This window comes from Anomaloglossus baeobatrachus, chromosome 7 (genome assembly GCF_048569485.1).
Source record: "Anomaloglossus baeobatrachus isolate aAnoBae1 chromosome 7, aAnoBae1.hap1, whole genome shotgun sequence".
NCBI lineage: Eukaryota > Metazoa > Chordata > Amphibia > Anura > Aromobatidae > Anomaloglossus > Anomaloglossus baeobatrachus.
In genome coordinates, this window is record NC_134359.1 from 57,935,394 (window position 1) to 58,437,893 (window position 502,500).

The window sequence follows — 502,500 nt, forward strand, 5'->3', positions numbered from 1 at the left end:
CCACTATCGTAAGCTTCCAGAGCAGTTCTCCTTATCATAGCTCTCACTTTCCTGAGCTGTGTGCTTGTTCAATTGCACTGTCATCTCAACATGCACATATAGTGATTACCGTGTAGACCTAAACACCTACCGAATTAATATGTAGTTCAGAATGCAGTTATTAAATCTGAGCTTTCAATGAAGGAGGAGCAACCATGAAGTAAGGAGACTGCAGAGCTCTGAGCTGCTCTAGAGGTAATTCGGGAATACCCCTTTTATGCAATTAAGACTTAAAAGTGATGATCCGGGTCTACTTACTACTTGTTTCAGAAGTGGCCGGTACCAGATCACCTCTTTAAACGCTAACGCAGGATGACTGCATACAAGATTTCTCATATACTGTCCTGGCTTTATAACTATTGCTGAATGCCATTTTTTGACTCCTGATCATCTTAACTTTTTATTTTGCTTTTGTCTTGTAGAATAACAAACCTTTGTATTCGTTTGAGGACAATTCTGACTATGTCTATGACGTCATGTGGTCTCCCACTCACCCAGCCCTGTTTGCTTGTGTGGATGGAGTGGGGCGATTGGACCTGTGGAACTGAACAATGATACAGAGGTAAGAAGGCAGCTGCAAAGAGGACTCTGCTCAGGTCAAAAAAATAAAGGGCTTTTACAAAAAAAAAAAATATATATATATATAGATATAAATATATAGAGATATATAGAGTTAGGTGTGTAAAGAGATATACATTATATATATATATAATGTATGTGTATATATGTACGTATGTATATAGATACATAGATAGATAGAGAGAGATATATTTATATCGTTTTGTTCAATTACTGCCCTGCTTTGATGGGGCATACGTGATGGGATGGGTTTGGATGAGGATAATTTGGAAACAGTTTGTCACTTCCCCTGAGTACTGGTAATTGAGATATACAGTATATGTATGTATGTATGTAATATATAAATTTATTTATGAATCATGGGGAGTCCAGATCCCTATCAATCCCAGGTAATGCAGGACGTCCTGGCTCCATGTTCACTGGAGAAGTTTGCGTAGAACGTCCATTTAGGACTCATGGTTCTCAGAGGTCCCTATTTAAATGATCTGCCATAAAATGTCATAAGGCAAAAAAGAAGTCCTCAATTAAATATACCCTTATGTGCTGGAAAAGTGGTGATATACGTATTACAGCTCATCTCTGTTTTCTGCAAGCCTTAACACTAGAAGTTCCAGAGAGGGGTCATTTGACATTTCTACCTTTGGAACCCAGAGACGGTCGAATGACCTGAATGATTTTAGCTAACATCCTATAATCACCGTATTTTGTTCTGTAATTAAGGCCATTACTGTCACACCACAGGAGGTTGTTGTTTTCCATTGAGTTTAGCCTTTTAGTTTCTAGTTAGGGGTACTTCTCACATAGCGTGATCGCTGCTGAGTCACGGTTTTTGTGACGCACTAGTGACCTCATTAGCGATCTCACTGTGACACTGAGCAGCGATCTGGCCCCTGCTGTGAGATTGCTGCTCGTTACACACAGTGCTGGTTCATTTTTTTTGGACGTTGCTCTCCCACTGTGAAGCACACATCGCTGTGTTTGACAGCGGGAACCAACGATCTGAATGTGCAGGGAGCAAGGAGCCGGCGTCTGGCAGCCTGCGGTAAGCTGTAACCGAGGTAAATATCGGGTAACCAAGCGGAGCCCTTTGCTTGGTTACCCGATATTTACCTTGGTTACTAGCGTCCTTTGCTCTCACGCTGCCAGTGCCGGCTCCCTGCACACGTAGCCGGAGTACACATCGAGTAAATAAGCAAAGCGGTTTGCTTATTAACCCGATGTGTACTTTGGCTAGGAGTGCAGGGAGCCAGCGCTAAGCGGTGTGCGCGGGTAACCAAGCACTTGGTTACCCGATATTTACCTTAGTTACCAAGCGCAGCATCGCTTCCACGCGTCGCTGCTGGCTGGGGACTGGTCGCTGGTGAGATCTGCCTGATTGACAGCTCACCAGCGACCATGTAGTGATGCACCAGCGATCCTGACCAGGTCAGATCGCTGGAGCGTCGCTAAAGTGTGACGGTACCCTTAGTTAGGTCAGTTTGGACTAAGGGTCATTTGACCTTTAGGGACTTCAAGGGGGGAGCTCGAAATTTCTGGGACTTCTAGTGTTAAAGGACCAAAATACCTTAGATGTCTTTCATTGAGGCCCACTGCTGTCTCTCCTGACCTCCCCACACACTGCAAGACTCTGCTTAGTGTCTTATCGCTTGGGAAAAGGATGGAGCTTTGATATTTGACAAGCCAGATCCTTCCTATCCTTCAAAGTGAGGAAAGAGTTAGAAAATCTTGAGATGTTTGGCCGATCCCACTGAAATCGACTGGACTAGATGACTTTTCTCTAAGGTCTTCTGTATCCGGCCATATGCAGAGATCTTAGAGTAACTAACCATTTGCAATTTTTATGTACAGTTAAGCAGTAAGAGCAGCAGAAATCGTAGCATCTGTCATTGTGTGCAAGACTAATAAAACCTTGTACTCGCTCATCACTAGTAATAATTACACTAAGATGCTCGGTACTAGAAACAAGCAGGTCGGACGCTCGGACCGGCTCAACTCTAGCACTGAAAGATAATGGAAGTCACTGGAAAACGCAAACATTTTTCCTGACGTCTTCCAGAAAAATACTAAATTTTCCTGCTGATTTCCATTATACTTCGTACTAGAGTCGAGCCCGTCTGAGAGTCCGACCTGCTGATTTCTAGTACCGAGCATCTTAGTGCTCGCTCATCACTAGTAATTGATAGAAAAGGCAGCCTGACAGCCTCAAAGTGGCCAGTTAAACATTTACTTGGCCCCTATAAAAATCATGCCACGCATATACATTTTAATGTTATGTTTGCTGAAAAATTTACTGTTTAATATGTATATGAGGGCGCTTTGGTGCACCCTTGGCACGGCCTATGGGTTGGTGCTCTGTTATAAGCTCAGATTTGCATAATAAGCCCAGTATCTTCTTTTGATTGATAGTGCAGACTTGGTAGTCAACTATTCCCCATTTCTGCGCTTGCACACAGACACTGCAGTAGTCCAGCACACACGCACACAATGACTGTGGGCACGTTCTGATTCCTGGCACCTGTCTGTGAAGTCTTAAATCCCTCTGTGAAGCCGCTCATTCACTATACGTCTGGGTGTGTCAAGTAGTGGCAAGAACCAGGCACCACATTTTATGCTCGCCTGCACTGACATTGTGAGCGTGCCTCTGGGTGGGTGTAAACGCACAAACGCAGCAACAGGGATTGATTTTTACACACTTCTCATTTTTACCAAAAGAGCACTGTCAATCAAGATATGAGACTGGGCTTAATATCCTTTATACCTCCTGCCGACTCCAACTCAAAAATATTTCCTGGATATCCATAGATTCCTTAACCAAGATTCTGCAAAAACCTTAGTGCATGCCCTCATCATCTCCCGCCTAGACTACTGCAACCTCCTGCTCTCTGGCCTCTCTATTAACATTCTTGCACCCCTCCAATCTATCCTAAACTCTGCTGCCCGACACTCTCATTAAGCTTTAATTGTGGCCATTCCCTTTCCTTCTTTTAACATAATTGAGGGTCATCGATATGTTAATTCAATTACATTGCAAATCTTAAGAGAAATCCGAAAAGTATATTCTGTTTCCCGTATTTTGCCTAGAATAGCGCGTTTTATACTAATTTCTCCAGTATAAAATCCCGTTACCTGCTCGGAGATGAAATAATTACAGCATTTCCATCTGCCTATGAAGATCGCTCTGATCTTGCTTTTATTTTTGCACCTCAAGTGGTTAACAAGCCGTTTGCTGAGAGACTCTTCAAGACTCATTAACACTTATTATTTTGTAATTGTGTTTGACTGATATAATAGATATGAATTGATGCAAAGATAATTATAGTTTCTTTCATTAATATCAAGGTAAAATATAGTATTTGCCATGGTGCAGGCTTTTGTCCTTTTGTATTTAGAAAGATTTTTAGGAAACTAGTATATTGATGTAATGATATATTCCATGTCACTATTTCTATGGCGTCTATAGATGAGTGGCTAGAAATGGCTATTGGGAGGCAAAAAGTCTTATTACCCCAAGTAGAGGGTGTGAAGACATGGACTCTCATGGGTTAAAGTGTCTTAACATTCAGCTAGACATGAAGATAGTTTGTTTATAGACTGGGGATAAGCCCCTCATTGTTTTTACAAGGCTCTTGTTGACTCATGTAATTGTTTTGGCCACTGGAGCCCAGACACCCAGATAACTCAATTATGTGAAGTTCCCATTGTATTACTTAAGGCCCAGTCACACTAAAGGTCCAGTCACACTAAGCAACTTACCAGCGATCCCAACAACGATAGGGATCGCTGGTAAGTTGCTAGGAGGTTGCTGGTGAGCTGTCACACTGCGACGCTCCAGCGATCCCACCAGCAACCTGACCTGGCAGGGATCGCTGGAGCGTGGCTACACGAGTTGCTGGTGAGCTCACCAGCAACCAGTGACCAGCCCCCAGTCTCCTAGTTACAGCACACATCAGGTTAATTAACCCGATGTGTGCTGCAGCTAAATGTGCACAGAGCAGGGAGCAGCGCACAATGCTTAGCGCTGGCTCCCTGCTCTCCTAGTTACAGCACACATCGGGTTAATTACCTGATGTGTGCTGCAGCTACATGTGCACAGAGCAGGAGCCGGCAGCACAGGCAGTGAGAGCGGCGGAGGCTGGTATCAAAGGTAAATATCGGGTAACCAAGGACAGGGCTTCTTGGTTACCCGATGTTTACATTAGTTACCAGCCTCAGCAGAAGCTGGCTCCCTGCTCACTGCACATTAGTTGTTGCTGTCTCGCTGTCACACACAGCGATCTGTGCTTCACAGCAGGACAGCAACAACTAAAAAATGGCCCAGGACATTCAGCAACAACCAACGACCTCACAGCAGGGGCCAGGGTGTTGCTGGATGTCACACACAGCAACATCGCTAGCAACGTCACAAAAGTTGTTCGTTACCAGCGATGTTGCTAGCGATGTTGCTTAGTGTGATGGGGCCTTTAGCAACATCGCTAGCAACATCGCTGCTAACGAACAACTTTTGTGACGTAGCAGCGATGTTGCTAGTGATGTCGCTGTGTGTGACATCCAGCAACAACCTGGCCCCTGCTGTGAGGTCGTTGGTTGTTGCTGAATGTCCTGGGCCATTTTTTAGTTGTTGCTGTCCCGCTGTGAAGCACAGATCGCTGTGTGTGACAGCGAGAGAGCAACAACTAAATGTGCAGGCAGCAGGAGCCGGCTTCTGCAGAGGCTGGTAACCACAGTAAACATCGGGTAACCAAGAAGCCCTGTCCTTGGTTACCCGATATTTACCTTTGTTACCAGCCTCCGCCGCTCTCACTGTCAGTACCGGCTCCTGCTCTGTGCACATGTAGCTGCAGGACACATCGGGTTAATTAACCCGATGTGTGCTGTAGCTAGGAGAGCAGGGAGCCAGCGCTAAGCATTGTGCGCTGCTCCCTGCTCTGTTCACATTTAGCTGCAGTACACATCGGGTAATTAACCCGATGTGTTCTGTAACTAGGAGAGCAAGGAGCCAGCGCTAAGCGGTGTGCGCTGCTCCCTGCTCTGTGCAGCTGCACCCTGTACTCTATACCCTATATATGTACCCTGTGCAGCTGCACCCGGTGTGCGCTGCTCCCTGCTCTGTGCACATTTAGCTGCAGCACACATCGGGTTAATTAACCCGATGTGTGCTGTAGCTAGGAGAGCAAGGAGCCAGCGCTAAGCATTGTGCGCTGCTCCCTGCTCTGTGCACATTTAGCTGCAGCACACATCGGGTAATTAACCCGATGTTTGCTGTAACTAGGAGAGCAGGGAGCCAGCGCTCAGTGTGCGCTGCTCCCTGCTCTCTGCACGTGTAGCTGCGTGCGCTGGTAACCAAGGTAAATATCGGGTTGGTTACCCGATATTTACCTTAGTTACCAAGCGCAGCATCTTCCACGCAGCGCTGGGGGCTGGTCACTGGTTGCTGGTGAGCTCACCAGCAACTCGTGTAGCGACGCTCCAGCGATCCCTGCCAGGTCAGGTTGCTGGTGGGATCGCTGGAGCGTCGCAGTGTGACATCTCACCAGCAACCTCCTAGCAACTTACCAGCGATCCCTATCGTTGTTGGGATTGCTGGTAAGTTGTTTAGTGTGACTGGACCTTAAGTGAATTGCTAGATGTGAGGTAACTTACCTGTCCCACCCTTTGTCTCTGGTTATTTGAATATAGCTTGAAATTCATCCAATAAGAGAAGCAATCTTGTACAACCAATCCGATAAGGGCACAGTATATCCAAAGGGAAGGCTATGGCTATAAAAAGGGACTTCTTTAAGTCACCAGTTGTTGATGGATTTTGCATGATCCAGTCTAAGCTCTTAGTAGCTGGCTAGAGGATCAGAACCAGGATACCTTGTGGACTCGGCCTAGGGACTTTGGCTCCGACTAGAGGAACACTTGGCTACATGACTTCAAACCAGAGACTACTTAAGGAGGAAACCCAGGTTGGGACAATTCAGTCTGGTACAGACTTTGCAGACCTCAGCCAGCTTCCTAAATCTGGCATTATTCCAGTCTCGGTGGGTGCCCGCCGAAAGCGGGGTGCTGCTGGTTTGGAGTAGGTAGCCCTGGAACCTCTGAGGCATTGTCATTCTAAATCCCTGGTAAGCCAGCGGAAGGGTGATACTCTGTTGCCTGTTACATTTGTGTGTTTTGCTGGTTATGTGTTTATGTGCCGTTAATTGTTTTGGGGATCCAATAAAGTCTTAAGGTCCAGTCACACTAAGCAACTTACCAGCGATCCCAACAACGATAGGGATCGCTGGTAAGTTGCTAGGAGGTTGCTGGTGAGATGTCACACTGCGACGCTCCAGCGATCCCACCAGCAACCTGACCTGGCAGGGATCGCTGGAGCGTCGCTACACAAGTTGCTGGTGAGCTCACCAGCAACCAGTGACAAGCCCCCAGCGCCGCGTGGAAGATGCTGCGCTTGGTAACTAAGGTAAATATCGGGTAACCAACCCGATATTTACCTTGGTTACCACCGCACGGAGCTACACGTGCAGAGAGCAGGGAGCAGCGCACACTGAGCGCTGGCTCCCTGCTCTCCCAGTTACAGCACACATCGGGTTAATTACCCGATGTGTGCTGCAGCTAAATGTGCACAGAGCAGGGAGCAGCGCACAATGCTTAGCGCTGGCTCCTTGCTCTCCTAGTTACAGCACACATCGGGTTAATTAACCCGATGTGTGCTGCAGCTACATGTGCACAGAGCAGGAGCCGGCACTGACAGAGCGGCGGAGGCTGGTAACAAAGGTAAATATCGGGTAACCAAGGACAGGGCTTCTTGGTTACCCGATGTTTACTGTGGTTACCAGCCTCCGCAGAAGCCGGCTCCTGCTGCCTGCACATTTAGTTGTTGCTGTCTCGCTTTCACACACAGCGATCTGTGCTTCACAGCGGGACAGCAACAATTAAAAAATGGCCCAGGGCATTCAGCAACAACCAACGACCTCACAGCAGGGGCCAGGTTGTTGCTGGATGTCACACACAGCAACATCGCTAGCAACGTCACAAAAGTTGTTCGTTAGCAGCGATGTTGCTTAGTGTGACGGGGCCTTTAATATTGTGATTCCCTCACCCTGTGTTGTCTGAGTGGTGTTCCGCCCACGGTTAAGGAGGTCGTGCGTTCAGTTAGGATGAGACCTGGGCCATGCTGTCTTTCTAAAGGCGGCCAGGCCAGCGGACGAGAGCACCCACTGACCCCCGTGTCTTCACAGAGGGCTCAGCTGCTGAATCTTTTCTGTTCCTTGCCTCAACGTATCAGATAAAGCTGCAGAGAAGCTAAGTAAGATGCATAAACCAGCTCCTGATCACAGGAATTTAAGGGGTTGTCGGTAACTAAATGGGTAGAAGTGCAATGAGCTTGTAAAAATGAGCCACTGTTGTCATCTCATTAAAAATCCTCTCTCTTCTCAAGAACGCAGGGTTTTTAATTTTATAGTTGACAGCTCGTTGTCTAGGTTACCGACCACTTCGGCAGAGGCTGGTTTCCTTGCCAGTGCGGCTCTGAAGCTGGAGAGATCACTGCCTCTGGCGGCTTCTCCAATTCTGTAGCAGCAAGGCCGTCTCTCCTACCAGAATTAGAGATCACTCAGCCACAGGTTCAGCCATGACTGTGGCCCAGAGCGAGCAATCTTAGTCAGCAGTTCACCAAACCACAACGCAGGAGGCAGGGAAGCGGTGCGCTCCTGAAGAATAAAATTGAATACACAATGGCATTAAGGTCACGTTCACAGTATTTGGTCAGTAGTTGATATCAATATTTTTAGCCAAAATCAGGAATGTAAGAAGAATCAGATGAAAAGTATAATAGAAACTCAGGCACCACTTCTGTATTTATTACCCACTCCTGGTTTTGGCTACAAATACTGATGTTAAATACTTACCAAATATTTATCATCTGAACATGGCCTTACAGAGGATCTGTCATCAGGATTTCACCTCAAAACTATAAGTGTATTTTGCTCTTTCAAAGACAAGTTCAGCAATGTCTTTACATGGCCGGCCTGTTTCCCCGTTACTGATAAATCAGTGTTTAAATTGATAAACAAATAAGGCTGAAGAGCTATTTGTAGATCTGAAGCTTCTGACATTCCATCTCTATTCCCCTCCCAGCTCCGCCGCCTCCTGCTTGACTCACTGCCTCTATGTTGTGTGGCTTCAGTCATCGGTGAAGCAGCAGAAGGCGGTGGCTCTGGGTGGGGAATAGAGAGCTGGAGTGACGGAGCCTTGAGATCCACAAATGGCTCTTCAGTCTCATTTGCATATCAATTCAAACACTGATTTCTCAGTAAGGCTATGTGCGCACTTTGCGTTCTCTGCAGTGAGAAAAGAACGCACCCTCTGGCAGACTGGACACTGCGTTTTGTAAAAAAAAAAAAAAATGCATCCACAACGCATGCATTTTGGATGCTTTTTTTATGCATTTTGCGTATGTTTTGGATGCATTTTTGACAGTGCGTTCCTCCGGCAATTCAACTCTGCTACATGCCCGCTTACAGCAGACACAGTCAGAGCTGGGCAATGAGAATGAACTCGGATGAACTTCACCTGACTTCATTGTCATACCGCTGCTCTATCTGTGTGTGGCATCCTGATTAGCAGTCACCGATGAAGGACTCACCGGTGACCGCTAATCCCCTGAGTGACTGAAGTGAGCAGCGCGATTAGCGCTGCCGTCACCACACACATCCCGACATTACCGCCTACATCACCGCACACATCTCGACATTACCGCCTACATCACCGCACACATCCCAACATTACCGCCTACATCACTGCACACATCCCGACACTACAGCCCTCATCATCCCCACACACATCCCGAGACTACAGCCCTCATCATTCCGGCACACATCCCAACACTACAGCCCTCATCCTCACCGCACACACACCGGCACTACCGCACCCATAATCACCGCACACACACACCGGCATTACCATTACCTCAGTGATGTCCCCGCTTACAGCGCGATTCACTTCAGTTGATGCGTGGAGCTCACAGGATCGGCAGTGTTCTACTGCCGCTCCTGTCAGCTTCATGTAGCAGAGCTGGATGCGTCGCGTGGGACCTCGTGTGGATTACGCCGGACCTGGAAGGGTATTTGAGGATTTTAATAAAGTGGTGAAAGAGGGTTTTTTTTTGTGTTTTATTCCAAATAAAGGATTTTTTCGTGTGTGTGTGTTTATTTACTTTCACTTACAGGTTAATCATGGAATGTGTCTCATAGACGCCTGCCATGATTAACCTAGGACTTAGTGGCAGCTATGGGCTGCCATTAACTCCTTATTACCTCGATTGCCACCGCACCAGGGCAATTCGGGATGAACCGGGTAGAGTCCCGGGACTGTGGCATCTAAAGGATGCGGCAATTCCGGGCTGCTGCTGTCTGATATTGTTAGGCTGGGGGGGCTCCCCATAACGTGGGGCTCCCCATCTTGAGAATACCAGCCTTCAGCTGTGTGGCTTTACCCTGGCTGGTATCAAAATTGGGGGGGCCGCATGTCGTTTTTTTTTTTTAATTATTTATTTTACTGCACGATATAGACCCGCCCACCTGCGGCTGTGATTGGTTGCAGTGAGACAACTGTCACTCAGCGTGGGGGGGTGTCTGACTGCAACCAATCATAGGCGCCAGTGGGTGGGGGAAAGCAGGGAATACCAGATTGAATAATGAGCGGCCGGCATTTTCAAAAGCGGAAAAGCCGCTGGAGCAGTGTGAACGCCGTGCAGCGCTGCGCCGGTGATCGGGGATCAGTGAGAGGGGGAGAGACTGACCGACGGACAGAGACAGACAGACAAAGCGACCAACTCACAGAGAAAGAGACCGACTGCCGGACAGGGAGATTCACAGACATCCACAGACAGAGACTGAAAAGACCTGCGTTTTGCTTGTCAAAAAAGCTTGCGGAACACAGCAAAAATGCAGTCCAAGTGCATTTTGGTTGCGTTCTGATCCACATCATTGATTTCAATAGGTGGACAATGTAGGTTACAACGCACAAAAGTGACATGCTGCTTCTTTTTCCGCAGCGATTTTGGGCATCCAAAACGCTGCATTTACAAACGCAGCGTGTGCATTGATTTTTTGGCTTTCTCATAGACTTTACTGGGGAAGGAAGCTAAACGCATGCAATTTGGCACTGAAAACGCTGCAGTTCAAAACGCAGCGTTTCCGCGGAAAAAACGCAACGTGCGCACATAGCCTAACAAAGGAAGGGACTGGCCATGTGAAGGTATTGTTGGACTTGTCTTTGAAAGAGCTACATGTGCACATAAATATGGACGGTGATATTCCTGCCGGCAGATCCCCTTTTAGAGGGAATATGTCATAAAAATTTGATCCATAGTTTAAATCAACTTTTTATATATATAAAATAAATAATATATAACATATCTCTTGTCTATTGAACAGGTTCCTACAGCCAGCATTACAGTTGAAGGAAACCCAGCTCTCAATCGGGTCAGATGGACTCATTCTGGTAGAGAGATCGCAGTGGGAGATTCAGAAGGAGAAATCTTTATCTATGACGTGGGGGAGGTATGTTGTGTTGGATGATCGCCTTCTGGTGTGACTATGGTTCTGTGTTTACAATTACAGTGTACGGAGGAATAGCTGACTAAAGTTTCTTACAATAGCTGACTTTTAACAAAGTTTTTGAGGTGTAAAATTGCTTGATGTATTACTTTAGAATCTGTGTAGCAGTCATTTCACCGTTCTTCTGATACAGTGCTCCAAATCCGCAGCATGGCTATAGAATTTAATGCTGAAGTGCTGCATTCCTGCAGCCACCACTAGAGGGAGCTCTCTGCATACTGTTTTTATTAAGTAAGCTGCCCCTAGTGGTCACGAAACAGACTGTCCAAAGCATGCAGATGACATTAGTAATATTTCATCCGCTTCTGTGGTCATATAAATAATCGGAAACATCCACAAGAAATCTTTCCCCTTTAAATTCATATAAATTAAAACATTAATCAGTACAGAATTTTGGACTGAAAAGCATATAATGAAATTCTCTGAAAATTGTTAATATCCTTTTAGGCTAGTTTCAAACTTGCGTTGAACGGCATCCGTTGCATTGCGTGACGGATGCAACGGATGTGTTGCATATAGTGGCACAACGGATGCAACGGATGCTGCAAAACAACGGAATCCGTTTTGATTTTTTTTTTTTACTTACAGTTTTACCGGCGGCAGACTATTGTGAACGATCAGCTGATCGCTCCCAGTAGCCGACCGCCGGGTGATCAGCTGATCCCTCCCTGCAGCCAACCGCCGGGTGATCAGCTGAACGTTCGGCCACTGCGAGCCAAAATAAAGTTTGTGATTTAAAAAAAAAAGCGCATGCGCAGTGAAATCCAGAGGATTCCGCTGCTCAAAACAACGTTACATGCTGCGTTCCTCCCGCTTGGCGGAAGCAACGGAGCGTCGCCCAGCGGAAGCAACGTAGGTCCTTTCGGTACAATCCGTCAACCATACAAGTCTATGGGAAACAGCGGAATCCGTTAACGGATTCCGCTGTTTTCCAAAAGGGCGGATTGTAACGGAAGGAAAACAACGCAAGTGTGAAAGTACCCCAAATAAGAAAGATGCCCTGAAATGCATCTCCAGGGGCTGCTGCTGTAGTCTCAACTTTAAGGCACTCTTTTAATTAGGGAATCTGTCAGCAGGTTTTTGCTATGTGATCAGAGAGCAGCATGATGTAAGGGCTGATACCCTGATTCCAGGGATATGTCACTTACTACTAGGCTCAAAGCTGACTTATGACCTCAACTTAACTTTGATGTGGTCTTAAATTGGTGCTTGGGGAAAAAAATGAGAACTATGAACCCTGCCATCAAAATTAGCTCATTGACATTCTTTAACTCCTTTTGCACTACAACTGTAAAGTGAAGCACAAAGTCCTGTAACTGCTAAATTGTCCATAATATTTTCATTAAAACCAATTGTAAAAATGATTTTTAACCAAAAAAAAATGCATTTAATTAATAAAAAAAATTGTCAATATTCTTTGCACTTGCAATTTTTTATTTCTTGTTTTGAAAGATAGTCTGTCAGCAGTTTGTGAGCTGGAATCTGCGAGCATGATGAATTGGGGATGGATTTTCTGATTCCAGCGAAGTCACTTACTGGACTGCTTTGTGAAGATTTGATAGAATCCCTGTTTCCCCTATTGTAGCTATGAGTGCAGTGTATAACTCCGCCCACACCCCTGATTGGTGGCTTCCTGTGTACACTGTGCATTAACAAGCTACCAATCAGTGGTGAGGGCGGGGTTACACAGATAACCTAGATTACATGGCAGGAGACACCTAGTCTTGTAGTGATGATAATCTCCTGCTGATAAAATAATGATTGTATTGAAAACAAAAGCTGCTGAGCAAGTGATACATCCCTGGAATCAGGCTCACTACTCCTAGATTACATAGCAAAATTCTGCTGACAGATTCCCTTTATATAAGTGCACAAGTATTGGATTTGGGCTCTTAATTGCCAGTATGCTTCTTTTAAAGGGAAGGTATCGTAAAAAAAAAAAATCAATAACTGAAAAAATGTAAAGTAGTAATGTTTTAATGTTTTGTTTAAATATTATTTGTTTTTAATTGAGCAAAATATAAAAAAAAAATTAAAAAGTTTGATATTTTCCACTGTTAAACACTAGGGGGAGCAGCTGCTGAAATCCTACAGAAATCGCACTGTAAAAAAAAGCTCAAAATTAAAGCCTGCAGTACAGTGGGTGGAGTCTGCTCTCCTGTGTGTGATATCACACCTCCCCCTCCTAATCTGAGTGTTTACAACAGATAACAGAGAATGACATGTAGGGACATAGTGCAGAGCCATTTTGTTGATGACCACAAATGTCTAAAGTGTCACCAAGGACAGCAGGAGTATCACACAGGATAGGATTAGATACACAACTCAGCAGACAGTATCACACAACATAGGATTAGATACACAGCCGTGCAGACAGTATCACATGATAGGATTAGATACACAGCCATGCAGACAGTATCACACAATAGGATTAGATACACAGCCCTGCAGACAGTATCACACAGGATAGGATTAGATACACAGCCGTGCAGACAGTATCACACAGGATAGGATTAGATACACGGCTTAGCAGACAGTATCACACAGGAGATTAGATACATAGCTATGCAGACAGTATCACACACACGATAGGATTAGATTCACAACCCTGCAGACAGTATCAGTGGTACACACACAGGTACTCACATGCAGTGGCACACACACACACCACACACACCACACACACCACACACACCACACACACCACACACACACACACACACACACACACACACACACACACACACACACTGCAGCGGTGGCAGGCAGAGCGGGGGGAGCTGCGGTGGTGGGGGGAGCTGCGGCGGCGGGCAGAGAACGGAGGGAGGATGGAGTCATTGGAGACGGTAACGGCGGGGGGGAAGGGCTGCGGCAGTAGCGGGGGCAGAGCAGGGGCTGGGGAGAACTGAGGGATGTGATGTCATCGGAGACGGTAATGGGGGGAGGGGAGGGGAGGTGGACCGTACTCACACATCCCGGCGGTTGACAGGGGTATAGTGGAGTAAACAGCACACGCTGTGAGCTCCACAATAATGGCGCTGATCTCATCTCCTGCTGTGATCTGTGAAACCCAAGGGGTGCGTCCAGGTCACAGCAGACGCCCAATGTAACGTACTGCATGGGGTCTGATCCCGACTACTGTTCTCTATGCACAGGGGCTACCATAAAGGAATGAGTTACTGTCGTTACACACACGGCAAATCCATGATGGCAGCCCCCAGAGCCTCCAGTAAAATAAGAATTAAATAAAAAGTAAATAAGCTGCGATTTTCATTTTGTATTAGAAATACTTGATTTCATAATCACTATTTTTAATACAAAAATAAAAAACCGCGACACCTTCCCTTTAATGAAGAATCAGGTGGCGACTTTTTGATACTTTTCAGGCTATATGGTTTCTGATGATTTATCCTCTTGTTTATTTCACAGCAAATTTCGGTTCCTCGAAATGATGAATGGACCCGCTTTGCAAGAACACTTGCAGAAATTAATGCCAACAGGGCCGACGCGGAGGAGGAAGCCGCAAACCGCATTCCTGGTTAAATGTTGGTGTGACATCAGCCGAGCCGCACCGACCTGATATACCCTCCGGAGCGCTAGCATGTATCTGTCCAAAAGATAAATTAAGAAGTCGTATGTGGATAGGATCTGTGGACTACAATGTTTTATAAACTTCATTGCAACCAAATGCAGTGTCCCTTTTTATTTGTTCCTCCAGGTCTGTCCTCCGGTCATCCCTTTTCTATGTGTCGTCCGCCTCTCTATATACCTTCACTGTCAGACGAGCGGCTGCTCAATGTATTTCCACTTTTTAAAAATTAATCCATTTAACTTACTAATATAAATCCTATTTTTAAACTGAAAACCCCCTTATCCCTCAGGAAAGCACTATACTAGGGCTGTGTATCTGCTCCAACGTTTGCCGTGTTCCCGGCACTCACCGAACTTCTGCATGCAGCGGACACTTTTTTTTTTTTTTTTTTGTTTTTTTTGTTAATACCGTGACCTAGTCTGCCATTTTATTAAAGGAAAAAAAATGTTTCTAACTTGATATTTGCAATGCGTGTCGTATTTTCTCTGGTATAACTTGATAAAACCAATAGATTTCTGTATATGCGCTGCCTACTACATAATACCGATATCCTACAACACATGGTATAAAACAATGACCCAAATTTTGGTGGTAGTCGCGTACGTGTGGAGCACTGCGCCACAAAGGCAGCAGAAAAATAGTAACCTGTAGAAGGTGCATTTGCAGTCAAAATTATTCAACCCCCATTAGAAAGGGTTTTTTTTAACAAAATTCACTAATGTTCTGTTTGCGATAAATCAAACAAGAACATTTAAAATGTTTCATCACAATATAAGAAGTTTTCAAAAGCCACAAAAAATGCCACTTTTAATGATTACTGTGGTCTCAGAATTATTTACCCCCTGCACACCATGCGTCATTAGTACAAAACCTAGAGTAAAAACAAATGCGCAAATACCCTGTAGTAAGTAAATAATAATATGTGGAAATTTAGGGGTCATCCTGATTTAAAGGAAACCTGTCAGGTGCAATATGCACCCAGAACCACGAGCAATTCAGGGTGCATATCACTAATCCCTGCCTATCTGTCCCTGTATCTAGTAGCATAGATAAATAGATCTTTAGAAAACATATTTCTGAAGATCCTTTATGATATGCTAATGACGGCAGGGACTAGTCGCAAGTAGCGATGAGCGAACCTGCAGATGTTCGGGTCCGGCCGGACTATTAAAATAAAAAAAAGTTCTGGACTGGACTTGAACCCGAACATCTGCCTAGACACCAAACCCCCATATAAGTCTAAGGGGACCCGAACATTACCTGTAAAATAAAAGGGTTAAAGCGGGAGAATATACTTACCGAGCCTCCTGCACAGCTGGAACGCTACTTCGGGGTCCGCTCATCAGTCTTCATACATATTCTCGGCTTTCCTCACCCACTGACAGCTCTGATTGGCTGCCGGTAGACCACACCCCCACCCTCTAACAGCACCTGTGATTTTTTGGACTCGCCTGCGCTGTATGATTATAGTGGAGGGTACAATAAATAAAATAGTGAAACCAGCACAGGTAAGGCCACGGCTACAGTCTGCCACCCCTAGCCGTAGGCTTATCTTGGCTGTGTATCAAAATAAGAGGAACCACATGCAGCTTTTTTTTTTCTTTATTAAATTAATTTTTTTTTAAAAAAAAAAAAAAGACGCGTGGTTCCCCAAATTTTGCTACATAGCCACATATAACTGACAGTCGGGGATTGGTATTATCAGGCCAGGGAAGCCCATGATTATTGGGATCCCCATGCCTTCAGTATAGCTGCTTGCAGCCACCCTGGAAATATCGCATCCATTAGGTGCGACAATCCTGGGGCTTTACCCGCCACATCCCGATTGCCCTGGTGTGGTGTGGCAGTCGGGGGTAATAGGGGTTAATGACAGCTCACAGCTGTCACTAAGCCCAGAATTACTGCTGGGTAGAGGTCTATCACTACCCCCCAAATCACTTATCTTATAAGTTAAAAGAAATAAACACACACCAAGAAAACTCCTTTATTTGAAATAAAATGCATCAACCTCTTTCCCCTCTTTATTAACCCCAAAATAACCTTTTGAAGTTCCGCCGTAAGGCTGCAGACACATTAGTATATGGCATCCGATGCGAGAGCAACGGATGTGATATGCTAATGACCCCCGGCTCAGGCTCTGCTGCGAGCCTGAGCCAAGTGTCATGCGACTGTGGTCCGATCTTGCGATCGGGTCACAGAGGGAGGGGTTAATCCCCCTATCTTCTCCATTGTCAGCCTGTGCGTATATCGCACTGCGCTGGGATGTCATCCGAGTGCAGTCCGATGTTTCTCTCACACCCATTCACTTGAATGGGTGCGAGTGTTACGGCTCTCAAAGAAAATCGCAGCATGCTACGATTTTTTTCCTCAGTTTATTTAGGGCTGAGATAAAAATCGCTGATCTGAGCTGCAGCATTGTCTAACATGGGGCCGAGTGCAATGCGAGATTTTCTCGCATTGCACTTGTCCGATTTATATGCTCATGTGAGTGTACACTAATCCACACAAAGTTCCACGACAATCCTGGCTCTGCTACATCTGAGCGTGCAGAGACCGAAAGCATGTCGGATCTCTCCAGGCTCCGTGAAACTCTGACAAGGGGTCCCGGCTGGCAGCAGTGACATCACTCAGTTCACTGGTGATACCCAGGTTCCCACGACATGACCTTCAGTGACCGGAGTACTGGACTCTGGCTTAAAGTACAGGGCCATGCCCTGCACTCCGCCAGCCCTTTAAGATTGACAACGCCGGCCAGGGAGAGTGGGACAGTTCATGTGACACACATGGGTTCAAGGCCTCTATTGCTAATTATTTAGCGTACAATATGAGAGCCCATGGGGACAATTTATCAGAGCTTGTGCTACGCCAGTTTTGATACAATGCAAGGCACCATATTTATTAAGAGGTGTACACAACTTAAAGGGGTTGTCCACTACTTGGAGAACCCCTACTCATTCCCCTTGTTTGCCCCTGTAAAAGTAAATAAGCCTATACTCCCCTCCGGTGCAGCTGCAGTTCCAGTGATGTCGAAAGCCACGTTCCCGGGGCACACAGGACATTATAACCATTGACATTACCAATCAGCCCTTGCTTCCTTCTTTCCTTCTCCCTGCCTTCGGGCTTTGAGCGGGAAGTCAGCGCTGCGCTCACATTCTTTTCAAATGTCCAAAGGCGGGGAGCCAGACGTCAGGCTCATTGGTCGCGGGACCCGCGTCTCAAGTGTCACGTGGGCCCCAAGAACGCAACTTCAGACACTGCTGGAACCACGGCTGGATCGTAGGTGAGTAAAGGCTTATTTTTACTGGGGAAAACAAGGGGAATGAGTAGGGGTTGTTGAAGTAGTTTGGCAATTTTAATGAATTTGGAGCATCTTGTAGGTGGCTTCACCGCACCAGAAATGCTACTCCAGCTAGAGACTGACGTACAGAGCACCATCAGTTTTAATTGGATGGGTGGGTATAGTTTGCCCTATCCCAATCTGGTCTCCTCCCCAGCTCCATCAAATTTGGCAGAGCTGATTCAAACCCGTGTGACAACTTCAAAACTCGCAAAAGTTTTACTCATTCTATGTTGTGCAGATATTTTATTACTTTTCAAAGCTCTTACACAAATTTACTAGTTTGAAAGCTGCTGGAGATCTAGAACAGACCCCGAGGGCATTTTAAGGTCCATTTACATTGCATGATGCGTAAAACGCGTCTGTATCTTATTGTTCTAAGCAGATATGGATATGACTTGGAATTTTAACATGAGGAAGATTTGAATGTCTCCTCCTTGCTCTCATTAAATACATATGCCTGGAAAGTCCTTTAATGCAGGGTTTAGACAACCATATTTCATAGTCCATGTATGGCTGTGGTTATACAGTGTGTCCACCCATATCCTGTCCACCACCAGTAACATGAGAACGGCGACAGCTATAGGCATAGAAGTGGTGTCTAGGTAAAGTAGCCATGCGCTACGCAATGAAACCACCTATAGCACCACCTGGTGGAAAACAATGGAGTTAGCATTTTTATCTCAAACGGAACGAGATAGAGAAAAAAAGTGAATTACAAAGTTATAGGGCATCATCAGTTCAATACGAATCGACATCTTGCATACAGAAATGCTATGATTAGAACGTGTAAAACTCACAAGGCTGCGGACGTGAAGCGATACCTCATGGAGACCTTCCTACAAGTCATTGGGTATAGTGGCTGTGTGGAGTGGCCTCCACGCTCACCTGACCTGACCCCATTGTACTTCTTTCTATAAGGTCACATCAAACAGCAGGTGTATGCGACCCCTCCACCAACATTGCAGGACCTACGACGACATATCGTAGAAGCTTGTGCAAACGTGTCACCTACCATATTGCACAACGTGCAGCAAGATACAGTATGCTGTGCAGAGTCCAGATGTGCATTGCAGCTGACGGGGGCCACTTTGAGCATCAAAGTTAAATGAGCGCCATATGCATGACCAGCATTGAATGTTTTGGGGGGGGGGGTCATGGGTTTCATATCATAGCATTCCTGTATGAAAGGTGTCGATTCGTATTAAATTGATGATGCCCTACAATTTTTTAATTCACTTTTTTTCTCTATCTCGTTCCTTTTTCAAAATAAAAATACTAACTCCGTTGTTTTCCACCAGGTGGCACTATAGGTGGATTCATTGCGCAGCGCATGGCTACTTTACCTAGACACCACTTCTATTACTATAGCTGCCGCCGTTCTCAACTTAATGGCGATGGACAGGATATGGGTGGACACACTGTATAGATATACTGTGTGTGTATGTGGTTGTGATGTTGGGTCAGGAGACCAATCGATGGACCAGGCATTAAATGGTCCATGAAATGTGGCCTTCTAAACCCAATCTAACACCGAAAGCTCTCAATCCACCTGCTGCACCTTATAGTTTATACAGTTAGTAAAGGATGAAGCTTTCCAATATGGCCGCCCCAAAATAAATCACATTAAGAAAAAATATACTGTATATATAAAGTGCTGCTTTACCTTTACATTACAAGGGAAGCTTTGCGGCAATCCTGTGGGTAACATTCACCAGTACCTTGAGAGCTATATATTTTTTTCCACATACTTTTTCTTTTGACAGAAGCTTAGAATTGTGAAATAATAAACATTCATCTCATAGAACACATTACTGAATACTTCATAAAGCTGTCAAATGAAATGTATGTGAAACATAAATGTATAAAATAAAAGGTCACGCATCCGGCTTGTTTATGCGGCAGCGGCGGTGCGGTTGTGACGTGATGCGGTGGCGGCAGCCATTGTTGGTTGAACACTAAGCATTTAAGGTCTTGTCAACTTTTCTTGTACTGTTGAGTTGTGTTTGATGAGGCTTCACTCACAGCCTGTTCTTCAGTCGCCTGCCTGAATATTCTTTGTGTTCCCGCTGGCATCTCGAGGCAGGAAGAAAACCCGTTCTGTGCTGTAATCACCGGTTTATGCAGAGATTAGCTGGTTTGGTTTCTAGCACATCTGCTCTCTCGCTCCATTTCTCCAATATATTGGTAGTGATTAGTGAGACTAGTGTGAGACTCTCCAAGATTGACTGAAGTATATCAAGTGAAAATTGCTCGAAAAATGAGATTCAAGAAATTGTTCCATCAATGTTTCCCGATTTCCTGTGGAGACAGAATATTTCACAGTCTCTAGAATTTAAAGACCCTCATTGCAGACCCCTTGACCGTTGCAGTGAGCACTTACCGGCAGCTAATATGTCACCGGTTGTGTTTTAATTCATGTACTGTCATTTTTCTGTCCCCAAATCAGCCCTTCAAAAGACATGTAAAATAAGAATATAGATTTGGGGTGTTTTAATCAAAGATTAGAAACCCATTTTATAGATACGTGCATTACATGCATGGGGGAGATTCACTATGCATTATAAGCTGAAATTTGGTTACAAACTACAGCAAAGAATATTGAGAAAGTGGCTAAATTATTGTGTTTTAGTAAAGGCGGTCCCTAAAGGATCCTTTTTTGGTTACTACATCAATCAGGCCACTCAAACGTGGAAACACTTATGAGATAAAGATTCATCTTTCAATGGACACAAAAGTAAATGCATTCACAAGCGTCCATTTGGTGACCCTGAGACTTGGCAAATCTCTGGGTCTTCATTGATGGCTCCATTTTTACCTATGTAGGAGAATCAAGTAAGAGCAGAGCAGCAAAACTGTTTACTGTCTGGCAAGTATGATAAAAGTTGCATGAAACTGAATGGGGGACATTTAAAGAGAATCTGTCTGGTGATTTTGGAGTACAGTACTGTTATCTTTTAAATAGGGCTTAAAAAGACCTTTCAGGATCAATAAGTTTTATTGATGTACCTGATCTTATTATCTTGTTGTTAGCTCCATAGAATTCAGTGTGATATAGTAACTAGTCAAGCATATGTAAATACAAACTACTTATGCCCTTCTCCTCCTTCCCACCTCTCAGTGGTGGCATCAGTGAAAGTAAATCTGAACTGAATTTGCACTGCTGCCCCCACCCATACTCCCTCCCACTTTTGAGCAGTGTTAGTGAATGTACTGGGAGGAAGGGGGGCAGTGAAATATGTAAATTGTATTTGCATACACTTGACTAGAGGGCAGGAGACACATAATTCTATAGAGCTTACAGCAAGATAACAGGAAAAGGTAGAGCTATAAAACTTACTGATCCTGCTTGAGTGGTCTCTTTAGGTCCTATTTAAAGATAGCATTAGTATTGTACTACAAAATCATCTGACAGATTCCCTTTAATATTGCATTTACACCAGATTCTAATTGTAGATTGCACCAGAATAGTAGAACACAATCTTTGCATCACTTTTAATATAGAAATGCTGCAAAAATACAACAGGTTTGACTGTTTTGGGGGATGTTTCTACTCACAGTGGGCAAGGCTAGGAATTTTTTTTTTTTTTTTTTTACAGATTATGCAGACAATAAGAAAGTGATGTAAAAATATTTGCACAAAGTTAGAATTGGTGTAAAGAAAAAAAAAAAGCAAAGTTTCACCAAAATGCATCTAGGGTAAGGATATGTTCACAAGTTTCAAAAACCTCTTCAAATACACTGTAATGTGGATTTTTAAAATTTCAATACAATGCCAAAAAACTGAGAACATGGCCTAACAATTTTCTTTTTCATATAAATACAATATATTTTCAGTAATTTCCTTATTCTGCCATTTTCTCTCCCAAACACCATGCTGCAGCTGTTTCATTCTCCTTTAGGCCAGTTTTACACATTCAAGATATGTGGTCTATATATGACCAGCGATATGCGGATCTTCCGAGTATCTCCTGATGGGAACTTGTCAGCCTCCTAGTCATATACAGAGTTGTTGAGTTTGGGTCAGAACTAGTGATGGGCCGACACAGACTGGAACAGTTGTGCAGGTTCACAAGTATCCGAGCGCCAGGCCCGGTGTTCTCTGGGAACTCTGGGTACCTATCCAGATCCGGCAACTTGGGTAATTAAAAGAAAAATAAAAGAAAAATAAGGGAAAAGCAGGTGCATTATACTTACCCGTGTCCCGCAAGACTGTAACGCTACTTCCGCAGCCGCTCATACTATTTCCGGGGCTGCACATTATCCTTCATATATATATATGCACTATATATGCACTGCTTCCCCCAGCCAACGGCAGTTCTGGTGTGTCTGATTGGTTGCAGTCAGACAGTGCCCCAACCCTGTGCTTTTAATCACAGGCGCTGGGTGCATACCTATAGTGTCAAAATAAATTGGTGTTGGGTCCCCCCATATTATGATACTCAACGCAGATAAATCATACAACTACAGGCTGCAGCCCCCAGCCGTGTGCTTATTTTGCTGTGTATCTAAATAAGAGGGCCCGCGTGCGGCTTTTTTTAAAATTGTTTAAATTAATAATTTTAACAAAGCGCTTGCAATCCCTCCCCTATTTTGATACCCAGACATGATAAAGCAGACAGCTGCAGGCTGGTATTCTTAGGCTGTGGAGGACCTATGGTTATTGGGCCACCCCCCAGGCTAATAATAGCAGCCTGCAGCCCCCCAGGATTGTTGCATCCATTAGATACGACAATCTCGGAACCCATTATTATTTACCCATTTCATCCTGATTGCCCTAGGGACTGGCATCCGGGTAGATATCCGGGATCAATTCCAGGCCAGAACTGGGTTTTTGGGGGTTTTTTTGGACCCGCCAATCCTTGGTATCTGTGCCCATCACTAGTCAGAACTCCTGTGGCTTGTCCAGATATCACGGCCGTACGTGGATTGTGAAATACGGATGTGTGCATTTACACAATTTTTTTTTAGGGGGGGGGTTGCATGGATTGTGTAATGCTTTCTGCTCCAAAATCCACATAAAAAATGGCTTCAAATAATTTTTGAGTATGCTTCCTATTACCTTCAATAAAAAAAGCATGGTGCACATGGTGTTATTCTTTACACATATTTTTATTGTCAGTAGGGGAAATAAAATAACCATAAACATCAGGCATTGAACCGACTGACATAAAAATTTGACCTGCTAGACGATGTGACCACCCCACTTGAACCATCCTTTATAACCAGACGTATCAACCTACTCAAAACATACTGTCAATGTTCAGTGCCGTCTCTGCTGCATGAAGGTAACAGAACGTCGTCAATATAACCCTTACTGTAAGGATACATTTATACACTATCCGTGTGGAAAAAGGAACCCATTTGGACGGCACAAAGACCAGTTAATCAATGTGTCAGTTACTATGACATTTTTCTCACAGTGACCAATGATCTATGTAAGGCCGGTGTCACACTTGCGAGTCTCGTGGTGCATCACCTGTCACGGACTCATACTCTCCTCACAGGAGCGTCTCAGCTGCATAGAGATGCATGCAACCGACCCGCTCCTGTGAGGAGAGTGTGAGTTCGTGACGGGTGATGCACCGTGAGACTCGCGAGGCAATAGCAAGTCTGACACCGGCCTTAGAAAAAAAATAAAAAATGCAGCACCCTAGTTTCATCCATTTTTTCAGATAAGACTTTCCTATACATTTCTATGGGTGCAGAAAAAGTAAACTGATGCAATGCAGACACCATCCATTTTTATAGCTCCTTTGCAATCAGTAACATAAATCATATAATATTTTTTATAAAAACTATATACTTTTGACAATACAGATGAAAATTATTTTTTTTCCTGGTTTAGACATGGAGTATTTTTCATATGCTCGTGGATAATTAGCCAAATAATGTGAGAAAATGTTAAATTTGTAGACAATTAATGCACTTTTCCATTCACCACTAGAGATTCTTAGTTCCGTAAATCAGCAATTACACTGAATTATTAAAATTAACAAATCCTATAGGAATGGTCCTGTTCTGGCGGCTGATTTTTGATTCAGCAACATACAAAGTAATGGTTTATTACCAGCGCACCCGGAGCACTGCGGTGGTAGCTGTGTACTAAATGTATAATTTTAATCATAAGGCATTATTGATATTTATTCCTTGGTATATTTGTGATTGTAGTGTGGCTTTCATCATAATTAGAAAATTTCATATTTTAGCAGGAAAATTGGTCTCTTACTACGCTGTATCCGTGGTAACCAGCCAGACGGGTTAAATGCAAAAACCTTCTGGTTATTAACATACAGTGCGGAGTAATGGCTTCATCTGTAAAGGCTCGGGATTTACTGAAGATTTTATATTTACAATCATTCACTATTAATGCTGCGTAAACCTAGCCGCTGATTTAAGAGTTATAGTCGGCAGCACATGCTTTCATATAAATGGGACATGCTGCTATATATACGTGTGTGTATATATGTATGTGTATATATATATGCAGTATATAGTGGGTGTGTGTGTATATATGTATGTGTGTGTGTGTGTGTGTGTATATATATATATATATATATATATATATATATATATATATATATATATATTATATTAGTCACACAATATATCACAAAAGTAAGTACACACATCACACTTTTTGTAATTATTTTATATCTTTTCATGGGACAACACAAGATCTGACACTTAGCTACATTGTACAGTGTCAGTGTGCATCTTGTATACAAGTGTAAATTTGGTGCTTTCTAAATAACACAACTCCCGGCCATTAATGTCTAAACTGCTAGCATTAAAAATTGAGTACACCCCTAAGTGAAAATGATCAAATTGTGCCCAATTAGCCATTTTCCCTCCCTGGTGTCATGTGACACATTAGTGTTACAAGGCCTCAGATGTGATTGGAGAGCAGATGTGTTACATTTTGTGTTATCGCTCACACACTCTCTTACTGGTCACTGGACGTTCAACATGGCTCCTCATGGCAAAGAATTTTCTGAGGATGTGAAAGAATTGTTGCTTTACATAAAGATGGCCGAGGCTATAAGAAGATTGCCAACACCCTGACCCTGAGCTGAAGCACGGTGGCCAAGACCATACATCCGTTTAACAAGACAGGTTAAACTCCGAACAGGTCTCGCCATGGTTGACAAAGTTGAATGTATGTGCTCAGCATCATATCCAGAGGTTGTCATACACCACACACTTCATCACATTGGTCTTCATGGCGGTCATCTCAGAAGGAAGCTTATTTTAAAGATGATGCACATGAAAGCCTGCAAATAGTTTGCTGAAGACAAGCAGACTAAGGACATGGATTACTGAAACCATGTCCTGTGGTCTGAAGAGACCAAGAAAAACTTATTTGGTTCAGGACCCCCTCACACGTCCGTGAAAAAACACGTACGTGTGTTACGTCCGTTTTTCGAGTCCGTTTTCCGTTTTTGTGTCCTTTTTTTGTGTCCGTGTGCCATCTGTGTGAATGCCGTATGCTAGCCGTGTGTGCGTGTTGGTTGTCCATTTATGCGAGAGAAATAACTGACATGTGTATGTGTTGTCCGTGTGAATTTATGCGTGTTTGTGATGCACAATGTCATAGATACATACACGCTGACAGCAGATAGAGTCGCGCGTAGAGAATGAACTGGGGTGAACTTCACCCGACTTCATTGTCATACCGCGGCTCTGTCTGTGTCGCATCCTGATTAGCGGTCACCCGTGAAGGACTCACCGGTAACCGCTAATCACCAGAGTGACTGAATGGAGTACCCCTCTCTCATACTCACCGTTCCCCAATCTCCGGCGCGGCTGTTCTCTAAACTCCGGCGGCTTTTCCTCTTTTGAAAAAGCCGGACGCTCATTAAACAATCTCGTATTCCCTGCTTTCCCCCCGCCCACCGGCGCCTATGATTGGTTGCAGTTAGACACGCCCCCACGCTGATTGACAGCTGTCTCAATAACCAATCACAGCCGCCGGGGGCGGGACTATACTGTGCAGTTAAAAAAAAAAAATTTTAAATAAAACGACGTGCGGTCCCACCCCATTTTGATACCAGCCAGGGTAAAGTCACACGGCTGAAGGCTGGTATTCTCAGGATGGGGAGCTCCACGTTATGGGGACCCCCCTAGCCTAACAATACCAGCCAGCAGCCGCCCAGAATGGCCGCATACATTAGATGCGACTGTTCTGGGACTCTACCCGGCTCTTCCCGATTGGCCCTGGTGCGTTGGCAATCGGGGTAATAAGGAGTTAATGGCAGCCCATAGCTGCCACTAAATCCTAGATTAATCATGTCAGGCGTCTCCCCGAGATACCTTCCATAATTAATCTGTAGGTTACAGTTAAAAAACAGACACCCGACCAATCCTTTATTAGAAGTAAAAAACACTAACAAATTCCCTCGTCACCAATTTATTAACACCACATACCAACCTGACGTAGTGTATGTCAGGTTTGTATGTGGTGTAGTGTAGGTCAGGTTGATATGTGTGTGTGTGATGTAGTGTACGTCAGGTTGGTATGTGTGGTGTAGTATACACCACACACCAACCTAACATGCACTAAGTAAGGTGTGCAGTGTGGTATAGGGTAGTGTACCTCAGGTTGGTGTGTGTCAGGTTGATGTGTGGTGTAGTATACACCACACACACACTACCTGATGTACACTACAACACACACACCAACCTGACGTACAGTTAGGTCCAGAAATATTTGGCCAGTGACACAATTTTCGCGAGTTGGGCTCTGCATGCCACCACATTGGATTTGAAATGAAACCTCTACAACAGAATTCAAGTGCAGATTGTAACGTTTAATTTGAAGGTTTGAACAAAAATATCTGATAGAAATTGTAGGAATTGTACACATTTCTTTACAAACACTCCACATTTTAGGAGGTCAAAAGTAATTGGACAAATAAACCAAACCCAAACAAAATATTTTTATTTTCAATATTTTGTTGCGAATCCTTTGGAGGCAATAACTGCCTTAAGTCTGGAACCCATGGACATCACCAAACTCTGGGTTTCCTCCTTCTTAATGCTTTGCCAGGCCTTTACAGCCGCAGCCTTCAGGTCTTGCTTGTTTGTGGGTCTTTCCGTCTTAAGTCTGGATTTGAGCAAGTGAAATGCATGCTCAATTGGGTTAAGATCTGGTGATTGACTTGGCCATTGCAGAATGTTCCACTTTTTTGCACCCATGAACTCCTGGGTAGCTTTGGCTGTATGCTTGGGGTCATTGTCCATCTGTACTATGAAGCGCCGTCCGATCAACTTTGCGGCATTTGGCTGAATCTGGGCTGAAAGTATATCCCGGTACACTTCAGAATTCATCCGGCTACTCTTGTCTGCTGTTATGTCATCAATAAACACAAGTGACCCAGTGCCATTGAAAGCCATGCATGCCCATGCCATCACGTTGCCTCCACCATGTTTTACAGAGGATGTGGTGTGCCTTGGATCATGTGCCGTTCCCTTTCTTCTCCAAACTTTTTTCTTCCCATCATTCTGGTACAGGTTGATCTTTGTCTCATCTGTCCATAGAATACTTTTCCAGAACTGAGCTGGCTTCATGAGGTGTTTTTCAGCAAATTTAACTCTGGCCTGTCTATTTTTGGAATTGATGAATGGTTTGCATCTAGATGTGAACCCTTTGTATTTACTTTTATGGAGTCTTCTCTTTACTGTTGACTTAGAGACAGATACACCTACTTCACTGAGAGTGTTCTGGACTTCAGTTGATGTTGTGAACGGGTTCTTCTTCACCACAGAAAGTATGCGGCGATCATCCACCACTGTTGTCATCCGTGGACGCCCAGGCCTTTTTGAGTTCCCAAGCTCACCAGTCAATTCCTTTTTTCTCAGAATGTACCCGACTGTTGATTTTGCTACTCCAAGCATGTCTGCTATCTCTCTGATGGATTTTTTCTTTTTTTTCAGCCTCAGGATGTTCTGCTTCACCTCAATTGAGAGTTCCTTAGACCGCATGTTGTCTGGTCACAGCAACAGCTTCCAAATGCAAAACCACACACCTGTAATCAACCCCAGACCTTTTAACTACTTCATTGATTACAGGTTAACGAGGGAGACGCCTTCAGAGTTAATTGCAGCCCTTAGAGTCCCTTGTCCAATTACTTTTGGTCCCTTGAAAAAGAGGAGGCTATGCATTACAGAGCTATGATTCCTAAACCCTTTCTCCGATTTGGATGTGAAAACTCTCATATTGCAGCTGGGAGTGTGCACTTTCAGCCCATATTATATATATAATTGTATTTCTGAACATGTTTTTGTAAACAGCTAAAATAACAAAACTTGTGTCACTGTCCAAATATTTCTGGAACTAACTGTACACTATACCAAACCGCATACCAACCTGACGTAGTGTATTTCAGGTTAGTGTGGTGTAATGTACTTCAGTTTGATGTGTGTGGTTTAGTGCACTAGTGCTAGGTTGGGGGTTACTCACACTTTACTGTGGGTCTTCCTCCATGGCCTCCGGCTCTTCTCCTCCCGGCCTCCGGCTCTTCTTCTCCCGGCCTCCGGACGATTTCTTGTCCTGCGACGTCAAGTCTGTGTCACTGGAGGAGGAAGAGTGGGAGAAATAGAGAAAAGTGGGACCCTCTCCCTCACTATCAGTTACGGAGGGACGAGCAGGACATTTATGTGCGCGTGTGCAAAAAAACCCCAAACCCTAAACTTTATTTTAGTGTGCGTCTGTATGTGCAAGTGTTTAGTGAAACTTTCTACTGCAGGAGAGGGCTGAGGAGATGCAGGAGCCGTAATCACTGGGGCGCAATCACAGGGGGATGCAATCACAGGGACGCAATCGCAGGGGTGTAATTACCGGGGCGCAGGGGGACGCATAATCACAGGGGCATAATCACCGGGGCGCAGGGGGACGCAATCGCAGGGGCACGCAATCGCAGGGGCGCAGATGGGACGCAATTGAAGGGGCGCAGGTGGGACGCAATCGCAGGGGCGCAGATCACAGGGGTGCAGGTGGGGCGATCGCAGGGGGGCAGATCGCAGGGGCGCAGGTGGGGCAATCGCAGGGGCGCAGATCACAGGGGCGCAGGTGGGCCGCAATTGCAGGGGCGCAGGTGGGCCGCAATCGCAGGGGCGCAGGGGGGTCCGGGTGATCACCCCGCTGCTGCCCAGTCATCAGCCCCCCTGCTGCCCAGTGATCGGCCCCCCCGCTGCCCAGTGATCGGCCCCCCCGCTGCCCAGTGATCGGCCCCCCCCGCTGCCCAGTGATCAGCCCCCTGCTGCCCAGTTATCACCAGGGCGGGGGATTGATCACTGGCAGCAGCAGCAGCAGTCACTCACACCAGCCGGGTGTCAGAAGCAGGACACCGGCGGAGAGTGATCACAGGAAGTGGAGGTCAGTGTGGGTTGGGGGGGTAGAATCGGACGGCGGGGGGAGCGGAGGTCGGGGTGGGGGTGGGATCAGACAACCGGGGGGGGGACGCGGAACAGCACAGAAGGGAGGGGGAAGACAGCACAGAATCGAAGGGAAAGACAGCAAAGAGGGGAGAAAAACTTACCGGATGGTGATCGGTGGCAGCAGATCGCGGTGGCAGCGGCAGCAGGTGACCCTCCTCTTCAGCGTCGAAGTCCACGGTCAGTATGAAGCTGAAGGGGGAGGGCACCCACCGGTCACATCGCTCCTCCACATCTGATTGGAGGGATAGCGTCACATGGACGCTACCTCCAATCAGATGGGGGGGGACATTACACGGAGCTCTCCCTGCTCCAGCCAATGGCTGATGATATTGCATCATCAGCCATGGCTGGAGTGTAGTATTTCACCAAGTTTCATTGGTGAAATATTACAATCGTTCTGATTGAATGTGAAAGTGACACTTTCAAAAGCCAATCAGAGCGATCGTAGCCACGGGGGGGGACAAAGCCACTCCCCATGGGCTCAACTACAAGTCCTTATGTACCTGCAGTGCTGGTGACATTTCAGTAAACCCGGTCACCAGCGCTGCAGGAACGGAAACCCGCCATGACGCATATGGTGCGTCAAAGGTCTGGAAGGCACAAGGTTTCATGACTCATATGGTGCGTCAAAGGTTGGGAAGGGATTAACTGCACAGTATAGTCCCGCCCCCTGGTGGCTGTGATTGGTTGCACTGAGACAGCTGTCAATCAGCGTGGGGGTGTGTCTAACTGCAACCAATCATAGGCGCCGGTGGGCGGGGAAAGCAGAGAATAAGAGATTGTTTAATGAGCGGCCGGCTTTTTCAAAAGAGGAAAAGCCGCCGGAGTTTAGAGAACAGCCGTGCAGCGCCGCGCCAGGGATCGGTAAGTATGAGAGAGGAGGGAGACTGACCGACAGACAGCGAGAGAGGGACAGACAAGACAGAGAGAGACCGACAGACAGAGAGACCGACCGACGGACTGAGGGAGATTGACTGACATAGACAAGAAAAGAAAGAATGACCGACATCGCTAGAAAAAAGCACAAAACGTACCCGGAGCAGACAGAGATGCATCCGTGTCACGTATTGTGCGCACATAACCATTGACTTTCATGGTGTCCGCGTGTGCGTGTTCCGTGCAGAAAATGGACATGCTTCCGTGCAAAACGGAAATACATACGGATCACGGACATGGACACACGGACATTATGAAATAACACACGTGTGACCACAAACATAGATTAACATTGGTGTATGTTTGGCCGTGTCTCCGGTACATACGGGAACGGACCATACACCCATGTGTTTCACGGACGTGTGAAGGGGGCCTCAGATGGTTCAAGCGTTTTTGGTGTCAACTAGGTGAGGAGTTCAAAGACTAGTGTGTCCTGCCTACAGTCAGGCATGGTGGTGGGCGGGTCACGGCTTATGGCTGCATGAGTGCTGCCAGCTGTGGGGGGCTACAGTGCATTGAGGGAACCATAAATGCCAACATGTATTGTGACATACTGAAGCAGAACATGATCACCTTCCTTCAGAAACTGGGCCACAGGGCAGTATTCCAACAAGATGATGACACTAAACACACCTCAAAGACTACCACTGCCTTGGTAAAGAAACTGACAGTAAAAGTGCTGCACTGGACAAGTTTCTCCAGACCTAAATCCTTTGGAGCATCTCTGGGGTCTCCTCAAATGGAAGGTTGAGGAGCGCAAGGTCACTAACCTCCACCAGCTCCATGATGTCATGATGGAAAATGGGAGAGGAATCAAGTGACTCCTGTGAAGCTCTAGTGAACTCCATGACCAAGAGACAAATGATACGCAGAAGCGGTTTTGTAGCAACCGTGCAGTACCTTTATACCGGGAAGAAGTAGGTTAGCTCCAGGACATCCGTTTAAGGAAATGGTCATGGCTGCACGTGGTCAGAGTAGGAGAAAGTCCAAATCCAATAAGAGAGAAAGAGCCACGGCAAAATCTATCCAGTATTCCAAAGTGCCTGCACCCGGCTCTTTCCCCGCTATTTTTACCTGCACTGAATGAAGTAAATAAGGTACTTTGGAATACTGGATGGATTGGTCCATAACCAAGAGAGTTAAGGCAGTCCTGGGAAATAATGGTGGTCACACAAAATAATGACACTTTAGCCACAATTTGACCATTTTCACTTAGTCTGTGGCTGTGTTGAGTTATTTAGAGACCACACCAAGTTTACACAGTTTTCCAAGCTGTACACTGTAACATAGTGCCATGTCATCAGTGTCGTCCCATGAAAAGATATAAAAAAAATGATGAAAACGTGAGGGGGTGTACTCACTTTTGTGACACACACGCACACACACAAACACACACTATAAATAAATAAATATATATTAGTATAATTTAAAACTCTAGCCACCTAAAACATCCATATTTTCGGATGGATTCATGATTACATTAAGTATTGGAAGACTGGGGCATGAGCTACGCTAACTCTGTCATTTTGGATGTTGACATTTAAATAAAGAAAAGGGTCATCTAAAGAGGAGTAAAAAGAGATGATATGATTGATTCATAAATTTTAATGATTTAACACAGTATAGTTTGTTTGGGATAAAAAAAAATAAAAAATAAAAAAATTTCAATTATGGGACAGCACATTTCAGGGTATGTGCACTTGTCTTTTTCACTCGGGCAAACCAATCAAACTTTTTTAAGAGTAGATTCTTTAGAAAATACTGGCCTTTTCTTTTCCAAGGCATCTTTTTTAGACTGAGGTCACATGTCCTGTAATCATCCGTTAGATCCAGCAAAAATCATTTTGCGAACAGATTTCTGCAAGTTTTTTAACATTGGAGTCTATGGAGAACGGATCCGGTAACAGACTGCAACTTATCTTTGAATTTGAAATGGATCCTTTAAGAAAATAATAGATCCGTTACAAATGCAAGTACAACGGATGACTAAATGCAATCCATTAACGGATTCGTTCTCCATAGACTTCAAAGTTAAAAAAACGGATTCGGCAGAAATGTTTTTTTAGCACTTTTTCAATATTTTTGACTGTTAGCTGAGATTTATTTTTTTTTTTACTGGCATTTTAAGGAATTTAAAAAAACAACCAAAAAACTCCACTCAATAATGAAGAAACTCCTAGCATTTTTTTATTTTTTATTTTCAAAGCAAAAACATTGACCAAATGCTCAAAAAAAGGTCACCAGGAATCCATTGACGTTAGGAAAAGAAAACAAGAGAGTTTCCTGAACAAGTTAATTAATTAATCCTACTTCAGGCCTGATTACATTAGAGTCCATGGAAGACAACTAGAATACACACATTTGCAACCCCTTCCTCCTTCAAGTTGTGTACCTTAAGGCCTCTTCACGCATAACGAGATCGTGAACGAGATCGTTGCTACGCCACAGTTTCTGTGACGCAACAACGACTTCACTAGCGATCTCGTTGTGTTTGACATGTACCAACGATCCGCCCTCTGCTGTGAAATCGTTGGTCGATGCTGAACAGCCTGGGCCATTTTTGGCTCATTGGAGTCCTGCTGGGCAGGATGGATCTGTATTTTTGACACCTAGCTAACGATTTCGTTAACGACCTAGATGAGTGGCGTGTAGTTGCGTCCCCGTTGTGTGACAGGGTCCTGACGATTTACAAGATCGTTATACGGGTTGCATGCTCGTTCCTAAAGTCGGTGTGTGTGACACCTCCCATACGATTTCACCGACTCGGCAATGATCCGGGAACTGTGACGTAGTAGAGATCTCGTTCACGATCTCGTTATGTGTGACTGGACCTTTAAACTGACGAGCAAGCAACCTAATAAAACACAACAATGAAATTGATGTAACCAGCGCTCCGTGCTGTGAAATATCTGAATCCCTTAGAGCTGTGGGCTCCAATATACGTCCATTGGTCCAATAGTCTTTGGTCTGCAGCCATCTCCTCACACCCCTATAAAAAAGATACCTTAAAAAAGAAGAGCAATTATGGATTCTTGGACCAATATGATAAAAAAATGGTGGTAAAGGATTTCCCTCATATCACTTCATCATTAGCAAAGAAGGGAGAACCAGGATCATAACCAGGATCTTCTTTCATTCAACAGATGGGAAGAGAAAATCAATGGTACTTCTTGTTCTGTGGTAGGTTCATGAACCATGAATGGTTCTTATGGTCTTATTTGGAGAGTCAGTTGTAACATAGAAAATATTAATGTACATAATAACAACAAAATAGGAATCCTATAAGTCTTTTGGGTTCATTCAAATGAATAAATGATGGTTCTGTGCAAACAAGTGTGGAGAGCTCAAGACATCTATGTACCGCACTGTACCTTTGTACACCACGTCAGGGACCTCTGGGTGCCATAGAGGCAAGGACTACCCTAGCCATATCCTCCATTTGTTTAGTAATTCTCCAACTATAAGTACTATGGAATATTTTGGTGCTATTGAATGCTTTGTGTAAGGCACGAACTCTGTGCCATCAAACTGCTTTCCATAAGTGGCTGAGATATGGAACAGGGTTACGAATACCACCCTAATGGGTTATTTTTATTTTTTTTTTTCTGGAACAACTTACTAATCAGCCTTAATGTTTACAGACACATCGGAGAACTCTAAGGAATATAAATAATATCAGTCCATTGATTAGAATATTGATGTACACACCGCAAACTAAACATCATGCTAATTGCTATAATGTGCACAAAATTTTATAGCTTCAAAGAAAGTTCATTCTAAGACTTTTCTTAAACACATATAATTAACAAATCAGATAATTTCTCTCCGTATTACATGATCGCAGGGTTTTTTTTTTTCATTTTACCACAGTGAATGCAAAATCTGCTACTAAAAGTTTAATCTGCAAAAGGTGGACCTAGCTGCATCAAAAGAGTTAACCTGAAAGATGAGGACATTGCTTCTAAAAGGGTTAATCTACAAAAGGTGGACATAACTGCTTCTAAATGATTACTTTTCAAGATGATGATTTAACTGTTTCAAATGGATTAATCTACTAAAGGAGGACATAGTTACTTATAAAGAGTTAATCTACTAATCGAGGAATTAGCTGTTTCTAAAGAGTTAATATACTATGGAGAGACAAAGATGCTTCTAAAGAATTTATCTACTAAAGGAGGACATAGTTGCTTCTAAAGAGTTAATCTACTAATCGAGGAATTAGCTATTTCTAAAGAATTAATATCCTATAGGAAGACATAGCTGCTTCTAAAGTATTCAGTTTAGTCTCATAATGCACACAAAGCTCACAGCAGACACTGTGACAGGTTTTACCTCTGCAGTAATTTTTTTTGTAGCCATCTCCTTTTCCCTCTGCTGCTCCTAAACATACAGAAATCCATTTTATGTTGCATTAGCGCTGCTTCTCACTTGCGAGTTTCTCGCAGTAGAGCAATGTGAGAAAATCTCGCATTGGAATCGGACACGTTAGTGAATGATTCAGCTCTCATCTGCGATTTTTTTCTCAGTCCAAATCGGACTGAGAAAAAAATCGCAGCATGCTGCTTTTTTGGGTGGAAACACATCTATGCGAGTAAAATCGGTCCGACTGGGCTGAAAAAAACTCGGCTGATTTTAGTTAACGTTAGGTGCGAGTGCAACGCAAGTGCGATACTATTTCTGAGATTTTACTAGCGTGTGTAATGCGTGTGTAATGCGTGTGTAATGCGTGTGTAATGCGTATTTTTTACTATGTCATCTGCCATTCAGCGCTGCAACATGGCCGCTGACAGCAGACACAGACAGCCATGTAGCAGAGCTGAACGGCAGATGACAGCAGACACAGACAGAGCCGCACTGTCAGAATGAACTCGGGTGAACTTAACCCGATTTCATTGTCATGCTGCGGCTCTGTCTGTGCCGCGTCCTGATTAGCGGTCACCAGTGAAGGGCTCACCGGTGACCGCTAATCCCCTGAGTGACTGAAGTTAGCAGCCCTCTCTCATACTGACCGATCCCCGGCGCCGCGCTGCACGGCTTTCTCACTGCTCCGGCGGCTTTTACTATTTTGAAAAAGCCGGCCGCTCATTAAACAATCTCGTATTCCCTGCTTTCCCCGCCCACAGGCGCCTATGATTGGTTGCAGTGAGACACACCCCCACGCTGAGTGACAGGTGTCACACTGCACCCAATCACAGCAGCCGGTGGGCGGGTCTATACTGTGCTGTGAAATAAATAATTAAATAATTTAAAAAAATGGCGTGCGGTCCCCCCCAATTTTAATACCAGCCAGATAAAGCCATACGGCTGAAGGCTGGTATTCTTAGGATGGGGAGCTCCACGTTATGGGGAGCCCCCCAGCCTAACAATATCAGCCAACAGCTGCCCAGAATTGCCGCATACATTATATGCGACAGTTCTGGGACTGTACCCGGCTCTTCCCGATTTGCCCCGGTGCGTTGGCAAATCGGGGTAATAAGGAGTTAATGGCAGCCCATAGCTGCCAATAAGTCCTAGATTAATCATGTCAGGCGTCTATGAGACACCCTCCATGATTAATCTGTAAGTTACAGTAAATAAACACACACACACACACATGAAAAAATCCTTTATTAGAAATAAAAAACACAAACACATTCCCTCATTACCAATTTAATAAGCCCCAAAAAGCCCTCCATGTCCGGCGTACTCCACGAACCTCCAGCGTCGCTTCCAGCATGAAGGTGACAGGAGCTGCAGAAGACACCGCCGCTCCGGTCACCTCCAAGCAGCAACTGAGGTGAGTAGCGCGATCTGCTGAGGTGTCACTGAGGTTAATCGCTGTCACCGCTGTATCCAGTGACAGCGGGTAACCTCAGTGACAGCTCAGCTGATCGCGCTACTCACCTCAGTTGCTGCTTGGAGGTGACCGGAGCGGCGGTGTCTTCTGCAGCTCCTGTCACCTTCATGCTGGAAGCGACGCTGGAGGTCCGTGGAGTACGCCGGACATGGAGGGCTTTTTGGGGCTTATTAAATTGGTAATGAGGGAATTTGTTTGTGTTTTTTATTTCTAATAAATGATTTTTTCATGTGTGTGTGTGTTTATTTACTGTAACTTACAGATTAATCATGGAGGGTGTCTCATAGACGCCTGACATGATTAATCTAGGACTTATTGGCAGCTATGGGCTGCCATTAACTCCTTATTACCCCGATTTGCCAACGCACCAGGGCAAATCGGGAAGAGCCGGGTACAGTCCCAGAACTGTCGCATATAATGTATGCGGCAATTCTGGGCGGCTGTTGGCTGATATTGTTAGGCTGGGGGGCTCCCCATAACGTGGAGCTCCCCATCCTGAGAATACCAGCCTTCAGCCATATGGCTTTATCTGGCTGGTATTAAAATTGGGGGGGACCGCACGCCATTTTTTTTAATTATTTAATTATTTATTTCACAGCACAGTATAGACCCGCCCACCGGCTGCTGTGATTGGGTGCAGAGTGACACCTGTCACTCAGCGTGGGGGCGTGTCTCACTGCAACCAATCATAGGCGCCTGTGGGCGGCGAAAGCAGGGAATACGAGATTGTTTAATGAGCGGCCGGCTTTTTCAAAATAGTAAAAGCCGCCGGAGCAGTGAGAAAGCCGTGCAGCGCGGCGCCGGGGATCGGTGAGTATGAGAGAGGGCTGCTAACTTCAGTCACTCAGGGGATTAGCGGTCACCGGTGAGCCCTTCACTGGTGACCGCTAATCAGGACGCGGCACAGACAGAGCCGCAGCATGACAATGAAGTCGGGTTAAGTTCACCCGAGTTCATTCTGACAGTGCGGCTCTGTCTGTGTCTGCTGTCATCTGCCATTCAGCTCTGCTACATGGCTGTCTGTGTCTGCTGTCAGCGGCCATGTAGCAGCGCTGAATGGCAGATGACATAGTAAAAAATACGCATTACACACGCATTACACAAGCTAGTAAAATCTCAGAAATAGCATCGCACTTGCGTTGCACTCGCACCTAACGTGAACTAAAATCAGCCGAGTTTTTTTCAGCCCAGTCGGACCGATTTTACTCGCATAGATGTGTTTCCACCCTTACATAGTACTACACCAGTCAGAATGGTAGCAGAAAAAAAATCTCCCTTCAGTTTACACACTCCTTCCCCCAGAAACACTTATTGATGTATCCAGGCTCAGAAGCAGGAAGGCTCACAAAGCTGTGATAATAGTGAGGCAGCATAGAGCCCGACTTCAAACTCTTTGTTTTAAGGGAGCTTTTATTGCTAAAGTAATAAGGAAATTATTCACTATTCCATTTTATAAATAGTAGCGAAATGGGTACATTTTGTTCTGATTTTACCTTGTGAAGGTTCCCAGGAAGTGATTGGTCATACTTAATATCCAAATAGTAAATAGTAATGCAAATTTACCCATGAACAAAATTGAGAGAATTCCGTTGGCTAGGATTCTTTCTTACTTACTTACTTTCTTTCTCAAATTTTTTTTTTGTGGGGGGGGAGGCAGATTTTGCTGCATAGAAGCTCTAATTTAGCATAGCCTTATGCTTTAGCCAATACATAATAACCTTTTTATTATTGATCACTAAAGTATTATGTTCCCTTGTCATTTGCTGTAAATATGTACTATTTATTTTGAGTCATTAGTTTTTTTTTCTCTTTTACCTATTTTTTTTTCTAACCAAGGTGACATTTATTTCTATTAATAAAAATCTCTTGGAATTTTCTGGTCACCATCGTGACAGGAGAAAAAAAAAAAGGATTGTGAAAGGAGAAAAACAAACTAAAAAGAAAAAAAAAACCCCTCTGAAATTCCATTAGAAGAAGCTCATGCGGTGTCCTTCTCCAGCAATCAGAGTTGTGTCTTCAGGTGGTGAGCCTCGCTGAATGGCTTTGAAGAGGCCTAGCTCCAGGCTTTCCAACAGGTTACTTCATCATAACTATCCCCTCTATTTCCAATCCAAAACCACCGCTGTTCAATTTGACATTTGCCCTGTGTGTTTTCATCACCTTTCTCTTTTTTTCCCCCCTCTTTCCCGGCAGTTCTGAAAGTCAGTCACTTGGAAGAGGCAGTTCTGCGCCACCACCACCGCCACCGCTCCTCCGACCTCATAATTTACATATAATTGCTGTCCAGCAGAGAACGGAGTTAACCCTTTCTTATAAGACACTTTCCATTGGATGTCGTTCCGGTTTTATTTGCGTCAGCATAGACCCTATGTGTAATGACCAGCAGTATTTGTTAGGAAGAACATAATACTTGTTATTCCTGATACAAAGACTCAAAAAAACACAAAAAACCTGTGGTGTCCGGGCTGTATTATGAGCACCGTGGCAAACGTCCAAATTAAATGTGGAATTTCATGGTAATTCACTTGTTTACCGTGGTAATTCTTTGTATTTTTTTTTTTTAGCCAAAGGACCACCAGCTGCTTTGGAAAATCAAGGCTGACAAGGCATGCTGAGACTTGTAGTGAAAGACCATCAATCAAAATTGTTTATAAACTATGGGCTCAGATTCATCATTTGCGGCTGTTTGGGGGATTTTTAGGTAACTTTTCTTTCCTTGTAATTTTTTTTTGTGCCAAATTCATTAATGTTCATGAAATTTTTTTTAGAAAATAAAAAACTGTTCTTTATTTTTTATCTTCAAACGATTTTGCAACTTTTTGCCTGTTATACTAAAATGTTGCAAAAATTGAGCTAAGTTTCAGGTGTACATAAGAGGGTGTAACGCTCTCGTCCGGTGTGGAGGCAGCAAGCGGATTTAGTGGATCCACTGAACCACAGGGGGGACCCGGGCTTATCCCTTAACGGAAGGTGCTCAACTAAGCACCCACTGCGAGGCGGACGCAAGGTACCACTCCCAGGGCAGTGACTCGGGCTGTGGCAGCTTACCCCCAGGGTAGGTGATGGACTCAGGAATAGAAGGATACAGGAGGGGTGACTGAGGCAGGCTAGACAGGTGAGTATGGACCGGAATAGTGGGCACGGCCGGGGCACATAGGTATGGGAAGGCAGGTACTAGAGACAGATATAAGGGTACTTTATACGCTGTGATATCGGTACCGATATCGCTAGTGAGCGTACCCACCCCCATCGGTTGTGCATCACGGGCAAATCGCTGCCCGTAGCGCACAACATCGCTTACACCCGTCACACATACTTACCTTCCCTGCGACGTCGCTTTGGCCGGCGGTCCACCTCCTTTCTAAGGGGGCGGTTCGTGCGGCGTCACAGCGACGTCACACGGCAGCCGTCCAATAGCAGAGGAGGGGCGGAGATGAGCGGCCGGAACATGCCGCCCACCTTCTTCCTTCCTCATTGCCGGTGGACACAGGGAAGGAGATGTTCGTCGTTCCTGCGGTGCCACACATAGCGATGTGTGATGCCGCAGGAACGACGAACAACATCGTACCTGCAGCAATAACGATATTTGGAAAAGATGCGACATGTCAACGAGCAACGATTTTTCATGTTACGTTTTTGCGCTCGTTGATCGACGCTCCTTGGTGTCACACGCTGCGATGTCGCTAACGGTGCCCGATGTGCGTCACTAAAGACGTGACCCCGACGATATATCGTTAGCGATGTTGCAGCGTGTAAAGCACCCTATAGAGTTCACAGGACCTGACAACTAGCTAGCAGACTGGTATACTGACTAACTGAATGTGTTGAGCAGGCACCTCCTCTAAGGGGAGGGTGACTTAAATACACAGTGCCTCTCAGCCATTTTGTGAGAGGCATTTCCAGGAAATGGCACTCCAGCCCTTTAAGAGGCGGGCCGATGTGCACACTCGCACTCCTGGGAACCCTGTGCGGCATGTACAGGGCGCAGGAGGGGAAGGAGGAAGCAGAGCATGTGGTTGGCTGTGCGGCAGCGGGGGAGTATGCAACCCGGCTAGGGTGGTGAGTAAGTTGGCGTCTCTGCCGGCGCTACAGAGGGGGATGGAAGTAAATTTGACTTGAGACAGATTTTGTGACGGTTTTGAAACCCTTAGCTTTAAGCGCAGTAATGAACTAAAAACAAACAAAAAATCACAAAGAGATAAAACATAAAAAAATAAATTAAAAATGCAGCAACTAGACAGATTAATATGGTGCAAAGCATGAAAAACTGGACAAAAAAAATAGAAGAAAGTATAGTAAAGAATCAATTTGAGCTCTATGTATATATTTCATGAGCCAAATGATGTCACACACTCCTGGTCACATTCCCTATCCTCTGTATTATGGCTCGTGCAGACGTCCGTGAAGTTCCAACCACAATGCACGGACTGTCCATGGGTCTCCCAACCCGAACGCACGTCCTTATAGGCACACATGAAGCTGTCGAGTTTGGGTCCAGAGATGCTGCAAACAGTCCATGTATTGTAGTCGGTGTTTGGATGAAAAACGGTAGTCTACAATTTTTTTTTTTTTTTTGTTTGGACACTCGGGATGGATGCAGAATACATGTGAACAGCCCCATAGACCTATAATTCAATCAATAAACAATGGACGTATTTTAGAATTGGAGAATTATATCTTAGAGCGGTACAACAATATACAACATCGCGCTTTCTAGGTTTATATGTATTTTTTTTTATATTTTTACAGAAAAACCCCCAAAATGTATTAATTGTGTTATGCTTACTCCAGATTGGAGGGGTTGGTGCGTGACACATAGATTGAAAGGAGTTGACTCATGATGAAGACAACTCCTTGTCCATAGACCCTATTAGAGCATCATTGTCATATGGCAGACCCCCGTCCATGAGCCGGGAAAGAGAGACACTCTATAAAAGAGGCCATTGTTCTGGCGGACGCAGCCATCCATGCACTCTATGGACAGCCATGAATTTAAAGAACCAACAGTAAATTGCACATTAACCCTGTAGTGTCTGCCGGCTGCTATTTCATAAAAGTATTTTCTTTTTTAGTATTTTTTTTTACAAGCACCATTTATGTAAGTTGGTTGATCCTCCTCATTGCATTGCGCTGTCTCGGTCATACAATAGTGTTTAAAGGGAACCTGTCACCATTTTTTCATACTATAAGCTGCGGCCACCACCACCGGGCTCTTATATACAGCATTCTAACATGCTGTATATAAGAGCCCGGGTCGGGTGTATAACATAAAAAAACACTTCATAATACTTACCTAACGGTCGTGCGGTGGGCCATATGGGCGTCTCCGTTGTCCGGTTCCCGACGCCGCATCTTTTGGCCATCTTTGATCTCCTTCTTTAGCCGCGGTGCATGATGGGTCCAATGTCATACACACTCACCGGCATTCAGGTCCTGAGCAGGGCAGATCAAATTATTGTAGTGCGCCTGCGCAGGACCGGTGAGTGTGTATGACGTAGAACGCGTCATGAACACAGGCTTCAGAAAGAGGATGAAGATGGCCAAAAGGGGAGGCGTCCGCACCGGACAACGGAGACGCCCATTAGGCCCACATATAGTGTTTTTTATGTTATACTTCCGGCCTGGGCTCTTACGTACAGCATTTTAGAATACTGTATATAAGAGCCTGGTGGCCCCAGCTTATAGGGCGAAAAAATGGTGACAGGTTCCCTTTAACTTCTTCGCAATTTGGCCAATTTTCGTTTTTATTCATTTTAATTTTGTCCTCCCCTTCTTCCCAAAGTAATACCTTTTTTCTTTTTCTGTCCACATATCAGGGGCAGGGCTTGTTTTTTGTGGGACGAGTTGTACTTTTGAATGACACCATTCATTTTACCATATAGTCTACTGGAAAACCGATAAAAAAAAAAAAACAACTCCAAATGGGAAGAAATTGGGTAAAAAAAAAAAACACAGTTCTGACATGATTTTTTGGGAACTGTTTTTACGGTGTACATTTTGTAGTAAAAAGTACCTCGCAGTGTGATTCTTCTCATCAGTACAATTACAGCGATACCAAACATGCAGGTTTTTTTTATTATTTTAAGTAGTATTATTATTATTATTATTATTATTTAATTAATTATTTAATTTGGCTTATTTTTTGCGAGGTGAGACGATGTTTCTATTGATACTATTTTGGGATAGATATGACATTTTTATCTCCTGTTATAACATTTTTGGTGTAATTGCGCAACAAAAAAAAAAAGTTTTTTTTTTTTTGTTTACATTGTTTACCAATAGTGTTAATTATTTTTATATTTTGATATATTAAACTTTTCTGAATGCGGCAATACTACAAATGTGTATTTTATATTATTATTATTATTATTATTATTATTATTAATGAAGCAAAAGGTGGCTGTTTTCAACTTTTATGTTTTTTTATATAACATTTTTTACTTTTTACTTTTCTTATTAGTCCCCTTAGAGGACTTGAAGCTGCGATCATCTGATTGCTTGTGCTACAAGCAGCAGTGTCATAGTATTGCTGCATATAGCAGAAATCACAGTCTCCTTTGAAGTTTGGCCACAGGCGAGTTTGAAAGGATCGCTATAATGACAAGTCTGGAGGTTTTCACCAGACCGCCTCCTGTTACATCAACCCATCACTGACCCCCAATCGCATCATGGGCGTGCCAAAGGGCGCTTGAAATGGTGCACCCACACACCAACGCATGCTAAATCCAGCTGTCAGAGGTTGACAGCATAATTTAACAGGTTAGCAATTGCAGGTAAAGCTCAATTCCACCCGCGATTATTAGAGGCATGTGATGGCTGAAACAGCCATTACCTGACAATCGTGGGGCGGGCTCACCCCGTGACCCTGCTCTATATACCCGTTGACCACATGTGCCGTTCATGTACAGTAGATGTAGTGAAGGGTTAAAGCAATGAACATTGAATTATTTTTTTATAACTCAATTGCGTCATATTTTCAGAGTTGTGCAACATTCTAAATAGTCTTCATTCAAAATTTTCTACCATTTTGCTGCTGCAGACTAAGGTCACACAACCATGTTTTCTCTCATTTCAGAAAAACTGTCCAATTATGCTAATAACAATGTGATCAGAGTTTAATCTGAGTGTGATTAGAGTGTGATCCGATTTTGGCAGAATTGGAGAAGACGGGCGAAAAAAAATTCACAATCTTCTCTATTCTGTCAGTCCATGAAAATCGGACTGCACTCAGATGTCATCCAAGAGTAGGTAGATTTTTTTCCCAAGACCCATTGACTTGCATGGCTGCGCGCAATCCGACTTATGGAGGCAAGTCGTGCACGGTCATTTTTTTTCCTCGTACAGACTCAGTTTGAGGAAAGAATTGGACATGTTCACGGCATGATCAGTGAGAACTGATATTTTGTCGGATCACATTTGAACCAAAAATACCAGCCAAATAGTTACAAATTTGTTGAAGCTCATGCTGATGGTTCTCTCTCCCAGCTTCACAGCAGGGTTAGGCCTGAGTCACACTTGCGAGTGACTCACGTACAATACGCGCAAGTCTCACATCGCATCATCCGGCATGGCAGCGTACTCTCTGGACAGGAGCACCTCAGCTGCATAGAAATACATGCAACCAACCCAGTTCTGTCAAGAGAGTGTGCGGCCGTGCCGGGTAATGCGAGACTTGTTCGTATTATACGCGAGTCACTCGCAAGTGGGACTCCAGCCTTATACACAGATCTGCAGAGGAAAAAGAGAAAGTGTTCCAGAGCACTCAGAAAACAATCTATATATAAGGAGTATAGCACAAGAAGAAAAAAAATTTACAGGATAGAAGCTGTGCTGATTTATGAGCTAATGAACACAGTAACAACCTGGGTACACACAGATCTCACATCCAGCCTGTATTACACGGAGAAACAATCCAACAAATAGAAAAATCTGAATTTTTGTTCAGGCTGCAAACTGCACAATAAGGGGTTTGAAAATTGGTAGCCGGTAGGGTTTACCGAGTACCTAACTATTCGTACTCGCTATACTCATAACGAGTACAGTCTAATACTCGCGTATTTATTCCGAATAGCGTGTGTAATGCAAGTCAATGGGGAAAACTTGCAAATTAACGAGTAACCCGAATGCCGCACTATTCGTGCGAGTAGCGAACAGTTTGGAATTCGGGTTGCCCGTTACATTGCAAGTTTTTCCCCATTGACTTGCATTGCACACACTATTCGGAACGAATACGCGAGCATTAGACAGTACTCGTTATGAGTATAGCAAGTATGAATAGTTAGCTACTCGCTCAACTCTAGTAGCCGGCCATAATTAGAGTTTTTTGCGGACAATTCATTTTTGCATTTGTGCCTATTTTTGTGTTTTTCTCTTACTATTCATTTGCACCTTTTACTTCCTTTAATTTCCGCTTCTTTCTTCTAAAGTCGATTTTCTCTGTTCGCCTGTTTTGATTTTTTTTTATGTTTGCCATTGTGGACACAATTTGGGATTTCCAGGTTTTTTTTAAATATTTATCAATTGCAAATTTTGAAAAAGGTGCAACATTTTTGCTCAAACATACCCCCCCTCCCGAAAAGTGATTTTATCTATACACCTGAAATATTTGCCCTAAAAAGGTGCAAAAAAAAAAAAAAAGGTAAAAAGAGGAAAAATGAAGAGTATTTTTTAATTTGCACAAAATTCAGGAGACATTTTGAGGAACTTAGTGCTAAAAAGGTTAACAAGGACAAAAAAAAATGGAAAAAAATGCAAAGTGTATAAACTAATGTAACTAAACTATTAAGACCAAAGTTGTCAATTACAAGTTAATTACCGTAATCCCGGGTTATCTATGTGAGAGTGGCCCGAGTAGTTACCTGGCGATTGCGTTCTCCGGTTTCGAGCTCGGAGATGGTTGAGTGAATTCCTCTGAAGCAGAAATATAATGTACTTTGGAATTGAAAGGCGCTACAGAGACACAAGTTATTATATTACTTCTGCTAGTACTGGTTTCCCAGCAGGAATTCAATTGTTACTGGTGCTGACATGATGCACAATGCTCGTAATATCACACTCGTTAGATCAAATCGGTCACTAAACCTTTACGCCGACCATCCCGGACGTCCCCTCCTCCTGCCACCAACTATTGAGTGAGCGATTACCGCAAGTGAATTAGCCAATTTTTCGAAGTGGACAGAAAATACAGGGGATAAAATAATATTTAGAAATGTTTTGGTCCATGACTTTGTGTGAACGAGTCTCTTAGGCCATTACATTTCTAAGTAATGTCAAATATAATTACTTTCAGCCAGAAAGCCCAGCATGACATTGTTCAGTGCAAATGGAGCTGATGTAATAGATTGGACATCTCCGTTATTGCCTTGTAAAAAACCCTTAATTTGTTAAGTAAGGAATAACAGAACCACAATATACGAATAATGCATCCATTGTGAAAAATTCACCAGTAAATGATATCAGTGTTATCAGAGACCGGTGATGTAAGCCATTAGAAATGCGCAATGTAATCAATTAGTCACGCTTATTATTAAGACTGATGGGCAACATAATTCCAATATCACAGCTATCAGAAGACATTACTCAGCTCTTACATAATTCTTATGTATGTAGCGTGTCCTGATGAACAGTAGGAGGCTCTGCATCATATACTACAGGACACCACTGATGTTTTCTAAAAAAAAAATTACCGTATGTCTTCATGAGTTACATGTATATAATATAGCTGTATTCGCTTCCATGGTATTGAGAGGGTTAGGCTAAGAACGCACTTTGCGTTATCCTACTTGCAGTTCTAAACGTACGTTTTGGGCTTAATTGATTTGACCAAAGTTGCCTTTTTCAGAACTCTAGCGCTGAAAACGCATGCGTATTTACCGCGTTTTAGATGCGTTTACAGCACTTTTTACATGGTTTTACACCTGCGTTTTGACAGATGCGTTTTGAACATCAAGACACTGCTAAATAAAGTTTAAACAGTCAAACAGAATGAAAAAAAAGTATAAAATCTATATTAATGGGAAAAATAATGAAAATAGATAATTTCATAAAATTATAGCGGTAATATACATTTTATCGCTAAAATAGCAATAAATGCATATTTATCTTAAATTTAATTGTCGGATTATGTGTGTGTGTAAAGGGACATATCAAATCATTATTTTGATGTCCAAAAAGCATGTTTTCTGCACATAAAAAGCAGGAATTTGCAGGAATCTTGGTTTTTGCCATTTCTCATTGACTTCAATGTTAGCAAAACGCACCCAAAATGGCAAAAACAACTGACATGTTGCTTCTTTGAACGCATGGTTTTTGCCATAAAATATGCAAATTAAACGCAGCATTTAGAAACGCAAAGTGCGGTCTGAAAATCACCATTTTCCATTGACTTTGCTGGAAAATCAAAACGCATGCCTTTTGGCATGAAAAAGGTTCATCTCAAAACGGACCTAAAAAGCAGCAGAAACGCAGGTGGAAACGCAAAGTGCATTGTTAGCCTTAATCAAACTATTGGAAAAGGCGGTTGGAGGTATGTTTTGTAAAATTGTGAAATCAGTTGGCTATGTTCAAGTTTAATACATCCACATGGTCTAAATGGGAAGCTATTCTTTGAAAATCACATATTGTTTATATCAAGTTAAATTTATTTTGTAAACATTTTTGTGACTTTTTTTTACATATCACAATCCATATTAATAATAATTAAAAATAATAACATTGACCACAGGATCTATTTTTATACTACAACTTCCTGTTGTTTCAGGAAACAACACATGTACATAGCCACAATCCACATGAGCCTTTCTCTGAAAATCACATATTGTTTATATCAAGTTTTCATGTTAAATGTATTTTGTAAATATTGTTGTAATTTATTTTTTTGTACATATCACAATCCGTATTAAAAATAATAAAAGAAAAATCTTGCAATTTTCACAGTGGCCACTAGATCTATTTATACTGCAACTTCCTGTTGTTTCAGGAAATAACACATGTACATAACCACAATCCACATGGTCTTCAAGGGAAGCCATCCTCTGAAAATAAAATATTGTTTATATCAAGTTTTCATGTTAAATGTATCTTGTAAACATTTCTGCCATTTTTTTTTTACATATCACAATCCATATTAAAAAGAATTAAAAAAAATTCTTGCAATTTTCACATTGGCCATTGGATCTATTTTTATACTGCAACTTTCTGTTGTTTCAGGAAATAACATATGTGAAACAAATAACATATTGTTTACAAAATATTTTCTTACATCTCACAATCCGTATTAAATATTAAAAATAACTTGCAATTTTCACATTGGCCACTAGATGTATTTTTATACTGCAACTTTGTTGTTTCAGGAAACAACACATGTACATAGCCACCATCCACATGGTCTTAAAGGGAAGCTATTCTCTTAAAATAACATATTGTTTACAAAATACATTTAACATGAAATCTGATATAAACAATGTTATTTTAAGAGAATAGCTTCCCTTTAAGACCATGTGGATGGTGGCTATGTACATGTGTTGTTTCCTGAAACAACAAAGTTGCAGTATAAAAATACATCTAGTGGCCAATGTGAAAATTGCAAGTTATTTTTAATATTTAATACGGATTGTGAGATGTAAGAAAAATGGCAAAAATATTTACAAAATACATTTAACATGAAAACCTGATATAAACAATATGTAATTTTCAGAGGATAGCTTCCCTTGAAGACCATGTGGATTGTGGCTATGTACATGTGTTATGTCCTGAAACAACAGAAAGTTGCAGTATAAAAATAGATACAGTGAAACTAATAATAAAACAATCTTGCAATTTTCACATTGGCCACTGTATCTATTTTTATACTGCAACTTCCTGTTGTTTCAGTAAATAACACATGTACATAGCTACAATGGTCAGATCAGCACCCTATCATTTTTTTTTATTGAACTGTGCAAAGAGCAAAGATCATTGTGAAGGGAAGGGGAGCAGGGTCATGCGTGGCCGATTGGTGGATCCTGTGTGTGCAGATGTGTTATCAGTCATTTTAATCCTGCCTCTGCAGGTAATCAAACTGCTGAAAACTGTACCTAAAAACACAGGAAGCTCAAGTCTAAAATTCCCTCTAAGTATCATACGTCGTACGGATTTAATTTTCAACTATTGATACTTGTTTTGTTTTCATACTGTGTTTTTCGCAAGATGAATGTTGTTATTAAGGTTAGGTGTAAAACGATGTCACCTAATTCGATTCATTCTCTTCCTTTTACCCCTGTAATATCATAGGGTCTAAAAATGATCCAAAATTGGCTCATCATGTCTCAAAAATCTCTCTCTCTCATTATATATATATATATATATATATATTTGCCTTATTCTGTCTGTCTTGCTCCAAAATGATGTCATTACAGTGACAACTGTCGCATTGGCCGCTCGGCTCGGCCTGGCCCGGCCCCCCACACGCATTGGCCGCTTGGCTCGGACCGGCCCAGCCCCCCGCACGTATTGGCCGCTCGGTCCGGCCCAGCCCCCCGCACACATTGGCTACTCGGCCCGGCCCCGCCCTCCGCACAGGTTGGCTGCTCGGCTCCGCCCCCACACACGTTGCCCACTGGGCCCCGCCCCCTGCACACGTTGGCCGCTCGGCCCCTCCCCCGCACACATTGGACGCCTATACCCAGACACACAGCGCTCCACAAACAATGGAACACACACAAAGCAACACACAAACAACACCACTCTCACACACCCCCACACCCCGACAACACCCAGAACATACACTTACAGCGCCCTACACAAACACTTGGCAACTACATACAACATCTATATAATTATATATATATATATATATATATATATATATATATAAATAAAACAAAAATCATACATTAACTACGTGTGTGTTACAATCGAGCCACCTTCTAGTGTATAATATAAAAATATAATATGAACATTGGATTTCATTTGGTGTTTTATATACTTAATTATGGAAAGATCATCTTCATTAGATAGAAGGCTGTCAATCATCAGCGGAAGGACAGGCTCATGAATACTGAGACATTGCTTTATCTAATAAAGTGCAAATTTCTCTAAAACTGCAGGACACAGACACATACTGTGCACAAGACTGAAATCAGCATGGCTGTCATTTATAGAGAGAGAAGCATAAAGGGGGTGATAGGTTTCCTTTGTGTTGGGCTTGTGCATGATAGGCTACAAGTTTATGACAGGGTAAACTGTGCTTTGTTGATATTTTAGTGGGGTTATTCACGTCATTTCATAGCCAATTAACAGATGCTATTATGGAACAGACAGGTGTAAATGTAACTTTTTTTCTGAAGGTTTCAGCTGATGAGATGCGTCTAGTGCGCAAGGATCATGTAATTTCCATAAGGCTGAGCATCAAAAAAAAAAAAAAGAAAAAAAAAAAATCGCCCAATTTTCATCCAGAAAAATTTGTCAATTTTCATCCTTAAGGTCATCCAAATTACATCTGGGTGTCCATTTTTAACATTTTTAAGACATATGTATATTTTGCATTTTTGTAGGTTTCAGGTCTCTGGACACTTCTGGGGCACGATGGGCCTACAGCACTCATTCTTCTAACCCAGGCTAACCAGCTATGAAAATGCAAGCCCGATCAGAAGCAATAGTTTTCAGTTTGTGCATTTGGCTCCTTGTCCTCCAATACACTTGAGCTAATTCTAGCTTGCAGCCCACCTTTTGGTGACCTTATCCAGCAATGTACTGTAGAGGTGCCGACTGCCGATGCCGAGATGGCCATGCTGTCATGTGGCTCTCTCCATTAACGATTAAGTCAGGGATTCTCAACTCCAGTCCTCAGGACCCACCAACAGATCATGTTTTCAGGTTTCCCCTCAATATTAGACAGGGAATAATTCCACAACCTGTGCAACATTAAGGAAATCCTGAAAACCTGATTGAGGAAAACCTGAAAACATGATCTGTTGGTGGGTGTTGAGGACTGGAATTGAGAAACACTGGATTAAGTGAATTCCTGGCTCAGATGTTTCCATAGCTCCTGTAGACTTCAGTGGACAGGGTAACATGAATATACGTCCATCTCTCCTATGGTTAGTTAAACCGAGGGGTTGTAATCCAAAAACTGGTCTTAAGGGCTATTTTCCACTCGTGATTTCCTGGTGCGATTGCGATCCAATAAAAATTCGAATTGCACTCGCACAAGTGTTAATCAATGAGACAGTTTCCTCTGTCCCGTTTTTTTTCTCCACACGAATCGTGCTCTCAGTGCAATCGCAGTATGCAGCGTTTTGCACCGAGTCTCGGCTCACGTGTGTGTAAAATCGCACTGCACTCGCATGTTATGTGACTGCAGTGCGGTGCACGCATGGACAGGCAGCGAAGGAGATGGGAGAAAGTGCTCCCTCCCACTTCTCTGTAGCTGTGATGCGATGTGATGCGATCTTGAGATCGCATCACAGTCGCATGACCCTTGGCTTACACCCGCGGCAGAGGGTCATTAGCATATCGCTTCCGATGCTCTCGCATCGGAAGCGGTACGCAAATGGAAAAGCGCCCTACGGCTCAAAATATTCTTAAAGGGAACCTGTCACTTGTTTTTTCCCTTATGAGCTGCAGCCACCAGTGTGCCCTTATATACAGCATTCCAGAATACTGTATATAAGAGCCCAGGCTGCGCTGTAGAATGTAAAAAAGACCTTTGTAATACTCATCTAGGGGGCAGTCCGGTCTGATGGATGTCGCTGCTCTTGGTCCGGCGCCTCCTCTCTTCTTGTGATCGCCGTCCTCCTACCCAGCCCCGTGTGGATGACACATCCTGCGTCATCCACACAGAGGCCGCCATTGCACTCCTGTGCAGGTGCACCTTGATCTGCCCTGCTGGGGATAGAGTGAAGTTCTGTAATGCACTACAATACCTTCATCTGCCCTCAGCTGTGTAGTACAAAGTGCGCCTGCACAGGAGCGCAATGGAGACCTCTGTGTGAATGATGAAGGATGTGTCATGCACACGGAGCTGGGCAAGAGGACGGCGATCGCATAAGATGGAGGAGGCACCGGACCAAGAGCAGAAACGCCCCACGGACTGGACAGCCCCAAACGTATTATAAACATGTTTTTTACATTATGCAGAGCGGCTTGGGCTCTTATATACAGTATTCTAGAATGCTGTATATAAGGGCTCACTGGTGGTGGCCGCAGCTTATAGGGGAAAAACCTGGTGACAGGTTCTCTTTAATGGGAGTGGTTGAGCAGTTTAGTGCACCTTCTCACCTTCTTGTTTTCCATCTGTCTCTATCTTAATCTTTTTTGATTGACAGGTCTTGCATTACAGGAGCAAGAAAAGGTGAAAGATAGTTGAAAAACAAGTAGGTAGGAAGGTGCACTGAACTGCTCGTGCATGTTACGGATGCACCAAGCACCTGAGCTTGGTTTGAACAGTCATTTTGTGTTGACAGATTCCCTTTAATATGGCTGGTTACACATAAAAATAAAAGACAAATCAAACATTAATCATTTATTTTCCATAAAATACATTAAAATGAGTATATGATCAAATCATAATACATTATATTATTCCATGGTTCTTAATAAAACACCTCCAATATGTTCTGTACATTTTCCGCCACCCGTTGTACAAAAGGGTAACAGATGTCTTATGTGCCGCGGTGTCTGTACAGATGTACAATATGTACAGTAACGATAATTGCAAAGCTATGGAAAGCTGTATATTAGAAAAACAAACACATGCTCTCATTTTTTTTGGAAACAAAGCCACATTTATGCGCTGAATTTAGCGAGAAACCTCTTTTGTGCAAACAGGTGATTCACCTCTCAACAAATGAATATATCATAGAAAATGGGACAACCAGCTCGGAGAAACTCACATGCAATTGACCAAAGAGATACTGCACGGTGCTGCACCTGAAACACTGTGTTGCGTTGCACCCATGGAGACGTCTGTATTATGCAGAGGGCGCAGCTTTGGGTTTAGTAGGAGCCGAGTCAGGAGATCTAAATTTTGGCAAGTAAAGGCCAAACTTGTTCTCTATTCCAGCAAAGGTTGCGGTTGCCAGTCTGTAGCCTCCTATATGGTCAGGATGTGCGGGAGGCAGGTCGGAGATTCTCGTCTTTGGAGAAGGTTCTGTCCCGGAAGGTTTGCTGCCGAAAAAGAGAAGAATTTCTATCAATAAACAATTCGGTCTGGTGCCATCTCGTACGACACAAGACGTTGACATAGGGCAATCAGCGAGCCGTGGTTTACAAAGCTGTTTATTTTACTGAATGGACTAATCTCACAAGCCTCATTATTGGATCGAAGAGACTCCCGCGCATGGAACATTTACACATCACACTTGCTGATTTACTTGGACAGTTCTCAAGGATACTGCAAACCCTGCAGACACCAAACTTAATTCCTCATTAGAATACGCCATTTATCCACACACAGACCCAATGCCAGACTTATTCACACTGACGTAGGGGATAGGACACAGACACAGGCTCCTAGATAGTGAGGAAAAGCCGGAATCTCACTAAGGGTATGTACACACGGCATCTCATGGGGTGCTGAGGTTTTGGAACAGAAGATGCTTCCGTAATAAGCCGGCAGTGGCTCCTTTGTCAACTTTTGAGATTACATTTCCACCAAAGTCTTTTTTTTCTTTTTAATTCTATAAACAAAATAGTGAGGACTTCCAAGTAGAAGCATGAAGAATGATCGCGTCTTTTAGCTGCTTCGTGGAATTCGAAGCCTGAAGCTGAAAAAGATGGAATATGTGCACTGCAGTCGCTGTGACACAGCTGTGCGCATGTTCATTATTTTTGAAGTTTACTAAGCGTTATATCAGGGGGTTTGAGGCAAAATCCGCTGGAAAAAAAGATGGTGTTTGCACATAATCTACGGTTGACGTTGGGAATGGGACTCTTAAGGATACTTTACACGCTGCGATGTCGCTACCGGCGCCGGATGTGTGTCACTAACACCATGACCCCGACGATATATCGCTAGCGATGTCGCAGCGTGTAAAGCACCCTTTACTCTCTTTCTTACATGTTACAACTTTACAGTAGATAATAATCTTTATTTTTATATAGTGCCAACATATTCCGCAGCGCTTTACATACTGCAGCAACACTGTCCCCATTGGGGCCCACAATCTAAATACCCTATCATTATGTCTTTGGAGTGTGGGAGGAAACCGGAGGAAACCTATACAAACTGGGAAGCACTCATTGCAGATGTCGTCCTTGGTGGGATTTGAATCCAGGACCCGAGCGCTGTAAGACTGCACTGCTAACCACTCAGCCACCGTGTCGCCCACGTTTGTTGGATTTATTTAACCTTAGGATTGGATTAATTAATAATTACCAGTGAGTCATACATGGTCGTATATTATATCATATTAAAACGTCTAACAATGCCGGTCACTTTGGAAGGGAATGGTGCCAATGACGTTTTGACCTCTTGCACCTCCCAAGATGTCTGCGTAATCGTCAGTTATTGCGAATGTGTTCTGTTCATTAGACTAGGGCATATGCATCACACCTGCAGATTGTGTATGCGACTCAGCACATGACCAAGGATGTAACGTCGTCAGGACCATTCACCTCTAATGTGGCAGAGAGTGGCATCGGAAAACCCTTCTGTAAAATATGCTCATTCTCTTAATTCTGAACTCCAAAAGCTCAGTCCTTCCTCCAGTTACAATTCATGACTTTGTCTATGGCAGGCTTTAACCACTGTATTGGTAAAAACTCCCCTGAGGGGTTATTATAAAATGAAAACTCCTTCGCAGGACTAGGTATCACCAGTACAATGGCTAAAGAGGTGTGTGTGTATGTATGTGTATATATTATATATATATATATATATATATATATATATATATATATATATATATATATATATATATATATATATATATATATATATATATATATATATATATATATATATATATATATATATATATATATATATATATATATATATACATATACACACACACATATATATGTACACATATACGCACACACACACACACACACACATACACACACCTGTACATATATATGTACACACACACGCTCATGTATGTGTATATATATATAAAAATATCATCCAGTCAGTACTGACAGACCAGGGACAACCCTACAAGGCTAAAGATGGGCTACGCTCAGTTATCAATTTATGGGAGGAATAACAGAAGAACATCATATCACAGTTTTCAGAAAAACTAATCCAGGATTTCTTAACCCATAGGGAATATTTAAATAAAAGTATTTAATAAAAATAAGCCATCTGAAGTGCTGCAAAATCCTCTTTAAAGCCTGTTGTTAATTTAAATATTTTTTTCCTGTTTTTTAAACTCCAACGATTGCAGTTTTTATTCTTTTCGTCCCACTGTAACCAGTATACTAAAGTACTTTTAACTTTGTTTTGTAAGCCCAAACACCATCTAGGAAGGGGGCCCTGACTGCAGGTTAATTTGTGCGCAGTCAGGAAACCCTATTATTCACCCCTCCCTGCTCTGATATACTCAAGGCATGAAGGGGTTAATGTGGTCCTTTTTTTTAAATCAGGTTCATTTTTTATTAACCAATACGGTCCTTTTAATTTATGGCCTTGGCAAGGGGTGCGTTGCCGTAGCGGGCCCCGTCTCCAGGTCTGTCCCAGACCGGAGTAGGGGCCCACTCCTTCTTCTATTAAAACCTCTTCCCCGGGGGGGCGTGGCCGGAGCTTCATGGAGCAGGATGCCTAAGGGTTGAGCTCCTCCACCCGCGATTAAAATAAGCCCTTTAAAACAGCTTGGAGTGCCCAGGATGGGGAAGAGAAAGCCCCCTAAAACTGTCAAGGACCCGGGAGCCCCAGCACCGCTTACCCTGGACTGCTATCTACTGAAGAAGCTGCCAGGGGATCAGGAGCAGGAGGATGCCCGGACGACTGGAGCGCCGTGTCACCCGCTTCCACAGGCAGCTGCAGCACCAGGAAGTAGGAGAGAGAGCGAGCGGGAAGAGCCGGTCCACGTCGCAGAAGGAGGGAGAGGTGAGGAGCCTGAAGAGGTCGGCAGCGCAGACGGAGGGAGAGGAGAAGATCCCGCGGTAGTCGGCAGGAGGGGAACCATCCACGTGGGCAAGATGGCGGCAGCAGCAGAGGAGACGCGCGGTGACTCACCTGATCGCGGGCAGGAGCAGGACTGCAGCGAGCCGGCCGGGAGTGAGCGCACATGGACTGCGGGATCAAACAGAAGGTACACTTTCTCCCTGGATGCAGGTCCCAGCAGTCAGGCAGAGATGGTGGTGATGCCACCCCTCCCCCCTTGGAGATCTTGGAGCCCGGCGGCGGCTGGAGCCCATCGGCTCCTCCAGTAAACACACAGGGGGAGTCCGGTGACATGGCATGGTGTGCGGGAGGCGAGGAGTGGGGGAACTGTGCCCCTATAGGCTGGACGGCCGGGAGGGGGACAGAGGAGAGGCAATGGATGAGGCTCAGGAGGCCAGAAATGAGGCCCTGCAGCCTGCTGTAATCTCCCAGCTCGTGTGGGATGACCCAGGGGCTTATGATGGTGCTCCCCTGTCTTCTCCACTGGGACCACCAATGTTACAAGACGAGACCCTCACTCCCAGGCCCCAAAGAGCCATTAAACCACCTGGGGATGCTGGGCCAAGGAGCCCTGTTCCTGTAGTTCAGCAGAAAAGGACCCCAAGACCCCATTGAGCTCAGCTGACAGAGAAGCTGCCAGGAGGGGCCTCCGGAAAATCCGACTGCTGGACCCCCACCCCCACACCCAGCATACCCTCCAACAGAATGGTGGGAATTCGTCCGTCAGCTTCCCACCAAGAAGGATTTTCAGGCACTCATTTCTGAAGTAAAGGACACCTGCAGGTCTGAAATAGTGGCGGTCCGGCAAGATGTTGTTTCTATCTCTAAAAGAATAAACCAGCTGGAGAATGACCATAATGAAGCTAGAACAACAATCCGCCATCTCCAATCTCATACCTCCTCCCAAGCCGACACCATAAGAGAGTTACAATGTCATATTGAAGACCTAGATAACAGAGGCAGACTCCACAATATACGGGTCATAGGTGTACCTGAGGCCCAATCAAAGGAGGATGTTACGAGAATCCTGCAGACCATATTCAATTCACTCCTTCAGCGCCCTCCGGATAGCCCAATTCCTATGGACAGAGCGCACAGGGCCCTGCGCCCCAAAAATATGACAGGGAACCCACGAGACATTATCTGCCACATCGTTGATTTCCAACTTAAGGAGGAAATAATGTTCAAAGCACGGCCGCCAAAACAGGTGATGTATCGAGATACCAAGATCCAGCTTTTCCAAGATCTCTCATGGCTGACGCTACAGCAGCGGAGGGCCCTCCACCCACTACGATCATACCTAAGGGCCAATAATATCTTCTATAGATAGGGGTTCCCGTTCAGCCTCTCCTCTCTTTCTGGGGGGAAACGCCTTCGGACCCCTGCAGATTTGGAGCCTTTTTGTCAGACATTTGACCTTCCCGTTCCAGACCTACCAGACTGGACTTCGCCACAGCAGATACCACAACTTCCTCAGGCCTGGCAACCGGCCGCCACATCGCGTAAACGGCGACCCAGGGGCCCGAGAGCTGAAGGACCCACCTGATTGTATTTTCCCAGTCAACTTCTGGATATCTCTTGACCTCACATGGGGTTAACTGGCCTACTTATATGTTTTTTCTTTCTCTTCCTCTGGGACTTTCTCCCTCTTAATGAATCCCGGGGAGGGGGGGGGTTTGGATCCCACAAGTCCGGTTTGTGGAGTTTTGCCACTCACCCACCCGCAGAGCCGTACCAATTTACTCGCACTCTCGTTTACAGTGCAGGTTATACTTAGTGTGACACTCAACTGTGTGTAAACGTAAGTCGGCTCTGTTGCTGGGGTAGTGGACGGCTGGGGCTGACTACCATACCCTTGTCGTATAATTGAAGAGTTTTTATTTTGCAGTAGAACATAGTTATGTTTTGGTTTATTTTTAATTGTCCTGGTTGTATCCACAGGTATGCAATTCACTATAGTAGACATGCTCAGTTTGAGACGGGTCTAGGGAGTATACTTACCACACACAACAAGCGGCAGTCTCAGGCACTAGTCCCCACACTAGCATATATTAAGGTATCGGGTGGCTAAGTTGATGAGCCTTAACGTGAAGGGGCTGAATTCCGATGTTAAAAGGAGGCTGGTTCTCCAGGAGATGCGAAAATCACTGGCGGAAGTGGTGTTTCTGCAAGAGACACACTTCACAGAAAAAAGTTCTTTTAACTTTGCCCGCCACTGGTTTATCCAATCCTTTTCAGCTACAAACAAAAAAAAAAGCTGGAGTAGCTATATTGATCTCTCGCACTTGTCCACTTCAAGTGAGTAAGTGGGAGGCAGATCCCTCAGGTCGCTACCTGATCATCCAGGGCACTCTGAATGGGATAAAACTAATCCTGTGTAACCTCTATGCTCCAAACTCTAATCAGAACAGATTTGTCTCCTCGGTCCTCTCACACCTCCCGTCAGATCGTGGGGCCATGCACATTATAGGGGGGGATTTTAATATGGTGTTTTCGGACAGGGCTGATAGAATGCTTGCACCCTCACACTCTACAATCCCACATAAACCTTCCCATCTCTCTACGAGATTCCGCAAATTGATCCATAAATACCAACTGTTTGACCTGTGGAGAATTGATAACCCGACGGCAAGACAATACACCTTTTTCTCACACCCCCATAATTCCCACAGTCGGATCGATTATTTCTTTGGTAATGTTCTCACGCTTAGAATACTCCGACAAGCACGAATAGGCAGTATCACATGGTCAGACCATGCTCCTCTATTAATAAACCATAATTTAACAAATGTCCCCTCAAAAAGAACCCACTGGAGACTAAATGAATCCTTACTCACTAATAGTCCCTCCCGAGAATCTCTCCGTAATGCAATACTGAATTACTTTGGGGATATGGGAAGCCCATAAGGCGGCTATCAGAGGGGAGTGTATAGCCATTTCCTCTAAGCTTAAGAAGGATTCACAGCACCTCTATCGGCAATGTGAAATAGACCTCCGATCAGCGGAAGAACACCTTTGCACCCGCCCCTCTAAGACGCGCCTAAAAGCGGTGATCGACCTAAGAACTAAACTAAAAGAGATTTCACATGGGAAAATAGAGAAGCTTTTACGCTACTCTAGCAAGAAATATTAGGAGTATGGCATTAAACCACATACGATGCTGGCCAGAAGGCTTAGGGACCAAACGATAACTTCCGCCCCTAGTGCCATAAAGGATACTTCAGGTACCCCTCATTACGACCCCACAAAAATCGCACAACTTTTCCACACATACTATACATCCTTGTACTCAATTCCTCCAGCATTGTCAATGTCCCACCCGGATAGAACTAAAATGTTGAATGACTATTTGACTGACTGTCACCTTCCAAAATTGCCCCAGGAGGTTCTGGATGATCTTAATCGAGAAATAGTCCCGGACGACATCCTTCAGATCATTAAGGACCTTCCAAATCACAAAGCCCCGGGCCCGGATGGGTTTACCTATTTATACTATAAAACCTTTCTGGAAGAGCTGTCACCCCATTTGACCCAACTTTTCAATCTTTTTATGATGGGTGAGGACATTCCTAATACATTCCTACACTCGTACATAACTATCATCCCTAAAGCAGGCAAGGATCCCATGGAATGTGCGAGCTACCGCCCTATTAGCCTTTTAAACTCTGACCTTAAAATATTCACCAAACTGTTGGCGGATCGCCTAAATAATTGGCTTCCACAGCTGGTCCATAAAGACCAAGTGGGATTCGTTCGCTACCGGCAGGCAGGAGACAACACCCGAAGGATCTTGGATCTGGTGGAGGTGGTGAACAGGGAGGGCATGGAGGCACTTCTTCTGGGACTGGACGCGGAGAAGGCTTTCGACAGGCTGGACTGGTCCTTCATGTTTTCTGTGTTGGGCCACTTCGGCCTGTCGGGACCATTTGTCTCTGCTCTGCGGGGTTTGTATTCTCTCCCTGCGGCGACAATTCGCCTCCCCCATGCACACTCAGATCCCCTACCCATCCGAAATGGAACTAGGCAGGGCTGCCCACTGTCCTCTTTGCTATATGTCCTTAGCATTGAACCACTGGCGGCACAAATTCGACTCAATCCGGACATTATGGGGGTCAAGGTTCGGGATAAGTCTTTTAAAGTGGCCCTATTTGCGGATGACGTTCTGTTGTCCTTGACTAACCCAGTCATATCCCTACCAAATCTACACGCTGTATTAACCCAATACGCTAGATTCTCGGGATATAAACTTAATTCCGACAAAACAGAAGCTTTACCTCTTAACATCCCGGAAGCCAAATTACAGTCCCTTAAACAAAACTTTAAGTACTCTTGGCGTTCAGACTCTCTGCAATACTTGGGGGTTAAAATAACCCCCAGTTATAAAACATTATACCACGCAAACGTCCCACCCCTAATACGCGATGTGGAAAACAGTTTACAAAAATGGTCATCCATACAGATCTCCTTCTTGGGTAAAATTGCTACAATTAAAATGTCAGTCATCACTAAATTTCTTTATGTGTTCGAAAGATTCCCGGTGCGGGTTCCCCTGGGGGTCCTGAAAAAAGTCCAGTCAAAACTTCTGCAATTCATCTGGCATTCGGGAAGGCACCGTATCCCAGATGTACACCACGTACAAAGGGGGCCTTGTCATGCCCGAATCTCAAACTTTACTACTACGCTGCACATTTGCGTAGTTTGGCGTCATGGACGACCCTGCCGGCCTTTAACAAATGGACAGAGATAGAGAGGTTTTGGATGGCACCTTTCCACCCAAGCTCTCTAATTTGGGGACGCCCTAGTGAAACCCCCTCCAGAGACCTCCTGGGCCCAATGGCATTCACAAGAGAGATGTGGCGGCAGTGTAGAGTGAAGTTCCAGCTGGCCTCACAGTCTTCCCTATTGACCCCTTTCTTGTACACACCACACTTGACAGAGGGTATGAGTCCGGGGGTGACGGGGCAATGGGCAAAGGCGGGCCTCTATTGTTTTCGGGATGTGGTCAATCCAGCTACTCTGAAATTAAAGCCATTTTTGGACCTACGATACCAACATAAACTACCGTTCCACCTATATTTCTCATATCAACAGATAACACATTTTTTCACAGACATTATGGGACGGGGGGAGGTGCGGCGCCCTACAGCATTTGAGACCCTTTGCTCTGGCCGGACCTCGACCAGGGGATTGATCTCGGCCATTTACAACATACTGATAACCAGGGACTGTTTGGATACACAGAAGCACGCATACATGAAGAGATGGGAGGGCTGGGTTGGACGCCCCCTATCAGACGCACTCTGGTCAGTGATATGGGCAAGGACATTTCGGTCCTCAATTAGCACTCTCTATAAGGAAAATCAAGTAAAGGTCCTTATGACATGGTATCACACACCAGAACTCCTTCACAAGTTTAACCGTACCTATCCGGATGTGTGTTGGAGATGCGGTAGTGGGGGGGCATCCCTATACCATATATTCTGGACATGCCAGGCCATTGGTGGCTTTTGGGAGGAGGTGGAGTCCCTGATGGGTAGATTGGTAGGTGGAAATGTGACTAGGGACCCAGTAGTGTACTTGCTAAATGCCCTCCCGTCGTCTTTAAGCAAACCTGAACTAAAACTTCTACTCTATGTTCTTACTGCGGCCAAGTGTCTCATCTCATTGTTCTGGAGGAGGGTAGCACCTCCCTCTGTCTCGGACCTGTATGCCCGAATAAAAGATGTCAGGAGTATGGAGAAACTAACAGCCCAGCTCCATAATACAATGGATAGGTTCACAGCGACATGGTCTCTTTGGGATGCCCTTGTGGACACCTACCAGATGTAGGACCGAAATGGGTCTAAGGTAACTGGTATTCAAGTCTTAAACCGGTTAGAGGAGTGGTGTGAGTCCCTCTCCAGGTCCCCTAGGACAAGCCCTGATCTCTCCCTTTATGTGGCCTGTTACAAGAGGGAACCCCTCCCACCCTTTACCTGTCTCTCAGTGTGTTTACGACATATCTTACCTATATGCATACCTGTGAAATGGTTCATTTACTTATGTAATTGCATGTATGTTTGTTTATTTTATGTATAACATGTTTATAAAAAACAAAACCTTTCTTTTCAAAATAAAAAGTTGAATAAAAAAAAAACCTCTTCCCCATGAACAAGTGGTATCTTCCAAGGGGGTTATAAGGCGGAAGCCCGGGCAGTGCGGCCCTTTCCTGGCATCGGCTGTCAGAAGCTCCCCACCCTACCTCACTATTTTTAACCTGTTTCCTATACCCATGTTGGTTACTGATGTAGTTTCTCTTGTTTCAATGTGGATGTTCAAGTCACAGCTAGCGGTTAACTCTAACGTTTGGTAACGGGACTGAGGATGGACGTGTCCTCTGGGAGTCTGGAGCAGCACACCGTTTCGGAGTTTGATGTTAACACAGTTAGTTAACATTTATGAGAAAGAAAAGATATACTGTACTTTTTGTTTTATAAGACGTACTGGATTATAAGATTCACTCCAAATTTAGAGGGAAAAAATGCTTGGGCGGAGTAGGGCGATGCTGTGGTGCCCGAAGTCGATGCATGCGAAGATAAAGATCTTGGCTCAATGACGAGCCGAGATCTCATCAGCGCACGTGCCACCTCCGGACGCTATTTTCCTTAAGTCCGCTGCAGGGAGATCAACGGGCCGGAGGCGGTGCGCGTGCACAGATGAGATCTTGAGCCCAATCCGGGCGCCATTATTTAAAGAAAAAAAGTATTCAGCTCACCCATGTAAGGTCCTCCAGTCTGCGGTTGATGCACGTAGTCCTGCGGACAGGCAGGTCCAGCTTCAGAGTAAACGGTAATAGAAAATGAGTGGGACTCAGCACCAATATGGATGAATAAAAATCTTCATGCTTTATTTGAAAAGTTTAAAAATAAAGAAAAGGGTCACAAATCATCCAAAATCGCCATGCGACTTGCCGTGCGGCTTGACGCGTTTCGGACACAAAAGGGGAATTTAAAAACAGTCCTTAATCATAAGCCATGTAGGATGGGAGGCAAGAGATATATATAGCACCTTAAGAAGCAATGAAATACAAGAGCAAGATGGAAAACAGGAAGGGAGTCCACCCGAAAACATGCAAATTAGTAAGAGGGTTGGTATATCATTGGATTCTCTTAACCCCATATGCGTATGTATATCTACTGGGGAATTCATGAAAAACAATTCTTAGATTACAAAAAGACCTCAAAATAAGGTCAATGCAAGCATACATGTGTATATGTGCACCATTCCACCCACCCATATATTTCGTATAGCAATTATTTCACTAAGGAAACAAAAAGATTATTTCATTGGTCTATGAAAAGATGTTCATGCAGATATTATAATAAGTGGATATATCTTATATAGATGGTATGTGTACACATGCATATAAATGCATGTGCTCTGTGGGTGCAGGGCAAAGAAAAAGATAGATAGAAATAGAAATACATGTATGTGGACTAGATATTATATCGTCTCCAGTATAGAATTTTATATATTATAGACATATGAAAAAAAAAAAAAAAAAAAAAAAAAATATAATATTTTTATTTTAGTCTTTATTTTTATTTCTATATTTTGTATGTGTAGCTATATGAGCTCTATGTACACATGTGTGCAGTGTGTACACATGTGTACGATGGAAGAAACATATAAAACATAGGATATCCAGGAACTCAGAATTATAAAAAAAAAAAAAAAAAAAATAATAATCTAAGAATTGTTTTTCATTGAATTCCCCAGTAGATATACATACGCATATGGGGTTAAGAGAATCCAATGATATACCAACCCTCTTACTAATTTGCATGTTTTCGGGTGGACTCCCTTCCTGTTTTCCATCTTGCTCTTGTATTTCATTGCTTCTTAAGGTGCTATATATATATCTCTTGCCTCCCATCCTACATGGCTTATGATTAAGGACTGTTTTTAAATTCCCCTTTTGTGTCCGAAACGCGTCAAGCCGCACGGCAAGTCGCATGGCGATTTTGGATGATTTGTGACCCTTTTCTTTATTTTTAAACTCTTCAAATAAAGCATGAAGATTTTTATTCATCCATATTGGTGCTGAGTCCCACTCATTTTCTATTACCGCCATTATTTAAAGCCTGCACTGCTGACATTTTCAGAATGGCAGCCCCTGCCTCACAGGCCGCAGCACAGCCCTCACGGCCCACAGCATCTCCCTTGACCCGTAAGTAAGCTACATTTGGATTAGATGCACCCCTCAATTTCCTCCCAAATTTTTGGAAGGAAAAGTGTGTCTTATAATCCGAAAAATACGTTATGTAAAACGTTAATAAAGCTGTGGCTGACCCCATCCATCAAAGAAAGCTGGTTGTGGACGTAGTTATTTGGCGGACAGTAAGCAAGGGAGGCGTATTTTTCTTTGGGCAACGGGAAGGTGGTAGTTATAACAGCAGTCTTGACAGACAGAACAGGTGCCCAAAATAATCTATGGTGCTATTCACATGCACATGTTTTTACCAACACAGTATTGGGAAAATAAGGGGGGACATGTCTGCTTTTGATCTGAATGATGAATCATAGTTGTCAATGCAAGACAATAGGTATAAAAGAAAAAAAAGACAGCACGCAGATGCCATCATGTTTCATCTGAGTAAAATTTATAGGAGAAGATTGGAATTAATTTTTAAAGACAGACTCAAGGAGCAAAGATCGATGAAAACGGGATGCAAAACAGTGATGAAAAATGGAAAAAAAATAAAAAAATGGACGTCTCGCACAACATTTAATGTGGCCTTCGAGGGCAATAATCTGGATTTTTTTTGTGCTATATAAAATGATGCAGTGGTTCTTCCCCCACAAGGATCTTTCCTTCATATATAAACATATATGCTAGCGTTACTTCTGTAGTCTGGGGTGTCAGACATTCATTCGTATGGAACAGAAGATAGAGAGGAAAATGGGTTTAGTTAAAGGACACGGTTTCAATCTGAGATGTGCTCGGCTAAATGATAGCTTCTTTTTTTTATTTCCCGCACTCTGAATTGATATCATTCTGCACAGAAATCCAGACTTTTGGAGAGACATGCCTCATGTCAGCCAGGGACCGGAAAAAAGAAAAGTTCTATATTAAGCGCAGACAGACGTGCGACGTTCACATCTCAGAAATCAGGCTTATATTCAGCTATGTATAAAATACACCATGTGCACAAAAAAAGTGGCTCCATAATACTTACACCCCTCCAAAGTCCACATAAAGCCATCGCTGCAGTAGTTCATAGGTCACCAGTGTGACGCCGAATTGTGGAGAGGATCGAAACACTCGAGCTGTGGGAGGATCAGATGTAAAGCTTCAATATAATGACCAAAAGAGGACAGACTAAATCTACAACAGCTCAAAAAGAGATTCACTTTACCGCACCCAACAACATCTATAGGAACCCAAATCCTCCTAGCCGAGGTCTTATGGCGGGGTAAAAGGGGAAGGCCTCTATTTTGGACACTGGTGGACATAAACAGAAAAGGGCCCCTGTGCAAGAACAATATATGGGCCCTTTGCAGCCCAAGAGCTCATCAAACTACACAATTCCAACTGCTTTGGAGATAGAAATGGCCCCGCTTATCTCTCGGGCCCCTATGCGGCGGCAGAGGTTGCATCAATAATATGTCCGACCCTGATTCTGGATATCAATGGGAATTTCAAATAATCTATCACTCCAATGGATAGGAGCAGGGGCGGACACACCGTTGGTGCAGTCTATTCTGCTACACAGGGGCCCCAGAGCTAAAGGGGCCACTACTACCTCCAAAGCAGATATAATTATGCACCATGAGGAGCTATTGGACTGCAATGGGTCCATATAAGGCACTTGCACAATGAGTCACTTTTGTTTGTGTCCACTAATGGGTAGGAGCAGAAGTGAATCTTGACGTTTGTGGGCCCAGATGCAAAATCTCCAATAATGCCCCCTCCTCCTATTACCATTCTTTAAAACCATAAAATGGTATTTATGAAAAACCTGTCCCAGTTCTACAGTTTGTTAAAAAAACAAAACACAAAATTGTTCTTTACTCATGATCCCTGGGTCCAGCACTAAGTTTCCACTGCTGCTCCCGATGTCTGTTATTGTCTGCAGCGCTGACGTCATGTTGACCCATTCTCTAAGCACTCACCGCCTCAACCTGAGTTGATGCTATGAGCTGCTGAGCTCAGTGGTTGACTGCAGTGCTATCAACCTGACGTCAGAGCTGCACACAATAGCAGACTCAAGGAGCAGCAGCGGAGACTCAGCGTTGGACCTGGGCAGAGTATAGCTCAGTTTGTTCAGCTTTAAAACAATCTGCAGAAGTCGGACAGGGGGGTTTTCTGACACCAGAATCTTGTCATATAGACTAAAGGCCACTTTACACACAATGACATCGCCAACGAGATGTCGTTGGGGTCACGGAATTCGTGATGCACATCCGGCCTCGTTAGCGATGTTGCGTGTGAAACGCAGGAACGACCGCTAACGATCAAAAAAACTCACCATATCGTTGGTTGTTGACACATCGTTCTAATCCCGAATATCGTTGCTGCTGCAGGTTCGATGTTGTTCGTCGTTCCTGCGGCAGCACACATCGCTATGTGTGACATCGCAGGAACTAGGAACAACCTCGTACCTGCGGCCGCCGGCAATGAGGAAGGAAGGAGGTGGGCGGGATGTTACGGCCGGTCATCTCTGCCCCTCCGCTTCTATTGGGCGGCCGCTTAGTAACGCCGCTGTGACACCACACGAACCGCCCCCTTAGAAAGGAGGCAGTTCGCTGGCCACAGCGACATCGCTAGGCAGGTAAGTACGTGTGACGGGTGTTAGCGATGTTGTGCGCCACGGGCAGCGATTTGCCCGTGACGCACAACCGACAGGGGCGGGTGCTTTCATCAGTGACATCGCTAGCTATGTCGCTGTGTGTAAAGTGCCCTTTATGGTCAGTCTGGTAGTCCCATTTGCATCCATTTCCTGTTACACTTCCCTATCGTCCAGGTCCCATGTGCGACAGTAACCCCTGTATCCACTATAGTCAGGGCCCTAGATAGCAGATACATGCTTCAGGCTGGAGTACAGTAAATTAGCCTCAGCCTGTATTATATTACACAGTCTTTATTCTACAGGACGCAACTTCCGACTCCTCCAATTTAATATGACATACGAGACACCAGCAGAAATTGAAAAATCTACGATACAAACCTCCGGCTCCTTTCCAGAATGCCCTTGCTCCTTCTTCTTTGAGGATTTTTCTAAAGCAGTCGATAACGCCGTTGTATGTCGTTTGACCGGCCCGAGCTGCCACTTGCAGTCTGGTCTTGATGACATCGGCAGGGGTTACTAAAGAAGCCGCAGGTACGCCTAACCAAAAATGAAGACACAGAGAACATTAGAGCATCTCGCGGAATGAAAGCCTAAGATGTCAGATAATTGTCTCTATCATGGCTGAAGAATAGTATATATTATATACGGTATGTATTAGGTAAGGAAGTTCTAGGGTAGTTGATGGTGGAAAATGTGCAACCGCTGACAAGTCACGCTCTTTTGGGACACAATCCATGTGTTCCGAGACGGATTCCTTGGATTCTAAATTACACGCTTGTTAGGATTGCTACACACACCAGGCACTAAACAAAGTGTGCTTAATGAATACACAAATTGATTAGCACGCTTGTGTCGCACGCAGAGGAGCTGTGAATGGCTTATCTATAGCAAATCCGTAAGGAGAGAATCCTGATGATGGATCCGTCTATAACGCTGGCTGGGTTTTTTGTTACCTGAATGGTTTTTCTTTCCTGGAGACATGGGCTGCGTGCCCTCGCTGTACTCACATCTACAGGGGGCTCTGTTATTTAGTGCCACTCAATAGAGTCGGGGAATGCTGCATCGCTAACAGGCACATGAATAGATTGCTTTTTTTTTCTGGAAAAAAGCAAAGAAATGACAATGGCACCTCTATGACTGGTCAGCAGGAAGCAGAGCTGCCGCATCCTGCCATCAGCTTGGCCCCGGGCACGAGGCGGCTTTTGCCCCGCTTTGCCTGGAAGTCAGGATGTTCCAGCACTTGAGCACAATGTGGGTTATTGGAGAGGACAGACCCTCGTCTGCGCCACCTAGTCCCCCCGAGTGTCTTCAAACCATGTCACATAGACTCCTGGGAAACAGAATGTGACATATGGAAGGAGAAAAGAGCAATGATTTCATTTTCCATGAACTAAGGGTGACTTTTTTTTTTTTTTTTTAAATCAGAAAGGAAATTGATATAGGTCTCTTATGTAATAAAAATTCAAGCTGCGCTTTATATGGGCTATATTTTAGTGTATGGCTCAATTCATGGCGATATTGTCAAGGAAAATAAAAGAAATTCCGAGCCAAGTATGGAACATAATACAATCAACTGTATCTTTGAGGCATTTCATATGAGCTCATTATTTTACTGTTCTAAACTTGGAATGAAAGTTAAAAAAAAGTTTCCTTAAATAAACTATTTATAGTATTTATTTATTTATTTTAAAATGCACTATTAAGCCAGTGTAAAAATGATCAGTACATGGTAGCAAGGTGCTCACAAATCTTAGATCAATCGCTTACAAAACCCATCTTACAAAAAGAAGAAAAAAACGTAAGAAAAATCTGATAAAAATTCCGATGAGAAAGGCAAAATATAATGACCTTCATTAAAAAAAAAAAGTTTAAAGAGTAACTGTCGTTTTTATTTTTATTTCATAAATCAATAGTACACATTAAAACAGGCAAAAAATTCTTGAAGAACAGATAAGTGGCACTCACCATGGAAAAAATAAGTGGTACTCACTATGGAAAACAATAAGTGGCACTCCTCATCAAAAAAATAAGTGGCACTCATCGAAAAAATTGGCACGCACCATCAAAAAAATACGTGACACTCCTCATTGAAAAAAAATAAGTGGCACTCACCATCAAAAAAATAAGTGGCACTCACCATCAAAAAAATAAGTGGCACTCACTATTGAAAAAATAAGTGACACTCATCAAAAAAATAAGTGGCACTCATCATCGAAAAATAAGTGACGCTCATCATCAAAAAAATAAGTGGCACTCATCATCAAAACAATACATGACACTCACTATCAAAAAAAAAAAAAATGACGCTCATCATTGAAAAATAAATGGCACTGACCATTGCAAAAATAAGTGGCACTCACCATCAAAAAAAATAAGCGACACTCATCATAAAATAAAATAAGTGACACATCATAAAACAAATACGGTAAGTGGCACTCACCATCGAAAAAATAAGTGGCACTTAGAATACATAAAAATAAATCTTTATTTCCATGCTATTAAACACAAGAAACGGCGGAAGTGGAATACATTGTGGTCAATGGCTGTTTTGCAAATTACACCCCTTCCACATGTCTCAGACATGAAATAAGCAACTTTGTAATATATCTTATAGGAGAAATCTGCTTCAATCTCCTCCTGGACTGATTATTTATTCTCAGTTCATGGGTAAAATCTGTTTTCAGTGAAGTAAAATTTTCCCATTACTAAGATAGGAGATGACAGTTGGTGCTTTTAAAATTCTATGGAAAGAGGAGGAGCTAGAGGCCGACAGATACTCTGCTGCAGGTTCTCCTGAAACATCAGTTACAGTTCTCCATAGAACTTTATAAACACCAACTGTCATCTCCTATCTCAGTAATGGCAAAGTCTTTGCTGAATACAAATTTTACTTGAGAATTTTGAGAATGAATGATCAGTCCTGGCAGAGAAAGATGATGATTTATCTGATAAGGTATATTACAAAATTGCTTATTTTCACATATCCTATTGATTTAGGATTTTTTTTAAGGAACTGTTATTTATCAAATAAGTTATCAAAAGTATTAATTTTTTGTATAAAAGTCAGTGCAAAATTGAGAAGAACCGGGCAGCAAGGTGCAAGCAAACCTTAGTTTAAAAGGGCTTCCTGGATTACAAAAAGCATCTTGCAAATAAAAAATAAGTAACAAAAGTCTGATAAAAATTCAGCAACTAATGGCACAGTTCTCTTTCATCCTCTCGAAGACTTGGCCCACATAAGCAATACATACCATCCATTGATATTGATGTACAAATTAATGTTTGCCTCCCTGTTACTCCACAGATTGGAGCTGATTGTAATATTCAGGTTATTGTTGGGAAAGTGTTCTAAGGAAAAGGATTGGCCAAAATGGACAACCCCTTTAAGTTCTGTTTAGAGAGAACTAGCAATGAGCAATAAGATCATGGGCGCCCTATGTACCTAAGCAGATTGAGAAGGGAAGAATGGGTTATTTTGGGGTGTGATTGCTGGAAGTGTTTATTTTATTGCACAAGCCAACTTCGAAGTTCAAACAAATGATGGCCAACAGGAAACGTCTCGAAAAGCCATGATAGCTTGAGAATGGATCTGAAAGATGTTGTAGAGGGAGTAGAGAAAAACAAATGTCTTCCGTCAACTTTTTGTCACGTGTGCGTGTGTGTGTGTGTGTGTGTATATGTATATATATTATATATACATATATATGCAATTCTACAAATGTTTAAAATGGAACAAATGTAGCATTAATTCAGCTCAAGGAACAACTAATAGACAAAAAAAGTGTTATGCCGGCTTTGCACACTACGACATCGCAGGTGCGATGTCGGTGGGGTCAAATCGAAAGTGACGCACATCCGGCGTCACTTGCGATGTCGTAGTGTGTAAAACCTTTTTGATACGATGAACGAGCGCAAAAGCGTCGTTATCGTATCATCGGTGTAGTCTCCGACATTTCCATAATGCCGGTGCAGCGACAGGTACGATGTTGTTCCTCATTCCTGCGGCAGCACACATCGCTGTGTGTGAAGCCGCAGGAGCGAGGAACATCTCCTACCTGCGTCCCGGCTGCTATGAGAAGGAAGGAGGTGGGCGGGATGTTTACATCCAGCTCATCTCCGCCCCTCCGTTGCTATTGGCTGCCTGCCATGTGACGTCGCACGACCCGCCCCCTTAGGAAGGAGGTGGGTCGCCGGCCAGAGCGACGTCACAGGACAGGTGAGTGCATGTGAAGCTGCCATAGCGATAATGTTCGCTACGGCAGCTATCACAAGATATCACACCTACGACGGGGGCGGTGACTAGCGCACTCGACATCGCAACATCGGCATGTGATGTCGTAATGTGCAAAGCCCGCCTTAGTGTTGTATCAGGAGTGGGAATATTGGAAAAGTCAGATTGCGAAAAATTATATAATTTTCAAACTTTATGAAAAAAGAAATTTTTTAAAAGTTTTACAAAGTTTATATATATTTGTAAATATTATAAATATACAGTACAAAATATAAGTGGAAAATGTTTTGCGGTAAAAAGTAATAGTGGTGAAAATATAAAAAAACCCCCGAGGTATACATTTAACATATGGATAATGTTGATCGGTACCATGGGGACTATCTGCTCTAGAGAAATGATCTCATAAGTTAACTGCATTGTTCATTTTGGGCAGAAAAACTGGACCAGGTAGCATATGTTTACTAGATATGATAAAGGTTCCAGCTTCTTAAAAAATCCAACATTTTTATTCCAAAATATTTTTAAAATCCATGGTAAAAGCAAAGTGTTTGAAACTTGAAAGAGAACACATGTTGGCGTTCGAAACGCGTTGCTTTTGCCATGAATGTTAAAAATATTTTGGAATAAAAATGTTGGATTTTTTAAGAAGCTGGAACCTTTTTCATACCTATTTAATCTCCATGTTTGGTTTGACGGATTTCCTTTGTTTCTGTTGAGTCGTGGGTGAGCTGGATATTTTTCCCTTATCCTTTTTCCTTCACATTACATAGTACAGTATGTTTACACCGCTTTTTTCTGGCTGTCAAAACCATCCATTTTTCAAGCAGAAGACGCTTCAGGAATCGCTCCTTTTCTCTGGAATTTTGGAAACCTGAAGTGTCTTTATTTTCAGCATCTTTTGGTTGTTACTTGAGACTTTTTCAATGTTTTTTTTTTCTGGTGGCATGTATATTTTTAGGATTTTTTTTTAGCACTGACTTTTTTTTAAAAAATCCATTAGACAATTAAAATGAATAAAAATCTTATGTTTGCAGCAAAAATATTGATAAATGCTCATAAAGACACCCAGGTGCCTTATTTTAGCTTTCCCAGTGACTTATAAGTATTGAGTCTTTTCCTATCAGAGATGTCATTGAAAGTCACCCAAAATAATCCACAATAATTGAACAAAATCACTGACCTAGTGAATATAACCAATAAAACTTACTATTTATTATCAATATTAAAACCCATTCTTTATCCACAAACAATTGTGTACGTCTACCCAGGATTTTATGTATTAACACTGGACGATATCTCCCACAAAAGTGGATCTGGTAAAATGATATCTTCCACACAACTGGGTACTAATAGAATTTAGAAAACCACCATGTGTCCACCGCCATTAACTTGAGAACGGCGGCAGCTATAGGCATAGAAGTGGTGTCTAGGTATAGTAAAGTATCCATGCGCTACGCAGTGAAACCACCTATAGCGCCACCTGGTGAAAAACAACGGAGTTAGCATTTTTATCTTGAAGACAGAACGAGATAGAGAAAAAAAGGGAATTAAAAAATTATAGGGCATCATCAATTCAATACGAATCGACACCTTGCATACAGAAATACTATGATATGAAAGCCATGACCCCCCCCAAAACATTGAATACTGGTCACACATATGGCGCTCATTTAACTTTGATGCTCAAAGTGGCCACCATCAGCTGCAATGCACATCTGGACTCTGGACAGCATACTGTATCTTGCTGCACGTTGTGCAATATGGTAGGTGACACGTTTGCACAAGCATCTGTGATACGTCGTCGTAGGTCCTACAATGTTGTTGGAGGGGTTGCATATACCTGCTGTTTGATGTGACCTCACAGAAAGAAGTCCAATGGGGTCAGGTGAGGTGAGCGTGGAGGCCACTCCACGAAGCCACCATACCCAATGACTTGTAGGAAGGTCTCCATGAGGTATCGCTTCACGTCTGCAGCCTTGTGAGCGTTACACATTCTAATCATAGCATTTCTGTATGCAAGGTATTGAATTGATGATGCCCTACAACTTTGTAATTCACTTTCTTTCCCTATCTCATTCCGTTTTCGAGATATAAATGCTAACTCCGTTGTTTTCTACCAGGTGGCGCTATAGGTGGTTTCATTGCGTAGCGCATGGCTACTTTACTATACCTAGACACCAATTCTGTGCCTATAGCTGCGTTCTCAAGTTAATGGCGGTGGACAGCATATGGGTGGACACACTGTATAGAATTTTCAAATAAAAGATATCCCTATCAAAAATCCTTTCCCAGTGAACCTAAATAATCTCAGATTAACTACATACTGGAAAAGGATTCTTGATAGGGATATCTTTTATTTGAAAATTTTATATATCACATGGTGGGTTTTCTAAATTCTATTAGTACCCAGTGTGGAGACACGGGGCTCAGTGGGTGCTCTCGTCCACTAAAACCCGCCGCCTTTAGAAAGACAGCGTGGCTCAGGGCTCATCCCAACTGAACGCCGGCCTCCTTAACCGTGGGCGTAACACTACTCAGACAACACAGGGTGAGGGAACCACAATAATTAGACTTTATTGGATCCCCAAATAATTAACGGCCCATAACACATAACCATCAAAATACACAAATGTAACAGGCAACAGTGTCTCTCCCTTCCGCTGGCTCACCAGGGATTTAGAATGTCCATGCCTCACAGGTTCCAGGGCCACTTACTCCAATCCAGCAGCACCCCGCTTTCGGCGGGCACCCACCGTGACTGGAATAACGCCAGATTTAGGAAGCTGTGTGAGGTCTGCAAAGTCTGTACCAGGTGACTGAACTGTCCCAACCTGAGTGTCCTCCTTAGGTAGTCCTGGTTTGATGTTACAATCCTGACAGCCGGAGTCGAAATCCCTAGGCTGTGGATATGGTCTCCAACCGGAACCGGAGTCCCTAGATTGAAGCCATAAGATATCCTGATTCTCTAGTCAGCTCCGAAGAGCTTAGACTGGATCCATCAGCATCTATCAACCACCTGGTGGCTTAAAGAAATCCCTTTTATAGCCACAGCCTTCCACTTGGATACACTGCGTCCTCATCGATTGGTTGGACAAGATCGCCTCTCCCATTGGATGAATCTCAAGCTTCATGGACAATGTTCATCCAAATGATGTCTACAGAAAGACTGAGGATATCTACATGAAGTCTGCAAGTCACAGACTCGACAATGGCTACTAAGGTAATCACATTAGCAATACACAACTACGTTACAATGGTTACTGAAAGAGTCTGGAGAAACAATACGTCTGGCTTTTCAACACAATTACATGAGTCAACAAGAGTCTTGTAGAAACAATGAGGGACTTATCCCCCGTCAATAAACAATCTATCATCCTGTCTGGCTGAATTTTAAGAAACTTTAACCCATGAGAGTCCATGTCGTCACACCCAGTTATGTGGAAGATATAATTATACCAGATCCACTGTTGTGGGAGATATCCTCCTGTGTTAATACATAAAATCCTGGGTAGACCTACAAAATAGTTGGTGGATAAGGATAAAGAACAGATTTTAATATTGATAATAAATAGTAAGTTTTATTGGTTATATCCACTAGGTCAGTGATTCCCCTTTCCTATCAGGAAACGCCAGAGGAACGTACGTTATTTCTTTTAAAGATTTGGATATCTTTGGACGCCTGAAGTGGTTAAAAGACATTGAACAGCTTGGACATGAGAACAGAAAGTCATTTTTCGTAGGAATTAATCGGCCCATTCTTTTGATAGTTTTATAAGCACTTTTTCTGCTCTTCAAGCTCCAGCCACGTAACTGTTGACATTTGCAGGTTAGGTGAAAATCCAGACACTTTACTGAAATTTGTCTCTTTTGGAGATGAAATAGTTGCACATTTTTAATAAATGTAGTACAAAAACAGTTTATGGAATTTGTGCAACATTTGGATAATTTGCATTACGACTTTGCCCATCCATTTTAATAGACTCCTGCACCGGAACCGCCGCATTAACAGTTTACAAAATTGAATTCTCATGAAAACAAAAAGAAAAAGCGTTACACCATCATTCTGAGCTCAGCTAGATCGCATAACTACACAACACGGCTCGTAAGTTGACAATTTGAGGGTTCAGCCCTATACACACACATCAGGTAATCAGTCGCCTTGCTTTCTCTACCTAAATATTTTCTACCAACCTGAACATTTCAGAAGCCGCTTTTGACAGAAGCTCGCTACAGATGGACACCCGTAATGCTGCACCAAGGCGCAGAACGACATTAAGATGTTTACACCAGTTATGCTAATGTAATTAGCGCTCATTAAAACAACGACATCACCCACCGCCAGCATATATTTACTGCTCCTCGGTGGTGACTGATACTGGTTTTGTATAAACGGGCTGATGAGGACAATTTTCATGTTCTCTATTAACAAAAACAGACTAAGGGGGAAAAATAAAAATACATCCAAAAATAGGGTCTTACCGGCGATTGCACCAGCTGTCAGTAGCTGCAACGCTCCTATGTGTCCTGATTCATCGGCAAACTGCGATTTACAGTGTGCATAGACCGGGAAGTAAATGGCAGAGAACGGGATGTCACGCAGGAAACAGGCTTTGGCACCCTGCAACAAGTATTAATATTATAAAGTTGTAGACTTTAAGTCCAGGAGAGAAATAAAATAAGTTAGGGTCCTATCAAAGAAGAATCACCTTGTCGTGGTTGATGGGCTCACATGAATTGGCCAATTTATAGGCTAAGTACCTTCATTTATTTAGGTATATTCCATATAACATTAATGCAGTTTAAAATTTATATATTCTGTGTTTGCGTATATCTTTGAGTTTACAGAGCGCTGCTGTATTCTTTTGTTTGGGTTTCGTGTAGTCATAGCAGCTCGCACATGTTCACATTTTTATGGAGATGGTTGTTTTTTTGTTTTTTGAACTAGTAATATGTTTGGTGGCTTCATTTTAGTTTTTAAAAACACATAACTTAAAGCATTATGACATTCGGCCCCATTTATGGTCCTGCAAAAATAGTGGACTGTGGCTGTCGTGTTTCTACTACTAAAGACACCAATCACATCATTGTATCGTTATATTGTGTAATGTGAATAATGTCTTGCGTCTTTTGGAAATATTGTGTTATGTGGATTGTATTGTAAATGTGATGTTTGCTTGTGTAATAAAAAAAAAAAATCTTTATTTTTATATAGCGCTAACATATTCCGCAGCGCTTTACATACATCAGGAACACTGTCCCCATTGGGGCTCACAATCTAAATTCCCTATCTATACGTCTTTGGAGTGTAGGAGAAAACCGTAGAACCGGAAGAAACCCACGCAAACACGGGGAGAACATACAAACTCCTTGCAGATGTTGTCCTTGGTGGGATTCGAACCCACGACCCCAGTACTGCAAGGCTGTAGTGCTAACCACTGAGCCACCGTGTAATGTACAGTACTATATAAGATATAATGTGTAACAATGTTATATGTAGGAATATAATGTAGTATAAGGAATGTAATGTTTTTCATGTAGGGCGTTTGTTGCTGAAAAGAGCTCTCTTTCCAGACAGCAGGGACAGAAATAATTAAGTGTTAGGACTGGCCTAGCCTGGGAGGGGTCAAGAAAAAGGGGAAGTGACGCTTCATTCTAGAAGAGTCAGAGAAGACCTAGTGAGCAAAGGTGATGGACTTACAGTCAGTTGGCAGTGAGGGTCACATGCAGTGGGTGGTTTGTCGCAACGAAGGAGAAGAGACAGAAGGCAAGATAGCGTGAACCTTCTTGAGTGCTGACAGAGACACAGGGTGTGAACAGCGTTGAAGCAGAAGACCGATCCTCAAAAGAAAGGTCTCCAGACCACATGAGATGGAGGATGAGATCCTAGCAGCCAGGCCACTTAACCGTCAAGGAAACGGGTTACCTCTCTTGGCATAGTACTTTAGTAGCCAGGCCCCTTAACCATTCAGGTCCCAGGTTAACCTTAACTGACATGTGAATGTAGAGGTTTCCCTAGACGTCTTGGTGAGCAAAGCCTTGCTCCGATCATGATAGAACCCCTAAAGAGACTGGACATGGAACTGCAGGATGGAAAGTTGGCTGTGACGGTGTGGGCTAAAATGTTGAACCGGGATACGCTGGGACTCACAGAACCAGTAAGAAGTGAAGTTGAACTGTGTCAGATAATTCTGTACCAAACTGTTATGTGCTGGAACATATGTGCCTGCAATCTGGAACGTGAAATTGTGACAGAAGATGAACCGTACAGTAAAGAATTATGATTTAACGTGAACTGTTGGTCTCCCTGTGACCGTGAGTCATCATCCAGTCCTGGCCAGATGACACAAGCGGCAGTATGCAGCCTACGTGGATTCTCAGCTCACGCGGTGGAAGTCCACACACCCAGCCAGGACCAACTATTTTATGTAGCATTCCGGAGAGACTGGATTCAATCAATTGCCCATAACTTCCACCCCAAACTACTCTACAGTCCAATACAAATAATTGTGCAAATGTCATAGTTGAAACAAAATCCTTCTAAACTGGCCCCTTTAATTAGAGAACAGATACCCTAATGGTGAACCCTCAGAAGCAGTTGCGCACAATGAACTTCTAGCACTTCCCGACTGGCACTTTTGGAGGGTGCGGTGGATGCACATCATAAAACCTGTCCTGGTGAAAGGTTACCTTAAAAAAAAAAAATGGAGGTTTTGTCTTCACAAAACACATGAATGTTTTAAGGATTACCGTATTTTTCGGACTATAAGACGCACCAGACCATAATACGCACCCTGGTTTTAGAGAAGGAAAATAGGAAAATAAAATTTTAAGCAAAAAATGTGGTCATGACACACTGTTATTGGGCGAGGATCTGTTGCTGACACTATTATGGGGGTAATATCCCCAAATTCTCTACTAAGGTACCCCATTCTGGTAATGATCCTCCTGCCTTGTGTATATATTTATGTCCGTCATCCTGGTATAGCCCCATCTTGCTATATACTGCATCCTGGTATGTGCTCCCATCCTGCTATATACGCCATCATTCTGCTCATATACCCCCATCATCCTGCTCATATACGCCATCATCCTGCTCATATACCCCCATCATCCTGCTCATATACCCCCATCATCCTGCTCATATACCCCCATCATCCTGTTCATATACTCCCATCATCCTGGTATATGGCCCCATCATCCTGCTCATATACCACCATCATCTGCTCATATACCCCCATCATCCTGCTATATGCCATCATCCTGTTCATATACTCCCATCATCCTGGTATATGGCCCCATCATCCTGCTCATATACCCCCATCATCCTGCTATATGCCATCATCCTGTTCATATACTCCCATCATCCTGGCATATGGCCCCATCCTGCTCATATACCCCCATCATCCTGCTATATGCCATCATCCTGTTCATATACCCCCATCATCCTGCTCATATACCCCGATCCTGCGGCACACACAAAAAAAATAAATAAACGTTTACACTCACCTTTCCTCGTTCCACGCAGCGTCGCTCCTCCTCCTGTCTGTGCTGGTGCGGCTGTGAGGACACACGTGCACACAGTGATGACGTCATCACTGTGAGCACCGCTAGTCTCCAGACCACACAGCGCAGCCGGCAGACTGGAGGACATCACAATGCTGCAGGGGAACGGTGAGTGTACTGATTCACTGCACCCCGCGCTGATGATGATGCGAGGGGGGCAGTGAATACAGCCGCACATGATCACTCCAGGCTATAGTTGCCAGGGGTGATCACGGCCGGCTGTTAATTATGCGCACGTCCCCGCCCATCATCCCGCCCACCTATCAGCCCCGGCTTCAGCGCTGAGAGATGATGGGCGGGAGGATGGGCGTGCATATGTAATGAGTGGGCCCACGTGGTCACGGCGGCAGGCGCTGCTGCTGCCTGCTCGTGCCCCCGATGACCCGCTCCACCGCAGCACCCTCATTCCCCGCAGCCCTACATTCAGACCATTAGACGCACCCCCCACTTTCCCCCAACATTTTGGGGGAAAAAAGTGCGTCTTATGGTCCGAAAAATACGGTAAAAGGTGTTTTATCTGAGAGACGAACATGTTACATTCCGCGACAAATAGATTACATAAAACGTTTTCACACTCTATGGGATGGTTAAAGAGTTGAGTAGTTTTACTTTGAAGCTTAAGGGGAATCTGTCACCAGGTTTAGCTGCATAAGGCCCCCTTCACACGTCCGTGAAAAACACGCACGTGTGTTACGGGCCGTTTTTCGGGTCCGTGTCCCGTTTTTGTGTCCGTTTTCATGGTCCGTGTGGCACCTGTGTGAATTGCGTATGCTAGCCGTGTTTGTGTGCAGAACGTCCGTGTGTGCGTGTGGAATTAACGTGTATGTGTACGTGTAATGTCCGTGTGTAATGTCCGTGTGTGTGATGCACAATGTCGTTTATAAATGTCGGCTGACAGCAGACAGAGTTGCGCGATGAGAATGAACTCGGGTGAACTTCACCCGACTTCATCCTCATACCGCGGCTCTGTCTGTGTCGAGTACTGATTAGCGGTCACCTGTGAAGGATTCACCGTTGACCGCTAATCCCCCGATTGACTGAAGTGTCCCCCCCTCTCTCATACTCACCGATCCCCGATCACCGGCGCTGCACGGCATTCACACGGCTGCGGCGGCTTTTACTATTTTGAAAAAGCCGGCCGCCCATTAATCAATCTCGTATTCCCTGCTTTCCCCGCCCACCGGCGCCTATGATTGGTTACAGTGAGACACGCCCCCACGCTGAGTGACAGGTGTCACACTGCACCCAATCACAGCAGCCGGTGGGCGTGTCTATACTGTGCAGTAAAATAAATAAATAAATAATTAAAAAAAAACGGCGTGCGGTTCCCCCCAATTTTAATGCCAGCCAGATAAAGCCATACGGCTGAAGGCTGGTATTCTCAGGATGGGGAGCTCCACGTTATGGGGAGCCCCCCACCCTAACAATATCAGTCAGCAGCCGCCCAGAATTGCCGCATACATTAGATGCGACAGTTCTGGGGCTGTACCCGGCTCTTCCCGATTTGCCCTGGTGCCGTTGGCAAATCGGGGTAATAAGGAGTTATTGGCAGCCCATAGCTGCCAATAAGTCCTAGATTAATCATGTCAGGCGTCTATGAGACACCCTCCATGATTAATCTGTAAGTTACAGTAAAAAAACACACACACCCGAAAAAATCCTTTATTTGAAATAAAAAACACACACAAATTCCCTCATTACCAATTTATTAACCCCGACAAACCCTCCATGTCCGGCGTACTCCACAGTCCTCCAGCGTCGCGTCCAGCTCTGCTGCATGGAGGTGACAGGAGCAGCAGAAGACACCGCCGCTCCGGTCACCTCCACGCAGCTAATGAGATGAGTAGCGCGATCAGCTGCTGTCAGTCAGGTAACTCGCGGCCACCGCTGGATCCAGCGGTGACAGCGGGTAACCTCAGTGACAGCAGCTGATCGCGCTACTCATCTCATTAGCTGCGTGGAGGTGACCGGAGCGGCGGTGTCTTCTGCTGCTCCTGTCACCTCCATGCAGCAGAGCTGGACGCGACGCTGGAGGACTGTGGAGTACGCCGGACATGGAGGGTTTGTCGGGGTTAATAAATTGGTAATGAGGAAATTTGTGTGTGTTTTTTATTTCAAATAAAGGATTTTTTCGGGTGTGTGTGTTTTTTTACTGTAACTTACAGATTAATCATGGAGGGTGTCTCATAGACGCCTGACATGATTAATCTAGGACTTATTGGCAGCTATGGGCTGCCAATAACTCCTTATTACCCTGATTTGCCAACGGCACCAGGGCAAATCGGGAAGAGCCGGGTACAGCCCCAGAACTGTCGCATATAATGTATGCGGCAATTCTGGGCGGCTGCTGACTGATATTGTTAGGGTGGGGGGCTCCCCATAACGTGGAGCTCCCCATCCTGAGAATACCAGCCTTCAGCCGTATGGCTTTATCTGGCTGGCATTAAAATTGGGGGGAACCGCACGCCGTTTTTTTTTAATTATTTATTTATTTATTTTACTGCACAGTATAGACACGCCCACCGGCTGCTGTGATTGGGTGCAGTGTGACACCTGTCACTCAGCGTGGGGGCGTGTCTCACTGTAACCAATCATAGGCGCCGGTGGGCGGGGAAAGCAGGGAATACGAGATTGTTTAATGGGCGGCCGGCTTTTTCAAAATAGTAAAAGCCGCCGCAGCAGTGTGAATGCCGTGCAGCGCTGCGCCGAAGATCGGGGAACGGTAAGTATGAGAGAGGGGGGGAAACTGACCGACAGACTGTGAGAGAGGGACAGACAGACAGAGAGACCGACAGAGAGACAGAGAGACTGACCGACGGACTCAGGGAGATTGACCGACATACACAGAAATAGAAAGAATAGCCGACATCACTAGAAATAAAAACACCAAACGGACACGGACTATAGGTATATGCATACGTGTTTACTAACGTGTGTGCACATACCCATAGACTTTCATTGTGTCCACGTGTGCGTGCTCCGTGCAGATAACGGACATGCATCCGTGCCAAACGCAAAGACATACGGATCACGGACACGCACACACGGACATAATGAAATAACGGACGTGTGACCACAATCATAGATTAACATTGGTGCACGTTTGGCCGTGTCTCCGGTATATACGGAAACGGACCAAACACGCACGTGTATCACGGACGTGTGAAGGGGGCCTAATGCAGAGATGAGACAGAGACCCTGATTCCAGCGATGTATCAATCACTGGGCTGCTTGGTGTAGTTTTCATTGTTTTATGTAGATGTAGCAAAGCTAAAGGCCCCGTCACACTAAGCAACATCGCAAGCAACATCGCTGCTAACGAACAACTTTTGTGACGTTGCTAGCGATGTTGCTGTGTGTGACATCCAGCAACAACCTGGCCCCTGCTGTGAGGTTGTTGGTTGTTGCTGAATGTCCTGGGCCATTTTTTAGTTGTTGCTGTCCCGCTGTGAAGCACAGATCGCTGTGTGTGACAGCGAGACAGCAACAACTAAATGTGCAGGCAGCAGGAGCCGACTTCTGCGGAGGCTGGTAACCACAGTAAACATCGGGTAACCAAGAAGCCCTGTCCTTGGTTACCCGATATTTACCTTTGTTACCAGCCTCCGCCGCTCTCACTGTCAGTGCCGGCTCCTGCTCTGTGCACATGTAGCTGCAGGACACATCGGGTTAATTAACCCGATGTGTGCTGTAGCTAGGAGAGCAGGGAGCCAGCGCTAAGCATTGTGCGCTGCTCCCTGCTCTGTGCACATTTAGCTGCAGCACACATTGGGTAATTAACCCGATGTGTGCTGTAACTAGGAGAGCAGGGAGCCAGCGCTCAGTGTGCGCTGCTCCCTGTTCTCTGCACGTGTAGCTGCGTGCGCTGGTAACCAAGGTAAATATCGGGTTGGTTACCCGATATTTACCTTAGTTACCAAGCGCAGCATCTTCCACGCGGCGCTGGGGGCTGGTCACTGGTTGCTGGTGAGCTCACCAGCAACTCGTGTAGCGACGCTCCAGCGATCCCTGCCAGGTCAGGTTGCTGGTGGGATCGCTGGAGCGTCGCAGTGTGACATCTCACCAGCAACCTCCTAGCAACTTACCAGCGATCCCTATCGTTGTTGGGATCGCTGGTAAGTTGCTTAGTGTGACTGGACTTTAAGACTTCTTGGCTGTGTATAACCCCACCACACCCCTGATTGGCAGCTTGCTGACAATTCACAGTGTGCACAGGAAGCTGTCAAATCAGTGGTGGAGGTGGGGTTACACAGATTAGCCTCACTGCTCTGAATTTGTCCTCTAGTGATAATCTCCTGCTGATAAAACACTAATTATAGTGAAACTACAGGAAACAGCCCAATAAGTTACACATCCAAGGAATCAAGGTCTCAACGTCTACATTATGCAGTTCTCAAATTAAATATCAAAAACCTGTTAGATTCCCTTTAAATGGGTTTTTCTCATTTCATACTTTTATGGCATATCCTGTGGATATTCAATAAAAGTCTTTTTGTGCAAGTCTTGCCTGTAAATCAATTTTCAGTAATCTCATATAAATGAATAGAGAGTACTGAACATGCATGGACACCTCTCCATCTACAACAGCACTCAACAAGCCTCTAAAATTGAATCTTTGTGACATTTATTGCAAATAACGTGATGGGAAACCAATTTCAACATTCTAAACCAATTTTATTTCTCCAATGTAACTAAATGAAGCAACACTTTTTTTTTTTTAAACTGTTTTTTGTTTACAGCTTCCATCCAGATGCATGCTCCGCCTTAGTAACCAACAAACCCTGTGTTGTCTAATCCTTCATACTCACTTCTATCTGTGCCCGGCATCTTCCTCCCAGACATTATACAGATTAGCAAGAAATAGGAGACAGCCGAAAAGATATGACTACCAGATCAGACTACATAAGGTTTGTTGTCTGTTACCATGGAAACGCATGAGTCTGCACAGGAGTTGTAGGGAGAAAATGTGATATTAGACTATTTGTAAATTGTAAATTTCTGCAATAAGAAAAATAGTTGTCTGAGCTGCACCAAAAGTACATTAAAAAACTACATGTATGAATCAAGCCAATATCAAACATAAGGCAGTCTCCTGCTCCAAATGTACAACCCACATATGAACATTCTTCTGCCACTTTGTATATAGAATTTTTTGCCTACCCAATACTTAAAAGGAACCTGTCAGGTGCATTATGCACCCAGAACCATGAGCAGTTCTGGGTGCATATTGCTAATCCCTGCCTAACCATCCAGGCTATAATAACATACATATAAAGATCTTTAGAAAAAGTATTTCTAAAGATCCTTTATGATATGCTAATGAGCGAGGGGACTAGTCGCAAGGGCGTTAGTTTCTGCGCTCATTTTGCCCTCTTAGCATGTTAGCATGCCCACAATGGCGTGCTAACATGCTATTCAATGCACAATATCAGTGTGACGAGTGTACCTGTGCCCGTTGCACTGCCTCAGACGCCGGGCTTAGGGTCAGTGCGCATGGATCAGAATGCCCCGCACTTCTGGTCATGCGAATTATGAGGCCGGGTGTAGGCGTCCCGGCTTCAGGGAGGTCTGGTGCGTATGACCGGAAGTGCGGGGCATTTTGATCCATGCGCACTGACCCCGAGCCCAGCGTCTGAGGCAGTGCAACGGACACAGGTAGACTCATCACCACTGATGATGACGCGGGGCATTGGGCATTAAATAGCATGTTGGCACTCCCCTGTGAGCGTACTAACATGCTAAGAGGACGGAATGAGCGCAGGAAGTAACGCCCTTGTGACTAGTTGCTGGCCTCATTAGCATATCATAAAGGATCTTTAGAAATACTTTTTCCAAAGATCTCTTTATTTATGCTACTAGATACAGGGACGGTTAGGCAGGGAATAGAAATATGCGCCCAGAACTGCTTGTAGTTCTCGTTGCATATTGAACCTGACAGGTTCCCTTTAAGGCATAACGGTCATTTAAATTTTTATTTTATAAATCAATAACACACGTGAAAGTAAAGAACTGTGTAATATATCTAATTGGAGAAATCTTTCACTTCCCTGGTTTGATCTTTCATTCCCAATTCATGGCTTAAATCTGCTTTCAGTGAAGACAGATGTTCCCATTACGGAGATAGGAAATGGCAGTTGCTGCTTTTAAAATTCTATGCAAGAAGGAGGAGCTTAGGGCAGACACAGATATTCTGCTGCAAGTTCTCCATAGAACTGTGAGCACCAACTGTCATCTCCTATCTCAGTAATCAGAAAAGCTAACCGAAGATAGTTTTTAGCGGTGAATTGAGAATGAAAGATCAGTTCAGGAAGAGAAAGAAGCAGATTTCTCTAATAAGATATATTACAAAGTTTCTTATTTTCACATGTACAAAAAAAAATAAAAATAAACACTGGTTAATCTAAGTTTTTGTATAACAGTAAGATGTAAGTGACCCATTCAAAGATCTAAAATATAAAAGTATATAATAAATATAATAAAAGGACTCACCTTATAAAGGCCGAAGAAGCCCAAGTCTCTGACTACAGTGACGGCGCTGACTCTGGGGCCTGTAGTAATTTCTCCTGCGACCTGTAAGCGAATCTTGACAATCTCCAGCGGGTTTGTGAAAATGACTTGGGAGCCTCCTGCCTGCACACAAATAGACAATTCCGTCAGATCTTTTACCAGCCGTTACGGGAGCAGACCTTTAGATTGTGTAAGGAGAATGCTGAGATAAACTCATTCCCTCGCCTCCAGTGCCCTCTATAAACTCGTTAAATACTAATGATATTGCTTGTATCGTAAATTCTGGATATAGATCCCTTGATCTTCACCATAAGAATGATGAAGTCTTCATTCTGGAAGAGATTACGGTAAAGCTTGTTTGTGAAATGAGGAAAAACATCGCAAGTGTGTACGGAATGGGAATGTGACTTCTGGAGTGATTAGTTCACAGATTAATTAATACTTCTGAAAATCTGACCATCCAGCACAGCAATGGCGGGCAAAACCTTATTGTTTGCAGAGGGGGGGGGAGGAGTATTTGCACCCCATTAGTGCCAAAATCAAGCAAGGTTAAAGAAATACACATATTACACATCCTGGCAATGTAAAATTAGGCTAAGGCTAAGTTCATGTCAAACAGAGATTTTCACAAACTTCTCCAACTGTCATGACAGCGTTGGGTTTTGTTCAGACTGCTGATTCTGACACTCCGCCTGATAACTTCTTCGAGGTTTGTAATCAACGCAGTCTGACTAGGCCATCGACCAACAGATTGGTAGTTTGTAGGCAGGCTAGCAAGCATTAATCTCTGCTGGTCTGCTTGTTAGTCATCTTTGATCACATGTTGTGGGGGAGCCAATCACATCTGCTCTCCTCCAACATATGCTGGCTAGATTCTTCCTTCTATGACAGGTATTGTTATCTTAGTTAGTCTGGGAAGGTGTGGTGATCCAGACTATCTGTTGTGATATCTAATGCTGTGTGCAGTTGTGCAGTGTATCCTTGTTGAGTTTTTGTTGCTATCCTCTTGTTCTTGTTGTTCTCCTAAGTCTCTCTTTATCTATTCCTGTGTATGTGCAATGTTTCAGAGTTTTGTTTTTTCCTTGTCTGTCTTTATCTATCATTTCACTCCTGCCCCATCCATACCTGGGGGTATTAGAGTAGTATTTCTCAGAAGTATAGAAAGGCACAGGACTCCGGTGTCTCTACCGTTAGGAGTAATCTGGAGATGAGGGTTTACCTAGGGTCGCCTAGTTTAAAGGACAGCATAAGAAGCCCTGTCCCTCGCTATCCTGAAGTAACATCGTAACAGTTCACATGTCCAGTAACAAAAAAAAATAAAAAAATAGCGCTACCTTTCCTAATCTTTGAAATTCGGCTCCCCTAAGTTCAGAGTCAGTGGACATGCCCAAAACGTTTGCCATATGCCTCGGATCTATGTGTGGGCACTACTTTGAATAAGCCTGAATTCACATATCCTGTAATCATCGGTTAGAATGGATCCAGCAGCAATCAGTTGGCAAAAACATTGTGCAGAGACACAACTGTTTTGTCCGTTTTTAAATAAACGATTTCAGCTGGATCAATTTTCTAGCATTGTAGTCTATGGAAAATAGCATACGTGAGTACACCTTCAACATATTTGTTAGAAAAGTTTTAGTTTCAATTCAGAAATCAACTTTTTTCTATGGGATACAATATTAGCAAATACTCCCACAAATGTGGACCACTAATTGCAAGCAAAATTAGTTTTCACACCCCCAAAAAAGTAATTTTCCTAACAAATTCATTCAAGAACATGTTGCAAAAATGAGTAAACCCCAATGAATCTTTTAGGAGGAAAGCTAAAGTTTCGACTATAAAATTCTAAGTGACAAGAATATAATCACAGGTCATTCTAATTTATTAAACAGGTGTCCAGCAGATACTGTATATGAACATCAGCTCACCGCACAGAAAAACGGCCCCTAGAAGAGCTTCATCGACAGAAGAATAAAAACGGCATGAGTCAGAAAATAGCGACACAAGTCAATTTTTATTTTACAAATTTTTGTATTTCATTTTTTTTCGTCACTAAAGCGGGCTTTACACGCTACGACATCGCTCAAGTGATCTAGTTGGGGTCACGGATTTTGTGACGCACATCCGGTCGCTTTAGCGATGCCGTTGCGTGTGACACCTATGAGCGATTTTGCATCGTCGCAAAAACATGCAAAATCGCTCATCGGTGACATGGGGGTCCATTCTCAAATATCGTTACTACAGCAGTAACGAAGTTGTTCCTCGTTCCTGCGGCAGCACACATCGCTCCGTGTGACACCGCAGGAACGAGGAAGCTCTCCTTACCTGCCTCCTGGCCACAATGCGGAAGGAAGGAGGTGGGCGGGATGTTCATCCTGCTCATCTCCGCCCCTCTGCTTCTATTGGGCGGCGGTTCAGTGACGCTGCTGTGACGTCGCTGTGACGCTGAACGAACCGCCCCCTTAGAAAGGAGGCGGTTCGCCGGTCACAGCGACGTCGCAGGGAAGGTAAGTCTGTGTGACGAGTCCGGGCGATGTTGTGCAACACGGGCAGAGATTTGCCCGTATCGCACAACAGATGGGGGCGGGTACGCATGCTGGCGATATCGGTTACGATATCGGAGCGTGTAAAGCGGCCTTTAGAATGAAAAAACCTACATAAGTTTGGTATGGCTGTCATCGTACTGACCTAGAGAATTATGTTGTCAAGTCACTTTTTCCAAAGTGGAGTAAAGTAAGCAACAGCGGAAATTGCGTTTTCTTCACCAATTCACTGTATTTTAATTTTTTCAGTAATTATAAGGGAAAAAAAATAGTGTCATGCAAAGCTACAACTTAAAAGGAATTTGTCAGCAGGTTTTTGCTAACTCATATGAGAGTAGTATGATGTAGACAAAGAGGTCCTGAGTTCAATGATGTGTCACTTTTATTTCTATGTGCAGCCGTTCTGACACAGTGGAAGATTTTAGATTTTGTATGTAGTAGTGCTGGGAATGCTATCCCCGCCCACACCAGGCTTTCAGTGTACATTTCCATAAACAGAACCTGCTAATCACAGAAGGGGGCGGAGTCAGACTAAAGTTCACATGCTGCTGAGATACACTAATGATAAAGATAAGAGGCTTAAGCTAATATTGCAGGTAAACAAAAAAAGACTGAGATAATAGACACAGGGCTGAAGTCTTTGGGTACCAACTCACTAAATGATGTACCAGCGATTCCGACCACGATATGACCTGGTCAGGATCGCTGGTGCATCTCTACATGGTCGCTGGTGAGCTGTCAATCAGGCAGATCTCACCAGCAACCAGTGACCAGCCCCCAGCGACGCGTGGAAGCGATGCTGCGCTTGGTAACTAAGGTAAATATCGGGTAACTAAGCAAAATGCTTTGCTTGGTTACCCGATATTTACCTTGGTTACCAGCGCACACCGCTTAGCGCTGGCTCCCTGCACTCGTAGCCAGAGTACACATGGGGTTAATAAGCAAACCGCTTTGCTTATTAACCCGATGTGTACTCTGGCTACGTGTGCAGGGAGCAGGGAGCCAGCACTGGCAGCCTGAGAGAGGCGGACGCTAGTAACCAAGGTAAATATCGGGTAACCAAGCTAAGCGCTTCTCTTAGTTACACGATGTTTACCATGGTTACCAGTGTCTGCAGCTTCCAGACGCCGGCTCCCTGCACATTCAGATTGTTGCTCTCTTGCTGTCAAACACAGCGATGTGTGCTTCACAGCGGGAGAGCAACGTCCAAAAAATGAACCAGGACTGTGTGTAACGAGCAGCGATTTCACGGCAGGGGCCAGATCACTGCTCAGTGTCACACACAGCGAGATCGCTAATGAGGTCACTGCTGCGTCACAAAAACCGTGACTCAGCAGCGATCTCGCTAGCGATCTCGCTATGTGAGAAGTACCCCTTTGTTTTAACTACTGCAGCATGCTGTCTTCAGGTTACATTGCAGAAACCTGGTGACAGAGTACCTTTAAGTTGCAAAGAAAAAGGCAAGTCCTCATACGGCTATATCGATGGAAAAGAACAAAATGGACGTCTGCACTTCCAATTATTTTATCACCTGCATTGCTGCACATTGTAATAGAAAAGTTTATAAATCAGCGCAGTTCAAAAGTTCAATTAATGTGAAGCACGTTACGGGAGAAGAGCTTATTTAAATTAATGACTTTCTGGTTTTTGAAGTCTTATGGACAGCTTCCAAGAAGTTTCAGATGAGATTATAGCTCATCTCAATGCTCGGAAGTTTGATTTATTTTAAGTTCAACTAAATAAATAAAATAAATACAAAAATAATCATTAAAAATAAATTAAATTAAAAACATGAATAAAGCGAGATGCTGCAATTAATTTTGACCTAATAGGATAAATGGTACAAAAGTTAATTTCACCGTCATCAGTCTGCCCTGAGCAGATGAGTAGATGGGTTGTGACCGGTGACCTTCTGGGGTCGGCACATTGTCCGCAGGTTAATTCTACACACAAGACTGTGATTGTTCTCTGTTTAGGTAGATTTTACTGTGACACAACATATATTAAATCTTCAGTCCTGCAGTCTCTTGTCTGCATTTCAATGAATGGATTTAATAAAAGCATAAACTTTTACAGGGTTTTTTTGTTTAATGCAATTAAATCTTTCACTACCAGCAGAGAAGTTTGTCCCCAGCAATTTTCCTGTTATCCACCCAACTCTCAAGACTGTCTCAGTTTCTGTAGACTAAAAAAGGATTTTAATAGGGAGGGGCTTAATATGACATCATCTCAATTATATGGAATTATGAGTGATGTCATCACAGGATAAGTCACTTCCAATTATGGCTTAAAGGGTGACCTAGTGACCTCTGGCAGCTTAAAGTCACCCGACACATGAAACAAGCCCTTACAGGAACATATAATTCTTCATATGGGATCCAGAGCTTTAAGTAGAGCTCACTGTGCATTTAGTATCATCCAGTTTATATTGCTAATACACTGTGTTTAATTTTTGCATGTGTCTAAATAAAACAAGTCAAAGATCCAAAAGGTTATTAAAAAACAAAAAGTTACCCATTCCAGGGTGGGATAATTTCCCACATCAATGTCTTACTAATTGAGCAAGGACCGGACTGGCCGCAGGTCTTCCCACCTGAACTCACTTCAACAGCCTCCTACAAATTTATGAGTCTTTCGAGTTTGGGTTCGGAGACACGTACATCACGGTCCACACTCTGAGAGATAAGCTATGTCTGTAGAACCAGCCTAAGGCCCCCTTCACACGTCAGTGAAAAGCACACATTTTTCACTGACATGATAAAGGTGCCTATGTCGCTCTGTGTGCCGTGATTTTGGCACACGTTTGATCTCCATTTGCTATCCGTGATAATACACGGAGATCAGGCACTTATACTCACCTGTCCACGCCGCTACTCTCCGTGGTGCTGACGACTCCCACAATGCTGTGTCCGCCAACCGCTGTCTCCCCTCTGCAGCTACTTCCAGGTTGGCTGTGCAGTGAATATGCATGAGCATAATTAGCCGGCCTGGAAGCAGGAGACAGCAGCGGCTGAAGACAGCAGTGCTGGAGACAGGTGAGTTTAAAAGGTTTTTTATTTTAAATGCACGTGATTTTATGGTACATGTTTCACGGATCCCACCACTGTGTGGTCCGTGGGACATCAGTGATGGTGGAGAAAAACAGACATGTCTCCGTACGGCACACACGGACACAAGTGTGCGCCGCATGGGAACACGTCAGTGAGAAATCACTGATGTGTGTGCAGACCCATTGATTATAATAGATCTGCGTATGTCCGTCATTCTTGTACATATAAAAACTGCAACATACGTACCAGAATCACTGACGTGTGAAGGGAGCCTAAGACTGCATTTACACATCAAAGAGTTAAGGCTGCTTTACACGCAGCGACATCGATGTCGTTGGTGAAAGCACCCGCCCCTGTCGGTTGTGCGTCATGGGCAAATCGCTGCCCGTGGCGCACAACATCGCTAAGACCTGTCACACGTACCTACCTGCTTAGCGACGTCGCTGTGGCCGGCGAACCGCCTTTTTTCTAAGGGGTCGGTTCGTGCGGCGTCACAGCGACGTCACATGGCAGCCGACCAATAGAAGCTGAGGGGCGGAGAGCAGCCGAAAGAAAAAGTGATGCCCACCTCGTTGCCGGAGGGCGCAGGTAAGGTGTTGTTCCTCGTTCCTGGGGTGTCACACGTAGCGATGTGTGCTGTCTCAGGAACGACAAACAACCTCTGTCCTGCAACAGCAATGATATTTGGGATTAGAACGACGTGTCAATGATCAACGATTAGGTGAGTAATTTTGATTGATCGTTAGCGGTCGTTCGTACGTTTCACATGCAACAACGTCGCTAACAAGGCCGGATGTGCGTCACGAATTCCGTGACCCCAACAACATCTCGTTAGCGATGACTTTGCATGTAAAGCCCCCTTTACTGTCAGACAAACAGGTCGATTTTTTTTTTTCAAGTGTCACCCTAGTTTCTTCCATTGTTTTTCTCATCCGTTTTTCTTTTGTTTTTTTAAACTTAAGCTGGTTGAGTGTCTTATTTTTTTATCCATTGACTTTTCCCAATGTATCAATTAAAAGCCGATAGAACTCTAAAATCTTCCTAGTTTCATTTGTTTCATACAGATCCACCTACATTTTACTGACCGTTGAAAATCCGCAAAACGGACGAGAATAGGACAAATTCTGAGTCTCATGGACCGGAGACATGCACCCCTATGTGTGTATAGTTCCATGAAATTTTATGGGTATATTCATCAAAGTTTTTACGCCAGAAAATTGGGTGTAAAACCCTTTGAAAAGTTCCCAAATTTTTGTGCAACATGAAGTTGTGACTTTTGCCATTTTCTTGTAATTTTGAGGCAGGTCCACCAAAAAGGCTGAGGCTGGACAGAAGCTGAGGCAGGACAGGGCATGGCTATGACCGCTGTCAAATTCAGCAAAAGTGTCAACGTTTCTTACGCCAGAAGTGCTACTCCAGTCCCTGTGAAGATGCGCCAAATTCATTAAGTGGCATGATCCGTCTAACAATTTTGGTGCATCGAGAGCACTTCAGTGAGTCAAGCATACCAAACACAAACACCTGACTTAATGAACCGGCACCTAAGGGTCAGTATGCTATTCCCCCCAAAAATGGACAGCATTATGATGTGTGAGAAGGAAGTGTGAATATAGGCAAAGAGTGCAAAGTAATATGACAACTTATACAAGCCTGGAAACCACATATGTCAAACTCTGGGCCGTGGGCCAAATCTGATCAGCAGCAAATTTTATTTGGTCCGTGATGCTATTCGATATAGAGTACTATGGTCTGGTTATTATTCTGTATAGCGGACTATGTGGGGCCCACTACAGTATTCTATATGGATGAGTATGTGGGGCCCATTATTATGTATGGAGGACTATGTGGAGCAATTTAGTCTATATGGAGGGCTATGTGGGGCCCTTTATTCTGTATGAAGGACTCTTTAGTCCACTGATGTGTATGAAGGGCTATGTAGACCTATAATTCTGTATGGAGAGCTATCTGAGGCCCATTATTCTGTATAGAGGGCTATTTGGAGCACACTGATGTACAGGAAGGGCTACGTGGGGCTATAATTCTGTTTGGAGAGCTATGTTGGGCCCATTATTTTGCATGGAGGACTATGTGGGGCCCATTACTCTGAATGGAGGACTAGATGGGGCCCATTACACTATATGGAGGACTATGTTGGGCACACTATTCTGCATGGAGGACTATGTGGGATCCATTATTCTGAATGGAGGATTAGGTGGGACCCATTATTCTGTATGGTGGACTATGTGGTGCCCATTACACTGTATGGAGGACTATGTGGGGCCCCTTACTCTGAATGGAAGACTATGTGTGGTCCATCATTCTGTAAGGTGGGCTATGTGGAGCACACTATTCTGTATGGAGGACTATGTGGGGCCCGCGACTTTAAGTTTTTAATTTTGGCCCTCTGTGTACTTGAGTTTGACATCCCTGCTGTAAAGGCTCGATTAGTCAACAGGGTTTTCGCTCTGTGTGTTTGCACAACCGTCTGCACACAAATGTTGCATTATTTTTCACATGCCACACAGCATGATTTTGTCATTGTGTGGAAAAGAATAGTGCATGCAATAGAAGGCATCTCCAGCACAATCCTGCAATGCAGACTTGCACCTTAATCCAATCGTGTACATGGCTGACCTGACCTGTCAGAAGCTGTCTTCATGCTCACCACTCAGGTCTCTTATCCTTACCCTACTATGCCGAGATATGCGATTGCAGGATGTGGCGAAACTAGATATATCTACCATTCTGAAGTTTTGGGAAATAAGCCTATAGGATCTGAAAAATTAGGAATATTTGCAATCTCCCAGCTTCTGCCAAAACAGAAAATGTCACTAAGCTATATAAGCTATATACTTACCAGAAGAGTAACAGTCATTGTTCTTTTAAGCATTAAAAAAAACTATTAGGATCAGCAGTATATAAGTAAAATTAGAAACAATCAATGATTAGTATGTAATAGTAACATTTTGGCCATTTCAGGGATTCTAAATAAATAATTAAATAAATAAAATCACTTTGGTAACAGACACTTCGATGTGTTGACAAATTACGCCGTAAATACCCATTACCCAGATCATCAATGTAAATAACTAGAGTCATCTTTTTAACCTTCGTGTCAACCAAATGGGGTAAAACGCCCACAATGAACAATTAACTAAAAACCGAGAAAAAAAAAAAAAAAACTAAACTAAAAAGTACTGAGCACAAACAAAAATATGCACACTAATATCCGGACGACAGCACCCTGTGCCGCTCTATTGCTGCGGGGTGTAAACATGTGACCCTACACATTAGACCTATTGCCCTTTCCAATTCCACCCAAGGCAAATCCTAAATCCTTCAAACATTAGGATGTCCCAAAGAAAGTCAATCAAAGCCTCCTACTTCCAACCTACACTTCCCTGTCAATTAACTGTTTAGTTTATAAAAAGGTGTGATTCTTTTTTCGGCCTCTTGGGGCAGTAGTGTCACATTCTGGAGTATCTTACGTTCCCACACGGAGTGTAATTCTTCTGACTATAAAACACATTTTCCGTTTTGGAATCATTTTCTTATTAATGACTGACCATAATAAAATTAAGTATTGAGGAGAAAAAATATCTTTATATAGCACTAATATAATTGAAAGCATTATATGTATACACATACACATACATACAAAAAAAATGCATGTGTGAAGTCTTAGGTGCACAAAATTTCCATAGGAACAACAAGAAAGAAAAAGATAGTGATACTTTTCCTAATCTTTTGAAATTCGTCTCCCCTAAGAAGGGCGTTCTTAGTGTTAAAAGGGAACCTGTCACCACTTTTTTGGCCTATAAGCTGTGGCTACCACCACCGGGCTTATATATACAGCATTCTAACATGCTGTATATAAGAGCCCAGGCCACTGTGAGAACATAAAAAAACACTTTATAATACTTACCTAACGGTCGCTCGGTTGGCCAGATGGGCGTCTCCATTCTCTGATTGCAGCGCCTCCTCTTTCGGCCATCTTCGTCCTCCTTCTCTAGCCGTGGTGCATGACGCGTCCGACGTCATCCACACTCGCCAGCATTCAGTTCCTGAGCAGGGCAGATCAAAGTATTGTACTGCGCCTGCGCAGGACCGGCGAGTGTGTCCGGCAGAAATCCGGCAGAAATAATTTTGCCAACAGATCTCAGCAGGGTCCGTTCTAACGAATAATTACAGGGCATGTGAACTCAGCCGTAACCTGTCAAGATGACACCGATAAGTTTGGATCTTGCAATAGAGCGGGGGAGCCATTGGCTTCCTTCTCCACTACTCTTCTTCCTGACGTAAGACATCAGTGTCCCGGCGAAGACATAGCAATGAAGTTGCTGCAGTGAGCCACCAGTGTGCTTTGTGCAGGCGTAAATATAAGATAAATATAACTAAAATATAACACTTTTGGGGTGGAGAGGTTGCACAAAGTTGGCATTTTGACTTTTGCAGGTGACATCATTACAAAATTATTTGTTTTGGGCTGGTACTTAGGGGTTATTATTCCTCGGCTGGAGAGCGCCAAGCTTGCCTTGCTTCAGTGGCTGGCAACCCCCATTGCACTGTTAATGTGGTTCTGGATTATTGGAATTGTATTGTTTATGTCACGATTCATCTGTGCAGAGCATCTGGCACTAAAGATGCTCTGCTGTGTTTTCTGGACTGCTGAGCTGGCAAATTGATTGACTGTGCAGGATTCCATTCTGGTTATGGGAGGTGTGTGCTCAGGTGTTTCATCTTAATGCTAATTGTCCTGTTTCTTTACTGAGCATGCTCCCCCATATTCTTGCCAGTTGTACGTTCTGGTTTGGTAGTTGCGCTGTTAACCTGTATCGTTGCTTTGTTCTGATCTCTGTTTTCTGACCCCGGTCTGTTGCTTGACTTCTCTTTGCCTGCTCCCTGTTCCTGCCTTGACTTCTTGGCTTTTGACACCAGACCGTTATCTGACTACGTATTAGTTTTCTCCCTAAAGTTATTACGTGTTTTCCTGGAATACAGACACCGGATCGTGACCTGACCAAGCCTGAATTCTCCCTGTGTTCATACGTGTCCTCCTGTTACCAGACCCCGGCTTTCCTGACTACTCTTCCATCTGTACTACCCGTAAGTAGTGGCTTGCGTTACAGTACCATAACGTACTAGCACTTTGCTCAGACTTTACACATTTATGGCTAATAAAGTGTTGAGGAGAGCCATTGGATCAAATACTTAACCCCTTCAGCCCCAGGGCACTTTCAGTTTTTGTTTTTTGCTCCCCTTCTTCCGAGAGCCGTAACTTTTTTATTTTTCCGTCAATCTTGCCATATGAGGGCTTGTTTTTTGCAGGACAAGTTGTACTTTTAAATGAAACCATAAGTTTTACCATATGTTGTACTGGAAAACAGCAAAAAAATTTCAAGTGTGGAAAAATTTCAAAAAAAGGGTGATGGCACAATAGTTTTTGGGATGTTTTATTCACGGTGTTCACTATATGGTAAAACTGATGTGTGGGTATGATGCCTGAGGTCGGTGCGAGTTTGTAGACACCAAACATTTATAGGTTTAGTTGTATCTAAGGGGTTAAAAAAAATTCACAAGCTTGTCCAATAAAAGTGGCGTACGTTTTGCGCCATTTTCGTAAACCCGTAGCGTTCTCATTTTTTGGGATCTATGGCTCAGTGATGGCTTATTTTTTGCGTCTCTAGCTGACGTTTCTAATGGTACCATTTTTGCGCAGATGCTACGTTTTGATCGCCTGTTATTGCATTTTGCGTAAAACCTGCAGCGACCAAAAAACGTAATTTTGGCGTTTGGAATTTTTTTGCCACTACGCCATTTACTTATCAGATTAATTGATTTTATATTTTGATAGATTTAATTTTCAATGGGGTGAAAAGGGGGTGATTTGAACTTTTAGGTTTTTTGTTTTTTTTTAAAACATTTTAAAACTTTTTTTTTTTATTTTACTAGTCCCCCTAGGGGGCTATAGCGATCATCAATCCAATCGCTCTGATCTATCTGCTGATCACAGCTATACAGCTGTAAACAGCAGATACGGTCACTTCCTGCTTCACTGGCCTCCAGGCCGAGTGAACACGAAAGTGAAACGTCATAGCTGCAGGCGTCATCACATGACCCTGTGCTACCATGGCAACCACCGAAAGTCACGTGATCACTCACGTGACTTCCGGTGGGGGCGGCGGTAAGTGAAAATCTTCACCGCGCGTATATACATCTCGCTGCCAGACTTTGTCAGCGAGATGTAAGGGGTTAATGTTACGGGTGGAATGCGATTCCACTCGTAACATGCAGGCACACATGTCAGCTGTTGAAAACAGCTGATATGTGCACCGATCGCCGCTCCCTGCTTGCGACAGGGGGCGGGGCTTAACGGCACACGACCCATGATGGATAGATCCGTCCATGGTCGTGAAGGGGTTAATTAACCTCTGGACATAGTGGACTGTGGGAAGTATGTCCAATGAAATCGATTCTCCATACATAAGTCAGTTTTCAGATCATACACAAGGCAAGATGGCCTCCGATGACATCATAGACCCGCCCACCAGCATCACATGGATCGGCCCCAATGACATCATAGACCCGCCCACTAGTGACACCAAGGACCAACCCCACTGATGACCTCATGGACCAACCCACTGACTGGCCCACGGATCAGCCATTGACCAACTACTAACCAATGCACACATCCAAGCATGCCCACTGTAGAGCCAACCATGCCTTTTTCCTAGTTTATATAAGTTCATGTTACAGTTCGAATAAAGACATCTAGGTGCCATTTTGCTCTGATCAAGAAGAGAGTTCACATCTGACCCTTTGTCCTGTGTAAATTCTTTTAAGCATGCAATTAATCCACACCAATTAGAAATCAGGAGCAGGCAACTCGTGAACCTTACAGAGTATTCACCCTAACAATAGCACTGAAACGCGTTGCTCGTATACTTTGTCTCCTCCTTTACAAATATAAGTGTCCTAAGTGGATCAAACACATTTTGGGAGTAAACCAATACATTGAAATGTGTCACTGCAGTATCCCTTCCTATACATTACAGTGCCTCTGCTCCCTTAATCTTGGCCTACACCTTCCGGAATAGAAAGATGAGGAATAAGATAAGACAGAGATCTTGTCGGATGAAAATGCAGACGTTTCCCATAAGTGATATACACGTTATGTCTGTGCAGTGTTCCCATCTGATAATTTAATTGGATCTTGGTCACAAGCAGAAGAAATCAGATTACAGGGAACCACTTATTTTATATATATTCTCCGCTAATAATATCAGGACAGATGTCACCATGATGATCTCAAGAACAAAGAGTTGATCAAATCTGTAGAGCTCAATCAACATCACTTCCAGCAATGAATTTAATGCACTGTGTGGGTGAAGGGACTTTGTCTGAAGAAAAAAAAAAAATGAAGTGTCCGCAATCCTGAATCCTTCATCATTTTATTACTTAACGGCTTTGATGTGTCAGTTTTCTGAAAGATCCTTAATCTGTGATTCAGGTAAACCATAAGACATTCATTTGGTAGAACTTTTGCATAATTAATCCCACCACTGAGTATTTGTGTAGAGTATTTTTCTTCCTTTTAAATCCCTATGAACATTCTTAAAAAAAAAAAAAAAAAAAAAGAAAATTACGATTTTACAATTCTTGTTTCAGGTAAAATTTTGTATGATAAAGAAAAAAAACCAAAACATAATTATAGTCTTGGAAGGAAGATTAAATCGCAGAAAAGAAAACAGCATTCTGGAACGGCATCGACTTTAACTTCTAAGCCTCTGTTCACACATCCGGTCCGTTTTAGGAGCAGGTATATGGAATAAGTGATCTGTTCGTTAGGGATAAGGAAGCAACAAGGTCCCAATGATTATTATGGGATTCCGCATGGGTTGTATTTTTTAGAATGGAAAAAAAAGTTCTACAAGTTGGATTGTTTTTTTTATGGACACCAACTGGACACCAGATACCATGATAATAAATGGGTGACATCTGCTTCTGTTTGCATAACTAATCCATTTTGTCTGTAAAAAAAAAGCTACTGCCGGTTGTGATCGAAAGACATCAGAACATCGCAGCTGGACGAGCGACTGCAGACCGGTCAGATGTCCATGCAGACCCCTGTTTACTTATGGAAAGCTTCTACAATGAGCATATCCGCAACATGAATGAAGGAATGGAAGAACCATACCAGATCACCTTCTTTAATTCAGCTGTAGCCGAGGGTCATTAGCATATCGCATCCAATGCACTCACATTGGATGCCATTCCATCGTGTGAATCCAGCCGAATAGCAAGACTCAAGGATTTTCAACAGATCATTGCCTAGACTGAGCTTCACACTGCCTCCTACGTGGTGGCTTCTTATGAAAGGGCACCCTGGTGATATCTCTTCCCCAGATAAGAAACTAACAAACACACACCTGACCTGATCATACCAGATCACCTTCTTCCATTAATCCCCCCATGTCCTCCATTGTCAGCTGATGCGGTTATCGCTCTGCACTCGTATGTCATCTGAGTGCAGTCCAATGTTTCACTCGCACCCATAGACTTGTATGGGTGCGACTGACATGTCTCCTGCTTACACTCACAGCATATTGCAATTTTTCACTCATCCAGAATCTGGATGAGATAAAAGCTGACCATCTGCTCTCCCTCATTGAATAACATTGGTCCGAGTGCAATGTGAGATTTTCTAGCATTTCACTCATCCGGGCGAGTCATACACTCATGTGAGTGTACACTTCATGTAGATGCAACTTTGACATGAAATCCAAAAACAAAAAAATAGCCTTTAAAACCTTTTATTATTATCACAGCTAAAAATAATTCCTAAAAAAGGTAAAAAGAATCTACATCCAAACGTAGAAAGTGATTATAGTCGGTGAATAGAAGAGATGGTGATAATAATTAATTATACTATGTGGCATCTATAAGTATGTGCCACAAGGACGGAGACTCATTCAGCTAGATAATACTCCTGCCACACTGCAGGAATTGGTCAGGAAGGGTTTGGAGGAACATGACAAAGTTCAAGGTGAGGACTTGAGCTTCAAACTCTCAAAATGCCAATCTGATTGAGAGGGATGTGCTGGAAGAACGAGTCCGACCCATGGAGGTCCAACTTCAGAACTTACAGGAGATGCACAGGATAAGTTTAAAAGTTATCTCCTATTTATAGGATATGGGATAACTTTATAAATACTGGGGGTCCAATCACTGGGAATTCCATTTATAATAACAGTGCTGAAGACCAGCTGAACACTGAGCTCAACCATCTCCAGCAGTCCCATTAAAAGGGAACATGTCAAGTATGCACCCAGGACCACGAGCAGTTCTGGGTGCATATTGCTAATCCCTACCTAACCGTCCCTGTATACACTAGCATAGATAAAGAGATCTTTATTATTTCTAAAGATCCATTATGATATGCTAATGAGCGCAGGGACTAGTCGCAAGGGCGTTCGTTCCTGTGCTCTTAGCAGGTTAGCACACCCACAGGGGGCGTTGTTATGATCTGGTAACCGCGGATGATCACGAAAAATCCCACTGATCAGAAAAAAACAAAACCACAAGAGTAGTTGGAAACCGGGCTCACCGCAATCCCCCATCCATCAGACAACACCAAAAGCAGCAGTGGGATGCCCCAAACACACCCAGACACCTTGTCACTGCCTGAGAAACTTGCTACACCTCAAAGATAGAAATGAGGAATCCCAACTTGCCTCAGAGCAGTCCCCAAAGAAACAACAAGCCCCCAACATGCAACAATGGCGATGTAAGAAAACACAACACACAGATAGAAAATATAGATCAGCAAAGGTGAGGCCCGACCTACCACACAGAACAGGACAGGACAGACAACTGATTGCAGCCAGCAAAAACCCTGCAAAAAATACCAATCTCCTGATAATAAAAAATACTAAGACCACGCGGACTCTCCCCCACTATATCAGGTACTCTTGAGTTAGACACTTTAAACAGAACTGCAGATATAATGGGAAGAAACAAAATCACAGAACAAATAATCTTCTAAAGTGCAAATAATCCAAACATGAACAGAGAGCAAGCTCCCTTTCTTGCCGGAAGAACTGCCCTGCTCACAAAAGCAGAGAGACAGATCCTCACATACAAGAAACCAAACACAGAACCAAATGGAATATGCAGAAACACTCTTAAGTGCAAATCCAGCAATTAAGCACAGAAACTGTAAACTTATTTGGAGTAGATTTAGGCACCAAATAAATGGGAAAAACAGAAGGAAAAACTCCCAGCCATCTTCAGAAGCAGGCAGGAACATTTATCACCGGCGACCGCCAGGCACAAAATGCTCTCCTAAATAAACTAGGCTGATCTGCAATAGGATTTCCTGGATTCCCAATTAATTCCATCACCGGTCTGAATGACAGATTCAAACTCAACTTCATAACCATTCCTGGCCACCAGAGGGAACTCCACACCAGCACCCACTCGGATGACATTCACAACAGGGCGTGCTAACATGCTATTCAATGCCCAACATGATCATCGGCACTGACGCGCGTACCTGTGTCTGTTGCACCGCCTCAGAATGCTGGGCATAAGGTCAGTGCACTTGATCAGAAGTCTCCGGCACTTTTGGTCATGTGCACTACACCAGTTTGAAGCCAGGATGTGTACACCCAGCTTCATAGTGCGCATGACCGGATGTCCAGGGATCGTGTGCATGGAGCCGAAATCCAGCGTCAGGCGCGGTGGCAGTAGGGGTGTGCTTACATGCTAAAGGGCACGACTAGCCAAGGGAACTAACGCCTTTGCGACTAGTCACTGGCCTCATTAGCATATCATAAATGAGCTTTAGAATACTTTTTCCTAAGATCTCTTTAAGTATGTTACTATAAGCTGTGACAGTTAGGCAGGGATTAGCAGTTTGCATTTAGAACTGCTCGTGGTTCTCGGCGCATATTGCACCTGACAGGTTCCCTTTAAAAAGGAAAGGAGCGGAAGTATGCATGATCACCCACTGCTCTTTTCACATGGGGCACTTCAGAGCCAAATACTAAGGATTGGTAGGGTATCCAAGCAAACAGACCTCCAGTGGTTGAGACGTTATTCCCCATAATATAACACTGGTCTGAGTGCTATCCGATAAAATATCAGATAACCCTCAGTCATGTTATATGCTCTTGTGAACCCTTAGGGCTACTCTACACATTGCAAGGCAATGTCACCGCATGCTCATAGACCAGCTCGATGTGGATTGGGTCTCGAACACTCCTTTTACTAGTATTGTACTATAAATTGCTGTATTCCAAGAATCCACTTGGAAACCTGCTGCAGTTCCCCCGTATTGATGATATCCCGTCATTAAGAAAAGAGGAAGCGTCATTGAGCGGAGTACCTGAATTATATATAAAGTTTACCCGTAATTATTTATATGGGATCAGTGACGTCTCTGCAGAGATAGCCCTCATCTGCGTGGAAAACACTCTTGGCCATACTTGTTTCCCTTTTTTACAGATTACCTCCACTTTCTCACAACAGTGTCTCTCTCATATGGTGCTGAATGCAAACTTTGTGCAGTGACAGGTGAAGGCCTAGGTATGCACCAAACTGCCAGATCCAATCAGGGCAGACTAGAAGCAGCCTCCTTCAGGGGTCCCCGAGGGACCTGTCTCTGAAGTAGAAACCAGTCAGGGTCATTAACCCCATTGCCCTGAGTTCTGGGAGTGGATACTTGTTCGCTCTTTTTTTTTTATGTAATCCAAGCCTGTCAGCTTCACTCAAATGGAAATCATTAGAAATCAAAAGCTTGGAAAAAAATGACATCACCAGGATATTCCCAACAAAAAATGACAAACAAGGAGTTCAGTTTTTAAGTCTAAGCCTGTCCTCAAAAATAGTCAGAAACATCCAGAAAAAAATCTGATTAACTTTCATAAATTCACTGCTGACATTGTTTGCATAAGTAATTCCATCCACTTTGCCCTGTAAGCGCTGCTGATGGATCTCCAGAAGGTATCAATGCATAAAAGAACGTGTGAAAAAATATCAAAATTGAATCTAATGGAAATCCACAGAGCACACAATATCTCAAAACATCAGAGACGTTTTTACTTGAGGCTCCGGAGATATTCAGAAGTTTTCACTGCGCATAAAGTGTCATTCCGATTCATGATCCATGTGATAATCATCTCCTAGATCTTCAGCAGAAATAATTATCTTTCACATTACTTCCCACTTACATAGATGTCCGATAATTCCTATAAGACCATCTTCCACAGTCCTAGTACAGACTGCAATGTTCACTGATTGGCTCCTGAACTGAACATATGTATATATATATATAGATATATATATATATATCTCTTTACACACACACACACACACACACACACACACACACATATACACGTGAGAATACATATTTTTCTACATGCTTTTTTACTGTGAGAAATATATATATATATATATATATATATAATATATATAATATACATTTTTCTATATGCTTTTCTATTCCCAAATTTTCTCTCTTGTATCTTGTATGAATAAGAAGAGAGCCTGATTTCTGATTATTGGTGCATATCAGGAAAGCAAGTATGTGCACATCAAGGTCAGCAGCTGATGTCATGAGACAAGGGCCCCTTGAGCTATGGTGGATTGAAGATGAGGCACCCCGGAGCTACGTGACAACTGCCTCGCGAGCAATGAAAGGGACGGAGAGGGAAGTCCTAAAGATGGGTAAACGTCACAGGCTTTCTCCATATGCTTTAATATAGCCAATGGCATACTTAGGAATTTTACTAAGAGATTAACCCATTACTGCTCTATAAAAGGCTTGTAAAAAAATAAAGCACTTTACTTGTGCACCTTCACTGAGAAGGAATTCATACCAGATATATTGTGTGGTCTGAATTTCTCCGTCGGCTCTCAGCGACCTTTAATCAGAGATTACAGCAGACATGCATTGTTAGGAAGGAAATTTCCTGAAAACTATGGAATTTCTCCTTAACACACATACAACCTATTTAGTCAGGAGATCCAAGGCTAGACTTCACAGTTCATACATGGACCGTGGAACCCAACCTAAGGGATAGGTTTGTACAAGTTTATAAACTACCATAGTCTGATTTTCATTGAGAAAAAAAAGACAATTTCTCCGTATGTCACTCGTTTTTATACAACATATATTTTGTATATCATATATTTTGATAAAGCGAGCAAATTCACATGCGAAATGTGCATTGAGGTGTTCTCCTGGGGCTTCCTCTGCACCACCAATTCTATACTGCAGTATTTCCAGGTAAGAATGCCCTTATTATATGGGAACCCCACTTGAGTTAAATTTTTGCCTGTATCTTGAATCTAACTTTTGATATTGCCTAGGTGCATATGGTTTGGCCTAAGTGCTGGTGCACCAGTCAATTTGTATTTGGTACTAGCTTTGCATATTGTATCTCTGTGGTTTAACTACTATTTACATGCCAAATATGTGATCAATTCATTTTATATATCAAGCGTGTTCCCGAACCATGGCATTCACATTTACTGTCGTCTGTTTTTCTGTTTATTTTTTAACATGTTTAATAAAATTTGTATTTTTATGGCACATAGTCCACTTTGTCCTCTCCTTAATATAAGTCTATGTGTGGATATATGCATTTTCGCCACATTGGGAATTATGTAACTTTATCCCATGGCTAACACTGCTTATACTTTTATCTAAATGGAATTTGTTTATTTGCTTTTATACAACAGCAATAAATAAAATTTACAAAAACAAATACAGTTTCCTAAATTAAAGAGTTGCCCCGTATCTGAAAAAAAAGGATGTAATAAAGATGACCTGCATGGGATCGGACTTGAATAGATGAATGTCATCTGAAATATATAGAGAAGGCTTGTGCATGCTGAAAATTTTTCATGCGGAGAACTGAACAACCCTAGTATATAATAATAAATGTTTAGTTCCTTATATAGCGCCATTAATTCCGCAGCGATTTACATACATCAGAAACACTGTCCCCATTGGGGCTCACAATCTAAATTCCCTATCAGAATGTCTTTGGAGTGTGGGAGGAAACTGGAGAACCTGGAGGACACCAACGCAAACACGGGGAGAACATACAAACTCCTTGCAGATGTTGTCATTGATGGTATTTGAACTCAAGGACCTCATTGCTGCAAGACTGCAGTGCTAACCACTGAACCACCGTGCTGCTCATGAATTACATTGGACAGTTTTTTTTCCCCAAACATATAGTTGGGATGATCTAGGATACTCTGCACTCGCAGGGGGTTGGACCCGATGGCCCTTGAGGTACCTTTCAACTCTACCATTCTATAATTCTATGATTCAAACAGCACTCAGACAGAAATTACGGTCCAAGTGATTGTAGCCAAATGGTGGAAAAAACTATTCCTCGCCTCAGGTGGAAAGAAAAAGCCCAGCCCCGGCCTGCAGAGAGTTGGATAAGGCACATGGACAGCCAAGGCAAAAATTACAAAATGAACAAAAAACCTCTAGTTTTTCATGTACAGTATAAAAAAAATGAAAGTGGTCTGAAAAAAACCCCAAACTGTTGGAAGCCACTTATGGCTACACGAAGAGTAAAGCTTTCAACAGCTCAATAGTCCACGTAATTGAGGTTGCGATGCACAGATAGCCTGGACCGGTTAACAAGTAATAAAGAGACAAAACCAAAGACAAAAATCCAGCAACCGCAAATACTGGAATAAAATTAAAACATAGCTTTAATGATGTCCATTAAAAACAATATTTAAAGTATATTAGACAAAGGATCTGTCAACGCGTTTCGAGCAAACACAAACTTACTCTTAATCATGACTGATCCTTTAGGGTGCTTTACACGCTGCGACATCGCTAACGATATATCGTCAGGGGTAACGTCGTTAGTGACGCACATCCGGCGCCGTTAGCGACATTGCAGCATGTGACACCAAGGAGCGACGATCAATGAGCGCAAAAACGTGAAAAATCGTTGCTAGTTGACACATCGCTCCTTTTCAAAATATCGTTGCTGCTGGAGGTACGATGGTTGTTCGTCGTTCCTTGTGGCAGCACACATCGCTATGTGTGACACTACAGGAACGACGAACATCTCCTTACCTGCGTTCACCGGCAATGAGGAAGGAAGGAGGTGGGCGGCATGTTCCGGCCGCTCATCTCCGCCCCTCCTCTGCTATTGAACGGCTGCCGTGTGACGTCGCTGTGATGCCACACGAACCGCCCCCTTAGAAAGGAGGTGGATCGCCGGCCAGAGCGATGTCACAGGGAAGGTAAGTCCGTGTGACGGGTGTAAGCGATGTTGTGCGCCACAGGCAGCGATTTGCCCGTGACGCACAACCGACGGGGGCAGGTACGCTCACTAGCGATATCGGTACCGATATCGCAGCATGTAAAGTACCCTTTTGTCTACATATACTTTCATTTTTTTTTTTTTTTTAATGGACATCATTATAGCTATGTTTTAATTTTATTCACGTATTTGCAGTTGCTGTATTTTTACTTTGGTATGGTCTCTACATGAAGAATGCCTATGGCTAGAATGACTCCCTGTGGCACCGTATAGGGTCCAAATATGCATCTTTGAATAAATATTGTCTGTGAAATTCTAAAGGCTTCAACTTTTTTTTCCTCCTTAGTCCAAAGCAAAATAAATAAGATCAGACCATCAACATTTTCCTTCCCCAATTGCATCAGTATACAAGATACTCACACAGCCGCCAGCCAATATTTCAGCCAGGAGCGGAATGGATCCATCTCGCTGAGTAAACTTGTCTCGAACAAAATCATTAACCTACATAAAGAAAGGGAAATTGTGACATAAGTAAACAAAATGATTACATTCGCTGAACATCTCCCGGGCTGCGGCGTCTTCCACCAGATTATTGGCAGCGCCGCTCTTTTATAAAACAGACATAACAATTTATAATGCTATCTATAAACAAGAGCCGCTACATGATGCAATCTGCCTTTCACACTCCTATAATGGGCTCCGCAGGCCTAGATTGTAGCCGAAGAACTGACAAAACACACAACTGGTTTCTCTTTTTTTTTTTCTTCTTTACTTTTTATAACAAATGAAAGCCAATAAGGGAGTGAATTTAGAGAAATAGGCAAAATTATAGACGGTGGGACACCAAACTTTACTAACATATGTCTGCTATTGTCAACTTCAGAGGGAGTGCAGAGTCGAAACTCAATTTTGTTATTACATGAAAAATGATCCACGACAAAAGAAATATACGGCCCTTCATTATAAGATAATGCACAGATTTATTTTGGAATTATTTCGACTTTTGGAGGAATGATTTTATCTTTTTCGGTGTCTTCCGAGTGTAAAGTGCTGAAGATGAAAAGCTACTGACGGGTGAGAGCAGATTCTGCACCGGCATTTCGACAGGTTTAGTGACCAAGGTTGGATCTGTGCATGCAGCATGTGTTTAAAGGACAAACATTTATTCCTAGAAGATGTATGGAGTATGAAATTCATAATTTGGAACTGATTTAACAAGACACAGTTAGGTGGCCAATGGATGTGTTCTACAAAATGGAAATACTGTGGATATATTGGTAAAAATAGTATTGGTCACAATATTCCTTGCTGCTGCAGTCTGGTGCTTGATTGTGTGGAACTTTTATCCTTTTTTTTTTTTAAATTCTTTATTTTAAAGCCAAACTCGTAACAAACAATACATCCCCTGCTCCCAACTGGGACGCAGGTATTATTACAGAATTGACGGTAGTGTATATACAGACAGCACACATAAGCAATTCACATCCCCGCTACTACTCAGGTCTGGCCCAGTTTGCATATTTTATAAGCCGACCCAACTTAATGTAAGTAGGGAGAAGAGCGAAGAAAAGAAATCAAAGCCTGAACAAAGTTTGAAGGCCTGTAGAGAAAGAAAGAAATAAAGAAAGGGGAAGGAGAAGAGAGCAGGAGAGAAGATCAGGGAGTAGAGTAGAGAGAAAGGAAAGAGGGGGGGAGAAAGAAGGCGAGAAGAGAAAAAAAAAAAACAAAATCACGAATCCTGAGGTTCCGTGACCAAGTCCGCGTACTCCGCCGAGGAGGTGAACTCTATCCATGGAAACCATGTCCTATAAAAGTCTTCCTGGCGATCGTTAATAGAGGATGTCAAATCCTCCATATGCATCAGATCGTTAATCCGCGAAACCCACTGTGTCACCGTGGGGGGGGGGTAGTAGACTTCCAACCAAGCGGAACGCAAGACCTGGCAGACATGACCAAGAATCTAAGCAAAGATCTCCTATATTTAGAGACCGGTAGTTCGGATAGCTGTAGAATGAATAGCTCCGGACCCAATGTCTCAGTAGTACCGGTCACTCGTCTGATTACCTCCCCCACTTCTGACCAAAACCGCTGCAGAGAAGGGCAAGACCAAAAAATGTGCACAAAATCACCCTCCCCCTGACCACATCTCCAACAAACCGGGTCAACTGAGGGAAACATTCTATGGAGTCTGGTCGGGACCCTGTACCACCTGGCCAACAGTTTGTAATTAGCTTCCAGCAGTCTGGAACTGATCGAAGTTCTATGTGCTAGCTGGAGGATGTTGTTTCTTTGTGAGTCGGATAAACTAATCCCCAGGTCCCTCTCCCACTGTAACAGGTAGGCCGGGGGGGGCAAATCCCCCGGATCTGATAGCATGTTGTATACCAAGGATAGTGAGTGCCTTACGACTCCCTCTCCCAGACACAACTTTTCAAATCCCGTAGGCGGTCCGACATATCGGCTGAAGCGAGGGAGGGAAAGCATGTAGTGCCTCAACTGCATAGCCCTCCAATCCCCCAGGGAACCCGAAGGCAAGAAGCCCCGGATATCCGTTAGTGAAAGCCAATCCCCCTCTCTGCCCAGATGACAAGCTCTGAAATTGCCCCCTTGAACCCACTTTCTGAAGACCGGGTCCAAGAGACCAGGACGGAATTCCGGGTCACCTAATATGGGTGTCATAGGGGAAGGCACTGGCAAAAGAAGTCGTCTGACCTCCCCTCTCGAGCAGCATTCTACAGTAGCGCCAATGGTAGGATGAGATCTCAGAGCAGGCAGGGGGAGGTTCAAAAGCCAAGGGATGGCCGGAAGATGTATTTCCGAGAAGCTCTGTTCTAGGGCTACCCACGGCTTTGTGCTGGAGTGGCGGCACCAGTCCAACACCCTAACCATGTGCGTGGCCAAATAGTACTTTTTAAGGTCTGGGATACCCAGGCCTCCCCTACTCTTAGGCCTGCACAAAAGAGACCGGGAAAGACTCGCAGGTTTGTTGGCCCAGATAAATTTGATCTGTAGAGAGGCCAGTTCCTTGAAGAAAGAGCTAGGGATCCTAATCGGCAAGGATTGAAAAAGATATAAGAGACGTGGCAGGATATTCATCTTCAATATTGCACATCTCCCGAACCATGTGAAGTAACCCTTCCCCCAGTTGGCGCAGTCTTTTCTAATTGATTGCAGGAGCGGGAGATAATTCAATTTGTAGATTTGACTAGGGTCCGCAGACACCTGGACGCCCAGATACTTCAAGGACTGGCTAGCCCACCTAAACTCGAACGCGGATTGTAGCGAAGTGACTAGCTCAGGGGGAAGAGATATATTTAGGGCCTCCGATTTTGACATATTAATTTTAAAGTTAGATAGTGAGGAGTAGATTTCCAGCTCTCTCAGAAGATTAGGAAGGGAAACCCGAGGGTTGGTAATAAAAAAAAGTAAATCGTCCGCATACGCCGCGATTTTATAAGTAGAACCTGAGACGTTGGGGCCCGATATGTTAATGTTGCTTCTGATCCGACTGAGCAGGGGTTCCAGAGTCAGTATAAAAATCAAAGGCGAGAGAGGACAACCCTGCCTTGTTCCATTGCGGATGGGGAATCTCTCTGAAAGGAGACCGTTCACTCTAACTGCTGCCGAAGGGATGCTGTACAGGGAACAAATCCAAGCAAGCATCATGCTCCCCAACCCCACAGCCCGCAGAACCTCCTCCATAAAAATCCAGTTAACTCTGTCGAACGCTTTTTCTGCGTCGGTCGACAGAAGCATCAAAGGCAGCCCATCGGATTTAGCCTTGTGTATTATGTTCAAAGCCTTAGTCGTGTTGTCCCTTGCTTCCCTGCCCGTCATGAACCCAGCCTGATCCGGGTGAACAATCTCCCCAAGCAATGGGGAAAGTCTGTCCGAAAGAATCCTAGTGAAGAGCTTCAGATCTGTGTTGAGGAGGGAAATGGGTCGGTAACTAGAGCACGAAGCAGGATCTTTGCCCTCTTTAGGGATAACTACTATATTAGCAGCCAGGGTATCCCTTGGCAAGGGAGCAGCTTCCGAATGTGGGCCATGGTTGAATGCTGATAGAAATGGGGAAATCAAAATGGAATCCAACTTTTTGTAATAGAGCAGAGGGAAACCATCCGGGCCAGGAGCCTTGCCTGTGGGAGATTTTTTAAGTGCGGACCAGTATTCCTCCTCCGAGATGGGCCTTTCCAGATCGGCCGCATCCTCCGGCTTGAGATGTCTCAAGCCGGAGTCCGCGATGTACATCCGTATACGATTACGCAGTTCCGTCCTGGCCCTCTCAGACCGCCCCTCATCAATTGCATAAAGGGTGGAAAAGAAATCTTTAAAAGCGGAGGCAATGTCTTTCGGCAAAGTAGCCCATCTGTCCCCCGCAATGTGCACTTTAGAGACATATCCTCTCGCTCTCTGAGTCCTCAGAGCTCTAGCCAGAGTCCTGCCACTCTTATTGCCAAATTCATAGAAATGCCGTCTACACCTAGCCAATGTTCCCCTAGCTTTACAACATAATAGGGTCCTCAGTTCCTCCCTCTTCTTGATCAAAATGGCCCCCACATCCCCTCCCAGAGACCCCTTGTGAATTGCCTCCAGCCCTCTAATGTCTGCCAAAAGGGATGTAACCCTAGCTTCTCTTTCTCTCTTCAGGCGTGCCCCATGTTTGATGAACAGTCCCCTCACCACACATTTGTGTGCCTCCCAGACAATGCCCGGGAACACCTCCCCCCCCCACTGTCTCTGAAATATTCCCGCAAGGCCTCCCTGATTTCCTGCATTGTCACCGGTTCGTCGAGTAGCGAAGTGTTCAGGGTCCATTGACTCTGCCTCCCAATGGGGTAGCCGAGGGATAGAGTTATTGTGATCAGGGCGTGATCAGAGAATGATATGCACTCGATTGAGGAAGCCACCAGAGAATGTAGATCCCCATGTTTAAGGAAAAAGAGGTCTAATCTGGAGTAGCAATCATGCGCTGCCGAGTAAAATGAGAAATCTTTGTCTGATGGGTGCATCAATCGCCAAGTGTCTATTAGTTGATGATCATGTAAACCCCGTCGCAAGCGACGTAGTACCGAATGTGGCAAACTGGACATTCTTTGGAGCTATCCCTCGGCGGCTCCAACACAACATTAAAGTCACCCCCGAAGACCAGAGTGCCCTCAGAGAATTCCTCTATCTGCTCAAGGTAACGCAGCAATGTAGGGCATTGACCCGAGTTTGGCAAGTAGACCGCCACAAAAGTGAAAGTCTGTGTAGCAATGCGTCCCTTGAGCATCAGAAGCCTTCCCTGATCATCCGATCGAGAGTCCAACAGTTCCCAAGGGAGCGTACTGGACATTAAGATGCTCGTGCCCCTGGATCTAGAGTCAGGGGAGGGTGAATGGTGCACTACAGGATACCTTCTCGGCAAGTTTGGATGGTTTTGCCTCACAGTAGTGTGTTTCTTGGGAACTTTTATCTTGGTGTTGGTACTTTCCCTTTCTCCTTCTTGGTACCTGTTTACACCTGTGTGTTTCCCATGTTGTTTGAGAGCTGTTATTACCCCCCTCTCTGTTGTTAGTATAGGTGTGTTTTTTTGGGGATCTTGGTCCCGGTGTATCCCCTTGGGTGGTGGGTGTGGAGGGGACATTACCATCAGGGCCAGGCCAGGAGATAGGGAGAGGCTGGGGGCTCAGACGTTGCTACCTTCAAGCGTAATACTGGACTGAGGGCAAGCCCAGGGTACCTCCCTAGCTTGAGGGGAAGCGGAAGGGTCCTCCCTTCCACTCACTCACTCTCCCAGTCTTGTCAAGAAAGCCATGAAACCTTCCCAGAGCTGGAGCATGGAGGGAAGAGAAGGCTGGCGAGCTGTCACCCTTACTTGTGAAGGCTAAGAAGAGATAAATGTTTTACTGAATCTCTGTTGTTGGCACACTGGGGCACTATTACCATATGTGGTTGGACAGTGGACAGAGGGAACGCTATTACTATTTGTAGGCTTAGTGAAGGAGCACTACTACCATGTGAGAACTCAGAGGGCTCCCAATTCCTATGTTTGAGCTTCAGGATATCCTACCCTTAAGCGGGCTTTACACGCTACGATATATCTAACGAGATGTCGGTGGGGTTACGTCGTAAGTGACGCACATCCGGCATAGTTAGTGATATCGTAGCGTGTGACAACTATGAACGAGCAGAACTACTCACCCTCTCGTTCATCATTGACACGTCGCTCATTTTCTAAAAATCGAACGTCCGGTTGTTCAATGTTCCCGAGGCAGCACACATCGCTCCGTGTGACACCTCGGGAACGATGAACACAGGTTACCTGCGTCCCGCCGCCAATGTGGAAGGAAGGAGGTGGGCGGGATGTTTACGTCCAGCTCATCTCCGCCCCACCGCTTCTATTGGGCAACCGCTGTGTGACATCGCTGTGACGCCAAACGTCCCTCCCCCTTCAGGAAGAGGATTTTGCCGCCCACAGCGAGGTCGTTTGGAAGGTAAGTGCATGAAACGGGGAGTTACAGCATTGTGCGACACGGGCAACAAATTACCCGTGCCGCACAAACGATATGGGCGGGTGTCGCATTTGCGATCGAACAATAAATTGTAACATGTAAAGCAGCCTTTAGACACCGTAAAGCCAAATATTTATTTGATCTTGTCCCACACCAGATCATCTTCCAGCTGGCCACAGACAATAGGCCATTACACTGTCAACATTTTCTGTTGGAGTAGGGATGCAATGTCAGAAGTGACCGTGGGTCTCCTGACACAAACTCAACAGCCTCATAGTCATGTATAAGGGTACTAAGTTCTAAACAGGAGACCCTTGGGTAGTTGGGACATCACAGATTATACTGGGACTGTGTGATTTTTAGAATGTTGGCCGGACCCACAGTTTATGACCATTTGGCAAGCTAATGTGCAAATGTCCCGATTCCCCTGCCAAGAGAAACAAGTTTGAGCATGTTGGATTTCAACATGCCTGCCCATTTGTTCTCAAGGAAGACAAGCCACTGCTATTGGTGACTGGCAGCAGTTTATTACACCCTCCCCATTAAAAATGGCAGACCACACACTTATATAAGGGGAGGGGATGGAAATTAGGAGAAACAGCTGCTTCACGCAGTCAACGGTCAATTTAAGTCACTTACTGTCAATTTAATGGCTTTTTCAGGTGCCACTCCTACAAGTTGTGGTAGCAGACCTGTACATGAAAGAGAAGAGATAACATTTAAGAATTGTACACATATTTTGTATACGTTCACCACAAATTTCCAAAATTACATATTTCTTTCAGGTTTTCAGGGCAGACCTGGGACGTAGGAATTGTATGTTCTGGTGCATGTATGATATTGTGTAGCATGCTGCCACTTTATGTGCCATATTTCTTCCAGCCCAGAAAATTGGAAAATAAATAAATAATTTTTAAAAAATCAGCATACGCCTGACTGTCTGGTCTTCATTAAAGGGACTGTATTGTTAAAGGGGTTGTTGCAGTGCCGCTCACTTCCACATCAGTGTTTTATGTTACTGTACTACAGATTTATGATGTTGTTGTTGTTTTTTTTTACCTATAAAGTATCCATTATGTCAACGTTAATAATAATTTTCTTTATTCTGGCAGTGAGAGGCAATTAATCCAATCAAATAATGCTTCCATGCTGTCTTCTCATAAAATGCAAATATTCCCATTCATAGAATATTATAGGCATTGCTCCCCAATAGAAAAGAAACAATTCAGGGTAGAAAAGATTTATTCAAACAGCAAAAAATATGTTTCTGAATGATGTACGCAGCAAAAAGCAACAACACTCCATGGATTAATTAACCCGAAGAATATTCAATCATAGCTCACTAATATTTAGTAATTTTAGTTATAGAAAGGCAGAAACTGGGAAAATTGTATGTTTTTTTCACATCATGTAACAATGCACAAGTCATTAATAGTATTGATAAAATATTTTTTTTTATAAATAGGTTACATATTCCCTAATGTAAATTTAAGGAAATATTACACTGACGAGCAAAAGGGTAACAATGTTTTAAACTTTTGACTTTCAGGCTCCATATCTCACCATCCACTACAGCTTTGAGCATGAGACTGCCATCATTTTATAGACAATCATTTTGGCTATCTCATACATAAATTAGATTTGCAACTATTAAGCATATGATTAGTGCAGATTTCTGTCATGTCACTGCATGGTTATGGTTTTGCTTCTAAAAATCTAAAATTTAATTTTTATTATTTTGTTAGTGTTTTGTAAATCAACCTTTGGCTTTCAACACTGCCCGAATCCCTCTGGGCATGCTCTTGATCAGATTCAAGCATGTATCAAATGAAATCGGATCATGGGTCTCTTCTACACGTTCGCAATGTTGTGTATACTGGTCAGTTTACTTGGGTATGTATACAGCTTTTCTTCAACTCTACCCACAAGTGTTGGGGTGAGGTCTGGTGACTGTGGGGGTCAATCAAGCACCTCTATGTCATTGTCATTGAACTATTTCTTCGGCCAATCTTGACATATGCTTTGGGTCGTTGTCCTGTTGGAACACCATCATCCTTTTCATACCCACAGTATGAAGTAACTTGTTTTGTAGCCTACTCACATATAGCCCAGCATTCAGACCACCATCGATCCTGGGGAATAATCCAACACCTTTGTCTGTGAAACAACCCAATATCATCAGGCTTCCTCCACTAAACTTGACAATTTCTTGATCCATTAGCCCCTTTATCCTTTGTCTGTTGCATACCCATATGCACCCATTAGAGCCTAGACTATACACTTTTGTCTCATTGCTCCAAATCACCCATTTTCAAACTCTTATTGTCCACTTTTGGCCGATGTGTTGTGAATGTCAGTTATGCTTTTGCTGCTGTGAGGCTCCCTCTTGTGGCCAGGAATGGTTTGGACAGAGACCAGGTGTGTTGGGCAATGGGCGTTTCCATTGCTAACTCTCTGCTTAGTTAAACCCTGGTCTGATAGCAGGCTATGCCTGATGTCAGTTCTTTGTTCACCAGCCTGCTTCATCCTGCTCCAGACCACATCTACCCCAGATAAGTGCTTGGCTCTTTATTTGTTGTTTGGTTCTTTTGCTCTTATCTGAGTTTGTCATTTGCTGTGGTTGTTTTCAGTTTATTTGCTTGCAGGGATCTTCCCTTTCAGTTGCTTAGCAGGGAAGCTCCCTGCAGCTATGTTTGGAGTATTGCTCCTATTAATCCATGTGTTTGTTGCTTCTTGAATTTGTAATGATTCCTGCTTTCTGTTCATTGGTATGACAAGAGCACCTGGTATAGGACGGAGTTCAGATCTAGCGATCTGAGGGCTTTTTGTACTATCAGGTTTTTGGATTTTTGCAGGGTTTTTCTCTGGCCACCATCAGTCCCTTTCCTATCCTGTCCTATTTAGTCAGTAGGGCCTCACCTTTTGCTAATCCTATCATCCATCTGTGTATTGTGTTTTCCTATATCACCGCAGTCTTTGAATGTGGCGGGCTTGCTATTCTTTATCTATTTTCTGAGGCAGAGAGTTATTCATCTTTCCTTCCTTTAGGATAGCTAGTTCTCCGGCTGGGTTCGCGGCGCACAGGATGTTAGTTCACCCCTCGGCTACTTCTAGTGTTGATGGTTAGTAAGGGGATGGCGGCCAGATTAGTTGCCAATGCTCTTGTCACCTTTTACCAATGATTTATGGTTGTCTTCCATGGTTCCGGATCATAACACCGATGCTTCTTATGCTGATATTGAAGTTGAGGCTTCTTCACCTTTTTTTGGGCCACCACTCCAGAATTGTGTAACGTGTGTCGCATGGTGTTTGCATGAACGTGAGTGCTCTCACTATTACAAAAGTATACGAGCCACCTCCACTGTCGTGTTTGTCATGCCAAAACTGATAGACCTTGTGATAAACTGACTTGTTGACTCCAATATTTTGCTTGGATGTCCAGCTCTTGGCTTTCGAATGGATGGACGGACTTTATTTTGTTATTTTGTATTATTCCAAATGTCATGGCACTCACATGATGCAGTTTGTCAATTTTCTTGGAAGAGAGACCGCTATCTAAGAGTTGGATGAAGCGGTTTCTCTTTTCTTGGGAAAGCTTTTTCATGGCTGCTACTCAATTCGAACCAGCGACATTTCACTTCAGAATCAACCTAATAACACACTGAGCTGTTAGGCAAAGTGAGAGGTTGTAATTTATAGTATACAGGAAGAAAAAAATATTCCACCACCAGGAGTAAAACAGTAACAATGCAGTGACATGACAAGAATCTGCATAACTAATCATATGCTAAATAGCTGCAAGTCAAATTTATGTATGAGATAGCCAAGATGACTGTCTATAAAATGAAGGTCGTCTCATGGCTTGCAGCATTTGGTGTATGGACCCTGCAGGTGCCACACCATCTTTTGGCCCTCTACATCTTCACCCATGCTTGGTCCCCTGAGGAGTCACTACTTGTGACGAAACGCGTCGGGAGGCATGTGGGGCATTTTCATACAAGGACATAGGTTCAGATGTGCACCGTCCTTGTAAGGACGGGAGTCAAGGGGGTTTAGGGCAAGTTACATCAAGCCCGGATCTCAAGCCCCGCTGTGACACCTCCTATAAGAAATTGCTGTATTAAGCATTGGAAGATCTTCTAAATGGGTGAGACCCTTCCTTATTTTTGCTTTATCTATGTGTTGGATATCTGATAAAGGGGTCAAAGTTGTATCTTGCTGTTAGTGTCTATGGGATTGCTATATCCAAAATTACATATATATGTTGGTAGTGGGACCACTGTCCTTAATCCCCTGTACTACTTTGCATACTGACAACTTGACCCTACTAATCTCCAACACACATGGTTGTTATCCCCTAATGGTATTTGCCCAAAGGTACCCTGACACGGTGTGGGAATACGGACCTTTGGCTACCCGCAGGGTGATCCTATGTGTATTTAATATATTGCACAATTTTAATGAATAAAATTAAAAGCTAAGTTTTACAATTAATTCCTCACTGGTGCTTTTCACTAGTCTCAAGATCAAAGTTGTAGTGGATGTGAGATACGGAGCCTGAAAGTCAAAAGTTCAAAACATTGTTACCCTTTTGCTTGTCACTCTATATCGAGAGTGGGGAATATTCCCATGGAACTCAAATAATAAAATTCATTTAGAATCCCGGGGTCATGAATTAACATGCCAGAATTACTCCCAATTAACCTTTACATTACATGTGCTTTTTGCAGGTATACCACCTGAGCCTAGAACCCTACTGTCCCTGACCATGTGCTACATTTTTCACACACTAACACTAAATGTGAGGAAATCAAAGTGGTCCTTTTTCCCCTCAACACAATCCTTTACCTATTACTCTTTTTCTTTAAGGGGATGTGACGGGGGGTGTATTTAGGGACGTTTTTTGTCCATTAAATGCATGTAGTTGAGGTTAAAATAATTTTGCAATTTGGCTTCATTAAAAAAAAATTGCATCATTTGTCTTCTTTAGCGTCTGTGACGAACCGTCTTTTGCTCATAATGAGTTCAGTTAGTTGGCCTGCTATGCGTTCTGTCATGGACTTTCCAACTTTTTTATCTATCTTTTTCTCCTCTCAATTGATTTGTGACCACAGATCACATCAAAGTTGAATGTGCAGGTAAGCAAAAAACCCATAAAAGCAAAAACAGTGCAAAATATTTAATGGAACCCAATTGCAAAAATTATTTTTAGCTCCAAATAAATATATTTAAATAAAAGAAAATATTTCCAAAAGGTGGACAACCCGTTTGATGAATGTACATGCCTTAAGCCACTTTTACGCAGGTGATGATCAGCAGAATGAATGTACATAGGAATTATCGCTTCCAACCATTTCCGGGGTAAACAGCTGGGAAACGTGTTCCATTATATTATTACTATTTATTAGAACATCTTCACATTATATTTCATTTCTGTGATGGATAATCAGATCCTTGGGACTGTCGGACGCTGTATTAGGCTATGTGTTCACATGCTGAGTATTTGGTGCAGACATTTTCTGCGCCAAATCTGCATCTTCTGGCAGAAAAATGCACCAAAAACGTGGTGTTTTTTCCCCGGCATTATTGGTACGTTTTTCACTTACATTTTTAATAATGAAGTTAATGGGTGGAAGGGCGCAAAAATGCACCAAGAATTGAAATTCTGCAGATTATTTTCTGCATCAAATCTGAAAAGAAAAAAATAAGCAACGTGCACAACACTTCAGGATTCTCATTAACTTTATTGGCATAAGGATAGGTATGCAAACTTGTGACAAATGTGCACCCAAAAACACGAACGCATCAAAAACGCACACAATTTTACTCTACTATATCAGCATATTGTTAACAAAAAGAGGTCTAAAGCATAAAATATGGTCGTAAAGGTGATTTACAGCAGATTGTACAGTAATAAGGGATTATATATTACTCAGTGATCCATATATCATATTGCAGATAAATTTGAAGAACATATGGAGGCACAAAGTTTTAGGAGGAAAAAAAAAACGAAAAAAAAAATCAAAACTTGAAAATTAGAGTATGGATAAACTACTCTGAGACCCAACCAATTTCATAGCATGTGTGTTCTAACCCCAGGCTCAACCCCATTGCAGATGTTTGTTAAACTGACGTCGTACCACATGGAGTGCAGCTATTCTCTGTCCAGAGAGATCCCCTGATTGCTGGTTGCCTTTAAAGATGCAATTTAAAAAGACAATTAAATAGAAGAGCGTTCCCTACAGCACAGCGATAGATGGTGATAGATTATGGTGCAATAACGAATAGAATATATACAAGAAACAAAAATGTTAACACAAAGACATTCCAAAATGGAATATTTTACATATAACATATATGATATATTATATGCAAGAAATAAAAGAAAAATATCCAACATAGAATATTTTACATATAATACACAATATAATATAAATAATCCAGGACATTATCCAGGCATTCCTTCACCAGAGCCGAATATTCAGTTTAGTGCCTTACTCCTATATTATTACTCCTGGTCAAAACAGGTTTGCTGGCACCCGCCGCCGAGGATTCAGGCCCCCCCAACCCCACCCACAATGACTGCACCTGAATAGTTGCACTCAGGGCAAAAAGAACATGATGGTACACAAGATGTTAATGTGGCGCCCTGTGTCTCAGTAGCCACAAAGAATGGCTGCATATATATTTCAAATGGGTAGAACATGTATTGCCAGCTTTAGTGAGGTTTGGTTTTTCTGCTGAAAACTGCATACACGAATTTGCCTACACTCCCTTACTGGGGCTGTTCACCTAGTCTGAAGAAAAGGCTTGTGGATGAGCCCTTGAAGGAGAGGGGGAGGAGCTAAGTAGGAGTGTGAGGAAAAAGTTAGTTGGTGTCAGGGTGGTACTGTGAGGAGAATGTGAAATGGAGACGGTCCTGTATTGAGGTGACTTTTGAGTCCTCTGAAGGAGCTACCTGCTACCGGCAGGGTAACAGTCCCTAGGCTACCTAGACTTTCAGGGTCAGTGGCAAACTGAGAGACTGCTTAGAGCCTTTTTATAACGAGCAGTAAATTTGCCCAGGAGCTCAGTGACGTCATAGAATCCGGAAACTTGTACAACCCATAGTAAGTGTTCCTATAGGATTTGAGTCGCCTGCTTGCAGGAAGCAATCAAGGATCCAGAATATTTCTGCCTTGGAAATCCCACTATTTCAAGATACCTTTTCCTCATTAAGGGAAGTAGCAGAAGAAGGTTTACACTACCACACAGCAGAGAAACTGAACTCTCATTGGGGTAGGTCAGACCGCCATCCTAGTGTTTGCTGTATGGAAGGTTCCAGACTGTTCTCTGCAGAGCTTCAATAAAAGGTAAAAGCTTCCTGTCCTGTCTCTGGCTGATTATTCCCTGCTGCACCATCCTTACCTCAACTTCCACAGGAACCAGCCCTACTTCGGGGGAGGGGACAACCCTCTGGTACTGCATATTACCATCTAACTCCTGGGGACCTTCAGCAGTACCCGGCCATACCAAAGCCGAACATCTCAACTGATATCACAAACTGTTTATTTTTTTTTTCTCCCCTTTTTTTATAATTTTTAAGCCCCATTGCAAAGCCTGTCGCACGTGCCCGGTACGGCCACTTCACCACTCAGACCTCGTGACCTAGCCCTGTGACGTCAGAGGCCTACCAGAGGCTGCACATGTGCATTAAGGGCTGTGCCTATCACCTATGTGATATTGTTTTTTGGGTTGTACAATGTGCATCGTCGATCTACCCCCCCCTCCCCCCCAAAAAAAGGGACATCTACTCTGGTCTGTTTTGTGGACAGAGCTTGTTATTTCAAATAAATGTGCCCGTGAAACTTTTTTTAGGAACAGGTTGCAAAGAGATGGTTGGGAACTCTTCATTTTTTGTTTTTCTCATTTTTAGGGGTGTGTTCACAGTTGGGGAATGCCAACGATGCACACAACACAAATCCTGGCCTTTTATTGAAGGAAAGGGTTTTTTTAGTTTTTATGTAGATTGCTTACTTATTATATCTGTAAAATAGTTTTGAAAAAGCAGAAACATATCCCTAATAGATATTGTACTAACTGATTTGTCAGAGGCAATTTTATGAAATCCTAAAGCCGCGTACACACATTGACTATTGGGTCAATATTTTACCTCAGTATTTGCAGACAAAACCAGGGGTGAAACAATCAGAGGAAAAGTATTATAGAAACCCAGGCACCACTTCTGTTTATATCACCCACTCCTGGTTTTGGCTACAAATACTGAGGTAAAAAACTCACCAAATACTCAGTGTGTGCACGTGGCCTATGTGTTTCCTAAATGTGAAGCAATTGTGTCATTATTCTCTTCAGCACAAGGGGACTGGACAAATACTGACACCATTGGCTGTCCATCAGTAATGGTAAGGCCCGGGTGGGAATCGCCAAATGTATATAAGGGGAGACTCACATGCGGTGACCTAAACAGACTTGATTATGAAACCTCTGCAAATATGTGGAAATTGCTTTAAGAATCTTTCATAAATCCTACACTTCACCAACTGGAGGCTGCATATGTATTTACCAGACCAATGTCTACTTTATCCTATGTTCCCATGATGAATACTTGAAGAGGAGAAGAGTAAATCACTGGAACTGCCGAAGTAGTAGTAATAGAAGTCTTGTAGTATGAGTTAAAGAGGTTGTGTGGTCTAAACTTCTAAGTCTGCAGTCACTTTATGAATTCTCCCAGCCCACGCACTGTGCGCTGCAAGGATTCGCGGGATTCTGAGCCAGGAACGGCGGTCATGTTACCGCAATTGTGCGATATGCAGGTTCCCGGCCAGAACCCGCCTAGTGGAGCATGGCCTGGCGCAATAAGAGTGTATTGAGCAAAGACGCACTCACTACACATCTGTGTCTACTAATCGGATGCATCCACTCCATACACTTGCATTGAGCAAGGCCAGGCGACCCAGTCTGGCTCTGGCCAGGAACTTGCATATCGGAAAATTGTGACCACCGTTCCCGGCTCAGAAATCAGCAAATCCTCACAGTGAACAGTGCGTGTACTTGGGGGATTCATTAATGTGCAGTCAAATAGAGTGATATAAAGTGACTGCAGATTTATCATTTTAGACAGGACATCCCCTTTAAATCTAATTTGCATTAATGTCTGAATTTTATCCTCAAGACTTGTGATACTTCGGCAGCAATGAGAGCCTTTCCTTTCTCCTCAACGATGAATATTTAGTGAGTTTTTGCTGTTGCAGATTTTTTGGAGGATTTCTACACCTATTAGGTAAATTAGGTTGCTTCTGGTTTTTTTTACATGCGTTTTTGGTGCTGCAGTTTTTGTCTCCTTTTGGAATGTCATGTTTTAAATAAAGCTGCTTTGTTTTTTATACTTCATATTTGGCTTTGACAAAACTTTATTGATACACATGTGCCGATCACATGCATTTTTACTTTGTTTCTGCAGAGAAAATGCAGTAAAAATGCATGAGTTTTTTACAGGAACGGGTCCAGGTATTGCCCAAACGGGCCGGGTAAAAAGTTCCTTACCCGGCAGTCTCTCAGAGGCCCCACGTCCAGGGGACCCCTGACCCGGAGGGTTGTCATCGGTTGCATTGGTGACAGGGCCTCGGCCATCACAGTCCCGCAGGCCTTCCTCCAGTCTGCCTCTCCGGAGGCTGTGGGACTTAAAAGGGTGGTCTGGGACTTATTTACAAACCCAAAAGTTTTTGGGTGGCCTGCTAGTTTTCGGCCTTGTTCATGGGTAAACGGGACAAACAATTTCCAACAAAGTCCCAACGGGGACGGGCAGGATGGTCCCAACGGGGACTTCCAACATGGCAGCCGGGATCCGCTGCCTTTTTACTGCTGCTCCTCGTATTCCTCCTCCAGCACGGTATCAGGACTGTATGGCGGGGGAGGGGACTGAGTGTGCCTGCGGGCACTGCTACTCACCCTCCTCTTTACACTGAGGGCGAACCAGCCCCTCTCCCCGCAATGCCGGGTGTACGTGACAAGCTCGCCGGGCTTCAGGTCACGATCCGGGTGACCCAATGGGAGATGAGGGTTCACGTCCCGCCGGGAGACGAAGATTTCGGCCTCCATGCCCGGTTCAAAGATGAACCCCCATCCATGCTGGGGGTCAAACCGGCGGACTTGGCCCTCGTAGGTCGGGCCCGCACTCTGTAAGTGGCAACTCCGGAGGTTCTCTTTCTCCCGGATTGTACGGGCCAGCACATCGGCCTTTTGTTTCTCCCGGGCTGCTATCTCCCTGCCCAGCTGGTTCGACTGCCGCTCCCAGTACGGGGCTTGCTCCCTCTGCGCAGGGGTTGGGCCCAGCCGGTGCTCCCAGCCGGTGCTCCCCTGTGCTGGCCACAAGCGGCACCTTCGATACTGGGGAACTCCGCTGTGTCACGGCCTGCTGTGCCGCCTTGCCGCGGGCTGCTCCTTCAGGTGGGTCCTCGCGGGCATCTTGAGCGGGCTCTGCTGCCGGTATCGGGGACAGCAGGCCGAGTGGGGAAGCGGCGGCAGCCGGTATGGGCGGTGAGGAAGGCAATATGGAGGACAGGGGCAGACCGGGTCCCTCAGACACAGCGGCCGGTCCCTGGGGGACAAAGGGGCGTGGGTCGGTCTCCTGCACCTCCAAAACTGCCTCCACTTCACGTACCCGCACGACCGCGGCAATCTCCTCCATCTCGGCCGCCCACCGCTCCATAAGGAAGTGCACCTGGGCCTGCAGCCAGCAGCACATCTGCGAGGTCCGGGCTTCCACCCACGCTGCTGTTCCAGGCGCGGGCTCCGGGATCTCTGGCTTGCCAGACGAGGCGGACATGTTGTTGCCTTGGAGTCCAGGAACCAAATGGATAGCAGAGTCCTGGAGTCCCTGCCCTTTATCCACTCGGTCACATGGGACAGGGTCTTCACCCGCCCCCCCCCTTGGTCTTTTCGCGGCACTCGGTGCTCCTTCTGCTCGGCTTCACTTTTTAGCCGCACGCTTTCCTGCACCGCTCTGTTCCCAGGGGGCGGGGCTTCAACTCTCGCAGGGAAGACGGGTCTGACGGGAAACTTCGCGCCTAGGGATAGTGACAAGATGGCGGATTCTGAAATTTTTCAACGGGTCACTGCTGACTTCTACTTCACGGCGCACTTCCACCGGTAAGTGGATGGGTTCGAATCCTGTTCTTGACGCCAGAAGAGTCGATGTGTACCGCCCCGCGCTCGGCCGCAGCCAAGACGCTCGGGTCCAGGCTCGTTCGGTGGGTGGATCGAGCGCCTCCGGCACCCGGAGGTCACGTCGCTCTGAAGGGAAGCTGGCGCTACGTGAAGGAGGGTGATCTTCGGTGGGGATGTTCAAGGCCGGGGCCGTGGTGTTTAGGGATGTAAGTTCGTGACACCACCCACGGGTTGTTGTGAGTGTGGACACCACCGCTGCCATTAACTAGGCTCCCGGGGACGGTGTTGTGCAGCCTGGTGTTGACCCCTCCGTGGGCAGGGGGTGATGGTCGGTAGCTGTGAGGTGCAGGCGTGTTGGTGCGGCGCGGTGCAGGCGTGTTGGTGCGGCGCGGTGCGCGGCCCGAGGGCACTGTTGTACTCACTATGACAAATACACCGGAATCTCTGGTAAACCAAAAGGATGATGGTCGGTGTTCGCAGCCGGCTGCGTTTGGTCCCCCACCCGGTTCGGTGGTTCCCAGCTTTCTCCTGCACCTCGTTTTCTAGAATTTGACTGCCTATGCTTCAGCAACGATAGTCCGCTCCCCGGCTTTAGGTGTGTCGGGGAACCAGTTTGCCCGCAGGCGCTGGCCCGTGGGATCTTTCTGCCTGTGCGGTGGCTTTCTATCCCCCTCGGTGGGCTGTTGCCGTCTTTCGGGTCTTGGGAAAGGACCTAAGGTCCAGACCTCAATCAGTAAATTCGACGTGATCCAGTGGCTTCTGGACCTCGTTCTGGGTCTGAGTACCCCTCCTGGTGCTCCGGTTTCAAGTTGGTTCCCCGGTTCGGTACCGGCGGGCCACTACCCTGTCCCGGTCCCTTACAGTTCCACCACCCGTCTTCCCGTCTCCTGCAGGAGGCAACCACCGTCTGCCTCCTGGTCACAGGGTATCTGGGCTACGACCCAGACCCCTGACAGACGTTTGTGTTTTTCCCGCCCCAGGCTATCCAAACTCCTCGGTGGGGCGTGGCCAACCACCTGGCTCCGCCCCCTGGTGTGAACGTCAAGATCTGAGAGGGGTGCCTCAGGGTTTTTAGGTTGGCTGCTGTTACCTTGTTAGGGGACGGGTGTTTGTGAAAGGGCCTACCTGTGACTACCTGGCTAGTCCAGGGAGTCACACTGAGCTTACAGGCTCTACCAATGTAGACGGCACATGCCTCTGGGCCCATTGATTGGCTGCAGCACTGTCAATGTGACTTCACTGCCACAGCCAAGACCAAATAGGTTTACTTAAAGAAGACAAAGTCTTTAAGGTTGTTACTTCCATGTCAACTCACCCACTGACCCTAAAAAAAACAACATGTTTTTCTGCAGCACAAAATAATCAGCTGGGTCAGGATAAGAAGAATAAAACTGTCTGTCCTATAAGTGCCCAAATCCCCCTCGATCAGAAGGATGATGGCTCTGCTTTGTATATCGCTTTTTATTCTGCAGTGCAGGTTGTTTTCCTACAATTCCTTCTGTACTTGGTATTTGTAATATTAAACATCATAAATTATAAAAAAAAAAAAAGTATATGCACATCCTCCCAGCTGTGCTGCAGATGTCGCTCCACCAGCATAAAATAGATGATCGGCACAGTCACAGTCACACAATCATTTCAACTCAATCATAAAACACCTACAATTCGCAGTAAAAAAAAAAATTAAAAGAATTCTTTTCATAGAGAAGAAAATCTGAAGAAACCTCATGTGTACTTGTCACCTACATACTGTGTGGACGTGGGAAATGTAATGGCATGGTCTACTAGAACACTCAAGATGGCCATTAAAGAGGGCATTCCAGTTATTACCTATGAAAAGGATAGGCAATAACTACTAGAGTGGTGGGGGTCCAACTGCTGAGACCCCACAGATTTCCAGACGGACAGTCTAAAGACTACTTTACACACTGCGATATCGGTCCCGATATCGCTAGTGTGGGTACCCGCCCCCATCTGTTGCGCGACACGGGCATATCGCTGCCCGTGCCGAACAACATCGCCCAGAGCCGTCACACATACTTACCTGTCCGGCGACGTCGCTGTGACCGGCGAACCGCCTCCTTTCTAAGGGGGCGGTCCGTGCGGCGTCACAGCGACGTCACTGAAACGTCACTGAACCGCCGCCCAATAGCAGCGGAGGGGCGGAGATGAGCGGGACGTAACATCCCGCCCACCTCCTTCCTTCCGCATAGCGGCCGGGAGGCAGGTAAGGGGAGCTTCCTCGTTCCTGCGGCGTCACACGCAGCGATGTGTGCTGCCGCAGGAACGAGGAACAACTTCGTTACTGCTGCAGTAACGATTTTTAAGAATGGACCCCCGTGTCGCCGATTAGCGATTTTGCACGTTTTTGCAACGATGCAAAATCGCTTATCGGTGTCACACGCAACGGCATCGCTAATGCGGCCGGATGTGCGTCACAAATTCCGTGACCCCAACGACTCCGCATTAGCGATGTCGCAGCGTGTAAAGCCCGCTTACGTTCTCAATTACACATTTGATTTTTGCATATGCGTTTGATTATGATTTTTTTTTACATTTTTATTTGATTGTACCTTTTAAAGACAATGGGTCGTTTCACACATCCATTTGTTATCTTAATTATTGTGTATTGAATGAAAAAACCATGGGCCGATTCATCAAGACTGGCAGTAGCATTTCTAGGGTAAAAACACCGCCACAGAATGGCGAAAGGAAAGGGAAGGGTAACCCAGCGTCCGGGGAAGGGGGAAATGGTGACCCCTGACCAAACCTATCGTTTTTCCTGTGGTTCCTCACCACCCTAGATAGGTTCCGCACCGAGCTGGACACCAGACCCTAGGATGACCCTAGAACTGGGCCCTAGATAGGGAACGGTTGGGATGAGCTCTTTATCAACCCCACTAATCACTAAAGAAGACACAGGGAGCACACACAGGGGGAAAGCGCATGAACAACTTATCTCCAGATGTCTCAGGAAGAAGTTTAGCAAAGAGCAGCAACGATCCTACAGATGAGTGAAAGCCACCTGCTTGCAACCAGAGCTTGTAAAGGAACTGAATATCACCAGCACAAGTCCAGGGAAAATTAGAGTATTTAAACCCAAAGGGAAATACAGACAATTAGCAGCTGAAGGGAAGAGGAGCTCTGCTGGGTCCTAAAGGGAAAATGATGAAAACCCTAGCAGAGGATATATCTAGTACACTGAATACTACAGCAGGAATTATAGAAAGTTAGGGAGTATTTTGCACAGCCAAACGCTGTTGCCTTCTATTGCCGGACACCACAGGACTGTCTGTCACACGTGACACACCCGTGGCATCTTGGTTTGACCAGTCATTTTGTGCTAAGAGATTCCCTTTATTGACAAATTCCAAAAAATATAAAATAACTGTTTTTGGACAGGTTATGAAAGGTTGGTTGGGAAAAAAGATGAGCATCACTCATCATTTCCTTTTATTGATTAACAGAACAGCATCTTGTAGGGTACAAAAACAACAAAAGAAAAAAAGGATACTGAGGATCCATTTTTATGTTGGTCAGGTTAAAAAAAAAAAAAACAACAACAAAAAGCAAATCACAACGGAGTTCCCTTCACATCATAGGCATGAACAGGGAGATCAGCCCAATTCTACGACACAGGGCTCAAACAACTCATACCCTAGTGGAAGATTCACATTATGGCTCAAGTTATGATAATAATAATCTTTATTTTAGATAGCGCCAACATATTCCGCAGCGCTTTACAGCAACACTGTCCCCATTGGGGCTCACAATCTAAATTCCCTATCACTATGTCTTTGAAGTGTGGGAGGAAACCAGAGAACCCAGAGGAAACCCACGCAAACACGGGGAGAAAATACAGACTCCTTGCAGATGTTGTCTGGGGTGGGATTTGAACCCAGGACCCCAGCACTGCAAGACTGCAGTGCTAACCACTGAGCCACCATGATCCAACTCTGATCTGCCAAAATTACAAAGGTCTATGAACCTGTAAGTTTGGGTGACAAGACCTGCAGTCTATGGATGACAAAAAATGGCCACCACTGGGTCATATTCAATAACGCTACAGATAAGCTTCTAGATGCTTGTTCTCACCCACAAAGCTCTCCACAGTGCGGCACCCCCCCTACATCTCCACCCTATTACCCCACCAGTTCTCTACGCTCTGCAAAAGACTTTCGACTAACATCCCCACTAATCCAACCTCCCACTCCCGGATCTAAGACTTCTTCCTAGCTGCACCAATCCTCTGGAACGCTCTACCCCAAGAAGCTAGGACAAATCACAACTTACTCAGCTCCAGATGCTCCCTAAAAACACATCTTTTTAGGGTGGCCTAATCACACTCCCTAGCCGAACTAAATTCACATAGTCTCGCCACGCCTTCTCAGAACATAAGCCCAAGTCAAACTCCATGGCACCCAAATGCATCTCAAGGTTGTGGTCGACTGGTCCAGGAAGCCATGATCTATCCCCCATTTCCTTGAGATGGCTGGACTGTCATTGTAAATAGGCACTTGTACCTTGCCCCCCCCCCATCTCATTGTAGATTGTAAGCTCTCACGAGCAGGGTTGTCTTTTTTCCTTATTCCAATTATTATATTTTCTATAACTGTTATTTGTTTGTATAAGACCTCCTGAATTGTAAAGCGCTGTGGAATATGCTGGCGCTAGAGAAATAAATATTTTTTATTATTAATTATTATTATTAGATGGCACCAGAAACTTGGGGGGAAAAGTTATCTTAGGAGAGCAAGTGCCAAGTAAGGCCAGAGTCACACTTGCGAGTGACTCGCGCGAGTCTCGCATTTGGTCACCCGGCACAGCCTGCCGCTCTCTGGACAGAAGCGGGTCAACTGCATAGAAATGCATGTAGCTGACCCGCTTCTGTCCGGAAAGTGTCAGGCCGTGACAGGTGACCCGATGCAAGACTCGCAAGTGTGACTCCAGCCTAAATCAGACCTTCACTCCTTTTTCAGCTTCCAGAACTACGGATGGATCTCCAATTTTAAGTGTATATAGGATATTTTCAGCTTGTAAATCCTCATCGGTAAAAGTACACGATGTCGGCTTTACACAGGACAATAAAAAAAGAAAAATCCATTATATTTATTTCTCATTGCATTACGAGGACATAATCTCATTTTTGAAGATTAAAAAAAATGAAGGTTTTGAACAATTAAAACATTTCTCATAAACATTCCCATTACAACTAAATATGGGGGGTGGGGGGGAGGGGAGGAGGGGTAATAACATCCAGAATACAGATTATGGATTAGGGCTAGAAGTAGTGTCTGATGACCTGATTATTTAACCCTCCCTCCCTTCCTTCAGGTTATCAAATGATGGACAGGGTGTGAGTAGGAGGATGCATTTTGTCATTGTAGGAGGAAAAGCATAAGCCGGATTAAAGTTAATGTGGAAGCAGACAATATAGGGTTCAGCAGGGACGTTTATAACCCATAAGTGGTTGTAGTGGAGGATTAGAAAGAAAATGTACTTTTTCTTTAGAGGGTGAGAACAAAGACATAAACAAAGCTGCAAGTCATTGGAGATGGAAATTTGAACCTACACGGTAATGCTTTTATAGTTCTCAGGACCGACATTTCTTTATAGAGTGACCAACATTTTATTTATTTTTTCATAAATTAATAGTACATGTCAAAATAAGAAACTTTAATATATTGTATTAGGTAAAGCCACTTTTTTTTCTAACTTATTCTTAAAAGGGAACCTGTCATTATTTTTTTCCCTATTAAACCAAAAATATCCCCTTCTGCAGCTCCTCGGCTGCATTCTAGGAAGGTGCACCTTGTTGCTAGCCCCCCTTGCAGACCCCTAAAAGAACTTTATAAAATCTTACCGTTTCCTAGGCAAATGAGTTGGGTTGGCCAGATGGGTGGGCTCTAATTAGTCTCCTGTCTCCCCCTCCTGGTGCTGTTCGCCGTCCCCCAAGCATGATTGAAATGGATGACGCCGCCCCCGTCTTGGTGCACACTGCTGGAGTCTCGCAAAGGCACATTTCGCTGTGCCCCTATTGCGGGGCTGAGCTTAAAGTTTCTCGCAGGCGCGAGATTATGGGAGGGTATGAGGATGACGCTGGTGAGGTCATACACAGCGCCGCCCATAATCTTGCGCCTGCGCAACTACATCCCCGGCGCTCGCGCGAGGGAATCTTTATGCTCAGACCTGTGATAGGGGCACAGCGAAATACGCCTGCGCGAGACTCCAGCAACGTACTCCAAGACGGGGGCGGAATCATCCATTTCAATCATGCCTGGGGGGCGGCGAACAGTGGCAGGAGGGGGAGACAGGAGAAGAATTAGAGCCCGCCCATCTGGCCAACCAACCTTATTTGCATAGGAAACGGTAAGATTTTATAAAGTTCTTTTAGGGGTCTGCAAGGGGGGCCAGCAACAAGGTGCACCTTCCTAGAATACAGCCCAGGAGCATCAGAAGGTGATATTTTTTGTTTAATAGGAAAACAACTGATGACAGGTTCCCTATAAGATAGGTCCTCGATGCTTGATTGGCGGAGGTCTGATTAACACCCCCAAGATCTGATGGTTGACGAGACCCAGGACACTGGAACTAGCACAGCTCCATACATTGTGTAGTGGCCATGAATGGCACTGCAAGCTCCCTCCCGTACAGGAAAATCAGAAATCCAGTATTAACCATGGGGACCCGACATTGTAAAGAAATGTGACACTTGTAATGCACCATAGACAACTGGTTGAGCTGTTGGGAGTTGGACTCAAACTGAGAGGATAGACCATCATATATCAGCTAACGAGAAATGGGGGGGGGAGCCAGCACTGCTTATGAGTGGCATGCAGCAATGAAAAAGTAAAAAGTGTAATATTCACAAATTCATTCCTACTGTAACAATTCAATGAGATTTTTGGCAAATAATTGATCAATGATTTGAGCCCCCCTGCCCCGTCACGGCAAATCTCTATAAGGGGGGTCCCTACACTACAGTTATAATATACAAACGTACCATAAGGTCTCGTATAATGCGCAGGACCATATAGGAACATCACCTACCTGAGAAGTGTCAGAACCGCCCCCCATGCTGCAAGGGCTGACAACTGCCCTTCATCCATGTCTGCTGGTCTGACACTGTGGGGGTTAGTTCTGACATTGTGCTGGTGTGTGTGGTTCTGCCGCACACGCTGGCACCTGGACTGCCCATCTACTCGCAGTTGTCAGCCCTTGCAGCATGGGAGCGGTTCTGACACTTCTCAGGTAGGTGATGTTCCTATATGGTCCTGCGCATTATACGAGACCTTATGGTACGTTTGTATATTATAACTGTAGTGTAGGGACCCCCCTTATAGAGATTTGCCGTGACAGGGCAGGGGGCTCAAATCATTGATCAATTATTTGCCAAAAATCTCATTGAATTGTTACAGTAGGAATGAATTTGTGAATATTACACTTTTTACTTTTTCATTGCTGCATGCCACTCATAAGCAGTGCTGGCTCTCCCCCCCATTTATCATATATCAGCTGGTACAGACACACAGCAGCTTCAACAATCAGCTGATTTAAATGCCTGTGTTGCATTGAAAGTGTCACTTTTTTTATATTGTGGGGTTTCTATGGATAATATAGTAAACTGTCTTCGATTCACTAAAATAGGAGAGAACTTGCAGTACCATTTGCAGCCACTATAGGATGTATGGAGCTCTGCTATTTCCTGTGTGCCAGGGACCTTTCAATTCTCGTTTTGTCTATCTATGTTGGTTTTATCACACTCATGTCCCGACCCTTCCCCATGGTAGGGAGAAAGGAAGTATAAGATCAGGAGCAGAGTCAGGAAGGCGGCTCAGACATCCTCACCTTCAGAGGTAACTCTGAGATAAGGGATAGCTAGGATCCTCCTAGTCTGAGGGCCATTCTAGGATCCCGGTACCCTGCTCTGTCTATTCACCATGACATACTGATATTGTTATCAGACCTACACCAATCCTAATGCTAAGTAATTGATAAGAAAATCCCGGTACACCCTTTGAATGTTGCGTAAATCTAAGCTACAATACTCAAATACTTGAGTACAAAATAGACTGCCCTACATAATCAAACTATACATTACGAGAGTGAAGAGTATAATGTACCAGAACATTTACATCATCTTTAGAAATGTATGGTTCCCATTGTTAGTTACTTTTTTACATTTTGACTGCTCAAACCAAGCCCTCAGTGTGTGAAACCAAAAGGTTACTCCCAGGATACAGCGGGTCACAAATGAGGAACAAGATCAGACTAGGTTTAAACGCAAACTTTATATAACCCAATAAAGGCAATGGGGATGTAAAGCAAATATAAAACACAAACAAATGTACAGTCAGCCAGTTACTGAACCAGGATCAGCGTGCTGGGCTAAGGACTGACTCCAATAAGACCGGAACCAACAGAAACTGTTTATCTAAACAGGAACTTCTCGAAACACTACAAGGTGTAAATCAATGGGTGTATGAAGGAGCTGTCCCTGGACCAGCACACCAATTAACAATCTTAGCAGAAACTCTAAATTCCCCGCCCTTCCCCCACACATAAGCAACAGAGGAAAGCACCCCGGGGTTAACCAATTGCTAGTGATAGAGATACCCAAACAACACTGCAGCAATGGCTGATGTGTAGTTTATATTAGACCTGGTCTGGCGCCAAACCCACTATTGCACACTTGTCTGCAAAAACAAAAAGAAATAGGCCAGGCCTGAGCTCAGGACTCACTGCTACATGTATTTATCTCCATGGCGTTCTCCAGGCAAAGGGATAGCCATTCTGTGTCTGGCTCTGCAACAGTTCTATATGGCACTGACAATCGCCAGGGACAGTTCTCCTAGGGCTGAAGTCACAGACTGATAGCAAGGCCTCAGATACAGATCTCCGGGTTCACTTCTGCAGCCGCTGTCTCTCTGGCAGCCGTTTATATCCACTCACAAGCAGCTGAGTGGACTCTGCTCGTACAGCAGCCTCTCTCTCTCACTCCAGGCCTGCTAGCACAGACCAGGACACCGGCAGCCACCTCTATCTCCAGGGTTGAGCCTAGAATGTACGGACTGCAGTCAGGTCATGGGCATGACCGGCTTGGTTGATAGGCGTGACAGTTTGGGTTGGGGGCATAGCGATGTTTTTTCCTGTACACTATAATCCTGCACCCCCCCATCTGGGGGTCTTACCCCCAGAACCCTGCTTCTATTATAATCAACTTTATGCCTATGTGGACTTAGAATAAGCTTTGTTTTTCTGTCTGGAAAGGTCGGGCTGGCAACATCAGGCTGCATTTTGAACACGCCCCATCACATGACAAGTTACATCACACCTATCAGCAGTCCGTACACTCTAGCATCTACCCTCGCTCCAGTCTCTCTCCTCTGAGTCTCTCCTCTTTCCTTCCCACTTCCTGTCTTTTCTTCTGACAGCATTCTCCTCTAAGCCTGAGCACACCTCCCTCTGCTGGACAGAAGGAGACACTGCAGCTGGAGTATTTGCAATATCAGCACTCTCACAAGTGCACACTTGGAGCAGCCAAACTCCTTTAGAGCCAAAACTGTTAATCAAGGAAGAAAAGATAAATGAAAAACCAAGAAAGTGGAAAGATACACTAAACTTTTTGGCCACACCAAGGGCGCACCAAGCGACAGTGCTTGGTTTGATCAGTCATTTTGTGCTGACAAACTCACTTTAAAAAAGGACTATGATACATTTTCACGGGAAGCAAAGAGAAAACACAGGAAGAATGAATTAAGTACGGTGATAGACACACCATTATTTTTAATCTTCACACATTCCATAATAACAGGGTCTGTACCACAGGACTGACGCATAGCAAATGTGGTGCCAATTTTCAAAAAGGGTACAAAATCTGAGCCTGGAAATTATAGGCTATGATTAAGAGCGTGTTATCGCTTGAAGTGAGTATGCCAAGTGTTTCTATTGTATTTTGTCCATGAACCGTATCATAAGACTTGACGTTTTTATAGAATAAAAATTTTTTTGCGGGAGCTAGATTTTTATTCCTAAATAAATGTCAACTTTACTGACCAGTGTCAGGTAGCTGTCTGATGAACGGACCCATGTAAGTTCGGTTCGGCGGGTGCAGCCAAACTATAAATTAAGTTCGGTTTTGGACTTGACCCAATGGAAGTCCCTAATTGGGCAGTTCAGGATCCTGCTCATATGCAGCCAGCCATAAACAGATCACTACCGCGGGCGGGTGAGAGGGTTTTTTTCCATTTTTTTGGGGGGGAGGGGGGGCACGCTACATCCAATCACACTGTTACTCCCAGTGTGAGCTGATCAAACATTGCACTCACACTGGGCTGAGTACCGAGCGTACCTAAGCACACAGATGCTCACATGAGTGGCATTCATACGTAAAGCACCCGAACTCCAAATCTAAACTCTGTCTTGTTTTTTTATAAAGTCTATGTTTGGTACAAACACCGAACCTTGGATTCACTCATCTCTACTTAGGGGCAATCTTTCTACAATGTACAAATATATGAAGGGACAGTACAGAGACCTTTCTAATGATCTTTATACACCCAGGCCTGCAATGGGGACAAGGGGCATCTAGTACGTCTTTTTTTTGTTTAGTAATTGTTCTAAATCTTTGATGCCCCTATTAATAATAATTAATAATAATTTTATTCACTTATATAGCGCTATTAATTCCACAGCGCTTTACATACATTGGCAACACTGTCCCCATTGGGGCTCACAATCTAAAGTCCCTATCAGTATGTCTTTGGAGTGTGGGAGGAAACCGGAGAACCCGGAGGAAACCCACGCAAACACGGGGAGAACATACAAACTCCTTGCAGATGGTGTCCTTGGTGGGATTTGAACCCAGGACCCCAGCGCTGCAAGGCTGCAGTGCTAACCACTGAGCCACCATGCCGCCCTATTGAGTCCGCCATATCCCCACAACCACACATGCACTATCTACACATATATGTTGTACATACTTTCCATCCTATATAGTGTCATGTATGGTTGGTCTTTGATCTAACTTGGTATTCATAATTACAGATGCAGATTCTTTACTGTAAGAGCTGTAAGACAATGGAACTCTCTACCATATGATGTAATGGTTGATTAATTACTAAAATTTAAGAGACGCCTGGATGCCTTTCTTGAAAAATATATTACTTGTTATGTGCACTAGATTCTGTGATTGGGCGTTGATCCAGGGAACTAGCCTGGTTGCTGTATTTGGAGTTGGGAAGGAATTTACTGTCTGCCTCATGGGCTTTTTGCCTTGCTCTGGATCAACATGTTGGGTTATAGGTTGAACTCGATGGACTTACGGTAAAGGCCGCTTTACATGCAACGACATCGCTAACGAGATGACGTTAGGGTCACGGAATTCGTGATGCACATCCGGCCTCGTTAGCAACGTCATTGCGTGTGACACGTACGAGCGACCGCTAACGATGCAAAATACTCACCTAATCGTTGATCGTTGACACGTCGTTCCTTTCCCAAATATCATTGCTGTTGCAGGACGCAAGTTGTTCGTCGTTCCTGAGGCAGCACACATCGCTATGTGTGACACCCCAGGAACGACGAACTGCAACGTACCCGCGTCCTCCGGCAATGAGGTGGGCGTGACTTTCCTGCGTGCTGCTCTCCGCCCCTCCGCCTCTATTGGACACCTGCTGTGTGATGTCGCTGTGACGCCGCACAAACTGCCCCCTTAGAAAAGAGGCAATTCGCTGGCCACAGCGACATCGTTAGGAAGGTAAGTACGTGTGACGGGTACTAGCGATTTTGTACGCCACGGGCAGCGATTTGCCCATGAAGCACAAATGACGGGGGCGGGTGCGATCGGCAGCAACATCGATAGCGATGTCGCTGCGTGTAAAGTGGCCTTTAGTCTACCTTCAACCTTAAAAACAATGAAACTATGAGCAAATATGTTGACCAGAAAAAAAAGGATTTCCCTTTAATGCATAGAAACATTTGTTCATTATTTAGGTGATCTATTGCAAACATAAAAAAGTGGTGTTATCACAATCCATGTGGAATATGGTAAAAAAAAAAAAAAAAGCATCCCCCACCCCCCCCAAAAAAAAACAATGAAACGTGTAAAATCCTGAAAACTGAGTATGCAACTCAGTGACCTTAAGAATTGCACTTTTCCTATAGATACATCCATTACATCGTCACATCCAGGAATCTGCAATGGGTAAGTGAAATTGACGGTGAATACCGATTTCCTGGCTTCCATTCACGGAGCATATAAATAACAAATCACTGACGTACCAAGGACAAGAGAGGGATGAGCCTTTTCTTTTAACATTTACCAAGAGGAAACCAGCCAATAGATAATGAAACTGCCTCCATTTTCATCCCCATGTCAGTAATTTAAAAGACTTCAGTGTAGGAGAAAGGTAGTTATTAGATACAAGGGGAGGTAAAGAGAATACAAAGAAAGCGATCCTCCCTCCTTGTGAACCGCTCTAAGAGAACACCCACTGAATATTATGAGGGAGACAAGTCACAGAAGTGCGATCATACCCAGCCTCATCTGCTATATGACAACAGACTCCTTCTGTACCAAAAGTCAAGAACATTTTACCATGGAACCTAACGAGCGTAAGAGAACTGAGAGTAAATATCGCAAAGGGTCAACTTTTCATATGAAAACATCAACTGCCCGGATAACTGGTGTTTTCCCATTAAGGGCTCATTCACACATTTAAAAAAAAAAAAATAAAAAAAATGAACAGAATTTGTTCCGAATTCCATCAGTTTCTCTTGGATGAGAAAAAAAAAAAAAATTGTCCAGCTTCTCCTATCGAATAGTCAATGAAAAACAAATATCACATAGATAAACTGAGTGCTGTCTATCCGTTTTTATTTTTTAATTTTTTTACAAGGACCCCTCAACTTACATTGGCAATTTGAACCAACCTTCAGATCAACCTATCAGATCAATAATATTTGCGCAGATCACTTGGTCCGACAAAATATTGAACATGTGAACTCCCCCATAGACTAGCATAGGTAAGATGGATAGAAGTGAAAAACACAAATAGTACTTGTATGTGAAAAAAGGGCGGCTGAATGAGCTGTAAAGGAGAAATCCAAAATACAAAAAAAACTTAGCTGCAAAAAATAAATGGTTCTAACACTTGATTCAAAAAGTTTTCTATTTATTACACACACATATAAAATTAAGAAAACTCTTTGAATGAGAAGGTTTGTCCAAACTTTTGGTCTGTATATACATATATACGGCACATATATATATATATATTACACATATATATACACACACACACACACACACAGTACGGACCGAAAGTTTGGACAAACCTTCTCATTTTCTTTATTTTCATGACTGAAAATTGTAGATTCACGTGGAAGGCATCAAACCTATGAATTAACACAAGCGGAATGAAAAAATTAAAAAAAAGTGTGAAACAACTGAAAATATGTCTTATATTCTAGGTTCTTCAAAGTAGCCACCTTTTGCTTTGATTACTGCTTTGCACACTCTTGGCATTCTCTTGATGAGCTTCAAGAGGTAGTCACCGGAAATGGTTTTCACTTCACAGGTGTGCCCTGTCCGGTTTAATAAGTGGGATTTCTTGCCTTATAATTGGGGTTGTGACCATCAGTTGTGTTGTGCAGAAGTCTGGTGGATACGCAGCTGACAGTCCTACTGAATAGACTGTTAGAATTTGTATTATGGCAAGAAAAAAAAAGCAGCTAAGTAAAGAAAAACGAGTGGCCATCATTACTTTAAGAAATGAAGGTCAGTCAGTCCAAAAAATTGGGAAAACTTTGAAAGTGGCCCAAAGTGCAGTGGCAAAAACCATCAAACGCTACAAAGAAACTGACTCACATGAGGACTGCCCCAGGAAAAGAAGACCAAGAGTCACCTCTGCTGCGGAGGATAAGGTTATGGGAGTCACCAGCCTCAGAAATCGCAGGTTAACAGCAGCTCAGATTAGAGACCAGGTCAATGCCACACAGAGTTCTAGCAGCAGACACATCTCTAGAACAACTGTTAAGAGGAGACTTTGTGCAGCAGGCCTTCATGGTAAAATAGCTGCTAGGAAACCACTGCTAAGGACAGGCAACAAGCAGAAGAAACTTGTTTGGGCTAAAGAACACAAGGAATGGACATTAGACCAGTGGAAATCTGTGCTTTGGTCTGATGTGTCCAAATGTGAGATCATTGGATCCAACCATCGTGTCTTTGTGAGACGCAGAAAAGGTGACCGGATGGACTCTACATGCCTGGTTTCCACCGTGAAGAATGGAGGAGGAGGAGGTGTGATGGTGTTGGGGTGCTTTGCTGGTGACACTGTTGGGGATTTATTCAAAATTGAAAGCCTACTGAACCAGCATGGCTACCTCAGCATCTTGCAGCGGCGTGCTATTCCATCCGGTTTGCGTTTAGTTGGACCATCATTTATTTTTTCAAGAGGACAATGACCCCAAACACACCTCCAGGCTGTGTAAGGGATATTTGACTAAGAAGCAGAAAGTGATGGGGTGCTACGCCAGATGACCTGGCCTCCACAGTCAGCAGACCTGAACCCAATCGAGATGGCTTGGGGTAAGTTGGACCGCAGAGTGAAGGCAAAAGGGCCAACAAGTGCTAGGCATCTCTGGGAACTTCTTCAAAGACTGTTGGAAAACCATTACCGTTGACTACCTCTTGAAGCTAATCAAGAGAATGCAGACAGTGTGCAAAGCAGTAATCAAAGCAAAAGGTGGATACTTTGAAGAACCTAGAATATAAGACATATTTTCAATTGTTTCACACTTTTTTGTTACGTATTTCCTTCCACATGTTTTAATTCATAGTTTTGATGCCTTCAATGTGAATCTACAATTTTCAAAGTCATGAAAATAAAGAAAACTCTTTGAATGAGAAGGGGTTTCCAAACTTTTGGTCTGTACTGTATATCGGTGTATATACATAAATCTACAAAGACCCAAGTAGCAAATCCATTGATAAGAACATACAAATGGAAGGATGAATATATGATTAAATAAATACTACTACAGTAAAATATATCTTTGTACCGTGTTAGCCAGTAGAGATAAAAAAATTGTTTAAAAGAACAGAGAGTTCTCAGTGGTTGATACCTTTTAATGGCTAACTGAAAAGATGGTAATAATTGCAAGCTTTCGAGACTACTCAGGTCTCTTCATCAGGCATGGTATAACACAAAATCTGAAGAGTCACGTATTTATACACAACAGGACTTAGAATAGTGCAGTAAAAAAAAAAAAAAAAAAAAAAAAAAAAAAGAACAAGTTATATGAAACAGAACTATCTCTATGGCAGGGGGACAAGCTGTTCTAGCCATAAATACTGCTGCAGTTCAGTGTGAAAGTTTTATTGTCCTTTGATAAGGGTCTGGTCCAGGGCTGTGACACGCTCGGATGGTCAGAGGAGCACATCTTTTAACTGATGTAAAAAGACATGAATCCATGAGACACATTCATTCCTTCTCTGAATGTGTCAAAGGTCATCATAAGTTTGTACTCCCATAGTCTCCTGTCTCTCTGGGACTTGAAGTTTCCTTTCAATACCAGCAATTTCATGTCCATGATGCTGTGGTCTGGGTTACAAAAATGTTTGGCCACAGGTAGATCCATCCTTTTTTCTCTAATTGTGTGGCGGTGAGAATTCATCCTTGTCCTGAGCTGTTGTCCTGTCTCCCCTACATACAGACCCCCAGTTGGACATTTGGTACATATAATTAAGTACACCACATTGGTTGTGGTGCAGCTGAACGTACCTGGGATCTTGTAGTCCTGATGTGATCTGGGAATCTTTATCTTGTCCGTTGTCAATATTAATGGACAGGTCTTGCATTTTTTCTGGTTGCAGGGAAATGTTCCTGTTGGTGTTGGAGAGGACAGGGAGCTTCTGACAATGATGCTTCTTAGATTTGGGGGCTGTCTAAAACACAGAAGTGGGGGGTCTGGAAAAATAGATTTTAACCGGGCATCTTTTTGCAGTAATGGTTGTAGTTTCCGTGCAGCTCCTCTAAACACCTCCAGATGTGGATTGTAGGTGACTACAAGAGGGACCCGGTTGTTCTCTTCTTTGGTTTTATAATGTAGAAGATGGTTTCTTGATATTCTGGTGGCTCTTATAATCTGGTTTTCAATTGTTCTTGGGTGGTAGCCTTGATTCAAAAAGGTTTTTCTGAGGCCCTCAAGGTGATTGTTTAACCGGGCATCTTTTTGCAGTAATGGTTGTAGTTTCCGTGCAGCTCCTCTAAACACCTCCAGATGTGTTTAACCGGGCATCTTTTTGCAGTAATCAGTTTCATCCCACCATCAACCTAACACTCAACTACTCCTGCACGGAAATCAACTTCTTGGACACCATCATTAAACTACGGAACAATGAAATACAGACATCCCTGTACAAGAAGCCAATTGACCGTCCAACATACCTGAAATGGGACAGTTTTCATCCAAAACACATAAAAAACTCTATTGTATACAGCCAGGCTATCAGGTACAATCGGATATGTTCCAACAGTACAGATAGAGACAATCACCTTGAGGGCCTCAGAAAAACCTTTTTGAATCAAGGCTACCACCCAAGAACAATTGAAAACCAGATTATAAGAGCCACCAGAATATCAAGAAACCATCTTCTACATTATAAAACCAAAGAAGAGAACAACCGGGTCCCTCTTGTAGTCACCTACAATCCACATCTGGAGGTGTTTAGAGGAGCTGCACGGAAACTACAACCATTACTGCAAAAAGATGCCCGGTTAAAATCTATTTTTCCAGACCCCCCACTTCTGTGTTTTAGACAGCCCCCAAATCTAAGAAGCATCATTGTCAGAAGCTCCCTGTCCTCTCCAACACCAACAGGAACATTTCCCTGCAACCAGAAAAAATGCAAGACCTGTCCATTAATATTGACAACGGACAAGATAAAGATTCCCAGATCACATCAGGACTACAAGATCCCAGGTACGTTCAGCTGCACCACAACCAATGTGGTGTACTTAATTATATGTACCAAATGTCCAACTGGGGGTCTGTATGTAGGGGAGACAGGACAACAGCTCAGGACAAGGATGAATTCTCACCGCCACACAATTAGAGAAAAAAGGATGGATCTACCTGTGGCCAAACATTTTTGTAACCCAGACCACAGCATCATGGACATGAAATTGCTGGTATTGAAAGGAAACTTCAAGTCCCAGAGAGACAGGAGACTATGGGAGTACAAACTTATGATGACCTTTGACACATTCAGAGAAGGAATGAATGTGTCTCATGGATTCATGTCTTTTTACATCAGTTAAAAGATGTGCTCCTCTGACCATCCGAGCGTGTCACAGCCCTGGACCAGACCCTTATCAAAGGACAATAAAACTTTCACACTGAACTGCAGCAGTATTTATGGCTAGAACAGCTTGTCCCCCTGCCATAGAGATAGTTCTGTTTCATATAACTTGTTCTTTTTTTTTTTTTTTTTTTTTTTTTTTTTTTTACTGCACTATTCTAAGTCCTGTTGTGTATAAATACGTGACTCTTCAGATTTTGTGTTATACCATGCCTGATGAAGAGACCTGAGTAGTCTCGAAAGCTTGCAATTATTACCATCTTTTCAGTTAGCCATTAAAAGGTATCAACCACTGAGAACTCTCTGTTCTTTTAAACAATTTTTTTACTACTACAGTGGGAGACAATTGCTAAAAAAATATCCTAAATGTAAACCATAGCAGTATAATTCGATCAAGCACAATACAGGAGGCATATAATGTATCTGATGGGAGAAATCAAACCATCTATTGAAAGGTTGAAGATGTTCGTTGATCATATAAGGCGCAAGTAGTGAAAAATGCAGGTTCTCATTGCCGAATATTCAGTTTGAGTTAAAAACAGAACTGCAATAAATATGCAAGAAAGGAGAGTGTCCTATTACCCAGTGAAAGGTGCCATCAGCAGTAACACTTGACGCGCGTTTCACATTTTGCTTCTTCAGAAGACATCTCCTTTTAGTATTATTTATTCAATTAATTATTTCCTTCCATTTTTATGTACTTATCAATGGAATACCAACTTGGGTATTTATTAATGTATAATTATAGGTTTATATACATGAATTATGTGTCATTTAAACGTTTATAAGTATGTGCCATCAGATCTTGTGTAACTTCATTTTTCCCACCTTTCAGTTATTTTAATTGAGTTTTTACTTCCTTTTTTGGGATATACATGTAATAGATAAATAAAGACAACTCTTTTTGACACAAATAAAAATACTGGGCTTTTTTGTAGGATTTGGTGTATTTTTGGTCAAACTCTTACAAGTTGTCTTGGCCCATTCACTTGAATTATGTATTAGGCTGCTCTCACATCAGTGGTATTTTGCCGCAATGCCGGATCTATAAAAAATGTGGTACAGTTCAATGGACTCGCAGCAAGATAAGTTCACATGCGGTCACATCCTTTTTCCTCCTTCTCTCTCCATAATATATTGCACACCCTGCCCTTCTCCAGATTGTCCCCCCACACTGACCCTCTACATAATATCCCCCCACACTGCCCCTCTCCATAATATACCCCCAAACTATCCCTGTCCACAATGTTACCCCTCACACTGCCCATCTCCATAATATCCCATCAAAATGCCGCTGTCCATAATGTTGGCTCTCCACACCGCCCATTTCCATAATATCCCCCAACTTCCTCTCTCTATATCTCCCACACTGTCCCTCTCCATAATGTTGTCCCCCCACACACTGCTCCTCTTCATATCCCCCCACAATGTTTCTCTCCATAATATCACCCCACACTATTCCTCTCCATAATGTTGTCCTCCCACACTGTGCCTCTCCATAATATCCATGTACACTGTACCTCTCCATAATATCCCTCTCACACTGTTCCTCTCCATAATATCTCATCACACTGTGCCTCCATAATATTCTTCCCCCCACACAGCCCTCTCCATAATATCCTCACACACTGCTCCTCTCCAAATTATCTCCCACACACTGTGCCTTTCCATAACTTTCCCCACAATGCCTCTCACCATAATATTGCCCTCACACTGCCTCTCTCCATAATATCTCCCCCATACTGTGCATTTCCATAATGCCATCCAAACTGAGCCTCCATATTATTCCTCCCCGTACACAGCCCCTCTCCATAATATCCCCCCAAACTGCCCCTCTCCATAATGTTGTGCCACACCAACACTACTTCTCTGCATAATCTCCCCTAAAAATACCGTTCTCCAGAATATCTCCCCCACACTGCCGCTCTCTATAATGTCGTCCCCCCACACTGTGCCTCTCCATAATATCCCTCCCACACTGTGCCTCTCTATGACACTCCCTTACTGTGAATACATAATATTCCTCCTGCCACACAGCCCCTCTCTATACTATCGCCCCACACTCCATACTGTCCCCGACACTGCCCCTCTCCAAACCATACAGTCTCCCCCTCAAACTGCCCCTTTCTATAATATTCCTCACCCTGCCCCACTGCCCTGGTTGTATTGTGCCCTCTTTCACAATATACCTCCATAGTCTGTTTGCCGTGGCACACATTTAATCATCAGCTCCTCCATGGAGCACTTACTGGGGCCGACGTGTCCACTGCCTGTGATGATCTCATCACAGTGCTGTACGTCGGAGCAGGAGCTGACAAGCTCTTTCCTGTTATGCCCAAATGCCGGCGCTCAGGTTTTCAAATGTATTTGTGTCTGAGAGACACAAATACATTTGAATATTAGAAGCAAGGGGCGACGTCTGCAGGACAGGTCCATGGTCCTATGGCAGGCCATATGCTCCGCAGGCCTGGTCTAGAGCCATGCTTATGTTATGAGGTCTTTGTGCCCTAATGGGGTTATGCTATGTGGTGACTTACAGAACACTAGATGTGCAAACACTGCATGGATTCAATCTATTTTTTTTATTCCAATTGCATTACAATATCCCATTATGTAAATTGATATAATGCCATATTTAAAAAAAAAAATAAAAAAAACAAAAAAAAAGTTTAATATTATAGCAACCTGAACTTATAAATAGATTATTATAACACAAAATTAAAACTATGGTAAAACAGCTCATAATGTGTATTAAATTAATAGTGCACTTATTACCATTGTCATAAATATTATCCAAAAGTGGCAAAGCTTAGAAAACAAAATAAGACTTTCAATTCATTATTCCCACTTCCACCCGATGCATTCACATGTGAACGCACTAGGTTACATAGAGCTCTGCAGCTTTTCAAGCACTCCCACGCCATCCATTAACGTTGCTCTGTAGAAAACAGCCAGTGTAGTCTGCACTCTATTGTCATCAGCACAACTGCCAATGTTACAAGGCATAACAATGAATGTTTCCTTTAAATGCACCTTAAGAGATACACGGTATACACTCCAATCATCTCTAAATATAGTGAGCATTATAGCACAGTTCAAAATTAGTTTTGTGCATTTGTGAAGAACATCGACCTTAAAGAGCGAGTATCTCGGAGAATCGCTTCATCTAAACAGAAGAATATCGCACTTTGGAAACCACTTCCATACAGGTAACTGAAGCATGGCGATTACTTTTCCGGTCTTCAGAAAGTATACATTTTTGTAGTATCATTGTGTAATTGCTAAAATTACATCTCAGATTCATTAGGATCTACTGAGAATACTGGCAAAGTCTTTAAAAAAAAAAATAAAATTTTTATATATATATATATATATATATATATATATATATATATATATATATATATATATATATATATATATATATATATATATATATATATATATATATATATATATATATATATATATTATATATACACATATATATATATATATACACACACATTATATATATATATATATATATATATATATAATTACTTATATATATTTATTTTACTTTTTTTATTTTTTTGCAAAACACTTTTAAAAAGGTTTTGAGTCCTTTTCCCATTTTGGAAAATTCTCTGCTGAAGTATGATATATTTATAATGTTTGGAGTTCACTTTTCCAAATACAGCACTCCAAATCTCCTTATTTTCCTCCCATTACAAATCCATTACAGCTAGGAATTTGATTTTCGAACTATGGAGGGACAGAGTGTCACGGGTGTGTCACAGGTGACAAACAGTCCTGTGGTTTCTGGCCATGGAAGGTCATAGCGTTTGGCTGCACAGAATGCTCTGACTTTCCATCGTTCCTGCCGTCAGTATTCATTGGTATAGGTAGCTTTCCTGCTGGATTCATCTCTCCCCCTTTTGGACTCAGCAGGAGCTCGCCTTCCGCCCAGCTGTTGATCATCAGCATTCTCTTGGTGCTTATATATCGAGACCTTCCTTGGGCTAATGCTGGTGATATTATTCAGTTCTTTCAAGCCCTGGTTGCAAGCACTTGACTTGTACTCAACTGTAGTGTAGTTTCTGAAAACTTTGCTGAACTTCTGTGTCATCTCTGTCTATGTAGTTCATGCTTTTCCCTAGTGTGTCCTCCTTGTGTCTTCTATAGTGTGTAGTGGGGTTGGCACAGTTCATCCCACCCTGTTACGAACCGGCGCCGCCATAGCCGCAAGCAGCCTGCTGCGGTTCCTGTTGCGCCCAGGCGCCGGCTGCCGTTCTTGGCCGTGCCTCGGGTCGTCCAGTTGGCTGTTCCTTCCACCACGTCTAAGTGTGGAGAGGCGGCTAGTGCGCATGCGTGCGCCGATTTACCCCAGCCAGAGTCTAAGCCCGGTGTTTTGCCTAGTGAGCATGCTCAGCCTGTTTGTGTTATGTCTGAGACTAAGTCCTCAGTTCAGGCTACTGAGCATGCTCCCACAATTAACCCTAACAGCCTCTTTGCACAGGTACTTGGACTTCGTGCTGTGTCTAAGTTCTGGGATGTGCCTACTGAGCATGCTCAAACTGATAGTCTGCTTTCTAAGCCTGTGGCTCAGGCTACTGAGCATGCTCAGGCACTTAGTGCATCAGAGGCTAGGTCCGGTAAGAACCTCACTGAGCATGTCCGTGAGGTGGCAGGCCCTGATAGGGCAGAGGGTGTCAGGTGTCCTGATGACGTGGCAACCCCGGACTGGCTCGCAGAGGCCCGCCCCTATGATCTGGCACCTCAGTATTGGTCGTCAGACGATGACTGGTGAAGTATTTGGGGCGTGGCTGCCATGAGGTCATCAATGACGTGGCGGTTCCGGATAGGTCGCATGTGACGTCACTGATGACATGGCACTCTGCTATTGGACCTTGGTGGTTCCACCCTGGGTTTGGGCGCGGACCCAGGTTATAAAAGGGGCTGGAGACAACATGGAGGGGCGCAGTCTTCACTTTTGCTCAGTCAGAGCACACCTCCATGTTAGAGCCTCATTGCGGCATAAGCCAATGTTGGGAAGCGGTAGGTAGGGTTAGGCGAACGGTGCCTGTCACGCCAAGATTCGTGGCTCGGCACATCAGGGTCAGGCGCCGTGCTTCCCTCCTGCCGTTCCAGTCTTGCTATAGCAGCCCAGTGGCGTTAACTGGGCTGCGGCTGCTGTGCTTCCTGTCCGATTGTGCCCCCTACGCACACGGACAACGCACCTGCTGCGCTACCTGTCCGATTGTGCCTCCTACGTACACGGACAACGCACCTGCTGCGCCACCTGTCCGATTGTGCCCCCTACGCACACTGACAACGCACCTGCTGCGCCACCTGTCCGGTTGTGCCACCTACGCGCACGGACAGCGTACCCCAGGACCCCTGTGGAGTTAACAGGGTGTTCCTTATCCTCCTCGGCTTCCCGGTCAACGCTACTGGTGTACCCATCTGGCCTGATGTGTCCCACGTGGCCAGGCGAGAGGTGGCCAGAAACGCTAATCGGAGGACCGCTCGGCCTGACGTGTCCTACACACGTGGCCGACAGGGCGCTTTCGTGGCGGTCTTCCGGTCAACGCTACCTGGTTACCACCCGGCCTGACGTGTTTCCTGCACACGTGGTTGGTGTAGTGCTAGGTGCACCAAAATGCTAATCGGGTTGTCGTCCGGTCTGACGTGTCCCAACACACGTGACCGGTTCCCAGAGTTCCTGGGTTATCTCAGAGCCATCCAGCTCTATAGTCTCCGCCTAACCCTCAGGTGCCAGCAGCTCCTTTGTCATCTGGAGCACGGTGGGCCCCGACTGGCGATTAGGATATATACCCCCTGGTCCTAATCTGCCGGTCCCCCCGTAACACACCCGTTCCCTATTTAGGGTCCAGCACTAAGGATATCTAGGGTCAGGTATCAGGCTCGGCGCATAGCTACAGAACCTATATAGGTAGAATGATGAGGGACCCCAGGGACCAGCGGTAGGTTTGGTCAGGGGCCACCATCATCCCTTTCCCTAGACACAGAGTTTCTCTTCCCTTTCACCATTCGCTTGGTACTTCCCCATACCTAGTGTGACACAGAGGGACAGAAAAATGGAAATGAATAATACAGATGTAAACTTTTCTGAAAAGGACGTCTGAACCAGTCTTGAGTCCAATCGTGACAATGAATTACAAATGTGACCATCTCCATGTTGCCTTTACATTGCATTATTCTGGTTCATAAAACAGACCAGAGTAGTGCATGCTGCATTTTTCCTCAGTGTCATATAGGAGTATTAAGGCCCTGTCACACACAGAGATAAATCTGTGGCAGATCTGTGGTTGCAGTGAAATTGTGGACAATCAGTGCCAGGTTTGTGGCTGTGTACAAATGGAACATGTCCATGATTTCACTGCAACCACAGATCTGCCAAAGATTTATCTCTGTGTGTGATGGGGCCTTTAGAGTCTACCCTTCCATCCAAAGCGCAGGAGTAGGTAATACCGGTGGTGAAGGACTGCACCTGTCTTTTTTGCATCCTGCATTTTTATTCCACGCAGATCAGTCCGCATGGAAAATCAGCCATGTGCCCTGGCACACAAGCTACTATGGGTCAAAGTGCTCTCTGTGTGAGCTCCGTGGTGCGCAAGGACCAAATATATTCTTGCCTCAACGAGCACTTACGAATACTTTTCAAGAAGTTTCCACATGGGCATAGACAACATGATCAGCAATTATTAAAACAAAGTAACACTGATTACAATTAGACCATAAAACACATACCTCTGTAAAGTCCAAAGACGCCCTCATAGCGCACTACTTTCTTGAAGCAGTCAAAGCTGTTTTTATACAAAAGCTCCCCTACAAACGAGGACCGCTGGTTCTGCATGCGAGTCTTTACCAGGTCAATAGGATAAACAGCTGTAGCTCCCACCGCTAGAGATGTGACGGGAAAAAAAAATAAGAGGAAAGACAATATTATAAAGTGAAGCTATTCCTTTAATTTGCAACTGAAGAAGCCTAAAATGGTGTGAAGGCCACAAAGTGGCCTCATTTACACGATGTACAACCTCCAAGCTGTACAGTTATGCAATATGGCTCCCAATACCACTTTGTATCTCCACATACAGTTCCTACAATAATCTATTAAAAGGAGAATTGTGAGCTTGAAATTCTCATGTGTATTTTGAGAGAAACCACAAATGGAATTTCGTGCAATCTTGTCTCGATCTTCCACCCAGCTGAAGAAACAAGGAATGTCCAAGGGGGCAAGGTATTAGTGATGGAAAAAAGGAAGTTTTAACCTTTCCATCAGGTTAGAAGTACAGATAAGTGGACCCGTGGAAGTTCGGTTCTGCGGGGTTAGCCGGACTTTAGATAAAGTTTGGTTTGGGACCCAGACTTGACCTGAACCCCAATGGAAGTCACTAATTGGGCAGTCCGGGTCTCTGCCCACATGCAGCCAGCCATAAACAGCATACTTTCGGGAGAGGGTGGATGGGGTTTTTCCTTTTTTTTTTTGGTGCACACTACATCCGATCACGCTGTTACCCCCCAGTGTGAGCTGATTAAACACTGCAAGCAGTTCACACTGGGCTGAGCACCGAGTGTACCCGAGCACAGCCATGCTCGTCCAAGTAGTTTGCATATGTAATGCATCCAAACTCTGTTTTTTTTGTAAAGTCTTTGTTAGGCCTCCTTCACACGTCCTTGTCTCCGGTACGTGTTTGGTCCGTTTCCTCACGTACCGGAGACACGGCACATGTAGACCCAGTAAAATCAATGGGTCTGCGCTCACATGTGTGTTCTGCGATGGACAGTGTGTACGTGTGGAGCATATGTGTGCCCGTGTGCTCCACACGTAGACATGTCAGTTTTTCTCCGGCATCACGGGTGTCACACGGAACGCAAACGGACCACACGGAAGTGTTCCGTGTGATATGCAACATAGAAAACACATGTGTCAGAGAAAAAAATAATAAAACTTTACTCACCTTCTCCAGCCCTGCAGTCTCTGCCGCTGCTGTCACTTGCTTCCGACCGCCGCTCATTATGCTCATCGCATATTCACTCCACTGTGGGCCGGAAGCAGCAGCGGGGAGTCGGCAGGACCAGAGACCGAAGATCAGCACCACGGACAGCTACGCCAGGGAAAGGTGAGCAGAAAGTTCCCGTTCTCCGTGTGTTATCACGGATAACACACAGAGAACACACGTGTGCCATAAACACGGCTCACGGAGGGCAATACACACCTTTGACACGTCTGTGAAAAATGTGCGTGATTTTCACGGACGTGTGAAAGAGGCCTTAGGTACGAATACCAAAAACAGAACTTTGGGTTCACTCATCTCTACTAAGAAGACAAAAATAGCTGTAAAAGTACATGGCGATGTTTCGGTCATATGACTTATCAAGCAAGACAAAAATAAATAGCAAAACTATTTTTATCTCATTTTGGTTGATAAACACCATATGGCCGAAATATGAATACATCGTTTTACTTTTATTTCTGTCATTCAACCTGATGGAATGAATAAAATATGAAGTTTTTGCCTCTTTGGTGCAGCCTTGTAAAATTTTTGTAAATGCATCGTCTATTGGTATCATGTTATAGGGCAAATTCTGGTTGAAAGTCCAATGGGTGATCCTAGTCAGTAACTGACAATGTCTATGCACTTATACAGGGAATGCCGTCAGTCACTCATTAGGACCACTGATTGGACTACTTAGCATAGAAAGAGCCCTGATTTTAATATGGTAGAACTTATATAGAATATTCTCCAACTAACGTATATAACAATACTTGGAGAACAGATGTGACAGCTTTACTGTAAGAAAAACAGCTACTAATGTTTGATGTCCGCATTGTGACTTTAAAGGGAATCTGTCAGCAGATTTTTGCGACCTCATCTGCGAGCAGCATGATGTAGGCAAAGAGACCCTGAGTTCAATGATGAATCACTTAGATTAGTGGTTGCAGCTGTTCTGACACAGTGAAAGATTTTAGATTTTGTATGTAGCAGAGCTCTGAGAGCTGCCCCCGCCCACACCAGGCTTTAAGTGTACATTTCCATAGGCAGAACCTGCTAATCACAGAAGGGGGAGGAGTTGGACCAGAGCTCACACTGCTGCTGAGACCCACTAATCAAAGATAAGAGGCTTAAGCTAAAGACCCCTTTACACACTGCAACATCGCTAGCGATATCGCTGTAACGTCACCATTTTTGTGACATAATAGCGACCTCCCCAGCGACATTGCAGTGTGTGAAACGCAGCCCCCGCTGTGAGGTCGCTGATTGCTACACATCTCTCAGGAACATTTTTTGGTCCTTTGTTTCCCGCTGCGCAGCATGCATCGTTGTGTTTGACACTGTTACAACGACTTTGTTAGTGACTTCCCTTTCAAATAGCGGCTTTGACACATCCCCAACGACCAGCTAGGTCGTTCTGCAGGTCCGTACCGCTGCTGCGTCGTTGGCCAGTTTTGCCTGTTTGACAGCTCACCAGAGACTTTCCAGCGATCCCGGCCAGGTCGGGATCGCTGGTGGGATCGCTAGAAAGTCTCAGTGTGTAAAGGTGCCTTAACATTGCAGGTAAACAAAAAAAAAAAAAAAAAGACTGAGATAACAGACACAGGGCTAAATTCTCTGTTTTAACACTTGCAGCATGCTGTCTTCAGGTTACATTGCAGAAATCTGCTGAGAGAGTCCCTTTAAGCACATTGGATTGTTACACATTATCTGCTCTAATATAGGTGCACTTATGGATAATCTCCATTGGAAAGCTGAGAAAGCATCGTCAGACAGGACCGAAATGCTATCCTATAATTTTATAGGGACTTCCTTTAATTTTCCCATAAACGTTTACTTTCAAAGCTTTCCAATGTTAATAGATTTTATTGTACAAACTTATGAGAATATAATTATATAATGTAGATTTTTATTTGATAGGAAACCCTGCTTCTCACATTCACTTTTATGAGGCTATAATAATATATAAAGTAATTTTTAATATACATTTAATTGAATTTCATTAACTTTTGCCTTCCTTTTAATTTTCTAAACTCTCTGTGTTCCTCTATTCTTTCATCTCCGGCTCTGCTTCGCTTTTACTACTGGCATCGCACATAATTAACGTGAGCGTAGAGTACTGTATCCGGAAGTACTGTGTTATTATAGAAGTCCTACTCTCAAGACTGTCTGGAGCCAGAGGTGGCACTGCCGAACTGGCGGGGCCTTGTGATCATGGGCGAAAAAAAAATAAAGGCCCTCCAGTTTGTGCTCTATTGAACAATGCAATGCACCTTCGCAAGTCTGAGATTGTATTACATTAACCCAAGCATGCAGACATATCACTCACCTCCAGCAATTGAGCCCAATGTGAATCTGTAGGCAGACTCAGCAACCTGGAGCCAGATGGGTCTACCCACGTCACTGTAGGATTGCTATAGGAAAGAATATGGAAGAGTTTATGGGAAAATGCAGAAAACTCAATATTTTAGAGTGACTAAACTCACGGGAACAATGGAGTCTGTTACCAATCTTGCAATATACATCAAGAAGGACTTGTGCCGAAAGTGATATATGTAAGCTAATAATTTTATATATGGTACATAATAAGAACTAGGCAAATAATATAGAAATAAAAAAGTTATGCAATGTGATGTATTGTTATGTAGTAGCCAATCAATGGTCATAATGGTGAGGAGGTCAGAATAAAGGACACATCAATGCTGTGGCCGTCATTATGGTAGATGAGCCCATAATGGCTAGTTGGGAGTGTGAACCATTTATGCAAGGCATATCTATAACATGGCGATGTCAGGGAGGCACTGAAGACTTATAAGGGAAAGTTATACTGGAGGAACATTTATATTTGACTGTGGGGGAAACTAAATGAAGGGATCAACAGCAGCTTTCGAGCTCTAAGTCCTGCTAACTACGCCTCCAAATAAGCGGTGCAGCAGTGTGCCGCTCAGGGAAACCCTGCTACTACCTAATCTCCTGAACTGCCCCTTTGAGATCAGCAGAGTCTAATCATTAATATGGCTGCTTGGCAGTATAGTCATGGCCGCAAGGTCCTTTCAACATCATCCCTGCACCGGTCTGTACAGGACAGTAGGCTGAGAAACAAAACCAGGACAATGCTGGAGCTTGGAAATTTGGGAACCCACTGGAAGCCAGGTATACTCCTCCTGCAATGAGTGCATTTATCTTACACAGTGTACAGTTGGTTTCTAAAGAGCTCGGCCGTTAGTGCCTGATTAAACTATGGCCAAGTGTGAATGGCAGTTATCTTCCAGAATAGGAGTTAAAGGGGTGGTCCACTACACAGCATAGTGGCCACACATTGATATAAATCTCATAAAGAAGACTTTTCTCAAATACCTTGTGTAGTCAATAGTGCCTCTGAGCAACACCATTGCAGTCCACTCACCCCTATCACAAGACCCCCGGGATTCGTGACCTCAGATTCGGTGACGTCACGTCAACTTCAAGTTGACCCGACATCACTAAAGCCGGCCCCACTCTTTCCGAGTGGCTGGGCTATGGACGGAGTTTCACCGCTCGTCACAGCCCAGAATTGCTCCTGCTTGCAGCACTTTGCAGTGAAGGGTAGCGCAGGTGAGATGCCGTGGCGAGCAGTGAAACTCCGCCTACAGCCCAGTCACTCAGGAAGACTGAGGCCACCTCGGTGATGTTGGATCAACTGAAAGTTGACAAGATATCACCAGATCTCAGAGGTCATGGAGCCCGAGGGTCACATGATTGGGATGAGTGGACCACAATAGCGCTGCTCAGAGGCTGAATTGACTACACAAGGCATTTGAGAAAAGCCTTCTCTATGAGCTTTACATCAATGTGTTGCCACTATGCTGTATAGTGGACCACCCTTTTAACCCCCATTGATTTCTATACAGCAGTTATCAAGCTCACATCTATCCCACTCCCTCTCAGCTCCTGAGAAGCTGCTGCTATAAATCTTGCAAAATCCCCAGCCCACTAGCCTGTATAAGCCAAATGCAAAATTTTTAGTGAAACCGAAATGCAAAAATTATTTTTAGCCTCAAATACATGCATTTAAGTAAAAAAAAAAAGTAATGTCCCCAAAGATGGCCAACCCTTTCTCTGCCCAAGACCCCTGGGATTTCACCAAATCCTAAAAATACCAGAGCTAATAATTACTAATTATTTGTCGCTATACAGGATAATTTATTTGCTGCTGTTATTGGATCGTCTGGTTGAAGAAGTTGTAGCACCCATGTGTACCACTCACTAGCTACACAGTCTTATAGGGAACACTGTCCTGCACCCCCAGATATTGATGATCTATCATTAGGTTTTACAGTCTCTGAAAACTCTATCAAAGTCTTACACATGGGGAGTGTATAGCAATGCAAGCTTTAACATGTAGTTATTGCTTGATGCTTTTCACATTGTAGGTGTTACTTGATGCTACAAAATTGCCATGAATCAGGAGGCTCCAAAGTAGCCGACGCGAAAATGCAGCAAGGGACAGACGTAGAATATCATAAGCAGAAATTATACGTTTACATGTAGTAATTGCAGCATTTCAACTTAGGGCTCGGCTACATGTCAGATTTGAGGTTTTGTCTCAGTGATACAATTGCTGCACTAATAGAAACATGCCATGAAGAGGCACAATAACCTTTCTTTTCTTTTTGTCTTTATAGGGAATCAAGCAAAGTATCTAAGGAGATAAAAGATTCTGATTCCAAAATGTGGCCTCATACACTCACTTGTCACTTTACTCTTTTTTGGATCGTGATGAAGGCTCTTTAAGCTGAAACGCATTATCTGATTTTTCCACCATGGACTGTATTTAAGGTATTGCCAGGATTACTTCAGTACTTTTGTTTTTTAATTATATTTAGAATAAAAGGTGATTTTTTTTTTAACTTATTTCAACGTGATACATTTTTTGGGGGGTGGTAGCAAAAGTTGAAAGAAATGTGTGTCATATATATAGATTATATGTATTTATTTAGATTCAATAATATGGCTATCTCTATGGTATGGAATATCTATAGCTATATGGCAAAATGTAAAAATTAAAATACCATTATAGTATAGCAGACGCATTGCTGAATTGGTTTCTATTTTATTACATCACATTTATCAATATCATTTAGAAATTTGGCACGAGATAAATAGTCTTAACTAGTGATGGGTGGACCCGGACTGTAAAAGTCCGGATCCGCGCGGTCTCAAAGCTGCCCATGTGCCAGACCCGGGCCTGGGATTCCGGGTGTTTGATCAGGATCCGGCACTCAAGAAATTAAAAAAAAATAAAAATAAAAATGAAAAATAAAGAAAATAAGAATGAAGCGAGTGCTTCATACTTACCCAGGCTCCATCGCAGCTGTAAACTGCTCCCGCGCAGCTGCACCCTGCTCTTGCAGCCTCCTTGGGCTGCTCATCATTGCTCATACATACGCACGGCTTTCCCCGCCCACCGGCCGTCCTGGCGTCTGTGATTGGCTGCAGTCAGATGTGCCCCCAGCCTGTGTGACAGTGTCTCCCTGCTTCTACTCACAGGCGCAATTATTTGGTTTCGTTCTTCTCTTTCTCCCATTTGCTTGAAGAACATAACCACCTTAGGGCCACTATTTAGTGGTACCCTGGTGTCTTACAACAAGTGTTATGGCCCTTTTCACATTATGTCTAATACTCACAGGCGCTGTCTGCAGGTCAGGATCATGATTCATGAACCAGTAGGCTCAGGATGAGCAAAGGAGGAAATATCACGGGGGCAGCTCATCGTGAGCCTCCTGCTTCATGAACCATGAACCAGGAGGGCTCAGGATGAGCAGAGGAAGACACATCGCGGGCGCAGAGATCTGCTCATCCCTCTCCCCCCATCTAGGGGGTCTTACCCCCAGAACCCCACTTCTATTATAAACAACTCCATGCCCATGTGGACTTAGAAAAAGAATGTTTATTCTAAACCGGGCTGCATTTTGAACACGCCCCCATCACGTGACAAATTACATCATACCTGGAAGGAACCCATATATTCTAGCATCTACCTTTAGTTTTAGTGCACGAGCTAGACACACGCAGCGCCGGAAGTGAATGTGCAACCTGGAAGCAGCGGCCCGCCATAACGGAGCTTCGGGGAGTACACCGAGTGCACTCCTATCCTCCTATCCCTTCCACTAACATTTTTAATTGCTGGATTCTGGTTCCTATAGACTTATATGGGTACCAGATTCTGGACCGGAACTGGATTTTTAAAAGAAATTAGCAGGGACTCGCCGATCTCGGTTATCTGCAAGTCCGCCCATCTCTAGTCTCAACCCTTAAAGTGGAAACTTTTTTGCCATGGAACAGAAGTGAGAAGGCATAAAGTTTATTTTATGGTACCAACAAAATGTTTGCCATAGTTCTTATAAAAGTGACAAAAATGATTAATGAGAATGTTTTGGAAATTTACAGGGGGTTGAGCTCTTTTTTGGTCTATAGAGTCCTAAAAATAGATGAAATACGGAGGACCCCAAGTAATCATCTGTAATCTATAGGGGATTCCTGCATCTGTTAACATTTTCTGTTGCATTACCAAGTGTAAAATGAAGCATTACACGGTTTCCATTGAAAATAATACACGGATATTCAGGGTCCTCTGGAGAACACATAGATGCTCTTTTTAGTCACTGATTAATGGAGGTCCTGAAGAAGGAGTCTTATACTAATAATGCAGAATGCATTTTTAGTATATTATATATTTAAAAAACAATTTTCTGTATTAGAAAACCCCAAACAGTAAATAAAAAACAAAAGTCGCGTTCTGCACAAATTTCCAAAAAAGTTAACTTTTTTTGTCTTAAAGAAGACCCTTCATTGGATTTTTTTTTTAACTAAACTAAGTACTTATTTCAGTTGCTGCTGTTCCGCTGATTCTGAAACAGTTTTTATTTTTACTCTGTGCACCCCCAATCCAAAGTTATGCCCCACGCCGCTGACCATAATACAAGTTTGAACTTCAACCAACAGGGCGTATACCACAGAAATTCTCATTTTCTCCTCTGATATTGGCCAATCGAAACACAGTCAAGCCCACAATGAAGGTCTGTGGTATACACCCAGTTGGTTGAAGGGAAAATGTAAACCTTTATCACCGGGAAAATCACTTTGGAAAAGAAGGGTACAGAGAAAAAAAATATATATTCCAGAATCAGAGGGATTGTGATGATTGGAGGAGGTAGTAAAAGGAGTATTCCCATCTCCAAGATAGTGTCCTAATATTTAGTAGGTGTAATAATATTAGCAAATACCTCCAGTTATAAATATAGTATAGTTCTTTTGATTCAATATGTCACATACCTCATGTTAAGGGCATTGCAGGACCATAGGTATTTATGCTTATGACCAAGCATGTAGTCACAGTTAGTTGCCAGTGGTAATAACCATGGATACCTAAGGCCCTGCAATGCCCTAAATATAAAGTAAACAACATAGCTATTCAGGAGAACTATACTACATTTCTAATTGGAGGTATTTGCTAAAGTGATCCCTCACCTATCACGAGAGTTACGTTCTAGAGACCCCCGAGATAGGTGAAAGTCGGCTATGTAGCGGAGCTATATTTACTTTATTATTTCTCTTATTTTTCGGATTATAAGATGCCATTTAACCCCAAAAATTTGGGAGGAAATGAGGGGTGCGTTTTATAAGACAACAATCTTATTGGGGGAGTGGTGGAGAATGGTGACATGAGGCAGGGCAATGCTACGGGCTGTGGACTGTGTGCTGACCTGCAGGCAGTGAGGCAGGGGCAATCCCTTAAAATGTCGGCGATGCGGGCTTCAAATAATGACGCCAGGAGTTGGTGTGTGTGCAGATCTCATCTGCGCACTCACCGCTTCCGGTCCATTGATCTTCCCGCAGCGGAGTTAAAGAAAATGGTGCCCTGGGGTGGCGCGTGCGCAGATGAGATCTCGGCTCCTCATTGAGCTGATAGATCTGTCTACACATGTGGTGACTTCGGGTGCCGTTGCTTTGAACGCCGCACCGCTGAAAGTTTCTGGATGTTCCTTCCTCACCGCAAGCATCCGGGACACCTGCTGCACCCCATCATCCCCCGGTAAGACACCACCGAATTATAAGACAGATACCCATATTTTTTTTTTCCCTTTGTTTTTTTTCTCTAAATTTGGGGTGCGTCTTATAATCTGGTGCGTCTTATAAAACTAAAAATATGGCTGTTCTTTAAAATCCCGAGATACAGTGAAGCCACAATAAGTGAACTGCGATATAGCGAGGGATGACTATTATTATTATCGGGTCTTAGAGATGGGAATAATCCTTTCAATTTAAAAAAAAAAAAACAACCCAAAAAAAAATAGTGAAAAGATCTTTACGTTTTTATTAATACAGTAAAGTTGAAGTATGAGAATTCTCAAAAAGAAAGAAAAAAAATGTGTTTCCCATTTCCAAAATACTTGAAAAAAAACAAACAAAAAAAACATTTTGTTCCAGGTCCCCTAAGATTTTCTCATTTTGAAATACTTGCAGAGGAATGCATAATAATGGGAGAAAGCCTGACGTGGAGAGGATGGAATTTCAGAAAAACTATTTATATGTTGCTATTAATACTCACATCAAACATCAAGTATAGGAAACGAAGGGTTACATGGCTGCTCTTTAAATCAATGTGATCTGAGCGATGACAGCTCCTTTACATATGCCCCCCTAGTTTTATCAGGCCGAGTCAAGCTTGAAGAGTTCAGCTGTAAGGGAGTTCACTCAATACGGACATGCCATCAGCCGAGCTCTGCCCTGGCAATGCTTGCTCCAGCACTTGCTAACTAACAAAGATAATTGCAAAAGTTCAAAAGGCCATGTATAATTATGTTTTCAGAGAGGGATTAAAACCCGCTCTCCTGATGATAGCTGTAGAGTTGCAGTGTCACTAGACCTTTGTTGCACGTTTTTTCGTAATATGTTTAACCTCTCACTATACGCACAGGAACAACCCGCTAGAAAAACCATCATGATTTGTATCTATGACTCATGCCTGTAATCGTGGAATCTCCTATCGGCATTGACAAGACACGTCTGGAGGAAAATAATCATTAAAAAATCAGTAGCGATTGAAGTAAACTTATGGGGGGGATGTAATAAAATTATTAGAATTGCAGAATGACCAAAAATTAGAAAGTGGAGCATAGCAAATGTTTGGTTTTCTAGATAGTCCATGTAAGGCCAGTGTCAGATTACCGCGCGTATATCTCGCGCAAGTTTCACGGTGCATCACCCGTCACGGACTCACACGAGCGGGTCGGCTGCATAGAGATGCATGCAACCGACCCGCTCCTGTGAGCAGAGTGTGAGTCCGTGACGGGTGATGCACCTTGAAACTCGCGCGGTAATCGCAAGTAGGACACTGGCCTTGCAGTATAAAAATAGATTGTAGGACTCAATGTATGGTGTTTACTCATTAACCAGCAGGCCACAGGTTCCCCACCCCTGTTTTAGTTCAAAGAGTTGCACATTTGCCAAAATGGTGAAAAAAATGTGACAAAATAACTACAGTGGAACCTTAGTTTACGACCATAATTTGTTTCGGGAGTGTGCTCTTAAATCAAGTTACTCTTATATCAAAGTGAGTTTTCCCATAGCAAATAATTGAATCAAAGACAATTCGTTCCACAATCCAAAAGTATTTACTGCATTTATACAAACTTATTACAGTAATACAGAAAAATGTCCTGTATTCATATAAAATTATTACAGCACACTAATACATAATACTGTACAGGAAAAAACATAAAACCAATAAAACTGCACGTTAGCTTACAATAGAATTGTTGGTGTGTGGGACGTACTATAGAGAGAAATAATGATGTATAAATATGACAATCTATATTCTAGTACAGCACACAAAAAACACACCCCAAATCTATGCTCCCCAAAACAAGGGCAGAACTAAGCCAAATGTGGGTCAGGAATACTGCATAGGCAATTAGATTACAGTACAAGCAATATGCTGTACTAGTTAGCAGAAAGTACAATACTGTATCCACAAATGCAAATTGATAGACATGCTATATAGTATATACTCTACTGTACAATGGTATACAGTATATAGAACATATATACAGAATGTTACCTCCACAGTGGGTCAGAGCGCAGTGAAATGACGGAACTGGAAGTGTGTGCAGTGGGAATTTGCTCTTAGTGCAAATTATTGCTCTTAAACCAAGTTACAAATTTTTTAAAAGCTTCGCTTGTCTTGCAAAATGCTCTCAAACCAAGTTACTCTTAAGCCAAGGTTCCACTATACCACATAAAATCACTACGGGGGACGGAAATTTGCACCAAATTTTCACGTTTTTCAAAAAACAAAAAAAAAAAAAAAAACACAAATTGATCAACGAACACAATAACAAACAAATTGGAACATATACTATAGATTAAAGGGAACCAGATTTTTCCCTATTAAACTAAAAAAATCCCCTTCTGCAGCTCCTGGGCTGCATTCTATGAAGGTGCACCTTGGCACTGACTCCCCTTCCAGACCCCAAAAGTAACTTTATAAAACTTGGCCATTAGTTATGCTTATTACCTTGGTTGGCCAGATGGGCGGGCTCATTTTCTGCTCCTTTCCCCCCTCCTGCTGCTGATCGCCGTCCTCCTTTCTTGATTGACGGGATGACGCCCTCCTAGTCACATTTTCAAATCTTGCGCCTGTGCAGTTAGGTCGGCTTGCGTAGGCGCAGTTTGCTCTGCCATATCGTGGGCAGAGCAGAAAACAGCTGCCCTCGCGCCGGTGAGCTAAATGCGCAGGTGCGAGATTATGGACGGGTACGAGCATGGCACTGTTGAGGTCAGCGCTGTGCATTACCTCACCAGCGCAATGCTTGTACCCTCCCATATTCTCGCGCCTGCGTATTTAGCTCACCGCGCGAGCGAAGGCAGCTGTTTTCTGCTCTGCCCACGATATGGCAGAGCTAACTGTAACTGCGCGAGCTGACCTAACTGCACAGGCGCGAGATTTGATAATGTGACGAGGAGAGCATCATCCCGTCAATCAAGAAAGGAGGACGGTGATCAGCGGCAGGAAGGGGGAAAGGAGCAGAAAATGGGCCCACCCATCTGGCCAACTAAGGTAATTAGCATACCTAACGGCCAAGTTTTATAAAGTTATATTTGGGGTCTAGAAGGGGAGTCAGGGCCAAGGTGCACCTTCATAGAATGCAGCCCAGGAGCTGCAGAAGGGGATGCTTTTAGTTTAATAGGGAAAAATCTAGTGACAGGTTCCCTTTAAATAAAGGTGCCAATTAAATGGATATTATAAGCCCAATTATGAGGATGAAAAACACCAAAACAAAAGACAAAAGCAGAAAGATACAAATGCCATGATCTATCGAACCCTCAGTCTTTTATTTCACATTTAGGATATTATATTCCTTAAAGTATTTTTTTAAGGATTAAAAGGTGCAGACTAACTGTAGCCAAATATCCCACAATAAGCAAGGCTGTCTCTGAAGATTGAGCTATGGCTGCCTGGCAGTTATGGGTGGTGATCTAGAAACTCAGACATGCCGGTTTCTTCATCTCCGAGGAAGATTCTCCGTCTTAGACACACCTGTTTATCTTTATCCCTTTCAAAGACAATTCCCTTCCTCGTAAGCTTCCTCCAGTCACACAGAAACCGGAGGATTATATTCTGCATTGTCTGAAATCACTTTCTTGGCTCAAACTTCTATGTTGTTTAATAATACTGTAATTTTCTTTGAAGGATATGTCTCTTGTCCAATTTAATAGTAGCAGATAAGACACAATATTTAGTTAGCGGAGTTTTGCTGCAGATCAGTGGAGCCTGTGTTAGTTCTAAAACCGCAAAAAAAAAAGCCATAATGGAAAGCATCTGTAAGAAGGTCACATAAGGGAATAAATAAATATGGCAGGTGACCTACATCAATGATGAAGAAATTGCTAAGATTTATCTTTCTCGATTAGACACCAGTTGACTTTGGTGTACAGCTGGCCATATGCGGTCAAAGTTTGACAACTGATCAAACTGATCTGTCACCGTGTTGTATATATGTAGGGGGTAAAATTGTCACTTAAAGGGGTTGAACTGAAGTTAGGAAACTGGTTTCTTTATTTCAGAAACAGTCTCATTTTTGTGAATTGATATACGGCTGATCCTGCAACTCATTCGCTTGCAAGAAAACCTATAAAATATTCGCTGTTGCACCGTGCACCTCATGGATGAGGCTGCCCCTGCTATCCTCCTCTCCAATATAGGTCAACTTTGCTAGCCTCAGCTGTCGTGCTGTGTCCACATAGAAGCAAAGACATTTCCAGGATAGAATACGACAGCACTTTAACAAATGGCAGAAATTCATATTGGCCTATTGTACTCGGGAGGAGATAGTCAGGATTATGTCACCTTTCAAGGACACAGTCTGATATCATACCAAAATGAAGCATACATTGGATGGCCTGGAGGTGGGGAAGGAAAGGCCGAAAGGTGACTAAGGCTACTTTCACACTTGCGTTGGACGGCTTCCGTAGAATTGCGTTGTGTGACGGATGCAACGGATGCTACAGATCGTACAAAACAACGGAAGGCTTTTTTTAAAATTTTTATTCTTTACAGTTTTACCGGCAGCAGACTATTGTGAACGATCAGCTGATCGCTCTCAATAGCCGGCGGCAGGTCGCTCAGCTGAGAGCTGTCACTTGCCGGCGGCCGGGCATGCCGGCGGGCGCTCAGCTGAGCGCTCTCACTTGCCAGCGGCCGGGCATGCCGGCGGGCGCTCAGCTGAGCGCTGTCACTTGTAGGCGGCCGGGCGCCGGCGGCCGGGCGCTCAGCTGAGCGCTGTCACTTGCAGGCAGCCGGGCATGCCGGCGGCCGGGCGCTCAGCTGAGCGCTCTCACTTGCCTGCGGCCGGGCATGTCGGCGGGCGGGTGCTCAGCTGAGCGCTGTCACTTTCAGGCGGCCGGGCATGCCGACGGGCGGGCGCTCAGCTGAGCGCTCTCACTTGCCGGCGGCTGGGCGTGTCGGCGGGCGGGCGCTCAGCTGAACGTTCGGCCAACGCGAGACAAAATAAAGTTTGTGATTTAAAAAAAAAAGCGCATGCGCAGTGAAATCCTACGGATTGCGCTGCTCAAAAAAATGTTCCATGCTGCGTTTCTTCTTCTTCTTCCGACGCAGTGTCAAAATAACGACGCTTCGTCGTCAAGCGGATGCAACGCAGAAACTTGCGTTACAGTGCGTCATCCATACAAGTCTATGGATAATAGCGCAGTGCGTTAACGGACTGCGCTATTCTCCATAGTGACGGACTCCGCTGAACGCAAGTGTGAAAGTACTCTAAAAGGAACCAAGTTGGGCGAGGAGGAAATAACTGATTTTGAGTGGGACTTCTTTATTCTATGTCATTACCATGTTCATAAGGGTTAAATAGGGGGGGAAACGATAAGAATGTTGGGTTAAGGGGTCGCTGCCTTCCTTTGCTTTACCTTACCATGTTACGGTTATTGATTCTAAAAATTGGTATGGAATTTGTGATGATCAAACAGGACATTGTAATGTTTTTTAATTGAATTTTCAATGCTGAATTCATTTATGCCAGTGTTATATGTTACTAAAAAATTTGAATAAAAATATAGTTTTAAAAAAACCAAACACATTTCCAAATAGTTGGGACATCCGGTCACGGTGTAGCCAGATGCTTGCTGTACACAAGTCCTCATTCAGACATCCATGTTTGTTCATGTACACCCCCCAAAAATGATAGGAGTATCATTCATAAAGGGTCAGGGTGTCCGTTTTTACCATCACACTTTCTCACGTATGGATAAATAAATGAATCACAAAGCTGCTTCTATCGTATGCAAATTTAAAGGGAACCTGTCAGATGCAATTTGCACCCAGGACCATGAGCAGTTCTGGGTGTATATTGCTAATCCCCGCCTAACCGTAACTGTATACAGTAGCATAGATAAAGAGATCTTTAGAAAGAGTATTTCTAAAGATCCCATATGATATGCCAATGAGGCAAGGGACTAGTCGCAAGGGCGTTACTTCCCTGACTAGTCCAGCCTCATAGCATGTTAGAACGTCTACAGGGGTGTGCTAATATGCTATTTAATGCCCAGTATCATCGACGGTCACGCGCCTACCTCTGTACGTTATCGACACCTCAAAAGACGGGATTAGGCTCAGTACGCATGATCAGAAGTCCCAGCAATTCCAGTCATGCGCACTAGACCTTTCTGAAGGTGAGCCGCGTACACCCGAATTTAGTGCGGTGACTTCTGATCATGCGCATTGACCCTACATCCGGTGTCTGAGGTAGTGAAAATGGACACAGGAACGTGCGTCACCACCAAAGACGCTGGGCATTGAATAGAATGTTAGCACGCCCCTGTGCATGCTGACATGAGGAGAGGTCGAACTAGTCTAGTCAAACTTTGCTACATGCAGCATTCACTCTGTCCATCCTGATGGATTCTGCAACAATACCTAAAGAAGAAATATGAGGTAAAGATTAGAGTGCATGGACAGATTAGGCAGGCATGTATGTTTTCTGCAAATTAATAAGTTCTATCAGACAAGTGAATAAAGAATTGGAAATGTAGAAATCCAACATGCCCAATACTTCTTTAATCGACCTCCCCATTGAACTAGAGCATATTCTACAGGTAGAAAATCAAGTTATATCCTCCCAGTAGCGGCAAGCTTACATTCATCAGGATGGTGAATGGAGCAGTTACAGCCGCTGCTCACTACCCAACCACTCCCCAGTACTTTAGTTGACAGCCTGCTCTGCTATGTGTGTGTGTGTGCGCAGAGCAGGCTGTCATCAAAATGGAGGAAGTGATTACATTGCACTCACTTTTAGACACGAGCGAACCCGAACTTTAAATTTCAGTGTTTGTACCAAGCACAGACTTTAGAAATAAATCAGTGTTCAAGTATGGAATTTAGGTGCTATACATATGCAAACTACTTGAGCAAGCATAGCTGTAAGGTCCTAGGTTTCCATGGAACTTGTTGTGTTTTCTTGCCCGCAACCAAGATGGAATCTGCTGCCTCGTCTTGCCCTTGAACTTCCTGTCTGCCCTGCTTATAAGTCTTGTTCCGGGATTTATTCCATGCCTGAGTATTTTGTGTTGCTGGCAATACAGGACTATCTGTACAGGTTGTGTGCTAGATTTGTGCGGGACTTTGTTCAGCCCTAGCAAGTATACTGATAAGTGTTTGTTTGCTGTTCGCACTTCTGCATATAACTTCTGGACGCTCATGTATTAGTGCTGTGCGCACACCTGTATATAAGTTCTGGACATTCAACACTTGTTTGCTGTGCGTACTCATGCATATTATGCTGGACATTCACGTATTTGTTTACTGTGCACAATCCTGCATATTATTTCTGGATATTCACATATTAGTGCGGTTTGCACTTGCATTTAATTTTTATTTGCCTATTGTTATTCTCAGTTACTTGCACTGTGTGTTTATTATTTGTTAATACAGAGTATTTACCCAGCCCTTGTCTCAGTTGCGTTATATTCCAAGGTATCAGATTTCCTGAGTATCTACATAAGTGTTACAATCGCTGTGCTTAGGTGGGCTCGGTGCTCGGCTCAGTGCGTAGTTTGAATGGCTCGTACTGGGGGTAAAATCAGTGTTATCAAATGTAGTGTGCACAAACAAAAAAAAAAAAAAAAAGAGAGAAAAGCCCACTCTCCCCTGGAAGAGTTCTGTTTATGGCTGGCTGCATGTGCATGTTGGCGGAGAGCCGAACAGCCCAATCAGTGACTTCAAATGAAGTTCGGGTCCAGAAGAGAACTTTATATAAAGTCTGACTGAATCCGCAAATCACAAACTTCCACGGGTCCGTGTTGTGAATGTCAGCTATGCTTTTGCTGCTGTGAGGCTCCCTCTTGTGGCCAGGAATGGTTTGGACAGAGACCAGGTGTGTTGAGCAATGGGCGTTTCCATTGCTAACTCTCTGCCTATTTAAACTCTGGTCTGCTGGCAGGCTATGCCGGATGTCAGTTGTTCTTTGTTCACGAGCCTGCTTCATCCTGCTCCAGACCACATCTACCCCAGATAAGTGCTTGGTTCTTTATTTGTTGTTTGGTTCTTTTTGCTCTTATCTGAGTTTGTCATTTGCTGTGGTTATTGTCAGTTTATTTGCATGCAGGGATCTTCCCTCTCAGTTGCTTAGCTGGGAAGCTCCGTGCAGCTATGTTTGTAGTATTTCTCCTATAAGTCCATGTGTTTGTTGCTTCTTGAATTTGTAATGGTTCCTGCTTTCTGTTCATTGGTATGACAAGAGCGCCTGGTATAGGACGGAGTTCAGATCTAGCGATCTGAGGGCTTTTTGTACTATCAAGGTTTTGGGATTTTTGTAGGGTTTTTCTCTGGCCACCATCAGTCCCTTTCCTATCCTGTCCTATTGAGTCAGTAGGGCCTCACCTTTTGCTAATCCTATCATCCATCTGTGTATTGTGTTTTCCTATATCACCGCAGTCTTTGAATGTGGGGGGCTAGCTATTCTTTATCTATTTTCTGAGGCAGAGAGTTATTCATCTTTCCTTCCTTTAGGATAGCTAGTTCTGCGGCTGGGTTCGTGGTGCACAGGATGTTAGTTCACCCCTCGGCTACTTCTAGTGTTGATGGTTAGTAAGGGGATGGCGGCCAGATTAGTTGCCAATGCTCTTGTCACCTTTTACCAATGACTTATCGTGGTCTTCCATGGTTCCGGATCATAACAGGTCCGCTCATCTCTACTCACTTTGTATTGACTGTAACCGCTTCCTTCACTGCTTTGGAGTGGCTGCAGGGAGAATATAACTTCATTTTCTCCCTCTCCTGTAGCTGCCTGCACAGAATTTAACACCATTTACCTACAGATTAACCCTATATCTGCAGGTAAATAGCATTTCTGGGAGGTGACAGGTTCCCTTTAACACAATAAATCTTACAAATTTAGTAACCATTTCCAAGCCTATTATCCAGCGGCTTACAAGACCCTCAGTGCAGCACATCTCTGCCGTACGGGGAAGGAAGGGGGTAAGGTTAGGATTCTGCTGCATGAATACAGTAATTAGGTTTGATTAATCACCGCTGTGACATTAATCAGTCTGGATTCTCTCTCAGGCTTTGCTCAGACAACTAATTTTTCTGCCCCAACAGGTGTCTCATAAACGGCATTCAGAGCAGCAATATATAGAAAGCAGCCGACAGTCATCAGCGATGTGATTCTGTCAGTCTCCGTACATGTCAAAACAGCACATTGAGGTGAAGCACACTGCCAGGATGAGCAAATGGCATTTACACATGGAAGCTATAAAATAAAAAATAAACCTAGATACTAAGCCATGTTACAATATCTCCATCTGCTTTTATTGTTTATATATAATGGGAAGGATCTGTTCCATTGTTGCCTGGACATCGCATTGCACAAGTGTAGAAGGATTTAAAGGGTTGTCGAACCTTAGGCTACAAGTTCGCAGTCACTATGTGACTGCAAATTTGTGAATCCTCACAACACAAACAGTGCACACACTGTCAGGACTCTCCGGTGCCAGGCAAGTGACCACAAGAATGTGGTTTGCATGTGCTGACTAGACGGGTGCAGCCTTGCTCAATGTAAGTGTCTTTACTGATTGCAGACTTGTAGCCTAAAGGGGGCTTTACACGCTGCGACATCGCTAATGCGGAGTCGTTGGGGTCACGGAATTTGTGACGCACATCCGGCCGCATTAGCGATGCCGTTGCGTGTGACACCGATAAGCGATTTTGCATCGTTGCAAAAACGTGCAAAATCGCTAAATCGGCGACATGGGGGTCCATTCTTAAAAATCGTTACTGCAGCAGTAACGAAGTTGTTCCTCGTTCCTGCGGCAGCACACATCGCTGCGTGTGACGCCGCAGGAACGAGGAAGCTCCCCTTACCTGCCTCCCGGCTGCTATGCAGAAGGAAGGAGGTGGGCGGGATGTTACGTCCCGCTCATCTCCGCCCCTCCGCTGCTATTGGGCGGCGGTTCAGTGACGTCGCTGTGACGCCGCACGGACCGTCCCCTTAGAAAGGAGGCGGTTCGCCAGTCACAGCGACGTCGCCGGACAGGTAAGTATGTGTGACGGCTCTGGGCGATGTTGTGCGGCACGGGCAGCGATTTGCCCGTGTCGCGCAACAGATGGGGGCGGGTACCCACACTAGCGATATTGGGACCGATATCGCAGTGTGTAAAGTAGCCTTAAGGCCAGAAAACCCCTTTAAAGAGGACCACCCACCATGATGTTCACATATAAACTAAAGCTAGTGCTATACTGGCACTATCATGCTGATTCTATACATACCTTTAGTTGTGAGATCGAGATCAGATGTATACTTTCTGAAATATAGGCAAGTAAAGTTTGTGAAATGCACTGTTATTTGATGAGAGATGCAACGGTATATCTAATAGGTGGGTCGGGTTTTGCTAGTTATTCCCGCCCCTGTTTGTCTATCCTTCCTCCCCCCTGTCCGTCCTCCCTCCTTCCTCCCTCTGTAATAACAGAGACAGGAGGAGGAAGGACAGGCAGCAGACAGGGGCGGGAATAATTAACAAAACCCAACCCACCTATTAGATATTCTGTTGCACCTATCAATCAAATAACTGCATTTCACAAGCTTTACTTGTCTGTATTTCAGAAAATATACATCCGATCTCACAACTAAAGGTATGTATAGAATCAGCATGATAGCGCCAGTATAGCACCCACTTTAGTTTCTATAGGAAAATCCTGGTGGATGGTCCTCTTTAATGCACAGGCAGCGTTAGGAAACCGCTTTGTCGTCTTCTTTTAGGGATCCACATTTCTGTTTGTGTTTTAAAATGCAAGGGAAAAAAATGCTATGAGATTCAAGATACTTTGTTGGCATTTTGCAAATGCATCTTTGGTGGCAGTTTTAATTTTATGACATTTTGTACATGAGCTGATCCTAGCACTTCAGCAATACTCATAAATACCAATGAGGAAAGATCCAGTAAAGCTCCATAGAAAGCTGAAACGTAACTGGTGTGAATCCTTAATCAAAGTATTGTAGTGCGCATGTGCAGGCGGTCTTTTACCTTTCCTCGCGCCTGCGCATTACAGTACTTTGCTCTACCTTCAGTGGGGCAGATTAAAGTGCACATGAGCAGGAGTACAATGGAGGATTCTGTCTGGATGACGTAGGACGCGTCGTCCACACGGTGCTGGGAAGGAGGACGGGGACTGCACAAGATGGACCCCAGAGCACTGACACCCATTGGACCTTGCTACCCCCTAGGTGAGTATAATAAAGGTGTTTTTTTACATTTTACAGGGCGGCTTGAGCTCTTATATACAGTATTCTGGAATGCTGTATATAAGGGCTCACTGGTGGTGGCCGCAGCTTATAAGGGTGACAGCTTCCCTTTAATTTTCAGGAGCGCACCACCTCCTGCAAACAGGCAGCAGTAAGGCGGGGGAGTGGTGTGCTCCGAACTCTAAGTTCAGACATCTGTGTTGGGTTGAATTTTACCAAGTTCATATAGGATAGTTTTGTCACATATTTTTATGCTCTTTTTTTCTATAATAATATTGTCCTTTGTGTGAAAGAGAACCATAGAGCTTATTACAGTATGTGTACCGAAACCACAGTGAACGGACTTGTGCTCTTAGGCTATGTGCGCACGTTGCGTTTTTTTGCATTTCTGCAGCGTTTTGAGCAGCAGCGTCACATTGACAAAATTCATGCGTTCTGGTTCCCCTGCAAAGTCTATGAGAATCATGCAAAATCTGTGCGCACGATGCTTTTTGAAACGCAGCGTTTTGATTGTCAAAAATTTGACAAAATCTCTGCGTTAAGAAAAGCAGCATGTCAATTCTTTTGTCTGTTTTGGCTGCGTTCTACACCCATTGAAATCAATGAGTTGTAGAAAAACACTGCCAAAATGTTAAGCAGTGCGTTTGCACTGCATTTTTGTTGCGATCTGCATGTTTTTTTGACATAAACACAGGTCTTTTGTCTTTCTCTCTCTCTCGGTCGGTCTGTCTCTCTCTCGAGGTCTCTATCTCTATCTCTCTCTCTGTCCATGTCGGTCTCTACCTCCCACCCCCTCTCTCATACTCACCGATCCCTGATCACCGGCGTGGCGCTGCACGGCGTTCACACTGTGGCAGCTTCTCTTTTGAAAATGCCGGCCGCTCATTAATCCATCTCGTATTCCCTGCTTCCCCCGCCCACCGGCGCCTATGATTGGTTGCAGTCAGACATGCCCCCACGCTGAGTGACAGCTGTCTCACTGCAACCAATCACAGCCACCGGTGAGCGTGTCTATATCGAGCAGTAAAAAAATTAAATAAATAATTTAAAACAAAAAAGACGACGTGCGGTCCCCCCCAATATGGATACCAGCCAGGGTAAAGCCACACGGCTGAAGGCTGGTATTCTCAGGATGGGGAGCTCCATGTTATGGGGAGCCCCCCAGCCTAACAATATCAGCCAGCAGCCAGCCGGAATTGCCGCATCCATTAGATGCGACAGTCCCGGGACTCCACTCGGCTCATTCCGAATTGCCCTGGTGCAGTGGCAAACGGGGTAATAAGGAGTTAATGGCAGCAGCCCATAGCTGCCACTAAGTCCTAGGTTAATCATGGCAGGCGTCTCCCCGAGATACCTTCCATGATTAACCTGTAAGTTAAAGAAAATAAACACACACAACGAAAAATCCTTTATTTGTAATGAAAGATAAAAAAAAAAACAAAAAACACTCTTTCACCACATTACTAACCCCTCAAAAACACCTCCAGGTCCGACGTAATCTACACAAGGTCCCATGACGCTTTCAGCTCTGCTACATCAGAAGCTGACAGGAGCAGCAGTAGAACACTGCCGCTCCTGTGAGCTCCATGCAGCAACTGAAGTGAGTCGCACGATCAGCTGTGCTGTCACTGAGGTTACTCGCAGCCACCGCTCTCAGGTGGAGGACTGCAGTTGTGGCCGCGAGTAACCTGAGTGAAAACACAGCTGGTTGCGCGGCTCACTGCAGTCACTCAGGGGATTTGCGATCACAGGTAAGTCCTTCACGTGTGACCACAAATCAAGCCGCGACACACACACAGAGCTGTGCAATCACAAAAAAGTCAGGTGAAGTTCATCTGAGTTCATTCTGATTGCGTGGCTCTGTCTCACAGTCAGCCATGCTCTTTTTGACAAAGCGGTCCCACTCGGCTCTGCTGCAAGTCTATGGGGATGCTGCAAAGCCGAGTGGGACCGCTCTGTCAAAAATGTGCATTCTGGAAGCATCCAGAAAGCATGAATTCAGCAGGAATTCTGCTGTAACAATGCATCTCAGAACGCAGCTTTTCAGCTGCGTTCTGAGACGCACATGCAGTGACTAATAGAACGCAACATGCGCACATAGCCTTATGGTTCTGTTTACATCCGGCCGCGGCCAGGGCTGAAAACAGCTAATAAATGGGAGTGCCGGACAAATTATCAGACCCCCAGTGATCTAATAATGATGACCTACCCTGAGGATAGCTTCTGAGGATAGGTCATCAAAACTCTAGAAAACCCTTAAAAAAAAAAAAAAAAAAGAAGATTTCGATGATGTTTCGATCAATGATATTTTTGACAATTATGAAAAAACAATCTTGGGAAGGAAACATATTAATGGATGTGCTGGGTGGTTAATCTAATGGAATAGTCCATAACCAATAACAAAATTATCATTCAAAATTACCTTCTTATTAAAAGAAAAAAAAAAAGTTTGACAAGTTCCATTAATCCTGGGAGAACTTGGGAAACTTTCAAAATCTTTTCAAAACCTTTTAAAATCTCCTTGGAAATCTGTCATATTTACTCTTATGTCACTGTAGATCTCCCTTCGCCCGGATGATCTAACCATTCTGTTTAGTGCAGACTTTCGGCTTTGCTTGATGTTCTGCACCGGCTTCCTGGAATAACTTTAGACTTTCTCAATAAAGTCTGTTTGCAAAACGTAAGGAAAGAAAGGAGCGGGAAAGAATAAGATTACGTTCTGGTGTCATTTGTCTCTGTTGGTGGGCCAGCGAAGTTCAGTGTTGTGACATTCACCAGCCTGGAGCGACAGGTTGTGAGCAATTTTAGAAATAAGTTAGAACCCGACTTCCTGAACATCTGTTCTTAACACTTCTGCCGCACCGAGCAAGCCTAGCCGGTACGGACTGTACATGGGAGACATTAGCCTGGAAGATGTAATAGAAACTCAAATTCTAATTATGGTAAAAATGGAAAACTAATAAAAACTTCAGAATGGCAACATAATATCAGTGAATGCTAAGTGTTTAAAGAGGACCTGTCGCCAAGCCAAATAGGGCCAATTTTTGCCTTTTTTATTCCCGCCTAACCCTCGTTGCTCACGGGGTAATAATGCAGAGCAGCGTATATGTGACGCCCCTGCCTCTGTCAGGGTGTCACAGGGAATTGCACCCCTGTATCTCATGGTGCAGAACCCACCCTCCATGGTTCTGGGATCCTAACTACCGGTATTGCTTCCATCAGCACTCAAATCCTAACCACATCTCACACCTGTCAGGCACACCAGTGGGCGGTCTAGCTGGAATAGGGCCACCCGCCTAGGGGTCAGGCAGACTGGTGGGAGGGAAGGAAGCAAATTCTTAGTGTAGTCCTCAAAGAGTGAGGAGCTGAGGGAGTTGGAGCTCCCTGTGTGACCTTGGTTGGGTCGCAGAAGGTGGTCTTGGACCAGAGGAGTCGGAGACCCGGTCGCAGGGTATTGGAAGAGATGTAATAGACTTAGTTTTGGAGAACGGTCGGCACCAGGACGTCAGTAACCGGACCGGTACCGAACACGGCGTGGTACAGGACCCTAGGTCAGGGAGTAGCTTCACGCAACCTGATAATTAACCTGTGGAGGTTAGTCTCTTTATGAACTTTCCCAAGAGCTCAGAGATCGAAGGAATCAACACAACGAGGGGGATAGGACTTTCCAGTGTATGCAGCCAACTGAAATCCCAAGTGTCAGCCATCAAGAGCACAGCTCCACTATACCATTATAGGGAGCAGGACCTTGACAGCTTCAAGCCGAAGGGTCACTTAGGAACATCTACACAATTGTGCAAGGAGGTAGGCTCCGGACCACTAAGCAATACCAGTGGGGACGGAATCCCAGACAGGCTCCCCAAAGCGGCAGCGGTACCCAGAGATTTGGTTTACTCCTGTCTCCTGTATCAGAGTCTGCTTATTGGCCGCACTAACAACTGCACCACCTTAGTGAGTACACTGTCCTCCCCGGGTCCTTGCCTGCGCACATCACCTCCATCGTACCATCCACCAACCCTCCTGAGCCCCGGGGCCTTCCCTACCTATGGAGGGATCACCATCTGGCAGCCCCGCTCCATTAGCCCCGGGTACTCCCATCGGCAGCGGCAGTACTCTCCTTACTGAGAACAACGGGTAACGTCACAAACTTTCTCCCCCCCCTTTTTATTTGAGTGGCCGCTGAGCCCCGGGTCCGGGGACCCTCGAGCCACCGCAAAACCACCGGATCCGAGCAGTCCGACTGCTGCAGGAGCGGTACATGTAAAGTCACACCCCTTCCACTAAATGACACTGTGAGCACCATTCCCTTGGTAAAGACGATAGAAATTAGTGCTAAATAAAAAAGTCCATTTGTTTGGAACCACATTGAAGATTTACAAAGAAAAAAACTGAATATTCAAGGGAGCGATGGTAATTTGTTTAAAGGGAAAACTGGCGACCACAAGGATACATGATTTGTAATCAGAAACACTGGTGCTGGACAGCTGCTACTTGGCACTGTACGCTTAGGAAATTCTGAGTTAATAGATCTCATCTGCTCTATTGGACAATGAAAAAAAATCAGCTGCAGAAAGTTTCTCGCCTTGAAGAAATCACAATAAGGCCCCGTGTGCACACAAAAGTTATGTTTCTTCAGCAAAAAACGCACCCTCTGGCCGAAAAATGCATAAAAAAACGCATGCGTTTTTACCGCGGTTTGGTGCGGTTTTGGTGTGTTTTTGGTACGGTTTTTCCCTGCGTTATGTCCCTGTGTTTTTTTAAATTGTCAATGGCAAAATAAAGGGAAAAACGAAGAGACCTGCAGAAAAAAAGTGACAGGCTGCTTGTTTTTGCTGCGGAAAATCTGCAGCAAAACCTTTAAAGGAAAAAAGAAGCAACGTGCGCGCAGCATTTCGGATTTCTCAAAGACTTTGCTGGGGAAGGACTGCATGAAGCTTATGAACAAAAACTGCACCAATTCTGCAGCAAAAACACAGTGTGTGCACAGGGCCTAAAACAAGATGTCTCATGTAATGCAAAGATTTAATACTAACCATGTAATGACTAATTTGTCCTGTAGAGGCGCTGCAGGAAAACTAAAAACTTACTATATTCCTTATAGCAGATCATTGGGGCTCCTATGATCACCATATATTTTGGGAACTTTCTTCATTAAAGGGATTGTGAAAAATGAACAATGCCTTGAGCTGCACAAGTTTGATCATGGAATTAAAAATGAACTATCAGAATATTCAATGTCCCAGTGAATTATCTATCATGATTTAAATTGTCATATGCTGGATTTTCCAGCTTACAAGACTACTTTTTAACCCCTGAACATCTTCTCAAAAGTCGGGGGTCGTCTTATACACCGGGTCTTGTCTTATAGGTTGTATAATTACGGTCATAGCAAACAGGCTCACAGGACGCTCTAGGGGGTGCGGCATGGCGAGCAGCATTGATCTGTGGACTGCGATGGTGTCTCAGCGACGGGTGCATTGATCAGTGGGCGGCTGGGCTGTGAGGGTATCTCAGGTGTATTAAGCTGACTGCCGGCTCCATTGAATCTCCCCCGGTTAATGCGATGAACTTCAAGAAACTGGCCGTGGAGGTGGCGCATGCGCAGATTAATGCAGTGGGCTTAAAGAAAATGGCCGCGGAGTCCTATCTTCGCACACGCGGCCTCCGTGGCCATTTTCTTGAAGTCCATCTCGTCAACCATGGGCAATTCAATGGAGCAGGCAGTCAGCGCTCAGTGCACCTGCCGCCGAGACACCGCATCCTGTGACAGCTCTGAAAACTGCCGGCCCACACATCAATGGTGCCCTCCGCGACACCCCCGAGCATGTCCTGAGATCCTGCCTCCTATGACCCGGCTCCACCACCGTCGCCCTAGTAAGCCATATCCGGGGGATTCAATGGCGCCCGCCGCGACACCCTCAAGCGCGTCCTGGGACCCTGCCTCCTATGACGCCACTCCCCCGCTGTCACCCTGGTAAGCCATAAGCAGGAGATTCAATTGAGCCCGCCGCTACACCCCTGAGCCCACAGTATCGCCTTCCTTTGTTGGAAGAGGGGTAGTCTTATACATTAAGAATATCCCAAACTCTATATTTTCACTGGAAAAGTTAGGGGGTCGTCTTATACGCTGGAAAATACGGTACATGTTTTGAGAATAAGTCAAATAGGTGAATGTTTTTTTGTGCTAGCCATAAATTTTACTTCTTTTTTTGCACTACACAAAAAATATTAATTTTGGATTTTATGTGATATATCAACACTAAGTAGTATGTGTGAAGTGTAAAGGAAATGAGACATTGTTTTTTAAATATTTTAAAAATAAAAAATCTGAAAATTGTGAAGTGCATTTGTATTCAGCCCCCCTGAGTCAAAAGGGGACCACCTTTTGCTGCAATATCTGCTGCAAGTCTATAGGCTGATTTGTTAGCCCATTCTTCTTTGCAAATTAGCTCTAGAAGGACGGCTATGTCTTAATAGGTTTCGCAAATTAGCTCCAGGTGGACAATCTTGGTAGGTTTGCAGTTGTGCCATACTCCTATTTTTGGATGATGGGTTGAACAGTGCTCCGTGAGATGTTCAGACCTTGGACTATTTTTTTTTTTTTTTTTAACTTAACGCTGCTTTACTCTTCTCCACAACTTTTTCCCTGACCTGTCTGGTGTGTTCCTTGATTTTCATTATGTGGCTTGATCCCTAATATTCTCAAACGAACCTCTGAGGCCTTTGCTGAACAGTTGCAGTTATACTGACATTAAATCACACACAGTTGGACTTAATTTAATAATTAGGTGATGTCTGAATGAAATTGGTGTATCAGACTACAGGGGTCTGAATACAAATGCACGTCACAATCTTCATTTTTTTTTTTTTTTTTTTTTTTTTTTTTTTTAAATATTTAGAAAACCATGTTTCCTTTTCTTTATAATGAAGCAATCTTGGTTACTTTGTTATGTGATATTACTTAAAATCCCAATAAAATACATTTAGTTTGTGTGTGTAATGTAAAAAAAAAAATCAGTAGTATAGAGTAGGGGTATGAATACTTTTCCAAGAAACTGTAAAATTATTTTTCAATATAGTTTTTCACATATTGAAAAAAATTTGTAAATCTTTATTTCATAAACGCTAGAGAACATTTTTCCTAAACTAAAGTAGTAAAGCATGGCTTGTGCAGAATTTTTAAACAGATATTTTACATTTATATTTGTGTATTTTTTTTTGCCTGGTGTTTTTGAGCTTTCACCTACCTGTCTCTGGAGTTCAGCGAGGTTGTAAGGTAACGCCCCTTCTTCTAAGGGTGCTATTCTTTCGATATCTGTAAGAGTAAGACGTCTGGAAAAAAAATAGCAAAAACATATATATCAGGTCTCCACAAAATGATGCACTAGTAAAATAAGAAAAATTACAAGAAACGTGATAAAGGATTTACATATTTAAGTGAAAGTTCGCGGGATCATCCCAATTCCACCTACACCGTGAAAGCATTAAAGGGGTTGTAACATGAAGATAAGGAATGTTCATATCCTACGTTAAGGAATAAAGACATCATATAAAGGGTTTCCCTATTCAACACTCCTGTAAGAGTCAGGGGCATATACATTACAGGAAGGGCTGGAGCATTATACGTACATCACAGACAGAGCTGGGGGCATAAACATCACAGGAGGGGCTGGGAGCATATACATCACAGGAGGGGCTGGGAGCATATACATCACAGGAGAGGCTGTAGGCATATACATCACAGGAGAGGCTGTAGGCATATACATGTCCCAGCCCCTTGTATGAAGTATGTGCCCACAGTGTCTGCTGTGATGTAAATACAGCAGTCCCAGCATCTCCTATGTGATCTATATACATCAGTCCCAGAGTTTCCTATGTGATGTATATGTCCCCAGCTTCTCCAGTGATGTATGTGCCTCCAGTGTCTCCTGTGATTTATATACAGCAGTCACAGCGTCTCCTCTGTGATGCATATACAGCAGTACCAGTGTCCCAGTGTGTCCTATGTGATGTATATGCCCCCAGCCCCTCCAGTGATGTATGTGCCTCCAGCATCTCCTATGTGATATATGTGCCTCCAGAGTCTTCTGTGATGTATATACAGCAGTCCCAGCGGCTCCTATGTGATGCATATACAGCAGTCCCAGTGTCTCAGTGTCTCCTATGTGATGTATATGCCTCCAACCCCTCCAGTGATGTATGTGTCTCCAGCATCTCCTGTGATGTATATACAGCGTCTGTTATGAGATGTATATAGTTTATCAATCTTCTAAATCTTACTATCACCAAGAGTTGACTACACTCCAGACCAAGACAAACCTGAAAAGGCAGCTGTGAGATGCAACATGATTAGTATCACCAAACATCACAGCCACACCAAATAGAAGCAGCTCCGGTCACCGCAGTAGGGGAGAGTTAATTAATTGTATGACAAAATATAGCAGGGTCATTTTCACATTGATAATTTTGTGCAGCCCCTGAAGGTTGGTAGAAATTTCCAAATGGCCCCCGGCAGAAAAAAAGGTTCCCCACCCCTATTTTAGATGTACTGCAAACAGTATAAAAATGATTGGAAAGATAGGCTGCCTTTATATAAAATACAGAATTTATTTTTTCTTGTTCTAAAAAACCCCCCAAAAAACAAAGATAAAGCACTTACCCAGTTGCATTGAATAAATCTGATAGTTGATACAGAATGTCAATTTCCAGTGGAGTGATCTGCCCAAATTTGTTTGCAGAATTTGCAAATTCCTCTGAAAAATTCAACAAGAAAGAATTTTAAAATTTTTAACAATTTTTGTGGCCCTATAATTTACAACATAAGAGTATTGAAACCCACAATTTGCTTGTGTTTTGACATACTACATGAAGTATTGGTAACATTATTGTTGAGTTAATGTACTTAAAGCTGTATTTCATAAATGTATGCGGGTTCCTCCTCTCTGGAACTCCCATTAATATCAATGGAGAAAGTGGCCTTTTTACTATATAAAAGGGACCTAGAAGTAAGAGTCGCACCTGTCCAACTTTTTTTTTTACATTCTCGATAAACTATAAAATGTTTAAAGAGAGTCTGCCAGGACAAAATGACTGTTCAAACCAAGCACAGGTGGTGCTCAATGCACCCTTTGGCATAGCCAAGCAGATCAATGCACCTTCTCATCTACTACATAAGCCCTTTTCTCTAAGTTACTTATGGAATTGTTGAACTGTAGATAGTGTGTGTATTTCTGTCATGCCCCAGACTTTACAACATGGATTTATACCCAGACTTCTCAGATACTCAGCTGTGAACAAAAGAGTAGTCTCCTAAACTATGATGATCTTAAAAGAGAATCTGTGACTTAGGCTACTTTCACACATCCGGTTTTTGCTCTGCAGCACAATACGGCGCTCTGCAGAAAAACCGCAACCTTTTTTTTACGCCGGTTGCGGGTTTTTTTTGCATAGACTTACATTAGTGCCGTATTGTGCCGCATGGGCTTGCGTTTGGTCCGTTTTTTCCGCATGCGGCAGATTTGGCCGATGCCGCGGCCGGATGGAACGTTGCCTGCAACGTTTTTTGCTCCTGCAAAAAAACTGCATCGCGCCGCCTCCGGTCGCTGCGGCGCATTTTTCAATGCATGCCTATGGACGCCGGATGCGGCGCGATGCGGAAAAAACGCATCCGGCCGCCGCATGCGGTTTCTTCCACTGTGCATGCTCAGTAGCGTGCCGCAACCGGAAAAAAACGGACGGGCCGCATGTAAAAACTTATGCAAAGGATGCGGTGTTTTCGCCGCATCCGTTCCATAGGTTTCACAGCCGGATTGAGCCGCACTGCTCAAACCGGATGTGTGAAAGTAGCCTAAGGCGGGCTTTGCACGCTGCGACATCGGTAACAATGTGTTACCGATGCTGCAGCGATAGTCCCGCCCCGTCGCACGTGCAATATCTAGTGAAAGCTGCCGTAGCGATTATTATCGCTACGGCAGTTTCACACGCACATACCTGCCGTGCGACGTCCCTCTGGCCGGCGACCCGCCTCTTTCCTAAGGGGGCGGGTCGTGCGGCGTCACAGCGATGTCACACGGCAGGCGGCCAATTGAAGTGGAGGGGCGGAGATGAGCAGGATGTAAACATCCCGCCCACCTCCGTCCTTCTCATTGCAGCCGGCGGCAGGTAAGGTGAAGCTCCTCGCTCCTGCGGCTTTACACACAGCGATGTGTGCTGCTGCAGGAGCGAGGAACAACATCGCACCTGTCGCTGCACCGGCATTATGGAAATGTCGGAGGCTGCAGCGATGATACGATAACGACGCTTTTGCGCTTGTTCATCGTATCAAAAAGGATTTGCACGTTGCGATATCGACTGCGACGCCGGATGTGCGTCACTTTCGATTTGACCCCATCGACATCGCACGTGCAATGTCGCAACGTGCAAAGCCGCCCTAAGTCAAAAGTGTCCAGTTTTATCCCAAATTGGGACTTGAAACGATACGTTTCTCTATTCAGAAGTTAGAGTAAGTTCAAAGGCAGGCAACTAGATTATTACAAGGAATGGAGGCCGCCCGTATGATGAAAGGATGGAAAAGTTGGATTTGTTTAGCTTAGAAAAAAGATGTCTCAGAGGAGATCTCATTTCTATGTATAAATACATGTGTGGTCAATATAAAGGACTGGCACATGACTTATTCCTTCCAAAGACAATACTAAGGATCAGGGGGTGGAAGAAAGGCGATTCCGGCAGCTAAATAGGAAAGGGTTCTTTACAGTTAGAGCAGTCAGACTGTGGAATGCCCTACCGGAAGAGGTAGTAATGGCAGATACTGTAGCAACTTTTAAAAAAGGGCTGGATGATTTCCTCAGTGCACACAATATTGTCGGTTATAAATGATTTAGTGACAAAAATATATAATTAGTGGAGGAAGGTTGAACTAGATGGACCTAGGGTTTTTTTCAACCTATGTAACAACAAATTTACATATAGTATGAAATATAAACAAAAGTGGCTATTTTTGCTCTTATTTTGTTCCTGCTGCTCCCTTCAGTATTCACCTTCTTTCTTTTTAAAAATCCACTATATGGTTCCAGTGATTTGGGCTTTTTAATTTGTGTTAATTGTTATTGAGGGGGCGTGGCTCATGGGGTAATTATGCATAAAAGTCTAAAGACACACCTCAGACACTCCTGCGAGCCACATCCTTTTGTAAAGACCAGAAAAATTTGCACTAAATAAAAAGACCCATATGTCTAGAACCGTATGGCGGATTTTAAAATAGAAGAGAGAATATTATAAGAGAAAAACCTGTCCACTTCTGACCTGGTGACATGTCCCCCTTTAAGAGGCCAGAAAACAGTTCATAAAGTCATAGTAAACACTTCTTCACTACTATTTATACATTTCTAACAATACACAAGAGAAAGTATAAAGGAAAAAGAGCTACCTTTGGTGACCTCCAAGTCTCTTCTGGAGCCTGCTAAAGTGCTGTAAATCTTTCTTACGAGCTCCATATTATTTAGTAAAGAGTTAAAAGCGTTGAAGTAGGAGAAGCTCACTTGGTGGGAGATGCTTCCCCCTGCAGCCTAAAAAAATAGGAAAAATTGATTAGGAGTTGCTTTTTACATTTACATTTGGATTACTTTTAGTCTAAAGGGCACTTTACACGCAGCGACATTGCTGCTGATGTCGCTGGTGTAAGCACCCACCCCCGTCGGTTGTGTGTCACGGGCAAATCACTGCCTGTGGTGCACAACATCACTAACACCGGTCACACTACTTACCTGCCTAGCAACGTCGCTGTGACCGGCTATCCGCCTACTTTCTAAGGGGGCGGTTCGTGCGGCGTCACAGCAGCGTCACTCAGCATCCGCCCAATAGAAGTGAAGGGGCGGAGGAGATGAGCGGGCCGTAACATCCTACTCACCTCCTTCTTTCCTCATTGCCAGCGGCCGCAGGTACGGTGATGTTCCTCGCTCCTGCGGTGTCACACATTGCGATGTGTGCTGCCGCAGGAACGACGAACAACCTGCGTCCGGCAACAGGAACAATATTTGGAATTTGAAAGACATGTCAACGATCAGGGAAGTAATTTTGAATGTTAACAGTCGATCGTAGCTGTCACACGCTACGACGTCGCTAACTAGGCTGGATGTGCGTAACAAATTCCGTGACCCCAACGACATCTCGTTAGCGATGGCACAGCTTGTGAAGCCCCCTTTACAGTTACATTTAGATCTTTCGACCCGTGGAAGCACTTCGCCTCAGTGAGAAACAGACTCTCCCTCCCCACCTATGTAACTTTCATATGATTGCACATTAAAAACTGCAGAACCCCACTGTGAAGTGCCACCTTCCTTCCTTCTTTGGATTCATCTGACTTCTCCTGCAACATTGGCTGAGCACCATCGTGGACTGCTGGAAGTCCGTTATTCAGTGGAACTACGATCTGTGAGTACCTACCTGCGGCTGCAGTGCTATCTCCATTTATCTTTGTCAATGTATTATAAACTTATTTGGAGATATTGAGCCTGGGCTTCATAAGCCTGCTGATTTCATCCTTGATTCTACCACTCTTGTTTTGACCTGTGCCTTGCTCCTGACCTTCACCAGGCTTGTTAACTATCCTACTGCCAACCCACTAAATTGGCCAGTAGCTACTCCATGGACACAACCCAGGGGCTTATGCATTGAAAGTGAGATCCCTGTGGATACTTGGTGCAGAATAAGTGTATAGCAAATTAGCAAAATTTTATAATTTGACAGAAAGGTAATTGATGTTTGTAAGCTGTCAACTAATGGATGCAACCCTTCACAAAATCTGCAGTATATATACAGCCAAGTTTGCTTCAGACATGGTGGATGCCAGAAAACTTATAAACAAAAGCCAAAAATTAAAGAGTGGCTACGGTGGGAAGGGGTTAAGAAATAATCAAGAAACAGAGTTTATCCAGACCAGACAGGGTTCATGAGAGGTAGTGAGGCTAGAGACAATAATACTAAGAAATTGAACCTTCTACAGAGAGTCAGAATGAAGTCCAAGCTCCATATGCTCTCATCTACTGATGTTGAAATAGCCTTTAATAGGGTAAATTGGTCCTTCATGAATGAGACACTCTGTGGTTAAGGTCTAGGGTCTAACATACACAAACTAACCTCCAGGGTAAAAGTAAATGAAGTTTTATCACTGGAGTTTACTATATATAACAGTACACATGCTCCCCATCTTCCTTAATTTTTTATACTTGAACTGGAGCCCGTCAGGAGTAGAGATGAGCGAACCGGTCCCGGTTCGGCTCGAGGTCGGTTCGCCGAACGGAACTCCCGTTCGAGTTCGGCTCGTCGAACGTTCGACGAACCGAACTCGAGCCAATAGGAAACAATGGCAGGCAATCACAAACACAGAAAAACACCTAGAAAACACCCTCAAAGGTGTCCAAAAGGTCACAAACAACTCACAACACATGGGAAAGTGACAAGGACATATACTCATGTGAAAACAAAAGAGCTGGACAAGGAAAAAGAGGAGGACACACAGATATATGAGTATATGCAAGGAAACATCGATTCCATTATTGTGCAACTTGAGCCCTGCTCATTTTAGGCTTCCAATCTGGATAAATTGCCTGAGCTCGCCACGTACGCCTTGGGGATCTTGTCATGTCCTGCAGCCAGCGTTCTCTCGGAACCTGTCTTCAGTGCTGCTGGGGGTCTGCTGGCAGATAAGCACACGCGTCTGTCCACTGACAATGTGGACATGGCTCTCAGAGGACTTTTCTTCCCCTGGGTCAGCCAGGGGACGGGAAAGGCACGCGTATTTTTGAGAGTGCTTCATGCAAAGCATCTTTTTCTTTTTCAAAAGGGGGCTCAACCCATGCCAGTCAAGTGGGGTGTGTGTGGCCCAGTTAGTGGAAACGAGGGAGACTGTGGTTGGAGTCCCCTCGCTGTGTCTCTAAAAGAACCAAGATGAACAAGTCATGGCTCTCAGAGGACTTTTCTTCCCCTGGGTCAGCCAGGGGACGGGAAAGGCACGCGTATTTTTGAGAGTGCTTCATGCAAAGCATCTTTTTCTTTTTCAAAAGGGGGCTCAACCCATGCCAGTCAAGTGGGGTGTGTGTGGCCCAGTTAGTGGAAACGAGGGAGACTGTGGTTGGAGTCCCCTCGCTGTGTCTCTAAAAGAACCAAGATGAACAAGTCATGGCTCTCAGAGGACTTTTCTTCCCCTGGGTCAGCCAGGGGACGGGAAAGGCACGCGTATTTTTGAGAGTGCTTCATGCAAAGCATCTTTTTCATTTTGAAAAGGGGCATCAACTGATGTCATTCAAGAGGGGTGTGTGTGGCCCATTTAGTGGAAACGAGGGAGACTGTGGTTGGAGTCCCCTCGCTGTGTCTCTAAAAGAACCAAGATGAACAAGTCATGGCTCTCAGAGGACTTTTCTTCCCCTGGGTCAGCCAGGGGACGGGAAAGGCACGCGTATTTTTGAGAGTGCTTCATGCAAAGCATCTTTTTCTTTTTCAAAAGGGGGCTCAACCCATGCCAGTCAAGTGGGGTGTGTGTGGCCCAGTTAGTGGAAACGAGGGAGACTGTGGTTGGAGTCCCCTCGCTGTGTTTTACATGCTTTTAGAAGGGCATGACATGGCTTGGAGGTTGACTTTCATCATCTGCAAACTGTTGGCTACCAAAATGCTGCCTTTCCAACAACTGTGGTTATAGACAATGAGGAACATATTGATGAAGATGAGACGCAGATACCCGATTGGGATGACAACTTAAATATTCGGTCAGGGCAAGAAGAGGCTCGGTCTGAGGGGGAGGGGAGTGCAAACACAACAATTGATGATGAAGTCCTAGATCACACCTACTGTCAACCCACAGTCAGACACTCGAGGAGGTCAACAGAGGCGGTGGAGGAGGATGCAACCGACGTCGAAGTAACCTTGCGCCTTCCTGGACACAGTCGGAGCACTGGTAGCACGTCTACAACTGCATCCTCAGCCACCACTCTGCCTCTGAGCATTATTCGGGGTGGATCAACAGGTCGCATGGCCTCTAAGCCTTGCCTAGCCTGGTCCTTTTTTGACATAAAAAAAGATCGCCCTAATTATGTGATCTGTAACATTTGGCATGGTTATCTTAGTAGAGGTCAAAACCTCAGCAGTTTGACAACTTCTTCCATGAATCGTCACATGAATAAATATCATATGGCCTGGTGGGAAGCTCACCGTGCTGCAATGCGGCCTAGCGGAGCCAACCATCCACCGCCTGCCCCTTCCAGTGCATCCGCGCGCTCGTCATCTTCTAGGACTGTGGGGACAGCTGTCACACCTGTTTTTCCACCCACAACTTCCACCACTGTAACCGCAACAGGCAGTTTGCTTGGTAGGTCGTCAGTTGGTTTGGAAGGGGAAACAAGTGATTGTGTACAGCTCTCTCAAACATCGATAGCACCAACGTTGGATGAAGGCAACATCATGTCTCCGCCTGCACTTTCCTCACAAACCTGCATTTTTCCAGGGACACCCTACTGAACACCGTCTACACACAGCAGCCAGATCTCTGTCCCTCAGATGTGGTCAAATAAAAGGCCACTTACTGCGACCCATGACAAAGCTAAGAGGTTGACTCTATCCCTCTGTAAGCTGTTGACTACAGAAATGCTGCCTTTCCGCCTAGTGGACACACAGGATTTTAGAGACCTTATGTCTGTCGCTGTGCCCCAGTACCACATGCCTAGTCGCCACTACTTCTCTAAGAAAGGTGTGCCCGCGCTACACCAGCATGTCACACACAACATCACCGCTTCCTTGAGAAACTCTGTGTGTGAACGGGTGCATTTCACCACCGATACTTTGACCAGTAAGCATGGACAGGGACGTTACATGTCGCTGACTGGCCACTGGGTAACTATGGTGATAGATGGTGAAGGGTCTGCTGCACAAGTCTTGCCGTCCCCACGACTTGTGTGTCAATCCTCTGTCTGTCCAAGTTCCGCCACTGCTTCTGCATCCTCCACCTCATCTGGGTCCTCCACCTCCGCCCCAAGCCTGCCTGGTCAGGCCACCAGCGTTCTCACTGCGCAGAAGGAATCACGCAACCCTCATTACTATGCTGGCAGCAGAGCGCAACGGCATCAGGCGGTCTTTAGCTTGACATGTCTTGGGAATAAGAGTCACACAGCTGAGGAGTTGTGGTCAGCTCTGCGGTCCGAGTTTAATAAATGGTTGTCTCCACTCAACCTGCAGCCTGGTAAGGCCGTGTGCGACAATGCTGCAAACCTGGGTGCGGCCCTTCGCCTGGGCAAGGTGACACACGTACCTTGTATGGCTCACGTGTTGAACCTTGTCGTCCAGCAATTTTTAACACACTATCCCGGCCTAGATGGCCTTCTGAACAGGGCACGAAAACTGTCTGCTCACTTCCGCCGTTCAAGCGCCGCAGCTGAGGGACTTGCATCGCTCCAGAAGTCTTTCGGCCTGCCGGTTCATCGCCTGAAATGCGATGTGGCGACACGCTGGAATTCAACTCTCCACATGTTACAGCGACTGTGGCAGCACCGCAGAGCCATGGTGCAATACGTCATGACGTATAGCCTGGGCCAACGAGATGCAGAGGTGGGGCAGATCACCCTGATGGAGTGATCTCAGATCAAGGACCTATGCACCCTTCTGCACAGTTTCGACATGGCGACGAATATGTTTAGCGCTGACAATGCCATTATCATCATGACGATTCCAGTCATTTACATGCTGGAGCACACGCTAAACACTATTCGGAGTCAGGGGGTGGGACAACAGGAAGGGGAGGAACTACAGGAGGATTCATATGCGCAAGACACAACAACATCACCAAGGTCCAGACGTTCATCATCACCAACGCGGCAGGCATGGGACCATGGGGGACAGGGATCAACAAGGGCGCATGGTAGCAGGCGAGATGTTGAGGAAGGTGCAGGAGGACATGAAGATATGGAGGACGAACTGTCCATGGACATGGAAGACTCAGCAGATGAGGGGGAGCTTGGTCAAATTTCAGTTGAAAGAGGTTGGGGGGAGATGTCAGAGGAAGAAAGAACGGTTAGCACCTCTATGCCACAAACACAGCGTGGACTTGGTCCGCATGGCTGCGCAAGACACATGAGTGCCTTCTTGTTGCACTACCTCCAACATGACCCTCGTATTGTCAAAATTAGAAGTGATGATGACTACTAGCTTGCCACACTATTAGATCCCCGGTACAAGTCCAAATTTTGTGACATAATTCCACCCATAGAAAGGGACGCACGTATGCAGGAGTATCAGCAGAAGCTGTTACTCGATCTTAGCTCGGCTTTTCCACCAAACAACCGTGCAGGTGAAGGGAGTGATTCTTCCAGTTGTAACTTGACAAACATGGGACGGCCTCGTCATCTTCAACAGTCTACCCGTACCAGTAGGACCGGATCTGGTGCTGGTAACAGCAATTTTATGGAATCTTTTAATAATTTTTTTAGACGCTCCTTTGCAAGGCCACCAGAGACAACAAGTCTGACACATAGTCAACGGATGGAGAGGATGATACAGGAGTATCTCCAAATGAACATCGATGCAATGACTTTTCAAATGGAGCCTTGCTCCTTTTGGGCTTCAAATCTAGAAAAATGTCCAGAGCTCTCCAGTTACGCCTTGAAGATTTTGTCGTGTCCAGCTGCCAGCGTTGTCTCTGAACGTGTCTTCAGTGCTGCTGGGTGTGTGCTGACAGATAAGCGCACGCGTCTGTCCAGTGACAATGTGGACAGACTGACGTTCATCAAAATGAACAAGTCATGGATCCACAAGGAATTTACTACCCCTGTGTCATCCTGGGGAGAGTAAATGCTTGTGGATTTGGAATGTGCTTGATGCAAATCAAAACATCCTGTTTGCAACTAGGTCACAAGTGCTGCCACTGAATGGGTGGGTGTGTGTGGGGCACAATTTTTGGAAAAAAGGGAGGCTCCGCTTGGAGTAACCCTTGCTTGCTGTGTTTTTTAAAAATGATACAAGATGAACAGATCTGAAGGCAAGATGAAGGCAACATCATGTCTCCGCCTGCACTTTCCTCACAAACCTGCATTTTTCCAGGGACACCCTACTCAGCACCGTCTACAGACAGCAGCCAGATCTCTGTCCCTCAGATGTGGACAAATAAAAGGCCATTTCCTGCGACCCATGACAAAGCTAAGAGGGTGACTTTATCCCTCTGTAAGCTCTTGGCTACGGAAATGCTGCCTTTCCGCATGGTGGACACACAGGATTTTAGAGACCTTATGTCTGTCACTGTGCCCCAGTACCAGATGCCCAGTCGCCACTACTTCTCTAAGAAAGGTGTGCCTGCGCTACACCAGCATGTCGCACACAACATCACCGCTTCCTTGAGAAACTCTGTGTGTGAACAGGTGCATTTCACCACCGATACTTGGACCAGTAAGCATGGATAGGGACGTTACATGTCGCTGACTGGGCACTGGCAAACTATGGTGAGAGATGGAGAAGGGTCTGCTGTACAAGTCTTGCCGTCCCCACGAGTTGTTTCAATCCTTGTTCTGTATGTAGAAGTTAATACACTGCTTCTGCCTCTTCAACCTCGTGTGGGTCCTCCACCTTGGCGCAAACCCTGTGTGGTCAGGCCACCCTTCCAAGCAACTGCGCACAAGGACTACCACACACCTCCTTACTATGCTGGCAGCAGAACTCAATGCCATCAGGCGGTCAAAGTTTTACTTTGAAATGTATGGGAAATGTGAGTCACACCGCTATTCCAGAGAATAGGAGTCAGGCAGGGTCAAAACATTAATTGAGAAACAGGAACAGAATGGGACGGCCAGGACTTAATCAGAAAACAAGCAGAGGTGAAATGCGGATCGGCCAACAAGGTACATAAACAGCAAGCAGGAAAAGTAGTCAGGTAACAAGCACACAAAATCATAAAACTGAACTGGAGGTAAAATTAACCAGAGGTTCATAGCTATGTCTGGCAGTGGTCTGCAGACAGGATGGGCATAAAAAAGGGTGTGGTGTCTTCCCATTGGTTGTAGCTGAATGATGGTATTTCATCTGTGAGATACCCACCAGCTACATTCAGCCAGAGATTCTGCATCTGTCAAGGTAATGCAGCCCAGTGGGTGAGTATAACCTGCGTCCACCTGCGCCGCTGGCATGGACTCCTCTCCCATCATCAGCACTATTCATGAAAGGAACACGTTGTCACCTGGCGACCGGAGTACAAATTGACGGAGCGGACTCCGTTGGTGACTTAACAGCCGTGTGCGGCAATGATGCAAACCTGGCTGCGGGCCATCCTCAGGGCAATGTGACACACGTGCCTTGTATGGCTCACGTGTTGAACCTCATTCTCCAGCAATTTTTAAAACACCATCACGGCCTACATGGCCTTGTGCAGCGTGCACGCTCGCTATGTGCTCACTTCCATCGTGCGTACACAGCAGCTCAACAACTTTCGTCGCTACAGAAGTCTTTAGGTCTGGTGGTTAAACGCCTGAAATGCGATGTGCCGACACGCAGGAATTTGAATCTGCACATGTTGCAGCGTTTGTGGCAGCACCGCCGAACCCTGCTGCAATACGTTATGACATATAGCCTGGGATAACTTGATCCAGAGGTGGTGCAGATCACGCTGCTGGAGTGGTGTCAGATCAAGGACCTATGCACCCTGCTACACAGTTTACAAATGTCGACGAAGATGTTTAGCACTGGCAATGTCATTCTCAGCGTGACAATTCTGGTCATCTACATGATGGAGCACACTGTAATTATTATTCGGAGTCAGGTGTTGGGACAAGAGGAAGGGGAGGAAGTACAGGAGGAGTCATATGCGGAAGGGACAACAAGATCTACGAGGTCCAGATGGTCAGCGGCACCTAGGCGGCAGTCATGGTGAGGGAGAGGGATTAACAAGGGCGCATAGTATCAGCAAAAAGTGTTGAGGAAGGTGTAGGAGCCCATGAAGAAATGGAGGACGAACTGGCGATGGGCATGGAAGACTCAGCAGATGAGTGAGAGCTTGCTCACATTTCGGTTGTGCGAGGTTGTGGGGAGAGGGCAGAGGAAGGAGGCACGATTCTCACCTCTCTGCCACCAACACACCAAGGACTTGGTCCTCCTGGATGCACAAGACACATGAGCGCCTTCTTGCTGCACTACCTACAACATGACCCTCGGATTGTACGAATTCAAAGTAATCCTGAATACTGGGTTGCCACACTGTTAGATCCCCGGTACAAGACAAAATTTGGCGAAATAATTCCTGCCATAGAAATGGACGCACGTATACAGGAGTATCTGCAGAATGTGGTACGCAATCTTAGATCTGCTTTTCCACTAAACACCAGTGCTGCACAGAGTGAATCTCAACGCTTTGTCATGGATAGGAGGAAATGGTCTTTTACCTGTACACATCTGAGGGACCGAGGGCTGGCTGCTGTGCTGAGATGGCGTGGAGTACGGTGTCCCTGCAGAGTTGCACTTTTGGTCATATACCAAAATGAGTTGAAAAAGGACAGATGCTGGTGGAAAGGGGAACAGGTGTGTTGGAAAGGGGAAAAAAAGTTTTGGTCCGTGGATTTGGTGGTTAAGCAACAGTAACATTTGCTGAAGAAACACCATCTGTTACAGTGGGACTGGCAGATTTGGATAAGGTGGTATATACTATGTTACCGCTATATAACGAAAATTAATAAGAAAAGAAAGAGAAAGGTATATATCCCCATCAGCAGTCAGTGTCCACCGTGCTCCCAGTTGGAAAAGGAGAGGTTGGCAACTGGAAGGTTTGGTGGAGGATACAGAGCTGTGTGGCTATGAAACTAATAGTAGCCTGAACCGAGTTAGACGCCATTCGGATCTGGAGACTGGGAGCCCTGTTAGCGTCACAGGGTCCACATGCCCACCCAGCCCAGGAACTCCCTGTTAACAACACAGGGGCCATTGAGTACGCTGACCGTGTGCGTAGGGGCCACACCTGTGGACAGCAGGCGCATCAGCAGCAGCAGGCCTGTTAATGCCACTGGGCTGCACAAGCAGGACTGGTAGGACAGGAGCTGGTCTTAACCGTTCTGCGTTACCAACTGTGGTGGTGGCCTGCATCGACACCCTATCCCTGCCTACCTCTGGCCTAAAGCCGCAATGGGTTCAACACATGGAGGTGTGCTCTTTCGGAGCATAATAGAAGACTGCGCACCTCCTTGTTGGCTCCAGCCCCTTTTATAACCTGGGTCCGCCCCAAACCAGGGTGAACCACAATGCACCTCCTGGAGACAAAAGTAGAGTGACACGTCATGAGTGGCATAACTAGCGTCCTATTTGGAACCGCAACTTCAATGATGACCTCATGGCTGCCATGACCCAAACACCTCACCAGTCATCGTCTGACCATCAATAATGCGGTGACAAGTCATAGGGGCGGGCCTCTGCAAGCCATTTGGGAGTGGCCTGGCCACATCGTCAGGACACCTGATGCCCTGTGGTCTATATGGGACCCCCACATCAGGGGCAGGGCCAAAGAGTTCATTACCGGACATAGTCTCTGATGCAGTAAGTGCCTGAGCATGCTCAGTAGCATGAAATACAGTGTCTGAAAAAAGACTATCAGCTTTATGGTGTCTAGGCACAACACAGGACCTAGACCCGGCACGGAGTGCAAGTACCTGTGGAAAGAGGCTTTTCCCACTAAGTGTGGGAGCATGCGCTGTATCCCGAAATGAAGACTTAGCCTCAGCAATGGCACATTCAGGCTGAGCATACTCACTAGGCGAAACACTGTAGTTAGGCTGCAGCTGGGGTAAATCGGCACACGCATGCGCACTAGCTGCCTCTCCACACTTAGACGTGGAGGAGAAATTGCTCTTCGGGTGTGAACTTGGAGATGCAGTCTATGAACAGAAGGAAAAGCTAAAGGAAGCCTCACTTTCTATCCCTCCGAATTATCAAATGCAGCAATGAATTCCCTGAGTTTGCTATAACATTAGCGTAGCAAAATGTGCATGAGGGTGTCATGTAGAGGTGCTAGAAATAGCTTGGCACCAGTGGGGCACTAATGGAATACAACAGCCAGTTCTATGATGCCACTAAATGGCAGTATTTTTTGCTATCATTATAGCTTATTAAAAACAGAGCAGGAGGTTGTCATGCAGAGGTACTGCACATAGATTTGCAGTAGTGTGAATAGACAAAAGTACAATAGCCACGTTTAGGATACAACTAGGTACACTGAGTGTTTGCTAGTATAATGGCGGAGTTTAAAAAAGTTTGAGTGTGCAATGCAGGCAGACGTGCTGCAAATAACGTTCCAATACTGTGAATTGACAAAAGTACAATAGCCACGTTTAGGATACAACTAGGTACACTGAGTGTTTGCTAGTATAATGGCGGAGTTTAAAAAAGTTAGAGTGTGCAATGCAGGCAGACGTGCTGCAAATATCGTTCCAATACTGTGAATAGACAAAAGTACAATAGCCACGTTTAGGATACAACTAGGTACACTGAGTGTTTGCTAGTATAATGGCGGAGTTTAAAAAAGTTTGAGTGTGCAATGCAGGCAGACGTGCTCTGCAAATGTCTTTGCACTAGTGGGACTATAGCAAAGTCCAATAGCCACGTTTAGGATGCCACTAGGTACACTGAGTGTTTGCTAGTAAAATTGCTTAGTTTAAAAAAGTTTGAGTGTGCAATGCAGGCAGACGTGCTCTGCAAATGTCTTTGCACTAGTGGGACTATAGCAAAGTCCAATAGCCACGTTTAGGATGCCACTAGGTACACTGAGTGTTTGCTAGTATAATGGCTTAGTTATAATGAGTTGGAGTGTGCAGAGGACAAGAGGGTACAGTGGCAGGATTGTGGTGCTCTGGGTAGAGGAATGGAAGCCTGCCTTTCTATTCCCTCCTAATGGTGAAATGCAGGGAGGAAATCCCTGACCTTGGCTACACAGACGCTGTTGCTGTTTGCAGGACCTGTCACCTATGGCTCTCTGACCCTGCCGGTTTGAGCCCTTAAAAGGACTGCTATAAAGTGCTCTCCCTATGCTGTCTAACGCTGTGTATGCAGCGCATACAGCTGTATCGGCTATAGGACTCAGGAGGACGGAGCTGCGACAGTGATGTCTGACAGCAAAGACGCAGAAGGCAGATAATGGCGTCCTGGAAGAAAATGTCCGGTTTTATAATGCAGGGACATGTGACATGGACATCCTATCACACATGCCGTTGCTTCTCTGGCTCAAAGTCCACTTAGCTGTGTGTGTGTCTGGGATTGGCTGACATGCTGGCCCGCCCCACAAGACGCGCGCGCTTAGGGAAGGAAGACAAGAAAAAAAAAAAAAAAATGGCGATCGCCATTATACAAACAGCAGTGATCTGAAGGCGCTGTTCACGCACACTATACACTGAAATGTCATAATAGTGTGATTCACAGAGTGACTTACACTATTACAGCAGAAACCAAGCTAGGATTTTGCTGTTTTTTTGCTGCTAGAACCGTTCTCGAACGTTTCTAGAACTATCGAGCTTTTGCAAAAAGCTCGAGTTCTAGTTCGATCTAGAACAGGCCCCAAAATCACTCGAGCCTAGAACTGGAGAACCACGAACCACGCTCAACTCTAGTCAGGAGTACACCAGGCCTAACACGAACAATATTGCCTCTTGTATTTGTGGCTCTAGTTACAAGACTGCAACATACGCAGATGACCTGCTTTCTTTCATTACCAAACAGGTCATCTCACTTCCAAATTTAATGTCAGAATTCCGAATATACAATACCCGGTCTAATTTTAAAATTAAGTTCTTTAAGTCAGAGGCCTTGAATGCCAACACCTCCTCCTCCATTCTAAATCCCTTCAAAGCTTTCTTTAGTTTTTAAATGGCCCAACTCAGCTCTAAAATATTTAGGGATCTTGTTACTTAGAGATGTAAGCTTGACATACTCGCTTGATTTTCCTAAACTACTACAAATCGGTACAGAAGAACTGCTTAAGATGGTCAAGCAACGCTTTTACCTTATTTGATAGAAGCGCAGTCTGTAAAATGCACATTCTCCCTGGGATCTTGTATGTTATACAGGCTCTTCTGATTGAGGTTCCCTCGTCTTTCGTCAGGAGTCGTGTAGCAGTCCTAACTAAAGTTCATATGGTCGGGTAAACCTCCCCGTATCAGAAGAGCTATTTTATATCATTCTAAGACTTCCGGGGGTATTGTTCTGCCTGATTTTAGATCATTATTACATATTATATTACATGGCCTCTCACCTCTCTAGAATTTTGGAATGGTGTAGGAATGATGCGGGTAAAGCTTTGGTCAGAATTGAGCTAAGCTTTACAAATTCCAACTTACTGCGACTTGTTTCTGGTTAAATCACTCAAAACACATCCTACAATCGAAGCTACTCTTGCTTCTTGTACCAATCCTGCAGTCTGTTCACATATCCTACTGCAATCCTCCTCAATTTATCCCATTTTGGGTAACCCGCTTTTTAAAGTACAATGTTTTTCGTACCTGGCTGCTTCAGAGAGTCTCTTTTTGGAGACCTGCATGTCTGGCCCTCAAAAGACGACCTTCTCGGCATCTCTACTCCCGTTCCGCTGGGAACCTTGACAGTTGCTCAGCTTTCCCATTTTTTTCATTCACTCCCAAAACGACTTTTGAAGCAGCATACACGGTACACGGGTACAAGACCACTAAGACAAACTTTGTCCTAATACTCCTTGCTGATTGAACCCCGGCCTAGACCAACCATTTCCAAACCAAATGGGAAGTCAATTTGAGATTCTCACTATTGAAAGAACAGTGGAGGCGTATCATCACTATAAAACACATAAATCTTATATTTGCTCTCGTTTTTATGAGGCAGATTATAAATTCCTATCTCGGTGGTATAAAGTCCCAACTCGCCTACACTCTATTTTTCCTGACGCCAATCCCATGTGTGGAGACGAGAAAGAGGATTTGATAAATATTCTTTAGTCCTGCAAGATTCTTGCTCGTTTTTGGGAAAAGGGGCAACTAGTGTTGTGTGGGTTCATAAACCTTACAATTAACCTAAATCCTGCTCTTGTCCCTCTCCATCATTGTGACATTCCCATAAAAGCATATAGGCACTCTATATTAAGGCATTTAATTGTGACTCCTTGTGCATTCATTCCCCTGTTGTGAACAAAGACTCCATTCCAACAGTTCTTCTTTGGTTCTTTAAAATGAATGAAGTGATGTTGATGGAGGAACACGCCTCTACTGTCAATAATTCCTATGATTGTTGTTAAAAAAAACCCCTGTTTTTATTGGTTGGAATTCAGATTCTCTACTGATTACCGGTCCCTCATTGGGGAAAACAGAATCTATAAACACAGGACCTCATGCCTGCAGACTTCTCCCTCCTCCCTCCCTCAGGCTCACCTTTGGACCTCTCTTGCCCTTTTCTTTTCCCTGCTCTTCTGCATTATTTTTTTTGTTATCCTTATGGCTACAATCTCTTATTCAATTTGTTTTGTTGTAATAGGTGCGCAGTGCCCCCATGATGTAAATGTGCTATGTCTCATGTCTTTACCATTAAATATTATAAATCTATGTGTTGATATTTAAGTGTTTTAGAGAATAATAGGTTCCGGATGTAGCAGAGTTTTAGAAAAGGTGTTAGATAAGAAAGGATTAATGTAGCAAAAGGGAGGAGTCATAGATGACAGGGCAGATGGTTAGGTGAGGGAATCCAGATTAGAAGAAGACCAGCATCCACAGATAGTATATTAGAACCTTTGCTTTATTCTTCCAAAAGTTAAAACATAGACACCGTCCGGTCTACGCGTTTCAAACAAAAAATGTTTTTTAATCATGACCACGATGGTCATGATTAAGAACATTTTTTTTGTTCGAAACGCGTAGACGGGATGGTGTCTATGTTTTAACTTTTGGAAGAATAAAACAAAGGTTTTAATATAAGATCTGCGGATGCTGGTCTTCTTCTAATCTGGATTGCTTCTGTTCAGGAACCAGCCAGATATTTTTCCGTGCATCACACCTTCTGAGATATCACTCTGGTGAGCTGGTCTCTTGTTTCAGTGTTGGATAGCTCCAGAGGGAGGCAGTCAAGAAGTGGGTTCAAAGTGAGAAGACGTGGCCTCGTTGCTAGGATCAGTCAGGGAACTGCAAGGTAACCTCTGGAGGTCTGGAACCTACAGCTCACCCTGGTGAGCTTAGAGAGTCAGTCGGATAGGGAAGCCGTTGAGGCCCAGAGGCGGATGAAGGTGTGTGGTATTAGGGTGGACAGACCCTGGAGTATCAAGAACTAGGTCTGACATAACGAGGGACAAAACGAGTAGTACCCCATAGAGAGAGAAAGGAAGGTCTTATCGGTCATAACTATGTGAAGACTAAAAGTAAACAAAACCGATTGGCCAACTGAACTCTGGTGTTGTGTGACTTACTACCAAACGGCATCGACGACTGGCACCAGGGGTGATGAGCACTGGCCCAAAGAAGTAAGTGTCATGCACCCTGTCCAAAATCACATCCTTTACGAAATAGAGGGGCGCCCCTGCTCATTCTTTCAAAGTCATGGAAGTTTAAATTTTGTTTCTTTAATGCAGAACTTGTCATTTTGCCTCAGATTACCTTGATTTTTTTTCTGATAAGACATTACTTCCTGCTTTTTATTGATACTAAAACTGTATTGTATTTTTCTAGCTCTTCACAATCAATGTGATTGTCATTACTGTCATTATTTATTGCATTTTGAGAAAGAAATACTACAAAGATAAATTTATTTACAAAAGGAACAAAATTTAGAAAAATGTATCTAAAAGAGACAGAAAACAATTACTACTCTGGAAACGTTGCGTTAGATTTTTTAATATCAGAAGTGTCTGCACTCAATACTTACAGAGACAAGGTTTTCCTCTACAAATGATGTAAGCATATGTGATCGTATAGTGACCATAATGTCGCTGAAGTCCAAAGCGGTTATCATTCCAGATTTATTTTTGTCCTTTTGAGCAAATGCCTGTCGAGCATGTTCCAGCTGCAGCTCCTGAAATTCAGAGAAAGATGAAGTTATTATTGGCTTATTCCAATTACACACACACACTAATATATATATATTATATATATCTAGATATATATATATATATATCTAGATATATAAAGCTCAGTGTGTGTGTGTGTGTGTGTGTGTGTGTGTGTGTGTGTGTGTGTGTGTGTATGTATGTATGTATGTATGTATGTATGTATGTATGTATGAATGAATGAATGAATGTATGAATGTGTGTCCGCTAAAGGAATTTGCACCGTCGCATTTACAATCACGAAATTTTGCACAGACACTCCATGTTACCCAGGGAATGTCATAGACTATGAAGCAAGAAACATCAAATCTCAGAGATTTTCTTGTGCCCGTTTGTCCTGAATAAGGGAGCAGAAACTCCTGAAACGTGTCGACCTGAGCATGAAATAAAGCAACATTAATCTTATTATCCTCATCGGTGGTCATTGGCGCGGTATGGAAATAACCCGTTCTCTACTACTCTCTGTTAAAGAGACAGACGGGCAAAGAGACAGACGGGAAAAGAGACAGACGGGAAAAGAGACAGACGGGAAAAGACCAAGATAGACATACACACACAGAGACAGACACAGAGATGGAGACAGATAGACTGATACAAATACAGACAGAGAGATAGAAACAGACAGACAGAGACATAGACACAGACAGACAAGGAAAGAGACAGACAGTAAGACAGACAGACAGCGACTGGGAGAGAGACAGAGAGGCTGGCGTGTGGCAGGTAAGGAGAGGTTCCTCGTTCCTGCGGCGTCACATGTAGCGATATGTGCTGCCGGAGGGACGAGGATCAACTTCGCCCAAGCGACAGCAGCGATAATTGGGAGAGGACCCCCATGTCAACGAGCAGCGATTTTGGACGTTTTTGCAACGATCCAAAATCGCTCCTAGGAGTCACACACACAACGAGATCGCTACAGCGGCCGGATGTGCATCACTGTAGCGATCTCGTAGCGTGTAAAGCCACCCTAAGGGGGTCAGATTTGGAGACCTTGGTGGCCTCTCAACTGGCCCACGATGACCAATCCACTTTCCAGGATACTGTTCATGTAGGAATTCTCGGACCAGACACCCATAATGTAATGGTGCACCATCACGGGTCCGAGCATTCCTACATGAACAGTGTCCTGGAAAGTGCATTGGTCATCATGGGCCAGTTGAATGGCCACCAAGGTCTCCCAATCTGACCCCCTTAGACTTTTATCTTTGGGGTTATCTGAAGGCAATTGTCTATGCTGAGAAGATACAAGATGCCCAGCATCTGAAACAATTGATACTGGAAGCCTGTGCTAGCATTTCTTCTGCGGTGTTGCGATCAGTGTGTCAAGAGTGGGAGAAGAGGGTTGCATTAACAATCTAACACAATGGGCAGCACTTTGAGCACATTTTATGATTAGTCATAAAATTATAAATAACGAACGAATAAAGTTATGGTAAAACCAAGCACACCATTGTTTTTCTTGTGAAATTCTCAATAAAGTTCGATGTGTTACATGACCATCTTCCCATTGGAAAAAATAAAATTGGATCCAAAGTGGCCGACTTCAAAATGGCCACCATGGTCACCACCCATCTTGAAAAGTTTCCCGCCTCCCATATACTAATGAGCCACAAACAGGAAGTTGATATCACCAACCGTTCCCATTTTAAATCAGGTGTATCCATATAAATGGCCCACCCTGTAGAATCAAATCAGATTTATTTTTGCATATTTGCGCCCTCATTTAACAATCTGTAAATTGGAAACAATCATGTACCGCTTGGCGCGAGGACAGTGGTTGGGCATTAATAAAGGAAGTTCAAGAAAACAGCGTTTGGTGAGTTTTTCTTTGTTAAGCAAGGACTCTATCCAGTCCATTTTGAAGAGGTAGGCCACCTCTGTGCTAATCAAACTAAGGCTGGAAACACATCTATGCGAGTAAAATCGGTCTGAGTTGGCTGAAAAAAATTCGGCTGATTTTAGTTCATGTTAGGTGCGAGTGCAACGCAAGTGCGATGCTATTTCTGAATAAATTAATGATTTGGCTAGCGTGTGTAATGCGTGTGTTCCTTTTTTTTCCTCAGCAGCTGTCATCTGCCATTGAGCTCTGCTACATGGCCGCTGACAGCAGACACAGCCAGAGCGATGTAGCAGAGCTGAATAGCCGCTGACAGCAGACACAGACAGAGCCGCACGATCAGAAAGAAGTCGGATGAACGTCACCCGACTTCATTGTCATCCTGCGGCTCTGTCTGTGTGGCATGCCCTGATTTCGGTCACCGGTGAAGATTTCACCGGAGACCGCAAATCCCCTGAGTTTCCGCAGTGAGCCGCGCTATCAGCTGTGCCGTCACTGAGGTTACCTGAGTGACGTCATCGCTGATAGTGCGACTCACTTCAGTCGCTGCGGGGAGCTCACAGAGAGCGGTCGTGCTCTGTAGCAGAGCTGACAGCGTCGAGGGACCTCCGTGGATTACGTCGGACAAGGATGGTTTTTTTGCGTACTTCATAAAGTGGTGAACGAGGGTCTTTGTTATTGTTTATTATTTCACATAAAGGATTTTTTCACTGTGTGTGTTTATTAACTTTAATTTACAGGTTAATCATTGCAGGCATCTATGAGACACCCGCAATGATTAATCTAGGATTTAGTGGCAGCTATGGGCTGCCATTAACTCCTTATTACCCCGATTGCCAACGCAACAGGGCAAATCGGGAAGAGTCGGGTACAGTCCCAGAACTGTCGCATATAATGTATGCAGCAATTCTGGGTGGCTGCTGGCTGATATTGTTAGGCTGGGGGGCTCCCCATAACGTGGAGCTCCCCATCCTGAGAATACCAGCCTTCAGCCGTATGGCTTTATCTGGCTGGTATTAAAATTGGGGGGAACCGCACGCCGTTTTTTTAAATTATTTATTTAATTTATTTTACTGCACAGCATAGACACGCCCACCGGCGGCTATGATTGGTTGCAGTGAGACAGCTGCCACTCAGCGTGGGGGCGTGTCTGACTGCAACCAATCATAGGTTTTATTAGAAATAAAAAACACAAACATATACCCTGGTTCACCACTTTAATATACCCGAAAAAGCCCTCCATGTCCGGCGTAATCCAGGATGGTCCAGCATCGCTTCCAGCTCTGCTGCATTAGGTTGACCGGAGCTGCAGAAGACACCGCCTCTCCTGTCAGCTCCACGCAGCAACTGAAGACAGCAGCGCGATCAGCTGAGCTGTCACTGAGGTTACCCGCGGCCACCGCTGGATCCAGTGACAGCGGGTAACCTCAGTGACAGCTCAGCTGATCGCGCGGCTGTCTTCAGTTGCTGCGTGGAGGTGACAGAAGCGGCGGTGTATTCTGCAGCTCCGGTCACCTCCATGCAGCAGAGCTGGAAGCGACGCTGGACCATCCTGGATTACGCCGGACATGGAGGGCTTTTTCGGGCTTATTAAAGTGGTGAACCAGGGTATATGTTTGTGTTTTTTATTTCTAATAAAGGATTTTTTCGGGTGTGTGTGTTTATTTACTGTCACTTACAGATTAATCATGGAAGGTATCTCGGGGAGACGCCTGACATGATTAATCTAGGAGTTATTGGCAGCTATGGGCTGCCAATAACTCCTTATTACCCAGATTGCCAAAGCACCAGGGCAAATCGGGAAGAGCCGGGTACAGTCCCAGAACTGTCGCATATAATTATGCGGCAATTCTGGGCGGCTGCTGGCTGATATTGTTAGGCTGGGGGGCTCCTCATAACGTGGAGCTCCCCATCCTGAGACTACCAGCCTTCAGCCGTATGGCTTTATCTGGCTGGTTTTAAAATTAGGGGGGACCGCACGCTGTTTTTTTTAATTATTTAATTATTTATTTCCCTGCACAGTACAGACACGCCCACCGGCTGCTGTGATTGGGTGCAGTGAGACACCTGTCACTCAGCGTGGGGGCGTGTCTCACTGCAACCAATCATAGGCGCCGGTGGGCGGGGAAAGCAGAGAATACAAGATTGTTTAATGAGCGGCCGGCTTTCTCAAAATAGTAAAAGCCGCCAGAGCAGTGTGAATGCCGTGCAGCGCCGCGCCGGTGATCGGGGATCGGTGAGTATGAGAGAGGGGGTAAGAGGGATAGAATGACATGGACAGAGAGAGAGGGACAGAGATAGTGACCGACTGATAGAGATTAGTGAATGACAGACATTGTGAGGCGCTTCAGAACGCAGCTTTTCAGCTGCGCTCTGAAGCGGACCTTTTTTAAGCTGCGGCGCAGAGCGCACACCTGCGCACATAGCCTCAGACATCACAATCGTATGAGGGATGTCACACGTTTCAATTAACTAGGTTCGTCCAATGTATGAGGAATAAACGACGTGTATGCGATCACCGTATTTGCGTTCAATCTTGATCGCACGTAGGTGTCACACGCAAATACGTCACGAACGATGCAGGATGTGCGTCACTTACAACTTGACCCCGACGACGGATTGAAAGATCTATTGAAGCGTGTAAAGCGGGCATTACACAGAGTCACCATAATGTATTTTTTGCATATTTCAATTACAATTTCACATATTTAATAAATCCACTAGAAAATCAGAAATCGGAGCTCTAAATCCACCCACAGTATATTAAATGTGGTACCAGCCATCTCTTCTTGAAATTGCTTATGTTTCAAGCTTCTGCACCTCCCTGCAACTGTACTGTTGTAGAAAAAGCCCAAGTGCCAGGAAAACTCTTCATTAAATTGTGTAAACTTTTATGAGCCAAGATTGCATTATTTTATTTGTCTTTTACCTCCTTCTAATAATTCAACGTAAAAAATATCTTACTTGTAAAAATTCAGTGAATTCCAAGTAGGAGAGTTGTTTTTTCCGGTTGTGCCCAAAGTGAAGTCTGATGAATTCACAGTCCCAGTTAAATGGGATATGGTGATGAATGATGGTTTGCCCAAATATTTCCTTAACATTTTCTTTAAAAAAAAAAAAGAAAGAAGACCAAATTAGATTTTGTCTTCCCGGCTGAAAGGTCAGTAAGATATTGAGTTTTTCAATGCAAAGATAGAATTACACATGATCTACGGTAATTATGCAACTCGCCATTTACAGGGATTAATGGCAACACTGCAGGATTCGGGACTTGAAAAGTTATTTTAGACATTCATAATGCTAATCCTCATAATAAGCCAATGTTCAGATTAGTCCACTAGCACAAATGTAATGAGCAAATGATGATTGCCACCGTTATTAGTCCAGAAGTTCAGTAGGTCCTTCTAGACCATCCATGAGCTCCTTGATATAACATGGCCTAAGAGATGTATGCAGTGGCAGCTGCTGCTTCATATGATTCAATGGGAGATATGGACCCAATTATTGATAATTTTAATGGGGGAAATCCTCTCCTGTACATGAGTGATAAATAGTAAATATTTTAAAAGCAAGACGAGGGAATCCTGCAGTGTTGCCTAAATGTAGTTGCTTAATTAAAGGGGATTTTTCACTAGATTATTTTTACATAAACTGAATGCCTCATCCTATTGCTGCTACTTCACTGATTCTAGAACAGTTTTTCTTTTTCTTCTCTGCCACTCTGTTCTAAAGTTAGGCCTCCCGGTAATAATAGTACACATTTTCCCTACAACTAACGGGGCGTGTACCAGAGAACTTCTCTGTGGGCGTGTGCTTTTTCTCCTCTGAAGATGGCCAATCAAACGTGGAGAAATTGTGTGGTACACGCCCATTTAGTTAAAGAGAAAATATCCATTACTAGTAATATCTTTTAAATGGAGGGACACAGAAAAAAAAGAAAAACTGTTTCAGAATCTGCAAAGAGGAGGCAATTGGAGGAGGTATTAAAATAATTAAGTTTAAATTAAAAAAAAATCCAATGAAAGGATCTTTTAAAGGGATTGTGCAGGGCCTGTTATTTATGCACTGAGTGTTGAGAGACTCCTGAGCACTGAATATGACGTTTTCTGAGGAAATCATCCAAGTGTCCTATTATTTAAGATAGCAAATATGCCTAATACATGTCTGGTTTCGGATCTCTGCCCGGGTGCAGCTCCATCTCTCAACAGTCGATGCAGCAACGAGACGTGCTGCATGATCCTTTTAAGATTTTGATTGTAGGATTTGGATAAGAAATATCACACTTGTCCTCGAAACCAAGGAACATCAGTATTTTGCACCATATAATTGACAACTACTGTAACTTTTATTTTGCATACAGTTCACAAATGAAGAATTACAACATCAATCTGCGACATGTATTATTCCCATTTCCCATAGAAAATTATGTGTTAATTAAAACAAGTTGCATTTAATAAAATAATAGGATAATATTTCTGTTTGGTTAAGTTTTCATACCACATATAGGTCAATGTGTTAGAGGAGTGGTCATCGTGTAAGAGCCTGGGAAGTGTAGCTTGGATGGTCTGAACCAGACAAATAAAACATTAAATGGCAACAAAAGGATAAATAATGAATAGGTTATCAGTAAAAAAAATTTTTAACATTCAATAAAAGTGTTTTTTCCAAACAAAACAATCGTGGCTTTGCTGGTATCATACACTGGAGTTAAAAAATTTTAATATATACATAAACTTACTTGATTCTAATGCTCTTTAACTTGTCATCAGAAGCATTCTGCCAGCCCTTTATGTACTAGAACGCTCTTTTCCCCCAGTTCCATGCTTGCTTTGTTCCTGAGGTGTATTTGAAAAGGTAACCTGACCGTAGGATTTCGTCTAAAAAATGGTATCAAACTGCTAACAGCATTTTGAATTATCCCTACAGTGTTAAGAAATGATTGTTAATTATCCCTGCATGTACCTGACTAGTCCGGGACCACAGTCAATTACTGCAACAGATTGCTGGTTTCATGTCCACACCAGGGTGATTTACAACCCAGCATGTATAGGAAAAGCAGGGAGGAGTAGAAAAAGTTCCTCTTCTCAACCCCCTGCTCTCCCTGGGGTCACACTGGTGTGGGCGTGATCCCAGTTGTAATGATCGACGGTGGTCCTGGACTAGTCCGGTACATGCAAGCAGAGAGAATGGGGAGGATTAAGCATCATTTTTAAAAACAGCGCAGTAGAATTTAGGAATGATACAAGGATAATTCTATTAGGAGATGGATTAAAACACCCCTAATACTTTCAAGGGGTAAATAGCGCTGTCAGGTTCCTATAACTATGAGAGCTTATGATCATACCCTAAAGGTGCAAATACACCTTATATAGCTGTTAGCCAAACACCTGCTTAGCCGATAGCTAATTCTTGTAGCCCCCCTTTCCTTATCTACAGGTACACTGGGCTCTCCTGAGCATGCATGCATCTTCAATAAGAAGAGGGGAGTAAACTACTGGAAGACACCTCTGGCAGAATCTTAATTTCCTAATCTAAGAAATGACCCAATGTTGAAATTCAATAGACCCAATCCTTCTTTCCCTTTGACATCTTCTATCATGGAAAGTTGGGAGGCTGCCATACACATCAGATGTCCAGCCAGTCCCATTGAAATCGGCGGGTTTGGCCAGCAACAAAGTCCATGGCCATCTTAGGAATCATGATTGCCATATAAAACTTTTGCAACTGAGGAATATTGGAAACGTTTTGGGATGGTCACTATCAAGGCTTGATCACACCATCGTATAACTCAGATGAGTGCTATCTGATGTTTTCTCGGATAGCACTTGGCCCAATGTTATACTATTTTTTTTCTAATGCCAAGATTTGCAATGCAAATCAGATGTAAGGAGGTGATACTGATGTGTTCCTTCCTCTGAAGATGTTGTATTATCACGTAGTGTAATATGAATTACTCTGCGTCTTTTGTAGATATTGTGATATATTGTAATGTGTTCCCATCTAATGTATAGCAGTATATATGTAGTTACTAGATTATAGGGTAAGAGATAGTTAAGTGTTAGGACTAGCCCGCAATGGGAGGAGTTAGTTCATAGGGAAAGAGACTGTTCATTCTAGAAAGTTAGTGAAGAGTCAGTGAGTGACAAAAACGGACGTATGGTCTGTAGGTCATGGAGGACACATGCAGTGTGTGATCTGTGGCAGAGGAAAGGTGACCGTGTGGGAGATGGTCAACCCTTCAGGATCTCACTAAGACACAGAATGTGAGACAACGCTTGAGGCTAGAGGCCAACCTTCTAAACAAAGTGGTGCCAGTTAGAAGGGTCTGCAGGACTAGACTCTAGCAGTAAGGCCCCATTCCTTAAAGGTAATGGGTTAGGACGAACTGGTGCATAGTAGGCTTTACTGGTTGGTATCACCCCAAGTGTCAAGAGCGCAAGGCTCTTCTCTAGCACAACTGGTAAACCCCCTAACCACCTCCTCTACCAGGAGAAGAGACGTGGATATGGAAGCATCTGGGAGCACAGGCTCTACTCTGGCCATAATGGCAAAATCCCTGACCCAATCCTCTACGAGGAGATTGGACGTGGAACCGCAGAAAGGGAAAGTGACCATTATGAATTGGATTGTAGCATTAGACTGGGTTGTACTGGAATTGACAGAAACAACTCACTATCTGGTGTGGAAAGTTGTTGATGAAGATGAACAGTTGAGTGAAATACTGTTGCTTAGATTAAACTGGTGGTCTACTTGTGGAAACAAGTCGGCATCCAGTTTTGGCCAGGTGATGTTAGTAGCAACATACAGACTGCACGAGCATAGTGCCCATTCCATAGGAGTCCACAAACCCAGCCAGGACCACATACTTCATGTAGCGTGCCGGCCTGCCGGGGCATGTGGAGTCAGTCCCTCGCCCACAACTACCATTCAGTGCCACTCTACACACCCATTCAAGTCTAAAAATTATTAGATTGCACTCAGCTGTCATTCATTTCCGAAGTATTACAGAAGAGAGAACAGAGAGAAACTTTGTTCTCCATCTTCTCTTTGCAATGTGCTCTGATTATCTAATGTGAGAGAATTGGATCACACTATGTTGACACTCTGATCAAACACGGATCAGAGAGTAATGGGGTCAGATTTTGTCGCAGACTCCAACTCTTGCTGTATCTGAAAATCAACGACTGTCACAATTATTACTACTACATAGAGTGTACGGGACGCCTAGTCTACTGCATAAGATCGGGATCCAGACAGATGATCTGTCCTAGATGCGGGCAGGAGAATGCTAATTTGCTGCATATGATGTGGGCATGTGGGAATATTGAAGAATATTGGAGGGCAGTATTAAACCTAGTAGCGCAACTATTTAAAATACGACTGCAACCCAGACCTGTCACATGTATTCTCGGATATCTAGAGGAGGTAGACCTGAGCTCACCGGCAACAATTTATATCAAGCTAGGAAACTGTTGGCCTACCACTAGTTGGACTCTGCTCCTCCGGCCTTGGGTGACCTAAGGGAAAGGGTCAATAATATACTTCGGTTGGAGAGGGGAGTGTATCTTAAACGAAATGCGCTCAAAAAAATTCTATAAAATCTGTGGCGCTTGGCTGGATACACCGGGTCTTTCCTCCCCAACATTGTTGCAAGATACCATGAGAGATCAAGTCCTTCTTCTTATCACTGGTTACCTAATTTTTGATCTAGAGTGATCTTCTATATAACTCTGATTTACATATGGTGTGTGGGGAACGATGTGAAATAGCTCGGTAGAGAGGGGTTTGGTAAAGTGATTCATATATTCTGTGATGTGTATTGATGGTGGATGTGGGTTACCGGTGCACTGTTTGTTTTTGTTTGCTATTCCATTTTATTGTACCTAACCAATATTATTCTGGCGACCGGAGACGGTCTTATCACTTTTTCTGAATTGTCTTCCCAGGGGAAGGGACTGTTACGTATACCATGTGTTTTTGTTGATTAATAATAATTAGGGATGATCGAATACTTATCCAGATTCGCGAATATTTTCCGAATACCTCACCGCTATTTGACTATTTGATGCGCAATGTAAGTCTATGTATGGGAAGCCCGAATAGTTCCGAATAGTTGTTATTCGGGTTTCCCATAGACTTACATTGCGCATCGAATATTCGCGAATAGCGGCGAGGTATTCGGAAATTAATCACGAAGCCGGATAATCGAAGTATTCGATGATCCCTAATAATAAAAATGAACCCGATTTTAAAAAAAACACGGATCAGAGTATCATAAATATAATTGATCCGATTCTCTCACCGAGAATCAACAGCAAAAAAAAAAAAAAAAAAAAGGAAAAAGCTAAAATGTTTCTATTTTTACCTCCTTCTCACTAGGTCCTTCTCTAATGCCTGATGGATTGTACTTCAATTTCACTCATCAGCATCAGGTGGTATAGAAAGTAGTACTGGCTGAACAACCTACAGGGTGAAATCATGGGGTTGGCAGGGATGAGCCTATGGGCATTTCTAGCTCATCCTACAGCTCTATGTTATTACCCAGCACCCAGGCGGTGGCACATGCTGCTCCTGGCGGAGGCAGATCTCATGTGAAGAGCATTCTTTCTAGCTTCACTTCCCTTTACTAAATAAATGATTGACCCATAATGCCCCCTCTAAGCCCTGCGCTCACATACAAAAAAAAATACAGATAGAGAACTAAATTTGTCGTTTAACTCTTCGGGGGCTCCATTAGATTTGCATTGGGGCGAACTCTACGCTATGATAATGAGTTAGTGTTCCTGCTGTCGCGGCGCCGTTGCATCTTGCAAACCCAGCTCTTCTGCATCCGTAAGAAGCCATTTCTTTCCCTATGTGAAACGCGCTTCCCCTAATACACTTAAAAGCCAGTTTCTTTGTGCTCTTTGACTTTTGTTCCGTTGATGTGTTCTTACCGAATGTTACCTCTGCAGTGCCGCTCTTATCAAATAACTGATAAGCCACAATGAACATAGCATCGGGGGCACACAACACCGACTCGAATGCCAGGAACTCTTGGAAAGAGATCAACCTGTGGATAACAAAATAAATGCACTTTGTCAGAGGAGCGGGAACAGGCCGCAGAGGTCTCGAGTTAACAAAGTGGTACATTCTGTAAACATTTACTGTGCTATTATCTAGCTGGCAATCTCTGCACTTGTTCACTTTTTTTACTTAATGCATAGTGCAGCGTGTTATCTTGTGTCAAACCCTGCATGTGTTGACAGAGATTTAAGCAGATGGAGCGCTGAGCAGACGGGCCGGGAGGCTAATGTACCGCTCAGGTAACACGGCCTTTCTATTTCCGATTTACATTTTGCTAGCGGGCCGATCTGATGGCGAGGATTGCAACTTGAAACACTGATGGCTTTGTGACTGCGCAACAAAAGTGCGGACTGATTGGAGGTTTGTCAATACTGGGAAATAAGAAAGTACTAACAGATTTGGGAAAATCTTTGTAATCAGGACACATTTTATCCGGGGTGATTTCAGGTTTAAGCTGAAAAGATGGAAGTCACAGTATACCGGCCGTTCATTCCTGCAAACCTTTCTCAGCACTTGCAGACATTTATGTAAATATCTTGACACCCAAGAATTCTGTCCAATACATTTTGCTTTTCTTTGTAAGAGGGGCTGCTGATAAGTCTTTGGCTTTACCCAGAACGAATCGAGATAGGATGATGAAACTTTACATTTATTCCACATACTCTCCACTGATGTCAACGCACTTCTTACAATCGGTATTCCAAGTTCTGTAAGTCTAACAAAAAGAAGGATTTCGGTTGTGCCTCAAACCAGGCATCCATAGCAGCCATGGTATCAGAAATGGCATGCAATTTGGTTCCCTTGTGGTGTTTCTTCAGGTTTGGGAACAGATGATAGTCGGAGGGAGCTAGATCTGGTGAATAAGGTGGGTGGTCAACCAACTGGAAGCCCAGCTCTGCCAGTTTTGCTGTGGTCACTTGTGCAGTGTGAGCGGAGGCGTTGTCTTGCAGGAACAAGATTCCTTTGTACAGCTTGCCGAGCCTTTTGGCCTTCACAGCTGGCTTCAATTGGTCCAAAAGTTCAATGTAATACCTTGCAAGGATTGTGGAATCTTTTTGAAGGTAGTCCACTAGCAGTACACCCTCCTTATCCCAGAACACAAACGCCATCACCTTAGTGGCTGATTTTTGCACCCTGAACTTCTTTGGATGAGGAGAACCACTCTGCCTCCACTCTTGACTGCTCCTTGTTTTCAGGGTCATACAAATAAATCCAGGTCTCATCCATAGTGACCAGTAGATCCAGGAAGTTCTTATCAGTCCGGAAATGCTGACAAATGGACTAGGAAGTTTTCACTCGCATGCTTCTCTGATCTGTTGTCAAACATTTGGGGACCCACTTTACAGATCGCTTCCTCATGTCCAAATGTTCATGGATAATGACACAAATACGTTCACGGGAAATCCCCATTATGCCCGCTATTGCTTTAGCTGAAATTTGTTGATTCTCCAGTATGAGGTTGTGCACAGCATCGACGATCTCCAGAACAACAACCACTCTCGGTCGTCCAGGACGTTCCTCATCGTTGGTGCTGAAGTGGCCCGTTTTAAATTTGGCAACCCAGTTCTTAACTGTGGAATATGAAGGGCATTGATCCCCCAATATCTGTGACATATCACTATGAATATCCTTCGTGGACTTTCCTTGCAGAAACAAGAATTTTATCACTCCTCTGCTCTCACTTGCTGTGAATCTTGCATTAGACTGCGTCATTTTGTTTTCACGTGTGTGTAAAACACTGTTGCCATGAGCAACAAACACAAAATTATGAAAACATATATTAGGCTTTCATGTGATGTAACATTCGTTACCATAGAAACAAAAAAAGATCACAAAGCCAAGGACTTATCAGCACCCCCTCGTATGATGTAGGGTCTTGTACCTCTATGATATGTGGTAGCAGAGCAACAGCACACAACTAAGAAGTTCGGCCCCGACCAATGCGCGGGAGTACCAGGTTCTTCACATATTAGATATTAGTAGGCATCATATTTAATAATTATTTTTGTTTACAAAGTTTTATTGAAATTTTTGATAAATATGGGGAAACAAAATAATATGGAAAGGGAAAGGTAAAATGATATGTAACATTTAAATTAAAAGGGAACCTGTCACCAGATTAGGCCCCTATAAGCTGCGGCCACCACCAGTGGGTTCTTATATACAGTATTCTAGAATATTGCATATAAGAGCCAAGGCCGCTCTGTATAAGGTAAAAATCACTTTTATAATACTCACCTAGGGGGGCAGTCCGGGCAGATAGGCAACGCTGCTCTCCAGTCCAGCACCTCCTCTCTGCAGCGATCACCATACTCCTACTACCCAGCCCATTGTGGATGACACATCCTATGTCATCCACAGAGACCTGCATTGCATACCTACGCAGGCACACTTTGATCTGCCCCACTGAAGGTAGAGCAAAGTACTGTAATGCGCAGGCGCAAGAAAAGGTTAACGATCACCTGCGCACGCGCACTACAGTACTTTGATCTGCCCCCAGCAGGGCAAAGAGAAGTGTGCGTGCGCATGAACACAATGTCGGTCTGTGTAGATGACATAGGAAACGTCATCCACAATGGGATGGATAGAAGGAGGACAGCGATCGTCGCAGAAAGTGCCGGACCGGAGAGCAGCGACACCCATTGGGCCGGACCACCCCCTAGGGGAGCATAATAAAAGTGGGTTATTTTACGTTAAACAGCGCAGCCTAGACTCTTCTATACAGTATTCTGGAATGCTGTATATAAGAGCTCAGTGATGGTGGCCGCAGTCTATAGGGCCCAAATCTGGTGACAGGTTCCCTGTAAAATGGAAACTGTCATTAAGATCAACTCCTCCAAACTTCATATATTGAAATGCAAGTCTTTGAAATGTAAACCCATAGAAACTTTTATATCTTCTATTTGTTGCTGCATGTTCAATTATTATTTCATGCACAGCAAATGATGCAGTACGTTCTCTGGGAGTGACAGCCACTGATTACTCGGGTTGTTTCTCCCACCCATCACTAGCCTCATTAGTTTGATTGATAGTTCACCATTTGATTTTCTTGCTTGGTGCCTGACACCACACAGATAGTCAGCTATCAATCAAACTAATGAGACGGGTGCTGGGCGGGGAAATAACTTTGGGATGTAGTGGCTGTTTAAGTGCATTGTCATGCCCAAAGCACTTAGGGGTGCTTCACACACAGCGAGCTCGCTGCCGAGATCGCTGCTGAGTCACGCTTTTTGTGACGCAGCAGTGACCTCATTAGCGATCTCGCTGTGTGTGACACTGAGCAGCGATCTGGCCCCTGCTGCGAGATCGCTGCTCGTTACACACAGCCCTGGTTCGTTTTCTTCAAAGCCGCTCTCCTGCTGTGACACACAGATCGCTGTGTGTGACAGCAAGAGAGCGACAAATGAAGCGAGCAGGGAGCAGGAGCCGGCGTCTGACAGCTGAGGTAAGCTGTATCCAAGATAAACATCGGGTAACCAAGGTGGTTACCCGATATTTACCTTAGTTACCAGCCTCTGCAGCTCTCACGCTGCCTGTGCTGCCGGCTCCGGCTCTCTGCACATGTAGCTGCTGTACACATCGGGTTAATTAACCCGATGTGTACAGCAGCTAGGAGAGCAAGGAGCCAGCGCTAAGCAGTGTGCGCGGCTCCCTGCTCTCTGCACATGTAGCTGCATTACACATCGGGTTAATTAACCCGATGTGTACTGTAGCTATGGTAGGAGAGCAAGGAGCCAGCGCTCAGTGTGCGCGGCTCCCTGCTCCCTGCACACACAGCTGTGCGCTGGTAACTAATGTAAACATCGGGTAACCATACCCGATGTTTACCTTAGTTACCAGTCTCCGCAGCTTCCAGACGGCAGCTCCGTGCAAGCGCAGCGTCGCTTGCACGTCGCTGCTGGCTGGGGGCTGTTCACTGGTCGCTGGTGAGATCTGCCTGTTTGACAGCTCACCAGCGACCATGTAGCGATGCAGCAGCGATCCTGACCAGGTCAGATCGCTGGTCGGATCGCTGCTGCATCGCTAAGTGTGAAGGTACCCTTAGCGCCTTATTTGCTAATGAATGAAAAGGCTAATTACTCAGGATTGCAGAAACAGGTAGAAAATATAAAGGTTTTGATGGATTTATATTTCAAAGACCTGCATGCTCATATATACATGCAATACAGGAGTCCCGTGTACCACTCTGTTGTCCGTGCACCACTCTGTTGTCCGTGCACACTTGGTGCAACCCTCCACAAGGTTGTAGAAATACAGAGAAATCCAAGAAAAAGGGCACCAGTTGTCCTTCTTTTGGTAACTATAAGGCTATGTGTGCACGTTGCTTATTTTCATGCAGTTACGCTGCAATCTGCACCGCAGCGTAACTGCATGCGTCCTGCGCCCCCTGCATAATCTATGAAGATTATGCAGGAGACGTGTGCACGTGGCGTCTTAGAGCGCGCGTTCTAAGAAGTGACATGTCACTTCTTTCCTGCGCTCTGCATGCAGCCCCTGCTCTGTCTATGGGAGGGGCTGCAGTCAGAGCGCATGGAAATCGGCTTTTTGTTTTCATTACGGACTCTTTCTGCAGCGATTTGACGTGCACGTGTGCTGTTCAAATCACTGCAAAAATCTCTACAAGGACAGAACGCTACATGCGCACATAGCCTTAGTGCAGAAAAATCACAAAACGTTGTGATTTTTACATATTTACATAGGTTGAATAATAGCCCCTGGTCCATCTAGTTCATCCTTCCTCCATCAATTATACATTTTGTCATTAAGTCATTTATAACTGACAATGATATGTGTACTGAGGAAAATCATCCAGCCCTTTTTTAAAAGGAGCTGCCATTACTACCTCTTGTGGTCGGCATTCCACAGTCTGACTGCTCTAACTGTAAAGAACCCTTTCCTATTTAGTGCCGGAATCGCTTTTCTTCCACTCGCAGTGAGTGCCCCCTGATCCTTAGTACTATCTTTTGAAGAAATAAGTCATGTGCCAGTCCTTTTATATTGACCACACATTTTTTTGCACTAATACGTTACCAAAGCAGGACGTCTGGTGCTATGGTTCCTGGATTTCTCTGCTCGTGTATGTGTGGCGCCCTGGACAAGCCAGGACGTCACAGGTACTACAACAATACACCCCACACCCCGGCTAGGCACACCATAGTCAAACAAAAATCCTTGTTGCCTCCCTCCAGGGGCTGATGTCCACACCAGGGGGTGGGCCAGGTGGTTGGCCCCGCCCACCGAGGAGTTCACAGTCCTGGAGGCGGGAAAAGGAGGTCAGATTAGTTTTGAGTTTTGGAGAGTGAAGTGGTAGTAGAGGAGACTGACCGTATCCGGGTGCGTGGCCCGGGCACAAACAGCAAGGTTGGCAGACGGTGGTGACCGTCTGCAGGAGAGGCTGATTGAAGTGAACCGTAAGGACCGGGGACGGGCGGTGGCCCGCTGGTACCGGATCGGGGAGCGAAGAGAAGCCAGCACCATTCGGCAGGGCTTACGGACCCCGACAAGGCTAGGAGTCGCCGTAAAACCGGTCAAATCCATTAGCGAAGGGAACCTCCGGGGTTTCCCAGCAGTCAAGACCCGATTGAAGGCAACAGCTCAAACCGTGAAGGAAAATACAGTCACCGCCAAGGCTACAGTTCCCAGGGACAGAGCCTGCGGGCAAAAGGGGCTCCCTCAGCCTCCATCTAAGCTGGGGAGTGGGTTACCGGTGGGAAGCCATTGGAACCGTGAACACAACACAGGTGCAGGGAAAGGCAGTCACCGCCAACCTACCGGGAGAACTACCGCAGCCGTCTGTGGGACCCGTCCATCCAGCCGTTTGTTTTACCGGAGACTTTACATTCATCATTGGCTGAGTGAGCACCACCATGCCGTGCGGCACAGCGCTGCCCCCGCGACCCTGCACCTCACCAGGCCCCGTAACCAGCCTGCCATCCCTAACCCTCACCCGGGCCCCGGGACGACCAACCCTCCTACCCACGGAGGGGAGAAACAACATCCAAGCTGCTCCCCGTCATCGCTCCAGGGATCCCCGTCCAGAGCAGCGGTGGTGTCACAACCTCACCACAACCGTGGGTGGCGTCACAGACAATATCCTTAAACCAAACCACCCCCCTTTTACTCACGGGCGAGGAGCGCCGCTCGAGTCCCCCGGGGATCCGGCCCACCGCTCGAGCCACCGACCGAGCGATCAGCAGCAGCAGCCGGACCCGAGCAGTGGGTGAGCGCAGCGTCCCCTCCCCGCCCGCGACATATGCGGTTTGGAGGGGGTAGATCTTAATGACAGATTCCCTTTAATGTCATATGCCAATGAAGAACCTTATGGAACAGTATAGCTAGTATAGATGCATTACACATTCATTGGTCCTTAGTAAAAAGTAGACATACAACAAATTATATATTTTATATATATATATATATATATATATATATATATATATATATATATATATTAATTTTCATATGACACATACTGTATATCTGGTTATGTACTTATGGTATGAACTATCCACTCTTTTCCATTGTTTCCTATAATTACAAACACTTTACCCACCAGCACAAACAACATAATACAAAAATGATGAAGCAACAATGAACCAGTAAAACATATAAACAAACAAATCTATAACAAGCCTCACCCATCTTTGGTCTGATCAGCAACTCCTCCTAACAGCTCCACAGTCTTTGGATTGAAGTGTCGGTCACTGTGCAGTCCGAGGTATTTCTGCACAAAGTCAGACGGAGTCATGTAATTTTCCCCATCTTGCTCCACGCTGGCATACTAAGAACAATAGGAGAAAAAAAAAAGTAACTAGGATGGTACATGGGATGCAATATTTTGTACAGTAAGAGTTCAATTGTGAAGATACTAGTGGCAAGTGGTTGGAACATCATCCAAGCGAGGACCATTGATATGGTTCATGGGCTCATGTCAACTTGCCTTGATCGTAAATTGTACACACCCCTCAAGCCATGAAATCAATACAAAATTATAGTGATTGGGTCATAGGTAGAGAGGTCAACCAGAGCCTTACTGGTGGTCTGTGCAAGTGAATGGTTTAAAAGTAGTGATGGGCGGACACGCAAATACCCAGGATCGGAGGGTTTAACCGGATAACAGAAAGCAAACAATTCGGCCTCGGATATCTGGCCGTATGCCGGTCCCCACATAAGTCTGTGGGGGCCAGAATCCGGAGCTTAAAAGGGAACCTGTCACCACTTTTTCGGCCTATAAGCTGCAACCACCACCACCGGGCTCTTATATACTGCATTCTAACATGCCGTATATAAGAGCCCAGGACGGGGGTATAACATAAAAAAACACTTTATAATACTCACCTAGAAGGTTGCTCCGGTGCACAACAGTCGGATGGGTGGCGCCGTTCTCCGGGACGGCGCCTCCAAATTCAGCCATCTTGGTCTTCTTTGTTCTGAAGCCGCGGTGCATGACGTGTCTGCCCTGCTCAGGGCAGATCAAAGTATTGTATAGCGCCTGCACAAGACCTCAATGCCGGCGCGTGTGTATGACATAAACGCGTCATGCACCGCGGCTTCAGAATAAGGAAGACCAAGATGGCTGAAAGGGGAGGCGCCGCTCCCGGTAAATGAAGCTAACCATCTGACCAGTCTGCACCGGAGCGACCTTCTAGGTGAGTATTATAAAAAAAAAATTATATTCTACAGCATGTCAGAATGCTGTATATAAGAGCCCAGTGGTGGCGGCCGCAGGTTATTCGCTGAAAAAGTGGTGATAGGTTCCCTTTAAAGATGGTGGTAGAAGGGATAGTGGGATAGCAGCAGGCCACTGTAACTGCTCCCGTGGCTGCTCACTCTTCTTCTGGGGCCGCTCATTATTGCTCATCCATAATTACTGCTTCCCCACGCCTACTGGTAGTCCCCGCGTCTGTGATTGCATACAGTCAGATGTTGTCACACAGGCTGGGGGCGCGTCTGACTGCAACCAATCACAGATGTCAGGACTGCCGGTGGGCGGGGGAAGCAGTGAATATGGATGAGCAATAATGAGTGGCCCCTGAAGAAAAGTGAGCAGCCGCAGGAGCAGTGTACAGCTGCGCTGGAGACTTTGTAGGTATAATGTGCTTGCTTGAATTTTATTTTCTTTATTTCCCAAGTTGCCAAATCCGGATCATTAGCTGGAATACCCTGTGAATTCTGGTTCCGGGCCCGGCACCCGGATACTTTTGAAACCGCGCGGATACAGACTTTTACAGTCTGGTTCCGCCCATCAATATTGACACATTGGTTCAGTGGTTTACTCGCCTTTTCAGGCTCAGTTAACGTCCGGAGACCCAAAGACTGCTCTACACCTAGACTGGACTTTGCTCACAGTCCAGTGATCTGTTTTCAGTTTCATAAGGTTCTAATATTCCAAGAGGAAGAATACGGTAAGCATTATCAAAATTTTATCACATTCCTGAACATATTCGGAGTCCAGAATAAATACAGATTCCAAAATCAAAATACATACAGACACCAAATATCAGTACAGACCCAAACTACCTAAATAAATAAACAGAGCCCAGAAACTAATTCACGCCTAAATCGCGGAATACAGACCACTAAGGCACTTTCACACATCGATTTTTTGGCATCAGGCACAATCCGGCGTGTGCCTGATACAACGGATCCGGCGCAGAATATTCAAAAACTGATGCGCCGGACCCTATTTTTTTTACGGATCCGGTATACCGGATCCGTCAAGAAAAACATATCCGGCGCATCCGTTTTTGCATCCGCTTTGTCCGTTTTTTGGTGGATCCGGTTTTTTTTTTTTACAATTAATTGGAGCATGCGCAGTTTTAAAAACGGATCCGGAGGCTGCATCTGGTTTTGCCGCATTACACCAGATCCGGCGTCCATAGACTTCCATTGTAACTCATGCCGTATTGCGCCGAATCCGGCGCAATGCGTTTTTTTGTCAGAGACAAAAAACGTTACAAGAGACGTTCCATCTGGCCGCCGCATTAGCCAATTCTGCTGGATCCGGCAAAAGCCGGATGCAATGCAATGCCATCCAGCACAATCCGGTGCTAATACAAATCAATGGGGATAAAAAGGATCCGGCGCCAGATCTGTTTCCGGATTGTACCTGATGGAAAAAAACTGATGTGTGAAAGTAGCCTAAATAAAGTATAATACAAACCCAGATCAAACTCTAAAATAAATACAGGTTTAAAAAAGACCCATTACTTGCCCTAAATATTTTTTACAGAGTGCAAATACTGCTGTTCTCCTGAATCTGACATAGTTTTTCTTTTGTACCTGCGTCTTCCTATTCCGTAGATATGCGGATATCTTCCCTGTATACAAATCTAGGCTTTTTTTTTTGCCAACTGGGTGTGATCCTCAAAAATACGCCCACAAGGAACAGCCAATTCCACACCCACTTGGTTAATACTAGATTTAGATACAAGGAAGAGAGGCCCATATCTCTGGAATGGAAAGGTGTAGAAGCAAAAGAAAAACATCACCAGATTCAGGCAAACAGCAGCTGTTACTCTTACATATTTTGGCACATGAAATAATTGGTCATCTTTAATGATAACTGCAGTCCCCAGACCAAACCTCCTAAAAAACTATGGACCCAAGAATAAATATATTCTTCAGACCAGACAACAGAATGAGTACAGATCAAAGACAAGACTTACTAAAAAAAGAACGTAGACAAGAGTGTTATGATCCGGAACCATGGAAGACCACCATAAATCATTGGTAAAAGGTGACAAGAGCATTGGCAACTAATCTGGCCGCCATCCCCTTACTAACCATCAACACTAGAAGTAGCCGAGGGGTGAACTAACATCCTGTGCACCGCGAACCCTGCCGGAGAACTAGCTATCCTAAAGGAAGGAAAGATGAATAACTCTCTGCCTCAGAAAATCGATAAAGAATAGCAAGCCCCCCACATTCAGAAACTGCCGTGATATAGGAAAACACAATACACAGATAGATGATAGTATTAGCAAAAGGTGAGGCCCTACTGACTAAATAGGACAGGATAGGAAAGGGACTGATGGTGGCCAAAGAAAAACCCTAAAAAATCCAAAAACCTGATAGTACAAAAAGCACTCAGATCACTAGATCTGAACTCCATCCTATACCAGGCGCTCGTCATACCAATGAACAGAAAGCAGGAACCATACAAATTCAAGAAGCAACAAACACATAGACTTATAAGAGCAATACTCCAAACATAGCTGCAGGGAGCTTCCCAGCTTAGCAACTGAGAGGGAAGATCCCTGCATGCAAATAAACTGACAACCACAGCAAATGACAAACTCAGATAAGAGCAAAATGAACAAAACATCATAAGAAAGAACCAAGCACTTATCTGGGGTAGACGTGGTGTGGAGCAGGATGAAGCAGGCTGGTGAACAAAGGACAACTGACATCCGGCATAGCCTGCTAGCAGACCAGGGTTTAAATAGGCAGAGAGTTAGCAATGGAAACGCCCATTGCTCAAAACACCTGGTCTCTGTCCAAATTATTCCTGGCCACAAGAGGGAGCCTCACAGCAGCAAAAGCATAACTGACATTCACAACACAAGAGCCCCTAAAAAAAATGCAGACCCCCTAAATAAATAAATAAAATAAATAATTATGTGTTATTTATGGTACTTGTGATAGTCTTCCATAAGGACTTCAGTCCATGTGTGTGAGACATTTTCTTTGGCTCTTGTATTACAATGAGAAGGGAATATCTCACATTTCACAGGTACACAGAATTCCAGAACACAGTATAAATGCCTACATGCATCCCCTTTAAAATTAGTAAGTAATAAACAAAAATATATGAAAAATGGTTTGTGCATAAATAACAGCAATTTTCTGGCATGTTCTATTTCTGTAGATTGTGTCAGATGGTTCTTGCTTTGGTTACCAGCAAGAATGAGTCAGTTTTCAGCCTCCACCGATACATTATGTACCTGCTGTACATGGTCACACATTGGGTGGTGCCATCTGTGAGTAGCAATTTGGATGCAGTGACGTACGGCCTGTATACAGTATTTTCTGTTAAAAAAAAAGGGTAGAGAATATGTGCCCCGGGAAATTCTGCTTGCTGTGCTGATGTACATCACTGTATCACTGCAGCTTTGACACACCACACGTTCAGTACGCACGAACATAACAGGGCGTCTAAGGACACCAGAACATACTTTTCATGCCATTCCTATTGTGTGGAAATTAGTTTTGTTAGCTAAAATTTGCTTTTCTAAAAATAATTAGAAATAACACAAAAAGGTTTTCCAGTTCTTTACAGTAGCTTCCCAGCTTTAAAGAATGCTTTTTTAATGTATGTAAAATGCCAAAAATGTTCAGAAAATGGAAATAAAAAAAATTAGACACTCTGCCAACCCCCTTCAATTACAGAATGACATTGCCAGGGCTAACATGGGTCTTCCTCTCCTGTATCAGAATAAAACCTAAATTGCAGTCGGCAGGATTCCTGACCGGCAACGATATTGTAATATTAGGTCTGTATAGGAACTCACAACGGATAAAGGTAACACTAAAAATACTGCAACTGTCCCTGTCGGTTTCTGTACAGTCTAGAGATCCCAAACCTAGTGGTTCCTGCGAGAGATGGAAAAGTCCTGATCACAGACTAAACAATGACAACTTGGGCCTATGCTGCCTGATTGGCCATCGAGCACTTTATGTTCCTCCTAATGAACTAGAGGGCAGAGCATAGTGCAAATTACCTACAGAAGGGAAGGTGTGCTGAAGTAGAAAGTGATCCTAAAGTGAGTAAGGCTGCTGTCAGACATCCGGTTTTTCCTGTGCGGCACAATCCACCGCTATGCAGAAAAACCGCAACCGTTTATTTTGCCGCCGGTTGCGGGTTTTTTTGCATAGACTTACATTAGTGCCGTATTGTGCCGCATGGGCTTGCGTTCCGTCCGGTTTTTGCCGCATGTGGCAGATTTAGCCGATGCGGCGGCCGGATGGAACGTTGCCTGGCACGTTTTTTTGTCCAGCAAAAAAAAAAAAAACGCATTGCGCCACATCCAGCCATTGCGGCGCGATTTGCAATGCATGCCATGCCTCCGCATGCGGTTTTTCCACTGCGCTTGCTCAGTAGCCTGCCACAAGCGGCAAAAACCGGACGGGCCGCATGTCAAAAACTTATGCAAAGGATGTGGTTTTGTCGCCGCATCCGTTGCATAGGTTTTAGAGCCGGATTGGCCGGCTCTGCTAAAACCGCAGGTGTGAAAGCAGCCTAAGATAAACAACAAAAATACAAAATAACAGGGAGGGTGAATACTACTAAAGAATATGCAGCCTACTTAATGACAAACATAGAATAGGTGCAGAGTGGAGAACAAAAATATTAAAGAGAAGTGTCCTAGCTGGTCTTCCACTTACTGGCAGAAACTAACAGCAATATGGCTCGACTTCAAAATGAGAATATCACCAGCAGGAGGAAAGTATATAAAAGGTGATTGGGCAAGCAAAGGAGTAAATTAATACACCTGTTATCCTAATATAACTAAAGCAAGGATAACAGAAACTAAACCCCCAAAGAAAAGGTGTAACTGCTGCGGCCCAGCTGACCGAGAAGCCGACTAGAGATCAGCGAACCTGAGGTTTAGTTTTCGAACCGAACACCAAATTTAAAAATCAAACTTCGGATGTTTTATGTGCATCAACAGTTTGAAAAACAGTTTGAAAAAGTTTGTCCATCCTGCCCCGAAAGTGATCTGCTTATGGCTGGCTGTATGTTGGCGGAGACTCAAACTGACTGCCAATCAGTGACTTGATCCAGGGTTCGGGTCAAGCTCGAGCCTGTGGAGCTAGGTTTGTTTGCTGCCAGCAAACCAAGCCTCAATGAATCGCTCATCTCCAAAAGCCGACCACAGAGCATAGACTCAAAGGTTGGAATACAGACACGACAGGGTGTTTTTTAAGTTTAAACGGAACCTAACAGGTTTTCACATGCCATTAGCAAGAAGATACCCTACCTTGAAAAAGTATTCATATCCCGTGAACTTTTCCATCCACTTTTTTAAAGTTACACCCACAAACATATTGGGGTTTATGTGAAATGCCAACACACAGTAGCAAGTATTTGTGAAATGTAAAGGAAATAGTACATGGTTTTTTAAATATTTAAAAAAAAATAAAAATATATATATGTATCTTAAAATTGTAACGTGCATATGTATTCAGCCCAATGTAATCTGACACCCCTAAGTAAACTCCTGAGTGACCAATTGCCTCCAAAAGTCACATAAATAGTAAATTGACTCTACCGGTGTGTAATTCACTTTCAGGATGCCTACAGCTGTTCTGTGAAGGCCTCAGAGGTTTGTTTGTGTATACATGAAGGATTAAACAGCACAATGAAAACCAAGGAACACAACAGAGAGGTCAGGGATAAAGTTGAGAAGAAGAGTAGAGTAAAGCAGTGTTAACTTATAAAAAAAAAAAAATAGCCCAAGCTCTGAACATCTCATTCAAAGACGATCCTTTTAATTTTCTTTTTCATACATCATATAGTAAACGTAAAAATGATAAACTGTGTAATATATCCCATGAGAGAAATCCACTTCTTTCTCCTCCTAAACTGATCATTCAAAATGTTGAATCTATGAGTAAAATCTGCCATTAGTGAAAACAGGTTTTCTCATTACTGAAATAAGAGATGGCAGTTGGTGCTCATTAACTTCTATGGAGAACTGTAAAACACTCATCCAAAGTGTCCCAAGAGCAGTTTTTTCAACATGACAATGCCAGGTCGTATGATGCTTGTACTACTGTTAGCACCCAGTGAGGCCTAAACGTCCTACCATGGCCTGCAGTGTCTCCGGACTCATCTCTCATGGAGCACATCTGGGACATTGTAAAAGGAGCTGCCAGCAGCGGATCTTGATTACTTGAAAACCAAAGTGCAATCAGTGTGACAGAATATTCTTCAGATAATCATTAAAGGGGTGGCTCACTAGTTTTCCAAGGCACATCGAAACAATATTGAGAAACAAGGCTTTTCTCAAATACCTTGTGTTCTTAGAAAAACCAAGGAAAATGGGTCTGCACTACTGCAATATAATAGTAGGATAGTGAACAGTTGCGTGCGCCACATAAAGGGCATATATAGAAAAACCTTGTGTTGGCAATAGTGCCTGTAAGCGGCGCTTACGGTCCGCTCATCCCCATCGCGTAACTCCCGGGCTCCGTGATCTCTGATGTCCAGTGATGTCACGTTAACTTCCAATTGACCTGACATCACCGCGGCCAGCCCCAGTCTGAGTGACTGGGCTGTGGGTGACGTTTCACCGCTCGTGACAGCCTAGCATCTTCCTGCTCTCTGCTTCACTGCACTGTGCCACAAGCAGGAGCAACACTGGGCTGTGACACTGGGCCGTGATGAGCAGTGAAACGCCACCAACAGCCCAGTCATTCACGCAGACTGGGGCCATCCTTAGTGGTGTCAGGTCAACTGGACGTTGACGTGACATCACCGGAGATCAGAGATCACAGAGCCCGGGGGGGGTCACGCAATGGGGATGAGTGGACCTCTATAGCGCCACTCACATGCACTATTACCAACACAAGATATTTGATAGAAGCCTTGTTTCTCAACGTTATATCGATGTGCCTTGGAAAACTAAGTCATGAATCACCCCTTTAATAACCTCGCTGATAGCAGCCAAGGCTGTAAGTGTGGGAAATTCTATACATGGCGCTGACAGACCATAATGAATAAATCGAGACGTTTTGAAACATATAACTTTTTAATTATTTGTATATCAGCAACATGTCTATCCATTCTCTAATTTCCATAACTCTACGATTTTGCCTTCTTTGTAAGAAATAAACTAAAATTGAGATATACGGTATATTTCAAGAGAAGATCTTTAAATTCTCGTGCACACGGAAGAAACACAACTTTTTTTTTCGCTCTGAAAGCATCTTCTGTTACACGGAGCGAGCTGCCGACATTCATCAAGATGATCACAAGTCACAAGACTCCGTGAATGACAAGAAGGCAAAAGAAAGCTTTCTTCCTCTCCGCATTGAAACGGCTTCTGTTCCGAGAGGTCATTGGTTTGTGCCGTTAGGACTAGATGCAATCTGATCAGTTCTGATCCACGCTTGGTTTATATAAAAGCTTACTGTACAACCCGGATATAAATTATTCATATTTCCCAGGACACAATCTCCTCCGTCCTTCTGAAAAGAGAATCTTTGTAAGTTCCTAGTAAGGGACCTCTGTGATTTCTATAGGCCGCTGGTGAGGCCGAACCTTGTATTCACCTCTTTACTGACGGATCATAGTGGATTGACAATACACTGGGGGAAACTCGTGTTACACGCTAATTTCAAACACAAACATATTGCGTTACATGTTCAGGAAAGTGACAGGGCCGACGTCAGAAATAATAGTCGGACAGAACTGGTCACAACACTGGGGACTGTGGTAAAGAGCAGGTTAACAGTACACATTATAAGAGATGCTGTCATCAGAAAACAGAAAAAAAACACTTAATTGTCCTGAATGACAAATCTGCTTAGTTATGTGCAGCAATATGGCCGATGCATTACTGCAAAACTAGACAGGTTAGGCTGCTTTCCCACTTGCGTTGTTTTGCATCAGTTGCAATCCGCCGCCCTGAGGAATTACGGTAACTGTTGCAGGAATCCGTTTATTCCTTCATAGACTTCTATTAAGGGTGGATTGCAACTGATGGTCTAGAGTTGCATCCGCCCCGCGGCGCATCATACATTTAGCGACTGACCGTGGGGCGGGAGGAACGCGGAATGTAACTTTTTTGTTGCTGTGAAAAAAATGCACTCAGCGGGATTCCGTCAGAATCCGTCAAGAGGCAGAATGAATGTCTATGGTGCTGGATTCCTTCGTCATGCGTCACCAGAAGATGGGGCATCTCCGGCACTGAGCATTTCCAGGTGCCTGCTGCCACCGAGAACAGCTGATCGGGGGGGGGGGCGAGGTGTGGGACCCAGCACAATCCGACATTGATGACCTATCCTAAGGATAGGCCATCAATAGTAAAGTAGTGGCCAACCTCTTTAAGTATCCAGCTAGAAGATAGCGCTTAACAATATATTCGGGAAACCATAGGCTTGGAAGCTATAGCCATGAGATTGATTCAGAAGAAGCACTCCTGCTCGAATATACTATGGCAAATCATACAGTTCCAGATGATTAAAATCTTTACGCAAGCTCGTGACCAATTAAAAACTTATAACAATGATTTTGGAAACAACCAGACTGGACTATACAGTAGTCAAACTTCAAATAAATCGGTATATCATTAAAGGAAACCTGACTGTTTTTCCTAATAATAAAATTTCTTCAAAAAAAATGTTGTCCCCCTTTTCCGCTGTTCTCTTAGCCACATTGCATTTTCATAGAAGATTTTTCAGGGCACCACAACCTGAAACTCATATGTCCTATAAACATTAAAGGGTGCGTCTCCACTCGATTCAGGTTGGGGATGTAGAGCTCTGTTCTCAGGAATCTAAAGCTATAGTGGTTGAGCCACATTGATCAGCAGGTTGTACTATGCCACTCACTAGGTGACTATGGGATAGTGAGGGACAAGGTGCTCCTATACTGTTCCTCACAGTAGGGGACCCTACACTAGCCCTGTCCTCTGGATTACCCTTGATGGTGAAGATGACAGAGTCCTGTACCTTCCTATACTCTTGAGTAAATTGATCTCTTCCCACCTCCCCAAGGGAAGGAAGGGACAGGAGTGTGATGGAAACAGATGAAACAGACAAGGATAACAGAAACAGTCACACTGCACACCCTCACACTAAAGGGAAAAGCAAGAGAGGAAATGAAGCGACAAAAGGACAAAAAGGGTTAACACAACAACCACACACACAATAATAACATCACAGCCACCAGTAAGCCTGGAAAACTCCACCTCTCCCAGCTTGGTATAGTCAAACTATAGCTAGCAACATAAGAACAGTGCAGCCAGGATATATAGGAGGAGAGTGAATGTGACAGGCTCTACCATAGCATGTGACCAAGGAGACTAACAAGCAGCCCAGCAGACATTAACTCTTGCTAACCTACCCATGAACCATGGGTCTGTGAGTTGATGCCTTAGTCACCCTGCACTAATCACAGGCATCATGGCATTTAGCAGGCAGAGTGCAGGAATTAGACATTTCCACAGATCCGGACGCCACCATGACAATTGGCAATGCCTGCAAAAACCTCCTTGTGATACTACCACTAAAATATGGATGGACTTAACACCCAATGGGACAGATTTAGGCTATTTTCACATGTCCGTTGTCTGTGCTATTTAGAGGAACAGAAAAAAAAAAAAAAAATCATGCACAAAACAATTACTTGATTATTTTTAAAGTCCAAAAAAAATAACTTTTCATTCTATTCTGAAATTGAAGACAACAAAGCACAGACGGACCCCATAATAATCAATGGGGCCCTTTTAAATTTCATTTGCCGCAAAAATGTTATGGATCTGTTAGGCTACATGCGCACACTGCTTCTTTTTCGTGTTCACAAAATGCAGCCAAAACTGCACCTTGTCAGAGAGAGCCTGGAAATGTCACAAAAAATGTAGGTGCTTTTTTGGTGCGTTTTTGCTGCTTTTTTGGTGCGTTTTTGGCTGCAGTTTTGTCAACAATTGTTTCATGTATTTTTCAGTTCAAACAAGCCCATAAAGCTTGTTGAATTGAAAAAAAAAAAATTAGAAATAAATAAATAATTAAAAAAAACTGGCGTGCGGTCCCCCCCAATTTTAATGCCAGCCAGATAAAGCCATACGGCTGAAGGCTGGTATTCTCAGGATGGGGAGCTCCACGTTATGGGGAGCCCCCCACCCTAACAATACCAGTCAGCAGCCGCCCAGAATGGCCGCATACATTAGATGCGGCTGTTCTGGGACAGTACCCAGCTCTTCCCGATTTGCCGTGGTGCGTTGGCAAATCGGGATAATAAGGAGTTATTGGCAGCCCATAGCTGCCAATAAGTCATAGATTAATCATGTCAGGCGTCTCTCCGAGACACCCTCCATGATTAATCTGTAAATTACAGTAAACACACACACACGAAAAATCCTTTATTAGAAATAAAAAACACAAACACATTCCCTCATTACCAATTTATTAACCCCGACAAACCCTCCATGTCCGGCGTAATCCAGGATGGTCCAGCGTCGCATCCAGCTCTGCTGCATGGAGGTGACCGGAGAAGCAGCAGACACCGCCGCTCCTGTCACCTCCACACAGCAACTGAAGACAGCCGCGCGATCAGCTGAGCTGTCACTGAGGTTACCCGCAGCCACCGCTGAATCCAGCGGTGGCCGCGAGTAACCTCAGTGACAGCTTAGCTGATCGCACTACTGCGTGGAGCTGACAGGAGCGTGGAGGACGGGACTTTCAGCGGTGGCGGTGGCAGTGAGAGGGGTCCATCATCTCCCCTGTGCGGGGACAGCGGTACTTCGGGGAACACGTGGAGGACGGGACTATCAGCGGTGGCGAGAGGGGGATGGACATTGGCAGCTGAAAACATTGATTTTTCCCTCTCGCTGCCGCCGCTGCTGATAGTCCCCGTCCTTCACATCATCTCCCCTGGGGACAGCGGTACTTCGGGGAACACATGGAGGACGGGACGGGACCACTTGCCTGACCTCACTTCCTGACAAATCACCTGCGTTTTTGGTACCAAAAACGCAGGTAAAAGGCAGGTAAAATACACCACTTTTGATTAGCATGCATTTTTCCTGCGTTTTTGATGCCCTCATTGATTTCAATGGGTGACAAATGTTGACAAAAACGCAGGAAGAATGAACATGCTGCATTTTTTTTGTCACAAACTTTTGACAAAAAAAACGCTGACAAATAAACTGCAATGTGCGCATGACAAATCTGACTTCTCATAGACTTTGCTGGGAAGTCAGATGTCAGAAAGTTCTGCTGACAAAACTGCAGCCAAAAAAGCAGCAAAAAAGCAGCAAAAAAAAGCAGCGTGCGCATGTAGCCTTAGGCACATGATTTCCGTTTGTTGCTCTAAAGAAAACCGTTCTTTCACAATATAGATTTAGAATAATCGGAACAATCTCACCCGATCTTCTTAGAACTTGCTAGGGTCCAACTTTTGAATTTACTGGAAACCAAAATCTGCCAACTGTTTCTACCAAGGGGTTCAAAAATTGGACCCTAGCAAATTCTAAATAGATCAGAGGAGATTGTTCAGATTATGCTAAATGTATATTGTGAAGGAATTGCAGCATCATGCATTCCTAGGATTCAATTGGTTCCTAGCGTTTTAAGGACCAAAAAGGAAAATTATGCATGCGGTTCTTATGATTTTAATCACTTGGGTCTGACTGGTGACCTTTTAAAAAGATAGTATTAAAAGCTAAGTTTTAAGTGCTATTTTAAAAAATGATTCTATTTAATCAGAATTTTGCTTGATCAAACTATTTATTTGATTGTGGTATTACCCAGTAGCTGCATTTGTGGTCTAAAGAAAACAGAAAATGTGCAAATGGAAGTGTGAACTCAGCATGGCAAATGTTATTGCAACTAGACCAATATTTTGTAACATATCGTTACGTTTTAGACCTTGTTAAGATGCGTTTTATATACTTTTTGGGGAACCCCTCGTTCATCAAGGAGGTGTTTTGCAGAAAAAAAAAAAAAAATTGGGTGAGGTTTAAACTTCAACATTAAGGCTATGTGCCCACGCTGTGGAAAATGCGCGGATTTTGCCGCGGATTTCTCGCGGAAAAGCCGCGGATTTTCCAGAAATCTGCAGCACAGCTACTCCCCAGCCATTTCTATGGCATTTGGGAAATGCCGCGCCCACGCTGCGGATTTTTCCGCAGCGGAAATCGTGCGGATTTTCGTGCGGAAAAGTCTGCAGCATGTCAATTATTGTTGCGGACTTTCGTGCGGATTTTGCCTATTCAATTGAATAAAAAAAAAAACGCAAAATTCGCAACAAAATCCGCATCAAATCCGCACCTATGAAAAAAGGTGCGGATTCCGGGGGAAAGCTGCGGATTTTGATGCAGAAATATCTGCAGATACAGACTGTGGGCACATAGCCTTAGGAGCAAGAAATGTGACACAAAGTTACTTTATCAATAAATGGTACAAAGTTAGACAAAATTATTTCAAGACGAATCAAATTTATGTTCCCGCCTGAGCCACGGTGATAATGTGATGCCCCTGACCTAATCAGGGTGTCACTGGGTACTGCACTCCTTTCTCTTTTGGTGCAGAACTCACCCTTCATGCTTCTGGGATCCTAACTGTTGGTATTGCTTCCATATCATAGCCACACCTCACACCACACCCTGTCAGGCACACCAGTGGGTGGTCTAGCTGGAAAAGGGCCACCCTCCTAGAGGTCAGGCAGACTGGTGGGAGAGACATAGTCAGAACAGTAGTAGCCCTCAGAGAGTGAGGAGCTGAGGGAGTTGGAGCTCCCTGGGAGACTTTGGCTAGGTTGCAGATGGTGGTATGGGACCGGAGGAGTCGGAGACCCGGTCGCAGGGTATTGGAGAAGGGTGCCCAGACTTCGTTTTGGAGAACGGTCGGCACCGGAAAATCTAGTAACCGAAGCGGTACCGAGCACAGCAGGGTGCTGGACCCTAGATCAGAGAGTAGCTTCAGAGAACCTGATAATTAACCTGTGGAGGATAGTCTCTTTATAAACTTTCCCCAAGAGCTAAGAGATTGAAGGCACCAACACAAACGGGGGATAGGGCTTTCCAGCTTATGCGGCCCACTGAAATCCCAAGTGTCAGCCATCGAGAGCACAGCTCCTCTATATAATTATAGGGAGCGGGACCCCGACAGCTCCAGGCTGAGGGGTCACTCAGAAACGTCTAAATACAAGTGCATGGAGGCAGGTTCCAGTCCATCAGCAATACCAACGGGGACGGATTCCCGGATGAGCTCCCCTGAAGTGGCAGCGTCACCCAAAGACTTGGTTTACTCCGGTGTCAGAGTCTGCTTAATGGTCGCACCAACATCCACACGACCTGAGTGAGTACACTGCACACCCGGCGTTCTGCCTGCCACAGACTGCACACACTCACTCCTACACCTCCACCATCCAGAGTCCCGGGGCCTCCCCTACCCATGGAGGGAACCTCATCTGGCTGCCCCGCTCCATCTCCCCCGGGTACTCCTATCGGCAGCGGCGGTACTCCCCCTACCGCGAACCACGGGTGGCGTCACGAACACTAATCCCCTGTAAATAGCCCCCTTACATTTTCGAGTGACCGCAAGCCCTCGGGTTCGGAGACCCTCGAGCCACAGCAACCCCGGATCCCAGCAGTCCAACTACTGCAGGGGTGGCACAATAACATTGGCATTCTCAGACTTATGGAGAGGGAGAGGATTAGTCAGTCATAAGGATACACTGGACTTTTTCTTGCAAGGAAGCAAATTTGTATTTGCCTGTCAAGTAAAATGACACAGGTCATAAGCGTTTAGCACTTAGTAGAAGTTATAGGTGGGAAAGCTGTAAGACAAAAAATTGCCGGCAAACGTAACCCATTGTGAATGACTTCTCTGTACTACTTGATGTCCACGAACAAACCAAGGTCATTGGGACCAGGTCAGAGAGGTTCTGGCTATCACATATCCTACATGTAAATAAAACTACACGAGACATGATACTTTGCTTAATTCTTACAGTCCAGATATGGAGACTTGGTGTTGGGCATTTGAAAATTTTTTCGGGATACTTGGAGATTTTTGCTATTTTGCACGTCTGCCAACATGGCATTGATTTTGTTTTTAAACCAAGCATGCCAGTGGTAAAAGGACATAATGTGCCAGTCATAGGAAGGCACGGCTTCTCTATACCAAGCTCCTTCAGGAAGGAGAGCCAAATTTATCCCGGAATGTGTGGCCTTTAAGAGCATGAACATAAATGTCCTACACGAGCTCTTGTGACTTTCCGAGCTGCCTGTCCGTCTATCATCAATATTATTTACATACATTTTTTTTTTAGTTTTGCCAAATATAAAATGTATTTAAAGGAAAACTTAAGTATGAAGCCTTTACTCACACACTATTTACCAGTGATATTATACAGTAAATAACGGCTCTCGTATATTTTATATTCTTCACTTTGGTTTATGGAATACGGATTATGCGTGAAAACCACATTGCCTCTTTTACTAAACATATAATAATAAAAGAACACTTTTTTGAATGCAAAAAATGACAAATGGATTCTGTGGGGAGAGCTGGAATATAATAGGGGGTGTTTTACGGAACAAGAGCAACACAAATTCAACCTGCATAAAAATAAAAATAAGGTTCTGTTTTCATTGAAGTTACTTTACATTTATTATGAAGAGTGTGGCTGAGACATTTCTTCATTACATACAGTATCGGTCAAATGTTTGGACACAACTGTTCATACACTGGTTTCCCCTATTCTGATTGGAATGTGCATATTGTAGATTGAGTCTGAAGGCAGCAAAAAACAAAAGAACACAGAGACAAGGACTAAAGAATCAAGTGTAAAACAAACCAGAATATGTGTTAACCTTAGATTCCTCAAAAAAAACCAAAAACACAACATACACTCTGATAACAGCTGTATAACCCTTTGGCATTCGCTCCAGCAGCTTCATCAGGTTGATGCTTCCAACAGTCTGGAAGTTGTTGGCAAAGGTACTGAGCCTTCCCTCTGTGTCCAACTCATTTCTATTGGATTGAGGTCAGGTGATGTCACGGGTGTGTCATAGGTGACAGACAGTTCTGTGGCTCCACAAAATGCTCCCTGAGTTTCTATTATTCCTGCTGTTAGTATTCAGGGAACTGGGTATTTGCTCTAATAGGTTTTCATTCATTTTCCCTTTAGGACCGTGCGGAGCTCCTCTTCCCTTCAGCTACTAATCATCTGTATTTCTTTTTGGGTTTATATACGCTCGTTTTCCTTGTGCCTGTGCTGGGGATATTCAGTTCCTTCACAAGCTCTGTATGCAAGCAGGTGGCTTGCACTTATCTGTAGGATCGTTGCTGCTCTTTGCTGAACTTCTTCCGGAGGTATCTGAAGACAAGTTGCTCATGCACTTTCCCCATATGTGTGCTCCTTGTGTTTAGTGAGGTTGACGAAGAGCTCATCCCAACCATTCCCTATTTAGGGCCCAGCTCTAGGGTCATCATAGGCTTAGGTATCCGGCTCGGCACATAGGTGTGGAAACTATCTAGGGTATTGAAGGACACCAGGCGCCAATAGTAGGTTTGGTCAGAGGTCACCATCTCCCCCTTCCCTAGACGCAGGGTTTCCCTTCACTTTCGCTGTTCGCTTGGTACTCCCTGTACCTCGCATGACAGGTGATTTTGCAGATCGTGAAAACTGACGCAGAACCCCATCCCTTTGCAAATCATTGACTGGTACAGTAACTGTATGCCTTTACTATGTACCTTTGACACCCATTATAAAAAAAGATATGAGGCAATATACAGATTATTTTTGTGAGATCTGCTTGTATTGAAAAGAAAATGACTAATGATGTGCGAATCCGGACTGCACAAGTCCAGATCTGCGCGATATACTAAGTATCCGTGCACCAACACCAGGCCTGCAGTTCTCAGGGAACTCCGGGTAACTATCCAGATTTGGCCATCTGGAAAGTAAAATAAACAAATAAATAAATAAAAAGGAGAAAGAAAGAAAATATGAAGAAAGCAGGCACGTTATATTTACCGAGTTTCCCGCATGGCTGTAACACTACTTCTGGGGCCGCTGATTACCCTCACGCATATGCACTGATTTCCACGCCCAACGACAGTCCCAGTGTCTGTCATTAGTTGCAGTCAGACAGCGCCCGATACTGTGTGTGTCTTTATTGTAGTGTAAAAATTGGCATAGGGTCCCTCCATATTATGCTACTCAGCACAGATAAAGCATATGGCTACAGTCTGAAGCCCTCAGTCATGTGCTTATCTTGGCTGTGTATCAAAATAAGACGGGCCCCATATGGCTTTTTAAAAAATTTTAAATAAATTATTGGAAAAAAAGGAATGTGGTTTCCCTTGAATTTGATACCCAGCCATAATAAAGCTGACAGTTGGTGGCTGGTATTCTCAGGCTGGGGAGGCCCATGGTTATTGCCCCCTCAAGCCTAAAAATATCAGCATGCAGCTGCCCAGAATTGTTACATCCATTAGATGTGACAATTCCAGCACTTTACATTGCTCATACCGATTGCCCTGGTGCGGTGGCAATCGGGGTAATATCAGGGGTGAATGACATCTCACAGCTGCCACTAAGCCTTAGAATTTATGAGACCTCCTCATTACTAATCTGTAAGTGAAAAGAAATAAGCACAGTCACAAAAAAAAAACAAAAAAACAACAACCACTTTATTAAGCCCAAACACCTTCTGATGTAATCCACATGAAGTCCCACAACAATTCCAGTTCTGCTACATACTGAAGTCACAGCGCATGGGCACAGAACATGTCTGCATACTGTGGGCTTCAGGCAGAGACTGACTGAACTGCAGCAATGATCGGAGAGGTCACTTAGATTATGTGCAATCATAGCTGGAGATTCCAACGGTACGCCATCAGTGACCACAAGTAAACTGACCTCATGTGACCTTATAAAACTCAGTGACCTCACCCGTAACCCCAATTCAACGGGTCCACTCATCTCTAGCAGGAATAAAGACTACTCCAGATTCAGGAGAACAGCGGTATTTAAACCTGGCCAAAAAATATATACCGTATAATAATACTGCATATATTTATGGCAACTGACAAGTCCTTTTTATTATGAAAACCAATATGGCTGCAAGTGCAGCACCCACTGAAAATTGTGTTGCATTTAATAAGAGGACCACTGGCTTTTTGTTTGAGCAGTGCCAATCTTCCAGCACATGGGGTGACACAGAACAGCGCTGCAGCGCTCAGTTATTCCGCAGTCCTTCCTTTCCATGACTCCTGCTTCTATCTTTAGAACAGAGTCGCTGACCTTTGACAGGTGCTGACCTCAAGGAGCCGGGACCTACAGATCCATCATACAATGTGAACAAGAACCTTTTCCACTATAGTCACATTCCTGTCCAACGCTGAATAGCTGTAGTCTTTAGAGAGGCAGAAAGAAGAATTCTGAATTTAGGGCTGGTCCCCCATTACGATACATTACCACCTATTGTGTGGAAAAGGAATACTAGTATTTAGGGAACAATGCCATGTATCTGATGATTTAGATGATTGCCGAGTCACATAGAGGGAAGTAACAAACATTTGTAATGCAAAGCATAGCTAGGGTTTAACACAGAAGGGGCAAATACGCTGAGCCCCTAACCCAAATAACAGATTCTAAAGGCCCCGTTACACGTAACGACGTATCTAACGATATATCGCCAGGGTCACGGATTCCGTGACGCACATCCGGCATCGTTAGCGACGTCGTTGCGTGTGACACCAACGAGCGTCCGTTAACGATGGAAAATACTCAGCTTATCGTCCATCGTTGACACGTCGTTCATTTTAAAAAAAATTGTTGAGGACGCAGGTTGTTCGTTGTTCCTGAGGCAGCACACATCGCTACGTGTGACACCCCGGGAACGACGAACTACAGCTTACCTGCGACCGCTGGCAATGAGGAAGGAGGTGGGCGGGATGTTACGGCCGCTCATCTCAGCCCCTCCGCTTCTATTGGCGGCCGCTTAGTGACGCCGCTGTGACGCCGCACGAACCGCCCCCTTAGAAAGGAGGCGGATCGCCGGAAACAGCGACGTCGCTAGGCAGGTAAGTCCGTGTGACTGGAACTAACGATATTGTGCGCCACGGGCAGCAATTTGCCAGTGACAGACAAACGACAGGGGCAGGTACGCTCGTTAGCGATATCGCTGCGTGTAAAGACCCCTTTACAGCAACCACTGCAGAAGTGGACCCCAACTATAGTGGGTACATAGAGGGCACCTATTCGAATGGCAATAATGTATCTACATAAAAATCTAAATTATTCCTCGTTAGCGCCATCTTAAAAGTAATTATGCTCCTTAATTGCCCTTTTAAAAAGGTAATACTGGTCCTTTAAATGGGAATGTGTCACAAGATTTTTCCTTCCCCATCTCAGAGCAGCATTTATATAGGGGCAGAGACCCCAATTCCAGCGATCTGTCATTTTCTGGGCTGTTATAGTTTTGATAAACCGTTTTATCTACCAGTTCTGTGAATGCGGAGTCCAGAATAACTCCGCCCACATCACTGATTGGCATCTTTATGTGTACACTGTGCATAGGCAGAAAGCTGCCAATCCAGTGGTCGGGCGGGATTTATGCAGAACTCATTAATATGGAGGACTCCATGACAGCAGGTTCACTAGTCTTCTAGTAATAATGTCCTGCTGATAAAATAGTGATTTTATCAAAACTACAGCAAGCAGCCCAATAAGTGACACATTGCTGGAATCAGGGTCTCTGTCTCTGTTTTATGCAACTCTCAAACTAGGTGACAAAAACCTGATGACAGATTCCAGTTAAAAATTACACCCAATGAACAAGTAAAATATATCTTTGTACCGTGTTAGCCAGTAGAGATAAAAAAAATTGTTTAAAAGAACAGAGAGTCCTCAGTGGTTGATACCTTTTAATGGCTAACTGAAAAGATGGTAATAATTGCAAGCTTTCGAGACTACTCAGGTCTCTTCATCAGGCATGGTATAACACAAAATCTGAAGAGTCACGTATTTATACACAACAGGAAAGAACAGAGAGTCCTCAGTGGTTGATCCTGTTGTGTATAAATACGTGACTCTTCAGATTTTGTGTTATACCATGCCTGATGAAGAGACCTGAGTAGTCTCGAAAGCTTGCAATTATTACCATCTTTTCAGTTAGCCATTAAAAGGTATCAACCACTGAGGACTCTCTGTTCTTTTAAACAATTTTTTTTAACCCAATGAACAAGTGTTTTTCTGGCTTTTTCGGCAGCCTCTGGAAACAGGAAATATAAGGGATAGTTCCTAGAAATACTCATTGATCATAATCATCCAATTTAAATGTACCTTTTGCCTCTACATTACTGCAAATTAAGAATTAACTGGAATTTATGCCAAATTGTTTCAGTTTGGCCAAATGTTTATCACATATTCATCTAATAAAACCTCCCTTTTGTTCTAAGGCCAAGTTCACACATTGCAGGCCAGCGGCGGGTTTGTTTCTGCCACAATCTATGGCAAAAACTAATTACTTTTTTTTAGAATTTTTGGGGGAAAAAAACCCCAAAACCAAAACACAGCGGTGACGCGTGAACACAGATTTAGATAAAAACAGCCAACAACTTCTTCATAGGCCATAAGTACTGGAGAAAGAATTCCAGCAAATTGTCACGTGAACAACGAACCTGCTCAGATCTGAAAATCTATCTCCTTTGTTTCAGGTCTATAAAAGAACAGCGGCGGCTTCATTGTACAGAATGTACGGGATCAGCTGCATCTTTCTTTTGTGAACAACTTTGCATGTGCGTTCTTTCTTATATGTACGTTCAGACCACTCGCTGACTGCGGAATACAATTGTCTGAGCGCAGCCATACTCAGAAACAATGGTGAAACGGATCAGTTCTGTGCAACCCCCATCATGAATCATCCAGCGCAATATTGATATAAAAGAATAAAGAGATTGCAATATATTTATATACCGTATATATGCAGAGAAAGAAAGATGTATAGAGTATATAGAATGAAAGTGACATGAAGTTAGACACAGAAGGCAGGTCATCCCTCATTTCCTTTTCAGATGAAGAATTATAATACACTCATTAGCACTAAGGCTGCTTTCACATTTGCGTTGTTTTGCATCACTCAGAATCCGTCGCCTTGAGGAATTACGGTATCCTGCAAAATATTTTGCAGGAATCCATTTTTTTCCCCATAGACTTCTATTAGCGACGGATTGTGACTGATGGCTCTGCGTTGCATCCGCCAAGTGATGGATGAGTCGTTTACTGACTGACCGTCAGGCAGTAGGAACGCACACTGACGATTTTTGTGTGCGGCGGACTGTTTTTTTACTGTGAGCATGCGCACGGTAAAAAAACCACGATGGACTGTAAATTCAGTTCCAGCAGTAGGAACAATCAGCTGATCACCCAGCGGCCACCTTTTCTGAATGATCAACTGATCGCCCAGCGGCCACCTTTTCTGAATGATCAGCTGATCGCCCAGCGGCCACCTTTTCTGAATGATCAACTGATCGCCCAGCAGCCACCTTTTCTGAATGATCAGCTGATCGCCCAGCGGCCACCTTTTCTGAATGATCAGCTGATCGCCCAGCGGCCACCTTTTCTGAATGATCAGCTGATCGCCCAGCCGCCACCTTTTCTGAATGATCAGCTGATCGCCCAGCCGCCACCTTTTCTGAATGATCAGCTGATCGCCCAGCCGCCACCTTTTCTGAATGATCAACTGATCGCCCAGCAGCCACCTTTTCTGAATGATCAGCTGATCGCCCAGCGGACGCCTTTTCTGAATGATCAGCTGATCGCCCAGCGGCCACCTTTTCTGAATGATCAACTGATCGCCCAGCAGCCACCTTTTCTGAATGATCAGCTGATCGCCCAGCAGCCACCTTTTCTGAATGATCAGCTGATCGCCCAGCGGCCACCTTTTCTGAATGATCAGCTGATCGCCCAGCCGCCACCTTTTCTGAATGATCAGCTGATCGCCCAGCCGCCACCTTTTCTGAATGATCAGCTGATCGCCCAGCCGCCACCTTTTCTGAATGATCAGCTGATCGCCCAGCCGCCACCTTTTCTGAATGATCAGCTGATCGCCCAGCGGCCGCCTTTTCTGAATGATCAGCTGATCGCCCAGCGGACGCCTTTTCTGAATGATCAGCTGATCGCACAGCGGCCACCTTTTCTGAATGATCAACTGATCGCCCAGCAGCCACCTTTTCTGAATGATCAGCTGATCGCCCAGCGGCCACCTTTTCTGAATGATCAGCTGATCGCCCAGCGGACGCCTTTTCTGAATGATCAGCTGATCGCCCAGCGGACGCCTTTTCTGAATGATCAGCTGATCGCCCGGCGGACGCCTTTTCTGAATGATCATCTGATCGCCCGGTGACCGCCTTTTCTGAATGATCAGCTGATCGCCCAGCTGCCACCTTTTCTGAACGATCAGCTGATTGTTCACAAAAGGCACCCGCCGAATGATCAGGTGATCGTTCAGAAAAGTCACTGGTGAAACAGTAAAAAAAAAAACAAACAAACGGATAGATTTTTTGCAGCATCAGTCACATCAGTTGTGCCACTATGTGCAACGCATCCGTTGCATCAGTCACACAACGGATTGTGACGGATGCAAAATAACGTAAGTGTGATCACACATCCGGTTTTTGCAGTGCGCCTCAATCCAGCTCAAAAACCTATGCAACGGATGCGGCGAAAAAAACGGATCCGTTGCATAAGTTTTTCAATGCGGCCCGTCCGTTTTTTGACGGATGCGGCTTGATACTGAGCATGCGCAGTTCAAAAAACCGCATCCGGCGGCCGGATGCGGTTTTTGCCACAGGACACCGCATCCGGTGTCCATAGGCTTGCATTGTAAATTGCGCCGCATCGCGCCAGATCAGGCGTGATGCGGTTTTTTTTGCCGCACAAAAAAACGTGCCAGGCAATGTTCCATCCGACCGCCGCATGGGCTAAATATGCCGCATCCGGCAAAAAACGACGCCGTTAAAACGCTGCAGTTAAAAAAAAAAAAGCATGTAAAAACGCAAAGTGCGGACACAGCCTTATGGTGCAGCAGTATAGTGCCACTATACAGTATGGCACCTTGGAGATATTCTTAAATAGAAGCAATGAGTATATCCATAATACTTAATTTATTCTTCATTTTTGAATTAAGGTTAGTTTGTTGTCACTGCAGGACTTTCTACAACAGAAAATGGGTGAACTACCGTACATTTATAGAAAGCGCTGTTGATCACTGCAAAGCTTTAGGTGATTTAATAGCTATTGGATGAACACTTGTGTGACCGAGTGCCAGGGGTGAAACTACAATTGGTGCTTGTGCTGCAATCAAAAAGTTTTTTGGCCAGTATGAAAAAAACAAAACTCTTAAAGATTTGCAATAACTGAGGGCCCCGTTTTGAGCATTTGCATCGGGGCCCATGAGCTTCAAGTTACGCCACCGCCGAGCGCTATTGTTCCTGACTCCCAAATGCACGTGAATTCTTGCCTTGTCTAAAGCCTGCTTTACACGTTGCAATTTCGCATACGATTATCGTATGCGATTTGCAACGCCTCCATCGTATGTGTGGCACGTTCAATTTGTTGAACGTGCCGCACAAACAATTAACCCCAGACACACGTACTTACCCGTCCAAACGACCTCGATGTGGGCGGCGAAAGTCCACTTCCTGGACTGGGAGGGACGTTCGGGGTCACATCGACGTCACGCGGCAGCTGGCCAATAGAAGCGGAGGGGCAGAGATGAGCGGGACATAAACATCCCGCCCACCTCCTTCCTTCCGCATTACCGGCTGGAGCCGTGGGAGGCAGGTAAGATCTGTTCAATGTTCCCGGGGTGTCACACACAGCGATGTGTGCTGCCTCGGGAACATTGAACAACCCGACGTGCAATTCGTCAGGATTCAACGACGTGTATGCGATGAACGTTTTAACGTTCTATCGCAATCGCACGTACCTGTCACACACTGCAATGTACCTTACGATGCCGGATGTGCGTCACTTACGACGTGACCCCGCCGACACATTGTAAGATATATTGTAGCGTGTAAAGCAGGCTTAAGATTGCATGATTTGTCAATGGGGATAGGGGAGTGAGCCATTGTCAGATATCTCAGGCAATGGCTTATCTGCAGGAAGAATGAAAGGACCAGGTGCTTAAATTCAAACCACTCGATCAATAGCGAACCGGCAATAATGGCAGACCACACGGCCGCTATGTAGCCTGTGAGTCAGGGGAGCCCTATGCCAGAGCCAGTACTCCAACCACCCCTCCCACGGCACGGCATCGTAATTGAAAGTTATGATGAAATATAAACCGTTCTCTCCCGCCTCAATCATTCTTCCCCTGTGTCTGGTCTTTGACGTCTCAGAGCAGCAAGCGCGATGACATCACTATATTGCGCCTGCTGCGCAGAGATGGGCGATGCTTCAGATCACACTTTGCGGAAATCAAGGGAATAAGGAGCGGTGAATTATTTATTATTTTTACAATCAATGAATACACTATGGGGGCCATTATAGTATGTGGAAGGCAGTGCATATATTCTCTCTCACACACATACATACATACATACATATATTGTATTTATATGTGTGTGTATGTATGTATGTATGTATGTATGTATGTATGTATGTATGTATGTATGTATGTATGTGTGTGTGTATGTATATATATATATATATATATGACTGAAAGCATCTACTGAGCATGTGCAAAGTTGATTGTGAAGGAAGGAGGAGAACGGGAGCTGTGATATTACCTTTTGTAATCGGTGAATCCTGTATTATCAGATGTGTACGGAGTTGTTACCTCCTGTCAATGTAATCCTGCCTAACACGATAATGAGACTTTTGGAAAGTCTTCTATGAAGAAATCTGAATTGAAAAAAGCCTCTGGTCAGTGTAAAAATTACAAGTTTTGTATTCTTCTTCTTTTTTTTTTTTAATTTTTATTCATTCAGATTTCATGCCAAAAGGCATGCGTTTTGATTTTCAAGCAAAGTCTAGGGGAAATGGGGATTTCTTGTGCGCACTTTGCAGTTCAAAACGCTGCGTTTAATTTGCATAATTTTGGGCAAAAACTCAGCGTTCAAAGAAGTAGCATGTCAATTGTTTTTGCCATTTGGACTGCGTTTTGCTAACATTGAAGTCAATGAGAAGTTTCAAAAAGCAACAACCGACATGCCAGAGTTCGAGGTAAAGGATTTTTTACAAGCCATGCTGTTGCAACGTAAATTTGTCGTCCAGTAGCTACACAGATATGGCCTTGATGATTCTACATAGAGCATATATTACTCCAAAAATTCAATCAAAAATGGACACAAATGCCTTATACTCTTGTTCTAAATGTGGCATAAGAGACACTGACCTGTTTCACCACTTATGGGACTGTGTTCAGATACAGGGAGTATGGAGAAGCGTTCGCTCAGTCTTACAAAACACATACAATATTCAGTTTGCTCTGACACCACAGTGGGCGATTTTTAACATGTTGGAGGAGGCTCAACAAAGCCTTCCGAGAGGTACCAGGGCAATGTTAACTATTTAGGCCTCGGCCACTAGGAAAAGTATCCTACATCTCTGGGTAAATCCTGAAGCACCCTCTCTAGCGTTTATCCAAACAAAACTAATGTTCATATTCAAAATGGACTGGTGGGATGCACTGTCGAATAAGGAGAAGATGACTAAGCGTTTCTTTGAAACATGGTCTTTATTTATACCTAACTTGGCTACAGTGCTTAAGGATAGACTTAAATCTCAGTTTGGACAGACCTCTTGGTACCTTCTTGAACTGCTCAATGGACACATACCAATTACATAAGTTACCATTTCAAGTTGCTTCTGGTCGCACGCAGAGCGGGGGGAGGGGTGGGCGGGACTGTTTTGATTATAATGTCATCAATGAAATGCTCTTTGTATAAGAGCAGATTGTAAAAGAAATTCGGTTAAAATTCAATAAAAAGATGTTTAAAAAAAAAAAGCAACAACCATCAAAATTCCAGCGTTTTACCTGCTTTTTAGCTGCTGGAAACATGCGTTTTGGACTACATAAACGCATGCTTTTCTGACAACAAAATAATGGAATGATATGTCCCTTTACACTCACACATAGTCCGACAATTAAATTAATGGAAAATATTAATTTATTGCTATTTTAGTCATAAATAGTATAAAATCGCTATAATTCTATTAAATATAACTATTTTCGTTTTCTGTCTTTAAGCAATGGAAAAGCATGTGAAAAGCGCTAAAAATGCGGCTAAAACGCGGTAAATATGCACTCGTATTTATCGCGTTTGTGGTCAAAAGCAACTTTGGCAAAAGCAATTTCTGCCAGAGGATGCGTTTAGAACTGCAACTACCTCGATGCAAAGTGCGCACATAGCCAAAGATTGTGTGTCTGTACATAGCTTCTATTTTTATTGCACTGTCAAGTCTCAATATGTGTTTGGCACTCAAAAACAAGTAAAGTGTTAATTCTATGAGTCAAATATACTGATATATGGGTGTGCTCATTTTCCGGTTTAAAATCTGCCACAGGGTAAAAAGGTGCAGCAGAATATAATCATTGATTTACAGTTTAGAAGTTGACGGCACAATGGTTGTCCACATGATATATTTCTTATTCCTAGGTTTGTTTTAGGTTCATACTGTCCAAAAACTAGATAAAGATTTTTGTTTAGCTTTTTAGTTTATTGCAAATACAATATACCTACACAATACATCATTGTAAAGTCATCATAAATATTGTTGACTAATTTACACTGACAAGCAAAATGGTAACAATGTTTTGAACTATTGACTTTCAGGCTCCATATCTCACCATCCACTGCAGCTTTGAGCGTGAGACTAACATAATTTTATAGGCAGTCATCTTGGCTATCTCATACATAAATTTGACGTGCAACTATTTAGCATATGATTAGTTATGCAGATTCTTGTCATGTCACTGCATTGTTACTCTTTTGCTCCTGGGGGTGGAAAAATCTTTTTCTTCCTGTATACTACAAATTACAACCTGTTCTCACATTCCCTAATAGATCTGTGTGTTATTAGGTTGATTCCCAAGCAAATGGTCACTGGTTAAATTGAGGAGCAGCCATGAAGATTGCCCAAGAAAAGAGAAACAAGCATCATCCAGCTCATCGATAGTCTCTGGGCGAAGAAAATTGTCAAACGGCATAATATGAGTGCCATGAGAGTTGGAAGAATACAAAATAAAGTCTGTTGATACATTCGAGAGACAATAGGTGGACATCCAGGCAAAATATCGGAGTCAATAAGTCGGCTCATAAGTTCTAGTGCCACAGACACGGCAGTGAAGGAGTCTCGTATGCTTCATGATAGTGAGATCATAGACGTCCATGCATGCACCGTGGGATGTACATTACACAAGTCTAGAATAGTGTCCAGAAAAAAGGTGAAGAAGACTCGACTTCAATATCTTCAGAAGAAGCAGCTCAAGTTTGCAAAGAAGAACAAAGAATGGACAGTAGAAGATGAGTGGTTTGGAGAGATGAGACGAAAGTCAATAGACTAGACTCTGGGTCTGGAAGAAATAAGAGAAAAGAGGGCTAACAGATTGAGAAATTGAAGAAACTGTAAAGTTCAATGGAAGAAGCCTGATGATATGTGGTTGTCTCACAGCCAAAGGTGTTGGATACTTGACCAGAATCGATGGTGGTCTCAATGCTGAGCTATATGTGAGTATCCTTGAAGACGAGCTACTTCGTACATTTGAATACTATGGGTATGAAAAGGACGACATAGTGTTCCACCAGGACAACAATCTTGAAGCAAACATTGAGATTGGCAAAAAAATGGTTCAATGACAATGAAGTAGAGGCGCTGGATTGGCCCCCAGTCCCCAGACCTCAACCTAATCCAACACTTGTGAATGAGTCAACCAATATGAATCAACATTTGGAATGTGTAGAAGAGACGTGGGATAAGGTTTCAGTTGAGACATGCTTCAATCTGATCGATACTGTGCCCAGAAAGATTCAGTGTTAAAAGCCAAAAGGTGAACAAAATAATAAAAAGTAAAGCTTAGATTTTTTAGGAGCAAAAGAGTAACAATAATATGACAAAAATCTTCATGTCTAATCATCATATGTTAAATAGTTGCAAGTCACGTTTTAGGTAGGTAAGATTGTCTATAAAATGAATGCAGTCTCAAGTTCGAAGCTTTAGGACTGAGGAAGGGGTGAAAGGTGTCGAAGAGCTTTATTGGATCGTTGGAAAGTGAAAAGATCAGGGTGGTGAAGTAGGTCTGTTTAGGGAGGTGAAAGGCAGAGTTATAGGCTCGTAACATAAATTTAAAGTGGATAAAGTTTGTGTGAGAGTTTTCCTCCATAAGCGTTCGCCAAGTCAAATTTATGTATGGAATAGCCAAGATGATGGTCTATAAAATGAAGGTAGTCTCACGCGCAAAGCTGTAGTGGATGGTGAGATATGGAGCCTGAAAGTCAAAAGTGCAAACATTTTTTATTTTTTTGCTCATCAATGTATCTCAAAGCTTAAACGGAAGCTGTTATGTTGACAATAGTATATGATCAAACAGGCAGGACGGTACAGGCAGAATGAGCTGATCAATTTGATATATAAATTTGTGAAAAAGGCACAGTAAAACTTGTATATTTTTCAATGAAATCCCTGCTGTTTGAATGTATAAGTCCAGTAAGCATTGAGTGACATTGAGTGAGAATCTTCCCTCTATGACTAGGCATGCAGATACCTGTCAATCACTTAGTGGGTCCGCCCACTAGACTCACATATATATATATATATATATATATATATATATATATAAATAATCTCTCTATCTATACACATATATATACACATTATATATATATTTTATACACACATACCATATATGTGTGTAATTATATATATATATATATACACATATACATACATATACACACACATATATACATACACCATATTTATATAATATATATATATATTTATATAATATATATATATATATATATATATATATATATATATATATATATATATATATATACACACACACACACACACACACACACATCATATGTGTATATATAATATATATAAAATTAATATATATATAAAATATATAATATTTTATATATATATATATATAAAATATATAATATTTTATATATATATATTATATATATATATATATATATATATATATATATATATATATATATATATATATATATATATATATATATATATATATATATATAATCAATCACAGGGGATTTCAATGCATAAAATACAAGTCATAGTGAATCTTTTCCAACAAACAGATCATTCTGCCCAGATTCTTCTCTACAGTCATAGCCGAAAGTTTGACACCCTTGAAATTATTCCAAAATAATGAAGGAGTTCTACCAGAAAATTATTGCAATTACACATATTTCTTTCCTTTGTATTCGAGCAACACAAAAAATCTGAGGGAAAAATAGGCCAAATTGGACATAATTTCAGTCAAAACCCCCAAAATAGGCCGAACATAATTGTTGGCACCCTCAACTTAATATTTGGTTCCACCCCCTTTGGAATAAATAACTGCAATTAATCTCTTTCCTATACCCATCAACAAGCTTCTTGCACCTTTCACCTGGAAGGTTAGACCACTCTTTTGGAAACGGCTCCAGGTCGCTCAGTTAAAGGCGCTTTGTCCCAACAGCAATTTTAAGATCTCTCCACAGGTGTTGAATGGGATTTAGATCCGGACTCATTGTCGCCACTTCAGAACACTCCAGCATTTTGTTTGCATCCATTTCTGGGGCTTATTGAAGTATTTCTGGGGTCCTTGTCCTGCTGGAAATCCCATGAGCTAGGACATAAACCCAGCTTTCTGACACTGGACACTACATTGCCACCCAAAATCCATTGGTAATCTTCAGATTTCATGATGCCTAGCACATAGTCAAGGCACCCAGTCCCAGAGGCAGCAAAACAACCCCAAAACATCTCTGAACCTCCACCATATTTGACTGTAGGTACTGTGTTATTTTCTTTGTAGGCATCTGTGTTTTCGGTAAACAGTAGAATGATGTGCTTTACTAAAAGATGTAACTTGGTCTCATCTGTCCATAAGACGTTTTCTTCAGGAGGATTTTGGCTTACTCATGTACATATTGGCAATCTGCAGTCTAGTTTTTTTATGTCTCTGTCTCAGCAGTGGGGTCCTCCTGGGTCTCCTGCCATAACATTTCATTTCATTCAAATGTGGACGGGTAGTTTGTGCTGACACTGATCCTGCAAGACAGTTTGAATTTATTTGGAACTTGATTGGGGTGGCTATCCACAATCCCGACTATCCTATGTTTCAACCTTTCATCATTTTTTCTCAGACGTTCACATTCAGGGAGATTAGCTGCAATGCCATGGGTTGTAATCTTCATTATTTTGCGCAACGTCGACAAAGGTACATCACGATCTCTGGGGACTTGTAACCTTGAGATTGTTGATATTTTTTAACAATTTTGGTTTCCAAGTACTTAGTTCTCTTCTCCTTTTTCTGTTCTCCATGCTTAGTGTGGACAATGCAAAGCTTGAGTCAACTTCTCCCCTTTTTATCTGGTTTCAGGTGTGATTTTCATATTGGCCACACCTATTACTTGCTGCAGGTGAGTTTGAAAGAGCATCACATGCATGAAACAAAGTTGTTTATTCACACTTTTGGAAAAATGCCAACAATTTTGCCCGTTTGGGGGGGTGGGGGAGGGTTCTGTGTGAAATTATGTTCAATTTGCCTTTCTGTTCCTGTTTTTTTGTGTGTTGTTCCAATACACACAAAGGAAATAAACACGTAACGGGTATGACAATACGTGTAATTGCAATATAAATACTCAATTTTCTAGAACAAAGTTGAGGGTGCTAACACTTTCGTCCATCACTGTATACCATGCTGTCCACAGAGCATATTGCTTGAATAATTAAGTTATTTTAATATATTAATTTGTTTAGAAATAAAAAGTTCTTATTTCTCATCTTAAAGATTTGAAGTCCCATAGCAATCATTTTATTTGTCACATAAATTGGGGAGGTGGGGGGGTCACAAAATATGCAAACAGCACATATTTCATGTTGCACTGCTGGGCGAGTATCAGAAAAGTTACTTTTCTCCTCTGATGCTCTCCTCTGGGTCCTGTTCAGGGGGTCTCTCGTTGGACTGTCAGTTGCACTTTGACTGGGTATGTTCATCCATTTATTTTTGCATTATCCTATTATTGTCTATAGTGAAGCCTGATGGTACACAATGAGCACTGTTGCACTTGATTAGATCATTACTATCAGGCGTTACTATATAGACCTTGTAGTCCCTAGTATTGACAGACCTTCTAACCCACTACTCTTTGATACAAGTAAAATATATCTTTGTACCGTGTTAGCCAGTAGAGATAAAAAAATTGTTTAAAAGAACAGAGAGTCCTCAGTGGTTGATACCTTTTAATGGCTAACTGAAAAGATGGTAATAATTGCAAGCTTTCGAGACTACTCAGGTCTCTTCATCAGGCATGGTATAACACAAAATCTGAAGAGTCACATATTTATACACAACAGGACTTAGAATAGTGCAGTAAAAAAAAAAAAAAAAAAAAAAAAAAAAAGAACAAGTTATATGAAACAGAACTCTCTCTATGGCAGGGGGACAAGCTGTTCTAGCCATAAATACTGCTGCAGTTCAGTGTGAAAGTTTTATTGTCCTTTGATAAGGGTCTGGTCCAGGGCTGTGACATGCTCGGATGGTCAGAGGAGCACATCTTTTAACTGATGTAAAAAGACATGAATCCATGAGACACATTCATTCCTTCTCTGAATGTGTCAAAGGTCATCATAAGTTTGTACTCCCATAGTCTCCTGTCTCTCTGGGACTTGAAGTTTCCTTTCAATACCAGCAATTTCATGTCCATGATGCTGTGGTCTGGGTTACAAAAATGTTTGGCCACAGGTAGATCCATCCTTTTTTCTCTAATTGTGTGGCGGTGAGAATTCATCCTTGTCCTGAGCTGTTGTCCTGTCTCCCCTACATACAGACCCCCAGTTGGACATTTGGTACATATAATTAAGTACACCACATTGGTTGTGGTGCAGCTGAACGTACCTGGGATCTTGTAGTCCTGATGTGATCTGGGAATCTTTATCTTGTCCGTTGTCAATATTAATGGACAGGTCTTGCATTTTTTCTGGTTGCAGGGAAATGTTCCTGTTGGTGTTGGAGAGGACAGGGAGCTTCTGACAATGATGCTTCTTAGATTTGGGGGCTGTCTAAAACACAGAAGTGGGGGGTCTGGAAAAATAGATTTTAACCGGGCATCTTTTTGCAGTAATGGTTGTAGTTTCCGTGCAGCTCCTCTAAACACCTCCAGATGTGGATTGTAGGTGACTACAAGAGGGACCCGGTTGTTCTCTTCTTTGGTTTGAATTTGACAATGACATATATCTACAGGAGACTGGGACTGCAATGGGAAGCAAAATGGCACCACAATATGCAAATCTTTTCATGGCCAAGCTTGAGAGTGACTTTTTATCCTCTTGTCCTATCAGGCCTCTGGCCTACTACCGTTACATTGATGATATTTTAATCATCTGGACAGAGTCTGAGGAGCAGCTGAAGACCTTCCATGAACAATTTAATCAGTTTCATCCCACCATCAACCTAACACTCAACTACTCCTGCACGGAAATCAACTTCTTGGACACCATCATTAAACTACGGAACAATGAAATACAGACATCCCTGTACAAGAAGCCAATTGACCGTCCAACATACCTGAAATGGGACAGTTTTCATCCAAAACACATAAAAAACTCTATTGTATACAGCCAGGCTATCAGGTACAATCGGATATGTTCCAACAGTACAGATAGAGACAATCACCTTGAGGGCCTCAGAAAAACCTTTTTGAATCAAGGCTACCACCCAAGAACAATTGAAAACCAGATTATAAGAGCCACCAGAATATCAAGAAACCATCTTCTACATTATAAAACCAAAGAAGAGAACAACCGGGTCCCTCTTGTAGTCACCTACAATCCACATCTGGAGGTGTTTAGAGGAGCTGCACGGAAACTACAACCATTACTGCAAAAAGATGCCCGGTTAAAATCTATTTTTCCAGACCCCCCACTTCTGTGTTTTAGACAGCCCCCAAATCTAAGAAGCATCATTGTCAGAAGCTCCCTGTCCTCTCCAACACCAACAGGAACATTTCCCTGCAACCAGAAAAAATGCAAGACCTGTCCATTAATATTGACAACGGACAAGATAAAGATTCCCAGATCACATCAGGACTACAAGATCCCAGGTACGTTCAGCTGCACCACAACCAATGTGGTGTACTTAATTATATGTACCAAATGTCCAACTGGGGGTCTGTATGTAGGGGAGACCGGACAACAGCTCAGGACAAGGATGAATTCTCACCGCCACACAATTAGAGAAAAAAGGATGGATCTACCTGTGGCCAAACATTTTTGTAACCCAGACCACAGCATCATGGACATGAAATTGCTGGTATTGAAAGGAAACTTCAAGTCCCAGAGAGACAGGAGACTATGGGAGTACAAACTTATGATGACCTTTGACACATTCAGAGAAGGAATGAATGTGTCTCATGGATTCATGTCTTTTTACATCAGTTAAAAGATGTGCTCCTCTGACCATCCGAGCATGTCACAGCCCTGGACCAGACCCTTATCAAAGGACAATAAAACTTTCACACTGAACTGCGTTAGATATATTTTACTTGTATCACACTGAACTGCAGCAGTATTTATGGCTAGAACAGCTTGTCCCCCTGCCATAGAGATAGTTCTGTTTCATATAACTTGTTCTTTTTTTTTTTTTTTTTTTTTTTTTTTTTTTACTGCACTATTCTAAGTCCTGTTGTGTATAAATACGTGACTCTTCAGATTTTGTGTTATACCATGCCTGATGAAGAGACCTGAGTAGTCTCGAAAGCTTGCAATTATTACCATCTTTTCAGTTAGCCATTAAAAGGTATCAACCACTGAGGACTCTCTGTTCCACTACTCTTTGTGTCGTGTTTTATTGATGTACGGTCACAATATTATGCCTTGTCATGTGTCTTTTTAAATGTGTTTTTTGTATTCAATAAAATTTGTCAATTAATAACCAACAAACTCCTGGATCTCCTGTTTAAATACTATTTATGCAGTGGTTCTTTTGCTGTGCCGCTTGGAGTTGACATTGTCATCTCCCGGTACTATTAGGCCATGTGCGCACGTTGCGTCCTGTCCATTGCTGAAATAAATGCATCCTCTGGCAGTTTTGGAATTTGACAATTTTGGATTTGTTAAAAAAAAATGCAATAAATACGCATGCGTTTTGAGCATGTTTTCCGTGCGTTTTAAGCACTTTTTCCATGCATTTTCCATGCTTAAATTTTGATACGTTTACAAAACTTTGTCAATGGAAAATAAAGTTTACAATCAAACACCATGAGACAAAAAAAGCCCAAAAAACTATGATATTTCCTGCATGCACTACGGTATATACACTCATGCACTATAATGTGAATATTCTGAAAATTAAAAAATAATATTAATTAAAATTATTAATAAATATATTAAGACTGATTTTATTTAGGGCTGGATGTGAGGTCAAAAGGAAGCCTCTTAACCTCACACTTCCAAGCCAAAACGCATGCTTTTTAATGTTAAAAAAAGCAAGCGGATTGCAACATAAATGCATGGAAAACGCAATATTTAGGATTTTGGATGCGTTTTCTAAAATCTTATTGACTTCAATGATACCTAAATGCTGCCAAAATGGACAAAGGAATTGACATGCTGCTTTTTTAAAAACGCAGAGATTTTGTCAAATTTTTTACACAAAAAATGCTGCGTTTAAAAAAGCATAGTGCCCTACCATGCCTTCCCTCCCTTTCTTTCTGTTGCTCTTCTCTCCCCCTTTTCCTTCTCTTCTTTTCCTTATCTTTCCCCCTTGCTACTTTCCTTTCTCTCTGGTTCTCGTTAAGGCTATGTGCCCACGGTAGAATGTCCCTGCGGATTTTTCTGCCTGAAAATCCGCGACTTTCGCGGCAAATACGCACCCGCGGATTTCATTTTTTTTTTTCCCCCATTCAAAACCAAAAATCCGGACCAAATCTGCACCAAACAATTGACATGCTGCAGATTTTTCCGGATCAAAATCCGCGGCAAATCCGCAGCGGAAAAATCCGCAGCATGGACACAGCATTTCCAAAATGCCATTGAAATGGCTTGGAAGTGCCGCTGCTGCAGATTTTCGGGAAATCCGCGGCAAATCCGCGGCAAAATCCGCGATAAATCCGCAGCGTGGGCACATATCCTAAATCTTCAAATTTTTTCCTTTTCTTTTTTGTTTTTGGCAGTAGCCTCACTTTGTTTGAGGTGTAGTTCTCAATTGGAAGGAGATTGTATTATAAAAGGTGGTTACATGTCATATGCGTGCCTTATGATAGTTAGTAAGAGAAAGGGTGTTAGTTAGGATGTGGCTTATACTCTTCTCTGTAAGTTGACATGAAGCAATCACGTATTTGAATCTTCTTTTTTTTTTTTTTTCTTCCTGTAAATTTTCTTGTTTACTTTAATAAAGAAAGATTAAACATAAAAAAGCATAGTGCGCACAAATTTTGTATGATTTCCAAAGATTTGCCTTGAAAACCAAAACGCATGCATTTTGACAATGAGACGCTGCTGCTTAAAACGCTGCGGAAACGCAAGGAAAAACGCAACGTACGAATGAGCCCTTACTATGATTTGTGCCAAATGGATATATGGTGTCTAGTATGTTATTAATTCCACCTGATCATGTAATACATGATGGGACTCATAGTATAGCATAGAGTAAGGAGGAAAAAAAAAAAAATAAGAGGAGAAAAAAAAAAAAAAAAAAAAAGAAAGAAGGAAATATACATGCATAAATGAAGTCAAGAGGAGGTGAAAAGAGAATACCAAATGTCCTGGAATACTTAAATACTCAAAGAACAAGAAATTGATTAAAAATTGCACTGTACTTCCTCAGGACCTTCAACTTTTAGGTTATGTGCGCACGTACATGCTGAAATTTCTGCAGCGATTTGGCAGCACATGTGCGCTGCAAATCGCTGCAGAAACACTGCGTAATGGATGCAGTGTTTCAGCAGAATAAATGCGGATTCCGCGCGCTTGGGATGCTGCCTCTCCCTTAGAGTGGGAGCTGCAATCATAGCGCACGGAATAAGTGACATGTTGCATTTTTAAACACTGTTATTTTGTCAAATTTTGACACTCAAATAGCTGCGTTCATAAAAGCATGGTGTGCACGGATTATGCACATTCATAGATTGTGCTGGGGACGCAGGATGCATGCATTTACGCTGCAGTGATAAACGCAGCGTAAATGCATGAAATATTACGCTACGTGCGCACATAGCCTTAGGAAGCTTTTCTTCTGTCATACACTCTTATTAGAAGGAACACCATTATTATTCCGTGACACTCCAAAAAATGTCTAAGAAAGCAGTTACAAACTTCAGGACACTGTGACTGCACCAACTGTATAATCAAGAAATTATTTTGGAACCATATTGCCTTGCCTTTATGTCCTGGTCCCTAGCAAGGTTTACATTACTCTGTATAATAATGAGACCACCAATGTAAGATAATGCCCACCATGAATAAGCTGCAGCACAGAAAGAGTTACGACATTTAAATGACATTTAAAGACCATTCACTAAAATGTCAAAGACATCCCCCTGCAACCCATAACCGACAGGTCACACGGCACAACAGTTGTATCTATTAGTAATAGTCAATTCCGCACAATTTCTACAGTCATGTTCCTATTTAAGCCATATATGATAATCCACTTCAAAATCTCAATGGCTTTTTGAAATTTCATAGTTTTTTTCTCTCCAAGTATTATTAGGATATTAAAAAAAAATAGCTCTCATCAGGCAGTAATCAGAGGCCTAACCCTCGTGGATGCAGGGGTTAAAGCTTTGTGTCCATGGAGTTGAGAGGAGTCCAAAATTGCCCATATAATAAGACCAACACCAATACCACGCTAGCATTTTTTTTTTATTTCCCCGCTGGAGTCATGCTTTAAATCTAAGTCCCCTGTCCCCGGTCTTATACTCATCTTCCGGCATCTTCATCTATTTTCACCGACCCTCCCATCAGTGTCAGTCACTTTGTGACCTGCTGGCTGCTTCACTGTTTTATGGGGCATGCCAGAGATCACAACTCAATGTAAGTCTATGAGAGCCTCGTTCTGGCTCTCATAGACTTGCACTGAGCGCCTGTGGCGCAACTTACAACTTCCGACAAATCAGAAGCTGCAGTCACAAGATGGTGCAGTGGTACCAGAGATGCCGGAGGGTGAATATAAGACTGGAGGGAGGGGACTTAGATTTAAAGCACCACTCCAGCACTGAAAAAAAAACCAAAACTCTGGAGTGGAGCATTAAATTAAACCTAAAATCCGGATTAATCTGTGACGCCCTGGCCGGGCCAGGAAGTCACAGATAGAGCCCCGCGCTACACCAGTCCCCTAACAAGGTGACAGCAGCCAAACATTTAAACCCTAGTCACCCCCCTCAGTGCTTGATCGACAGACCAGGGGGCGGGGCCAGGTGGTTGGACACGCCCACCGAGGAGTTCAGAGAGCCTGGGGTGGGAAAAGTAGTCAGTTCAGTTTAGTCGGAGGAGTCTGTTAGTGGATGTGAAGTAAAGTGGAGGTCAGGTCTGTGTGTCAGGTCTGCAACTAACTGACAGGTGCCAGGGTTGGAGCCCTGGTACCTTTGGCTAGGAGGCATACGGAGGCCTCAGTCTGCAGGAACTGGGAAGACGGCTCGGTGGAACCGTGGTGGACCGGGACAAAGTAGTGGCCCGCCGGTACCGACCCGGGGAACCGACTCGGAAACCAAAGCACAAAGGGGGGTACTTAGACCCTCAAGCAAGGTCCAGAAGCTACTGGGGGCTAGCTAATTAACTGATTGCGGCTAGGACTATAGGTTCTGTCCCACCCAAAGTCCCGACTGAAGACAACAGCCCAACGAGGGGGATAGAAAGCCACCGCCACGGCAGAGAGATCCCACGGGCCAGCGTCTGCGGGCATAGGGCTCCTTAGGCAACCACAAGGCGGGGAGCGGACTCCTGACGTTACAGGCGCAGGTAGTCCACCATCACACAAACGGTGCAGGAGAAAGGCAGAGACCACCAACCGGATGGGGGACCAGACGGCAGCCGGCTGCGGGCACCGACCACCATCACCTTGGTTTACCAGAGACTTGTGTGTGTTACTAATCGTGAGTACATCAGTGCCCTCCGGCCGCCCATCTCCCTGCACCGTCCAACTCTCCCCAATGGGTCTTGGGGCCACCATCCCTACCCACGGAGGGGTTAACAACTTGCTGCGCAACATCTCCCCCGGGTGCCCCGTAACTGCAGTGGTGGTGTCCACCTTCACCACATCCCGTGGGTGGCATCACGAACTCAAACACGGCTCCGGCCGTACACCTACGTCCCCCCAAACCGCCAACCCCTTTTTAAAATCGGAGTGACCGTGGACCCCCGGGTCCGGAGACCCTCGAGCCACCCACTGAAGCTCGGGACCCGAGCGGCTCGGCTGCCGCCAAGCACGGGGCGGCAAAAATCCCCATGAAGTGTTAGAAGTACTGAATTACCCTCCTAATGACAATGTATTTATTATATACATCTGTGTATGTATTTGCTGCAGAACTGACATTTCACCTGTATGAGTGATAGCACTCCCTGACTAGTCCAGGGAAAGGAGCACCAAGATTACAGGGAACCTGTCATGTCAGAAAACACTATTAACCTGCATGTTAGTGTTCTAAAGTTGTGCAGCTGCTACACTGAAATCTAGGCTACCGGGAGGAAATTAACATTATTTCTGCTGGCAGCCTCGGGATCTCACTCATTGAGGTGCAGCTAGAGCAGCTTCAGTCACTGGTCAGTACTTGGTGAGCGGCAGCTGTAACCATGTCACCAGCACTGACTGACAGCCATCTCAGTATTGAATCAGTACAGAGCCGGCTGTCAGTCAGGGTGGGGGAGTGTTTACTGCTGCTGAAAACTAACTATTTTGAGAATGAAAAATCTGTACCGTAGGAGAAAGAAGCGGATTTTTCTGATAAGATATATTACAAAGTTTCTTACTTTCACATTGTACCGCCGGCGTCTCTGCAGAGATGCCAACTTACTCACCACCCCAGCCCGATCGAATCCTACTCCGCACTCCCTCGGCCATCCACGTGGGCTGCTGCCTCCTTCCCCTCCCAGGTCCTTAACATGCCGCACAGGGTTCCTGGGAGTGCACCTAAGACGTGTGAACACAGCGACCCTCCTCTTAAAGGGCCGACACGCCATTTCCCGCAAAATGCTTCTCAGCCTATAGCTGAGGCACTATGTATCTAAGGCACCATCCCATTAGGGGAGGTGCCTGCGCAACACCTTCTGTTAGTTAGTCAGTCAGTCAGTCTGCTACCTAACTTGTTGTCAGGTCCTGAGCTCTTGTCCAGTTATCCCTGTGTCCGTCTCTAGTACCTGCCTTCTCTTACCAGTCTATCCCTGCCATGCCTATCATCCGTCTGTACCTGCCTGTCTTAGTCATCCCACCTGTACCCGAGTCTGTCACCTGTCCTGGGGGTCAGTTGTCACAGTTTCGGTCACTGCCCTGGGAGTGGCACCTGACGTTCGCCTCGCCGAGGGCACTTAGTTAAGCACCTCTCACTAAGGGGTAAGCCCAGGTTCTCCCTGTGGTCCAGTGGGTCCACTAATCCCGCTCGCTGCCTCTACACCGGCCTCCAGTGTTACACACATGTACTACTGATTCATGGCAAAAAAATGAAAACAATGGTTATCCTTTAAAGGGGTACAACTCTGAACACTAAAGTGTGGAGAACCTCTTCCTACATACTCCACCAAAGTTTGAGAAAGAACTTGTACAGAGACAAAAAGTTGCAACATGGGCTAAATAAAGACCATCATTTTTGCACCTTATCTATCATATCTATTAGTCTGCCTATTGAACAATTCTTATCAATCATCCATTTATCTACTGCATCTAATATCTAAGTGGATCTGTCACCAAATTTCACAATAAAAACTGCATAAGTTATTAAATAACTCTCTAAGGCGGGCTTTGCATGTTGCGACATCGCAAGCCGATGCTGCGATGTCGCACGCGATAGTCCCCGTCGCAGGTACGATATATTGTGATAGCTGGCGTAGCGAACATTATCGCTACGCCAGCTTCACATGCACTCACCTGCCCTGAGACCGTCGCTCTGGCCGGCGACCCGCCTCCTTCCTAAGGGGGCGGGTCGTGCGGCGTCATAGCGACGTCACACGGCAGGCGGCCAATAGCGGCGGAGGGGCGGAGATGAGCAGGATGTAAACATCCCGCCCACCTCCTTCCTTCTCATTACAGCCGGGAGGCAGGTAGGAGATGTTCCTCGCTCCTACGGCTGTACACACAGCGATGTGTGCTGCCGCAGGAGCGAGGAACAACATCGTACCTGTCTCTGCACCGGCATTATGGAAATGTCGGAGAATATACCAATGATACGATAACGACGCTTTTGCGCTCGTTAATCGTATCATCTAGGATTTACACACTACAATGTCGAAAGTGACACCGGATGTGCGTTTCGATTTGACCCCACCGACATCGCACGTGCGATGTTGCAACGTGGAAAGCCGCCCTAAGACCTGATGAGACTGCTGTGACTATTTTGAAAATCCATGCAAGATTTGCCGTAGAATCCTTTTTTGAAAGTTTCCCTGAAGAATATTAAAATGATGAGCATTTTATATTCCCAGCTCATTGTTATTATGGGATTATACAGCCATTCCGATTTCCACAATAAGTAGCCCAGCCTTATGAGTCTAAGAGATGTATTTAATATTATATGCAGTTTAAATAAACTGCTAAAGAGGATCTTTCACCAAATTCTTCATGCTGAACAAGACATATAGGTGCAGGAAATCAAAATATTATATTCAGCTCTGGCAGTCAGTGTGGGGGGAGGAGCTGCACTGCAGAAGTTGTCTTATTACAAACACTTCTAGTACTTCTCTCAAATTCAAATGAGCATTATTGACAAAATTAATTGGCAAAGCAAATGTAGTGCTGCCAACTTTGCTGTAATGCTCCTCCGCCACACTGACTGCTGGAGTGGAAAGCTATTATATGTGGATGCCTGCTTATGATTGTTGGAGTTCACAACACTATGAGAGGAGAGCTACTAGAAGTGTTTGTAATGAGACTCAACTTCTGTAGCACTGCCTCTCCCCCCACACTGACTGCTATACAGTCATGGCCAAAAGTTTTGAGAATGCTACAAATATTAGTTTTTACAAAGTCTACTGCTTACGTTTTTCTAATGGCAATTTGAATATACTCCAGAATGTCATAAAGAGTGATCAGCTTAACAGCAATTACTTGCAAAGTCAATATTGGCTAAGACAATGAACTTCAACCCCCAAAACACATTTCAACATCATTGCATTCCTGCCTTTAAAAAGGAGCAGCTAACATTGTTTTAGTGATTGTTCCATTAACACAGGTGTGGGTGTTGATGAGGACAGGGCTGGCGATCAGTCATGATTAAGTAAGAATGACACCACTGGACACTTTAAAAGGAGGCTGGTGCTTGGTATCTTTGTTTCTCTTCAGTTAACCATGGTTATCGCTAAAGAAACACGTGCAACCATCATTGCTCTGCACAAAAATGGCCTAACAGGGAAGAGTATCGCAGCTACAAAGATTGCACCTCTATCAACAATATCGCATCATCAAGAACTTCAAGGAGAGAGCTTCCATTATTGCCAAAAAGGCTCCAGGGCGCCCAAGAAGGACCAGCAAACGCCAGGACCGTATCTTAAAACTGTTTCAGCTGTGGGATCGGACTACCAGCAGTGCCGAGCTAGCTCAGCAATGGCAGCAGGCTGGTGTGAGTGCTTCTGCACGCACTGTGAGGCGGAGACTCCTTGAGCAAGGCCTGGTTTCAAGGAGGGCAGCAAAGAAGCCACTTCTCTCCAGAAAAAACATCAGGGACCGACTGATATTCTGCAAAAGGTACAGGGAGTGGACTGCTGAAGACTGGGGTAAAGTCATTTTCTCAGATGAATCCCCTTTTCGATAGTTTGGGACATCTGGAAAACAGCTTATTAGGAGAAGAAGAGGCGAACGCTACCACCAGTCTTGTCTCATGCCAACTGTTAAGCATCCTGAAACCATTCATGTGTGGGGTTGCTTCTCAGCCAAGGGAATCGGCTCACTCACAGTCTTGCCTAAAAACACAGCCATGAATAAAGAATGGTACCAGAATGTCCTCCAAGAGCAACTTCTCCCAACTGTCCAAGAGCAGTTTGGCGCCCAACAATGCCTTTTCCAGCATGATGGAGCACCTTGCCATAAAGCAAAGGTGATCACCAAATGGCTCATGGAACAAAACAGAGATTTTGGGTCCATGGCCTGGAAACTCCCCAGATCTTAATCCCATTGAGAACTTGTGGGCAATCATCAAGAGACGGGTGGACAAACAAAAACCAACAAATTCTGGCAAAATGTCTTAAGTCTTAAGGCCACTTTACACGCTGCAACATCGCTAGCGATGTCGCTAGTGATCGCACCCGCCCCCGTCGTTTGTGTGTCACGGGCAAATTGCTGCCCGTGGCGAACAATATCGCCGGTACGCGTCACACGTACTTACCTTCCTAACGACGTCGCTGTGGCCGGCGAACAACCTCTTTTTTTTAAGGGGGAGGTTTGTGCGGCGTCACACAGCGGCCCACCAATAGAAGCGGAGGGGCGGAGAGCAGCTGCATTAACGACACGCCCACCTCGTTGCCGGAGGACGCAGGTACATTGTTATTGTTATTGTTGTTGTTATTGTTGTTGTTAGTCGTTCTTGGGGTGTCACATGTAGCGATGTGTGCTGCCTCAGGAACGACAAACAACCTGCGTCCAGAACGAGCAACGATATTTGGGATTGAACGACGTGTCAATGATCAACGATTAGGTGAGTATGTTTGATCGTTAGCGGACGCTCGTAGGTGTCACACGCAACAACGTCGCTAATGACGCCGGATGTGCGTCACGAATTCGGTGACCCCAACGATATCTCGATAGCGATATCGTTGCATGTAAAGCAGCATATTTTTCCCGGACGTGTCAAAGGGGCGTATTGCCCTGCATGTTGGCACACGTGTGTTCTCCGTGTGCTATCCGTGATAACACATGAAGAACGGGAACTTTCTCCTCACCTGTCCCTGGCGTTGCTGTCCGTGGTGCTGATCTTCGGTCTCTGGTTCTGCCGACTCCCCGCTGCTGCTGCGTCCGGCCCACAGTGGAGTGAATATGCGATGAGCATAATGAGCGGGGAGTCGGAAGCAAGTGACAACAGCGCTGGAGAAGGAGAGTATAGAAATTCCTTATAATTCACAGATATGTTTTCTCTGGTGCATGTCACACGGATCACATCCGTGCGGTCCATGTGACACCCGTGATGCCGGAGAAAAGCGGACATGTCTACGTGTGGAGCACATGTATGCTCCACGCGGACACACAGTCCATGGCAAAACACGCACATGAGCACAGACCCATTGATTTTAATGGGTCTACGTGTACCCGTGTCTCCAGCACGTGAGAAAACGGACCAAACACGTACCGGAGACACGGACGTGTGAAGGAGGCCTAAAGTGGCAATTACTTTGCTAACTTCACAATGGAAAGGCAAAATAAATAAAAACAACAAAAAAAAAAAGTTTTATTTTACTGTCCAGTTCAACATGAAACATTTGGTGAAAAGTCGTCTTTAAATTTGCTGACTGATTCCCTTTAATTGATCCATCCATCTCCAATTTTATATAAAGCGGATTCCCTATCAATTAATTAAATGTCATCTTTAAAGAAATCTAAAAAACTAAAATTTAGACGTCTCCTGCCAAGAAAAATTGGACATGTCCCAAGCATAACAAGGTTTATATAATAAAGAGTGATTATCACATACACACATTGTAATTAGTCTATAGGTGTTAGAGGTTTTACAGTATATAAATCACTTTTTTCGGTCACAGATCTGTCCATCAAATGTTCGTAAAGGTCTGAATAATTTCCAATGAAGCTTTATAATGATACAACATTCAGGCGACCTTCTTTCTGAGGAGGTAGGACCATGGGGAGGGAATCGGGTTTCAGAAGACCTCTTAGGTATGTGGGCCAGCACCGCACTGTACTATCTAAGTGGTGAAACCGGTTATTAACATGTTACTGCATGACAGCGTGTTAATAAACCTAGGTGACTGATGCGATGGAAATGATTGGAATTCCCTAACTGATGGAAACAGACACCATTAGAATTTATTCAAAATATTGAAAACCTGTGCTACGTTTACAAATGCCCGAAATAGATTTATTTTACTAATTTTCTGGCACGTAAAAAAAAAATAACCAAAAGGATGGTGGTCTTTTAATGTTAAAGCTTAAAGCGGCTGGCCACTACTTTAACAATGATGGCCTGTCCTTAGGGGTACTTTGCACGCTGCGACATCGCTGCTGCGATATCGTCGGGGTCAAATCGAAAGTGACGCACATCCGGCGCCGGTAACGACGTCGCAGCGTCTAAAGCCTAGATGCGCCGATAAACGATCACAAAAGCGTCGAAAAATCGGTGATCTGTGTAGTGTTGGTCATTTTCATAATGTCGCACCAATAGGAGATACGATGTTGTTCGTCGTTCCTGTGGCAGCACACATCGCTGTGTGTGAAGCCGCAGGAGCGAGGAACATCTCCTTACCTGCCTCCACCGGCTATGCGGAAGGAAGGAGGTTGGCGGGATGTTACGTCCAGTTCATCTCCGCCCCTCCGCTTCTATTGGCCGCCTGCCGTGTGACGTCGCTGTGACACCGCACGACCCGCCTCCTTAGGAAGGAGGTGGGTAGCCGGCCAGAGCGACATCGCAGGGCAGATAAGTGCGTGTAAAGCTGCGGTAGCGATAATGTTTGCTACGGCAGCTATCACAAGATATCGCAGCTGTGACGGGGGTGGGTACTATCGCGCTCGGCATCGCTAGCCGATGCTAGCGATGGCGCAACATGCAAAGTACCCCTAAGGATAGGTCATCAATGTCTGATCGGCCGGGGTCCGGCACTCCACACCCCCATAGATCAGCTGTTCTCGGTGCAGCAAGCGGCCGGAAATGCTAAGTTCCGGAGCTGCTCAGTCTTCTGATAATGGCCGCAGCCGGATACTATAGATCCACCTCCTACTGACTTGAATTGGCACTCTAATGTCAGCGTCCTGGTTCCATACCTACGCCGGCGCATCCCAGCACCGATGTCCTGCACTCTCCTACCCCCTATCCAGCTGGGATACCATTGCTGTTTCCTTTTGGTTGCTTGCACGGTTCCTTGCTCTGCTGCACTGCCACTCACATGTTGTGTGGTCCTCACCTGTCCCCCTGTCACCTAACCCCGGCTTAGCTGCCACAGTCCCTGGACGCTGCCCTTCCCTTGCCTGGGTGGATCTGGGTCCAACCTGTGGTCCAGTGGGTCCACCTCACCCTTGGGATGCAACATCCCAGTGCTCGTCTCCTCATTCCTTGGCAGTCAGAGCGTGACACTCACGGAGCTCACCTGAGTATTGCGGGTGCCCGGATGCTTCATCCGCGAAACAATAACCACAACGCACAGGCTTGCTTCACTGTATAATGTGTGCAGGCGCCCCAGAGAGAGCCAATCACAGTCTCTGAATGGCTCTCCCAGGAGATAAACAACATTCTCGGACGTAGTGTGAACCAAAAAAAAACAAAAAACAGCCATCCCTATCGCCAGATATGCCCTGTTTATGGCTGGCTGTATGTTATTAGAGACCAGAAAAGGCCAATCATTGACGTCCATAACGCTTGTTACTTGTGTTGAGCTCATCAGAGCATCTGGCCAGCTCGAATCGAGGAACAAGCATTTTAGTGCTCGCCCATCACTACCAATAATATTCCCATTATAAATAAATATATAAAAAAAGCCTCTACAAATCACACTTTAAATTTTCCAATGCTTTTTTTTCCCCCCAAATTGATTCTATGGCTCTCATCTATTAAAACTGGCTCAAAAGGGAAAGTGTCAAATAAAAACTGATCTATGATAAGCTGCTATGAATAACAAAATCCTGCTCTTCAGGCTCAGGCAATTTTAATTCTCCATTTGCAGGTTCCTGTCCACCCATAAGTTGCAGGGGTTTTTTTAACCCAAAGAGAGGCATTAGTTTGATAGGGACCCAACAAAAAGAGGTCGCCTTGCCGTTGGCTGTTGGGCTCATATAAAACTGGCCATTTAGTGTGCCAAGTATCTCAATTTTTGCATGTTTTTCATAGCTCTAATGCAAGTCTATATTCCCATAGTCATTGTTACACATATCTTAGCACTACAGAGTGCAACTACGGTATATCCTTTTTGTTACTATGTTTCATGTCCAGTTTGTACCTGTTCACATTAGAAAGGTAGGATGTGCCATCGGTCTTTTTCTTAGATTACTTTTCTTCCAAGACACATTTAACACAGAGTAATGCAGGAGTAAATTAAACCTGATGTCAAATATGTTATAAATGTCATATGGGGATGTGAAATTTCTGAGTTCCAAAAATTGCCAACACAAGAAGTAATGTTTATAAATGTCAATGGGGAGAATAGATATACGTCTTCGCCTTTCCAAAGAAAAAGGAGATCACTTTGTTCTTGGAGCAGGTTGGTTTCATGAATCTCCTAATTTGAACACATCTTAATTATTTGTGCATTAAAAAAAACCCCACAAAAGAACATTAATTGCAAATAACAAGTCAAAAAACAAAACAAAATGCACTGTCCTCCAGAGCGGTGTCACCTTGCGATACATTGTGGAACTAATCGCTAATAAGATTCTTTAAGTATTAATAATAATAATAATAATAATAATAATAATAATAATATTTATTTCTATAGCGCCAACATATTCCGCAGCGCTTTACAATTCAGGAGGATCATATACAAGCAAGTAACAGTTATAGAAAATACAATATTTAGAGGGAAAAAAAAGACAATCCTGCTCGTGAGATATGATGGGGGAGGGGACAAGGTACAAGTGGTTATTTACAATAACAGTCCAGCCATTTCAAGGAAATAAGGGATAGATAATGGATTCCTGGACCAATTGGCCAGAAACTTGAGATGCATTTGGGTGCCATGGAGTTTGACGTGGAATTATGTTGTGAGAAGTTGTAGAGGGACTATGTGAATTGAATTTGATGAGGGAGTGTGATAGGTCGCACTAAAAAGATGTATTTTTAGGGTGCGTCTGAAGCGGAGTTAGTTGTGATTCGTCCTAACTTCTTGTGGTAGAGCGTTCCAGAGGATTGGTGCAGCTCGGAAGAAGTCTTGGTTCCGGAAGTGGGAGGTTCGAATTAGTGTGGATGTTAGTCAAAGTCATTTGCAGAGCGTAGAGAACGGGTGGGGTGATAGACAGAGAGGAGGGTGGAGATGTAGGGGGGTGCTGCACTGTGGAGAGCTTTGTGGTGATAGACAGAGAGGAGGGTGGAGATGTAGGGGGTGCCGCACTGTGGAGAGCTTTGTGGTAATAGACAGAGAGGAGGGTGGAGATGTAGGGGGTGCCGCACTGTGGAGAGCTTTGTGGTGATAGACAGAGGAGGGTGGAGATGTAGGGGGCGCCGCACTGTGGAGAGCTTTGTGGTAATAGACAGAGAGGAGGGTGGAGATGTAGGGGGTGCCGCACTGTGGAGAGCTTTGTGGTAATAGACAGAGAGGAGGGTGGAGATGTAGGGGGTGCCGCACTGTGGAGAGCTTTGTGGTAATAGACAGAGAGGAGGGTGGAGATGTAGGGGGTGCCGCACTGTGGAGAGCTTTGTAGGTGAGAACAAGCAGTTTGAATTGAATCCTGTGATATTTGGGCAGCCAGTGCAATGACTGGCACAGAGCAGAGGCATCCGAGGAGCGGTTTGCCAGATAGGTGACCCTGGCTGCTGCATTAAGGATGGACTGTAGAGGAGAGAGTCTAGTTAGGGGGAGACCAATTAATAGAGAGTTACAGTAGTCGAGGCGAGAGTGGATCAGGGCCACGGTGAGGGTTTTTGACGTTTCCATTGTGAGAAAGGGGCGGATTCTAGAGATGTTCTTGAGGTGCAAGCAGCAGGGGCGGACAGTCAGGTAAGCACGTATGGGGGGGGGGGGGTCACATATCAACAGAAACCTATGGGATTTTTATACAGTGTATAGGTTTTTGGCACAAACTTAGAAGAATAGTGAAATCTCACTGTGAACACCACCTTAGAACTTGTTCACACATTCATTTTTTGTGCCAGGTTTTTTTGTGTGCATTTTTTGCCGTGGAAAATACCCAACCGCGCCCACCATCAGTTGATGGGGTAGCGGTGGAACTGAGCATTTCTAGCCGCCTATTGCCACCACCGGCACAGAGTACAGCTGATCAGTAGGGGTGCTGGGTGTCAGATATTGATGACCTATCTTAAGGATAGGCCATCAATGTTAAAAAAAGAGAACCTTTGACCAGATTTGGCAACTATAACCTGCAGCCACCACCAGTGAGCTCTTATATACAGCATTCCAGAATACTGTATATAAGAGCCCAGGTCGCTCTGTATAACGTAAAGAGCACTTTTATTATGCTCACCTAGGGGGCGGTCTGGTCCAGTGGATGTCGCTGGTTTCTGGTCTGGTGCCTCCTTTCTGCTGCGATAGTTGACTGCCTTCTTCACAAGCCTCTGTGCATGACGCGTCCTACATACATCATCCACCCAGGCCGGCATTGCACTCTTGCACAGGCGCACTTTGATCAAAGTATTGTAGTGCGCATGCACGGGCCGTTTGTGACCTTTCATCGCGCCTGCACATTACAGTACTTTGATCTGTCCTCAGCAGGGCAGATAAAGGTGCACCGGCGCAGGATCGCAATGTCGGCCTGTGTGAATGATGTAGGACGCATCATGAACATGGGCCTGCAAAGAAGGAGGACGGCCATTGCAGCAGAGAGGAGGCACAGGACCGGAGAGCAGCAACAACCATCGGACTGGACTGCCCCTTCGGTGAGTATTATAACGTGGTTTTTTTACGTTCTACACAGCGGCCTGGGCTTTTATATACAGCATGTTAGAATGCTGTATATAAGAGTCCACTGGTGGTGGCCGCAGCTTTTAGTCGCCAAATCTGGTGACAGGTTCCCTTTAAAGTAGTGGCTAAACTCTTTATACCAATAGTATAAACGTTTAGAAGATATCACCTAAACATTTATGCACAGTAAAAGTGATTTCTATAAACATCATTAAATTATAATGAAAATATTTCACCATTGTCTTACCTTCAGAAAGATGGTCTTCAACTCATTGGGATCAGCTCTTTTGGTAAACTGCAATTAACAAGTAAACAATAAGTTAGGTCTTTGGGGTACTCTTTTAGTGACCCTTTATTAGTTTGCAGGACCCCAACTACGAGGATCATTGATGATGGAGAAGATGGTTTATATATAGAGCAACATACGGTAATTCAGTGGTTTCAGGTCAGAAGAGAAACCACCTGACACCTTGGCGGAAAGCCTACACATCCCATTTTAGACTATGGGGGTTGGTTGAGCGCTGTTGGGTGTGCATCATGAATGGGGTCTGGCACTGCCGTTATTGTCGCATTTCTTTTCATACAATGAAACAAAAATATTAGTGCAGAATTGAGCCGAGCCTAGTGGGGTTGTTAACCACTCGCTACTATTCAATTTAGTAGGAATTGGTCTGCAGAAGCGGGGAGCAGCCACAACACTGTGACAAAGCTGGGGTGCAGACTTGTTCTGTACATAGCATTTCCGGAAAAGGCTGGATGTAATCTAACAACTAATCAATGGGGGTGATGGGTGATCCCCGCCAATATCGATCCTTGGAATAGGTCATCAATTCCAAAGTATTGGAACAGTCCTTCAATTCTGTGTTTGGCAGTAAAAAAAATAAATAAATCTTTATTTTTATATAGCGCTAACATATTCCGCAGCGCTTTACATGCATCAGGAACACTGTCCCCATTGGGGCTCGCAATCTAAATTCCCTATCTGTATGTTTTTGGGGGTTTTTTTTGGAGTGGCAAACCCCTTTATATGCCAGCGAGACAGAAAAAAAAAAGGTCAGTGATCCCCTAGAATAATTACAATAGGAACTGGAAGTTCCTTATATCAAACTTTCCCCTTTAGGGTAGGTCAACTCTGTAGATTTCACCATTTGCTTGGCGAATAACGATGAACATCCACAGCATAAAATTCACATTTTATGACATCTCATCCATAAAGTTGGCACTGTAATATGCTAACAATTTTTCTGTCAAATCTGTCTGCAGCAGAGAAGCCGGATAAATGCACATAGTGTTAGGGGGGCTTTACATGTTGCGACATCGCTTCCGAAATATCATCGGGGTCACGTCGTTAGTGACGCACATCCGGCGCCGGTAACGACCTCGCAACGTGTAAATCCTAGATGCGGCGATAAACGATCACAAAAGCGTCGAAAATCGGTGATCTGTGTAGCGTCGCTCATTTTCATAATGTCGGGTCTATCGCAGGTACGATGTTGTTTGTCGCTCCTGCGGCAGCACACATCGCTGTGTGTAAACCCGCAGGAGCGACAAACATCTCCTTACCTGCGTCCCGACGGCAATGCGGAAGGGAGAAGGTGGGCGGGATGTTATGTCCCGCTCATCTCCGCCCCTCCGCTTCCATTGGCCGGCCGCTTAGTGACGTCGCTGTGACGCCAAATGCACCTCCCCCTTGAAGGAGGGATTGTTCGGCAGTCACAGCGACATCGTCGACCAGGTATGTGCGTGTGGAGCTGCCGTAGCAATAATGTTCGCTACGGCAGCAATCACCACATATCGCATGTGCGACGGGTCAGGTACTATCGCGCTCGGCATCGCTAGCCGATGCTAGCGATGTCGCAACTTGTAAAGTACCCCTTAATATTGTGCAAATTTTAATTGCAGAAAATCTGCAGCAAAATGCAGCCCCAGCCAAGTCAGGGTATGTGCACACACTGCAGATTAGGTGCAGAAATTGTCTGCACCAAAAAACACACATTGTGGCAGAAAAATGCACGAAAAAACACAGGCGTTTTTTTGGCAGATTTTTTGGTGAACTCATTGCCTGGAAGGACTAAAATCACAGGAAAGAAAATGCACCCAACAATTGACACACTGATTTTTTTCTGCACCCAAAACTGCAAGGAAAAAATGACCAACATGTGCATAGCACTTCAGAATTATCATAGACTGCTGGGAGAAGAATAGACATGCAGATTTGGGCAACAATCTGCACAATAAACTGCACCAAATCTGGAACAAAAACTCAGCATGCGCACAGGGCCTTAAGGAGAAACATCTTTTCTGTACGTCGTATACATTTAAAGTGTTAAAAATCCACAGCATGTTGATACTTTGTGCAGAATTCACTGCGGACTAAGGGGCAGTTTGCATACAACGACATCGCAAGCCAATGCTTGCGATGCCGAGCACGATAGTCCCCGCCCCGTCACAGCTGTGATATCATGGTGATAGCTGGCGTAGCGAACATTATCGCTACGGCAGCTTCACATGGACTCACCTGCCCTGCGACGTCGATCTGGCCTCCTTATTAAGAGGGCGGGTCGTGCGGCGTCATAGCGACGTCACACGGCAGGCGGCCAATAGAACTGGAGGGGCGGAGATGAGCGGGATGTAAACATCCTGCCCACCTCCGTCCTTCCGCATAGCCGGCGGGAGCTGCAGGACGCAGGTAGAAGATGTTCCTCGCTCCTGCGGCTTCATACACAGCGATGTGTGCTGCCGCAGGAACAAGGAACAACATCGTACCTGTCGCAGTTGCGTAATTATGGAATTCCCAGACACTACACAGATGATACGATTACGACGATTTTGCGCTACGTTAATTGTATCATCTAGGATTTACACACTACGATGTCGAGAACGACGCCGGACGTGCGTCACTTTTGACATGACCCCTCCGACATCGCACCTGCGATGTCGTAGTGTGCAAAGTGCCCCTTAATGTTTTGCAATGCATTGGGTGAAAATTTCAATAAAATCTGTGCCAAAATTTTGATGAGGAAATTCAACAGGAAAATTGCAAATAGATGGCGGAAAATCCTTATCAAATTCCCGATAAACTGAAGCCATGTTCACACTAAGGCGGGCTTTGCACGTTGCGACATCGCAAGCCGATGCTGCGATGTCGCACGCGATAGTCCCCGCCCCCGTCGCAGGTACGATATCTTGTGATAGCTGGCATAGCGAACATTATCGCTACGCCAGCTTCACATGCACTCACCTGCCCTGCGACCGTCGCTCTGGCCGGCACCCGCCTCCTTCCTAAGGGGGAGGGTCGTGCGGCGTCACAGCTACGTCACACGGCAGGCGGCCAATAGAAGCTGAGGGATGGAGATGAGCAGGATGTAAACATCCCGCCCACCTCCTTCCTTCCGTATAGCCGCCGGCGGCAGGTAAGGAGATGTTCCTCGCTCCTGCGGCTTTACACACAGCGATGTGTGCTGCCGCAGGAACGTGGAACAACATCGTACCTGTCGCGGCACCGGCATTATGGAAAGGTCGGTGAATGCAACGATGATACGATAACGACGCTTTTGCGCTCGTTCATCGTATCATCTAGCATTTACACAGTACGATGTCGAAAGTGACGCCGGATGTGCGTCACTTTCGATTTGACCCCACCGACATCGCACGTGCGATGTCGCAACGTGCAAAGCCGCCCTTAGGCTATGTGCCCACGGGACTCCGTACCCGCGGATCTTGCCGCGGAAAACCTGCGGATTTATCTGGATTTTCTAGATAAATCCGCAGGTTTTAGCAAGTACAGACACTCCCCATGTTATCCTATGGGACATGGGGAGTGTCTGATGCATTTTTTTGAGTTTTTTCCCCCATTCAAATGTGCATTTTTGGTGCGTTTTTTTTTTCCCTCTAGGATTTTATGGTGGGGGTGGGGGCCTGAAAAAAAAAAATACATTAAAAAAAAAAAGACATTTTTAATTGCAGGATCAAAGGAGGTTGTTTTTTTTTATATTGAAATGCAATCAAATACACCTCTTCAAATATGCATTGCATAAATAATAAAAAAAAAAACAAGACAGCAAAAAAAAAAATCAAAGCTGTTCTGTACTAAACAAACAATAATAATAATATGTTTGTTTTTATGTATTTTTGTGCAGACAGCCGCGAAACAAATGTGGCCGAATAACAAGAGAAATATATATGTACTGTATGTGACCATGGGTGTGTTTATATTATATATATATATATATATATATATATATATATATATATATATATATATATATATATATATACATACATACATACATATATATATATATATATATATATATATTATATATATTTTTTTTTTTTTATTTTATTTTTTTTATTTATTTTTTTGAGTAAACATACGTACACACACACATATCCATGCCAGAAATATGTTTTTTTTTAAACTGAAATTAATCCCATTCATCTCAACTGGGTTATATTAGGTGAACAAATCATCAGCGAACATGCAATGTGTGAACATACACCAAGGCCTCCTTCTCATCACTTTTTTCCCTACTGCTAAAAACACACCATGAATTTCATACATAATTTTTTTTTAGACATACATTTATTTAGATAATTTTCCTTTTCTGCAAAGCCTAAGAGAAAACACATAAAATAAAAGAAGAAAAAACAAAAAAAACACCATACCCATGGCATGCTGTTTTATGCAAAGAACGCCTGCAAAAAAAAAAAATACAAAAAGAAAAAAAAAAAAAACAACTTTTACAAAAACTGAACTGTTTGTACTGCATTATATATTTTATTATTATGCACATAGGAATCACGAGATACTTTTTTTTATTATCCATAGTTTTTTCCTCCAATTTATTTTTTTAGCTATGAGCAGCAACATTAACTATTCTGATACATTGTATAAAAAAAAGAAAAAAAAAAAGAAAAAAGATAATAAAAATCCTCATCATAATTACATGATCATGATAAAATGTATATATATTTTCCTTATAATTTACACAGTAGCCATGGTTAGTGTTGGTGCCCTGTGTGATGAGCAGTCAGGTGGTGGTATAGAGTGCAATATCCACAGGTCTATGGCAGCAGCACCCAGGATATCACAGGCTGCACCCACAGGGTCATCATTAATCCTGGCACATAGATGGCACCACTATGCCATGGGCAGGTATGTCACACACAAGCAAGCACTGGATGATGACAGCACAAAGCAGCGATGTGCAGGGCCCGGCAGCAGCCAGCACTGCGCCCCGGCTCAGGGCAGCGCCACACAGCATTGCATGCATTGCGCCCCCGGGGGCTGGAGGCGTCTGGCAGCTGGGATAGGGGAAGAGGCAAAGCATGGAGAAGCAATTATGCAATAAGAGCAGCTAGTTGGAGTCACCTTGAGCGCCATGCTGAGGCTGTGTGATGTCAGAGCTGGTGAGGGCGCGCTCCCGGGAGCTCGGGGCCGCGCGTCCTGCTGCCCCCTCTGCTCCTGGCACTGCTGCTCGGGAAGGTGTCTCCTCCGCAGACTCCCCCTTCCCTCAGAGCCCGGCCAGGAGGGGCAGTTTATTTATATGTGGAGACACCGACAACTGATTGTGTCACTTAGTAACGTCAGACACCAGGCCTCAGGTTACAGCAACCGCCGGCTGCAGCGCTGCAGGGACTGACACTGCTCAGCTGCACTGCCAGCATTGTCAGGGGGTCACTTACTTTACTTGAAGGGTAACTAACCAACAAAAATCCTGTGCCACAGTGCCTGGGTTACCCTGATAGAGTGGGTAGTGCCATGTAGTACCATACAAAGGGGATAGTGCCATATAGTACCATATACAGGGGGTAGTGCCATATAGTACCATATACAGGGGGTAGTAACATACACGGGTTAGTGCCATATAGTACCATATACAGGGGGTAGTGCCATATAGTACCATATACAGGGGGTAGTGCCATGTAGTACCATACAAAGGGGATAGTGCCATATAGTACCATATACAGGGGATAGTGCCATATAGTACCATATACAGGGGGTAGTGCCATATAGTACCATATACAGGGGGTAGTGCCATATAGTACCATATACAGGGGGTAGTAACATACACGGGTTAGTGCCATATAGTACCATATACAGGGGGTAGTGCCATATAGTACCATATACAGGGGGTAGTGCCAAGTAGTACCATTTACAGAGGAAGTGCCATGTAGTACCATATACAGCGGGTAGTGCCATGTAGTGCCATTTACAGGGGGTAGTGCCAAGTAGTACCATTTACAGGAGGTAGTGCCATGTAGTAACATATACAGGGGTAGTGCCATGTAGAACCATATACAGCAGGTAGTGCCATGTAGTACCATATACAGCGGGTAGTGCCATGTAGTTCCATTTACAAGGGGTAGTACCAGGTAGTACCATTTACAGGGGTCGTACCAGGTAGTACCATTTACAGGGGTCATGCCATGTAGTACCATATACAGGGGTAGTGCCATGTAGTACCATATACAGGGGGTAGTGTCATGTAGTTTCTAATATGGGGGTAGTGCCATGTAGTACCATATACATGGGGTAGTGCCTTGTAGTACGATATACAGCGGGTATTGCCATGTTGTGCCATTTACAGAGATTATTGCCAGGTAGTACCATTTACAGGGGTAGTGCCATGTAGTACAATATACAACGGGTAGTGCCATGTAGTGCCGTTTACAGGGGGTAGTGCCAGGTTATACCATTTACATGGGATAGTGCCATGTAGTACCTGATACAGGGGTTAGAGCCATGTAGTTCCATTTACAGGGGGTAGTGCCATGTAGTACCTGATACAAGAGGTAGAGCCATATAGTACTGGTACAGGGAGGTAGTGCCATGTAGTACCTGATACAGAGGGCAGTGCCATATAGTACCTGATACAGAGAATAGTGCCATGTAGTACCTGATACAGGGGTTAGAGCCATGTAGTACCATATACAGGGAGTAGTGCCATGTAGTACCTGATACAGGAGGTAGAGCCATATAGTTCCGGATACAGGGAGGTAGTGCCATGTAGTACCATATACAAGGTGTAGTGCATGTAGTACCTGATAGAGGGGGTACTGCCAACCCACATGCTCCTGAGTGCCAGTGTCATGCTACCTATGGAGAAGTACCTCGTGTACAGCGACAGGGAGATTGTGACCCCTTACCAAGCCTATCGCTGGCCCCTGGCTGCTCTGACCACCCTAGATAGGTTCCACACCTATGCACCGAGCATGATATCTGCCCCTTGCTGGACCTGTAGGGGGTAGGAGCGCGCACGGTGTACTCACTGAGGCTGTGTCATTACGGCACACTCCTTCCGGATCACTCTTTCCCATCTGGAAATGACAATAAACCCTCATTGAATATTCACTGCTATCCCCGCCCTCTGGCGCGTGTAATTGGTTGCAGTTGGACGCGCCCCCACCATGAATGGCATTGTGTCAGCTGACTGCAACCAATCACAGGTGCCAGGATGGCTGGTGGGCGGGGAAAGCAGTGCAAGTGTCTGCGGGTGAGTATGGTGGTATAAAAATAAATTAATAAATGAAACAATCGGCGCAGCATCCCCGTATTCTGATACCAGCACAGATAAAGCCCACGGCTGCAGTCCCCAGCTGTCAGGCTTTATCTGTGCTGTGTATCAAAATAAGCCCAGAGTCACACGTGCGAGGGACTCTCATCACATCACCCGGCAGCTGCACACTCTCCTGACAGGAGCGTGCAGGTACATAAAAACACAACGGCCGACCTGCTCCTGTGCGGCTATGTCGGGTGATGCAATGCGAGACTCGTGCGAGTCCCTCAAAAGTGTGACTCCGGCCTAAGAGAAACCGCATGCATCTTTTTTTTTTTTAATTAATTTTTAAAAAAAAAAAAAATGACGTGTGGCCCCCCCAATTTTGATACCCAGCCAAGATAAAGCCAGCTTTGGGCTGGTATTCTCAACCCACAGCCGCCCGGTATTGCCGCATCCATTAGATGTGACAATGCCGATGCTTTACTGGCTCTTCTCATTGCCCTTGTCTGGTGGCAATCGGGGTAATAGCAGGGGTTAATAACAGCGCACCGCTGCTACTAAACCCTAAGTTATTGATGGCACAGACATCTATAAGATACCTGCATCACTAACCTGTAAATGAAAATAAATAAGTACAAACACAGAGAAAAATCCTTTATTTGGAATTAAATACAAAAGCGCATCCTCTTTCACCACTTTATTAACCCCCAACACACCCTGCAGGTATAATCCACACGAGGTCCCATGCTGCTTCCAGCTCTGCTACATCTCACACTGAGTGACCCTCGAACAAATCCGCCGACTGTGAGTGCAGACAATGAGCCGCGATGAGCAATGACTGCAGGCAGACGCTGTCACAGGCTGGAGGCGGGTCTGACTGCCACCAATCACAGACAACAGGACGGCCGGTGGGCGGGGAAAACACGGAAAGCTGCGCAGTACAGGAAGCAAATGCGCGACCCGGAAGCAGTTTGCCACCATGACACCAAATCTCCGTAACTATGAAACGCTTGCTTAATTCTTGTTTTCTTTATTTTTCTTTTAATTTACCTAGTGCCGAATCCGGATCGTACACCCAGAATCCCGGGCCCGGGTCCGGCACCCGGCATCTTTGAAACCGGGCAGATTTACAGTCCAGGTAAGCACAACCTATATCCAGGATAACTCTGAGAGCGGTACAGCAACGAACAACCATGTTATTTCATACCTAGTGTGACCTATATCACTTCTGACTTGCTACACGACCATAACATCCGCGTTGGAGCCTCCACTGCAGATCCACCTGAAAATGATGAGACAAAATAGAGCATGCTGTGCTGTTTTGTCCAGTGAAATGCTGAGCCCCATGTCAAAAACACAACAAACTCATTGGGCACCTCTGGTATCCAGTATGACAAGAGTCCAGCATTACCTTTAATTTGGTTGTTTTGCTTCCTCATGGAACTGAAAAACACTGATGTAGACAGTCATAGTTTCGGATTGTTTTCTAATAGATTCATAAAAATTAAGTGGTTGATATATGCTAATGGCCAAGTAGTATTACACTAAATTCCTCTCTGTGTGGTGAGACTTTGATGAAACCATCTGATGAGCAGCAATTATTGTGCGCGTGTCCTATGAACTGGAATAGGACACTTGCATGATGCTGATGTCACAATTTGACTAAAAGAAAGTGAGTGATAGTGGCTTCTATGCTGTTTCTCACGCTAGGGGTCCTTAGACTATCCCTAACTTCAGTGTTACCCCTAATGGTGGAGATGCCTAAGTCACATGCCTGGCTAAGCTCCTGACCAGAACGGATCGGATTTCACCCTCTCACTAGAGAAGGAAGGGTCAGGAGAGATGGAAATACAGATAGAGACATACCAAGGGAAAAAAAAAAAACAAAAAAAAAACTCTGACACACTGCAAACACACAGAAACAAAATAATGAGAGACGCAGGAAAATTAAGAGCAGGAGGGTAGCAACAAAAAAAAGACAATTAAGGGGGCTTTACACGCTACGATATCGTTAATGTTTTAACGTCGGGGTCACGTCGTTAGTGACGCACATCCGGCGTCATTAATGGTATTGCAGCGTGTAACACTTACCAGCGGCCTTAAACGTCCTCCAAAGTGGTGAAAATCGTTCACTATGGAGAGGTTGTCCTAAAACCAAAAATTGTTAATGGTTGTTTAAAGATGTTGTTCCTCGTTCCTGTGGCAGCACACATCACTGTGTGTGACACCGCATGAGCGAGGAACCTCACCTTACCTGCGTCCCGCCCGCAATGAGGAAGGAAGAAGGTGGGTGGGATGTTCGTCTCGCTCATCTCCGCCCCTCCGCTTTGATTGGCCGGCCGCTTAGTGACGTCGCGGTGACGTCGCCGTGACGCCGAACGCACCTCCCCTTTGAGGGAGGGCTTGTTCGGCAGTCACAGCGACGACGACGACCAGGTAAGTGCGTGTGACGCTGCCATAGCGATAATGTTCGCTGCGGCAACGATCACACGATATCGCATGCACGACGGGGGCGGGTGCTTTTGCGTACGATATCGCTAGCAACTGCTAGAAATATCGTAGCGTGTAAAGCCCGCTTAAGAGTTGACTCCACAACTGCACACAGCAACAACTGCTACAATCACCAGTTAGTCTGGGTCACAAGACCTCACCAGACCAGCTAAGATAAACTATAGCTGGCACTAATGGAAGTGTCCATCCAGCATAGATAGGCAGGGAGCAGATGTGATTGGCTCCTCCACAACATGTGATCAAAGATGACTCACAAGCAGGCCAGCAGGTATTAACTGTTGCTAGCCTGACTATGAACTACCAATCTATTGGCCTGCACTGATTACAGACCTCAGAGAAGTTATCAGGCGGAGTGTCAGAATCAGTAGTCTCAACAGATGCAGAGATCCAATGCCGACATCACATTCTGCGGTTTGTAAAATCCACCGTGTGACAGTTGAATGTCCTTCATTAATAGACATTGCTCAGGATTTCTAACCACTAGTCTCAACAGTGTAGAAAATAAAATTTGTAAGTCAGCTCACCTCTCCCCGAAGGAACGTTGCTACGGATTCTGAAAGTGCTGTTCAGTAGTGAAATAGAATTCCGGCATACGTCTCTTCATTTATTAACATAATATACTAAAAAGTCATGTCCATAAAGAGATAAAAAAATGCCACAAAGTGGTCGGTGCCCGCAGGAGTCCGCTTCCGGCTTGTGGTTACCTAAGGAGCCCTTTGCCCGCAGACGCTGGCCCGGGGATCTCTGAGCCGTGGCGGTGGCCTGTTATCCCCCTCGGTGGGCTGTTGCCTTCAGTCGGGACTTTGAGTGGGACAGGACCTCTAGTCCTGGCCGCAATCAGTTAATTAGCTAGCCCCCAGTCGCTTCTGGACCTAGCTTCAGGATCTGCGTACCCCCTTCGTGCTTCAGTTTTCGAGTCGGTTCCCCGGGTCGGTACCGGCGGGCCACTATCCTGTCCCGGTCCACCTCGGTTCCACATATGGAGACATCACCTCCATATTCTTCTCTAAAGTGTTTAGATGTTGCTGAGTATTTAACTGCAATTTTATTATGAGGATTGGACAAGTGTGTCCTTATGTGATTCTTGATGGGACTCTTTGTACACCCAACATACTGTAATTGATACGCAGTGCAGGTAATAAGACATACTACCAGGGGCGGAACGATCGTGGTTGAAGGGATTGCAACCGGATCCAGGAGTGCACAGGGTCCAGGGGGCCCACTGTCCCCAGCTTCAGCTGGATGTGCATCCGAGGCTGCACATTCAGCTGAAATGCATCGCAGTGTAGGGACCCATCGGGTCCCTGTGCTGCGATACACGCTGCCGGCCAGACAGAAGCCTGCAGCTTTCATCTGTGACCCAGTAACTGAGGGTGGTGCATGGCAATCACGTAATGGGTTGCAGTAGCACCGACACTGATGAAAGCTGTGCGATGGCTACACAGGAGGACACTGCGTGACATGGGAGCCAGGGATGGTGAGTACAATGTTGTTGTTTTTTTGCATTAGACAGAACGGAGACATATTTACCAGGATGGGGACATATACTGTATACCAGGAGAGGGACAGTGTATAGCAGGAGGGGGACAGTATATATCAGGAGGGGCCCAGTAGGTGGACAGTATAAACCAGGAGGGCCCCAGGATGAGGACAGTAGTACCTGAAGAAGGACAGTATATACCAGGAGGGTCCCAGGAGGGGGACAGTATTTACCAGGAGGGGGACAATATTTATCAGGAGGGGCCTAGGATGGGAACATGTACAGTACAGACCAAAAGTTTGGACACACCATCGCATTCAAAGAGTTTTCTTTATTTTCATGACTCTGAAAATTGTAGATTTACATTAAAGGCATCAAAACTATGAATTAACACATGTGGAATGAAATACTTAACAAAAAAGTGTGAAACAACTGAAAATATGTCTTACATTCTAGGTTCTTCAAAGTAGTCATCTTTTGCTTTGATTTGAAAAATTGTTAATGGTTGTTTAAAGATGTTGTTCCTCATTCCTGCGGCAGCACACATCACTGTGTGTGGCACCGCATGAGCGAGGAACCTCAGCTTACCTGCGTCCCGCCCGCAATGAGGAAGGAAGAAGGTGGGTGGGATGTTCGTCCCGCTCAACTCCGCCCCTCCGCTTTGATTGGCCCGCCGCTTAGTGACGTCGCCGTGACGCCGAACGCACCTTCCCCTTGAGGGAGGGATTGTTCGGCAGTCACAGCGACGACGACCAGGTAAGTGCGTGTGACGCTGCCGTAGCGATAATGTTCGCTGCGGCAACGATCACACGATATTGCATGCACGACTGGGGCGGGTGCTTTTGCGTACGATATCGCTAGCAACTGCTAGAAATATCGTAGCATGTAAAGCCCGCTCAAGAGTTGACTCCACAACTGCACATGTGGCGCCCCAGGACCTGGTCGCCACAACAGCATTGCCCCTCCAAAGGGTTAATGCTGAGCCTGGAGGTAATTGGGAGGTCTATTGGAAAGTAAGTTTAACATCCAACGCAGTTTCTCCCTCAGGCCAGCAGGGGGAGCTCTGAACCTGGAGTTCCAGGGAGCATTCCTTAAGTCTGACCTGAGGGAGGAGTTAGTGTTCAGTCTGTAGGAGAAAGCAGAGAGTGCAGACGCCGAGTGTGCTGTCCTGTGGAACTGGGGCCTAGAGCTGGAGCAGCTTGGCCCAGTGAAGCAGGAGAAGCAGAGAGGCACAGAAGAGACTCGGACATCGGAGTCTGTGGCCACCAGGGCCTAAAATACTCCCTGGTAGCCGAATCCGAAGGGCAGGAGAGCTGCAAGCACCTGGCCCATAAACAGCCCGAAGGTACAGCTGCATCATCAGGGCCCGGTGTGGACTCCAGCAGAGAAGCACCAGAGAGGGCCTGCGCGGCCTACCACAGAGGGAAAGGGACATACCACCGGTCCCAGCAGCAAGAGGGCCATTGCTAAATTCAGAGAGCAGGGTCCTATCACAGTAAGGAAAAGAACAGGAGTAGGCCTCATACTCATCTGGCCAAAACGACATCTCAGTTACTTCCAGGCTGGCCGGAGCCCTCTACCACCTGTAACGGTCTCCCAGGACTAACCGTTTGTGAAGTAAAAGAGGAGAAGGTATAGAGACTGTTTGTGCCTGTTTCTTTCATTGCCTGTCGGCCCTGCACCGTGTTATCCACACAACACCATAGACTCTCACGAGCACCAACTGTGCCCCGGGGCACCGCTCCACCTGTGGGGAGCAGTACCATACCAGCTGCCATTCCATCACCCCGGAGGCCTCATACAGCAGCGGCGGCTTTATAGCCGCATACCACAGGTGGCGTCACGACAAATATACACTTTAATTACCCTTAAGTCTCCAGCCATATTTCACTGACACCCACCAGGGCCACGGAGCCGGGCCCCGCCACCACTGACGACCCCCGGACTAGTCTGGCCCGGCACCGGGTGTCCTGTAGCCCTGGGGTGGGCGAGTCAACTTTGGCGTCACGAACAGGATTTCGTGCCCGGTCCCACCGGGTACTGTGCGCCTGCAGAAACTGTGCTTAACCCCTTCACGACCGCGGGCAGTAAAATTACGTCCTATTTTAACGTGACTTAACGACCAGGGACGTAATTTTACTGCCTAAACTTCATTTGATTGCCGTGGCCATAGCAACGGCTTTCAAATGAAGTCCCCTGCTGTTTCTTACAGCAGGGGACCTTTGCTTGACCCCAGGGGGGGCGGCATCGCCACCCCCTATCGACGATCGATGCGATTGGCTGTTCAAATCTGAACCGCCAACCACATCGATCGCACTAATTTCGGCAAAAATAATGCCCGAATTAGTGCGATCCTGTGAGATCCAGCTATGAGATGCTGCAGCTGCTGCAGCATATCATAGGTGGACCTCAAACATGCCGCCCCCAGCCCCTGCAGCACTGATTGGAGCGATCGTGCTATGACGCGCAATCGCTCCAATCAGTGTGCAGTGGGGCGGTCTGATCTGCCGGTGGCCGCCCTCCCCAGGCCTGTGCTGGCCTGCGAGCCCTCCCCCAACATGTCTGCAGCGTGCAGTGGCTGGTACTTGTGGTACCACGCCACCGCTGCTGCCGCCGCCGTAGCTGAGGTCACCGCTGCTGCTGTACGTGAGTACTTTGCTCACTTTGCAGCCAGCCCGTGCGCGCTCCCGTGGTGCCCCTGCGCGCTGCCGTGATAGCCCCTGCCGTGCCCCCCCCCGCGATCTGCTCCCCCCCCCCCCCCGACATCCCGATCTGCTCCCCCCGCGATCTGACTGCCAACCCCATTATCTCTGTTCTGCTTCTGCAGCTCCCTCTCCGGTCTCCCCCTCTGCTCTCCCCCTCTGCTCTCCCCCCCCTCTGCTCTCCCCCTCTGCTCTCCCCCGACGTCCTCTTACCTGTCTTCACCGGCCTGATCACATCTGCGTCCATCGCTGGGTCCTTCCTGGGCATTCTGCTGATCTGCCTGCTGCTCCTGTAAAGCTGTCCATCTCTCTGCCATCTGTTCCTCTGCAGCTCTTCTGGTCAGTGATCCTCCTGCTAGTCCTCTGGGTACTGTGAGTATAACTTTTTTTTTTTTTCCGTATCCCCTGTCCATTTTTACACCTCATCCGTCCGTGCGTCCCGCCAAGCGCTGATCAGGGATGCAGATAACGGATCGGCATCCCTGCTCAATTTTTGGCGTGACTTTTTTTTCCGTATCCCCAACGCTTTTTGTATCGCATCCGTCCGTGCGTCCCGCCAAGCGCTGATCAGGGATGCAGATAACGGATCGGCATCCCTGCTCAATTTTTGGTGTGACTTTTTTTTCCGTATCCCCGACGCTTTTTGTATCGCATCCGTCTGTGCGTCCCGCCAAGCGCTGATCAGGGATGCACATAACGGATCGGCATCCATGGTCAATTTTTGTCGTGACTTTTTTCCGTATTCACGACGCTTTTTGTATCGCATCCGTCCGTGCGTCCCGCCGAGCGCTGATCAGGGATGCAGATAACGGATCTGCATCCGTGGTCAGTTTTTGGCGTGACTTTTTTCCGTATTCACGACGCTTTTTGTATCACATCCGTCCGTGCGTCCCGCCGAGCGCTGATTAGGGATGCAGATAACTGATCGGCATCCCTGCTCAATTTTTGGCGTGACTTTTTTCCGTATTTGCGACGCTTTTTGTATCGCATCCGTCCGTGCATCCCGCCAAGCGCTGATCAGGGATGCACATAACGTATCTGCATCCATGGTCAATTTTTGGCGTGACTTTTTTTTTACGTATCCCCGACGCTTTTTTTTATCGCATCCGACCGTGCGTCCTGCAGCGGCCGATCAGTGCACTGCGTCTGTGCATTTGAAAAGTCAAATGGCGCTCCTTCTCTTCTGAGCCCCGCCATGCGCTCAAACAATTACTTTCCACCACATATGAGGTATCTGCGTACTCAGGAGAAAATGCACAATACATTTTATGGTGCATTTTTTCCTGTTACCCTTGTGAAAAAAAAAGCTACCTAGTTGAAGCAACCGTTTTGTGGTAAAAAAAAAAAAAATTTCTTTTCACGGCTCAACGCTATAAACTTCTGTGAAGCCCCCAGGTGTTCAAAGTGCTCACCAAACATCTAGAAAAATTATTTGAGGGCTCTAGTTTCCAAAATGGTGTCACTTTTGGGGGAGCTCCACTGTTTAGGCACCATAGGGGGTCTCCAAACGTGACATGGCGTCCGCTAATGATTCCAACCAATTTTGCTGTCAAATGGCGCTCCTTCTCTTCTGAACCCCGCCATGCGCCCAAACAATTACTTTCTACCACATATGAGGTATCTGCGTACTCAGGAGAAAATGCACAATACATTTTATGGTGCATTTTTTCCTGATAGCCTTGTGAAAAAAAAAGCTACCTAGTTGAAGCAACCGTTTTGTGGAAAAAAAAAAAAATTTCTTTTCACGGCTCAATGCTATAAACTTCTGTGAAGCCCCCAGGTGTTCAAAGTGCTCACCAAACATCTAGAAAAATTATTTGAGGGCTCTAGTTTCCAAAATGGTGTCACTTGTGGGGGAGCTCCATTGTTTAGGCACCTCAGGGGGTCTTCAAACCCGACATGGCGTCCGCTAACAGGTGCAGCTAATTTTGCACTCAAAAATTCAAATGGCGCTCCTTGCCTTCCGAGCACTGCTGTGTGTCCAAACATTTGATTTCCACCACATATGAGGTATCTGCGTATTCAGGAGAAAATGCACAATACATTTTATGGTGCATTTTTTCCTGTTACCCTTGTGAAAAAAAAAGCTACCTAGTTGAAGCAACCGTTTTGTGGTAAAAAAAAAACAATTTCTTTTCACGGCTCAACGCTATAAACTTCTGTGAAGCCCCCAGGGGTTCAAAGTGCTCACCAAACATCTAGAAAAATTATTTGAGGGCTCTAGTTTCCAAAATGGGGTCACTTGTGGGGGAGCTCCATTGGTTAGGCACTTCAGGGGGTCTTCAAACCCGACATGGCGTCCGCTAATGAGTGCAGCTAATTTTGCGTTCAAAAATTCAAATGGCGCTCCTTCCCTTCCGAGCTCTGCCGTGCGCCCAAACAATTGATTTTTACCACATATGGGGTATCAGCGTACTCAGGAGAACCTGCACAATAAATTGTATTGTGTACTTTCTCTTTTCTCCCTTGTAAAAATGAAAATGTTATGGCTAAAGTAACATTTTTGTGTTAAAAAGTAAAATTTTCATTTTTTCCTTCCACATTGCTTTGGTTCCTGTGAAGCACCTAAAGGGTTAATAAACTTATTGGATGTGGTTTTGAGCAGTGTGAGGGGTGTAGTTTTTAGAATGGGGTCACTTTTGGGTATTTTCTGTCACCTAGGCCTCTCAAAGTCACCTCAAATGTGATGTGGTCCCTAAAAAAAATTATTTTGTAAATTTTGTTGGAAAAATGAGAATTTGCTGATGACCTTTGACCCCTTCTAACTTCCTAACGGAAAAAAAATTTGTTTCGAAAATTGCGCTGATGTAAAGTACACAAGTGGGAAATGTTATTTAGTAACTATTTTGTGTGACATATCTCTCAGATTTATGGGCATAAATTTTCTAAGATTGAAAATTGCGAAATTTTCAAAATTTTCGCCAAATTTCCTAAATTTTCACAAATAAACGCAAAAAATATCGGCCTAAATTTACCACTGACATGAAGTACAATATGTCACGAAAAAACAATCTCAGAATCGCCAGGATCCGTTGAAGCGTTCCTGAGTTATAACCTGTCAAAGTGACACTGGTCAGAATTGCAAAAAATGGCCCGGTCATTAGGGTGTTTTAGTGGCCGGGGGTGAAGGGGTTAAAAGATTGTGTTACTGTTTGAAAACTGCCGCCGCCATTAGCCTCGCTGAGCGCAGGAAGAAGGGGGGCGTGCCTGAAAAAGAGCGCGAAGGGAGCGCGCCATCAGAGCAGAGCGCCGTTAACCCCGCGCGACCCAGAAGGGAATTTGAAAAGTGAACGGAGCCTGGTAAGGTTCACTAAGGGGGAGGAAGATGTCCAACTCAGAGGGAGAGCAGGTGGCTGCCATAGCCAGAGACGCCGCAGCACCAGCCGAAGCAATCCCAGTCGCCGTCGCCCCAGCCCCCGCTGTAGCGCCGGTAATGCCGATCACAATGCCGTACATCCCGGGAGCAGAATGGCTGCCGCAGTACTCCGGGGAGTCACATACCCTGAGCGACTTCAGAGAAAGCCTGCACAGCTTGTTTAGAGTGTATCCTCTGACTGAGAGCCAGAAGGTGGGATTATTAATGGGGCAGCTAGCCGGCGCGGCCCAGCGTGAAGTGAAGTCCTGGCCTGATACAGATAAAGGGACAGCAACCCAGATACTGGCCAAGTTAAAGAGTACTTTTGACACCCGCACCGCAGCAGAAATAAAAATGCAAACAACGGTCCACAGACAGCATAAGGGACTATGCCTTAAACTTGCAGGAGGCCCTGAAAGCAGTTAAACAGGTGGACCCAGAGAGTGTACGTGAAGAACACAAACTCCTAACTGAGCAATTCATAGAAGGGCTCCTGTCAGATGCTCACAGGACAGAGCTGGATATCATGGTCCTTCAGAACCCTGCTCTGGACTTTGCAAAGTTTAAGGACCAGGCCATCCGGGTACTGAGAGAATCTACACCGAATGACACAGTACCCCTCCGGCCTCTTGCTATCACGTACCCAGGGGTGGTGCCTGCGACACGAGCCGCTGCGGGGGCTGAGGCGCAGTCCCTGGATAAGGATCCCGCTGCAGAGCTCAGACAGCATGTCCAGGAGCTGACCAAGACTGTAGCTGCCCTTGCCAAGACCGTGCAGTCTCTACAAGTGACCCCATCGCCTGCAAGAATCGAGTTGGCCTCCAGCCCAGATGACGTCCCATGGATGCGACAGAGGAGGATTCCGCCGACCCGAGGAAAAGACACAGACCGGTATGATTCAACGGGACAACCGATCTGCCGCCGCTGCAGCCAGGCGGGCCACATTGCAAGACACTGTCCTTTAAATGGGCCGAGCCTGGGGCCAGGAGCCAACCCCCAAGTGTAAGGAAGCCCGGCTCAACCCCCAGCCGCAGCAAGTATGTGGGAGGACGACCGGTCCTTCCTATTGTACTGGATGGGATCCCTTTGAATGCCCTCCTGGATACAGGGTCCCAGGTAACAACCATCCCTTATAAATTGTACAAAAGATATTGGGCTGATTCAGACATTGACCATGGCCCAGATGATGATTTAACAATTGTGGCCAGTAATGGTCAGCCCTTGCCTCAAATTGGGTACAAGGAAGTAACCATTAAAGTGGGGCGGGTAGAATTGCCATGTCAGGGGATGATAATTGTAGATATTGATCGCAAAGAATCTAACCCACTGCTAACCATTGGTACAAATGTGATGGAAAATTGTCTTGCCGAAGTGATAATTTTGTTGCAGCAGGCGTCTGAAGGTGCCAGCTCCGGGCAGCAGCGTGCCCTACAGAGGGAGATCAGAGCCCTGATGAGGAGGCAGCAGGTAGAGCTGGCCGGAGGAGAAATTGGCAGTGTAAGGGTAAGTGACCCTCTCCCCATTGCAATCCCCCCAAAAAGTGAAATGTTGATATGGTGTCGGGCAGCAATAGGCCTCAAGGTTCAAGATTACCAGGCCCTGGTGGAACCTGTGTATTCAGAAAGTAGGCCTGGTGTCCTGATAGCCAGAGGGGTAGCAGACGTCCGCAAGGGAAGAGTGCCCGTCCGCGTCCTGAATTGTGGGGAGGAGGAAGCCAAATTGCCCCGGTACGCCACTGTAGCAAAACTGTACACTGTCAGTACCAATACCATCAAAGCAGTGGAACCCTTGATCCCGTCCGACCAGGCGGAAGACAATGGCTCCAAGGGACAGCTGGAAGACTGGTGCCAAAAATTACATGTGGGCACCGACTCCACCCCCTCACACCAAAAGCATGGGGTTTACCGGGTGGTACAGGAGTACGAGCGGGTCTTCAGCAAACACCCCCTAGATTTTGGGCAGGTAAAAGGGGTTAAACATCAAATCCCCACGGGTGATCATCATCCCATTAAAGAGAGATACCGCCCTGTACCCCCCGCACAGTATCAGTGTGCCAAAGAAATGCTACGGGAAATGAAGGAGGCTGGGGTTATCAGAGATAGTTGTAGCCCCTGGGCAGCTCCACTAGTGCTCGTAAAGAAAAAAGATGGTACAATGAGAATGTGTGTAGATTACAGACAAATTAACCGCATTACACATAAAGATGCTTATCCACTACCCAGAATAGAGGAGTCACTAACAGCCTTAAAGTCAGCTAACTATTTCTCCACCTTGGATCTCACCAGTGGGTATTGGCAGGTTCCCGTGGCAGAGGCGGACAAGGAGAAGACTGCATTCACGACACCAATGGGCCTCTGCGAGTTCAACTGTATGCCATTCGGGCTCTGCAACGCCCCAGGGACATTCCAAAGGTTGATGGAGTGCTGCTTGGGCCATCACAACTTTGAAACCATGCTGTTGTACCTGGATGACGTCATAGTCTACTCCAAGACTTATGAAGACCACCTGAGGCACTTAGCAGAAGTGTTCGAGTCCCTGTCGGAGTATGGCCTGAAGATAAAGCCGTCCAAATGTCACCTCTTGAAGCCAAAGGTACAGTACTTGGGTCATGTGGTCAGCGCAGAAGGTGTGGCACCTGATCCAGAGAAAGTCACAGTAATCAAGGACTGGCCGAGACCCACCACGGTAAAGGAGGTGCGGCAGTTCCTTGGGCTGGTGGGCTACTACCGAAGGTTCATTGATGGTTTCACCAAGATAGCAGCGCCTCTTCAAGATCTCCTGGTGGGCCAGCCAAAGAAGGCTAAGAAGCAAAGCCCTCCATTTGAATGGAACAGCCAAATAGAAACGTCTTTTGTCCGGCTGAAAGGGGCTCTCACGGGACAAGAAATTCTGGCCTACCCTGACTACAGCCAGCCGTTTGTACTGTACACAGACGCCAGCAACGTGGGCCTGGGAGCAGTTCTGTCCCAGGTGCAGGGAGGCAGAGAGAAGGTAATAGCTTACGCCAGCAGGAAGCTTCGTCCCACAGAAAGGAATCCAGAAAACTACAGTTCCTTCAAGCTGGAGTTCCTCGCTATTGTTTGGGCAGTGACTGAACACTTCAAGCACTATCTGGCGTCGGCCAAGTTCACCATCTTCACGGACAACAATCCGTTGACACATCTGGCAACAGCCAAGCTAGGTGCGTTGGAGCAGCGATGGATGGCCCGGCTGTCTAACTTTGACTTTACCATCAAGTACCGGGCTGGCAAGAAGAATAACAATGCTGATGCGCTGTCCAGAATGCCTCACTTACCCGAGTCTGGAGAAGACCTGGATGAACTCGAAGAGATAGAGTTACCGGCTTTCCATCACCAAGGTGTTTCCCAGTGTGAGCATGCTGTAGGAGAGAAGCGCTCGAGCCAGCACGAGGTCTCGGTCAACCCATTACTCCACCATAATTGGGAAGAGACACAGAACGGTGACCCGGCCATGCGATTGGTCAAAGAAAAGCTAGCACAAGCTGAGACCCATCTTGGCCCAGATGCTCCAGAAGAAGCCCAGCAGCTGTGGAAGGAGAGGGGACGACTGTTCACCTACCAAGGCAAGCTATGCAAGAGATATGTCAACTGGCGAACGAATGAACTCGTCTGGCAGATAGTGGTCCCACAGAGGGATGCTTCAATGGTCCTAGCAGCTTACCATGATAAAGCAGGACACTTCGGGTGGAAGACGTTGGAGACCCTACTCCGTGATCGGTTCTACTGGGTGCACATGAGAAAGACAGTCGAGAAGTGGTGCCGAGACTGTGGTCTGTGTAACCTGAGGCGGAAAGATGGTGCCAGCCAGAGGTCTCCCCTACAGCCAATTGTCACTAAGCAGCCCCTAGAGTTGGTGGCCATGGACCACGTGAAGTTAACACCGAGCCGGTCAGGCTATGTTTACGCCCTCACCATTGTGGACCATTACTCTCGTTTCCTGGTAGTAGTGCCTGTGAAAGACCAGACAGCCAGAACAGCAGCTAGAGCGTTTCAGGCATACTTTTGTCGACCTCACGGTTACCCTGAAAGGGTACTGACTGATCAAGGTCCTGCATTCGAGGCAGAAGTGTTTCAAGAGTTCTGTAACATGTACGGCTGTAAGAAAATCAGAACACCACCGTACCACCCCCAAACCAATATATTGTGCAAGAAGATGAACCACGTGGTTATTGATATGCCCAAGACTCTACCTCTGGAAGAAAGAAACCAATGGCCAGAGAAGTTACCAGATCTGGTAGACCTATATAACCATATCCCAGTAAATTCGACCAACAGCAGCCCCGCTTACCTGATGCGAGCAAGACCTGGCAAGTTACCTGTAGACTTGGAGATGGGAACTGTGTCACCTGAAGCAGTTCAAGAGATAGAAGATTGGGATACAGAGTGACAACAGCAGTACCGCAAAGTTCAGGAATGCGTAGAAAAGAGCCTGTCCCAAGCAAGAACGAGACAAGAACAGAACTACAATCAAACGGCCCCAGCAACTCCCTTAGCACCTGGAGAACAGGTCCTCAAGAAAAAGCGGAGGGCGCATAAATTAGATGATCAGTGGGAGAATGAACCTTACACCATTATTCCCTCCAACTTTGACAATAGTAAGGTATGCCTCATAAGCAAGGATGAAGGCAAGACCTATCAAACAGTTTCTAGAGACCGCCTGAAAGCGTGCCCTGAGCGGTGCAAAATCCAAAAAGAAGTAGAAGAAGTACAAGAAAGTCCCCAAATTCAAGAAAAGGAGGAAGAGATGATCCAAACAATCCTCGGAAAATTCCCCAAAACTTGGACCCGAATCAATAACGCCATAGTGGTACCAGTCTTGATGTTCCTGCAGTTGGTCGAGCCGGAGACAGAAGAGGTTCCAGATCCACCTAAGGAACTGTCCGTCCCAACACAAGATGACACGCCAGCAGTAGAACAGGAGAATCAACCCCCTGCCAGTGGTGAACCTGTCGTGCCCTTGGCGAATCTGAGACCCCGTAGGCAACCATCACGAATACCTGTCAGGGTTAGGCCTACCAGTAACACGGAGGGGGCAGACACTCCAAGTAGTCAGGGACAAACCCCAGAGCTACGCCGGTCCCAACGTAGCACTCGGGGACAGCCCCCTCCAAGGTATAGAGAGTAAAAAGAAAAAGTACCTAGAATGTATAGATTCTATAGAATCTATAGAAATCTATAGATATATAATGTATACTTAGAATGTATATAGTTATGTGAAAATGTCTTGTATGTAATGTTTTGTTTTAGGTGATTAAGTAAATGGACAATTGGGTCACTGGACTATGAGTGGCCAACACTTTAATTGTTCATAGTTAGCACCAGTGTGCTCAACACCCCTGAAGAAAAACCCGTCCGGCGTGCATAGAGAGCAATGCTCTGACGCACGCCCAGAGCCTACGTTGGGGGTTTTATCGCGGCGGGTCCCCCATGGAGCAGTGTAATGGACACCCGGCAGGGAGCCACACTGGACTCTTATAGTTGTTTAAGGTTGTAACATGTTTTGTTTTGTTTTGTTTCTTCAGTCCGGGAGAACGGAGTTTAACTAAGGGGGAGTGTGGTGCCCCAGGACCTGGTCGCCACAACAGCATTGCCCCTCCAAAGGGTTAATGCTGAGCCTGGAGGTAATTGAGAGGTCTATTGGCCAGTAAGTTTAACATCCAACGCAGTTCCTCCCTCAGGCCAGCAGGGGGAGCTCTGAACCTGGAGTTCCAGGGAGCATTCCTTAAGTCTGGCCTGAGGGAGGGGTTAGTGTTCAGTCTGTAGGAGAAAGCAGAGAGTGCAGACGCCGAGTGTGCTGTCCTGTGGAACTGGGGCCTAGAGCTGGAGCAGCTTGGCCCAGTGAAGCAGGAGGAGCAGAGAGGCACAGAAGAGACTCGGACATCGGAGTCTGTGGCCACCAGGGCCTAAAATACTCCCTGGTAGCCGAATCCGAAGGGCAGGAGAGCTGCAAGCACCTGGCCCATAAACAGCCCGAAGGTACAGCTGCATCATCAGGGCCCGGTGTGGACTCCAGCAGAGAAACACCAGAGAGGGCCAGCGCGGCCTACCACAGAGGGAAAGGGACGTACCCCGGTCCCAGCAGCAACAGGGCCATTGCTAAATTCAGAGAGCAGGGTCTTATCACAGTAAGGAAAAGAACAGGAGTAGGCCTCATACTCATCTGGCCAAAACGACATCTCAGTTACTTCCAGGCTGGCCGGAGCCCTCTACCACCTGTAACGGTCTCCCAGGACTAACCGTTTGTGAAGTAAAAGAGGAGAAGGTAAAGAGACTGTTGTTTGTGCCTGTTTCTTTCATTGCCTGTCGGCCCTGCACCGTGTTATCCACACAACACCATAGACTCTCACGAGCACCAACTGTGCCCCGGGGCACCGCTCCACCTGTGGGGAGCAGTACCATACCAGCTGCCATTCCATCACCCCGGAGGCCTCATACAGCAGCGGCGGCTTTATAGCCGCATACCACAGGTGGCGTCACGACAAATATACACTTTAATTACCCCTAAGTCTCCAGCCATATTTCACTGACACCCACCAGGGCCACGGAGCCGGGCCCCGCCACCACTGACGACCCCCGGACTAGTCCGGCCCGGCACCGGGTGTCCCGTAGCCCTAGGGTGGGCGAGTCACACACAGCAACAACTGCTACAATCACCAGTTAGTCTGGGTCACAACACCTCACCAGACCAGCTAAGATAAACTATAGCTGGCACTAATGGAAGTGTCCATCCAGCATAGATAGGCAGGGAGCAGATGTGATTGGCTCCTCCACAACATGTGATCAAAGATGACTCACAAGCAGGCCAGCAGGTATTAACTGTTGCTAGCCTGACTATGAACTACCAATCTATTGGCCTGCACTGATTACAGACCTCAGAAAAGTTATCAAGCGGAGTGTCAGAGTCAGTAGTCTCAACAGATCCCAATGCCGACATCACATTCTGCGGTTTGTAAAATCCACCGTGTGACAGTTGAATGCTGAACAGTCGCTCACCTTTGCAGATTGTCCTTCATTAATAGACATTGCTCAGGATTTCTAACCACTAGTCTCAACAGTGTAGAAAATAAAATTTGTAAGTCAGCTCACCTCTCCCCGAAGGAACGTTGCTGCGGATTCTGAAAGTGCTGTTCAGTAGTTAAATAGAATTCCGGCATACGTCTCTTCATTTGTTAACATAATATACTAAAAAGTCATGTCCATAAAGAGATAAAAAAATGCCACAAAGCATTAGCAAATATACATCTGACAAACGCATTCGGAGGATAGTCCTTAATCATGTATCTGGCTAAGCCACATGTATGTTGTGTTTTACGTTATTTCCCCCTCATCAAGTGTGATATAGACACCAATCACAGTATAGCAAAAAAGGGAGCAACAGGTCCTGAAAAATGCAGAACATTATACTTGTATAAGTACAGCCCCGCTCTCAGCAGCTGAGCTGCTCAGATCCGGCCCTTGGGTGGCTCGAGGGTCTCCGGACCCGGGGGCCTCACGGTCACTTCAAATGGAAAGGGATAGTGGTGGGATGGTGGATGTAGGACGTATATGTACGGGGTGAGTCGTACGGAGTTCGTGATGCCACCCACGGTGTGTGATGATATTGGACACCACCGCTGCAGTTACGGGGCACCCAGGGGAGATGTTGTGCAGCAAGTTGTTAACCTCTCCGTGGGCAGGGATGGTGGCCCCGGGACCCGTTGGGAGTTTGGCGATGCAGGAAGATGGGTGACCGCAGGGTGCTGGTGTACTCACTATTAGAAAACACACGAGTCTCTGGTGAACCAAGGTGATGGTGGTCGGTGCCCGCAGCCGGCTTTCTTCGGGTTCCCCCACCTGGCTGGTGGTCTCTGTCTTTCTCCTGCACCTGTGCAAGATGGTGGACTGCCTGTGCTTGCAACTTCAGGAGTCCGCTTCCGGCTTGTGGTTGCCTAAGGAGCCCTTTGCCCGCAGACGCTGGCCCTTGGGATCTCTGAGCCGTGGCGGTGACCTGTTATCCCCCTCGGTGGGCTGTTGCCTTCAGTCGGGACTTTGAGTGGGACAGGACCTTTAGTCCTGGCCGCAATCAGTTAATTAGCTAGCCCCCAGTTGCTTCTGGACCTAGCTTCAGGATCTGCGTACCCCCCTTCGTGCTTCAGTTTTCGAGTCGGTTCCCCGGGTCGGTACCGGCGGGCCACTATCCTGTCCCGGTCCACCTCGGTTCCACATATGGAGACATCACCTCCATATTCTTCTCTAAAGTGTTTAGATGTTGCTGAGTATTTAACTGTAATTTTATTATGAGGATTGGACAAGTGTCTCCTTATGGGATTCTTGATGGGACTCTTTGTACACCCAACATACTGTAATTGATACGCAGTGCAGGTAATAAGACATACTACCAGGGGCGGAACGATCGTGGTTGAAGGGATTGCAACCGGACCCAGGAGTGCACAGGGTCCAGGGGGTCCACTGTCCCCAGCTTCAGCTGGATGTGCATCCGAGGCTGCACATTCAGCTGAAATGCATCGCAGTGTAGGGACCCATCGGGTCCCTGTGCTGCGATACACGCTGCCGGCCAGACAGAAGTCTGCAGCTTTCATCTGTGACCCAGTAACTGAGGGTGGTGCATGGCAATCACGTAATGGGTTGCAGTAGCACCGACACTGATGAAAGCTGTGCGATGGCTACACAGGAGGACACTGCGTGACATGGGAGCCTGGGATGGTGAGTACAATGTTGTTGTTTTTTTGTATTAGACAGAACGGAGACATATTTACCAGGATGGGGACATATACTGTATACCGGGAGGGGGACAGTATATATCAGGAGGGGCCCAGTAGGTGGACAGTATAAACCAGGAGGGCCCCAGGATGAGGACAGTAGTACCTGAAGAAGGACAGTATATACCAGGAGGGTCCCAGGAGGGGGACAGTAGATACCAGGAGGGGGACAATATTTATCAGGAGGGGTCTAGGATGGGAACATGTACAGTACAGACCAAACGTTTGGACACACCATCGCATTCAAAGAGTTTTCTTTATTTTCATGACTCTGAAAATTGTAGATTCACATTAAAGGCATCAAAACTATGAATTAACACATGTGGAATGAAATACTTAACAAAAAAGTGTGAAACAACTGAAAATATGTCTTATATTCTAGGTTCTTCAAAGTAGCCACCTTTTGCTTTGATTACTGCTTTGCGCACTCTTGGCATTTTCTTGATGAGCTTCAAGAGGTAGTCACCGGAAATGGTCTTCCAACAGTCTTGAAGGAGTTCCCAGAGATGCTTAGCACTTGTTGGCCCTTTTGCCTTCACTCTGCGGTCCAGCTCACCCCAAACCATCTCGATTGGGTTCAGGTCTGGTGACTGTGGAGGCCAGGTCATCTGGCGTAGCACCCCATCACTCTGCTTCTTAGTCATATAGCCTGGAGGTGTGTTTGGGGTCATTGTCCTGTTGAACAATAAATGATGGTCCAACTAAACGCAAACCGAATGGAATAGCATGCCGCTGCAAGATGCTGTGGTAGCCATGCTGGTTCAGTATGCCTTCAATTTTGAATAAATCCCCAACAGTGTCACCAGCAAAGCACCACACCATCACACATCCTCCTCCATGCTTCATGGTGGGAACCAGGCATGTAGAGTACATCCGTTCACCTTTTCTGTGTCGCACAAAGACACAGTGGTTGGATCCAAAGATCTCAAATTTAGACTCATCAGACCAAAAGAACAGATTTCCACTGGTCTAATGTCCATTCCTTGTGTTCTTAAGCCCAAACAAATCTCTTCTGCTTGTTGCCTGTCCTTAGCAGTGGTTTCCTAGCAGCTATTTTACCATGAAGGCCTGCTGCACAAAGTCTCCTCTTAACAGTTGTTCTAGAGATGTGTCTGCTGCTAGAACGCTGTGTGGCATTGACCTGGTCTCTAATCTGAGCTACTGTTAACCTGCGATTTCTGAGGCTGGTGACTCAGATAAACATATCCTCCGCAGCAGAGGTGGCTCTTGGTCTTCCTTTCCTGGGGCGGTCCTCATGTGAGCCAGTTTCTTTGTAGCATTTGATGTTTTTTTGCCACTGCACTTGGGGACACTTTCAAAGTTATCCCAATTTTTCGGACTGACTGACCTTCATTTCTTAAAGTAATGATGGCCACTCGTTTTTCTTTACTTAGCTGCTTTTTTCTTGCCATAATACAAATTCTAACAGTCTATTCAGTAGGACTATCAGCTGTGTATCCACCAGACTTCTGCACAACACAACTGATGGTCCCAACTCCATTTATAAGGCAAGAAATCCCACTTATTAAACCTGACAGGGCACACCTGTGAAGTGAAAACCATTTCCAGTGACTACCTCTTTAAGCTCATCAAGAGAATGCCAAGAGTGTGCAAAGCAGTAATCAAAGCAAAAGGTGGCTACTTTGAAGACCCTAGAATATAAAACATATTTTCAGTTGTTTCACACTTTTTTGTTCAGTATTTCATTCCACATGTGTTAATTCATAGTTTTGATGCCTTACATGTGAATCTACAATTTTCAGAGTCATGAAAATAAAGAAAACTCTTTGAATGAGAAGGTGTGTCCAAACATTTGGTCTGTACTGTATACCAGCATGGTGACATATTTACAAGGAAGGAGCCCAGGATGGGGGACATTAGAACAGGGTGGGGACATTACTACATAATGGGGGGAAACTCTTTATAGGATTTAGAATGCTAAATGTATACATACATCTGACCAACATAAGGGGGTGGGGGGCCCAAGTCCAAATTTTGCACCAAGGCACATCGAACTCTAGTCATACCACTGTATACTATGTGAGTAGCATGAGCGTACTCAGCGAGGGGCAGGGGGGCAGCTGCCCCCCCCCTTGAAGCATGAGCACGCACCCAGGGCCGGCGTCAGCACCTGGCAAACCCAGTAAAATGCCGGGGCCCTGAGCTGCCGGGGGGGCCCACTCGCGGTGGTGCACCGCTACTCAGGTGGGCCCGGTGCCCGCGCTGTCACCGCCCCCCCACCCCCACCCCGCCGAGGATCGCGCTTTCAATTGTATCGGCATCGCAGTTGCAATGATGAGAGAGTGAGCAGCGCGCTCCCTCTCTTATATACATGCTTTCCTATATACAGGCTGTATACTACATGACGGTGCCTAATGCTATCTGGCTCTGCACTGTGCTATCTGGGTCTGCACTGTACTATATAGGGCTGTTTACTACATGAGGATACCTAATTGTTGTGAATGTTAGTTATGTTTTGGCTGCTGGGAGGCTCCCTCTGGTGGCCAGGAATGGTTTGGACTTGGACCAGGTGTGTTGTAAAGTAAAGTGGGTGTTTCCTTTGCTAACTCTCTGCTTATTTAAGACCTGGTCTAATTGCAGGCTGTTGCCGGATGTCAGTTGTTCTTTGTATCTCCAGCATGCTTAATCCTGCTTTACACCACATCTACTCCAGATAAGTGCTTGCTCTTTATTTATTGTCTGGTTCTTTTGCTTATCTGGGTTTGTCATTTGTTGTGGTTGGTTTCAGTTTATTTCCTTCCAGGGATTTTCCCCCTCAGTGGATTGTTGAGGAACTCCCTGCAGTTCTGTGTGGAGTATAGCTCCTTTGGGTCCATGTGTTTGTGGCTTGTTGAATTTGTTATAATTCTTGTTTTCTGTTCATTGGTATGACAAGGGCACCTGGTATAGGACGGAGTTCAGATCGAGCGATCTGAGGGCCTTTTTGTACTATCAGGAAGTTGGTATTTTGCAGGGTTTTTCTCTGGTCACCATCAGTCCCTTTCCTGTCCTTTCCTATTTTAGTCAGCGGGGGCCTCACCTTTTGCTAATCCTGTCATCTACCTGTGTATTGTGTTTTTCCTATATCACCGCAGTCTTTGAATGTGGGGGGCTTGCTATTCTTGTCTATTTTCTGACGCAGATAGTTATTCATTTTTCCTACCTTTAGGATAGTTAGTTCTGCGGCTGGGTTCGCGGTGCACAGGATGTTAGTTCACCCCTCGGCTACTTCTAGTTGTGATGGTTAGTAAGGGCATGGCGCCCAGATTAGTTGCCAATGCTCTTGTCACCTTTTGCCAATGATTTGTGGTGGTCTTCCATGGTTCCGGATCATAACAGCTAATGCTATCTAGGTCTGCACTGTGCTATATAGGGGCTGTGTACTACATGAGGGTGCCTAATGCTATCTGGCTCTGCACTGTGGTATATAGGGGTTGTATACTACATGAGGGTGCCTAATGCTATCTGACTCTGCAGTGTACTATATAGGGGCTCTGCACTACATGAGGATGCCTAAAGCCTGCTTTACACGTTTCAATATGTCGTGCGATCGCATTTGCAATTGCACCCGCCCCCATCGTTTGTGTGGCACGGGCAATTTCTTGCCCGTGTCGCACAGTTGTAACCCCCCATCACACGTACTTACCTTCCAAACGACCTCGCTGTGGGCGGCGAACATCCACTTCCTGAAGGGGGAGGGACGTTCGGCGTCACATCGATGTCACACAGCTACCGGCCAATAGAAGCGGAGGGTCGGAGATGAGCAGGACGTAAACAACCCGCCCACCTCCTTCCTTCAGCATTGTTGGCGGGACGCAGGTAAGCTGTGTTCATCGTTCCCGGGGTGTCACACGGAGCGATGTGTGCTTCCCCGGGTACGATGAACAACAGGACATGCGATTTTTAGAAAATGAGCCACATGTCAGCGATGAACGAGAAGGTGAGTATATCTGCTCGTTCATCGCTGTCACACGCTACGATATCACTAATGAGGCCGGATGTGCGTCACTTACGACATGACCCCGCTGACATCTCATTAGATATATCGTAGCGTGTAAAGCCCGCGTTATGCTATCTGGCTCTGCACTGTGGTATATAGGGGCTGTATACTACATGAGGGTGCCTAATGCTATCTGGGTCTGCATTGTGCTATATGCGGGCTGTAGACTGCATGAAGGTGCCTAATGCTATATGGGTCTGCATTGTGCTATATGGGGGCTGCTTAATGTTATTTTGGGGCTGCATAGTGCCATATGGGGGCTGCATAGTGCATATGGGGGCTACATAATACTATATGGAGGACTATGGGGGCGGAAGGAAAACGCCCACCTAGGGGTCTAGAGAATCCGGGGGCGGGAAAGTTCAGTTGAGGGAAAGTAGAGGGAAAGTGGAGTCGAGGAAAGTTGGGTGGAGAAAAGTTCAGTAAAAAGTTCAGTCGAGAGGAGAGGAGAAAGTGAAGTTCAAGTGGAAGTCAGAAAGGAAAGGCGTTGGAGTTGGAGCCCGGTGTGCTGGCCAGGTGGCAGACGATGGTCCGTGTCTGTCAGGAGACGGGAAGACGACTGCCGGAGATCCGAGGTGGACAGGGTAGGAGCCCTCCGGTACCGACACCGGATAACTGACCCGAAAACTGTGTACAGAGTGAGTACCTGGACCCTGAAGCAATGACCGGAACCACCGGCTTTGTTAATTCACCAGTTGAGGATAGGATTATAGGTCCTGTCCCACCCAAAGTCCCAAAAGAGCAGACCACCAGCCCACCGCGGGGGATAGGGCATCCGCCAGGGCCCTTTTAGATCCCAAGGGTCAGCGTCTGTGGGCAAGGCTCCTATCCGTAGTTCTGGGAGCGGACTTCCGTGTTCCACACCGGGAAGTCCAAAGAGAACTAAACCGTTCAGAGGAAAGTGATACAGACCATCACCCTGGGTGAGGGACCAGAATACACCCTGCTGCGGCTGGCCACTGGCACCTTGGTTTACCGCTGGACTTGTGTGATTTCTTTACTGTGAGTACACTAACATCCCCCGGTCCATTCCGGCGTGCCGGCCCCTGCAGCCACCATCCTCAGCACAGTGACACTGGGCCCCGGGGCATCCACCCCTACCCACGGAGGGTTAAAAACAACCAGCTGCCATTCCAACGCCCCCGGGTGCTCCCTAATAGCAGCGGTGACACCCCATCTTGCCACGCACCATGGGTGGCGTCACGGAAAATCTTAACGGCTGAGAATACAGAAATGGCTTTTCAGAAGTATAAAGATATCAAGAGGAAATGTAAAAAAAGAAATCAAGCAAGCAAAATTAGCTACTGAAACAAAAAATCGCCAATGATATTAAAATAAATCCCAAAATCTTTTATAAATACATTAATGCCAAAAGGAAAACAAAGGATAGTATCGGCCCCTTAAAATATAATAACGTGTTAGTTATAGAGGACAAGCAAAAGACTGAGATATTAAACAGGCACTTCTCATCCGTGTTCACCAAGGAACTGACTGTACCAGGGATCATTCAACAAGTGAAAAATCAAAGTTCACCACCCGATATAATTAATTTAACACAAGAGCAAGTACGCCTACGTCTGAGTAAATTAAACATTTACAAATCCCCCGGGCCAGATAGCATTCATCCATGAATATTGAGGGAATTGAGCTCTGTAATCTACAGACCGCTGTATCTCATCTTTTTAGACTCGCTTGTAACAGGGTTGGTGCCTCAGGATTGGAGGATTGCTGATGTGGTACCGATATTTAAGAAAGGTAAGAGGATAGATCCAGGCAACTACCGTCCAGTAAGCCTGATATCAGTAGTATGCAAAATTTTTTAGGGCATTTTAAGGGATAACATGCAAAAATATATTGCAGAAAATAATATAACTGACAAACAGCATGGATTCATGAAAGATAAGTCGTGTCTAACCAACCTGTTGGGGTTCTATGAGGGGGTAAGTGCAAACCTGGATATTGGTAATGCAGCTGATGTGATTTATTTGGACTTTGCAAAGGCATTTCATACTGTACCACATAATAGCCTTATACTAAAGCTCCAGAAGCAAGGACTAGGGGAAACTATATGCAACTGGGTAAGGAATTGGCTAAAAGATAGGAAACAAAGAGTAGTCATAAATGGTCCATTCTCTAAATGGGCTATAGTCAGCAGTGGGGTGCCGCAGGGATCTGTGCTAGGACCAATTCTTTTTAATCTCTTTATTAATGACCTTGTGGATGGGATTGATAATAAAGTGTCAGTCTTTGCTGATGACACCAAACTATGTAGGATATTAAAAACTGACCTTGATAGTACAATATTACAAAAAGATCTGGATAAGATGTCAGAATGGGCAGATACTTGGCAAATGAGATTTAATGTTGATAATTGTAAAGTAATGCACCTAGGACGTGCATATGATGAGAAGTCCCGGCATTTCTGGTCATGCACATTAGACCTTTCTGAAGCTGGGATGCGTACACCTGGCTTCGTACTGTGCATGACTGGAAGTGCCGGGGAAAGCGCACTGAGCCTAAACCCGGTGTCTGAGGCAGTGACAACAGACACAGGTATGCGCGTCATGATGCTGGACAATGGGCATTAAATAGAATGTTAGCACGCCCCTATCGGAGTGCTAACATGCTAAGAGGGCGGACTAGTCGGGGAATATAACGCCCTTGCGATTACTTTTTCTAAAGAGCTCTTTATCTATGTTAGAGTATACAGGGACAGTTAGGCAGGGATTAGCAATATACACCCAGAACTGCTCGTGGTTTTGTGTGCATATAGCACCTGACAGGTTCCCTTTAAGGTGTTGTCTTTTTTATTACAAATTATTCTGTAAAATATTAGAAAGGACTCGGGACATTTTTTAGACCTTATACATTGCTCGGGTATCGAGAGATGTCAATAACTACAAATGGAGAAGAAAACATAAAACATAATATTAGGCCAAGGAAGCAGAGAAAAAAAAACCCAACAAATTCTCAAATTTGCTTAACAATTTGAGGACATTTTATTGGTGGTAATCTGTAAATTGTAATTTATAGCTGAATTGTCCTTTTGAAAATTATGTGAAAAAGTCCAAAAAATTGATCCATGAGTTGCCAATGTAAGCCTCCTCTGCTTACAATTTAGAGAATATCTCCCATGGTGGAGGCTATGGAATTTACAAACCCCTGGTGGTATTTCCTTGACAGCTATTACCCACTTCATTCTTTACCAAACAGGGATGCCAAACTTCTCCACTTATCAAAGCACATTTCATCTGGTACTTCACTATACAAATCCTTTCTGCTTCTCATTTCCTCTCAAATCAAAGTCCAAATCTTCGCTGTCACTCGTGCATCATCTTATCATGTTGGCCTTTGTGCGTCTATAACCTGGTCTTCAAATACTTCCCTTGATAATCCCTCTGCTCTAATCATGATTGACTACAATACCTATGCTCCTCTTAGCCACCTCTCCTTCCTGCGTGCCATATGTTCTTAAGGAAGACTAAATACTCCATTTCTCAACTTTTATTATTTGGCATAATTAAATCTCCAGTGTGTGCATTGCTTTTGTGATTTTTTTGTTGTTGCTGCCTTCATAATAATCCACGGAGGATGTTTAAATATATGTTTATATTAGGCAATATTAAAGAAAAAAAAATGCAAAAACTACTTACCAATGTAGACTAAAAGTTTTCAATAGTGTTGTGGTTTCCAACTATAGGCAAGCCCAAAGAACATTTTTTATTATTAGGGAGCCTCAACTTTGATTCCTACCTCACAGAAGCATAGTGCTTTTTTTTTTATGAATTTGTATGCATTTTTAGTGCAGTTTTGTAAAAAATCTGCATGCCTTTACTTATGCCAGCAAATTCAATGAGAATTCTGAAGTGTTGTGCACATGTTGCTTATTTTTTCCTTGGAGATTTTGTGAATTTTCCCCTACATTTTGCAGCCCTTCCACCCATTGATTTCATTATAAAAAAGCACAGTAAAAAAACAAGGCAAAAACCCACCTCATTTTTGGTGCGTTTTTTTGCCAGAAGATGCAGATTCGTTACAGAAAATGTCTGCCTCAAATAGTCAGCGTGCACACCTAGCCTAAGGCTATGTGTCCACGGGAGAATGTAGCTGCGGATTTTTCTGCATCAAAATCCGCGACTTTCCCGCAAAATCCGCACCTTTTCAAAGGTGCGGATTTGCCGCGGATTTACCGCGGAATTGCCGCGGATTTTGGTGCGGATTTTTTTTTTTTCCCCAATTTTAAAGCCAAAATCATTGACATGTTGCAGATTTTTCCGGATCAAAATCCACACGAAATCCGCTGCGGAAAAATCCGCAGCATGGGCACAGCATTACCAAAATGCCCTAGAAATGGCTGGGAAGTGCCTGAGCTGCAGATTTTCGGGAAATCCGCGACTTTTCCGCGAGAAATCCGCGGCAAAAAACGCGCATTTTCCGCAGCGTGGACACATAGCCTTAGGGTGGATGGTGAGTTCAAATGACCATCCAAGAAGAATGGTCCGATTATACTAATCAGCAATAAGCAGTTCTGGGTGCATATTGCTAATCCCTGCTTAACTGCCCAGCATACAGTTAGGTCCAGAAATATTTGGACAGTGACACAATTTTCGCGCGTTGGGCTCTGCATGCCACCACATTGGATTTGAAATGAAACCTCTACAACAGAATTCAAGTGCAGATTGTAACGTTTAATTTGAAGGTTTGAACAAAAATATCTGATAGAAATTGTAGGAATTGTACACATTTCTTTACAAACACTCCACATTTTAGGAGGTCAAAAGTAATTGGACAAATAAACCAAACCCAAACAAAATATTTTTATTTTCAATATTTTGTTGCGAATCCTTTGGAGGCAATCACTGCCTTAAGTCTGGAACCCATGGACATCACCAAACGCTGGGTTTCCTCCTTCTTAATGCTTTGCCAGGCCTTTACAGCCGCAGCCTTCAGGTCTTGCTTGTTTGTGGGTCTTTCCGTCTTAAGTCTGGATTTGAGCAAGTGAAATGCATGCTCAATTGGGTTAAGATCTGGTGATTGACTTGGCCATTGCAGAATGTTCCACTTTTTTGCACTCATGAACTCCTGGGTAGCTTTGGCTATATGCTTGGGGTCATTGTCCATCTGTACTATGAAGCGCCGTCTGATCAACTTTGCGGCATTTGGCTGAATCTGGGCTGAAAGTATATCCCGGTACACTTCAGAATTCATCCGGCTACTCTTGTCTGCTGTTATGTCATCAATAAACACAAGTGACCCAGTGCCATTGAAAGCCATGCATGCCCATGCCATCACGTTGCCTCCACCATGTTTTACAGAGGATGTGGTGTGCCTTGGATCATGTGCCGTTCCCTTTCTTCTCCAAACTTTTTTCTTCCCATCATTCTGGTACAGGTTGATCTTTGTCTCATCTGTCCATAGAATACTTTTCCAGAACTGAGCTGGCTTCATGAGGTGTTTTTCAGCAAATTTAACTCTGGCCTGTCTATTTTTGGAATTGATGAATGGTTTGCATCTAGATGTGAACCCTTTGTATTTACTTTCATGGAGTCTTCTCTTTACTGTTGACTTAGAGACAGATACACCTACTTCACTGAGAGTGTTCTGGACTTCAGTTGATGTTGTGAATGGGTTCTTCTTCACCAAAGAAAGTATGCGGCGATCATCCACCACTGTTGTCATCCGTGGACGCCCAGGCCTTTTTGAGTTCCCAAGCTCACCAGTTAATTCCTTTTTTCTCAGAATGTACCCGACTGTTGATTTTGCTACTCCAAGCATGTCTGCTATCTCTCTGATGGATTTTTTCTTTTTTTTCAGCCTCAGGATGTTCTGCTTCACCTCAATTGAGAGTTCCTTAGACCGCATGTTGTCTGGTCACAGCAACAGCTTCCAAATGCAAAACCACACACCTGTAATCAACCCCAGACCTTTTAACTACTTCATTGATTACAGGTTAACGAGGGAGACGCCTTCAGAGTTAATTGCAGCCCTTAGAGTCCCTTGTCCAATTACTTTTGGTCCCTTGAAAAAGAGGAGGCTATGCATTACAGAGCTATGATTCCTAAACCCTTTCTCCGATTTGGATGTGAAAACTCTCATATTGCAGCTGGGAGTGTGCACTTTCAGCCCATATTATATATATAATTGTATTTCTGAACATGTTTTTGTAAACAGCTAAAATAACAAAACTTGTGTCACTGTCCAAATATTTCTGGACCTAACTGTATAGTAGCATAGATAGAGATTTTTAGAAAGAGTATTTCTAAAGATCTTTCTGATATGCAAATGAATGCAGGGACTAGTCGCACCGACGTTAGTTACCCAGACTAGTCCGCCCTCTTAGCATGTTACCACACCCACAGCTGCATGCTTGCGTGCTAACATGCTATGCAAAGCCCATTGCCCAGCATCATGAGCAGTGACACGCTTACCTTTGTCTGTTGTTAGTGCTTCAGAGCGCTGGGATTAGGGTCAGTGCACATGTCAGAAGTCCCGGCATTTCCGGTCATTTGCACTAGACCTCTCTGAAGCTGGGACGCGTACACCTGGCTTCATTGTGCACATGACCGGAAGTACTGGGACTTCTGATCATGCGCACTGACCCCAAACGTGGCGTTCTGAAGCAGTGACAATGGACACAGGTACGCGTGTCACTGCTGATGACGCTGGGCAATGGGCATTGAATACCATGTTAGCAGGCTCTATCCTTCAAGCCACACATCCAAGCCCTCTTCACCTCTTGCTGACTACAACTCAAAAATATCTCCCGGATTTGTGCATTCCTTAAACCAAGAATCAGCAAAAACACTAGTGCATGCCCTCATCATCTCCCGCCTGGACTACTGCAACCTCCTGCTCTGTGACCTCCCTTCTAACACTCTTACAACCCTCCAATCTATCCTTAACGCTGCGGTCCGATTAATCCATCTCTCCCCTCGCTATTCCCTGGCCTCGCCACTCCGCCAATCCCTTCACTGGCTTCGCATTGCCCAAATAATCCAATTCAAAAGCCTCACCATGACATACCAAGCCATCCACAACCTGTCTCCTCCATGCATCTGTGACCTAATCTCCTGGTACCTACCTGCACCAACTCAAGATCCTTACAAGATCTCCTTTTCTACTCCTCTCTTATCTCCTCTTCCCTCAAACACATACAAGATTTCTCCCGTGCCTCCCCCATACTCTGGAATGCTCTACCCCAGCATATCAGACTTTGACCTACCGTGGAAAGCTTCAAATGGAACCTGAAGTCCTACCTCTTCTGACAAGCCTACAACCTAAAATAACCCTCAAACCAGTACACCACTGCGCAACCAGCTCTGCCCTCACCTACTCTACCCTTACCCATCCCTGTAGACTGGGAGCCTTCCCAGGCAGGGTCCGCTCTCCTCCTGCTCAAGTCTGTGCCTTGAATTGTTCATGATTATTGTACTTATTTTTGATGTATATCCTTTTCACTTGTAAAGTGTCATGAAATAAATGGCGCTATAATAATAATAATAATAATTATTGGATTAACCTTTTAATTGCACCAGTGGGCTTAAAACTCAACCAACACCCTACATATGACTTTTCCCCTATTGTAACATGGGGTTAATAAAAGGTAGCATTCCCCACATCGTTGTATTTTGATTTATTCTGAATTCTGCTGAAACATTTTCATTCCAAAATAAAGGCGGATGGCACTGCAGAGCTGATTGTATTCTTCTCTTAATGACTACGGCAGATGCAATCTACTTGGCAGGCTTGAAAAGCATGTCCTTGAAAAGGCCTAGTCACTCACAGCTATCTTCGTAATTTGTACTGATGCCCACATGTGTCTTAGCCAATCTCGCAAATCTATATTATTTCAATCAGGTTAGTTACATTAATCATAGGAACCTTACTGAACAAGTGGATTGTGCTCAACACATGGAGTGTGAAGAACCCCTGCTCAGAGCAGAATAAACCCTTAACATTTATGTAAGGTTCACCTTCAAGACACTATAGGAACTTTCATCCACATCGAGAATAAAATATGAAACACGCCTCGGTATTTGTGCCGCATAACTATAACTATCAGACATATTTCCTATATAATTCAAAAAGGGATATTATATAGAATAATGATGGATTTGGACAACAAGAAACACTTTTACAGCTTGCTGGGTAAAGCATATACGGGGATGTTGCACAGTCTGTTATTTAAAGGCTTCGGGGGCAATTTCACCACTTCCCTACTTAGGCGGCACATTGGAGGGTTCGGGTTTTTTTCGCACTCAATCATATCTGATAATGTTATTAGCATAAGGAAAAAAACGGACCGTTTACAAATACTATCGTCAAGTCCTCGCCTCTAATATTGGCAAACGGGGATCTATGAACACTCCTCAACACTGACATTGCAACGGTGAGAAGGAGCAGTTGTGGATTTATGAAAATTACAGATTCGATCGTTGATAGACATGTTAGGATTTGCAAATTATAAAACATTATCAACATCTTGATTTATTCAGTATCGAGTATGAACGCCACACTCAGAAATCCCCGCACTAACATATCATGATATTAATGAGGTTATTAACCTTTAATTAGTTGAGTGAAGTCCTTTGCACCCCAAGTAAGTTTCTTTTAGTCACAGTTCCATAAGTATAGAAGGTAGGTAACTGTACGTTTCGGAATCTTCCTGGCACAGGCGCCCCTCCCTCCTCAGGTATCACGCTAGGTACGGGGAAATACCAAACAAATGGCGAAAGGGAAGGGAAACCCTGTGTCTAGGGAAAGGGAAGATGGTGACTCCTGACCAAACCTACTGCTGGTCCCCGGGGTCCCTCACCACCCTAGATAGGGTCCACACCTATGCGCCGAGCTGGATACCTAACCCTAGGTATCCCTAGTACTGGGCCCTAAATACAGAACGGATGGGATGAGCTCTTCGTCAACCCCACTAAACACTATAGACCACACAAGGAGGACACACTGGGGGAAAATGCATGAAATACTTATCCACAGATGACTCAGGTAGAATTTCAACAAAGTTTTCAGCAATGATACTGCAGAGGAGTACAAGTCACCTGCTTGCAACCAAGACTTGAATGAACTGAACAATATCCCCAGCACCAGTCCAAGGAAGGAAGGGAGTATTTAAGCACCAAGAGAATGCTGATGATCTGCAGTTGCGTGGAAGGCGAGCTCCTGCTGGGTCCAAAATGGGGAGAGATGAATCCGGAAGAAAAGCTTCCTATACCAATGAATACTGGCAGGAACAATGGAAAGTCAGGAAGCATTCTGCGCAGCCACATATTGTGACCTTCTATGGCCAGAAACCACATGACTGTTTCACCTGTGACATCAAGGCATCAGAAAACATGGCGTCAACTACACATACCACAGCAAGGTGCTTGCGACTTATAGTGTATTTTTACACGATTAACTGAAGCTTAATTTCTGAGGAATGCCCTGCCACACTGAATGCACTTGGGCAAATCATTAAGATCCACTGCTGTCAGCTTTCCTTGCAAGAACTGACCAATGATGTCTCAGATTTGCTAATGGGAGACAAGTCTGCAGGCCATGGTGGCACGTTTAATAAAATGAATAGGGCCAGGCTCAACTGCTAAACTAAGGGTGCTTAGGAGAAAAGGCAAATCAATATTAAAGGGGATCTCCAGCACTCAGAGGGAAAAGTAACAACGGATAATGCAAAAAGTGTTTATTAATTATCTGCAGAAAGACAAACACCACAACCTTAGCAAAGCCAACGTTTCGGCCAAAGAAGGCCTTTATCAAGGTTTTGCATGTCACCAGTTTGAGGAGGAAAGGAAGACTAAAATGTCTATCGACCGTATCTTAGGTGAGGTGTCTGTTGTCGCAGTGAGTTTACAAACCAAACTGATGCAGGATCAGAAGGTTGAAGTGGATGAGATGGGAGGAGTGCCTGCAGAGCTAAGTGGAATGGGGAACGGGTCCCAATTGTCAATGGTGGCAGTGGCGGGTAGTGGATTGCTAAAATAGCACCTCCATTGCCAACTTGCTCTGCACCATAATATCCTTTGAGAGTAGTGGTGACAGACCAATTAATCACCTGGATCTGGACATCTTGTTCATAGCCCAATGTCTTGCAAATGCCTTCTGATGGTCTGTGTATACATTGATTAATGCCTAAAGGCCCAGTCACACTAAGCAACATCGCTAGCAACATCGCTGCTAACGAACAACTTTTGTGACGTTGCTAGCGATGCTGCTGTGTGCGACATCCAGCAACAACCCGGCCCCTGCTGTGAGGTCGTTGGTTGTTGCTGAATGTCCTGGACCATTTTTTAGTTGTTGCTGTCCTGCTGTGAAGCACAGATCGCTGTGTGTGACAGCGAGACAGCAACAACTAAATGTGCAGGCAGCAGGAGCCGGCTTCTGCGGAGACTGGTAACCAATGTAAACATCGGGTAACCAAGAAGCCCTGTCCTTGGTTACCCGATATTTACCTTTGTTACCAGCCTCCGCCGCTCTCACTGTCAGTGCCGGCTCCTGCTCTGTGCACATGTAGCTACAGCACACATCGGGTTAATTAACCCGATGTGTGCTGTAACTAGGAGAGCAAGGAGCCAGCGCTAAGCGGTGTGCGCTGCTCCCTGCTCTGTGCACATTTAGCTGCAGCACACATCGGGTAATTAACCCGATGTGTGCTGTAACTAGGAGAGCAGGGAGCCAGCGCTAAGCAGTGTGCGCTGCTCCCTGCTCTGTGCACATTTAGCTGCAGCACACATCGGGTAATTAACCCGATGTGTGCTGTAACTAGGAGAGCAGGGAGCCAGCGCTAAGCAGTGTGTGCTGCTCCCTGCTCTGTGCACTTTTAGCTGCAGCACACCTCGGGTAATTAACCCGATTTGTGCTGTAACTAGGAGAGCAGGAAGCCAGCGCTCAGTGTGCGCTGCTCCCTGTTCTCTGCACGTGTAGCTCCGTGCGGTGGTAACCAAGGTAAATATCGGGTTGGTTACCCGATATTTACCTTAGTTACCAAGCGCAGCATCTTCCACGCGGCGCTGGGGGCTGGTCACTGGTTGCTGGTGAGCTCACCAGCAACTTGTGTAGCGACGCTCCAGCGATCCCTGCCAGGTCAGGTTGCTGGTGGGATCGCTGGAGCGTCGCAGTGTGACATCTCACCAGCAACCTCCTAGCAACTTACCAGCGATCCCTATCGTTGTTGGGATCGCTGGTAAGTTGCTTAGTGTGACTGGACCTTTAGACTTGGTAATGTGTCATTTAATTTGCAATACAGAATAGATCAATCATGGAACTAGTAGTACGACCATTTCTTCAAAGTGTACCAGTATTACTTTTCTACAATGCTAAGCCACTGCCCTTTGCTGGCTTGTATTGTGATCATGTGCACATGTTGGCATACAATTGTGATCATATGTGGATAATTATTACCTTAATATTTATTGCATAGCCATGTTATCATAGGTGGAACCTTGTTCCCACTTGGCATATGACTGATTGCGTGCTGATATGTCTAGGCAATGCTAGTTACTGACTAAGCATGTCCTCATAGACCGCTTTATATATGTATTATCTGTGTTAGGTTGTCATAGGTAAAATCATTGTATTGAATATTAAATGTGGATTTAATGTAAGCACTGGAGCACCTTATTCAATCCCGTTATGCTAATTATTTGTATATTGATCTTCCTACAGAGATTTAATTGCTTGTTCTATGCCAAATATAGCTAGTCTTCATATTAAGGCAATTGATATTCCAGTTTTACCCCATGGGATTTTTTTTTTATATCTTTATAAATTCTCTGATCAAACCTTTTAAATAATGTGTATTGTTTAATCACTTTTTGATCAAATAAAATTATATGAATTTTTTTCAACTGTATTCCTTGTGCATTTAATCTGTAGGTATGGAAATTCATGCTGACCAAACCTGAGAAAATATGGTTCGAAGAATCAGCCAGTGACCATAGGCAAAGACGAGACAAGGCTGGCCTTCCGACATTGCACTCTACTTGATTTACAGATCTCTTCTTAGGTGTTAGATAGATAGATGGGTAGATTATAGATAGATCATATATACTGTATAGAATGTAACCAGAAGAAGTTCATTTTCATTAGGGTGTCCATCATTATCCATTAAATGTTGGAGCATAGTTAGTCCAAAAAAAGGTAATTACTTTCGACTGAAAAATTGGAGGGAACGTTAGAAGTAAATGTAAAGAGGCGGATAGTCTGTCACATTCCCCCATGAAGACACCAATCATATTATAGTAATATCAAATGTTAAAATAGGCTTGCTGGACATTGGTGTCATGCGTCTGGATACAAACCCTTGAGTCTGTACTCTGTGGTCGGCTTCTCTAGCCACTGGACCACATCGGTTACACTTTTTCTTTGAATGTTTAGTTTCTGTTGCTTTAGGTCTATTAGGGTAAGAGGTGTATTCATTTACTCATTTGTGTGCCCAATCACCTTTCAGGTACTGTTTTAGGCTATGTGTCCACATTGCTTTTTACCTGCTTTTTACCTGCTTTGTTGCTGTTTTTTCAACTGCAGCGTTTAATGCCAAAATAGATGTGTTCTGCTTTTCAAGCAAAGTCTATGGGAATTTGGGTTTCTTGTGCCCACTATGCAGTTCAAACTGCAGCCTTTTTCTGGCAGAAATTTGGTCAAAAACTCTGCAAATTCATTGCCCGTGTCGCACAAAGTTGGTAACCGCCATCACACATAGTTACCTCCTGCACGACCTCGCTGTGGGCGGCAAACATCCTCTTCCTGAAGGGGGAGGGACATTCGGCGTCACAGCAACATCACACAGCGGCCGCCCAATAGCAGAGGAGGGGCGGAGATGAGCGGGACGTAACATCCCGCCCACCTCCTTGCTTCCTCATTGCCGGCGGGACGCAGGTAAGATGTGTCCGTCGTTCCCGGGGTGTCACACGTAGCGATGTGTGCTGTCTCGGGAACGATGAGCAACCGGCGCGCTGAAGGAGGAATGACATTTTGAAAATGAGCGACGTGTCAACGAGCAACGATAAGGTGAGTATTTTTGCTCGTTAACAGTCGCTCGTAGCTGTCACACGCTACGATATCTCTAGCGATGCCGGATGTGCATCACAGAATCTGTGACCTCGACGACATATCGCCCGATATATCGTAGCGTGTGACGCCGCCCTAAGTTCAGGAGTTGTCCGACGTCCCTTAGTTTCAGTATAGAGAAATCTTAATGCATCAGCATATAAGACATTTTGGACAATTGGAAGTTTTAACTTTGTAGGAACCGTTGGGGAAAGGTCCTTTTCTCTTCCCAATGCACAGAGTAAAACATAAAAAGCATAGGTGGGGGAGATTGGAGTGGAATAGGTTGACTGGCCACACAAAGCCAAAACTTCAAGACCATCGGCATGAACAAGAATGGAGATCGTAAGCCAAGCCCTCTCATCTAACACCTTTGTGATGAGCCCAGTATGAAGATTGTGAGCCCGGCCCTCTCACCTAACACTTTTGTGTTGAGCTAGAACAGAAATTGTGAACCTGGTCCTCTCCTCCAACCTAAATATCTGACCTCACAAATTCTCTACTTGGTGAATTGGGAAAAAATCCAGACAGACACTTCCAAAATCTTGTAGACATCTTGCCCAAAAAATGCTTATAGCTGCAAAGGGAAACTCCATAATAATGTCTATGGATTTAGAATGGGAGGTCAGTAAAGCTCTTTTAGGTGTAAAGTGGAGGCCTCCTGATTCTTTTATCCATATAGTATATTTATGTGCATTAAACACATTATCAGTTCTATTTTTTGCTAACCAGCTCATGATTTAGCAGTGTTGACATTTACAGCTTTGCAAACAGACCTCAGCAAGGGATCTATGTTCCTCCAACTGCTGTGAAAGACAAATGAATGTCTTCAAGAAAGATGAAACAGGACACCACAGGGCTTTTCCAGTAAAATCTCCTAGTATGTTTCTCTTTATAAAGCAATCAAGGGAAATATAGGTCACAAGACTAAATTGCTCTGTGATCTCCTCCGGGATTGTTTATTACATTGCATACAGTCAATAAAGCTATTTTTTGGCTGACACTACATAGCAATTGGCTCGCAGAAAGATCAAGATGCGCTGGGAGAAGGATTAAGTATAGAGAATTGGTGATGATAATTCAATCATTGCAAATGCATTTCATTTTGAAAGTTATTTGCATCGTTTAGAAACAATGAGATCTTCATGACATGATATTCCCAGAAAAAAAGCAACTTCAGAAGGTAGGCTTAGAAGGAAATTGGACAGAGCCGAATATGTCAACTACTAGGCAAAGGAATTGTGTGAATTGGAGGGGTTCTCAGATAAATGGACTAGTGGGTCCTCTATACTGTAGAGCAACCGTGTATGTGGTGATGTATCCTCCTTTTTGGGAGAGGTCATCCACCGCAATCAGGGTTCATTGATATTTCCTTACAATACACAATGATCGCTGTCACAATGAGCTTGCGGGTACGAGAGGAATCCCGGTGAGCAGCGCAATACATAGGGAACTGAAGGCCCTGGTGCTAGCGAGAAGGGAGCGGGATCACCTCCTAACACTCACCTGAGGCTGAAACCTGCACTCCCTAATGTCCCTAGATGGGTCCTTCCCCATGCGCCGTCACGTGCCTAGGCCCTTGCTGACCCTGAACTAACCCCGACTAGTGAAGGCAAGTGTGATGCCCTGGCACAGCCAGGTTGTCACAGAAAGAGTTAATCCTCCTTGGTAATCTGATCTCACACCGGTGCAGCAAGACAAACCACATCCCCCAGGGTAAGAGAAAAGCAGAGCAGAGGGGAGGGGCTGGAGCAGAGTGTTTGGAGAGGAGACAGAAGTGGAGCCTGGAGCTGTAGCTCCCAGGCTGAAAGCAAAGCGTGCTCCGAGAGGGCCGGGACAGGCTGTAGTGAGGAAGGGGCCAGAGGTAGCCGGAGCAGGGCGGTGGCCCCTCGGTACCTGGGTGACCCGGATCACTACAGGGGAGTGGACTCCCCGTTCCCGGCTGAGGAGAAAGAGGAAGAGAGTGGAGAGAAAGGCACCTGGCTGCAGGGAAAGAACAACAAGGGCTGCTGCACCGTGTGTGGGACACTAACACCCCCGTACCGAAGGCTGCGGACACCGGCAATTCCTAGTTTACCAGTGACTCTGTGTGACTTACTTGTGAGTACACCCGTGCCCTCGGGCACCGCACTGCAGCACTGCGCCCTGTTCCCTGCTTACCCCATCACCGGGCCCCGGGACAACCAACCCCCTACCCACGGAGGGGAGAACTAACATCTAGCTGCTCCATACCATCACTCCCGGGATCCCAGTCCAGAGCAGCGGTGGTGTCCCAATCACCACAACCGTGGGTGGCGTCACGGACAATATAAATCTCCCTTACCAAATCCCTTTATACTGTGGAGCCTGGGATCACAGACCGGGTCACGCCACCGTGATACCCACAGAAGTGACCTCGTGGCCCGGATCTAAGTACCCCTGGTCCCCGGGCGACACACAAGCGAGAATCTAGTTTCACCACTGCAATAAGACATCACAAGGAAGGTAAAACAAACAGTTGGGGAAAGACACAACAAATAACACTCCACAGCTTCTCCATCAGGAACTTCTCAGATGCAACAGAAGCAACACCTCAGCTTTTCAAGAGACTGACTACTTCAAAGTGGACAGCATAGGTATGAGCTATAGCCGGCACAAGGAGGAGTGAGGAGTGAATATTTATAGCAGAAGGGAGTGGCTGAAGCTGAAGTTACAACTACCTGTTAAATCACTGCAGGATAGAAATTAATCTTAACCCCTTCAGTATGGAATGGAATTAAATATGCTCCAACTCGGGGCAAATGATGAGTGGGCAGTAAATCGGATCTGCAATCAACAACACGCTGTGAACTTCTGCTCCCAGATCAACCTGAGATCACAGGCCATGACACACTAATGACTGACACTATTGCCAATGAAATAGAAAATGATGGTAATCTAACTGTCATTGATAACACATGGGGATCCCATACTTAGCGCACCAAAGGAGGAAGGGCCATAGGCTGACACACACCGGACCGGACCTTCCACGGATTCAGGATCGGCTGGAGCCCATCGTGGCGGAGATCGGTACTCTGGGGCAGCGCCTGAAGTACCAGTGAGTAAGAGACCTGGAACCACAGCCCCTGTCCCTGCCTCTCCTTTACTGGCGCCGTCACCCAACGCTGCGGCGCCAATGGGGACTACCACTACCCCTGTCCGTCCTCCGTCATCCTCCCCGGGGTAACCCCGCTCTGCCTGTGGCTGCGACCTTCACCATCAGCCCTGGAGAGCAGCATTTGCAGCGGCGGCCCATTTCTCGCCGCAGACCACAGGTGGCTTCACGATCTAAAAACACTTTCCTCCCCATCACTACCACCCCCATCCTCCATCCTTGCTCCCGTACACCGCCTTCCCTCCCTCCTGTATGCCTCGGGGTCACAAAACCAGGCCAGGCCAGCCCCTGACGACGCAGAGGATCTGCACCCCGGCCCGGCGACGAGTCGGGTGGAATCCCCTCGACCCAGGGTGTTACAATACAAGCTAAATATGCTCAATAAGCACTTGCATTTCCTAAATAGAGACCACAAATTGTGTCTTTTACCAAAAAACCTCACATGACATTCAGAAGGTCTCCCAACCTTCATCACTGGTTGGGATTATTTGTTTTTAGCCACACAACAGTTGCTCCGGCATCACGCTACGGCTTTTGTAACCAGATCACTGTGTTTCAGAAGTCACTTTTCTCAATACAAGTCTATGAGCCTTGTACTAAATTCGCACAGATGTACATTGAGAAGATTTAAAAAAGTGACTTCTGCTTCACACAGTAACCTCTTTGTGATTTCACAGGTCATAAGTGCAGTCACGTGGTGCCAGAGTGGGTCTGAAAATGGGTGAAGATGGGGAGTATGTAACCACATGCATTACACTGAGATTCGTGATCCGTAACAAAATGATAAAACCAAACAAACGTAGGAATGGTGCTTTAAATGCATGTACTTGGGACTAAAGATCATTGTTGGAATTCAGTTTCATTAAAAATTTTGCACGGTTTTATATTTACAGGATTCTTTGTACGTTAATGAAAGTGAATCAGTCAGGAAACTCATGCTTTCTAAACCATGTATGCAAGAAAAGCAGATCAGTTCCCTCTGTCATCCTCCATTGACACGTCTCTCTCTAAACAAAGATCTGTCACTCAAGCCAAGATGGACAGGGAAAAGTCAGCGGGCGCAGGGAGAACTCAGCGGGCGCAGGGAGAGCTCAGCGGGCGCAGGGAGAGCTCAGCGGGCGCAGGGAGAGCTCAGCGGGCGCAGGGAGAGCTCAGCGGGCGCACGGAGAGCTCAGCGGGCGCAGGGAGAGCTCAGCGGGCGCAGGGAGAGCTCAGCGGGCGCAGGGAGAACTCAGCGGGAGCAGTTAGAGGATCAGGGAGAAGTCAGAGGGACCAGAGAGAATTCATAGGGAGCTGATAAAGTGGACTTTCCTATCGATGTCCAGACACATCTATTAGCTCATTTTTCAAACTATGGGCCCTATTCATTTTTGTATTGTGATACTCGCTGATGTTTTTGTGCCAAATTCTTCAAAATGGCTCACATGTTTCATGAATTTTGCATGATATCAAAAATGCTCTTTATTTCACTTAAACTTTTATGCAACTTTTTAACTGAAAAAACTTGCATGTTCTTTTAAAATGTTAGCAAAGTTTCCAGACTTCCATAAACTATGGACTGAAATACATTAGCACCAAAAATGTACCAACTGTTAAAAGATTGAAATTGATGAATTAGGCTAAGTTCACACATCCTGTGTTTTCAATCCGTCAGGTCCGTCAGCAACGGATCAGTCATTTTCAAGATGTCAACTGATGCAACTGATGTGTTTTTCACAGGATTCCTTTCACAGGAATCCTGTGAAAAAACGGATCAGTTGCGTCCGTTACATCCGCTGTGCGTCCGTTTTTTGACGGATCAGTCATGATCCGTCTGTGTTTGGGACAGCCCAGTGGGCGTGCCAAGCATGCTGGGCATGCTCAGTAGAGCATGACGGAATCCTGCGCTGGATTCCGTTGTAAGACGGATTACGACGGAATCCAGCACCATAGACATGCATTACAAGCTTGACGGATGGCGACGGATTCCTGTGCGGCGCGTTAATTTTGACGGCCCGAAAAACGTTACATTCTGCGTTGCTCCCCGCTCGGCGGTCAGTCAAAAACGACGGACCGCGACGCAGCGGATGCAACGCAGGGTCATCAGTCGCAATCCGTCGCTAATAGAAGTCTATGGGGAAATACAGGATTCCTGCAAAATATTTTGCAGGTTACCGTAATTCCCCAAGGCGACGGATTGTGACTGATGCAAAACACAGGATGTGTGAACTTAGCCTTAGCTGCAAACATTTGGAAACCCCAAATTCTGCCCACAATGACCAACATAAAAAAGCTCAAGGAAAACACATAAATTATATGTTAGAAACTTTGCAAATTAAATGAATAATGGAGGTACAAATAAGAAAATCTAATATATAAAGCTGTGTGTGTGTGTGTGTGTGTGTGTGTGTGTGTGTGTGTGTGTGTGTTTGTATGTCCGCTAAAGGAATCTGCACTGTCGCATTTACAATCACGAAATTTTGCACAGACACCCCATGTGACTCAGGGAGCGTCATAGGCTATGTTTGGACGGGAAAATTTAACCCCACGCGTTACAGTTACTCTCCAAAAAACATGCCTCCATTAACGACAATGGAGCTGCGAGCTATTAGGTTATTAATAGGAGCTGTAATTGGTTGCTATAGGAACCAAATAAATTGTCAGTATAAGAAGCTTCTGTGTGAGGTAATAAGATGTTGGTGGGGAGACTGATGGAGACAGAGACAGAGACAGAGAGAAAAAAAAAAAAAATAAAGCTCCGTTTTCTCTGAGATGTCACAGTATGGTTGTTACGGGGTTGACGGCTTAGGAGGAGGATGGTTCATACAATCCTAAGCGCAACCAGGGGTCCACTGTGCTATGGATGGAATATAGCTGCTAACAGCCCAGAGAGCTGGACGGACAACTACAGACTTCAGTATAATAAGGTTCAAATTAATAAGGCGCACACGATCAATTTTAATTCACACAGACACTACCAAGAACAGCCATGGGGATGAGGTGACAACACCACGGTTGAAATAGAGGCGCCTCAGGGATAAAGAAGCAGCAGTGACACCTTTAATCAGTGTCCCAAAGCAGGGCTGGCTCCGGGTTTTTGTGGGCCCTGGGCGAAATAGTCTCAGTGGGCCCCATCCACACATAGACATGCACAGATACATACACATACAGGCATACGTACAGATACATATTTAAAGGGAAATTTACAAAAACACATAAATAGATAAAAATCTATACACAGTCATATATACTGACATACACAGATACACATCATACATACACACACAGACACATTAGAGATATTTTTAATATTGAGAAGCCGGCAACAGCCTCATTCACTTCCCCGCTTGTTTCCATCCAGATCCTCCTGGGCATGTGTGTGCCACGCTGATTGGTGGCCGTCACTTACAGACATGGTCGCACATAGAGAACACTAAGGCTGCTTTCACACATCCAGTTTGAGCCGTGCGGCTCAATCCGGCTGTGAAACCTATGCAACGGATGCGGTGAAAACACCGCATCCTTTCCACAAGTTTTTTACATGCGGCCCATCCGTTTTTTGCCGCTTGTGGCACGCTACTGAGCATGCGCAGTGGCAAAAAACGCATGCAGCGGCCGGATGCATTTTTTGCCGAATCGCGCCGCATCCAGCATTCATAGGGATGTGTCACGCCCTGGGCAAGCCAGGGGTCACAGGTCATTACACCACCACACCCTACACCCCAGTTAGGCACATCAAGGCTAACCAAAAACCCTTGTTGCCTTCCTCCAGAGGCTGATGTTCACACCAGGGGGTGGGCCAGGCAGTTGGATCCGCCCACCGAGGAGTTCACAGCTCTGGAGGCGGGAAGAACCAGGCAGTTGAGCCCAGGCAGGGCTAGAGTGAAGTCTAGTTAGGGGAGTGAAGGAGTAAACAGCTAAGATGAGCTAAGAAAGTGAAAGGAAGTAAAGTGGAAGTGGTAAAGGAGGAGTAAGAGAAGTTAAAGGAAGGTGAAAGGTGACAGAGAAAGAAAGCCTGAAGGAGTCCAGCTGTGTGCAGGACAGAGTCAGCAAGGTCAGCAACGGCGGTGACTGTCTGGAGGGGGACCGTTTGGAAGTTCCTGGAAGGACCGCGGACGGGTAGTGGCCCGGCGGTCTGGAGCAGTGTACCAAAAGGACAGTCAGCACCAGGGCAGGGGCCTCTCGGACCCCGGCAAGGCTTGGAGTCGCCATAATTTGCCAAATCCGTCAGTGAAGGGGACGTAGATCCCCCAACAACCAAGTCCCGATTGAAGGCAACAGCCCAACCAGTGTAGCAGAAACACCGCCACCGCCAAGGCACCAGTTTCTCAGGGCCAGCGCCTGCGGGCAAAGAGTAGAGCTCCTCCGGTCCAGCTTGAAGCCGGGGAGCGGGTTACCGGTGGGAACCCATCGCTACCAACACAAAACCAAAGGTGCAAGGAAAAAGGGACATCACCGTCACCTACTGGGAGAGCAAGTGCAGCCGTCCGTGGGAACCGTCTTTCCAGCCGTGTGGTTTACCGTAAAACTGTGTCAACGTCTCAGGCTGAGTGAGTACCACAGTGCCGCAAGGCACAGCGCTGCCCCCGCGTCCCTGCGCCCACCAGGCCCTGCATCTCCCATCTCATCACCGGGCCCCGGGGTCACCAACCCCTACCCACGGAGGGGCAACACAACACCTGGCTGCTCCGCATCACCATCCCCGGGATCCCCATATTGAGCAGCGGTGGTGAAATCACCACAACTGTGGGTGGCGTCACGGACAATAAACAATCCCACACCCAACAACCCCCTTTCACTCACGGGCGAGGAGTGCCGCTCGAGAAACCCCGGGATCCGGCCCACGGCTCGAGCCACCACTGAGCAGCAACCGCCGGACCCGAGCAGAAGGGGTGAGCGTAGTGTGCTGACACCCTCCTCCCCACCCGCGACAGATGCATTGGGAAAAGCGTTGCATCGGCCGGATGCGGCGCGATGCGGTTTTTTTTGCAGCACAAAAAAACGTGCCAGGCAACGTTCCATCCGGCCGCCGCATCGGCTAAATCTGCCGCATGCAGCAAAAAACGGACGGAACGCAAGGCCATGTGGCACAATGCGGCACTAATTAAAGTCTATGCAGGAAAAACGCAACCGACAGCAAAAAAAAAAACAACGGTTGCGTTTTTCCTGCAAAGTGCCGGATTGTGCCGCATAGCAAAAACCGGAGGTGTGAAAGCAGCCTAACACTGCTGTATATACAGTACATCACAAGAGAGGCTGTGTACATACACATTACTTGGGGGCATACATATTACTGAGGAAAGGGATATACAGCAATGGGGGCCATACAGCTCCAGAGGGGTGGCATACAGCTCTAGAGGGGGGTAGTGGCTCTGGGGTGGAGGGAACAAACAGCTCTGAGGTGGGGAGGTGACATGCAGCTCTGGGGGTATACACAGCTCTGAGGGGGTATACAACACTGGGGTGGAGGTGACATACAACTCTGGGGGTATAGCAGTATGCAGCCCCCATATTCCTCCATATAGTGTTATGAAGCCCCCATAGTTCTCTATGTAGCCTCCATATGGCACTATGCAACCCCAATATAACATTAAGCAGCCCCCATATAGCACAATGCAGACCCATATAGGATTAGGCATCCTCATGTAGTATACAGCCCCATATAGAACAATGCAGACCAACATAGCATTAGGCACCCTCAAGTAGTATACAGCCGCCATATAGCACAATGCAGATGCAAACCCAGATAGCATTAGGCACCCTCATGTAGTATACAGCCGCCATATAGCACAGTGCAGACCCAGACAGCATTAGGCACCCTCATGTAGTATACAGCCAACATATAGCACAGAGCAGAGCCAGATAGCATTAGGCACCTCCATGTAGTATACAGGCGCCATATAGAACAGTGCAGACCCACATAGCATTAGGCACCTCCATGTAGTATACAGGCGCCATATAGAACAGTGCAGACCCACATAGCATTAGGCACCTCCATGTAGTATACAGGCGACATATAGAACAGTGCAGACCCACATAGCATTAGGCACCCTCATGTAGTATACAGCAGCCATATAACACAATGCAGACCCAGACAGCATTAGGCACCCTCATGTAGTATACAACTGCCATATAGCACAGTACAGACCAAGATAGCAATAGGCACCCTCATGTAGTATACAGCCAACATATAGCACAGTGCAGAGCCAGATAGCATTAGGCACCTCCATGTAGTATACAGGCTGCATATATCACAGTGCAGACCCTGATAGCATTATGCACCTTCATGTAGTACACAGCACCTATATAGCACAGTGCAGACCCTGATAGCATTAGGCACCTCCATGTAGTATACAGTCCCTATATTATTTAGTGCACCTCCATGGTCGTCTGGCTACCACAATTACATAAATACTCACTTCTCCTCATTCCCCCGCTGCTCCTGTCTCCTCGGCGCTTCCACCGCTGTCGCTCTGACCTCTCAGCAGGCGCGCAGTGATGACATCACCGCGCTACGCTGCTGAGCTGTCAGAGGCTCAGAATGCCGACAGTGTCAGACACAGCGGGGAGAATGGTGAGAGAGGGAGCGCACCGCTCCGTCTCTCATCATTGCTTTCAATTGTATCAGCAACTGCGATGCCAATACAATTGAAAATGCGATCCTCAGCGGGGGGCAGGTGCAGGGAAAGGCAGTCACCATCAACCTGCCAGGAGAAACAACACCGCAGCCGTCTGTGGGACCCGTCCATCCAGCCGTGTGTTTTACCGAGAACTGTGTCCTCATCATTGGCTGAGCGAGTACAACCGTGCCATGCGGCACAGCGCTGCCCCCGCGACCCTGCACCTCACCAGGCCCCGTAACCCGCCTGCCATCCATCCCTACCCCATCACCGGGCCCCAGGACAACCAACCCCCTATCCACGGAGGGGAGAACTAACATCAAAGCTGCTCCCTGTCACCGCTCCCAGGATCCCCGTCCAGAGCAGCGGTGGTGTCACCAACTTCACCACAACCGTGGGTGGCGTCACGGACAATAACCAAATCCCCACAATCCAATCAAACCCACCCTTTTCACTCACGGGCGAGGAGCGCCGCTCGAGTCCCCGGGATCCGGCCCACCGCTCGAGCCACCACCGAGCAGCAGCAGCCGGACCCGAGCAATGGGAGAGCGCAGCGTCCCCTCCTCCGCCCGCGACACTTGCACCACCCAAGCACTCAGTATCCCAGAAAAGACCCCAAATGGTAACAAAAAAAAGAGGATGTGGTGCAACACATGTAGAAAAAAAAAGTCATATGACACTCAAGAAAAAATATAGAAAATCATCTGCTAAAAATAATAAAGTTCTGGTGAACTGCTAGCTTAACCAGCGCTGTCACTGGTAGTAACTACATGAGTAACACAATATTCAAGCGACCTGCCTAGTAGCGGTGTTCAGTGCGCTTAACCAGCGCTGTCACCAATAGTAACTAAATGAGTAACGCAATATTCAAGTAATCTGCCTAAGATCCTCTCGCTACAGGTGAAACAAAGACTGAGCACCGTCCAGCGTTGCGGCGTCCCTAATATAACCTAAGCACCGCCCAGTCAGCTCATGTCGAATCAGTGTAGCTGATGTCCAAGGGCCAATCCAAAGAGGCCACGTCATCGGGACTGCCGTCATCCAACGGCCAATCCGAGGATGCCATGTCACGTGCAGTCGCATTGGCCAAAGAGTCTGACTTTTCGCTTTCCGCATTTGGATTCTGGCAACAGAACAACCACCAGTAACACAGCGGAGGATTGGACCAAACGCTGCGAATGGTGCCGTGGCGGAGCAGCACCCACAGAATGGGTCTCAGGCAGCGGCAAGACAAGAGGCACCCTGACTCTGACCCGAGAGGAAGGGCGCCTCCGGCATACAGCCATAACAATGGTTTGTATACTCTCCTCACAGGCTCGCTTAAGGGGATCGTCCATTGCTGAGACAACTCTTCTCAATCTCTGTTTCTTCTGGTTAAATAATAACATCTATACTCACCTTCGGCACTGTGCCAGCACTCATTCTCCCGGGGAGCACGTGACATTGTTACATCATGAGAGCACTGCGCGTCCAATCAGCACAGACTTCAATCTCCCTTCCTTCAGATGTATCAAACATCAAGAGGCAATGAGCGGCAGCTATAGCGTTGACTTCCCCTCTTTATGTTTGATGCGTCCGGAGGTGGGGGGTGGTTTAGTCAGTCCTGATTGGACACCGGGCTTGCATAAGGTAACAATGTCATGTGATCCCCGGGAGAGTGAGTACTGACAATGCTGGAATGGCATTGGCGGTGAGTATAAGGGTATGATTCCACTTGCATATCACTCGTGCAAGTCTCACATCGGTATGACCCGGCATGGCGCACACTCTCCTGACAGGAGTGGGTCGGCTGCATGTATTTCCATGCAGCTGAGGCGCTCCTGTCACGAGAGTGTGCGCGGCGCTGGGTGATACTGCTGCGAGACTCGCACGAGTGATATGCTAGTGGAATCATACCTAATTGTTATTTTACCAGTGTCAAACATAGCAAACATAGGTATTGAGAAGGAGTTGTCTGAGTAAGCCTGCTTTCACACATCCGGTTTGAGCCGTGCGGCTCAATCCGGCTGTGAAACCTATGCAACGGATGCGTCGAAAACACCGCATCCTTTGCATAAGTTTTTACATGCGGCCGGTCCGTTTTTTTCCGGTTGCAGCACGCTACTGAGCATGCGCAGTGGAAGAAACCGCATGCGGCGGCCGGATGCGGTTTTTCCGCATCGCGCCGCATCCGGCGTCCATAGGCATGCATTGAAAAATGCGCCGCAGCGGCCGGATGCGGCGCGATGCGTTTTTTTTTGCCGGAGCAAAAAACGTTGCACGCAACGTTCCATCCGGCTGCGGCATCGGCTAAATCTGCCGCATGTGGCAAAAAACGGACCGAACGCAAGCCCATGCGGCACAATACGGCACTAATGTAAGTCTATGCAAAAAAACCCGCAACCGGTGGCAAAAAAAAACGGTTGCGGTTTTTCTGCAGAGCGTCGTATTGTGCCGCAGAGCAAAAACCCGATGTGTGAAAGTAGCCTAAGGGACAACCCCTTTAAGTTTGCAAAAGAAAAGCTTTCATGCTGCCACATAAATGGAAAAAAAAAAAAAAGCTTATGGCATTTGCAATGTAGGGAGACAGACAAGTGAAAAAAAGCTTGGTGCTGAAGGGGTTAAAAAACACCACAGAGTCACTGCATAGAACGTTGGACAGGACACTGCCTGCTCAGCGTTCTAGGCAGTTGCTAGGAGACCATGCAAAGCTTGGTGAGCCAAGGACCGCCGCAGGAAGCGGAAATGCGTCACGATGTCACGTGTGCGGCAGAACGCGCGATCTGATTGGCTGCGGCCTTTTGACGTTGCTGCAGATGAGCAGACATGGCGGGTAAGTTGCAGGGGAGCGGCGGTTATAGGAGCTGGTTACAGGACAGTGAACAGTGCTCGTCACAGCAGAGCCGCGGCCGTGTGTGGGCTCCGGGGGTCTGCAGGGTGGGTAGCGGCGGAGGCCGGGGCGTCCGGTCACACGTCACTTATCACTCCCCTCCTGCGCCATCTCCCGCCAAATGCACTGACCGGGGGGCTGCATGCTGACTGTTTCCTGCGCCTCAGTGCCGGTCCTCTGTATTACCAGCCCGTGCCAGACGTTGCTCACCCCCGGCTTGTATGTGCAGAGGGTGACTTCTCCGGCTGTGACAGGCCGGCACTGGAGGCAGGCCACACGAGTCCTGATGGAATGCTGAGCAGTGTGCAGTCACCACAACCCGGCAGGTTTATAGACTAGGTTCACATGAGTCCAGCAAGACAGCCGTTATTAGGGAAGGGGCTGCCATCACCTGGACCCCTCCTGCCCCCCAGCTGCAGCTAGTGTGATCAAACAAGCCATCAGAGCCAAACTCACCCTCCCCGGGTCCAGCACTCGTCTCCACTGCTGCTGGTGTGTTACTGTCTGCAGCCAATCTCTGAGTCTATACTGTCAATAACTGACATCAGGAGCAGCGACTGTGAGCTAGCACTGGACCTGGGGAGGGTGGTACACGTTTTAGGCCGGGTACACATCCGGCTTTTCTCCGGTTTGACGGATGCAGCGCACGCCAGTACAGTATGATACAGTATAGTGGCAGCGCCGCAACTTCCGGGTCACATGCTTCGGTCACATGACAGCATGTGACCGGCGCTGCCAGTGTACTGTATACACTGTACTGGCGCGCGCCGCATCCTTCAAACCGGCGAAAAGCCGGATATGTGTACCCAGCCTTAGACTGAAACAAACACTTTAAAACCAACCACTGCTGCTTCAGTCTGATAGTCTCCTGGCACTGAGGCCGATCAGAGCCCACCCCTGTGACCCCATAAAGACAATCATAGGCCTCAGTGCCGGAGGAACAGATGGAGCAGTAAATGGTGGTGCAGGATCGGGTAAGGAAAGGTGAGAATGAAGGTTTTGTCTTTTTGGATCCGTTTTTATTTGGGCCAAATTTTTATTTTCGAATTGAATTCCACGAGATTTGCTCATCTGTAGTCAAAAATATCCATTCATTGGTTTTCTGATTCGTGGCAGCTGCGCTCATCAGCTAAATGAAGGTACTCCCATGAGCGTCATCTTCTACATCATTTACATGGCCCAGTTCTGTATATTTTGTAGAGCTATTGGTGGCTTGATTGAAGCTGAGAGTTGCAGTCTAGTATTCAACCCTACAACCATTGTCCCATTCTTAACATTTATAATTGCAATGGTCACGGACAGTTGTGTGTCAAATATATTAGAAATAAGCTTTTCTTTTGGTCCCATTTTTCATAAGCTGAACTCAGATGTAAGACTTTATTTTTCCTCATTCACAGAATTGTCTGAATCTGTTAGGCCTCCGACACACATCCGTGCCGCCGGTACGCGTTTGGTACGTTTTTGCACGTACCGGCGGCACAGAGACACGTACACCAATGCTACCCTATGGTAGCAGGCACACACTCGGAAAACCACACGGAACATGTGTCCGTGTGTACGTTTTCCCACACGCTCTACATGTCTGTTTTTCGCTGGCATCACGCAGGTACGGACCCGCTAAAGTCAATGGGTCAGTGCCTGCACGGACTGCACACGTAGCATGTCCGTGTGCTACACGTACCACCCGAGTGCGTTTTTTAGTTAGCGATATCGGTCAATCAATTTTTAATTTACTTGTCCGTCAGTTTACCTTATTTTCTGTGGTTGTCAGTCAATATCCCTTTGTCGGTCGGTCTGTATCTCCCCCTGTCCATTACTTACTGATCCCCAGCGCGGCGATGAACAGCTATGCGGCTTTAATTACTTTGAAAATGCCGGCCGCTCGTTATTCAATCTACTATTCCCTGCTTCCCCCGGCGCCTATGATTGGTTGCATTTAGACACGCCCCCACGCTGAATGACAGCTGTCTCACTGCAACCAATCACAGCATCCGGTGGGCATAACTATATTGTGCAGTATAATAAATAAATAATTTTAAAAAAAAACGGCGTGCAGTCCCCCCATTTTTGATACCAGCCATGGAAAAAGTCACACGGCTGAAGGTTGGTATTCTCAGGATGGGGAGCCCCACGTTATGGGGAGCACACCACCCTAACAATATCAGCCAGCAGCCGCCCGGAAAAGCTGCATCCATTAGATGCGACATTTCCGGGACTCTACCTGACTCTTCCCGAATTGCCCTGGTGCGGTGGCAATTGGGGTAATAATGAGTTAATGGCAGCAGCCCATAGCTGCCACTAAGTCCTAGGTTAATCATGGCAGCCGTCTCCCCAAGATAACTTCCATAATTAACCTGTTATTAAAATTAAATAAACACACACAATCAAAAAATCCTTTATTTAGAATAATTAAAACAAACAAACACCCTCGTTCACCAATTTAATAAAACCAAAAAACCCGTCCAGGTCTGCCGTAATCCATGGATGTCCCACGACGCTCTCAGCTCTGCTACATGACGGTGACAGGAGTGGCCACACACAATGACCGCTCTCTATCACCTCCAAGCAGCAACTGAAGTGAGCCGCGCGATCACCGATGACGTCAGTCAGGTTACTTGAGGCCACCACTGGATCCTCCACCTGTGACTGCGAGTCGCCCAAGTGACTGAAGTGATCTGCGCAATCAGCGAAGAAGTCACAGGTGAGTTGTGGTGTCTGGTGGGTGACTCAAGCTAGCCGCGGGTAGCCTGAGTGACGGCAGAGCTAATGTCGCCGCTAACTTGAGTTACTCAGGGGATTAGCGGTCACTGGTGATTCTATCACGGATGTCCACTAATCAGGACGCCACACACAGACAGAGCCGTGGTAAGACAATGAAGTTGAGTGCGGTTCACCCGAGTTCATTCTCATCGCTCGGCTGTCAGCAGGTATGTAGCAACTACATTTTACAACACAGATCACATACGGTCACCACACGGACATTCCACACGCACACACGGCAAGCATACGCCATCACACGTACCAGAGAAACGCCCATAAAAAACGGAACACGGACCTGAAAAACGGAACATGAGACAAGTACGTTTTTTATGCGGAAGTGTGTTTCAGGCCTTAGTGAGTGCTTCTCCTTTGCCGAGACAATACATCCATCTCACTAGTGTGACAGATGCTGATTACACAGCATGATCATTGCACAGATGTGCCTTAGGCTGGCCACAAAAAATGGCCACTCTAAAATGTGCAGTTTTATCACACAGCACAATGCCACAAGTTTTGAGGGAGGGTGCTATAGGCATGGTGACTGCAGCAATGTCCTCCAGAGATGTTGCCTGTGGATTGAATATTCTTTTCTTTACCATATAAGCCATCTCTAAAGGCGTTTCAGAGAATTTGGCAGAAGATCTAACCATCCTCACAACCACAGGCCACGTGTAACCACACCAGCCCAGGACCTCAGCATCCAACACCCGGACAGCGGCTGCAACAATCGGTGCATAACCAAAGAATTTCTGCACAAAATGTCAGAAATTGTATTCGAGAACCTGCTCATCATAGGAGTCTCCACCTGACTCCAGTTTCTTGTGGTTACTGACTTTAGTAGGCAAATGCTCATATTCATTGGTGTTTCCACGTTGGAGAAGCGTTCTCTTCACAGGTGAAGCCTGGTTTCGCTCTACAGGGTAGACTGGCAAATGGCAGTCAAACCAGATACTGACTGGTTTTCTGACTTCCCCCTTCCTAGTACTGCAAAACTGCATGTTTGAGTGGCCTTTTTTTGTGCCCAGCCTAAGGCACACCTGTGCAATAATCATTCTGTCTAATCAGCATCTTGATATGCCACACCTGTGAGGAGGATGGATTATCTCAGCAGAGGAGAAGTGCTCAGTAACAGATTTAGGCAAACTTGTGAACAATATTTGAAAGAAAAAGGTATTTTGTGTACAGAGAAAAAGTCTTAGATCTTTAGGTTCAGTTCATGAAAAAAGGAGCAAAAACAAAAGTGTTGTGTTTATATTTTTGTGTTATATTCATGTCGTGTTGCCCTGAAAATGAGCCCTAGCATTATTTTACAGGCTTTTTTTTTTTGAGTATGCTTAAAATACAAGCCCTGCTCCAAAAATAAGCCCTAGTTAGTCAGCACTGGCATTGGGGGGGGGGGTCAGAGAGAGACTGGTGAATTGCTTAGGGGTCCCCAGCATTTCCAATCGAAGGATAAAATTAAGGAGTTTTATAATCATGATGTCCCCTAACGTCCTTTTAACTGCAAGAGTCTAGAAGACCTGAAGAGTAGACATGCTGGTGTGTACCGTATGTGCAGTGTGTGTATTTACATGTGTAATGACATGATTACATTTGAATATATAATCCTGTGTTTACTATTTGTTGGTCACAGCGCTGTTGACCTCGCATAGTTTTTGCTTTACATTCAATTAAAGGCCCATATGACATCCTACTATACTGACCATGGTGTGTCAGGTGTTAAAATATTACTTTCAGTGTGTGTGTGTATATATATATATAATATGAAAAAAAAACACCAAAAAACCCCAGAATGAAACAGGGGTTCCCTTGCTGGTTTCCCACACTGGTACTAACCTGACTTCAAACTGTACTGGCAGCACCTTTGCAATGTGAACAGGTGCGTATCTGGATGGTGTATATATATATATATATATGAGAAAAATTCCAGCCGCACACTGTGAAAAAACAAAATAAATTCTACCTTATAACATAAATGGAGGTATTTAGAATATTATAATGGCCATTGTAATACCAGCCCAGCGCCCCTTCACGGCACCCTCCTTTGCTGGGTCCTACACTACACTGCATCTTCTCTGGGTTTTAAAAACCTACAAGATCAGCCGGTGCACAAAAAGGAGGCTAATGAAGCAGCCAGGAGCTGGGGTGCAAATCCAGCAAACAGCACCACTCCCTGTTATATGCATTATACAATAGAAAATAACACAATGAAACAGGGGTACCTACAAGTGCAATAAAACATCGGATTGCGCTCACTCTAGCACAAAACTATGGGGCAGTATCCATCTGCGATTGACTTCTCATGCCATAGTGGCATGCAGAATGAATTGCAGCATACTGTGTTTAGCAGCGAGTCTCGGCTCAGTCACCCCTATACAAGTCTATGGGAGCGTGTGAAACATCTCACTGCACTCTCATGTTATCCAACTGCAGTGCAGTATATGCAAAGACAGGCCAGGGAGGAGATGGGGAGAAAGCGCTCCCTCCCTCTTCTCCACAGGTGTGAAATCATCGCAATATCGGATCACAGTCGCATGACACTCGGTTAACGCTTGCAGCAGAGGGTCATTAGCATATCGCTTCCGATGCTCTTGCACTGAATGCTCTGCGCAAGTGGAATCAAACCCTAAGGGTATGTGCGCACGTTGCTTTTTACCTGCTTTTTTGCGGCTTTTTCTTCTGCGCTGTTTAATGCCAAAATGGATGTGTTCTTCTATTCAAGCAAAGTCTATGGGAATTTGGGTTTCTTGTTCACACTATGTTGTTCAAAATGCTGCCTTTTTGTGGCAGAACTTTGGTCAAAAACTCAGCTTTTCAAAGAAGCAACATGTCAATTGTTTTTGCCATTTGGGTTTTGCACTGCAAAGCTGAGTTTTTGACCAAAGTTCTGCCACAAAAAGGCAGCATTTTGAACAACATAGTGTGAACAAGAAACCCAAATTCCCATAGACTTTGCTTGAATAGAAGAACACATCCATTTTGGCATTAAACAGCGCAGAAGAAAAAGCAGCAAAAAAGCAGGTAAAAAGCAGGTAAAAAGCAACGTGCGCACATACCCTAACTGCTAGATCTGCACAGAGAAAACATTCATTTTATCAAAATAACAAACCGCTCGGTAAGTGACACATGGCTGGAATCAGGGTCTCCGTCTCTACATTATGCTGCTCTCAGCTGGGGGAGCAAAAACCTGGCGACACCTTTTAAAGGGATGGTCTGACAATTCCTTGTCAATTGCTATTTTTAGGCATGTAACATAAAGAACTTCTATACTTAACGCCGGTGCAATTCCAGCGATGTTTGTATAGGAGTTTACACAAGTGGTATTGTGTGGTGACAGCAAGTGGAGAACTTAAAGATTGTAAGAAATCGAAAAAACAAGATGTTCATTTCTCTGCAAGTTGTACCAAGCTTAATGGTTGCACTTTACATAATTTATTTGATCCCAGACCATGAAAATTAGCATCACTCCACCTCCTGGCTGTCATGCATGTAAGGGTACTTTCACATTTCCGGGGTTTTTTTTGGCGCAATCCGCTGTCTTGGGAATGAGCGGAATCCGTTAACGGATTCCGCTGTTTCCCCTAGACTTGCATTGATGACGGATTGTGCCAAAAGTACCTGCGTTGCTTCCGTTGGCCGACGCTTCGTTGCTTCCGCCGAGCGGAAGCAACGCTGAATGTAACGTTATTTGCTTGCATCAAAATGACGCCGACCAGCGGATTCCATTGCTTCCGTTAAAATGTATAATGGCTCCCTATGGTAGCGGATTCCGTTGCAAAGTGCTTTACAACGGAATCTGCTGCTGGATTCCGCTAATTTCTACTGAGCATGCCCAGAATTAAAAAAAAAACCCAGAGCCGACGCATTCCGTTAGACGGACGTCAAACGGATGCAATGGGTTCTTTATTTCACAGGAATCAGCTAACGGATTCCTGTGAAATAATGGATCCATTGCATCCATTGACACCACAAAAATAACGGATGCGTCAAAACGACGCAGCAACGGACTCAGCGGATTCTACCCAACGCAAGTGTGAAACTAGCCTAAATCTGTCCGTTTGACAATAAAATTGGTGCATCCATCACAAGTTTATTTGAGCCCCTATGTCACATATTGTGCAGAAAACAAACAAAGATATAGGAAGGCAATATTGCTTTCCTGATACTTTTGGCAAAAATATCCAAATCTTATTGGAAAGTAGCGCATGGTTATGTCCACACGACCTCGTGAACCTGATCGCTATCGATATAGGAAAATGCCGGCTGTGTTTTTAACTTACTTTTTGGGGCAAACCCTCGCTGACAACAGACAGACTACATTTTACGCTATTGTGTGCAGTTAAAAAGGTGGACATAGCCGGAAATGGCGTCCAGGAGAGCATAGTCCAACGCTTCATATTTTGTTTTTACGTTCAAATTGCCACTTTGAAGTCAATGGCTCCATCAACTCATAGATGTGACGTGAACGTTGCCACAGGCCCTGTGCGCACACTGCGGTTTTTTTGCCACAGATTTGGTGCGGTTTTTGCTGCAGAATTGGTGCAGTTTTTCTTCCTAAGCTTCATGCAGTCCTTCCCCAGCAAAGTCTATGAGAAATCCAAAATGCTGTGCGTACGTTGCATCTTTTTTCCTTAGGCTGCTTTCACCCATCCGGTTTTTGCTGAGCGGCACAATACGGCGCTTTGCAGAAAAAACGCAACCGTTTTTTTTTTGCCGCCGGTTGCGTTTTTTCCCGCATGGCCTTGCGTTGCATCCGGTTTTTGCCGGATGCGGCATATTTAGCCCATGCGGCGGCCGGATGGAACGTTGTCTGGCACGTTTTTTAGTGCGGCGAAAAAAACCCAAAACACATCGCGCCGGATGCGGCCCGATTTACAATCCAAGCCGATCGACGCCGGAGGCGGCGTCCTGCGGCAAAAACCGCATCCGGCCGCTGGATGCGGTTTTTTGCACTGCACATGCTCAGTATCAAGCTGCATCTGTCAAAAAACGGACGGGCCGCATGGAAAAACGTATGCAACGGATCCGTTTTTTTGCCGCATCCGTTGTATAGGTTTTTGAGCCAGATTGAGCTGCACTGCAAAAACCGGATGTGTGAAAGCAGCCTTACAGGTTTTGCTGCAGAATTTCTACAGCAAAAAGTAGCATGTCGCTTCTTTCTGCACTTTTCTACGTTTTTCCCTGTGTTTTGCCAATGACAATGTTAAAAAATATCGCACTGACAAAAACGTGGTAAATCCGCACCAAAAACGCTGTATAACGCGGTAAAACCGCATGCGTTTGTGGTGCGTTTTTTTTTCACAAGTAGGTGCGTTTTTCTGCCAGAAGGTGCGTTTTTTGCTGGAGAAACAAATCTGCAGTGTGCGCACATAGGAGGTTCTGAGCACAGGTTTTAATTCAGTACAATTTATTTTCATTATTTCCTGTTTTTTTGTTGTTTTTTTTTTTTGTTAGTTTGTTGTGTACTACGCGTATATGATGTTCCAGGTAACCGATTTCAGTAAATAGTGGCATGCTGTCTCGCAAGGAGCATTAGTTTCCATTGAACACGCTTGTGATAAGTGCACGGTTAGGCTTTGTTCACATGTTACAGAAACTCCTGAGACCGAAAATAGTTCCTGCAGCTTGTGCATGTGTTTTTACAAACCTATGACTTGTGATATTTGTCTCGGTCTTGCTTATGCCTTGCCAATTTATTCTGTGTTTCTGTCTTAGCTCTCAATAGTATGGAAAAGAAATTGGCTGAATATAAATGTAACACAAATGAAGTCATCAAGTTAAAACTGGGTGAGTATAACCTAAGAGTATCTGTGCTTACTATTCATATTAACCATTACCAGTGCAGCCTTTAAAGGGAACCAATCACCAGGATTTTCGTATATAACCTGCAGCCTGGCACTATCAGGCTGATTCTATACATACCTGTAGTGATGAGCTCGGATGTTTAGGTTTTGAAATCCAAGAAATTAAAGTTTATAAAATCGGCAGCTTCTTGAGTGACAGCAGCTGAGGAGCAGAAAATATCTGGGGAGGTATTCATAGTTATCCCCTCCCCCTGTTAGAATTAGCATTAGTATTATACATTCAATTCACTTTTTCCCTTGGAGGACCTGTGTGAGGTCATACTCATGTGACCAGAAGGGGCGGGGCCTCAGCCAACAAAGCTGATACCACGAAGCAAAATTTTTCTGTTGGCTGAGGCCCCGCCCCTTCTGGTTACATGGCTATGACCTCACGCAGGTCCTCCAAGGGAAAAAGTGAATTGAATGTATAATACTAATGCTAATTCTAACAGGGGGAGGGGATAAGTATGAACACCCCCCAGAAATTATCTGCTCCTCAGCTGCTGTCACTCAAGAAGCTGCCGATTTCATAACCTTTTACTTTCTTGAATTTCAAGACTTAAACATCCATGCTGACGACTACAGGTATGTAGATGATAGTGCCAGTATAGCACTGGCTTTAGGTTATATGCGAAAATCCTGGTGATTGGTTCCCTTTTAAAGGAATTGTCCGGCGTTCTGATCAGAGTGACTGCAGACTTCTGAGCCTTGATAGCGAGCAGTGTGCACACGGTCAGGATTCTGCGGTAATGCTGGAGACTGCGGGCAGTCATGTGACTACAAGGATGTGAATTGCCGTTGCTTGCTGAGTAAACATGTTCTGTTTATTTCAATTCACTTCTATTGAGAGAAGCCGGGCACGTCTATTGCAAATGTGGCTGGAAGTTTGAAAATCACATACTTCCATGCACTCATGTTACCGCACTCATTAGGAATCCTGAAAGCGTGTGTACACGTAGAAGTTAACAGCCACGTAGTGAGTGCAGCGTTTTATCCTGAGACCGGAGAACCCTTTTTTGTATTTTTTTTTTATTTAGTAGCTCAACACCTTGGAGAATGACCTCCAATACTAGACAGCAGAACATGCACAGAGCTTGCAAACAGTTTTCGATTGCACTTTTACGAACTGTATTGAAGTTTTACTGGCCCGTTGGAATGCGCTGTCACCTTCTGATCCTGTCATGCGTACTGGCTGTGCTTACATGGTATACTGTAGCAGCAGTGGTCGGTCTCCTAGGTAACTAGCTGTAAACAAGTGGTAATAAATCATGAATGCCTGCTAATTTTGATAAACAGTAAATTTCAAAAAAATATTAATAGAAGCCCTACACTGTGTGCAGAATTATTAGGCAAATGAGTATTTTGATCACATGATACTTGTTATACATGTCGTCCGACTCCAAGCTGTATAGGCTGAGAGCCAACTACCAATTAAGTGAATCAGGTGATGTGCATCTCTGTAATGAGGAGGGGTGCGGTGTAATGACATCAACACCCTATATAAGGTGTGCTTAATTATTAGGCAACTTTCTTTCCTTTAACAAAATGGGTCAGAAGAGAGATTTGACGGGCTCTGAAAAGTCCAAAATTGTGAGATGTCTTGCAGAGGGATGCAGCAGTCTTGAAATTGCCAAACTTTTGAAGCGTGATCACCGAACAATCAAACGTTTCATGGCAAATAGCCAACAGGGTCGCAAGAAGCGTATTGGGCAAAAAAGGCGCAAAATAACTGCCCATGAATTGAGGAAAATTAAGCGTGAAGCTGCCAAGATGCCATTTGCCACCAGTTTGGCCATATTTCAGAGCTGCAGTGTTACTGGAGTATCAAATAGCACAAGGTGTGCCATACTCAGGGACATGGCCAAGGTAAGGAAGGCTGAAAAACCACCACCTCTGAACAAGAAACATAAGATAAAACGTCAAGACTGGGCCAAGAAATATCTTAAGACTGATTTTTCAAAGGTTTTATGGACTGATGAAATGAGAGTGACTCTTGATGGGCAGATGGATGGGCCAGAGGCTGGATCAGTAAAGGGCAGAGAGCTCCACTCCGACTCAGACGCCAGCAAGGTGGAGGTGGGTACTGGTATGGGCTGGTATCATCAAAGATGAACTTGTGGGACCTTTACGGGTTGAGGATGGAGTGAAGCTCAACTCCCAGACCTACTGCCAGTTTCTGGAAGACAACTTCTTCAGTGGTACAGGAAGAAGTCGGTATCGTTCAAGAAAAACATGATTTCTTTGTCGCTCCATTGGGAGACCCAGACAATTGGGTGTATAGCTTCTGCCTCCGGAGGCCACACAAAGTATTACACTTTAAAAAGTGTAACCCCTCGCCTCTGCCTATACACCCTCCCGTGCATCACGGGCTCCTCAGTTTTGTGCTTTGTGTTGAAGGAGGCACACATTCACTCAAGCTCCACATTTTAGTCAGCAGCAGCTGCTGATTATATCGGATGGAAGAAAAGAGGGCCCCAGGGCCCCCGGCATGCTCCCTTCTCACCCCACTAAGTCGGCGGTGCTGTTAAGGTTGAGGTACCCATTGCGGGTACAGAGGCTGGAGCCACATGCCGTTTTCCTTCCCCATCCCTTAGAGCAGGGGTGGGGAACCTCCGGCCCGCAGGCCGCATGCGGCCCGCCATGACCTTTTATGTGGCCCCCGGGCAGATTCCCGGGGGAGGCAGTGCTGGTGCTGTCACCGCAGTTTGCTGCCCCCGGCCCTTTAAATCCACACATTGCTGTTTGTGCTGCAATGTGTTCTCCCGTCGGCCAGTGCCAATTGTGGGCGGGTCCACAGCAGCCTCACAGCTTCCTGCCTTGTGTGTCCGCCCCCTGCCCTCCGGAGATCAGTGCCTGCCTTCTCCTTCTGATGCTGTGTGTCCGGCTCCTGCACTCCGGTGATGTGAGTGCAATGCTGCTGTAAGTCCAGTGCCGACCCTCTGCTGCTATATGCCCTGCCCAATGCTTTGTGCCTCCCCACACCAGTTCTGTAAACCCTCTCCCCCAGAGTTGCATGAAACTCTCAGCGCAGTGTGGCCCCCAATGTCCTGTGTGCACCCCTCCCCCAGTCCTGTATGCAGCCCCCCCAATGTCCTGTGTGCAGCCCATCACCCAGTAGTCCTGTTTGCACCCCCCCAATCCTGTGTGCACCCCTCCCCCAGTCCTGTGTGCAGCCCCCCAATGTCCTGTGTGCACCCCCACACAATCCTATGTGCAGCCCATCACCCAGTCCTGTGTGCACCCCCCCAGTCCTGTGTGCACCCCCCCAGTCCTGTGTGCACCCCCCCAGTCCTGTGTGCACCCCCCCAGTCCTGTGTGCACCCCCCCAGTCCTGTGTGCAGCCCCCCCCAGTCCTGTGTGCACCCCCCCAGTCCTGTGTGCACCCCCCCAGTCCTGTGTGCAGCCCCCCCCCAGTCCTGTGTGCAGCCCCCCCCAGTCCTGTGTGCAGCCCCCCCCAGTCCTGTGTGCAGCCCCCCCCAGTCCTGTGTGTAGCCCCCCCAGTCCTGTGTGTAGCCCCCCCAGTCCTGTGTGTAGCCCCCCCAGTCCTGTGTGTAGCCCCCCCAGTCCTGTGTGTAGCCCCCCCAGTCCTGTGTGTAGCCCCCCCAGTCCTGTGTGTAGCCCCCCCAGTCCTGTGTGTAGCCCCCCCAGTCCTGTGTGTAGCCCCCCCAGTCCTGTGTGTAGCCCCCCCAGTCCTGTGTGTAGCCCCCCCAGTCCTGTGTGTAGCCCCCCCAGTCCTGTGTGTAGCCCCCCCAGTCCTGTGTGTAGCCCCCCCAGTCCTGTGTGTAGCCCCCCCAGTCCTGTGTGTAGCCCCCCCAGTCCTGTGTGTAGCCCCCCCAGTCCTGTGTGCACCCGTCCCCCAGTCCTGTGTGCACCCGTCCCCCAGTCCTGTGTGCAGCCCCCCAATGTCCTGTGTGCACCCCCACACAATCCTATGTGCAGCCCATCACCCAGTCCTGTGTGCACCCCCTCAGTCCTGTGTGCACCCCCTCAGTCCTGTGTGCACCCCCTCAGTCCTGTGTGCACCCCCTCAGTCCTGTGTGCACCCCCTCAGTCCTGTGTGCACCCCCTCAGTCCTGTGTGCACCCCCTCAGTCCTGTGTGCACCCCCCCAGTCCTGTGTGCACCCCCCCAGTCCTGTGTGCACCCCCCCAGTCCTGTGTGCACCCCCCCAGTCCTGTGTGCACCCCCCAGTCCTGTGTGCACCCCCCCAGTCCTGTGTGCACCCCCCAGTCCTGTGTGCACCCCCCCAGTCCTGTGTGCACCCCCCCAGTCCTGTGTGCACCCCCCCCAGTCCTGTGTGCAACCCCCCAGTCCTGTGTGCACCCCCCCAGTCCTGTGTGCACCCCCCCAGTCCTGTGTGCACCCCCCCAGTCCTGTGTGCACCCCCCCAGTCCTGTGTGCACCCCCCCAGTCCTGTGTGCACCCCCCCAGTCCTGTGTGCACCCCCCCCAGTCCTGTGTGCACCCCCCCCAGTCCTGTGTGCACCCCCCCCAGTCCTGTGTGCACCCCCCCAGTCCTGTGTGCACCCCCCCAGTCCTGTGTGCACCCCCCCAGTCCTGTGTGCACCCCCCCAGTCCTGTGTGCACCCCCCCAGTCCTGTGTGCACCCCCCCAGTCCTGTGTGCACCCCCCCAGTCCTGTGTGCACCCCCCCAGTCCTGTGTGCACCCCCCCAGTCCTGTGTGCACCCCCCCAGTCCTGTGTGCACCCCCCCAGTCCTGTGTGCACCCCCCCAGTCCTGTGTGCACCCCCCCAGTCCTGTGTGCACCCCCCAGTCCTGTGTGCACCCCCCCAGTCCTGTGTGCACCCCCCCAGTCCTGTGTGCACCCCCCCAGTCCTGTGTGCACCCCCCCAGTCCTGTGTGCACCCCCCCAGTCCTGTGTGCACCCCCCCAGTCCTGTGTGCACCCCCCCAGTCCTGTGTGCACCCCCCCAGTCCTGTGTGCACCCCCCCAGTCCTGTGTGCACCCCCCCAGTCCTGTGTGCACCCCCCCAGTCCTGTGTGCAGGCCCCCAGTCGTGTGTACAGCCCCCCCAGTCGTCTGTGCAGCCCCCCCAGTCGTGTGTGCAGGCCCCCCAGTGATGTCTGTGCAGCCCCCCCCAGTGATGTCTGTGCAGCCCCCCCCAGTGATGTCTGTGCCTCCCCCCCAGTGATGTCTGTGCCTCCCCCCCAGTGATGTCTGTGCCTCCCCCCCAGTGATGTCTGTGCCTCCCCCCTAGTGATGTCTGTGCCTCCCCCCAGTGATGTCTGTGCCTCCCCCCCAGTGATGTCTGTGCCTCCCCCCCAGTGATGTCTGTGCCTCCCCCCCAGTGATGTCTGTGCCTCCCCCCCAGTGATGTCTGTGCCTCCCCCCAGTGATGTCTGTGCCTCCCCCCAGTGATGTCTGTGCCTCCCCCCAGTGATGTCTGTGCCTCCCCCCCAGTGATGTCTGTGCCTCCCCCCCAGTGATGTCTGTGCCTCCCCCCCAGTGATGTCTGTGCCTCCCCCCAGTGATGTCTGTGCCTCCCCCCAGTGATGTCTGTGCCTCCCCCCAGTGATGTCTGTGCCTCCCCCCAGTGATGTCTGTGCCTCCCCCCAGTGATGTCTGTGCCTCCCCCCAGTGATGTCTGTGCCTCCCCCCAGTGATGTCTGTGCCTCCCCCCAGTGATGTCTGTGCCTCCCCCCAGTGATGTCTGTGCCTTCCCCCAGTGATGTCTGTGCCTCCCCACAGTGATGTCTGTGCCTCCCCCCAGTGATGTCTGTGCCTCCCCCCAGTGATGTCTGTGCCTCCCCCCAGTGATGTCTGTGCCTCCCCCCAGTGATGTCTGTGCCTTCCCCCCAGTGATGTCTGTGCCTTCCCCCCAGTGATGTCTGTGCCTCCCCCCCAGTGATGTCTGTGCCTCCCCCCCAGTGATGTCTGTGCCTCCCCCCCAGTGATGTCTGTGCCTCCCCCCCAGTGATGTCTGTGCCTCCCCCCCAGTGATGTCTGTGCCTCCCCCCCAGTGATGTCTGTGCCTCCCCCCAGTGGTGTCTGTGCCTTCCCCACAGTGGTGTCTGTGCCTTCCCCACAGTGGTGTCTGTGCCTTCCCCACAGTGGTGTCTGTGCCTTCCCCACAGTGGTGTCTGTGCCTTCCCCACAGTGGTGTCTGTGCCTTCCCCACAGTGGTGTCTGTGCCTTCCCCACAGTGGTGTCTGTGCCTTCCCCACAGTGGTGTCTGTGCCTTCCCCACAGTGGTGTCTGTGCCTTCCCCACAGTGGTGTCTGTGCCTTCCCCACAGTGGTGTCTGTGCCTTCCCCACAGTGGTGTCTGTGCCTTCCCCACAGTGGTGTCTGTGCCTTCCCCACAGTGGTGTCTGTGCCTTCCCCACAGTGGTGTCTGTGCCTTCCCACAGTGGTGTCTGTGCCTTCCCCACAGTGGTGTCTGTGCCTTCCCCACAGTGGTGTCTGTGCCTTCCCCACAGTGGTGTCTGTGCCTTCCCCACAGTGGTGTCTGTGCCTTCCCCACAGTGGTGTCTGTGCCTTCCCCACAGTGGTGTCTGTGCCTTCCCCACAGTGGTGTCTGTGCCTTCCCCACAGTGGTGTCTGTGCCTTCCCCACAGTGGTGTCTGTGCCTTCCCCACAGTGGTGTCTGTGCCTTCCCCACAGTGGTGTCTGTGCCTTCCCCACAGTGGTGCCCGTGCCCCCAGCCCCGCGTGTGGTGTCTGTGCCCCCAGCCCCGCGTGCGGTGTCTGTGCCCCCAGCCCCGCGTGTGGTGTCTGTGCCCCCAGCCCCATGCCCCCAGTTAATTAATTGCTTCACCCAATATAGCAGGGTCATTTAAACATTGATAATTTTGTGCGGCCCCCGAAGGTTGGTAGAAATTTCCAAATGGCCCCCGACAGAAAAAAGGTTCCCCACCCCTGCCTTAGAGGCTCTGGGAGAAGTGGGATCCTAACCGGTCATCCAGGCACTGGGACCGGGCTCCCTCCGCAGCCCCTGTGGGAATCTGCCGGACAGGAGACTTAATATCATCAGGGACAGGCCCTGCATCCAAAAGGTACTCTGTGTCCCCTTGGGGACGGTGTATGGAGCGCTCGTGTCACTGACACTGCAGCGGCTGCTATATTTTTAGGACGGCCGGGACTACCGCGCCGACCGTGCCTGTTTGTCGGCCGCGGTATTAAATTTAGTCCCCGGCTTCTGCGGCCTAGTACCATAACTCCCGCCCCCGGGCCTGCCAGTCAGGGGTAAGGGCGGGACAGTCGACCTGACGTCGACAGTGAGGGCTGGAGCATACTTTGGTGTCCTCCTCCCCCCTCACTGATCACTGTGGGGCACCAGATTCCCGCACTTTATTAGTCGCCGCCCACGGCCCCCTCCTTCCCTGAGAGCTCCGGCAGCCATTTTTACAATCATTCTGCCGGTGGAGGATTTCAGGAAGAGCTCTGCAGCTCTGGGAGGCCCAAGGCAGGGAATCTGGTGGACACACAACCGCTTTGGGCGGTCGGTAAGCCACACCGGTCACCGGTGCTGGTCCCCCCAGGGTGCCGAAGTGTATATATTTATATATATATCTGTATACATTTTCTCTCTTCGGCCGCATTGTTTTTGCTTTTGGCTATATACCCTCAGTGATCACTCTCAGAGGAGACAACAGCATGTCGTCCGCAAAGAGCAAGGGTGCCAAGACACAGGGTTATTTTGCAACCTGTACCTCCTGTGCGGCTATGTTACCTGCAGGTTCCACCTACCCGCACTGTGAGCAATGCTCGGCCCCTGTTGCACTCGCTCAGCCGGAGCCTCGGGCACTGGTGGGACCCTCGGCTCAGGTAGAACCCCCGGCCTCCACTGTCCAGGTGGCAGGGACAGAGTTTGCAGCTTTGGCTGAGAAACTCTCTGAGTCGCTGTCACAATCCATGGCTCAGTCTATGGACAGATGGTCTGCTAAGATACTAGAAGCTTTGCAGTCCAGATCGGTCCTTACACAGGCCTCGGGCACTGTGAGTTCATCGCCCCCAGGCCCCTCTCGGTCTGCGCAGCAGCGTGCTCCTGGGGTGACACCTGAGTCTCACGGGGAGGACTCCGACACGGACCGCAGTCCCAGACCGGCTAAGCGGGCTCGCTGGGAACCTTCCCTGACTTCATCACGCTGTTCGGGGTCTCAGCTTGAGGACTCTCTGGAGGATGAAGCGGAGGTCACAGCTCAGGGCTCTGACCCTGACGTTGCTCTCAATCTTGATACACCGGAAGGGGACGCCATAGTAAATGATCTTATAGCGTCCATCAACCAGGTGCTAGATCTTTCTCCCCCACCTCCACCTATAGAGGAGTCTGCTTCGCAGCAGGAGAAACACCAGTTTAGGTTTCCTAAACGTACACGGAGTGCGTTCTTCGATCACTCTAACTTCAGAGATGCTGTCCAGAAGCACAGAGCATTTCCGGATAAGCGCTTTTCTAAGCGTCTTAATGACACACGCTACCCTTTTCCTGCTGACGTAGTTAAGGGTTGGGCTCAATGTCCCAAGGTGGATCCTCCAGTCTCTAGACTGGCGGCTAGATCCGTAGTATCAGTGGCAGATGGTTCATCGCTCAAGGATGCCACTGACAGGCAGATAGAACTACTGATGAAATCCATCTATGAAGCCATAGGCGCGTCCTTTGCCCCAGCCTTTGCATCAGTGTGTGCACTCCAGGCTATCTCAGCTTGTCTATCTGAGATTAATGCGGTCACACGTACCTCTGCTCCGCAAGTTGCGTCTTTGACTTCTCAGGCTTCGGTTTTTTCATCCTACGCCATGAATGCCGTCCTGGACTCGGCGAGCCGTACAGCGGTAGCGTCCGCCAATTCGGTGGCAGTCCGCAGGGCCATGTGGCTACGCGAATGGAAGGCAGACTCTGCTTCCAAGAAGTTCCTAACCGGTTTGCCATTTTCTGGCGACCGTTTGTTTGGCGAGCAATTGGATGCAATTATTAAGCAATCCAAGGGAAAGGATTCGTCCTTACCCCAGTCCAAGCCAAACAGACCGCAGCAACGAAAGATTCAGTCGAGGTTTCGGTCCTTTCGGCCCTCAGCCAAGTCCCAATCCTCCACGTCCAACAGGCCTCAGAAGGGCCAGAGGAACTCTTATGCATGGCGGTCTAAGTCACGTCCTCCAAAGACCGCCGGAGGCACCGTCTCCAAGGCGGCCTCCTCATGACTTTCGGCCTCCCCAAACCGCATCCTCGGTCGGTGGCAGGCTCTCCCGCTTTTGCGACGCCTGGTGGCCACATGTCCAAGACCGATGGGTGAGAGACATTCTGTCTCACGGTTACAGGATAGAGCTCAGCTCTCGTCCTCCGACTCGTTTCTTCAGAACATCTCCGCCCCCCGAGCGAGCCGATGCACTTTTTCAGGCGGTGAACACTCTGAGGATAGAAGGAGTTGTGATCCCCGTTCCCCTTCAAGAACGTGGTCGCGGCTTTTACTCCAACTTGTTCGTGGTGCCAAAAAAGGACGGATCATTCCGTCCTGTTCTGGACCTCAAACTGTTCAACAGACACGTGAGAACCAGACGGTTTCGCATGGAATCTCTCCGCTCGGTCATCGCTTCGATGTCACAAGGAGACTTCCTAGCATCAATCGACATCAGGGATGCTTATCTCCATGTGCCGATTGCACCAGAACATCAACGCTTCCTGCGTTTCGCCATCGGGGACGAACACCTTCAGTTTGTGGCACTGCCTTTCGGCCTGGCGACAGCCCCACGGGTCTTCACCAAGGTCATGGCATCCGTGGTGGCGGTCCTACACTCTCAGGGCCACTCGGTGATCCCTTACTTAGACGATCTCCTAGTCAAGGCGCCCTCCCGGGCGGCATGCCAACACAGCCTGACCATTGCTCTGGAGACTTTCCAGAGGTTCGGGTGGATCATCAATTTCCCAAAGTCAAAATTGACACCGACCCAATCACTGACGTACCTCGGGATGGAGTTTCATACCCTCTCAGCAATGGTCAAGCTTCCGCTGGACAAACAGCGTTCGCTGCAGACAGGGGTGCACTCTCTTCTTCGGGCCCAGTCACACTCCTTGCGGCGCCTCATGCACTTCCTAGGGAAGATGGTGGCAGCTATGGAGGCAGTTCCCTTTGCGCAGTTTCATCTGCGTCTACTTCAATGGGACATTCTCCGCAAATGGGACAGGAGGTCGACGTCCCTAGACAGGAACGTCTCTCTTTCACTGGCAGCCAAAACCTCCCTTCAGTGGTGGCTTCTTCCCACTTCTTTGTCGAAGGGAAAATCCTTCCTGCCCCCATCCTGGGTTGTGGTCACGACGGACGCGAGTCTGTCAGGGTGGGGAGCGGTTTTTCTCCACCACAGGGCTCAGGGAACCTGGACTCCGACAGAGTTCGCCCTTCAGATCAATGTTCTGGAGATAAGGGCAGTGTATCTAGCCCTAAAGGCGTTTCATCGCTGGCTGAAGGGCAGGCAGATCCGCATACAGTCGGACAACGCCACGGCGGTTGCGTACATCAACCACCAGGGCGGCACACGCAGTCGTCAAGCCTTCCAAGAAGTTCGGCGGATTCTGCTGTGGGCGGAGGCCACAGCCTCCACCATCTCCGCAGTTCACATCCCGGGCGTAGAAAACTGGGAAGCAGACTTTCTCAGTCGCCAGGGCATGGACGCAGGGGAATGGTCTCTTCACCCGGACGTGTTTCAAGAGATCTGTTGCCGCTGGGGAACGCCGGACGTCGACCTCATGGCGTCTCGGCACAACAACAAAGTCCCGGCATTCATGGCACGGTCTCAAGATCACAGAGCTCTGGCGGCGGACGCATTAGTTCAGGATTGGTCGCAGTTTCGACTGCCTTATGTATTTCCTCCTCTAGCACTGCTGCCCAGAGTGTTACGCAAAATCAGGTCCGACTGCCGCCGCGCCATCCTCGTCGCTCCAGACTGCCGAGGAGGTCGTGGTACCCGGATCTGTGGCACCTCACGGTGGGTCAACCGTGGGCACTCCCAGACCGCCCAGACTTGCTGTCTCAAGGGCCATTTTTCCATCTGAATTCTGCGGCCCTCAACCTGACTGCGTGGCCATTGAGTCCTGGCTCCTAGCGTCTTCAGGGTTATCTCAAGATGTCATTGCCACTATGAGACAGGCCAGGAAACCAACGTCCGCCAAGATCTATTACAGGACTTGGAGGATCTTTTTATCCTGGTGATCTGATCAGGGTTTTTCCCCCTGGCCGTTTACCTTGTCCACTTTTCTTTCCTTCCTTCAATCAGGAATGGACAAGGGTTTGTCGCTCGGTTCTCTCAAGGGACAAGTATCGGCGCTTTCCGTGTTTTTTCAAAAGCGTCTAGCCAGGCTTCCGCAGGTCCGCACGTTCCTGCAGGGAGTTTGCCACATAGTCCCACCTTACAAGAGGCCGCTGGAACCATGGGATCTGAACAGAGTGCTAAAGGCTCTTCAGAAACCACCTTTCGAGCCACTGCGGGATGTCTCTCTATCACGTCTTTCGCAGAAGGTGGCATTTCTAGTGGCAGTTACATCGCTCCGTAGAGTGTCGGAGTTGGCAGCGTTGTCATGCAAAGCCCCCTTCCTGGTTTTTCACCAGGATAAGGTGGTTCTGCGTCTGGTCCCGGAATTTCTCCCTAAGGTGGTATCCCCTTTTCATCTCAATCAGGATATCTCCTTACCTTCATTTTGCCCTCATCCAGTTCACCAATGTGAAAAGGATTTGCACTTGCTAGATCTAGTGAGAGCACTCCGGCTCTACATTTCTCGCACGGCGCCCCTGCGCCGTTCTGATGCGCTCTTTGTCCTTGTCACTGGCCAGCGTAAGGGTTCGCAGGCTTCCAAGTCAACCTTGGCTCGGATCAAGGAACCGATTCTTGAAGCCTACCGTTCTTCTGGGCTTCCGATTCCTTCAGGGCTAAAAGCCCATTCTACCAGAGCCGTGGGTGCATCCTGGGCATTGCGGCACCAGGCTACGGCTCAGCAGGTGTGCCAGGCGGCTACCTGGTCGAGTCTGCACACTTTCACGAAACACTATCAGGTGCATACCTATGCTTCGGCAGATGCCAGTCTAGGTAGGCGAGTCCTTCAGGCGGCGGTTGCCCACCTGTAAGAAGGGGTCGTTTTCGGCTCTTTTTATCGAGGTATTCTTTTACCCACCCAGGGACTGCTTTTGGACGTCCCAATTGTCTGGGTCTCCCAATGGAGCGACAAAGAAGAAGGGAATTTTGTTTACTTACCGTAAATTCCTTTTCTTCTAGCTCCTATTGGGAGACCCAGCACCCGCCCCTGTTCCCTTCGGGCTGTTTGTTCTTTTGTGTACACATGTTGTTCATGTTGAATTGTTCTTTTGGTTCATGGTCTTCAGTTCTCCGAACATCCTTCGGATTGAATTTACCTTAGACCAATTTATAAGTTTCCTCCTTCCTGCTTTTGCACCAAAACTGAGGAGCCCGTGATGCACGGGAGGGTGTATAGGCAGAGGGGAGGGGTTACACTTTTTAAAGTGTAATACTTTGTGTGGCCTCCGGAGGCAGAAGCTATACACCCCAATTGTCTGGGTCTCCCAATAGGAGCTAGAAGAAAAGGAATTTACAGTAAGTAAACAAAATTCCCTTCTTTCATGTAGGACAATGCTCCATCACATGCATCCAACTACTCCGCAGCGTGGCTGGCCAGTAAAGGTCTAAAAGATGAAAAACAAATGACATGGCCCCCCTGTTCACATGATCTGAACCCCATAGAGAACCTGTGGTCCCTCATAAAATGTGAGATCTACAGGGAGAGAAAACAGTACACCTCTCGGAACAGTGTCTGGGGGCTGTGGTGGCTGCTGCACGCAATGTTGATCATAAACAGATCAAGCAATGACAGAATCTATGGATATTGGGTTTTGTTTTTGCATGTCAGAAATGTTTATTTCTAAATTTTGTGCAGTTATATTGGTTTACCTGGTGAAAATAAACAAGTGAGATTGGAATATATTTGGTTTTTATTAAGTTGCCTAATAATTCTGCACAGTAATAGTTACCTGCACAAACGGAAATCCTCCTAAGATAGCCAAATCTAAAAAAAATCCCACTCCAACTTCCAAAAATATTAAGCTTTGAAATTTGAGTCTTTTGGGTTGATTGAGAACATAGTTGTTGATCAATAATAAAAAATAATCCTCTAAAATAAAACTTGCCTAATAATTTTGCAAACGGTGTATAACCAACTATGATGATGGAAATAATCCTTTTAAAGGGGTGTTCTGGGACTTAGTTTTGAGGCACATTGTAAAAAAAAAAAAAAATCCCATTCCACCCCTTTAAAAACACTGATTTTGTCACACAACTGTTTCATACTGTTGATCCCTATGAATAATTCCCTATGAAAAACCCAAAAAATCTATCCTGGTGGCAAAACCAACAACACTTATGTAGTTGATTAGAAAAAGATTTGCTGGACACTTTCTAAACAGAAGATGCTCCGAGATGTTTTAAGCCTTTGAAAAGAGAAGCGTTAACATGGGCTTTTTGTTCTGCACACCAGAACCCCAGACATCAATGTGTACAAGTGGCAGCAATGTTATAAGATTTGTGTACAAATAAGTCTGCAGATACAGCCTTTATGCTCGTTTTCTTGTACGTACACTCTTGTTTCTATCACTCTACCTTCTTTATACTAGTGCGATTCCCTGAGGAAATTGATGATGAGAGTACATCATTTACCCCAGAGTTCAGTCACCAGATATTTGGAGATGAGTAAGTACTATGGACACTTACCTAATTAATATCTTTCTGTTTATAGATGTTAGTTAAATTGGGAGGAACCTTTAACTAGAATGTACTGTGAGTACAAAACTAAATTGGCCCCCGCCCTGCATATGGTTATATAACAGGCTTCAAAAAGAACCTGTTATCAGATTTGTCCCCTATATAAGCTGCGGCCACCATCTGTGAGCCCTTGTATACAGCATTCCTGAATACTTTATATAAGAGCCCAGGCCACTGTGTATAACATAAAAAACAGCTTTTATTATACTCATCCGTGGTGCTGTCTCATAGGCGTCACTTGGCTCGGTCCGTTGCTTCCTATCTTCCTTCAATCGCCGTTTTCCTTCCCAGCTCCGTGTGGACGGTGCGTCATACGTCATTCTCACAAAGGCCTCCGTTGCGCTCCTGCGCATGCGCACTTTGATCTGACCCGCTGAGGGCAGAGCAAAGTTTTGTTATGCGCAGGCACGAGGAAAGGTCAAAGACCGCCTGCGCATGCGCACTAAAATATTTCTCTCTGCTGAGGAAAGAGTAAAGTGTTGTAGTGCGCATGTGTGGCGGCCTTTGTGTGGATGACGTAGAGCACATTATCCACACGGAACTGGGAAGGAGGATTGTAAGAAGAGAGGAGGCACTGGACCCGAGGGCAGCGCGACGCCCATTGGACTGGACTGCCCCACAGGTGAGTGTAATAAAAGATGTTTTTTTATGTTATACAGAGCGGCCTGGGCTCTTATATACAGTATTCTGGAATGCTGTATATAGGAGCTCACTGGTGGTGACTGCAGCTTATAGGGGAAAAACCTGGTGACAGGTTCCCTTTTAAATTTTAGTCTTTTTTTTTTTTTATACGATTTACATCTATTTTGTAGTTATCGCATATAGATCTAGTATTATCTAGCTAGTAAATGTTCTGTTATTCCTGGTAAAATCATTTTTTTTTCTTTTGTCACGTCAGTGAGGTGGCTTTCGGATACAAGGGTTTGCAGATTTTACTTTACTACAGCGCTGGAAACTTATCCACAATGTTCCGCGTTCATTACACCTCCAAAGTTGATGAAAAGTTTGAAGAGGTCCAAGTAAGTCGTGGATGGTTTTTAAACTCTGCTATTAATATTTCAAATTAGAAATGTTTTCATATAATCTCTGGTATTCTATAATCAGATATAGACGTCTATTTGTACATCTAAGGGTGCGTTTGCATTGGACGATCTGCGGCGTTGATCATCGATCGGTACATATTTGACAATTGACAGTCATTAAATTGCTGTTTGGGCAGGTTGACAGCATTTAACCCCTTCAGCCCCCAGCCTGTTTTCACCTTAAAGACCGGGCCATTTTTTGCAGTTCTGACCAGTGTCACTTTGACAGGTTATACTGTTACTCTGGAACGCTTTAAAGGATCCTTGCGATTCTAACACTGTTTTTTTGTAACATATTGTACTTCATGTCAGTGGTAAATTTAGACAGATATATTTTTTTCGTTTATTTGTGAAAATTTTGGAAATTGGCAAAAATTTCGCAATTTTCAAAATTTGAAATTTTATGCCCATAAATCTGAGAGATATGTCACACAAAATAGTTACTAAATAACATTTCCCACATGTCTACTTTACACAAGCGCAATTTTCGAAACAATTTTTTTTTCCGTTAGGAAGTTAGAAGGGTTCAAAGGTCATCAGCAATTTTTCATTTTTCCAACAAAATTTACAAAATTTTTTTAGGTACCACATCACATTTGAAGTGACTTTGAGAGGCCTAGGTGACAGAAAATACCCAAAAGTGACCCCATTCTAAAATCTGCACCCCTCACTCTGCTCAAAACCACATCCAAGAAGTTTATTAACCGTTTAGGAGCCTTACAGCAACCAAAGCAATGTGGAAGGAAAAAATGAAAATTTCTTCGGCGCTCCATTGGGAGACCCAGACGATTGGGTGTATAGCTACTGCCTCCGGAGGCCACACAAAGCATTACACTAAAAAGTGTAAGGCCCCTCCCCTTCTGGCTATACACCCCCCGTGGGATCACGGGCTGCTCAGTTTTCAAGCTTTGTGCGAAGGAGGTCAGACATCCACGCATAGCTCCACTGTTTAGTCAGCAGTAGCTGCTGACTATATCGGATGGAAGAAAAGAGGGCCCATATAGGGCCCCCAGCATGCTCCCTTCTCACCCCATTCCTATTGGCGGTGTTTGTTAAGGTTGAGGTACCCATTGCGGGTACGGAGGCTGGAGCCCACATGCTGCTTTCCTTCCCCATCCCCCTGAGGGGCTCTGAGGAAGTGGGATCTTACCGGCCCCCAAGCCCTGAGGCCGGGCTCCATCCACAGACCCGTAGAACCTGCTGGATACGGAGCTGGGTACCGTTCAGGGACAAGGCCCTGCAACATTCAGGTACTCTGTGTCCCCGTATGGACAGGCCGCGCACACTCCAGACTTGCTGGGTGTGCTAGTGCGCCGGGGACAGTAGCGCTGCGCGCGGGGGTTACAGTCACTGCAGCTTCTCTGAGGGACTTTATGTGTTGGGGACCGCCGCGCCGGCCGCCCCTGGAGCGGCGGCGCGGCTGAGACTTGTGGTGCGCCGGGGACTTCGCGCCGACCGGACGGCGGCGCTTATAAATCTAGTCCCCGGCTTTTGCGGCCTAGCTCCGCTTCGTTCCCGCCCCCACCCTGTCAATCAGGGAAAGGGAGAGACGCTGTTCTATAGTCAGCGCCGAGGGCTGGAGTCTTATTTACATACTCCAGCCCTCTCACTGGGCATGTCTTCCGCAAAACGCAGGGGTGCCAAGACACAGGCTGTATACGCTGCTTGTGCCGCTTGTGGGGCTGATCTACCGGCAGGTTCCAATGACCCCCATTGTGTGCAATGTCGGTCCCTGTGCCACTCCGTCAGCCGGAGTCTATGGTGGTAGTGGCCCAGGCAGAGTCACCGGTGAACCCTGTTCCGGTGACGGGGACAGAGTTTGCAGTTTTTGCTGACAAGATGTCTGTGACTATGACAAAATCCTAGAGACCTTGCAGGCCAGGCCAGTTACTCAGACCATGGACACTGCTGTGTCAATGTTCCCCGGTCCCCCTCAGTTGGAGCTAATCCGTGCTTCTAGGGGGTCCCAGGCATCTCAGGCTGAAGGCTCTGACTCGGATGACAGTCCCAGGCAGCCTAAGCGAGCTCGCTGGGAGAGACCCTACACGTCATCACGCTGGTCAGGGTCTCAGTGAGACGAGTCTCTGTATGATGAGACAGTGGAGGGTGATCAGGAGTCTAATCCTGAGACCGCTCTCAATCTGGATACTCCTGATGGTGACGCCATGGTAAATGACCTTATAGCGGCCATCAATAGACTGTTGGATATTTCTCCCCCAGCCCCTTCAGCAGAAGAGGCAGCTGCACAGCAGGAGAAGTTCCATTTCAGGTATCCCAAGCGTAAACTGAGTACTTTTCTGGACCACGCTGACTTCAGAGAATCAGTCCAGAAAACACCATGCTTATCCAGACAAGCGTTTCTCCAAACGTCTTAAGGATACACGTTATCCCTTTCCCCCTGACGTGGTCAAACGCTGGACCCAGTGTCCAAAGGTGGATCCCCCAATCTCCAGGCTTGCGGCTTGTTCCATAGTTGCAGTGGAGGATGGGGCTTCACTTAACGATGCCAATGACAGACAGATGGACCTTTGGTTCAAATCTGTCTATGAAGCTATCGGCGCGTCGTTTGCTCCAGCATTCGCGGCCGTGTGGGCACTCCAAGCTATTTCAGCTGGTTTGGCACAGGTGGACTCCATCATACGTCCAGCAGTGCCGCAAGTGGAGTCCTTAACTTCGCAAATGTCTGCGTTTGCGACCTACGCTATCAACGCGGTCCTGGACTCTACGAGCCATACCTCAATGGCGTCCGCCAACTCTGTGGCAGTCGAGGTTTCGGTCCTTTCGAGGCTCGGGCAAGGCCCAATTCTCCTCGTCCAAAGGGACTCAGAAGGAACAAAGGAGCTCAGATTCCTGGCAGGCTCACTCACGCCCCAAGAAAGCAACCGGAGGAACCGCTTCCAAGGCGGCTGCCTCATGACTTTCGGCCTCCTCCCTCCGCATCCTCGGTCGGTGGCAGGCTCTCCCGCTTTTGCGACATTTGGCTGCCACAGGTCAGGGAAGATCCTTCCTAAGGACCGGTGGGTAACAGACATTTTGTCTCACGGGTACAGGATAGAGTTCAGTTCTCGTCCTCCGCCTCGGTTCTTCAGAACTTCCCCACATCCCGACCGAGCAGATGCCCTTCTGCAGGCGGTGGGCTCTCTAAGAGCAGAAGGAGTGGTGATCCCTGTTCCTCTTCAGGAACAAGGGCAAGGTTTTTACTCCAATCTCTTTGTGGTTCCAAAAAAGGACGGCTCGTTCCGTCCTGTTCTGGACCTAAAACTGCTCAACAAGCATGTGAACGCCAGGCGGGTCCGGATGGAATCCCTCCGCTCCGTCATTGCCTCAATGTCTCAAGGAGATTTCCTTGCATCAATAGACATCAAAGATGCTTATCTCCACGTGCCGATTGCTACAGAACACCAACGTTTTCTACGTTTCGTGATAGGAGACGACCATCTTCAGTTCGTAGCTCTGCCATTTGGTCTGGCGACAGCCCCACGGGTTTTCACCAAGGTCATGGCGGCAGTGGTAGCAGTCTTGCACTCTCAGGGACACTCGGTGATCCCTTACTTGGACGATCTACTTGTCAAAGCACCCTCTCAAGAGGCATGCCAACTCAGCCTGAATGTTGCGCTGGAGACTCTCCAGACTTTCGGGTGGATCATCAACTTTTCAAAGTCAAATCTGTCACCGACTCAATCACTCTTCCTAGGGAAGATGGTGGCAGCAATGGAGGCAGTCCCGTTTGCGCAGTTTCATCTGCGCCCACTTCAATGGGACATTCTCCGCCAATGGGACGGGAAGTCAACTTCCCTGGACAGGAAAGTCTCCCTTTCCCAGACGGCCAAGGACTCTCTGCAATGGTGGCTTCTTCCCACCTCATTATCACACGGAAGATCCTTCCTACCCCCATCCTGGGCGGTGGTCACGACAGACGCGAGTCTGTCAGGGTGGGGAGCAGTTTTTCTCCACCACAGGGCTCAGGGTACGTGGACTCAGCAGGAGTCCACCCTTCAGATCAATGTTCTGGAAATCAGGGCAGTGTATCTTGCCCTACTAGCCTTCCGGCAGTGGCTGGAAGGGAAGCAGATCCGAATTCAGTCGGACAACTCCACAGCGGTGGCATACATCAACCACCAAGGAGGGACACGCAGTCGGCAAGCCTTCCAGGAAGTCCGGCGGATTCTAATGTGGGTGGAAGACACGGCATCCACCATATCCGCAGTTCACATCCCGGGCGTAGAAAACTGGGAAGCAGACTTCCTCAGTCGCCAGGGTATGGACGCAGGGGAATGGTCCCTTCACCCGGACGTGTTTCAGGAAATCTGTCGCCGCTGGGGGGTGCCGGACGTCGACCTAATGGCGTCTCGGCACAACAACAAGGTCCCGGCCTTCATGGCGCGGTCTCGCGATCAAAGAGCTCTGACGGCAGACGCCGTAGTGCAAGATTGGTCGCAGTTCCGGCTCCCTTATGTGTTTCCACCTCTGGCACTCTTGCCCAGAGTGCTACGTAAGATCAGATCCGATTGCAGCCGCGTCATACTCGTCGCTCCAGACTGGCCGAGGAGGTCGTGGTACCCGGATCTGTGGCATCTCACGGTCGGCCAACCGTGGACACTACCAGACCGACCAGACTTACTGTCCCAAGGGCCGTTTTTCCATCGGAATTCTGCGGCCCTGAACCTGACTGTGTGGCCATTGAGTCCTGGATCCTAGCGTCTTCAGGATTATCCCAAGGGGTCGTTGCCACCATGAGACAGGCTAGGAAGTCCACTTCTGCTAAGATCTACCACAGAACGTGGAGGATTTTCTTATCCTGGTGCTCTGCACAAGGAGTATCCCCCTGGCCATTCGCGTTACCTACTTTTCTTTCCTTCCTGCAATCTGGGTTGGAAAAGGGCTTGTCGCTCGGCTCCCTTAAAGGGCAAGTCTCGGCACTATCCGTGTTTTTTCAGAAGCGTCTAGCACGACTTTCTCAGGTGCGCACGTTCCTGCACGGAGTTTGTCATATCGTCCCTCCGTACAGACGGCCGTTAGATCCATGGGATCTAAACAGGGTACTAGTTGCTCTCCAGAAGACGTCTTTCGAGCCTCTGAGGGATGTTTCACTTTCTCGACTCTCACAGAAAGTGACTTTTCTGGTAGCGGTCACGTCTCTTCGGAGAGTGTCTGAGCTAGCAGCGCTGTCATCCAAGGCTCCCTTCCTGGTGTTCCACCAGGACAAGGTAATGCTGCGCCCCATTCAGGAGTTTCTCCCTAGGTGGTATCCTCTTTTCATCTTAATCAGGATATCTCCTTACCTTCCTTTTATCCTCATCCAGTTCATCGGTATGATAAGGATTTGCATTTGCTAGATCTGGTGAGAGCACTCAGAATCTACATTTCCCGCACGGCGCCCCTGCGCCGCTCGGATGCACTCTTTGTCCTTGTCGCTGGTAAGCGCAAAGGGTCGCAGGCTTCCAAAGCCACCCTGGCTCGATGGATCAAAGAACCAATTCTTGAAGCCTACCGTTCTGCTGGGCTTCCGGTTCCATCAGGGCTGAAGGCCCACTCAACCAGAGCCGTGGGTGCGTCCTGGGCATTACGACACCAGGCTACGGCTCAACAGGTGTGCCAGGCAGCTACCTGGTCGAGTCTGCACACTTTTCACCAAACATTATCAGGTGCATACCTATGCTTCGGCGGACGCCAGCCTAGGTAGAAGAGTCCTGCAGGCGGCAGTTGCCTCCCCGTAGGGGAGGGCTGTCTTTGCAGCTCTAACATGAGGTATTTCTTTACCCACCCAGGGACTGCTTTTGGACGTCCCAATCGTCTGGGTCTCCCAATGGAGCGCCGAAGAAGAAGGGAATTTTGTTACTTACCGTAAATTCCTTTTCTTCTAGCTCCTATTGGGAGACCCAGCACCCGCCCTTTTCCTTCGGGATTTTTGGTTTGTTCGGGTACATATGTTGTTCATGTTGAACGGTTTTCAGTTCTCCGATGTTACTTCGGAGTGAATTTGTTTAAACCAGTTATTGGCTTTCCTCCTTCTTGCTTTAGCACTAAAACTGAGCAGCCCGTGATCCCACGGGGGGTGTATAGCCAGAAGGGGAGGGGCCTTACACTTTTTAGTGTAATGCTTTGTGTGGCCTCCGGAGGCAGTAGCTATACACCCAATCGTCTGGGTCTCCCTGGGTCTCTCGCTAGAAGAAAAGGAATTTACGGTAAGTAACAAAATTCCCTTCTTTACTTTTTTACACAAAAATGTTACTTTAGCCATAAAATTTAGCATTTTCACAAGGGTATCAGGAAAAATTACACCATAAAATTTATTGTGCAATTTCTCCTGAGTACACCGATATCTCATATGTGGGGGAAATCAATTGTTTTGGCGCACTGCAAGGCTCGGAAGAGAAGGAGCATCATTTGAATTTTTGAAAGCAAAATTGTCTGGAATAATTAGCGGATGCGATGTTGCGTTTGGAGACCCCCTGAGGTGCCAAAACAATGGAGCTCCCCCACAAGTGACCCCATTTTGAGAACTTGACCCCTCATGGAATTTATCTAGATGTTTATTGAGCACTTTTAACCTTTGGGGGCTTCACAAAAGTTAGTAACGTTGAGCCGTGAAAATACAAAAAAAAAAATTTACCACAAAATTGTTACTTCAACCAGGTAGCTTTTTTTTCCACAAAGGTATCAGGAAAAATTGCAACATAAAATGCATTGTACATTTTCTCCTGAGTACACAGATACCTCATATGTGGTGGAAATCAAATGTTTGGGCGCACAGCAGGGCTCAGAAGGCAAGGAGCGTCATTTGACTTTTCAAACGCAAAATTGTCTGGAATCGTTAGCGGATGCAATGTTGTGTTTGGAGACCCCCTGAGGTGCCTAAATAATGGAGCTCCCCCACAAGTGACCCCATTTTGGAAACTAGACCCCTTGTAGAATTTAGATGTTCAGCCGTGAAAAAATATATATATTTGTTTTCCCATGAAATTTTTATTTCAAACAAGTAGCTTTTTTTTCCACAAGCGTAACAGGAAAAAATGCACCATAAAATGTATTGTGCAATTTCTCCTGAGTACACAGATACCTCATATGTGGTGGAAAGTAATTGTTTGGGCACATGGCGGGGCTCAGAAGAGAAGGAGCGCCATTTCACAGCAAAATTGGTTGGAATTATTAGCATACGCCATGTTGCGTTTGGAGACCCCCTGAGGTGCATAAACAATGGAGCTCCCCCACAAGTGACCTCATTTTGGGAACTAGACCCCCCATGGCATAAATCTAGATGGGTAATGAGCACTTTGAACCCTCACGTGCTTCATACATTGAGGCATAAAAACAAAAAAGTACTTTTTTTCCACAAAAATGTTATTTTAAGCTCAATTTTTTTAATTTTTACAGGGGTAACAGGATAAAATGTACCGCAAAATTGATTGGGCAATTTGTTCTGAGTACGCTGATACCTCATATGTGACAGAAAACCACTGTTTGGGCGCACGGCAGAGCTCCAGAGGGAAGGAGCGTCATTTGACTTTTTAAATGGAAAATTAGCTATAATTGTTAGCCGCACCATGTTGCGTTTGGAGATCCCCCTGATGTTCCCAAACAGTGGAGCTCCCCCCACATGTGACCCCATGTTGGAAACTAGACCCCCCCCCATACAAAAAAATCTTAGTTTGGCGAAATAAAAAATACAGACGTCAGTAAAAAAAAAATAAAAAAATAAATATATATATATATAATGAGCGCCTGCAACTGACACTAAGGCAAGTGCCACACGTGAGAGCGATGCACAAATCTCGCATCGCATCACGCGGCACAGCCGCACACTCATGTCTGGAAGAGAGCGACCATGCCGGATGATGCGGTGTGAGACTTGTGCATCGCTCTCATGTGTGGCACTGGGCTGACCCTTACAATATTCAGTGAAAAATACTGTAGTTGACGATTACTGCAGTATAATTTTACTGACCCTAAACTAAGTTTATTTGTATTTCTTTCTTAGTTTACAGGAAAAAAAATCAGGACGAACGCACGGATGTGCTGCAAAAAGGGGGGGACTAGGTGGGATGGAAAAAAGATGGATGGAGGATGTGAGAGGGCGCGGTGGAGGATGTGAGAGGGCGCGGCGGAGGATGGGAGAGGGTGCGGCGGATGGAGGAGCGGCGGAGGATGGGTGAGGGCGCAACGGATGCAAAAGCGGCGGAGGATGGGGGGAGGGTGGAAGGGGAGTGGGAGCTGAAATTGGGGATAGCTACCTTACAGAATGGATCTAGGCAGCAGGATTGCAGCAAATCCGGGAGGGGGAGAGGGGGGAGAGGATTAAGGGGATGGGAGGGAGCAGGCAGCAGATCAGGGAGGGGGCAGAGGCTCATGGGGGAGTGAGGTGGCAGGGGCGCAGCGGCTGATGGGGAGAGTGCGGTGGCTGATGGGGAGAGTGCGGTGGCTGATGGGGAGAGTGCGGTGGCTGATGGGGAGAGTGCGGTGGCTGATGGGGAGAGTGCGGTGGCTGATGGGGAGAGTGCGGTGGCTGATGGGGAGAGTGCGGTGGCTGATGGGGAGAGTGCGGTGGCTGATGGGGAGAGTGCGGTGGCTGATGGGGAGAGTGCGGTGGCTGATGGGGAGAGTGCGGTGGCTGATGGGGAGAGTGCGGTGGCTGATGGGGAGAGTGCGGTGGCTGATGGGGAGAGTGCGGTGGCTGATGGGGAGAGTGCGGTGGCTGATGGGGAGAGTGCGGTGGCTGATGGGGAGAGTGGAGCGGCGGATACAAGGAGGCAGCAGAATGAAATCAGCGGCGTCAGATGCAGGGGGGGGGCGCAGTGGGAGGAGAGCAGTGGCGTCAGATGCAGGGGGGGCGCAGTGGGAGGAGAGCAGCGGCGTCAGATGCAGGGGGGGGCGCAGTGGGAGGAGAGCAGCGGCGTCAGATGCAGGGGGGGGCGCAGTGGGAGGAGAGCAGCGGCCTCAGATGCAGGGGGGGGCGCAGTGGGAGGAGAGCAGCGGCGTCAGATGCAGGGGGGGGCATAGTGGGAGGAGAGCAGCGGCGTCAGATGCAGGGGGGGCACAGTGGGAGGAGAGCAGCGACGTCAGATGCAGGGGGGGCACAGTGGGAGGAGAGCAACGGCGTCAGATGCAGGGTGGGGCACAGTGGGAGGAGAGCAGCGGCGTCAAATGCAGGGGGGGGCACAGTGGGAGGAGAGCAGCGACGTCAGATGCCCCCCTGCATCTGACGCCGCTGCTCTTTCTGCTGAGCAGCAGCGTCAGATGCAGGGGCGCAGCGAGAGAGTAGCTGCGTCACATGCAGGGGCGCAGCGGGAGAGCAGGGGCGAAGCAAATGGAGGAGGGCAGCGGTGGATCGGGGGCTGTGACTCACAGATGGGCACCCGCAGGGATCGCTCTCCTCAGATTCCACGGAGGGAGACGCTAAGGAGAGCGATCTCCTACAGCGAGCTCACCCGGTCCCAGATGCACGGTGCTTGGAGAGATCGGTCACAAGGCCAATCTCTCCAATCAGAGCTGGGGGCGGGTGCAGTAAAGCTCACCGAGCTCCAGCCAATGGCCAGTGCTGCAGCTGCACTGACCATAGCTGGATTTCAATGCTTCAGCCATTTTCAATGGCTGAAACATTACACTGGCTGTGATTGGCTGAGCGGCGTTCGTCAGCCAATCACAGCCTCCGTAGGTCCGGGAAGGAGACACCACCCCTCCTGAGGTCAGGTAGAAGTCCTCTCCTTCCCGAATCTACAGTTTTTAAAAACCGATTGCGGTTACCGTGGCTCCGGGGCCGCGATTTCGCTATGACGGATCTATCCGTCATGGGTCTTTAAGTACCAGGGCACCATGACGGCTAGATCCGTCAAAGGTCGTGAAGGGGTTAATATTGAAAACATAAGCGGAAAAAAAAAATGAGCATATACCCTGCAGTAAGTAAATAGTAACAGCACATATGACATGGCACCCAGTAAACCACTGTTTTTGATCAAAAAAAAGCATAACGCCTATCCCACCAAAACAAGGTGTATGCCATTCGGGATAGTCCTGTCCTGTAGTATTAAAACCCACCTTGTATCAGCCAAACTCAATGTAAATGGAGGCAGAGCAGGACCGCTGCCTAAAAACCAACCCCCACCCCCCCCCCCCATTTTGAGCTAGGCATTTTTTTTTTTCGGTTTTTATATAGCTACCCATGTGCAGATGTCTGAACAGTCGAGCCTTGATGCTGCTCTGCCGCCAGCTACGTTGAGGTTAGTTGACACAGGGTGCGTTTTTAATACTAGAGGATAGGATCATCCCGATTGGGGTACACATACATTGTGACGGGGGGATGGCTTTTACTCTGTCTTAGTTTACTGGGTGCCGTATGTTATATGCACTATTACTATTTCCTTATGTCAGTTTTGTTTGTTAGACGGCTACAGTGTGAACATGCTTCTACCCATTGCATGTATACCAACTTATGCTCCAACTAATTTCTTTCTTTGGTGATTTTAAAGGGAATCTGTCACCCCTTTGCGTTTTTTTTTTTTTGTTTTAATATGGGCATGGAGGTGAAATTAGCCATAACTGTATGCCTCCTAGATGAGGAGTTATTTGTCAAAAATCCTCTTTTATATCTTCTGTCTTCCAGGCTATGGGGCGTGCGCTGCCCGGAAGATAAGTCTGCCTCCGGTCTTCATTATACGGGATTCCTCTTCCCCTTCTCTTCCCTGGTGTCCCTCTGACGTCAGGTGCGTGGCCAGAAATCTCGTGCCTGTGTATTCTACTTGCCATCCCTTCCTCCACAGTCACCCCTGTTCTGTGGGCACAGGCTTCAACTTTGCTGTGTGCAGGTGCTGGGGAGTCACTGCTGCTTCACAGTGCAAAGGAGGGACGGCAGGCAGAATGCACAGATGTGGTATTTATGGCTGCGCACCTGACGTCACAGGGACACCAGGGAGGAGGAATCCTGTATAATGAAGACTGGAGGCCGGCTTTTCTTCCAGGCAGTACACACCCCATAGCCTGGAAGATGGAGGATTTCTGCTTAATGACCCATCATCCAGGAGGCATACAGGTATGGCAAATTTCACCTTTATGCCTCCTGTATGCCCATATTACTAACTAAAATATGCAAATGGGCGATAGATTCCCCTTTAATATGTGCATGGAATGATCAGTAATGGAGCATTCAGAATGCATAGGTTGCCATTGTTCGTGGCAGCACAGGTACTGTTTGCACAGGATTATATGCTACCAAAAAGTGTGATCTTCTTTTTTTGTGCATTAATAGGAACTCTCATGCACTATAATCATGCTGTGTAAATGCACCATCTTTCAGGGGAGCAATGATGAACGTCTTCTGAGGCTATATTCACACGACCGTCCTGTTTTTGCGGTCCGGAAAAAACGGTCCCGTTTTTTCACGGATGCATCCATGTGACATCCTTTCCGTATACGGGCCGTGTGTCATCCGTGTGCCTTCCATTTTTTTTTTTTTTTTTTGCAGACTGCAAAAAACTGAAGCAGCTAGATAGATAAATAGATGGATGGAGATAGATAGAGGGATAGATGGATGGATAGATAGAGGCAGAGAGATAGATAGAGGTATAAATAGAGAGAGGAATGAATGAATAGAGGGATAGATAGATAATAGATGAGGAAGACATATATAATTTCCCACTCTCCAGCATTTTGTAATCTTGCACCCTTTAGTGCCTTTCATGCGCCACTAAAGGGTGCTTAGCCTGGTATTTAGCCAATAAATAAATAAATAAAAACGATGTGGGGTCCCCCCTATTTTTTGTAGCCAGCTTGGGTAAAGCAGACAGCTTCAGCCTGCAGACCACAGCTGGCCGCTTTACCTTGGCTGGTAATCCAAAACAGAGGGCACCCCACACTGTTATTTTAAATTAAATAATTTAAAACAAAAAATGTGGGGGCCCCTCCAAATTGGATCACCAGCCAAGGTAAAGCGGACAGCTGTGGTCTGGTATTCTCAGACTAGGGAGGTCCGCGGTTCTTGGACTCTCCCCAGCCTAAAAATAGCAGTCTGCAGCCGCCCCAGAAGTGGCGCATCCATTAGATGCGCCAATCCTGGTGCTTTGCCCCAACTCATCCCGATGCCCTGGTGCGGTGCCAAACGGTGGTTGATAACAGATGTGTAATGTCACCTGGCATTAAGCCCTGGGGTTAATAATGTCACGGCGCCTATCAGATACCTAACATCACTAACCCAGTTAGTAATAACAAACAAAAAAAATCCCTACAAATTTTTATTTGAAAAAAAAACAAACCTCCCCAAAAGATTCCCTCTTTCACCAATTTATTTGAAAGAAAAAACAAATCTGGGTCCGGCGTAATCCAATAAAGGGGTCCCACGACGATCCATACTCTCTGTCCCAGTCATTGAAGAACAAAATGTTCCCCATTCACTGGGAGAGCAATGCAGTGACCTGAGCTAACATCATGAGATCAGCCCAGGTCACTGCAGGGTATGACCAGCGCTGATTTCAGGAGGTTAGCGAGGTACATTACCTGCGGTGATGGAAGCTGCTGCACTCCTGACGTCAGTGCTGGTGATTGACTTCTATGCCTACTGTGTTCTCAGATAACCTCTCGTGAGCGGCCCGTGATGTCACCGCTAGTCACAGTCTCGGGCCACCCGCGAGAGGTGATGTAAGAATGCGGCGGTCAGTGACAAACGCTGACGTCAGGAGTGCAGGACTTCATTTTTTTAAACCTGTTACCTGTAAGTTTGGGGTGCGTCTTATAAAACAAAAAATATGGTAATCGTCACTTTTAGACCTGTAATGGTTTGAAGTAGATGAAATGACAGCCAGAATTCATCAATTTTTTAAAAAAAAAATGAGTATATGAGTCAAGTGCGTCCGACTGCTGATTACAAGCACCGAGCACCTGAGCATGGTAGTGCCCGCTCATCACTAGTTACGAGTACTGAGCACCCGAGCATGGTAGTGCTCACTCATCACTAGTTACGAGTACAGAGCACCCGAGCATGGTAGTGCCCGCTCATCACTAGTTACGAGTACTGAGCACCCGAGCATGGTAGTGCTCACTCATCACTAGTTACGAGTACAGAGCGCCTGAGCATGGTAGTGCCCGATCATCACTAGTTACATGCACCTGAGCATGGTAGTGCTTTCTCATCACTAGTTACGAGTATGGAGCACCTGAGCATGGTAGTGCCCGCTCATCACTAGTTACGAGTACTGAGCACCCGAGCATGGTAGTGCTCACTCATCACTAGTTACGAGTACAGAGCGCCTGAGCATGGTAGTGCCCGATCATCACTAGTTACATGCACCTGAGCATGGTAGTGCTTTCTCATCACTAGTTACGAGTATAGAGCACCTGAGCATGGCAGTGCCCGATCATCACTAGTTACGAGTACTGAGCACCCGAGCATGGTAGTGCTCGCTCATCACTAGTTACGAGTACAGAGCGCCTGAGCATGGTAGTGCCCGATCATCACTAGTTACATGCACCTGAGCATGGTAGTGCTTTCTCATCACTAGTTACGAGTATGGAGCACCTGAGCATGGTAGTGCTCGCTCATCACTGGTTACGAGTACTGAGCAGCCGAGCATGGTAGCGCCCGCTCATCACTAGTTACGAGTACTGAGCAGCCGAGCATGGTAGTGCCCGCTCATCACTAGTTACGAGTACTGAGCACCTGAGCATGGTAGTGCCCGCTCATCACTAGTTACTAGTACAGAGCACCTGAGCACGGTAGTGCCCGCTCATCACTAGTTACTAGTACAGAGCACCTGAGCATGGTAGTGCCCGCTCATCACTAGTTACTAGTACAGAGCACCTGAGCATGGTAGTGCCCGCTCATCACTAGTTACTAGTACAGAGCACCTGAGCACGGTAGTGCCCGCTCATCACTAGTTACTAGTACAGAGCACCTGAGCATGGTAGTGCCCGCTCATCACTAGTTACTAGTACAGAGCACCTGAGCATGGTAGTGCCCGCTCATCACTAGTTACTAGTACAGAGCACCTGAGCATGGTAGTGCTCGCTCATCACTAGTTACTAGTACAGAGCACCTGAGCACGGTAGTGCCCGCTCATCACTAGTTACTAGTACAGAGCACCTGAGCATGGTAGTGCCCGCTCATCACCATCAAGACTGACATTCATCACATCAATCTTGATGAATGGGGTATTTTTGGGTGAGTTTCCCCAACATGAAATAACTGAAAGTGTAAGAAAAGTGCCCAATAATTGATAGAGCTCTACAATGGCCACTAGTTTGTGTGATATCATTACATCAATGCACCTTGGAAATTGGGCAAATAAAACAAATTAATGGTGTTGGAAACCTAATAAGAAGTCTGGGGTCATCGGTTAGCCGTGTAATAAATCGTCCAGAGTTAGGAAAGGCAAAGCGTGTCTCTCCTTTCTCCGCCATTAACTTGGGGGTAAGTGAATGCCGATATAAGTGCCATTCATCTGCAGGTGCATTGCCTCAACTAGGGGGATAATGGTTGAAAGGACAGGAATTAGTAGCATGTTGTATTAGCCTTTTGTAGCGTATTTTGTCCTAAGCGTCTTAATTTCCTCGAGTGAATGGCGAGCAGCAAGAGTGTGGGTTTTGAACTAATACTCATCATGCATGTAAACGGTGTGAAAGGGTTTCTTAGCGAGTGAACACAGAGTGTTCTTGTGTCAGCCCTTGTGGAAATAGATACAATACAAACATTTTCAGCCAAACGCGATGTAGACTCCATTGAGTGAAAACCTGGCCCCATTGTCTAGCTGCCCTCCGTACACAGTGAGAACACAAAGGCCCTGAATAGGGGTGCAAGCTCGTTTTTTTTTTGTGTTCCATACAGCGCTAGGCTTTTAGGGACTGCGTTGAAGGGGGCACTTTTTTTTTTTTTGTCAAGTTGAGACCAATTCATTATGTTTTATTGCCTGGTGAGATGCAGTAATATGTTATTGTGAAAGTTCATCAAATATTCATGGTTTAAGATAAGTAGTAAATGTATTCATTCGAGTGGCCCTAGGGGATTTGAAAAGGAATACACGGAGTCTGCTCAGCTGACAGTCCACGGGGAGACGGCGCTTGTTTAACAAGCTTACGCCTAATCTCTGATTACGACTCGTCTGAGAGGATTTCCTCCTTTTATTGTTGGAAATCTGCATAAAAACAACTGTTTTCAGAACTTGTAATTCCTTGTAATCCTAAATGGGAGATCTTGACTTGCTCTCCAGTTTTTCTAAATGCATAGTGAATTTTTTTTTCTTTCATTATTTATGTAAAATTCTATTTTAACAAGTTTTTAGGGACACTTTATTTCTTAAAGTTTTTTTGCTCCTTGTTCTATCATTATATTTTCCATGTTTCTCACCAAAGTAGTATTGCACCTGCAGGAGGGCGAAACTAGGACTTTTTTTTTTTTTATGAAATGGCCATATGTATTTGTCAGTCAGTTGGCACAAAATGGCTTACTATTGCATAAGTGTATCTTATAGCCAGAAGTTTATTTTTATTTTTTTGAGAATATAATATATGTGTATATATCTAATATATAAAGCTGTGTGTGTGAATATAATATATGTGTATATATCCAATATATAAAGCTGTGTGTGTGTGTATATAATATAATATATGTGTATATATCTAATATATAAAGCTGTATGTGTGTGTGAATATAATATAATATATGTGTATATATCTAATATATAATGCTGTGTGTGTGTGTGTGAATATAATATATGTGTATATATCTAATATATAAAGCTGTGTGTGTGTGTGTGTGTGTGTGTGTGTGTGTGTGTCTGTCCGCTAAAGGAATCCGCACCGTCGCATTTACAATCACAAAATTTTGCACAGACACCCTAGGTGACCCAGGGAACGTCATAGACTATGTTTGACAGGAAAATGGAACCTCGCGCTTTACAGTTAAGGCCCTGTCACACACAGAGATAAATCTGTGGCAGATCTGTGGTTGCAGTGAAATTGTGGACAATCAGTGCCAGGTTTGTGGCTGTGTACAAATGGAAACATATGTCCATGATTTCACGGCAACCACAGATCTGCCAAAGATTTATCTCTGTGTGTGACGGTGCCTTTACTCTCCAAAACACCTGTCTCCATTAAAGTCAATGGAGATAGGAGCTACAGCCTATTAATAGCAACTGTGATTGGTTGCTATAGGAACAAAATACATTTTTAGTATAAGAAGCTTATGTGTGAGGTAATAGGATGTCGGTGGGGAGAATGATAGAGAGAGACAGACATAAGCACAGACAGAGACTGACTGACAGGGAAAGAGACAGAGAGTGAGGGAGACAGTCAGAGACAGAGGCAGGCCGATAGGGAGGGAGAGAGACAGAGGTGGTGGAGGAGAGACGGGGGGGGGGGAGAGACACAGGGGGAAAACAGACAGAGAGAGACACAAACAGACAGACATGAATAGAGACTGTGTGTAGATAGCAGGGTAAATTGTTAAAATATAACTTTTAATCATAAATTTAATTTGCTCTTGCTATTGCATGAATAGAGACTGACACACAGACAGAGCCACACACACAGACACACACAGAGACAGACTGAAAGATAGAAAGAGATAGACAGACTGGGAGAGAGACAGAGAGACAGTTACTATCCTGGGTAACACTGGGTACTACAGCTAGTAATATATATTATTATTAAAAAAAAATGTAGAGACTACGTCTGGATTTCAGTTGTCATTGATGCCAAAAATAGCAGAGCATGCAGCACTATTTTCCTTGTTAAAGGTGCAGAAAACTTGAAGGGACCTTGATGGGCTCCATAATAATTCAGTGGAATTGGTCCAATGCATCAGTTGTAGTGAAATAGTTTCCGTTTCAAATGGAAGCCGCAACGCCCATATAAACGTGTTTATGGTTTCAGCTCATGGTTTCTCTAAACTTAAAGGGAACCTGTCACCAGGTTTCAGCCTATAAGCTTACGGCCACCACCAGTGAGCTCTTATATACAGCAGTCTAACATGTTGTATATACAGGGTGGTCCAAAAGTAGGTGGACAGTATGTGTAACAGGGTTATCAAACATGGTGTAAAGTGAAATTGACTCAGTTGCCCTTAGCAACCAATCAGATTCCACTTGTCATTATTCACAGACTCTTTGGAAAATGAAAGGTAGAATCTGATTGGTTGCTAAGGAAGCTGAGTCAGTTTCGCTTTACACCATGTTTGATAACTCTGTTACACATACCGTCCACCTACTTTTGGACCACCCTGTATATAAGAGCTCAGGCCGCTGTGTAGAATGTAAAAAACTCTTTATAATACTCACCTAACGGTCACGCTGCAGTGGATTTGAGTCAGATGGGCATCTCCGTTGTCTGGTGCTGGTGCCGCCTCTTTCGGCCATCTTTGACGTCCTTCTTCTGAAGCTGGGGTGCATGACACGTCCTACGTCATCCACACTCGCCGGCATTGAGGTCCTGTGCAGGGGCAGTTTGATCTGCCGTACTGAGGGCAGACCAAAGTATTGTAGTGCACCTGCGTGGGATCGGCGAGTGTTTATTACTTAGGACGTGTCATACACCCCGGCTTCAGGAGGAGGACGAAGATGGCCAAAAGAGGAGGCGCCTGCACTGGAGAATGGAGACGCCCATATGACCCAACTCTACCGCAGCGCGACCATTAGGTGAGTATTATAAAGTGTTTTTACGTTCTACACAGCAGCCTGGGCTCTTATATACAGCATGTTAGAATGCTGTATATAACAGCCCACTGGTGGTGGCCACAGCTTATAGGCTGAAAAACTGGTGACAGGTTCCCTTTAACCCCTTCAGCCCCCGGGCACTTTCCGTTTTTGCGTTTTTGTTTTTTGCTCCCCTTCTTCCGAGAGGCGTAACTTTTTTATTTTTCCATCAATCTTGCCAAATGAGGGCTTGTTTTTTGCAGGACGAGTTGTACTTTTAAATGAAACCATAAGTTTTACCATATAGTGTACCGGAAAACGGCAAAAAAATTCCAAGTGCGAAAAAATTGCAAAAAAGGTGTGATCGTACAATAGTTTTTGGGATATTTTATTCGCTGTGTTCACTATATGGTAAAACTGATGTATCTATGTGATGCCTCAGGTCAGTGCGAGTTTGTAGACACCAAACATGTATAGGTTTACTTGTATCTAAGCGGTTAAAAAAAATTCACAAGCTTGTCCAAAAAAAGTGGCGCATGTTTTGCGCCATTTTCCAAAACCCGTAGCGTTCTCATTTTTCGGGATCTGAGGGTCAGTGATGGCTTATTTTTTGCGTCTCGACCTGATGTTTTTAACGGTACCATTTTTGCGCAGATGCTACATTTTGATCGGCTGTTATTGCATTTTGCGCAAAATGTGCGGCGACCAAAAAACGTAATTTTGGCGTTTGGAATTTTTTTTGCCGTTTACTGATCAGATTCATTGATTTTATATTTTGGTAGATTGGGCATTTCTGAACGCGGCGATACCAAATATGTGTGTATGTTTTATTTTTTTAACCCTTTAATTTTCAATGGGGTGAAAGGGGGGTGATTTGAACTTTTAGGTTTTTTTTTTATTTTTTAAAACTTTTTTTTTTACTTTTTTTTTTTAATTTTACTAGTCCCCCTAGGGGGCTGTAGCAATCAGCAATCCGATCGCTCTGCACTATCTGCAGAACTCAGCTACAGAGCTGAGAACTGCAGATTTGCTGCTTCACTTTCAATGCCGGCTGTATTCCTGCATTGAGAGGAAGTGAGTCATGTTAGCTACAGGCGTCATCACATGACCCTGTGCAACCATGGCAACCACCGAAAGTCACGTGATCATGTCACGTGACTTCCGGTGGGGGCGGGGTAAGTGACTGTCATGGCGGCGCCCATATACATATTGCTGCCAGATTTTGGCAGCGAAATGTAAGGGGTTAATGGCCGCAGGTGGAAGCGATTCCACCCGCGGCTAGCAGGCACACATGTCAGCTGTTGATAACCGCTGATATGTGCGCGGATCGCGTCCGCCTGCCGGTGGCAGGGGGGGTGGGGCTTATCGGCACACGATCCATGACGTACCCAGTACGTCATGGGTCGTTATGGGGTTAAAGGTAACATGGGTGAACAGTGCTGTCGTATATGGCAGTGTAAGATGATAGATGATGAGAAACTAAGCTCCATAATCTATAGGTTGATGTGATTTGTAGCATGATTGCAGAATTGGACTTCTAAAAGCAGACAGGACTCTTAGGAGAGAAAGTGAGAGTCCTGCCACACACATTGATTAACATTGTGCCTTTGCATGAACAACACCGGCCTAATTTCGTCTTCATGGATGACAATGCTGCAGCTCATCGAGGTCACATCATTAGGGAACGGCTGCTGGAGACTTGGGGACCTCAAATGGAGCAGCTGCACTTTCTCCAGACCAGAATCCCATAGAAAACCATGTAGAGGCTCGTAACTCTGTACCTCAGAACCTCAATGACCTGAGGGCTGCCCTTTAAGAGTGGGATACCATGCCTCCGCAGACAATAACTTCACTTGTAGGAGATGTTGTTGTCAGCTGTATTCAATGTTCAAGGCCAAATCAAGTTGACGTTTTTGGGGTGTATACCCACCACTGGTGTTGGCTTTTTTCATAAATTGTTTCAGATGAGTAAATCACCACTATATGCTTCTACTGAAATGCCTGACTGTCATGGTAAAAAATCACTGTAGTGTGTCCCTTTTACGGTTACCATATATCACCCGAAATCTAAATATATCTAACTTTTTGTGAGTAGTGTATTTTGCTCGGGGTTGTGTATACAGTTTTTTTGAGATTCTTTGGAGCAGGTCCCTCAAAAAATTGTGTGTGTGCAGACAACTAGAAGCTCTGTGTAATCTGCATCTTCTTCTGGTCTGGTGCTGTCAGTTTTAGGATAATTAATTGCAATATTTCCTATAATGTTTTGGATCACTGCTGAAGACTTTCCGTGCACGTCTGTTTGCAGAATTTTTTCACTTTTCAATGCACAGGAAGTATCGTCATCTGGGTGCTGCACATATTTAGACCCTTCCTCAGTAGTAATTGCAGCAGGTAACCAGAGGCCCGACTGTATGTGCTACATGCAATCTGGTTTATACACGTTCTTATTGTTTTAGAGCTGTAATACTTTGCTATTTCTCATTATAACAGGCTGATGATGTTGAAAGCAAAATTCGTGAAATTATCCCCCCTGGGTTTTGTCAAGGCACAGATGACTTTGTATCATTATTGGAAAAAGAAGTTAATTTTAAACCATTTGGCCCTATAATACACACCTATACGGTTTACAATGAAGAAGCTTGCGAAGAATTCACTTACGAGATACATAAGGTAAGAACAAGCTAGAGAGAACCTGTCAGGTGCAATATGCACCCAGATCCATGAGCAGTCCTGGGTGCATATTGCTAATCCCTGCCTAACTGTCCCTGTATACACTAGCATAGATAAAGGGATCGTTAGAAAAAGTATTTCTAAAGATCCTTTGTGATATGCTAATGAGCGCAGGGACTAGTCGCAAAGGCATTACTTCCCCCGACTAATCTACCCTCTTAGCATGATAGCACAACCACAGAGGCGTGCTAACATGCTATTCAAAGCCCATTGCCCAGAGTCATCAGCGGTGACGAGCGTACCTATGAAGTCACAGCATTAGATTCCGGTTTTTAGGCTTAGTGCGCTTCCCCCGACACTTCCTGTCATGCGCACAATGAAGCCGGGTGGACGAGTCCAGGCTTCAGAGAAATCTAGTGCGCATGACCGGAAGTGCCAGGGACTAAGCCTAAACCCAGCGTCTGAGGTAGTGGCAACGGACACAGGTATGCGCATCACCGCCGATGTCAATGGGCATTGAATAGCATGTTAGTACACCCCTGTTGGCGTGCTAACATACTTAGGCTGCTTTCACACATCCGGTTTTTCCTGTGCGGCACAATCCGGCGCTTTGCAGAAAAAAACGCAACCGTTTTTTTTTGCCGCCGGTTGCGTTTTTTTTTGCATAGACTTACATTAGTGCTGCATTGTGCCGCATGGGCTTGCGTTCCATCCGGTTTTTGGCGCATGTGGCAGATTTAGCCGATGCGGCGGCCGAATGGAACGTTGCCTGGCATTTTTTTCTGTCCGGCAAAAAATCGCATCGCGCCGCATCCGGCCGATGCGGCACGATTTGCAATGCATGCCTATGGCCTGCGGCAAAAAACGCATCCTGCCGCCACATGCGTTTTTTTCCACTGCGCATGCTCAGTAGCCTGTCGCAAGCGGCAAAAAACGGACAGGCCACATGTAAAAAAACGTATGCAAAGGATGCGGTTTTGTCGCCGCATCCGTTGCATCGGTTTTGGAGCCGGATTGGCCAGCTCTGCTAAAACCAGAGGTGTGAAAGCAGCCATAGAGAGCAGACTAGTCAGAGAAAGTAACGCTTTTGCGACTAGTCCCTGACCTCATTAGCATCTCATAAAAAATCTTTAGCAATACGTTTTCTAAAGATCTCTTTACGGCTACTAGATGCTGGGACAGTTAGGCAGGGATTAGCAATATGCACCCAGAACCGGGGGATTTAATACATGAGCCGCAAATGCTGGCGGGAATGAGGTGGTTTAAAGGGCTCGGGGCTACTGAGTACTGGTTTGGCTGAGAACCCAATGTATCGAGAATCCATTCTATAATTATAAGGCCGGGAGCACACTGGGATTAGTGCGATCCCCTCGTATGACGCTCAGCTCATGCTGGCAGCACAGCGGGAGCCAAGTGCCATCCGTGTGCCATTGCAACTGAGGTCCGATCAAGCGAGCGGACCTCAGCTGCCGGGGGTGGTGCGGCTCTGGGGAGGACGGGCGCTGAGGAGGGGAGGGAGAGATTTATCTCCCTCTCTCCTCCGTAGCCGGCTATTGCCATTCTCACTCTGCACTCGCAGTACACTGGTGTACCGCGAGTGCAGTGCGATTTTTATCTCGCCCCATAGACTTGAATGGGTGCGAGAGAAACTAGGATCGCATTACACCCGCAGCATGCTGCAATTGTTTTCTCGGTCCGATTAGGGCTGAGAAAATAATCGCTCATGGGTGCTGGGACATAGGGTAATATTGGTCCGAGTGGAATGTGATGTTTTATCACATTCCACTCACTCCGATTTTCATGCCGTGTGGCCTAGACCTAACCATTATAACAGCCTTTGCATCGGAAAATGTGTAACCACCAGCGGCTTCTTCTGGTAGGAAGACCTGATTTCCGAGGTTGCACTTTTCCGTTAGACGGTTAGGCTGACAAATATGACTATTTTAATTTTTAGCCAAAAGTATGTTTTTTTGTTTGTGTTTTTTTCCTGTAATATCTGTCCTGACTGTGTGACCTTCGCCCTAGGCTGACTTGACCTGTCCAGGCTTCAGAGAGTACCACGAAAGGCTCCAGACCTTCTTGATGTGGTTCATTGAAACGGCCAGTTACATCGATGTGGATGACGAGCGATGGGACTACTTTGTGGTGTAAGTGCCCCTCTAAATCAACATTAGACTTCCCTCCGTTAACAAAGCTCGGAGTTTTAATTGGTAGACACCAATTATACAGTCAGCGTATAATGATATTTTTTTCCCAGGCAGGACAATCCATTGTTTACAAGGCTCACAGTTTCCCTTCATTGTGTTTGTGGAGGCCTCCAGAATAGCACTGAATTAAACTCTGTTGTCCGTCGGAGTGCTGAATTGAGGCTTAAACAGTAAAATGAGCTTTTTTTTTCTTTTTTTTTTGCCTGTGTCCCTTTTACTTGCCACCCATTCAGTGTGCACAATAGGCAAGTGCACTGAAGTGATGCAAAAAGGGCTGATTTATCCAAGTTGCAGCTCACCAATTAAGTGAATTGTGCATTCAGAATAAAGCAGGTGTACCCATCGGGCCCTCACGGCGTAGCTTGCTGACACTGGAAACTCTGGCAGAGAATGGAAAAGGAAAATGGACCCTGCATGGGAGCCTGCCTGTAATTGACCCGCTTGGCTTTCTGTTTTATCTGCAGATTTGAGAAGTACAATAAAGACGGGACTACACTCTTCGCGACTGTAGGCTACATGACAGTCTATAATTACTACGTGTACCCAGACAAAACCCGGCCACGTGTAAGGTAATTGCCTGCGATTGCACGTGCCTTCCCTTTTCTTTCTTTCCTCCTTTCCTTATTTTGTTTCCCAAGTGAAGTTCCCCCAATTCTACCTAGAATGGCGATTAGCATTTTAACAACACGAGAGATTGGATGATGAATGAAGATGCGATTTAGCCCGCGCCGGCTGATGGCTTTCTGCTACATCCTAATTAACATTATTATTAAAAAAAAAAAAATAATAATAATAATTCTGACTCATTTTTTATAAAGTAATCAAAGCTTTGAGCTAAAATGATTACTTTTACCTCTTATTACATTTTTTTTTTTTTTTTTAAATAAGTGCTTACTTGCAAAATGACAATACAGTGGAACCTTGGATTACGAGCATAATTGGTTCCGGGAGTGTGCTCTTAAGGCTACTTTACACGCTGCGATATCGGTCCCGATATCGCTAGCGTGGGTACCCGCCCCCATCTGTTGTGCGACACGGGCAAATCGCTGCCCGTGCCGCACAACATCGCCCAGACCCGTCACACATACTTACCTGCCCGGCGACGTCGCTGTGACCGGCGAACCGCCTTTCTAAGGAGGCGGTCCGTGCAGCGTCACTGAGCGGCCACCCAATAGAAGCGGAGGGGCGGAGATGAGTGGCCGGAACATCCCGCCCACCTCCTTCCTTCCTCATAGCGGCCGGGAGGCAGGTAAGGAGAGGTTCGTTCCTGCGGCGTCACACATAGCGATGTGTGCTGCCGCAGGAGCGACGAACTACATCGTTACTGCTGCAGTAACGATAATCGAGAATGGACCCCCATGTCACCGATAAGCGATTTTGCACGTTTTTGCAACGATGCAAAATCACTCATCAGTGTCACACACAGCAACATCGCTAATGCGGCCGGATGTGCGTCACAAATTCCGTGACCCCAACGACTCCGCATTAGCGATGTCGCAGCGTGTAAAGCCCCCTTTAGGCTGCTTTCACACATCCGTTTTTTGCTGAGCGGCACAATACGGCCGCTCTGCAGAAAAAAACGCAACCGTTTTTTTGGGTTTTTTTGCCGCCGGTTGCAGTTTTTTGCCGCATAGACTTGCATTAGCGCCGTATTGTGCCGCATGGCCTTGCGTTGCGTCCGTTTTTTGCCGGATGCAGCATATTTAGCCCATGCGGCGGCTGGATGGAACGTTGCCTGGCACGTTATTTGGTGCGGCGAAAAAACTGCATCACGCCGGATCCGGCACGATGCGATGTGATTTACAATGCAAGCCTATGGACGTCCTGCGGCAAAAACTGCATCCGGCCGCCGGATGCGTTTTTTTGCACTGCGCATGCTCAGTATCAAGCCGCATCCGTCAAAAAATGGACGGGCTGCATGGAAAAACTTATGCAACGGATACGTTTTTTTCGCCGCATCCGTTGCATAGGTTTTTGAGCAGGAATGAGCCGCACTGCAAAAACCGGATGTGTGAAAGCAGCCTAATGAAGTTACTCTTATATCAAAGCGAATTTTCCCATACGAAATAATTCAAACCCAGACAATTCGTTCCACAACCCAAAAATATTTACTGCATTTATGCAAACTTATTACAGTAATACAAAATAATGCACTGCATTCATATAAAGATATTACATTTACACTAATGCAAAATACTGTACAATAAAAAGCATGTAAAGCAAATTAAACTGCACGTTGGCTTACAATAGATTGTTGGTGTGCGAGAGATACAGTATATAGAGAAAAATGATGTATAAATACAATCTTTAGTCTAGTACAATACACAAAAAAAACCAGACCCCAAATCTATTCTCCCCAAAATAAGGGCAGAACTAAGCCAAATGTGGGGCAGGAATACTGCACGGACAGATTACAGTACAAGCAATGTGCTGCTACTGGTTAGCAGACAATACAATGCTGTATCTTCAAATGCAAATTGATAGACATGCTATATAGTATATACTGTACAATGAAATACTGCATACAATACATATATACAGGAAGAAGTTACCTCCAGAGCGGGTCAGAAAGTGGTGAAAGGACAGAACCGGAAGTTTGTACAGTGGACAGCACGGTGGCTCAGTGGTTAGCACTGCAGTCTTGTGGTGGCTCAGTGGTTAGCACTGCAGTCTTGTGGTGGCTCAGTGGTTAGCACTGCAGTCTTGCAGCGCTGGGGTCCTGCTTTCGAATCCCACCAAGGACATCATCTGCAAGGAGTTTGCATGTTCTCCTCGTGTTTGCGTGGGTTTCCTCCGGGTACTCCGGTTTCCTACCACACTCCAAAGACATACAGATAGGGAATTTAGATTGTGAGCCCCAATGGGGACAGTGTTCCTGATGTATGTAAAGCGCTGCGGAATATGTTAGCGCTATATAAACATAGATTTATTTTTTTATTTTTACAGTGAATATTTGCTCTTCTTGCAAATCATTGCTCTTAAACCAAGTTAAAAGTTTTTAATAAGCTTTGGTTGTGTTGCAAAACGCTCTCAAACCAAGTTACTCTCAATCCAAGGTTCCACTGTAGTTGTAAAAAACACATAAACCTCATATCCAAAAATCATAATTTAATCAAAATTTCTATACCTGAACATGAGTTTCTTGGTTTAACATTCTGATCGGACTGACTGAAGCCCACTGCCACGTCACAGCGAACCTCTGAGTGGGTCCCTAAATTATATTTAAGGGAACCTGTCAGGTGCAATATGCACCCAGAGCCACAAGCAGTTCAGGGTGCATATCACTAATCCCTGCCTAACCGTCCCTGTATACACTAGCATAGATAAAGAGATCTATAGAAAAAGTATTTCTGAAGATCTTTTGTCATATGCAAATGAGGCCATAGACTAGTCGCAGGGGCATTACTTCCCTTGGCTAGTTGGCCCCCTTAGCATGTAAGCACGTCCCTGTGGGCGTACTAACATGCTAATGAATGGTTGATCTTACCGCTCTCTGTTGCCACCGCCCTCGACGCTGGATTTCGGCTCAGTCCAGGACTTCTAGTCATGCGTACTATGAAGCACTATGCACTACACCTTCAAACTGGTGTAGTGCATATGACCGGAAGTCCAGGGACGTTCTGATCGTGCGCACTGAGCCGAAAATCAGTGGTGACAGCAAAGGTGAGAGTGACCATGCCTCTGATGCTGCACATTCATTAGCATGTTAGCACACCCCTGTGGGGGGGTGACTAGCCAAGGAAACTAACCCCCTTGTGACTAGTCCCTGCACTCATTAGCATATCATAAAGGATCTTTAGAAATACTTTTCTTTTTCGCTCTATTGGGAGACCCAGACAATTGGGTGTATAGGCTATGCCTCCGGAGGCCGCACAAAGTACTACACTTAAAAGTGTTAGGCCCCTCCCCTTCTGCCAATACACCCCCCGTGCTCCCACGGGCTGCTCAGTTTTTTGCTTTGTGCGAAGGAGGTCAGACACGCACAGCACAGCTCCACAGATTAGTCAGCAGCAGCTGCTGACCATGTCGGATGGAAGAAAAGTGGGCCCATATAGGGCCCCCAGCATGCTCCCTTCTCACCCCACTCTTGTCGGCGGTGTTGTTAAGGTTGAGGTATCCATTGCGGGTACGGAGGCTGGAGCCCACATGCTGCTTTCCTTCCCCATCTTCCTCTGGGCTCTGGGTGAAGTGGGATCTTACCGGTCTCCAGGCACTGAGACCGTGCTCCATCCACAACTCCTGTGGAGCCTGATGGATAGGAGCAGAGTATCGTTCAGGGACATGGCCCTGCATCGTGGAGGTACTCTGTATCCCTGTGGGGACCGCGTACGGCATCACCTCAGCTTTGCTGGGTGTGCTAGTGCACCGGGGACCGCGGCGCTGACCGGGTCTATATGTGCCATTACACACTCAGCGTCGCTGAGTGTGTTTATATGTAAGGGCTACCGCACTAACCGCCGCTGCCATGGGACACTGCGGCGCGGCTGGGACTTGTAGTTCGCCGGGGACTTTCACGCCGGCCGCGCTTTTACGGCGGCCGCGTTTATTACTAGAGTCCCCGGCTTCCTTGCGGCCTAGTTTACTTTTCTCCCGCCCTCAGCCCTGACAGGCAGGGGGAAGGGCGGGACGCTGCACGGAGCGAGCAGCTCTGAGGGCTGGAGTATGATTTACATACTCCACCCCCCTCACTGTGCACGGTGTGAGCACCAGTTCGCGCTCTTTCTCGGCCACGCCCACAGCTCCCTCATCTCGTCAGGACGCCGCAGCCATTCCTGTCAGCTCCACCGACGCTGCAGAAGAGGGACAAGTCCTGGGAGACCCAGACACGGTCTCTGGTGGCCTCACAACCGCTTTAGGCGGCTGGTAAGCAGCACCTGTTGGTGCTAGCCCCATGGTGCTGTAGGGTATTGGTACATTATTTGTGTATCATATATACTTTACACTGTATGAGCACAGTGCATTCTGGCTATATACCCTTTTGTGTAACTCAAGGAAAACTATAGCATGGCGCCCACAAAAGGCAGGGGTGCCAAAACACAGGCTTATTATGCTGCCTGCGCCGCTTGTAAGACCCCACTACCGGCAGGTTCCACTGACCCTCATTGTGTGCAGTGTTCGACCCCTGTGCCACTTCTTCAGCCGGAGCCTATGCTAAGAGGGGCCCAGGGGGAGCCACCTGTTGGCACTGTCCAGGTGACGGGGACTGAGTTTGCTAAACTCTCTGAGACTATGGCTAAGATACTAGAAGCCTTGCAGTCCAGGCCGGTATCTCAGCAACGGGACCCTGTTGAATCGTTGTTCCCGGGCCCCCCTCAGTTGGACCAACAATGTCCTCCCGGGGTATCTCCTACATCCCAGTCTGAGGGTTCTGACTTAGACCCCAGCCCCAGATTGACTAAGCGGGCTCGCTTAGAATTTCCCTCGACATCATATTGTTTAGGGTCTCAGCGGGGGGAATCTTTGGTTGATGATGCGGAGACAGCTGATCAGGATTCTGATCCTGAGAGCGCTCTCAATCTTAATACTCCAGACGGGGACGCCATAGTAAACGATCTTATTGCGTCCATCCATCAGTTGCTGGATATTTCTCCCTCAGCCCCTCCGGCGGAGGAGTCAGCTTCTCAGCAGGAGAAATTTCGTTTCAGGTTTCCCAAGCGGACACAGAGTATGTTTCTAGACCACTCTGATTTCAGAGAGGCAATCCAGAATCACCATGCTTGTCCAGATAAGCGTTTTTCTAAGCGCCTTAAGGATACACGTTATCCTTTCCCCCCGGACGTGGTTAAAGGTTGGACTCAATGTCCCAAAGTGGATCCTCCAATCTCCAGACTGGCGGCTAGATCCATACTTGCAGTGGAAGATGGGGCCTCGCTCAAAGATGCCACTGACAGGCAGATGGAGCTCTGGTTGAAATCCATTTATGAAGCTATCGGAGCTTCTTTTGCCCCAGCATTCGCAGCCGTATGGGCGCTGCAAGCTATCTCAGCAGGTCAAGCGCAAATTGAAGCAGCCACATGCACGGCCGCGCCACAAGTGGCATCCATTACCACCCAGACCTCGGCAATTGCGTCTTACGCTATTAATGCTGTCCTGGACTCTGTGAGCCGTACGGCGGTGGCGACCGCCAATTCGGTGGTAATCCGCAGGGCCTTGTGGCTACGGGAATGGAAGGCAGATTCTGCTTCCAAAAAGCGCTTAACCAGTTTGCCAATTTCTGGCGACAGGCTGTTTGGCGAGCGTCTGGATGAAATCATCAAACAATCCAAGGGAAAGGATACATCCTTACCCCAGCCCAAACAGAACATTCCCCAACAGAGGAGAGGGCAGTCGAGGTTTCGGTCCTTTCGGGGCGCGGGCAGGTCCCAATTCTCCTCGTCCAAAAGGTCTCAGAAAGAACAAAGGAACTCTGATGCATGGCGGTCTAAGTCACGTCCTAAAAAGAACATTGGAGGCACCGCTAACAAGGCGGCTTCCTCATGACTTTCGACCTCCTCTAGTAGCATCCTCGGTCGGTGGCAGGCTCTCCCGCTTTTGCGACGCCTGGCTGCCACAAATAAAAGACCGCTGGGTGAGAGACATTCTGTCTCACGGTTACAAGATAGAGTTCATCTCTCGTCCCCCCGACTCGATTCTTCAGGTCTTCTCCGCCTCCCGAGAGAGCCGAGGCTCTTCTGCAGGCGCTGGGCACTCTGAAGGCAGAAGGAGTGGTGGTCCCTGTTCCTCTTCATCAACAGGGCCACGGTTTTTACTCCAACTTGTTTGTGGTCCCAAAGAAGGACGGGTCTTTCCGTCCTGTCCTAGACCTGAAACTTCTCAACAAACACGTAAAGACCAGGCGGTTCCGGATGGAATCCCTTCGCTCCGTCATCGCCTCAATGTCCCAAGGAGATTTCCTTGCATCGATCGATATCAAAGATGCTTATCTCCACGTTCCGATTGCCCCAGAGCACCAGCGCTTCTTGCGCTTCGCCATAGGAAACGAACACCTGCAGTTCGTGGCACTGCCATTCGGCCTGGCAACAGCCCCACGGGTTTTCACCAAGGTTATGGCTACTGTAGTAGCGGTCCTCCATTCTCAGGGTCACTCGGTGATCCCGTACTTGGACGATCTGTTGATCAAGGCACCCTCTCTAGAGGCATGCCAACACAGCCTCGACGCTACCCTGGAGACTCTCCAGAGTTTCGGGTGGATCATCAATTTTCCAAAGTCAAATCTGACACCGGCCCAATCGCTCACATACCTTGGCATGGAGTTTCATACCCTCTCAGCGATAGTGAAGCTTCCGCTGATCAAGCAGCGGTCACTACAGACAGGGGTACAATCTCTCCTTCAAGGCCAGTCACACCCCTTGAGGCGCCTCATGCACTTCCTGGGGAAGATGGTGGCAGCAATGGAAGCAGTCCCTTTCGCGCAGTTTCACCTGCGTCCTCTTCAATGGGACATCCTACGCAAATGGGACAGGAAGCCGACGTCCCTCGACAGGACCGTCTCCCTCTCTCAGGCGACCAAAGCTTCCCTTCGGTGGTGGCTTCTTCCCACTTCATTGTCGAAGGGGAAATCCTTCCTACCCCCATCCTGGGAAGTAGTCACGACGGACGCAAGTCTGTCAGGGTGGGGAGCGGTTTTTTCTCCACCACAGGACTCAGGGTACGTGGACCCGGCAAGAGTCCTCGCTTCAGATCAATGTTCTGGAAATTCGGGCAGTGTATCTTGCCCTGAAAGCGTTCCAGCAGTGGCTGGAAGGCAAGCAGATCCGAATTCAGTCGGACAATTCTACAGCGGTGGCATACATCAACCACCAAGGCGGCACACGCAGTCGACAAGCCTTCCAGGAAGTCCGGCGGATTTTGATGTGGGTGGAAGCCACGGCCTCCACCATATCCGCAGTTCACATCCCAGGCGTGGAAAACTGGGAAGCAGATTATCTCAGTCGCCAGGGCATGGACGCAGGGGAATGGTCCCTTCACCCGGACGTGTTTCAGGAGATCTGTTGCCGCTGGGGGGTGCCGGACGTCGACCTCATGGCGTCCCGGCACAACAACAAGGTACCAACGTTCATGGCACGGTCTCAAGATCCCAGAGCTCTGGCGGCAGACGCCTTAGTTCAGGATTGGTCGCAGTTTCAGCTCCCTTATGTGTTTCCTCCGCTGGCACTGTTGCCCAGAGTGTTACGCAAGATCAGGGCCGACTGCCGCCGCGCCATCCTCGTCGCTCCAGACTGGCCGAGGAGGTCGTGGTACCCGGATCTGTGGCATCTCACGGTCGGCCAACCGTGGGCACTACCAGACCGACCAGACTTGCTGTCTCAAGGGCCGTTTTTCCATCTGAATTCTGCGGCCCTCAACCTGACTGTGTGGCCATTGAGTCCTGGATCCTAGCGTCTTCAGGGTTATCTCAAGAAGTCATTGCCACTATGAGACAGGCTAGGAAACCAACGTCCGCCAAGATTTATCACAGGACGTGGAAAATTTTCCTGTCGTGGTGCTCTGCTCAGGGTTTTTCTCCCTGGCCATTTGCATTACCTACTTTTCTGTCCTTCCTTCAATCTGGACTGGAAAAGGGTTTGTCGCTCGGTTCCCTTAAGGGACAAGTTTCAGCGCTCTCTGTGTTTTTCCAGAAGCGCCTAGCTAGACTTCCACAGGTACGCACGTTCCTGCAGGGAGTTTGTCACATCGTTCCACCTTACAAGCGGCCGTTAGAACCCTGGGATCTAAACAGGGTGCTGATGGTTCTTCAGAAACCACCATTCGAGCCAATGAGAGATATCTCCCTCTCACGACTTTCGCAGAAAGTGGTTTTTCTAGTAGCAGTCACTTCTCTTCGGAGAGTGTCTGAGCTAGCAGCGTTGTCGTGCAAAGCCCCTTTTCTGGTTTTTCACCAGGACAAGGTGGTTCTACGTCCGGTTCCGGAATTTCTCCCTAAGGTGGTATCCCCCTTTCATCTCAATCAGGATATTTCCTTACCCTCTTTTTATCCTCATCCAGTTCACCAATGTGAAAAGGATTTGCACTTGTTAGATCTGGTGAGAGCACTCAGACTCTACATTTCTCGTACGGCGCCCCTGCGCCGCTCGGATGCACTCTTTGTCCTTGTCGCTGGCCAGCGTAAAGGGTCACAGGCTTCCAAATCAACCCTGGCTCGGTGGATCAAGGAGCCAATTATCGAAGCTTACCGTTCGGCTGGGCTTCCGGTTCCCTCAGGGCTGAAGGCCCATTCTACCAGAGCCGTGGGAGCGTCCTGGGCTTTGAGGCACCAGGCTGCGGCTCAACAGGTGTGTCAGGCGGCTACCTGGTCGAGCCTGCACACTTTCACGAAGCACTATCAGGTGCATACCTATGCTGCGGCGGATGCCAGCCTAGGTAGACGAGTCCTTCAGGCGGCGGTTGCCCACCTGTAGGAAAGGGCCGTTTTACGGCTCTCTTACGAGGTATTATTTTACCCACCCAGGGACTGCTTTTGGACGTCCCAATTGTCTGGGTCTCCCAATAGAGCGACAAAGAAGAAGGGAATTTTGTTTACTTACCGTAAATTCCTTTTCTTCTAGCTCTAATTGGGAGACCCAGCACCCGCCCCTGTTTTTTTGTGTACACATGTTGTTCATGTTGAATGGTTTCAGTTCTCCGAGTTTCCTTCGGATTGAAGTTACTTTAAACCAGTTTATAATTATTTTTTCCTCCTTCTGGCTTTTGCACCAAAACTGAGCAGCCCGTGGGAGCACGGGGGGTGTATTGGCAGAAGGGGAGGGGCCTAACACTTTTAAGTGTAGTACTTTGTGCGGCCTCCGGAGGCATAGCCTATACACCCAATTGTCTGGGTCTCCCAATTAGAGCTAGAAGAAAAGGAATTTACGGTAAGTAAACAAAATTCCCTTCTTTCTTGAGATCTCTTTATCTATGCTACTAAAAACAGGGACAGTTAGATGGGGATTAGCAATATGCACCCAGAACTGCTCGTGGTGCTGGGTGCATATGACAGGTTCCCTTTAAGCCTTAAAGGTGCGGCGCTGGTGTTATTTACAAAATTCGCAAACTATATAACATGAATAGCACAATATCAGAAAAGTGCAGCCAAAATAACTTTTTTTTTTCTTCTTTCTACTTTGTCTTTGCAGCCAGATGTTGATTCTGCCTCCGTTTCAAGGTGAAGGGCACGGAGCTCAGCTGCTGGAAACAGTTCATAGATATTATATTACTTCCCCCAACATTTTGGATGTTACAGGTATTGTGGAGCTTCCAATCTGTACAAATGGAAATGATGATGTGCGGTCAGTCGGATTGCAACCATGTGAACGCTGATTTCCCACAATGTGCTCTCTTGTGTTTTCGGATCTTTATGGTTCTCATTTATGATTGTGCCCATCCTTCTAGATTCCGATTTTTGTCTTTTTTGCCTCCTTTCGTCTTCAACTCTTCTAAGCAAACTGATCATTTTACTTAATTTTTATTTATCCTTTGCTGGTTATTAGTTGATGATGATTTGTGATTAAAGTGGGAGACGTTTATCCTGCAAAATGATTAGTGAGCCTCCGTATCCATGCTGGTTAGACACACGACGCTCTCAACTTGGCACATCAGGAAAAAGTTTGGGATCCTTCACTGTGTAGTGTTTGTGACTCATACCATCAGCCTTTACTTAAAGGGAATTTTTCAGCAGGTTTTTTTTTTTTTTGCTGTTTAATCCGAGAGCAGAATGATGTAGTGGAAGAGAGCCTGATTCTTGTGATGTCACTTACTAGGCTGTGTATTGCCATTTCAATAAAATTAGGAGATTATCACTACAGGACTAGTATCCTTGTGCCACTTAGTCCTGTTGCTCTGTGGAACCCATCGGCAACATTGTCAGCTTTCTGCCTATGCACAGTGTACACAGAAAGTGGTCAATCAGTTATACAGAGATCAGCATTCAGGGCTGTGCTAAATCTGCAGCAGAGAAAAGAGTGATTTGTATTAAGTAACAACAAGCAGACCAGCAAGTGACACATCACTGGAATCAGAGTCTCTGTCCCTATATTATGCTGCTCTCAGATGGGGGAGCAAAAACCTGTTGAATGCCAACTATTCGTTGCGTTGACTATGCTGACCCCCCCCCCCCCCCCCCCCCAATAAATAAAGGTGCAGAAGTTCGATTGCCTAGTGCCATAGACCTTAAGAATTAGGTCTTGAGTAATCGGGTGTTGTATTTATATAAGATCTATATGCCAAGGATGTCTGTACAGGGACAACCCCATTAAAGTATGGCAGTTGCCATCACAACCATTACACCCCAATTGTTAATGCGTTTGCTTGTTTCAAAACATTGAGTTAATTTGCCACAATCTGATCACAATGGACCTATCTAAACTTGTGCCTGGCCCTGGTACTTTTTACTTTGAAACTGAGGGTTAGGGTACCGTCACACTTTAGCGACGCTCCAGCGATCCCACCAGCGATCTGACCTGTCAGAATCGCTGGTGCGTCGCTACATGGTCGTTGGTGAGCTGTCAATCAGGCAGATCTCACCAGTGACCAGCCCCCAGCCAGCAGCGACGCGTGGAAGCGATGCTGCGCTTGGTAACTAAGGTAAATATCGGGTAACCAATCAAAGCACTTCCCTTGGTTACCCGATATTTACCTTGGTTACCAGCGCACATCGCTTAGTGCTGGCTCCCTGCAGTCCTAGCCAGAGTACACATCCAGTTAATAAGCAAACCGCTTTGCTTATTTACCCGATGTGTACTCCGGCTACGTGTGCAGGGAGCCGGCACTGGCAGCCTGAGAGCGGCGGACGCTAGTAACCAAGGTAAATATCAGGTAACCAAGCAAAGGGCTTCGCTTGGTTACCCGATATTTACCTTGGTTACAGCTTACCGCAGGCTGCCAGAAGCCGGCTCCCTGCTCCCTGCACATTCAGATCGTTGCTCTCTCGCTGTCAAACACAGCGATGTGTGCTTCACAGCGGGAGAGCAACGTCCAGAAATTGAACCAGCACTGTGTGTAACGAGCAGCGATCTCACAGCAGGGGCCAGATCGCTGCTCAGTGTCACACACCGCAAGATCACTAATGAGGTCACTAGTGTGTCACAAAAACTGTGACTCAGCAGCGATTTTGCTAGCGATCGCTCTATGTGAGAAGTACCCCTTACAGTATTAAGGGTAGTTGAATAAATCCAAATACGTCCTTAAAGCGCACCAATCACCAGGATTTTCCTTTATAACCTAAAGCCAGTGCTATACTCTCGCGATCAGGCTGATTCTATACATACCTTTAGGTGTCAGCTAGGATGAATAGGTTTTGAAACACAAGCAAGTTATGCTTGTAAAATGAACAGTTTTTTTGATTGACAGCAGCTGATAGCTGGGGTGGGTGTTCATAGTGATTCCCGCCCCCCGGCCTATCCATCCTGACACTATCTATTATTTATACTAATTCCATTATAGAAGTTTGTGGCTATAAACCATGGTGGCTAAAAGGATCTGTTTTGATGTCATACCCGTGTAACCAGAAGGAGCGGAGCCTCAGCCAACATAGCTGATACCAGGAAGTAACATTATTTTTCTGTTGGCTGAGGCCCCGCCCCTTCTGGTCACATGGGTATGACATCAACACAGGTCCTTTTGGCCACCATGATTTATAGCCACAACCATTAGTAAAACACTTCTATAATGGAATTAGCATAAATAATACTGGGTGGACGCACAAGTATGGGGGCAGGAATCACTATCAAAATCCACCCCAGCTGTCAGCTGATCGGCAGCTGCTGTCACTCAACAAGCTGCTCATTTTACAAACTTTACTTGCTTCTGTTTCAAAACCTATACATCCGATCTCACACCTAAAGGCATGTATAGAATCAGACTGATAGCGCCAGTATAGCACTGGATTTAGGTTATATAGGAAAATCCTGGTGATTGGTGCACTTTAATGAAACGCGGCCTTTGAATGCAACTGTAACATCAAAGGTTACAATTCAGATGGGACTTGGTTAATAAAACTGTAAGGTCCCTCAATCATTTCCTCTCGCGAATCTTTATGGGGTACCTCGTCAGACCCTGCTTGTCAATATGCCCAGGAAGATTTAGAAGGGAACATAGTAGATTATTGACACTGGTCCATCATTTATTCTTGGAAATCTTCCCGGAGTTTGGGTCTCACGAATTATTAAGTGACAGCATATCCTTTTTTTAAATTACCAACTATACTAAAGTAACTTCTAAGAACACGTCACTAACTTCTACTAGTTGGCCTTACCTTAATCTGCAATTTTTCTGCGTCAATTGGGTGTCCACTACTGGGTCAGCCCCTTCCCAATTTGGTGTTCCCCGAAAGTAAAATAATAACGCATATACTCGCCTCCGATGTTGGCGCTGCTTCAGTGGTGTCAGCACTATGTCTCCCGGGGATCGCATGACACTAGCAGCAGTGAAGCTAGTGCTGAGTATGTCATGTGATCCCCAGGAGAAGAGGCAGTGCTGGCACCAACATGAGGTTAGCATACCTGCTGCTGTTTTGTTGGAGGGGGAATGTTGTCAGGGAAAAAAACGCTAAGCAACATTTCTGCTTTTTTGCGTGTTTTTTTCTCAATGTGTTTTTCTCAGTCATTCAGATGGGTGACATATGCTGCAAAAACGCTGAAAGATTTGACACTGCAGATTTGAAACCTCGATTTTGCAAGGAAAAATTAAGCAAGATGCAGGAGACTTCAGACATCTTATACACTTTGCTGGGAGGACAGTAAAATGCAGCGTTTTTTCACTGGAAAAACGAGACTTGTGAATATAGACTTATGGAAAACACAGGCGTACGGCAGAGCGAGCACTCCGGTGTGGGAGAGTTGGGTGATATCTGCCGGTTAGACCATCGTTCAGCCAACTATAAATCTTCTAATATTGCATTTCCCAGAAAAATAAGACAGGGTCTTATATTTTTTGCTCTGAATGATGCGCTAGGGCTTATAATGAGGGGATGTCTTATATTTTCCCATGAAAAACAATACAAATATATTCTTCAACAAAGAAAAAAATCAACATTTACTTACTGGTTCAGATGCACATTTTCTTATCTGATCTGCTATTCTCATGGTGCAGAACCAGTCCATTAGTGGTGGGTACAGACCATGTTTACAAAGGTTTAAATTCCCTTTTTATATTTATTATTCTCTATGTACTGCTAAGTTAACCCCAAAAGAAGGCAGACACCCCCTAAAAGAATCGCATGTACCAGATCCCAAGCAATTAGAGTTGGCAAGTCCATGGGCTCTCACATACAGATCTGCGTTGCTGTCAGGCCCTCCTGCATGCTACAGCAGCTGGCTTCCCCTGGTGACTTAAAGCACTCGGCGGCGTGATACTAGTACCCGATCTGTTTGAGATCCGCAGTGCAATGCAGCTGGAACGGCGAGGGACCTGACAGCGACACAAATCTGTGTGTGAGAGCCCATCCGCCATCGCCACTTGCCAACTGTAATTGCTTGGCGTCTGGTGAGTGCAATATTTTTCTTCATCGTTCCTTATGGGAGACCCAGACCCTGACCATGGGTGTATAGCTTCTGCCTCCGGAGGACACACAAAGTACTACACTAAAAAGTGTAGCTCCTCCCTCCGAGCATATACACCCCCTGGATAACCAAATATAGCCAGTTCAATGCTTTGTGTCAGGAGGCATACATCCACACATGCATTCTCATATGATTTTTGATTTTAAAGAGTTGGAAGAAAAGCGGGTCCAAGCTGGACTCCCGGCATGTCCCTTCTCACCCCACTGTGTCGGCGGTGTTGTTAAGGTTGATTTCAAGGCTGTAGCCTTTTCATGCCGCGCTCCTTCACCATCCCTCGGGCTCTGGCTTGAAGTGGGAGCCAGCACGGTTCTCACTGCTTTGCAGGAGACCGGTCTCCATCCGCAGCCCTTTCAGGACCCTGCCGGACGGAGCACTCATCCCTCAGGGACCTGGCCCTGCGTCTCATAAGCTAAGTATTTGAGACGTTATTGAGGGGTCCCTTGTACATTTATTGTGGGGAGAGTGTGTTATTTTAACTCTGCTGTGATTTCCGGCCGGTTCTCTGGTTTTCACCTGAGAACCGCGCCGAGGATGCCTGCTCGCTGGCCGCATTGTAAAATTTAGGCCCCGGCTTCGGCTGCGGCCTACTTTCGTTTTCACTGCCCCTGCATGTCAGTCATGCAGAGGGACAGTGCGGCGCCGCCCACCGGCCGTTCAGCTCAGAGGAGGACACTCCTCTCTGAGGAGATGTTTCCCTCCCCTGTATTTCTCCTTGGCCCTCCGGTTCCCGCTCTTGGACTAGGCACCGCCCCCCCTCCTCACTCCAGCACCATTTTATCAGCATTCTCACACTGATTGGCGCTGGCTGCTGCATCTCTGCAACCTGTCTGGGGGTCCGAGCCGTGGAATCCGGAGGGCACACAAAACGGTCTGGTAAGCCACAACCTCTGGTTGTGGACTTTATTATACACTCTCTGGGGGTCATTCTGAAGGAGTGTGTTCTTTACTGCAGAGTCTCCACCTCAGCAGCATGTCTCTCACTAGGAGCAAGGCTGCAAGGCTTTACTCTATATGCACTGCATGTAAGCTCGTACTGCCTGAACCGAGCACATATCCACATTGTGATGCCTGCTCTAACATGGTGGTGCCTCAGCCTGGAGTCTCCCCAGTGGTCCCTCCGGCTGCTCCGGCCCCGGTGGCTGAACCCCCGGTTTGGGTAGAATCGTTTTCTCACTCTATCTCCCAGTCCTTTGCCGACTCCATGGGACAGCTGTCCCGGACTCTGCTGAGCATGCATCAGCCCCCTTCTCAGGGTGCCTCTGCTGCTTCGGCTCGCTCTGCAGAGCTCACAGAGGATTCTTCATCTGCTCCCAGACCCCGTCCTAAAAGGAGACGCAGGGTCCCCTCTCCTTCCTCGTCCCGCGGCTCCGATTCACGAGCCGACTCGCAGGACGAGGAGGATGTCTTTACTGGGGGCTCGGACGCTACCTCCATGTGCCCCATTGATCTGACCGAGGGTGATGCGGATGTTAGTGATTTGATTGCGTCCATTAATTCCGTACTGGACCTTAATCCGCCAGTATCAGAGGAGCAACCCTCTCTGGCAGAAAAGCACCAGTTTACCTTGCCTAAGAGAACAAGGAGTGTGTTCTTTAACCACTCCAGTTTTCAAGCCACTGTGTCCAAGCCCAGAGCCTGTCCTGACAAACGCTTCCCAAAGCGTGGTTCTGATGACCGTTTTCCTTTTCCACCAGAGTTGGTCAAGGAGTGGGCCCACTCACCAAAGGTAGACCCTCCGGTGTCTAGACTCTCAGCCCGGACAGTTGTATCTGTGGCTGATGGCACCTCACTTAAGGATCCCACTGACCGCCAGGTTGACCTCCTGGCCAAGTCTGGCTATGAGGTGGCAGGGGCCTCGTTCTCCCCGTCCTTTGCAGCAGTGTGGGCTCTCAAAGCCATCTCTGCTTCCCTAGAGGAGATGCATTCCCTCACTAGGGACTCTATGCCTGAATTGGTTGCCTTAACTTCCCAGGCTTCAGCCTTTTCAGCCTACGCCATGTCCGCCATGCTGGAGGCTTCTCACCGCACTGCGGTGGCCTCCGCTAATTCCCTCGCTATCCGCAGGATCTTGTGGCTTCGACAGTGCAAGGCAGATGCTTCCTCAAAGAAGTACCTTGCTGGGCTCCCATTTGCTGGGTCCAGGCTGTTCGGTGAACAACTGGATGAAATAATTAAGGAGGCTACTGGCGGGAAGAGTACTTCCTTGCCACAGACTAAAACCAGAAGACCTGTCCAGGGCAGGAACCAGTCGAGGTTTCGTTCCTTTCGTTCCTCTAACTGGTCGTCCTCTAAGCCCTCGGCCTCGTCCACTAGCTCAGCCAAGGACCAGAAGCCCACCTGGCGCAAGAAGCCGCGTCCACGAAGGTCCGCAGGAGCTGCTGCCACCAAGGCCTCCTCTTGACTATCTGGCCGAGCCAGCAACGTCCTTGGTCGGTGGCAGGCTCTCCCACTTTGGCGACGTGTGGTTTCAACACGTCTCCGATCAGTGGGTGCGGGATATCATATCCCACGGCTACAGGATAGAGTTCTCTTCCAGCCCGCCAAACAGATTCTTTCTGTCAACTCCCCCTGCTCCAAGGCCGCCGCCTTCTCTCAGGCCGTGGCATCCTTACAGGCCAACGGAGCAATTGTACCGGTTCCCGCCAGGGAATGGTTCAGAGGTTTTTACTCAAATCTCTTCCTAGTCCCCAAAAAGGACGGTTCCTTCCGGCCCATCCTGGATCTCAAGCTTCTCAACAAGCATGTTCAGGTGCGGCATTTTCGCATGGAGTCTCTGCGATCAGTCATTGCCTCAATGACCCAAGGAGATTTCCTGGCATCCATCGACATCAGAGATGCCTATCTGCATGTGCCAATTGCTGTTTCACACCAGCGTTGGCTACGTTTTGCAATCGGAGAGGAACATTTCCAATTCGTGGCTCTCCCCTTCGGGTTAGCCACGGCCCCTCGAGTATTTACCAAGGTCATGGCAGCAGTGGTTGTGGTTCTGCACCTCCAGGGGTTGGCAGTGATTCCTTACCTGGACGACCTTCTTGTCAAGGCTTCATCCAGTGCAGACTGTCAGCGGAGTGTCTCGCTCACTCTCGCCACGCTTGTTCAATTCGGGTGGCTTGTCAATCTGCCCAAGTCCACTCTGACCCCGACCCAAAAACTTACGTACCTAGGGATGCAATTCGAGACTCTGCCGGCACTTGTGAAGCTGCCCTTAGTCAAACAGCAGTCCCTCCATCTGGCGGTGCGCTCTCTGTTGAGGCCCCGCCGTCATTCCATCAGGCACCTCATGCAGGTGCTGGGTCAGATGGTGGCGTCAATGGAAGCGGTTCCCTTTGCCCAGTTCCATCTGCGTCCTCTGCAGCTGGACATTCTCCGCTGTTGGGACAAGCGCACTTCTTCCTTGCACAGGTTGGTGGCTCTGTCGCCACAGACCAGGAGCTCTCTTCAGTGGTGGCTTCGGCCCCTCTCTCTGTCTCAGGGACGCTCCTTCCTGATCCCGTCCTGGGTGATTCTCACCACGGATGCCAGTCTATCCGGCTGGGGAGCAGTATTTCTCCACCACCGAGCACAGGGCACTTGGACTCCGTCCGAATCAGCCCTCTCGATTAATGTGCTGGAGATCAGAGCTGTGCTTCTAGCTCTCCTAGCTTTTCACCACCTGTTGGCGGGCAAGCACATTCGAGTCCAGTCGGACAACGCGACAGCAGTTGCCTACATCAATCACCAGGGCGGGACTCGCAGCCGCCTGGCAATGTTGGAGGTTCAACGCATCCTTCAGTGGACGGAGGACTCCAGGTCCACCATATCCGCAATCCACATCCCAGGCGTAGAAAACTGGGAGGCAGATTATCTCAGCCGTCAAGCAGTGGACAGCGGCGAGTGGGCGCTGCATCCGGCAGTGTTCCGGTCGATCTGCCGCAAGTGGGGCACTCCGGAAGTGGATCTAATGGCATCCCGGCACAACAACAAGGTCCCGGTTTACGTGGCTCGCTCCCACGATCCTCAGGCCTTTGCAGCGGACGCGCTGGTTCAGGATTGGTCCCAGTTCCGTCTGTCTTACGTGTTTCCCCCTCTAGCTCTCTTGCCCAGAGTCCTGCGCAAGATCAGAATGGAGGGCCGTCGGGTCATCCTCATTGCTCCAGACTGGCCCAGGCGAGCTTGGTACCCAGACCTGCTCCGTCTGTCCGTAGAGGTGCCGTGGCATCTCCCGGACCGCCCAGACCTTCTCTCACAAGGTCCGTTTTTCCGCCAGAATTCTGCGGCTCTCAGATTGACGGCGTGGCTCTTGAGTCCTGGATCCTGACGGCTTCCGGCATTCCTCCCGAAGTCATCTCCACTATGACTCAGGCTCGGAAGTCTTCCTCGGCCAAGATTTACCCCAGGACTTGGAGAATTTTCCTGTTCTGGTGTCGTTCTTCCGGCCATGCCCCTTGGCCTTTTTCCTTGCCGACCGTCCTGTCCTTTCTACAGTCCGGTCTGCAGCTAGGACTATCCCTCAATTCCCTTAAGGGACAGGTCTCGGCGCTGTCAGTGTTGTTCCAGCGGCGTATCGCCCGACTGGCCCAGGTGCGCACCTTCATGCAGGGCGCATCTCACATCATTCCACCTTACCGGCGGCCTTTGGATCCCTGGGACCTTAATCTGGTCCTCACGGCCTTACAGAAACCCCCCTTTGAGCCTCTTAGGGAGGTTTCTTTGTTTCGACTTTCACAGAAGGTCGTTTTTCTGGTGGCCATAACTTCTCTCAGGAGAGTCTCTGATTTGGCTACGCTCTCTTCGGAGTCACCTTTTTTGGTTTTTCACCAAGACAAGGTGGTTCTCCGTCCGACTCCGGACTTTCTCCCTAAGGTGGTGTCTCCTTTCCACCTTAACCAGGACATTTCATTTCCCTCCTTTTGTCCGGCTCCTGTGCATCGCTTTGAAAAAGCGTTGCATACTTTAGATCTGGTGCGGGCGCTCCGGATCTATGTGTCACGCACCGCTGTTCTTAGGCGGTGCACCTCTCTTTTTGTGCTGACCACAGGTCAGCGCAAGGGTCTCTCGGCCTCTAAACCGACCCTAGCTCGTTGGATTAGGTCGGCCATATCCGATGCCTACCAGTGCACTCAGGTGCCTCCCCCGCCGGGGATCAAGGCGCATTCGACCAGAGCTGTCGGTGCCTCTTGGGCTTTCAGGCACCAGGCTACGGCTCAGCAGGTCTGTCAGGCTGCCACTTGGTCTAGTCTGCACACCTTTTCGAAGCACTATCAAGTGCATGCTCATGCTTCGGCAGATGCGAGCTTGGGCAGACGCATCCTTCAGGCGGCTGTCGCCCATTTGTGAAGTTAGGTTTTGCCTACTTCTCAGTTTTCTGTTTATTTCCCACCCATGGACTGCTTTGAGACGTCCCATGGTCTGGGTCTCCCATAAGGAACGATTAAGAAAAAGAGAATTTTGTTTACTTACCATAAATTCTTTTTCTTATAGTTCCGACATGGGAGACCCAGCACCCTCCCTGTTGCCTGTTGGCAGTTTTCTTGTTCCGTGTGTTTTCACCGGCTGTTTTTGTAGACAGAGGTTCCGGTTGTTCCGGGTTTTGCTCTGTCTCTACTTGTGGGTGGATGTCCTCCTTCAGCTTTTGCACTAAACTGGCTAGATTTGGTTATCCAGGGGGTGTATATGCTCGGAGGGAGGAGCTACACTTTTTAGTGTAGTACTTTGTGTGTCCTCCGGAGGCAGAAGCTATACACCCATGGTCAGGGTCTGGGTCTCCCATGTCGGAACTGTAAGAAAAAGAATTTACGGTAAGTAAACAAAATTCTGTTTTTTCCTGTTTTGGAGGGGGCAGCTGTCTGCTTTCTTTTGGGAGTGTCTGCTTTCTTTGAAAAGTTCTGCTGTGGGATTTTTTTTTTAAACTTTTTTAGCTTCTTGGACACTTCCTTATGGAACCGAAACCAAGGCTTATTTTTAGAGTTGGGCTTATATTTTAAGCATACTCAAAAAAGGCCAAAAAAAATCCTACTAGGGCTTATTTTTGGAGTAGGGCGTATGTTTTAAGAATACTCAAAAAAAAAAAAGCCTGAAAAATCCTACTAGGGCTTATTTTTGGAGTAGGGTGTATGTTTTAAGAATACTCAAAAAAAAGCCTGAAAAATCCTACTAGGGCTTATTTTTGGAGTAGGGCGTATGTTTTAAGAATACTCAAAAAAAATCCTGAAAAATCCTACTAAGGCTTATTTTTGGAGTAGGGCGTATGTTTTAAGAATACTCAAAAAAAAGGCTGAAAAATCCTACTAGGGCTTATTTTTGGAGTAGGGCGTATGTTTTAAGAATACTCAAAAAAAAAAAAGGCTGAAAAATCCTACTAGGGCTTATTTTTCGGGGAAATGGCAGTTGAAGAAAACCCTACCTCTAGTTGGACATTTCTGTTGCTTTGACTCACTTCGGAAAACTTTCCTGGTTTTCTCTTCGTAGATTGTGTAGAATACGTTGTCTGCGAGTGCCATTGTCCACGGAACAGTTTAATGCAATTAGAGGCTTCTGCGAGGAGCTTTAAGGACGTATTTAGGAAAGAGGTTGAACTTTGGTTATGTGGAATATTGAGAACATTGAGGTGGCACATGTGGAGACAATGGACCTTTTTTTTCTTTTTTTCTTCTACTAAGCACTGAGGCCGGAGTTGCTTCTTTAGTATTTTCTGCTGATACTTCAGCTTCTAGTGGTGCTCGCTGCTATTGTGTGCACCCCCTCTCACCACAAAGTACAGTGCTGGAGTAGATAAAGATGGTCTTCTTTATTTGTGCAAGATTTAATACTGTTTACCATTCAAACTATTAGTTGTTGGTCGTTGCCAAGAAGCCCCGACACATTCTGTTGGTCGTTTTTTTTTTTAATTCATCTTGGAAGGTTTTTCTAATTTAAATTGCATAATATTGTGGATTCTTTCTATGATTTCCTGGGTAATAAGTACTTTTGGTTTGGCACATCAGGTGCACCACCCTTGGCTTCATAGATGTAAAGCCCATGGATCCAATGTTGCTGGGTCAAAGTCCCGGACTCCTCTTCTGTAGGGCTGCTTTCACACTTGCGTTGTTTTGCATTAGTTGCAATCCATCACTTTCAGGAATTACGGTAACCGGCAAAATATTTTGCAGAAATCCGTTTATTCCTCATAGACTTCTATCAACCCCTTAACGACCATGGGTCATAGTCATAGCGGTCATAGTGTTACTGCCCACGGTCTGCCGCCGGCAGCATGATGCGATCAGCGCACATCTCAGCTGATTTTCACAGCTGAGATGTGTGCCTGCCAGGCACGAACAGAATCCTTATCTGCTCGTGCCGTTTAACCCCTTAAATGGCGCTGTCAATATGTGACAGCGCCATTATAACGGCATCGGCGGTAAACATTTACTTACCGGCCGATACCGGAAGTCTCGTGACGTGATCACGTGACTTCCGGTGGTTGTCATGGTAGCACAGGGTCATGTGATGACTCCTGTAGCTGACATGAATTACTTTCGGTTTCACTCAGCCCGGAGCCGAGTGAAGCAGAAAATGAGCATATCTGCTGTTTACAGCTGTATAGCTGTGATCAGCAGATGTGGCAGAACGATCAGATTGTTGATCCATATAGCCCCCTAGGGCGACTAGTAAAATTAAAAAAAAAAGTAAAAAAAAAAAAGTTTTCAATAAAAAAAAAACCCAAAAATTTAAAAGTTCAAATCACCCTCCTTTCGCCCCATTGAAAACTAAAAAGTTAAAAAAATAAAAAATATTCACACATTTGGTATCGCCGAGTTAAGAAATGCCTGATCTATCAAAACATAAAATCAGTTAATCTGATCAGTAAACGGCGTAGCAGCAAAAAAAATTCCAAATGCCAAAATTACGTTTATTAGTCGCCACAAATTTTGCGCAAAATGTAATAACAGGCGATCAAAACGTAGCATCTGCGCAAAAATGGTACCGTTAAAAACGTCAACTCGAGACACAAAAAAAAAGCCGTCACTGAGCCATAGATCCCAAAAAATGAGAACGCTATGGGTCACGGAATATGGCGTAAAACGTGCGCCACTTTTTTCGGACAAACGTCTGATTTTTTTTTTTTAACCCCTTTTATAAAAGTAAACCTATACATGTTTGGTGTCTACGAACTCGCAATCACCTGAGGGATCACACCCACACATACGTTTTACCATATAGTGAACACAGTGAATAAAATATCTCAAAAACAATAGTGCTATCGCACTTTTTTTGCAATTTTTCTGCATTTGGAATTTTTTGCTGTTTTCCAGTACAATATATGGTAAAAATTATGGTTTCATTTAAACGTACAGCTCGTTACGCAATAAATGAGCCCTCACATGACCATGACCCCGCGGCGCATCAGTTGTTTTGTGACTGACCGTGGGGTGGAAGGAACATAGAATATAACGGTTTTTTTTTTTTGTTGCTGTGAAAAAAACACACTCCTCAGGATTCCATCGGAATCCGTCAAGAGGCATAATAAATGTCTATGGTGCTGGATTCCGTCGTCATGCGTCACATGACACATTTTAGTGCAGGATTCCGTTACGTTCTACTGAGCATGCCCAGCATAATGTTCTATAGTGTGTAAAAGCGCTCTCGTCCCCTCTCTCGCTCTCGTCCCCTCTCTCGCTCTCGTCCCCTCTCTCGCTCTCGTCCCCTCTCTCGCTCTCGTCCCCTCTCTCGCTCTCGTCCCCTCTCTCGCTCTCGTCCCCTCTCTCGCTCTCGTCCCCTCTCTCGCTCTCGTCCCCTCTCTCGCTCTCGTCCCCTCTCTCGCTCTCGTCCCCTCTCTCGCTCTCGTCCCCTCTCTCGCTCTCGTCCCCTCTCTCGCTCTCGTCCCCTCTCTCGCTCTCGTCCCCTCTCTCGCTCTCGTCCCCTCTCTCGCTCTCGTCCCCTCTCTCGCTCTCGTCCCCTCTCTCGCTCTCGTCCCCTCTCTCGCTCTCGTCCCCTCTCTCGCTCTCGTCCCCTCTCTCGCTCTCGTCCCCTCTCTCGCTCTCGTCCCCTCTCTCGCTCTCGTCCCCTCTCTCGCTCTCGTCCCCTCTCTCGCTCTCGTCCCCTCTCTCGCTCTCGTCCCCTCTCTCGCTCTCGTCCCCTCTCTCGCTCTCGTCCCCTCTCTCGCTCTCGTCCCACCAGCCTAATGCTGCGCTTCCAGTAAATCGGCTGCACAGGGTTTCAGCGCTCTTTACCTGCAGATTAACCCTATAATCTACATTTTAGTAGTTTCTCAAGGTGACGTTTCTTTTTTAAAGGGTTGTTTTTTATGTTTTTATTCATTGAGTGGAGAAAGAAGGGTGAACAGCCCGCTGCCATAGCAAGAAAACTTCAGATAGGATCTTGGATAGTGATTTTAATCTATGCGTTTTGATAAACTCCTTCCTCAGGATGGCTCACCATTGAATGGTGATTGTTCCTGAGGAATGAGTTTATCACCGAAGCAGTTTTCGGTGTATATTGCTAATCTCTGCCTAACCGTCCCTCTATACACTACCATAGGTAAAGGGATCTTTAGTAAAAGTATTTCTTAAGATTGTATATTATATGCTAATGAGGCCACGGACTAGTTGCAAGGGCGTTAGTTCTTTTGGCTATTCGGTCCACATAGCATGTTAGCCCCTGTGGGCGTACTAACATGCTAATGAATGCGCACATACCTCACTCTTCATGGTGGCTGGCGGAGGATGGATGCGCACTGCGTGTGATCCGGAGTTCCCGGGACTTCCGATCATGCGCACTAAACTGACGCTGGGTGTAAGCTTCCTGGCTTCAGTGAGTTATAGTGCACATGACTGGAACTCCCGGGGACTCCGGATCATGCCCATTGCGCATCCATCCTCTGCCAGCCACTATCATGAGTGAGGTATGTGCGGCGTCACTGCGCATTCATTAGTATGTTAGTACATCCACAGGGGCTAACATGCTATGTGGACCAACCAGCCAAGGGAAAGAACGCCCTTGTATCTAGTCCCTGGCCTCATTAGCATATAATAAACAATCTTTAGAAATACTTTTTCTAAAGATCTCTTTATCTGTGCTACTATATACAGGGACGATTAGGCAGGGATTAGCAATATACACCCAGAACTGCTCGTGGTTCTTGGTGCATAGGGGACCTGACAGGTTCACTTTTTTGATGATGTCATTCTATGGCAAAGACAACTTTGCGAGACCCGTGTTTATTTAATCTGATTGATCTTTGGCTTAAAGGGGTCATCCGGGTCTTCTATATTGGTTTATCCTTCGGATCGGGCATCAATATCTGATCGGTGGGGGTGCGACACCCCACACCCCTGCCGATAAACTGTTCCTGGTGTTGGCAGTGGCCAGACATGCTCAGCTGCGAAATGCCAACTGTATAGTGACCGAGGTCCGATACTGCAATACCGCTCCCTATGGATTGGAGTAGTAGGTAGATCAGCTGCTATACAGTTGATATTCCGCAGCTGAGCACTTCCGGTAAGGGTGCTGGGTGTGGTGCCCCCTCCGATCAGATATTGATGACCGATCCGAAGGACAACCCCTTTTTAAAGTAGTTCCATCAAAGTACCTCTAACTTCCAAAGACTGCACCTCTTAGTCACCGAATGGGGACATGCGTGGTGGGGCCTATGATATATAATATTATTATTATTATTTATTATTATAGCGCCATTTATTCCATGGCGCTTTACAAGTGAAAAAGGGTATACATAAAAACTAGTACAACAATCATTAACAGTACAAAACAGACTGGTACAGGAGGAGAGCGGACCCTACGTGGGCTCACAGTCTACAGGGAATGGGTGATGGTACAATAGGTGAGGACAGAGCTGGTTGCGCAGTAGTGTACTGGACTGAGGATTATTGTAGGTTGTAGGCTTGTCGGAAGAGATGGGTCTTCAGGTTCCTCTTGACGCTTTTCACGGTAGGAGAGAGTCTGATATGCTGGGGTAGAGCGTTCCAGAGTATGGGGGATGCACGGGAGAAATCTTGTATGCGATTGTGGGAAGAGGAGATTAGAGAGGAGGAGATCTTGTGAGGATCTGAGGTTGCGTGCAGGTAGGTAGCGGGAGACTAGGTCACAGATGTAAGGAGGAGACAGGTTGTAGTTGGCTTTGTAGGTCATGGTTAATGTTTTTTGAACTGGAGTCTTTGGCAATGGGAAGCCAGTGAAGGGATTGGCAGAGTGGCGAGGCTGGGGAATAGTGAGGGGAGAGGTGGATTAAGCGGGCTGCAGAGTTTAGGATAGATTGGAGGGGTGCAAGAGTGTTGGAGGGGAGGCCAGAGAGCAGGAGGTTGCAGTAGTCGAGGCGGGAGATGATGAGGGCATGTACTAATGTTTTTGCTGATTCTTGCTTAAGGAATAAACATATGCATGTCAGGGATCTTGCTTTCACATATCTAATACCGTCTGTAGCAATAAAATGAATTTGGCGTTGCCTCCTGTCCGTGAGCGACTCTTGCTCGCTATTTCACGCTTCTCATGCCAAGCGGTCGGCGTGTGCAGTAGCGTGGAGAGGAGACCGGTTGTGGTAGATAAGCGCCAAGTCTTCTCCCGTATGTTTGAAATGTATCTGTCATGTTAATCAGGAAAGCCTGTTTTTAAGAAAATGTTTTCCAGATTACATTGGGGTTTGTTATGCGATTACTGCACTTTTCTTTGAAGTCCTGTAATGTTTTCCGTTTCAGATGGCTCTTAGTCTCTGGTGGATCGCGCTAAATCTAACATTTGCTTATGGGCTGCAGAGATAAAATCTGCTCCCCCCTAACCCCGTGCTTGTAAACATCTAGATTTTTCTTGTAGACATGGCTAGTCTGCCCTCCGAGATGACTTCACATTACCATTGTGGGAGCTGGGAATAATCCTTCTTGAATGTTTTACCTCTTCTGTCCTTTTGATATGAAATGTGTTCAGAATAATACAGGCAATATGGGCAATCAGACAGCGCTACGGAAAAGGGGATTTGGGTGGGGGGCTCGCAGCAGCCATTCATCATCCCTAATACAGAGCTTGTAATCTTTCAAGATTTATTGAATTACCACCTAAGAGAGGGCTTCCTGCGCTGCTTCCATAGCCGTGATGTTCAGAGGGAATTCTCTCCGTAGCTGGGGTGGTCTTACTCCCTTCTGCAGAACAGATGTTTTTGGTATTGCTAATTTTGCAAAGTGTTCATTAAAGAAGTCCTTATATTTAGTGATGCCTCCATCCCTGTGAGCATTATGCCCCAAAATTAAATGCATTAGGATATAAATTGTGTGCCGAAATCTTGCCATTCATTGGAAATCATATGCGCTAGGTTTGGTTTTGTCTGTTTTCCACACGGGCAACACACCGACCCATAGGCTACATGCTACTGCCCATGTGTTGGGAAAAAAAATATCAATATCGTAGTATGGGCTACTGTAGTCCAATATACGGACTATGAGACAATGTGCAGACCTGAGTGATTTGTTAAAATGAGGAGAACATGCGAACAGAGTCTTAGGAAGTCTTATTTTAGACAATTGGTATAAATTGTAATGATTCTATGGGGGTACTTGGCTCCTATTTGCTCCATTTAAGACATTGGTCTCAAACTAAAATGGGGTTTGGAGCTACATTAAAAAAAAAAAGGCCTGTTTTAATACATGGGCTGCATTATTAATTTTGGGCTGGGGCTAAACAGAGACTTTGTCCGTAACAGGTCGTGCGGCCAAAGTTAGCGCTCTGTAGTTGCTACATCATGGTTTCATACAAGCAAAATTGACTTATACGCAGCGTGATGGCCGGTGCCACAGCCCCCCATATACGCAGCGTGATGGCTGGTGCCACAGCCCCCCATATACGCAGCGTGATGGCTGGTGCCACAGCCCCCCATATACGCAGCGTGATGGCCAGTGCTACAGTCCCACATGTACGCAGCGTGATGGCCGGTGCTACAGCCCCCCATGTACGCAGCGTGATGGCCGGTGCCACAGCCCCCCATATACGCAGCGTGATGGCCAGTGCTACAGTCCCACATCCGAAATATGATGGCTGGTGCCACAGCCCATCCTATACGCAGAATGATGGCCGGCACCACAAGCTCCCTCCAATCCCCCCCCCCCCCCACTCCCTATATGCAGCTTGATGACCGGGTGCCACAACCCATCCTATGTGCAGTATGATGACTAGGGCCACAGCCCAACCTATATGCAGTTTGATGGCTGGCCCCACAGCCCTCCTATACCCAGTGTGATGGCCAGCACCACAAGTTCCCTCCCATCCCCCCGCCGCTACTCCCTATATGCAGTATGATTGCCGGCGCCACAGCCTTCCTGTGCCCAGTGTAATGGCCACCACCTCAAGCTCCTTCCCCCTTCCGTACTCCCCATGTGCAACATGATGGCTGGCACTGCACCCCAAGTCCATTACTACCCTTTGATAAAGTTTCACTACTTCATTAATTTTCTCTCTGTCCACCCCTCCCCCCACCATATGCTATTGTGGGGATGTCCCCCTTGTAATACAGATTGGATGTGAGGGCTGTCTGTATCACGAGTGCTACTTTCTTCATTATCCTGTGTGTGAGCACATAAATCTTTAAAATCTTTATTTTTATATAGTGCTAACATATTCCGCAGCGCTTTACATACATCAGCCCCATTGGGGCTCACAATCTAAATTCTCTATATGTATATCTTTGAAGTGTGGGAGGAAACCGTAGTACCCGGAGAAAATCCACGTAAACACGGGGAGAACATACAAACTCCCTGCAGATGGTGTCCTTGGTGGGATTCGAACCTAGGACCCCAGCGCTGCAAGACTGCAGTGCTAACCACTGAGCCACCACAAGACTGCAGTGCTAACCACTGAGCCACCGTGCTGCCCATCTCCAAAACGGCACTTTTTTTCTTCTGTGCGTTCCTTCTTTTCTATAATGTTAGGCCCTGTGCGCACACTGCGTTTTTTGCCGCGGTTTTTGCTGCAGAAAAGGTGCGGTTTGTGTTCATAAAGTTCCTGCAGTCCTTCCCCAGCAAAATCGGAGAAATTCAAAATGGTGGGGGGTTTTTCCTACAGGTTGTGCTGCAGAATTTCTGCAGCAAAAAGAAGTAGCACGTCACTTCTTTTCCGCAGGTACCTGTGGTTTTGCCATTAAATAATGGTTAAAAACCGCAAGGACCAACCTGCGGAAAAACAGCAACAAACCGCGTGCGGATTTTGGGTGCATTTTTTTGCCGCAGGTGCGAAATTCTGCCAGAGTTTATTTTACTTAAGAAGAAACATATGTTCCCAGTGCGCACAGACCCTTAACCTGTTTTCGCTGTCCTGCTTGAGACTGTTCATGCTTTTTCTTCTTTCCAATGCAGACCTGTGTCGAACCCTCTCCAACCGTTAACACTGAAAGAAGGGAAGAACATCAGAAAACCATAAGGAGCGGAAATCATGATAGATTTTAATCTTTTATGCTAGATTAAGAACTTGAGGGTGCGTTTACAATGATTCTCCAGTTGTCGAGTTCCCAATAATCTGCCTTTCTAAACACACTGCCAATCGCTTGACGAACAAGCAAAAAGGCTCTTCCATTGGGTGACATAATTGAAACTTGCCTGGTTTTCGGCAGCACACTGTTCTGCCAACTTGTTACTGATCATTCTGTGTGTGGGGAAGTGCAGGTGGCCTCTCAAAAGCAGATATTAACCACCGATCCACTTCACCACAGACGATTTTAGCATTTGTTTAACCTCCAGAGGTCGCACTTTTAAACAGCAGCAGCGAAACGATGTAATATTTTTAAAGGAAACTAGAAAGTTGATTAGTTTTGAACTTCAGAAGCAAGTGAACAATAAAAAAAATAATAATTCTGCTCCAAGATGACCTTTTAAATATTGAAAAATTATCATTGCAATAGATCCTCACTCCTCAAATATTATCTACACCTGCAGGCGTCTTAGACAAATAGTGCAGCGCTTAGCAAAAAATAATTGTAAGGAGCTTGCAAGCGCTTCCCTGAAAATGGCTGGATTATGCACAAGTGCCTTGCACTCATTGGAGAGCGCACATTTCAGGCCAGCGGTGTGCTCTGACAGTCAATTATTCACGAGGCTGGGGGAACAGTGTGCTCCTGAAGGTGGAACAGTGCGCTCCTGAAGACAGAAGAAGGTGGAGCAGCGCACTCCTGACGATCGAAGAAGGTGGAGCAGTGCGCTCCTGACGATCGAAGAAGGTGGAGCAGTGCGCTCCTGACGATCGAAGAAGGTGGAGCAGTGCGCTCCTGAAGATTGAAGAAGGTGGAGCAGTGCACTCCTGAAGACCGAAAAAAAGGTGGAGCAGTGCGCTCCCGAAGACGATGTAGTGCGCGCCTGAAGATCGAAGAAGGTGAAGCAATGTGCTGCTGAAGACCGAAGAAGGTGAAGCAGTGTGCTCCTGAAGACCAAAGAAGGTAGGGCAGTGCGCTCCTGAAGACCAAAGAAGGTGGGGCAGTGCTCTCCTGAAGATTGAAGAAGGTGGAGCAGTGTGCTCCTGAAAATCGAAGAAGGTGGAGCAGTGCGCTCCTGAAAATCAAAGAAGGCAGAGCAGTGCGTTCCTGAAGATCGAAGAAGGTGGAGCAGCGCCCTCCTGACGATCGAAGAAGGTGGAGCAGCGCCCTCCTGACGATCGAAGAAGGTGGAGCAGTGCACTCCTGAAGACCGAAGAAGGTGGAGCAGCCGCGCTCCTGAAGATCGAAGAAGGTGGAGCAGCGCCCTCCTGACGATCGAAGAAGGTGGAGCAGTGCACTCCTGAAGACCGAAGAAGGTGGAGCAGTGCACTCCTGAAAATCAAAGAAGGCAGAGCAGTGCGTTCCTGAAGATCGAAGAAGGTGGAGCAGCGCCCTCCTGACGATCGAAGAAGGTGGAGCAGTGCACTCCTGAAGACCGAAGAAGGTGGAGCAGCCGCGCTCCTGAAGGTTGAACATGAGAATACACCTGTAGTGTGGGGCATATTGACATCTCTGACCAGGAGTCTGGCATAGTGGGATCTGCTTTCTACGGCAGGTAACAAAGGGGAGCTTCCCTTGTAATAACCACTGCGACGGGGGAAATCTACAATTTCATGTAAAGATAAAAAGAAAAGTAGAAATTCCCAATATACTTATAAATAAAAAGACAAGATGTTATAAAAAAGTGGACACTGCGTGTTTTTGTTTTGTCTGTTCTGTAATTATTGATTTATGAGAATGAAAATGTATGCAAAATGCTTTGTGTATTGGTGAATATATTTTTAACACAGAAGCGAAGGTTATTTTGGTTTCTTTAGAAACACCTGCCTATCTTTTCCCTTACCCCCCTCTCCTCAGACCCCCCACCCCCCTCCGTACAATTCATGTCAGCTCCGAGGCCTTCCCCTTCCCTTTGTATGGAGCAGTCTGAGCGTCGTGGCACGGCTGCTTCACTATACTTTACAGAGTGGGCAGTGCCCGGGCTTCTTGCACCTTGGCCCGTCGGCTGTAAGTGTAGGGTGGGAGAACATGAAAGAAAACACTTTGCCGATCTGCTTTGTTGCAGAGGTAGAATTTTTTTGAAGCAATTAACATGCATGAGCTATTTTTATGCACATTTTAAGTGCTACTTAAGTGTTTATTACATATTTTCTGTGTGCCCAAAAGGGGTGATTGCACGTATCTGAAAATGCAAGCTCCGAATGTGTAGCTTTATATATGTATGGGATTTTTTATTTTTATTTTCACTGTATAACCATTTTTTTTTCCGGCAATGATAGAGGAGCACGTTCCTATATGACTAACATTATTCCAAGGAGTGATAGAAAACTAGACAGTTTGTTTTATGTATAGTGATAAGTACTATCACAGGAAAGGCAGAAATGCAATGTCGAAGCTACATAAAGAGGATATGCACACGTATAGTGAGAAAATAAAACATACGTGAGTGTGTGTGTATGTATATGTATGCATATATATATATATATATATATATATAAAATATGTGTGTGTATGTATGTGTATATAATGTGTGTGTATGTATGTGTGTATATATATATATATATATATATATATATATATATATATACATGTGTGTGAGTATATTTGTGTGAGTATATTTGTATATATGTGTGTGTGTGCATATATATGTGTGTATACATATATATGTGTGTGTGTATGTATGTATGTGTATATATATGTATATATATATATATATATATATATATATGTATATATATATATATGTATATATATATGTATGTATATGTATATATATATATATGTATATATATGTATATATATATATATATATAATATAAAATGTATATATATAAAATGTATATTTGAGTGTGTGTATACTAAAGGAATGCTAAGCATGCAGATCTTGCACCGGATATGTTTGATGAGCCTTTCCTTTACTATTAAATGTGGCTGCCACATGTTGAGGATCTGATCATTTCTGTAGAGTTTAGACTTTTGAAAGAAAAAAAAAAAAAGTCATACACTTAAACGGTTTATCTAGTTTGGATTGTCAAATGTTATTTTTTTAACCAATTACTTGGAAAGTAACACATAAGAATAAAAAGCTTAAAGGGAATCTGTCACGTACTCGCCTGCGGGGTGGTCCGATACGATCCAGTCTGATAGGTGTTGCTGCTATTTGGTCCGGCACCTCTTCTATCCTTGTGATTTCCCATCCTCCTCCTTGCTTCGTGTGGATGACGCTGTCCTCTCTGCATAGAATCTTATCAGCACCAACTGTCATCTTCTGTGTCAGTAATGTAACAATCTGTCATCAATGAATATATATTTTAACCATGAATTTAGAACGTTGATAATAAATGATCAGTCCTGGGGAAGAAAGAAGCACAGTGCTCTGCTGGCTGAGATTGTAGGCAGAAACTTTTTAAATCGGATAAATTCTTATTAAAGGGAACCTGTCACCAGATTTTTCCCTATTAAACTAAAATAATCGCCTTCTGCAGCTCCTGGGATGCATTTTATGAAGGTGCACCTTGGCCCTGACTCTCCTTGCAGACCCCAAAAATAGCTTTATAAAACTTGGCCGTTAGTTATGCTAATTACCTGTGTTGGCCAGATGTCCCCCCTCCTGCCGCTGATCGCCGTTCTCCTTTCTTGATTGACGTGATGACGCCTCCGTCATCATCCTCTTCACATTTTCAAATCTTGCGCCTGTGCAGTCATGTTCGCTCGCGCAGGCGCAGTTCGCTCTGCCATATCGCGGGCAGAGCAGAAAACATAGCTACCCTCGCTCGCGCCAGTGAGCTAAATGCGCAGGCGCGAGATGATGGGCGGGTACGAGCATGTGGCGCTGGTGAGGTAATGCACAGTGCCGATCATAATCTCTCGCCTGCGCATTTAGCTCACCGGCGCAAGGGAGGGCAGCTGTTTTCTGCTCTGCCCGTGATATGGCAGAGCGAACTGCACCTGCGCGAACCGACCTAACTGCACAGGCGCGAGATTTGAAAATGCGACAAGGATGATGACGGAGGCGTCATCACGTCAATCAAGAAAGGAGGACGGCGATCAGCGGCAGGAGGGGGGACAGGAGCAGAAAATGTGCCCACCCATCTGGCCAACACAGGTAATTAGCATACCTAACGGCCAGGTTTTATAAAGTTATATTTGGGGTCTGGAAGGGGAGTCAGGACCAAAGTGCACCTTCATAGAATGCAGCCCAGGAGCTGCAGAAGGGGATTCTTTTAGTTTAACAGGAGAAAATCTGGTGACAGGTTCCCTTTAAGCAATTTTGTTTCATATACATATAACTAAAATACATAAAGATAGGCAACCAAAACATGACCCCCCCCCCCCCCCGAACCAAAATATTACAATAACCGAAGCAAATATTCAATGACATATACCGTATATTAACATTTACACCAAGGCAAGGCACAGAATCCAACTGTAACACTTATTTCCTCATTAAAGGGAACATCAGGATTTTCGTATATAGGCTAAAGCCAGTGCTATACTGGCACCATCAGGCTGATGCTATACATACCTGTAGTGGTCAGCTCGAAATTTTAGGTTTTGAAACCCAAGAAAGTAAAGTTTATAAAATCAGCAGCTTCCTGAGTGACAGCAGCTGAGGATCAGATAATATCTGGGGGGAATATTCATAGTTATCCCCTCCCCCTGTTAGAATTAGCTTACGTATTATACAAATGATTCACTTTTTCTCTTGCAGGACCAGTGTGAGGTCATACCCATGTGACCAGAAGGGGCAGGGCCTCAGCCAACAGAAAATGTTGCTTCATGGTATCAGCTCTGTTGGCTGAGGCCCCGCCTCTTCTGGTCACATGGGTATGACGTCACACAGGTCCTGAAAGGGAAAAAGTGATTCATTTATATAATACTAATGCTAATTCTAGCAGGGGGAGGAGATAACTATTAATACCCCCCAGATATTATCTGATCCTCAGCTGCTGTCACTCAAGAAGCTGCCGATTTTATAAACTTTACTTGGGTTTCAAAACCTAAACATCCGAGCTGACCACTACAGGTATGTATAGAATCGGCCTGATGGTGCCAGTATAGCACTGGCTGCAGGTTATATACGAAAATCCTGATGATTGGTTCCCTTTAAATCTGTTAGTTTAAGTCTTATTGGCAACGACTCTCCCTCACTCTTTAGATGCTCTTGGAACATACCAGATCCTTATTTCCCATCCTGAACGTATGCTCCACAGAGACAAACTAGAATAAGCCCGGTAACAGAGCTCTAGCCCACGTCAAAGTTGTCTGCAAAGTTGGTGCATCCAGCCAAGGGGCCCAGAGGTCCTCAATTTTCTTGTATGCCTTCCTTTTCTGATATACATACTTCTTTAGTCTGTGGATAGAAACTTAGTGCAAACTTAATAAAAAAAAGAGGGCTTGGTGTAGTCACTCAGTATACAAACTGTTTTTTTTTTTTTTCCAGTCAAGGATTAAAGGGTGTTTTACACGCTGCGACATCGCTAACGATATATCGTCGGGGTCACGTCGTTAGTGACGCACATCCAGGCATCGTTCGCGACATCGCAGCGTGTGACACCAAGGAGCGATGTGCAAAGATCGCAGAAACGTATAAAATCGTTGATTGTTGACACGTCACTCCTTTTCATAATATCGTTGGTGGTGCATGCCGCTGGTTGTTCGCCGCTCCTGCGGCATCACACCTCGCTATGTGTGACACCGCAGGAACGACAAACATCTCCTTACCTGCGTCCACCGGCAAAGAGGAAGGAAGGAGGTGGGCGGCATGTTCCGGACGCTCATCTCCGCCCCTCCTCTGCTATTGGGCGGCCGCTTAGTGACGTTGCTTTGACGCCGAACGCACCTCCCCTTTAAAGGAGGGATTGTTCGGCGGTCACAGCGACGTCGCTGAAAAGGTATGTGCGTGTGACTCTGCTGTAGCGATAATGTCGCACCAACGACTGGGGCGGGTGCTATCTCTCGCAACATCGCTAGCGATGTCGCAGCGTGTAAAGCACCCTTAACTCTCTGGCTTGCGATTTCTTCTGCTCAATTCGCTGTGAATGAAACATCCAAAAACAAAAAAAAAGTGGCACTCCCCATCAGAAAGATTTTTCTTTACATCATTAAAAATGCATTTCTTGTAGCAATGTTGGTGGCTCAGTGGTTAGCACTCCAGTCTTGTAGCGCTGGGGTCCTGGGTTCAAATCCCACCAAAGACGACATGTACAAGAAGATTCTTCCCGTGTTTGCGTGAGTTTCCTCCGGGTACTCAGATTTCCTCCCACACGCCAAAGACATACAGATAGGGACTCTAGATTGTGAGCCCCAATGGGGACAATGATGTAAATGAACACTAGGGGACGGCGAACAGCGGCAGGAGGGGGATAACAGATGAAATACAGCCCGCCCCCGGGGCCAGCAAACCTCATTACCATAGCAAAAGGTAATATTTTATAAAGTTGTTAGTGGTCATGTGTGGAAAAGCTATTTTTGGAATAATTTGTTCAACCCCTTTTAAAGAGAATCTGTCAGCCGGATTTAGATGCCTCAACTGAGAGCAGCATAATGTAGGCAAGGAGATTCTGAATCCAATTATGTATCACTTACTGGGTGCAGCGTTTCAGACACCGGTTTTTTTTAGATGTAGCTTGTAGCAGAATTCAGAAATCTGCCCACACCAAGCTTATATACAATCTCCATAGACTGTGAGCTGCTAATCACAGAAGGGGACATGCCAGGCTATCAGGCATGAGGCAATGTAGTCCAGCAATGATAAGATCTTTAAGCTAAAACAATCATTGCAGGTGAACAGCTCTGAACTTAAAATAGATTCCTGAAATGTGTTAACCCCTACAGCAATCCAGTCTTCAGATGACACAGCAAAAACCTGTTGCCAGATTACCTTTTTAAGGTGTTAAATGTTTGGGGGTTTTTTTCAGTTAATTTTAGAATCTGTGGGGAGTAAATTTTGCAAATATCAGTTTTCTTTGTTTTGCCCTCTTTTCATGAATAGTCATGTTTATCTTTACCTTATTGGTTGAAATTTTCATTGCCCGGTCTACGGTTTATGAGCCGGTAATTCTGCCATTGGTTGTATGGCTTTGGCTGGAAAACAGTGCCGGGTTCTCTCAACAATTAAATCTTTTTGTTTCCCTCTCTTTGAAACGCTGGGTAGTTATGTGCTTACAGTACAATGGAGTGGCTAATGACTATGGATAATGGTAGCCAGGCTGGTTTTCCCAGGCAGCTGCCTCCATGCCTGGGATTAAAAAGCCTTTTTGCACAGCTACTTATTAATGTTGGTAATGTGCAACATTTCTCTGTCCATCTCCGACACCATCTCCTTTTGGTACATAGTCATTGCTTGTTAAATTCCGATCAAATTACTTCTTACGTGATTAAATACATCTATAATATTTAAAAATAAATAAATATGGATATTTGCTTTTATGTAATATGGAGTGTGATATCCCGTGATAAAGATTCATTAAAAATAATCAGCAGAAACATTGTGAATAAATATTGCAAAGAAATTCTATATAAATATTAATGCTTATTTTTATATTTCTAATTAAATTGAACATGTCTGGACATTTTTATATATGAAAGTAGTGATTTGCATGTGGAGGCACTGTAGTCCTTCCAACAAGTTTTTTTGTTTTTTTTTGTAGAGATCTGATACGCCAATCCTGAGAAACCAATTGTAGAAGCTGGAAGTGCAGTGGGGGTGTGTCAGTGCACTTAAGCAAAGCCATTCGAGCAATGACACGCCTCCAATGCACTTCTATCTATATGCAAATCAGGCTGGATGTGCACCGGGGGCATGTCAGTACACTTCAGCAAAGCCGTTCGAGCAGTGACACACCTCCAATGCACCTCTAGCCATATGCAAATCAGGCTGGAAGTGCACTGGGGGCGCATCAATGCATTTCGGCTAAAGGCTAGGTTCACATTTCCGTTATTTTGCATCAGTCACATGCGTTGCTTGACGCTTGTGACTGATGCGTTGTACAATGGGTGACAAGAATTGGAATTCATTGTCACGAGAAAGCGGATTCTGTTGTAAAACGAGTGATCGTTCACAAAAGCCGGCAGCCGCCAACTTTTGAGAGCGATCAGCTGATTGCCCGGCAGCCGGCTTCTGTGAGTGATCAGCTGATCTCCCGGCCTCCGGCTTTTGAGAGCGACTGATCGCTCTCAAAAGCCTGGGGCCGGGAGATCAGCTGATCGCTCACAGAAGCTGGGCGATCAGCTGATCGTTCGGCCGCCGAGAGAGAGCATGCGCAACGAAATCAAAAGGATTCCTCTGCTCAAAAAACGCTACAAGCTGCGTTCCTGCCGCCCGACAGGCAGTCGTTCCACAACTGATCAGTCGGGCGACGGATGCAACGCAAGGGCATCAGTCACAATCCGCCGCTCATATAAGTCTATGGGAAACAACGGAATCCACTAAACGGATTGCGTTGTTTATCAGAGCGGCGGATTGTGACTGATAATAAACAATAGAAATGTGAACCTAGCCTTAGCCGTTCAAGCAGTGACACAACTCCAATGCACCTCTAGCCATATGCAAATCAGGCTGGAAGTGCACTGGGGGCGTGTCAATGCACTTCGGCTAAGCCGTTCGAGCAGTGATATGCCTCTACTGCACTTCGAGCCTTAGTTGCACATGGATTCTACACTAGATTTTCTATGATGTACACATTGGATCTTTAAAAGTAAAATAAAAGCACCATTTTTGTTGGGAAGATAACAGCCTGTTCAGCCATACCACTGCTTCCATATATAAAAAGGTGCTGACTGGGGATGATTGAATACCTCAAATATTCGGCTTTGCGAATATTTTCTGAATAGGTCGCCACAATGCGAATATTCGATGCGCAATGTAAGTCTCTGGGAAGCCCGAATAGTTGTTATTCGGGTTTCCCATAGACTTACATTACGCGTCGAATAGCGGCGACCTGTTCGGAAAATATTCGCTAAGCCGAATATTTAAGGTATTCGATCATCCCTAGTGATGATGTGTTTCTCTAGGCTATACCCAGCCTAAAAAATGCATGTAAATCTGCTTAAAATCACAAGTCATGCAATTTACTAATATTGTTCTGGCATAAAAGGTGATCCAATTTTCATCTACACGCTCTGGTCCCGACTTAAGAGAATGTGTCCCGTTTTGCCACTTTAGTGGATTAGCTGTACGTAGAAGGATCTTGCAGGCCTCAGTCACCTTCTCCTCCACCTCTTCTATGCATCAGCCATGAAGGGTACTGGCTGAGCTATTAAACTAACCAATCAGCCAATAGGAGCCCCTTCCCCATCTGTGTTAGACGCCAGAATAGGACCCGCTGGGGATTGGCGCTGACAAATGAAGTTCTGATGCTCCTTATCTTTTAGATAGAAGTAGCAAAATTCACATTTTTAATCAGAGTGGATTCTCAGATTGCAGTCTTCATATCTGTACTAGTCACCTGGGTAAAGGGAGCGCTCTTTAGACATGGTCTTGCTTTTGGTTGTCTTTGTTTTTCGTCTTCCTTTTGAGCGGATTGTTATAGGTACTCCATTTTATGGGTCCTTGACCAAAATGTTGAATTAGATGCTAAGGATTGACCAAATTTGCCAATGATGCTTTCTTACCCCCTTTTCTTTTTTTTTCTCACTCGATCTTTTTGCCCCTTTTTAATAACTTAAGCGGTAGGCACAGTTACCTATACGCAACTTAAAATCTAGTTAAGTATATTTTGTTACACCCCTTTTTCTTCTCATCTTCTCATCTTCTCATTTTCCTGCCAAACTAAAAGTTAACTTCCTGCTTATAAACTTTTTTTTTGTATTACTATTAGTACTCCTATGGTAATTTTGTGCATTACATACCTGCTGTGTGTTGCTATGTTTTGGTTTACGATTTTCACAGGTGCTTTATACTCTTTCCTGTATATACCCTTGATGTACCGTATATTGTATTAAAACAAAAACGCATGTGGTTTTTACACATTTTTGACGCATTTCCGATGCGTTTTTGCCCATACGTTTTTTTTACTATATTTAATGGAAAAACGTAAAAAGTGACCACCTGCTTCTTTTTTCTGCGCCCAAAACTGCAGGCAAAAAAAAAGCAACATGCGCACAGCCTTTCTGAATCCTCACAGCAGTTTAAGGCAACAAACTGCACCCAAAATTGCACCAAAAACGCATCAAAAATTGCACTGTGCACACAGGGCCGTACTCTGGAATACGCCGGCTCCTGCATGCTTGCGACATGTAACAAGATTCCATCCTGCTTTATAAATGTTGTGTATTTTAACATATTTCTGTAGAGAATAAAAGTGCTAAAACCTTTCGCTTTTTCCCCTCTTCTAGCTGAAGATCCATCTGAGAACTTTGTCAGGCTCCGAGATTTTGTTCTTTCTAAACTTTGCCAAAATCTGCCATGCTTTTCTCCTGAGAAACTTCTTGAAGGGTTCAGTCAAGAGATGGTGACAGAAGCTCAGCAGAAACTGAAGATAAATAAGGTAGCTGAGCTCGCAACGCGGGACACGATGACTTACACGACATCGCTCTATACAGTGACATGCTGGAGACTCGCACAAATTCCTGAGATCAGATCTTGTTTTTTCCCTCTTCCTTTACAAGATCACAGCATACACTGTTCCATATGATTATCTGGGTTTCATGGGAATTTACTCTCCTTTCATGAAGTTTCAACAGTAGTGGGAAAGGCATGAACTTTCAGCTCTGGTTAAATGTAAGGAATACCCTAAAAATATACCGGCTTCACATTGCCTTACATGGACCGCAGTATGCATTAATTTGCTGCCTAGTTTGTTCCCCAACCTTTTGGCATTTCAGGAGGCTAGCTTTAGTGGGTTCACTTGTACCTGCTAGGATTTAGAACACTTTAATCTCATGCAGATAAATATCTTAAAAACTAAAAATAATAAAATAATTTTATATATATTAAAATAATAATAAATATATAAAATTATATCTAAATATAATAAATTGTATATCTAAAAATAATTAAATATATATTTAAAAATATATATATCTAAAAATATTAAGTGTGTATGTATGTATATATATATATATATATATATATATATATATATGTATATGTATATATGTGTGTGTGTATATATATATAATATATATATATAAAAAATATTTTTACATGTATGTTTTATTATTTTCAGATATAATTTTATATTAGTATTTCAATATATGTATCTATAAATATATATCTAAAAATATATCTAAAAAATGTTATTATAATAATTTTAAATGTGTTATATTTTTAGCTATGATTTTATATAAGTATTCTAATGTGATGTATATAAAATTATATCTAAAAATATAATCTAGAAAATTCTAAAATATATATCTAAAAATATATATTTTAGATATATTTTATTATACTTTTAGATATATATCTTATTATTTTTATTATATAATTGCATATATATTAGTATTTTAATATATCTATATAGCTATATAGTAGTGGATTATATATATAATATATATATATATATATATATATATATATATATATATATATATATATATATATATATTAGTCGGAGAGATTTTCTAGTATTTTTTGTTATTTATTTTCTCCTTTTAAAAATAAAGTAAATTTGCTTCTTCGTCTTTTTTTTTCTTTTTTGGTAGCAACACACGAGACGTGTTTATGAAATCCTTCGGCTTCGTGCAACTGACATGAGTGATCCAGAGAAATCCCGAGCTTACAGGCTAGAAATCAAAAAGCGGCTTGTTGGCCCATATAAGGTACGGCATTTCTATCTTATGTTGTCAAATTACTGACATGTGATACTAATTTGTGCTATACTAAAAGCCAAGCATGGGAATGCAAACTTTTACTGCTGGTACGGAGCCATTCCCTATGATGGTAATGGATAGAGTCCAGAAATAGAGTAACATTTATACTTTGTGTTTCGGGAAATTCTCTTGTTCTTTGGGCTTTGGCTGTACCCTATTGATTTCCATTTTTTAACAAAGCCAGGACCAGTATGACTGTTCTATTTTCCGAATGATTCTTGCTGTATCTTATTGACTTATTGTACTGGCAATCCATCAATTCTGGAGTTTTTGACAGTATAGAATACTGCTGCTGGCTAAGATAATCTTGCAGTCAAAAACTTGGGGGGAGGGAGATCAAAGACAAAAAACAGCATACACATATGAATACACAATACTAATATATATCAGATCGGTAATTACACACTCATTATTAGCAATGTCTGAGATGTGTTGAAGTATATACGCGGAACTAAAAAAAATGAGCATGACCTTTTGGTAAATGTAAATACAAACAGCAAAAAAAAAATGAAATTACGGTCACAATATGCAATAAAACATCATTTTATTTAAGAACAATTGATGAGATTTGTAGTGTGTCTGCAACATAGCAGAAAGGAGGCGCAAAATGGGGAAAAAAATTATTAGAACAAGAGCAGAATACAAAAAAAAAACACACAAAAAACCCCTGACAGTACACCGAAACATTTCTGGGTGGGCACTTATCCTGGATAGTGCAGTCCATATTAATCAAGGTATATATTTTTTCTTTATATCTTACCAGGCATATCTTCCTTATAGCTCACGACTTTACTCCTAATAGACACCACATTGGATCTAGCTGCATTTTGCACTTTATGGTCATATAAGTCACTCACTTCATGGATCTGCATATTTGGATAGATTTGCATTCATACAATGTTGCACCATGATATGATCCTTTTTTTTTTACTGATATTGGATTAAATGTTATAACTATTGCTTATTGGCAATTGCAAAATTTGCGCTTTATTACATTGACATTTTATAATCCTATACAACAACTAACCTGCACTTTCCATTCCATTTTTTTGATCCATGTCAGTGATTTAAATTAACATTCCCCGCTACCCCGGATTGACAGGTTTCTGCCTATATCTTCACACCGCTAGGGACCTGCCTGTCCGACTAGTCTGTAACACAGCTCTGTCCCTGGCTGCTAATAAAAGTCTATGGTTTTATGGTTTTCCTCTAAAAGGCTGCAGCCTTTTCAGAGAAAAACATACCTGACCGGATTCATACAGCCACGGACTGATGCATTCTGCCCATGGATTGTCCAGCATGTATTAGATGTCTGGTTCTCTTTGAGCATATGTCACCCATTTGCTATAATGTAAAAAAAAAGTTGACTATACAGTCTGTTTGGAGGACAGCATAGTAGTGTAGGCGATGCTTATCAAAAATTTGGTAATGGTACTTGGAGTCTTGTGCATGATTTGAGCTGGCCATACACATTAGATCAAGCCGGCTGTACAATACAGAGGAGTGCTCCTTCAGCCGAATACACTGGTATTCTCTGTGAGAAAGTAGTCTCCAGGCGTATCTGGGAGAACAAAAGTAGTTGACTTTGGGCATGGCCGATCAACATCTTCCCTGACTATTAGTTGTCTGGGGCTCCCATACACATTAGATTATCGGCCGAACCTGTCAAGAGTTCATGCAAAATATGCAACGGGAGAATCGATCCCATCTCTATCTTATACGTTTGCTAAAAGTGAAGTACAAACTTAAATTAATCCATGCATACCTGTATACAGGAAAACACAATTCAGATGAAAAGTTTCCTGAACATCCAATGCCGGGAGCCTAAACGTCATATGGAATTTTGTCTATTGGCTTTGTAATAAGAGGACCCTGTGTATTATAAAACCCAAAGGAAGAGGATATAGCTGCTTCTAAAGGGTAAATAAACTATAAACAAACAAAGCTGCTTCTAAAGGTAAATCAGGTATAAAGAGACAAAGCTGCTTATAAGTGGTTTCTGAGTCTCACTACATATACGCGTTTATTATAAATTATACAGGTATGTGTATGTGTGTGTATGTATGTATGTATATATGTGTGTGTGTGTGTGTGTGTGTATATATATATATATATCTCACATATATATCACAGTGGAACCTTGGATTATGAGCATAATTGGTTCCGGAGTGCGCTCTTAAACCAAGTTACTCTTTTATCAAAGCAAATTTTCCCATAGGAAATAATTAAAACGCAGACAATTCGTTCCACAACCCAAAAATATTTACTGTATTTATACAAACTTATTACAGTAATATATAATGTACTGTATTTATATAAAATTATTACTGTACACTAATACAAAGTACTGTACAGTAAAAAACGTAAAACAAATTAAACTGCGCATTAGCTTATAATAGAATTGTTGTTGTGCGAGAGATACAGTATCAGCAATGTGCTACACTGGTTAGGCAAAAGTACAGTACTGTATCCACAAATGCAAATTGATAGAAATGCTATATAGTATATACTGTAAATGGTATACTGTATACAGTAAACTGTACATATGTACAGAAATTTACCTCCAGAGCGGGTCAGAGCGTGGTGAATGGATGGAACCGGAAGTGTACATGGTGGGAATTTGCTCTTATTGCAAAGCATTGCTCTTAAACCAAGTTACAAATTTGTAAAAAGCTTTGCTTGTCTTGCAAAACACTCTCAAACCAAGTTACTCTTAGAGGTTCCACTGTATATATAATATATACACACACGCGTGTATAATTTATAATAAATGTGTGTATGTAGTGAGATTCAGAAACCATTTCTGAGCAGCTTTGTCTTTTTTGTTCATTTACTCCTTTAGAAGCAGCTGTATCCTCCACCTTTTGGGTTTTATAATACACAGGGTCCTCTTATTGCAAAGCCGATAAACAACATTATATATATAATATACCGTATTTTTCGATTTATAAGACGCACCCCAAATTTAGATATAAAAAAGGTAAAAAAAAAAGAAAAATGGGGTCCGTCTTATACTCCGCTGTTCTCTTACCGGAGAGGGGCAGCAGTGGTGGTGAAACGGGGTCACAGGAGGTGGAGGTTGTGCTGGCAGGCGCGGCGGGTCCGTGGTGGCAGGCGGGGTGCCATCCGTGGTGGCAGGAGCCGCGGGGTCAGTGGTGGCGCCAGCAGCGGTGGCGTGTGAGTCGTGCAGCAGGCCGGTGCAGTGAGAGTGTCCGCAGTCCCGGTTCAAATGGTGGTACAGTGGTAGCAGAAGCGGTGACGGCTCAGTGGTGGCAGCGGCGGTGACGGCTCAGTGGTGGAGCAAACCGATGCGGTGTTTTTCCAGTGTGTCCGCGGTCCCGATTCAAGTGATGGCACCCGGAGCGGCGCATGCGCAGATGGAGCTCTCATCCCAGGGCTCCATCTGCGCACGTGCTGACTCCCGGAGCAGCGCGTGCGCAGATGGAGCTCTCATCGGCGCCATCATTTGAAAGTGGGACCGCGGACAAACTGGGTAACTTGCTGCACAGCCGCCCGCCCCACACGCACAGAGTGGCAGCCAGCAGGCTGCCCGCCCACCCTGCGTGCAAGCGGCAGGGTACCTGTGCCTGCGTGCGGGCGGCAGCTGCCTGCCGCCCGCACGGGCACCCGGCTGCCGCCGGCACACAGCCACGGGTACCCGGCTGCCACTGCACACAAGCACAGGTACCCGGCTGCCACCGCACGCAAGCACAGGTACCCGGCTGCCACCGCACGCAAGCACAGGTACCCGGCTGCCACCGCACGCAAGCACAGGTACCCGGCCGCCCGATAGCCGCACAGACAGGACCCCCAGATACCGCTATATTCTGATTATAAGACGCACCCCCCATTTTCCTCCCAAATTTTTGGGAGGAAAAGTGCGTCTTATAAAGTGAAAAATACGGTGTGTCTGTGTGTGTGTGTGTGTGTGTGTGTGTGTGTGTGTGTGTGTGTGTGTGTGTGTATATATATTATATTTATATTTTATACATATAAACACTTTTTTTTTAGTTTCCTGCGTTTGTCCATAAAAATCAAACTGCAGACCGTTTTTCTGAAATTGGAAAATACCCTTAAAGTGGAACAGATATGTTGATCCTTTCTTTTTTTTTTTTTAACTACCATTGCAGAAATGTTTAATTTCTATTGTCTAATTTTATTTTTAATTTTTAGAAAAACCAAAGGGAGGTGGCCAAGATGAGAAGATGTTTAAAGCCTGAGGAGCTTACCAACCAGATGAATCAAATAGATCTGAAGACTCAACACGAGCAGCTAGAAGAAAGTTACCAGGAGCTGGTGTCCGAGTACAGGAGGACGATGGAGAGACTCGCCCAAGCATAAGGCAATTGACGATTGCTAAGAGTTATACGACCCCCATAACGTTCAGCTGTTTGCAGTGTTTGCCAGTGAATCTTTTCTGAATAAAAGTCCATGTTCTCTTATGTGTAAATTTTCGGACTTAAATTGATCTGTAATGTATTAATGCCGTTCCCGGAGGCAGCACTTTCACCCGCTGCATTAACAGAATCCTAAACCTGGCACATTGACTGCTTTATTGCACGATTTGTATTTGACCTGTATTTCCATTTTGTGTGCCTTCATACAAAGGTGTGACCGGTCCATGTAGGCACAATATCCGCGGTGAGCTGTAAAAAATGCTATTCCCGCTCATCACTTATATCTGTACATAGTCCTGACCTCTACCCCCATGTGTATGACATATAATACTACTTTGGGTTTTGTGCATTTCAACTGTTTCATTATTTTTCTAGAAAACTCAATTAGGTTCTTATGTCTGTAGTTATCCAGTGGCACTTAACTACTAAAAATAAAAAAAAAATGGTAATAGTGAAAAGATTTGTATCATTCTTTTGAGTGTTTATTTTTCTTTGAGTTCTGCCATATTAAAGATGTTTCATGACTTTTTTTGTTTTTAGAAGTAGAATGTGTATAAATTTTTTTTAAATATAGCTATTTTATTTTTTCTCTCTTTTTATTTAAAGAGTTCTCGGGGGGGGCAGCTATATTACAGGCGCTTGCGTCTTTCCATATTGTCTGTATAAATTAGTGCACGGTTTCGGTTTACGGCAGCTGCAATGAATGAGATAATGAAATTAATAGTCTGGGGTAAAGACCCTCACTCCCCAATGAATCACAAAAAATGGGGGAGCTGCATATAGTATTGCTATTCCGCAGGGGGCCACACGAGGCACTAGTGCAATCCTCGCATGACACTTGGCTTACGCTAGCTGTGTCTGTTTGTCTCTATCTCTGTGTCTGTCTCTATATGTGTGTCTCCGTCTGGCTGTCTCTTTCCAGGGCTGTCTCTTTATGTCTCTCTATCCGTCTCACCACCGACATCTTATTACCTGACACATAAGCTTGTTATACTAATAGTTTATTTTGTTCATATAGCAACCACTGACAGTTGCTATTAATAGCCTGTAGCCTGTATTCAGTTTAATGGAGGCAGGATTTTGGATAGTAACTGTAAAGCGCAGGGTTAAATTTTCCCATGAAAACATAGTCTATGACGTTCCCTGGGTCACATGGAGTGTCTGTGCAAAATTTTGTGATTGTAATTGCGACGGTGCAAATTACTTTAGCGGACATACATACATAGTGCTGGCCAAAAGTATTGGCACCCCTGCAATTCTGTCAGATAATACTCTGTTTCTTCTTGAAAATTATTGCAATCACATTCTTTGGTATTATTATCTTCATTTATTTTGCTTGCAATGAAAAAACACAAAAGAGAATGAAACAAAAATCAAATCATTGATCATTTCACACAAAACTCCAAAAATGGGCCAGACAAAAGTATTGGCACCCTTAGCCTAATACTTGGTTGCACAACCTTTAGCCAAAATAACTGCAAACAACAGCTCCCGGTAACCATCAATGAGTTTCTTATAATGCTCTACTGGAATTTTAGACCATTCTTCTTTGGCAAACTGCTCCAGGTTCCTGAGATTTGAAGGGTGCCTTCTCCAAACTGCCATTTTGTGATCTCTCCACAGGTGTTCTATGGGGTTCAGGTCTGGACTCATTGCTGGCCACTTTAGTAGTCTCCAGTGCTTTCTCTCAAACCATTTTCTAGTGCTTTTTGAAGTGTGTTTTGGGTCATTGTCCTGCTGGAAGACCCATGACCTCTGAGAAAGACCCAAGCTTTCTCACACTGGGCCCTACATTATGCTGCAAAATTTGTTGGTAGTCTTCAGACTTCATAATGCCATGCACACGGTCAAGCAGTCCAGTACTAGAGGCAGCAAAGCAAGCCAAAACATCAGGGAACCTCCGCCATGTTTGACTGTAGGGACAGTGTTCTTTTCTTTGAATGCCTCCTTTCTTTTTTTCTTTTTCTTTCTGTAAACTCTATGTTGATGGCTTTTTCCCAAAAAGCTCTACTTTTGTCTCATCTGACCAGAGAACATTCTTCCAAAACGTTTTAGGCTTTCTCGGGTAAGTTTTGGCAAACTCCAGACTGGCTTTTTTATGTCTCAGGGTAAGAAGTGGGGTCTTCCTGGGTATCCTACCATACAGTCCCTTTTCATTCAGACGCCGACGGATAGTACGGGTTGACACTGTTGTACCCTCGGACTGCAGGGCAGTTTGAACTTGCTTGGATGTTAGACGAGGTTCTTTATCCACCATCCGCACAATCTTGCGTTAAAATCTCTCGTCAATTTTTCTTTTCCTTCCACGTCTAGGGAGGTTAGCCACAGTGCCATGGGCTTTACACTTCTTGATGACACTGCGCCCCGTAGACACAGGAACTTTCAGGTCTTTGAAGATGGACTAGACAAATTAAATGAAGATAATACCAAAGAATTTGTGATTGCAATTATTTTTAGGAAGAAGCTGAGTATTATCTGACAGAATTTCAGGGGTGCCAATACTTTTGGCCAGCACTGTACATACTCAGCTTTATATATAGATATATATAATATATTACAGTGGAACCTTGGATTATGAGCATAATTGGTTGTGGAATTGTGCTCTTAAACCAAGTTACTCTTATATGAAAGCAAATTTTCCTATAGGATATAATTGAAACGCAGCCAAAAAATATTTACAGAATTTATACAAATTTATTAGAGTAATACAAAATAATGTCCTGTATTCATATAAAATTATTACAGTCACGAATACAAAATACTGTGCAGTAAAAACATATAAAACAAATTAAACTGCATTTTAGTTAACAATAAAATTATTGGTGTTCGGGACATACAGTATAAGTAATGTGCTGCACTGGTTAGCAGAAAGAAATTACAATACAAATGCAAACTGATAGACATGCTATGCAGTATATACTGTACTGTGTAATGGTATCCCGTATATAGTACATATGTACAGAAAATTATCGTCAGTGCACGGTGAAAGGACAGAACCAGACGTGTGCACGGTGAGGATTTGCTCTTCTTGCAAAGCATTGCTCTTAAACCAAGTTACAAATTTGTAAAAAGCTTTACTTGTCTTGCAAAACGCTCTCAAACCAAGTTACTCTTAAACCAAGGTTCCACTGTATTTTTTTTGGGGGACAGCACATGGACCCATAGCTTTATTGATCTATATATTTTTTTTTTTTTTTTTAAATGAGCTTGTGTCGCGAGTTTGAGAAACTCAGACCACGTCCTATTCTCATCCATTTAATGGATCTTGCACCTTACTTATTAACCCCTTAATGACCGCGGACCGTAAAATTACGTCCTTGCGGTCATAATGTTACTGCCCGCGGTCTGCCGGCAGCATCATGCTGCGATCGGCGCACATCTCAGCTGATTTTCACAGCTGAGATGTGTGCCTGCTAGGCACGAGCAGAATCGTTATCTGCTCGTGCCGTTTAACCCCTTATATGGCGCTGTCAATATGTGACCGCCATTATAAGCGCGATCGCGGTAAACATTTACTTACCGCCCGATACCAGAAGTCACGTGACGCGATCACGTGACTCACGATAGTTGTCATGGTAGCACAGGGTCATGTGATGACTCCTGTACTACACCTGACTTGCTTTCACTTTCGCTGTGCCAGCGGCACAGCAAAACAGAGAGCGTATCTGCTGTTTACAGCTGTGTAGCTGTGATCAGCAGATACTGCAGAGCGATTGGAATTCTGATCGCAATAGCCCCCTAGGGGGACTAGTAAAATAAAAAAAAAAGTTTTAAAAAATTTAAAAAAAACCCAAAAACCTAAAAGTTCAAATCACCCCACATTTGCCCCATTGAAAATTAAAGGGTTAAAAAAATAAAAAATATACACACATTTGGTATCGCCGCGATCAGAAACGCCCGATCTATCAAAATATAAAATCAATTAATCTGATCAGTATACGGCGTAGCGGCAAAAAAATTGCAAACGCCAAAACGATGTTTTTTTGTCGCCACAACTTTTGCACAAAATGCAATAAGAGGCGATCAAAACTAAGCATCTGCGCAAAAATAGTATCGTTAAAAACGTCAGCTCGAGACGCAAAAAATAAGCAGTCATTGAGCCATAGATCCCGAAAAATGAGAACGCTACGGGTCACGGAATATGGCGTAAAACGTGCGCCACTTTTTTCAGACAAACTTCCGATTTTTTTTTTAACCCTTTATATAAAAGTAAGCCTATACATGTTTGGTGTCTACGAAATCGCACTGACCTGAGGCATCACACCCACACATCCGTTTTACCATATAGTGAACACAGTGAATAAAATATCTCAAAAACCATAGTGCTATCGCACTTTTTTTGCAATTTTTCTGCATTTGGAATTTTTTTGCCATTTTCTAGTACACTATATGGTAAAACTGATGGTTTCATTTAAAAGTACAGCTCATTCCGCAAAAAATGAGCCCTCACATAACCATATTGACTGAAAAATAAAAAAGTTACGTGTCTCAGAAAAATAATGGCGGAAAAAAAACGGAAAGCGAAAAATCGGCCGGTCATGAAGGGGTTAAAGAGAACCCGTTATCAGGATCAGGCATGATAAAACAAATGTCTGGGTTACAAAGGTGCTCCTCTGCTGATTTTAATAAGTACCTTCATTAAAAATCTGCAGCCTGGTTATTCTTTTATCACCATTAGAAGTTTTGGTGCGATGGGCTGTTCGTGCATCGGGGTGGAGCTATGGGTAAGGTCTTCATCTTTGCCATGGCCCCTCAGCTGCCTCGGGTGTAAATATCTTCATGCTGTTGAAAATGACGCGCCAACGCTGTCCTTAGCCGTGGGCGGCACTTATGCAGATCATTCTGGCTGTGGGCTTCAGAAAAATGGCACCGTTGTTGGCGCATGAGCACATTAAAGGGATCTGTCACTAGATTTAGGGGCTATAAGCTGTGGCCACCACCACTGGGATCTTATATACAGCATTCTAACAAATGTATATAAGAGCCCAGGCCGCTGTGTAGAACGTAAAAATCACTTTATAATACTCACCTAAACGGTCGCTGCGGTGGAGTTGGATCATATGGACGTCTCTATTCTCCGGGTCCGGCACCTCCTCTTTCTGCCAACTTTGTCGTCCTTCTTCTGAAGCCTGGGTACATGACGTGTCTAGGTCATCCACACTCGCCAGTAATGAGGTCCTGCGCAGGCGCACTTTGATCTGCCCTGAGCAGGGCAGATCAAAGTATTGTAGTGCGCCTGTGCGGGACCGGCGAGTGTCTATGATGTAGGACGCGTCATGCACACAGGCTTCAGAAGATGGCCGAAAGAGGAGGCGCCAGCACCGGAGAACGGAAACACCCATATGACCCAACTTCACCGCAGCGACCGTTTAGGTGAGTATTATAAAGTGATTTTTATGTTCTACACAGTGGCCTGGGCTCTTATATACAGCATTCTAACGTGCTGTATATAACAGCCCACTGGTGGTGGCCGCAGCTTATAGGACCCAAATCTGCTGACAGGTTCCCTTTAATATCAAGACAGGCTTCAGGAAAATGGCGGCGTGTGCGCAGATATCCTGAAGCCTGCAACCAGATCAATCTGCGCAATTGCCACCCACAGCTAAGGAAAGTGCCGGTGCAGAATTGAAAACCACAAGAAGATACACCAGAATCCGATGAGGGGCCATGGTAGAGATATAGACCCTACCCACAGTCCCACCGCGATGCACACACAGCTCATTGCACTAAAATTTCTAATGGTGATTAAAGAATTATCGGGCTTCGTATTTCTACAGTGAAGGTACCAATTAAATCAGCAGAACAGCGCCTTTATGCCCAGACCTTTTAGTTTATCGTCACACTGATGGGGTAAGGTGCATCCCTAAACAAATTATTGAATTTTCACAGAGAAAGAAACAAAATTATAATCTTGTGATACCTTTTAATGGCTAACTAAAATAAAATAAAGTGGTGTTACAAAGCAAGCTTTCGAGACATCTCAGGTCCCTTCATCAGGCATAGTATGACAAAATATCTGAAGAAACACAAATATATGCACAAACAGAGCAGAGGGATGGCATAATAAAAGACATTTAAATAAACAAACACTGAGCTTAGAAAGTGAATTCTTAATTAGCTTTGATTAGTGGTGTGAGTTTTATTGTCCCAATATCCAAGTAGGATCAGAGGTCTGGTGAGTCTCTGGACCAGACTCCTCAGATTTTGTAATGGGCCATAAATCCTTCTGACAGGTTGAGTCCTGTATCCACAGAGTTAAACATTTTAATGAATTTGTTTGTAATGGGCCATAAATCCTTCTAAACTCTTCCCTAAACAAAGTAATGGGCAGTATAATAGAAAGAACAACTATATTCCTGAACAAAATAAAAAAAAAAAAAATAAAACCTTATAGAACAGCGAGTCCATGCTGGGGGACACAAAGGAGTCCATACAGTGATATAAATAATAGAAAAGGTAAAAAAAAGATGCTTTAAGAGCATAATATATTACGTATGCCACTCTCTGAATATAAACTATACAATTGTGCTGTATAGAAAGACCCTAGTCCTACCAATTAAAGGTGGCTAAATCATAGCCGTGTTATGAGTACACATGTAGAGGTAGATAAAAAAAGGGGGAATTAAAGTGCATCCAATAATACATTGTGTGCAGAATTATTAGGCAAATGAGTATTTTGATCACCTGATACTTTTTATACATGTTGTCCTACTCCAAGCTGTATAGGCTGAGAGCCAACTACCAATTAAGTAAATCAGGTGATGTGCATCTCTGTAATGAGGAGGGGTGCGGTGTAATGACATCAACACCCTATATAAGGTGTGCTTAATTATTAGGCAACTTCCTTTCCATTGGCAAAATGGGTCAGAAGAGAGATTTTACGGGATCTGAAAAGTCCAAAATTGTGAGCTGTCTTGCAGAGGGATGCAGCAGTCTTGAAATTGCCAAACGTTTGAAGCTGATCACCGAACAATCAAGCGTTTCATGGCAAATAGCCAACAGGGCAGAGAGCTCCACTCCGACTCAGACACCAGCAAGGTGGAGGTGGGGTACTGGTATGGGCTGGTATCATTAAAGATGATCTTGTGGGGACCTTTTCGGGTTGAGGATGGAGTGAAACTCAACTCTCAGACCTACTGCCAGTTTCTGGAAGACAACTTCTTCAAGCAGTGGTACAAGAAGAAGTCGGTATTGTTTAAGAAAAACATGATTTTCATGCAGGACAATGCTCCATCACATGCATCCAACTACTCCACAGCGTGGCTGGCCAGTAAAGGTCTAAAAGATGAAAAAATAATGACATGGCCCCCTTGTTCACCTGATCTGAACCTCATAGAGAACCTGTGGTCCCTCATAAAATGTGAGATCTACAGGGAGGGAAAACAGTACACCTCTCGGAACAGTGTCTGGAGGCTGTGGTGGCTGCAGTACGCAACGTTGATCGTAAACAGATTATGCAACTGACAGAATCTATGGATGGTCGGCTGTTGAGTGTCATCAGAAAGAAAGGTGGCTATATTGCTCACTAATTTTTTGGGGTTTTGTTTTCGCATGTCAGCAATGTTTATTTCTAAATTTTGGGCAGTTATATTGGTTTACCTGGTGAAAATAAACAAGGGAGATGGGAATATATTTGGTTTTTATTAAGTTGCCTAATAATTCTGCACAGTAATAGTTACCTGCAAAAACAGATATCCTCCTAAGATAGCCAAATCTAAAAACCCCCACTCCAACTTCCAAAAATATTAAGCTTTGATATTTATGAGTGTGACGCCCTGGCAAAACCAGGTAGTCACAGAAAGAGTTAATCCTTGGCATCTACACAATCCCCACACAGATGTACACCAGCCAATCAGGCCCTACTCACCCCCTCCCCAGGAAAAAGGGATGGGGGCGAGAGGAGCTAAGGAAGAGAGAGGAGTCAGGTTTCAGTTTGTGTTTAGGCAGTGGAGAGCTGACAGGAGGCTTGGAACTCCCTGGAGAGAAGGTGGTAGCCAGGGTTGGAGCCCTGGACTACCGGACTAGGTGGCTGTGAGGGCCACAGGCGACGGAGATCCGGTCGCGGGGATCCTGAGGCGACCGGGACAGGGTTGTAGCCCGCCGGTGCTGGGAGAGGGTCCCGAGCCGGAGGCCATTCAAACGGACTAGTCCAGACAAGAAAGAGGCAGACAGAGAGTGTGGAAAGAAGGGCCCTGGCTCTACATCTGCGTGTGGGACCTGAAGACACCCGCCAAAGGTGACCGGCCATTTGCCAAGTTGGTTAACAAAACAGACTCTGTTTCCTGACCCTACACATGAAAGCAGCCTCATCCAACACCAGGACAACCGAACTGTAAGTGTGCTGATCCCTGCAAGCCCTGCCACCACCACAACTCCCAATTGGGCCTCAGGACTACAACTCCCCTACCCGTGGAGGGGATCCCACCTTGCTGCCCCCCACATCATCAGTCCCGGGCACGGTCCCCAGAGGCAGCGGCGGTGCCACCATCTCATCACCGCAACCCACGGGTGGCGTCACAGACAATCTCCCTTTACATATTCCCCTTTTGTTGTGGAGCCTGGGATCACAAACCGGGTCAAACCACCGTGATACCTTTAGAAGCGACCCCATTGGCCCGGTTCTGAGTACCCCCTATCCCTGAGCGACACATGAGTCTTTTGGGTTGATTGAGAACATAGTTGTTGATCATTAATAAAAAATCCTCTAAAATACAACTTGCCTAATAATTCTGCACGCAGTGTACTGTAGCTGTGCATACTGTGTTTTACCTTAGTCTATGAATAGTTGTAGATGATGATAAACTGCTCTTTGTCCCTCCATACTGACGTGCGTTTCACACCAGCTTCTTCAGAGGGCATGATATGGCTGCAATTTCTGTTGTCACTTTTTGAAATAAAAAAAGTTGATTTATATCCTTTTAAAATGAATATTCCTATTGCCTAAAATATTTGCATGTAATATGTAATCATTAGTTAAGCCCCTATAACACCTACTGATACTTAGAATAGAGGGGCTGCAGGCACTTTACCACTTTGCAGAGGAGCTGCTCTGATGGGGTTAAGTATATACACAGAACTGCACAGTGAGTCTCTGTGCCTCTCGCCTCCAGATTTTATTGCATAGACAAGTGCTTGCCAAAACACGTACACGGCCAACAGGTATCACGCATACGTCCTGTTCTTATCAATACGACAGATGCACGATAGCTGCCAGTTATGCACATGTGAGGGCAGTCACCTCTCTACACAACCTCATCAGAGCCTCTCACCTCCTGGGAAATGCCAGAGAATCCCTATCATCTGCTCATCCTCCTGGTTCTCTTATGAAAAATCCTTGCAAACCTTTCATTCCTTACTGTGCATTTAACATGAGTTCTCTCAGACGGAGCTCTGCCACTTGGTACCTTAATTCGTTCTGACACTTCATAAACCAAGGCCTCATTCACACTTCTGATTTTTCATGTACAAGAGCTATCTGTGCTTTTCATAGACTTGTAATAGTCTATGGGGCCATTGAAATGTCTGTGATTTTTCAAGGTTTCAATATTTAAATTTTACCCTTTTTTTTTTAACAACTTTTCCCCTGTAACTTACTCTGGTATATTTTCCCCAGTTACAGTGGAAATGCAGCCACCTGGTTGTACACAGAACTGACAGTGTCTCCTAATAGTGATGAGCAAACACTACCATTCTCAGGTGCTCAGTTATAGTAACAAGCACTCAGACGGGCTTGACTAGTGTACCAAGTATAATGAAAGTCTTTAAAATGTTCAAGTTCCCCATTGACTTCCATTATACTCTGTACATAAGTTGAGCCCTTCCAAGTATCTGACCTGCTCATTCTGAGTACCGAGCACTCGAGCATGGTAGTGCTCGCTCATTACTAGTTACGAGTACCCAAAAATGGTAGTGTCCACTCATCACTAGTTACGAGTACCGAGCATGGTAGTGCCCGCTCATCACTAGTTACGAGTACTGAGCACCCGAGCATGGTAGTGGCCGCTCATCACTAGTTACGAGTACAGAGCACCCGAGCATGGTAGTGCTCACTCATCACTAGTTACGAGTACAGAGCACCCGAGCATGGTAGTGCCCGCTCATCACTACTTACGAGTACAGAGCACCCGAGCATGGTTGTGCCCGCTCATCACTAGTTATGAGTACTGAGCAACCGAGCATGGTAGTGGCCGCTCATCACTAGTTATGAGTACTGAGCACCCGAGCATGGTAGTGCCCGCTCATCACTAGTTACCAGTACTGAGCACCCGAACATGGTAGTGCTCACTGATCACTAGTTACGAGTACAGAGCACCCGAGCATGGTAGCGCCCGCTCATCACTAGTTACGAGTACAGAGCACCCGAGCATGGTTGTGCCCGCTCATCACTAGTTATGAGTACTGAGCAACCGAGCATGGTAGTGGCCGCTCATCACTAGTTATGAGTACTGAGCACCCGAGCATGGTAGTGCCCGCTCATCACTAGTTACGAGTACTGAGCAACCGAGCATTGTAGTGGCCACTCATCACTAGTTACGAGTACTGAGCAACCGAGCATTGTAGTGGCCACTCATCACTAGTTATGAGTACTGAGCACCCGAGCATGGTAGTGCTCGCTCATCACTAGTTATGAGTACAGAGCACCCGAGCATGGTCGTGCCCGCTCATCACTAGTTACGAGTACAGAGCACCCGAGCATGGTAGTGCCCGCTCATCACTAGTTACGAGTACAGAGCACCCGAGCATGGTAGTGCCCGCTCATCACTAGTTATGAGTACAGAGCACCCGAGCATGGTCGTGCCCGCTCACCACTAGTTACGAGTACTGAGCAACCGAGCATGGTAGTGCTCACTCACTAGTTATGAGTACTGAGCACTCGAGCATGGTAGTGCTCGCTCATCACTAGTTACGAGTACCCAAGAATGGTAGTGTCCGCTCATCACTAGTTACGAGTACCGAGCATGGTAGTGCCCGCTCATCACTAGTTACAAGTACTGAGCACCCGAGCATGGTAGTGGCCGCTCATCACTAGTTACGAGTACTGAGCACCCGAGCATGGTAGTGCCTGCTCATCACTAGTTACTAGTACCGGGGCTCCGAGAATGGTAGTGCTCACTCATTACTAGTTACGAGTACAGAACACCTGAGCAAGGTAGTGCTCGCTCATCACTAGTTACGAGTACCGGGCACCCGAGCATGGTAGTGCTCGCTCATCACTAGTTACGAGTACAGAGCACCCGAGCATGGTAGTGCCCGCTCATCACTAGTTATGAGTACTGAGCAACCGAGCATGGTAGTGGCCGCTCATCACTAGTTACGAGTCCAGAGCACCTGAGCATGGTAGTGCTCGCTCATCACTAGTTACGAGTACAGAGCTCCCGAGCATGGTAGTGCTCACTCATCACTAGTTACCAGTACTGAGCACCCGAGCATGGTAGTGCTCACTCATCACTAGTTACGAGTACAGAGCACCCGAGCATGGTAGTGCTCACTCATCACTAGTTACGAGTACAGAGCACCCGAGCATGGTCGTGCTCACTCACCACTAGTTACGAGTACTGAGCAACCGAGCATGGTAGTGCTCACTCACTAGTTATGAGTACTGAGCACTCGAGCGTTAATGAAGACCTGAGTACTGTGGCATTGGATACGCGCAACCAACAACAGCAACAGCAGCGCAATTTTCAAATAAAGAAAAGTGGGTAAGCGAGGAGGACACTGGAGGAGGAGGAATAAACGCAAGGACCCGACCCACAATGACCCGCCTGTGTTGCACACATCATTCAAAATGCAGTGACTTTCTGCAACTTTGATTAAAGATATTTAATCAACCAAGCATCCGATCTTTCTATAATAGGTATGCCTGGATTCAGCATCTTAGTGCCTGTATGGCACTGCCTTTACCTCATATAGCAAGATCCTGCTGGTTGGTCCTCTTTAATGGCAAAATTCACAACAGGTGTTTGATACATGAATCGCTCAATACATTTTACGGTTCAATTAGAATTGGTATTAAACAGTCCTCTCAACATGCTGTTCATATTTTGACATCATGAGCCCAAGACGACATCTAAAACTTGAGAAGCATCACCGCCCCATTGTGAGGCTTTAATCAGGATGTTCTCAGATGGAATTCGGCCACTGAGCTGAGGGTGTCACCAGAAGGTTTCAATACAGATACAGAGAGACTGGAAGAGTCACAGAAAGACAGAGAAGTGGTCCCCTCTGCCTGGTCCCCTTGAACCACCTATATACTGGTAAGCCTTTGTGCCGGCCCGATTCACTTTGGTCCCTATGGAGCTGACTTTCTCTATTATACTTCACTTCTTTGTATATATTTCCATATGTGACCATGCCTTTATCTAGTACCCTTTGGGTAGGTGTAAGATCCATATACTAATTATAGGTGGCTACTCTGACATACACTATAATACATTTTTTGTATAGCCTCCCTATCCTTTGTTGACTAGGCAACACTACATATAGCCGCATTTAGCTGCCATATCACCTGCATACCGGAATCTCTCTCCTGATTATGTTCATTTTTGATATGTTAGGTGATTCATGGGGATCTGATGTATTTTTCCCATGTCTATGCTTCTTAAATGTTTTTTACATGTACTTGTAACGATTTCTAATAAAATTAATATAATTGAACATAAATACTCCGCTTCTATTGTTCCTTCAATGAATCGCTCAATACATTTTACGGTTCAATTAGAATTGGTATTAAAACAGTCCTCTCAACATGCTGTTCATATTTTGACATCATGAGCCCAAGACGACATCTAAAACTTGAGCAGCAGCACCACCCCATTGTGAGGCTTTAATCAGGATGTTCTCAGATGGAATTCGGTCACTGAGCTGAGAGTGTCACCAGCAGGTTTCAATACAGATACAGAGAGACTGGAAGAGTCACAGAAAGACAGAGAAGTGGACGTCCTTTGACCACATCCACCCAAGTGTCACGTCAAGATATTTAAAACAGTTTATATCTGCTTGGTCTGTGTGCTAGACTACCTGCAAGGGTTCCTGCCCACACCACCAGGCATAGGCGTCATCTGCGCTGGAGGAGGGACCAGTGGCCTCAGTGCTGGTCACTGATGAAAGTCGATTTACCCTGAGCAGAAATGATGGCTGCCAACAATGTTGGAGACGTCAAAGAGTCAGCCCTAGGCATCAGCCACTGTTGTCACTGGACGAGCCTTTGGTGGCGGTGGTGTTACAGTGTGGGCAGGGGTGTCTACTCGATGTTCCACTGTAAAAGTAAACATAAAACAATAATTTCCCCCCCCAAAAAATAAAAAAGCTGTCACTGTTCTATTGATCAAAAAGTAAAAAAAAAAAAGTTATGGCTTTTGAAATAAGTAAAAAGAAAAGGCGATTTGTCAAAACTCATGCAGTACTAAAGGGTTAAACACACACATGTATATATATATATATATATATATATATATATACACACGTGTGTGTGTGTGTGTGTACAAACAAATATATTTGAGAAAACATGCGCTTACTTACATACACCATTATTGTTTAGTTTTGCGTTTCTTAGCAGTTTGACTCACACACGACTCCGTCGTTCAGCGCCATGTTTCCCTTCTGTGGGACTGTCTATAAAAAATATAGCGTTGCTTCCGCCCTTACGTATCAGCCAATGGGAAAGTTTGAACGTTTATCACGTGACGGTATTTGAGCAGAAGTGAGGATGCCGGCGCTCAGAGTTCTCCGCTGCGTGCAGCGTGGAGGTAAGAGGCGGCGGAGGGGTCAGCGCGCAGGGTGCGCTCTGTGGAGCGGGCTACACCCGTCCTGTGCCCGTATGAGGCGAGCACGGGGCGCAGACACTGAGCCGCAGTGTGCACATGTAATGGAAGACACGTATCTTATCAGCACGTCGGTCTATCTAGCTGCAGTTCACATATGTGTCCACTAGAGCGGCGCTAGTGCACGTCCAGGCTGCACCTGCAATAATAAAGTTTTGCTCCCAGTGTGTATCGGATCGCTCCACTGCATGTAATGTTGCCTCCTCTGTGGCCATCAGAATGGGGCTCAAATGTAAAGAATTGTGCCTGTTGTTTTTATTTTATTTTTTTTTACACATTTATTGATAGTGTGTGATTTTTAACCCCTTAAAGGAGGCGTCTACTACTCTACAACCCCCTCTTAACAGTTAAGAGGGGAGCGATGATCAGAAAACCACCTATTGCTTAAAGGGAACCTGTCACCAGTTTTTTTCACTATGAAACCAAAAGTATCCCCTTCTGCAGCTCCTGGGCTGTATTCTATGAAGGTGCACCTTGACCCTGACTCCCTATGCAGACCCCAAAAATAGCTTTATAAAACCTGACCGTTACATATGCAAATGACTTGTGGGGCTCTGATGGGCATGCTCATTTTCGTCTCCTGTCCCTCCTTGTGGCCTTCTTCGCCGTCCTCCTTTTATGATTGACGCTGCTCGGCCAAATCTCGCGACTATGCAGTAATTCTCCGGGTGGCGCAGTTCGCCCTCGCTGATGCGGTGTTTGTGAATGCACGAGATTATGGTCGGTTACAAGGATGATGCAGGGGACGTCATGCACGTTGTCAACCATAATCTCGCGCATGCACAAAAACAGCACCGGCTTGCATGAGGGCAAACTGCGCCTGCGTGAGTTGGGGAATTAGGGCACAGATGTGAGATTTGTCTGAGCAGCGCGGAGGAGGGTGTCATCACGTCAATCGTTTTTTAAAAAATAACTGAAAATTGGGGCGTGCAATATTATTCGGCCCCTTTAAGTTAATACTTTGTAGCGCCACCTTTTGCTGCGATTACAGCACAAGTCGCTTGGGGTTTGTCTCTATCAGTTTTGCACATCGAGAGACTGAAATTCTCGCCCATTCTTCCTTTGCAAACAGCTGGAGCTGAGTGAGGTTGGATGGAGAGCGTTTGTGAACAGCAGTTTTCAGCTCTTTCCACAGATTCTCGATTGGATTCAGGTCTGGACTGTGACTTGGCCATTCTAACACCTGGATACATTTATTTGTGAACCATTCCATTGTAGATTTTGCTTTATGTTTGGGATCATTGTCTTGTTGGAAGACAAATCTCCGTCCCAGTCTCAGGTCTTTTGCAGGCTCCAACAGGTTTTCCTCAAGAATGGGCCTGTATTTGGCTCCATCCATCTTCCTGTCAATTTTAACCATCTTCCCTGTCCCTGCTGAGGAAAAGCAGACCCAAACCGTGATGCTGCCACCACCATGTTTGACAGTGGGGATGGTGTGTTCAGGGTGATCAGCTGTGTTGCTTTTACGCCAAACATATCGTTTGGCATTGTCCAAATAGTATTATATGTGTGTTGCTTAGTGATTTTCCTTAATACAAAATGCCAGCACATGTAACTTAAAGATGGCTCCTACATCCTGGACAACGCCCAAGAAGATGAGAAACAGAGGAATTACCAAAGTTTGGTACATCCAATCCAGTAGAGACTATGCAAATTCTTATACGTCCGGAGCCCGACCTGCGATATTTGATTGGACTATGTTTTGTCTACACCCTTTACTCCCCTAGAACTATATAAAGTTTTCTGAACAATAAACAGAATTCTCTGGCGTCTGTCATGGAGAAAGTTCAGAACTGACTCGTAGTCCGTTATTTTATTCTATTTTATTTATTATATTTAATCTGAACACGGCAGTCAGACCTTAAGAGACCCATTGTAGTCTCACTTCAATAATCTGACCAGAGCACCTTCTTCCACATGTTTGGTGTCTCCCAGGGGGCTTGTGGCAAACTTTAAACAACAATTTTTATGGATATCTTTGAGAAATGGCTTTCTCCTTGCCACTCTTCCATAAAGGCCAGATTTGTGCAGTGTACGACTTATTGTTGTCCTATGGACAGACTCTCCCACCTCAGCTGTAAATCTCTGCAGTTCATCCAGAGTGATCATGGGCCTCTTGGCTGCATCTCTGATTAGTCTTCTTCTTGTTTGAGATGAAAGTTTTGAGGGACGGCCGGGTCTTGGTAGATTTGCAGTGGTATGATTCTCCTTCCATTTCAATATGATCGCTTGCACAGTGCTCCTTTGGATGTTTAAAGTTTTGGAAATCTATTTGTAACCAAATCCGCCTTTAAACTTCTCCACAACAGTATCACGGACCTGCCTGTTGTGTTCCTTGGTCTTCATGATTCTATCTGTGCTTTAAACGGAACACTGAGACTATCACAGAGCAGGTGCATTTATACAGAGACTTGATTACACACAGGGGATTATATTTATCATCATTAGTCATTTAGGACAACATTGGATCATTCAGAGATCCTCAATGAACTTCTGGAGTGAGTTTGCTGCACTGAAAGTAAAGGGGATGAATAATATTGCACGTCCCAATTTTCAGTTTATTTTTTAAAAAAGTTTAAAATAAGCAATAAATTTCATTCAACTTCACAATTGTGTCCCACTTGTTGATTCTTCACCATAACATTAAAATTTTTATCTTAGTTTGAAGCCTGAAATGTGGGAAAAGGTTAAAAAAAAAATTGAAGGGGGCCGAATACTTTCGCAAGGCACTGTGAAATCTCAGCAGATGTGTGTGGAGCGGGCTCAGCCCCAAGCGCACCCCCAGTATCTACACCCCCTACATGATGTAACAGCATGTGAAGTAGTAGGAAGAGGTTAAAGTATTACCCCTAACATTGAGGGCACAGCTCCGGCCTTCCACGTGCTGTGAGTTGGTGTGTCCTAAAATTATGGTAACGTCAGGTATAAATGGCAGCAAATTTGTTTCTGGAATATTTGTCAAAAATAGTGGAAATTTTTGTGCAAGTATGGCATGCACCATAATTTGAACATGTTTGCCACAAAGAAATGGCGAAGGGTTGCGTGAATCAATTCTCAGGACCCTTGTCCATGGCTGCCGGACCGGAGCCCTGCGAACCTACCTGACGCACACACCATGTCTCGCTGGGTCTATGAATCCCATGAGGTGCCGGAGGTGCTGACAGGTAGGAAGTGGATCGTGGGGCTCCGTCCAGCCCACAGACTAATGATCCAGCTGCTGGACAAGGGTCATTTTGAGGACCAGTATTTGGGGAGCTTTTTACATCAGTATTTGTAAGTCAAAACCAGGACAGGAACAATCAGAGAAAGTGTAATAAAAACTCGGGCTCCACTCGTGCATTTATCTCCCACTCCTGGTTTTGGCTACAAATACTGAGGTAAAAAACTCACCGAATACTCAATGTGTGCACGTGGCCTAATAAGTTTCCTCTTGAATTTCAGAGCTGGCTTCCAGTTCTATGTTCTTCTTGGACCACATAAAAGTGGAAAACAATGTGGATGTGATATCTATCTTAGGCTACTTTCACACATCCGGTTTGAGCCGTGCGGCTCAATCCGGCTGTGAAACCTATGCAACGGATGCGTCGAAAACACCGCATCCTTTGCATAAGTTTTTACATGCGGCCCGTCCGTTTTTTTCCGGTTGTGGCATGCTACTGAGCATGCGCAGTGGAAGAAACCGCATGCGGCGGCCGGATGCGTTTTTTTCCACATTGCGCCGCATCCGGCGTCCATAGGCATGCATTGAAAAATGCGCCGCAGCGGCCGGATGCGGCGCGATGCGTTTTTTTTTTCCGGAGCAAAAAAGTGCCATTAAACGTTCCATTCGGCCGCAGCATCGGCTAAATCTGCCGCATGCGGCAAAAACCGGACCGAACGCAAGCCCATGCGGCACAATACGGCACTAATGTAAGTATATGCAAAAAAACCCGCAACCGGCGGCAAAAAAACGGGTGCGGTTTTTCTGCAGAGCGCCGTATTGTGCCGCAGAGCAAAAACCGGATGTGTGAAAGTAGCCTTTTAGGGAACTCCAGATTGGCCATTGCTGGCAAACCTTTCCCTCCGTCCTCCATAGTTAGCCGGGCTTCCAGGAATGAACTCAGCATTCTCAGAAACAAGCAAAAAGACTGGAAGTACCAGTCCAGAAGCCGATAGGATATCCCCATCTTTCCAATCCACTTTTCATTTGGATCGGCAAATGTTGGGCAGCAGCACGAGCATGGGGCAGGGTGAAGCATCGGCATATAGAGACGCTGCATTCCAGGGGAACCAGTCAGAGTGCGGCAGGACCCCTGCCAGCTCCTGGTGTATGGCTATAATAGTCGTACTTTGGTCAGTTGTATACAGTGGGTCATTGTGAGTACTTGTGTTGTGCTATATTCTACCCAAATACATGGGTGGGATGTCCTATATTACAGAATTGTATTTCCACTAGAGAGGAGCAAACCCAAACTATAAAGTTCGGGCTCCATCCCGTACACCTGGTGTCCAAGGCTCAAACACAAATTTCTCATGAAGTCTCACAGGTCTAAGGTCAAGTTCTGGCCAAATCCAGGTACCAAACTGAACATCCGGCAATCCCGAACATCGACTGGTCCAATCATCCCCAATTTTCACCAGTCACATATGTAGTGATATAGAAGTGTTAATGGCTTTCTATATTTTTAATACTTTATTAGTATATTTAGTACATTTTTTGTACATTTTGTTTAGTATATACCAGCCTCATAGTGTGGGAGGAAAATGAGGGGTGAGGCTCTGTGCGCAGATTTACCCGCGGATTTGCCGCGGAAATTTCTTGAGAAATGTCTGCAATCTTTGTGCAGACATTTCCCAGCAAATTCTATGAGAAAAAAAAAATAGCTGTGCGCACGCTGCAGATTTTTCTCAAGAAATTTCCTTGAGAAGAATTTCTCGAGAAAATTTCTTGAGAAAATGAGCATGTCAATTCTTTTCCGCAGGTACCCTGCGGATTTCGGCAGTACAGCCTGCAAAATCCGCAGGGAACCACCCGCGGGAAAATCGCGGCAAATTTGCGGCTATTCCGCGCGAAATCCGCATGCGGATTTGGTGCGGATTTTTTCCGGAGGTCTGGAAATCTTTCACTCCCAGAAGTTTCTCAAGAAATTTTCCTGAGAAACTTCACATTTCTAGTGCGCACATAGCCTAAAAATCTGAATATAGCTTACCGGGAGGGGAATTGGCGGAGGCTGTCTGTGCGGCTCTGTGTGCGGGTGGCCGGGTGCCTAACGATGCCTTTCTGGGCGGACAGGCGGCCTGCTGGCTGCCACTCACCCTGTGTGGCCGGGTAGGCAGCCGGGTGGCTGTGTGGTGGGTGTCCGCGGTCCCGACTTCAAATTATGGCGACGGGAGTCAGCGCGTGCGTGGATAAAGCTCTTGAATGAGAGCTCCATCTGTGTACGCTCTGCTCCGGGCACCCTTTTTTTTTTTTTTTTTTTTTGAAGTCTGGACTCCGGACAGACTAGGACACTCGCCGCACTGGCCTGCTCCACCACACAACTGCCGCAGCTTCCGCTGCAACCACTGACCCTGCCTCCTGTGACCCTGCTCCACCACGACTGCCGCCCCCCTCCGGTAAGACAACACCGGAGTATAAGACGGACCCCATTTTTTACTTTTTTTTTTTATTATTAATATTTCTAAATTTGGGGTGTGTCTTTATAATCTGGTGATTCTTATAAAACAAAAAATACGGTATATTATGATGGGTAGCTATAGTGTGTGTGTTTTCTGCCTCAAAAGCCTCAGCGGCAAAACATATAAAAAAAAATCATAATACAAGTAAAAAAAACTAACCAAATAATCAACATGAAACGTTTTCTACCATATAAAAAAAGTCAACATTTGCACTATAGGCACGTTTTCCAATTCAAATAAATGAGGCTTGTTGCAAACTGAAGCCCTTTTTTTAATGTGGATTTTGGCAAGGAAATTGTCCCAAAAATAAGTTTAAAAAAACCCTTTGAATTTACCCGTATGATGAAAGTTCAGTGAATACATTGGTAGTGGTATTTGACATATACCCCAATATAGCGATTATCATTAACGGCGTTGTCCACCTTTGGGGACAATTTTATTGTAACTTAAATGTCTTTTAAATCATTTTTTTGCAATTGTTTCATTAAAAAAAATTGCACCATTTGCACTTTGTAGCCCCTGCATTTCAATAATAATTGCTGGATACAGAATGAATTAACTGAAAAGCCATCAGTGAGCTCGTTGTGACAGGAGAGTTTCTTTTTCTGAGCTGCTCTCAGCTCATTTTTGACCACAGACCACATCAAAGTTGAATGTGTAGGAAACTGAGAGCCTATAAAAGTCAAACCATTTATCCTGACATGTTTGGCTGGTATATTGAAAAAGTAGTTGACTTCTCATTTTGGAATATGGGAAGAAACTGAGTTTGACGGGTTTATAGAGGCTCCTCTTGCTCTTCTGATTTACTATAATAGTAAATAAAGAACTCTGGATCATATTTTCTTAGAACTCTTAGAACTAGAACTTAATCTTTTTTAAATTTAGGTATTATTTGACAAATGGGTGTTACAAATTGGGGACATGTCCTTATACACCATGACACTGCCCAATCAGTGCTCCCAGTATGGACAGGTAACAATCAGCTGACAAATTTATTAAGAAATATATTCAGGAGGGATAACCAAGGTACAACACAACACAGCTTAAAAAAAAAAAAAAAATACCTACAATAGTTAGAAAGTTGCTTATGAAGCAAAAAAAAAAAAAGAAAAATCTGATTGAGGTGGTCATAGTCTTTAAAGATCCGTTTGTGCCTCAAAAGTCTGGACTCACGCGGACATATGAAAAAATGGTCCCATTCTCATCCAGGAGAGTAGGATGATTTTTTTTTCTCACTTCTCATTCGTGTGCTATATGTTTGCAAACCGTTTTTTTTCTCAGCAGCTATTAGTGATTTAGAGGACCATTTACAGTGTTCTATGTTGCATGATAGGATTGTATCCAAAATAACGGACATCACTAGGATGGTCCTTGTGACGTCAGGTTTTTTTTTTTCTCTTCGGCTACATTCGGACTTCCGTTGTTTTTGCATCAGTCACAATCCGTCGCCTTGAGGAAATACGGTATCCTGCAAAATGTTTTGCAGAATTCCGTTTTTTTTCCCCATAGACTTGTATTAGCGACGGATTGCGACTGATGTCCCTGCGTTGCATCCACTATGTGACTGATCAGTCATGGAAGGACTGACCGCCGGGCGGAAGCAACACAGAATGTAACGTTTTTTGTAGCGAAAAAAACACACTGCGCAGGATTCCGTCGGAATCCGTCATTGGTTATAATGGAAGCCTATGGGCGCCTGAATCCGTCCAATCCATCAAATGACTGATTCCGGCGACTGTACCATCTGTTAGTTACAGCATGCTCAGATGTTTCCTTTCTGGTTAGAAAATGTCTGTCTCTGTCGGTCTGTCTCTGTCGGTCTGTCTCTGTCGGTCTGTCTCTGTCGGTCTGTCTCTGTCGGTCTGTCTCTGTCGGTCTGTCTCTGTCGGTCTGTCTCTCCCTCTTCATACTCGCCGATCACCGGCGTGGCGCTGCACAGCTGTCACACCACTCTGGTGGCTTCTTCAGCTTTTGAAAATGCCGGCTGCTTATTATTCAATCTCGTATTCCCTGCCTCCTCCGCCCACTGGTGCCTAAGACTGGTTGCAGTCAGACGCGCTCCCACGCTGAGTGACAGCTGTCTCACTGCAACCAATCACAGCCGCCGGTGGGCAGGTCTATGTCATGCAGCACAGTAAATAATTAAGAAAAAACAAACTGTGTGCGGTCCCCCCCCCACCCCCCCAATTTTGATACCAGCCAAGAGAAAGCCACACAGCTGAAGGCTGGTATTCTCAGGATGGGGAGCCCCACGTTATGGGGAGCCCCCCTGCCTAAACATATCAACCAGCAGCCGCCCGGAATTGTCGCATGCATTAGATGCGACAGTCCCGGGACTCTACCAGGCTCATCCTGAATTGCCCTGGTGCGGTGGCAATCGGGTTAATAAGGAGTTAATGGCAGCTCATAGCTGCCACTAAGTCCTAGGTTAATCATGGCAGGCGTCTGAGATACCCCCATGAATAATCTGTAGTGAAAGTAAATAAACCCAAACACCAAAAAAATCCTTTATTTGAAATAAGACATCAAAACACCCTCTTTCACCACTTTATTAATCCCCAAATACCCCTCCAGGTCCGATGTAATCCACACAAGGTCCCACGATGCTTCTAGCTCTGCGACATCGGAATTTGACAGGAGCGGCCGTAGAACACCGCCGCTCACTGAGCTCCACAGAGCAACTGAAGTGAGTCGCGCTGTCAGCAGTAATGTCACTCAGGTTACCCGTGGCAACAGCTGGCTTCTGGCACAAACTGCTACAACGGATCCATTTTTTTAACGGATCCTTTCCATCAGTTGTACCACAATCTGCAATGCATCCGTCACATCAGTCACAAAGCGCATTGTCAGTGATGAAAAACAACACAAGTGTGAATGTAGCCTCACCCATTGACTTTGTTGGCGAGTCTCGGACGATTTTGGAAGCAAATCACAGCATGTTGCAACTTTTTTTTTTCTCATCCATAATCTGGATGAGGAAAAAAGCTGACCAACTGCTCCAACTCATTGACTAACATTGGGCCGAGTGCAATGTGAGATTTTCTCGTATTGCACTAGTCTGATTCATATGCTCGTGTGAGCGTACCCAAACTATAAAATACAGCTCTTACTTGAAGCCATAATGTAACTTTAGGCCCTGTGCGCACACTGTATTATTTGCCACAGTTTTTGCTGCAGAATTGGTGCGGTTTTTGTTCAGAAACTTCATGCATTTCCTTCCCCAGCAAAGTCTATGAGAAATCCAAATGCACGTTGCGTCTTTTTTCCTTACAGGTTTTGCTGCAGAATTTCTGCAGCAAAAAGAAGCAGCATGTGACTTCTTTTCTGCGTTTTTTTTTTTTTCCTGTGTTTTGCTATTGACAATGTTAAAAAAAAAAAAAAAAAACCACAGGGACAAAACTGCAAACAGAAACGCGGTAAATCTGCATAAAAAACGCAGCATAACGCGGCAAAACCGTATGCATTTTTGGTGCGTGTTTTTTTTTTTTTTTTTTGACAGGTGTTTTCCTGCTAGAAGGTGCGTTTTTCACAAAATTGTGTGCTGATATTTACTTAATATATATCGTTAGCGGTTTTATGCACAGTTTTTGATCCAGAGCTTCACATCTCATGTGTAAAACTTGAATTTGAAATTATACTTCCGGTTTCCTGCAGCCACCACTAGAGGGCGTTTAATACATATTGTGTTATTGTAAAGTGGAAGGCTCTGCTCCTGAGCTCCATCTAGTGGTGGCTACAGGCAAACAGAAGTTTTTTTTATATATATAATAGATATCTATCTCTACCAATCTATAGCTCTATCTATCTATATCTCTCTACCTATCTATAGCTCTATCTTTCTATCTATATCTCTCTCTATCTATCTATCTATCTCTCAGAATATTGACCCTATGGATTTTCCGGCAGTTTATTGTTGTCAACATATCCTTGGTCATCTGATTGGTGGGGCTCCAGCACCCATCGCCATCCACACTTATCCTACAGATAGGCCATACCAGAAAATCCCTTTAACTGTTACTTAATGTCTCTGGATTGGGTTTCAAGATTGTTTCTTTCCTGTACAGAAAGGCTATGTGTGCACGTTAAGTATTCTGTTTCAGAAATCTCTGCAACTCATGGCAAAAAAATGCACTTCTTCTTCTTCTTCTTCTTCTTCTTCTTCTTCTTATTCTTATTCTTATTCTTATTCTTATTCTTATTCTTATTCTTATTCTTCTTATTCTTATTCTTATTCTTATTCTTATTCTTCTTATTCTTATTCTTATTCTTCTTATTCTTATTCTTATTCTTATTCTTATTATTCTTATTCTTATTCTTATTCTTATTCTTATTCTTATTCTTATTCTTATTCTTCTTATTCTTATTCTTCTTATTCTTATTCTTATTCTTCTTATTCTTATTCTTCTTATTCTTATTCTTATTCTTCTTATTCTTCTTCTTATTCTTATTCTTATTCTTCTTCTTATTCTTCTTATTCTTCTTATTCTTCTTATTTTTTTTTTTTTTTTGCTGCAAATCTGCAAGGGGAAAAAAAGGAACGCGCACTAAACTTCAGAATTGTCCTTGACATTGCTAGCATTTGGCCTTTTGCCCATGTTGCGTTTTTTTTCTACCATTTTTTTCCTTGCTTTTTTTTTTATTAATAAAAGCATCCCAGCAAAGTCTATGAGAATCGTGACTTGCTGTCACATGCTTTTTTTTTTTTCTTGCAGATTTTGTTGCTAAAAAAAGAAGCAACATGTCAATTGTTTCTGCGTTTTTTGTTTTTTTTTCTGCGTTTCTATAATTCCCTGCAATGCTTTATCACTGCAGGGGATTATAGTGGAGCACTGCACCTCCCGCACCGTGCATACAGCATGGTGTGTGAGGTTCTCCGTAGCTCAGTAACCCGGGGTCGTGATGGTAACAACTCAGGGTTACCATGGCAGCAATCTGGTCCCTGTGATCGCATTCCAGAGACCCGATCGCCAGGGAGAGGTAAGCGATTCTTCTCCCTGCCTCCTGAATGCTGCGATCACACTGATCACAACATTCAGGGGGGGTTAAACTACCAGGAGCAGCGCAGGCAGTGAGAGCCGGGTCCCAGCTGAAAATTAGCCAGAGACCTGGCGGCGATCGCGGGGGAACAGCGTAGGAACTCCCGCAGTCGCCATGATTAAAAAAAATGCACAAAAAGAAGAATGGAATAAAGCGCGTAAAAAAACAAAACGTGCAAATGAAATCAAAAACGTGCGGTTTTTTTTCAGTTGCTTTTTTTTTTTTCCCTGCCAAAACATGCGTTATGTGCAGATTTTCTGCACATAAAAATGCAATGTGGGCACATAGCCTAAAGGCCGCTTTACACGCTGCGACCTCGCTTACGAGATCGCTAGCGTGCGTACCCGCCCCCATTGGTTGTGCGTCACGGGCAAATAGCTAGCTGTGGCGCACATCTCTCGGACCCGTCAAACGTACTTACCTGCCTAGCGATGTCGCTGTGGCCGGTGAACCGCCTCCTTTCTAAGGGGGCGGTTCGTTCGACGTCTCTAAGCGGCCGCCCAATAGAAGCGGAGGGGCGGAGATGAGCGGCTGTAACATCCCACACACCTCCTTCCTTCCTCATTGCCGGCGGCCGCAGGTACGATGTTCCTCGTTCCTGCGGTGTCACACGTAACGATGTGTGCTGCCGCAGGAACGACCAACATCGTACCTCCAGCAGCAACGATATTTGGTAACTGGACAGCGTGTCATCGAGCAACGATAAGGTGAGTATTTTTGCTCGTTAGAGGTCGCTCGTACGTGTCACACGCAACAACGTCGCTAACGAGGCCAGATGTTCGTCATGAATTCTGTGACCCCCAACGCGATGTCGTTGCGTGTAAAGCGGCCTTAAGGATTTACATCCAGTTTTATGACAACTGCACTCAAAAATGCATCAAAAATGCACTGTGTGCACATAGCTGCCTAGCTTTAGTCCAATTTGGCATCTTTATGGTGCAGTTAGCTGTCAATCAAACAAGATTTGAATTGCCGGGAATCCTGTTCACCTCCACCCATGGAAATATGTTTGTGTGGATCATTCTTGGTGTTAAGGGAAAATTAAATATTCCGCTACTTTATTGTTATTTGCACTAAAACTTTTTTTTTTTTAATTTCTTAAGTTATTGATGTTCCTTATCTATAACTTATCAGAAAAGGGTGGGGGGGGGAACGAGACATTTTTCCAAATCAGTGCTTTGATATGACTACCTGGTCCCTAATCCATCACTGCCTGGTGCTGCCTGTCTCGTGAAGCCTTCATGTGTTTTCACCAGTGACTGCCATCTCAGACGACACAAAGGTCTCATTCATCTCCTCGTTCCACCAGCTCCTTCCCTCTTGACAATTAGCGTCTCTCGTGAAAGACTAAATTGTTAGCGAGGAACATTTAAAATAAAAGCATTCAAACAATTTGGATGTGCTTTTTATATTTCTCTTTATGCTACCAGGTTGATATAAATATCTATAGATTACTGGGGGAATATTGTGCCCTTGTAACCAGCTTTTTTTTTTTTTTTTTTTTTTCTCTTCCCGCTCTGGATTTCCGCATATTTCTGTAAATTGCAAGCTAGACAAAGTGCAGTAGTTTAGTCATTTTGTCGAGAATTGCCAAAATGTTTCCCCGCTTTTTACGTTGTATGCAGTCAAATAAGAATGTCTGTGGTTTTTTAGTTTTCAAATTGGTTTTGAAGTGAAAACTATTTATAAATACATTTCAAAACCTACAAATTCCATAAGTCTGTTCCCACCACATTCGGGCCATACGGTTAAGGTACAAGTTAAAAAGAAACAAACTATACACACTGGAAAAAATGTAACTAAAATATATATATATTTTAGGCAATTCAAGGCTTCTTTCACATAGTTTGCAGCTTTTCTGATGCAGGATGCAATCACATATGTACAATTTATTGATAAAGTTATTGGGAGACTCCGCTCTAGCCTTGAATTCAAGTGTTACATTCAGCCCCATTGTTACCGGTGTGAAAAATCCAGCCCCTTGCCATGCCGGAGGGGCCAGAGCTCAATGATACAAGACCGGTCCTGTAATATGTTGGCACCTTTGCAACAAGTCGATTTGTGAAATTTCTTCCCTCCTCGTTGGGTAAGTTTAGTGCTTTATAGGACATGACACACAGCCCTGAGCCTAACCCTATTAAAGAGGTTGTCCACTACTTTTACATTGATGGCCTATTCTTAGGGGCACTTTGCACACTACGACATTGCAGGTGCGATGTCTGTGGGATCATGTTGAAAGTGACGCACTTCCGGCGTCGCTCTCGACATCGTAGTGTGTAAATCCTAGATGATACGATTAACGAGTGCAAAATCGTCATAATCGTATCATCGGTGCAGCGTCGGGGAATTCCATAATTACGCTGCTGCGATGGTATGATGTTCCTCACTCCTGTGGCAGGACACATCGCTGTGTGTGAAGCCGTTGGAGCGAGGAACATCACCTTACCTGCTAACCGCAGCTCATGCCGACTATGCTGAAGGAAGGAGGTGGGCGGGATGTTTAAGTCCCGCTCTGCTCCACCCCTCCGCTGCTATTTGCCGCCTGCCATGTCACTCTGCACGACCCGTCCCCTTAATAAGGAGGCGGTTCGCCGGCCATAGCGACGCCGCAGGGCAGGTGAGTGCATGTGAAGCTGCCGTAGCGATAATGTTCGCTACGCCAGCAAGCACAAGATATCGCAGCTGCGACGGGGGCGGGGAATATCGCGCTCGGCATCGCAAGCATCGGCTTGCGATGTCTTAGTGTGCAAAGTGCCCCTTAGGATAGGTTATCAATGTCTGATTGGCCAGGGTCCGCCTGTTCTCTGTGCTGGCGGTGGAAGCAGGCGGACGGAAATGCTCACTTCCGGTGCTGCTCCGTCTTCTGTTAGTGGCCGTGGCTGGGTACTGCACATACGCCTCCTATTGAGTTGAATGGGAGGTAAGTGTGCGTTACCCGGCCGCGGCCGCTGTCCGAAGATGGAGCACCTCCAGAACTGAGCATTTCTGGCCACCTGCTGCCGCCTTCAGCACTGAGGATAGCTGATTGCAGAGGGTGTAGGCTGTCAGATCCGGGCCGAACATACATGGATGACCTTTTCTAAGGATAGACAATCAATGTAAAAGTAGTGGACAATCTCTTTAAAGAAGAACTAGAACGGAGAATGTGAGCCTGACCTCTCCCCAACATCAGTGTCTGACTTCACAAATGCTCCTCTAGATTGGGTGAAATTTTGTAGAAAGTCTTCCCAGAAGAGTGAAAGCTGCAAACTGGGGAACAACTCCATATTAAAGGGGGTATCCACTACTTTGATTGACATCTTTGCAAATCCTATATTCCACAGTGTAAAATAAAAATTACAGATACTCCCCTTGTGCCACACGAGCGCTGCAGCTATTCATCGTCCGCTAATGGGCTGCAGCGCAGAGCTCACACATCCTTTAAACATCCGAAGTTCATCCAAAAGAATGTGAGCAAAGCAATCTATTAGCGACTGCAAATTTTCTACGGTGCTTGCATGCATAATATCACGGGAGACCCGACTTCGCTGATACGGTACCGGAGGTGAGTATGTGTTATTTTTATTTTACACTTGGGAATATAGTATATATGAATGTATTGTCCGAGTAGTGGACAACCCCTTTATCACCTGTTTGTTTAGAATGAACGTGATGCATGGATGTGGCCGTGGCCGTGGCCGGGTACTGCACATCCACTTCATATTGATTTGAATGGTAGACAGATGTGCAGTACCCGGCCACGGCCACTATTAGAAGACGTGACCGCGCCGGAACTGAACATTTCTGGCAGCTGATCTACAAGGGTGCCAGGTGTTGGACCCTGGCTGATCATACATTGATGACCTATGCTAAGGAAAAGCCATCAGTGTTAAGTTAATGGTCAGCAGATTGCTCCTTTACACTGTTTTTTGCTCTGCTCACAATTGCATTCGGGAGTTTCAATGGGGCTTCCAGTTCTCTCCTATTTTTCTGATGGCAGTGCAATTACACTATTCTTCCTATTTTTATTATTAAAATCTCCAAAACTTTGATGGACTCCAATAAAGTCAATGTGCCTTTTTATCAATACTGTTAATATTTTCAACTTTTCAGCACCGCTTCAACATCAACATTGATGGGGCCCATGCAGAATAAAAGTCCTACGTTTCATAAATAAAGCCCCCCCCCCATATACATTGAAAAGCTATTGGCTGAATGTTCAGACGAGCCCTCCTATGTTCTCAATGAGCGAGCCTCTAAACAAAAGCTTTGACTGTCGGAAATTGGACATGCCTATTCCCCAACATTCTGTCAAGGAGAGTCAGGAGGCCGTTATATACATGGGGTCTTAAAGCTGAGAGGAGACCTTTCCATAAAAGCCGAATAAGGCTGTGTGCCCACAATCAGCGTTTGCAGCGTTTTGAATGCAGCCTATTTTCATTGCGTCCAAAATGCTGTATTGTACAGTACAAGCACAGTGGATGGGATTTCTAGAACTTCTATGCCCATTGTGCGTGTGTGTCCCACAATGAAAACTGACCAGTGATGTAGCTTTTCGAGCCGCAAGCATGTCAGTTCTTTGCTGCAGAGTCACAAGTGTCCTCTGTAGGGAGAACACAAGCAAGAGACTGCAGCGCCCCTGATCATGGGCAGCATCGGTCTCCTGCAGAGGAGACTCGTGGTCCTGAACGTCAGGACCCGCCACGTCCAGGATGTAGCGGGTCCTGATTGTGGGCACGGGCAGCAGCAGTCTCCTGCGGAGGAGACTCGCGGCCCCGCAGGTCAGGACCTGCCGCGTCCAGGATGCAGCGGGTCCTGATCATGGGCACATGCCCTAAGGCTAGGTTCACATTTGTAAGTCTGCAAACGTGTCCAAAATGTATGCAAGTGTGTAAAGCATTGTATATATGTGAACCTAGCCAAAAAAATGTTTTTTTGCACAGAACTTGGGGCACACATGTTTGACAGAAGTCCAGGAATGCCTGGAGAAGTGTCACTCTCTAGGCCTAATAATAAAAAGCAAAAATGGTGCATCCTTGTGTGTAATCCTGAAATAAATGTGGAATGTGGGTGAATTTATCAGAATCAAATGTTATAATGCTTCATTACAGCGATACGTAGTCGAATACCTTTTGGATTCTTGGTCATCGTAACTTCTTTCTTTTAGAGATTCAGTTTCCATACGGCAAGGGTTAACTCAACGAACATTGTATTAGGAGACAACTGGCGAGATGATGGAGATGTCAGCAGTCGCGTATCTCCTAGCATACCATTACTACTGTGGATGAGTTTTGTTAGGGTCTGGATCTTTCAGCACAGTCCTAGCCCCGCCATTGATGATCTTGCTGAGCAGATTGACTGTGTCTAGTCAATCAGCAGCACAATCATTGTTACATGCCTGCTGCGATTTCATTAGAACAGCAGAGCAATAAATCTGGGGTCCTTTGTCTTGTAGAAGAGGTTAGAATTCCGAGATCATCGGGGTCATGACACTTGCAGACCGGCCAAGTGATATGGCTGGAAATGTTCTAGTGAAAATTATGTTACGGTGTCTCACATTTTTGTTTAATTCAACTTGGACTAAAAATTTTCTGATTTATGGGAGAACCAACAATTACAGCCTTTCTTTATCCCCATTTCACTAATGATCATCTAGTTCGGCCAGTTTCCTCGCATTGGTCCTTTGTTGACCTGAACCGAACAAAGTCAACGTGACAAATATATTTTTATTCCTTCATCACAAGTGTAAGCAAACATACAATTGTAGTAGGAACCATGCCCATTATATATATATATATATATATATATATATATATATATTTTTTTTTTTTTTTTTTTTAAGTATTCACAAATGTAGATAAGCAATACAGGATGAGAGAAAAGGCCCAAGTACACTGGACTATAATTGACCATGGCCAACGAATGTTCTTCTATAAAAATGTCTGTCAACCGATTGAGCCAATGTTCATTTTCTCGTCTTTTAAACTAGAAATGGGCCACCACCGGTAAACTAAATGGAGACAATTGGGTGTCTAACGTTTCGTCTACATCTACTGTCGATGATACCTTCAGCAACGACATCTTACAGCTCCATGAATAGGCTTTGTGGTCAACATGAGGGCTCCTATCTACTGTCTCCTTCCCTTTTTAGATGTCGTGGCCTTGTTCTGCCAAACATTCATGAGTTCTCAATCGTGAGGCATCTCTCCAGGCAAATTGATCAGGATTTTTTAAATACAAACATGCCTGATCTTTTTTTTTTTTTTTTTTTTGTTGGCGTGGGACTCCTATATTGTCCCTCATGCTAGAGGACCCTAGGCTATCCCTGACCTCGGCGTCTCTGCCTTCTGTTGTAAACCGGTAAGCAGCCTTACTCTTCTCCTGACCAGATCTAATCTGTTATTTCCTCCCCCTCCCACCTGGGAAGGAAGAGGCAGGAGTGTGATGGAAACACAGATTAAGACAGACAGGGGAAAACCAAAACTCACACACTGCAAACTCACAGGAACAAACCGTAAGAGACTAAGGAGAAAATAAAGAGCAAGGAGGCAGCAACACAAAGACAACAAGGGTTAACACCACAACTGTTCACAGCAATAATGCACAACAACCACTAGTACGTCTGGATCACAACACCTCACCAGACCGGTATAGTCCAGCCAGCATATATGAGTGTTGTGCATGTACTGACTTCCCCACAGTATGTGATCAACGAGACTAACAAGCAGCTCAGCATAACTCTTTTTAGCCTGCCTAAAGGCCACTTTACACACAGAGATAAATCTTTGGCAGATCTGTGGTTGTAGTGAAATCATGGACATATTGTTCCATTTGTACACAGCCACAAACCTGGCACTGATTATCCACAATTTCACTGCAACCACAGATCTGCCGCAGATTTATCTCTGTGTGTGACAGGGCCTTAAGTCTGTGGGTCGATGCCCACATCTCCCTGTGCTGATCTCAGACATCAGGGAAATTAGCAGGCAGGGTGCCAGAATCTGTAGCCGCCATCACAGTTGGGGATGCCTGCAAAAATCTCCTTGTGACAGTTTGGTAATCGTTCAGCTAATGTCTTTGGCCATCTTTAGAAAAGAAGATGATCTTGTGAGAGAGAATGTTTTTTCATCAGTGTTGTAAGGTTTTTTTGTATTGTTGATAGGTAAATCAATGTTAAAATATGCACAAATGTTACCATTTTGAGTTGAAATGGTAAAAAGCGGCTGCTGCAAGGGATGATGATTGATGATGATGGATGATGATGATGATGGTACTTACCTTCCATACGACCTCGATGTGGGCGGCGAACGTCCACTTCCTGGAGTGGGAGGGACGTTCAGCGTCACCGCGACGTCACGCGGCAGCCGGCCAATAGAAGCGGAGGGGCGGAGATGAGCGGGGCGTAAACATTCCACCCAGCTCCTTCCTTTCACATTGCCGGCTGGAGCCGCGGGACACAGGTGAGCTGTGTTCATCGTTCCTGGGGCGTCACACGGAGCGATGTGTGCTGCCCCGGGAACATTGAACAACCTCACGTTCAATTTTTAGTAATTTAACGACGTGCATGCGATCAACGTTTTAACGTTCAATCGCACGGAGGTTTCACACGCTACAATGTAACTAGCGATGCCTGATGTGCGTCACTTACGACGTGACCCCGCCGACACATCGTTAGATAAATTGTAGTGTGTAAAGCGGGCTTAAGGGAAACTTGGCCACTAATATCAGTTTGGATAATTAGTTGCAGTAAGGCAATATATCAATAATGCTGCATATCTCACTATATTTACAGTGCTTTCTTGAAAATAAGGCCTACCTCGAAAACGAGCCCTAGTTTACAGGATTTTTGAAGTATGCCAGAAATATAGACCCTACTCCAAAAATAAGCCCTAGTTACAGTCATGGTCGGCATTAGGGGGATTCAAACTGCAATTTCTTAGGTACCCCAGTGTTTGTATTCTGAGGTTAAGATTGTTTTGTTTAAGGATCTTTGGTGACATCAGTCATGTGACCATGATGTAATCAAAGGTCTCAAGTGCAGGAGTCTCAAAGAACTGAACAGAAGACAGGCTGATATGCAGTACCGGCATTAGGGGAAAGGGAGAGCAACCTGGGCAATTTCAGAGACCCCATTCTCCTAGGGGCCCCAGTGTTTATGATATGGTAAGACTGCTTAAGGACCTTTGTGACCTCATGGTCATGTGACTGTCACCAAAGGTTCCTTAATTGCAGCAGTCTAAAGCTAAAGAGGAGACAGGCTGGTAAGTGTGCAGTGTGTGTCTATATGGAGATACATATGTGTTACATATAGGGTTTGGAGAATTGTTGATGCTTCAAAATGCAATATGACTCTATATAGATAAATGTTTTGTTCAAGGATAAATATGTAATGTTGTTCATGGAAAAATATAAGACATGCCCTTAAAATGGGCCCTATCCCATCTTTTGGAGCAAAAAGTAAGACCACGTTTTATTTTCGAAGAAACACGGGTAGTTGCAGACCCACTTTATCTATACAATATTGTAAAGCCAGGTACAGCCATTACAAAAAATACACAGCTGTACCTGCCAAACAATTAATGGTGTTTCACCTTGAAACAGCTGATCATTGGGGGTACAGAGAATCCAATTCCCCTAATACTAAAGGCCTATTCTAAGGATAAAACAGGAATCTTAAAGGGAACCTGTCAGGGTACAATATGCATCCTGAACCACGAGCAGTTCTGGGTGCATATTGCTAATCCCTGCCTAACCGTCCCTGTATCTAGTATCATAAAGATCCTTTGATATGCTAATGAGTCCAGCGACTAGTCACAAGAGCCTTAGTTTCCTTGGCTAGTATGTCCCCTTAGCATGTAAGCACGCCCCTGTGCTCATGCTAACATGCTAATGAATGCGCAGCATCAGAGGATAGTCACTCTGCACATTCATTAGCATGTTAGCACGCCTACTGGGGTGTGCTTACATGCTAAGGGGGACGACTAGCTAAGGGAACTAACGCCCTTGTGACTAGTTGCTGGCCTCATTAGCATTTCATTAAAGGATCTTTAGAAATGCTTTTTCTAAAGATCTCTTTATCTATGCTACTAGATGCTGGGATTAGAAATATGTACCCAGAACTGCTCTTGGTTCTGGGTGCATATTGCACCTGACAGGTTCACGTTAAAGAACTGGTGATCTAGAACAGCGCCAGAACTGTCTACAGGTAATATCTGGTACTACAGCTCAACTCCATTGCAGTGAATGGTGTGGTAACACACAAGAAGTAGACATAGGCGCAGCTATTTTAGGTGCCCTGAATACCTGCTCATTCTTTAGCTGTCACCGATGTCTGCCCTAATCCACTTATCCCTGGGTTGTCAGTTGTCCATATCCGTTCGTAGAGATCTATCTCAGCCGACGTCTTCTTGACTAAATTTAATGAAGAGATTAGAGGATGAAATTTAGTAATAGAGTTGGGCCCTGCCGATTTTTATCAACAGGTAAAGGGTTAGTGGAAAAAAAAAAATCTCCAGGAAGCACCGACTGTATTTACGACGATGGGATCCCCTGTTATAAGCTTTTCAAGTCTGAAATGATATGTGTGAGAAGATATTAAAAGCATACAACGAGCAGACTATACGTAGAACTCGCCTATTTTCGAGTTATTACAATCTGCAGAAAGAAACGGCCTGGCGACCGTTGTATTTTAATTTCATTTTTTCGTTTTGAGTTACACCTTACTGGCAGCGTCCCTGACCACTACTGTTACCCGATGGCGCCTATGTTTCATCAAGCTTAGACAAGCAGACTACCTGGATCGTGGCCCAGCTGACCTGTTCAAGCTGATAAACATGATCTCCCCTGTTGAGGAATTCTAGACCTTTGCTAGGAGAATTCCCAAGGGATTTGAAAGAAAGCAGTGTTCAGGGCCCGACTCCCGCTTCACGAGCCTCTGTTGCCGTTGTGCGCCGTATCATCTTCTACCCTATGGGCTAAAACACCACCTAATCAGTTAGACCTCTTTGCTTTATTGGTAATTAAGGTCAAATATTCTTTTAAGATAAGATCACATGAAGGAGAGGCAGCAGAGTATGCAGTGAAAGACTTGCGTTGTCAGGTTTTCGATTGTAGTAGATTACAATGGACTGCACTTGTCCAGTGGAGCGCGCACACGGAGACGTCACACCTGCTCCTTTTATCACAACCTTCTCTTCATTCATGGAATTTGGCTCCTTAATTGTGAATGGTTGCATTAAAATTTTGAATCGTTCGTCAACGTTAGACTTTTAAGATTGTGAACGCTAAAGCTGGATTCATACTGGCTGATCGTGTACAGGCGTTCCTAGGAACGATTGTGTTCCGATAATCGGGCAGAGTAAAGAGGCTGCTGACAAAACGTCAATTGTGCAAATCACTGATTCATTGGGTGAAGTTATTTTTAGGCAGGCTTAAAAATTATTTTTCTGTGCAGTACATCATACTGTGTAAGCAAGACGTGCTGCTGAGATCAATAATGGCCTATGCGTAGTTTTTAAAAGACCCCTGATGAACCTCAAAAGTGTGGGGAGCAACGCGTCGGGTTATTCTATTTGGGTTAGTCCGTTAAGTGGATCAACACTTATAGGCAAAGATATAGGATTTCATTATAACTGGTAATAAGGACATAACTGTATCCTAATCACCAATTTTCAACGTATCTGCACAGGAGCCTATAATCTATCCCCCCATTGTTAGCAGAAGATAGGTGGGAAGAAATAGGCGGGGAGAGTCGCTGCGGAGTGGGGGCACCAATCACCAGCGGTCCTATAGGGTGCCGACCCCGACAAGATAGGCAGGAATAAAGAAAAAATAGGGAAAGGAGTTTTAACTACAGGGATCACATTTTTGTCAATAATTTGGTGTGTTTGTGAATTTGTGAAATGTATGTTTGTAGACTTAATAAATAGGGATGATCGATACTTCAATTATTCGGCTTCGCGAATATTTTCCGAATACCTTGCCGCTATTTGACTATTCGATGTGCAATGTAAGTCTATGGGAAGCCCGAATAGTTGTTGTTCGGGTTTCCCATAGACTTACATTGCGCATCCAATAGTCGAATAGCAGCGAGGTATTCGGAAAATATTTGCGAAGCCGAATAATCGAAGTATTCGATCATCCCTATTAATAAATCTTTAATAATAAGGATCTATGAGAAAATGGAAACTGTGAACCTATGCGTAGTGAACTATCAATTTCTGATCATTCTGTGTGCATAAAAAAAGCAGTCCATGTATACAAACTATTAAAGGGAACCTGTCAGGTGTAATATGCACCCAGGACCACGATCAGTTCTGAGTACATATTGCTAATTCCTGCCTAACTGTCCCTGTATACACTAGCATAGATAAAGGGATCTATAGAAAAAGTATTTCTAAAGATCTTTTACCGTATGCTAATGAGCTCGGGGACTAGTCCCCATGGGTGTTAGTTCCCCTTGCCAGTCACCCCCCATTAGCATGTTAGTACATCCCTGTGGGCATACTAACATGCTAATGAATGTGCAGCGTCACAGGATGATCTCACTCGCCTCTCTGCCACCATCGCGTCCGACGCTGGATTTCAGCTCAGTGCACTTGACCCCGGACTTCCGGTCATGCGCACTACTTCAGTTTGAAGCCAGGACGCGTACACCCGGCTTCATAGTGCGCATGACCCAAACTCCAGGGTCATGCGTACTGAGCCGAAATTCCCCGTCAGACGTGATGGCAGCGGAGAGGTGAGTGAGCTCATCTTGTGACGATGCACATTCATTAGCATGATAGTACTCCCCTGTGGGTGTGCTAACTTGGTAATGGGGCCGACTAGCCAGGGGAACTAACGCCCAGGGGACTAGTCCCCTCGCTCATTAGCATACGATAAGATATTTAGAAATACTTTTTCTAAAGATCTCTTTATCTTTGCTAGTGTATACGGGGACGGTTAGGCAGAGATTACTAATATGCACCTAGAATTGCTCGTGGTTCTTGGTGCATATTAGACCTGACAGGTTCCCTTTTAAACTAGATAAACAATTAGCAAAATAGTACCTGATCCATTCTCATTTAATACCATAAAGTCGGGTACTGTAAAACCAGCCCTAACCCTGGATTCTGCTTTGGCAACTTGTTACTTTTAGGATTGGAGGCCCATCCCACATTACGTCCATTTATTTAAGGCAAATTGTCAGATATATATCATTTGCTGCAGATTTTTACTAAAGCAAATCTACACAAATCCACAGAGGAATCAAATTCACCGTAAATCAATTTTGTTCCGAAATTTTATTTTTTTTATTTTATTTTTTTTTTTCTGTCAAAACTGAAAGGAAGGGAAAAAAAGTATCGTAATTTGCTTTAGCAGACTTGACTGCAGATTTGCTAGTAATCCCAGGGTTGGATTTCCCAAAAGACCAACCTAGGCCAAGAAATAACATCCTAATCCAAACTTTTCAATATTATTTTGAAAAGGCCATCTAAAATGTTGTTTTAAATTTACACATGGGATGGATAGTAAAGTGTCAGTCTTTGCTGATGACACCAAACTATGTAGGATATTAAAAATGGACCTTGACAGTACAATATTAAACAATCTGGATAAGATATCGAAATTGACAGACACTTTGCAAATGAGAATTAATGTTAATAAATGTAGAGTAATGCACCTAGGACGGAGTAATCCTATAGCTGCATATACATTTAAATGGAAGTAAACTCAGTGCTACAGAACAGGAGAAGGACTTGGGTATTCTCATTACAAATAAGCTGAGCAGCAGCACTCAATGTCAGGCAGCAGCTGCTAAAGCAAACACGATTTTAGGTGTATAGAAAAAGAGATTAGATCCCGTGATCCCAACGAATTGTTACCCCTCTATAAATCACTTGTAAGGCCACATCTGGAATATGGGATCCAGTTTTGGGCTCCACATTGTAAAAAGTTCATTCAGAAGTTCAGTTCAAAGGCTGCAATTGCATTATTAAAGGAATGGAGGCCTCCCATAAGATGGGTTGGGAAAGCTGGATTTGTTTAACTTGGGGGAAAAAAGACGTCTCAGAGGAGATCTCATTTATATGTATAAATACATGTGTGGTCAGTATAAAGGACTGGCACATGACTTATTCCTTCCAAAGACAATACTAAGGGCGGCTTTGCACATTGCGACATCGCAAGCCGATGCTGCGATGTCGCACGCGATAGTCCCCGCCCCCGTCGCAGGTACGATATCGTGTGATAGCTGGCGTAGCGAAAATTATCGCTACGCCAGCTTCACATGCACTCACCTGCCCTGCGACCGTCGCTCTGGCCGGCGAACCGCCTCCTTCCTAAGGGGGCGGGTCTTGCGGCGTCATATAGACGTCACACGGCAGGCGGCCAATAGCGGCGGAGGGGCGGAGATGAGCAGGATGTAAACATCTTGCCCACCTCCTCCTTCCGCATATCCTACGGAAGCCGCGGTGACGCCGGTAGGAGATGTTCCTCGCTCCTGCGACTTCACACACAGCGATGTGTGCTGCTGCAGGAGCGAGGAATAACATCGGACCGTCGCGTCAGCGTAATTCTGGATTACACCACCACTGCACCGATGATAAGATTACGACGATTTTGCGCTCGTTAATCGTATCATCTAGGCTTTACACACTACTATGTCGCATGCGATGCCGGATGTGCGTCACTTTTAATTTGACCCCACCGACATCGCACCTGCGATGTCGCAGTGTGCAAAGCCCGCCTAAGGGCCAGGGGACACTCGCTGCGAGTGAAAGAAAAGAGATTCAAGCAGCTAAATAGGAAAGGGTTCTTTACAGTTAGAGCAGTCAGACTGTGGAATGCCCTACCACAAGAGGTAGTAATGCAGATACTATAACAGCTTTTAAAAAAGGGCTGGATGATTCCTCAGTAGACACAACATTGTCAGTTATAAATGAGTGGCAAAAATGTAGAATTGATGGAGAAAGGTTCAACTAGATGGACCTAAGTCTTTATTCAACCTTAGTAACTATGTAATATTCATATACATTAAATAAATTGAGTAATCGATTTTACATTGCCCATCTACAACTTTCACTCCCTTGCTCCGTCACAGGGACAGCGCTGCAGTTACTAAAGTTTCTTGCATCGACGTCCTGGATTATAGACGCCGTGGGAGATGAGTGCAGCGCCGGCTCTCCTTCAATTTTCACTGTGACATGTGACAACCTAAGGAAACAAAGTTAGTAGCAGTGAGTGACACAAGGGAGAGAGGGCCCAGAATTAACTGCTCTCTCATAGAGCGTAGAATTGTGTAAATGCAGCCCTGAGAAATCCACAGCTAAATCTGCAAATTTACATTTTTTTTTTTTATTTTTCTTCCTCGTAGAAGTCAATGGGGAAAATCTGCAACAATCCTGCCTTCTGCAAAATACAGTCACCCATCAGAATTAAACATTTGCACCGCAGGTTCTCCTCTGTGCTGAAAATTCCGCAGTATATGGATGAGCATTGTAAAGTTTCATCCACCAGAGTATTGGCCATTTGAATAGAAATATCAATACTTTATGTTTTTGTAGTTTCTTGAGCAGTTCTTTGTTGGGCGTTGTTAGAAATTCACTTTTGTTCGGTAACATTTCAGTAAAAGCTGTTTTCTCTGAATGTTAAAATTGCACATTCTGTCTTTGTTTTCATATTTTATACAGCGCTGGTAATTTTGTCAAAAATTGCTTTTGCAACATACTATATTTTTCTGGTGTCTACCATCAATCCGCTATGACCAATTTTATGATTTGCTGCGACAAACCATTGTTTTGATTATTTAGTTAACAAATGAAATAATCAGAATACTGACACATGGCATGTTATTATGAGGATTGGCTTATACATGACTAAAGGCCCATTTACACACAACGATATCGCTAACGCGATATCGTCGGGGTCACGGTGTTGGTAACGCACATCCGGCCTCGTTAGCGATGTCGTTGTGTGTGACACCTTTTTGCGATCAGTAACGATCGCAAAAAGGTGTCAAATCGTTCGTCATGTTCCTTTTTAAAAAAACGTTCCTCGTTTGGAACGCAGGTTGTTCGTCGTTCCTGCGGCAGCACACATCGCTATGTGTGACACCGCAGGAATGAGGAAAAACATCGTACCTGCGGCCGCCAGCAATGAGGAAGGAAGGAGGTGGACGGGATTTTCCGGCCGCTCATCTGCGCCTCTCCGCTTCTATTGGGCGGCCGCTTAGTGACGTCGCTGTGACGTCGAATGAACCTCCCCCTTAAAGGAGAGATTGTTCGACGGCCACAGTGACGTCGGTGAACAGGTAATTGCGTGTGACGCTGCCGTAGCGATATTGTTCGCTACGGCAGCGATCACCCCGTAACACGCCACCGACGTGGGCGGGTGCTATCGCTAGCGATGTCGCAGCGTGTAAAGCTCACTTTACATAGAACCAGTGATGCTCAGACTGTGACCTAACATAGAAACTGTGCTCAATTGTAAAGGTTCCCATGGATCAGAAATCTTCAAAATTGGTGTTATTCCAGCGTCTGTCAACCAAAGTAGAAAGGAACAAGACGCTAGTGAACAGTTGTCACCCAGACGTCCTGATAAATGTAGTCACCGATGGGCATCAAATATGAGGGATGACTTGAAATGGCTGGTACAAGAACAGGGAATTTGGCAGATATCTGTACACTGGAGTTGTAATAACTTTGAAAACTATGCAAGAGATTTCTAAATTTGGGCTTGGAGTCTTGAGACCTTTTGAAGAAATCTAAATAAATTAAACAGATGAAGGTAAATAGACTTGACTGATATAAACCCCTTTAACCGATCAACAGAAGGACGAGTGAGAAATGTTGATTTCCGATGTTCATATTTCCTATTTAATCTTGTCGATCATTGTTTGGGAAGGTTATACTTGATGATGATTTTGTGTTAAAGGGAATCTGTGACCAGGTTTTTGCTATCTTTTCTGAGAGCAGCATAACATGGGGTCAGAGACCCTGATTCCAATAATGTATCACTTAGTTTACTGGGTGTAGTAGTTGTGACGCAATCAGAGTTCTTAGATGTAGCATGCAGCAGAGCTGATAAAGCAAACCCCGCCCATACCAGTCTCTGTGTACATTGTATATTGACAGTGAGCTGCTATCACAGGAGGGTGCGTGGTTGGTCAAGCAGTCATGTAAGTCCAGACTAGACTAATAATCTCTTGGTTTTAAAACTTTCATTGTAAGTAAACAACATGCAGCCTGACTAGTGATACATCACTGAATTCTGTGTTTTAACCCTATCTTATGCTTTCCTCGATTAAATGGCAAAAACCTGCTGACAAATTCCCTTTTAAGTGACAAGCGTATCATTCAGTGTTTGGAGCAGCAAGAAGGTTGAAAAACAGATGTTAGAAGATTGCATCATTTAGCATATAAAACTGAACAACCAAGGTCGTAATTTTGACTGTCATGAGCATCTACAGGACAGGTCTGTATTGTTAAATTAATTTTTGTTAACATTTCCTTTATTTAAAATCACATTTTTATATTGTATTTTTTTTTTTATATACACATTTTTTGCTCTATTTTTCATATCACTCTCTATATTATCAAAAACTTTAAAATTTTTATATTGGCCACAAGGCTTAAAAGGAACCTGTCACTAGATTTGGCAACTATAAGCTGCTGCCAGCAACACTGAGCTCCTATATACAGTAATCTAGAATACTGTATATAAGACCAGGCCTCTGTGTATAACATAAAGATATTTATTTTACTTACCTAGGTGTGGTCCCGTCATATGGGTGTCGCTGCTCTCTGGTCCGGCGCCTCCTCTCTGCAGCGATCGCCATCCTCCTTCTACCCTGCCCAGTGTGGATGGTGCATCTTACCTCATCTACACAGGCTGACATTGCTGCCCTGTGCAGGCGCACTTTGATCTACCCTGCTGAGGCCAGATCAAAATACTAGAATACGCAACGAAAGGTTAAAGACCGCCGCACGTGTGCTCTACAGTACTTTTGATCTGCCCTGCTCAGGGCAGAGCAAAGTGCACCTGCACAGGACCTCCATGTCGGCCAGTGTGGGTGACGTAGGATGTGTCATTCACACGGGCCTCAAATGGAGGAGGACTGCGCCGGATCAGAGAGCAACGACCCCCATTAGACTGGACCACCCCTTTGTGAGTATTATTATGAAGGTGTTTTGTTTTTTTTGTTTTTTTTTATCCTCTACAGAGCGGCCTGGGCTCTTATATACAGTATCCTGGAATGCTGTATATAAGGGATCACTGGTGGTGGCCGCAGCTTATAGTCGCGAAATCTGGTTACAGGTTCCATTTAATATTAGTATTCTTTCTTTGTCGCTCCATTGGGAGACCCAGACAATTGGGTGTATAGCTTCTGCCTCCGGAGGCCACACAAAGTATTACACTTTAAAAAGTGTAACCCCTCCCCTCTGCCTATACACCCCCCCCGTGCATCACGGGCTCCTCAGTTTTATGCTTTGTGTTGAAGGAGGCACACATGCACTCATGCTCCCATTTTTAGTCAGCAGCAGCTGCTGATTATATCGGATGGAAGAAAAGCGGGCCCTAACAGGGCTCCCGGCATGCTCCCTTCTCACCCCACTAAGTCGGCGGTGTTGTTAAGGTTGAGGTACCCATTGCGGGTACACAGGCCGGAGCCACATGCCGTTTTCCTTCCCCATCCCTTAGGGGCTCTGGGAGAAGTGGGATCCTATCCGGTCATCCAGGCACTGGGACCGGGCTCCCTCCGCAGCCCCTGTGGGATTCTGTCGGACAGGAGACTGAGTATCATCAGGGACAGGGCCCTGCATCTACAGGTACTCTGTGTCCCCTTGGGGACGGTGCATGGAGCACCTTGACCTCAGACGCTGCAGCGACTGCGCTGTTGGTATGAGACCGGGACTACCGCGCCGACCGCGCCTGCTTGCCGGCCGCGGTTTTTAACTTTAGTCCCCGGCTTTTGCGGCCTAGTGCCTTAAACTCCCGCCCCCGGGCCTGCCAGTCAGGGGGAAGGGCGGGACGGTCGGTCTGACGCCGACAGTGAGGGCTGGAGCACACTTGGCTGTCCTCCGCCCCCCTCACTATTCACTCTGGGGCACCAGATTCCCGCACTTTTGTGGTTACGCCCACGGCTCCCTCCTCCCCTGTGAACGCCGACGGCCATGTTTTAAGCACATTCTGCCGGTGGAGGACTTCTGGCAGCACCTCTGGGAGACCCGAGGCAGGGAATCTGGTGGCCACACACTGCTTGAGATGTCGGTAAGCCAGGTGGCTTCTTCCCACCGGTGCTGGGCCCCCTAGAGTGCTGAACTGTATATATATATATATTATATTGTATACATTTTCTCGGTTCGGCTGTACTGTTAGCTTGTGGCTATATATTCCTCAGTGATCACTCTCCTGGGAGACTACAGCATGTCGTTCACAAGGAGCAAGGGTGCCAAGACACAGGGTTATTTTGCAACCTGTACCTCTTGTGCGGCTATGCTACCTGCAGGTTCCACCTACCCTCACTGTGAGCAATGCTCGGGCCATGTGGCACTCGCTCAGCCGGAGCCTGGGGCACTGGTGGGACCCTCGGCCCAGGTAGAACCGCCGGCTTCCCCTGTCCAGGCGGCAGGGACAGAGTTTGCAGCTTTTGCTGAGAAACTCTGAGTCACTTTCACAATCCATGGCTCAGTCTATGGACAAATGGTCTGCTAAGATACTAGAAGCTTTGCAGCCCAGACCGGCCCTTACACAGGCCCCGGGCACTGCGGGATCGCCCCCAGGCCCCTCTCGGTCTGCGACGAAGCGTGCTCCTGGGGTGGCCTCTAGTTATTACGTGGAGGACTCCGGCACGGACCGCAGTCCCAGACCGGCTAAGCGGGCTCGCTTAGAATCTCCCCCGACTTCATCACGCTGTTCGGGGTCTCAGCTTGAGGGCTCTCTAGAGGATGAGGCGGAGGTCGCAGCCCAGGACTCTGACCCTGACGTTGCTCTCAATCTGGATACACCTGAAGGGGACGCCATAGTAAATGACCTTATAGCGTCCATCAACCAGGTGCTAGATCTTTCTCCCCCAGCTCTACCTATAGAGGAGTCGGCAGCACAGCAGGAGAAACACCAATTTAGGTTTCCCAAACGTACTCGGAGTTTTTTCTTCGATCACACGAACTTCAAAGATGCTGTCCAGAAGCACAGGGCTTTCCCGGACAAGCGCTTTACTAAACGCCTTAATGACACACGTTACCCCTTCCCCTCTGACGTAGTTAAGGGTTGGGCTCAATGTCCCAAGGTGGATCCTCCAGTCTCTAGACTGGCGGCTAGATCCGTAGTAGCAGTGGCTGACGGTTCAACGCTCAAGGATGCCACGGACAGGCAGATAGAGCTCCTAATGAAATCCATCTATGAAGCCATAGGCGCGTCCTTTGCCCCAGCCTTTGCAGCAGTGTGGGCACTCCAGGCTATCTCAGCTTGTCTGTCTGAGATTAATGCGGTCACCCGTACCTCGGCTCCGCAAGTAGCGTCTTTAACGTCTCAGGCGTCGGTATTTTCATCCTACGCCATGAATGCTGTCCTGGACTCGGCTAGCCTACAGCAGTAGCATCCGCCAATTCGGTGGCAGTCCGCAGGGCCATGTGGCTACGCGAATGGAAGGCAAACTCTGCTTCCAAGAAGTTCTTGACCGGTTTGCCCTTTTCTGGCGACCAATTGTTTGGCGAACAATTGGATGAAATTATTAAGCAATCCAAGGGAAAGGACTCGTCCTTACCCCAGCCCAAACCAAAGAGACCTCAGCAACGAAAAATTCAAGCGAGGTTTCGGTCCTTTCGGCCCTCAGCCAGGTCCCACCTGGCATCAATCGACATCAGGGATGCCTATCTCCACGTGCCGATCGCTCCAGAGCACCAACGCTTTCTGCGTTTCGCCATTGGGGACGAACACCTTCAGTTTGTGGCACTGCCTTTCGGCCTGGCGACAGCCCCACGGGTCTTCACCAAGGTCATGGCATCCGTGGTGGCGGTCCTACATTCTCAGGGCCACTCAGTGATCCCTTACTTAGACGATCTCCTAGTCAAGGCACCCTCCCGGGTGGCATGTCAACACAGTCTGACCGTGGCTCTGGAGACGCTCCAGAGGTTCGGGTGGATCATCAATTTCCCAAAGTCAAAATTGACTCCGACCCAATCACTGACTTACCTCGGGATGGAGTTTCATACTCTCTCAGTGATAGTCAAGCTACCGCTGGACAAACAGCGTTCGCTGCAAACAGGGGTGCAATCTCTCCTTCGGGCCCAGTCACACCCCTTGAGGCGCCTCATGCACTTCCTGGGGAAGATGGTGGCAGCAATGGAGGCAGTTCCCTTTGCGCAGTTTCATCTGCGTCCACTCCAATGGGACATTCTCAGCAAATGGGACAAGAGGTCGACATCCTTAGACAGGAACGTCTCTCTTTCTCTGGCAGCCAAGACCTCTCTTCAGTGGTGGCTTCTTCCCACTTCCCTGTCGAAGGGAAAATCTTTCCTGCCCCCATCCTGGGCTGTGGTCACGACGGACGCGAGTCTGTCAGGGTGGGGAGCGGTTTTTCTCCACCACAAGGCTCAGGGAACCTGGTCTCCGACAGAGTCCTCCCTTCAGATCAATGTTCTGGCGATAAGGGCAGTGTATCTAGCCCTAAAAGCGTTCCATCGGTGGCTGGAGGGCAGGCAGATCCGCATACAGTCGGACAACGCCACGGCGGTCGCGTACATCAACCACCAGGGCGGCACTCGCAGTCGTCAAGCCTTCCAAGAAGTTCGGCGGATTCTGCTGTGGGCGGAGGCCACAGCCTCCACCATCTCCGCGGTTCACATCCCAGGCGTAGAAAACTGGGAAGCAGACTTTCTCAGTCGCCAGGGCATGGACGCAGGGGAATGGTCTCTTCACCCGGACGTGTTTCAAGAGATCTGTTGCCGCTGGGGAACGCCGGACGTCGATCTAATGGCGTCTCGGCACAACAACAAAGTCCCGGCATTCATGGCACGGTCTCAGGATCACAGAGCTCTGGCGGCGGACGCCTTAGTTCAGGATTGGTCGCAGTTTCGACTGCCTTATGTATTCCCTCCTCTGGCAATGCTGCCCAGAGTGTTGCGCAAGATCAGGTCCGACTGCCGCCGCGCCATCCTCGTCGCTCCAGACTGGCCGAGGAGGTCGTGGTACCCGGACTTGTGGCACCTCACGGTGGGTCAACCGTGGGCGCTCCCAGACCGACCAGACTTGCTGTCTCAAGGGCCATTTTTCCATCTGAATTCTGCGGCCCTCAACCTGACTGTGTGGCCATTGAGTCCTGGCTCCTAGCGTCCTCAGGGTTATCTCAAGAGGTCATTGCCACTATGAGACAGGCCAGGAAACCAACGTCAGCCAAGATCTATCACAGGGCTTGGAGGATCTTCTTAGCCTGGTGCTCTGATAAGGGGTTTACCCCCTGGCCGTTTGCCTTACCCACTTTTCTTTCCTTCCTTCAATCTGGAATGGACAAGGGTTTGTCTCTCGGCTCTCTCAAGGGACAAGTCTCGGCGCTTTCCGTGTTTTTTCAAAAGCGTCTAGCCAGGCTTCCGCAGGTCCGCACGTTCCTGCAGGGAGCTTGCCACATAGTTCCACCTTACAAGCGTCCACTGGAACCCTGGGATCTCAACAGGGTTCTACGGGCTCTTCAGAAACCACCTTTCGAGCCGCTGAAGGATGTCTCTCTATCACGTCTTTCGCAGAAGGTGGCATTTCTAGTGGCAGTCACATCACTCCGAAGAGTGTCAGAGCTTGCAGCGCTGTCATGCAAAGCCCTCTTCCTGGTATTTCACCAGGATAAGGTGGTTCTGCGTCCGGTCCCGGACTTTCTCCCCAAAGTGGTGTCCCCTTTTCATCTCAATCAGGATATTTCCTTACCTTCATTTTGCCCTCATCCAATTCACCAATGTGAAAAGGATTTGCATTTGTTAGATCTAGTGAGAGCACTCCGGATCTACGTGTCTCGCACGACGCCACTGCGCCGTTCTGATGCGCTCTTTGTCCTTGTCGCTGGCCAGCGTAAGGGGTCGCAGGCTTCCAAGTCAACCTTGGCTCGGTGGATCAAGGAACCGATTTTTGAAGCCTACCGTTCTTCTGGGCTTCCGATTCCTTCAGGGCTGAAAGCCCATTCTACCAGAGCCGTGGGTGCGTCCTGGGCATTGCGGCACCGGGCGACGGCTCAGCAGGTGTGTCAGGCAGCTACCTGGTCTAGTCTGCACACTTTCACGAAACACTATCAGGTGCATACCTATGCTTCGGCGGATGCCAGTCTAGGTAGGCTAGTCCTTCAGGCGGCGGTTGCCCACCTGTAAGAGGAGGGCCGTTGTTGGCTCTTTTTCTCAGGGTATTCTTTTACCCACCCAGGGACTGCTTTTGGACGTCCCAATTGTCTGGGTCTCCCAATGGAGCGACAAAGAAGGGAATTTTGTTTACTTACCGTAAATTCCTTTTCTTCCAGCTCCTATTGGGAGACCCAGCACCCGCCCCTGTTCCCTTCGGGCTGTTGTTCTTTTGTGTACACATGTTGTTCATGTTGAATTGTTCTTTTGGTTCATGGTTTTCAGTTCTCCGAACATCCTTCGGATTGAATTTACCTTAGACCAATTTATAAGTATCCTCCTTCCTGCTTTTGCACCAAAACTGAGGAGCCCGTGATGCACGGGGGGGTGTATAGGCAGAGGGGAGGGGTTACACTTTTTAAAGTGTAATACTTTGTGTGGCCTCCGGAGGCAGAAGCTATACACCCAATTGTCTGGGTCTCCCAATAGGAGCTAGAAGAAAAGGAATTTACGGTAAGTAAACAAAATTCCCTTCTTTTCCTCTTTGACACCTAGACATTAGCAGCAATAAATTGACGCCGATATTACGGAATTATATTGAAGTTTTCTCATCAGGGCAAATGACATTATGAAGGGAGGATGTGGAAGTGAGCTGTGATATCACGTATTGTAAATGCAGGATCCTGTAATACCTACTAATATATAGATATATATATATAGGGAATATCTATCTTTCATTGTAACCCTAGCTTTGATGTTTTAAAGGGAAAAAAATATCTTTAATTTAATGCAGGACATGGATAACGTATTGAGAATTCTAAATATGGATATGAAGAAGGGACCATAACAAGCAGGAATTGATTGAAGAACCTGAAAACGCAATACCTGTATAATTGAACATTGTAAGGAACGTGTTCGTTCTTGGTCATACGGAGTTTGTTTCTTGAAAAAGCCAAATGGCCATTCACAAGCTAATATCTAATATACACATAATATACTCCTTTCTCATCCACTACAAAACTTCATCCACTACAAGTTCATGTTAAGGACCTACAACTCTTTCCCTTCACCTCGCCAAACAGACCTACTTCACCACCCTTATATCCTCACTATCCAACAATTCAAAAAAGCTCTGACACCTTTCTCTCCCTCCTTAAGGGTACTTTACACGCTGCGATATTGGTACCGATATCGCTAGCGAGCGTACCCGCCCCCGTCAGTTGTGCGTCACGGGCAAATTGTTGCCTGTGGCGCACAACATCGCTAACACTCGTCACACGGACTTACCTTCCCTGCGACGTCACTTTGGCCAGCGATCCGCCTTCTTTCTAAGGGGGCGGTTCGTGCGGCGTCACAGCGACGTCACACGGCAGCCATCTAATAGCAGAGGAGGAACATGCCGCCCACCTCCTTCCTTCCTCATTGCCGGTGGACGCAGGTAAGGAGATGTTCGTCGTTCCTGTGGTGTCACACACAGCGATGTGTGCTGTTGCAGGAATGACGAACAACATCATAACTGCAGCAGTAACAATATTTGGGAAAGGAGCGACGTGTCAACGAGCAAAGATTTTTCACGTTTAGGTGCTCGTTGATCGTCGCTCCTTGGTGTCACACGCGATGTCGCTAACTGCACCGGATGTGCGTCACTAACGACTTGACTCCGACGATATATCATTAGCGATGTCGCAGCTTGTAAAGCACCCTTTAGTCCCAAAGTACAGACCCCTATCACTGACCTTCATGCTGATGATCTGGCTTCATATTTCACAGAGAAAATAGAGAGATCAGCTCCCAGCCACCAAGTGTTGTGAATCCCATCTCTCCCCATATCCCATCCAGCTCACTTTCCACGTTTGACCCAGTCACAGAGGAGGAAGTCTCCAGGCTCATATCTTCTTGTCCTACCACTTGCCCTACTGATCCCTTTCCCTCACACCTACTCCAGTCCCTCTCTCCGGTTGTCACTACTCACCTAACTAAAATCTTCAATCTCTCTCTTCTGGTATCTTTCAGTCCTCCCACAAACACTCTATCATTACTCCCATTATTAAAAAAAAAACCTTCTCTTGATCCGTCCTGCACAAGCAACTACAGACCAGTCTCCCCTTCATCTCCAAACTCTTTGAGCGCCTGGTTTACTGTCTCCTCACCCGCTACCTTTCCACTCACTCTCTTCTAGATACTTTACAGTCTGGCTTTCGCCCTTTACACTCAACAGAAACTGCCCTTGTCAAAGTGACAGCAAAACGTAACGGTGCCACTCTCTGCTTATTCTTCTTGACCTCTCTGCCGCCTTCGACACTGTTGACCACCATCTCCTTCTCTCTATGCTCCATTCGATCGGCTTAAAGAACACTGTGCTTTCCTGGTTTTCTTCCTATCTTTCTGGCCGCTCATTCAGTGTATCATTTGCTGGCTCCACATCTTCTCCTCTTCCTCTCACTGTTGGGGTCCCTCAAGGTTCAGTCTTTGGCCCTCTTCTTTTCTCCCTCTACACTGCCCCAATTGGAATGACCATCAGCAGATTTGGCTTTCACTACCATCTTTATGCTGATGACACACAGCTATACACCTCATCCCCTGAGCTCACCCCCGCTGTACTACAGAACACCAGTGATTGCCTGACTGCAGTTTGCAACATCATGTCTGCTCTCTATCTGAAACTTAACCTTTCCAAAACTGAACTTCTTTTCCCTCCATCTTCCAACCATCCTAAACCTGGCATCTCCCTCTCTGTGTGTGGCACAACGATAAGTCCTAGGCAGCAGACCCGCTGTCTGGGTGTTATACTTGACACTGATCTCTCCTTCACCTCCCACATACAATCTCTTGCCCACTCCTGCCGCTTGCACCTCAAGAACATCTCTAGAATCCACCCCTTTCTCACAATGGAAACAACAAAAACCCTCACCGTGGCCCTGATCCACTCTCGCCTTGACTACTGTAACTCTCTATTAATTGGTCTCCCCCTAACTAGACTCTCTCCTCTACAGTCCATCCTTAATGCAGCAGCCAGGGTCACCTATCTGGCCAACCGCTCCTCGGATGCCTCTGCTCTGTGCCAGTCATTGCACTGGCTGCCCAAATATCACAAGATTCAATTCAAACTGCTTGTACTCACCCACAAATCTCTCCACAGTGTGGGACCCCCTACATCTCCACCCTCCTCTCTGTCTATCACCCCACCCGTTCTCTATGCTCTGCAAATGACTTTCGAATAACATCCACACTAATTCGAACCTCCCACTCCCGGATCCAAGACTTCTTCCGAGCTGCACTAATCCTCTGGAACGCTCTACCCCAAGAAGCTAGGACAAATCCCAACTTACTCAGCTTCAGACGCACCCTAAAAACGCATCTTTGTAGGGGGGCCTATCGCACTCCCTAGCCGAACTAAATTCACATAATCCCTCCACTGCTTCTCAAAACATAACCCCACGAAAAACTTCATGGCACCCAAATGCATCTCAAGGTTCTGGCCAACTGGTCCAGGAAGCCATTATCTATCCCCCATGTACTTGAGATGGCTGGACTGTCATTGTAAATAAGCACTTGCCGCAACCCCCCCCCAACCCCCATCTCATTGTAGATTGTAAGCTCTCACTCACGAGCAGGGTTGTCTTTTTTTTTTTTTTTTCCCCTCTAAATATTGTATTTTCTATAACTGTTACTTGTTTGTATATGATCCTCCTGAATTGTAAAGCGCTGCGGAATATGTTGGTGCTATAGAAATAAAGATTATTTATTATTATTATTATTATTCTCAGAACACGTTTCCTGCGTAAAACAAAGTGTATTGATGTTATTTGATATGGCCTGTGTTGAGACATTTTGGCCAAACAAAAATGTTTGCAGCATTTGTTTTACTTTGGCCCACACCGTAGTCTGATACTGAAAACCGTTTATGGATTACACAAATCCATATGTTAACTTCAAAACATTCTCCATCATTAGAGCCTTACCCAACAGTCTATCCTACAGCAAATTGCAGTAGAAGAGTCTCCATTATAGAAAAATCATCATTTTTCAGGCATGTATGTGTTTAAATAAAAAAAAAAAATAAACTGTGGCACACTCACCTTCCAGGACCAATATTGGCTCCGTTCAGAAGTCAGAGGACTGCTGTAGCCTGTGATTGCCTGCAGTGGTCTGGCGGCTAGAAGAGCACATCATCAGATGTTTTCTGATGATGCCCTGCTCAGATTCTGCTGATTGCTGCAGCCCATCGTAGGCTGCAGCAGTCCTCTGACTTTCGAACTGTGAATGCTTGACTTCCACAGCAGGCACTGACCTCTGTATCAGCCTATGCTGAATCCGTTGCACATATTTATTTTAAAGGGAACCTAACAGGACCGCTATGCGCCCAGAACTACTATCAATTCTGGGTGTATATTGCTAATCCCTGCCTAACTGTCCCTTTTATCTAGTAGCAGAGATAAAGAGATCTTTAGAAAACGTATTTCAAAAAATCGTTTGAGATGCTAATGAGCGCAGGGACTAGTCGCAGGGGTATTTGTTCCTTGGCTAGTCGGGTCACTTATTTTATCATGCTCCTGTGGGCGTTCTAACCTGCTTTATAATGCCCGGCATCATGGCAGCGGGATACAAAGCCGCTCATGCGCGGCTTTGTATCGTTAGCATTGAGCTGCTTTGATGCTGGATACAAAGACGCTCACTGCCCATGATCGGAAGTCGTCCGCACTTTTTGCCATACACACTATTCCTCTCTGAAGCCGGGACACATACACCCGGCTTCTGAGTAGTGCGCATAACCGGAAGTACGGACAACTTCCGATCGTGGGCAGTGAGCGTCTTTGAAGCTGGGATGCGTCAATGGAGCTGAAAGCTGATGGGTATAAATCAGCAGCTTTGTATTGCACTGCCATGACGCTGACTGTAAAGCAGGTAATCACGCCCACAATGGCGGGATTTTATGCATAGTGGGCCGACTAGCCAAGGGAACTAACACCCTTGCGACTAGTCCCTGGCCTCCTTAGCATATCCTAAAAGATCTTTAGAAATATACTTTTTCTAAAGATCTCTTTATCTATGCCACTAGATACAGGGACAGTTAGGCAGGGATTAGCAATATGCACCCAGAACTGCTCGTGGTCATGCGTGCACTTGGGACCTGATGTGTTAAAGTGCATCCATGTCTGAAAATGTTTAATTTTATATAGGACACTCCCTCTAAGAAATTGTGTACGGTACCTCAAATCTAGACCTTGACATCATGGCACCGCTTCATCATTGTCTTTCTTCCCTTTTTTTTTTTCTGGAGTAAAAATAGTTCTAAAAGTGAAATGTCCCTTGTTTAATTTGTGCTCTTTTAAAGTTGACTTTATTGGCTTTGTTGGTTTGTTTTTGGGTTTTTTTTAGGGGGGGGGGTGTTCCTGTTTTGTTCTTGATTTATTTTATTTTTTTTATTTTTTTTTTGGCAATAGGGTTTTCCTTTTTAAAGAGGTTTTAAAATGTGTTTTTCAAATGTCACAAACATTTTTTTTTTTTTTTTTGCAGTTGTGCTCCAGTATCCTATTGGACTACACCAATGTGTCTAGTTTTGTTTTTGCACAGTCAAAGACTAACTTGTGACAGTTTAGAGTATCCTGCGACTTTTTGCTCTTTTAAAGGCGCCTTTTGAGCTTTGTAATAAAAGGGGGAAAAGAATTGATCCTTTGACACAGTAGAGTGCAGCATGTGAACATGTCTTTGGAACAAAGGCTCAGTCTATTTTTGGTAGACAGGATGTTTTGAAGGAGCACAAAACCTAAAGTTTATAAAGTAATAACAGTACAGCGTGTTCTGACCATGTGAACTGGGAGCAGTGGAGCCTGCAAGGATACAGCTGACTGGTTCAATCTCCAAGGTAAAAACATGCAATTAAAGGCCAGGATTAGGAAAAAAAAATTACTAATGTCTTCTGACAATAGTGCCACACTTATCCAATGGTTCTGTCTGGTATTGCAGCTTGATAAGTCACATAAGGGGTCAAATGCTGCTCTGCCAAAGTAAGGAACAATTCAGAGGATTCTTTTTGGTGACTTTCTACGCGTTTCAGAGAAATCTTTCTCCTTCTCTAGGAAAAAAATTACAGGTTCGGTTTTTGGGTGAAATCTGCAGTTTTTCTATTTCTGAACAATTAATTGGAACCTGTCAGGTGTAATATGCACCCAGAACCACGATCAGATCTGGGTGTATATTGCTAATCCCTGCATAACTGGCCCTGTATCTAGTAGCATAGATAGAGATCTTTAGTATTTGTAAAGATCCTTTATGATATCCTAATGAGCGAGTGGACCAGTCGCAAGGGCGTTAGTTTCCGCTCTCATTTCGCTTTTTTTTTTTTACGGATCCAGTAGACCTGATCCATCCAAAAACTGATCTGGCGCATAAGTTTTTGCATCTGTTTTGTTTGTTTTTTTGCTGGATCCGTTTTTTTTACAATAGATTTGAAGCATGCTCAGTTTAAAAAAAAAACAATCCAGCAGCCGCATCTGTTTTTTTGCCGGATCCGGCTTCCATTGTAAATCGCGCGGGATCCCGCGCGATGCTTTTTCTTTGTCAGACAAACGTTACAAGAGACGTTCCATCCGGCCGCCGCATTAGCCAATTATGATGGATCCGGCAAAAGCTGGATGCAACGCAAGGCCATCAGGCACAATCCGGTGCTAATACAAATCAATGGGGATAAAACAGATCCGGCGCTGGATCAGTTTTATCCGTTTTTTTTTTTCTTTTTTCAGATTGTGCCTGATGAGGAAAAAAGCTGATGTGTGAAAGTAGCCTTAGCATGTCCACAGGGGCGTGCTAACATGCTATTCAATGCCCATTGCCCAGAGTCCTCAGCGGTCATGCATTTATCGTTTCCGTTGTCTCCGCATCCGACACCGGGCAGTGCGCATGATCAGAAGTCACTGCACTTCCGGTCATGCGCACTATGAAGCCGGGTGTACACGTCCTGGCTTCAGAGAGATCTAGTGCACATGACCGGAAGTGCGGGGCATTCTGATCATACACACTGCCCGACGTCTGATGTGGTGACATCAGACACTGTTGATGACACTGGGTAATGGGCATTGAATAGCATGTTAGCAGCACACCCCTGTAGACATGCTAAGAAGGCGGAATGAGAGCGGAAACTAACGCCCTTGAGACTAGTCCCTGGCCTCATTAGCATATCATAAAGGATCTATAGAAATACATTTTCTAAAGATCTCTTTATCTATGCTAGTGTATACAGGGACAGTTAAGGCCCCGTTACACGCAATGACTTCGCTAACGAGATGTCGTTGGGGTCACGGAATTCGTGACGCACATCCGGCCTCGTTAGCGGCGTCGTTACGTGTGACACGTGCGAGCGACCGCTAACAATGTAAAATACTCACCAAATCGTTGATTGTTGACACGTCGTCCATTTCTCAAATGTCGATGCTCATGCTAGATGCAGGTTGTTTGTCGTTCCTGAGGCAGCACACATCGCTACGTGTGACACCCTAGAAACGAGGAAAAACACCGTACCTGCGTCCTCCGGCAACGAGGTGGGCGTGTCTTTCCTTCTGCTGCTCTCCGCCCCTCTGCTTCTATTGGACACCTGCCGTGTGACGTCGCTGTGACGCCGCACGAACCGCTCCCTTAGAAAAGAGGCTGTTCGCCGCAGGGCTGTGGAGTCGGTAAGCCAAACCTTCGACTCCGACTCCGACTCCGACTCCTCAAATTCTCTTGCACCGACTCCGACTCCGGCTCCGACTCCGACTCCGGCTCCGACTCCGACTCCTACATATATTGCTTAGTTAGGTGAAAAATTTATTGTAGTACATGAATATGTGTATGTGAACATCAGACATTTAATAATTTTTATGATACGATAATCAAGATATTTGGATAGAACATAAAATATATTTATTGGAATACAACTTTAGAACACAAAAAACTGTAATAAATTGTAAATATGTAATACACTATGTAATATACAGTAGATTACATATATATCTTGTGTGTGTATATACACTGTGTGTGTATATATATATATATATATATATATATATATATATATATATATATATATATTACATATTTACAATTTATTAGTTTTTTGTGTTCTAAAGTTGTATTCCAATAAATATTTTATGTTCTATCCAAATATCTTGATTATTGTATCATAAAAACAATTAAATGTCTGATGTTCACATTGTACTACAATAAATTTTTCACTTAAATATAAGCATTATACTAAATGTTATTATTTAGTAAAATATTCAGCACATTCTGCATTGCACTCCTGTCCCCAATTTATTATATATTTTAGGAGTCGGAGTCGGTGCATTTTATACCGACTCCGACTCCGACTCCACCAAAATGAGCTCCGACTCCACGACTCCGACTCCGACTCCACAGCCCTGGTTCGCCGGCTGGGGCGGTTGATGTGGCGTCACAGCGATGTCGCTAGGAAGGTAAGTATGCGTGACTGCTCCTAGTGATATTGTGCGCCACAGGCAGCGATTTCCCCGTGACGCACAAACGACGGGGGCGGGTGCTTTCACGAGCGAGATCGCTAGTGATGTCGCTGCGTGTAAAGACCCCTTTAGGCAGGGATTTGCAATATGCACCATGAACTGCTTGTGGATCTGGGCGTATATTGCACCTGACAGGTTCCCTTTAAACAAAGAGTATAAATTTGCTGAACTCATGACAAATCTGCATCAAAATCTGCAACAAAATCTGTGTTCCCTTTGAATTTTGATGTAAATTTGCTTTGGAGTTATGTCTTATGCATTGCACAGGGTGAAAATCTGCAGCATAAATTGATATTCTGTTGCTTTTCCTCTCACATCGTGGGTCAATTTGCGTTGCAGATTTTTTTCCCCTGCAGCGTGTGGATTACATTTGTCCAAATCGCGTCCGTTTTGTGCTGCTTGAAGACTCGAGGAACCATCTCTATCAGCAGATCTATTCAGCATCTGCGACGTGTGCATTCCTTTCCGTAATTAAAAAGTAATGGGACTAATAAAACATTTTGCAAAAAAAACCTTATGATAATATTTTGAGGCTGTCCCCCTCCCCACCCCCTCCCCCAAGTACCGTACCTGTCATCCAGATGGAAGAAAGCAGTTAACTAGTCGTAGCTACTTTGTGATTTAGATATATTCATGATCTCACATGGTGAATATGTTTTCGTTTCGCTGGCTACCTATTGGAATGTGTCTACTTTGTAACACAAAAATGACTTTATTGCTTGATGTGCATTATTTTCATAACAATGACAGATGGATACCCCGGTGGAATGATTACTCCCGAGCTACCGGTAACCATCAGAGATAACATTTATGCTCATTGCTGCCCTGTAAAGAACATTTCCTTATCTTGCGTTTCTTTCTTGTATTCAGAGCATAAAATGCCTGTCTGGTTTACAACTAATGGGGACGGACTGTGCTGAGCCTCCTAAGGAGATCTATCGGTAACAGTGTATTAGAAATTATGTTGTGTGAAGTGATAGAGATTCGTGCCGGGCATGTTCCAGGCTCAATTTTCAGGATAGAGAATGTACTTGATGTTCTGAAAGAAGCTTTACCTTCCGAAAGCCGGGATTATGGTGCATCCGCTTAGTATACTTGTAGATATAATTAAAGCAAAATTTTATATATAATATATAATCACTTATTCATGAAAAACATATATATCAAAAAGGTTGCAAAATAGTAAAAGTATACATTTATTGCTTTGTTTATAATGTCCGCATTATAAGAGTCTTGCTATAATGAGGAGTTATCGAAATAATGGTCTCTTGCCAAGATTTGTTACTTTATAGCAAAGTATGTTAAGAGTTTTACCTATAATAGAAGACAACAGACGCTTTAAAGCGCACCAGCCACCAGGATTTTCATGTATAAACTAAAGCTAGTGCTATACTGGTGCTATCATGCTGATTCTATACATACCTTTAGTTGTGAGATCGGATGTATAGTTTCTGAAATACAGGCAAGTAAAATTTGTGAAATGCACTGTTTGATGGCCGGTTGAATGGAATATCTAGTAGTATTATGTTTTTATTATCATCATTGAAGCTTAGAGATGACTGAACCCGAGGATTCAGTGCTCGTACCAAACACAGACTTTGCAAAAAAAAAGAAGAGTTTGGGTGCTTTACGTATGCAAAAGATCTCACAACTAGAGGTATGTTTAGAATACTCTCGTGAGCTTCACTGTGCTCGGGTAAGCTCAGTGCTCAGCCCAGAGTAACAGCATGATCGGATGCAGTTTGCACCCCAAGAAACTTGGAAAAAAACGTTACCTACTCGTCCCCGGAAGTGATCTGTAATGGCTGGCTGCATGTGGGCAGACACCCGAACTGCCCAATTAGTGGATTCCATTGGGGTTCAGGTCAAGTCTGGATCCCAAACTAGAGTTTATCTAAACACCGGATGAACCTGCCGAACTGAACCTCCACGGGTCACCTCATCTCTATTAGAGAGGTCTGACGTGGGTGGACGTCTCTAAAATTAGTAAATTGATGTCTGAGTGCCTATATGTTTCAGCAATGGCGGACACCGACAAAAAAGGGCTTCTGTGCAAGAACAGAATATGGGCCCTTTGCAGTATAGTTTTGTTATGACAGAAGCTCTTTGGAGGTGGAAAAGGACCTTCTTACCTATTGTGGCTGCACCAATGATATGTCAGTTCCTGCATTTCAAATAAAAGCAGTGCTACCTGCCAAGAAAAATGTACACAAGCAGCATTCTGTCCTATGGATCTGTATCATTTTTTATTATTATTATTATTATTTTGTAATTTTTTTTATTTATGAACAAACTCGGACCAGATAAACCAGCAACATTGGCATGTATACAGAGTCAACAACATATAATAGAATCATTGCACATGCCATAAGATTTGATAAGCAAATCAAACTTTTCTCTTTCCTGGGCTTGTATTTGAAACTTAATACAATGTGTCTATAAAGAAGTAAATAAATTCAGTGAGAAGGGATAAGGTCAAGAAAGAGAGTATAAGAAAAAGGAAGAGAGACCGAGAAACATGCACTCATGGATCGACCAATAATGACCAGGAGGAAAAGATTTATGGGATAACAAGAAGAGGGGGAGGGGGCTCCACCCAAGAGATATCCTACTCATATCAGCTCCAGCGGGTTCACTGTCTGTAATCAGGGTAACGTAATCCGCCGAGAATTTGAAATCCAGCCATGGGAACCAGGTCCCATAGAAGCGATCATGGCGATCGTAAAGAACGAACGTCATATCCTCCATTTGCATGAGGTCATTAACCTTTAAGGCCTATAAAGTCAACGTGGGGGGTGATAGACTTCCATCTCAATGGAATACACGCCCTTGCAGCCATTACCAGAAATTGTAACTGAGTGTGTTTGTAGAACTTGACTGACGACTCCGACAGCTGCAAGAGAAGCCACTCCGGTCCCAGGTCCTGAGTCGTGTCCGTCACCCTCCTCATCTCTGACCAGAACCTCTGCAAGGATGGGCAAGACCAAAAGACATGTCCCTCCCCCTCGCCGCATCTCCAGGACTATGGATTTGTATCTAAGTTTTGCAAAAGGGAATTTTCTCCACAACTTGGAAGCTAAGCTCCGTCCGATCATTACCTTGTACGATGGGCCATCACCTTCTCTTCTTAAGGCCCCGTTACACCCAGCAACATCGCTAGCGATCTCGTTAGCGATGTAACACGCCCACATCGTTGCAACGATTTGCCGAGATCGCTCATAGGTCGTTTAGTAGCGGTCACACGTAACGATCTCACAAACGACGCTACATCGTTCAGCGAGATATTGTTTGACCAAGGCGGTCGGGTGGATGTTGTTCGTCGTTGGCAGGGTGTCAAACGCAGCAATATGTCTGCTGCGTTCCAAACGACTAACAATATTTTGAAACTGAACGACGTGTCAACCATCAACGATTTTCATCCTATTTGCGATCGTTCGGAGTCACACGCAACAATGTCACTAACTATGACGGAAGTGCGTCACTAAAACCGTGACCCCCAACGACCTATCGTCAGATAAATCGTAGCGTCTAATGGGGCCTTTAGACTTTTACCTTGCTTCTATTAGACACCAATTTATATGAAAATTATTTATTTTATTTTTTTTGTTTTATTAGGCAGATATACCAGTCGATTTCTTCGCTTCCACTTACTCTGAGTCAGTGATCTCAACGGCTAATTAGAAAACATCTTTTTTTTATACATTCCCAGAATTGCGCCTTACTTTTTTATTTTTTAATTCCTTCCCTTTCCCTCCTGGCTGCCTAAATGATTAATAAGAGAATACTTTTGACCCATTTTAATCATGTCAAACTCACAGCAAATTTACATAATGACAAACATGATTTCATTGTGCGCAGAGTATTCTGTGAACTCCGAGCAATGTTTTACTCTTAGATTATAAGGTAAGGTGGAGGACATCAGCCGTAATCATAGGATAATTTATTAAGCTATGCTAATGTGATTGTCAGGCAGTAACAAAATATAAATCTGAAGATCGTGTTTGTGAAACAGTCACTAATGAACTGTGAGGCAATGACATGTGATAATACAATGTAACCTCTTGTTTATTAAGCATAGGAACAGTTTATCTTCTTTGCTAAAGTAATTAACTGCTTACGAGTTAATAAGGAGTTATCGCATTTCTTAATTCCAGCTTCATACAAAATAAATAGATACCTCCGAAAACAAATCAGCATGTATTATTTTAGATGCTGCTTAAGCACCTTGTCATTGGCACGGGTCACATATTATGCACCGGGCATGAGACAAAAACTAGGAATGTGGCAGTTTCCATGCGCTACGGAGAGCAAGACACCGGACAGAAATCAAAAGGGCAAGAATAAGTAAAGGCCCGATGATTAGCCGACCGAACATTAATACATTCATTTCCAATCGTTTGCTTGGCATGATTTTGCAGAGAATCAGCCCAGAAATGAGCAAATGCTTGTTGGTCAACTGATCATATTGTTTATGCAGGACTGACATAATTGTTTCTAACGCTTATGATGATACTGTACTCGAGGCTTCTTCACCTTTTCAGATTTGGGTAACGTGCGTCGCACGGTGCTTGCATGGACGTCTGTGATCTCCCTATTATGAAGCGTAGAAGCCGCCTCCACTGCCGTGTTTGTTGCACCAGAACTGATAGACCTTGTGATGAGCCGACTTGTTGACTCCAATATTTTGTCTGGACGTCACCTCTTGGCTTTTGAATGGATGGACGGAATTAATTTCATATTCTTCCAACTGTCATACAGTTTGGTAATATTCTTGGCCAAGAGACTATCGATGAACTGGATGATGCTTTTTTTCGGGAAATCTTCATGGCTGCTCCTCGATTCAAACCTTGTTCGGCATCGACCAAATAACTGTCACAGTGACTATGGGATAGCAAAGAACCGGGGCTCTTAAGCTGTCCCTCAAGCAAGGGACCCTATGCTATCCCTATCTCAGGGATACTCCTGATGGTGGTGAGGCGTCAGTCTCCTTCCAGCCCCTGCTCCAAATCAATCCTGATATGATTCTCCCTCCCGCAGGAAGGGATGGGACAGAAGTTGGATGAAATCCACAGATAAAGAAAGACGAGGACCAAAACTCTGTCATACAGCACGTACCAACAAAGGTAAAGACATTAAGAGGTTCAGGAGGTTAAACAAGCATGTAGGAAGCTACAAAACACGGGTAAACTCCACAATTGCGCCAATCAATGAACAGAACTATCACTAGTAAGTCTGGGACATCACACCTCACAGACCAACATAGATTAAACTATAACTAGCATGAGTGGAAGGTTTGAACCAGCATAAATAGGAGGAGAGCAGATGTGATAGGCCTCACTAAAACATGTGCCCTAAGGAGCAAGCAGACCAGTAGAGATTAACGCTTGCTAGCCTGCCTATGAATCTGCACACAGCAGGTCGACGCCCCAGTCTGCCTATGTTGATCCCAGACACCAGAGAAATAATCGGTAGTGTCAGAATCTGCAATCTGAACAGCGCCAAAAACTGCCATGACGGTCGGCGACGTTTGTGTAAAACTCTGTGTGACAATAACAGACTGACCTATCTGGGAATGTGGGAATAGGTTGTAATTTGTAATCTACAGGGGAAAAAAAAGTTTGTTTTTTTTTTCCACCACCATGAGCAAAACCATAAAATGTTAAAATGTCCGGTTCTTGAACTGGGTAAAGAATACCCTAATCGTAGGATGGAGATGATCCGCTCTGTAACTACTGATTCTGATGTAGCTGTCACACGGTGTTTAGTTCAACTCTCACCCAAGTCTCAAGGCAGCATCTGACCCTGTTCACACAGCAGAGTCTGACACTACACTCTAGGTCTCTTGTTAGGGTACTGATTTTCTTAGACAGGCGTCGACCAAGCTGTGTTCGGTTCAGGCTTGCAAGAGTTAAGTTCTGATAGCCTGGTGATTGTCTCCGGTCTCTCACAACATATAATAATAATATTCATTTATATAGCGCTAGTAATTCCACAGAGCTTTACATACATTGACAACACTGTCCCCATTGGCGCTCACAATCTAAGGTCCCTATCTGTCTTTGGAGTGTGGGAGGAAGCCGGAGGAAACCCACTCAAACACGGGGAGAACATACAATCTCCTTCCAGATGTTGACCTTGGTGGGATTTAAACCCAGGACCTCAGCGCTTAAAGACTGCAGTGCTAACCTCTGATCCACCGTGCCGCCCATATGACTCCAATCATAGCTACTCCCTGCCCTTTTAAGCTGGTGGATTTGATTCCCCCATGCTGATTATAGCTTGTTGCCATACTTGTCATTGTGCTGTGGTGTTCCAGTGTCTGGAGATCTGTGCGTTATTTGGTGTGTTGTGGAAATATTTTATTTCCCCCTGAGCACATTGTCTATATCTCTGTGAGTGACTTTGACTTTTGTTTTTTCCCTTGTCTGTCTTTTTGTATGGGATTAATCACTTCTGTCACGGCCCTTCCTGGGGGTGGGGGAGAAAGGGGTATTAGAGCAGGGCTGGCCAGGAGCAGGGTTAGTCTGGTGATCCAGACCTCATCACCATCAGAAGTACCTCTAGGATAAGGGACTGAGAGGGCCAGTGACTTTTACCAGAAAGGAATTGCCTTTGATGATACCTCTTTAAGGGCATGGTCAGTATACAGACTTTATATCATACACACATGATCCATTTTTCTTTTCTTGTTCTCTGTCTTAATTTCATGTACCCTTTTTTTTTTTTTTTTTTTATAAATTTTATTATTTTTTATTTACTCCATTTAATTTAATGATGGGTAATAATACATTTTCTTCGTCAGCCCTTGGTTATTTTGTGTTTTTAAATATTTTTCTGGTCTAGGAGCCATTTTTCCCCTTTGATTAGAAGAAAATAGAACCTGATTTACTCATTCAGTGATGGACACAATGAAGCATTTTAGTACAGTTTTTAACAAAGCTGGCCCAATTATACCCAGGCACATCTTGTGTTCAGATTATATTCACCTGCCAGTCTAAAAATCTATGCTCTTCAATTGTCATCAAGCCCTACAACTTGCTCTCTTGACCTTTTAATCCCATTTCGCCTGCATTTCTCTTCCCGGCATTCGCCCCACACTCACCTCTTGCTTCATGCGCGCTCTACCTGACCCCTCTTTTTGGGTTTCCTTTTATCTTCCCTTCACCCTTGAGTTTACACCAGCTCTTGACAATCAATTGAGTAATTTTGATTTCAAGTAGGTTTATAATCTCCCGATTTAGCTTTTTCAATCTGCCTCACCACTTATTATTGTCTGTTACACGTATCTTCCTGAAATGCCACCATTATTTACTGTTTTCTTTCTAAACCTTGATTTTCCATGTTGGTTGCTCCAGTTATCAACCCTCGACGTTCATCTGGGGAAAAAAAAAAGTTTCATATGTCGCAAATAGAATTCAATTATAGAACCTCATTAATCGTCATGTTGTGACTATTGCTTTGTGCTGGAAAAGCTGTGTGCGCAGAATACTAGAAACCTCATACAGTGTTTTTGCGGTTTGTTTGTTTTTTTGGGGTGTGGGTTTTTTTTTTTTTTTTTTTTCCTATGTTTAAAAAATCAAACACATTTTTTTGCAACTTTTTTCTAGGGTACTTTACACACAACAACATCACTAACGATCTATCATCGGGGTCACATCGTTAGTGACGCACATCCAGCGCCGTTAGCGATATCGTTGTGTGTGACTAAAAGAAGCATCGCTCAACGAGCACAAAAATATCGAAAATCGTTGACATGTCGCTCCTTTTCATAATATCGTTAGTGGTGCATGCTGCTGGTTGTTTTTCATTTCTGCGGCATCACACATCGCTATGTGTGACACCGCAGGAGCAAAGAACATCTCCTTACCTGCGTCCAATGGCAATGAAGAAGGAAGGAGGTGGGCGACATGTTCCGGCCGCTTATCTCCGCCCCTCCTCAGCTATTGGGCGGCTGCTTAGTGACGCCACACGAACCTCCCCCTTTAGGGAGAGATTGTTCGGTGTCTCCAGCGACGTCGGTAAGCAGGTATGTGCATGTGACGCTGCTGTAGCGATATTGTTCGATACTGCAGCGATCACCCCCATGACGAAACAGTGATGTGGGCCGGTGCTATCGCTAGCGATGTTGCAGCGTGTAAAGCACCCTTATGGGGCAAAAAAAAAAAATTCTGCATTTTACAGTAGCAGCATTCTGGATGAGATTTTCCTGTTAGCTTATTTTATATACTGTGAAGAAAATTGGTAGCTTAAAGGGAACTTGTCACCAAACTTGCCCCCTTTTAAGCTGCGGCCACCACCAGTAAGCCCTTATCTACAGCATTCCAGAATACTGTATATAAGAGCCCAGGCCGCTGTGTATGACATAAAAAAAACGCCCTCTGGTCTGGTCCATTGGGTGTCGCTGGTCTTCGTTCTGTGCCTCCTCTCTTCCTTCCATCGCTGTCTCCATGTGGATGACGTGTCCTATGCCATCCACACAGTGTCCTCTATTGCGCATGTGCACTTCTCTCTGCCCTACTGCGGGGAGAGAGAAATATTGTAGTGCGCATGCGGTCTTTGACCTTTCACTGCACCTGCACATTACAGTACTTTGTATAAACCTCAATTATCAATTAGAAGAAGGAACCCACTTATCAAAAAACCATAAAGAAAATTCCTATATTAAAATTACCAAATTTTATTAGTCATTTACTAAAAAACTGTCAGTGCAGTCAGAAATAGAATAGCCACTTAAAAGTGGTTTGGACGGGTGTAAGGGACAAAGTGCGCCAGATGTCGATATGAAGAATATTCAATGTATATATAGAGGAGGGGTGGGGCCTATTCTAGCCCTATGAGTGTCCCCTACCTACCAGCGGAGTGTAAACACCCTAACACTTGGTGCCCCCGCTCCTCGGCGGCTGTCCCTCACTGTCCCTCCAACCACAAAACCACCATCACCATACAGTGTGTGTGCAAAAAAGTGCAGTCAAAACTAATAGTCTGGATAACCACTATATAGGTTAAATACAAATATTACAACAGTGGTTCCCAGGTCAGAGTAACCACTCTATAGAGTCATAAAATAGATTACATTAAACCCTTCAAGGATAAGTAGGCAGTGCTTCCATCCTCCAGGACATATCAAGAGAGATACAATTTAATGCCTAGGCACCTGCACACCTATCTCATATCATCATATAAGTCATCTCAATTTGATGAAAGTACTTATCATAGCGTTGTCATCTCGTCTCATCTCGACGCGTTTCTCCCTCAGGGTGTCTGGGGGTTCATCAGGAGATGTTCAATCTTATTTGCCGATGTCACAATGGAGGTACGGTTATGCCTAATAGCGTCGCTGGGGACCACATGAATCTGTGTCCCATCCCATTCAATGGTAACAGAGATAATGCCCCATCAGGCCAGTACATTACCACCCCTTCTTATTATAAACTTGGTCGATGCCGAGTGGTCCCGCCCCCATGAGGCTTACCGTCCTAATATCTTTAAACCGCCACGCCATATTGCCGGCGGTCACTTCCGGTATGAGATCTTGTGACCGGAAATCAATATTTCCCACCAGGCCTTGCTCACATCCACAGGCCTCAGACGTCACCCCGGAAGTTCCGACATGTGGAACGCACAATGTATTCCACTTGTAAGGGAACGCCCCTGCAGGCAGTCAAACTCCCCACCAGGACCCGCCCACACTTCCAAACCTCCGACATAATACCGGAGGTCACGAAGCGTGGAGCGCAGACTGCGTTCCACCTATAGGGACCGCCCTCATAGCAGCCAGAGGGTCTTTCTGTAGTGGGAGGGTGAATAGTTAATCACGGACTGAGGGGTCATATCAGGCTATTCATAGCGATAAAAAAGTAAATAAAATGCGATATTATTAAATCGCCACAACATTAACCATTGCTCGTCCTATAGGGACAATAAGCACTTAGGCATCTCTGTCTGCTTCACTAAATAACCCATCACATGATGATAGAAGAAAGAGAAAGTTCCCAAAAATACCACAATTACCACATAAGATCATATAAAACTGGTGAAGTTTAATTGTTCATTAATCCCCGCCGGGCACATACTGCGCAACAGGTAAATCCACCTGGTTTCCCTCTGGAGGATTAACCTGTTCCAGTCCCCCAATCTCTCATGTTTCTGGACGGTCTCAATCACTTTGAATAGGACACTTCTGGTATCTCCATTGTGACACTGGACTATGTGCCGGGCTAGAGCAGTATCTCTTTTGTGGAGGATGTCCCCTATATGCTCCCCTATCCTTACTCTTAGCTCTCTTTTGGTTTTACCCACATAGTTTTTGGGACATTGACAGGTACACATATAGACCACTCCCGTGGTTTTACAATTTGCAAAGTCCCTATTGGAGAAAACTCTCCCTGTCACTGCGCTTGTGAACGTTTTAGAGGGGTCAATAAATCTACAGAAACTACATGATCCACACCTAAAGGTCCCAATGGGTCTCCTGTCTAACCATGTCCCTGCCATTTTTGGTTGCTCAAAATGACTGTGAACCAAATGGTCCCTTATTGACCTCCCCCTCCTAAAAGTGACCGAGGGCTTTGTGGTTAGGTACATTACAGTACTTTGCTCTGCTCTCAGCAAAGCATAGTGAAGGAGTGCAATGGAGAACTGTGTGGATGACGTAGGATGTGTCGCGGTCGGAGGAGGGGACGCCGCGCTCTCCCACTGCTCGGGTCCGGCCGCTGCAGCTGCTCGGTGGCTCGAGCGATGGGCCGGATCCCGGGGACTCGAGCGGCGCTCCTCGCCCGTGAGTGAAAAGGGGATTGGGTTTTGGGATAGTTTATTGTCCGTGACGCCACCGACGGTTGTGGTGATTTGTTAACACCAACGCTGCTCTGTATGGGGAGCCCGGGAGTGATGGTATGGAGCAGCCAGTTGTTGATGTGCCCTCCGTGGGTAGGGGTTGTGGTGCTCCCGGGGCCCAGTGATGGAATTGGAATGGTGGACAGGCGGGTATGGGGCCTGTGGAGGTGCAGGGGCGCAGGGGCAGCGCTGTGCCGCACGGCACGGAGGTACTCACTCAGCCAGTAAACACGACACAGTTCTCGGTAAACAAACGGCTGGTTGGACGGGTCCCTCGGACGGTTCACGGTGCTGCGGTTCCCTGCAGTTAGCGGTGACGGTCTCTTCCCTGCACCTATGAAAGTCTCTTTGGTAGCGATGGGTCCCCACCGGTTACCCACTCCTCGGCTTCAATCTGGGCCGAAGGAGCCCTACTTTGCCCGCAGGCGCTGGCCCTGGGAAACTGGTGCCCTGGCGGTGGCGGTGTCTCCCCTTCACGGTCGGACTGTTGCCTTCAATCGGGACTTGGTTGTTAGGAAACAGAGGTCCCCTTCACTGATGGATTTGGCAAATTATGGCAACTCCTAGCCTTGCCAGGATCCGAAAGGCCCCTGCCCTGGTGCTGACTGTTCTTCGTATACTGCTCCAGTACCGCCGGGTCACCACCCGTCCGCGGTCCTTCCAGCAACCTCCAAGCAGTCCCCCTGCAGACTATCACCGCCGTCTGCTGACCTTGCTGTCACAGTCCGGGGCACACACCCGGACCAACTTCAGGCTTTCTTAACTGTTTCTTTGCTGTCGCCACTCTTACTGTCCTTCTTTACCACCTCACTGTTTACTCCTCACACTTCAAACTCTCTCTCTGATCTACCTGGTTTTCCCGCCTCCAGGGCTGTGAACTCCTCGGTGGGCAGAGCCAACCGCCTGGCCCACCCCCTGGTGTGGACATCAGCCCCTGGAGGAAGGCAACAAGGATTTGGGGTTAGCTTGGTGTACCTGCAGGGAATGTGGGGTGCATGTGATGTTGTGACCTGTGACCCCTGGCTTGCCCAGGGTGTCACATTCCCCCTTAGCAAAATGCAGACCGTCCAACACCGGTTTTATTTTCCTTTTTTGTTTTTCTGAAAAATATAAAAAACGGTAACATATATACAATTTATGGCATCATCCCACAGCGGGAGGTTCAGTTCTTAAACGTTGCAAGCATGAAAACGGTTAACTGTTACGGTCTCCGCTCTCTCCCACCCAAGTAACCTGGCCCTGATGCTGCCCCTAAAACCCAGGCAGCACCCCTTGACCCCAGTCCAGCACAAGTTACCCGAGTGGGATCTGTCCTTCCCCTCCAGAGGGTAGCCACCGGTTCCTGTGGTGGCTGGGCCCCAGCCTGCTCTGCTGTGGGCCCTCCCTCCAACCTGCCTCTCCGGAGGCAGTAATTGCGGTAACGGTAACTCAACTTATTTACAAGCCACTAGCGTCTGTGGTTGCCCTGCAAGTTCACGGGCTTGTCCATAGAAAGTTCTCTATGCAAACAGCTTTTTGTAGGGTCCCCACGGGGACAACGGTGCCGGCAACGGCCGGTTTCCAATCACAGTTGACATTCAGGTTACTTTCACGGTAATCAATTCTTCATTTTCATTATCAGCAGAACTTTCAAACAAACACACTTAAAACACACCTGTTTTCTTTCCCCTCCCCCTTGTAAAGAACGGTTTCCCTGTACCTAAGTGGGGGCCTACCTAGGTTGGGACGGGTGGACCTCCGGGGTCCGGTGTCAGTGGGGCTAGGCAGTGGGGCAGAGGGAACAATCGGTTCCTCCTCCCAGCTATCGTGTGGGGCAGGCGGAGGCATAGGGGAGCTGGGCACAGGTTCATCCCTGGGCACTGGCACTGGTTCTGGCTCACAGTTGACCGCTTCCACCACTTCTTCATCCACAGGTTGTGGGAACAGTATCACTGGAAGAATCACCGCGCCGTTCTGTGTAGGCCAGTCTGCTAGGAAGTCGCCCATCACAGTGTGGATCACCTCTTTTGCCTTCTCTGCTGGTGGAGGAACTGGTACTTCAGCCATCGCCCTCAAGGCTGGTGGGCACCTTTTCAGATGGTCCCGGGAAACCGTGGCCAAGGTGCCCCCTTGGTCACGACTGATCTGGTAGGCCTTTCCATCTTCCCATCCTGTGGGTTGGATGACGTACGGGATTTGTTCCTATTGATCATCCAGCTTGTGGGTTTTCCTCTTCCGCTTTAACACCACATCTCCAGGCTGGAAAGGGCCCGCAGACGCTTTCTGATTGAAACGCTGCTCCTGTTGTTCTCGACTCCGATTTAGGTTCTTCTCCACATACTCCTGGATCTGTCGGTACTGCACCCTCCGCCGGGTGTCCCATTCAGCCGTTGAGGGGAGTGTCTCTGGGGCTTCCAGTCCCATTTCCAGGTCCACCGGCAGTCGGCCAGGCCGAGCCCTCATCAGATACGCTGGGGTGCACTTCGTTGAGCTAGACGGGATATTGTTGTACATATCGACCAAGTCAGGCAGCTTCTCCGGCCACAGGTTCCGCTCCTCCAACGGCAACGTTTTGAGGAGGCCAAGGACCAGATGGTTCATCTTCTCACACATACCGTTGGTCTGGGCATAGTAAGGTGTGGTCCGGATCTTCTTGCAGCCGTACAGCTGACAGAACTCATGGAACACCTCCGCCTCAAAGGCTGGACCTTGGTCGGAAAGTACCTTCTCAGGGTATCCATGGGGTCGACAGAAGTAAGCTTGGAATGCTCTAGCGGCGGTACGGCCGGTTAAGTCCTTGACCGGGACACCCACCATGAACCGGGAGTAGTGATCTACTATGGTCAGAACGTAAGTGTACCCACTTCGGCTGGGGGTGAGCTTTACATGGTCCAAGGCGACCAGCTCCAGCGGTTGGTGCGTAACGATCGGGCGTAGGGGAGCCTTCTGGCTGGCTTCATCCTTCCTCCTCAACGTACAAGGACCGCACTCTCGACACCAGGCCTCCACAGACTCCCGCATCCCACTCCAATAGAACCGCTCCCTCAACAGCATCTCCAGCTTCTTCCACCCGAAGTGGCCGGCACCATCATGGTACGCCTGCAGAACAGTGGGTACATCAGCTTGGGGAATAACCAACTGGCGGATCTTCTCATGGGTCTTCGGGTTGATCAGCTCACGGTACAACCTCCCCTGATGTAGACACAGCCGGGTCCGTTCCTTCCACAAGCGTTGGGCTTCAGCTGGGGCGGCAGGGTCCATCCCAGCAGCGCCTCGCTCCACCAGGGTCTTGACTAGGCGGACAGCGGGCGCCTGATTTTGAGCTTCCTGCCACTCCTGACTGGGCAGCGGATCCAGGTTCACCCGTTGTTGGTGGACATGTACCTTCTCAGTTGGTGGCCGGTGGAATGCAGGCAACTCGATCTCCTCGAGGTCATCATCCTCGCACCCACCTTCTGACAAGTGGGGCATCTGAGAGAGGGCATCAGCATTAATGTTGACACGACCGGCCCTGTATTTGATGGTGAAGTCATAGTTGGCTAGTCTGGCCACCCACCGCTGCTCCAACGCGCCCAGCTTGGCCGTGTCCAGGTGAGTCAACGGATTGTTATCCGTGAAAGTGGTGAATTTTGCTGCGGCCAAGTAGTGGCGGAACCGCTCGGTGATAGCCCACACCAGTGCCAGGAGCTCGAGCTTGAAGGAGCTGTAGTTCTCAGGGTTCCTTTCAGTCGGCCGGAGTTTTCGACTAGCATAGGCAATCACCTTCTCCTTTCCTTCCTGGACCTGGGACAGGACTGCCCCCAAACCCACATTGCTGGCGTCTGTGTAGAGGATGAATGGGCAGCCGTAGTCCGGGTACGCTAGGACCTCTTCTCCAGTCAAGGCCGCTTTCAGCTGACGGAAGGATTCCTCATGCCTGTCCTCCCACACCAGTGGGGCTCCGATGGGTCTACCACCTTTGGTCTGTCCCACGAGGAGGTCTTGCATGGGAGCAGCCATCTTCGTGTACCCCTTGATGAAGCGCCGGTAGTACCCCACCAGACCCAAAAACTGCCTTACTTCCCTCACGGTGGTTGGTCTTGGAAAGTCCTGGATGGCAGTGATCTTCTCAGGGTCGGGGGCAACACCTTCCGCACTCACCACATGCCCCAGGTACTGCACTCTGGGTTTCAGCAGGTTCCACTTGGAGGGCTTCAACTTCATCCCGTATTTGGCAAGGGACGCGAACACCTCGGCTAGGTGCTCCAGATGGACTTCATACGTTTGAGAGTACACAATCACATCATCCAGGTATAACAGGACGGTCTCGAAGTTTAGATGTCCCAGACAGCACTCCATCAGCCGTTGGAAGGTTCCAGGGGCATTGCACAGCCCAAACGGCATACTATTAAATTCACAGAGCCCCATTGGGGTGGTGAAGGCGGTCTTCTCCCGGTCTTCCGGAGCCACGGCCACTTGCCAGTACCCACTGGTGAGGTCAAGGGTAGAGAAGTAATTCGCGGTTCTCAGTGCGGCCAAAGACTCTTCAATACGGGGCAGTGGGTAGGCTTCTTTATGGGTTATCTGATTAATCTTCCGGTAGTCCACACACATCCGCATGGTACCATCTTTCTTCTTGACCAGTACCAACGGAGCGGCCCAGGGACTACAGCTGTCCCGAATAACCCCTGCCTCCTTCATATTCCTCAACATATCTTTGGCACACTGGTAATGTGCAGGGGGAATAGGCCTGTACCTCTTTGATAGGGGGTGTTCACCGGTGGGGATGTGGTGTTGGACCCCTTTGATCTGCCCAAAGTCTAGTGGAAGTTTGCTGAAAACCTGTTCATACTCCCGCACCACCCTGTATATCCCTGCTTTGTGATATGTAGGGGTATCGTCAGTGCCCACGTGTAGCTGTTGGTGCCACTCATTTACCTCCCCTTGAGGCGGGGAAGTGCTGGTAGTAGGTGGGGAGACTGAGGGAATGGCTTCGTGGATGGTGTGGGGATCCAGGGTGAGCAGCTTGGCAATGGTGGCATACCGGGGAAGCCTGACTTCTTCCTCCCCACAGTTCAGCACCCTTACGGGCACTCTCCCCTTCTTTACGTCTACCACCCCTCGGGCGGCCATTACAGTGGGCCAGTGCTCGGAGGGTATGGGCTCCATCATGGCAGGGTAGTCACGCCCCTGAGGCCCTACTGCTGGCCTACACCAAATCATCATCTCATTCCTAGGGGGCACAATCAACGGAGCAACATCCATCACTCTCACTCCACCAATCTCTCCTCCCGTCGAGTTTACATGCTGGCGGTACATCAAGGCTCGGATCTCACGCTGCACAGCTCTCTGTCGGCTCCCCGCCGCCGTGGCGGCCAGCTGTTGCAGTAGGGCCAACACATTACCCATACAGTGCTCCATCACATTGGTTCCTAGCACTATCTTCGGGTTATGATCACATGATCATTCATGATCACAATCATACCCTGGTGTTGCAGTTCAGCTTGCCCCACTGTCATAGCCACCTGTTTATACCCCACTTGGGTCAATGGGAGTCCATTAGCAGCAATTAGCGTTATACTAGTATCTGGGGGTGCCAGCTCGTCTGTCGCCCAATACCGCTGGTACAATGTGTATGGTATGGTGGTTACCTGTGATCCAGTGTCCAAGAGAGCCATCACCGGTATGCCGTCCACAGCCACGGGGATGATGGGCCGGGCCCCGATATACCGGTCCCGCCAGTCTGGGGGGCCACGGGGTTCTACTCCTGAGGATTGGCCAGGGGCCCCAGGGGTTGCTCGTTTAACGGGCACTGTCGGAAGTAATGCCCAGGCTTACGGCACTTGTAGCAGGTTGGGGGTCTGCTCCGCGGGTTGTTAGCACTTCTCCGCTGCATCCAGGGGACATCCTCAGGGCTGTCGGCAAGCTGTATCTGTGCTGGAGGCTGAGATCTGGTCACAGGTTGGAGTGCAGCAAGAATCTTGGCGAGGTCTTCGTCCATGCGACGGACCTAGGCTGCCAGTTCCTCCATCGTGTTGCTTGGGGCTGTAGGTATTGGAGAGGTTGGTAGGGAAGGGGCCACCACAATGGGGGCCGTCTCAATGGGCCATGGGGCTGGCTCCAAGATTTCTGAAGCTGGGGGCTGTAGTGCTTTAATGTCCCGTTCCTTTAACACGGCAAAGTCCACATCAGGGTGTTCTAGGGCCCAGAGCCGGAGTTGTTTGTGATCCTCAGGGGACCTCATCCCCTGCACAAATTGCTCTACTAACATCTTGTTGCTGTCCGCCTCATTGATAGGATTCACCCGCTTTAGCGTGCGGAGGGCGGTTTGCAGACGTAAAGCATAGTCCCGAATGCTATCCACAGACCGTTGCCGGCACTGGTAAAACTGCATCCTCAGCTCCGCTTCAGTCCGGGTCTCAAAGGCAGTCTGTAGCTTCTCAAAGATGGTGGCTACAGAGAACCGGTCCCCCTCGGCCCAGGTCTCCGCCTCCTGCTCAGCCGCACCGGTTAACTGGCCCAGCACTACCGCCGCACGTTGCTTATCGGTCAGGGGGTATAGTTCTAGCAACGGGTTAAGCTTTTTCCGGAAGACCTGTAAAGCATCAGGTTTCCCGTCATACTGCGGTAGCCAGGTAGCTCCGGGCGCATAGGGCAAGGAGAACGGCATCACCTGAGCAAGTGCGGGGGCCACGGCACCTCCCGCCAGCGCGGCCGGGACCTGGGCAGGCCCATTCCCGTTCACGGGTGCCACTGCGGCTGCGACCACCGCTCCTCCAGCGGCTCCGTTGGGCGCAGACATCTTGTTTCCGTCCCCCTTAGCCTCTTTCCGGCCCCTCCTCTATCGGGGCGGGGTTTTGGCCTTCGCGCCTCTGCTACTCGAGAAGACGCTCGAGCGGGAACTTTTCGCGCCAAAGATGGCGACTTCTGAAATTTTCCGGCTGGATACCTCCGGCGGTCACAAGGCGCACCTCTACCCAACGGCAGAGCGGTAAGATCCTGTTCGTGACGCCAAGTTGTCGCGGGCGGAGGAGGGGACGCCGCGCTCTCCCACTGCTCGGGTCCGGCCGCTGCAGCTGCTCGGTGGCTCGAGCGATGGGCCGGATCCCGGGGACTCGAGCGGCGCTCCTCACCCGTGAGTGAAAAGGGGATTGGGTTTTGGGATAGTTTATTGTCCGTGACGCCACCCACGGTTGTGGTGATTTGTTAACACCACCGCTGCTCTGTATGGGGAGGCCGGGAGTGATGGTATGGAGCAGCCAGTTGTTGATGTGCCCTCCGTGGGTAGGGGTTGTGGTGCTCCCGGGGCCCAGTGATGGAATTGGAATGGTGGACAGGCGGCTATGGGGCCTGTGGAGGTGCAGGGGCGCAGGGGCAGCGCTGTGCTGCACGGCACGGAGGTACTCACTCAGCCAGTAAACACGACACAGTTCTCGGTAAACAAACGGCTGGTTGGACGGGTCCCTCGGATGGTTACGGTGCTGATGTTCCCTGCAGTTAGCGGTGACGGTCTCTTCCCTGCACCTATGAAAGTCTCTTTGGTAGCGATGGGTCCCCACCGGTTACCCACTCCTCGGCTTCAATCTGGGCCGAAGGAGCCCTACTTTGCCCGCAGGCGCTGGCCCTGGGAAACTGGTGCCCTGGCGGTGGCGGTGTCTCCCCTTCACGGTTGGACTGTTGCCTTCAATCGGGACTTGGTTGTTAGGAAACAGAGGTCCCCTTCACTGATGGATTTGGCAAATTATGGCAACTCCTAGCCTTGCCGGGATCCGAAAGGCCCCTGCCCTGGTGCTGACTGTTCTTCGTATACTGCTCCAGTACCGCCGGGTCACCACCCGTCCGCGGTCCTTCCAGCAACCTCCAAGCAGTCCCCCTGCAGACTATCACCGCCGTCTGCTGACCTTGCTGTCACAGTCCGGGGCACACACCCGGACCAACTTCAGGCTTTCTTAACTGTTTCTTTGCTGTCGCCACTCTTACTGTCCTTCTTTACCACCTCACTGTTTACTCCTCACACTTCAAACTCTCTCTCTGATCTACCTGGTTTTCCCGCCTCCAGGGCTGTGAACTCCTCGGTGGGTGGAGCCAACCGCCTGGCCCACCCCCTGGTGTGGACATCAGCCCCTGGAGGAAGGCAACAAGGATTTGGGGTTAGCTTGGTGTACCTGCAGGGAATGTGGGGTGCATGTGATGTTGTGACCTGTGACCCCTGGCTTGCCCAGGCCGTCACAGATGCGTCATCCACATGGAGCAGGGAAAGAGGACGGCGATCGCAAAAAGAGTGACGCCGGACCAAGACCAGTGACGCCCATTGGACCCGACTGACCCCCATGTGAGTATAATAAAAGCTGGTTTTTTTTATGTTATACACAGCGGCCTGGGCTCTTATATACAGTATTCTGGAATGCTGTATATAAGAGTTACTGGTGGTGGCCGCAGCTCATAAGGGACAAATCAGGAGACAGGTTCCCTTTAAATTGACCAAAGCTGCTGATTTAAAATGTACAATTGATGCTGCAGATATCACCATTTGGAGTGGAAAAAGTAATGTATGCACAAACTGTGATACATTTTCTTTTTTTCACCGGCCAAGAAAATGTATGTCTCTTCTTCGCGGTGGCTCATGATTGAATCCACTCCGAGTTAGGCACTGTAAAATCCAACAACTGGTACAAAAAAACCCAAAACCATTAGTAACAAAAAATTACTTCCACAATGCTTATTTATTATGCATTGCTTATATAACGCGATTATATTCCGCAGCACTTTGTGCGCCCCTATGGGGACAGCAATGATGTCTGCAATCTAAATTCCCTATCAGTTTGTCTTTGGAGTGTGGAAAGCAATCAGAGAACATGAAAAATTCCACATAAATTTGGGGGAACATACAAACTCCTTGTAGATTTTATCCTTGCTAAAATTTTAACCCAAGATTCCAGTGCTGCAAAGCAACAGGGCTCATCTCTGGGCCTCCGTGCAGTGCTCATCTCTGGGCCACCGTACGTGTGTGTGTATAAAGATAGAGATATAGAGAGATAGATATATATATAGATATTAGTGATGAGCGAGTACTAAAAAGCTCGGGTGCTCGAAGCTCGGGCCGAGCCTCCCAAGATACTCGTGTACTCGGCCCGAGCACCGAGCCCAATGTTATCCTATGGGAGACCCGAGTATTTTTGTGAAATGACCCCCCGGCAGCATGGAGAAACCCTAAAAATGTCACAAAAGTCTCAGAAGAGTGCTCAAATGACATGGCATCAGCATGGGGAAGACCCCTTGAAGCATTTATCACTCAAAAGTCACAGATGTGAACAATTTTGTCCGAGTTTTACGCCATTTTTACGGACTCACCAGAAAACCTTCCAAAATGACACCAAAATGAATTTTCATGGCGGAAATGTTAAGGGCACATACCCAATAGTGAGATAGAGCTGGTGTATGTTACTTTTTGAGATTAATACATGAAAGATTTTACATGAAAACCTTGTGTGGCACTCCGATGTCCAAAACGCACGTTTTGTGCTTTTTACTAGCGATGTCGGTCATTTTTTTTTTTTTATTCTATCTCCCTCAGTCCGTCGGTCTGTCTCTCTCTGTCTTGTCTGTCCCCCTCTCACAGTCTGTCGGTCAGTTCCCCCCCCTCTCTCTTACTTACCGTTCCCCGATCACTGCCGCGGCGCTGCACGGCTGTTCAAACTCCGGTGGCTTTTCCTCTTTTGAAAAAGCCGGCCGCTCATTAATCAATCTCCTATTCCCTGCTGTCCTGCTTTTCGGCGCCTATGATTGGTTGCAGTGAGACACGCTCCCACACTGAGTGACAGCTGTCTCACTGCAACCAATCACAGCAGCCGGTGTGTGTATACTGTGCAGTGAAATAAATAATTAAATAATTAAAAAAAACGGCGTGCGGTCCCCCCAATTTTAATACCAGCCAGATAAAGCCATACGGCTGAAGGCTGGTATTCTCAGGATGGGGAGCTCCACGTTATGGGGAGCCCCCCACCCTAACAATATCAGTCAGCAGCCGCCCAGAATTGCCGCATACATTAGATGCGACAGTTCTGGGGCTGTACCCGGCTCTTCCCGATTTACCCTGGTGCGTTGGCAAATCGGGGTAATAAGGAGTTAATGGCAGCCCATAGCTGCCACTAAATCCTAGATTAATCATGTCAGGCGTCTCCCCGAGATTCCTTCCATGATTAATCTGTAAATTACAGTTAAAAAACACACACACCCGAAAAATCCTTTATTAGAAATAAAAAACACTAACAAAGTCCCTCATTACCAATTTATTAACCCCGACAAACCCTCCATGTCCGGCGTACTCCACAGTCCTCCAGCGTCGCGTCCAGCTCTGCTGCATGGAAGTGACAGGAGCTGCAGAAGACACCGCCGCTCCGGTCACCTCCACGCAGCTAATGAGATGAGTATAGCGATCAGCTGAGCTGTCACTGAGGTTACCTGGATCCAGCGGTGGATGCAGCGGTGGCCGCGGGTAACCTCAGTGACAGCTCAGCTGATCGCGCTACTCACCGCCGCTCCAGTCAGCTCCATGCACCAACTGAGGTGAGTAGAGCGATCAGCTGCTGTCACTGAGGTTAATCGCGGCACCGCTGGATCCAGCGGTGGCCGGGAGTTACCTGACTGACAGCAGCTGATCGCGCTATTCCCTTCATTAGCTGCGTGGAGGTGACCGGCGGCTTTTACTATTTTGAAAAAGCCGGCCGCTCATTAAACAATCTCCTATTCCCTGCTTTCCCCGCCCACCGGTGCCTATGATTGGTTGCAGTGAGACACGCCCCCACGCTGAGTGACAGGTGTCACACTGCACCCAATCACAGCAGCCGGTGGGCGTGTCTATACTGTGCAGTAAAATAAATTAATAAATAATTAAAAAAAAACGGCGTGCGGTCCCCCCCATTTTAATGCCAGCCAGATAAAGCCATACGGCTGAAGGCTGGTATTCTCAGGATGGGGAGCTCCACGTTATGGGGAGCCCCCCAGCCTAACAATATCAGTCAGCAGCCGCCCAGAATTGCCGCATACATTATATGCGACAGTTCTGGGGCTGTACCCGGCTCTTCCCGATTTGCCCTGGTGCTTTGGCAAATCGGGGTAATAAGGAGTTAATGGCAGCCCATAGCTGCCACTAAATCCTAGATTAATCATGTCAGGCGTCTATGAGACACCCTCCATGATTAATCTGTAAGTTACAGTAAATAAACACACACACCCGAAAAATCCTTTATTAGAAATAAAAAACACACACACATTCCCTGGTTCACCACTTTAATCAGCCCCAAAAAGCCCTCCATGTCCGGCGTCATCCAGGATGTTCCAGCGTCGCATCCTGCGCTGCTGCATAGAGGTGACCGGAGCTGCAGAAGACACCGCCGCTCCGGTCACTTCCACACAGCAAATGAACACAGCCGCGCAATCAGCTGAGCTGTCACTGAGGTTACCCGCCGTCACTGGATCCAGTGACAGCGGGTAACCTCAGTGACAGCTCAGCTGATCGCACGGCTGTCTTCATTAGCTGCGTGGAGGTGACCGGAGCGGCGGTGTCTTCTGCAGCTCCTGTCACTTCCATGCAGCAGAGCTGGACGCGACGCCGGAGTCCGTGGAGTACGCCGGACATGGAGGGTTTGTCGGGGTTAATAAATTGGTAATGAGGGACTTTGTTAGTGTTTTTTATTTCTAATAAAGGATTTTTCGGATGTGTGTGTTTTTTAACTGTAATTTACAGATTAATCATGGAAGGAATCTCGGGGAGACGCCTGACATGATTAATCTAGGATTTAGTGGCAGCTATGGGCTGCCATTAACTCCTTATTACCCCGATTTGCCAACGCACCAGGGTAAATCGGGAAGAGCCGGGTACAGTCCCAGAACTGTCGCATATAATGTATGCGGCAATTCTGGGCAGCTGTTGGCTGATATTGTTAGGGTGGGGGGCTCCCCATAACGTGGAGCTCCCCATCCTGAGAATACCAGCCTTCAGCCGTATGGCTTTATCTGGCTGGTTTTAAAAATGGGGGGAACCGCACGCCGTTTTTTTTAATTATTTAATAAATAATTAAAATTAATAATTAAAATTAATAAATAATTAAAAAAAACGGCGTGCGGTTCCCCCCATTTTTAAAACCAGCCAGATAAAGCCATACGGCTGAAGGCTGGTATTCTCAGGATGGGGAGCTCCACGTTATGGGGAGCCCCCCACCCTAACAATATCAGCCAACAGCCGCCCAGAATTGCCGCATACATTATATGCGACAGTTCTGGGACTGTACCCGGCTCTTCCCGATTTGCCCTGGTGCGTTGGCAAATCGGGGTAATAAGGAGTTATTGGCAGCCCATAGCTGCCAATAAGTCCTAGATTAATCATGTCAGGCGTCTATGAGACACCCTCCATGATTAATCTGTAAGTTACAGTAAATAAACACACACACACCAGAAAAAATCCTTTATTAGAAATAAAAACACACACATATACCCTGGTTCACCACTTTAATCAGCCCGAAAAAGCCCTCCATGTCCGGCGTAATCCAGGATGATCCAGCGTCGCTTCAACCGCAGCTGCATGGAGGTGACCGGAGCCGCAGCAGACACAGCCGCTCCTGTCACCTCCACACAGCAAATGAACACAGCCGCGCGATCAGCTGCTGTCACTGAGGTTACCCGCGGCCACCGGTGGATGCAGCGGTGACAGCGGGTAACCTCACTGACAGCTCAGCTGATCGCGCGGCTGTGTTCATTTGCTGTGTGGAGGTGACCGGAGCGGCTGTGTCTGCTGCAGCTCCGGTCACCTCCATGCAGCAGCGCTGGATGCGACGCTGGATCATCCTGGATTACGCCGGACAAGGAGGGCTTTTTCGGGCTGATTAAAGTGGTGAACCAGGGTATATGTGTGTGTTTTTTATTTCTAATAAAGGATTTTTCGGGTGTGTGTGTTTATTTACTGTAACTTACAGATTAATCATGGAAGGTGTCTCATAGACGCCTGACATGATTAATCTAGGATTTAGTGGCAGCTATGGGCTTCCAATAACTCCTTATTACCCCGATTTGCCAACGCACCAGGGTAAATCGGGAAGAGCCGGGTACAGCCCCAGAATTGTCGCATATAATGTATGCGGCAATTCTGGCCAGCTGCTGACTGATATTGTTAGGGTGGGGGGCTCCCCATAACGTGGGGCTCCCCATCCTGAGAATACCAGCCTTCAGCTGTATGGCTTTATCTGGCTGGTATTAAAATTGGGGGGACCGCACGCCGTTTTTTTAATTATTTATTTATTTATTTTACTGCACAGTATAGACACGCCCACCGGCTGCTGTGATTGGGTGCAGTGTGACACCTGTCACTCAGCGTGGGGGCGTGTCTCACTGCAACCAATCATAGGCGCCTGTGGGCGTGGAAAGCAGGGAATATGAGATGGCTGTGTACAGAGCACAGCGCGCCGGCCGGTATAAAGGCTCGGTCACGCTGTGCAGGCCGGCCAATCACTGCAATTCCACAACTAACAGGGCTGTGGCATTGCAGTGGTCTGCCAGCCAATCCCTGCATGAGGGCTGGCTCTCAAAAGAGCGCCAACATGCAGGGATGAAGACCACGAGTAAAGCACGAGTATTGCAAAATTACTCGGTACCCCGCCGAGCAGCCCGAGTACAGTGATACTCGTGCGAGTACCGAGTAGTTACAAGCATGCTCGCTCATCACTAATAGATATATATATATATATATATATATAGATAGATATCTATATCTATATCTATATCTATCTTTATACACACACACGTACGGTGGCCCAGAGATGAGCCCTGCACGGTGGCCCAGAGATGAGCCCTGCACGGTGGCCCAGAGATGAGCCCTGCACGGTGGCCCAGAGATGAGCCCTGCACGGTGGCCCAGAGATGAGCCCTGCACGGTGGCCCAGAGATGAGCCCTGCACGGTGGCCCAGAGATGAGCCCTGCACGGTGGCCCAGAGATGAGCCCTGCACGGTGGCCCAGAGATGAGCCCTGCACGGTGGCCCAGAGATGAGCCCTGCACGGTGGCCCAGAGATGAGCACTGCACGGTGGCCCAGAGATGAGCACTGCACGGTGGCCCAGAGATGAGCCCTGTTGCTATCTATATCTATATATATATCTCTATATATATCTCTCTATATATATCTCTCTCTCTATTATTTTTGTTGTCCTTTGTCCATCGCAACCCCCCCCCCCCCCTCTGTTGAATGAGGTATCCAGGCTCCTGTTGTCTTCTATAGTCTGTGGTATAGCAGGGCTTACATAACAGTATAAATTGGCCATTTTCTGGTCTCTAGGGTGCATAGAATGGTTTTCTAATATTGCAGGATAAAGGATGGAGTTGTCTCCTGACATTCGTGAAGCCATCAGGACTTCTCGGCAATAAGCTATGGCCGTTAGTTGTGTTTAATTGTATATTTTATATCATTTGTGACTTTAGTAGGGACCTGTAATTGAGATGCTTTAAAATTTAGTGTGTTAGGTACATATTTCATCTTTATTTTGTGACTAAAACACCCATCCAAGATTGTGTGTCATTTATTTATTTTTTTTGCAAACACATTTTTGCATAAAAAGGTGACATGGCCAGATTTGACCTGATTAGAATTTCTATTCTAGTCAATGGTTCCATGGGAGAAAAAAAAAATGGATAACATGTGGATGACGTATATATTACATTGCAGTGGGTAGGAGAAGTTTGAAGCTTCATAGAATGGTTGAGTTGGAAGGGACCTAAAAGGTTCATCAGGTCCAGCCCCCTTCAAATGCAGATTTTCCTAAATCATCTCAGCTATATGTCTATTCAGCTTGAAGATTTCCATTGATGGAGAGATCACTGCCTCCTAGCAAACTTTTTAGAACTCTTTTTGCATACAAGAAAATGCATATTATACTGCTGGTAAAAAATGAGTACATGGACCGCCATAGCTCCCACCCTGGATGTACCCCATGCATCGTTCCTACAGTGAAGGAGGAAAGGATCCCATGGATAATTCCCTCCTTTTGTTTACACGGATGGAACCTTTTTAATATTTGCCAATAAAGCTTCAACATTTTATTCAGAGGTATTTGTGCCGGATCCTTTCCTCCTTCTTTGCATTTCATTTCCAAACCGGATGGGACTTACTGGTGGATCCTAGGCACCCGCAGGGACTGGCAGCCCGAGGAACAGGTGAGCTGAGGATACCCCCATCTCTATCGTTCCTACAGTCCCCACCTTGGATGTACCCCATCCATCCTTCCTACAGTTCCTACCCTGGATGTGCCCCTATCCATCTTTCCTACCGTCCCCACCCTGGATGTGCCCCCATCCATCCTTCCTACAGTCCCCACCCTGGATCTGCCCCCATCCATCTGTAGCACCCAGGGATATGGGGTAGTCGGTTCCGGGCAGAGTCTCTACTGGGAATGTCACGGTGGTGGCAGTTACCTGGTTCCGTGCCCTGAGCCCTTTTTGTAATGGGGATATTTACAGGGGAGATTAGGATAATGTTCACTTGTGACGCCACTTGCGGTGTTGCGGCTAAGTGTAGAGAGCCGCCGCTGCAGAATGTCTCTACTGGGGCTGATGGTATTGACAGCTAGTGTTGTAGTCCCTTCGTAAGTAGGGTTTTGCCCCAGAGGGTGTATGGTGCAATGGGCGTCGGAAGAAGATAGTCCACACAAATGTTCAGTGCAACTGGTTTACTCACTTTCTGCAGAAGATGGTTACTGGTCGCCCGATTTCGGCTATTTTCGCCTTCGTCCCAGTGCCAGTCTGGTTCTCTGGTACCTTCTTCCCCTGCACCTGTCTCTGGTAAGTGGATCCCTGTGGTATAGAACAACTGGGGGTTCCCGTTCTGTGGTTTGTCCACTTTTGTCCGCCGTACGGTAGTGTGAACCCTATGGGGTTGGAGTCTCTGGTCCTGTCCCCAGTTCTTTCTTTGCTACTGAGTCTTCGGATTCTTTAGGGTCAGCAAGGTCCTTGACGGTCTCCTTGCTGGGCAGGTGTTAACAGGTCAGCTTGAAGCTCTTTCCTCTCCTAGGGTCCTGTACCCCGTCGGTGCGTATTTCCGGGAGTACTCCACCAGCAACTACTTCTCCTCGGTACCAGGTCACCGTTAACCCGAGTCAGGATGTCACTTTGCTTCCACCTTCACACCTCTACAGTCACTACTCAGCTTCCTACTCTCCAGTCTGCCCTTCCCACCTGGTCAACTAGTGGACTAGATTGGTTCCACCTCTAGGCGGCCATCCATTGGTCCCACCCTAGCTAAGTACCATTGTATGGGGGATTGTTGGGGGGGAAAACTTGGATTACCTGGGTTTTTGGTGGTACCAGCACTGGGTTCCTGGGTCCCTAAGGGGGTGGGCCTGCATCCTTGTGGGGATGCAGAACCTTGTAGCATACTTATGGTTTCAGGGACGCTACACATCCTTCCTACAGCCCCCACCCTCAATGTGCCCCCATCTATCCTTCCTACAGTCCCTACCCTGGATGTGCCCCAATCCATTAAAAAAAACAAAAAAAACCCAAAACAATAATAAAAAAAAATCAACACGTACGTGAATGAGGGCTAAAGAATATACACTGTCAGACGCACATTGTCGTGTCCTGTATTATGTTCGCACTGCCCGGACTTTGATCACCGTTTGGTAGAAAATGTGCTCATATTTTTCCTGAGTAAAAGCAAATCTCATAAATGGCAATTCTCCAATATTTATTTTGTCATTCTTTCTTTGATTTTCTGTGTTAGTAACAAAGCTTTTCCTTTCTTTCTGATGCTTTTCTACCACTGTTTACCATCTGATATGTATATTTTCTCCACGAAGAACAGTTTTAAAGAACTTCAACAAAATAAAAATTGTCACAGTCATAATTTGCACCGACTCATCCTAGAAATACTAATATTTCTGGTGAAGATTAAAAAATCTATTCAACTCCTTTTTTTTTTTTTCTTTTATGAATTAAGTTTTGGTTTAAGGCTATATGCATATGTTGCAGATTGGGTGCAGAAATTGTATGTCATGTGTGGTCTGTGGTTTTTGGTTTTTTTTTAAATGAAGCAGGAAAAAACTCACCAACAATTCACATGCTGCAGATTATTTTCTGCATCAAATCGGCAAGGAAAAAAAAAAATAAGCAAAGTGCACAACACTTCAGAATTCTAAATCGGACCAAGAAAACAATCGCAGCATGCTGCGACTGTAATGCGAGACTGTCTCTCGCACCCATTCAAATGTATGAGGCGAGAGAAAGATCGCACTGCACTCGCAGTACACCGGTGTTCCGCAAGTGCAGTGCAAGAATGGCAATAGCCGGCTATGGAGGAGAGAGGGAGATAAATCCCTCCCTCCCCTCTACAGCGCCAGCCCGCCCCCTGCAGCTGAGATCCGATCGCATGATTGGACCTCAGTTGCAGGGACACTCTCATGACACTCTGCTTCCGCTCTGCTGCCAGCCTGAGCCGAGTGTCATGCGAGGATCACACTAATCCCCGTGTGGCCCCAGCCTAATGATCATTCTTACTTTAATATAATTTTATTTTTTGTATCCAAAATCCATTTACATATGACCACGTGATTCTGGCAGGACTTGGACTTGTGCAGTTCCTCACGCAGTGTTTTTGGGATGGGTATCTGTTAGCCATGTGTAATTGTTTGTCTGGTTATTTATTGCTGTGATTATTTGCTGTTGGGGTTAAGCCCTCCACACTTCACACTCCATTCTTTGGCTTATGTAGCTCGCACCGCGTGTGATTGGCAGTGACTGAGTATATTTTAAGGAGTGCTTATTTCTTTGTGTCATAAGTGATATATGTTTCCATTGCTGCATATATAAACACCTTTTTCCTCTATCACTATGCGAGGGCTAGGTCTGGACCTGCTGAGAACGAGTGCTTTGTGTGAAGGAGCACGTGAGCCAGATAGTCATATTTCCTAAAGCAATTGCTTTTTCGCTGTACACTTTTCCTAAAACAATTTAGCAGAGGTATGAGATCTGGGGACAGCTGTTAGAAGTAGACAGAGAAGTAATGGTTCAGTCTGCGTGCCAAGTAAAATTAAAGTGTCACTGCTTAATATATGTACAGCTTTCATGTATTTTGTTGCATACATTAATTGTAATGCCGTCAGCTTTTAGTGCGCTCTATACTTAAATTTTGAACAATTTTTTTTTAATTTTGTTGATGTTGGGATTGGCTATATTGTGGTGTAAGGATGGTCGCAAACAATAGTTCTTGTTAAAGTGAGCTTATTGTTCCAAACAAATCACAATTTGTCAGATATACTGTAATGTGTTTTACACATCTTAGAGCAATTTTATGGCGTACCTACGTATTTCCCTGAAAATAAGACCTAGCATGATTTTACAGGATTATTGAAGTATGCTTGATATATAAGCCCTACTCCAAAATAAGCTATCGTGGTCTGAATTAACACATGCCTTCCTGGCGCTTTTTTTTTTTTTTCTTTTGGTTCCTAGCCTGTTGGCTCCTGGGTCCGGACTGTCCTGTCCCGTACCTGGTTACCAGCCCGTCCTGCCTGTTGCCTCCTGGTTCCAGTCCTAGAGCTAGAGACTAAACTAGTGCTAGAGACTCTTCTTGGTTGTCCTGCCTGTGCCTGGATTCTGCCTATCCATCCCTGTCCTGCCTGTGCCTGGATTCTGCCGATCCATCCCTCTCCTGCCTGTGCCTGGATTCTGCCGATCCATCCCTGTCCTGCCTGTGCCTGGATTCTGCCGATCCATCCCTGTCCTGCCTGTGCCTGGATTCTGCCGATCCATCCCTGTCCTGCCTGTGCCTGGATTCTGCCGATCCATCCCTGTCCTGCCTGTGCCTGGATTCTGCCGATCCATCCCTGTCCTGCCTGTGCCTGGATTCTGCCGATCCATCCCTGTCCTGCCTGTGCCTGGATTCTGCCGATCCATCCCTGTCCTGCCTGTGCCTGGATTCTGCCGATCCATCCCTGTCCTGCCTGTGCCTGGATTCTGCCGATCCATCCCTGTCCTGCCTGTGCCTGGATTCTTCCGATCCATCCCTGTCCTGCCTGTGCCTGGATTCTTCCGATCCATCCCTGTCCTGCCTGTGCCTGGATTCTTCCGATCCATCCCTGTCCTGCCTGTGCCTGGATTCTGCCGATCCATCCCTGTCCTGCCTGTGCCTGGATTCTGCCGATCCATCCCTGTCCTGCCTGTGCCTGGATTCTGCCGATCCATCCCTGTCCTGCCTGTGCCTGGATTCTGCCGATCCATCCCTGTCCTGCCTGTGCCTGGATTCTGCCGATCCATCCCTGTCCTGCCTGTGCCTGGATTCTGCCTATCCATCCCTGTCCTGCCTGTGCCTGGATTCTGCCGATCCCTCCCTGTCCTGCCTGTGCCTGGATTCTGCCGATCCATCCCTGTCCTGCCTGTGCCTGGATTCTGCCGATCCATCCCTGTCCTGCCTGTGCCTGGATTCTGCCGATCCATCCCTGTCTTGCCTGTGCCTGGATTCTGCCGATCCATCCCTGTCCTGCCTGTGCCTGGATTCTGCCGATCCATCCCTGTCCTGCCTGTGCCTGGATTCTGCTGATCTGTCGAGCCCTGCTGTGCTTGAGACTCTGCCTGACCGTCCTGCCTGTACTACCTGCCTTGAGCCACCCTGGTGGTCCCCAGCTGTACTTGAGACCTTGTCCCGTCTGATCCTTTGTCAGCCTCTTTCCTGGGGGACAGCTGCCACAGTCCCGGTACTCTACCCCACATTTGGGTAAACCCGGGGTTCCCCTGTGGTCCAGTGGGTCCATTTCTAGCTTGCACAGTACCATCACCTGGCAGAGAGCGTGACACTAAGGTCCTGATGAAGTCGGAGACTTCGAAACGCATAGACTGAATAAAATACAATGTTTTAATTACACATGATTTCATCCTTACAGCAGCGCAGTATTTACCACAATTTCTTCCCATACAAGCAGTACATCTGCAATGCTGTGTACAGCACAAATGCTGACGTCTTATGAACGCCAGCTCGCAGCCAGCATTCACAGGATGTTCATCATGACAGACGCTGGGCATTAGCTGACCCCCGACTGTCATGACAACCCATCAGCACCCCACAATCACGTCACTGGGTTCCTGATGGGAGCAGGGAATGACTCGCTCCTTGCTGATGCATATTATATCCTGTTGTTAGAGAGTGGCAGTGGGATTTAGCTGGTTAACAGGAGCGGGCAGATCTCTGATCCACCTGCGCCTGTTAGAGGCACATGTCGGCTGGTCAGATCAGCCAACATGTGCACAGAAAGATCCAGGCTTGCAAGGGACTCGACCTGTGACGTAAATATGTCAAAGGTCTTGATGAGGTTAACCTCTGCAGCAATGCTGGCAGCACTCATACGTCTATTTTGAAAAGACAACCTCTGGATATGATGCTGAGCACATACACTCAACTTTCTGGTCATCCATGGGGTGGCCTGTTCTGAGTGGATCCTGGCTCATTAAACTGCTGTATGATCTTGGCCACCGTGCTGCAGCTCAGTGTCGGTGTGCTGGCAATCTTCTTATATCCTCCGCTATTTTTATGTAGCGCAATAATTCTTTTTTTCAGATCCTCAGAGAATTCTTTGCCATGAGGAGCCATATTGAACCTCCAGTGCCCAGTATGAGAGAGTGTGTGTGAGAGAGAACACCAAATGTAACACATCTGCTCCCCATTCACACCTGAAACCTTGTAACACTAATGAGTCACATGACACCGCAAAGGGAAAATGGCTAATTGGGCACACTTTGGCCATTTTAACTCAGGGGTGTACTAACATTTGTTGCCAGCGGTTTAGACATTACTGGCTGTGTTGAGTTATTTAGAGGACACCAAATTTAGTTATACAAGCTGCACACTGACACTGTACATTGTATCAAAGTGTCATATCTTCAGAGTTGTCCCATGAGAAATAGAATAATTTAATAAAAATCTGAGGGGTGTACTCACTATTTTAATATACTGTGTGTATGTGTATATATAAATAAAATATAAATTACAGTGGGTGAAAGAGGTATTGAGCACGTCACCAATACCAATATTTCTATAGGTGCTGTTGACATGAAATTCTCACCAGATGTTGGTAACAACCCATCCAATCCACCCAGGCATGGAAATCAAACCGTATATGTCCATAACTTTAGTGATGTGTAATAATGAGAAATGACAGAGAAAAGGAATGTATATGGAGATCAGGTATGCACACCAGTGACTATGCAAGGGGAATACATGGAATAGCAGAAACTGCTGTGTGAATACTGACTTGAAAAATCCAATAGCTATATGTAAGAATGAAAATGTGAAAAATGGAATCTGCATTACTGCCATGAACATATGAATAAAGAGAAATTTAGCTACTGAATTGATCAATGCAATAGAGCCCCAACACTACGCCAAAGTATTTCTCTACGTTGGGGTCCCTAGCTTGTGTGTGTCCTCTCATGCAGTTAAAAAACTTACCGTGTATGGGAAGCTGAGACCCAGGCTATATATGCGTATAATGAGGATTGGCAATAGGTGTGGTTGGGGTGGGTTCACAAACGAAAAACTACTAACAAATAAGGAATACCGAGAAAAGGAATGAATACGCTTACTGAAAGTTAATGATGCCTTTGATGAAGCGCCTCCTGTATGGGGAAACGAGGCTTGGTCTCAGACCGAGAGATTAAAAGAATTATTAGAAGACTTTACCAACAGCCAAAGTTCACAGATAGACCTGGAATCAGCAGGTAGCATTGTTTCAAAGAAAACAGTAAGTAATGCGCTCCCCCTCAATGGCCTGTATGCACACTCATCATGCAAAACTCACTTTCTGTTCAGCAATGATGATCAAAAGCGTTTACAGTTTGTGCAACAACATTTAGACAAACCTTTAAAAGAGTTCAATGTTGGTCTCATCTGGCCACACTATATTCTCCCAGTATTTTTTTAAGCCATAATACACACCATGATTGAAGGCCAAAAGGCAAATCGTCCCAAAAACACCAACCGTGAAGATTGTAGGTGGGAACACCATGGTGCGGGGCTGTTTTTCAGCAAACTGCACTGGCAAACTTCATATAATTGAAGGAAGATCAATAGATAAATGGACTGAGACATTCTTGATAATGATCTGCGTACATCTACCAGGATGATGAAGATGAAATGAGGGTGGACATTTCAGTAAGACAATGATCCCAAACACAGAGCCAAGGAAACTTTTATTGCTTTCCGAGAAAGCAAATAAAGCGGCTAGAATGGCCGAGCCGATCACCGGAGAGAAATCCAATGGAATATTTAGGAAGAAACTAAAGCTCAGAGTTCATAGAAGGAGCCCACGGAACCTTGAAAAAATGAAGAGTGTTTGTGTGGAAGAATTGGCACAAACCACACCTGAGTTACCTTACATAACGATCTCGAACAAAGTTATGCAATTTATAATAATTCATTTGCTGCATATCATAAAAAATGGAGCCCTTGGCTTTCTTACCAACAAAATTCTTAATAGAGTCTGGTCCATGTGCTTAATGTCTGAATTTTAAACTCCACAATCCTTGAAAATTGAGACTTCTATACCTCGAATTTGACTTCTTAAGGCTATGTGCCCACGGGGACAGTGTCCTGCGGATACATCCGCAAGATATTCCGCAGTTGCTCCCAGGAAACAGCACCACAACTTTTGTCTGTTTCCATGCTGCGGAATGTCGTGCGGATATGCTGCGGGCTTTCTGCATTGAGGATACAGTACCATGGCTTCGGCACTGCATCCTCAATGCAGAACAAGTGCTGCAGTGATCGGGGGAGTTCATACTCACCTCCATCATGCAGCACCTCGCTTTCCGGCAGCCAGGTCACTCTCTCAGCGTCTTCAGGAGAAGGTGGGCGGGCCTGAACTAGCTTCGGCTGTCACATGACCGGAGCTCGTCCAGGCCCCGCCCACCTCTTCCTTCCTGACCTGGATTCACCGCGCTCCTGTACACCGGACAGAGAAAGTGACTCCGTTGAGGCAGGTAAGTCTATGGGACCCTGCGGAGAAATCCGCAACAATAATTGACATGCTGCAGATTTTTCCGCACGGAAATCCGCACGATTTCCGCTGCGGAAAAATCCGCAGCGTGGGCACAGCATTTCCCAAATGCCATAGAAATGGCTGGGGAGTATCTGTGCTGCAGATTTCTGGAAAATCTACGACTTTTCCGCGAGAAATCCGCTGCAAAATCCGCGCATTTTCCGCAGCGTGGGCACATAGCCTTATTCTGCATTTTATCTTCTTTATGTATATATACTTTAATTATTATAAAAGTTGTTCTCCATTGTTTCTTACCCTTTCACACTCCCTTCCTTCTTTTCCTCTCCTGCCCAATAAAATGTTCTTTCCCTTAGGCGGGCTTTGCACGTTGCGACATCGCAAGTCGATGCTGCGATGTCGCACGCGATAGTCCCCGCCCCCGTCGCAGGTACGATATCTTGTGATAGCTGGCGTAGCGAACATTATCACTACGCCAGCTTCACATGCACTCACCTGCCCTGCGACCGTCGCTCTGGCCAGCGACCCGCCTCCTTCCTAAGGGGGCGGGTCGTGCGGCGTCATAGCAACGTCACACGGCAGGCGGCCAATAGCGGCGGAGGGGCGGAGATGAGCAGGATGTAAACATCCCGCCCACCTCCTTCCTTCCGCATAGCCGCCGGCGGCAGGTAAGCTGATGTTCCTCGCTCCTGCGGCGTTATACACAGCGGTGTGCGCTGCCGCAGGAGCGAGGAACTACATCGTACCTGTCGCTGCAGCATAATTATGAAAAAGTCGGAGCCTGCAACGATGATACGATAACGACGCTTTTGCGCTCGTTAATTGTATCATCTAGCATTTACACACTACGATCTCGAAAGTGACGCCGGAAGTGCGTCACTTTCGATTTGACCCCACCGACATCGCATGTGCGATGTTGCAACGTGCAAAGCCGCCCTTAGGTATGATGGTTTAATTACTTGATACGTTAATGTCTACATATATTGCTATGTATTGAGTATCCTGTATTAAGGTACTGTTTGTTTTGCATTGATTGTATGAAAATTCTTTAATAAAAATTATTTCAAACCACACCTGAGCAGTGTGTGCGACTAGTTTCTCCATTAAGGAGGCGTCTTGGAGCTTCATCACTAACAAAGGTTTTTGTACAAAGTATTAAATAAATTTCAGTAAGGGTGTTCAATACTTTTTCTCTGTATCATTCCTCATTATTTTAATTTTTGGACATTTATGGTTTGATTTCTTTGCCTGTGTGGATTGGATGGGTTGTTACCGACATCTGGTGAGAAATACATGTCAATGGCTCCTTTAAAAACATTTACGTAGAAGATTGGTGACATGTTCAATATTGATATCAACCGCTTTATATAATATATATATATACAGTTAGGTCCAGAAATATTTGGACAGTGACACAATTTTCGCGAGTTGGGCTCTGCATGCCACCACATTGGATTTGAAATGAAACCTCTACAACAGAATTCAAGTGCAGATTGTAACATTTAATTTGAAGGTTTGAACAAAAATATCTGATAGAAATTGTAGGAATTGTACACATTTCTTTACAAACACTCCACATTTTAGGAGGTCAAAAGTAATTGGACAAATAAACCAAACCCAAAAAAAAATTTTTTATTTTCAATATTTTGTTGCGAATCCTTTGGAGGCAATCACTGCCTTAAGTCTGGAACCCATGGACATCACCAAACGCTGGGTTTCCTCCTTCTTAATGCTTTGCCAGGCCTTTACAGCCGCAGCCTTCAGGTCTTGCTTGTTTGTGGGTCTTTCCGTCTTAAGTCTGGATTTGAGCAAGTGAAATGCATGCTCAATTGGGTTAAGATCTGGTGATTGACTTGGCCATTGCAGAATGTTCCACTTTTTTACATTCATGAACTCCTGGGTAGCTTTGGCTGTATGCTTGGGGTCATTGTCCATCTGTACTATGAAGCGCCGTCCGATCAACTTTGCGGCATTTGGCTGAATCTGGGCTGAAAGTATATCCCGGTACACTTCAGAATTCATCCGGCTACTCTTGTCTGCTGTTATGTCATCAATAAACACAAGTGACCCAGTGCCATTGAAGCCATGCATGCCCATGCCATCACGTTGCCTCCACCATGTTTTACAGAGGATGTGGTGTGCCTTGGATCATGTGCCGTTCCCTTTCTTCTCCAAACTTTTTTCTTCCCATCATTCTGGTACAGGTTGATCTTGGTCTCATCTGTCCATAGAATACTTTTCCAGAACTGAGCTGGCTTCATGAGGTGTTTTTCAGCAAATTTAACTCTGGCCTGTCTATTTTTGGAATTGATGAATGGTTTGCATCTAGATGTGAACCCTTTGTATTTACTTTCATGGAGTCTTCTCTTTGCTGTTGACTTAGAGACAGATACACCTACTTCACTGAGAGTGTTCTGGACTTCAGTTGATGTTGTGAACGGGTTCTTCTTCACCAAAGAAAGTATGCGGCGATCATCCACCACTGTTGTCATCCGTGGACGCCCAGGCCTTTTTGAGTTCCCAAGCTCACCAGTCAATTCCTTTTTTCTCAGAATGTACCCGACTGTTGATTTTGCTACTCCAAGCATGTCTGCTATCTCTCTGATGGATTTTTTCTTTTTTTTCAGCCTCAGGATGTTCTGCTTCACCTCAATTGAGAGTTCCTTAGACCGCATGTTGTCTGGTCACAGCAACAGCTTCCAAATGCAAAACCACACACCTGTAATCAACCCCAGACCTTTTAACTACTTCATTGATTACAGGTTAACGAAGGAGACGCCTTCAGAGTTAATTGCAGCCCTTAGAGTCCCTTGTCCAATTACTTTTGGTCCCTTGAAAAAGAGGAGGCTATGCATTACAGAGCTATGATTCCTAAACCCTTTCTCCGATTTGGATGTGAAAACTCTCATATTGCAGCTGGGAGTGTGCACTTTCAGCCCATACTATATATATAATTGTATTTTTGAACATGTTTTTGTAAACAGCTAAAATAACAAAACTTGTGTCACTGTCCAAATATTTCTGGACCTAACTGTATGTGTGTGTATGTGTGTATATATATATATATATATATATATATATATATATATATATATATATATATATATATATATATATATATATATATAAATAGAGAGAGAGAGAGAGATATGTACAGTGAGAGATATAGAGAGATCTCTCTCGAGCGAGAGAATTAATATATTATATATACATTACATACACTCACACATATATATATATATATATATATATATATGTGTGAGTGTATGTAATGTATATATAATATATTAATTCTCTCGCTCGAGAGAGATCTCTCTATATCTCTCACTGTACATATCTCTCTCTCTCTCTCTATTTTATATATATATATATATATATATAATATGTATATGTCTATCTCTCTGTATAGATATATCTAATCTATATATATAATTATATATTGATAGAGATTTTATATATATATTAACAATAATTTTTATTCATTTATATGGCGCTGTTAATTCCACTTTACATACATTGGCAAAGCTGTCCCCATTGGGCCTCACAATCTAAGATATATTAGATATCTATATATATATCCTATCTATTAGTGTGTATATATTTGAATAAGTGTATCTTGATGTCAATGGTGTTGTATTTTCAGGAATCAATATCATATTTTGACTTATCAGTGAGTCAGATCAAAAAAAGACAAATTGTTCTCTCTTTGGAGCTCCATATTATTTTGTTAAAAAAAAAAATGCAAAAAATTCCGATCGTAGTTGAAGGCTTCTGGTTTTGATTTAGATGCTTTAAGATAAATTCTTATATTTTCCTCGTAGTAAAGTGTAGTAAGCAAAGTGGAATGTTGCTTTTGCCAGTTGGAGCGTTGACATTTTCCAGACATCATGTGTAAGTAAAGGGGCTTTATTCCCCCGGCGTTAGCTGTGTGAGAAACTTTCAGCACAGCAGTGACCAGGCTGTGAGCTTGAACTTGCCTTGCGCTTTTCACTCAGAACATTTCATATAGTGCTTTTTAGATTTTCTAGGTCATAAGCTTCACATTATCTCCAAAATGCAATATTTTTTTCTCTCCACGCTATTAGCAAATCTGTCTCTTCAATGTGCAGAATGTATAGAATTATTGAAAGACTACATTGACCCAAGATCAGCAACAACAAAGAGCAAACACAACAGAAAGCTGTAGACTTCTCAATGTATTTTTGTTGTTGAGTACATAGCCGTGAAAGTATGTAAGTACAATGTACCAGCACATCTGCCGCTAACGCTCTATATTACCGGGTCATTTATAGTCTTGCATTTCGAAGATCTTTCCTTTAAATGTATGTGATTGGCAGAATGTGTGTTTTATGTTATACCATTTATTGTCCTCACTATAATGTATATATTATAGCAAATCGTTAAATCAATGTCGTATACAAAGGGCGCCAGGTGGCGGTGAAGCATATATCTATTTTATTTTAAATATGTTGCAAGACCATAATGGTCTTTCTGTTAGATCATAAATATACATTGTCCTGTCTTTTTAGAATGGATCGGTATTTGAGAAATGTTTTCTAAACTTGTTTCGAAAAGGGGATATTTATTTTTCACCTTCACACCCATTTTATCCTATGTTGATTGTATCATTTTGCTGTACTTTTGTGTTAAGTT

At 45.6% G+C, this 502,500-nt stretch overlaps 4 protein-coding genes and 1 long non-coding RNA gene across 5 annotated transcripts in view; 4 read left to right on the top strand and 1 right to left on the bottom strand.

Annotated features, from left to right (window-relative positions):
* The window catches only part of DYNC1I2 (dynein cytoplasmic 1 intermediate chain 2), a 174,205-nt gene extending 158,932 nt beyond the window's left edge, over positions 1-15,273 (top strand). Inside the window, 4 exon segments of the mRNA XM_075317327.1 lie at positions 462-582; positions 585-601; positions 11,040-11,165; positions 14,652-15,273. Coding sequence (XP_075173442.1) covers positions 462-582; positions 585-601; positions 11,040-11,165; positions 14,652-14,765 — 378 coding nt within the window. The 3' untranslated portion in view covers positions 14,766-15,273.
* A 36,578-nt stretch (positions 15,274-51,851) lies between these two features.
* Positions 51,852-267,134, bottom strand: SLC25A12 (solute carrier family 25 member 12). Its single transcript, XM_075317328.1, has 18 exons — positions 267,009-267,134; positions 261,882-261,929; positions 212,406-212,548; positions 205,638-205,753; positions 199,666-199,805; positions 194,687-194,833; positions 179,241-179,379; positions 176,475-176,568; positions 175,063-175,147; positions 150,850-150,934; positions 147,274-147,426; positions 112,626-112,678; positions 105,910-105,990; positions 84,568-84,708; positions 74,995-75,133; positions 66,663-66,821; positions 64,671-64,761; positions 51,852-52,508 (listed from the first exon to the last, which is right to left on the bottom strand). The coding sequence occupies exons 1-18, from the start codon at positions 267,018-267,020 to the stop codon at positions 52,313-52,315; spliced, it is 2,022 nt and encodes a 673-aa protein (XP_075173443.1). The 5' UTR covers positions 267,021-267,134; the 3' UTR covers positions 51,852-52,312.
* Positions 266,701-304,180, top strand: LOC142245057 (uncharacterized). Its single transcript, XR_012724726.1, has 3 exons — positions 266,701-266,792; positions 270,194-270,277; positions 303,850-304,180. It is a non-coding gene; the product is annotated as an uncharacterized LOC142245057 (long non-coding RNA).
* Positions 304,181-317,489: 13,309 nt separating this feature from the next.
* HAT1 (histone acetyltransferase 1) lies at positions 317,490-409,184 on the top strand. The gene is made up of 11 exons (XM_075318865.1): positions 317,490-317,566; positions 326,099-326,170; positions 339,847-339,922; positions 340,893-341,013; positions 361,179-361,358; positions 363,384-363,505; positions 364,030-364,134; positions 373,678-373,784; positions 402,854-403,005; positions 404,162-404,278; positions 408,503-409,184. Exons 1-11 carry the CDS (start codon positions 317,560-317,562, stop codon positions 408,668-408,670), a joined length of 1,227 nt encoding a protein of 408 aa, XP_075174980.1. The 5' UTR covers positions 317,490-317,559; the 3' UTR covers positions 408,671-409,184.
* A 13,212-nt stretch (positions 409,185-422,396) lies between these two features.
* The window catches only part of METAP1D (methionyl aminopeptidase type 1D, mitochondrial), a 247,847-nt gene continuing 167,743 nt past the window's right edge, over positions 422,397-502,500 (top strand). Inside the window, exon 1 of the mRNA XM_075318866.1 lies at positions 422,397-422,471. Coding sequence (XP_075174981.1) covers positions 422,432-422,471 — 40 coding nt within the window. The 5' untranslated portion in view covers positions 422,397-422,431. The remainder of the gene's footprint in view (positions 422,472-502,500) is intronic.

Bases quoted from the DNA above. Each gene is read 5' to 3' on its own strand.
- HAT1 (XM_075318865.1), top strand. The intron at 364,135-373,677 runs GTAATTGCCTGC...TTGTCTTTGCAG, and splicing joins AAAACCCGGCCACGTGTAAG to CCAGATGTTGATTCTGCCTC. The intron at 373,785-402,853 runs GTATTGTGGAGC...CCCCTCTTCTAG, and splicing joins CAACATTTTGGATGTTACAG to CTGAAGATCCATCTGAGAAC.
- SLC25A12 (XM_075317328.1), bottom strand. The intron at 179,380-194,686 runs GTAAGTATTGAG...CTATTTTTTTAG, and splicing joins TAGAGGAAAACCTTGTCTCT to GCTGCAGGGGGAAGCATCTC. The intron at 150,935-175,062 runs GTAGGTGAAAGC...TCTTTCCTATAG, and splicing joins TCGCTGAACTCCAGAGACAG to CAATCCTACAGTGACGTGGG.